Source organism: Lissotriton vulgaris, chromosome 8 (genome assembly GCF_964263255.1).
Source record: "Lissotriton vulgaris chromosome 8, aLisVul1.2, whole genome shotgun sequence".
NCBI classification, from domain to species: domain Eukaryota; kingdom Metazoa; phylum Chordata; class Amphibia; order Caudata; family Salamandridae; genus Lissotriton; species Lissotriton vulgaris.
The window spans coordinates 1,306,350,241-1,306,926,956 of record NC_141696.1 but is presented as its reverse complement, the minus strand read 5'-3'; the positions used below and the strand labels follow the sequence as shown (position 1 = coordinate 1,306,926,956).

General features: G+C 46.5%; 2 protein-coding genes across 4 annotated transcripts; one reads left to right on the top strand and one right to left on the bottom strand.

Annotated features, from left to right (window-relative positions):
* Window positions 1-138,047: 138,047 nt before the first annotated feature.
* LOC147698653 (sarcolipin-like) lies at window positions 138,048-177,910 on the top strand. The gene is made up of 2 exons (XM_086933478.1): window positions 138,048-138,184; window positions 177,567-177,910. The coding sequence occupies exon 2, from the start codon at window positions 177,667-177,669 to the stop codon at window positions 177,760-177,762; it is 96 nt and encodes a 31-aa protein (XP_086789604.1). The 5' UTR covers window positions 138,048-138,184; window positions 177,567-177,666; the 3' UTR covers window positions 177,763-177,910.
* Window positions 177,911-254,258: 76,348 nt separating this feature from the next.
* SLC35F2 (solute carrier family 35 member F2) lies at window positions 254,259-576,273 on the bottom strand. Of its 3 annotated transcripts, none has more exons than XM_086935238.1 (8): window positions 576,101-576,273; window positions 457,124-457,299; window positions 432,747-432,874; window positions 398,211-398,370; window positions 337,115-337,271; window positions 320,890-320,942; window positions 300,329-300,483; window positions 254,259-257,529 (listed from the first exon to the last, which is right to left on the bottom strand). In XM_086935238.1, the coding sequence occupies exons 1-8, from the start codon at window positions 576,199-576,201 to the stop codon at window positions 257,320-257,322; spliced, it is 1,140 nt and encodes a 379-aa protein (XP_086791364.1). In that variant the 5' UTR covers window positions 576,202-576,273; the 3' UTR covers window positions 254,259-257,319. The 3 variants fall into 3 exon arrangements, with proteins under 3 accessions (XP_086791364.1, XP_086791365.1, XP_086791366.1); XM_086935239.1 differs by lacking the exon at window positions 576,101-576,273 and adding an exon at window positions 543,555-543,939; XM_086935240.1 differs by lacking the exon at window positions 576,101-576,273 and adding an exon at window positions 475,948-476,061.
* Window positions 576,274-576,716: the final 443 nt, after the last annotated feature.

The window sequence follows — 576,716 nt, the reverse complement described above, 5'->3', positions numbered from 1 at the left end:
ATGTCCACTTCCTGCATAAAGTGTTCGGACACGCGCAGAAGAATACATAAATCCTCAATTACCAGCTGTCCGAGGTGCCGGTAATTGAAGGCAGATGGTGCTGGGAGCGTGTGCACTGATGTGTTTTTTTTCCCTTGAGCTCTGTGTGCGCGCTGGCAAACCCGCGCCTGCTCTTTGACTGAGGTAGGCTAAACAAGCATTGGCAAAGCAAATAGGACTCTCCTATACAAAATCTGTTGGTTTTGTCAGGGATATGTTTAGCCATGTTGTACAGCAGCCTGGCTGCTATGCAGCACAGCTGAAAGTAAAAAAACAAACAAAGTGCTTTGATAAGCACTCGTGCCCACTCACCCGAACTCAAACTTTTAATGTCAAAATAGAAGATCACTTTAATTTACTGCCCTCATAACAGACCCCTTATAGTAGCTCTCGTTGTCCTCTTACCAGATCCCTTGCATCTTCCCAGCTATTGCCAGATTCCTCACTCGCTCCCTGTCTCGTCACCATGACTCACTCTCTCCACCCTTTCATAAAAAAACACTCCACCTCGCTTTCCTCTCACTGGGAGCCTCACATTTACTCTCACAGTCCGGTTACCAGATTCCTACTGCCGTTGTACCAGATCACTCATTGTACTATCATTCAGTGTCCTATCATTAGAGACTTGCTTCACCCTAATGTTCATACCAGTTTTTCAAACTCATTCCCAGATCACTCACTCACTGCCCAAGCAGACACTGGTACATCCTCCTGTGACCAATGTCAACAGTTCCCTTTCACACAAAGCCTTCGCAGATCCCAGGCATTCACTTCCCCCTCACACCTTTTCCCACACCTCCTGCTTCTCATACAAGCCTAGCCACTGATTTCTTGCACTAACAGCCTTCTCCTTTTCACGCACACTTCACTCCTGCTTCATTTCCCTTTTATTTTTCTGCCCCAATGCATTTCGTTCACTCATTTAACAGAATTATATTGTTTTTCCCTACAAAGGGAAGGCCTCCTTTACTTTGTAAAGAAGATATGGTTTATCTTGTAAGCAGGTATCTAAAAAAAATGGGTGCTGCTCTCAGAAATACATTACTTTCAAAATCGCATGTACAAATTGCATGACCTTTATATACAGAGCTCAGTGTGAACGATGTGGCTTGTACACACCCAACCATACACACCCAACCATACACACCCAACCGCACACACCCACACACCCGCACACAACCGCACACAACCGCACAACCGCACACACACACCCACACAACCGCACACACACACACACAACCGCACACACACACACACAACCACACACACACACCCACACAACCGCACACACACACACACAACCGCACACACACACAACCGCACACACACACAACCGCACACACACACACAACCGCACACACACACAACCGCACACACACAACCGCACACACGCACGCACACACACAACCGCACACACAACCGCATGCCCACGCACACCACCACCACACACCCGCAGAGTAGTGAGTGCAGAGTAGTGAGTGCAGAGTAGTGAGTGCAGAGTAGTGAGGGCAGAGTAGTGAGGGCAGAGTAGTGAGGGCAGAGTAGTGAGGGCAGAGTAGGGAGTGCAGAGTAGTGAGGGCAGAGTAGTGAGGGCAGAGTAGTAAGTGCAGAGTAGTGAGGGCAGAGTGCAGAGTAGGGAGGGCAGAGTGCAGAGTGCGGAGTAGTGAGGGCAGAAGAGTGAGGGCAGAGTAGTGAGGGCAGAGTAGTGAGGGCAGAGTAGTGAGGGCAGAGTAGTGAGTGCAGAGTAGTGAGTGCAGAGTAGTGAGGGCAGAGTAGTGAGTGCAGAGTAGTGAGTGCAGAGTAGTGAGTGCAGAGTAGTGAGTGCAGAGTAGTGAGTGCAGAGTGCAGAGTAGTGAGTAGTGAGTAGTGAGTAGTGAGTAGAGTAGTGAGTAGTGGGTAGTGAGTAGAGTAGTGAGTAGTGAGTAGAGTAGTGAGGTGAGTAGTGAGTGCAGAGTAGTGAGTAGAGTAGTGAGTAGAGTAGTGAGTAGTGAGTAGAGTAGTGAGTAGAGTAGTGAGTAGAGTAGTGAGTAGTGAGTAGAGTAGTGAGTAGAGTAGTGAGTAGAGTAGTGAGTAGAGTAGTGAGTAGTGAGTGCAGAGTAGTGAGTAGAGTAGTGAGTAGAGTAGTGAGTAGTGAGTAGAGTAGTGAGTAGTGAGTAGTGAGTAGAGTAGTGAGTAGTGAGTAGAGTAGTGAGTAGAGTAGTGAGTAGAGTAGTGAGTAGTGAGTAGTGAGTAGAGTAGTGAGTAGAGTAGTGAGTAGTGAGTAGAGTAGTGAGTAGTGAGTAGTGAGTAGAGTAGTGAGTAGTGAGTAGTGAGTAGTGAGTAGAGTAGTGAGTAGAGTAGTGAGTAGTGAGTAGTGAGTAGTGAGTGCAGAGTAGTGAGTAGTGAGTGCAGAGTAGTGAGTAGTGAGTAGAGTAGTGAGTAGAGTAGTGAGTAGTGAGTAGAGTAGTGAGTAGAGTAGTGAGTAGAGTAGAGTAGTGAGTAGTGAGTAGAATAGTGAGTAGTGAGTAGTGAGTGCAGAGTAGTGAGTAGTGAGTAGAGTAGTGAGTAGAGTAGTGAGTAGTGAGTAGTGAGTAGTGAGTAGAGTAGTGAGTAGAGTAGTGAGTAGAGTAGTGAGTAGAGTAGTGAGTAGTGAGTAGAGTAGTGAGTAGAGTAGTGAGTAGTGAGTAGTGAGTAGTGAGTAATGAGTAGTGAGTGCAGAGTAGTGAGTAGTGAGTAGAGTAGTGAGTAGAGTAGTGAGTAGAGTAGTGAGTAGTGAGTAGAGTAGTGAGTAGTGAGTAGAGTAGTGAGTAGTGAGTAGAGTAGTGAGTAGTGAGTAGAGTAGTGAGTAGAGTAGTGAGTAGTGAGTAGTGAGTGCAGAGTAGTGAGTAGTGAGTAGAGTAGTGAGTAGAGTAGTGAGTAGTGAGTAGAGTAGTGAGTAGTGAGTAGTGAGTAGTGAGTAGTGAGTAGAGTAGTGAGTAGTGAATAGTGAGTAGTGAGTAGTGAGTAGAGTAGTGAGTAGTGAATAGTGAGTAGTGAGTAGTGAGTAGAGTAGTGAGTAGTGAATAGTGAGTAGTGAGTAGTGAGTAGAGTAGTGAGTAGTGAGTAGTGAGTAGTGAGTAGAGTAGTGAGTAGTGAGTAGTGAGTAGTGAATAGTGAGTAGTGAGTAGTGAGTAGTGAGTGCAGAGTAGTGAGTAGTGAGTAGAGTAGTGAGTAGTGAGTAGTGAGTAGTGAGTAGTGAGTAGTGAGTGCAGAGTAGTGAGTAGTGAGTAGAGTAGTGAGTAGAGTAGTGAGTAGAGTAGTGAGTAGAGTAGTGAGTAGTGAGTAGAGTAGTGAGTAGTGAGTAGAGTAGTGAGTAGTGAGTAGAGTAGTGAGTAGAGTAGTGAGTAGTGAGTAGAGTAGTGAGTAGAGTAGAGTAGTGAGTAGAGTAGAGTAGTGAGTAGAGTAGTGAGTAGTGATTAGTGAGTAGAGTAGAGTAGTGAGTAGAGTAGTGAGTAGTGAGTAGTGAGTGCAGAGTAGTGAGTAGTGACTAGAGTAGTGAGTAGAGTAGTGAGTAGTGAGTGCAGAGTAGTGAGTAGTGAGTAGAGTAGTGAGTAGAGTAGTGAGTAGTGAGTAGTGAGTAGTGAGTAGTGAGTAGTGAGTAGTGAGTAGAGTAGTGAGTAGTGAGTAGTGAGTAGTGAGTAGAGTAGTGAGTAGTGAGTAGAGTAGTGAGTAGTGAGTAGAGTAGTGAGTAGTGAGTAGAGTAGTGAGTAGTGAGTAGAGTAGTGAGTAGAGTAGTGAGTAGTGAGTAGAGTAGTGAGTAGAGTAGAGTAGTGAGTAGAGTAGTGAGTAGTGAGTAGAGTAGAGTAGTGAGTAGAGTAGTGAGTAGTGAGTAGTGAGTGCAGAGTAGTGAGTAGTGACTAGAGTAGTGAGTAGAGTAGTGAGTAGTGAGTGCAGAGTAGTGAGTAGTGAGTAGAGTAGTGAGTAGAGTAGTGAGTAGTGAGTAGTGAGTAGTGAGTAGAGTAGTGAGTAGTGAGTAGTGAGTAGTGAGTAGTGAGTAGAGTAGTGAGTAGAGTAGTGAGTAGTGAGTAGTGAGTAGAGTAGTGAGTAGTGAGTAGTGAGTAGTGAGTAGAGTAGTGAGTAGAGTAGTGAGTAGTGAGTAGTGAGTAGAGTAGTGAGTAGAGTAGTGAGTAGTGAGTAGTGAGTAGAGTAGAGAGTGCAGAGTAGTGAGTAGTGAGTGCAGAGTAGTGAGTAGAGTAGAGTAGTGAGTAGAGTAGAGTAGTGAGTAGTGAGTAGAGTAGTGAGTAGTGAGTAGAGTAGTGAGTAGTGAGTAGAGTAGTGAGTAGTGAGTAGAGTAGTGAGTGCAGAGTAGTGAGTGCAGAGTAGTGAGTGCAGAGTAGTGAGTGCAGAGTAGTGAGTGCAGAGTAGTGAGTAGAGGAGTGAGTAGAGGAGTGAGTAGAGTAGTGAGTAGAGTAGTGAGTAGTGAGTGCAGAGTAGTGAGTAGAGTAGAGTAGTGAGTAGGACATCACAGGCAGCAGCTGTGCAAGCTTCTTACACTCACAAGGAGACCACAGGCAGCTGAGTTGCAAGCTTCTCCCACTCACAAGAAGGACATCACTAACAGTAGCGGTGCAAGCTTCTCACACTCACAAGAAGGACATCACAAACAGCAGCGGTGCAAGCTTCTCACACCCACAAGGAGACCACAGGCAGCTGAGGTGCAAGCTTCTCCCACTCACAAGAAGGACATCACAAGCAGCAGCAGTGCAAGCTTCTCACACTCACAAGAACGACATCACAGGCAGCAGCAGTGCAAGCTACTTACACTCACAAGGAGACGACAGGCAGCAGAGGTGCAAGCTTCTCACACTCGCAAGAACGACATCACAAGCAGCAGTGGTGCAAGCTTCCCTTACACACTCACAGCAGGTACTGTGCCAAGGCAGCAGCAGCAACAGAGCAAGAGTCCCTTACAAAGAACAGGCACAGCACAGAGATGCACAATGCAATCTTCTCATACAGGCAGCAGCGGTGCAAGCTTCTCACACTCACGCGAAGGACATCACAGGCAGCAGCTGTGCAAGCTTCTCACACTCACAAGGAGACCACAGGCAGCTGAGGTGCAAGCTTCTCCCACTCACAAGAAGGACATCACAAGCAGCAGCGGTGCAAGCTTCTCACACTCACAAGAACGACATCACAGGCAGCAGCAGTGCAAGCTTCTTACACTCACAAGGAGACCACAGGCAGCTGAGGTGCAAGCTTCTCCCACTCACAAGAAGGACATCACAAGCAGCAGCGGTGCAAGCTTCTCACACTCACAAGAACGACATCACAGGCAGCAGCAGTGCAAGCTTCTTACACTCACAAGGAGACCACAGGCAGCTGAGGTGCAAGCTTCTCCCACTCACAAGAAGGACATCACAAGCAGCAGCGGTGCAAGCTTCCCTCACACACTCACAGCAGGTACTGTGCCAAGGCAGCAGCAGCAACAGAGCAAGAGTCCCTTATAAAGAACAGGCACAGCACAGAGATGCACAATGCAATCTTCTCATACTCACAGGCAGCAGCTGTGCAAGCTTCTCACACTCACAAGAACGACATCACAGGCAGCAGCAGTGCAAGCTTCTTACACTCACAAGAAGGACATCACAGGCAGCAGAGGTGCAAGCTTCTTACACTCACAAGAAGGACATCACAGGCAGCAGAGGTGCAAGCTTCTTACACTCACAAGGAGACCACAGGCAGCAGAGGTGCAAGCTTCTCACACTCACAAGAAGGACAACACAGGCAGTAACGGTGCAATATTCTCACACTCACAAGGAGATCACTGGCAGTACACACCACATGAACACACTCCATAACACATAGCAACAATACATTGGCATTTACAATGCCATTAGCTCAAACTCAAATAAATCCGAGCCCGATTGCATTTCTAATGCTTGTTAATATATATCGTTTCCCCTAGGGCAGGCCCTGAACATCCCAGAGGGCAGGTTGTAGTGTATTTAAAAAGTAGGACATGTACTTTAAAGTTTTACATGCCCGGGTAGTGAAAAGCCCCATAAGTAATTTTCACTTCTGCAAGTCCTACCTCTCCCATAGGATAAGATTAGCGTTACCTTATTACATGTAACAAACTGTAACTTCCAATCGGGAACGGGTAAACAAGTTGAGTTTGGTGTCTAAAGAATTGTAATTAAAAGTTCTCTTTAATGGTAGAGTCAGATTTTGTTATCACAATTCTGAAAATGCCACTTTTAGAAAGTTGCCCAAAAGGCACGTGGCTTACTTGCCCATCGGTCGTACTGCGTAATGTAGGAGTTTATCATCACAGTAAACTAATACACAAGTAGTTTTCCAAATGTGATCAGAAATTGTGAACCAGTATTATTATCCAAAACTTGGGTCCATAGTTAATCCATAAGTTCTCAATCACAACGAAGACAGCGTAATTCCACCATAGTTCTTTATTTTATTTTCAGATGCCTTCTGCGTGCCCATCCAGGCTTCAACAGCGACACGTAGCGGTAAACAATTCATGCAGAGTGGCCTCATGTGATTTCACCCAAAGCATTTCGGGCCGGACGGCCCTTCGAAAGGGGTAACTGAAATAATAAGAAAACGTCTAAACCAACTGCTCAATACAAGGTGTCTGTAACATATGCATATAAATAATACTAATGCCCCCTGTGCTTCGCCATTAAACAATCCCGCTTCACACCCTTGTAAAACCATGCTTGTGTGAACATACTCCCCAACCTAAAATAAATACTCCAGAAACCAAAACATTGATGAAACTATAATGCCAAACTGGTGAAACAAACTAATATAAAAATCCCCTTCCATGTAATACACAAAAAACCCTTTGTGAATACGATACTAGAAAATCCCCGACCTTCATCCTTTAACTTCCCTTTTCCCAACCCAATACCTACTATTTACCAACCCTTTCCATTTAACACAGTGAGAGCCAGTACAAACTACATTGGAAGCCAAGACCGGTAGCCTAATCTCCTCCTCCACACTCTTTCCAACTGCCGTAAATGTGTGTTGCCTTGTTTTTATACGCAACTGCTAAACTCTCCCACGTGAAAACCATCTATTATTCCACATCGAGGTGTAACCCTCACCCCATGACCCGTCCCAATTAGAACTGAGAACCTTAAAGGAATACATTCTGCAGTCTCTCGGTATACATGTGCAACCCCAACACAAAGAAAAAACAAAAAACTAAAAGAAAAACTACTCTATCCTAGCCGTGCATTAGTGCCCATCCCTGTTACAATCTCACCCCCACATATCAAAATGTAACCAATATGTTGCTACAACGTAAATACTTCAAAAACAAACCCATTTGTTTCCACAAAATAAATAAAATCACAATAATTCAAACTCCATATTAATTAAAAAAAATCACAAAAATGAACAGGATTTAAACGTCTCTCATAACAAGTGATCGTGTTCCTTTCAGTAATGATCATACGGGACCACATGAACTCCATTCTGAATGTTCACTCGCTGTCTTCGGAGTGATATTTTATTCACTGCCTTTTCGTCCTCCGTATTGAGTTTCATCACTATAATCCACAGGGTGCAATCTTGGTCTGGATTTTAGAATGCAAAAGAATAATAACAGAATGCACTCCTTTCCATAAACTTGTTTTTAGAAAATGTGCATTTTTTGTCTTAACCATTTGGTGACTGCCGCTTGTTACATGACTAAGTGTAGCTGGCAGTTGGTCATTGCGTATTGATCCCAGATAGTGAGACAAAGGGAAAATGGGTGTTTGCAGGATGGGCCATTCTGAGTTAACGAGGGGGAGCGACTATCACCTGCCACACTTGCATGTAAAGGCACTGACTGAGTACTCTTGCAAAGGGACTGTCACTTGTCTATTGTGACCCTAGGCAAGCTGGCACCAGGACAGGGAGGAAGGAGATGCCCAATATCCCAGACGGTGGAAACCTCCAGAAGCTTCCTCCACTTCAAAATGAGTACAGGTATAAATATTGGACCTCAAACCCCAACTCTTCAGTACACTTCTTGACCCGTGGGCTCTGCCATGAAGAAAGACAGCTGTGCTGCTGAAAGTGCTGCCACTCTGCTGGTCTGAAGGGCAGCCCTGCTGTGCTGACTGCTACCCTCTGGCCTGAATGAGAAAGGCCTGGGCCCGATGACTTGCAGTCTTGCTTTTTTGTGCATGTTGGTTTGTTGAAGCGGCCAATTTTTTTCTTTTGTTTCTGCCCGTGTTTTCGTTATGCCACTTTTCTTCCTGAACCCGTTTACCCAACAGGACTTCAGCATAGATTGCGGTAATGCTAATACACTTACAAATCAGCATTCAACATTTGCCCTTTTGTTTCCGGTGCCTATTTTGTTTGCAATCAGCATTATTGGGGGTTTTGCCATTGTTTTATTTTGTTTACAATCTGCATTTTTTTATGTAGGCATGGGGAGTGCCAACGCCAAGACTCAGATCCGGTTCCCCAATTCCAAAGTCTGCAGCTCTGGGTGTTATGGGACATTATCTCAGACCGAGATCAATTTCGAACCAATAACAGGATTTATGGACACCAAGGCTTTTCTGTTACTTTCCAGAAGGGGCTGCCTTAGGCATGTGCAAGCTGTGCACCTGCACAGGGCCACCAAACCCCAGTGGCCACCACGCCAATATATATCCTTAATATAAGAATCCTCTGAGGATGGATACATATTTGCATGGCGGCCCCTGGCAGGGATTTGGCGGCTTCCGGCTCTGTTCCACTTCCAAACACCCTGACCCCCCCCCCCTCTCTTCACTGGCCTCCTCGCTCCGCCCTCCCCCCCTCCCCCCACCTCTCTTCCGGGGCCCCCTACTTATTCACCCTGCCCAGGGCCACCATGAGCCTAGAGCCGCCCCTGTTTCCAGTCTCCTCTAAATCATTATAAAACTACCCTTCCGATTTAAACTTCTTAGCTTTACTTACTGAAGTTAGTTAAAGTCTAAAGGAAGGCGCAATTGGATTTTTTTAAGCCGGTTCAGGATCCGGAAGGTAAGAGTAATATTGGGGAATCTCCCGCATGATTTGAGAGTAATGGCGTGTGCATTTTTTGGTCAACAGCTTTTTGCCGGTATTGCAGCACCCCTGGCGATTGAGGTGATTTTACGTTTCTTTGATCTTGAGTACAAGCCAAAGGCAGTACATAAAATGTGAACATTGTTATGGCTACAAAAGTGCGAATGTAGCAAAGAACACAACCAGAGGAAAAATAGTGGATACCAAGAACGCAATAAGGTGTTAAGCGCATTATTGTTTTTCCATCACTAATTGTGGCATCCGAATGATTTGGGGCTTTTTGAGCTAAACATTCAGTTTTACAGGGTCTACATTTTTTGGGCTGCATTTTTTGCTGAATTCATTCTGTCAGTGCAGTTATGCTTTAATATTTGCACTGACCACATGCAACAAGCATTGGCAACGCCAATAGGTCTTGCCTATGCACGATCTGATAGCTTTGTCGACGTTTATCTAAAAAAGTTTACCAAAGACAACAGATAACGAGTAGGTGAGACTTGTTGGCTTTGCTAATGCTTGTTTTATATGTGTGGCCATCGGAGATACCTTGACAGTATTGGTAAAGGCAATGAATAAACATTTATTTCAGGCTGGCGTCGCCTTACTCAAGCAGTGCTTACAGTATTGCAAAACTACTACGTAAGTGCATTACTTTGAAAAGAACAACAGTGGCGGGTAATATACTTATTTTGGTATAAGTATGTAAGGACTCACAGGTCAATCTTTTTTTTTCATAAGTCGCTATAAACATTTATTAAAACTAACATTAAAGTATCTGAAAAACTGTGTACAGTTGCAGAGTTTCTAAATGTGTTTTCCTTAGACCAGTAGAGGGCGCTCTGGGAATCTTGAAGATGGTCTGCAAGATAGGCCTATAGGCCAGGACAGAGAAATGCTGGTGCATTAAGACGCATAAGTAAGGAAGAAATGACAGCCGTAGATGTCAGACTTTTGTTTTGCACTTTTGCAACGGATGAATGGATAATATGCAAAGATGATGAAGTCGTTTGAAAATACGGTTTAAAGCGTCTTTTAACCAGGGAGATGTGCTGTAAGGCGTCTTTAAATCAGACAGTGTCTCAAGAGGTTATTTATAACCATATTCATTTCGCAATTTTTGGGTTGTCAACTTGGGCTGTGCTGGGGGAGGGATTAAGACATTTGAGAGGAGGAATGTTGCAGCCAGCCTTGTGCTAGCTGTCAATTCTTCATGGCTTTGGCATGTTGTGTTAACGCCTGGTGCCCTTTGACAGCATGTATGCTGCTAACTGTCTTGTAGACTGACTGATTAGAGACCCAAGAACAGGGACTATTCCGAGATCACGGTAGTGTATCTCCCTCTAACCTATCCTTTCTCAATTAATCTCTTCACCGCTAATATTCTCTGTCCACGGTAAACCATCCAAAGGCCATTAAAAAACATGTTTTAAGGAAAGAAAGCCATCCTGGAATTTTGGAAAATAGAAAATGTGAAGTATCCTTTCCGTTGAAAGACCCCCCCCCCCCCCCCCCCCCCACAAACGTCCAAATTTGAACAAATATTGGCAAAGCCAATAGATCTGGTCTTACTTTTTCTAACTCATGCAACTCATGCATTCACTAATGCGTTTTTATGAGTTGCATGCACAACTACTGTTCTGCACTTTAAAGCCAGACCTGCTGGTTTTGACTCCTCTGGGGAAATAACTAGTGGCTTTGCATTGTCTATAGAATGCATACAGAAAATAAATAATTTAGGCCCAGATTTATAACCATTTAGGGCCTGATTCACAAAGGTAAACTTACACTTTTGTGTAAATGTATGATTTTTTGCAACTCAGTTTTCACATGAGGCATGTACGTTTTTAAAAAAAGGGGGGGGAGGAATTGTTTTGAATGAACTTTTTGTTTTCACAGTGTAGAGTTTAGGTGGTTTCAGTTGAGGGTTCAGGGTTGATGATGCAGTCGTTATGATTTAGCTTATGCACTAAATGTAATGTTTTGTTTGCTCATGCAGTTCTTTCTGATTGACTTTCAGTACCCCTGAGGAAGAACTTTTAATGTTCGAAATGCATTGGGTTTTTATGACAATGCCGGCTTAATGGAATGTTTATAAGCACGTGTCTTTGTTCAAGCTCGTATGGCAGCAATAGACATTTGAAAATGCAAAATAAAACAAACCATTCTAAGTTATTATCGCTGTCTCCTGAGTGATTACAAGAAAGATGGATGAATAATTGATTTAAAATATCGTGGATCACTACAAATTACTATGGATTACTTGATAAAAAATTGAACCATGTTCACTTTGAGAGGACAATATCCTCACTATAGCAGTGCAACAGCAGGGGGCGCAAAGGCCACCCGTTTCCTCAAAATCTTTTAGAAAGTAGGCATTTTCTAATTTAACCATTCTGCGTGCCTCTTCTGATTTGTGTATTGACTGTCTGGTTTGGGACTGACAGGGGCTGTGGTTGTGCATTCACTGTAGACAGCCACATGGGGGTTTGAGGTGTGTCCTGCCTTTCCTGAGTTACTCAGAGCTGAACTGAATAGACCTTGGCTGCATTTAAAGTGGTGGGAGGAGTTTCACTTACACCTGAATAGGCAGTGTCTCCTCTGCACAATGCTATCTCCACCTCCTGTAGCGATGCTGCACGAGAGAGGACAGAACTGATTTGGACTGGGCTCAGAGACCCTTGCCACAAAGAGAACAAAGACAAAATGGGGCATAAGTAGTGGACCTTAAACCCCAGAGAATTAGATCTCTTCTGGACTCAAGAGGAGCCTTTGCCAGGGAGAAGAGCTGGAGAGCTGTGAGGAGGAGTACCGCCCTGTTGCTGTGTGCTGTGTAGTATTGGCCTGCAGTTGCTACTTCTGTCAAGGAAAGAACAAAGACTGGTACTTTGCTGAGAGACCTGCTTGAAGAATAATCTCCAAGGGCTTGTGTGTGCTGGCCTCCTGTTCTGAAGTCTCAGCGAAACAAAGACTTCACCACCAGCTCCCCTGAACTCCACTGCTGGGAGTTCTGACCTGCCAGGAGGTGCCTATTCCAGTTTTATGCCTCTGGAGGTTGTTCCTGTTGTTGGGAGCAGGAGGAAACCTAATAGAAACAAGAAAAACAATCTCCAACGCTGTCACGATGCCGCCATGACCTGCAACCTGCACCGAGGCCAGGGGCACCACTTGTGATGTGCACAACGCACCGCCCCACCTGCACCGCAGCTCTGACGCCCTTCGACGCCTGCAGTTATCGGCCTACGCAATGCCAGCGCTTGCACCAATGCAGTCACCGCCAGCACCTGCATCCTGTTATTGCGGCGCCGATAACTGATGAGGGTGACCCCACAAGACTTCAACTTTGCATCGCCTCACCGGACCTGACGCCTCACTGCCAACGCAACCGACTTCCCCTGTCCTGGACTCGACACGTCGCCTCCTCGCGGACACGACCCCTTACCTCCTCCATGGCAGCCAAAGAGCCAGCTTTGACCTCTGCATCGTTGCCTCATCTCCTCGACACCATGCATTGTCCAAAGACTTCATTGCAAGGTACTGTTGTTTGGGGGTCCGTGTGACTCCGTGCCTGACGCCGCACACCTCAGGGTCAGCACCATACTTTGGATTATTGGCTGTCACAATGTCGTAATAGCCCCAGGTGGAGCTATTTATTTACTAAAAGTTCTATTTTTGAGGTAACTGTTCTAAAGTCGTATTTTACTACCTGTATGTTGGATTTTGTCATTTTGGTCTTGTTTGGCGTAGATAAAGAAACCTTATTTTTCTAAACTGGTGTGGTGTCCATTTGTGGTGTTTCACTGTATTAGTGTGTGTTTTGAGTACAAATACTTTACACATTGCCTTTGGTATAAGCCTGTCTGCTCGAGCCAAGCTACCAAGCGATTGAGCAAGGGTTATCTAAAGTTTGTATTCCCCCTTACCCTGACTAGAAGCAAGAGTCCCTACTTGGACAAAGGTACTTGCTTCTGCCAACTAGAGACACCAATTTCTAACATCTTAGATCAGCCCACAGGTGAAGGGCTCTCTCATCTTGCTCAGTTGGCTTTTTCTGTGTTCTTTTGTCTCATGTGGAAGCTCTACCTTGAGTGCATGAGGGACTATTTACTCTCCTTCCTCGCCCTCTCTACTTGCTATTGCTGCTCTTCTGCCTCTCCCCAAAACCCATGCTCTCTTTCCCAGGGGTCTCTCACTTTTTAAATAAAAGAAAAAAATGTGCAAAGTCCAGGCAGCTGCACATTCCCAGGCAGTGACGTGCTTGGACCTACTTTCTTTTTTTAACTTCCTACTGAAAAATAGCCATCAACCTCCTTAGAACAGTAAATTAATAATAAAGTGTAAGGAAAAAAGGCACTAATCTAAGATTTCGTGTTCTTATTAATGCAAACGTGCACAGTGGCTATTTTTGAGTGTTTTTTTAAAAAAAAGTAATCAATCATAACATTTGTATAGCGCGCTACTCACCCGGAGGGTCTCAAGGCGCTTGGGGTGGGGGGGGGGGTCCGCTACTGCTGGAACAGCCAGGTCTTGAGTTGCTTCCTGAAGGAGAGGTGGTCTGAGGTCAGGCGGAGGTGGATGGGGAGGGAGTTCCAAGTCTTGGCTGCCAGGTAGGAGAAGGATCTTTCTCCCGTGGTGGTTCTTCGGATGCGTGGAACGGAGGCGAGGGCGAGGCTGGTCGATCGTAGTTGGCGAGTGGGAGTGTAGAAGGTCAGGCGGTTGTTGAGGTATCTGGGTCCCAGGTTGTGGAGGGCTTTGTGAGCGTGGGTGAGGAGTCGGAACGTGATTCTCTTGCTGACGGGGAGCCAGTGCAGGTCTCTCAGGTGTCCGGAGATGTGGCTGTGTTGGGGAATGTCCAGGATGAGTCGTGCTGAGGCTTTCTGGATGCGTTGGAGTCTTTTCTGCAGTTTGGCTGTGGTTCCGGTGTAGAGGGTGTTCCCGTAGTCCAGTCGGCTGGTGACGATTGCCTGGGTGACCGTCTTCCTGGTTTTGGTGGGGATCCATCGGAAGATCTTTGGGAGCATGCGTAGGATGTTGAAGCATGACGAGGAGACAGCGTTGACTTGTCTGGTCATCGAGAGGGAGGAATCCAGGATGAAGCCCAGGTTGCGCGCGAGGTCCGTTGGTTTGGGTGCGCTGCCCAGGGCAGGGGGCCACCAGGAGTCGTCCCAGGCAGAGGGAGATGATCCCAGGATGAGGACTTCCGTCTTGTCTGAATTCAGTTTCAGGCGGCTGTTCTTCATCCACTCGGCTACGTCTTTCATCCCTTCGTGTAGGTTGGTTCTGGCGGTGGCGGGGTCGTTGGTGAGGGAGAGGATCAGCTGGGTGTCGTCGGCGTAGGAGATGATGTTGAGGTTGTGTTGGCATGCGATGACCGCGAGGGGGCTCATGTAGATGTTGAAGAGGGTGGGGCTGAGAGATGATCCTTGTGGTACGCCGCAGATGACTTCGGTGGCCTCGGATCTGAACGGGGGAGGCGGACTCTCTGGGTTCTTCCGGCGAGGAACGAGATGATCCACTCCAGTGCCTTCTCTTGGATTCCGACGTTGTTGAGGCGCTGCACTAGGGTGTGGTGGCAGACAGTGTCGAATGTTGCGGAGAGGTCCAGGAGGATGAGGGCCGCTGTTTCCCCGTTGTTGAGTAGGGCTCGGATGTCGTCTTGGCTGCGATGAGGGCGGTCTCGGTGCTGTGGTTGACTCGGAAACCGGATTGCGAGTGGTCGAGGGATCCATTCGTCTCGAGGAAGGCGGCCAGCTGTCTGTTGACGGTCTTCTCGATGACTTTGGCAGGAAAAGGGAGGAGCGAGATGGGGCGGTAGTTTTTGAGGTCGGTGGGGTCCGCTGATGGTTTCTTCAGTATGGCGCTGAGTTCGGCATGCTTCCAGCTCTCCGGGAAGGTGGCGGTGTTGAAGGAGCAGTTGATGATGTCCCGGAGGTGTGGTGCGATGATGGAGTCGGCCTTGTTGAAGACGTGGTGGGGGCAAGGGTCGGATGGTGATCCAGAGTGGATGGTGTTCATCGTGCGGATGGTGTCTTCAGTGCTGACCGGGGTCCAGGCGCGGAGGGTGGTGGTGGGGGGCGTCGGTTCAGTGGTAGGGTGCGTGGGCTGTGTGCTGAAGCTGTTGTGTCTGGTGGTTTGGCTGGAGAGGCGTTGTTGCGAGCACTGATTTAACGTGCCGCCGACCTTGTGTGGATGTTGAAGGAAGACTGCGAGACTTGAGCCACTTCAGAGATTATTCTCTATCTGGGCGGACACTGTGAAGATATAAAGAGTCCTCGGGAATAGAGCCGAGACGGTGGTTCCTACCCCACCCACTTGGGTGGTTGTGGGGGTGCCGGCGATACCAGCCCGAGGTGTAGCCAGGGCCTTCAAGAATAGAGTACCCATGTACTGATGAAGCCTATATCATCTGGCTGAAACGCGACCGCGTCGACACCTTGCTTTGAACGGAGTCCCTGTAAAAATTTAGGGAAGATTGGATTTTTTCCTAGGTGCACCAACACAAATGGAGGCTGGGTTGATAAGTTAACCCCCTGGTGCTTTTTTTTTTGGGACTACCATTTTGTTGTGTACTCCACCCCAAATTAAGAGGAGGTGCATATATAAATTGGTGTATATATATTTTATTTTGTCTCAAGGGTACAGAGAAGTGTTCTTGGTATTGTATAGTGTTTTGTGTATTTGTATATAATGTACATGTGATGTGTTGTATATAGACTGTGCTATTTGTTTACATTGTGCCTCTCTGGCTGTTCGCTCATATATGTGTATATGAATTAATATATACTTACGCTGCGTATCATTCGCAAATCACAAGACAATTAACTGTTTCTTGTTTGATAATTAAAAGTGGATTGATCCCTTCAGTACCATTTATTTCTACTTTTTCATCTTTGGATGTCTCATGCTCAGGTACGGGAGGGTGAGGTGGGCAGAACCCCTAACCATTTTTTCTAGTCGAAGCTGTTGTGTATGTCTGCGATCTTGCTGTTAAAGAACGAGGCGAGTGCGTTGCAGAGGTCTTGCGAAGGAGTGATGTCGTTGTTTCCGGCGCTGGGGTTGGAGAGCTCTTTGACGATGCTGAAGAGCTCCTTGCTGTTGTGGGCGTTGTTGTCTAGTCGTTCCTTGAATGCTGTCTTCTTGGTGGTGTGGATCAGCTGGTGGTGTTTGCGGGTGGCGTGCTTGAGGGTGGTCATCTTGTCTGTAGTCGGGTCGTTGCGCCAGGCTTTCTCGAGGGTACGGCAGTTCCTCTTGGAGCTCTTGAGTTCGTCGGTGAACCAGGGGACTTTCTTGCTGCCGGGTCTGCTGGGGGCGGTCTTCAGTGGAGCCAGGTCATCTGCGCAGATGGTGATCCACTGTGTGAGGTTGTCGGCTGCTTGGCTGGGGTCCGTTGATCTGGCGGGGGTGATCTGGGACAGGGATGTGGTGAGCTGATCGGAGGTGATCTTGTTCCAGCTCCTGCGGGGACCCTGTTGTGGGTGGTGGTGGGTCGTGGTCTTTCGGAAGCTGAAGTGGACGCAGCTGTGGTTTGTCCAGTGAAGTCCAGTGGCGTGGCTGAAGGAGATGTACTTGCTGGATGAGAAGACAGGGTCAAGCGTGTGTCCGACGTAGTGGGTGGGGGTGGTCACCAGTTGCTTGAGTCCGAGGTTGGCGAGGTTGTCCAGCAGGGTGGTGGTGTTGCTGTCATTGTTGTTCTCCAGGTGGAAGTTGAGGTCGCCTAGGAGGATGTAGTCGGAGGAGGGGAGGGCGTGCGGGATGATGAAGTCTGCGATGTCTTCGCTGAAGTGTGTGCGAGGTCCAGGGGGTCTGTAGATGAGGGTGCCTCTGAGGGTGGTCTTGGGGTCGGTGTGAATCTGAAAGTGCAGGTGTTCGGCGGCTGTGAGGGTGTCGTCTGTGTTGGTCGTGATGCGGATGGGATTTCTGTGGACGATGGCGATGCCTCCTCCGGTCTGGTTGACGCGGTCCCTCCGGGTGATCTGGTAACCGTCCGGGATGGCGATGGCGATGTCGGGCGCTGAGGAGGCGTTCATCCAGGTTTCCGTGAAGAAGGCGACATCTGGAGATATGGTGTCAAGCAGGTTCCAGAGTTCTATGGCGTGTCTGTGGACGGAGCGGGTGTTGAGCAGGATGCACTTCAGGTGGTTGCTGCTGGGGGTCAGCTTGGTGGGTGCCACGCGGGTTCGGAGGCAGGTGAACTTGCAGGTTCGGCAGGTGACGGGTCCGTGGGTGCGTCTCGGGGTGGCTTGGTAGCAGCTGTAGCTCCGGCCGGTGTTGAGTGCGTAGAGGGTGGCGGCGTCGTACGTTCGGCGGGTGGGCTGGAGTCTGCGGGGGTCAGGGGTCCTTGCGCTGGGCGCGGTCCAGGCATGGACGGGCGCAGACGGGCTTGCCTTTGGCACGCCTTCGGCGCACAATCGGCGCGCCTGCTGCGCGTGAACGCTGCGCGCACGCGAGGTCTCCATTTAAGGCGAAGTGGGAGGGAGGGAACAGAAGAAAAGGGGGCGGGCCGTGATGTACGGCGGCGGGAAGCGGGGAGCGGGGGTCACAACAGGGGCTAGAATACGATCACAAAACTACACGGAGCAGGAGCAATACAGGGGCAATACAGGCAACAAGTGGAGAGAATAACACAGGCACAGCACTTAGCGGAAAAACTGCAACGATCAGCAGCGAGCGAGGGAGGGGGCACACTGACACAGCTGGAGGGCCGTGCGGCGCGGGGGTGTCCTGAGGACAGGTCACACTCACCTGCGCCGTGCGGTCTCCATTTAAGGGCAAGTGGGAGGGAGGGGCAGCTGGGAAAGGAGCGGGGAGGGCACAGAAGAAAAGGGGGCGGGGCCACGATGTACAGCGGCGGGAAGCGGGGAGCGGGGGTCACAACAGGGGCTAGAATACAATCACAAAACTACACGGAGCAGGAGCAAAACAGGGGAAATACAGGCAACAAGTGGAGAGAATAACACAGGCACAGCACTTAGCGGAAAAACGGCAACGATCAGCAGCGAGCGAGGGAGGGGGCACACAGACACAGCTGGAGGGCCGTGCGGTGCGGGGGTGTCCTGAGGACAGGTCACCAAACAAATATGATTGAAAAACAGCCCCCATGCGTGTATGTGCGCACATGTGTGTAAACACACTGGCAAACACCTCTCAATGCTTTTTGCCATAAACTGTGGCAAAAATAAACACGCATTGGCAATGTTGGCAATGCCAATAGCTCTTGTAGTGTCCTCAATATAAAGATGACAGACACAGGGGCTATCGTTATGGAGCCTTTATTAGTACATCTGCTCACTGCCCCATCCTTCTCCTAACTGCCCCTTTCCTGCGCTTGCTCCTCCTCTTCCTCCAACCCCTTGACTCCACCCCAAACACTAGACTGCGTTCTACATTATAACATCTCCCCCTTTCTTAACAACAAGAATTAAAGTTCTGACTTGCTCATAGTTCTTCAATCAACCGTACAGGTCGGCGAATGGTCCGGTTGGGTCGCAGGAACACATCTTCACTGCCAGACTCACGTTGAATCGGGTTTTCTGGCATCTGTGCGACAGGGTCAGTTTCGGACCTTTCTTGGCTCGGTTTTTCAGTCACTTTGCTGAGAGCATCCTTCACTGCCGGAGTGCACCGTTAAAAGTGTGAGATGTATTGTGTGATTCTTTTGTTCTCGGATTCAGCAGTTATCATGGTCCCTTTCTGCTGTGTGACTACTAAATGTTCAGCTCTGAACTTGCAGTCTGTTTTCTTTGGTTGTTCCTGCTTGACCAGCACCCAGTCCCCTTCTTGAATGGAAGGGGATCTAGCTCTCTGCCGAGCATCTGCATAAGACTTCATTTTGCTTTTGTTTTCACGATCAGCAACGACCAACTCTTCATGAGTGCTTTGTGAGGGCACTGGGAGTAGGGCACCTTCCCAGGTAGGTATCCGTGTCCTGATGGGTCGTCCCAACATGAGGGTGGCAGGACATTTCCCGGTGGTGGCATGTGGAGTTGTGCGGTACGCTTGCAGGACTTCATTTAGTGCCACCTGAAGGGCTTTCTTCTCGAGGGTAGCCTGTTGGAATGTCTTCTTTATTGTCGCCATGAACCTCTCCACCATCCCATTAGCTTGGGGCCACAGGGGAGTGATTTTACGATGCCTGAAATTGAGATGTTAAGCAAATTTGCTGAATTCATGACCATTGAATGGTGGGCCATTGTCCGTCTTAATTTCCTTCGGAACACCCCATGCCGCGAAGACTTCATCCAAGACGGCGATTGTGCTGGTGGCATTGGTGGACGACACAAACCGGGCTATGGGAAATCGTGAGTACTCGTCCATAAGAACCAAGACGTATTTTCCAGTTTGGAGGGGTCCATAGAAGTCTAAAGCAAATTCTTGCCATACACTGCTGGGTAGTGTCGACATCTGGAGAGGAGCTGGGGGATTTCCTTGGCTCACGAGCTGGCACTGGGGACAATCCTTTAAAGTGAGCTCAACCATCTTGTCCAATAAAGGGAACCCTACCCTTTCTCTGAGTGCTCGTTTGGTGGCCACTACTCCTTGGTGTCCCTCATGTGCAAGATTAATCACACCCTGACGGAGTTGCATGGGAATGACTATGCGGTGAGCCCTCAGTATGAGCTCATCTTCAGTGGCCGATAATTCCTCACTCACGTGTTTGAAAGCCTGCATCTCTTGTCGGAAGGTCACGTCTTCACATTCATCTTCATGAGAGTGACGCCAACTGTTGGTCTGTAATCGGTGCTTCACTTTCTGTAGGATGGTATCTTGGGCTGTGGCCTCACATATCGCCTCCAGAGGAACCGCCGGTGGTATGGCTTGATCCACTACAAAGTGAATTTACTCTTCAGCCAGGGATGGTTTTGATGCATGCACTATCTGAGGGTGTCTTGACCTGTAATCAGCCGGATTGGCAGACTTTCCCGGCTTGTGGACTATGGTGTAGGTGTATTCTTGCAGACGTAATCCCCAGCGCTCAATTCGAGGTGGCATTTTGGCACGGGGGTTTCCAAATATGGTAACTAGTGCCTGGTGATCAGTCACAAGTGTAAAATGCTTGCCATGTATAAAAATATGAAAGTGTTCACAAGCCCACTGTGGTAAATATTTAATTTACGATCATAATTTCTATGCAGGTAAGTACTTAATCAATAATAACTCAATCAGAAAGAAGGAGGCAGAGTCCGTGGTGTTAGAGTTCTTAGGGGTTTTATTCCTTAAAAAGGAATGGTCATAGCTTAGCTATCATGTTCCCGCAACCACACAGGGTTCAGGAAGGGATAGAAGAGTGCGCACCACATTTTATTGACAGTACATAGCTTATATACTTAATTCATTGTCATAGAAAAGCATGTGGTAGGCGTAACAGCTGAGAGAAGACAAGATAACAGTATCCACGTGTTAGCAATACGTAATCAGAAGGCGTGAACTAGGCGTGAACTAGAGGTGTGTGCTAGAAACGTCACCAGATAGGTGTCACAGAAGGGGTGGCACTAACAGAAATGTTGCAATGTCAGCAGAAATCGGAAACTTGGATGCGCGCGCAGCTGCATGACGTGTGATTGACGTGTAACTGGAGGGTGCAGGAAACTTGACATTTACACTGACGGAAAGAGACAGAAGTCTGGCATGTCAGATCAACTTGTACTTCTATCATATCTGATATCTGATGTTTGGGAACCATACTATCTGGAGGGAAAGGTCTCTGGGGCAGAAGTTATTCTATACTGACTGTGAGTGCGTGTATAAGCGCCTGAGTGTCTGCATGAGAAGCGTGGGGGCATGGGCCTTCCATGGGAGCATGGTAACAGAGGCTATGAATTACTTGCACGGAGACAGGTTGGCCCTTTGCTCTACAGATGAGGGAGATGTTTACTGAAGCTAGCAGGCAGGAATGTATTTTCGAGGAGCGGAACAGATAACTCGAAGGTTATAGTCAGTCTTGGCAGGCAGCAGGCTGGGCTGAGCACGGTGGGCCGCCCTAGAAGTAAGTCAGAGTTCACGGGTACAGAGGCAGCCGGGGCTGAGGATTTTAGAGTCAGAAGCCAGAAAAATGGCTCGATGGCAGAAATTCAGGGCCTACTTTGCCAGAGCTGAAAAACGTGTAAGGTACACTACAAAAAGACGTTGGCATAGCATACTTAGGAACGGACTATTCAACCCATTCAGGGTGGGTCTAAAAGAGGACATGTTGACGTTGGACGCAAATGTATTTGCGTCTTCGTAACTGGCACAGGAGGGAAGATACATGCACTTTAAGTTGGTACATGGAGTCGGTGGGGTACACGCTAGGGAACACAATCTTGACCATAAAATTTATATTTCCTCATTCCCTCCTTGTTCCCTACGGACCCTTCATGATATATCGATCCTCATGAATCGATCAGTTTGTTCTTGTAACATCATTTGCTCTTCTTTCTTTCTTTCACGTTTTGAGAGTAAACTGGAATGTTCAATGCATGATGTGGCACACAGTCCACAAATCGCTGGCCCACACTGTAGGCACAGGCAGCAACTGAATACTAGGACTAGGCCAATGCCTAGGAAGGATAGGATCTTCCATCCCCAAGCGGTTAATGTTGTCCAGAACCAACCGGACCAAGTCCAGGTGCCTGGATTCTGATGTATCAGATTTGCAATTTTATGAAGACGTGTAATAGCTTGATATACAGATGGTGCGTTTTGGGGGATGAAAATACAGCAACTTGACCCGATGACCTTACAGGCTCCACCTCTATCTGCCAAGATGACGTCAATAACAAGACGATTCTGAAGAACAACAACCCGCATAGCGGACTGCTCTTCTGTTAGGTTACCTAAGGCGGAGGCAGTTTCATTCACTACTGCTTCAAGGGTTCTAGTTAATCTGCGTATCAGTTTACTATTTTGGACGGGACCTAAAAAGAAAAAGAATCCTTTATTAAAATCGGTGTATTGTTCCCATGCTGTTTCTGTATAGTCGACAAGTGAGATATCTCTTCTGAGTCTATTCTTTGCTAGATTTGTATTTCTGTGATAGTCAGGAGGAGCTAGAAAAACAGGTGGCAGAAGGAATGCAATGTAACAGGTACCATCCCAATCTGGAGGTAAGCGTATGTATGCGGTATGACCACAAACAAAATAGGAATGACGGGTAGCTCTAAAAGAAGACTTGCCTTGATCACTGAATTCGACCACAATAGTACATTTACTATGGCCTAAGTGTACTGAACCTTTCTTGCTGACACACAATTCACCAGTGACTGGTAGTACTGACATAGCGGGCAGAACTGGAGCAGGTTCGGATTCAACTGTAAGGATCATAAGGTTAATTGTGTAATTACCTAATCCATAAACTTCGTTTTCTAGATCAGTTCCTATTCTAATGGGGAGTCCCTTCTTATCAGGATAACAGGCGTTAAGCAGAACTAAGTTCAAGTTTCCCCAAACCCAGCTCCCTTTGAAAACAGCAATATCAGGATCTACGGAATTTATTATTCTAAACCAGGCACCACAGGAGCCATTGTGAGTGAACGGGTACGGAAAGAGGGGCAGAGCTCCCTTGTATTTCTGGTAGGGAGGGAGTCGGCCACATATCCAGCAGTTTGTAGCATTGTTAGTCTGATGGGAATGATGTAACATACTAATGAATGTGTTGTTGCGCAGCGCAAGTCTGTAAGAAAGTTCATGTGGAGGTAGCTTACTAAAAGAATGTTCAGCAGAAACATTATAAGCAGATTGTTCACGCTTGAAAATAGGGTAATAGATGGTGAGCAAGATGCTCGCAATGATTATCAGAACACTTAGAAAAAACATAATTAATAATGTCACCATACAGTGACTACGTAGTGATTTGCAATATGTACGTTTCTTTAGTTGTCTTTCTCTCTCTCTATCTCGATCTAGGGGATACATGTCAGGAACTATTTAACCGATTCACCTAGGGGAGGACTTAAACAATTAAACTGTCTGACTTGCTAGATCGGAGCTTCCTACGGTACTCCTCTTGGGGAGTTTTCTCTCGTTCGGAAGTTTTAAAGTCACTAGTTTTGATACAGTCTTTGGTGGGGGTGGACGAGCCTGGATCTGGTTTCAGTTCATTGTATTTCTTGATATGGCTCGTGTGGACCCACCCCTTTCTGCCTTCCAGCTTCACTGCGGTCCTCGTTGTAAGAAGGACGGTCTTTGGCTCCTTCCAGCGGGGCTCCAGCGGACTCTTTCTGTCGAAGTTCCGTACTAATACTGTGTCACCAGGACGGACATCATGCGGCTTTACATCGGTGTTGTCGGGGAAAGCTGCGGCAACCTGTGAACGACATGATTGGAGTGCAGACATCAAGGAGGCAAGATAATCTGTCAACATGTTACTATCAACATCAGTGATCTTTTTCGGAATGGGCGTCCCCCACATATTCGGTGGTCTACCAAAAACCACTTCGTACGGGGATAGTCCTGATCTTGAATGGGCAACCATCCTCATGTAGAACAGTGCCACGGGCAGGGCGACTATCCAGTCGACCCCTTTCTCTTTACATATTTTTGCAAGGCGTGTCTTTAATGTCTGGTTATGCCTCTCAACAAGGCCTGCGGCTTCGGGATGTCGGACACAATGGAATCTCCACTGGTATCCTAGCAATAGGGAAACCTGCTTCATTAATTCAGATGAGAATGGCTGACCGTTATCTGAGTACACGATACGAGGCAAGCCGTACCGTGGGAAAAATTCACGAACCAGCTGCCTGGCAGTGGTCGGAGCAGTATAATCTGGGACGGGGTATGCTTCGGTCCAACGGGACAGTGCACAAACAATTACGAGGACATATTTGAATCCTCGACAACGGTCCATCTGGATATAATCCATCTGGAGGACTTCAAAAGGGTGATCGGGAGGATGAAATCCACCTTGCTCTACAGGGACGCTTTTTCCTGGATTGAACTGACAACAGATCATGCACGTACGCACTTTCTGTTTCGCTGCTGCTCGTAAGTGTTTATTGTTCCAGAGATTTTGTAAACTGTCTAACATCGCCTTTTCTCCTAGGTGGGCTGGACTATGTGCTGTATTAACCATGACTTGAACCATCGAGTCAGGGAGAAACCATGTAGATTTTCCCTTCGTCATCCAACCTTGTTCTGTTTGAATCCCTCCTAGTTCAGTCCATTTCTTTATTTCATCTGGAGTAGCATGTGCCTGAATATCGATTACATCTAGTGTGGGATCCCTGACTGTCATACAATTTGTCGGTCCTATTGTCTTTGTCATGTCAGTTGTCTGAGTGTGAGTCAGTGCTGTATGTTTTGCTGTCTGGTCTGCCAGGTCGTTACCCTGGGAAACAGAATCTGTAACTTTAGTATGTGCTTTACACTTCATGACGGATATGCCTGAAGGCAGATGTATTGCTTCTAACAATGCTTGAATGAGGGGACCATGTTGAATCTTGGCACCATGAGAGGTCAGAAAACCTCGTTCTTGCCATAACATACCGAAGTCGTGTACAACTCCGAACGCATAACGGGAATCAGTGTATATGTTGACATTTCTGTTCTTGGCTAGAATACAGGCTCGGGTCAGGGCAATAAGCTCTGCTGCTTGAGCGGACAGTGTGTCAATACGATGTGTTTCTTTTACTTCGGTTTCAGTGGTCACTGCATAGGCGGCCACTAATTCTCCTGTACTTGTTCGCATACATGAACCATCCACATAAAGTGTCAGGTCTGGATTTGTCAGTGGAACATCTGTTAAGTCTCGTCGAGGCTTTGTAACTGCATTAATGATTCCTATACAATCATGCGGGGCTGGATCTGTCATAATTGTAGGTAACAATGTTGCGGGGTTCAGAATGCTGCAACGTCGGATTTCTATGTGAGGCTGGAAAAGCGTCAATTCATAACCTGTCAGTCGTGCTATAGTCAAGTGTTGAGTCTGGGTTCTGTTTAAAAGAACTTCTACAGAATGTGGAACTTGTACTGTTAACTGATGCCCTAGGACAATTGAATCACTCTGTCTGATTGCTAATGCTGTTGCTGCTACAGACTTTAGGCACGCAGGGAGTGCCTGGGCTACTGAATCCAATGTACTTGAAAAATAAGCGCAAGGCTTATATGAACCTGCTTGATCTTGGGTGAGGACAGACAATGCTGTACCATCACGTTCTGTAACAAAAAGTGTAAACGGCTTACTGTAACATGGTGTTGCTAAAACTGGTGCTTGGCATAATGCTTTCTTTAGTTCCTCAAAGGCTTGTGTATGTTCCTGAGTCCAAGGGAGGACAATCGAAGTCGCTGCCTCCTGTGTTGTTAACTGGATGAGTGGTTTAGCTAGAAATGCATATTGAGGAATCCATTGTCTGCAGTACGAGGTGAGGCCTATGAAGGCCCGCACTTCCTTTTGTGTCTGGGGTCGTGGCATATTTACAATTAACTGAATGCGATCGGGAGTGAGCTGTCTCCCCACTTTGGACAGCAAGTGACCCAAGTACACAACTTGCTGACCACAGAATTGTAGTTTCGAAGGAGACACCTTGTGTCCCTTGTCGGCCAAGTAATGTAAAACTGTCAGTGATGCTTGTTCACATTCGGGCTCACTCCGTGCGGTGATCAGCAGATCATCGACGTATTGCAGTAAAGCGGTGTTAACTGGCATTTGAATACAATCTAGTTGTCTTTTCAGTGCTTGACTATAGATGCTGGGGCTTTCTGTGAATCCTTGAGGTGCGCGGGAAAATTTGAAACTTCGTCCATTTAAACTGAATCCGAAGAGATATTGGCTCTCTGGATCAATAGGTACACTAAAGAAGGCGTTCTTAAGGTCAATTACAGTAAAGCACGTTGCCTCTGAATCAATAGCAGTCAATAGAGAAGAGATATCGGGGACCACAGGGTATTGTGGTACAATACATTTATTTAGCTCTCGAAGATCAATCACCAGTCGATATACTGGCGGTGCATTGGGATCAGTACGTTTAAGAATTGGAATGATAGGTGAATTACAGATATTGGAGTCGGTCTCTACGACCACTCCTTGGGCAATGAGCTCTTCAATGATTTTCAGTAAAGCCACTACAGCATCGGGTGGTAACTTGTATTGTCTGATTCGTGGTAGAACTACTCCTGTCTTGAGTGTAACACGGTATGGTGTAATATGCATACAACCTACATCAGTTGGGCCTGTTGCCCACAGGTGATCTGGTACATTTTTCAATCTGACATCGAATTCTCGCACAACATAATGACCCTTGAAATCCCGCAGAAAAAGTCTAACTCCCTCCGGGGAACAGCATATTATAGCTCCTAGAGCCTTCAATGTTTTAATTCCTAACAGATTTTCTGGACATGATTTCGTAAGTAACAAGTCTGTAATACGTGATAATGGACCCACAGCCAGGGGGACTGGTTCTGATACTTCATTTATAATGGGCTGTCCTGAAAAACCAAGGGAAACATTCTGTGAGCCTGAGAGGGGTGCCCCTGGGACTTCATCATGGCTGATTGTGGTACGGCTTGCCCCTGTGTCAATTAAAAACTTTCTATCCTTTCCCAATACTTGACTGTGTACATAAGGACCTTCTTGATCTACAGGAATTTCAATAAGAGGCAAGCCCAATTCCCTCTCTAGGCTGTTTCATGTGTATCGCTGATAATCGGGGTAAGCAGATTGGGCATACTGGTACATTTGTTGGGAAACTTGCTGAGTCGCGGCAAGAGGCTGTGGCTGAGATACCGCTACTGTCTGTGCTGTATGGGATGAAGCATGCATAGGCTGTGTGTTCTGTGAGGTCTGTACATTCTGTGGAGTCTGTTGCTGAACCTGATCTTGTCTTGATGGATGCGGTCTCTCTTTAGTTTTACCTGTTGCTATATTGTGTTTCAGAACCGGGCATTCATGTACATAGTGACCTGGTTGCTTGCAATAATTGCACGTCCCTTTAACAGGACCTGCGGAATGATTTGTCTGATTCGTACCTTTCCTATTTCCGTCGGTATGTACCGACTGGGCTACTAACATTTTCATTTTTGTGTCTTTCATACGTTTCTGTTCCTGATCTTGTTCTTCTCTAATTCTATTCTGATGGTATTGTAACATTTGTAACATCTGTGATGGCGTATTTGCTTGCCATGTACTCTCGACCTTGTATACACGGTTTTTAACTGCTAACAGGGAATTCTCGACTAGCTTTGATACAAAAAGATGCGGGTACGATTCGCTACTTGGTTTAAGACCACTATTAATAATAAAACATTTCTCGAATCTTGAATAAAAATCACTAGTATCTTCATCGGGTTTCTGTTTACATGCTGAGATGGCATCCCAGTCTTCTTTTCTAGTTGTTAGTAATCTTGGCAGAACCTGTACTATTAAACCTGGTAATGCTTTAGTTTTGTCCCCGAGGCCTACCCCTGGGACACGCTTGCTTTCCTCGTCTTCTATTTCTGCCCATGCAATCTTTTTGTCTCCCACCTCCCATTCCTTTTCCTTGAGTTTCTCGTATATGCCCGTAGGCAGCAGTACCTTTAACATTTTCATGATATCTTCATATGTGTAATCCCCCATCAGTAACATGTCTTTAAGCTCTCGGTGGAAACCTGCAGGGTCTTTATCATGGCTCGGTACTAGTTTCTTCATTTCTAACAGTTCTAACTTAGTCAGTGGCGTGTGTACATACACGCGTTTCAAAAGATGATCCGCACCCATAACTGGGTGTACTTCTCGTAAGGGGTTCTGACTTTCAATGCCACTCAGGCATTCCATACGATACATTTTTCTTTCCGGGGGTGGAGCGGGAGCGTATTCAGAGCTTGCAAAAGTGTCATATCTGTGTCGCTGTTCTAGAATTATCTGTATTAACTTGGTACTTAGACCTCTCCATCTATCCATGAGTAGTGCTTCTAGAGTTTCGTGTAAGGGACCTGGATCGGAATGTTTATTTCGGTATTTCGTGAGGAGGTGCTGCATCATGTATACACCTGCTAATTTCTGCTCGTCTGGGGAGAGGTTCAGGAATGTCTGTGCTACGGTATCATCATTATACATATCCGGATTTTCAGCCCATAATATGGCTGACCGGGCTAGTTCCTGTTCATCCATTGAATTCAGTATGTGGTACCCTACTCGGTCTCGGAGTCTTTTGTCAGTCTCCTGGAACTGGTGTTCAGAGGAATTCGGGTTGGTTAAGGCAGAGAGAAAAACTTTCTTGCTTTCTGGACGGGTACCTTTCCTAAGGTAAGTTCCCTTACCTACATACGCTATAGTATCTGTAGTATTTTCTGTTTCTTCGAGTTCTTCCTCCTCGGAGGAGGCCCTTTCATTCTCTTTTTCGTGCATTTCTATCACTGCTTTTCTTATTTTCTTGTACATACTGGCTATGCAAGCCCCCTTATCATGTTTTCCTTCAGATATATTTTGACCCCACTTGTTTAGTGCATCTAACTCGCTCTGATCTGTCTCAGGCCTATCTCTTTCTCTTATTAGGCAATTTATGAAAAAACGTAGTATCTGTGCTTGAACGTCAACTTTCTGACGCTCCATGGCATCCTTAACACTGTCAGGGTCTTTACCAGTCTGGATGAACTGATATATTCTATCTAGGCGCTCCTTCATCCCTGAAAATAACAGCAGGAAATCAGCAGCAGATCTTAACCGTAGTGAGGCCATCATCATTCTGTCGTTTTTGCCGGGTACTGGATCATATCTGCAAACTGAAAGTTTTTCTTTGAGTATGTCAAGACGGGGTGACTTGAACGTGAGAGGACTCTGCATATCCCTAAGGTTTACTCTGTGTGTCAATGGTGGGGTGTGAAAACCCCCTGTCACACCTCCTGAAGCGGAAGCTTGGGCATTATCTCTCTGAGGAGTCTGTATCTGAACTTGAATTTGTCCTTTGGTAACGTCAGGTAGACGTGGTTTCAGTAGATCTATTTTAACTGCGGGAAGTGGTGGAGCTGGAGGAATCTGTTGTGGAACTGGCGGAATATGATCTTGGGGCGGGTTACCACCCCCATCCCTGTCGTTAGGCAGGGTGCGGACAGGCAGATTGGTGTAAGCGGGTGCTACATCTTCTAGGTAGGAATTCAGGAATATGTCTTTAGTGGTCCTGTGATTTACTTTAGTTGGCACTAATGGTGGCGGCAGATTTTTCGGTATTTCTGAAATAGCCTCAGGCGAACCCTCGGCCGCGAGATACATACCGTTTACGAGGTTATTTCGTGCACGGTCTACTTGCTCTGTTGTTACTCGGATCCCTTCAGTAACTAATTCGTTTTCTTGAGCTTTATCTGATTCTCTAAGTCTGTCTTCTCTACGTAGTGCTTTTTCAGCACGCTTATGTGATTCCTTACGCCAAAACTCTATGGCGTCTTTCTGAGATTGTCTGGCTTTCTTTTTCCATAGTGCTTCTTCTACCTTCATGATGCACTCAGCATCCCATGTTCCAGTAACTGGCCATCTGTGTCTCTCGTCTAGATGCTTTGTGTAATCGGCCCATAAATCTAGATACAATATGGCATCTAAGCCATGTTTGTGGTACATGAAATTACCTGGAGTGTCCCTAGGGGGAATAGGGATTTCTTCCTCCAGTATCCCTTTCCTAGTTCCTATCTGCTTTAGCTTGTTGAAAAACGGCATCTTGTTTCTTCTTAGTACTGAAAACTCGATCTTACCTACTTAATACTGAATTCAGCTATTTATACAAGAACGCACAAAAATGCACAAAAAAACAGTCACACTCACACCACGACATTAATCACATGAAAAACATTTAAAACATATATCACTACCCCTTTATACGGAAGTACTGCTAAACAGCACTGATACACTGTCTAAAAACAATGTAGAAACTTGAAATTACAGATGTACTGCTAAACAGCACAGATACACTGTCTAAAAACAGTGCAGACCGGACTTGTGTACCCAAACCCGTCTTGATACGACCCAGCAATGGTACTCACCGGGAAGCACGGAAAATCGGAAGGCCTCGGAAGACTCGACTGGACTGGACTCGGCTTAACTTCGGAAAACTTCGGAAAACTTCGGAAAACTTCGGGAAACTGGTGGGCCTCTTGACACCTCGGACCTTGCTTCCTTCGGCTGGGCTCTGGTCGGGATCCTCCGCACTCCTCACCGCCTCGTCTGGGTACTGATCGCAGTCTTCGTCACCTCCGTGGGCCAGAGGGAGATGCAGGAAATCCTGCCGGTACGCGTAGTTTCCGTCAAGCTGATGGCAGGGTACAGAGCTTGCAATGCACCAACCGGCGCGTGAGGTGGGGGAGGGGTCCCTATTCGGGCGCCAAAATGTGGTAAATATTTAATTTACGATCATAATTTCTATGCAGGTAAGTACTTAATCAATAATAACTCAATCAGAAAGAAGGAGGCAGAGTCCGTGGTGTTAGAGTTCTTGGGGGTTTTATTCCTTAAAAAGGAATGGTCATAGCTTAGCTATCATGTTCCCGCAACCACACAGGGTTCAGGAAGGGATAGAAGAGTGCGCACCACATTTTATTGACAGTACATAGCTTATATACTTAATTCATTGTCATAGAAAAGCATGTGGTAGGCGTAACAGCTGAGAGAAGACAAGATAACAGTATCCACGTGTTAGCAATACGTAATCAGAAGGCGTGAACTAGGCGTGAACTAGAGGTGTGTGCTAGAAACGTCACCAGATAGGTGTCACAGAAGGGGTGGCACTAACAGAAATGTTGCAATGTCAGCAGAAATCGGAAACTTGGATGCGCGCGCAGCTGCATGACGTGTGATTGACGTGTAACTGGAGGGTGCAGGAAACTTGACATTTACACTGACGGAAAGAGACAGAAGTCTGGCATGTCAGATCAACTTGTACTTCTATCATATCTGATATCTGATGTTTGGGAACCATACTATCTGGAGGGAAAGGTCTCTGGGGCAGAAGTTATTCTATACTGACTGTGAGTGCGTGTATAAGCGCCTGAGTGTCTGCATGAGAAGCGTGGGGGCATGGGCCTTCCATGGGAGCATGGTAACAGAGGCTATGAATTACTTGCACGGAGACAGGTTGGCCCTTTGCTCTACAGATGAGGGAGATGTTTACTGAAGCTAGCAGGCAGGAATGTATTTTCGAGGAGCGGAACAGATAACTCGAAGGTTATAGTCAGTCTTGGCAGGCAGCAGGCTGGGCTGAGCACGGTGGGCCGCGCTAGAAGTAAGCATGAGCGGATTTTGCGGATTGGCAATCCGCGAATTTGCGGATTTGCAAACTCGCAATCCGCAAAATCCGCGAATTCCCGCGAATTTGCGGATTTTTTTTTTTTTTTGTGTTCGCCCGTGTTTCTGCCAGTTCGCGAGGGTTTTTACAATTTCGCAATTTGCGAACTTACCTGTCGGGTCGCAAGTTTTGCGAACTTGTTGTTTCTACGTGTCCAACCTGTTTGGGACACTCTTCTTCATCACTGCCACTCTCTGTCACCACTGCCACTCTCTGACTACTCATGCCACCCTCTGGCCCACCCATGCCACCCTCTGTTTCATCACCACACCCTCTGGTTGTCCAGTGTACATTATTTTTGGCAAAGCAAAGCACACCTTCCCTGCCTCAAGTGACCTGAATTAATTTGGGGCTGATTAATGTGTCACAGAATATTTTTTTAGCTGGCACCTGCTTCCTTAGTGCGCCCTGATTAGTGATCTTTTGCACTTGCTAAGTGCTTTCATTGTTGCAAAATTAGTTACAACACCTGCCCTGCCCCAACTGACAATAATGAATTAGGGGCTGATTAATGGATTTTAACTTCCAGCCTGGCTCCTGCTTGTCTCCCTTAGCTGTAATTCAGGACCTTTGTGGCATATGTGTAACTATTCTGAGGTTCAGAGCAGGGTCACATAATAGTTGCAACTGGCAACTGAACTCTGGAGGGGCCCCTCAGGAAGCACTACAGGAAATGGCTACTAATGATGAGCCTGAACTTTTGAACCTGGTAAGTAGTTACTTTCAGTTTTGCTAAAATCGTATTTCTGCAATTTCGCACTTATTCGCGGGGCGCGAACTCACGCGAACAGTGCGAGCAGTGCGAGCAAAATCCGCTGCTCGCGGATTTGCGGATTTTTCAGGAAATTCGCAAATCTCGCGGATTGCGGATTTCCCGAAAATCCGCAAAATCCGCGAGCGGAACGGATTTTCCGCCCATGCCTAGCTAGAAGTAAGTCAGAGTTCACGGGTACAGAGGCAGCCGGGGCTGAGGATTTTAGAGTCAGAAGCCAGAAAAATGGCTCGATGGCAGAAATTCAGGGCCTACTTTGCCAGAGCTGAAAAACGTGTAAGGTACACTACAAAAAGACGTTGGCATAGCATACTTAGGAACGGACTATTCAACCCATTCAGGGTGGGTCTAAAAGAGGACATGTTGACGTTGGACGCAAATGTATTTGCGTCTTCGTAACTGGCACAGGAGGGAAGATACATGCACTTTAAGTTGGTACATGGAGTCGGTGGGGTACACGCTAGGGAACACAATCTTGACCATAAAATTTATATTTCCTCACCACACTACAGTAAGGCTTTCTTTTTCTGGCTGCGAATAGGCCTTTTCAGTATCTGGTAAGCTGCGGCTGGCATATGCCACAATGTGCCTTGGGTCCTCATCATGGTCAAATTGAGCTAGGATCGCACCCAAACCAACTGGGCTGGCATCAACGGTGATCTCCGTCTTTCTTTTGGGGCTGAAATAAACTAGGTTGTCGGCGGACTCGACAGCTCTTTTGATCTCTTGGAACGCTTGTTCACATTGTGGAGTTCATATGAATGGTTGCCCTTGTTTGGTCAGAGCGCGTAATGGATGACTGATGGTAGCATAGTCTTTAATGTATCTGGCACAGTAGCTCACCATTCCCAGGAAGGATCTAATGTCACTCACATCTTGGGGGCTTTTGGTGTCCTTTAAAGCAATCACTTTCTCTGGATCAGGTTTCATCCCAGCTCCTGAGAATACATGTCCAAAGAATTTTAGGGTGGACATGTGGAATTCGCACTTTTCTTTGTTGAGTGTGAGGTTGGCCTCAAGGAGTGCGTGACACACTCGGTCCAGTGCCTTGTCATGTTCCTGAACAGTCTTGCCATATACAAAAATGTCGTCACTGTAATTCAGCGAATTTAGTATATGATGTATGGTCTGGCGGATGGCTTCTTGGAAAATCTCCGCGGCAGGCGAGACCCCGAAACTGAGTCGCTTGTAGCGGAATAATCCGAGATGAGTGGCGAACGTGGTTATATAGCGTGATTTCTCATGCAGTTCTAACTGGTGGTATCCCTTGTTCAGGTCTAACTTGGAGAATACCTGTGCGCCATTGAGGGCGGAAATCATGTCACTCGAATGGGGTCCTGGATGACGTTCTCGCTCAATAGCGGTGTTTGGGATTGTGTCAGGTGCACTTTTCCGGGAGTGCCCTTCTTCGGCACGATCACCACTGGTGAGACCCACGGAGTTGGGCCTTCAGTCCGTTCGATGATGTCCGTTCGCAGCAGTTCTTGAATTTCATCTTCCACCGTTTGTTGAAGATGGAAGGGGACCCGCCTGTGATGTTGTGCTACGGGTCATATCTGCTCGTTGATTTGTAGACAAATTTGACACTTGGTCATTTTTACGAGTCCAGAAAATAGTTTAGGGAATTTGTGAATGATATCAGGATCATCGTTCCCTCGATATAGGAGTACCACAAGCCGGAGACGTTCGGCTGTGGGTAGACAGAGGAGACAGTCAGCTTCCGGCCCATCGATGACATGAATGTGGGCTGGCACCGATGTGGTTTTGTGTGTGAGAGTGGTTGCACCAAGAATATTGTACTTCATAACTAAATACTTATAATGTTCCAAACGCGAGACCTATTGGCTATGCCAATGCTTTTTTAGTTTTAGGGTGGGTATGGGTTTCAGGATACATGGGACTAGTAATTTTCACCCCTATACTATACAACCCTTTCCCTACTATTGCACTTACTGGAGTAGGAATAGTAATTTTTACCCCTACACTATCCAACACTTACCCTACTGTTGCACTCACTGGAGTGGGAATAGTAATTTTTACCCCTACACTATCCAACACTTACCCCACTGTTACCCTTAAAAGTATTTTGTGTTGTAATGGTATGCGTTGTAATGGTAAATAAAAAAAATGCATTGTAATGCATGTGTTGTAAAATCATGCGATGTAAAAGCTGCGTTGTAAAGGCATGGGTTGTAATTGTTTGTGTTTGAATGTTATATATTCCTTTTTTATTTATTACCTTCCCAGGATAGCTCACAAGTTCATCTCTGATGCAGCAAAATAATTAGTCTGGACAAAATTGTGTATACCAGACAAAAATGAATCTGACAATGTGCATTACGTGTAGCTTCTGGCATCAAAAATATTTTGTGCTTACAGGTTCTATGTTTGAAATAAAGGCCCTCAACTGCCATGATTAACAGGAAGAGGAGTTTGATAGAGTTACCTGGATGAAAGACAGCTGCCTCAGGCTCAACTCAGACAAGACCGAAATAGTCATCCTAGGACCCACCCCTTCAGCCTAGGATGGTTCCCGGTGGTCAGCAGCTCTGGGATCTTTCCCCACCTTGATGGACCACGCAAGCAGCTTAGTCATCATACTGGACTCATCACTCACTGCCGGAGCACATCCCGCAACACCTCCGACAACTCCACTGGCTCCCATCAACAAGAGTCACTTTGAAGCTTCTCACTCACGCCTTCAAAGTTCTACACAACAAAGAACCAGCATACCTGACCCACCGCCTCACATTCCACGTACTCGCCAGAAAACTCTGATCCTCCCAACTCGCCTCCGTCCTCAGAATCCACAAGACCAAAACTGAAGGAAAGTCATTCTCCTACCTCGCTGCCAACACCTCGAACACCCTGCCCCTCCACCTCAGGCAATCTAAATTCAGGAAGGACCTCAAGACATGGCTCTTCGAATGATCCTCCACGCAGTCTGACCAGCAGCTCCCCTCCACCAGTGCCTTGAGACCCTCACAGGTGAGTAGCTGCGCTTTACAAGTCCCTGATTAATTGATTGATTGACCCCAGAATATGCAGAAGAGAAAGCTTTTGAATTATTAACCAGTGTGGAGTCAACCATCATGGTGGATTTAAGAAGAATATCTGTATTATTAAACAATTCTGAAGACTTCACTGTGCCATATGCTTTCTGTCAGGCACATGCTGGGCGTCACCATCGTTGATAGGGATAAGGGTATCGTTGCTGTACATAGTTTATGGAAATTCCCCAAACCTAATGTTTCCCAGTGCTAAGGTCTATCACACAGACCTATGCATAAAATGCAATACTATACCGGTCAAATGCCACTTTTTTAAGTTTAGAAGCTTTATTAGCATTTTTATGTTACAATTATTAACAAGTTACCAATGAATAAAATATAAAGTATACAAATCAATGTGTTAAAAACCACATGAATAAAGAAAACAATACATTGAGCAACATGTCAATATTCATTATGATCCAGCTTTCATGGTTTTATATAAAGGGAACATAAGAATCCGTAAAACATTCTAAAGAATTACTGTTTAAATGGCAAACAACTAACATATTAATTTTTAAAAAGCATATATGTTCCCATCACATGAAGAGTTAACTCCTACTGCTTTCCATCTAGCTTGAGCCGGCGTGACCGTACCATATCTGGGGATCCAACTGGCCTGACTATAGACAGGACCGGGGTAGGTTAATTATGCTGCCCTTACATCTCAAATCCAGTCAGAATTGGCTCGCTGGCGTCGACTTCAATTATCCTGGCTTGCTAGGATTGAGCTGTAAAAATGACAGTCCTGAAGATTCTCTTTGTCTTTCAAACACTGCCTCTGAAGCCCTCTAAAAACTCTTTGAGGTCCCTCCAGCTAGGGATCAACACTTTCATCTGGCGGGAAAAAGCTGCGACTGCACAGGCAGCTCCTTCACAGTAAGTCGCTAGAGGGCAGATTGTGTTTCTCTATGATCACAAGGTACTACCAGGCACAACAGCTCAGTTTTCTTGTGGAGTGGGGCAGACTAAGCATGGGCGAATTTTGCGAATCTCGCGTTCGCGAATTTTGCGGATTTGCGAACTCGCAATCCGCAAAATCCGCGAATTCTCGCGAATTTGCGGATTTTTTTTTTTTGTGTTCGCGTGGGTTTCTGCCAGTTCGCGAGGGTTTTGTACAATTTCGCAAACGCGAACTTACCTGTCGGGTCGCAAGTTTTGCGAACTTGTTGTTTCTACGTGTCCAGCCTGTTTGGGACACTCTTCTTCATCACTGCCACTCTCTGTCACCACTGCCCCTCTCTGACTACTCATGCCACCCTCTGGCCCACCCATGCCACCCTCTGTTTCATCACAGCACCCTCTGGTTGTCCAGTCAGTGTACATTATTGTGGCAAAGCAAAGCACACCTTCCCTGCCTCAAGTGACCTGAATTAATTTGCGGCTGATTAATGTGTCACAGAATATTTTTTTAGCTGGCACCTGCTTCCTTAGTGCTTCCTGATTAGTGATCTTTTGCACTTGCTAAGTGCTTTCATTGTTGCAAAATTAGTTACAACACCTGCCCTGCCCCAACTGACAATAATGAATTAGGGGCTGATTAATGGAATTTGAACTTCCAGCCTGGCTCCTGCTTGTCTCCCTTAGCTGTAATTCAGGACCTTTGTGGCATATGTGTAACTATTCTGAGCAGGGTCACATAATAGTTGCAACTGGCAACTGAACTCTGGAGGGGCCCCTCAGGAAGCACTACAGGAAATGGCTACTAATGATGAGCCTGAACTTTTGAACCTGGTAAGTAGTTTCAGTTTTGCTAAGATCGTATTTCTGCAATTTAGCGCTTATTCGCGGGGCGCGAAGTTGTACTGGGAAGCCGCGAACTCACGCGAACAGTGCGAGCAAGCCATAAAATCCGCTGCTCGCAGATTTGCAGATTTTGCGGGAGATTCGCGAATCTCGCGGATTGCGAATTTACCGAAAATCCGCGAGCGAAACGGATTTTCCGCCCAACCACCGAAAAGCACTGTTGCTTAATGGACCTGGAGGTCACTGGTACCCATGTATGGAAATAACCTTGGCGGCTCCACCGTCATAGGGCCTCATTACCGGTGATTAGTCCCTCTTAAGGGTATGGGATGGAGTGGCGCTGCATGCAAAATTGACCTCCTTTCCCTCAGCGGGGGCTCCCAAAGTCGCCAATCTAGACTTTTTGCCAGGCTAGTGTGGAGAGGGTTTCCTTAGATGGCAAAAAGGGGGATGTAAGTGCATAGGATGCCTGTTTGATACTCATCAGATTATCCTATTTGACCACATGAAGACTGAGTATTGGCTGGAGGAACGGACCGCCAGCAATACCTACAAGTTTGACATCTGGTGTTGTACCCCTCTATAAAACGACATGCTGCATGGCCCCTGGCATCTTTCGAGCTGTAGCTATTTATTATGCACAATGATATGCACCTCATTAAAAGAAATCTATGCCCTGCTTGGGCAAGCGCCCTTACGTGATAAAACCATGGGCAGAAGAGGCGGGAGGCAGAGCTAGGCCGGGCACTCACCCTAAAAGACTGGGAAGAAATCTATTATAGAGTGAAGCATACTCCACAAAACATAGCCAGCCCAGAAATGGCTTATAAATTAGCCTCCTACTGGTATCTCACTCCAGCCCGTGTCCAGAAGTGGAGAAGAGGATGAGGACTGCTCACGAGGTTGTAGAGGGACAGGTACATTACTGCATCTACTATGGCGCTGTCCAAATTGGTCACTCTTCAGTAATGGCGGAGGGGCATCGCCCCACTGGTCAGAATCCGTGAGAGAAAAATAAAATTATATTAAAACAATAATATCATTTTATTTTCCTTTGTAAGGGCCGGGCCATAACAGGCAGAAGCAGGCACTAAGACGTGTGTATGTAATTTTGGCCGGCCATCTCAGGCCAACCAAGAAACATGCGCTTTTCTCTTTCTTCAACCCAGTTGTGTTCACAGCTGTGTTGGAGAAAAGCTGCAAGCTCCCTGGCAGTGTCTGAGCGGCAATCCTGGTGCTGCACTCATAGCATGAGAACAGCGTCTGGATTGGCTGGGCCGCCAGTGCCCTCCCAGAGACTGCTGGGAGTGAAACACCAAAGCAGTCATCGCAACCGGACAGCGAGAGGTAAGGCTTTTTTAGATTTTATATTTAGCATCAATCCTCCCTCCACCTCCACCTATCCTCGCCCTCCCCTCCTGCCCCTCAATGTCATTATGCGGCAGCCGCCACTGTTGGTCAGGTACTAGGAGATGGTGCTTGATGATATTTACAGGGCCTTTAAGACACAGCTCCCAAGGTTTCCAGTATACACTCTTATCCTCTGGCATGCCCCCTCAAGTCGATGAGAGGGCGGCAGATGGCCCAAGCTCTGGGCGCTGGCCACTAGGCAATCCTTTTCCCCATGGGGATCCGATATACCTCCCAAGTATACCTCTTGGCTCTATATGTTATGGTACACTTTGGGAATGGTGAGGCTGTTCCTTGCAACAGTGTCTAACCAAGATACCTACCAAGAACTGTGAGCCCCTTTTATCAATATTCTTTCTACAGAATTTAATGAGTTGACCTGTATTTAATATCTTAGGCTGCTACATTCGATTCCACCTCTGCCTTCACCCACTGAATCACCTACCACCACATGGGAGTAGGGCCCATGGTTCAAGAATATTTCGCTCGTAGTAGTGGCGGCTCCTCCTTAAGGGGGAGGAGCGTCGTCCCACTGCTTTTTAGCAGTGAAATAAAATGAAATACAATTATAATGATTTGCGTTATTATAATTTTATTTTGTCCTACTTCCGGCAGCTTTGCATGAGGGGGTGGAGTAGGGAAGTAGTGGTAGCACCCTCCTAAGTGCACAATGACTGCTTGACAGGCCCTCTCAACCATCCAAACAGTCATGTGCACTTCCCATTTTCTCCATGCAGGCTGCATTACAGCCTGTGTGGAGAACAGGCCTTGGCTTCAAGTCAGTGTCCGAGCGCCGAAACATGGTGCTCAGATCAATCATAATGTTGCCAGGGCAGCTTTGCGATTGGCTGAATGGGAGCCTGGGTGTGCTTCCTGTTCAGGCCAGAGAGGGAGGACTATTGAGGTGAGACGCCGCGAGGAAGAGGCAAGAAGGTAAGTTTCTTATTCAAATTTTATTTTTAATACACACTTCCACTGCATTCTTAGCGCCTCCCACCACCTACCCCCCACCTCCCATCTGTGCTGGCCACCGCTAGCTAGTAGCCCCGGACGGATTACTAGCCAGCAGGCAATTTATTGTGTACTATTTTATGTAGTAGTGATGGGGGAAGAGGGGTGTTCTTCACAGTTAAATTCAGTAATGCTGTCCGCTTGCTTTTTACAGTACTCTTCCGAACCGTTGGTTGTAGGCGGAAGCTGTGTATGTTTACTGCTTTTCTAGAATACTCTCCCCAATAAACAGAGTTAATCCAGAAAATGTATATACAAATAATATATATGTAAAATTCAAAATCTGAAATTTACAAAAGTCATCGGGGTTAGGGAACCTAATTAGGAATCTGTTGTAAGCCACAATGACAGGCTGATTTGTTTTGGAAGCATGTTAATGGTAGCCACAGAAAATCTCTTTTAGAAACGAAACATATGTTCTGTCTAATCTGAAGTTATAACAAACCCCATTCTATAATATTCGGATAGAAAGAATAGACGCATATTTCCAAATACGGTACGAAAAACAATAGCTTTTATCAAGGCAAATAATTTGCCCTTTAAATGTAAAAAAGAGCATTTCCTCGACCCTCTTCCCAGAATAGCATTACAAAAAGATAAAGCAACATTAGCATCGATAGCATATTATTCTGAGCCTCGATCTCCATTCTAAAACCTCGGGGTAATTAACAATCTATTATAAACAAAAAATAATGTTGCGTTCTAATCTAGGACCCTGATCGATACTGTGACCTTATGCCCCTATACAGCTATAAATCCATTTATTCCCTATATTGGCATAACCGATCAAATGCAATATTCAGAAACTCATCTCTGGCCTCACACGAACAGAGCCACATTTCAGAATCGCTTCCTCTGCCACTTCCTTTGCAGCTAATTAGTGCAATGACATAGCAGAAGTTACTATCTAAGATTCCTAGATTAACACTCCGAGTTCTTCAACAAGATAAAACTCAGCAACCTGGGAAATCCCCGCTTGCTATGTTTTGATTAGTAATAGAACTCTAATGAGCACTGATAGACGATCACTTCCTAGTGACATCTTTATTGACGTCTTATGTCCAAAAACTTACGTCAAACAAGGCACCTTTCAGGTATAAATATTACCAACGTTGCCTTAAGCAACTGCTGCTGTCTTCGCTGAATCTGAAGTTGCTGCTGTTATGCTGATGATACCATAGCTGCTATCGCTACTGCTATCGCTGCTAACTAGCGAACGATGGTGTGGTGAACTTAGGAGCTGAACAGCCGTCCCCTGCAAGAGCCCAGCAGATGCAAGCTGCCCGCGGACGCTGCCCCTCCTCCTCTTCCTCGACGTGCTGAGAGAGACGCTGTCTTTTCTCCTGCAGAGAAATCCAGCACCGGCGTTTCCAAGCCACTCTTGCGAGTGACTGGGATATCGAGTTCCCTGAAGGAGATACCAGACCTCCATCATTCTATTCCAGAGGTATGGTGTTGACTAAACCCTTAGGGAGAATTCTTGAAGCAAACCTTGGCAAAACCAACTTAACTTAAAGCTACTTACTTACTCCCCTCCCAAGTATTAGGCTTAGGTCAGGTACACTGGGGTAGGCGTAGTTAGAAGCACCAGTTGAGTATTTTAGCCTAATGTATATATGAATGTATATATGTTTTATTCATTTTAAACCATTGTATGGCTAAGAAACCATATCAATGCTTTTACAGTATTATTTCGCAATACTCATCCTACTGTACGTACTTTTTATAATAACAAGTCTTGCAATTGTGGCAATTCATTTCTCTTGTACGAGAAGAAAGACTGTTCAATAAATGTTACCTTTTATTGAAAACGCCTGTCTCTCTATTCTCTACATATTGTGAAAGTAATCTGCACAACAACTGACTGAGTAAAATAACTGTCTATTGTTTCACACGACCCTAGAGATTGACTCTTATCTGAGGAGCAAAGTTGTCATGTTGCACGGTTGTTGGAAAACTGAATCCCTTCTTGGCTGTGCCAGGGAAGCTGATCACTTCCTATTCAGTCAAGAAAGTTTCCAGTGACCTCTGAGCTAGTTGGTAACAACCCCAATTAAGTTTAGCATAGTCAGTGGAGACCTGGAAGATCCGCACTTCTACGTCGATACTACTGTTTATGTTATTCCAATGCGCAGGGCCTACTGGGAAAATAAGAACTACACTACATGGCGCCCAAACGTTTGGTAAGGCGATAAACTAACGCAAGACGTTAGAGTAACTCAGTCGTGCATTTTTCACACAGACCCCTTTCTCCCGTAAATACTCCAATAGACGTCTGGAGTGGGTGAAAGGTTAAAATCCGCCCGACCTTAGTAGGAAGAGATTCCTATGTAAAGCTCTGGTTTATTCAACGTTGAAGGATACAGTGTTCCAAAATATTGTGCACCTAATCTTTGTCTCCTTGGAGACCTGCTCTGCAAAAAAACCTGCATTTATAAAATGTCAGTAGAAAACAACGGAACTGATGTCGCAGCAGATGCGACTCAGCAGGGTCCCGACGGGACTACTGTACCGGGTGCAATAATCATCCCGGCACATTTAAGAAAATCTATAACGTCAAAACTTATAGAAAATGGACTGACCACTCAGTGGCACAGTCGTCTTCGTGATAGAGGCTCACGAATATCGGCAGACAGAGGTATTCTATTCATGGATAAAATTTCCAGCGGCAAACGCTGCAACACATGAGTTCCACTATTACAAAATAGGGGATCCACCGGAAGAGTACGCTCCTTTCGAGGAGATTGAAATCCCATTAAAATACCAAGAACATTTACTTTGGTTTAAAGGCGCCCAAAACATAATGATCATATTACCAGGCTCGGTCCACTAGGTAGACCAGGAGCAACGTGGCCGGTTCTAGCCAGCTGCACACCACATCCGGACATTGCAAAAATGTCTAAAGAAGAGCTGTTAGCACAGCTAAAAACATTAATTAAAATACATAGGCAATTAGTCCAATATGTAATGCGGACTGCAACAGTCCAACCAGCTGTTAATGTACCACAGCTGACCCCTCATCAGGGGAACACTAATAAAATTACACCACAGAACATACAATCATTTCTTGGTAAAACACCTGTAAAACGGGAACAAATTCCTTTCTGGTTAGCGCAGAAAATCACTCAAATAGAGGCAGTATTTCCGAATACTAACCCTATTGAGAAACACAGAATCTTGACCATCTGCCTTCCTATGGGGGTCGCACCACACATGGAGGACTGTGACACTTGGGGTACAGTCTTTGCTTCCATTTACACAAAAACACATGGTGTACCGTCTATGGCGGTAATACCAGATGTGCTAAAACAGATTCAAAATGAATACGGTCCAGAACCTGCTTTAACTCTTGGTATGAAATTACTGAAAGACTTCAAGCAGGTCTCGGCTATATTACTAGCCAATATAAAAGGAGAAGCAGCATCTGTGGCGATCCGCCAGAAGTTGAAGGAAACAGATATAACAGATCAGCCAATTGAGCTTGCAAGAATTATAGAAAAATGCTATGAAGAATTAGGTAGAGACAGCTTGGGTGGGAAACCAGTAAAGCCCCAACTGCTCGAAAATCCTGAAAAATTATTTATTAAAAATAATTCAAACACTCCTAAAAAGAGCTGGGATGTAAATAAACAATCCACTCCCAAGGAAAAAGTTTTCCAGTCCAGAGGAAGGTCTCCTCGATGGAGGGAAAGAACTCCGACTCGAGAACACCAGTCTCCCCAGAGGGAGACCTCTGAGAAAAGATATAACCTTAGAAATAGGGATAATCTGAAAAAACCTGATAGATATCAAAGTATTGATACACGTCCCACTCGATCTTTTTCGCAGAAATCGGAAAGAAGAGGACGGTCAGACCCAGGAGAGCCCACCAAGTCCAAAGACAAGGAACCTGCTCAGAGTAAAAAATCTCAATTTCCAAAAAAGAAGGTAGCCAGTATTAGAGTAATCGAACATGCCGAGAATACTGAGGACACAGTTGAAAAACGGGGAGTGGGCACAGACAATGCTAGACAGTGCAGCAGAAATCACTATAGCCCGCAAGATCCTGATGAGTCATCTGGAGACAGTGGACACGAATGAATACATTCAGGTTGAAACTGCCGACACCAGACTTAGCGAGCCCCATAAGATATACAAAATAACATTGCGTATAGAGGGTGATAAGACTAGGAAAATAAGGGGTCTATTTTGGGATAAACTCTCAAAAGGCTATGATATTCTGTTAGCTGAAAAAGATTGGCCCCCAGAGTTTGTCAGGGAGTGCCCTCATGGCGAAGAAATGATTATGCCTGCCTTCTCGAATCACATTCCGATTCACAAAAAATATACTTATGCAAGGAAATGGGCAGTAGCCCAGGCACCGGCATTATATAAAAATCATGTAGGATGGGATGAGGACTCTCCTCCTCACAAAATCCAATTAAAAAGTCAACCTACTGCACAAAGGCAGTATCCCATTAAGCAAGAAGCTAAAAAACAAGTCAGGGAGATTTTAGATCAACTTGAATACCAAGGGGTGATTGAAACATGCACCTCTCAAATGAACAATCCTTTGTTTCCTGTCTCCAAACCAGACAATTCATATCGTCTAGTTTTGGACTACAGACACCTTAATGCATGTTGCAAAACATTTGCAGTACAAAATTCGCATAGTGCTGCACTAATGAATAATATAGTTAGGAAAAAATATAAAACGGCATTAGACATATCTAATGGTTTCTTTTGTCACAACATTGCACCAGAAAGCAGATACTTGACCGCTTTCTCAGTAATGGGGTCTCAGAAAAATTTCTGTAGGCTCCCACAGGGATTCAAGAACAGCCCAGGACTATTCTCAGCTAGAGTAACAGAGTTACTACAAATATATGATGATGAGGCATTATCTTACGTAGATGATATCTATCTCACAGATGACGACTTGGATACTCACTTGAAAAGAGTGAACACCATTATACTTGGATTCGCGGCAGAGGGTTACAAATTCAGCTTTAAAAAGTCTCGAATTGCCCATCTGACAGTATTATTTTTAGGATACGAATTATCAAGTGAAGGGAAAAGCCTAGCGGACAACTTCTTAGAGAAGTGCGCTGTACTCCAAGCACCTAAAACGCTGAAGAATTTACAATCGATTCTAGGCTTCCTGAATTTCGGTAGAACTTACATTCTAAATTACGCGGAGAGGGTTAAACCTCTCTACGAACTAATTAAACCTGATTTTAAACCAATCAACTGGACTCAAAAACACACAGAAAATTTGAGATCACTGCAAACAGACATGTTAGCAAAAACAAAATTAGATACATGTGACACCACACGCAATCTCGTAATCCGAGTCATCCCAGTAAGATGCGGATTCACGTACCTGACCTCTAATGAGGGAGAAAAGGTACCAATTTCAATTAAATCTCACTTGTACACACAAGCAGAAAAAACATTCAGTCCCACAGAAAGAACTGTGAAATCAGTGGAAACTGCATTAGCGAATGAACGAGAACTAGCACACGGAAAAGGATTAATATCCTCACAGCTGAATCCGCCTTCGAGGCGCTATTCAGCCCAGTAAACCTGCCTACAGTGTCACTGGATCCGAAATGGATACAGTATGTAGATTCTCTTGGAGCGGAAGATGTGAAATACTATTTCGCTCCGCAATTCGAAAAGCTGAATGAATTGACTTATGAAGAAGAATATCCTCTGCCAATCGAACTTCTTTCTCTCCCACAGTATGCCTGTATAATCTATACAGATAGATGTGTACAGTATTTCAACGTAGAGAACAAATCCTACGATGCAGCCTACGCGATTATTAAAGGTCGTTGGCTGTGCGGTAAATTCAGACCGAAAATAACAAAAACTGAAACAGTTAAATACTGTTCGGCTCAGAGAGCTGAAATCAGATGTTTAAAGATGGCGCTCAAAAATGCAGAACGTGAATTCCCGACACTTATCGTGTGTGATTCTCATTTTTGCGTCAACTCTTACAATAATAAATTGCAGAGCTGGATTGAAAACGATTACAAAGATGACACAGGTGCCACAATAAAGCATAAATTGCTCTGGAACCAGGTAGCTCTTTTACAGAAAGAACTACAAAAGACTCACGTGATACACGCACAGAGTCTTCAACGTGATGGCGTTCACGTTGCAGGGAATTCATTGGCTAAGACAGCCACAGCGGAAGCAACTAAACCGGCTTCCGTAGCCACAAAAAAGCGTGCAGAAAAATACATTGACGGAGAAACCATGCTGGCAGTAAAAACGACCGTAAAAGGCAACTGTGCAGCACTACCCGTGAACTATCCACTCAATTATGCATACATAATCGATGCAAACTCCGTTCCTTTTGCTCGAATCCCTGGAGTGGGGGATAGGGTAATTCCAAACAGGAACCGGAGGGGCTTCCTCTTTCAGGAGGCACATATGGGGTTGAGTCTGAGACACCAAACAATCAGGGAATCTCTGAATGAATTGCAATTAGAGTACTGGTGGCCGGAAATGAGTGAAGGTATTCATGAGTTTGCAAAAAACTGTGAAGACTGCAATAGAGATTGCAGTGGAGAACCGGCCAGGGTAGTGTCAGAAGCCCTAATAGAAAGCATTAGGCAATCTATCCGCGCTATCAAAAAAGAGAAACGCGTCCCATTGTACATCATGAAGGCTAAATCCACTTAAAAAATGAGGCCCCAGCGCTCGGCTGACGCCACAACGGTTATAAAAGATCTGCAAGTCTTTATCAGCACATACGCAATTGCCATGTTCCATTCTGACCAGGGTCCTGCTTTCAGCTCTCGAGCTTATAAGGAGGCCATGGCCAGCAGGGAGTTGGGTTGCGGTATTCTTGTCCGTCACACACCGAAGGGAATAGTGTGGTATAAAGAAAAAACCGGGACATAAAGCAATCTATAACAGCGAAGGTATTAGGTTCAGGCGCTGGGTGGGTCAAACATTTAATAAGTGTCCAGATCAGTCTTAATAATTTGCCAAGAAATTCTCTAAAAGGTTTCAGCCCATACGAACTATTGTTCGGAATTAGAATGCGAATTCAGGACCTCGATAGTCAGGTATCAGTGGTACAAGATGAGAAAACAGACTTAGACATCAAAGATCGTTTGGCTGTTTTACAGGACTTGAATGAAACAAGAAAATCCTTAAGCAACATAAAGTTAAAGCAACAGCCAGATACCACTGACGAGGCACCACAAGCAACAGCCCCAGCAAGGCCTGTCTGGATTCCAAAGATTGGGGATCTAGTCAGAGAAAAAATAGCGGTGAAGAAGGAATTTGGGCCTTCTTATAGAAAAGCAGTACCCGTCTTGGCAGTCACCGGAACAAGATCAGTAGTACTACCGCCCATTGCTGGTAAAAAGGAGAACAGAGTTGTATCGATCGACCTGGTAAAACCACAAGCATGTGGCCTATAATCAACAGTAGGCCCAGTGGACTCCCGAGAAACAACAGAATACCCAAATTTGCAACAATCCAAGAGGTTCAAACTGAAGGACTTATCACATTCGATCAGCCTGCAGTGCACAGAGAAGGACTATGCAATAATGCCATGGAACTCGTGCCTCTTGAAACACAGATTGAAACAGTTCGTCAAGAAACACCAGTCTACAATGATGTGGCCTCAGAAAGTGCTACCGAAAGACCAATTGAGAAAACAATTCCAACAATTGACAGAACTGCCTCTGGCTATTTCATCAACTTCGACAACTTCTCTGAAGATCAAAGCAACCCCGAAGGGATGCCAGAAACAAAAAAGACTTTTAAAGAAAAAGCAACAGAACTCTTTCATCAACTAAAGGAAAGCTACCTTATTTCACCATGGTTAGAGTTCTGGTTCGGTCTAGGTGTATTTTTCCTCCTGCTTTGGCTCATCATGGTACTTTGTTTGGGAAAATTCATTGAGGGAAAATATAGTACAATGGACACAGCAAGTCAGAACATCAACCTAGTCCTGAAACCACACAGATCATCCCACGTAAAGAAAAGAGAACTGTCAACAGTAAATGTCACAGCCATTCCAATACCCGGTGGGGTAGTATGGGAGAAAACTGACTATGAGATCTATGTTCCGGTCGAGATCCTGAAGTATCCTCATCAACTGAAGGTTTCCTTAAGTGACTTTGTAAAACCTAGTACATTCTCTGATGATTGGGACTTTGATAGTATTAATAACATGATGTCTGATTTAGTAATGTCAGCTAGATTTACAGAACATGATTATTTACAAGGTTCGTCTAGTTATGAACAGATGTTCTGTTTTACGCATTATGGCGATCATTATTTGCATAAAACTGCACAACCTAGAAATGTTTTTAAGTATAACCAATGGGAACATTGTGCTACTCCACCAAAAAGTAGTTCTAAAACATTCTTTGAGAAATTCAAGTACTTTTCAGGGTTTAACACCAGTGATGCAGAAACGTTTTATTATAAACTGTTAGATAAAACAGGGTTGAAAACAATGCTGACAAACACTAAATTGATATATTCAGAAGCATTTTATGAAAAAATGATGACATTTGGTTTTGATTATTGGAAAAATAACATTGAAACAAAAGCCCTTCTGGGGTACAAAAGAGTGGCAGGTACAAGGCCTAGAAGCATTATTCAGAGCCTGCATGATCCCAGAACAAATGATGTTTTTAAATGACACAATTCACCAAACATCCTGTCTTGGCCTAGCTAAGATTAAAGACCTTAAGAAACCGTCTATTCCAAAGCCAATACCTGAGAATTCAACAACAGATATTGAGATAGACGTAACTAAAATTTTACATCTAAACAGAACACATCCTGATTGGAAAAAGTGGTTAATCTGGCCTACTGACACAAACAACTGTCAAGATAGATTCCTGAATAAAACACAGGGGTTAAAAATGACCAGACAAGACCCTAGATACTCCCAGAGACAACATCCAGGGATAGTAACAACATACAGTGTAGGGAAACTCTGCCTTGAATGGCTAGGATCATCCACACTGGCTGAAATTAAGCAACACTTGTCTTTATATAAAGAGGGTGCTGATTTGCGCGATTTTCTTATGGGACCACGCAAACAGCGTCAAAAGCGTTTCATAGCGACCAGTATCTATGCTGCATACAACGAGGCTTGGAAAGTCACACAAATTGAAACAGCTGAAAAAATACGAGAAATTGATCGTATTAATTTGGAAAAATCACTTTCTGTAGTGGGCAATGGGTTAATGACTCTGTCCTCCAGAATATATTCGTTGGACAATATTGTATCCTCTGCCTTTGATATAATAGACATAGACTTGCTAATGTTACAGCATGGCCAGTCGCAATTACGTTCTATTGTACAATTAGGCTGGACGCTGCAAAATCTACGTTCAGGCTATGTGCCTTGGCGTTTAATCAACTCAACGTCATTGTTTTCCATTTTTAACCTTACTGATAAACAAATCAGCTTGGCACAGAAAGGAGCAGACTATACAATCCTGAGCATCGAAAAACTTGAGTGATTACCATTGACAATGTCAGAAAGTCCTGTCATTGAATGGATAATACACGGGATTATCACAATTCCGATAACAACTTTCCAATTTAAAAAGTGCCTTGAATACATACCTACTGGCCAGTATGAACGATTAGGTAAAGGTTATGTTAAGTTAGCATGGAAATTACCATACACACATTCATGCTACAGTGACAGCGACAAAAATGTCTTTCTTAGTGGTGAAAACTGTAAAAGTTCACTAAGCGGTATACTTTTGTGACAGGGTATTAATTTACATGGAGCATGTGAAGGTAATACTAACAACCTTTCATGCCACCAGCTTGTCACACCTGCAACGCAGATAGAGCCTTTCTTTATGCAACTCGCGAATGGGAGTTACAATCTAAGAACGGATCACAGATGTTGTGGCCTTTTGCCAGGGAAAGCATATCTCGTAAGCGCAACTTCCATGGTCAAATGCTGTATGCAAGCATTGTTCCCGAGCAGCCCTGGAGACATAGAGACTCCCATCTGGCCTCGTCTGCATTTCTCTTCTATACGAATTGATACTTTAAGCAAAATGAAGTCTGTGCTTTTGCAGACAACAGTGCCCATCACGTCATCAAAAGAGACGTATGATCTCCTAGTTGCAAGGACAGCTACGGAGGTTCATGACCTTTTATCAACAAATTGCCCCGTGCATTTCGTAGAAATGTTGAGCCAACTCCTTAACATGTCTAGTGCCACAGGCATCCCAGGCATATTTAAGACGATTTTTACGGGATTGCTAACACCATTTCAAGCAATTCTGGGAATCGTTCCAAATTTGGTCCACTCTGTTTTTGGCGGCATACCCCTATTTTTGGGACTTGTAGCAGGGATTTTATTTTTGACCCTCCTGCTCCGATATGGCAAGCCACAGCTCAGACATGACTCCTATGGGAATGGAAGAAACAATCCCAGCAATCCGCTACCGGGACAGGATAACTAGAGTCCTTGGATTGGCCAGGCTGAGAGATCTAAACATGACCTGGTTCCTTTCATTCAGACCTATATGGCAAAACTGCATCTTACCTGTACTACGATGTATGCTATGTGGAGATGAATGCGTGTTAGACACCTGTCTTGCACTTCCATCAGCAGTACCAATGGATGTCGATACTTTGCTCAGTCCGATAACGGCTCACGCATTGTGTTGTCCCCAGCGGCTACCAATCCTGATGACGGCATTCGTTGAGACTCCTGTACTACGACTAGGTGGTAACAGTGGAGCGAGTGACAAAAGCAACATCATCCAGGTACGACCTCCTGTGAGCATTGCTGATCCTGCCTTTGATGACAGCAATCATTCTCACACCTGCAAAGTTACAGCACTATCGAACTTGGTCGAACTGTCACCTGATTTTGTAGACCAATTTTTTGAGAGTCTGTCTGATATGATGTTCTCACCCGAACAGAAACAATAACTTTAGAGAAGCATTCCGACACACAGCGTTCCCATGAACTCTGAATTCGGCCTTCAGTTTCGAACAACAAAAACTGCTAAAAGCGTTGGAACTCTATTTTCCCAGTTCAAGCTAAAATTCTTTTGAATTGAACACTTTTTAATATTCACCTTTTTCTGGCACGAAAATTCTTTGCTTAAAGTAGAACTATTCATAGAGAACAGAAACTTCCACTTCTACTTCTATTTTTAGATACATCTAGAGACATAATAATTATACACCAGCCTCTAGCACATTTTACTGCAATGCATTTTTTGTGATGAAATTATCTCGCCCTTCTTTTCTGTATTAAGAGATATTTCATGTGTAATTCTTTTTGCAAAATCGTTCATTGATTGCATATGCTATAATTTTGAATGATTTCTATGCTTCAAAAACGTACAGTAGATACATTTTCACGTATTACAAATACGCCTGTTTCAAATGCATATATGTATTTTGGGGTGGGCACACACATGCATCTTATTGCTCTAGTTTTAGTAATTTGATGGACATGAATTCGTGGAGTGGGTGTTGCGTTCTAATCTAGGACCCTGATCGATACTGTGACCTTATGCCCCTATATGGCTATAAATCCATTTATTCCCTTGCTTTTTACAGGACTCTTCTGAACCGTTGGTTGTAGGCGGAAGCTGTGTATGTTTACTGCCTTTCTAGAATACTCTCCCCAATAAACAGAGTTAATCCAGAAAATGTATATACAAATAATATATATGTAAAATTCAAAATCTGAAATTTACAAAAGTCATCGGGGTTAGGGAACCTAATTATGAATCTGTTGTAAGCCACAATGACAGGCTGATTTGTTTTGGAAGCATGTTAATGGTAGCCACAGAAAATCTCTTTTAGGAACGAAACATATGTTCTGTCTAATCTGAAGTTATAACAAACCCCATTCTATAATACTCTGATAGAAAGAATAGACGCATATTTCCAAATACGGTACGAAAAACAATAGCTTTTATCAAGGCAAATAATTTGCCCTTTAAATGTAAAAAAGAGCATTTCCTCGACGCTCTTCCCAGAATAGCATTTCAAAAAGATAAAGCAACATTAGCATCAATAGCATATTATTCTGAGCCTCGATCTCCATTCTAAAACCTCGGGGTAATTAACAATCTATTATAAACAAAAAATAATGTTGCGTTCTAATCTAGGACCCTGATCGATACTGTGACCTTATGCCCCTATACAGCTATAAATCCATTTATTCCCTATATTGGCATAACCGATCAAATGCAATATTCAGAAACTCGTCTCTGGCCTCACACGAACAGAGCCACATTTCAGAATCGCTTCCTCTGCCACTTCCTTTGCAGCTAATTAGTGCAATGACATAGCAGAAGTTACTATCTAAGATTCCTAGATTAACACTCCGAGTTCTTCAACAAGATAAAGCTCAGCAACCTGGGAAATCCCCGCTTGCTATGTTTTGATTAGTAATAGAACTCTAATGAGCACTGATAGACGATCACTTCCTAGTGACATCTTTATTGACGTCTTATGTCCAAAAACTTACGTCACACAAGGCACCTTTCAGGTATAAATATTACCAACGTTGCCTTAAGCAAACGCTGCTGTCTTCGCTGAAGCTGAAGTTGCTGCTGTTATGCTGATGATACCATAGATGCTATCGCTACTGCTATCGCTGCTAACTAGCGAACGATGGTGTGGTGAACTTAGGAGCTGAACAGCCGTCCCCTGCAAGAGCCCAGCAGATGTCCTTGTAGTTCTGAAAAGGAGGTCAGTCAGCTGACACTTGGAATCACTTCAGGTAGCCTAGGATGAAGGGAGCAGACCCAGTCTTCCTTCTCAGACAGAAGGGCAGTCACTGGCAGTAGAGCAGCCCTTCTTCTGTAGTATTCACAGGTCCAGGAATGTACTGAAGAGTGAGTTGCAGGTCCCAATATTAATACCTTGTGCCAGCTTTGAAGTGGGAGAAACTTATAGCATTCCCCTCCACAACCCCCCACAGATGGTTCTAGAATTTCCTTCCTCCCTGCCTTGATCCCAGGATGTCCGGGGTGACAAAAGACTAGTGTAAAGTCCTTTGTGAGTGCGCTGAGGCAGCTTCTGTGAAGTAGTGTGGTAGGTGACAGCTTCACCCCTCCCATCCTGACATGATTGCCAATCTTGACAACACATAGTCCTAATGCTATCTGGGAGGAATGCACAAAGCCAAACTGCCACCTAGTCATGTTACCCAGGAACAAGTACTGGATTCAAGGTTGTTGGAGCCTTCTGCCCACGGACGCTGCCCCTCCTCCTCTTCCTCGACGCGCTGAGAGAGACGCTGTCTTTTCTCCTGCAGAGAAATCCAGCACCGGCGTTTCCAAGCCACTCTTGCGAGTGACTGGGATATCGAGTTCCCTGAAGGAGATACCAGACCTCCATCATTCTATTCCAGAGGTATGGTGTTGACTAAACCCTTAGGGAGAATTCTTGAAGCAAACCTTGGCAAAACCAACTTAACTTAAAGCTACTTACTTACTCCCCTCCCAAGTATTAGGCTTAGGTCAGGTACACTGGGGTAGGCGTAGTTAGAAGCACCAGTTGAGTATTTTAGCCTAATGTACATATGAATGTATATATGTTTTATTCATTTTAAACCATTGTATGGCTAAGAAACCATATCAATGCTTTTACAGTATTATTTCGCAATACTCATCTTACTGTACGTACTTTTTATAATAACAAGTCTTGCAATTGTGGCAATTCATTTCTCTTGTACGAGAAGAAAGACTGTTCAATAAATGTTACCTTTTATTGAAAACGCCCGTCTCTCTATTCTCTACATATTGTGAAAGTAATCTGCACAAAAACTGACTGAGTAAAATAACTGTCTATTGTTTCACACGACCCTAGAGATTGACTCTTATCTGAGGAGCAAAGTTGTCATGTTGCACGGTTGTTGGAAAACTGAATCCCTTCTTGGCTGTGCCAGGGAAGCTGATCACTTCCTATTCAGTCAAGAAAGTTTCCAGTGACCTCTGAGCTAGTTGGTAACAACCCCAATTAAGTTTAGCATAGTCAGTGGAGACCTGGAATATCCGCACTTCTACGTCGATACTACTGTTTATGTTATTCCAATGCGCAGGGCCTATTGGGAAAATAGGAACTACACTACAATAATGTTTGTGTTGTATTGGCAGCTTAAGGTGTATTCGTTATTTTTAACCAGACATTATTCCCTAATGTATAGAACCAAGGAACATTCAGTACATTCCCTCACAATAACTCAACCTCACATTTTAAAATAGCCTTGTTTTACATCCTTCTTATGCAACAAGGAAGCATGTGGATTCATGAATAAATTATTCAGATACGCCAAGTCATGTGACACCTCCTCTACATTGTCATTGAATATGTCTGATGTTACAGTGACGTAATTAAGTCTAAATGAGTTTGGTTAAATCAAAAGTATTCTCATATAAAACCAGCTAGATACTTAAGACTTTAGATTTTGTATCACATTATCTAAGGTATGTTTAATTGTATGCCTTATTGATTGGGAGAACCTAGTACCCAAACAGTCGATCTTAGTGTCATTCAATAATAATCCTTAAGAAACAAATGGATAGAAAGCAGAAAAGACCAAACCTCCTTCAAGAAACAAGGTGTGCGTTAATCTACATTAGACACATGAAGAATAGTATCAGCAGCATAAATTGCCTTTTTTATCTCCATATTTTAATTGACTACCATCACTATTTTCTATAATTGTGGCATTGAAGGTCTCTAGTGATAGTGAACGTGTGAGAAACTGGGTTGTTGATTGAGTGTGTATGAAACCCTACTCAAGCAAAAGTCCCAATCCTTGTTAGGGTGAACCACAAAAAGTAATTAAATTAACCCACGCTCAACACTCTTGGAGCTTGGCACAAAAACTTAGGGTTCATTTAGAGGCAATGTGTAAAGTATTTATGCAGCACACAACCAATAATAAAGTGAAAACACAACACATGAAAAATTCCACACCAATTTAGAAAAATAGAGTAAAATGTAATAAATTAGTTGACACCAAAACAACACAAATTCAATCAGTAGAACCGCAGATATGGAATTTGAAAGATTTAAGGTAAGTATAGTGCCTAGAAGCACAGCGCCACCCACGGGTATCTGGTCCTGCAAGACGGGGTGAAAGTCACAAGTTCAGGCTGACCACGATAAAGCATGAACTGGATACAGGGACCAGGTTAGTCCAGCTGAAAGAGTCACCTTCTCAAAGTCCAGTGTGAAGAGTCCAGTTTGCAGTGGAGGAGGCCACAAGGATCAGGGAGAGAATTGCAGATGGTTATCACTGTAACATAAATAGTAGGCCTGGTGTCACTGTAGTGCGTAGATCCGGTCAGCGTCACTGATGGTTGTTGCTGAAGCTTAGCATTGTTTGTAACCGAGGGCTGTAAATGCTGTAGCTCTAAGTGCGGATCTTGCTTTGTCAGTCATCGCTGGTGGTCACTGTAGCACAAAGAGTCTGGTTCACCTGAGCTTCACATTAGCGGTCAGCAAGATCTCTGCGCGCACTTGCCATTTCGCGGTCGCAAGGAGCCCAAAACTTCAGGATTCTCCTTTGTGTTCAGAGGAGTGCATTCTGATACCAACCAAGGGCACAGGACCTGGGGAGGCACCTCTTGGGGATCATGGACTCAGTCTTGCAGAGGCCAGCAGGGCTCAGACAGGTACGGTTGAAGTTGGTCAGCTGGGCAGTTGAAGGGACGCCTCTGGGGCTTGTTATGTCCTTGTAGTTCTGAAAAGGAGGTCAGTCAGCTGACACTTGGAATCACTTCAGGTAGCCTAGGATGAAGGGAGCAGACCCAGTCTTCCTTCTCAGACAGAAGGGCAGTCACTGGCAGTAGAGCAGCCCTTCTTCTGTAGTATTCACAGGTCCAGGAATGTACTGAAGAGTGAGTTGCAGGTCCCAATATTAATACCTTGTGCCAGCTTTGAAGTGGGAGAAACTTACAGCATTCCCCTCCACAACCCCCCACAGATGGTTCTAGAATTTCCTTCCTCCCTGCCTTGATCCCAGGATGTCCGGGGTGACAAAAGACTAGTGTAAAGTCCTTTGTGAGTGCGCTGAGGCAGCTTCTGTGAAGTAGTGTGGTAGGTGACAGCTTCACCCCTCCCATCCTGACATGATTGCCAATCTTGACAACACATAGTCCTAATGCTATCTGGGAGGAATGCACAAAGCCAAACTGCCACCTAGTCATGTTACCCAGGAACAAGTACTGGATTCAAGGTTGTTGGAGCCTTCTACCCCTGAGGCGCTAGTCAGGAGGCCACCCAACTAGCCCTTGAAGTCACTCTGGGGTCCTGGGTTCAACAGATGCAAGTCCAGTCCTTCTCATCCAGGCAAAAGGGCAGCAGGCAACAGGTCAGCCCAGCAGGGCAGAAGTCCTTCAGAGCAGCAGTCCAACAGAGTGGCAGTCCTTTCAGCAGCATAGCAGCCACTCATCCTGGCAGAGTCCAGAGGTCCAGAAGCGTACTTAAGAGTTGGGTGTGTGAGATCCAATATTTATGCCTGGTGCCCACGTAGAAGTGAAGGAAACCTCTGGAAGTTTCCATCCCCCTGAAGTGTCAGGCACCCCCTTCCTCCTTGTCCTGGTCCCAGCTTGTCTGGGGTGACAATAGACTATTGACAATCCCTTTGTAAGAGTGCTCCGGCAGTGCCTTTGTTGTGTACAAGTGTGGGAGGTGACAGCTCCTCCCTCTCGTTAACTCAGAGTGGCCTATCCTGCTAACACCTATCTTCCTTTTGACTCGCAGTCTGGGAGCAATACACATAGACCAACTGGCAACTACACCTAGTCATGTGACCCAGGAATAGGCAGCAGGCACCAAATGGTTAGGCAAGAAAATGCAAACTCTCTAAAAGTCGCATTTAGAGAATTGTGCTTAAAAATCCAACTTTAGCATTATAGGAGATTTTAAATGACAATTCATTAGAGACCAAACATGATATTTCTAGCTGCTCCCAAGCCAGCATTACCAATTATTAAATGTAATAAGGTAACCCGATCTTATCCTATGGGAGAGGTAGGCCTTAGAAGGATGAAAAACAAATTTAAAAGTTTTTGACCACCAGGACATGTAAAACTTAAGAGTGCATGCAAACATTTTAATTACAATGTATCCTGCCCTATGGGCGGATGGGCGGTTTAGAGCCTACCCTAGGGATAACCTGTATTAAAAAGGAAGGTTAGGCCTGGCAAAGGATTTATTTTCGCAAGGTTGAAATATCAGATCAAAACTGCACACAGGCAGCAATGACAGGCCTGAGACATGTTTGAAGAGACTACTTAAGTGAGAGGCACAATGAGTGCTGTAGGTCCAATAATGGCATTTAATTCCCAGGCCATGGATACATGTAGTAACACTTTACTAGGGACTTACACCTAAATTAAATGTGATATTTGTGTGTAAGCCAATGTTACCATGTTTATTGGACTGAGCACAAACATTTAGCACTGGTTAAAAGTGGTAAAGTCTGCTGAGTCCTAAGGCCAACAAAACAAATTCAGCAAAACTGAAGGAGGGAAGGCGAAAACTTTGAGGAAAACCACACCAAGGATGTCAGGTCTAACAATAAGTAACAATGGAGATGAGGGCACTGTGCCTAGTACCTCTGCAAAGTATAAAATAGGGAGAAAAAGTTCCATTAACAAACAGAAGCTTTGAGGAGTATATACAGTATAGAGATCATGTGGAAATGTCTGGGACCAAAAGAATGCCATTTCATGGACTTTAACATAAAACTTCAACCTAAATGATCAAACGATTTCTATCATTCAATGCAATTACAGCTGCGTATCCAATATTAGGAGCAATGAATACAATTTTAAAACATATTCTTGAGTTTTTCTGAAAAATATTTACCATTTATAGACACCAGCAGCTGAGGGTCAATTAACTGTTGTAAATAATATTCTAAATGCATGGTCAATCTCCTTGTAAAAATCTTACAATCAACAATTATATGCCAAATACACCTAAAGTTCTAACATGGCTTAGAATTGCAGCCATCTTTTGGTAGGAGACATAGCACTGCTTCAAACAAAAGTACCATTATCTTTGTTTTCTGTACCAAAAAAAATATAAATCATTACAAAATTACAAATTAATAACTTGAAAATGAAAATAAAACTCAAAACTGTAAAACCATCTGAGCCTAAGCTTTTCCTACCTGTTCATGTCTCTGTTCCCTTCACACTCCTGACTAATCCTGTATGCTTGTCAAGTGGGCCTTTACTTATTCCTTCAGCTGATAGCTACAGAAACCGTCCCTTTTTTATGTGCCTTTAGAATATTCATTGTGCTAAATCCAACTCCTTCCAGTTTGTGGATGCTAGTTGGGGGTGTCCAAGACTACCTTTCAAGGTGCACATTTCTGAGTGAACGTATCTACCTTGAAACTAGGGCAAACATACTAGGAAGACTGCCTCAGCTCCCTAAAGAGCACTTAAAAAACTACTAAACAGTTTACATGTTTGCTACACCAGAGAGGGAATAGTAAATTAATTAAGTTTAGTGTCCAGCATATACGCCAATTAAATACTGCTGGAGTAGGAATAGTAAATGGATTAAGTTTAGTGTCCAGCACCTACCCCAATTAAATACAGATTGGAGAAGGAATAGTAATTAAGTTTAGTTTACTGCCCAGCACCTACCCCAATTAATTAGTGACTGGAGTGGGAATAGTAAATTAAATAGGTTTAGGGTCCAGCACCTACCATAATTAAACACAGACTGGAGTGGGAATAGTAAAGTAATTAAGTTTAGTGTGCAGCACCAACCCCAATTAAATACCGACTGGATTGGGAATAGTAATTAAATTAAGTTTAGTGTCCAGCACCTACCTCTATTAAATAGTGACTGAACTGGGAATAGTAAATTAATTTAGTTTAGTGTCCAGCACCTACCTCTATTAAATAGTGACTGGAGTGGGAATAGTACATTATTTAAGTTTAGTGTCCAGCACCTACCCCAATTAAATACAGACTGGAGTGGGAATAGTAAATTAAATACGTTTAGTGTCCAGCACCTACCCTAATTAAATTCTCACTGGAGTGGGAATAGTAAATTAATTAAGTTTAGTGTCCAGAACCAACCCCAATTAAATACAGACTGGAGTAGGAATAGTAATTAAATTAAGTTTAAAATCCTGCACCTACCCTCATTAAATACTGACTCGAGTGGAAATAGTAAATTACTTAAGTTTAGTGTCCAGCACCTACCCCAATTAAATACTGACTCGAGTGGAAAAGGTAAATTAATTAAAAGTTTAGTGTCCAGCACCTACCCCAATTAAATACTGACTGGAGTGGGAATAGTAATTACATTAAGTTTATTGTCCAGCAAAAACCCTCATTAAATACTGACTGGAGTGGGAATAGTACATTAATTAAGTATAGTGTCCAGCACCTAGCCCAATTAAATAGGGAGTGGAGTGGGAATAGTAAATGAAATAGGTTTAGTGTCCAGCACCTTTCCCAATTAAATACTGAATGGAGTAGGAATAGTAATTAAATTAAGTTTAGTGTCCCGTACCTACCTTTATTAAATACTGACTGGAGTGGAAATAGTAAATTAATTAAGTTTAGTGTCCAGCACCTACCCCAATTAAATATTGACTGGAGTGGGAATAGTAAATTAATTAAGTTTAATGTGCAGCATCTATCCCAATTAAACAGTGACTGGAGTGGGAATAGTAAAATAAATAGGTTTAGTGTCCAGCACTTACCCTAATTAAATACTGACTGGAGTGGGAATAGGAAAAAAATTCAGTTTAGTGTCCAGTACCAAGCCCCGATTAAATACAGACTGGAGTAGGAATAGTAATTACATTAAGTTTAGTGTCCAGCAGGTACCCCAATTAAATACTGACTGGAGTGGGAATAGTAAATTAATTAAGTTTAGTGGCCAGCACCTCCCCAATTAAATACTGACTGGAGTGGGAATAGTAAATTAATTAAGTTTAGTATCCAGTACCTACCCCAATTAAATATGACTGGAGTGGGAATAGTAATGTAATTAACTTTAGAGTCCCGCACCTACCCTACTTAAATACTGACTGGAGTAGGAATAGTAGTTAAATTAAGTTTAGTGTCCAGCACCTACCCTCATTAAATACTGACTGGAGTGGTAATAGTACATTAATTAAGTATAGTGTCCAGCACCATGCCCCAATTAAATACTGACTGGAGTGGGAATAGTAATTACATTAAGTTTAGTGTCCAGCACCTAGCCCAATTAAATAGGGAGTGGAGTGGGAATAGTAAATGAAATAGGTTTAGTGTCCAGCACCTATCATAATTTTATACTGACTGGGGTAGGAATAGTAAATAATTAAGTTTAGTGTCCAGCACCTTTCCCAATTATATACTGAATGGAGTAGGAATAGTAATTAAATTAAGTTTAGTGTCCAGTACCTACCTTTATTAAATACTGACTGGAGTGGAAATAGTAAATTAATTAAGTTTAGTGTCCAGCACCTACCCCAATTAAATAGTGACTGGAGTGGGAATAGTAAATTAATTAAGTTTAATGTGCAGCACCTATCCCAATTAAACAGTGACTGGAGTGGGAATAGTAAAATAAATAGGTTTAGTGTCCAGCACCTACCCTAATTAAATACTGGCTGGAGGGGGAATAGGAACATAATTAAGTTTAGTGTCCAGTGCCTACCCCAGTTAAATGCACACTGGAGTGGGAATAGTAATTAAATTGAGTTTAGGGTCCAGCAGGTACCCCAATTAAATACTGACTGGAGTGGGAATAATAAATTAATTAAGTTTAGTGGCCAGCACCTACCCCAATTAAATACTGACTGGAGTGGGAATAGTAAATTAATTAAGTTTAGTATCCAGTACCTACCCCAATTAAATATGACTGAAGTGGGAATAGTAAATTAATTAACTTTAGAGTCCCGCACCTACCCTACTTAAATACTGACTGGAGTAGGAATAGTAGTTAAATTAAGTTTAGTGTCCAGCACCTACCCTTATTAAATACTGACTGGAGTAAGAATAGTAAATTAAATAAGTTTAGTGTCCAGCACCTACCATAATTAAATACTGACTGGAGTGGGAATAGTAAATTACTTAAGTTTAGTGTCCAGCACCTAACCCAATTAAATACTGACTTGAGTGGAAATAGAAAATTAATTAAAAGTTTGTTGTCCAGCACCTACCCCAATTAAATACTGACTGGAGTAGGAATAGTAATTAAATTAGGTTTAGTGTTCAGTACCTACCTTTATTAAATACTGACTGGAGTGGGAATAGTAAATTAATTAAGTTTAGTGTCCAGCACCTATCCCAATTAAATAGTGAAGGGAGTGGGAATAGTAACTTAAATAGGTTTAGTGTCCAGCACCTACCCTAGTTAAATACTAACTGGAGTGGGAATAGGAAATTAATTACGTTTAGTGTCCAGTGCCTACCCCAATTAAATACTGACTGAAGTGGGAATAGTAAATAAATTAAGTTTAGTATCCAGCACCTACCCCAATTAAATACTGACTGGAGTGGGAATAGTTAAATAATTAAGTTTAGTGTCCAGCACCTACCCCAATTGATTACTGACTGGAGTGGGAATAGTACATTAATTAAGTTTAGTGCCTAGCACCTACCTCTATTAAATAGTGACTGGAGTGGGAACAGAAAATTAATTAAGTTTAGTGTCCAGTACCTACCCCTATTAAATGCTGACTGGAATGAGAACAGTAAATTAATTAATTTTAGTGTCCAGCATGTACCTCAATTAAATACTCAGTGGGAATAGTAAAATAAGTAATTTTACTAATAATTAAGTATTGGATATTTATGTTGAGTGGAGTAGTAAGCATAATTTAGGTGAGTAGTTTTTAAAATATAGCAAAATATTATTATTATAGTTAAAATAGTATAAATACATTAGCTATATTAAATAAAAAACAACAACAGTATATATCTTTTTAATAAACAAATTTACATTTAATAACAAACAATTTATTAAAATATATTTAATTACATAAATTAAAAGTAATAGCAATGAAAGCATAGGCCAGAAATTACAATTCTTATTTTTATCAGTAATTTTTATTATTTCAGAAATAAAATGTCAGGTAAATGCAAAGTGTAGTTTTTTATTACCAATTGAAAAAAAATCACAATACATAAATATATAGGAGAGTACATTTATTACAGAAGAAATACAGTTTATCAGGATGTATATTTTAATGTAAAAAATATACAAATATTTTTACAAATAAAAATGATTGTATTTCACATTTGTTTATATGTTGGAAATGATGTATTTCAAGCACATTTTAGATATTAATATATATTTTTAACAATTGATAAATATTGTTTGATACTTTTAACATTTTTCCAATTGTTACATATATTGGTAGGTATTTATTAACATTATATTGAAGATATTTATACAATATATTTGAGGGGGAAAACATAGTTTACTTTTTAAATACAAACATAAAATATTTTAATTATTAATATTAATATTTATTATATTTATTAAGAGTTGTACATTTTATTTACAAATTTAGATATTTTTTAAGAAAAAAACAAATTATTGTAATGTATAGCTGAACTTGCTGTTGAAGATACTAATACATTTGATTAGTTTGTCTTGAAAGGTTTGGGTTTATTTGGATGACAGATTGTTGCATTCTGAGTTCTTGGAAGCTTTGTTCATTTTGTATGGCTAGTAATAGCTGATGTAGGTGCCTGGTCCTGTAGAAGAAAGGAAGGCATTATGCCAACCTTCAACTGCGTTATTGGTTACAGCTTCTTGGTTAAGTGTAGTTAGGGACACATTCCACCAAGGAATTTGAAAATTGGGTTGTCTCCTTTGGCCTGAGCTATGTAGTCTCCCCACCCAGGTATCCTCAAAATAGTCTAGGAGGAGAGATCATTTCTGTTCATTTTGATGGCAAAAAGGACTTTCAATTAAAAGGTTATAATGCTCAGCCACATCTGTTACTGGCACATAGGCCAGGGCAATTAGATTTGTAATTTGGTATGCAAAGGTAATATTTGTTGCATATTGTACATTAAGGGGCCGATTCCGATTCTGTAAAATCCTGTCCGAATCACCGTTCGGTTTGTTTTTCCCGTACGAATCGTATGCCGAACCGTCCCCGTACGTACGATGTAGTACGATGCGCACCCAATGCAGTTCTCCATGGGAATCGTACCAAGGACCGTACGACTCAATCATCCGTACGGATCGCACTCGGAACACGCAGTACGCAATGTCCGTACGGATCAAAGCAGCTTTGTACGACCCAGCAAGTACGATTCGTAATGACAACACTCCGTACGAATCTTTTTTTACGGGAGCTGAAATGTCCTGAAAAGCAGATTTCGCCTCGTAATGCATACGGAACGGACACCCCGGGTACGGTGTGTACACCCCATGATTGCAGGGGTATGGTGCGTCGGTGTACGGTGCGTACACCCCTGGATTTCAGTTGCGTAGGGGTACGGTTCATAACTCCAAGGTCATAGGTGTACGGTGCGTACACCCCATGCTTACACCCCTTGAATTTAGGGGTATGGTGCGTATGTAATTGTGTGGCTCTCCGTACGAATTGACTATATGCGACGTTTCCGTACGAATCGCATACTCGGTCCCCGGTCCGGATTGTACTTGGCGGGTGAACGGCATGTTTACGATTCGTACGGTCCTATGTGAGGGTCTATGTCATACGGATCGAGCCTTGTTTTTCGTACGGTTTGCACGGATTCGGACGGATTTTCTACCTACGGATCGTACTACAGGATTCGGACGGATTAGTACGATTCGTACGGCTACGAATACGACTCGTCGTACGGATACGTTTCCCGAATCGAAATCGACCCCGAAGTGAATATTTTTGTAGATGTCTCCATAAACATTCATTAACCCAAATTGAAGTAACATCCTTGTATTGATATGTGGGAATACAATTTAAGGATAGAATTTATCATAGCTTGCTCAAAGTCTATTATTCTTCTTTGAGCAAAAAAATCATTTGTTTCTTGCTTTATTTGACCTAATATTTCAGTATATGTTGCATTCTGTATATTTGGTAACAAGGCATAAATAAAGGGGATGCAACTGTTATGATATCGGCCATGGATACTGTAAAGTTGGTAGAATGGTTTGGGACATATTGTAAAGGTCCCATCCATAATCGATGTTTGGCATTGTTGAAGTTTAGTTATATTGTTTGCTGTAGCAAACATAATAATTATTTTTTGTTTGTTTTTATTGTCGCAAAAAATAAAAGGTTTGTCACTGTATGTTATAGCTAGCTCTGGAGGATTTATCACATCTTCATAACATTTAGGAGTAGGTATTGTGGTTGTTATTGCTTTTTTAGTTCTTGCTATGGTTCTTCTAATTGAAGCAAGGTATGGTAATTGACCGGTTGCTTCTTTAGGTACTTTAGGCACACTTCCTTTAAGTATAACACTTGTAGGTGTTTGTCAGCTAGTACTTCATTATTTTATATTATCAAGGGTTGCTCTAACTTCAATTTCAGAAACATTGGGCAGATGGTTATGTTCTCTAGTATATAAAACAGTTGGTTCCCTGGTAGTAGCACGACCATAACATTTATTAGAATAATATTTTGAACAATTACAATTCCCTTTAAGGCCAGTTTGCTTCTCTTGGGTGTAGACATACCCCATGTAACACAATAAGAATTTCCCTTTCTGAGATGTTATAAATTGGGCATCTTCAGTCATTGTGATGTGGAAAAAGTCTATAAAAATATATATAAATATATATGAAAAAGCATAATCTACATGTTTATATGGTAAAAAAGAGAATTTGTGTTCATATACTTACAAAGTGTTATTTAGTTGTCTTTCAATGGAGATGTCCTTTTTTAATAAATGTTGTTTGGTCATTTGTTTATGTGAAAGGAAAATAAAGCATATTTTATTTGATGTTTTACAATTGTACATGGGGGGGTATTGGAGTTTAGGATAGATTAGGGGTTTAGTTGCATTTTTGTGAGATTTTACAAAGGCTTTTTAAAGTATACTTACTTTGTTAATTAGATGTTTTTGCAAGGTAAATTCTTTTTTCTCGTTCTTTGGAAACATAAACAGATAAAATATATGTTAGTAATTTTTTTAGCAATGTAAAACTCTGTTACATTTTAATTTAACTGTTTATTTAGAAATGGTAATTTATTTACTTTTTGAAAAGTGTAGTAGGCCTGATTTTAATGCAGTCTTTGCTTGTGGTCAAAATCCAGCAGAGTTTCGCCTTCCTTAATTGTTTTGCTTTAAGGTGTAAAAAAAGAATTATTTTTCTTTGCTTATATAGAGTATTTTTAATTGTTTGTTTAATTTCATTGGTTTATTTCGATCATCTGTATTTCTATTGGTTAATTTTTATTGTGTTTCTTGGTTTGGTAATTATTTTCCTTATATGGAAAACGCTAATTAAGAGTAATTTTTTGGGGGTGTTAGGAAGGAGACTTTCAACTAATAATATTTTAATCAAATATATATGAGTTGTATTAAAATGTTTTTATATGTTGCAAGTATAGATTTAAAATTTTGATTATAAGCGTGATTATTATGTTATAATTTATTTATGCTGTAATAATCTTGAAAGTTATGTTTTTGGTTTAATTTAATTTGATATGTATGTTTATGCATTTACCTGTATTTATGGTATTTAAAGTAATTTTTTTAATGTATTATTGAGTTGTCGATATATTCTAAAAAACGATAATATTGATGTCTGTATTTTTGTAGTCAATATTTTAGACATGTTGTATATTTATTTAGAAACGTCAATATTGTGCATAACGATATTTATGTGTGTGATATTTGTGTTGTCAATATTGTTACATGACGATATTGTGGTATCGATATTTGTGTATTTTTTTCAATTAAGTATACAACATCAATATTTTGTGAACTATATTTTTGTGTCGAAAAATTTGTAGTTTGATAATATGTCTTTCGATATTATGTCAGTGATTCGAAGAAAATATGGCATTTTACAAAGAAGTGGTCTGACAGGTCAGTATGTGGGCCGGCTTTTATTTGTTTGTGGCTTTTGGATTTCTAGAAAGTATCACAAGCATGGACAAATGCATACAGTCTAAAGTTAATTTCCAAGTTCAAAACTTCCCTGATTTGTAAACATGGCCCTCTATTTTGGCTAAATGATGGGTGCCACATTTCTTTTAGCAAGCATTATTTTATCCTGGGGTATCGCAACCATGCCCTCCTAAGAGCTGTAACCACGCCCCCAGAGGACACCAAACAATTTGCTATTTTTTCCTTTAGGGCGGAAGACAAAAGAAGATCTGGTGATAGAGCAAGGTGAGAAACAAAATTTTGTATACCTCTCGTGAAGTCACTTTCTCATAACGGTAACATGAACTAATTGTGTGGTTTGGATAAAACTAACCAACATAAAATAGGATGCCCACACAAATACACGTGGGATACTTAAATTACTCGTGTTGCAACCATAATCGACTAATTGAGTGACAATGTGATGTCTGAAATTAATACAAGAACTATAAAATAATCAAAGGCGGCATAAATGTGCTTACTGTCTGTCTATTTGTGGCAGAAGCAGGAAGACAGGTGAGAAAATGACGCATATATGTGGCTTCATTTGCTAGGTAATCACTAACAGGGATACCTTAGTAAGGGGGGAGGTAAACAGAAGGGCTATAATTCACCAATTAACTTTAAAATTATGTTTGTTTCTATAATAATTCTCGTTAAGGCCTGTAAGGCCTAGTAAAAGATGGAAGATTTTGTTACTCCGAGAAAAATGTGAACCACGCATGCGCTCATATAGTGGAGCCGCAGTTGCGTACAAGCTGACTGTGCTGAATGGGATGGGTCAAGGTCGAGATGCCCTGAAACCCGGAATGACTGCCAACAAAATGGACTCCATCATTGTGAACCATGGGAAAGAATCCCAAACTAACGATTTAAAGGACATGTAGGAACCGGTTGACCAAAAGACAATAGTCAAATTCATTTAGCTGACGCGACGGAAGTAAAGTAATAAGATGATGAGGTTATGCGCATCCACTCCTTGGACTAGCCAATAGAAATCATCAGACACCTCAATGTTTCAAAAATGAGATAGTTTAACCTAGAGAAAAGGGTATAAAAGAATAGGTTCGGAGTTTAGAAAAAAGTTCTCTTTTCGATTTCCATCGGTGTATCCTGACATGCTGCCGGAATGCTGAATTTCCTTGGAGTGTAAGATTTCTGACTTTTTGACTTTAAACTTTGTTGGAGTGAAAACGGAGTCTTTAGATGAGGGAAAATAGCTAGAGTGGATGAAGAAAATGGACTTTGAGAACTATTTGTTTTTTAAATTTTATGTCTTTTAAATAGCAAACTCTGTATTGATTTTTAATTAGAATTAAATAAGAATAACTGTAAGAATTAAATTCCTTTTGTTCCTTTTACTAACTACAATAAAGATAAATTTGAAGTAAATAAATATTGATTATGCTAGGAGAATTTTCTTTAAATAAAAATTAGACGAATGAAGAATTAAGCTGGTCTTGTTCATCCTTAGCCTAATTTTTACTAGAAAGTCTATCGCCAATAATGGTGGTGTGTTTAAATAAATTCTTCGTTGAAAATAAACCATGGTGAATGATTTTAACTGCAGATGTATATATTATAAATAGTTAGTACAATTTAGACACTCCGCTAATGCAGCAAGTCTCCTTTGATTCATACCGATCAATGAAATAGAGGTTAGTATGTATGAGTGATTTGCAGTTGTATGGGCCCCATTGGTGTATAAGTGTAGAGATTGACTATTTCAGGAAAAGGTCGATGGTAGGTTTGGAAATTATTTACGGAGATGCGCTGCAACACTGGCAAGTTTCCCAGGTCCACTTGTTATGTGCTGTGCTGTCCTGGTTTTTTCTTTCAACTCTGGGACTTGTAGTCTTATTTTTGGAAATTTAACAAAAGGGCTACAAGTCCCATAATTTAAAGGAAAATACGTGGATTGGGAGCAGCACAGCACGGGTGAACCTGGGAAGCTAGGCAGCTATGCATATAAGTGCCACTTTGTTTTTCCTTGAGGGGCTGCAATCGTGCCTTCCATGGGGGCGCAATAACACCTCCCAGGGGAAAAATATATTTATATATATACTTTTATGCCTCTGTGAGTTGGCCCATGTCATACTGAGGCCGACTCCCAAAACTGCAAGAATTCATGGCTGCCATTTCGTTTTCCCCTGGGTGACACAATCGTGCCAGCCATGGGGGCACATACACACCTCCCAAGGGAAAACAAACATTTTTTACAAAATAAAATGCCCTCAATGGGGATCAGACAATACACCAGGGGGCAGATCCCCAAATGAAAGAATTGTGTGTGTACCACCTTTTTGTCCTAAGAGGCACAATCGTGGCTGCCATCGGGACATGATCGCAACACCCTGGGGGAAATAAACTGCGTGGGTGGATTGGCCCATGTCCCAGAAGCACAGACCCCCAAAATGGCAGCAATCCCTGGAGTCTAATTGGTCCTGCTCCTGGATTGCTGTCCAGCCACAATCCACAAAAAGGAAATGTTCTGAGGAAAGCATTGCTGGAAAGGAAAGACTCTCCCCTTTCCAATCAATCAGAGTACTTGTAAAGCGCGCTACTTACCTGTGAGGGTCCCAAGGCGCTGAGGGGAAGGGGGGTGCTGCTACCGCTCGAAGAGCCAGGTCTTGAGGAGTCTTCTGAAGGCGAGTAGGTCTTGGGTCTGCCGTATGTGGGTAGGGAGGGTGTTTCAGGTCTTGGCGGCGAGGTAGGAAAAGGATCTGCCGCCGGAGTTCAATTGTTGGATGCGGGGGACAGCGGCGAGGGTGAGGCTGGCGGAGCAGAGCTGGTGGGTGGGGGTGTGGAAGCTGAGTATGCTGTTCAGGTAGGCTGGTCCGGCGTTGTGAACTGCTTTGTGTGAGTGGGTGAGTAGCTTTAAGGTGATCCTCTTGTCAATGGGGAGCCAGTGTAGGTCTCTCAGGTGAGGGGTGATGTGGCTGCGGCGGGGGACATTGACGATCAGTCGGGCGGAGGCGTTTTGGATGCTTTGTAGTCGTCGTTGGTGTTTGGCTGGGATTCCTGCGTAGAGTGGGTTGCCGTAGTCCAGTCTGCTGCTGACGAGGGCCTGTGTCACCGTTCTTCTTGTTTCAGTCGAGATCCACTTGTAGATCCTGCGGAGCATGCGGAGGGTGTTGTAGCAGGAGGAGGAGACGGCATTGACCTGCGGAGTCGAGAATGAATCCTAGATTGCGAGCATGGTCGGCGTGATGGCGGGCCACTTGTGCGAGGGGGCCAGGTAGACGTTGAACAGCGTTGGGCTGAGGGATGAGCCCTGGGGAACGCCACAGATGATGTTGGTGGCTTCGGGTCGGAAGTGTGGGAGGCGGACCCTCTGGGTTCTGCCGGAGAGGAAGGAGGTGGTCCAGTCAAGAGCCTTCTCTTGGATTCCAGCTTCTAGGAGGTGTGTCTTTAGAGTGCGATGGCAGACCGTGTCGAAGGCGGCTGACAGGTCCAGGAGGATGAGGGCTGATGTTTCGCCGTTGTCTAGTTGGCACCTGATGTCGTCTGTGGCGGTGATGAGGGCTGTCTCGGTGCTGTGGTTTCGTCTGCATCCGGACTGGGACGGGTCCAAGATGTTGTTGTCTTCGAGGTGGCGGGCTAGTTGCATGTTAACAATTTTCTCAATGACCTTTGCCGGGAACGGGAGCAGGGAGATGGGCCGGAAGTTCTTGAGGTCCTTGGGGTCCGCTTTGTGCTTCTTGAGGAGGGCGCTTATTTCGGCGTGCTTCCAGCTTTACGGGAATGTCGCTGTTTCGAAGGAGATATTGATGACCTTCCGCAGTTGGGGTGCGATGGCTGCGTCTGCTTTGTTGAATACGTGTTGTGGGCACTGGTCAGACGGAGATCCTGAGTGAATGGAGTTCATGACCTTGTGTGTCTCGTCGTTGTTGACGTTGGACCAGGAGGTCAGGCGGTTGGCGCTGGTGGTGTTCACAGGGGAGGGGGAGTCTGGCGTAGTCGGGGTGGTCGTGGTGTTGAAGCTGTCATGGATGTCAGCGATCTTGCGGTGGAAGAAGATGACTAGTGAGTCGCACAGTTCTTGTGAGGGCGGGATGTCGTTGGCGTTGGCGCTGGGGTTGGAGAGTTCCTTTACAATGCTGAAGAGCTCTTTGCTGTTGTGTGCGTTGTTATCCAAGCGATCTTTGAAGGAGGATCTCTTGGCTAATCTGATGAGGTGGTGGTGTCTGCGGGTGGCGTCCTTGTGGGCTGCGTGGTTGTCCAGTGTGCGTTCGTGGAGCCATGTGTTCTCAAGCGATGCTTGATTCCCCCAAAACTGGGGAGACCACTTTAGGATCAAAATCCCCATAGGGCGCAGTGGAGAACACTCACCTCTTACTCCTCGCTCTCCGGTGGAGAAAAGTGATGCCAGAGTCCCGCAAGTAGTGGGGGAGGGAGTGGTTAAAGCAGAAGTGATTCCTCTTCACCACCAGCCTTTTCAAATTAAAAAAAGCAATCTTTTGATGCTAGCTCCGGAGTATCACTTAAATGCCTCCCCAGTGTTGGCCAAAGGTGGACAGAATCACTGGGGATGTAGTGCGGGCATCAGCCAAAGGCCAACGTCCTCATTGAAGGGGTTAAGGAAATATTGGAAATGTATTTGTGAAAACATTCATGCCTTTCACATCCACCAAGGATTCAACTTTAGTATGTTCTTTCTTGACTCGAAAGTGGCTAGGAAGTAATTTACAGGCTCTATTGTCCCTCATAGTACCTTGTATAAGATGAAATCTGTAACCACTCACTGTTGTATTCTTATTTAATATGAATGAAATTAGTATGTGCAAAATGATTTAATACTGTTAAATTCATGGAGTAATATATATGCTCCATTTTCTAATTGTTATCTGATACATCACTAGACTTTTTCCTTAGTCAACTTTTTCCTTTTCGAAACAAAATTCGATACAAAATCTCTAGCTGCTGCTTTAAATGACTTGCTAATTATTTGGAAAGAAAGTAGTCTTGGTTGTATTAGATGCAAAAAAAAAAACACATCACAAGATTTTTGGACGTTAGAGGAAAAAATCAACATCTTTCCATAGCGAATGTAGAATCTCCATTTGCCAGAACCCTTATATGAAATCAAATGAAAGTCAGTTATGATTGGTGCATAGTCTGATATCAAAATAACACAGATTTATGATTTTTTTAAAGACTGAGCCAACTATTTACTAAAAAGTATATGATGAATCTTTCTTTTTGACATATGAACAGGAGAATAAAATGAATACTCTCCAGTCTCTGTTGTGATGTCATCCAAAAATCAACCAGGACTTCTTGCTTTTGCAGAGAGTACTGTGTCTGTCAGGTTAGTGCAGAACATTACTTCCACCACCCTTATGGACTACTGTCTGCCTGTTGGACCCGGCCCTTTTGGCAGGTTCACCCCGAGACTTTTTGCTTTTTCCTAGCCTGTTTCTGTGACCTGGTGCTGGTGATTTTAGGCCTCTGCGCCTTTTTTCACTGTGGTACAGTGTAAAGTGCGTGAGCTCTCTGTGTATGTGGTGAGAGTGACCTGCCCTCCCATAGGAATGAATGGGGAATATGTATGCCCATGATAGTTCCTGATTTGTGGGGAGTGCAGGGTCGAGTTTCGTATGTGCGAACTCGTGAGATTAAATGCTGCGCAATGATATATGCGGCATGATTGTGTCTAGTGTAGAAGTGCCACTTTTAGAAGTTGGCATATTTGTGTAATTTGTGTCTGGCGTGTGATTGGCTGAAGCTGGCTGGAGCCTGGCTCCAGGAGTGTGCCTGGGCCTGCTTGTGGATTGACTGTCTGGTTTGAGGGTGACAGGGGCTGGGGAGCCCCCAGGAGGTTGTCTGAGTCAGCCCTTGGTTGAATGACTGCATCTGCAACTAGAGTGGTGGGAGGAGATAGCACCTGGGAGTGAATAGGGCTGTGCCTGCCTGCCACAATGCTGGCTCCACCTCCTGCTGGGCGGCTGTCACCTCTGCCCCTCACACTGAAAGGAAGGAAGAAGCCAGGAAGCCCAAGTGCTCCAGCAACACCCAGAACTGGTTTAGACCGGGCTCAGGGCCCACTTGCACAAAGACTTCAAAGACTTTTAGGGGTATAAGGGAAGGACCCCTGACAACAGAAAAAGAGATTCTACAATCAAGAGGAACCTCTGCTGGAAGAAGGACCGCTGAAGAACTGAAGGAAGATTGCCTTGCTGTGTGTTCTAAGGGCTGACCTGTTCTGCTGTTCAACTGAAGCTAAAGAGAAGAAGGGACTTTGCTGTGTGCTGTGTCCCTGCCTGCTTGACCTGAAAAGACTTTGCTATGTGCTGTGTCTTCAATCTGAATCTCCAAGGGCCTGAGGGGAGCTGGCCTCCTGTTTTGCAACCCAGGGACAGAAAGGTTGCCAAGGACTACAAAACTCTGCTGTGTCCCCTGAAGCTGCTGTGGGCTGAAGAGATTGTGGGCTGCTGTGTGCTAAAGGAAGGAGGTTCGGCCTATTGACCCGTGTGGCGCGCTGGCTGCTCTCTAATCTGAGTGAGAGTGCCGCGCTTGTAATTGCCGCCAGCCCGGGAGCTTCAAGAGGGCCGAGATCATGCTCAGCCCCCGACTCTGTGCCCACAAACATCATCCTGCCGTGAGCGCTCCCAGCCGTACCTCGAGCTGTGTGTCCGAGGCCGGGAGCGCAGAAGCGTGTAACTGATGAGATTCACCTGCCCGCAATTCTTCGCCGTGGCCTGGGGGCCTGAAACTGACTGCGAGCTGCTTTCCCCGCTCTGAAACTACAGAGCAAAGAAACGAAGGGGCCGCGACCTGATTGGCCGTTCCCCGGCGAGAGCCGCGCTCCGATTGGCCGAGTCGCCCCGCAGAAGCTGATACGTCATAGGAGCCTTGTCCAGGAGCCGCGCTGCAAGTGGTGGACTCCTGGAAGCCGCTGACGTCATCAGCGGGGGCTCGTCGTGGGAGCCGCGCATTGATTGGTGCCTCGCCCGAGTCTCTCGCTGAGAGACGCCGCTGCCGAGGAAATCGTCCTGTCGGTGCGTTTACATCGCTGTCTGCCACCTGCCCCGAGTGTGGTGAGTCTTGCACAGAGGAGCCTTGACTGTTGTGGGGGCACTTCTAGAGCACGGCGGAGGCGGTAGGAAGTGCTAAGAGCGCGGGAGCATCTAAGGGCATATTTCAACCACCGAGAGCCTCGCATAGCGCGGGGGATCCGGGGACTGCCGCCCAGTTATTTGTTTCAGAGCCAGATGGCTCCTGAGGGGCCTAATTGATACCAGAGCCTGTGTGGTTCCAACATGTGGCACAATTTGCTTGAAGGGCTACTGAGAGCCCATGCCGCAGTTTTGTTTTTTCCCAGCTGCCCAGCAATTAGTGGGCAGCTGCACCGTTTAGGCGCTTGGGATTGTCCTCAGCTGCCCAGCAATTAGTGAGCTCTGCAAAGCTTAGGTTTGCGCCGGTGGCGCACCCCTGACTGGCGCTGCATTGGCAGCGCGCCCTGACATTCTGGACACAGGGCTTTTTGAGTCCCCTTGTTGGATGGCCAGTTGGCCAGGGGGCTAGTATGTGATTTCTGCACAATGTGGTTGTACTATGTTTTTGATAGTAATTGCCTAAGGTGATGTTTGCGCAATGTGATTATGAGGTTATTTTACCTGTGTAGGTTTATGTTAGTGAGAGTTTATTTCACTATGTGAGTTACGCCCCTAAATGTGTGAGTTATGCTTAGGGGGAGAGTATAATGTGTAGACTAGTGAGAGATTGCCTACTGTAGTTTTTACTGGTTAGGCCCAAATGTAAGTTATGGGTAATGTGCTATGCCATTATGCCTGTGACACCTCTGAATGTGTTTTATGCATTATGTGTCTTACCTACACCTCTGAATGTTTTTATGCATCATGTGTTTTCCTTCTCTTACACCTCTGAATGTTTCAGGCATCATGTGTTTCTCCGGTACCTCTGAATGTGTTTTAATGCGTCATGTGCCTTGTTTCTTACACCGCTGAATGTATGTTCATACATCATGTGTCTTTCCCACACCTCTGAATGTTCTATGCATCATGTGTGAAACTTCTGATTGTTCTATGATCTACAAAGTGCTATTTCTAACAATATTTCTAGTTCTAAGTGCTGATTCTGACAGTGGCTCACGTGGCCCTGTCCAGTGTAAATAATGCCTTGTGAATATTGCCCGTGCCAGGTGGCACCATGTATATTGTGTGATTACTATCTGATGTATTTTGCAATACAAAAGTTATTTTTATATAACCTTGTGTGGAGTTCCATTTTGTGGTGTGCCTAGGATTTTGTTGCTGTTGTGTGCGTGCGCAAATGCTTTACACATTGCCTCCGGGATAAGCCTGTCTGCTCGTGCCAAGCTACCAAGGGGGTGAGCAGGGGTTATCTTGGTGTGTGACTCCCTTGCCCTGACTAGAATGGTGGTTTCCGCCTAGCTTTGGCGTAAGCCTTAGCCAACCAGAAATAGTCAGTTCTAACACTGCCAAATTTAGAAATGACTACTAGCCCAGTCATCATCTCAGAACCTTAGAAGGAACTGCAGGGCGGTTCCCTTCAAGTTGCAAAATTGGTGGATGGCCGCCATTAGTTTTGAGGGTTGTTCACCAAACTTAAAAAACAAATTTGTCTGGAATGGTGTAGGAAACTGCAGTCGTTCTCAATGGAGGGCTGTGAAGAAGTACTGCTGCCATGAAGGTGAAAAGGGTCCGGAGGAATTCAAGCCTGGATTCTGGAATGAAAGAACCTGAAAGAAGAGGAAACAGATTCTGGATCACTTCAGAGTGACCCGTGGATCAGTAGACGAATGTCGCCCAATGTTGGGTGCTTCAGGTGCGAAGGACGGATGCTTGACTCTGCAGCCACGATGACCAGGAGATGTCGAGGATGAGCAGGAGCCATATGCGAGCTGTCCCACAAAGGATGTAGAGTGCTGAGGGGTCGGTGTCCGGCTGGAGCACCAACAAGCCTTAACAAAAGCAACCCATCCAGGAAGGTCAAGCAGGTTACGGTGTGAACCAGCAAGGTCCGGGGGACTCACCAAGCAATGGGGAGTCAGGGCACATCTGGAGCAACAAGGAAAGCCCAAGAGAAATGAAGATGACCCTCAGGAGGACCCACAGGCCGAATGACCATGAGTCGTGAGCAAGATTGCAAAGTACCAGCCCAAGGAGCAGTTGGTGTGAGGAGGCCAAAGTTCTTTGGTGCAAATACTCCTCAGGGTCAGGACTACACAGAGTCCAATGCACAAGCTCAGGAATTGCCAACAAGCATATGCAACTGCAAATGGACGCGGAGCACAGGGGTTCGGATTATGCCGTCCCCACGAGGGATACTGGTCTCAAAATTTGCTGAGAGAGCAGATCAACCTCAGGGACCTTTAGAAACCTACCTCTTGTGTTGCTGAAGTCTTCGGAGTCTGCAGAAGCTCAGGAACAGCAGATTGGTCAGTTGAGGTGAGGTGCCTGCTATGGCAGGGGAGTGACTCCTTCACTCCAAGGGAGATTCTTCAGTTGCACTTAGTGCACTACAGGTCCTGCACAGAGCCTGTATGGAGCAAGGGCACAGACTAAGCTTAGGAGGGAAAGGGGGACGAAGTTGAGCCCAATCGAGGTCCAGCGAAGTCCAGAGAATATATGACGTTATCCTGCAATCAATTAACCCACATAGCATCACCCCGCATTTTTTACAGGGCGGGTGCAATTACTCCACAATACCATCACCCGCAAACTTTTACCCCGCATATGACTTTACCACGCATGCCATTACAATGTAAAGGCATGCGTTGTGAAGGCATAAACTTAGTAAAAGTACTTAACCTAAATATATATATGTATATATGTATATTACCTACTGGCGGTCCGTAGTTATAGTTAGGACCTAGTTTCCATTGGAAAAGTTTTTTTTGTTTTCCCAATAACTTTGGCGCCGGATGACAAATCTTCTCGAAATTTTCAAAACTTGTGGGGCGCTCCAGTCAGCTCCTATCCGAAAGTTTCGGGGTGATTCAGTAAGCGGGGGCCTAGATAAAAGGGGGATCCCAAAACGTATTTTCTCCATGTTATTTTCCATAGGAATCTTAAGACACGGCTACAGCCCCAACTGTTGAACGGAATAACCCCAAATTTGGCAAAAAAGTAGATCTTGTTTCAGAGAGAATTCTTGTTGTTAAATGGTGTAAATCCGTTCAGAAGTTCCTGAAATGTTTTTAAAAAAGAGGTCGAAAAATGAATTTCCCATAGGAAACTTTAGACACAGCTACAGCTCGAACTGCTGAACGGAATTACACCAAATTTGGCAAAAAGGTAGTGCTTGGTTCAGAAAGCGCTCTATTATAAATGGTGTTAATCCGTTCAGTAGTTGCTGAGAAAATCAAAAAATAAAAGTTTCGATATATAGAGGCGTGGTGGATCCGCGGACCCTCCCGACTACAAGCTTTATTCTAATTGGCTGTCAACACTCCAAACCAGGAAGTGTTGGCAGCCATCTTGTGCCTCGGTAACCGAGGCCCAAGAAAACAGGGAAACAAAGACAAAAAATAAGAAAAGGGGGCAGGGCACAAACACCCCGACCCCCTATGCCTGCTCAGGGAGTCCCACAAGGACCCACAGGGCCCAAAAAATAATTTTTTTCAAAATAAATCGGCCGAATTCTCGCTGGGTGGGAATCCGGCCAAGAAATGTTTTAAAAAATGAAGCGCGGGCTCCCGAGCATCATTGTATTGAAGCCCCTAGGTGGGCCAGGTCCCGTGGGCAGAGAATTTTGGGGGGGGGGCCCCAATCCCCCCACACTGCCCCGGGGACCGCCACCCCCCGGGGCTAATTTATAAATGTGTGGGGGGTCTCCAAGGCCCGCCCAAGCCCCAGCGACCGCCACCCCGGGCTTTCATTAATTATTTGCGGGGGCAGATGGCCCCCCGCAGCCCCGGGGACCGCCAACCCCCGGGACTTGTTTTAAAAAAAAATATACCTGTGGGGGGGGCTCGAGCCCCCCCACACACCCGGGGATCATCACTTCCCCGGGGCTTTTGTAATTGAAGGGAGGGGGGCCATGCGCCCCCTCCTGGGGCCCTTGGTGGCCCTGGGGACCGCCACCCCCCAGGGCAGGCTCCTGTAGTGTCCCAGAGTGCCCACCCCGGGACACTTCTGTTTGCAATGACAGGGGGGGAGCCGTGCGGCTTCCGCCCTCTCATTGCAAACTGCTTTGCTTCAATGAAGCGAGAGCAGGGGAACTTGCTCTCGCTTCAATGAAGCAAAGCAGATTGCTGTTCCACAAGGGGAGCTGCGTGTCAGCAGCTCCCCATGTGGAAAAGCAATGCCTTCTCCCGCAGGAGGCAGGGAGACAGCAGGAACCACGGGGGTATTGGGGCTCCCCCCAAGGTCCCCAAAGGAGAGGGTCGGCCCAGGGGATGGGGTCCCCGGGGCCAGAAGTGGCCCATGAGAGGGGCCACGTGGCCCCCTCCTGGGTAAAATGTTAAATGGGGTCCCCGGGGCTAACAGAATCCTCAGGAGGGGGGCCATGCAGCCCTCCTCCTTTGAAAATATACTTTAAAATATATATATATAGTGGCCATGACCCGGGGGATGGGTCCCCGGGCTGGAAATGGCTTAGGTAAGGGGGCCGCGCGGCACACTTACGTTTAAAAAAAAATGAAATAAACCAATTAGGGGTCAGGCCCTGGGGGATGGGGTCCCCAGGGCCCAAAAAAAGGGAAAGGAAGGTGGGCCACACAGCCCCCATCCCCACATTTTTTTTTTAAAGTTGGCATCGCGCTGGAGGTCGCGCCCCCTCCCAGCAACACTATGCAAACATGCCCTGTGGCGTGTTTTAAGTTGGGAAGTTAATTCCCCTACAATCCTGAGGGTCCCTGGGGGTGAACTAGCCCACCAGGTACCTCCAGTTAGCGCCACAGGGCTGTGTTGCAGAGAGGTGGTCTGAGGCCACGCCCCTTTTTACACCTCTCTGCAACGCAGCTCTGTGGGACCCTCAGGATTCAAGGGTACTTAATCCCCCAACTTAAAACACGCCACGGGGCGCGGTTGCGCAGTGGTGAAGGGAGGGGGCGGGGCCTGATGTGACATGTGTGCAAACAGGCCCTGTGGCGCGTTTTAAGTTTGGGAATGAATTCCCCTTCAATCCTGAAGACCCCTGGGGGTTATCTAACCCACCAGGTACCTCCAGTAAGTGTCAGAGAGGTGGTCCATGCCATGCCCCTTTTAACACCTCTCTGCAACGCAGCTCTGTGGCACTTACTGCAGGTAGCTGGTGGGCTAGTTGGCCCCTAGGGACCCTCAGGATTCAAGGGGACTTAATCCCCCAACTTAAAACATGCCAGGGGGTGCGTTTGCAGAGTGGTGGAGAAAGGGGGTATGGCCTTTGTCTACCTCTCACCAATCCCACTCTGTGGGGCTTACTCTAGGTAAAAGGTAGGCTAGTTGGCCTCAAAACGACCCCCAGCAGTGAAGGGGACTTCAATCCTCATCCAAGAGCGTGCCAGGGAGCGCGTTTGTAGAGTGTTGGGCAAAGAGGGCGTGGCCTGGTACGAGTACTTACCAATGCTGCTGTGTGGGACTGACTGGAGATAATAGTTTGGGAAGTTGGCCCCCAAGGATGTCCTTGGGGGCCAACTACCGCTCGTTACCTTCAGTAAACCCCACACAGTGGGATTGCTAAGACATCTTCGGAGGCAATGGCCCCCTTTCTCTAACACTATGCAAACGAGCCTCGTGGCAGACTACGGGATGGGGGATGAAGTCCAATTTAGTCCTAGGGGAGTTTAGGGGCCAATAATCCCTCCTGGTACCTCCTGCAAGTCCTACGCAGCGGAATTCCTGAGCGATGGTTGGATGCCCAGCACCCTTTCTCCACCACTCTGCAAACGTGACTACCAGTTAAAGTAGCATATTTCTGCACCTCTGACTTAGAGGTAGTTTTAATCCCCCTGCCCTATTATGTACTAGAGCCTTACAGAGAAGATCATGCTAATCACAGGGTACCCCAACGCATAGTGTTCCCTAGTGTATGTAGGTGGTTTCACTGTATTCTAACTGTCTTTTAGCATAGCACTGGCTCTAGGCCTGGTTATTTAGAGTCAGTTACCACCAGTACCCATCTGAAAAAGTTGTGGGCACAGGATGATTTTGCAACAAGGCCTCTTTCTGCTCCTCTGTTGGTTCTTTCTGCAAATCTCTTCTTCCTGCACTTTTCTTCGTCTTTCTAGACTTCTGTTGCCCCTACTGGATTTTTCTTGCTTCTTTTTGCTCTTTTCTTCCTCTTTCTTCACATGTCCTACCTTTGTAGGCATAGCTAGAAATTAGCATTTAAAAAACCTTTGAAATTCACTGAAAAAAACATAGGTTGCAGGCACGTTATAGTTAGAAATTAGTATTTAAAAAACCTTAGAAATTCACTGAAAAAAAACATAGGTTTCAGGGACATTATAGTTAGTTGGAGATTTCACTCGTATAAAATCATAGAAATTCGGTTGTTGTAGTTAGTAGACCTAATTATAACTTGCGCCCCCGCAATGCACTGCTGATGATGTCACATATTACATACTTATAGTTCAGTTTACTAACTATAACGACCGAATTTCTATGGTTTTATACGAGTGAAATTTCCGACTATCTAGAACATCCCTGAAACCTATGTTTTTTTTCATTGAATATATATATTATATATGCATATTTATATATTTAATGTTTTTTTAAATATATCATTTTTTTATTATATTTATATATATATATATATATATATCCACATATTTATATATATATATTTTTAATTACCCTTTGCACCCTAAATACCAAACCCACACTGATACCTTAAAATACCCCTGCACCCCAAAATCCTAACCTACCTTACCCCTAAAAATATACCTGTACCTCAAAACCCGAACAAACCCTGAACCCTAAAAATACCCCTGCACCCTAAAATACCCCTGCACCCCAAAACCTAAACCCACCCTGACCCCTAAAAATACCCTAGCACTCCAAAACCCAAACCCACCCTAAACCCTAAAAATACCCCTGTACCCAAAACCTAAACCCACCCTTAACCTTACCTCCTGCAGCCCAAACCCCAAACCCACCCTAAACCCTAAAAATGCCCCTGTACCCCAAAACTGTAATACCCCCTAAACCCTAAAAATACCTCAGCACCCCAAAATCCAAACCCACCATGAACCCTAAAAATATCTCCTGCACCCCTAACCCAAACATACCCTAAAAATGCCCCTGAACCCCAAAACCTAAATACCCTCTAAACCCAAAACATACCACAGCACCCCAAAACATGAACCCTAAAAATACACCCTGCACCCCAAAACCTAAACTCAACCTGAACCCCAAAAATATCTCCTGCACCCCAAAACCCAAACTCGCCCTAACCCCTAAAAATGCCCCTGTACCCCAAAACCTAAATACCCCCTAAACCCCAAAAATACCTCAGCACCCCAAAACCCAAATTCACCCTGAATCCTAAAAAATACCCCCTGCACCCCAAAACCTAAACTCACCCTGAACCCTAAAAATATCTCCTGCACCCCAAAACCCAAACCCACCCTAAAAATGCCCCTATACCCAAAACCTAAATACCCCCTAAACCCCAAAAATACCCCAGCACTCCGAAACCCAAACCCACCCTAAACCCTAATAATAACCCCTGCACCTCAAAAGCTAAACTTAACCTGAACCCTAAAAATATCTCCAGCACCCCAAATCCCACACCCGTCCTAAACCCTAAAAATGCCCCAAAACCTAAACACCCCCTAAACCCTAAAAATACCCAAGTACCCCAAAGCCCACCCTATACCCTAAAATTACCCTGTGCACCCCATAACCCAAACCCACCCTGAACCCTTAAAATACCCCTGAACCCCAAAACATATACCCCTACACCCCAAAACCATATACTTAATATATAAAAAACATATGATTTTACCATGCATGCATTTACAACAAGTTTTGTTGTAAAAGCATGCATGGTAAAAGCATATAAAATTTTATGCCATGCGTTATAATGGTATTGCGGGGTGATGGTAAGCGAGGTAAAAGTTTTGTTGTAAAGGTTGATTACCAGTCCAGAGTGTCCAGACGGTCGAAAGTCAGTGGTTTCTTCTTGTGGAATCCGCGTACAATCCAAAGTCTTACAGCCAGGTAAGCCCTTGCGTACCCACGGAAGAGGGTTTGGACAGATTCAGGGGACCCTCCTAGGGGAGGGGCAGGACAGAGGGAGGTTACCCCCATGTCCTTTGTATAGTTTCGCAGCAGAGCAGGAGCCAATGGCTCCTAGAACTGGTTTGAGCTGGACCCACCCAACCCCAATACACTAACTTCTGTCTGAGAGGCGGTCACACCTCCCTGTGACAGGATGCCTATTGTGCTGCCTTCCTCTGCTCGAGCATGGCTCAGCAGCAGGAGGGCAGAAATGTGTCTCTGGTCGGCAGCATCCATTTTGTGCTGTCCGGGTCGATAAGGCTGGCACCGGATAGACTAGTGATCGCACAAAGCTCGTTTCAGAAGGGTGGAATCATACCCCCCCCACCCCCCACACCGGTGTGGAGGTATGATTCCAAGGTGTTTATTAACAAACATGACATGTTTATATGCAGCTGTTATATACAACTGTTTTCGAGATAGCATTAACCACAAGGTTATAATGCACCTCTAACTATATGTCCGGCTGAGTCACAGACAACCCCGGAGAATGGTCTATGAAGGCTGCAGAGAGGCTCTGCTAATGCAGCGGCACCTCTCACATAAAACCCAGCACCCTGCCTTCAGGATTGATAAGGCCTGCTATAGGCATGACTTACAAGTTTTAAGAGTAGTGACCAATAGAAGTCTCGGACACCTTTTTGGTAACAGTTGCGCTTTACAAATAGCTATAACATAACATAACATTACCTATTTTTAAAGTAAGTGGTGCAAGCACCAGCTTACACAGGTTGCAGTAGCAGACCTGTAGTTCCATTTTGCATGGCCTCTCATGGGTGGCATAATTTATGCTTCAGCCCATGGGAGGCCTCTGGGGTACCTATGCCCTGGCTACATGGGTACCATATACTAGGGACTTATAAGGGTACCTCAGTATCCAATCTGGAGGGATCCAAAGTACATGTATCAATTTTAGGGAGAAAGCAGATAGACTGGGGTCCTGACTAGCAGGATCCCAGTCAGACTAGTCAAAAACCAGCAAAACACCAGGCAAGAAGTGGGAGTAACCATGCAGTCAGATCCTACCTTCCTACACTCCCAAAGCAGGAGTTTGTTCCTGAAAAAACAGTTAATGACCCCACACCTTTGGGAATTTTCTCCCAGGGTGTTTGGTCATTGTATGTGTTTTCGCTCACAGAAAAAATTAGAATGGGCAGATTAACTTTTTGGGGGGGAAATATCTTTATTACATTTTTTATATTTTCTAATACAATAGTATACAGGCATCCATATGCACCTCCTTACAGTTACAATAGCAGTTGTTCGACAGCATTATACATATAAATCAAGACATTACTTTCTCACTGTTTTCCGCGCCGTTTCCTGTTGTGGCATGATGCTACATGTATATTAATAGGTTACCTTGGGCTCCTGCAGCCCGTACATTCTATCAACTCTAACGGAAGGACGGACAACCGGTATATATTGCGTCATTTTGTAGTCTTACATGGTAATACGTGAACGCGATAGTACATGCATATCAAGGCTGTACAGAACTGGGCTCATCCCTTTAATAGAGGCGGGTATCACATCATAATCAAAGAAAACAGTAGATATGCAAATGTTAGGCCTGTATGCTTAGAGATTGATTCTCATAAATGGAAAAACTACATTTTAACAATTACCCTTACTAAATCTAAACAAAAAAAAAAAGGGACGGAGAGGGGCGTCAGATGACCGAACGTGCATGTAGCAAGTGTTTAATGTGTCAATTGAGCATTATCGCAGCTAGGTATATCACGCTGGTATAAGGTGTGGGCCACCGCTCCCGTCACCTCTGATGTAACATGTCTTTTCTTTGTGTGAAGATGACGTTCAACAGGTGTTCTATCTGTTGAATGTCTCTGAAGAATATGAGGGCCTTACCTAGTTCAACAGCAACAGTCAGAGTGGCATACAAAGATAGCACATCCTCTACCCCGAGTGGCTACCTATGTGTCTGGTCCTGCTTGCTGCGCAGGGAGTGGCCGCTGCAATGCGGAGTCCGGAGGTGTGAGTGTTTTGAGCATATCATCCCAGGCCTGGGCGATGGGGTACTTGCGCAGCCCCGCCGTTTCTTCCCTATGGAGGGTAGTGTTTTCCGCTCGTACCCAGACTTCAAAGGATTTTACCCAGTACGATGCCTCCGGTGGATCCTTGTGTTTCCTCCTCTTAGTTATAAGGCACTTTGCTGTTATGAAGCCTAGGTACCAGAACCTGGAGCTTACCCTGTTCGTCTTGGTTCTCTTATACATCCCCAGGATGCAGACCTCCCACGTGGTAGGCACCTCAGTGTTAGTGCAGCTAGCAAGTGTTTCCGATATTGTATGCCAGTAATGTGTAAGCAGGAGGCAAACCATAGCATGTGTAATAGGTCAGCACCTAGAAGGCGACACCTCGGGCACTCGGAGGTGTTGATATTAAAATATTTGTTCATTTTATCCGGTGAGAGATACGCCCTGTGCAATATATAAGTTTGTATAAGTTTGAATCGCGCATTTCGTGGTTTATGTGTGGCGCCAGCCAAAACTTGGTCCCATTCTTTATCTGTCTTCGGTCCAAGGGTGGGTAGATTAAAGCCCTCTCCTTGAAGGAGGCTACTCCCTGTCAGCCAAACTTGAAATCAGGCCCTAATTCTCTTAAAAGACTTTTGCTTCATAGTAGGCATGAAAGTAAATTCACAATTCTTTTCCAGAAAGGGAGCCAAAATCTGGTTATATTCACTACCAAAAATATTCAGGGTATTCATCAATTTAGAATCCATAACTTCGCAGAATTTAGTATCAGAGTGAGTTGGGCCATAAACATTATTTTTATTATTTTATAACATTGCTATAGAAATAATTTAAATTTTCAGATTTACTTTGATAAACCTCCCATCACTATTATGCTCTTCTGAAATCAACAAAATATCTTATACCATAAGATAATAGTGAAATATTTCCTTTAATGGTGGGAAGTAAAAAAGCTCCCATCCCAAATTTCCCCATAGCTTACCAGCTTTATTTTGTGAAAAATGGGATTCTTGTATTAGGGCAATACTAACATTCAATTTAGAAATACGAGATGTAACTCTTTGCATTTTGACAGGATTTTCTAACTCCTTAACATTCCATTAAATTATCCTGAACATTTAAATGAAATATAATAATATAAAGTTAATAACCCACAAAACATATTTTCAACACAGTCTGGAGAAAAGAATAAAATAATCAAATATATCCTGTAACTTCTGTAAAAAAATAATTCCAATCCACATCAGGAACAGACAACAAAGGGAAGTGAACAACAAAGAGATCAATAGCTAACAGACTGACAGACAGTACAATAACCACATACCTAAGGAGAATGAAACAATGCTGTGGATGCTGAAGGCGTAGAGAAAGACAAGACGCCGCCTATCTGGGTACCTTCAGCGACATGTCATGACATTAATTCACTAGGAAACATTATGCAATTAGCAGATCTCTCAACTATAAGTGAAGGAATTTCATGTGTTTGTTGATGTTTCCATGTATTCTCTTGAAATAAAGCCTCTGAGCACGAGTCATCATAAGTCGAAGACATTGATGCAGAAGTCCATATCTAGTATAATTAGCTTTCAAATGAAGTCTCATATCAGGGAACTTTTTGCTTCTTGCTACTGTAATTTTAACCACACTTTGTGAAAAGAAAGGTGAATGACCAGATCAAGATATCCTTTTTCTTGTGGTTAACTGCTATTATCACTTTCATGAGTTCTGTATAGTCTAAGAATAAAATAATAACAATGCTGGGTTTAACGGATGGCAAGAAAAACATTGCCTCTGATCAAAACAATATGCTCTTTGAAAATGTATTTCAGAACAAAAGTTGTTTGGGCGTGCGTTTTGAATTACTGCATTCAAAAAACCACTTTGACAACTAGAGTGGTTTGGTGTCTTTATTACACCTTTCCTTTTTCTTTTGTTTGGAAAGCATTTGACATTTGAGTCATGTCATAGAGAAGAACAAGGATTTTTAGAAATATTCAACACAACATCAATAATAACAGCACAATTGACGCTCGACGAGTACAAACCCAATAAAGTGACAAAACATGACAAAAAACACACCAGTCCATAATTTAACAAAGAAACAATGGCGGCACAGACTGTTTACACTTTCACACTGCTGCAACCTGCCATGTACAGCTAGACAATGCAGCAATTACACCAGGCTAATTGCCTTGTTTGTACACCGTGTTATTCAGTGAAGTGATGGTGATTACAGCTAGCTGGGGTGGGTATTCTTTGAAAATTTATGGCAGCAGATTTTGGTAGATTTGAAACTTTTAGCAGCCATTTTTTAAGAAGCCAACTTAGTCACTCATGAATTCTCAGGCAACCATACTTTTGTAAATTATTCCTGCGGGTATGATACTACAAATGTTCAGCTTGCTTTTTAAGTGCTGCCAGCACAACAACAACAAATTTCAAATTTCCCCATCACATTTTCTAACTTACTATCTGCACCACCTCAGATATCTTCTTATCCCTGACAAACAACTTGACATCATTTTTTTCATTTGTGTCTTCCACAAATCGCACCAAAGCTATAAATTCCTGTTTTGATAGTATGTTCTTGTCACCAGTAGGACACTTTACTGATAAGCCACCATCCAGAGTGTGAGAGCTGGGGGTTCTGCAATGTGGAGCGTGGAAGAGAATCCGGAATAACATACTAGTACATGTGTGTGAATCGCCTTTTCAGAATGGGCGACGACTTCGGACACACATGAACCCACCCGGCAACCTCTCGCTGACTCTGATGTTTCACCATGACATACTACATTGGAGGAATTTACAAAGTGTGCTGGCAAGTGACTGTTTATGAATTCATCTTTTCACCTTGTGTGAATTTTAAGAAACTGGGCCAACAGTGTCTTGCTTGTAAGGGGGTGCAAGACTCTAAATCACTTCTTCTCAACAGCTGTAGTGCGTCAACATCATCGTAAGGCAACACGAGGTGTGGCACATCAGTTCAGTGCATCAGAACGCAGGGCATTAATTTGTCGCATCACTGTGATGGACTGCTAATTTGGACATCCAACATGCATGAGGTGGTATGTTAGGACGTAAAGGGCCGCCATCTTAGATTTCCGCAGAAACTGCTGCCATAAACTGCACCGCGCTGTGTTGAGACTCGCGCAAAACGGAAACAAAACCTGTACCAAGGGTGCACTTCCGTATTGAGAAAGAGCATCAAAATATTGAAGAACACTCATATTCATGGAAGTGCATCGGACACTAAACATATCAACCGAGAATTGCGAGCTTCGAGCATGCATTAAAGGAACTTTTTGTTTGTTACTTATATGCTCAGTACTTCTGTGACACCAGTATATTTGAACATCAATTGGTGATTATCATTGTTATACAATACTTTTGTCAACCCAGTATATTTGAACATCATTGGTGATTATCATTGTTATTCCAGGAATACCTTATTGAATATTAGTGGTTATCTTATGACATTCTACGGTGTGCCCTACTTATTAGTCTATTGCAATGTCATGGCATATGGGAACATTTGGACTCTGTTTTCACCAGAATCATTCTTACCAGCTTCTGGAGAGGCTACATTAAAATGGGAGGACTGGTGAGAATACATTGTAAATTTCATTTCTACTTTTGAGGATGACAAAGGTGTTACGCCAGTGAAAAAAAAAGAAAATACTACTTTATTGTTTGGGCTCAGGTTGTCTAAAGGTTTATTATCGCATTAGTAAGAAACAATGGCTGAAGGGGCAAGGAGATGTATATTCTAATGCAATAGAGAATTTGAACAATTACTTCAAACTAGTGTTGCAATTGATCGTTATACATTTTTCCATTGGAAACAAGGTAAGAGGAACCCATAAAGGATTTTGTATCAGTATTAAATAGCTTGGCCCTCACATGCTGTTTTGTTTTGCACCACAAACTTATCAGGGACCAAATTGTGATGCAGGCAGCGAATCTGAGCATTCAAGATAGCTTGTGGGCAAAAGGAAAATCGTCGCTTCACAACGCTATTGACATTGTCAAGAGAGCGGGACTGAAAGGAAGATGTGCATAGGCTGTGCTCTCTGAGGGAAAAAACAAAAATGACGATTCTGTGGTTGCCAGAATAAGCAACTCCAAAGCAACATTTTGTGCGTCCTTTGGAAAGAGAAACTCAGATAAGGTGGACTGTGAGAGGAACACTAAGCACGCTGTTGCTGTTAGAAAGTGCTTTTGGTGTGGGAGTGGCAAGCATCTTGCAAATGATAGGGGGGGTATTGCAGAACTGTAGGGCACTTTCACAAGGTGTGCCAGAAAAAAAAGAAAGCGTGATGAAGATGGTTGAGATGGATAATGAATGTTTGTCAAGTTCCTCAGAAGATACAGAGTTAAATATGTGTCTGCTGGATATTGATGTGGATATGAATGGTAAGAAGAAACCGGTATGTGAATTGTTAATCGGTGGGGTAGACATTTCAATTGTGACGGATTCAGGTTCGCCATACACAATTGTGATTAAGGATGTTTGGGGTGAAACATTTGTACCTGAACTTGGGGGAGATTTGGAACAACCAGGCATCTCATGCAAGACAATCAGGGGAGAACCTATTGACATTGTAAGGTACAGGAAATTAATATTTAAATTCAAGGACAGAGAAACTTTAGGCAAATTGTGCATTTCTTTAACAGGACCATTGGTATTTGTTTGGATAGACTAAGGCAACTTTTATAAATTTAAGCTGTAATAGTAGGTTTTACTAACCCGGGCAGTGGAGGAATTTGGCCAGTACATTAAAAAATTCAAGGGGTTTCAGCATAAAATACAATTGAAACAAGGTCCAGAGCGCTGCATACATAAAGTCAGGAACATCCCTTTTTCTTGAAGGATAGCATGGATAAAGAACTTGAGAAACTGCAGTTTGCAGGGATCATAGAGCAGGCTGAGTCATCGGAGTGGGTATCACCCTTGGTGGTAGCTAAAAAAAGGTAATCATAAATTGAGATTGAGCATAGATCTCCAAGATCTTAGCAAGAACTTCTTAGTTGACCAATTCCCCCTGACAAGAATTAACCAAATGTTGGCCCTCACCAAAGATCTAAAATGGTTCACCACAATCAATTTAATATCTGCTTACCACCAGGTTCGTGATACCCTGATAGCCGGAGCCTAATGACTTTTATGACCCGTTTGACTATTAGAGATTTAAAAGTGTACCTTTTAGATTTAGATTGGCTTTTGCAACAGCCATGTTCCAACGGCTTATGCATGTGTTATTTAAGGATGTGAGTAATGTGCTGTTTGTTCAAGATTACATAACAGTAATGGGAAGAACTAGGGAGAAGCATGATCAGAAACTAGCGCAAGCATTAGGCATTTTAGAACAAAGGATTACCGGGGAAGTACTGTAAATGTGGATTTGCAAAAAGACAGGTCACACATTTGGGTCATTAGGTCACGGATGAAGGCATAAAACCTAAAAAAGAATTGTTGGAGTCAATCAGAGAGGCACCTACATCTAGGAACAAGGAGGATGTGCGTGCATTTTTGGGTATTGTTTAATTTTATTCCAAATTTGTTGAAGATTTCTCTCTAAAACGTATAAAATTAGGCAATAACTTAAATTAAAGAACGTATTCGAATACAGTCCAGGTGCAGTCTATGCCAAAATACCTTTCTCTTGTTAAAAGCTGATCTTTGCAATGCTCCTCCACTACAGAGTTTTGACCCTGCTTTGCCTTGTGTAATTACTACAGATGTTAGTGGAAGGGGAATTATGGCAATTTTCTCACAAAAAAATACCTCAGGAAAGGAAGATACCATTGTATTTGCTTCTCAGTCTTTAACTCCGACAGAGGAGAAATATTCTGTTATCAAACAGGAGGCACATGCCTGTGTGGGGGAGCTTGAACATTTCTGGCAGTACATTTGGGGAAAGAAAGTCACCCTACGCAGAGACCACAAACCTCTCACGAAAGTGTTGACTACCAAATTTCTATACAATGCCTCACTGCAACTAGCTTGCATGTCTGTTCTACTGCTTGATTTTAACTATGAAGTACAGTTTGTCCCGCGTGTGATAAATGTAGTTGTGGATTTTTTGAGTCACATGCCATTACCGGTGAAATACAAGAATGGGGATGAATTAGAGGAGTTTTGTTTTGCGAATATTACTGGAGAAATGGGTGAGTGCACAGGGACAAGACAGAGTTCTTGTGAAAGTAATCAAAATGATTATGGAGGGTTGCCAGTTAAGAAACTAGTAGAGAAAGAACTGCTGACTTACTGGGAGTTGAGGCAAACTCTATCCTTTGAGGGGATTTGGTCTTGAGTAATGGTAAAATTATTCCTCCTGTAACACGTCCTGTAATACTGAGAACAAAAGTTCTAGTTCTAGAGATTCACCATGAAGGGCATGTAGGCGTTGGAAAAACTAAGAGCAGAGTGAAAAACTGATATTAGTGGCCAGAGTAGGATATGGAAATTTAGAGGAGAGTAAACAAGTGTATACAATGCCTATCACTCCTCCCCCTGCTCTGAGAGCACAGCAGATCTGCCCAGCCACAGCTGGAAAAATAAAATGATAATAACATAGAGTTATTATCATTTTATTTTTCCTTTTTTCCACTGCAAAAAGCGGTGGGACAATGCTCCTCCACTTCAGCGGAGGAGCTGCCACTGAACACAGGACATTACTGTTCTTTACCCAGTTACATAATTAATTAATCCTGCCCCCTGCGTTTTATGGCATTTGGCAGCAATAGTGGTACAGGAAGTGAGCTATAATGCTATGGCCGTTCCTAGCAGCATCAGGGCACCTCTGCTACAGTTTTTATTGTCTAGCTTGATAGCACAGCTGTTGCCAGACAATTATGTGAACATCACTAGAGAGGGGTTTTGGTTCCGCCTCGATGCTGGGAGCCAGGAGTACATGGGTTTTTGTTGCCAAAAAATGTTTTTGGGCTTTTGCCAACAAAAGGACCAAAATGGGCCATATGCGGGGGCGTGGCTTCGCGAGCAGCAATGGCGGTCGCAGCTTGTTAGAGCTCCCGCCGGCCCGCACTTGATCCGGCTATTTATCCTGGCCCCCGAGCCCACTACTCACAACCCTTGTGGGGCGGATATTGCTGGCGGTGCCAGGGATCCTCCGGTGCAGTCGGCGGAGGTCCCGAGTGATCAGACGCGTCGGAACAGAGGAACGAGGAGTGCGGCCTTGCACGCCGGAGTGACGCCGGGACCTAGATTTTGGAGCTCCCCGGCCGGAAGGCCTCTGTGTGGGTCGGCTGGCCCATCGGTTGCCATCGACCTTCGCTACCCTGAGGGCCGAGAGACAGCTGACGATTCTCCTCCTGGGGCCCTGCTGGAGGGGTGTGCTTCCACGGCGCTGTGACCCTGCCTAATCGGCTGCTGCGGCCCTGTGATCTGGGTGCAGCCGCGGCCTCGAGTTTCGCGACCCCCGCCGCGGGAGCTTTCACCCATATCTGCTGGGGAACTGCTGTGCTCGGAGGGGACCTCCCCTGCTGCCCACAAACAACGGAGGTCCCGAAGGTGGCTGGACAGTGGCGGGCAGCTCGGAACACCATTGGCTGGCTACGTGACTAGTGGCGAACTGTGAGTACCCCCCCCGGGTCCCTGGGCACTGCAGAAGTGGAGGCCGGCGTTGTAGCGCCCACGAGTTGCGGCGGAGTGACGCTGCCCGGCCCGCAGGGTGTAGGGGGCGCTGACTATTGGCGAGTGGGGAGCTGATTTCGGGGCCTGCCTTGACCGGGCCCGGGCGCAGGGCTCCACCAGGGACATGACCATCCAGCCCTCACAGTGGAAAGGAAGCTGCTGCGTGGTCCTCTCCTGATAGACTTAGCGGAGGTGCTCGGAGCCCCTGCGCTGCCATCTCTGCCTACATAGTTGGCGGCTCACAAGGAACCCGCAGCCATGACCAGGGGAGGTGGCGGCCTCACCAAGCAGGCGACAATTGACAAGTTCACCGGGCCCAGTGGGGGCCCCGGACCATCGGGAGGTGGACAACAGAGAGGGGGGCCGGACAACGCAGCACTTATGGCGGCCATCACCCAGTCAAGGGACATGCTAGATGCAAAAATAGGTGCGGTGGGCGCAGATGTCACCCTGTTGCGCCAAGACTTGCAGAATGCCGTGGCACGGATCACGGAGGCCGAATCCAGGGTGTCGGTGGTAGAGGACGACGTGGGCACCCTGAAGAAGAAAATGGCGGCAATGGAAACTGCGCAACAGAGCCTGGCGCTCCGAGTTGAGGATGCTGAAGGGCGCGCACGCCGCAACAACCTCCGTTTCATTGGCTTTCCGGAACGATGCGAGAAGGGTAACATGGAACAATTTCTCACACAGTGGCTGGGAACCTGGCTGCCCCCGGGGGCTTTATCCAACTGCTTCGTCATTGAACGCGCACACCGCGCCTTGACACAGATGCCACCGGAGGGCGAACGGCCGAGGGCAGTAATTGCTAGACTTCTGAACTACCATGACCGAGATGTCATTTTGAGGGAAGCAAGAACCAGAGAGGCTATTCTTTACGAAAATCGAAAGATAATGATCTTCCCTGACTATACGAAGCTAGTGCAGCAGCAGCGCCACTCATTTATGGCCGCGAAAGCGAAGCTGCGAGGTCTTAAACTCCAGTACTCCCTACTGTACCCGGCGCGTCTGAGGGTCATTTTCCAATCGCAGATACTATTTTTCGACACTCCAGAGGACCTCTTCAAATGGACCGACGAAACAGTGAGAATCAGGCCGAACTCTCAACCGGGACTGAACCCGGGCTCTTCGAGGGGGTCATCGCAGGAACGGGGAGGTCAGACGACCATGAACAGGAGGAACCGGCGCTCTAAATCACGAAAGAGGTCGGCCTCCATCAACGGCACCCAGGACAGTGGTAGAACCGAGGACTCGGATCACTCTGGAACAGATCATGGCCGGCTATAAGGACTCGGCGCCCCTCTATACACTTGGTATTACAGGTCCTGGCTAACGGCGAAAAGGCTCTTGAGGTTCGATAGACTGGAAGCATCATGGCTGCCTCAAGATTGATTTGCGACTGATCACTGATCATAGGTGGGGTTGTGGAGTGGGGTTCGGGGACTACATATTAGGGGCTACCGTTCTCCTACTGATGTGGGAGGTAATGGGGGAGGAGGGATGAGTTTACTGTTTTTTGGGGAGTTGGGATCCATTGGCATGGCTGGTCCTGGGCCCTCTGTTTTGGACTCGGGGTTACCCATGCCGCGACAGGTACTTCATGGTTTGTTGAGATATAGGGGGGAAAGGGGGGTGCGGGTGGCCAGGAACGAGGCCGCTGAGCTGGAACCGCGACATGTTCAGGAATGTTGAGACAAAGAGTTGATGGTTGGTTTTGGGGTTAGGGGTGGGGGGGAGGGCGAGAGCTGCTCACCATGTTGTCTTGGGGTACTGGGGCGGGTGGGAGGGACTGCACGTGTGTTTTGCAATGGTGTTCATTACAGTGCGCGATGAGTGGCGTTGGCGCAGACGGCCTGCTTGGTGGATCCCACTTGACTATGGCTGAAACGACTTATAGACTCCCTGAGGCGTCTCTACGGGTGATCACGTGGAATGTCAGGGGGATGCTGGACAAGATTAAACGTGGGGCGGTATTGCGTTGGGGGAAAAGAGAGGTTGCGGATGTGTTCTTTCTCCAAGAAACCCACATGATGGGCTCGAAGGTGCTAGGTCTACAGAGGTTTGGCTATCATCAGGTGTTTCATGCCAGGTTTTCCCGGGGATCCAGAGGGGTGGCCATTTTGATACATGGCAGGGTGGCCTATATCCATGAGAAGCAGTGGGTGGACCCACAGGGTCGCTATATCTTTGTCAAGGGCATGGTAGGCACTGAGTCTGTGGTCTTTGGGAGTGTCTATGCCCCCCCCCCCTGCAGTGGGCCCTGGCTGAGAAGCAGTTCACGGTGTGGGAGGACATCCCCGAATCCCTAGCGTTAGTTGGGGGTGATTGGAACGATGTGATGGACGTATGTGTAGATCGCCGGAGGCGCCAAGAAGTAGGTGAGACCACCCCTCCCCCCCCGCACACCAGACTGCATGCTATGACTGAGGGACTGGGCTGGACGGATACCTGGAGGCATATGCACCCTACAGCACGCGAGTATACGTATGTGTCTGCTGTGTATGGCTCCTTCTCAAGATTGGACTATGTGTTTGTGCCCAGTGACTGCTTGTGTAGGGTGAAGCGCGCCGACATCTTGCCGAGGGGCCTGTCCGATCACTCCCCTGTGTCGATTAGGGTGGAACTCCGTAGACAACGTCAGCCGTTCAGATGGAGGATGTCCTCGTGGCATCTCCAGCAGCCTGCCTATGTGAAACACTTGCGTGAAGCGATAGACCTCTATTGGCGAGAAAACCTAGTAGGCGACATCGACGCTGGGGTGGTGTGGGAGGCCATGAAGCCCACTATACGAGGGGTAGACATCGCGTGGTGTACCGCGGCCCGTCGGAAGCGTCGGGAAATGATCACGGAAGCGGCCACACAGGTGGAAACGTTGGAACCGCAGAACCGAGAGGGGGGCGATGAAGCCGGGCTGCGGCTGCTTCTCCAGGCTCAACAATCCTATGCATCTATCCTAATGGATGAGGCAAAACAGGCATGGCTAGCCACACGCAGTAGAATATACCAATGGGGGGATAAGTCATGTACAATGCTCCATAGACTCTGCCAGCATAACCTCCAACCGATCACACTGCCGGGCCTCACGTCCGACGACGGCGTGGTCCTTACTGACCCAGTCGAGCTAGCGGCGAGTTTTGCCACATACTTCGCAACTCAGTACGCCCCGTGCGACCGTCTATCGGCTGACGATGTGGCAAAATTTATCGATGACATGCCACCTAAGGCGGTGTCGGATGAGACCAAGAGGGCCCTTGATGCACCTCTTACAGCAGAGGAACTGGGCGATGCCCTGGGACAACTTAATGCTGGGAAGGTCCCTGGCCCGAGTGGCTACCCGAGTGAGTTTTATAAAAAAGTTTCATATACAACTGGGGTCCCATTATCACTGTGCACTCGAGACGGCGCATGAGCAGGGCACGCTGCCCCTGGACTGGCGCCATGCCGAAATCGTAGTATTTCAGAAACCAGGTAGACCCCCCGATAGACACAACTCGTATCGCCCCATTTCTTTACTCAATATTGAGGCTAAGGTCCTGGCCAAGGCCCTGGCAAATCGATTATCCCCGCATATAACAGACCTAGTGCATCCAGACCAGGCCGGATTCATGCCTCATAGAGCGACGCGGCATAACATCCGACGCGCACAGGCAGCAATTGACGCCATGGGAGCCACAGGAGAACAAGCGGCTCTGTTGCTAGCTGATATTAACAAAGCCTTTGATTCCGTCAGTTGGATATACCTTTTTGCACTTTTGCCCCGTCTCAATCTAGGCCCAGTGTTCTTGTCCTATATCAGGCTACTATACACAGACATTACGGCCTTGGTGCGTGTCGCAGGGGCGGTGTCGGAGACATTTCGCATTGGACGAGGGACCCGACAGGGGTGCCCGCTCTCCCCCTACCTGTTTGCTCTGGTCATGAAGCCCCTGGCTGCCTGGGTGCGTATAGATGCACAAATGCGGGGCTTTGTGTGGAACGGCAACCTATCGGATAGAATTGCGCTTTACGTGGATGATGTCCTTTTCTTTCTTACCGATTTGCAGCGCTCGGGGCCGCGCGTGCTGGAAATTATGCGAATCTTTGGGGAGGTCTCGGGCCTTTATCTGAACCTGCGTAAATCTACGCTGTGGGTGCTGGGTGAGGGCACCGTAATGGATCCCTGGACATCGGGACTGCAGGTGGCTACGGACGGTCTGAAATATCTGGGGGTGTTCCTATCAGAATCGGCGAACATTGCCTGGGAACGCAACATAGTGCCCGTTTGGGACCGAGTTCAGACTGATGTCAAAACTTGGTCTCGGATGCCCCTGTCTATATTTGGCAGATCTGCGATTTCTAAGATGGTTGCGCTCCCGCGTCTCCTCTACCAATTGCAGAATCATCCCTATCCAATTGCACCCCAGTGGTTTCGACAGATCAACTCGGTCTTGGGCCGCTTTCTATGGGCTGGGGGGGCGGCCAGGGTAGCGCTGCGTACATGCTTCTTGTCCACTTACTGTGGAGGTCTGGCCACTTTGGATCTGCTGTCCTATTACCAAGCCGCTCATCTACTAATCCTGAACGAATTGTGGTACGGCGACGGTGGGGATCCGGCCTATGCCCTAGATCGCAAACTGATGGGCGACAATACGCTTCACACAATCCTCTACTCAGCCCGTTTGCGCCGGAAGTTGCCGAGGGTCACAAGACTCATCTTTGCTGTATGGCGACAGGCCTTACGCCGCATGGGTTGGTGGGGTCGACTGACCGCTGAGACACCGCTGTGGCATAACGGCCTGCTACCCGAATTGTCAGGATTCGACGGCTGGGACGCGATCGGAATCTCACAGCTGGGACATGTGATGTCCGGGACAACGCTCAAGTCCTTTCAGGCGCTTAGCACCGAATTTAATATGCCCCAGTCCCAATTTTTTCGGTACTTACAATTCACACACGCACTAACACCCAGTATTGCCAACATTGACTCGCTTCCTGAATTTAGTCCAATTGAGGCGAAAGTCTTTATGGGGGACCTGGGGGATAAGAAAGTCTCTCGTATTTATCAGACGATGGTCACTCATTGCTCCTCCACCCTTCTTCCATTAAAGACGGCTTGGGAAGCCGATATTGGCCCCCTGGATGAAGATGATTGGAGAGAGGCCCTAGAATCCCCTAGGGGGGCAGCCATTGCCATACGGTTTAGACTAATCCAATTCAAAATTCTCCATAGACCCTACTACACCCGTGAGCGTCTGTGGAAAGCAGGCTTGATTGGGTCCCCGGAATGTTTACGCTGTGGTGTTGCGGTGGGCACTTTGCTCCACACGGTATGGTCGTGCCCTAGGCTGGTTGGCTTCTGGAGGGGTGTGTGGGGCTGCCTGTCTGAGGTGCTGGGTTGGACTCTTCCTCGCACTCATCGCCTGGGCCTACTCCACATCCTAGAGGGGGTTGGTGGAAACATATACAAACGCCATTTGTTGCTCCTGGGGCTGGTAGTTGCCAAAAGGGACCTGGCTCGAGCTTGGAAGGACGTGAGGGCCCCCCCCCCCCTGAGTGCATGGAGAGCCGGAATGGACTTTTGTATGGGTCTAGAGCAACCGATCTTTGAAGCACGAGGGTGCCCCCGCAAGCATTTTAAGGTGTGGAAAAGGTGGGCTGATTATAGGGGGTTGACACTGGACCCTCCGGCGGAACTGGAGGAGGATCTTTAGTCCCCTGATGTCTGCAAGTCCTTGCATTACGCCACGAGTATCATGTCACGACTAAACACTGAAGCTAATTGTACACGCGTGCACAAGGTTATGGTGGGGCACAGGGAAGGGTGTGGGAGGGTTGGATAGTTGGGGTTGGTAGGGGCGGGTATAGCTGTGTTCTCTTGTCAATGTTTTCTCTCGACTACTTGATTGGACGTTTGGTCCTGTGCTGTAACTGTACTGAAATGCTTGGTGGTGTTCTCCTGATTGTGGGGCGCCACGCGTATTACTTGCCCGATCCTATAAATAAAATTTGTTGTGAAAAAAAAAATGGGCCATATGCATATACTTGCCACAATAAAATGATACCCTGCAAACATGTAAAACACAAACACATGCACAGTGTACCCATAGGCATCCCCCTCACACCACAAATCCTTGCGAGAAATCCTAAACAATTGCAGCCCCAGACCCAGTCGCAGTTCCCTGTATATCATGGTCATGTTGCCTGATCTCAGCATCCAGTTGAAGCTCAGCAGTGCAAATAAGCTTCAGTGACAAGAGTCTATAATTTGTCCATCTATGACAAATCCTCTGATGTTTCTGGGGGCATCCTCTAGCCTGGAATACTGCTATTTCCAGCCCCATACAGAAGTCAATCCCTCTCTTCCATGCCCTCAGGGATGGAGGCACACTTGCTTTCCAATGTCGTGCAATACCTCTTTTCGCTAGTGAGAGCCCAAGAAATAGTAAAAGAAGCTTATAGCGATTCCCCCCTATTCCCTCGGTGCAGTGAAGAAGGAGTATTTTCGGGACAAAAGGAACGTCCCATGCAAGAACCTCACCCAGGCAAGACACCACCCTCCTCCAAAAGCTTGTCCATGCAGTACATCTCCACACGGAATGTATGAACATGCATTCCTGAGCCTCGCAGTGAAGATACGTGGAAGATCCTATGAGACCCATGCACCACAAGCGACTTCTCGCATAATACGCCCTATGCTAATATTTTAAATTGGATCAATCGGAGGCAAGAAGACATTTCCACTCCACAGGGGCCTCAAAGGTTTCAATCCAATCGTCATCCTCCTCCTTACCTATGTCGGCTTGCCCAGTCACCAGAGGGGCGGGCAGCATAGTAGAGCTGTTAGTGACCAGGCATTGATAGATTTTGGAGATTTTATGAATATCTAAACCACCCATTAATAACTTGGCCTCAAGCAAGCTGCATTCTGGAAGATCTGGGTGGTCGCGCAGATATGGGTACATAGCGTGGCGCAACTGCAGATATTTATAAAACTGGCTACGATACATCTGATATTCAATTTGAAGCTCCTGAATCGGTTTAATTCTGATGCCATGCATAACGTCACCCAGTGTAGAGATGCCAATATGATCCCGCCCTTCAGCTGGGCTACCTGTCCGAGGAGGGTACCCTGCCCCAGCGCCATCTCCCAAGTCAGTCTTCTCCACAAACCAATCCAACGAAGAGATTGTCTCCACATGTGTACCACTACTGTAGTTGCTGGAAAGAGTGAACATATATCTTTCTTACTATAAAGCAGGTCGAGCACACAGGAGTTACCCATCGCCCACTTCTCTGTAGCGTAAGCCAGGTCATTCTGCGGGTCATACAAACAGTCATAGATGATCAGCAAGTGGGAATCAGCATAGTATGACTGAATATATGCAGCTGCAATGGCACCGCAGAAGGTAGACTGGAAACAGGTTTGATGGGCTATGCGGAGGCACCTCAAACCCATAAGAATTGACCCAAGAGTGCATTAATCTGTCTGAACCATGGGACAGGGACGGGATTGGAGTAATTCTTGAATTGGTATTTTTGATGGTGTAGTGAGGTCATCTTAAAAGTAGCTGATCTACCAAGTAGAGATGAAGGACTTCACCTCCTCCTTAATATGTAGGAGCAGTGGGGCCATATTGTGGGTCCAAGAAATGGTGGGAGGGTGAGATATTTAAAACCACAAACCCCCAGTGTCAGTCTCGACATCCACATTGTAAGCACAATGACTCACCCATTGGGAACAGCACTGACATGCCAATGTTCATATAAAACCCAGAGGTCTTGCCAAAGACCCACATGATTTGTAAAATACGAGGTCCTGAGGTGCAGTCTCGGAGTCGAAAAACCAGCAGCATCAGTCCAAATATTTTGGGCTGACTATACAAAAAGAGGCAATTCCTTACAAGCATGTTTCAAGTTCATGTGGTTTTGGAAATATATCGCAATTCCCACCTCTTTATTCAACTTCTGAAGTGCACGCGGCAGGATGCAGTGTACCCAAGTTAATTTGCAATTGGTCTGGTAGAACCCCCATGACATGTGCCTCAAGCCAAAGAAGTGCACATATGTAGCTCAAAGTGAGCATGAAACCTATATTAAAAAATTAAATGTGTGCCTATTACCACCTTGCCCTCCCCATATGTGTTACACCTTGCTGAGTGACCCCTGAGCCTGCTGCTAATTTCACAAACGTGCTATGTTTATGTTCTTAGCAGTTGGGCCACTGAACATTTTACTATTTGCTGTAAAACTGGTGGTGTTCTGTGTTTTGTCCGAGGATGCTCTCCAAACACAGCCTTCATGTAGAGTGATGTTTCTCGGACTAAGGTAGCCTGAAGCAGAAGAAATGGAGGTATCTGCACTGTGGTGCCATCAGCCCAACTAAAAATGTCATCATCGAATCTAAAGATTCTGTCTCACCCTAAGGGGTCCCTCACCTTAAACAATAGAGACTAGAGCCCCACACTTGAACCCCACCACATAACAAACAGCAGTACTTCAGGAAGGCTAAACAGCAGCCCCTTCCTAATAAAGTCTTCATTTAATTTTTAAAGGGATCTGTCACCATCCCCATATTGCTACCACCAAGCCACAGGAAAGCAGGCAAAGCACTTCCACTGTCTGTGAAGCTGTCCTTATCCCACATTCTGTGCCAAGTAAAAATAGAGGCATCCATATGGATCCCACTATGTTTTTGTAATTAATACTGTGAGTCACACCTTACGGGTGAACATCATAGAAATCCGTCCTAACATTGGCACTTTCCCCATTCAATGTTTGATTTATTTACCCATGCAAGTTCTCACAATTTCTTGAGGTTTTTTTTTTGTGATAATTTTTATTGTTTTGAAAAGTATGAAACAAATCAGAAATAGCAGAGAGAACAATAAGTCAATTACATTCATAGGAGTGTAGCATCCCACGGTTTGATACCCCATAAGATATACACAAGCAAAGTAAGGAAGCAAATTATACCAATTCTTCCACAGTACCTAGCCACTTTCCCCACACCCAACGGTACTTTTTGGGACATCCTCTTGCCACATAAAGGGTTTTTTCTTGGGTCGCACACCAGTACACTCCTTTTCCCCACTTCCCAAGGTCGGGTGGGCCCGGGCATTTCCATGCCGCCGCTATGTCGCGCTTGGCTACAATCATGGCTGTGTTAAAAATATTTTTTCATTTCTGGACCCATCCATCCCATTCGTGATCCCCAGTAGTGAATGGCGTGGGTCATGAGGAAACCCCTTTCCTAGGACCTTCATGAGCTCCTCCTCAATGGCCCCCCAAAATCGCTGCAGGCGGGGGGCATGACCAGACCACATTGAAAAAATCGGCCGGGGCATGGCCGCACCTCGCACTGGACGCATCAGGGCAAAAGCCCACTCAGTGGAGGCGCAAGGGAGTGAGGTAAGCAGCGTGCAGGTAGTAAAGTTGGATCAGCCTAAGTTTGGCAGATGCAGTGATCGTCGTAGGTGCCATGAGGGCGTCGCGACAATCCACCTCAACAAGGGGGCTCACCCATACCACCCATTGGTCCCTCAACTTGTCCAGTGAGGTGGGAGTGCTGACTAAAGTGAAATATATGCAGGAGATGCCCCCTTTGCCTGGGTCACCCAACATAGTCTGTGCCTCGGGAGGGCTGTATTGCGGTAGCCTAGTGTCGTCTGTGACGTGTGTGTGGAGGGCGTGCCACAGCTGTAAGTATTTATAGAATTGGAATGGGTGTAGGGAGTAGAGGGCCTGAAGTTCCTGAAATGAGAGCATGTGGCCGTTAGCCCAGACATCCCTCAGTTGTTAGATGCCAATAAGGTCCCATGATTTAAACCCCTGCAGCTCACTAACCTCTTGGAGCCCAGCCCCCTGCCAGAGGGGTGTACATTGGGTCAGTTTACGCATCCAGCAAGTATGGCATAGGGAGGCCCACCAGGCCAGTATCAGGGAACGCATCACATCAGGTAAGTGAGATGGAATGGGCCCCCGTACATCATTGATTGGATTTTGGGTAGACCTAGCTCACTCAGCTCGAGACGATAGGCAGGGTTGAACCAGCCCACATTGAACCAGCCGTGGACCACCAGGAGACGCGCAGCCAAGAAATAAAGATCCCCATACTCCCGTCAAAGGAGGGGATCCGGCCGGTAGACAGGGCCAGGTTCGCCCTCCCCCCATTCTAAAGAAATTTGGTGGCAAGACTGTCCAGTTACCTGAACCAGGTCCTGGGAAAGCAGAAGGGGGCATTCTAGAGGAGATAAAGAAATCTGGGGAGGATCATCATTTTGAACGGGGCAACCCTCCCCAGGGGATTCAGAGGCAGCATCGTCCATTTTTGAAGATCCTCTTTAGCCTTCTTTACTAATGGGGTGACATTGAGAAACCAGCCCAATTCGGGAGGAAGGGTGACCCATATCCCTAAGTATTTAAATCATTGACGCCAAAGTGGTATGGTGGATTGCCAATCGGAGCAGTCCCTAGATAGGTGCAGTGGGACCAGCACCGATTTCCCTGGGTTTAGCCGAAGACCGGATGCTTGCTCAAAGGACTGCAAGATCTGGAGACAGTGTGGTCCTGAAAAGGCGGGTTCAGCCAGAAAGAGCAAGACATCGTGTAGCGGGAATTCCGTTCTCCTACAGAACTGTGCATAGAGACCTGGAACCTCGGTGAATTAGGATGGCCCAAAAACTCACCTCAGTATCCAAAATCCGCTTACCGAGCTAGCTACAGTGTCTCATTGGTTATAACAAACTCCCAATGTTTAGACAAACCACAATATGAACTTGAAATACCTCAGGTATCGTGGAACACATGAACACTCTTTCGCTATATAATCATTTCAAACCAGAACGTGGAGTAAATGAGGACACGTGCATATTTGAAATATTTATTTACTAATGCAGGGTTCTCAAACGCAGAATCTTATATACCACTAGCAAACATATTATAAGAAACAAAGTTATCAGCATAGTTACTAGTCCATAGAAAGCAAACGGTGACAGCATACTAAGATGCTGTAATGAATAGGAATTTACAATACCTAATTCTCACCCTTCCTATTTAGCATAGTATTTTATATCTATGAAGGTCTCATTTGGGTTTTAGCAGGGCGGGCCCATACCTCAAAATCTCAGTGGCAGAGGATCACATCATCTTCCATCAGCTCTCTGCATGCGAAGCTCCATCAAGTGTATTTGTGTGTGTTCAGCACAACAATATAAAACCCGCCTAGAGCCAGATTGTGGCAGTAGCATGTGTGTTATGTCTATAGAGGTGCTAAGATCAGACCTTACAACAACACTGTGTCAAGTTATCCTTGGAGCCTTCAGCACTCACTGTGCAGACAGAGTACCGAGAAAAACTGATATCAGAGCAATAACATATTATTTCTCAAGTAAATCACGAAGCTCTTCTGGGTTGAAAGCTAAAACAACAATTATGTGTTGTGTGCAAAAAAGAAGCAGAAAGGAAAAAAGGCGTTTAAACATTTAATAAGCTCATGCTAACTTAACACAGTATGTAGAAAAGAATTAGCTATATGATATGACAATCGTCTGCATATAAAGCGATCTTGTCCGTTTCTGTATTGGGCCATTCCCACCCACGAATAAGATCTTCAGCCCGCACCAGGGAAGCCAGGGGCTCCATCGCCAGGGCGAATAGCAAGGGTGTAAGAGAACATCCCTGTCTGGTGCCCCTGGTTATAGGGAAGGCCTCCAACAATACACCAATGACCTACACACACGCTCGCGGATGGGCATAAAGGACACGGACCAGAGCCCTAAAATGGGGTCCGAATCCCATCTCGGCCAACACAACCCGTAGATATGCCCAGTCCACTGAGTCGCAGGCCATTTCAAAATCTATGAGAAGGAGTGCTAGATATGGAGTGAGTAAGTGCCGATGGGCTAGAGACAGCTGTAGCCTCCGAAGGCAGTGTCAGTTCCCACGCGGGGGCATGAAGCCACATTGGTCTGGATGGACCAGCAGGGGCAGATATGGCTTCAGTCGTTGAGCCAGGATGGTGGCGTACAACTTGATTTCCGTGTTGAGGAGGGAGATGGGATGATAGTCGGCACAGTGATGGGAGGGAGGCTGGAATTTCGGGAGGACCACAATGGTGTCGATGTCCGTATGGGTGGGAAGGAACCTTTCTCCAAAGCTTCCTGAAATAGGTCAGCCAGACGGGGCACAAGAGTTTTGCGATGCATCACATAATATTCCTGGGGAAGGCCATCTGGTCCCGGGTTTTTACCAGATGAGGTCAGGGAGATTGCTTTGTCGATTTCCTCCCGAGAGATGGGGCATTCCAGATCTTTCTGGGGGCCGACTCCAGCCGAGGGAGACGTACATTTCCCCGCTCAAGGAGAACAGGGAGCAATAGGTTGGGGACTTGTGCTGCATATAATCGCCGATAGTAGAGGGTAAGGATGTGGGCCATTGCCAGTGGGGCGCGGTGCACCGTTCCCTCCTAGTCTACCACCTCCGGGATAATGCGGTTCGCCCTTGAATATGTGGCTAGCCTGTATAGGATCATACCGTTTTTGTCTCCCCAGCCATAAACTCTCGCCACCGACCTCCAGAGGAGCTTAGGAGCATCCAGGGATAGTTGTCTGATCTCAGCCCTAAGGTGAGCGAGCTGTCGGGCCTGGACGGCACCATCAGATAGGGAAAGGGATTGCTCAAGGCGAAGCGCCCGCGCCTCTTGTGAGGTGATTTCCCACAGCTGCGCCTGTCTCTGGTTCTTAAGCTGACCCTTCGCAACACCCCATATGGTAGCCGTCCTTGCCTCCCACAAGGTACCCAGAAAAGCTACCGATCCTTTATTAGTAAGAAAGTACTGATTGAGCTCCACCCCCACCAACTTTTTGAATTCTTTATCTTGGAGGAACCATGCCTTCATTCTCCAAGTTTGGCGGGCCGAGGGGGAGGGGCGTGGGGGGGGCTATACTAAGGAGCATCGGGGAGTGATCAGAAATCCCCCTAGGAAGGATGCGGACATCTAAAATCTCAAAACAGTCAGTTGAGGGGACAAAGATCACATCTATGCGCGCCTGTGTGTGATGGGCCGCGGAGGTGTGTGTGAATTGGGTGGTGCAGGGATGGCATGAGCGCCATGCATCATAGAGGCCCAGAGACTCGGACCAGTTCTGTAGCAGTCTCGCCTGCGCCATTCTAGAAGAAGAGGGAGGGCCTGTTGTATCGAGGGCATGGGAGGAGACTACATTAAAGTCACCCCCAATAACGGTGGTACCCAGAGGCAGAGCATTTAATAGAGCTGCAGTATGCTTAAGCGTGGGTGGGAGCATCAAGGGGGGGAGTAGATGGGCATGAGGTTGAGGGGGGAGCCAGCCAGCGAGCCACAAAGGGTCACAGATGAGCCTTGAGGGTTGTGGATGACCTGGGAGAGAACAAATGGCAGCCACCCCACGGGAGCCCCTGGAGAATCCGGAGTGCCATACTCTATCATACCAGTAGCGGGCCAGGAATGAACAACAGTTGCCCAATAGGTGTGTTTCTTGAAGTAAGAGGACGTCTATGTGAAGGCATTGCACGTAGCGCAGGACCGCCGTACGTTTAAGCCGGTCCTGGAGACCATTGACATTCCACGATAAAACATGGAGGGGCGCCCTAGGCGCAGTAGTAACGGTCATGGTGGGTGGAACATGGGTCTGGGTCGTGTAATCCTACAGGGATGTGAGAATGCGTGATGGAGCCCGCAATTGTACAGGTAGCCGCATGTAGTGAGGACATATCTAGCCCCTAGAGAGTAAGCGCGAATCGATCCGTGGTAGCTGAAACAACAAAACAATAAGAATAATAACATAGGGAAAAAACAATCCCAAACCTCCCGCTCCCCCACCTTCCACTTCAAAAACTGAAGCATCTGTCGACCCCCCATTATAACAATGCAAAACTACAAGGCTCGGGTTGGTTGCGTGGAGGACCCCTCCATATTTACGGATAAGCAATGGATTGGCACTAAAACAAGATAAGTGAGCTTAAAAGTCTACCAGTGTCTGAGAACCCCACCGGGGAGAATTCTGCCCCAGTGGCCTATAGGCAGCAACCCTGGCCCTGCTGGCCCTCAAAGAGTAGGAGTGCTGGAAAAGGTCCAAAACTATTCTAGGTGAGCCCGTCCGGGCCGGCGATGAGGATGTTCGGGTAGATCTTTAATAGATCGGTGCCTGGTGCGGGCGGAGAGCCCGATTGGTTGGAAGAGTCTCGGAGTCCATAGGCTGCCACGCTCGAGGACCTGGGTGCTGCTGCCTGACACTGTCGTCCCCTGCGAGATTGCGTGTGGCGTTGGCGCTGATGTCCCGGCGACCGCGGCCCCTTGCGTTGGGAGTCCGTGGGGCCCGGAGACGAATTGCGCCTCTGGCGGAGGGGACGCTCCTCCGTCAACCATGTCCATGCCACCTGGGGTGAGTCGAAAAATTGCGTTTTGTTCTGGAAGATGACACGGAGGCGTGCAGGGTACTGAAGTTGATACTGTAGACCCAGGGCACGCAGCTTCTTTTTAACGTCCGTATAAGGGCACTGGAGTTATTGCACCTCCCTAGTATAGTCCGGGAATACCATAACAGTATGGTTTTGAAACTTGAGAGGACCAGTGGCACATGCCACCCACAGGATGGCACCCCGATCTTTGAAGTTAAGAACTTTCAGTATGATAGGGCGAGGCGGAGCTCCAGGAAGTGGCTTAAGTGCAAGGGATCTGTGAGCTCTCTCAACCACAAACCATGTCGAGAGGGTATCTTTAGGCATCCACGATGTAAACCAGGTCTCGACGAAGGTGGCCACCTAGCTCGTCTCAACCCCTTCAGGAAACCCCACCAGGTGGAGGTCGTTTCGACATGCGCGATTCTTGGCATCTTCAGCACGCCGGTGGAGTTCCCTGGTGTGAGTGCGGAGGTGTGCTCCCTGCTCCTTCAGCTGTTAGATGTCGTTCTCCACTGTGGATATGCGAGATTCGGCTTCCATAAGCCGCGCAGTGGGGTTGCAGAGGTCCTGCCGGAGGAGGGATACATCCACTTTGATCTCCCCAATCTTCCCCTCGACAGACGTCTGCGAGGCACTAATAGCCTGAAGAATGCTGTCGAGATCCCTGTCTTGGGGGGAGATGGACCCCCCACCCTCCCGGGGGGATCCTGATCAGAGGTGGTGAACCGTTCCATCTTCGTCTGCGTGGGAGCCGGCTTGGATTTAGGGGCCCTGTCTCTCCCCATAGCTAATGATAACTCCTATTGTTGCCGGGATTCCAAGGACCAGGTGTGGAGGGAATCAGTGATCACAAAAACTCTGCACGAAGGCCAAGAACCCCCACCGGTGCAAGAGGTCTTCAGGTGGGTACACAGGGTCTGCGTGGAGAGCAGGCAGCCAGGGAGCCCAGCCCAGCGGTGATTCAAGGCACCAACAGTGCAATCCGCAAGCCTGGTGGCGGTGGGAGACCAACAGGTCAGCTGTCTCCGGCGGAGCCCTGGGAATGGGTGGGGGCGGGCCCCGGCGGGCCCCACCCCAGGGCCCCACCCCAGGTCCACTGGGTGATTTGACATGGGTTATGTTCCCCACACCGCTCGTGTGTCACCAGGACGGCAGGGAATTCACAGCCGGAGGAACGCGCTGCCAATGGACAGGCCGTGTGGTCTGGGATACGCGGCCAGGGGCCGCCTACAGTGACGCCCCCCGATATGGTGGCCGGAATCACCCGCCCACGGATAGCGGGCACTGGGGCACAAGAATGTGCCAATTTCACTGACACTAATGAAACAAGCCATGCAGTCCTCCACTCAGCAATGAAGGGGGACGGAGGCCCCTGTAGTAAGAAGAGACTGTCCACAGTTTCTTGTTTGTAGAAGAGGTTTATTCTCTAAGTAGTTCACCCACGAATAACGTGTGCTCTCAGCCCGGAGTCCACTCAGCAACTGCAGTCACTGAGTGAACCACAAGCCCAAAACACACACACATATTTAAAAGAACACAATAATATTGATATGTTGGGATTCTTTGTGGGTTCTGTGAAAGTTTTGGAAAGGTCCATATGTACAAAAATATATGTGGCAATAAAGGGTAAAAACATTGTGGGGTGGAAGGATCTTGCCAGAATGGGGCTGTATTTGGTTCCAGGGGATAAAAATCCAATTAGAGTTAGAGATGTTCCTATTTGCAATGTTGAAGAAAAGATGTTGGATCATGGGGATCTGGTTAAAGAATTTAAAGAGGTCTTTAACAATAAGGTGGGTCTAGTGAAAGGAGTGGAACATAAAATCTGACTTCTTCCAAATGCTTCACCCATAGTTCACAAAGTTCGTAATGTTCCTCTAAGTGTAAGATATGAATTGAAAAAAATGTTAGATGATTTGTGTGAACAAAAGATTATTCAACCTACAGAATCATCTCAATGGGTCGCCCCGATTGTCGTCGCACGAAAAAAGAATAACGAGATTAGGATGTGTGCAGACCTCAGGGGCTTAAACAAGAACATCAAGGTGGATTGTCATCCCCTGCCTAAGAATCAGGAATTATTGGCGAATCTGGGGGTGCAAAATGGTTCTCTTTGATAGACCTAAAATCGGCATACCATCAGGTTCCGTTGAGCAAAGAATCTCAGGAATTGACCACTTTTGTCACTCCGTTTGGGGCGTTCAAGTTTTTAAGGCTCCCCTTCGGTTTGGCATCAGCGGCCAGTGTGTTCCAGAGGCTGATGGATACTATTTTTAAAGATTTGAAGGGGGTCCAAGCTTATCTGGATGATATTCTAATTTTGCTGACAGTCTGGATGAGCACAATGTGTTATTGAGAAAGGTTCTGTCTTTGTTGAGGGAGCGTGGGATGACCATCAGGGAAGATAAGTGTAAATTTGGGGTTCAGGAACTTGAGTATCTTAGACACACTGTTTCCCAGGTTGGTATTAAACCAAAGTTTTCTGTAATCAAAGCATTGAAAGATGCGAAAGCTCCCGTGGACAAGGATTCTCTGCGCTCTTTTTTAGGGCTGGCGGAATATTACGCCAGGTTTGTGAGTAACTATGCACAGGTGGTGGAACCTCTCAGGGTGTTGTTGAAAAAGGGCCAAAGATTTGTATGGTCTAGGGATTTGGAAGGAGTTTTTGAAAAGGTAAAAGAGTTGATTATAGCTGCTCACCCTTTACATGCATTTCGTGATGATTGTGTCTCTACGTTTGCGGTGGATGCAAGTATGAGTGGTTTAGGTGCAGTGTTAAGTCAGGAGGTGCATGGGGTTGAGAAGACAGTTGCTTTTGCTTCAAGGTCTCTGAAGGAATATGAGAAGCGTTATAGCACCATAGAGCGGGAGGCCTTAGCTTGTGTGTGGGCAGCACAGAAATTTAAAATGTATGTTTGGGGCAGAAGGTTCATTATGTTGTCAGATCACAAGCCCCTCTATTTCATTTTTAGTAAAGTGTCTGGGAGTAATAATTTGTCTCCTAGGTTGACTAGACTAGTGTCAAAGCTTCAGGAGTACAATTTTGTTTTAAGACATATTTCTGGAGGAAGAAATTTCAGGGCGGATTGTCTGTCTAGGATGTCTTTGGAGAAGGATGAAATTGATGATTTGTTGGATGATGATGTGGAATGTGTAACCTGGGTGGACGTCTCTGATGAACTTAAGCTTTCAGTCTTGGAGGATGCTTGGTTAAGTGCAAGTAAAAAGGATGTGACGTTGGCCAAGGCTTTGGAATTCGCGTCTGGAAGTTGGCCGGATGGGAGAAATTTGTTGGGTGATCTTAGGACTATGTCTCAAGTGGCGGAAGAGTTGTCGGTAAATGGTAACGTTCTGCTACGCGGGGACAAGGTTGTTCCTCCTGCTGAGTTAAGGAAAGAGATTATCAGGTTGGCTCATGTGGGTCACCTGGGTGTATCTAAGACATGTTTGAGGATAAAGTCGTATTACTGGTGGCCTGGGTTGGATGCACAAGTGAGATCTGTTGTGGATAATTGTGAAGAGTGTTTGCTGTCGGACAAGCACTGGAAGTTACCTAGTGTACCGTTACATCCCACTGTGTTCCCAGATGCTGCTTGGGAAAAAGTTGGTTTGGATTTCTCCGGGCCTTTTAGTATTTTTCCGGATAGTATGAAGTTCTTGATTTTGGAGGTAGACTACTTTTCGAAATGGATATATTTCAAGTTTGTGGACGCTCCTAATTCGGATAACACAATTTTGTTTTTGAGGAAACTTTTCAGGTTGGAAGGGTCCCCAAAATATTTGGTGACGGACAATGGGACTCATTTTGTTTCAGAGAAAATGTGTTTGTTCTTAAAGTCTCAAGATGTTAAACATCTTAGAGTGGCGCTCTATTCCCCGGCTTCTAATGGTTTGGTGGAGCGGGGTAATAAAGTAATGAAGGACGGTATCCAAACGGCTCGAACCAAATACAGCCCCATTCTGGCAAGATCCTTCCACCCCACAATGTTTTTACCCTTTATTGCCACATATATTTTCGTACATATGGACCTTTCCAAAACTTCCACAGAACCCACAAAGAATCCCAACATATCAACATCCTTTTCGCCAAAGGCTTTAGGGTTCACATCAGATTCAGAAAGCTTCACATCTTTCCCCCACTTCTCAAAGAATGTAGAATCTCGAAGAATCGTGATGGGTGATCCCGAATCTGCCATCACTTGTAGTTCAACTCCATCAATAACTGCTGAACATAAAGGACCTTCGATTTCCTCTTCTTCCAAGTCCAAAGATAAAAGTAGATTGTCCATAGATTCAGAACAATCGCTCCAATCCACATTGTTAATCTTAACACTTTTTTTTTTTTAAATCTACATACTTTTTGAAAATGACCCACTCTTTTACAAACAGAGCAATGTTTTCCCAAAGCTGGACAGCCTTTAAAATTACCGATATGGAACTTTGATCCACATCTAAAACAAAAATGTTGACCTTTGTTCTGAAAGCTTTTCAATTTGTCTCTGTTAACCACAGCATACAAACCATCTTCCTCACCCTCCTCTGACACTAAATTGATCTTGGAATTTACATCAGAGGACATTGCTTTAGTGGACAACACAGATCTTTCTATGCTTAAAGCAAGGTCAATCACCTCAGATAAAGAAGTGTTTTTACAGCTAAGAATTCTTTCTTTAATTTTAGAAGAAGCACAGTTAAACACTAACTGGTCCCTAATGTAATTATCTAAGAGAGGACCAAAGTCGCAAGAAATAGCCAAAACCCTTAAAGCAGCCACATATTCCTCTATTTTCTCATCATCTTTTTGTTTCCTTTTGTAAAAATTATGTCTTTCAAGCATAATATTTGGAGACTCATCAAATTTTTTTTTAATTCTAGCTAAAGCTTCAAGATACACATTCCACTGTCTGTCACCAGATTGACCTATAGGAGGAGGAATAGGTGTAAGACTATTAAAAATACGTTGAGCTGCTAGACCTAAACTGCCAAATAATAACGCAAATTTGCGAGGTGGGGAATAATCCACGGCATCAATGGCTACTAAATGATTCTGAAATAAACCTAACCATTCTGACCATAAAAGGTTTGGTTTACCAGGTTTATCCAGAAATGGTGGAGGCTGTGTAATCTCCTTAATAGAAGACATGGTAGACTCTTTCTACACAGTTAAAAAAAAATAACAAGTCTCAACTGAAAACTTGAAACAGTCAAAGATGCAAAGAGTCAAATAAATGTCTTGAAGAAAGGGAATAACCAAAAGTTACCTTCAGTGTTTGAAAAACAAACAGCACACCAAGGAAAATAAATAATTAAAAACTGCCCCCAAAAAAAAAAATCTCTGTTGAGAAAACGACTTCAGTGAAGAAATTGTAGGCTCCGGTAATGAAAACGACTTCAGTGAAGTAGATACAGGCTCCGATAATGATTCCCAGGCGAAGCAGCTCTGTAAACCAGGAAATGCCGTCTTTCTCGACGAAGCGGCACTGAGACTCACTGATGATGTAGCATCTCAGCGTCAAACGTCATACGCTTCGTCTAACGTCACACGCTTTGTCCCAGCATTCACCAGACGCTTCCAGAATTCTTAGCCACCACGTCACAGGAGCTGGAATCCACAGCCTGTACGGACTTGAAGCCGAGAAGTACACCAACAGAGCGTGCTGGTAAGAGAACGTTGAACAATGTTTTGTATAAAAACAAAGTCAAAGCCCATCAAAGAATTTCTTGACCTGAAATTTCCTTGAATATTAAAAAGGAGAGCAACACACAAAGGAGAGTAGAGCAATCAATCCATCAAAAACGCTCAAGTTTAGACTCTCAAGTAAAAAGTTATTTTTAAAGTCATTTAAAAGACAAGTTACACAAGCAGCGACACCTGTGAATTAATCCTACCGTAATCCGACATATAAGAAATCGTCGCTACAGGCGTAGGAAAGGTGATTTATGCCAACTTGTTAACGAACTTTTTACTCTTCAAAGAGGAAAAAAATAAATCCAGCGTGGGTTGGTGGGTGAACGATGATCCCAATCGTCGCCAATCTGTAGTACGAAGAGACTGTCCACAGTTTCTTGTTTGTAGAAGAGGTTTACTCTCTAAGTAGTTCACCCACGAATAACGTGTGCTCTCAGCCGGGAGTCCACTCAGCAACTGCAGTCACTGAGTGAACCACGAGCCCAGAACACACACACATATTTAAAAGAACACAATAATAAACACGAGCTCATCACGAGCCCAGAGCAAGTAATAATCACGAGCTCAACACGAGCTCATCAGCAACTAAATACATATCCATCTACTACAGCCCCGCAACGCGCCAGGGCACAGCCAAGGTGTAGGCCAGGTGGTCTAGGACATGTGCCAAAGGGTCCTCTACAATGGTGCCCTCCACTGCCACCTGGTACGGTGGCCAAAATCACTCGCTCACGAATGGCGGGCACTGTGGCTCAGGGATGTACAGGCCCAGCCCCACAAACACAGCAATCTGTGCAGCAGACCTTACAGTCCTCCACACAACAGTACAGGCAGAGGAAGGCATCTGCAGCGTGATGGAGCACACAGCCACCGAATCAGCCTAGGAGCGGGGAGGGGGGGTGAGGGGCGTCCCCCTGTGCCAGGCCCGGGAAGGGGGGGCACGCGTTTATCCCACAACCGTGCCGCTGCCTGAAAAGACAGCCGGTCTCCGCCCCACTCACCGGAGGATGCAGCAGTCTTCAGTCACAGCTGGAGGCCCAGCTCAGCAGGTCGACCCCACAGGCGCTCCTCACCAGTTTGGATGATGCCCCAGGTACGCCAGCTGACTTGCTGGCTGAACAGCGGAGAGTGAAGGATTTCCGGCCTCGAGACCGCCACCGCCAGCTTTGCGGGAGGTGGGATTCCCTGATTGCCTCCGGGCTGATCCTGCCCCCTGATCACAGGAACCCGATCAGGGCCAGGACACAGGACACTGCTCTGCCGCCGCGAACCACACAGCCCCGGCCTCAGCACCACTGGTAGGAGGTCGCCTTGACGGGAGTGTTGGGCCTCCACGGGCCGCGAGCTCTGGACAGCCTCAGAGGCATCCCAAAGCTCTTGATATTTCCCCACATATGTGCCCAGCAAATACTTAATGCTTCCAACCCCTGAGCTGATCAAATAACATTGATGGACCAGCAGGTTAGTAGTAGACTAGCAGTGGAGAGACTATTCCCCTGGTTCTAGTGCATCACAAGTGCTTAATATAGCGCTATCTCACATGCAAATATTGTAGCTTCTTTCTACAGTATTGCACTCTTAAATTGCATGCAAACTCAAAATATTTAATGTGTATGTGGCCCCCCTTGCTGAGATTGTGAGGAAGTACGGATTCACTCCAGTGTCGTACGCCGACGACACTCAACTCCTCTACCCTTTCCATACCCCCAACTCTAATGTTAGGGAAAACTTTGCGGAAGGTATGAGGGCCATCTCCAACTGGATGGCCTCCAATTACCTCCAGTGTAATGTTGGGAAGACAGAAGTGATGCTCTTTGGGAAAGCTAGCATGCTCTGGTCTCCTGACTGGTGGCCCCAGGATTTGGGACCTGTATCCTCCCCAAAACCAACCATCAAAAATCTGGGTGTGAAACTGGACCAAAACTTAACCCTAGAAGATCACGCAAATGTGATTGCAGGAGCCTGTTTTCACACCATTGGACTACTCAGGCGAGTTTTTCCTCTTTTACCGGACACCTACAGAAAGACCCTGGTACAGGCCCTTGTAATAAGTCGCCTTGACTATTGCAATGGGCTTCTGATACAAGCCAATGAGGATGCCATCAATCGACTGCAGGTGGTCCAGAACACGGCGGCCAGACTGATTCTGAATGCCCCCCCAAGAACATCTTCTGGACCCCTGTTGAGAGAACTACATTGGCTCCCAATACGCCAACGGGTTAAATTTAAAATCTGCTGTACTGTCCACAAATGTCTATTTGGAAACGGCCCCAACTACCTAGCCCAACTACTACAGCCTTACAAACCGGAACGAGATCTACGGTCTAGTAACCAACTCCTGCTTAAACCACCTTTTATTAAAAAGACCAGACAAGACGGCCGAGCCCTCTCCTCAGTGGGGCCGACTTTGTGGAATAACCTGCCGCTCAGCCTCAGACAGGCCTCCAATCACCTTACATTTAGGAAAATGTTAAAAACTAATCTGTTTATGGAGATATAACTAATGGCTGTCCCCTCTTGCATTTTCAGGTTATCTGTAAAGTAGTTTTTGCCACCTGTTGTTTACAGTCAAAGCGCGGAGATAACCCAACCGGGCTCGATTCTTGCGCTATAGAAGCAAATAAATAAATAAATAAAAACATTCCTCTATATTTCCAAAATCCTGCATGAAAACCAACCCTTTCTTAATTCTGATTGTCCCCTCTCATTTTTCTTTTGAATGGCCCTCCCCTGCTCTTCCATGTTCTGTTCGCCTTCTCTGTCTGAGCAGAACCTGCTCCATGTCACATACATGTTTGCCTGAAGCTCTATTATTGTATTTCTGCAAAATGCCCACAACTAATTTCAAAGATCATAACCTCTCCTTCTTTGAAAACATTACCTCTGCAACCTAACAATACCTAATCTCCACTATCACAACTATGAATTCGACCTGGCATCTGCATGAACTCACATACCCCGGCTCATTATCACACTAACGTCTATTAATATAATCTGCCACAAAGAAACTGTGGTAATTACATGGAATGATTTGTTTGAGCACACAAGACTAAACCAAAAAACCAACAATAGCCAATAACACTGGATTAACCACTAGCCTTTGGATACCGGAGCAGCGTTCTGCCCAACACAAAGCACATCTGCTTTGTCAGGGGTAGTAAGCTCTATATAAAGGCAATTACAATACAATGAAATAAAGACAGCAAGGTGCACGCGGACCGGAAGAACCCCATATTGCTCCTTCTGATCAAGAAGCCCTTAGCCAACTCTGTGATTCTCTCTAATGTTTGCCCCATCTCTCCTCTGCTTTTCCTCTCAAAAGTCACTACAAGCGCAGTTAATAATCAACACTCTCACTTTTTTGGAACAGGACCAACTTCCATCAAACACTGGGTGCAGTCGATTTCTGGTTGATGCTTTATATAATCACCCAGAGAGACAGGTGAGCTGCTCACAGACATGGAAGCCAGCCATGCTAATTATTATTTCAAAAACCCATCCAAGGGTGACTAGTAGAAGTCCACTTGTATGCACAGGAGAAACACCGCCATGGTAGGCGCTCTTTAGTTCCATATCCAGTTCAGCGAACATATTTGAGCCCACAAATAGGAGAAAGCTAAGAGGTTAAGACAGAACCACAAGAGTGGCAATGACCTGCCCATAACAAACTTTACAAACCTTTAGTGGGAAAAATTAGCAGATTACACAATAGATAAACCACATCAAGCACGAACGATGGCTGGTGCCTTGCAGTCTGTGAGCCGAAGGCTTGAGAAATAGTGGTATAAAGCATTCTATTATATTCTCACAGGGTCAGACTGGCACAGAAAATAGTCCCAGGCACCCAAACAAAATGGGCCCCGATAGTAAACAAGGTAGCTAAAAATAAAAGCGCCGATATTTATGAGTCAGGACTGCTTTGAGCTTCTAAAGATATGCTGTATGAGCATTTTGTACGGTATGGGAGATTGCATACATTTTTGTTTTCTGAAGACAATAGTTGTGGTAGTATCAAGGAAATCAATAGTGAAAACTGGCCCACCTTGCCATAAAACAGGCCCACAAACTACTAAAAATGGGACAAACACTGATCGGTCAGACCAGCCCATTGGGCACTGTCTGTTTGCCCTATAGTTGGTATCAGTCAGTCAGTCAAATCCACTTTATTCAGTTAATAAAAACCACTGAAGGACACAACATACAACAGTTATCACAACACTTTGAAAAATTCATCAATAATCATTGGGCGGGATAGAACATTTCAGCAACAAGATATGTAATCAAACAGATAAAACAGATTACCAATAATTCCTATATAGCAGCATTCAAACTGGAATACGTCACATTTCATATTCAACAGCATTTTCTCTTATGAAAAAATATACATAGAAGCAAGGTCATGTGGTCATATGTGCGTCCATGTCATTGAAAGCCATTTCCTAAGCCTCACAGCCGCACTAAAAAACTTGCAATATAAAAAGACTCACAAGGATCCATCAGTATCTGTAAATATAGTAAAGCAGGTCTAACCTGCATAAAAGACATGATCTAACATAGGAAAATCCCTACACATATCGAACAAGGATGTATCTTTCCTCAATGTAGCCAGTTGGTCAGCTAAATGAATTGCAACTGGCATGAAAGCCCGAGCGGTGTCGTATGTTGTGCCACGTCCACCCCAGCTCTGAAGTATGTGGATGACCACGCCACACAAGGGACTCTCTAACTCATGTCTTTATTATTCAGCATGCAACCATTAACTCAACGCTCTACGTCATAAACTTAATTTACCACACCCAAATACCTCCCAACCGATTGCTTAATTTTGTAAGGAGTCCGCCGAGGGCCACAAGGTTTCTACTGCACATGATCACACTACACTACATCTCCCCTTTTGTTAAATAGAAAGTACAGACAACATATATACATTAGAGTTTTGCAATGAGTTGTCGAGGTGCTCACACCAATCTTCCAGATTAAGTCGTACGAGATGAAGGAGTTGCACTGTCAAGTGCATCGTAGAAGTAGACTTAGATGCTTGACTTGAGCACTCAGGTGGACTTGTCATCCTCGTACGGTCTGAATCCGACAAGCATCGATGCAGATGCTTCAAATATGGCGAATCTCTCATAATGGACTTTCCGGGAAGTTGAGCGGACACCATATGTCCTTAAATTATCACAACTCTTAATGGTTCAGCATCAAATGGAGCGTCAGTCTTGCGTTTCCCTTTGTGTGTGAATAGGACCCAGTCTCCTTCTTCGAAAACCGTGTCCCGAGCGTAACTGCACTTATCTGCGTAGGCCTTCATCTTGCTTTTGCGAGAAGGGGTGGTGACACAAATCTCATCGGTGTCCATTACTCCGCTTGTGGTCCATTGTGGTAGCTTTGTCCCAATGGCTCTCCCAAACAGCAAAGTGGCAGGGCTTTCACCTGTTGTAGAATGGGGAGTTGACCGATAGGCATTAAGGGCTGGACATAAAGCTGACTTGAGATTGATTCCTTTGGGCGCAGTGCGCTGAACCACTTTCTTCAGGGTGCCAATAAACATTTCAACAATGCCACTTTCCTCTGACCAGAGAGGTGTGCTTTTTGATGCTTGACATTCCAGCGACTAAGAAAGTCCTTAAACTCTCTGCTATTGTAGGGCAGACCGTTGTCAAATTTGAGGAAGGAGGGAACACCCCACACTGCGAAAATATCACCCAGACTCTCAATGACTTTGTCATGGGTGGTTGATAATAAATCTTCCACTAAAGGAAAATGTGAGTACTCATCTATGGCTACCATGAGATGATGGCCATTGTGTCAGGATACAAAGAAACCAACAGCAATTTTCTCCCACGCTTGTTTATGAAGGTCAGACATATTTAGGGGATGTTGTGTTGTCTTGGGGGATAAGCAGTTACACATGTGAAATGCTTTCAGTTCCTTCTTGACTTATTCAACAAGGCGAGGAAACAACACTCGGTCTCTCTGGGCTCTCTTGGTGACTACAATGCCATGATAACGTTTGTATGCCAGTTTAATGACTTGTTGCCTCAAGCTCTCAGGTATGACAATTCTCGAAGCTCTTAGTAAAATACCTTCTTGAGTGACAGAAAGTTCTTCCTGCACATTTTTAATTTTTTATATTTTTTTATACGTCATCTATGAGAGGTTGAGTATGCTTTCTCCAGGACTGCAATGATATCCTTGAGTGTGATCAGGGGCTGTGTTAGTAGCAACACTTATCTGCTCAATGGACAGAGCTGCAGGAGTGCTAGGCTTTACTTTGAAGTTGATATATGCCTCAGCTGCTTTAAATGATCCACTGTGATGCTGTTATGGCACTAGTGAGAAGTAATCTGCAGGGTTTTGACCATTCCCCGGCTTATGCACAATAATGTAATCATACTCTTGCAATCTCAACCCTCACTTCTCAATGTGAGGGGGCATCTTGGCTTTTGAATTTCTAAAACTGGTGAACAACGCCTGGTGGTCAGTGACAAGGGTGACATTCTTTCTGTACAAAAGCATTTGAAAATCCACACTGCAGCTTTTTCTGGCTGAGAAAAGGCATGTTCAGTTTGAGATAGACCTCTGCTACCATAGGCCACAATGTGTCACGAGCACTTGGCCATTGTGTTGATCAAGGATCACGCCCAACCCCACCGGGTTTGCATCTACTATGATCTTAGTATGTAACTTTGGATCAAAATAAGCCATTTCAGATGCATTTTCAATCGCATGTTTGGTTTCTTGAAACTTCTGTCACATTCAGAGGATTAGTGGAAGGGAATATTCTTCTTTCTCAATTCTCTTAATGGGGAACTCACAATAGCAAAGTTGCAAATGTATCTCGAGCAATAGCTGGCCATGCCTAAGGACGATCTCAGCACAGTTACATCTTGTGGGGGACAGGTGGATGACAATGCTTGTACTTTTTCAGGCAGGAGTCATTCCCTCTTGAGAGAAAATATGCCCAATGTATCTGAGTTTGGTTTGTGAAATTCACACTTTTGTGCATTTAAAGTTAAGACCTGAATCAGCGAACAGATGGCATACTTCTGAAAGAGCTTCACTATAGTTAAATGTATGTGTGACAGATTGAATTACATAGCGAATGACATCCTGAAAGATTTATGTAGCCGACAACAGGGGCGGCTGGTGACATTTGAAAGTAGTGAGGCGTAAAATGATTCGCATATTGCACCGTTGCGAGCGGAACCACCATAAGGGTGGTTTTGAAAGAAAAACAAATGGTGCATTTTTAAGCAACTTTGAGAAAGCAGGAAGGTTAATAAAGCAATTGTGAAAGTGCAGTTATTACATTAATGTAAATGTAAATGTGTTGTATTTGTATAGCGCGAACAGTAACCCGTAAGCATCCCGGCGCTTATACTCCTACCACAAAGGAACCCCTCCTGGCTTTTCCTTGTGAGGTGTCCACTCCTGGGCATCCCATGGTGAAACCAGGCATCCCTTGTGCATCGGGGGCCGTTGTGGAGACTAAGCAAGCTATTGCCCAGAGTTGCAGCGTGGGGCCCATGCTTAGATTCGGCACTGAGGCGAGAATATCCGGTCAGAGGAATTTAAGCCCGATCCCGCCGAGGCGGGAATCAAACCCTGGTCCCTGGCCAGCGTTCTGCATCAAGGTCTGCCGCTCTAACCATTGAGCCACACTTCTCCTTAATAAAGAGATGTCATATAACATAGGTAGCTGCTTATTCAGTATAACCACAGAGCTTCATAAAAGGCATATTAACCTTCTGTGCTACCTTTCCATGAGTCAAAAGTTCCACTAGACAAAACTCTGATCTCTCTCTAGGAAGAACATTAACCATCAGCATTATCATCATTTTTTTTATTGTCTCTCGTTAGGAGGACGCTTGCTAAAGCGCTTTGCATCCCTCAGCCCCACACTGTTCAACGCCACATGGCATCTCTTGCTAACATCACCCAGATCCAAAGAAGAAACCTCATCTCCTATGCCAATGAAACTTAGCTCATACTTTCCCTCTCTGACAAAACATCCAGCATCCGTACCACCCTCACTGTCTGCATGTCTGAAGTCACCAGCTAGATGAAGGCCAACTGTCTGAAACTCAACACAGACAAAACTTAAGCGATACTCACCAGCAAGGGCACCACAATATGGAACTCGACGTGGTGGTCAGCAGATCTTGGAACCACAACTTGCCCAACCAACCAAGAACCTAGTAAAAGTGCTGGACAACCAAATTGGAATAACCTGCCAAGTCAACTCAGTCACATCCTTCTGTTTCTACACCCTTAAGATCCTCAGAAAAATCTTTAAGTGATCCTGATCAACACATGCAGAACTTCACCCAGGCCCACATCTTCAACAGGTTGGACTACGGCAATACACTCTTTGTCAGCACCACCGGCAACTGACTAGAAGACTCCAGACCATATAAAACGTGGCAGCCAGACGCACACTCATCCTCCTCCCTCCTCCTCCCACACACAAATAACCCCTCACAACTCAGAGACCTCCATCGGCTCGCTGTTCATAAACACGCACTCAAACTCCTCACACTCACAAGGCCTTGGACAGCCTAGGGGCACCTCCTACCTTAGGAGCTACATCAAATTCCACACATATACCAGAAATGTCTGCTCGGCCAGACTCCTACTTGCACGTGGAAAGCCAGAGGTGGAGGAGGTCGCACTTTCTCCTAAGTCTCTCCAAAAGTCTGTAAAAAACATCAACCTAAAAGGGTGCGTAAAGGAATGTGTGAGAGTAATGGAGCTGACCTAATGCCCATTGCTTATATCAGTACAAAACGAAAGCAGAGTGGTTTAAAAAGACCACTTTTGTGGATACAGAGCTGCAGTATGCATTTTGTTTTCCAATGCACCCAACAAGCAGGTTTTTCAGTACCTCCAGGAAAAGTGTGCTTTCCCACCCAGGGAAAACATGGTTGTTCAAAGAGCGAGGAGGGAACAAAAGTAGGGCTTCAATGACAAACACTGTAATGTGGCGCTAATGTGTTTAGGTGTGAATAAATCAATCCAGCCACCTTGCTTTAGTTAGTTATTTTTCATATTTTGAATGTTTTATTTGTCTCTACCCTGAGGCTGCACTTAGAAATTGAAAAATGTCAGAAAAAGAGCACGTTTCCAACAAGTGTTTTTCTTTTTTGGATCCATTTAACAAGGGAACAAATAAACAAAAGGAGGAAAGAGAAGGTAATACCTGTTTAAATATTCAGTGGGTGAAACAAAATATGATGCCCGCACAACACCCATCATTCAGCTCTGCCAAAAGCTTAACCGCCTAATCAGTGGAGGCACCTTCAGCAGACAGCTAGATCTCCGCCAGGTGGACTGAGATCTTTACTTATGGCAGGCGGTCTTCCACCACAGTGATGGAGATGAAGGCCTCAACTAACTGAGAGTGCTAGCAGACTGCCCACCAGACACGTGCTCATGTGATTAAACTAGGCCAGCCCCCTTATGACCAGTAACTAGGAGTTATCTTCTTCAATAAACCTACATCATATAACCAACGTGGCCTGCCTACCAAGAAGTTATCTTTATTTTCAACACCCTGTTTCCTTACAAGACTCATAGCTGCCATAAGATGCCTCTAGCCATCCGCTGGGTAGGATACTAGTGATTTGGTGTCCAAACTCTTCATGTTTAGGATTCCTCCTTGCAGATCTCACAACCACAACCAATGAGACTGAAAAAGACTTTGTCACGTTAACAAGATGATTAAAAATGTGAAATCTTCTCCCTGAAGTTAGAATAAACTGCGAGGCTTTTCACCTCATGTGTTCCTCATATTCCTCTTTGGTCAGACACCTAAGACCAGTGAGCCCTCTTCACTCTGGACACCCTCGACTCTTGTTCCTCTGTAAGGCTCTTTCATGTAGTGGGTCAGGTTAGACAGTGGATGCCTGGGCACTCTGATCTCATACCCTTCTGACTTTTCGTTACAAGGCTCTTCCAAACGACCTAGCTGCATCATGATAAACCTATGGACTCTCCCCCAAAGAGGCACACCCTGAGGGGTTTGCAGCACTTTCACAAAAAACTGTATAAACAAAATAAATAAAGGAGGGCAGTCCGTACCAATATAAATGCTTACAAATCAGGGTTTTTATCCTGGCCCTGACCTAAGGCAGCTCTCCTGTCACCCCTCACCTAAAGAAAAAAAAACATTTCAGTGGTTGTATTTTTCCCTAACAAAAAAAACTGTGCACATCTCAAATTTAGAGCTGAGGGATTGTGCTTTTTTAAATCCTACTTTGGAAGTCGAATGCACACCAGATGGGCCCGGGAGGTAATAATGGCTTATGTTCCCTCTAATTAAAGTATGATTGCTCCCAAAGCATTATTTAGAACGCTTATTCTTGGATGTGGATGATGAACGTGAGAATATTTCCACCTCTAATACATACAGCCATTAATAGCAAAAGGAAAGGGGGTGCTTATCCTGCCACGTTTCCAATCAACTAGGCCCTGTATGTGTTGTATTTTCATTCACTGATCGTTTGAACTCAACTCTGGAAAGTCCTCTTCCCATGTTTTATGACCCACATACCCTGAAAAGCTGTAGGCTATCAGCATTTGCAAGAACACGTCTATTTTGCAGGCGATAGTGGGAGGTGAAGGGTACAACAACGAACACTGGGTTGAGCGGCCAACTAACTAGAACTATTCTGACGCAGTTGTTAAAATAATTATACTTTTGATCTTTCACATTGCGTGCACCCATATATCTCCGGAGATTGAACGGGATGCAGTTTTGCTGTCCAACTAAGTTGTATTCATATAATTACACCAAGAGCCCAAGAACCTCCGGTATGAGATCGGATGGTGCGCATTTCTTCGGAGGCCTGCCCTTCGCTTCCTAGTCCTGTCCTTGCCTCTGGGTACGTACCACGCTGCCTCGCCCACAGCTTTCTTTCAATGTCAGAACCAAAGCGGCCTGCAGAGACATGGCAAGGCAGTAGACAGATATATTATATTCGCTCCCCAACATACACCCTGTTAGTGACACAGGGTATATTTTGGGGAGAGAATATAATATATCTGTCTACTGTCTTGCCATGTTTCTGCAGGCCGCTTTGGTTCTGACATTGAAAGAAAGTTGTTTCTTTGAAGCTTCGCGCGGCGCGCCGCAAAGCCTTTAGAAGTCGTCTCCTTAGGAATGATGCAGTGTGTCCATTCTCTTATCTTGCTCTATTGAGATCGGACTGACACAAGTACAAGTTAAAAGTTTTAATTTGTACTTGTGTCAGTCCAATCTCAATAGCTTAAATCATCGTGCTCATCTCAATAACTTAAATCAAATCTCAATAACTTAAAACAAAAACGCAGCCAAAGATACCTACATCATGAGCTGAGGAGAGACACAATCCGATCACCAGTCACAAACACGTGAGGGGGGAGTCGTTGATGTCGAGTCGGCCTGCTGTGCTGCGAGCCTCAGCCTGGACGTCACCACCCGAAAATGGCCAATCACTGCATGGCTTCACATGAAGTCACACAGTGATTGGCTATACATAAGTGCGGCTGCGGCAGTGCCACACCCCCGGCGCGGCACCCAATAAATGGATTGCCTCATTTTGCCAGCCAATTTTGGCGCTGCATGCACCGCCAGGATTGGCTAGGGGCGCACAATTTCTCTACACCCATAATGAGACCGGGGGCTGCGTCCCTGGTGCTGCTGTATGAAGCAGCACCCTCTTGGGTCCATGACTCCCTCATAATGGGAAGATTATTCCGCGCACATTCGGGCTGGTCCTAGCCCAAAAATGCACATGCGCACTGTCTCTACTGCTGCAGGCAGCTGAGTCTGGGCTGTCACTCAGCTGCTGCAGCCGGCTTCAGCAACTCATTTTCTGTCGGGCGGGATACGAGGTTGTAATAATTTATTCAGGGACAGCGAGATTGCGCTTGAGTGCCGGTGCGTCCATGTGGCTTAGTGGGGCTACGCCCGACGCCCCAATGGACGCACCGCACCTGGCTGACAACACACCAAAGCGGAGTCTTTTGTATCTGAACAATCCTACATGAGTTGAAAAAGTAGTAATGTACTTACAGTTCTCTTCTAGCTGAAGTTGATGGTATCCTTTGTTCAAATCAACAAGGGAGAAGACTTTGGCGCCATACAGCTGTGTAATCATGTTTGCTGTGTGTGGACCTAGATGTCTTACTCTCTCAATTGCTTTGCTGGCCTGGCACACATCAACACAAATGCGTACTGCATAAGCATGGGCGGAAAATCCGTTTCGCTCGCGGATTTTGCGGATTTTCGGGAAATTCGCAATCCGCGAGATTCGCGAATCTCCCGCAAAATCCGCAAATCCGCGAGCAGCGGATTTTGCTCGCACTGCTCGCACTGTTCGCGTGAGTTCGCGGCTTCCCAGTACAACTTCGCGCCCCGCGAATAAGTGCTAAATTGCAGAAATACGATCTTAGCAAAACTGAAACTACTTACCAGGTTCAAAAGTTCAGGCTCATCATTAGTAGCCATTTCCTGTAGTGCTTCCTGAGGGGCCCCTCCAGAGTTCAGTTGCCAGTTGCAACTATTATGTGACCCTGCTCTGAACCTCAGAATAGTTACACATATGCCACAAAGGTCCTGAATTACAGCTAAGGGAGACAAGCAGGAGCCAGGCTGGAAGTTAAAATCCATTAATCAGCCCCTAATTCATTATTGTCAGTTGGGGCAGGGCAGGTGTTGTAACTAATTTTGCAACAATGAAAGCACTTAGCAAGTGCAAAAGATCACTAATCAGGGTGCACTAAGGAAGCAGGTGCCAGCTAAAAAAATATTCTGTGACACATTAATCAGCCCCAAATTAATTCAGGTCACTTGAGGCAGGGAAGGTGTGCTTTGCTTTGCCGAAAATAATGTACACTGGACAACCAGAGGGTGTGGTGATGAAACAGAGGGTGGCATGGGTGGGCCAGAGGGTGGCATGAGTAGTCAGAGAGTGGCAGTGGTGACAGAGAGTGGCAGTGATGAAGAAGAGTGTCCCAAACAGGCTGGACACGTAGAAACAACAAGTTCGCAAAACTTGCGACCCGACAGGTAAGTTCGCAAATTGCGAAATTGTAAAAACCCTCGCGAACTGGCAGAAACACGGGCGAACACAAAAAAAAAAAAATCCGCAAATTCGCGGGAATTCGCGGATTTTGCGGATTGCGAGTTCGCAAATCCGCAAAATTCGCGAACGCGAGATTCGCAAAATTCGCCCATGCTTAGTACTGCACCTCCACTGCCATTTCTTGGCACTTCCACTATGGGTAAAACCCATGGCATCAGACCAGTAGGGCCCTCAATGATGTCATGCTTTAATAATGTTTTAGTTCTTTTTCAATAGCCTCCTGTAAATGAAAAGTAATCTGATGTTGTCACTGAACAAAAGGACCAATGTCCTCATCAATGTGATATTGCACCTTCATTGTCTTAAGTTTCCTTAGTCCATGAAACAACACTGGAAATTGATTTACTATTTCAGAATGTGCACTGAGGTTGTAGTTAATGGATATCAGTCCCATGTCAGCAGCATTGCTGAAACTGAGTAGACATGCACTCGACAACATACCTTAGAGGACATGATTAGGGGCTTGTAATGGCATTTTCTTATGCCTTAAGGTCGCTACGAATTACACTTGACTTTGCAATGGCGTAGAAACAGCCCATGTGTACACCTTTGTTTTCGATGGCATTAGACATGATATCAGAGACAGTTAGTTATATTTTTCTGTTGTCGTGATATTGATCGATGCACCACTGTCTATAATAAAAGTTATAGGGCAGCCATTTCCCTTTAGTGTGATCTTGGAGTACTGGCAAAATGTGTTTTGTTGCTTCACATGACGATCTCTCTTTGGCTTGTAATCTTCTTTGCAAGCAGCCAATCCTACATATGCACATTGTTCTGCGGTTGACATCACCATTGCACATCCATCTTCATCACTGTCGCTCGATGGTGATGTTGAAGAGCATTTGGAAGAGAACTTTGATGATGATCAACTTTGTTTAGTCTCCGCTTGCCTCAATTGATGTTCCAGTTTGGTCTTATGGGTATAGTTAGAATGCTTCTGGAACTTTCTGGCGTCCATTTTCTCTTCTTGTCGTGACACACTTAGTTTCTCTTTCGCTTTGCAGACTGTTATGAAACAGTTTTCTTTCCCACAGCCCTTGCATACAGAAACACAATTTAGTTTTCTGGGCCTCCACTTTATGTTTCTGCTTACTTTTCATGATCAATGCTAAGTCATTCTTGACTTTTCCAGCTTCCCAAATAGCAGCCTGTCGATCTGTATGTTCCTCAGCTCTCGCAGCCATGAGTAACTTTTCTAGGCTGAGTGCCTCTCTCAGCATGCATCGTCTGCATGATTCGGAAAGGCAACAATTAATGACTCTGAGACGCATAGCTTCTTCATCATTGAATTCACTGAACTTGCAATGCTTGACGAACATATCACGTCTTTCGACAGACTCGTCTATCGTTTCACCAGCTTGCGGTCTGGCCTGGTTGGAAATGTACCTTTCATAGTCGACATTCAGCATTGGATTGAACTTAGCTTCCAATGTTTCTTTGATTTGATGGTATGATACTTTATCAGCTGTGGTATTTTCGTTATCACTTCTTTCACACCCTCACCTGCAAGGTTCTTTAAGTATTTGGTGATCTTTTGTCATCTACTTCTTCTAGAGCATCTATGAAGTCATCGATCCATGCATTCCATCTGGTGCCAGTATTAGGCGGTATCAAATGGAAGTGGTAGTTTCAGACAGACAACAGCATCATAACTTGTGTTGGCACTCACTGACGTTGAAAATATATTACTGTCCCGATGACAGTCGCTGCTCACTTGGACCTGCACCTTCAGTAATCAGCTGTTTGCTTAAATCTGGATTGTTGCACCCAGGCTGAAGTTGTATGGAGTCATCTTCTTAACAGAAAATTACGAGTTTGTCTCTTGCACATGGTCATCACCGCTCTCAACTTTGTGCATTGTACCTAGTTGTCATTGCCTTTAGCATTTCTGCTTTGTATTGATGATGGCTTTGTGTTATGTTGTGGCACAGTATCTCTTCTTTCGGCCTCACAAGTAGACGTCTGGACAGCTTTCTGGCTATGCTCCTCTGTACTGCCTTTCCCTTCTTTGAGGGCCTTGTAAAAGTTAGAACGGCACTTTGACTTCACTTACACCAACCAGAGCCTGGTTCTTGGGGCACTCGTGCCACACACAAACAGCTTGCTGGACCTTGGCAAGCTCTCAGGGAGAGCAGTCTTGTTTCTATAGGGCATGTATCCCCTACTCGTCGCCAGTTGTTACGTCCACCCCAGCTTTGGAGTGCACACATGACCACACCACACATGGAGCTCTGTTGCACACATCATTATTCTTGTGATGCAACCATTAACGGAACAGACTGCATCATAAACCTTATTAACGACACCCAAATAACTCCCAACTGATTATGTAACTTTGTAAGGAGTCCGCCGAGGACCACAAAGGTCCTACTGCATAAAATCACATGACACTCAGGATCAACCGCTCAAAAAACATCCCAAGGATCAGCAACAAAGCTCATCAGACATCATCCAGCGGGGTAAACTTAAAAGAGCAGTTTACAATAATCAGCCACTCTCAGTGGATTTGACAAGGGAAGAAAAGAGGGAGAATATCTTTCCACTCAGCTTACTGGAGTGCCGGCTGCGTCCAATGGGTAAATTCAATGAGGCCCAAGAGCTTACTAGGTTGCCATAGGCATTTATGGGAGTGTATGACGTCAGTAAGCAGGTGTACTGAATGAGTTCAGAGACTAGACCGCAACCCTGTAAGCGCCATCAAGGGCGCATATAGGTTTGAGACATACAAGAATTAAACCCAAAGAGACCTGCAATAATGAGGTGAAATATGTTACAAAAAGAGCACAGATTAATTGGAAGTCAAGTGAATGTATCAAATCATCTAGGATCTCATAAGGGGAGAACGGGAGGGTCAAAGGAAGTAAAGGAGAAAAGGGAAGGGAGAGAGGAAAAGGGATATAACTTTTGACAAGAGATGGGCGGAGCTAGCCAGCGTCGATGGTGGACGCATAAGCGAGAGGCTCCGCACCATCACCCTGGCAATATCCGCTAATTGATCCTTCTGCCGACAAGACCGAGCACCACAACTGCGGGGGCCCCCTCCGTTCCCCCCGCTCTGACTCCGCTGTGAATTCCAGCACGGGGCGCCAGTGAAAACTCTTGGAAGCGAGCTCCCCTGGCGGGCACCGGACTGGGCCGCAATCACCGGTCTTTCCTGCCTCGCAACCCGCCCTGCGTCACCCTACCTGCGGGCGCGGGCTCCCGGAGCACACCGGAGGTCCGGTGAGGGTGAGCCTGATCACTCATCTGGAGACTGCTGCGAGGATCGGAGGGCAGGCGGAGAGGCCCGCAGCCCAAAGGGAGCCCGTCGGCGCCTGTGCACCCCACTGGAAGCCCCGGAGAGTGGACGTGGGCACGGAAGCTGCAGGAACCTTGTGGTCGGTGATGGCGGAGGCTTCCCCCCAGTGAGCCTCACACGTTGGGGGCACCGACAGGTACACGGACGGACGGAGTGCAGCGGGGAGAAACTAAGAGGGGATCTATAGACTGGCGCAATCCCAAGGGCGGAGGAGCTAACTCCGGTATGACAGCGGCCTAACTGACAGGGGGCAATCAGGCCAGACTGGCTTGTGGACACGTACAACACTGCGCAGAAAAGACGCGGAGGCTGCGGAGAGACGGCTCTATCCACGTGGACCCGTGGAGGAATTGCTTTGGGGACAGCATCTGAGAGGCATTAGCAGCTCTCCCCCAGTCACCTCCCCCCCTCCACCCCCCCTTTTTTTCATGGGGTGCCTGCAGCACGGGAACCAGGCCGCAGCTCTACGCGACCGTGCACCAGAGGGACCAGAGTCATAAGTCAAGGGATACGTGCCCTGAGTGGGGGCCCTCGCAACACGCCGGGTATCGACCGAGGCTCAGGGGGAAGCGGATCACATAGCAGCCACCCACGGTGAAGGCGGCCTCTGACGATCCCGGGGCAAAGGCACTCCCCATCCAGGCGGAGCAGACATGGGGAAAGGTGATAGAACCCAAACCAAACTATCCTTTGACCAACGCCGTCAGAAGGAGCCGGAGCCACAAACTGAGTCCACTCCACCACGTGGCGGAGAGCCTGGGGGCTCGCTCTGTGCGGAGATCAAGGACATGCTGACAACTATGGAAAAGGGGTTACAAGAAGGCATGTCGGCGATTGGCACCAAAATTGATGCGCTCTCATATCGCATGGACCGCATGTCCGAGAGAATAGATAAGCATACGGAAAGACTGGACATGATGGAGAGGCTCTTAACTGAAGCTGAGGAAGCGCAGACGACATGGGACAGTGACCGCAAACAGTTCAGCAGACTGTTGCAGGTCATCCAGGACAAGTCAGAAGATTTGGAGGCGCGCTCTCGAAGATCGAACATTCGCATTACCGGAGTGGCTGAAACAACCCCAACGTGTAAGATGGAGCTGTTTGTCGAAAAACTTCTGGTTACTCTCCTGGGGGAGGGTGTCTTCTCACCAATGTTTATAGTGGAACGCGCACACCGGGACCGCGCCCACCCCCGGGGGCCAACCCCAGGCCGATCATCGCTAAATTGCTTGATTATAGAGACAGAGACGCGGCACTCAGAGTGGCCCGGGAGAAAGGGAAGCTGCAGTATGAGGGAATGGACATATCGCTGTACCCGGACTTTACGGCGAAAGTTCAGGAAGAGAGAAGGCACTTTGCCCCATATAAGCAACAGCTCCGGGAACTTGGACTGGATTACGCTATGTTATACCCAGCGAAGCTCCGAATCAACAGGCAGTGGCGCTCGCACTTCTTCACAGACCCTAAGGAACTGCAAAAATCGTTGAAGGTGTGGGCCAAGGAACGCCGCAGTAGCCCTCGGAGACAGAATGGGGAGCCGGACGGCAACAACGACCTAGGAGAGCAAGACTAAATGGGAAGTGCGGAGATGTGGAGGCCGGCGGTGACCTCCTACCTCGTAAACTGAACTGCAGCCCTTCTGGAGTGTGGGCGGACGCCCCACGGAGCCCCTGTGTACATTGGAGGAGATGTTGAGAGCAGCCATACCGGGTGAGATCCTTGCATGCTGGAGTGGCGATACTAGCAGGGCGCAATGTCTTTGACTCTTGTGCGATCTGGGGACAACAGGATGTCTGATGACTTCTAGACAGTAATCGATTGCTGCGGGGCCTTTCTGCGGGGTGGGGCAAGTGGGGTCGACGCTATCTAGTTGTTTGGGGAATGGCTTGGCCGATGTCGGCACATACTAAAGGGTGATGGTGTAGGGGCAGACCTGTGATACTCGCCTGAAGGGCCAAACTGGAGGAACAGGACAAGGGGATTTGTTTGGCGACCTCTGCCCTAGCGCTGTCATCAATTCTGGCCCACATTGGGCCCATTTTGGGGATTGATTTCGGGTGTTGGTTGGGGAGTAGGGGGGGGTGGGCGGTAGGGGTGTCGGTCTGACCAGGTTAGGGTTGGTAGACTGTGGGAGGAGGGGGGTCTGGGAGTCTTGTTGTGGTTCGGGCATGGTGGGCGGTCTCCAGGTGAATTGGAGAAAGCTGTGTTGATGATGATTGTGTTGCTCTGGCTGAATGCTCAAAGAGGTTTGTGTGCTAGTGCGCGGATCCCCAACCTGTGGGTCTGGTCACACAAGATTCCGCCCTCGGACACTCTGGACACGTCTTACACCATACACAAAACGACTGTTGGCTCACGTACCCGCGCCTCAACTATTGGGATTCCATATGTGGTAGGGGTTTGGAGTAAGATACTGAGAGCTCACGAGATAGATCACTTGATTGGATATGGCTGAGGCGCAACCAAGGGACAAGGTGGGGGATACCGAGTCCTTCAAAGCAATGACCTGGAATGTTATGGGGCTCAATGACTACCGCAAGTTACGCAAAGTCTTACACTATTTGCAGAGGCACCAGATAGATCTGGCATTACTACAGGAAATGCACCTGCCTAATACCAGCAAGATGCTTTCCTATAGGGGGCTACTGGGGAATATCACACACGTGGGCTTCACGACTCACGCGAGGGGGGTCCTCACCTGGGTTAATCCTAAGTCCAAATTGCACCTCTCGCTCCTGAGCGCTGACCCGGAGGGGAGGTTAGTGCTGTCCAGGTGTGTGGGTAAAGGACATTATTTTGTGGTCATGAATGTGTACGGCCCCAATTACGACTCTCCCGACTTTTATGCGGCTGCAGCCCAGCACTGTGTGGGGCGGGGCCCCTCTAGAATGCTCTGGGGGGGGGATTTCAACTTGATATTTAACACTGAGCTAGACAGATCCGCAGGCCCCCCAGATGTCCAGCGGCTGCTGCTATACAAATGCAGGCCGAAATGGTACACTTAGAACTAGTGGACGTTTGGAGGGAGAGGCACCAGGACAGAGGGGGCTACACTCATTACTCTGCTTACCACAACATACACACCAGGATAGATTACTGGCTGGCCACACATTCCCTGCTCGAGCTGGTGCGAAAGTGTGAGATACTCCCGCGCACGCTGTCAGACCACTCCCCGTTACTTCTGATACTTGACACCCCCAGGCGCAGAATCCCTCCGTTCACATGGCGTTTCCCCCCTTACTCACTAATGGACGAGGGGTTCAGGGGCGAGCTAGGCGAGGAGATAGAGTCGTTCTTTGAAAAAAACATAGGGTCAGTCGACAGTTTCCGAACTGTGTGGGAAGCATTTAAAGTCTGCATCAGGGGAGTGGCGATGGCTAAACACTCCAGTGTGCTGAAAGCCATTAGACAGAGGTTGGCACACCTGGAAAGACAGATTGCGGACTTGGAGAAGCAACAGATAGCGGGCATAGTTGCGGTGGAGTATGGGGAACTGCGGGAGCTACTTAAAGAGTTCAATGAGGAGGCGGACAGGGAAATCCGGCACATGGGCAAATACGCAACGGCCCGGGCATATGGCGAGGGGGAGCGCCCTGGCTCGCTACTGGCCAAAATAATGAAAGGCGCCAGGAGAAGACAAGTGGTACCGGAGCTGGAGTCGGAGGTAGGGGGGTTGCTCACTGAGGAGGGGGAGATACTAGCCGAATTCAAAAACTTTTATGCAGATTTATACGCCACTAAGCTATCCGGAGTTGAAGAACAGATCGATAGCTACCTGAGTTACATCAAGATGCCGTTCCTCGAGAACGGGCAAAGAGACTTCCTGATGTCCCCCATTCAACAGGAAGAGATCTCGGATGCGCTAGATAGTATGAAGACCGACAGTGCCCCTGGAGTGGACGGCCTGACAGTAGGCTTTTACAAAGCATTTAAAGATAGGCTTCTACCGCACCTGTCCATGCTCTTTGATGATATCTGCGAGGAAGGTACCATGCCGCCCTCAATGAGAGAGGCAATGCTCATTACGGTACTTAAACCAGGTAAATCCCCTACACAAGCAAGTTCATACCGACCTCTATCCCTATTGAACGTGGACGCCAAACTGTACGCGAAGGTGCTAGCCGCTCGATTGGCGTTGGTTGCCCCAGACCTGGTGGCCCCAGAACAAGCGGGATTTATCCCCACGCACAACCTCACCTATAATATACGTACGGTGATGGGGACTATCCAACACACGCGACAGGACTCCAAGGCGATAGCGGTGTTCCTGGATATGGAGAAAGCGTTCGATTCAGTAGAGTGGCCATTCCTGAGTAGAGTCCTTAGAAAACTGGGCCTGGGAGAATTGTTCCTCCAAATGCTGGGCGCGCTCTACCACAGGCCCACGGCACGCGTTCGACTGGGCGATAGGGTCTCGGAGTCGTTCGACATCAGCAGGGGCACCAGGCAGGGATGTCCTCTCTCCCCACTCCTCTATGCTCTGGTGGCGGAGCCTTTGGCCTGTGCGATCAGAGAATACCACTCGTACGAGGCCATCAGCTATCCAACATACAAGATAGGAATATCTACCTATGCTGATGACACCCTCCTCTACGTCAGGGACCCAGCTAATAACCTGTCCACAGTTCTGAGGGAAGTGGTGCACTTTGGTGCACTCTCGGGACTCAAGGTGAATTTCCTTACCCGTTCAGTGACGGGACTCCCGTCACTGAACCCTTCGACATGGAGTACCCGCTCCAGTGGACTACCGATCCGATTCGATACTTGGGTATCAGGCTACACACTGACCCTGATGTTATCACCAGAGAGAATTACGGAGTGGCCTATAGCAAATTGGCAGATGACGTAGAGATCTGGTCCAAATTACCTCTATCTCTAATGGGACGAATAGCAATAATGAAAATGGTGGTACTCCCGAGGTTTCTATTCCTCTTCAACAACATCCCAATTGTGTCATCCAGTGCATTTTTTGCTACACTGACCAAACTACTCATTCGGCTGGCCTGGGGCGGCAAACAACCCAGAGTGAAATGGGATGTCCTAATGCTACCATACGAGCAGGGGGGCCTTGGCGCTCCAGATATGGAAAGGTATTACAGGGTTGCACAGGCTGCCCATCTCCACACGTGGATCCACGGCAGTCCAGATATTCCGCACGTGATCATGGAAAAACTGTTTGCGGACCCTGTGCTCCTCCCGGCAACGATCTGCGGCCCTGTGGATCGTAGAGTGGGGACGCTGGACTCCATTATGACAACTAACCACGCTTGGCACTCCCTACTGCGAAGACAGAACAAAGAGTTGCTGTACTCCCCGCACATGCCTATACAATGGGTGCTGTGGCTGCCCACTCTAGCGGAACCAGGTGTTTGCGGGGCTCTCCGTAAGATGGGTGTACACACGATGGGGGATCTGTTTGAACAAGGAAAGGTGAAGACATGGGAGCAGGTCACGCGGGGGGGGTCACAACCCACACAGCTGCAGCGATTCCAATTCCATAGGGTACGCAGTGCATTTCTGGAGCTGTTGAGCCCAGACCTGGAGGAGCCGCCCGAAGTCCCAGAGCTGACATGTGTCATCAACACAGCTGCCCCTCAAAAATTCTTAACGAAGCTTTACAAAATAGGCCATGAACACACAGCGTTGCGATACACTAAGGCGCGCTTAGCCTGGCAAAGTGACTTACATAGTAAGCAACAATCGGTGTACAAAGTTCCCCAAGGAGAGCTAAAAACTTTAGCTAGTATTCTCTCTCATTCGATTCGACTAGGGGTGATGTGAGGGTCTATAGAGCATGGTGTAGACCCTTATTCCAGAATGTAAGGATACCTCACACAGGCTACCGGTAGGACCACAACTGTAGTCCCAACCGATGACCGTCCAGCGTCATCATCGGTATCCTGCTCCTTCGGCAGGCTGGCGGTGCAATGCCCGTCGGGCAGCGATGGGTGCTGCACTTTGGCGGAGATCTTCTATTCTGGGCCAACGGGTGTGTGTGTGTGAGGGGCCTAAGGGAGTGCAATCGTGAGCAGGGTGGAGTGGTTTTAAAAAAAGTCAGTAGAGTCCTGTAGGTAAATATTTTAATGTTCAGGCTCACTGCTTTGATTAAAAGGTACAGGGGTACTAAGGGGTGGTTGACAATGGGACCAACCCTTATTCAACCCTTAAAGTGAAAAGACGGTCGACATGTTTCACGCCCTAAGGGCGATTCATCAGGACCTATGTGCTCATAGAAATTGCTTGGATTCTCTGAGATAAGAGAACACCAGTATACGACCTGTGAAAGTGTCGTACAAAACGGTTCCGCGAAGAGGACTTCCTGGGAACCTTTTTGTTTCCTTAAGGGAGCCTCACGCGCTGTCCAGGTGGGGCCAGCAGCGAGTGAGGGGATCCTCAAGAGTCGCTGCAGGCAGGCTTCTCTGCACCTACCCCTCCCACTGGAAACAAGGTGACTGGACAGGCCGGCTGTCCAGTCACCTTGTTTCCAGTGGGAGGGGTAGGTGCAGAGAAGCCTGCCTGCAGCGACTCTTGAGGATCCCCTCACTCGCTGCTGGCCCCACCTGGACAGCGCGTGAGGCTCCCTTAAGGAAACAAAAAGGTTCCCAGGAAGTCCTCTTCGCGGAACCGTTTTGTACGACACTTTCACAGGTCGTATACTGGTGTTCTCTTATCTCAGAGAATCCAAGCAATTTCTATGAGCACATAGGTCCTGATGAATCGCCCTTAGGGCGTGAAACATGTCGACCGTCTTTTCACTTTAAGGGTTGAATAAGGGTTGGTCCCATTGTCAACCACCCCTTAGTACCCCTGTACCTTTTAATCAAAGCAGTGAGCCTGACCATTAAAATATTTACCTACAGGACTCTACTGACTTTTTTTAAAACCACTCCACCCTGCTCACGATTGCACTCCCTTAGGCCCCTCACACACACACACCCGTTGGCCCAGAATAGAAGATCTCCGCCAAAGTGCAGCACCCATCGCTGCCCGACGGGCATTGCACCGCCAGCCTGCCGAAGGAGCAGGATACCGATGATGACGCTGGACGGTCATCGGTTGGGACTACAGTTGTGGTCCTACCGGTAGCCTGTGTGAGGTATCCTTACATTCTGGAATAAGGGTCTACACCATGCTCTATAGACCCTCACATCACCCCTAGTCGAATCGAATGAGAGAGAATACTAGCTAAAGTTTTTAGCTCTCCTTGGGGAACTTTGTACACCGATTGTTGCTTACAGCGTTCTAGGACAAGTACTACTGGACCCCATTAAAAATTGTCCTCCCCTATTCCCCCTTGTTGATATCAAAGTGACTTACATATCCAAATAGACGATAATATGTGGACGTACTGCTGCGCGAACTCTAGGAAAATATCACTGAACGGACGGCATCGACTAGTCCACTTCAAATACCTGCAGTGGGTGTACTACACCCCTGAGAGACTGCACAGATATGGGCTGCGCGAAACCCCGGAGTGTGAGAGGTGTCGTGCTCCGGTAGCGGACTTTCTGCACATGGCCTGGGCTTGCCCGGGGGTACAGAAGTTCTGGCGCGCGGTGTTTGCAAAACTGGGCGCCATAGTGGAGTTGGAGTTGGCCATGGACCCTGCTCTTGCCCTGCTTGGATACTCGAAAGGGGTGCCCGTGGCAGCGAGAAAGTTAGTAGGCATGAGCATGCTGCTTGCGAAAAGAGTAGTGGCAATGTGCTGGATGAGGGGACCCTTCCCTACCATGAAGCGATGGTCCAGTGACATGTTGTTTTGTAACACACAATCAGAACTATATGGTGAATTGCTCCCTCCCAGGAGTCGGCCTAAGAACTTCTGGGGACTGTACCAGACCTACATGAATTCGAAAGACACTGTAGAGGAGTCCCCTGTCCGAGATAGGGAGGGGCAGCCAGACCCACTTACTGCAGGCCCACAGGCAGAACAGGAGTAGCAGGGAGATGCGGAGTCACTCGATAGAGTAGGTAACTAGGGGAATAGCCAACAAGGTGGCACGGAGACTGATGACTTGGTCAGGGGGAAAGAGAATGGGTCAGGTGGTGGTGAGCCCCTGGGCAAGCCCCGAGGGCGATCGGGGAGCCCGCACAACAGAGCTAAATACTACATTCACCATAACTGCACAGCCAGGTAACCGGAGCCACAAGGGGGGAGGTGGGGTGTTGGGACAGGGTGTTCGGGGGGGAGGTGGGGGCGAAAATGTTAAAAGGTTATGCTATATGATGTCACAGTTTGGGTGGAGTGCTGTTGTCCGACCGTGACACCTAATTGAGGGTATATGACTAGCATGCTGTTCACAACCTTGTGATGTGCTTTCCAGATCTGTTTCACCGTAATGCCGGCCTGAGAAGGGTTGTAGGCGGACAGTTTTATATGTTTTGCATCCTGCCAATAAATAAAATAAAAAAATAAAAAACTTTTGACAAGAGATTATGAATCACATTCTAACTTACTCAACAAATTGCTCCTTTATCTAACTGATCGGTATAGACAGATTTAGAAATGGATTGCAACAACTATCCTGTAAAGGGTCTGCTGTCTATGAAAGCATACATTTGTACTATGGAGGGGAATATGCAAATGAAAATCATGCTATTCCACTCATCCATTGAACTAAGATCATTGTTTACAGAGTTGCAGCTACAGATACAGTGACATTCCTTTTTTTGGGAGATGTGGAAACATATTACCTCCCCTAACAGGTAATTGTATCTGGTCTTTAACTTGCAATACCAGGTAACTCTTGCTGTGGTGATGTGAAAAAAAGTGGGACACCAATGGAGCAATTTCAGATTTACATCTGATTCTCCTCTTAAATTGGATAATCTGCATTTCATCTTTTTGCATTGCTTGTCCAATATATGCAAGCCCACACGCAAACCTAATTGAATAAATAAGATTGTATGAATTTCAATTGGTGAACTGTTATACAGTGTGTATAATTTACTTGTGTCTAAATACCTTTTTTTGTGGGATTTCAACAAAGAGAACCGATTTGGTATTTGAAGAGACAAACCACAGGAGGTAGACCCAGAGAGGTGGTAATAGTTAGGTCAGATATATTTTCCCTGTGGTCCCAGGTCACTGCGTGAACCCGATGGTTTTTCAGATTTTTATGTCTATTGTATTAAAATATGGGTGGTTTGTTGAGCAAATCATTAAATATGAGTATTTTCCAGTCATGCTTTATGATTTGACTCACTCAGTTACTTGCAGGGCAGAATTTAGATACAAAAGGGATGCATTTGTTTACCCTCATCTCTTTTGGTGTCAGTTATGTATCACAGGGGCAATACCATGCTCTTTTGAGTGAGCAGGAAACCACACGTTTCGGGTATCCTCCATCAATTTTTTGGGGAGAATGGCCGATTCTTTATGATAGTCATTGCGCAATACATAATTTCTGCATATGCGTAGAAATTGCCCGTATGATAGTCCATCATGGAGGCCTCTAGGATGATTATTAGTTTAAAGCAAAAGAGTATTTATTTCCATAGGTTTACGGTACAATGAGGTCCCTAATATACCACCCACAGTTTGAATTGTCAGTTCCAAGAAAGGTAGATTGTTTTTATTTGGTCACAAATGTGAATGTCAAATGTTGGTGACTATTATTCAGCCATATCAAAAGGTCCTTAGCCAACACCGTGATTGTTACTGACGTTTGTTCCATCTCACTCTCTCCTTTCACTCAAAAGTCACTCTTGAGCGCAGTCAACGATAAACTCACACTTTTTTGGTAGCGGACCAACTTCCATCAAGCCCTGGGTACGATCAGTTCATGGTCGGGGCTTGATATAATCTCCTAAAGACAGGTGAGCTGCTCACAGATATGGAAGCCAGCCACGCAAATCATTTGAGGAGTCCATCCCAGGGTGACTAGTAGTGGCCCACTTGTAGGCTCCGCTCAGTCGACTATTCATGTTGTATTGTTTTGCAAGTATTACAGCGTAATCAGGTAAAAGAGGATCCTTCCTATTTTAAGACAGTTTGATCTCAGACAATGTCGCCCTGCTTTTATTAAATTACAACTGTTGACAGATAGATCACAGACTGTGCAAATTACGAAATGTTTTAAATTGATGGTCAAAACTAGGAAAAAATTGATGGTTTTTAAATATTCTGTATTTATTGAAATTTTATATTGTTAAATTTTAAGCTGTGATTTTTGTGCTTTTATGGTTAATTGATTTTATACCGAATAAAGTGTATTTAGATTCTGATTCTGATTCCACTTGTAGGCATGTACGGGAGAAACACAGCCATGGCAGGTGCTCCTTGGTTCCAAACCCAGTTCAGCCAACATATTTGAGCCACAAATAGGGCAAAGCTAAGATAAGAATAGATAAGATAGCACCACAACAATGGCAACCATCTGCCCATAACAAACCTTGCAAAACCTTTAGTGGGAAACATTGGCAGCTTAGACAATAGATAAACCACATCAGGCGGAAGGGTGGCTGGCGCCTTGCAGTCTGAGAGCAGGTGGCTTGAGAAATAGTGTTATAAAGCGGTCTATTATATGCTGCGCTCCAAGGGCTTGGGCCACATTTATTGTCCCGTGGCCGCCAAACCACGTACATTAACACAGCCCCGTGTCCAGGCTGTCCCGTGAGCACGAAGGACGACGGGACCCCACGAACGCTACAGCACAGAGCTGCAGAGGTGAATGAAAATGGCGGCAAATTAACAGACGCAGCACGTTAGAGACTACGAAAACAGATCCAGGTGACAATTACTTTTAAAACAAGATGGATGCAGACTGACACATGTGCCGATTGAAAACAAGGAAACCGTTTTTTTAAGCTACAGTGATAGGTGGATTAATGGAAGAAAGAGCTGGCGAGACCCGTCTTGCATTCGAGGGTGTAAGAGCCCCCCGTCGCTGTTTGTTATCAAGCAGGGCTTGGACAGCCCAACCCTACACGTATCTACCCAAAGAATGCACTGCCACTTACGTATTCCCCGACTTAACTTTACACGAATGAATAATCTATTGAGACATTCCTGAGCTACAACAACCAAAAAGTTCCATAAATATGGTGGATGCTAAATATTATACAAAAGAGTACACAATAAAACCAACACCGATGCTGACACAAATGCGCACACACAGATAAAGTTGCACACAAATACAAACACAGATGTAACAACCCCGCGCGCGGACACGCACATATGCGCACACAAACAGATGCTGGCACACTCCCACTCGGAGGCGCGCGCGCGCACAGATTTGAAACCTTGCTGTGGTTTATTGGAGCCTTTTAAAAAGGCCCATCTGTGACCTCATCATTTTCATTGCCAGTTCACTTGTGTCTCCTCCCTCTGCCTCATTTAATGCCAGCCCAGGAGGACAGGAATTCACAGTGTGCTTTGGAAGTCCGACAGAGCAGAGGCTGCAGCGAGGCACGCGTCGTGGCTTAACTTCCACAGCCCCAAGGAAGCCGCACGCGCCACAGAGGACTGCGCATCATTTGCAGGTAGCGCGCGGCTCTTGTTTCTTTTGATGCTCAGAGTCATTAAGTGTTCTAGATGGCCAGAATTTAGCAGAATATTGGAAAAAGCAGACTTCATGTCAGATACTTATACTGAGATGAACTTTTCCCCGTAGAATGACCATTTTCTTTATTTTATGGCGGCTTTTGGCACATTTCCGCTTCCTCGAAGCGTTTTTCTTATACCCTGTTTTGGCATTCTTCTCTAAATAAAATCACAAAGGAATTTTGAAGTGGGGTAGGGAGTTTGATACTTACCACAACTTCTCAAAATCTGATCGACGCATTAAAGAAAGCTCATCCAAGCAGCACTGATTTCTTCTCAGCAGTAAACGACAGGGCAGCCGACCGTGACTGGAACCGATGGATTTCACTGGGCGTGCTTCAGGGCTTATGAAGTAAAAGAGAACCAAAGGCAGGCTGGAGAGGATGCTATCGGCACTGGCCGGTGAACAGCTCACGCGCGCGGTTCTCTGCCAGGAACAAGGAGCGCGCGCGCACCAGGACGCTTGGAAATGTGTTCAATCCACAAAGCGACTAGAGGAGCGTACCAAATACGCATACCTGTAGTGGGAGGTGCGCACCTGCATGACGCAAGGCGACGGGGAGCCAGGTCTTAGAAATATCCCAAACTGCCTGTCACACGTAGAAAACTTCAATGAAGGGTAAAAGACCTGAACATGCAATGGCTTTAGGAACCTCCATTTTAAGAAAGTGCGTTACACGCACTGGAAAGCAGGGTTGTAGATTCCAAATAGCGAGTAGCTTTAATCAGACAATGCTTAAATCCTGATTTATCTATCCACATATCTGCTTATCCATTTATCTATCTATCTATCTAGCCATTAATCTGCCCATTAATGAACTCGCCTTTCTCCATCCATTTTTTTAAATCTATCAATTAAGCCACCCAATATATTCATTGACCTTCCCTGGCAAATATCTACCCTCTGACTTACCCGACTGAGGGGTTTAACACTGGAGGCAGTCGAGGGAAAGCCGGATGCAGAACAACATGGAGATTTGATCTCGGTTCTCTATGAACACTTGATGCTGAGACCCTGCCCCCCCCCCCCCCCCCTCCCCCCAAATATAGTGGGCGAAGAGGTGCACACTGGCAAGGAATAAGAACTATGTGGGGTCAATGGGTCTTGAGAGCGTGAACCATGAGCAAGAAGCCACCTTCTGTTGGTGAGAGCAGAGGCACAGAGTACTTTATTCTATAAAACTAGCAAATCAGCATTCAACCCAGGAGTCACGTAGATCCAGAAAAAACTTTTCAGAGCTATGAAGTTGTGATGATAAAGACAAACGACAACGAGCGCCTGTGGCATAGCCTCCAATGGAAGCACGGTCACTTCTAGACTCTTGAAAAACCTATCTTTGTGGGTGGTCTGGGGGGTAGGGACTGGAAGATGCGTGGTTTGTTATGTATGTATGCACATACTGGGCATTTGTATGGTGCAAACCTAGCCAAAAGCAGAGTATCGCCGTACAGGGTCAACGGCAAGGGAGCTGTTAGTGAATACTGGGAGCTGCAGTGAACAGTTACTCCATCACCAATGATTTCTCTAAACAGTTAATGCTTCAATTCCCTGATCCTTCGGTATCAATAATTGAACTCACTGTCAATTACTAAAACAAATAGGTGTCTAGAATGAAAGGAGAGAATATAAGAGCAGTGATTATTTACTTGATTTTGATCTGAAAGCTAAACCAACCTACCGTCCGCAAAAGGACAAAACATCACTTAGGGATTAAAATTTCCCTCCTGCCTCTGCCATGCTTGATCTGATTCTCCGAACAATAACCACAAAATCAAAAAATGGTTATTTCTTCCACAATAGCAGCAGCCAACTGCAGCCACAGGTGAGCTAACTGGACTGATGTAGCAGACAATGTCTGTAGCTAGGAGGTCATGGCCACCAGAGGATGCTGGGGATGTGAGCACCAGCTAAAAGAGGCTTGAAGCAAAAGGTTGGAGTTCCTCAGTAGCACTTTACGTACCCCTGTCCCACTTTTGTGGGCTTAGATCTGCAGCTGTTCTGATGAGTGATTACAATGTTATCGCTAGAGCTCTGTAGACTTAGGTCCTCATTTATGGGGATTTGGCTCAGGGTAACAAGTCACCTTGCTGCGCTGCCCTACGCAAAAGTTAAAGGACCAAAATGTACCGTTTTTATGCAATGCAGGGGATTCCTAGACCTCCCCCCCCCACCCACCCCTCCCAGCGCTGGCCCCGTTTCAGCCTACCGCCAATGCAGGCACCCTTGCACGATGGTGCCTGAGTGCCTGTGTTGATTGTAGGATTGTTTTTGTGCAAAAAGGGGCACCTTCCAGCACAAAAAATTCAAAGGAGGCCTTTTCTTCTTTCTCTCCTTGTTGCACATCCCCTGGGGAGGCGTAAGGTTTTGGAGCATCCCCAGGTTTACGTGGTTTAATAAAGTAGGGGAGGCGTCAAAATCTATGGGTGTTGCATAGGAACTACCACCGCAAAGCCCATGAAATACCTACTGAGCACAGAGTAAGGCAACGCAGCAATTTGCACTGCTATCTATGCTATATCTATGAGGCCATTCAAAGCCACGCATAGGGGCATCACGTGGCCTCACAGATATGATTTCAAGGTTTGCGCTGCTGGAGCGTCACAAAAAGTGATACTCCGGTGGCACAAGGGGCTCATAAATATGCCCCTTAGTTATTGAAAGGCACTTTCACTACAGGGACTGTGCTAGTGACTACATTCTCAGAAGTAAGATGAGTTAGGCCACAAGGTGAGGATTGGGGAGTTCCCTCAGTGAAAATAGATATGTGGTCCTAGTCGAGTAAAGTAAAATAATGTGGACCCAAAATAAAAGATGTTGAATGCCCCTTAAATTCCCATAGACTATTGAGTAACTGCTTATCCAGAGGCCAACCACTACCCAAAAGACCAACAATTACATTGAAGTGCTTCAATAATCTTGGTAGCCCTCCTGTGTGTTCATTGTACTATAAAAAAAAAGTGATCTACACCCGCGCACAGTCAATACTGGTCAGGTCAATACAAGGCATCACAACCCATGACTCATGCTGCCTAATCTTCTTCCTGGGCTTACCAACTAGTTTGTATCCCTGCTTGGTTCCTGGCGGTCATCCAGTATGCGCAACCTGGGATCCCTCTACTGAGTGGTGATTGTCAGGCTCTATTCTCTTGTTTTTTATTTCTCCTCTGGCTTTTCATCACCAGAGTTGTTGCCCTCTCCTTGCATTGAATCCAACTGGAATCCAGGCTGTCCCACCGCAGCCTGCTCTTTAGACCTTCTGAACTCCTTCTGATATTACACCTGCTCCGGTGACATAGGAATGCCGCAGAGCTTACTGTGGTGTGGTATAGAATCCCTCTTAAATCTCTGGTAGAAGGCACTGACAGGCGTGGAATACCATTGGATTATCCCAGAATTAAGTCTGACAGAGATCTAATTCCTGACACTATCAATGCAGCTGCTAAACAACTCAGTACGCACACTGTGTATCTCAACATTCGTGTCAACATGTATACCATAGGAATATTTAGAAACATGGGATCAAATATTTTGTTTCCCAACTAAGACAGCTATAAACAAGCTTGAGATGAGACCACCTGATCTAAACCAATTTCCAAATTGCTTCAGAGACTCCTAAGGAATATAAACGGCACAGAACCAACCAAATACATTAGTTAGACATTACAACACCAACACACACAGAACTCAGCACCGAAGTATATAGTAGACAAAGAATGACTCTCTAAAACATGGTCAACCAACCAAGCACCCTCATGGACCAAAATAAATGGCAATGACCCGCGACAAACACAAAGTATGCTACAATGATCTCTTGCAGATCATATTCCAACACTACATCCAACAGAGCGATCTTCACTAACACAATGACATGAAACCACTGTGACATCAATGAATGGGAAATTCCCAAATCCTGCAAAATGGGAGTGGTCTTCAAAAGGTATAGTAGGCAGTATATATTTTAGGAAGGGCTGATTTAAATTATGGTTACATGAGATATGACATAACATACAATAAACCTGGAAACTACTTCTGGTGGGGGTGTGCATTGGAGATTTAGGTGCGTAGTAGGCCTGGTAGTCATACCTGGACCTACTGTGTTTTGAATAGAGTTATAATTCCTATTGTCTTTTGGGGTGATGTGCCTCCATCGAGTGGAGGCTACCTGAGGCGTCTCATCCGCATCATGTTTTGGCAATCTGTTTTTGTATCCTTTTTCACTGCTATGCGTATTGGCGTTTTTGTGTATTTCTATGGAAAATGCTAATAAAGACAAGTAAAAAAAGAACATGGAAACTGCTTAGAAGAAATGCTTATTCATATCTCCCTATGTGCAAACTAGCTGGCATGTACCACTACCCAGAGACGGGTTGCTGAAGGGTGCGTGTCCAGCATGAAGGTTGTTTCAGGGCTGGAATCACTCCAGATCCAGCAACAGCTGTGCTGGTGCTACTGTAATAGGCGACGAAAAGGAGAGCAGATGTAGAAGGCACTTTAATGCATGCCTGCATGTGCGTATCACAGGGTGGATGGTTGTCACTCATCAGAGGTTTCCAGCTCCTCGAGGCTGAGATACGGTTTGCTGGTTGTGCTGCCAACTTTAGGAACCAGGACACTTAGTCATTTTCCCAGCTTCCTCACTGCCCAAAATCTGTGATTCTGGGCATTTCTTGGTACCACTGCCACCTAGTTCTCACGTCAACGCCAAACTTTTAGCTACAGATTGAACAGCAACATTACAATCTAGCAGTATAAAATAAAAATCCAAGAGAACACCTGGACAATTTTAAATTCAGTGTGAACGCAGATTGAGATGATCGAGTTTGGGATATTTTGCCAAAAGCATTCCCTGCGAGTGCTCTCAACACAACAGAATCCCAACAGAGCAGACACAGCAACACTGGCAACAAGAGCTGGTGTGAGATGTGGAACAACCACAAAGCTGTTGGACGGACCCACCGACGAGGTCTGGGAGGTCTTTTGGATGACATGGAGTTACAGATGTACAGAGATCCCTAGATGTCCCGACCTGGCCGTGGACAGAGGGCGGTGGGAATTCCTGAGAGGTCCCAACCTGGCTGTGGACAGAGAGTGGCGGGGACTGTCATGCCATAGTTTTGTCTTGTGATCCTAGCCTCTGTAGAAACATCTGTGTGACTTGTAGCGGGTAGGTGTCAAAGGCCTACGTAGGCATGCTAGGTTGGGAGCACTGTGGCATTTAAAGGCACTAAAAGTGTAAACTACACCGAGAGAGAGTCCAGATTAAAAGAGAGGAGCATTAGTCAAAGCTGTAAATCAGAAGAATTCAAATAAGATGGATGATAACCAAAATATTATTAAAAGGACAGATCTTAAGAAGGCTCAAAAGTTGAGAGCGGCAGAAAAGATGCTAATGTGGTTTAAGAGGACGAGGTAGACAGAGGAAGAAGATGGGAAAGAAGAGTTGGGAATGATGATAGGAGAGGATCAGATGCAGAACAAAAATGATTTCTGTTTTAGAGGGGTCTGGATGAAGGGCATCCAAAGCTACATAGCACAGTCTCAATCAGCATCAAGTGCCTGTGAATATCTCTTAGTGCTGTGGCTCTATGAAAGAAGGTGTGCATTTACTGAAGACTCTAACCCCCAGATGCATCAAGAACCCATTTTGCTATTCCTTAATAGCGAAAAATAACGATTCGCTATTAAGGAATAGCAAAATGCAATGCATGAAGAAATCACTAAAAAAATAGCGATTTCTTAAAATTTCTTAATTGCGACTCACAAATTGCGAGTCACAATTAAGGAATACCTCCCCATTCATTCCTATGGGCCTGAATGGGAAGACATTCTCAATTTGTGAATCGCAATTAGCGAATCGCAAATTGAGAATGCGATTTCAAGGGTGCAGGGGTGTCCAAAGGACACCCTGTTGCACCCCTGAAATTGATCTGTGCACATATGTTGCGCACACACATGCCCTTAGGTGGGTGCCTCAGCATCAAGTTAGGGCATGTGTGTGCGCAACATGAAACTTTGAAAAATGCACTTTAGTGCATTTTTCAAAGATTTTTGCAAATTACCATGAAGTTCAACTTCATGGTAATTTGCGAGCCCTATTAGCGAAATAGCTATTTTTTAAACTTTAATGCATTGCATTTAAGGAATCTCGATTAGGGATTCCTTAAATGCAAGTAATCGCAATTTTGCGATTTCTTAATTTGCGATTTTTGCATTTGGGATGATGCATCCCAAATGCAAAAATACCGGTCGCAAAGGGCAGATTCTGAGAATGTGCGCCTTTGCGAGCGGATTTTACCTTGATGCATCTATGCTTATATGTATTACAATTGTGAGGTGAGGTGTCCGGTGGTAGCCAGGGGTGACATCTGTGGTTCATACGTTCACATATCACTACCATCCCTGGGCCTAAGGCACCCTTAAACCCCAGTACGACTGTCTGAGTATTCCTTTGGTACTGCTGACTCTTCAACTGTGGCTTGGGTCACCATTTAATACTTCATCAGGAGGTGGTTGTAGGGAGTAGTAGTAGCACTCAGAGACAGCATGATATGCATACAGAATAAAATCAATGTCCAAGCAGAGCTGTTTATAACGCACTATGTCTATTTTTATAATAGGCAAAAGTATGGCATCTGCAATAAGACAACCCAAAAAAAACCAAAACATCTGGGGAGTGACCCTAGACATTATTATTGAGCTTACGCTGCCAGGTGCAAGACTAGGGCATTACAGTTCATGGGACAGTTATTCTTTTATGAGGGCATACTTTGAATGTCATTTGGCAGTGGCATAGCTAGGGAGGGGTGGGGGTGGTCCATCTTGGGCGTCACTCTTTTTGGGGGCAGTGTAGGTGAGCAACTTGTGTCTGTCGACTACCACCATCCCCCCAGAACAAGTCATCCGTCAGACGCCACCCTTCCTCCCCTACCCCTGCCCAGACCAAGTCCTCTGTCGGCCGCCACCCCCTGCTCTTACCCACACCAGGCGGCAAACTTAGTGGCGGTAGGTCTAGCTATGCCACTGTCCTTAGGTCTCTTCATTTTTATTTACTGTAGGTTTCACTTCTTATGGGCTAGGTAGGGAAGACTGGGAGTCATTCAGACTGATGCAAGGTAGTTGACATGTTATCATAAGTCGGCCTTTTGTCCAAGTTTGTTGCAGGCCATGCTTTTTGGGACAGTCACTCAATCTCCCTCAGACCAATAATGTGGGGGCCATATCCAAACCCAACTAGCCATCAACCAAAACTGCCCCAGAATCCAAAAATCACTCGATGGAGGTTGGTGGTTTACAAGATGAAACTGGACAAAGTTAGAAGTCAGTGCTCTGTATACAATGGCTTCTGGAATCCACTGTTAATAAACAGGATTCTGGACATGGTTGAAGGAAATGAAATGAGTAGTAAATTCTGCAGGTCCCATCCAAAGCTGAGGGTACCTTAAAAAAGTTCTGCAACAACGGTTGGTACCCAAGGGTGTTCTCAAACTTTGGTGGTCAATATTTCGGAAATAATGAACCATTGTTGAGATTTTTGTGTACTCTTGTGAACTGGGACAACCTTCTAGATAGGGCTGCACCCACTAAGAGATGGATTACTCGGATTTAAAACAGTTAAACAACAAAATTGTAACTATGGAAACCCGGGAACCATAGGATGTTGTAAGATGGTTGCAATGGTTCTGGGTTCAGCACAACCAGGGTCACGCAAGAAGAAACACCTCAGAGGGTTGTTTTTATATGGTGCAGTTCTAATCTTTTGAGCAAGTTCCAAAGTGCTTTATATAAAGGAGAGAGAAGTTCAGAATTAGAGATCATGCAAAATAATTGGAACAAGAGACAATATCCAAGCAGGTGGAAAGCACTCAGCAGAGGTTAAAAAAAGCCTGCAATAAAACAGTCGTCTTACAGCAAGTGTTACACAGGTAGGCACAAATGGAGCTCTCATTTAACAGGTAGTCAGCATGTGACTCTTGGAGGCGGATAGCTTAGCTGCAGTAGAGTTTCAAATTGTTTGTTCATTGTTGGAGAGAAGGCACGTTTCCTTGTGGAATTTTTCTTGTACTTGGGAAGGTTGCAACATAAGGAGAATTTACCCCATTGGTTTTTCCGTCCTTCCTTCCCAAAAGGGTCACTTTATTTGCTGAGTATTTCGTGGTATCCATGTGAAGTTGTAGGCGATGAAGGGGGTCTTGCATGAGCTTTGTGCCTGAAGGGGCACAACGTTTAGCGATTTTAGGATTGGGATGATACAGTAGAATTTCTCTGTATTGGAAATGAGACATGCAACGAAATCCAGTACTGCACACATAGGATCAAGTCGGGTCTGGGAAGGCCTGTGTATGATGTGTTTAGTATTTGAGTCTGCATATGACTCAGCCTAATATCCTCAAGTCTGATGTAGAAAGGACGCGTCTGATATAATGCTGAGATTGTAATTTGTGCTTCTTGCTACTGCCTTTAGATGAATTCTGAGGTCTAGTTTTGGTCAAATTCACTGACCAAAACTCTCCCGGTTGACTTTAACTTCAATTGGATCTCTGCTTCCTCCCAAACACTATTCTGTGCTTGAGCCAGGAAGTTTTGGTCCGCCTGATTGGTGGTTCTTTTGTATTTAAACCCACCTCCCGTTGGAGGTGGGTTTCTCAACGCCAATTTTCTCAATCCCCTTCCAAAAGTTAAAAGTGCTATATACTTTGTGTGTAAATAGTGGATTTTGGGCCATATGTACAAACACATTTTCCCATTGACACAGAATGGGTAAAACACTATCATACATATGGCCCTAACTGACCTCTTGGACCGTATTTCCTAATTTTTTAGCGCCTTTGAAACTCTTCCTGGGCATCAATGGTGCATTTAAGCCAGTATTTTTTAGTCATTGTATTACTTCAGAGTAGTTAACCATATTAAAGTAAACTTACTGAACTTCATAAATCGAATGATATTTTCAATCAACCGTCTGGCTTTTCGTCATTAATTCTATCTCTCCTGAAGTGAACACTCTTTTCCAGCCTCCAATGACATATAAGACGAAAGGCCTTATCACAAGTTTGGCAGTCCATAGGACCCCTGAACCCGCAGTGGTGGTCCGGCCAGCACCACTCTACAGGCCCCCCGCAGTATAATGAGTGTGGTGATCACACCAACACGGACCCGCTGTGACCCCACTAATATGCTGACTCTGCCTCTGAGGCACCGCCAAGCATATTAGGAGTTGACTGTCCACCAACCTTTTCATGGTGTTGAGCCCTCCATGAAAAGGGTGACAGAAAGGCAACAAAGGGGGAGCCCTATCAGGGCCCCCTGCTGCCCCAGGGCCTCTGGGTGCATGTGGGGGAGGGGAAATGCAGCGCCCCCCTCGTTTTGCATACCCATTTTCTGCACTGTGTGGCATGTATGCAAAAGACATGCAAATGCATGGTCTGTGGCCTTGCAATGTGTCTACTATTAAAGAAAACCTATTCAGTGATGGTCACTGATGCACATGCAGGAATGTGTAATGACCGTGCAAATAATGGAGCATGTGCATGCATGCATCATGGCACCACTTGGAACTCCCTCCCAACTGCACTTCGTCACTGTCCCAGCTATGATTGTTTTCGCAGGCTGTTAAAAACCCTTCTGTTTCATTCAGCATTTGAGTAAAACCTCCGCCCAAGCTTTCCGTCTTTGTCAGGAGCGCCATGAAACCGCTTGGTGAACGTGCGCGGTAAAAATGCTTTTAACATAACATAACATAACATGGCATAAATGAGCCATGTTAGAATGATAAATTAAAGTGTTAAAATGGGCATAAAGCATGCACAAAAAAAACAAAATAAACAGAAACATAGGTCAGGCAGCAGTTTGCACATTCTTGACCCTTGTTTAAAAAAAACCCACAAGGGACGGAAAGGGGAGCGAGATGAGGAGCAGGCAAAGCAACTTCAGGTTGCAGGCAGGAGCAAGGTGTGAGCACACAGGAGAAAGAAGGGGAACTCTCATAAAGCAAAAATACAACTAATTCACAGGGAGCAGGATGGGTGCATCGGGGAGCAGGGCGGAATAGTAAAATAGAGCACACAGGGGAAAAAAGAGGAGCACTCATAAAAAAAAGTAAATAAATGAACCATTGGGAGTGAGTGGAATGGGAAGCAGAACACTGAGCGGTGCAGTGAGCCAGTGGCGTAGCAAGGTCAGGTGGTACCCAGTGCAGAAAATTTCCTGTCACCCCCCACATAATTTCTTGTCACCTCTCCCACCCCGTGCGGAAAATTTCTTGTCACCTCCCACATGAAATTATTAAAGAAAGTAGGAAAAATAAGATGCTTACATTTGCAAGTTTCATTTTTTTATTTTACAAACACATATTTTGCCATTTTATCACCCCTCTCAGTGATGACTCCCAGGGTGGCCCGCGCCCACAGAACCCCCCTTCCTACGCCGCTGCAGTTAACATTTTGTGGGGAAATGAAGCAGGAGTGTGCTGGTGGAAATAAGAGGAAAAATGAGAAAAGCAAGGAAACATGCAAGGAAAAAAAGTCCACTCATAAATGCAGTGAAAGCGCACAATTCATCCAATCAGAACACCGTGAGATCGAAAAGGTTTTGGGAGGGAGAAACACAAGAATAAATGGGAACACTGTCAAATTAAGTGCAGGTAACTGAGATAGACAACAAAGACATCCAACCACGAGAAAGGGGCTGACCCAAAGCCCACTCTAAGTACAGGCTATGTATTAGACCCAATATGTGTACTTATAAACAACTAAAAAGTTCTGTAGCCGGGACCTGGAGAGGCAGGATGACACCTCTGCCCCCACAATAAGGCTTTCCTCCCAAAATCTACTGCAATAGTGATGCCAAGCAATAATTTTCTAAAATACAAGAGAAGAAGCTAAAACAAACTGGTGAAAAGTAAAATATGTTGAGGAGTCTAAATCTGTACATCAAGCAGAGAAGAAGTGAGTTGCAGCTGTTTTATGGACTTTTCAATCACCTTCAAAACACGGCCTATTAATACACGTGACACCTGATAAGTGTGGCTGTTGATCGCTGTTCATGGAAGAATGGGCCTTGAAATCAAATCCGAGCACCAATATTAATTTCAAAGGGATAACAATGCCTGGACGGCGTGCAGAGCCCAGGGGGCTGCCAGAAATAGCTCGAAATGTACTACATGAGACAAAAAACTATAGAGGCACTTGATACATAAAGCTGTCAGGTCACAGGTGGCTATTTGCGTCGGATACATGTGCTATCAGGAGGCAAATGAAAGATGACATGCATGAACTCACAAGAACACGACTACACCAGTAAACTGTTAGCCAAGATCATAATTGGGCTGCTAAACGTCCGTTTGCACCTAAAACAGGGGTACAAATTGGGAGTAACTCCACCTTACGGGACACATTCCCTGTCTTCAATGTGCGACAGGTAATATCTACTGCAAATCATAGGAACAAACTGCATGCGATTTCAGTTTGCGGACTCCTGTAAACCAAGCACAAACTGTGCAAACACCCTCCAGCCAGCCAGGTTGGTGCAACTTTTCGGGTACAAACCATGCACCCATTAATTAAATCCCCCAAAAGCAGCAGTAATTAGTGGGTGTGCAATTGCACTCCCTTTTAAACAGGCCATATAAACACAGTTAACATTAATAACGGAGTTTGTCTCTGGTGTCACCAACTTACTCGTCTTGCTGTTTTGCAAATGTCGGATCATAAAGGTATGTTTATAGTAAGAACATATATATGTGACCATTACCACGTTTATGTACAGTTGCTTGCTTAGATGTGCAGCAACATTATTGCCTTGAAGCAACACACTGTTTATATACTGATTGAAGGGCGTGTATGGTAGCACAATAGAGTGGGCTAAAAAGTGTAGGGTATGACAGAAACTGGTATTTAGTATCTTCTTTGTTTTGTTTGTTCAGTAATACCTGGTGCCAGACGGACTCATTTTCTGGGTTGCAGCGCTTAATTTGTAGGAAGCCACTGAAGCCTGTACCACACATTGCCCCTGCTATGCTGTCAATATTAGTAACAACACAACTACCAACCATCACACTTCTACAAGTGTGACGATTCGATCTATTTCAGGCCCCCAAAGCTGTAAGAATGGCTTGGGTGGCAGGTAATAGTCATTTTTAATGTATATTGAATTAATAACTAGCTGTTGTTGTGGTCATCTGTAAATTAGCTAGGCAGTGCCACCTTGTGGCAAATTGTCATAAGAGCCGGTGTTAACAATTAAGTGCCGGTGCTGAGCACCGGAAACCACTGGCTCAAATTAAGCACTGACTTTGTACCTGCTTTTAACACAGTTGAGGCACTTCCGTATTACAAAAAAGGGCAACAGCCGCTTCTTCACCCCTTTCTGTAATATTCCTTGCGCTGTGCACGTTGTGCGCCTAAGGGGATATTTGTTAATTTACTTGCGGGTCTGACTCATGCAAATTAGAAATGTATTTGTCTGTGTGTGCACGCCATAGTACCCAATCAGGGATATGGACAAACAGGCTTCTGGAGATGGTGCTAATAGTGCACCACCTAGGAAGATGTACACAGTTTTGTTTGCAGAGTTTTATATAGCGCAAACGACCCGAAATGGTTATCAGAGCGCTTTACATAGCACCAGTTATGTTACATGAGGACACACATTCATTTTTGTTAGGCACGGGGAGATTAAGTGATTTGCCCAGAATCACAGGATGTTTGTCGTCGTTACCAAGACTCGAACTCAGATCCCCAGGTCCGAGGTCGAGCGCCCTAGCTGTTAGGCCAAGGTTAAGAGACCTCTTTAATTATTAACTGCCGAGGAGGTCCTGCCATGAGTGTGGCTCCTCCCACTACGACTGTGGGGCGTCCGCCACAAGTGCAGAGGCCCTTTGTGAATCAGCCCAAGTGTTTTTTTCGAATTGGACACATAGTTTGGGTGCTGGCCAGGCAGCAACTTAAACTAGGTGATACCAACAATCTTCCAGGTTCTCTTTATCACTTTTCAGCCTTGATCAAATACATATTTAAGTCTCATTTTATAGCCTTTCAAATGTTACTTGTCTACGTTGATGATCGTTGACGGGCAGTATTAGCCCCAGACCTCCTCCGACTGCTTCAGAGCATCAGCTGAAGCTGCAGGACAGGTACTTTCCTAGGATGAGACGAGGTAGCTGCCTATGGGTGCATCCTATTGGTGGTGACTAATGAAAACACAAGGTCCGAAAACAATGTTTCAAAGTGCGGGGAGCACCACAACAGCTGAAATTCTACTTTTCCTGACCGGCCTTGCACCATTTCTGTTCCAGGCCTCTCCCTAATTCATATTTCCTCCACCTCTTGTTTCCAAATCTCTATGTGCAAGAGCTAGTTACCTATCAGGCACCGCCTGTAGAAAAAGGTAGGGCTAGGACCTTTCTCAAGATTTGCCCGGCGCTAACCGCCCTTGTACCATTCAAATTTACCAAGCAATGAGGCAGGCGCCGGAGACCAGAAGGCAGGAAACAGAAGTTTATTCCGACGGAGCAGAACACATCAGATCAGACAACAAGGTATCGTCTCGAGGTGCTCTAACAGCCTCTCGGAGGCCTGGCCTCTTATACACTGGTTTATGGCATGTGACCTTTCTCTATTACAATCAGAACATTGACATAAAGGAAAAGACATCCCCGTAATCCTCGTGTCCATCCCACCCCCATGTACCCCCACAATAGAGGTCCTCAACCTGCTGATAAGAGGAGGGAGTCATCACGCAGCTGAGTGTTCCGTCGAGTCTTAGGATGTGTGTGCCTGATCAAATCACAGGGTGTGGGGAGGCCTGGATCAATAGAGGGTCCTTTGAAGGAGAGCGACCTCGTGCAATAAGGGGCAGTAAATGATATCTCCCGGCTTAGGCAGTGGCCTCGGACCTGTGTGGACAGTCGGACACGGGGTGAGGGGCCATCAATGGAGTGGTATTCATGCCGCATGAACAATCCAGCGCAGAGGGGAGGTTTACCAACAGAGGGGCATTCATGGGAGGAGAGGAGGTGTCGGTCAGGCGCTGGCGTGACTCCCAAGGACAGGGTCATGCAGAAGGGTCATGCTCATAAGGAGGAGGGAGGGGGAGCCAGGGTGCGCGGAGGATGCTTGCTGGGTCACAGGGGCGCGCTGGCGATCGATCGTGGGCAGGGGGACCATGATATCTAAAATGGCTGCCGTGCACGTAGTACATAGGTGACCTAGAATGGCTGCCGTGCACGTAGTGCATAGGTGACAAGTTGGCGCAGATGATGTTCAGATCGTAAACTAAAATTCCACAGTCCTCCCTTTTAACATGTCTCGCCAACTTGTCAGTTCGGATTTATCCCCATAAGGCCACGTATTTCTACTTCATAGAGGGGGCTCATGTGCTCATTTCGGAAGTCCAAAGTCTTTGGGCACATACAGTTAGAAACAAGGCCGAACAATGGTGGCAGACATTGGATACCTAAGCAACACCCACATAATATTACAATAGGTATCAGTACGAAGGAAAACAACTTCCAACCCCAATTTTTCAAAGTGTCCCAAAACCAGCTCCCAAGCGACCATCCTTCCTGCTCTTGGTGAACCTCTGAGGACAGTCTGTGGAGGTGTTCAATGGCTTTGTAGACTGAAGGCGAGTTGTCAGGCACGTAGGTGCAGCAGCTGGATCCGATGATGCGGCATGCTCCTCCTCGGTCGGCTAGGACCACGTCTAAGACAAGACGATTTTGGAGGGTCACGAGGCGGACCGCCTGAAGCTCCGCAGTATTGTTGGCGAGGATGCCAGCCGTGATATTGATCGTTGTTTCTACTGCCTGGGTCAGGTGTCGGATAGCACGGCTGTTAGCCATTGGGCCCCACAGAGGAACAAGTCCCTTTGCTGCATCCAGGAACTGTGCTCCAGTGGAGTCGGCTTGCCCAAGGTCGTCTGCACGCCTCTGCCGGTGGTGGTTGGCAGGGGCTACATATGTGGGTGGAAGAACGAAGGCAATATAACAGGTGCCCTTCCATCTTTTCGGGAGCCAGGTGTAAGCCTTGGTGCCACACACAAAGTACATATTCGGAGAAGCAACAAAAGAAGGGGGTTCAGCTGAGTCCAATGTTCTGGTGACTCGGCAGGCGCTGAAACCCACCAGCTGCGTTCCTTGGCCTTCTAGGCACACAAGGCCAGTGACATTGATCACGGACAGAGCCACAGTCAGGGTGGCGGTAGTTTGTTTCTGCAGATGAGAGAAGGTGGTTCTGGCTGGATTGTGGAGCACCTGTACTTCGACTCGTTCTTTGGCTGGAATGTCTTTGATGAAGGTGGTGCCTGCGAGTGCTGGACACAGGGCAGCTGGAGTCTTTCCTGTTTTGTGCAGCCAGAACCCAGAGTAGAAGAGTGACACTGTCCGGCTGGAGGTGGCGTTGTCCCTGTGGCTCTCTTGCATGAGGATCAACCAGGCGAGGCAAGAGCCGTGAACTGAGAAGGGTGAAGGGATGAAGGGGATGGAGTGTCCAGTGGCATGTGGGAGCAACCCACAGATCCAACAGTTCGTAGCATTTGCAGCAAGGTTATGTTGGTGCAACAGTTGCACAAAGGAATTGTTCCAGAATTCCCTGCGCCTTTCTCGGAGCTGAGGCGACAGAGAGATTAGGTGATGCTCTTTCAGGGGTGTTGGCTGTGCAGTAGGTAGCAATGTCTCATGAGCCGGTGTGCTCTCTTCCAGAATCCAGAGGGAGGTCATGAGAAGGAGGCAGAAGAGGAAGACAATGAAGAGTGCAATCGTCTTCGATTTGTGCAGGTTGTCAGTCTTTGGATTCCTATACTGGGTATTTCCCGTTGCTTCCATCATCTTCTTATCTGGCGCTTCCATCATCTTCTTATTTGGCGCTTCCATCACCTTCAAGGGGCTCGGTAGTGGGCAGAACCACAGACTTTGTTTAGCTTCTCTCCCGGCAACCCTTGATTGTGTGTAGGTCACCGTTCTGAGATTTTAACTTAGTCCGTGGCCTACTTAGCCGAGACTCCCTCCTTTCGACGCAGGAAATACCCTTCTCTGGAGGGCACAGTAGGATCAGAGAATTTTGCAAGTTCGAGTGCCCCAGTATCTGGATAACAGTCCAATATCGGTCGGTCTTTGGTCAGGAGCTCTTCTTGGGTGCTGACGTTTTCTGTCGTGGCCAGGTTTGCAGGGACCTTCCGACAATGATGCGCGTGCAGCCAGTGCTTCTTCCCCTCCACTCGGAGTGCTGTTCGGGTGGTGATCAGCACTTGCCAGGGGCCCGTCCACCGAGGTTCCAGACTCTTGGTTCGCTGGAAATTTCGTATCAATACAAAATTTCCCGGTTGGATGTCGTGACCGAGGCCCCTGGAAGCATCGGGGATGGCCTGCTGCACCTGTTGATGAATGACAGACAACGTTTTAGTCAACTTGCACAAATAATCAGATAGTAGGACGTCTGGGACGTCATGAATGGAGGTCGGTTTGGGAGCAGTCCAGAGGTTCATAGGCCGCCCAAACACGACCTCATAGGGGGTCAAATGGTGCTTGGTGGGAGTGGAGCGCATTGATAACAAGGCCAGTGGGAGGGCATCCGGCCAGTTAAGTCCAGTGGTGGCCACTATTTTTGCCAGTTTCAGCTTGAGTGTGGCATTGTGGCGTTCCACTAGACCAGCGGATTGGGGGTGGAAGACCGCATGGAATCGTTGCTTCACCCCCAACCCTTTCAGGATTAGCTGGATAACCTCAGCTATGAAGTGGGGGCCATTGTCACTCCATAAAATTCGGCAAAGGCCATAGCGAGGGAAGAATTCCTTCAGTAGTACTTTGGCAGTAGTCATGGCAGTGTTGTCACGGGTTGGATAGGCTTCTACCCATTTGCTGAAGGCACATACGATGACTAGTACATACTTCAGGCTTTGGCATCTCTCTAGTTGGATGTAATCCATCTGAAGGACCTCAAAGGGGTGATTGGGGGTCCCAAACCCTCCCCGGGGCACTACAGTTCCTTTCCCGGGGTTGTGTTGCAGACAGATGAGGCACTGTTGAACTAGGCGTCTGGCTGAGTCAGGGATTTTGTCATTGTGCCAGACTTTGGAAATGAGTTCGATCATGGGTGCAGATCCTATGTGTGCGGGGGAGTGAGCCATTGTCAGTATGGGGATCAGGTATGAGTCGGGCAGCAACCATTTGCTTGCATCCTTCGTTCGCCAACAGCCTTCCTCATCCTTCAAACCCACCCCTGCCCACTTAGTCAGCTCGTGAGGGGTGCTGGCCGATTGTATGTCTCTAATCATTATCCTTGTGTCACTCCATGTTTCTGCTTGTGACCTGGTCATGTACATGCGCGTCACCGTCCTATTCTCAGCTGTGGTTCGTGCAGTGACGTCGGCCAATGCATTCCCTTGCCCAACTAAGTCTGTCACCCTTTTGTGTGCTTGACATTTGATCACCGCTAGTCGTTTGGGGAGGAGAACTGCTTCAATCAGAGCGGAAACTAGATCTCCGTGGAGGATCGGGGTGCCGTGGGATGTCAGGAATCCCCTCTCCCTCCACAGGAGCCCAAAATGGTGGACCACTCCGAAGGCATACTGGCTGTCCGTATATACGTTCGTGGTGGTCCCTGCGGCTATGATGCATGCTCGGGTGAGGGCTATCAGCTCTGCTGCCTGGGCAGATCGTTGTGTGATGCAGGCTGTCTCAACTACTGTTCGGGCTGTCGTTACTGCATAGGCAGCTGAAGTGGTGCCATCTGGGAGTTTGATGCAAGAGCCGTCTACCCATAGCTCTCCATCGGGGTCGGGAAAAGCAGTGTCTCGGAGGTCAACCCTACTCCTAGTTTGTTCGTCCGTGAGGGTCACACAGTCGTGTATGGGAGGCACGTCGGGGTCATTTTCAGGCAGAGGCAGTAATGTGGCAGGATTCAAAGTCGTGCATCTCTTCAGTGTGATGTGGGGTGCAAGTAGAGTCAACTCGTACCCTGTCAGTCGTGCGCTAGTCAGGTGCTGGGTCTTTGTCTGATTCAAGAGGGTGTCGACTGCATGGGGTACTAGCACTGTGAGGGAGTTGGAAAGTACAATTCCCTCGCTCTGACGGATAGAGACAGCAGCGGCGGCTACTGCTCGAAGGCAGGCAGGCAAGGCTCTGGCTACAGGATCAAGAGTGGCGGAGAAGTAGGCACAAGGGCGCTGCTTAGGACCAATTGATTGAGTTAGGACAGACAATGCGCATCCCTCCCTTTCGTGGGTGAAGAGGGAGAAGGGCTTGGAGTAATCCGGCGTTCCTAGGACAGGCGCTGAGCAGAGTGCATCCCGTAATTCTTTAAAGGAGGCTTGACACTCAGCGGTCCAAGGAAGCGGGGAGGGGACATCTTTGGTCAGTAGGGCAAGTAATGGTTTCACAATGAGGCTGTAATTAGGCAACCACTGTCTGCAAAAAGAGGTTAGGCCAACCAAAGAGCGGACCTGCTTCTGTGTTTTCGGGATGGGGGCATCTAGGATGGTTTGGATTCGGTCGGGTGTGAGTTTCCTCCCTTCTTTGGACAGAAGATGGCCTAGGTAAGTCACTTGTGGCTGGCAGAACTGTAACTTCTTTTTGGAGACTTTATGGCCATTCTCTGCAAGAAAGTGTAGGAGTTGGACGGTGGCTGTCGTTGCAAGCGGGGTGGTGTCGGCCGCCAAAAGGATATCATCAACATATTGGATCAACACCACTCCCTCCGGTAGCTGGAAGGCATCCAGCTGTCTTTTGAGGGCCTGGCTGTAAATGCTGGGACTTTCAGTGTACCCCTGGGGAGCTCTACAAAATCGGTACGAACGGGATTTTAAGGTGAAGCCGAACAGATAACGGCTATCTGGATGAATGGGGATAGAGAAAAACGCGTTCTTAAGGTCGATAACAGTGAAGGTGGTGGCAGTGGACGGGATGAGGGTCAGAATGGTGGTGATATCAGAGACCACAGGATATTGGGGTACAACCACTTTGTTAATCTCTCGCAGGTCGATGATGAAGCGGTACGCTTTCTCATCTCCTTCACCTTGCTTCTTAACAATAGGTAGGATTGGGCTGTTGCAGACGTTGCTAACCACCTCTTCAACCACTCCTGCATCTACCAGAGACTGAATGATCGCTACCAGTGCCTTCTCACCCTCTGGTGATATCCGATACTGCGGGAGTTTCGGGAGCATAGCGTCCTGTCGTACAGTTATGTGAATAGGATCAATCATCATTCGCCCCACATCAGAGTCATTTTTGGCCCACAGGTACGGGGGTAGGGTGTCAAGCAGGGACAGGTCAGCGTCAGTTACGGAGCACATGTGTCGTGGGGGAGGGGATCTGGGCATGTCTGGGTTGTCGTACAGGATGACTCGTATTCCATCTGGGGAACACCTAATGGTAGCTCGAAAATGTTTCAGTAAGTCAATACCCATAATGGCGTCAGGGGAGTTGGAGGAGAGTAGAAATGTCGCGTCAGTAGTGTTGTTTTCTAGGTCAAAGGTAATAGGTACGGACAGGGGGTTAGTGGAGGGCGTCCCATCGAAACCTATCGACGTTATGTGTGAGCCAGACAAGGGTGCCCTTGGAATCAGTCGTTTTGATAACACACTACGTGTCGCCCCAGTGTCTACCAAGAATGGAGACTCTGTACCCAAGACCTTAGCGGTGACATAAGGACCTTGCTGGTCAACACAGAGCTCGACTGGATCCCTCCCTTGCCCCTGGCAGTCCTATGCAAAGTCGGGGGCATGTTCACCTTCAGATAGCTGATATTGGTTCTGTCGGGGACGGTCAAATGTGTTCGGTCTTCCTGATCTGTCATTATTGGTGTCGTTGGGGCTCCCTCGTCCCTGTACTCTATTCCTCGGACCACCCGCCACATCCCTGGAATCCCTATTCCTATTCATTTCTAGCAGAACTGGACACTGGAATTTCCAATGGCCGAGCCCTTTGCAGAAGGCGCATTGGTCATTGCTAACGTCTCTACGTCCAGTGTGGGGTGCTGGGGTGTGATCTTTAGGAGGTAGATCTCTGGGGGTGGTTGATTGGTAGTTCCCCCTTTGGTGTTCCCGTCCAAGCGCTATACCTTGTATCTGGGCTATCATTACCCTTTCCTTTAAATCTTTCTTCTTTTTCTCGGACGCCCTATCATTCTCATTCTTTTGGTGCTCGTAATACTGAGCCATCTGAAGGATAGCTGCGGGTTTGGAGGCCCCCCAACTACTCTCGCTCGTCTGCAGTTTTTGGGAGACTTCTTGTGTTAGTCCCTTTACATAATTTTGCACAAACAGGTGCTGTCCGGTTGCGGTGGTCATGTCTTGGCCACTGTAGTCGGAGAACACTGTCTCAAATCGGGAGAAGTATTCTGACACATCTTCCTGGGGTTTCTGTCGACAGGCTGTGACTATCGACCAGTCTACTTTTCTTTCCGGGACCAGGGTTTTCAACTTCTGGACCAGTTTGTCTGGGAGTTCCAGTATGTCCTTCACTGGTTTACTCCCCGGCTCTCGCTGTCTATCTAGTTTACCGAGTTGGTCCCAGGTATGTCCAAACAGATCCGTGTGGTCGACTTTCCGGATTTGCTTCCACACATCAGCTGGCAGGCATAACCCAAAGAACAAGTCAATATCTGCTAAAGTCATTATTGTCGAACCCAAAGCTGTGCCTAATTCAGTATAAAATGCCGTCGGGTTCTTTCTCAAGTCGGGCAAGGTTTGCTTGAAGGTTAGGATGTCCTGTCGGTCCCATGGTTGGTAAACCCAATTGTACACAACCCTTCCCTTTGCATGTTCATTATTAATATCATCGCTCGTCCCCTGGCCCCGTGGCGGGATCCAGTAAGGAGCCGCTTCTCTGATAGGCATCATAGTATTGACTACTTCTGCCGAGGTTGTTTCAGGGACCGTAACCTTGGCTTCTGGCTTCTGTTCCGCGAGGTGGCGGAAGACCTCAAGCATTTGCATGAAGAGCTCCGTCGCCTCACGTTCAGTCCCATCTCCGACATCAATCTTCCTATACAGTGTTGTTAGTTTAGCGGGACCCTTACTCTGATACCTATCTTCATACGCGTTCAGGGTGTGGAAGCTGAATCGCAAAATGAAATGCCGTCTGTGGCTGTCGGCATGTGAATTATACACGCTCATTGTGTATTCTTCGCTCTCCCTTCGTTCTACCAATGTCTTTGCTATTTCGTTGATCCCATCCCGCTCATCTTTGCTTAACCTACTTAACCTGGCTGATGATTGTTTGCTAGCCTCGGGGTCGTCTGACGAAGTTGTTAATGTGGCTGGTGCGGAGGCCGTGAGGGCCGGTGCACTAGCACTAGGGTCACTTTCACTCACACTCGGGGCTTGCAGGTTTTGTTGGCTGGGAGCATATGGAGGGGGCATGTAGATAATTGGGGGACCTAACAGTAACTCATCGTTTGCCCGTTGTTTGGAGGGTAGTTCAGGGTAGAGCGCAGAGGGGGTCCTAACAGGACATTGGCCTGTCGACCCTAGTTCTTGGTTTTGTGTAGCTTCTTTTCTTTCTTTTATTTCCTCTTCTAGTTGCTTTGCGGCTAGGTGGGCTGCCTTTCGTAATTCTTTCCCTATTTTTGCTTCTTCTCTTTTCTTTCGTTGTTCCGTTTCTTTGCGCCACATGCCGATACTGTCGAGCATGGTGGGCGTGGTCTTATTCTTCTGGAGCGCTATTTCTAATGTTTTTATTTTATTTTCACTAAAGGAACCTATCAGTGGCCACTGACTTTCAGGGTTCTTTTTCGTATATTTATGCCATAGTCTAGTGTAAGCTATAGCGACTAGTCCATACTTAGTGAACATGTCCTTATTAGGGGTGCCCTCCAGTGGAGCTGGATGGTTCATCTCTAATAAGCGGTCCGGGCTAAACAGGCTACCAACCAGTGGGGAGAAGATAGGCATGACGGTTTACACCGGGGACAAAAGTCTGCACTACCTATCTTATCACAGCGGGCAAAGACTAGGCAGAATATTTCTATTCTCCGTTGTTTGGCGGCGGTGAATACCTCAAACGAACCAATACCGAATAATCGGCCAATCAAACAATTCAGTGGGGAGAATAAGTGGGCACGAAAAGTTATCGCTACCCACTCTTTCTCTACCTGCAAAGAGAGACCTTGTTCTTCCCTGTTTGCGGATAAAGAATCTCCAGACAATAATCCACGAACGACAGTTCGGGAAACAGTGGGGGAGGAAGATAGGCACGGCAGATTACAATGGGGACAAAAGTCTGCGTTACCTATCCTTCACTGTTTGCAAAGAGAGAGCCTGTTTGTTTTTCCCCGTTTGCAGACAGCGAATCTCCAGAGGTTTCAACAAAGCGTAATACTAGTATTATCCAAACAAAAACAATTTTCCTCAATTCGTCGTGTTTACACGACCTTACCCGGACCGCATGGACGGTTTCCTGTCCTCTGGATCCAGCGCCCGATCGTCCTCTCTCCTTCGTGATGTTCGCGGCACTCCTGATGGTTCCCAGTCAGGACCGTAGATCACTCGAGAGAGGTCTGTTCAGAACTAGTGAAGGTCGGATGATCGGCTGTCAGACGAGGGTCTATCGGACATGAGCTCTTCCCGATCGTTGCAGTCGTTCACTCTGTCATCGGGACCTCTCCCACTGGATCCACGTGTCGCTGATGGGCCCCACGCTTTGGGACGCCAAATTGTAGAAAAAGGTAGGGCTAGGACCTTTCTCAAGATTTGCCCGGCGCTAACCGACCTTGTACCATTCAAATTTACCAAGCAATGAGGCAGGCGCCGGAGACCAGAAGGCAGGAAACAGAAGTTTATTCCGACGGAGCAGAACACATCAGATCAGACAACAAGGTATCGTCTCGAGGTGCTCTAACAGCCTCTCGGAGGCCTGGCCTCTTATACACTGGTTTATGGCATGTGACCTTTCTCTATTACAATCAGAACATTGACATAAAGGAAAAGACATCCCCGTAATCCTCGTGTCCATCCCACCCCCATGTACCCCCACAATAGAGGTCCTCAACCTGCTGATAAGAGGAGGGAGTCATCACGCAGCTGAGTGTTCCGTCGAGTCTTAGGATGTGTGTGCCTGATCAAATCACAGGGTGTGGGGAGGCCTGGATCAATAGAGGGTCCTTTGAAGGAGAGCGACCTCGTGCAATAAGGGGCAGTAAATGATATCTCCCGGCTTAGGCAGTGGCCTCGGACCTGTGTGGACAGTCGGACACGGGGTGAGGGGCCATCAATGGAGTGGTATTCATGCCGCATGAACAATCCAGCGCAGAGGGGAGGTTTACCAACAGAGGGGCATTCATGGGAGGAGAGGAGGTGTCGGTCAGGCGCTGGCGTGACTCCCAAGGACAGGGTCATGCAGAAGGGTCATGCTCATAAGGAGGAGGGAGGGGGAGCCAGGGTGCGCGGAGGATGCTTGCTGGGTCACAGGGGCGCGCTGGCGATCGATCGTGGGCAGGGGGACCATGATATCTAAAATGGCTGCCGTGCACGTAGTACATAGGTGACCTAGAATGGCTGCCGTGCACGTAGTGCATAGGTGACAAGTTGGCGCAGATGATGTTCAGATCGTAAACTAAAATTCCACACGCCTGCCTTATCTTTCCTGGCCTACTGAAAAATCTCCTGATCATTCAATACGTTGCTCACTCACTTCACCTGGCCCGGATCCAGGATTCTGGAACTGGGGGTGCCATGTGAGATCATGGGCCGACCAAGATATTAAATGTGGTGGGGCAGAAATTAAGAAAGGATTTTGGAAGAGTTTGGTCCTCTGTGAAGCATAATTGTAGTAGATGTAGCTGATGAAGGAAACAGTGAAATATTTTCCATATTTTATGGTGAGGCGGTGCTTATTTTCTCAAAGCTGAGAAAGAGTTTATGCTCTGTCCCCCAGTGGAAACTTTAGCTACCCCTGGCACCAAAACCTGGCCTTATTCACAAAGGTAAATTCAGTGATAAACATAAGTTTATGACCAAATGATTGTTTTGACTTATGCCAGTATTTCACAAAGGTATTCCTCACAGGTGAATATACATATATCAATACAGATTTCCCCACCAAGACTGTGGTGAAATCCACAATAGTAACTCACACTCAAGTTGTGAGATGTGGGAGTTCAAAGGTGTGATATACCTTAAAACGTTTTAATAACACCCAGAATCTTATATATTTATGGGTATTTCCAAATTTCTCTTGTTTACCTTGTCACCCTTGAAATCGCTGAAGATTTATGTCCGGTGAAGGCGGGAGTAACTCCACTTCCAGGAAGAGATAGTGAACGTATCACCCTCAGACTTACTGTTGATGTAAAGGAATAACTTTATTGATGGAGAAAATGTTTACCCTGCAGAGAATATAAAATGTAAAAAGTGTATTTGCACAGGAGTTTCTATTCCTCTGTGTGGAGTCATCCACTATGGAGAACGTGAATGAAGTGGAATAGGAGCCTCCTCAAAAAGTGTATAATGTCACTCCCTCGGACCTTAAACATATCCTATTTGAATGCCTCTCTACATATCAATTTTGGTTGAAAGTCTGGAAACAGATAAATGCTATTTTTCACACACAAGTACCTTTTACCTTCACAAATATATTTCTTGGCAGTATCTCAGAGGATTGGTCTTCTCATTCAGATAAACTCCATATACTGGATTTACTTTGACATTATAGGACCAACAAGAGGAGAAGGAGGTAGAATTTATTCTATGTAAAGTTGCTAGGGTAATCAAGAGTCTATTGCAAATAAAAAATAACGTTTGGATAGCATTAGCTGCTCCAGAGGAGTTCCTTAATTTAAGCCAAATCTTGTTCCATAAATGAATTGAAAAAGAGGTGTCTAAGTCGCATTCCCATTGCAATTCCACATTTGTTTTTTGACGATTTTCTAGATGAGCGGATATTTTATGATAAATTTGGGGTGCTGAGCCAAAGGTTATCAAGGATGCAGCCCGTTGGAGGCTAGGGGTAATATAGGTGATATTATGTAAAAGATGTTCATAGGCTGAATGAAGCACAGATATTAATAACATATATTTAGTGCAATACAAGATAGGAAAGGAGAAACGTTGTTGAGCTTGTGTAAAGGGAAGGCATGAATTATTATCAAAAAGTTGACGAACCCATCTTAGACCTTTTCCATGCTAGGACGTCCAAAAATAGTTTTATTGTTTATTTTAACATATTTATTATGACAAATTGATCAACAAAGAAATAGTTTTTCGACATTTTGATAGGAGATCAAAATAGGATGGAGAAGCTTGCATGCATTTTTTAGAATAGGGAGGGACGTAGTTGGAGGTTTCTAAGTCGAAAAGAAGAAGGGTAAAGAAAAGTGATTTCAACAACAACCCGGGGGGAAGGGAAGGGGGGGGAGTGTAATGGATTTGTCCCCAGTTAGAGAAAAAGAGGCCTGTTTGAGAAAAAATGCTGCATGGTAAGGGGGAAAATCAGGAAAGTTTGCACTTGCCTTATGTTTGAGACATTTACATTTTTGAAGAGGCATGCATGGTTTTTTATTGCTCCTCAGAAAGGTAGACATACTAGAGTAATTTAAAAACAAATACAGACAAGGGATATTTACAGGAATATTAGAAAAAGAAAAAAGTATTATAGCAACTAGCATCATCTTAAGCGTATCTAAGCATCCCCAACAAGATACGAACAAAGGATTCTATCTAGATGCATGAGAAGTTAGGGTTGTGAGAACAGATTTCATATTGATAGATACCGTCTCTTTTATAGAAGCACTGAACCAAAGACCAAGTTATTTGATTTTATCTTGATTCCAATGGAAATGAGGAGAAATGAAATCAGCATGAAAACATAATTTATTTTAAGGGAATATTTCACATTTATCTTCATTTAATTAATATCCTGAAAGAGAAGCAACATTTTTAAATTCCATTAAGAATGCTAGTAAATAAATTTGTGGGTGTGAGATGAAAAGAAGAATATTGTCTGCATATACCAAACATTGTAACTGTTTGTCTCCATATTGGAAACCATAAATGTCTGAATTCATACACATTTTTTACAGAAAGCGCTCTAGGGCAAGTACAAATAATAGAGAGAGGGTAGCCTTGCAGAACACCTCGATGAAGTGAAAATGATGAGGAAATAAGACCATGGACAATGATGGATGCCTTGGCAGAAGAATATAGTAGAGCAACTAAATTAATACATTTAGGACTGAAACCAAACCAAGAAAGAGTGGGGGAAAAAGGCCAACTAACTCAGTCAAATGCCTTTTCGGGCATCTAAAGAAATAGCTGCTAAAGAATGTCTATAAGATATGGATTTATAAAAAATATTACAAAATAATCTAGTGTTCCCTTCCTATTAATTTAGGCAGTGAAGGGACTAGACGAAGGGTAGGGATTTTAGCAAAGATTGTATAATCCAGATTAACAAGGAAAATAGGTCTGTAATCTTTACAGAGCTTTGGGTCGTTGTTTTCTTTGGGGATAAAACATATTAAAGGACATTAAAAGGCATCCCAAGCAGAATTAGAGGATATAAAGTGAGTAAAAAATGGTGCAATTTACGAGTGAAAAGTTTGGAGAAATGCAGATAGAATTCTATAAAGAAACCATTAGGTCATGGGGCCTTTTCTTTTTTTTTATGGAATCTATTAGGTAAAATCTATATCAGGATTGTGAGATGGTTTGATAGGAGATAAATATCAAAGAACATCTTCTTGACTAAAATGGGATTCAGGAGTGTATAGATTCTGGAAAAAATTAGTAAATTCAAACAATATGTCTTCATTTTTATAAACAGTGCGGTTAGTAGCAGACAAGATAGATTCCACTTCAATATGAGCTTTTTTTAGTTTGAGATAATTAGCAAGCCGTTTCCCAGCTTTATTTTGACCTGCGTAGTACTTGGCGCTGGAGTAAAGGAGCTATGAAGTAGCATTTTCTGCTGAAATCTCATTAAAGGCAAATTTGGTTTGAATGAATTTATCCAACCATGCTTTAGATTTAGAAGTGTAACATGTGTGTTTGTTTAATACGAGTCATGGTTTGAAGCAACTTCTTAGAGGAAGACTTCTTCTTGTGTGTTACAAACTAAATAATGAAATCACTAGAGGCAGATTTGAAGGCATCCCAGATAGTCTGAGGGGAAATATCCAGTGTGCAATTAACAATAAAATTGATTTTCGCAAAACTCTTAAAGTGTTGCATAAAATTAGGATTCAGGCGGAAAGAATTATGAAATCTCAATTGCTTATTCCTGTGAGTATCTAGGATTAGATCTATTGTAACAGGGGCATGATAAGAAATCAATATGGAACTAAATTCTGACTGTATAATATGTTGTGTTGAGTTTTAACGGGGATCACCCAAATAAAACTACCCGACCTGGGTTATCACAGCATTACGTTAGAGAAATGGGTCAGGGTAGTTTGAGTATTAAAGAATTATAACATAAAATCCACCACAATAGAAATGCTTATTAGATTAATCAAAAGCATACATTTAATGAGTAACACATTCATCAGAAGTTTTAGGTTGAAAACATAAATGAGAAATCATGTGTTTACTCCTGTGTTTACTCCAAATTTGTCATTAGTTTATACACATATTAAATGCTTTCAGTCACCAGGCAGCCGTCAGCGAGATTCTGCAGCCAGTGACTTAACAAGGGAGAATTGTAACCCCAGTACGCGGTGACTCATGCACCCGGTCGAAGTACATACCGCATCGTGGGAAAAAGTACCCACGAACCCAGGATTTTGAAGAGCGGCTTGCTGCCACCCAAGGAGGGTACAATCACAGAGCTTCCTTCAAGTGCTCCTCAACACCTTCTGTCCTGATGAAGACCCCATCACGAGGATATACCAGCCCTTGAATACCTAGGGGTCAAAACGTAGACTTATACATATCATCAAACACGTTGGATTTGAATCAATGAACTATACATGTCCTATGTGCTATGATAACAAGGAGCATTTGTGGATCTTTCTAAAGACCATAAAGGTTTTATTGTAAATACTCGCTATTGTGCTTTTCACAACACCTTTACCCCTTCCCTCACCCATCCAATCACCCTCATTCCTCCTACCAAACTTTCCCTCTTTTTCACTGTGAGCACTGTAAAATATCACACATGAAAAAAGCCAAATGTTTTGAGTATAAAAGCATTTAATATGTGTATAAACTAATGACAAATTTGGAGTAAACACATGATTTCTCATTTATGTTTTCAACCTAAAACTTCTGACGATTGTGTTACTCATTAAATGTATGCTTTTGATGAATCTAATAAGCATTTCTATTGTGGTGGATTTTATGTTATAATTCTTTAATACTCAAACTACCCTGACCCTTTTCTCTAACGTAATGCTGTATAATATGTTGTGCAAGAGGTTTTGAAACAAACAGTCAATTCTAGATTGAGAAAAATGGGCAGGTGAGAAGAAAGTGTATACTTTTAGGGTAGAATTACAAAGTCTCCAAGCATCGATTAGAGATCTTTGTTTTACAGTAGAGGTAAATTGTGAATGCATGGGTGACAGGCTAAACTTGTATTTGAAGAGGCGATCAATAAAGGGATCAATATCCATGTTACAGTCACCACCAAAAATTAAATATTTGTCATTTAAAGACATTAATTTAGATACAATATCAGGCGAGGAAGATCAAAATTGTAACAGGGATTCTATTGATAGTTATGGTTGTAGTAGCCCATCTACCAATGGAGTCTGTGTCTTGGGAAATAACTTGGCTATCTAAGGATTTATTGCAGAGTATGGCCACTCTATTACATTTTCTTGTACCCGGGGAGGAAAAAATATTTCCAACCCATTGTTTTTTAAGTTTAATAATTTCTTTCTCAGATATATGAGTTTCTTGCAACAAGACAATGTCACCTTTTAGTTTAGAGATGTGCGTTAATACCCTTTGACATTTTATAGGAGAACCCAAACCTTTGATATTCCATGAAACAATTCTTAAAGCCATTTAAGGTGTGTACGAGTTCTTTAACATTTTACATATAAAGATAACAGTCAAAAATCAATAACAATGTATATATGATTAAATATTTGAAAAAGAAAGCAATGAGGCAATAGTATGAAAGGATATTATAAGATCTGTTGTCTGCAGTCATAAGAAAAGAGAGAATGAAGGATAGACATAAAAGGAGAATTGGGAATATATAAAAAACAAATAGTTGAGGATGGTGGAGCCACATAAGGAGAATGACACAACCGAACACTGAAACAGCCGACAAAGGAGGGGATACCAGACCACACAAAATCATAACCGTGTATTTTAGAAAACTCATGGAACATGCCTAAAAGGGGGAATATAAGCATATTAGCAACAAATTAGAACACATACAATGTGAACACATTGAGCATAATATATAACTTACAGTTAAATGGATGATGACAAGGAAGGTTTCAGAAAGATTTAATAAAAAATATTTTAACTCATTAAAATCATGTAACATTAGAGTTGAAAGTGTCCAGCGCCTCTCCTCTGCAGCTAGTAATGAATTTTTGCAGAAGGGAAGGATCTTCATAAGTGGTAGCTTTGTTATTGTAGGTTACTTTGAATAAATAAGGGTCCCAATATCAAGACATTTCTTACATCTGTCTGCTATAGATTGGACAAAATCTTGCACAAAGACAAGATTGGATTTGGACCATGAGATACAACCTTTGGCCTTTGCTGCTTTGATAACTTTGAGTAGATCGAAGTACTCTAAAAAATAAATGATTATTCCTGTAGGTGTCTGAGTAGACTATGCAGAGTGAGAAGAATGTCCAAGTCTTTATGCCTTTTGTATATTCAAAGGAGGGGAGGTAGGTAGATTTAAGACTTTGGGAAGAAATTATTGGAAGATGTGGGATCTGAGTTCTCCACTTTCAACCAGACCATAGATATGCAGGTTATTTCTTCTGCTGTGCTTCTCTATGTCTTCAGCATGCTTTTTTAAGGACGATACTTCAGATTGCAAAAATTTAAAGTCTGGGCAGTATCTTCAAGCACCTCAACCCTCTGTTCCATCTGATTAACTCTATCCTCCACATATGCCCATTTATCATCCAGAATTTGAAGTTGTTTATTAGCTTCCTCCATGTAAGGCTTCAGTGCCCACTTTTTCTTTCTCAAGGAGGAGCTCCATTGAATTTGCAGAATTACATTTTATGGGCAAGGAAGGAATCTTTTTAATTCTTTTATTAGTTGAGATATTAGAAGTTGCAAGAAGTTTAGAGGATATTTTGGTAATAGAGGAGGATGAAGAGCCAACCAAACTAGAGGAAGATATTGAAGAATTCTGACAAGCATCCCCAATATCCTCCATATCTTTCAGAACAGAGAAGGAATTAGAGTTAGTAGCTCTGATAATGTTCTTGGTGACGGGTGATTTAATGGTGGCAAGTTGAAGGTTCCTGGTCCTACCCATATGGGATTCGTAGAATCAATTAACCAAAGGGACACAATACTAATTCAAAAGTGACAGGCAGATATAGTCAAACAAGCAGCTTGCTGAAAAAATCCAGAGTTTCTCCCAAGATGTAAACAAAAATTAACAATATTATTAAGAAGATAGTAGAGGCGATAAATACATTTTTAGAGTGGCTGGTATTATGAGGCAGCAGAAATCGAGCTTAACATATTGAAAAATAGAAACAAAATGAGGTCCTGACAAACCCTGATTGTGAAGTGATCTCTTTTAAAAACGCTATTAATCATGCCTACTCTTTTAATGGACTCCTTATCTATCGACAGCCGGGCCTTGGAGACAACTTTATACATACTCTTGGGCAGCTACAGGAGTACAAAGTCAATTCCCAGGACTACACCATTCTAGGTGATCTTAATTTTCACCTAGAGAATCTACATGACAAAGACTCCAACGTCCTTATTGATTTGATGACCAGTGCAACTCTAGAACAGATCATGGGAGGCCCCACTCATAGAGCAGGTCACCTGCTGGATGCCGTCTTTACAGATTGCCCTTTTCTGGAATTCAAAAGAATACTTCAACTACACTGGTAAGATCATTCAGCAGTTTTATTGACTTTATCGGTATCTACCACCATTGGCAACAAGACCTTTCTAGTCAGAAGGCACAAACGGTACCAATGGCACAGTTTAGACACAGTTGAATTTAGCACCCTACTGGATAAAAGTAGACGACCTTCCATATCCTGTGATCCAGAGGTGGCATCAATTGAATATCATTCCTGGATTGCCTCGACAGTCCATACTAACACCCCTGAAAGCAGGGAAAACATGCAGAGCCTCCCCTACCGAGCCCTGGTTTTCAGAGGACGGTGGAGACAGTCCTATGACACCACTGAGAAAGAAACCTACAGGGAGTTGATTGCATAGTACAAAGAATTGATTCACAAAACAAAAAACAACTATTTTTCAGAGAAAATTCAACCTGCTAATAACAATACCAAGGAACTTTTCGCTACGGTTCTGAAACTTAGACGTATTCAGGAGACTAGAAATACCATAGTGGATCAAACCTTTTGCAATACCCTTTCTTCTTTTTTCTGCGAAAAGGTATGCAGTATTTATGATATATTCACCCTTAGAACCTCAAAGGTTATGAGTAGTTCTACTGTCCTTAGTAATGGAGCTCAGGTCAGTTCAATAGTTTCTAATGGTCCTTCAACTACTGACCCAGCCCGATTTTTTAACTTCCCGCCTATCTCTCACGACCAGGTTGACAGTCTCCTTTGTTCCACTAAAACAGGGTCACCGATTGATCCCTGCCCCCCAAAATAGCTCATGCAGCTGTGGATCTTATTGCACATCAATCAACCTTATTCTCAAAACAAGAATATTCCCAAAAAATGGGAAAAAGACTTCCATTTTGCCTTTGTAAAAAAAAAAAGACCTAGACGGATCGAACCCAGGTAGCTATTGCCTAATCTCCCGGTTGCCCTTGCCGGCGAAAACTCTTGAAAAGTTCATGAATCAAGAACTGACAACTATTATTAATACCAACTACATCCTTGGCCCCAAGCAGTACGGATTCAGGAGTGAGTGCAGCACTGAGCTTGCCTTGATCGCCGCAACAAAAGAAATCAGACGCTCAGTCGACAACGGAGAAATGCCGCCGTGATCCTACTAGATCTTTCTGCAGCTTTCAATATGGTACACCATGGCCTCTTGGTAAGTTGTCTCCAAAAAATCGGCATAGGTGGCGCAGCCCTCTCTCTTGTTAAATCTTTTCTGAAGATCGCAAGCAAATCGTGGTACTGGACAGTTATGCATTGCATGTGGGGCTCGTCTCTGAGCCCCACCCTATTCAATCTATACGTCACTCCGTTGGCCAGGCTTATCAAATCATTAGGCCTCGCAATGGTATCATATGCAGATGATAGACAGATTATAGTTTCCATTACTAATAATATTCAAGAGAATGCTCACAATTTCCAAATCTGCATGCAACAGGTATGAAAGTGGATGTCGGAGAACTGCCTCAAATTAAACTCAAATTAAACCGAGGTTCTGCTCTTTGGCATTAACCCTTCTCTCTGGTCTCCTATCTGGTGGCCTTAGGAACTTGGCCCGCTCCCAACTCTGGTCATAAAGACAAAAAACTAGGAATTATTTTCGATACAGCTCTGTCTTTTACACACCAGGTAAAAGCTATCAAGTCATCTAAGTTTCTCACATTGAAAAGTTTGAGAAAGATGTTCCCTTTTATACCGCTCAACCTCCAAAAGACAGTTGTTTCTGCGAATATTTTATCTAGGCTAGACTATTATAATGCCCTCTTCGTGGGTATTCAGAAGAGTCTTCTTAACAAACGACAGGTCCTTCAGAACTCTGAGGCTCGTCTGCTCTTTGCGATTCCTAGACAATCAAGCTCTCAAATTTCTCCATTGGCTTCCGGTGGAGAAGCGGATTGATTTTAAGGCTCTCTGTATTGCCTTTAAGGCCCTTCATAATCACGGACCGGACTACCTAAAAAATCAGTTTCGCTGGTATGTACCTCTAGAACGAAACCTTTGATCCTCATCTCATAAGCTTGTAGAAGTTCCCAGATTCTGACTCTCAAACTGAAGAGGCAAAAGCTTTGTTAATGCCACTGGCGGATTATGGAATTGTCTTCTAACTAAGCTAAATAATTCCCCTGATGTTCTCTCTTTTAGGAAAGGCATTAAGACCTGGTTATTCACCCATTAGATTTTCTGTCACATTTCAAGCTCTGGGCATAACTTGGTGGTCACCTTAGGTTCCTTTCCTGCTTAGCACCTAGACGCCCTTGGGTATTAGTTGCACTTTATAAATAAATAAATAAATGGACGCCAGCTGTGACTCATTCCATCACAAACTACGCCATTGCCCACCCGTAAGTGGGGGAGGGGGGAGTTTAGCTGATTGACAGCTCCCATTACTTCTAAGCACACTTCAATCTTTTTTTTTACGTTTTTATGGTTTCTAAGTAATGCTTTATTATTTGCTTCATACTCTCCATTATTTATATCTTAACCGTGTTATTACCGAAGTATTACACACGTTCTAGAGGGCCTCTAAGGAGTAGTCTTTATGCTTTAGCTAAGCCACCAAAGGATAGACTTTGAGATAAGACACAAGTTACCCCAGTGATGTCCCTGGCCAGGTTGTTTGGTAACTCAGTCACAACACCAAGGAAGACTGTGACCTCTTCTCCCCCTCAGCATACCAGACAGATTTCTTTCAGAGCTGGCGTCAATGAAATTATAATTTGTATGAAATGTACACATTCCAGACAACTTCGAAAATAAAAATATAGTGTTCATGTCAAGACTAATCCCAGAAAGCTTGCAAAGAAAGAGGAATGTTCGGTCAGTTCCCTGGTGAAGATGAAACAACTAGTCTAACGACTGAAACTGTTAATCAAAAGAAGCAGACTATTTGAAACAAATAGAGATTGGTTTGACATTTTTATCTGGATTCCATGTTCCTGATCTTACCTGAAAATACATTTCCACCTGTTAAAGCTCTGTACAGAGAGGAGATCTCCCTCATGGCCCCAAGGACCAAATGCAATAACTGGGAACATTTTTTAGAGAATAGGAAAAGGTGAGACTGGTCAAAGGGGTGAGGGTGCTATCACAAGTGGGAAACCCGAGCTGAGAATGGACATCTGGATGAGACCTAGAACTTTCCTTACTCTCCCCTTCCGAAATCAGCAGTCTTGCCTCTCCTAGGTAAGTCATTCATGAGTAACGAAAGCAAAAGACACTGCATTATGATGTAGCCATTGAGGAACAACAAGAGGCAGATCATTAGATCCTAGGCCTAATTTACAAGTGAATAATGATTGGACATCATCAACAAAACAGCGTATGTGCCATCAGTCCACCTCCTCTTCCACACCTTATTTAGAATAATGGGGAAGGCTGCGTTCCTGAGGCAGAGGTGCCGCCTGTTTTGGTTCTGGAGACAGCAACTATGAGCCATTGCATCAATGGAAATGGCATTAGAGTAGAAGGTTAGGCTCCTGAACATCATTCCTGCTGAGGGCCATTTGTCTGCTTCAGCCAATAAAACTACGGCAGTTCCTACTAGAAACACATATGTAAATATCTCCAACAAGCTGGGAGAGAACAGCTTGTGGCAGAGAGTACTAGGATTAGTTGAAAAGGACTACTAGTGGGGAGGCCTAGCTTCAGGAATCACACACATCTGGGCCTAGCTTCAGGAATCACACACATTTAGAGTGTGTACAAGGAATCACACACATCTGGGCATAGCTGCATGAATCACACACGTCTGGGCCTTGTAAAAGGAATCATACGCATCTGGGCCTACTTCAGGAATCACACACACCTGGGCCTAGCTTCAGGAATCACACACATTTAGGGTTTGTACAAGGAATCACACACATCTGGGCCTAGCTTCAGGAATCACACACATCTGGGCCTAGCTTCAGGAATCACACACATCTACCATGCTGGCATGGCATGGCCTCCCTACCACCAGAAAATGGCTCCCGGCATGCGTACGGGAGTCATTTTTGGGAAACAATGTCCACAGTGCCCTAGACATCCATAGATTTTGCATTCTGAGCCACCACAATACATAAAGGTCATAGGCAATTTGGCAATAAAGTCCTGACTGTGCGCTCCGACACCTTCCCTGACAACATATAAGGTGAGAATGAGGTGAACGCAAACTGAACTTTCTAAAATTTGTCACTTATGTTCTTAAGGAAGTGGTGGGAAGGGACATAATTGTATGCCTAGGGTCTTACAACTTAGTAATGCAAAGCAGCAGGAGCCCAAAGAGCATTGGGACATGGTTCTTATGAGAAAAGTTCACAACGGACCACTGTTATTTTTACACAAGCGCTTCAACTACACTGACAAAGGGAATTCAGCTTGAGAAAACCTGATCTGCCCCCGAACACTTCCTATAGAACTTTGGCCGCAATACCACAAAATCACACCAGTCTTGTGAAGAGAGGTCTGCACGGAGTGGATCAACATCGGGAATAAAGCGGCTACATATTAAATGTTGCATAATCTGCTTGCAACAGAACATATCCTGAATACCTGTTCTGTACCGGTACAATAATACTAGCTATCAAAATGGCTGTTCCCAGAGAGCTTGCAAAGATAAGGAACAGTTCAGTCAGTTCCCTATTAAAGATGAAGCACCCCATGGATGGCCAACAGGAAGGTGCCAGGGCCGCCTCCTCTGATCTAACTATTGAGGGTGTTAATGAAAAGAAACAGCTTCTGAGTGGATTGCAAATTGCTGGTAAGGTAGTGGCAGCTTTTGAAAGAAGAAGGGGGCATCACTGGGATGTAAGTACTTTGTCGAGAATCGAAAAGATTGGACTGGCATGTAATGGTCCAAATCAAGGTAGTCAAAGGGGGCGGTGGACCGTCAAGCTTTTACATGGTTTTAGGTTGCTGCCTGGCCACAGGAGATCACACAACTGGGAGAGGATGAGGAATAACAGCCAGAGCTGCCGACTTCGGAACTGGAGAACCAGGTTTGAATCTCGGCATCGGCTCAACATTCTGTGATTCTGGGCAAATCACTTTATCTCCTCGTGCTTCAAATACAAATAAGCATTGGCATAGCCAATAGGTCTCGCTTTTGGGACCTTATACGTTTTTAGTTATGCAGCACAATATCCTTGGTGCAACAACGTTAACTGTTGAAGGCTAAACAGTTATAAGGTCTCAAAGGCAAGACCTATTGGCTATGCCAATGCTCGAATACTGCGGGATTTGAAAATGCAATCCAGCTCATGTGACCCCTATTAAAGGCAGGGCAACCGTAACAAGTACCATTTTGGGACTATCGCAGCAAAGACATTGAGACAAGAAGCCGTACCTTTACCAGAGAAAAAGAGAGTGCTCTTGGGCATCGGGCTTGAGCAGGAGGTCATCGTGGAAAGAGAGGCAGCGGATTGAAATCACCAATGCGAGCCCTGAACACTGACCAGAGGTGAAAGGCGGGCAAGTGTTACCCTAGGGCCCGCCCACAGAGAATGAAGACCAGCATCACTGTTGCAGCCCGGGACCTTCGTGAAACAGTGAGTGGCACCCGCCTGCGAATTAAGACTGGCATTATCGCTGCAACCAGGGCACTCATGCGGAGGAGGAAGTCCACACCTACCAGGGGTCCGCATACAATTAAGACTGGCATCATTGCTGCAGCCCGGGTCATCCATCGGATGCAGGAGAGAATGAGCGCCCCAAAGAGACCCGCCTACAAGTCCAAAAGGAAGTGGCAATTTAAAGTTACAGGCAGCATGGGAGACAAGTGCTGTGCGAGTACGTCAGGCAGAGTGCGAGGAGCGGGTTAAGAAGTCCAGAGGAGGTCCTCTCACTGCCAGAAGCCAAAACCAGGGCAACGTGTGAAGGCTAAAGGTGGCTCAGACAAAGAGATGAAGGTATGGGGGCAAAGGCCAATCGGACAGAGGGTGACGCTGTGGGCAAGGCTGGGAAGCAGAAGCCGGGGACTGCTTGGCGGGCTTGAGGCTTGAAGAAGGAAACAAGTGGGACGGGTGGGGGGTTTGCGCGTGAGGCCTGAAGAAGGAAACAAGTGGGAGGGGTGGGGGGAGTGTAGGTGAGGCTTGAAGAAGGAGGAGAGAAGACTCCCAGCAGATACACTAGTACGGAGTACATGGCGGCTGTGCGCGTGACAGCGCGCCTAACCGCAAGCTTTAGGCCACAAGCAAAAGCTTGTGATCGGATTTCTAAAGCCCACTCACTAAATGTCTCGCCAGACCAACGCATGCGCTGGCTTAGGCGAGACCTAAAAATGAATGTGTCCTTGTATAATGTAACCAGTGTTTATGTAAGTAGCTCTGTGTTTATGTAAGTAGCTCTGATACCTTAGTGCCTAGTTTGCACTATAATAAAAGTGTAAAAACAAAAATAAAACTGAGACAATCCAGACAGTTCACCTAAAAGGCTTTGTTCATGATGAGATGCGTCTTGAAGGTAATGTGGGTCGTTTGGCGAGCAAATGCAGATTACTTAGCATACGTGAGATCATACACTGACATATCACGGCAGCTCTATGCTTAATGAAACTGTGATAAGATATATTATACTTATATTTTTGATCTTGCCTTTTAAGAATATAGGTTTTTGCATAGGAGTTTCTGTGTACTCTGGTGATGCTCCTTGTAATGATGTCATGAAATTTAAGGCCACAGGATGTTGAGTTCTAGTTTCTTAATTGGAGGGAGTGTCTAATGGTCATGTGATGTCATTTCCTGTGGGGTCATCTGCAAGTCAAGGAGGCATGATATCACTTCCGCTATCCCTGTCATTTTGAGCAACTGAAATCTTTGCAGTGTATTCTGCCTCAATGGTGCTCATCATGTGTTGGCTCCTCCCACTAATCACTGCATACTCGGTGGGCCAGTTTAGTGCCCAAGAATATAAGAGTGTAGGCCATTGAGTAATTCTATGTATTACTCATACATGTGACTAGAGCTACTTTTCTTTTTCCAGTTGTACTGAACAGAAGTGGTTCCAGAGAGCTTAACTATGTACTTGTTAAAGTCCTTTAATGCCTTTTTTGCTTCCCGGCGATCACTGATCTCGTTGACAGCCTAAATGAAGTAAAGGTATTACAACCATTAACCTGCTTTCAACATGACATTATCTGTGCATTACCAGTACTTACCTATAAGTCCAATGTAGACGCTGTAAATTATTTTTTCCATGTTTTGGCTTTTATATTGACTTTCATACTCACTTGACTACGCCACTGTAAAAGGTACATTGATATGTAAAACATGCAAGTCATTAAGAAATATTGTAACACCCCCACGTATTTGTCCGACGTATACATTGTTGTAAAAGCATAAATTGTCCAGGTTCTTGCACCCACCACACTAGACAGTCCTCCTACCTTTATCGAAACCTTTCAAAGCCCCCTCCCCACCCATATTGACATTCTAACCCATCAGGTTCAACCAGAGTGATTGATCTGTACCACAGATACTGCAACAAGGTTTCAGGTATAAATTATAGGTAAAATTTCCCCTACCACATGGGCACAGGCTTAATCAACATCCTAGACCTGAGCAACACATATTGTAACAAGAGTTCCCCTGGTTTGTCTACCCCAATCTATTTTGACAAAGAAGCAATGTACATACACTATTCAAACTCCCCCACCTCTCCAGCAAAGACTACCCCCACAGTGACATCAGACTGTCAACCTTTGTCACTGAAACTATGATCAAAACTACTCCAATGCACCTCACACAAATCCTAATCCGATACATCCCTAGCCACAATGTCTACTTTACCAATCCACACAACCCCAACCTACCATGCATAATGTTTATGTTCAATTTCTTCAAAATATTAAGTTTACCTCCACTGGATGCCAGTCCTCTTTTATCATTGATCCTGAACAGCTTTCCCTTATTCAAGATTTTTAAAAAGTCACCTGGTGCAGTTTGAGTATCCATCACTGATGTCCTCCGCCTAGTGCATATAGCTACCTTAGTCTGTAAATCAAATCACATCCCCAGCCATTGACATCACCTCAATGCAGCATTATTGAATGCATCATATACTAAATGAGCCTACTGCCATTGTCTATGCCTAACTAACCATGCATCATTGTCTCACCCATTTCCCTGAATCTAGACACATAAACTGATACCTGTTAGAAATGACTTTTTGGTTACACAATGACAATTAGACAGACAGACAGACACATGCAGAAAGATCTAACAGGCAGGCAGGAAGACTGTTGAGGACAAAATGTGATACATTTTGTTATTCTATCTTATGTTTTGTCTTTTTATTTTATAACTCAGTGCAAAAATAAACATTAAGCTATAATACTGATTGTGGAATAAATGGTAATTAACATGTGCTTGTACATTTTAGGATCAGCTGAATTGTTCCAGGACTTTGAAATCACATCTTGTCCGAACATCCCTTGAGGATTTCCTTCTCTTGCATAGCGCCCTCACAATCACCTGTGAGCATGGAGCGATCTACCCGGGAGCTGTTCCTAAACTTCTTTGTGGTGCTGATCACTGTACTCCTCATGTGGATCCTTGTAAAGTCCTACCAGCAATAATGGACTTGGCAATGCTTGTGGGAGTATCCACCAGGGGCCTCAGCCGTCCACTAGTTCACTTCCTACAGGATGAGTAGATTTCTAAAGGTTTCTCATTGTGTTCTGCCACGACCAGCACTGCTTACAGCAACATCAAGATCTTGAAGACGTGAGATGAATGGATCCCAAGTAGAAGCCATTGGCCACCCGTATCTGAACTCAAGTCAAAGAGTTTGATCTGTATTCACCATTGTGAAGTCAAATGTGGGCAGAGAGCAACATTATCAAACCAACGTCGATTGCAATTGTGACTTTGTCCTATAGTTGTAGCCACTTCAATCCACAGCTCTTGGGTGTGACTGAAATTAGTACAATGGCTTCCTTATGCAATATTTTCTGATGAAACAAAAGGATTTCATGTTAATCTCAACCTCATGTCAGCATCATGATTATCTACTGTTACTGAAGAAAAGTATATTACTCCTCCATTGCTCTTCCAACTTGAATAAAACCAAAGTTTACTTCATTTTTAGGCTTGTTTTGGTGTTCTTCTCAATGATGAGGTGATCAAGGATAAATGGGTAGTCATACATATTTTAATATCGAAAGTTAGTAACAATGAATCCTCATGTTCTTTGCCATTAATCTGCAATTTATCTTAGAGCTCTCTGCTATAAGAACATGAGGTTTGAAATTGCAGTCAAAATAATATGGACGTTATATCATTAGGGGAAAGACGCTGTAGTATTAGCCCAATCATTTCAAAGACATTAGGGTTGATCAATACAAGTTCAATTATTTACCTACATAAACCAACAAACATATCAAATGAAGATATCAATTACGTATCTTCTATTGCAATAAGGAGTCCTGCAATTAATTACATATTTGTATGACCACAAACACCCAAGAAGGCAATCATTGCAATGGAATGCAAGCATCAGAAATGCAATGGTCTCACATTTTTTTGAGTTAGAGCTATTGGCATCTCTCAATAGATACGGGACAAAAATTGGCACTTTACAGGTGCTGAACACAGCATTGCTCCGTGAAACGGTCTGAAAGCCTAAAACAATGTTGTTAGCCTACAAAATAAAAAGGCAGATCAGGATGACCAGGAGGAACCACAGAAATATTTGGATGGCCAAAGCAAGCAAACAATGAGTGAAATCGTCTGATCGTAACCCAAGCACGCAAAGGCGGGAGAATCAGACCCAATGCACCAATAAAAACCCTGTATTTCTAAATAGCACAACAACGAACAAATGGCAATTCTTGGGCATGCCAAAAGCCGATAGAGGAGATAAGATAAGGTCTTCCAGACAGCGCATGCGCACCGCCTAGGCTCAAGCTAAAAATAAATGGCCTCAAATGAACCAACAGACCTAGACTATTACTACACATTGATGCAAAAAACTGTAAAATCTACCTTAGACGTCTAGCATGTTAAACACACACATACACAATAAAGCACACACAATGTGAATCACTACAAAGGACACAAAAAAGTAGACTTTATTTAAAGTACATCAAATACAGCACGCAGATTCATAGGAGAAACGCATGTTTGCCTCACATAATGACCCCAGAGATAATGTTAATATGCTCTATGATAATGAGATCTAACGGATAGTCATTGTATACAAAATTAGCATCTCAAAAGCAACCAAACCAGTTTCAAGACTGAATGGCACATCACTGATGCATTCAAAACACACGACACACACACCTATCACCTTCCCTTCACCACCAGCGAAGAGAAAACACTCAAATATGGAGTTTCAGGAGATCAGTGGCATCCCCCTTCTGAAAGGCAAGTTGGAGTGCACATACATTGCCAGTAAAAAGCACCCACACACATTCCCCTTCATCACCGAGGAGGTGTGCTGCATGAGGTTCAAAAGTATGAATGGTTCTAGTTGCTGGTGAATCTAATGGACGGAAACTTCTTATTCCTGGAGGAGCTGTGGGGAAAATACTTGTCGGTAATGCCGTTGAGAGATATATGGCAAGTATCTATGAATCTTTTACACAGCACTGGCAAGCCTGCTTGCTTATGGAGAAACCATTTCTTTTCCCGCCACAGAGTGTATTGGACTCCCCAGAGAATATGGAGGATGAGAAGAGGGTGTTGTGTAATATACCAAGTGTGGGCTTGAGAAAGCAAATTATATCTACATGTTTGTGGAATGTCTGGGGATCCATAGCTTTTGGGAGGATGTATGCAATGCTCTGGGTGATATTTTTACCATAAAAATTCAGGTAAGCATTCCCCTTGTTATATTTGGGACCATGATGGGCCTGGTTGAGTTGAATAAAGACAGAATGAATATGCTTTTTTATGCGATTCTACAAGCATTGAGGAAGATCTGCAGAAGGTGGTTAAGTTGTCTCCCACCAACGTACATTGACTGGCTGAGGTCGATCACCTACACTTGAAAAATGGGCGCAATAGATTTGGAGGGTAGAAGATATAAGTTTTGGTTGCCTCTGGTGAAGAGGCTGGAGTAAAAGAGTAGTGGAAGTTAGAGCATACCCTTACATCCATTTTATGCTCTGGCACTTCGATATCAGGTTGATTAGCCACAATGGACCCAAGAATCAGCAATATATCCCTCCTCGGTGGAGTTTTCCCTCTGAGACAAGATCATAAACAGGAAAAGATCTTAGAGGAGTAAATGAGGAAAAAAAACATATGAATGTGATAGTTCTCAAATTCGTGGCCTAAAAGATCGAGAAGTATATTACTATCCGCAATTTAAGGATAACATATGAAAATTGCCTTATAGTCCCAAAATTCAGCAAATGCAGATCAGGTGGTCGGAGTTTTTCAGTAGTGGCCCCCGTTACTTGGAGCTAACTGTTGGACAAGATTCATCACGGAACTGGTTTTAGGCTATTTTGTAAATTTCTAAAGACATGGCTTTTTTACTCAATCTTACGGAAGCAACTCCTGACCTATTTCTCTCCCAAGAAACCGTAGGTGAACCTGCGCCTTATAAGTAGTACTAACATATTATAACATCTACTTTAATCGCAAAGGATACACCAAATTCAATATCTAGCGCGTGATATTCAAAATATTTCCTAAGTTGATGCAGCCATAGACATGTCAGGTCCCTGCAAGACTGCAATGACATAGAAACCAGAACTGTGTCAGGTAAAGTGAGTCACTACATCAGCAACATGACACAGAGACCCCACATAATGCTTCAACTACTCATGACTACCCTCTAGGCCCCTAGATAGGTGATAGTACCATAGCACAACTTGGCAACCCTGTAGCAGAGGAGTTACAAAACGGCACGGCTCAAGTTACAATGTACCACTGACATGGATGTCATTTAGGGGTCACCAGGGGTCACTGCAGCAGCCCCTGGCATGTCTTATGACACCTGGCACTGACTTTGCGACCCATAGCGTCAGCAGTAGAAAAATCAGTGCCAGGAACAGAAGCAGCTTGTCCTTATGGACGTTGGTGGGGGCTTCACTGTCCTTATTTTCTGTCAATTTTTTATTACACTAATAGTGACTAATATTACACTTCTTGGTCGTGCGGCGCTTTTTAAGATGGTGGCGCTACTGCAATTCCTATATGCGTTGCAAAACACCCCATACCCGGTCCCATCAAAATACCTCAGTGCGATAGAGGCGGAGATGACTACTCTGCTTTGGGACGGGAGGGCGCCCCGCATCGCTCTGAAGAAACTAAGCAGGAGTTGGTATGATGGTGGAATTGCTTTGCCTGACATCAGAGCATATTATTGGGCCTCCCAGCTTGTCCCGATCAACCAGTGGTTGCATGTCCCCCACGAAGAGCCAGAGTTCAGGCTTGACAGACATCTTCTTGAGCCTGCAGGGATCATGGATGCCCTATATAACAAAAAACGAAAGCACTCGAAAGCACTCGATCACCGGATCAACACTACACACAATACGCATCTGGTTTGTAGCTCAGCGCGCATTGGGATGGGAGGGGGTGATCACCCTAGCAATGCCGTTATGGGACACGCAGAAGCTTGGAAGGCTGGGTAACTCAAAGGGGTTCAGAAAAAGGGACAGCATAGGTATATCGACGGTAGGGGACTTGTGGCAAAAAGGAGAAGTGGTTCCATTCGCACACCTGCAGACCACCTATGGCCTATCTGAAACCGAACGATTTCGTTTAATTGCAGATTAGACATGCCTTGCAATCATTCTTACCGCCAGGCGTGACCCCAGTGGAGTCCTCGCCATTAGAGGATAGGCTCTTGACAGATCATCTGCAAAAAAAAGGCGATCTCACTGACGTATAAAAAAATTATTAATAATAGACCTGACCCCACGGAGACTGTCAAGGCTGCATGGGAAAAAGAGGTGGGAGACATTGATGAGGCAGACTGGAGGGAGGCGCTGGCTTCCCCTAAAGAGGCGGCAATTCCGTCAAGGCTACGGCTTGTACAACTTAAAATTCTCCACCGCACATACTATTCGAGGGTGCTCCTGCATAAAATTGGGAGGACAGACACGCCGCAATGTTTGAGAGGGTGCGGGGAGCTTGGGACCTTTTTCCATACCATCTGGACCTGCCCCACAATAGAAAAATACTGGATGGCAGTGATGAGGACGCTCTCCCAGGTCACGGGAATACCTCTATTGCCAGAGCCGAGGTACCGCTTGCTCAATATATGGGAATCAACTGACTTAAATATGACGGCTCAGGGATGGGTGACCCTTGGGGTTACAGTTGCAAAGCGGAACATCGCGCAGCGATGGGGGTGTGGGGCTGGCCCTACCCTGGCCCAGTGGTGTACGGACATGGACCTGGCGATGGTGGCGGAAAAGTCTGTCTTTATTTATCGGGGCTGTCTGAAAAAGTGGGAAAGGGTGTGGGGAAGCTGGAACTCCTATCAGGGATATATATGTGAGCCGCCGCCCCCCGAGGATTATGAATCGGATGATTGCAACTAAACAAATAGGTCGCAGTACTCTGTTTACCACACGAGAGGGTGGGAGAAAAATGGGACTGAGTGGTGCCCGGGTGTGGGGCTATGAAACTGATGGACATGTCTATATACACAATAAGGTGATCTGTATGCACCTCATGCCAATAATACTGTATGAAAATTGCTTTGTTTATTCAATAAAAATGTTTTTTAAAAAATAAAAAAAATAGTGACTAATATTGAATTATTTGCTTTTAATTTAATTGAAAAATTGAGTTGAAATAACTGGAATATGACTTACCCTGGCAGCCGAGGTAACTAAAAAAAATGCTTTTAGATGTATGTATGCTGTGTGCTCGCTTGCTGTTTTGAGTGTGTTAATGTAAGAGAGATAATGTGTATGTTTGAACATGACTGTATGTGTAGGCTGTGTGTGTGTGTGTGTGTGTGTGTGTGGGTGTGTGTGTGTGTGTGTATATCTAAATACTTGTGTATGTGTAAGCATGTGTATGTGTGAGTGAAAGTGAAGGTCAAAGGGCATGTGAAGTCACTTCTCCCAACGCTGGTATTTTGTTAAATTGACATCCATGACCACTGAGTGGCAGTGGCGTTGCTGGGGGCGGGGGAGGGGGGTGGTGGAGGTGAGCAAGTCATCTTTCCACGACAATCTCCCCGAGAACAAGTCAACAGATGACTTGTTCCTGGTGGCGAGGAAGCTGACGGTGACAACGACCGCCACCCTCCCCAGGAACAAGACGTCTGTTGACCGTCAAACCCCCTGAACCACCCCAACCCGCTCTTACCAGCAATAGGTTTCACCATGCCACTGCTGAATGGCCATTGAGAGCTCAAACAAAAACGTATGTGCGCACCTCGGGCAGAAGTGGGAGCCAAAGTAGAACCAAAGAAGGGAGGGCACATGCTGGAGGGCATGTCAAGCTCCACAACACGGATGCCAAAAGACCACGACCAATCATGAACAACCAGAAACAACTCCTGCGTGGGCCGAAGTCACAACTGCTGATGCAAGGTGCAAGGGGAAGTCAGGCAACCACTGAAGCTTATGAATCTTTGAATGTCTCCTGGTTACTGGACCAAACAGGCACCTGTGCCTGCACTTCCAACCACAGATGCTGGGCAACAAAGATATTTCGTTAGGTATAGCCATGGACAATGCAAACCACTGGGGGGGAGGTACGGGTAGGTGCAGTGGTCAAATGGCTGCTCTGAATAATCGGAACCAGATGATGGCTGGAAGGGCACTTGTAGTTATATGACATGCACACAAAGCTGAAGCATCCCTACCTGCCTGTACAGTAGATTCAAGAACACAACAGAGCTAGTCGTTAGTATATGTGCAAAGAGAGACAGGGTATTTTCACAGACAGGATCCCCAGGATTTGTGCCCTAGTTGGTGATAGAGGAGTAGCAAAAAATAGTTATATGTCTATTTTAAACCGCAGTCAAATGGAACCAAGCAAGTGATGATCGAAGCCAAAGTTCCTGAGAAAGGTTTGAAAAATATAAGGCCAAATTTTAAATTCCATAGCACAATATAAAAAGAATTTGGCCAAAGTCTAAACTATTTACAGGAGTTTCTCAAGTAACACAGATGAAAAAAAAAAAATGAAGGACTCCCTACGGAGGTTGACCTTCCCATGGGTACTTTGGGACTCCTCAGTCGTAAGAACATTAAACAGTGTTTCCAACTTGCATTTTGCTGAACATTTTTGTAGTAAATTGGCAAGCATTTCCATGGGTTTCGCACCGATAAATATTCCACTTTTTTCAGGGTGTGCCAGACAAATCTGATCTTGCATAGGGGCTATCACCGAATAAGCTTCAAGGGGGTTTGTTAAAATAAACTGCAAAATGAAGCTGTTTTAAGTTCAATTTCCGCAACAACTAGTTAAAATGCAAATTTTACATGTGATGGAAATAATCTGTGTATTAAATTTAACATGTCATCCTACCATCTTTTTATGGTTTAAATTTTTCTATTAATTTTAAGACGGAATAAGAACAGGACCCTCAGCTCCTACGTTAGAGTGCGAAGGAGACCAAAAGGTCGCAATGTATAACATTACCACAGGCAAGCGTGGAGCGGGACGACAGAATCAACAAAAGAAGAACAAGTAAAGAGTTACCCAAACTGACCCCCCACCCTTACCCCCACCCACCCCCCCCCATCCCATGTCCACCGAAAAACATAAAATTGGAAGGGGAGAGGAAAAAGGGGAAGGCTACACCTCGACTAGCGACGTCTTTTATGACTTTTTGTGGAGCTGTCACTTGGAATCTGCGTGTCAGGGAGACGCAGTAGTTGAAGATATCTGGGGCATGTCAACTCTCAGAATTCGGACACCAGGAGGGTTAAGAAAGGCCGCCACAGCTCAGGGAACTCCGACCCTCTACCAGCCAGTGTGAGTGTGAGTTTCTCCATACCCAGCACCATCCAAAGCCGTTAAAGCCAGCCAGAGATCGGGGGAATTTGGACAGTGCGCCAATGGATCAAGATGTTCTGCAGAGCCGCTCCTATGGCAATCGCTATTAGTCGACCCCTTCTGGATTTAAGTGGGTACATTAATGGGTTGGGTAAGCCCAAGAGGGTGTAGGAGGGAAAACGAGGGAGCTGGGTTTCTAAGTGAAGATCTATTTAATCCAGCACTTGGGACCAGTATGGCTGTATGTGGGTGCAGCTCCACGCTCCCTCCAGTACAGATCGCTGCGTCAAGGGTCTAAACGATGCATGCGCTCCGGCGTATAATACCAGTAAGTAACTATCTTGGTCAAGATCTCCGTGAGGCCCATATGGTACGCCGAGTCCCGTGCCCTATGGTAAATGCCCTCCCATTCCTTATGACTTAGGGTTCTCCCCAGGTCCCTCTCCCATCTGGCGCGGCCTGCATTATAGGTATGAATGGTGGGGCCTAGAATCATCTTATAGAGATCAGATATGATCCTCTTATCAGAGGTGCGAGTGATCAGCCATTTTTCGTAAGGAGATAATAGTTGTTGTGCTTGTGGCCTAGTGTGAGCATGTAGTGCCCAGTGTCGGACCTGAAGGTATGACAGGCGTTCCGCTTCGGGGAGGTCGTAGTGTTCCCTGAGCTGCCGAAACGGGATAATACCATCTAAATCAAAAAGATGCCCCAGGGATCTGCAAGGGGAGGAACGCCAGGCTTAAAAGGCTCGGGCTTCAGTACCGGGTTGAAACTCTGGGCTATCGAATAGTCGTGTAAGAGGTGATGGGAACGTGGTCAATTGTGTGTGAGTGTTGGTGCGATCCCAGGATTCCATGATGGTGCTTGTGATGTATGATGCATAAAGATTGGCTGGTCGTGAGGCTTGTTTAGAAACGGGATCTCTTGTAGTGGTCTGCCAGCCACTGCCTGGTCCTGAAACAGCCAGTGCTTTTCGGATTCCAGTCGCTGCCACTCTATCAGATATCTGAGCTGAGCGGCATGAAAATATGACTGGAGGTCGGGCACTCCCACTCCTCCCTTGTCAGGAGGTAGAATTGCGACCTGATGGCGGAAGTGCGGTTTGCGGCCGTGCCATATAAAACGTGAGAGGTCTGCCTGTGTTTGTTGGATCCAGCCTAACGGCGGTCGGAGGGGAAGGGTCTGAAATATGTATAAGATTTGAGGGAGTATAGTCATTTTAGTAGCTGCTATCCTACCCAGCCAGGATATTGTGCAGTGCTGCCACCTGCTCAATTCCTTTCTGACGCGTGTTCGAAGGTTGGAATAGTTAATGTTGGAGGTGGCTTGAATGGTGGGAGCAAGCTGGATGCCTAAGTATGGAATTGCCTCATTTGATCACGGCATCGGGTGTTCCTCTTGGCGGAGGGCAAGAACATGTGGAGAGAGGGAGAGGCTAAGGGCCAAAGATTTATCCATGTTAATTTTAAAGCCTGACGGTAAAATTGTGTAGTTCCATAAAGAGGGCTCGCACACACGTGATTGGGTCAGAGAGGGACAGTAAAACATTGTCAGCATAAAGGCTAATGGTGTGGGTATCTCCTCCAAACTGAATTCCAGTAATTAGAGGATGGCGGCGAATTTTGAGTGCTAGAGGTTCCATATAAAGCACGAAGAGGAGGGGAGACAGGGGGCAACCCTGTCTAATGCCCCTCCCGACAGAGAACAGGGAAGACGTGTGGCCATTTACGTGGACTGTCGCCATTGACGACCTGTAGCAGTTTAGGATGTGGGTGCAGAGCTTTTCACCAAAGCCAGCTGCAATCACTACCATCTCCAAATAGGGCCAGTGCTCCCTATCAAAGGCCTTTTCTGCATCAATGGCTAGAAGCATATATTCGCCTTGGGTGCGGGACGCTTTCTCTATTAGGTGTAGTATGCGCTTAGTGTTGTCACTAGTCTGCCTCTGGGAAATAAATCCGGCCTGGTCAGGTTCGACCAATTGTGTCATGTAGGGCGCCAATCGGGTCACTAGAATGCTGGTGTAAAGTTTAATATCGATGTTAAGCAGTGAGATGGGCCTATATGCGCCACAGGTCGTCTTGTCTTTCCGGGTTTCGGGAATACGACCACTGCCGCCTCCAGCATCTCTCCCGATATTGCGCCAGTGTGCTCAAAAGAGCTAAACAGTTGCGTCAGAGTGGGGGCCAAATGGTTGCAGAAGGTCTTGTAAAAGACGGCAGTATAGCAGTCTGGGCCTGGCGATTTACCCACTTTGAGGCAGGAAATTGCTGAGATGACCTCCTCCACTTGTATGGCCCTGTCAAGATATTCAGCCTGCGATAAGGAAAGGGAGGGCATGCCAGACCCAGCAATGTAGTCTGCACTACATTGAAGATCAAGCGAGTCTCCGGCATAGAGGTCCGTGTAGAAATCCTGAAAGATCTCAGCTATAGTCGCGTCATCTGTCAGTGGCTCGCCTTCTGGCGTACGTATGGTCTGGACCCCTTGTCGCTGTCTAACCTTGCGGAGTTTGTTGGCGAGAAGGCGACCGCACCTGTCCCCCCCAGTGTGGTAAGAGTGTTGCAGCCAAAGGGCTGTGTATTCCGCTTTATCTTGATCTAGGGGTGCGAGTGGTTTCCTCTCTATGCATAGCTGTCGCAATGCTCTGGAAGCCCCCGTCCTCAGATGTAGCTGCTCAAGTTCTGAGACCTTCCGGGTAAGTTCCGCCCTTTTACCTTCCCTATCTCGATTGTGAGCTGAAGAGATCGCTATGAATTCCCCCCAGAGGACAGCTTTTAAGGCTGCCCACTGTGTAGCTAGGGGCGTGTCCGGATTAGCATTGGAGGAGTTAAAATCTGTGTTGGCTTTCTGGATTTGAGTCTGTACCGGAGAAAGCTGCAGCAGCCTGTCACGCAAGCGACAATGTCGGAGGGGGCGCGGTGAGCAAGGGAGGTGAAAGCTGGCCAGGACAGGGGAGTGGTCAGAGAGAGAGGCTGTCAGAATATCAATGTTGGTCATATGGGTCTGAAGGGAGGAGGAGCCTAGAAGAAAGTCCAGGCGCGCATAGGTTTTGTGTGCCCCTGAGTAAAAGGTGTAGCTATGCATGCAGGGATGGAAGTGGCGCCAGAGGTCAGATAGTTCCAGCTCCTGAAGCAGTGCTTGCCCTGAGGGCGGGAAGACCCTGGCTTGCGTCGTCCTCTGTCAGGAGCGATCTAGATCATTGTCAAAAACAACATTGAGGTCTCCGCCAATCAGCAAATGCCTATCTGTGGTTGCAGCCGCCTCCCTTAGTGCCTTGAGGAGGAACTTCCTCTGACCCTTGTTAGGTGCATAAATAGATCCCATGACAAAGGTTGTTTCTCCTAGCGAGAACTGGTACTTCAGTAGGCAGCCCCTGATCTCTGCTTGCTTCTGTAGAACCCTCCCCAAGAAGGATCTGAAAACTAGGATGGCCACCCCCGCTGATTTTGTGGTGTTGGAGGAAAACAACTGGATGGGGAATGCCTTAGCCCTCAATCTGTGATGATCTTTAGAGAGAGGAGGTGGGTCTCTTGGAGTAAGTATATGTCAGCCTTAGAAATGCTCAAGGTAATGTAGTATGACCCTGCTTTTGATTGGATTGTTCAGGCCACGCACATTAAGGGTAAGGACTTTGAGAGAATTGTGCGCCATCAGGAACCTGGGATCAAGGATAAATGCAATATATGGTGCTGGTCATGTTGTGCAGCCACTAATCCACTAAGGTGAAAATAAGCATCAGGTGGCCAGCGGTATAAAGTATGACAATTTGGTAAGGACACCCAGGGAAGGTGGACGAGGAAACCCAAACCCAACAAAAAAAAACAGTTCCAGTAGCACTAATGTTTTTGCCAAAAAATAAGAAGTTCAGAAATAGAGACAATACCCAATCTCTAGGGTATAGTCCGCCAACCCGGAGGAGCCGGGCGGTCATTGAGTTGGGGCACATGATGTGGCAAAGGGGAGAGGACCAGTTCCCCATGCCATCCGCCAGAAATCAGAGAACCGCGACAAGGGTACATAATGGCCAGTGTCTCACTCGGTGGTGGGTTTTGTTCCGGCCAGGGCATCAGCCACGGAGTCAAGGGCTTCCCGCCGCCCCCTCACAACCTCTGCCTTGTTCGGTTTTCAGACTCGCCGCCGCCTCCTTTGACTCTGCCAACTTGAGGGTGTGATCTCGGCCCAGGGCTGCCGCCACAGTGATCATCGTCCTCGACATCCGGCACCGTCAGGCCCAGCAACCGACAGGATTCTGTAAGAGAGCGCATCTGGTGGAGCTTGCCATCAAAGCGGAAGATGAGGCGGAATGGGTGCCCCCAGGAGTAGGTGATGTTGTGTTGTCTAAGATGGTCCGTCACCGGGCTGAATTGCCTTCGGCGCTGTAGGGTGACCAGGGCTAGGTCCTGGTATAGTGCAGGAGAATGACCTTGATAGGTGACAGGGTGGAGGGTTCTTGCCTTTGCTAGGATGGCTTCCTTGGTTTTGAAGTTTTGCAGGCATACTAAAATGTCTGCCTGGGGGCGTTGGGCACCCTCCGGGGGCCGACTCTGTGTGCTCTAAGACAATGTCCTCATTTTGAGCAGCTGCCAAGATATGGAGGAATAGGCCCTGTGTGAAAGCAAAGAGATCCTTGGTATCCTCAGTCATCTTCACCCCTCGGATCCGGATGATATGCCAACGCGATCTGTTCTCAAGGTCCTCCAAGTGTGTTTAGAGATCCAGTTACTGATCTTGGAGCCGCAGGACCTCCTGCTGGAGCATAGTCACCTCCGTCGTGGTGGAGTCATGTTTATCTCCAGCGTTGCGACCTGCTCCCCCACCTCGTCTACGTCTCTGCATATTTCCCGCATCTCGGCCGTCAGAGCCATCTTCACCGTTTGTATGTCAGCCCTGAGAGTGTTGAAGAGTGATTCTAGGAATGCCTTAGTGATAGGCTCCGCTCCGGCGCCGGGGGTGGGCTGCGTATTTGCCATAGAGTGGGGTGTAGTCGTAGCGTCAGAAATCGGCTGGGTCTTCCCAAAGATGTTTTGTAAAGTTTTCTGCTGCCTCGTCCGAGCCAAGGACATAGTCTTAAGGGCTCCAAGAGAAAGCCTGGGTTGGGGAAAGTGGTCGTGTGAGGTGTGGAGGAGAGGAGAAAGGCTCCCAGCACCGTCCTCTACTGTGATATGGATCTGGCCTTGTAGTCTCCGTGACCCAAGGAGCCACCACGTGTTCAGTAGGAGAAAGCCCCCAGTAGGCCAGAGAGACGTTAATTCACGGTCACTAGAAGCACCACCATCAGCAATAGCGCCGCCCGGCCGGCAGGCTGGGCCAGCACGACATGCGTCATCTCTGGAGGTGGGCAGCGAAGTAAGCGAGAGTGATCAGGGCTGTGAGTGCGCACTCTACCAGGGCAGTCAGACAAGCTCACCCTACCGCGGGCCACCGTCTTTTTCAAACCTCAAAAGTCCCACTTGGTTCACCCTCACATGTGTCCCCGCAGGGCAGTAGAGGCCTGTGAGCTGTGGACTAGTCAATCTCGTCAGGTAGAAAAGTTCGCCCTACAAGGACAGCCAAGTAGGTGGGGGCCAGAGCATCGGGGACCCACCGCTCGAATTCAGTTGCACCACCTCCAGCTGCGTATCCTCTCCAGGGAGCTCTCCCGAACGCACCCGGTAGGGCCCTACCTCCTCTGCCGGCCCCTGGGTTGTCTCCCTCATCGAGCCTCTAAGTGCGCGTCAACCTCACCGCCCTGCGCTCTGTCACTGCAGTCAGGCTACCACACGCAGTCCTGCGACATTGGGGCCGAGCCGACTCGGGAGAGCCCGCCAGCGCCGCCTCTCCAGTGATCAGGGTGGATAAGAATGGGTGGGTGCAATCTAGGTCCCTCTGGCCCGGTCAACTGCTTCAAGCAGTTGTCTTTGTAGCCTGCGCGCGTGTGGTAGGTGAGGCAGAGCTCGTGGCCGCCAAAGTCTATTAGCGCGAGGCGCTGTACATTAGTGATGGCCTCCCGCGGAAGCTGTTCAGGGGTAGGGCCCCATCTGACCCCCACCACTAAATACCTGAGATCCCTGCTGGCTCCGGGCCCGGGTTCAGACTTTGGCACCACACGTGGCAGTCCGGTGTCTCTCAAGACCGGCGTGGCGGTGAGGTAGGTAGGCCGCAGCTCATGGGCAGCCCGGGTGATTCTCCCCGGGCCGGGAGCTCTAGCGGCGGTTCCGTTCAAGCACTCTGAGGGGGTGGCAGGCCCACACCCCCTCGAATCCCTGTAAAAGATGGCGCCAGTCTGGGTGCAGCTGTGCCGCTGAAGCTAGAACTCCGCAGGAGAAGAGGCAGCAGGGTGGAGAGGCCTCACCACCGCTCTCGGCGGACGCCGCCGGCCTGGTCAAGCTCCTCAGGTCCTGCCCGGGCCTTTTCACTTCCGACCACCGGCTCCACGGGTCTCGCGGGCCCCCGACCAGGAACGCTGTCCCCACTGTGCAGCAGATGATGAGGCAGGCAGAGGCCGTGATGTTGTTAGCCGGCCTCGGCAGGTGCCGTCACGGGCCGCCCCTGTTGCTCGGCCTCTGCTACGCTGATGATGCAGCCGCCGGGCCCACCTCTCTCCGGCCCATGCACAGGACCCGCTGCCAATCGTAAGTCCCCTGACGGTAGAAAGGGACAGCAGGGACTTTCGCCACCGATTGGGGCGCTTCCCAGCTGTCGTAGGAGCGATTAGATGCTATAGACGGCGGACGGCGAGCAGGAGCTCAGAAGAACACGTCCTGCCTCGCCACCATCTTGGCCATGCCCCATCCTACCATCTTTTAAGAGTTATATTACATTTTGCCTACCACCTCCTATTTTTTTCTTAGTAGACTTTCATTAATATACTGTGAAACATAATCTATTTGGACTGGGCAGGGCGGTAAAATGAAACGGATTCACAGTTCTCATACTTTTGGTCAGAAGAAAGAGCTATCATTTGAGTTAGACAGGCTCATGTAGCTGAGATATCTGTAACGTGACAGCAATTTTACAAGCTTTGGCCACAGACGGCAGTACTAACTTTACCAATATAGAGAATGCCTTCATATGAATATCAAAATAATAATCACAGCAGTAAGTGTTTTGTAGCAATAGGAAAATAGTATCAGCAATATGTGTCCTCCATCTCAGCATGTAATGCTTAAGTATTTTTGTTGTATCCAAGGAATCACAGGAGAAGAAGGTAAACTTAAGGATTAAGTTTAATTGAGAGTTTCAAGTACAGCATAAGATCCAACAGAGTGCACATCCAAGAAGCTCCAGTCTTCAACTGAAGATCAGGAGCAGAACATTCTATTATAACCTAGCAACCAGATGCTAGGATGCAAAACATAGGAAAACATTAGCAATGAAGAAACATAGGATATAACAATTTTATGTAAAGGTGTTTCTTTCTTACGTTTCACCTTCCTCTTTCTTTCTTTTATTCAGTCTTCATTTAATTTGCATCTTTCAATTTCCACTTTTCTTATCATCCTCTGCTTTATTTCTTCTTTCTTTCCCCCTCACTTTGCTTCTCCCTTAATTTAGTTTGCTTCCTTTTCATCCCCTTTAGTTTTCATTTTAATTACATTTGGCTCTTTCTTTTGTTTGTATACATCTTATCCTGCATCTCTTATATTTTTATTTATTTTTCTAACCCTCTTTTCTTTGTATTCAGTTTTTATGTCATGCCCCCATTTAGTTGTCCTTTAATATTTTCTTTTCTTTCATTGCCTTTCTCTCTTCTTTTTTCTTTCATATTTTCATGATTTGCTTTTCGGTCCTGTGTTTACACCCTTGGGAAGATGTCAGAGTCGTGGGTTTTCCACCAGGGGTGGTTGAGGAAGATATCTCCACTTTGCTGCACACGTTTTCTGGATATCCTGTCACCACCAAATTACACTGTCCTGCAGTGGTTAAAAGTGATATCATTTACCTTCCAAAGTGCCTTGTCCATCTACTTCTCAGGATGGGGGAAATCGAATGGAGACACCTACCGACCCAGTCAGGAGAATCCCACAAGTGAGAAAATCTCCTGGCATGCAGATCTTCTGAACTACGGACTGGAAACTCAAAACAGGTGGAAGCGCCTGTTGCAGACAGGAAAGAAATGAGTGACTATAGAAGTCTATTTTTCACAGTGGAGTGAAGCTAAGCTAAAAGTTGTTCATAACAATAAGCCTCATCAGGTGGAATTGTACCAGAGCTTCGCCTTAATGGGGCATTTCATGGTGGGCGCGTGGGCGCTTGGGCACCTAACTTGCCACTTGCCAGTGACCTCAAGGTCCTGCTTGTTCAAGCCTGATCCAGTTGCCACCTTTAGACCAAGTGACACCTCCCCTGCCTGTGATTTCACGCCCAGATTGTTCGCACTCACCGCTCTTTCTTTTAACAGAAGCCCTGCCCATCTCAGTACCTACTTAACGGATGCCACATCGCGACTAGGCATCTAGCTTGCCACTGGCCTCCAGTTCCTGCTTGTTCCAGTCTGATCCATTTGCTGCCTTTTGACTGAGTGACACCACCACTTCCCAGGTTTTCCTGCCTGGAATTTTCCCACTATTCGTTTTTCCCACCAACAGAAGGCCACCCACCCCTAGACCTAATTAATGCAGGCCGCAGAGGGACTAGGCTGCTTCTGCCCGGCTGGGGTGCCAAAGGCAAGCCCGTCTAAGCCCATCTGTGCCTGCACCGCGCACAGTGCCGGGAACCCTGGCCTCAGAACCATCCAACAAAACACCACAGCCACCACCAATGCCAACGAATGCCATAACGATTACACCGCCATTCTCTACAACTTCAACCACACACACACCATTAAACACGCTGCTGCTGCACATCCCCAGCACCATGGTAGGACCTTTCTCCAGTACCCATTGCAATTTCACCTGCGACACTTCAGATGCCGACACTACCACCTCCAAACAACATACGCACACCACCAGCCCACACCAACTAACTGCCATGCTACTCAATGTCTGATCCCTCTGGAAATGCTCCACCTAATCCTGGAACCTACTCAACAATAACACACTCAACCTTCTCTTGCTGACAGAAACATGGCTCAACACAGCCTCCAACCCGGGCATCACCAAAGCCCTCTCACCCGCCTACAAAATCATACACCAGAACCAAACCCACAAATCAGGCAGAGGACTTGGGATCATCTACAAAAACACAATTTACTGTAACACATCTCCGGACTCGAACACCAACCTCATGGAACACCTCCACTTCAAATTACTACAATACCACCCTTAAGGTAACCCTCGCCTACTGTCCCTCAGGCCCAGAGTAGAATTCTAAAACCACGATGCAGTCTTCATTGCTTCCCTCTTCAACAAATCAACCAACTACATCCCACATAGCCATCCTCAACAGCCTCAGCAAATTCGGACTCACCCAGCTTGTCCAAGGACCAACCCACACAGCAGGCCACACCCTAGATCCTATTTTCTCCTCCAACAACAGGATCATCACCACCCACATGACCCTGCTCACATGGTCCGACCACTACATCAGGCATTTCAAGATACCGGCCCACCAAGCCACCACACTAGAAAAACCCAAAGCACCATCATTACACTGGGGCAAAATATTCTAGGAAAACTGGAACAAAACCCCCATAGAAAAACCCACCCACCCACACCAGAATCCTCGATGCGAACACCAAACTCTTCAATAAATGGTTCACAGACTACGCCACCTGCTCTGCTCTCACCAGAAACAAGACCTAAAAAACAAAAAACGACCCAGCTGGTACACAAATGACATCAAGGACTCCAAGCAACACTGCGAACAGCTTGAGAGAAAATGGAAACTCAACAAATACATCACCGCAAGATCAGCATACAAAGCCACCCTAAACCTTTGCCACCAACAATTACGAGATGCAAAGACAATGGCCCTAACTCCCAGACTCTAAGCCAGCTCCAACAACGGCAAAGAACTCTTCACCATCGTCAAGCAGTTCTACATTCCTGCAGCTGCTAACAACAATACCATCCCATCTCAAGCACTCTGCAAAGACCTCTCAAACTTATTTGAACAGATGACTGCCAAGATCTACAACATAGTCCACCCACAGCATACCGATACAAACTACCCTGAGAAGCCTGACACCTCGACCATCGCCAAACAGCAGCTACCCAACTGGAAGCCCCTCTTGAATGAAGAAACCACCACCCTGATGAATACCATCCACTCAAGAGTATCCATCAGACCCATGTCCCTACTTCATATACAATCTCCCCCATGCTCACTAATATCATCAGTACCTCTATAACCACCGCCACCTTCCCGTCTTGCTGGAAAATTGCAAAAGTCAACGTCCTATTGAAAAAACCAACAGCACACCCTACCAAACTCAGCAGCTATAGATCCATCTTGTTCCTGCCTTTCCCAGCGAAAGTAATGGAGAAAGCCATCAATACCAAACTCGCAGATAGCCTAGAACTCCATCAACTCCTAGACAGCTCTCAATAAGGCTTTTGCACCAACCATAGCATAGAGACAGCTCTCATTGCGGCCACCAATGACATCAGAAGCATCATCGACCAAGGAGAAATGGCCACACTCATCCTCCTCGATCTGGCCAAAGCTTTCAATATGGTCTCTCACAAGTCACTCATCAAACAACTTCAGAATTTGTGTATCTGCGGACTGGCCCTTAAGTGGGTATCCTTCTTCCTCACAGACAGAACTCAACGAGTTAGACTTTCCCTCTACACCTCAGAAGTAAAAAAACTCATCTGCGGAGTCACTAAAGGATCATCGCTCATTGTCTACATGACACACCGCACGGACATTGTTAGCGCCCACTGCATCAACATAGCATCCCATGTCGATGACACACAGCTTATCCCATCCTTTACTGACTCAACCAGCATCACCAAAGCACACTTGGCCAACTGCATGAGCAACATCGCTGATTGAATGAAAAACAACTGCCTCCAGCTCAACACAGGTAAAACCGAAGATCTAATCTTCTGCAACAGCCACTCTCCTGAGATGCCTCTACTCACCACTGCGGACCGTGTCAAGAACCTCAGGATCATCCTGGACAACAACCTCTCCATGAGCAGACAGATCAATGCTGTCTCTTCATCATGCTTCCACATACTACAAATTCTAGGCAGGATTTTCAAGTGGATCCCACTGAACACTAGAAGAATGGTCAAGAAGGGTCTTACCACAAGTAGACTTGATAAGGGAAAAATCCTCTACATCAAAATCCCAGCCCATGTTCAATGTCAACTCCAAACCACCCAGAACGCCACCAGACTCATCCTGAACATCCTGCGAAATAACCACATTTCTCCACACCTCAAAAATCTCCACTGGCTCTCAGTCCAGGAAAGATGTATGTTCAAGCTTCTCGCCTATGCCTATATAGCTCATAACAACACTAGCCCAACTTACCTCAACCACCACCTCAATTTCTACCGACCTACCAGACATCTTCGATCTGCATCCCAGGCAAGAGCACACCTGCTGCGCATCAAGAAGACCAGAAGTGGAGGACGCTCCTACTCATACCTCGCAGTCAAGATCTGGAATGAACACTTGAAACACCTCAGAACTGCCTCCTTCCTCATGAAATTCTGAAGAAACCTCAAGACATGGCTCTTCCAAACAAAGAAGGAATGATCTCTTCCTCAGGCCTGCCCTACTCAGCGCCTGGATACCCTTATGGCTGATTAGCCGCATTCCTCAAATTCACATAACAGTTAGTTGTTAATTCAGTATGATAATATTCATATTCTGGGTCCATCATCCCTACAGCAATTGAGTCATCGTGGCCATAGATGGAATCAGTTTTCACATTTTCCTCATTAACATAACTCTGGTGTAAATGTGCTTTACTGCAGAGGTGGTCGTAAAGGAAGGAGGTAAAGATATATCAGCAACCGTGGAAATTACATGAGGGTTCTTTTTAGGTGCTACTGCTACCAAGGATGGAGACTTCAGACCCAACTTAGACCACTAGGTTACTTAAAGTATTATCTGTTTTCTTTAAGCATTCGTGGCTCAATTATTGTCTGGTATTGGGTTTTGCAAGCTTGGAAATAGAAGATGAATCTTCTTCGACTCTATCCACAGTGGTTGTATCATGTACTCCGGCTAGATCTCTCGGATGCAATTCGGGCCTCACTGCAGAGTCCTTGGATCTACTTAAGGTTAGAGTTTTGACTACTTGTATGGTGAACGTTCAATTTAGTTGAGAGTTTTAATTTCCCACGGCTGTCACTCACTTATTTAGAGGGGGAAAAACACTTGCAGCAACCACTGTGTACAATATTAGCCACTGAGCAATTAATTAGGTGCTGTAGTTGTCACCACCCCACAGTGAAAAACTGGCTTTAGATTACAACTTTTTTTAAACAACATACATGTGCAGGAGGTTGTATGGTTCCACTTACTTTAGCTGGGTGAGGTAATATCAGCTTAGTTTGGGGTGAATACAGGATTTAACTTGAGCCACCTGAGCTGCTAGGTTTCTACTCCTCCTCACCTTACCATCATTTTGGAGTGGCCTTATAATGCTAGCCAGTGGCAACCAGGGAGGCTGCTGGTAATGGCGCTAATGCATGCAAACAAGATTGAGAGAAGGCAGGGGGGGTCACCCGATGAGCAAGCCACACCAGCACCTGGGTTGGCTTCCCCCGTGCACCGCAACCCACAACGCTACACTGCTGCACCTACTGTGCAGCAACCTTGCCTCCTTGTGACTCCCTTCTCTGCTGGAGTCTACTGAAGCCTGCCCTGTCTGGTAGTCCCACTGCTGGACTGTGGGTACGGTGCCCAGAAGAGTGAAAGGCAGGGCAGACCGTGCTGTGGAAGCTAGGCTCTGGAGCCAAGCTCTCGTCAAGGAGTCTCCCCATTCTGACCACTGAGCGTGTCTCCCCGAGACTGAGGCAGCGTTGAAATTGTGCTTGTGCTCCCCAGCTCCACTTTGGCAGGCACCAGCCTCAGGCAAGGACAGCAGCGGGTGGGTCAGGCCTCCAGCAATTCAGCAAGTTAGCGATCCGAGAAGTGGAGTGGTGTGGGCCGTGAAGCAGGCCTAAGCAACCGGCTGAGCAGGTGCTTTCAGGTGCTCAGCACCTGCTCTTCTTTCACAGGGCTGGGGCTACAATTTCTGAACCTGCAGGTGGTGGTCTCAATATTAATTGTTCAATTCAAAATAAAAAGAATAGCCTACATTGCATGGTGACTGGCTGGTAAATGTTCATAGGCAGGCCGGCATACGCCTGTCCAGGCAGGCATAATTGTGTATCATCACGTTAGTGATGATGTCATCACGCTGATCACAAATCCAAGAAGTCATCAACAAATTATGGTTTGCATTCTATTCCCCTAGTCTGCTGCACCCTGCCACTGCCTGAGCCTAAACCTCCCATTGAATAATTGTAGGGGGCTGGCTCATGACAGAGTTGAGGCAAGGAAGCTGCAAGAGTGCATTTGGAAATTGGGAGTAAAGGCTCGAGGAAGAATAAATGAAAGTAAGTGTGGACTTTCCACTTGTTGTGTAGCCAGTGTAGCATATCCGGCAGCCCTGCATTGCTGCTATCCTCAATGTGCTCGATGAGGCTGTGGCCCAACACAACTTTTGTGCGCCATGGCGTCACCAGTAGAATCTGTGCGCTGCACCCCACCATGGTAATTGCTGAGCGTGAGTGAGTCCAGTAGGCACCACAGCCATACTTACCGGCATTGGCAGCATTACTACTGGGGATAATGCTTGTGCTGTAGCAGGCAGGATCACAGCAAGCTGAGCAGTGGATGCCGAATCCCTGGACCTACTAATTGCAGGCAGCACTAGCAGTGACATGACCTGCTGTGCTCAAGCAGCCGCCTGTTAAGCAATAAACCCAGTCATACCACACAGGTTAATATATGCAAAAAAGCATTTTCATTTTGTGAACGTTTTGCTTTTGCACTCAGTGTAGGTAAGAAACTAAAACATCTTCAGCTTCTTTAGGAATGACAACAGGAAAACACAGCGTTCAAAATAGCACGGACATGTACAGGCTGACGACAGGGGTCACAGGCAGCAGTAGTGTTAGAGATGATAGTTAGCGAGAGTAAAGAGGAGAAGAAACAAGAGAGAAGAAAGATAAAATGGAGCAAAGTAGAAGAAAAGAAGGAGAGCAAATCAGATACAGAGAGAAAGCAGCCATGGTGTGAAGAAGAGAGCATTAAGAAGAGAGAAGATAAGGAGAATTTGGTCAGGGTAACGACGAGAGCGATGTACTGCTGCCACTATTGTAAATGTATATTAGATCAAGCATAACTGTGTAACTGTGCCATCAATGTATGATTATTGCCATGACTGCCAATGTGTATGTTTGGTTAACTGAAAAAATAAAAAATGTTTCAAAAAAAAAAAGAAGAAAGAAGATAGAATGAAAGGATCTAGAGGACAGGACAGAGGAAAAAAAGCAGGGCCCGATTATTGGCGAACCCGTTGTAGCGATGCAGACAGGCGGTCAAACCACCGTAATATGACTTTGGCGGTCAGACTGCCCCTGGACCGCGGGGGATCTGTGATCCCTAGGCAGTGGTGCGGCGGTCTGAGCCCGCAATATGCTGCTGGTGCCACTGCGGTACCGTCAAGCCTATTACAAGTTTCCTCACCTCCACAACTTTCATGGTGGCCCGCCTTGAAAAATGTGGCAGTGAGGAAACTACGGGGGCCTACAGGGTCCCCTGTTGCCTAAGGGACAGGGGATGCATGCAGAAAGGCATATGTTGTGTCCCCTGTAAGCATGCACCTCTAGTTTCTGCATGGCATGGACTTCACAGCCCATTCTGTGAAGGAATGGGCTATGGCGGTCCAAAGGCAATGCCTTGCTAAATATGACATATGAGCCTTAGCATGGCCCAGACATAGGACTGCCAAAGCACCACCTGCCAGACCAGGACAAAACTCCTAATCTGGCAGGCGGTCGAGTTTGCCGGTGTGGGAACGGGGCACTAGCGTGGCGGCCCGCTCCCATACCTCCAAACTCGAAATTAGGCCCTAAGTCCTATTCTTAACAGTGGCTCAGCTTTCATATGACTCAAACTGTGGTTTACACAAGGGAGAGCTAGTTAAGGAAGGAAAATCAAATAATTTGAAGTTACCTTCAAGACCAGCATTACTAACAGGGTCAGTACAGCTTCTAAGGCGCTTGACATTTATTTCAAATTCTGGAGGAAAATATCCAGCTCACCAATTTCAATACTGACAAAATGCACATGCAGGATGGTCTTATCATTAATTTTTTATTAGTAGTAGGAGTAATAATAATAATCATTCTCCAAGGTGCATGGCATGATGGAATTGACAGGTCTATGCAGGCAGCATATGAGCGGATTACAAGCACAAACTGACTACCCCTTCATAGAGCGACAAGTATCGGGAGCATGGACAATAGCACTAAGACACGTTCTTCGTAGACCGCCAAATTTTAAGATGCTACCCCTGTGGTGGCTACAACTGTTAATACAGATACAAGGGGAGATAGTTATGCATAGTTATGCAACCATGGCTGGAGGGGGTTGTCAATTTTGGGGAAATCTATACCAGGACAGTGTAGTTATTGATTTTTCCAAAGCGAGGAGGAGGTTTAATCTTGGCCCAGGACAATTTCTACAGTATGCCAAAATATCACACACAGTAAGGGGGGTATAAATAGATTTCCCGGTGGAACTGACAGACCCACAAACCATCATACTGATGGTAGATGAGGGAACAAGCAGAGGCCTGATCTCAAGTGTATACGATGACAGAAGTATAACTCCCCTAGAAGTGAGAGGAGCATGGGAGACTGCACTGCGGGAACTACTGTCAGTCGATATTGGAGGAGAGCATGTGCGCAGGCACAGGAGGTGGCTAGCAATGCTTGATTCAAACTCACACAGTGTTATTACTTGCACCAGGCATATCTAACCCCGCAGCGTCCCCACTGAATATTTCCTACTAGGCCTTGATCATGCCTGCGTTGCAATAGTAGACCAGCAACATTCATACATGACCTGGGAATGCACAGCCTTGTGTGCTTTTGGGATGAGAGGTTGTAGAAAAACTAAACAGGATGAAGAAGATTGTAAAATTGCAATAAGCTGCTAATCAAGGAGGGTTAGGGGTCCCTGACCTGAAATCCTACTGCTACGCGAGTCAGTTACAGTGGCTGGCGTACTGCTTGGCGGGGCGGAACCTGCAAGACATAATTATGACACAATTAGATTGGCAAAGGGGTGAGAAACATACACCGATGTTGCCCAATAGCAAGATTCCACCAACGGCGCCACACCTACTGAAAATTGCGTTGTTGTACTGGAGAAATTCCCTTAGGTACACCAAGACAGTGACTCCATACGCCCCAACTATACCTCTTCAGGGTATCCCCACACAGCTAGGCAGGGTTACTAATAGGAGAATACGGGCATGGGAAGATGTAGGAGTGACCACAGTCGGTGATTTCTTCAAAGAGGGTACCCTGATGCCTCACGATGTATTCATTTGAGAACACGGAGCGCCTGACACACTGTGTCTTTTACACACAAGTATTTCTCACTACATACGTACTAAATGGCCCCCGGGGGGGTGGAACCAGCTACGCAGGCATTAGTCACAATGCAGCATGTGATGGGAAACGGAAGACACCTAACGAAATGGCTGTACAAAGGTATCCGTACAATAGCAGCAGTATCTCTCCAACCCCTTCGTGCCAAATGGGATGTGGATATAGGTAGAACACTCAGCGACAGGGAATGGGGTGTGATGTTAGAATACTCTAGAAAGGTGTCGAGAAACCCGAAATTCAAATTTATACAAATCATGCTCCAGCATCGCCATCAAGCCTACCTAACACCATTTAAGCTGAGTGCTATGTTTCAAAACGCATCAGATGTGTGCCCGCGATGTCACTTACCGGCAGCGGATCTGCTACACATGTTGTGGAGTTGCCCACGGTTGCAACACTACTGGGTTACAGTATGTGAAATTTTAACAAATATAGCTCCAGTGAGACATAATGACAGGCTGGAATACTGTTTATTGGGGCTGGGCCCCAAAGGGAAGAAAGGTAGCCCAGTCACTAAATTTAATAATTTGGTACTCATACTGGCCAAACGTAACATTACAATGAAATGGAAAACTGCTAGACCACCGTCACTGAATGCGATGGGGCAGGGCGGAAGGTGCAGAATTAAACAGAGAGGAACAACGTGGTCTGCGCAAGACACCTATTTCTATGGAATGGAATACGCTGCTGGAGGAGCTTGGCGCAGTAGACATACTAGAATATTGCTTATAGGGCATGTTACGATGAGGCATACTGAATACAGAACTTGGGCTGTAATAGAGTCTTGTAGTGCAAAGTGGGCTGCTGCCGGGGGCCATAATATTGAACTTTGTGTATAAAATGCTATGCTGAGCGTGATAAAATATATGGTTTGAGAATTCCCTTGATTGCTGAGTCTACAGGGGTGGGAGAGGGGGGGAAGAGTTCGCGAGTTTATGCTCATCTCAACGTTTTATGCTATGTAGCATGTTGATGCAGTATTATTCAGTTATGGCTCCACAGCCTGAGATATGTCCTTACAGCACTGTATACAGAGAGGGCAAGACCCATGGCGATCAAAAAATGGAATGAGGAACAATGATGGGTATCTATAAGCTTGTGCACATACTACTATATGAACCATACTGTAAATTACGGCTTGCTGGAAGATGGATGCGATTGTTTGATGTGTAATACGTAACATTATACTATGACTATACTGACTGATATACCCTACGATGTAATGTGCTGATACCTACTAATAAAAAATAGGTTAAAAAAGATAAATAAACAGGATGAGCAGGGGCGGCTCTAGGCTCATTGGAGCGTAGGTAGGGGGCCCCAGAAGAGGGGGTCCGGGCGGGGTGGAGCGCAGAGGCCAGTGAAGAGGGGGGGGCGGGGTCAGGGTGTTTGGAAGTGGAACAGAGCCGGAGGCTGCCAAATCCCGGCCAGGGGCCACCACGCAAATATGTATCCATCCTCAGAGGATTATTATATTAAGGATATATAATGGCGTGGTGGCCCCTGGGGTTTGGTGGCCCTGTGCAGGTGCACAGCTTGCACATGCCTAAGGCCGCCCCTGGGATGAGGAGAGCACAGCTGACACTGAAGTCCAGGCACTGCTTGTTGGGGGTCATACCAGTGCTTAAGACAGGTATGAAAATCTGCAAAAGGTTTGCGGTCTTGGGGCTGCTGTTAGCTAGGAGATGAATAGCCATTGGACAGTGCAAACCCCCCCACTCTGTTCCCAACGACAAGATGGCAGGTTGATCTCCAAGAGTGGGCGGTAGTCGAGGAAAGATGACTGCACAGAGTAAGGCAGGACAAACATACAGTGTGAGACCTTGAACTATGGGCTGACAAAGGACCAACTAATAGAACATGCATACAGACAGGGGACACAGAGTGCAGTTGAGGTAAAAAAAGGGGAATCCAAACCTAATGTTAAGGAGCTGGAAGCACTGCCCCAGACCAGCGGGGTAGTGGCAGCCGGAAAGGGCTGAGTAAATAGAGTCAGCTATAGTATGGTGAGGTACATGTAAGGCAACTGGCATGGGAGGAAAAGAAAAGGCTGTGTGAATGGGCCACACGACTGAACAAACAAGTTACTTACCTGTAAGAAACAGTAGTTAGTATTAGATTCCTTATATTAGAATATCCCCAGGCGTCAGTCTGGATCCAGAAATTTTTGCGTAGCAGTACCCTTGCGCGTCGGTAGGCGTCATCTGCGGTTCCGCGTCCGTCGTCGGCATCGTTGGCGCCGGGATGACGTCGCCGGAGTACTTAGACGCCGCCCTCGCACGCTGACGTCAGTTCTTATACACAGCTTTTTCGCGCCAGAAACGCAGAGCCATGTAAAAACCCAACACTGGTGCCATTGAAACTAGGGCCCTGAAAGGGGATGACCTTAACCCTAGATATCGGTTCGCAGAACGGGGAGGATGGTTGGGGCGGTAAGGATTCTAATACTAACTACTGTTTCTTACAGATATATCGCTACCAAAGGTAAGTAACTTGTTCATCTGAAAGAAACAGGTTAGTATTAGATTCCTTACCTTAGAATAGATACCCGAGCAATACCAACCCCAGTGGTGGGTCTGCGACTCAATAATCACACCAGAAAGTCCTGGAGGATGGAACAGCCAAAAAAGCCATCCCTCCGGACTTGGCTGTCCAGGCAGTAGTGTCTTGCGAACGTGTGCAGCGAGGCCTACGTAGCAGCCTGACAGATGTCCTGCAAAGGGACTCCCCGGCCCAGGCCAGTGGTAGCCACCATGGCCCGAGTGGAATGGGCCCTCAGACCAACAGGAGGCTCCTTCTTCGCCAAGGAGTAACAAGCCTTGATGCACAAGACGACCCACCGAGAGATGGTCCGCTTGTGCACCGCCCGTCCCTTCTTAGCGCCCATGTAACCAACAAAGAGTTGGTCATGTACCCGGAACTGGCATGTACGATCTAGATAGAATGAAAGCGCACGTTTTGGGTCCGGACGGTGGTGCCGCTCTTCCTCTTTTGAGGGATAAGGTGGCGGAAAGAAGGTGGGAAAGGTGATAGACTGCCCGATGTGGAAGGCCGTGACAACCTTGGGCAGGAAAGAGGGTCTAGTCCACAACACAATCTTGTCCGGATGGACAGAAAGGAAAGGAGGTTTGGATGAAAGAGTCTGGAGCTCACTCACTCTCCTGGCAGAGGTGATGGCAACCAGGAAAGCAGTCTTCAGAGTAAGAAGGCGGAGAGGACAGTTGTGAAGTGGCTCAAAGGGAGCGCACATCAGATAGGTAAGAACAAGGTTCAAGTCCCACTGAGGCATCACAAACGGAACAGGGGGAAAACATGTGTGTGATGCCTTTCAGAAACCGAGTTACAATGGGGGGCTTCAACAAAGACGGTTGATCAGGCAGCCTTAGAAAGGCTGAAAGAGCAGAAAGGTAGCCCTTGATAGTGCCCAGAGCAGAGCCCTGCTGGGCAAGAGAAAGAAGGAAGAGAAGAACCTCAGAAAGAGGGTCAGCCTTTGCTGTGCACCATGCCACAAATCTGTTCAACCTGCAGGCGTATACCGACTTTGTGGAGGGACGCCTGGCTGCCAGAATTATATTACAGACTTCAGGAGGGAAGTCAAATGGCCTCAACTGTCGCCTCTCAATCTCCAAGCATGGAGGTGGAGGCTGGACAGGTTCGGGTGGAGGACCGTCCCCTGCTGCTGCAACAGAAGGTCCTCCTGAAGAGGCAGACGAACCGGGGGATCGACTGACATACTGAGTAGCTCGGGATACCAGTACCTTCGTGCCCAGTCCGGAGCCACAAGGATGACTTGGGCGCGGTCGCCTTTGATCTTCTTCAGCACTCTGGGCAGAAGTGGTATAGGTGGAGAGGCGTACAAAAGACCGCAACTCCACTCGTGACAAAAAGCGTCTTCGAGCGAGTGCCGCCTTGGAAATTCCAATGCGCAGAACTGATGACATTGCGCGTTCTCTTCCGTGGCGAATAGATCCAATCAAGGCGCTCCCCACTGCAGAAAGAGACCTTGCGCCACGTCCGAGTTCAGACGCCGTTCGCGATCCATCATGCACCGTCAGCTGAGTTTGCCGCCCTAGCGTTCAGAGAACCTGCCAGGTGTTGAACCACCAGGGTCACGCCCTGATGGTCCAGCCACTGACGGAGGCGCAGAGTCTCCTGGCAGAGGGTCCACAACCCCATCCCGCCCTGTTTGTTGCAGTACCACATGGCGGTGGTGTTGTCCGTGAACACCTGCACTACACTCCCCCGGACAGAGGGGAGGAATGCCTTCAGTGCTAGACGAATCGCCTGCAGCTCCAAAAGGTTGATATGGAGCCGGGACTCCGCCGGAGACCAGAGGCCTCTGATCTCCGCCTCTCCCATGTGGCCAACCCAGCCCTGGAGGGACGCGTCCGTCACAACTACGTGCTCCCGCTGGGGAAGGGAGAGGGATCTGCCGTTGACCCAATCGCGGTCCGTGAGCCACCACTGCAGCTGTCTCGCAGTGCCCTCAGAAATCAGGACATGGTCGGACAGGTTGCCCTGATGCTGGGCCCACTGAAACTTCAGGTCCCACTGCAGAGCCCGCATCCGCCATTGGGCGTGATGCACCAGAACGATGCAGGAGGCCATCAGCCCCAGAAGCCGCAACGTCAACCTGACCGAGACTCGGAATAAAGGCTGAAAGATCGGAATCAGAGCCTGAATATCCCAAACCCGCTGTTCGGGAGGATAAACCCGACACTGCGCAGAGTCGAGAACCGCTCCGATGAAGAGGAGCTTCTGGGAGGGGCACAGGTGTGACTTCGACACATTGATGGAGAACCCCAGATGGTGCAGGAGGTCTGCTGTCGTCTGGAGGTGGCTGACTACTGTCTGGGGCGAGCCCGCCGTCAACAACCAGTCGTCGAGGTAGGGGAAGACTGAAACCCCTAACCTGCACAGATGAGCTGCGACCACCGTGAGGTTCTGTGACAATTGTAAGTGGTGTTTTCAACTCGCACGAATATGGTCGAGTCTGGTATCTACGAACCGCAAATGACGAGTTTAGTAAGTGTGCGCAGTTTCGCTGTGCTAACTTAAACCGTTCGTTTGTTACGTGGGTTTTTCATCTGTACCCACGGGTTCCATCTTAGATACGGCATCCATTTTGTCTCTTGCCCTCAAGTAGCCAGCGAACGGACGCTGTCCGCTTCGAGACCCTGGGATTCCCAAGATATTTGCGGAAGACACATGTCCTTTGAAAGTGTCTTTATGACAAGGGGGATGATACTGTAAGGCAGATGGCCCCGCTCGAGGCTCATCTTGCCGTGCCGGTCTATTGTCTCAGCCGTGCATCTCATTAGGCACGTCCCTTTGATGCCTGTACCTCGTGTTCCCTGATACCTCCCCTTTTTACACCCTTTCCAATCTCCCCACTGTTTCCATCTTCCTCTACACCTGTCCTTGTTCCTTCTTCGATCTGTTTTACTGCCGATTGGAATGTACTAATGGTGGGAAGATGGGTTTTTACAGTTGGGAACCGCCAAATGTTTCCGCACTTATGTTCCGGACCTTATGAGTATCAAAGTGACCAAAACGACCCCTCTCGGGGATAATCGTGGGAACCGGGTTGTAAACCTTTGTGTACCATGCAAACCTACGGGAGAATCGTGTATAAAAGGAGCGATCCACAGAACCAATTTGAAGCAGTCTCCTCGAACCTACATTCGCTGTACTTCTTGTGACTTCTGTGTTCCCTGCAGTAAATAAACCTTGAATCTTTGACGCCGAAGGAAGTGTCCCGTGTCTCTGTTATTCGTACGCCGGAGCAGGTTACCCACGAAGGTTTCAGGTGTTGTCCCCTGGCACCGCTGGGTCTTAAATAACCCAGTCCTTCAGTTGGCGCCCAACGTGGGGCTGCATCAGTGGTACCGGTCCAAGCCCGACGATCGTGAGGAACTTCGTGTGAAATCTCCGAGGGAAGGTGCACTCCGCTTCATCGATCCTGTTGTCGAAACAAGTGGCCCGAAGACTTTTCCCGCGAAGATTCCCGCCTCCTGACGGCTGCGACGGACTGCTGCCCTGACTGTAGACCTGTTTTGGCGCCTGGCGTAGACCTTGGTATAGCGAGACGATTGACGGGCCTTCCTGGTGACGCCATCGATCTTTGAGTTAAGTATTTGTGGGTCGCTCCCAGAGTTCTTGGTTGTGGTTGCTTAGTTGTTGCATGGTTCCATTGCATTTGTGGTTCTTAGTACTTGGTTCTTTGTTGTGTTGTTTGACGCCTGCAGTCGCCAAAAACCGAGGGTTTTTGCTTTTGCTGGGACTTGGTAAATCCCGTAACCCTTGACGTTTGTGAAACTCGGCTAGTGTGCAAGATGCCTGGTCGCAGTACTTTGTTCAGTTGTTTCAGACGTTGTGGTACGGATTCCCGACTGGAGGACTCGTGTCCGATACCTCCGGTTGGAACTCCCACTTATGAGCTCTACAGTAAGCACGGGCTAGGCCCGATTACTTTTAATAAATACTGGATTCATTATACCAAAAAAGATGGTGCCCTTAGTTGGCCACCTCATGGTAGTTTTGAGACAACGATTTTAGATAATCTTGAGGCTAAATTGTTTGAGAAAAAGTCAAGGCCGGCCATGTTTGATGCTTTTCGGTTGTGGCGTAAAGAAGCCCGACAGAAAGAGATCAGACAGACTAAACGTAATCAGAGAGATGGTGTTGCTACCATTGTAAAGAAAGCAGAGCAGTTTCAGCGTGATAAGGAGGATAAGGAAAAGGAAGTGTTTGATAGGCTACAGCGTATGTCCATAGATAAATGCTATCCTGTTTTGCCAACGGAGTCGGATAAGAAGGATGAATCAGTTGAGGATCCCTTAATGTCTTATCTTATGAAGTCACCACCTCCGTATGTACAGGGTACCGCAGCTCCTGTGGTTCCCCCTGTACCTGTTCCTCAACCTGTTCCTCAACCTGCACCCGTTCTTCCGACTGTTCCTGCTCCTTTGCCTATTGCCATTCCTACTGCTCCTCCGCTTCCACATACTCCTGCTCCCGCTACTGCTCCTGTTTTACTTACTCCTGTTGCTTCCTCTGTTTCTACCCCTTCTCTTGTTAGTCCTTTGTGCTATACTTCTCCATCTACTCGAAGTCGTACCCCTCCGGTTGCGGCTAGCTTCTTTAATTCTCTTGGACCTGTTCTTGGGTCTGCTGGTTCGGACGGTCCTCAAAGACGTAGTCAGCTTCCCGGTAACAGGGAACGTGCTGCGTTATATAACATGGCGATGGGTTGGATGACGCACCCTCTTAGAAACCCTCCACGTGCTGTACTTAATACGTTCTGTCAATTCAATGTACCGACACAAAGATACGTGTTCGAAGAAATGTGCAAGACTCTGCGTGATCAGATATCGGCCGATGCACCTGATGATGTGTTGACCGCTTTGTCTGATCTACAGCTTCAGTTCTCGAATGGACTGATAGTAGATACTAACGTTCGACGTGCTGTTGAGCGGTTGTTATCTTTTCGTCCCACTCCTATACCTCAAGCCTTGTTCGTTGAGGATGTTGAGAGTCAGTTAGATCCGTCTGGTCAGTTTCCCATGCGTGAAGTTCCACCTGTATGGATGCCAGCTAATCCTCAGGCTCAACCTCCGGTAGTGGCGCATTTCCAGAGAGTATGGATACATCTCCCATGGAAACGATCGGAAGTTTTACAGGTGAAGCAATCTTTGCCTGACCCTCGCAAAAATCCTACAGGGTATTATAAAGAATTGTCGCAGCTCGTAGATGCTACGATAATGAATCTTGCCGATATCGACATGCTGTTCGGCAATGTCGTACCTCAACCGGTATGGGCTAAGATTCGGCACGAAGATCATGCAAACGAATTAGGTGGCGATTGGGCTGCTCTTACTGCGGCCGATACGCGACAAGTTGGCGGGGCTAAGCCTGAACAGCTCATTACTGCTCTCCCTCAAAGAATAATTACCTTAATGAAAACACTTATGCCAGCTATGAGGGTGAACTGGGACAAATTGTCAGCCTGTAAACAGAAGAAAGACGAGAGTGTCTCTGATTTCTTTACGAGATTTGAGGAGGCATTCATCGATCATAGTGGTCAGGATATGAGCACTGAGGGTGGTCAACGGTTGTTCGTGGACAAATTTGTTTCAAACTTATTGCCCGACCTGAGCAATAAATTAAAAAATTCTGAGAGTGCGTGGGCCGTTTCCACGTCTGCTCAAATATTGGCTACGGCACAGTATTATGAGAACAGAGAAAAAGAAGAGAACGACCGCGCTGATAAAAAGACGAAAGAACTGAAAACTAAAGTGTTGTTGCAGCAGGCCTATCCTCCGCGTTCGACTCAGAATGCTCCTCAGCAAAATAGATCGCAGTCGCAATCGAATAGGTCGCAACCTCGAAATGACTCCCCTTCCCAACGGTCTTCGTTAGGGTACAATCAGTGTGCCTATTGTAGACAGGAGGGTCATTTAAAATTCAACTGTCCTGTTCTAAGCGATCGTAATAGTAGTAATTCATCTAGAGGAGGTCGTGGTGGTTCCCAGCAGTCATCACGTGGTAGGGGTCGTGGTGCTCAAAACGATCGTTCAGATAATTCATCAACTTCCAATAACTGTTTTGATCAACGTGGATCATCGCAAGGACGATCTGCGCAGTACAATGTGGACGATTATTACGTCGATCAGGATGCTGACGACAGTAATTACTAGGACAGCCATAGACAAGGAGAGGGAGTGGTATCCGTTCCGGTTGATCAGAGAGGGCCTTACGTCGCAGTTGCTACATCGGGCGTCGTTGAGCCTTTTCTGTTGGACACTGGTGCAGCGAAAAGTTCCATAATGCATTCGAAACTCCCTGGCGCACCTTTGTCTGGCTTAACAAATGTTTCCGTTGGATTCTCTGGCGCCCCTGTTAGCAATCCAGTTTCACGCCCTTTGCCACTTACAATTGGGCCACGTGAGCTTGAAGCTCCTTTGATTTTGACCACTGGGTGTGGTGAAAATCTTTTGGGCCTGGATTTGCTAAAACGTTTGAATGCAACTTTGTACTGTTCTCCTGCGGGTGTAAAGCTTACGTTAGGTGAGAGGGTGGTCTCTCCTATGTACTTGTCTCTCGATAAGCTTCCACCGGAATTGAGTTCTCTTCCTGCATCTTTGTGGGCAACGGGTCCCAATGATGTGGGCCTACTTGATATCTCCCCTTATGTTGTTCAGCTGAAATCTAATGTACGGCTGCCACGTATTCCCCAGTATCGAATCTCTCTTGATGGTGAACGAGCACTGCTAGCGATCATTTATGATCTGATCGAGAAAGACGTAATTGAAGAAACACGGGGAAACGTGTGCAACAGCCCTGTACTGCCCATTCTGAAACGTACTGATCCTTCGAAACCGCCTGTTTATCGTTTTGTTATCGATTTACGGGAGGTGAATAAAATTGTGATTCCTCAGTTCCCTGTTGTGCCTGACATCACGGCGCTACTGACTCTGATTCCAGCTTCTGCATCCTGGTTTTCGGTGATCGATTTGAAGAATGCTTTCTTTAGCATTCCGATTGCCGAAGAAAGCAGAGACCTTTTCGGTTTCTCTCTTGGTGGTCGCAGCTTCCGGTTTAAACGCGCTCCTCAGGGCTACTGTGAGAGTCCATCAATTTACAGTCAAGCCTTGAAGGGTCAACTGGATGCGTTTTCGTTGCCGGCTGGTGCGGCCTTAATCCAATATGTCGATGACTTATTGGTGGCTGCAGATACTCAGGACATTTGCAAAATTGCTACGGTGTCGTTGCTGCAACATCTCTGTGACTTACATCACAAGGTGTCACCTTCTAAACTCCAATATTGTTGTCAAGAAGTAACCTATCTAGGTCACTTATTGTCAAAGGAGGGAAGACGGTTGACCCCAGAGAGAATTGCAGCAATTGCGCGAATGACTGTGCCAACAACCCAAAGAGATGTGCGTGCCTTTCTAGGTATCACGTCGTATTGCAGGCAATGGATTCCAAATTTTTCATTGCTAGCGAAACCATTGGTGGCTCTTACGTGCAAGGATGTTTCAACTCCTTTACCATGGACGGAAGAATGTCAGAAAAGTTTTTCTGAATTACGTGACTCATTGTGTTCGGCTCCTGTGTTAGGTACCCCTGACTACAGTAAGCCGTTTACACTATATGTTCACGAGAGGGAAGGTTGTGCTTTGAGTGTCTTAACGCAACCTTTTGGTGGTAAGCAACGTCCATGTGCATATTTTTCCTCGACCTTGGACCCAGTAGCTAGAGCATTGCCGAGTTGTTTGAGAGCAACAGCGGCAGCTGCGGTGTCCATCCGACAATCAGCAGGATTGGTCATGGATAATATGCTTACGGTGATGGTTCCGCATGCGGTCGATACTCTTTTGAATCGCACGAAAACTCAGCACTTGACGAGTGCAAGATTGTCTGGGTACGAGCTGACGCTGCTGGCAAGCCATATTCAGATAAAACGTTGCAATGTTCTGAATCCGGCGACCTTGTTACCAATTAGCTCAGAGTCAGATGAAATAACAGATCATGACTGTTATTTGAGAACTGAAGAGGAAACAAAAGGTCGAGTGGACCTTAAAAACACTCCTTTGGCAAATCCAGATGGAACTTTGTATGTGAATGGTTCATGCTTTAAGTTGTCGAATGGTGATGTGACTACTGCGTATGCTGTTGTGACTTTGAATACTGTAGTGGAAACTGCGAGATTGAATCAGAACTCTGCTCAGGCTGCAGAGCTGATCGCTCTAACTAGAGCGTGTGTGTTAGCGAAAGGGAAACGTGTGAATGTGTTTACCGACAGCCAATATGCATTTGGCGTCGCGCATAGCTTTGGACGGTTGTGGAGAGAGAGAGGTTTTATGACGTCGCATGGTACGAAGATTCAGCATGGACAACTTGTGAATGATCTTTTGGATGCACTTACGTTGCCTAAACAGGTAGCGATTGTTAAATGTAGTGCACATCGTAAGGTGACGGATGATGTTGGTCGTGGTAATGCATTTGCGGATGAGATTGCTAAGGAGACTGCCCGGAACCTTAGCACTAGAATGTATGTGACGAGTTCGGTTAGGTGGCCTACGGAGACTAGTATGTGTGAGGACACTATCGAGAGTGTGAAAGCGATTCAAGATGAGGCCACCGAGACTGAAAAGACAAAGTGGAAAGAAAGTACGGGAAAGTTGGATGCGAATGGTTGTTGGGTTGATTTGTCGGAACATAAGAGATGGATGTTGCCAGACGCGTATGTGCTAGCTGTTGTGACAATGGCACATGGGCTAGCACATATTAGTGTGAAAGGTATTTGTAAGTTGCTGTCCCATGTGTGGAAGAATGATGGTATCACGAAATGTGCTGAACGATTGGTTAAAAATTGTATGGTATGTATGTTGTACAATCCTGGTAAGGGAACCCCAACTCCTCCTGGACACTTTGCTCCCCCTTCATGTCCTTTTGAGGTGATCCAATTAGACTTCATCCATATGGAGAGATGCAACAACCTGAAATACGTTTTAGTTGTGGTTTGCGCGTTCTCCCGATGGATTGAAGCCTACCCTCTTAAAGACAATACTGCCCTGTCGACTGCGAAAATCCTACTGAAGGAATACTTTCCTCGGTATGGAATGCCTCGAATTGTATGGTCTGATAACGGAAGTGAGTTTGTGGGGAGTGTGATGAAGAGTGTGTGTAAGGGCCTTGGAATTAATCAGAAATTCCATAGTGCCAATCATCCCCAGTCAGCTGGTTTGGTTGAAGGGTATAATGGCACCCTTAAACTGAAACTAGCGAAGATTCAGGCTACGACTGGTCTTTCGTGGCCTGACGCTCTACCCTTAGCTTTATTGTCAACTAGGGCAACCGTACACTCCCGAGTAGGGCTTAGTCCCTATGAAATAGTGTTCGGTCGTCCTGCGAATGTGTGGGGGGTCCCTAGACCGGGTGTGTTCTCCAGTCTCGAATATCCAATGTTGATTGACTATCTTTATGATCTGACTGCTAAACTGAGGTTAATTCACCAACAGGTTTATGAAGCATTGCCGACGCAGACGGAGGGTCCAGGCCACCAGCTCCAGCCTGGAGACTGGGTGGTAACCAGAAATTTTGCCCGCAAGAAGAATTTGGAACCCCGGTTTACTGGACCCTACCAGGTCCTCCTTGCCACGAGAACTGCTGTCCGTTTAGAGGGTCGAAAAAATTGGGTGCATGCCACCCATACGAAGAAGGTTCCTATTCCTTTACCGGCAGACTCGTGGGTGAGGAAGGGCATTGCTTCAACTGAATCCGAAGGATTGCCGGCGTTTGTACCTTTTAGTGACGCACAACCTGTCGGAGAATCCTCAGTGCAGCAGAAAGACACTGTTGAACATTTGTCATCAAAAGACTCGAGACCAGAACATCCGACTGATCGACAGGACTCTGCTTCCTCATCGGATCCTTTGTTTGACGAACAGACACGTCCTGGGAAAACCCGATACTTTTTGCGATCCAGCACTAAAGACTAATAAAAAATCTTGTTCTGTCCCTTGCCACTTGCATTATCCCGTTTTCCACGATCAGTCTGAACACCCGTATCATTGTAATTATTTTTGTATATATTGAGTTTCGTTCCACATGTATTTTTGCTTCCACAGCTGAGAGACATTTGGCATATACATTGTGAATAAAGGCCGTAGGGCCGCGCGTGTACTTCCTTCTGGTTAGTAGGTCTTGACGCTAGGTTAAAGACCGTCGGTTCCTGGGAACTCCTAGGGATTGACTACTGCTAAACAGAATGAAGTGCGTCAAGAAACGTTGCGGACGGTCATAGGGGATGGCGTTTTCAAAGCTGATGGACTTGGAAGAAGCTCAGGCGCAAAGGTTCAAGCTACAACAACTTACTCGTACCAAATGTTTTATGGTTCAAATGTTTGTATTGCTATTGATTGTTTCTGCACTACTGGCGGGTGGGGTGTACTACATGATGTCGTACTTCTTACCTTCTGCCATACCTACTCCTATTTCTGACCCTAAACTTACCTCCACTGCATCCCCTCATTCTTTCCATATCCTACCTGAACACGAGCAGGCTAGACGTGCAGAATTCCGAAATAATTCCTTTATTCAGCTCCTTCATCAGCACCAGTTAGTGGTTAATACTACTAATTGTTGGGTGTGTGGATTAATGCCACATACCACGGATAAGGGAATTCCATATCTGGTCTTACCGTATAGTTCCCAGGGTTCGGCTCGAGCATTCCAAACAATGTTTCGAAGCGCACTAGATTCTTACCCCAGTCGAGAGCCACGTTCTCCCTACTTTGGCCTTGGCTCGTATCATAAGCCTTTGTCCATAGCGATAGAAGATTTAGATAGAGATATCTATGAGCCGTCGCTTATCCCAGAGGAAGAGGTACAAGCCTATAGGGTCCTGAGTAAGGTCGAGTATAGTGCGCTCACGAGTGAAAAACAGCTTAAAAGCTCGCCTCCGATATGGGTCGTACCCCACATTGGTAATTTTTGTCTAATGGGTCGTGGCCGAAGATCGAAAGCCCGACTTGGAGAGAGTGCTTGCACCGAGAATTATATTCTGCCGATGGTCTCGTCCCCTGTGTTTCTGGCTGCCAAGGGTACATACTTTGTTTGCCACGATCGTGCGTATGCATGGTTGCCCTCTGACTTTATGGGCTCATGTTTTATCGCAAATCTGTTGCCTCCGACGTTCACTGTAGACGCAGACTATCACAAAACTAGAGTTGTGAGAGGCGTAATTAGTGAAGAGGATACTGCCGGTCAAGAGGCAGGAGACTTTTTCAAGGGTTTTCTCCCGTTTTGGGGGCCTATGGTTAATAATAGGAACCTGAGACAGTTGACTCGAGTGGTAGAATCGACAGCTAACATTACTGCCAGTGCCCTTGGTAATATCACCACAGAACTTCAGGCGGATAGACTTATGACGTTACAAAACCGTATGGTTTTAGACGTGATCTTAGCAGACCGTGGTGGGGTATGTAAGGTGATCCATTCGAGCTGCTGTATTTTCATTCCCGATAATGCTCCGACTGTCTATCAAGCCATCTCAAAGTTGCATAAAATCTCTGAATCCATACACGTGGATGTAGGGGATTGGACGCTACTTGGGTGGTTTTGGGGCCTGATGTCGACTTGGGGTTGGAAGATTCTGATGATCATCGGAGTTGTTGTGGCGTTCCTGTTCACGTGTTGCCTTTGTGTGCAGTGTGGTCCTGCCTTATGTGGCCTCTGTGCTACAACGTGTATGAGACAGCCGCCTGTTACCAATGGGACTCGGTTGGACAGAGCTATGTTACAGCAACATCTAGATGGTCTGATGAATATCGAGTATGATTCCGACTAGTGCTTGCCTACATGAGGGCAAAAGGAGCGTCTGAGGTTCTGTGACAATTGTAAGTGGTGTTTTCAACTCGCACGAATATGGTCGAGTCTGGTATCTACGAACCGCAAATGACGAGTTTAGTAAGTGTGCGCAGTTTCGCTGTGCTAACTTAAACCGTTCGTTTGTTACGTGGGTTTTTCATCTGTACCCACGGGTTCCATCTTAGATACGGCATCCATTTTGTCTCTTGCCCTCAAGTAGCCAGCGAACGGACGCTGTCCGCTTCGAGACCCTGGGATTCCCAAGATATTTGCGGAAGACACATGTCCTTTGAAAGTGTCTTTATGACAAGGGGGATGATACTGTAAGGCAGATGGCCCCGCTCGAGGCTCATCTTGCCGTGCCGGTCTATTGTCTCAGCCGTGCATCTCATTAGGCACGTCCCTTTGATGCCTGTACCTCGTGTTCCCTGATACCTCCCCTTTTTACACCCTTTCCAATCTCCCCACTGTTTCCATCTTCCTCTACACCTGTCCTTGTTCCTTCTTCGATCTGTTTTACTGCCGATTGGAATGTACTAATGGTGGGAAGATGGGTTTTTACAGTTGGGAACCGCCAAATGTTTCCGCACTTATGTTCCGGACCTTATGAGTATCAAAGTGACCAAAACGACCCCTCTCGGGGATAATCGTGGGAACCGGGTTGTAAACCTTTGTGTACCATGCAAACCTACGGGAGAATCGTGTATAAAAGGAGCGATCCACAGAACCAATTTGAAGCAGTCTCCTCGAACCTACATTCGCTGTACTTCTTGTGACTTCTGTGTTCCCTGCAGTAAATAAACCTTGAATCTTTGACGCCGAAGGAAGTGTCCCGTGTCTCTGTTATTCGTACGCCGGAGCAGGTTACCCACGAAGGTTTCAGGTGTTGTCCCCTGGCACCGCTGGGTCTTAAATAACCCAGTCCTTCAACCGCCATCACCTTCGTGAACACCCGTGGGGCGCTGGTAAGGCCGAAGGGGAGCACGGTAAACTGAAAGTGCTCGTGGCCTACCGTGAACCGCAGGTAGCGCCGGTGGGCCGGCAGGACGGGAATGTGGAAATAAGCATCCTGCAAGTCCAACGCTACCATCCAGTCTCCTGGGTCCAGGGCAGCTAAGGCCTGAGCTAGTGTCAGCATTTTGAACTTCTCCTTCATGAGGAAGCCGTTGACGTTCCATAGATCCAACATAGGGCATAGGTCCCCTTTTCCCTTCTTGGGAACCAGAAAGTAGTGGGAGTAGCAACCACACCCTACTTCTGGCCCAGGAACGCGCTCGATGGCCCCCTTGGCCAAGAGGGCCTTAACTCCCTCTTGCAGAAGTCGCAAGTGACCCCCGACACGCGGTGGTATAGCGGTGGCATGGCTGGAGGGGTCGCCTCGAAGGAGAGGGAGTAGCGCCTTCGAACGATTTGCAGCACCCACCTGTCCGAAGTGACAGTGCGCAATGAAAGTGGTGATGGCGAACCCTGTCCCCCACTGGCGTCACGTGGGCCTGAAAGCATGGACTAGGAGGCTTTAGAGGCAGATGCTGCGGGGGAATGTGTGGACTCACCTCGCCGTTGTCCCCGACCGCCGCCACAGCAGTTTCCACGGCCGTCACTGCGTTAAAAATTAGTCTGCAGTGCGTGGCTGGCAGCACGTGTGGAGACACCCCTTCCTTGGCCACGAAAGGAGCGAAAGGCACCCGTTTGCTGGCACGGGCTGAGGTCCAAGGACTTGGCCATAGCCCTGGAGTCCTTTAAGCGCTCAAGCGCATGGTCTGCCTAGTCGCCAAAAAGGCGACGGACATCAAACGGCATGTTCATGAGTGTATTCTGGACATCGGCCGAAAAGTTTGCGGACCTCAACCAGGCATGGTGACGAATCACCACAGTCGTTGCCATCGCTCTGCCCAGTGAGTCTGTGGTAAATAAAATAATTACCCTGTCGGAATTTCTATACATTAACAAGGATCATGCATATAATGAGAGGCAGAGTCCATGGTGTCCGATTCAAAAGGGCTTAAATTCAGTAACTCGAGTTAAGGGAGAATCGGGTTCCATCACCACTAGGGATCAGGAAGGATCGTCATCTGAACTTTATTCACAGAGTTCATTATTTATAGTTAAAACATACATTAACTTGCATAGAGAAGGCGGAGCGCTCCAGGCGGAGCAAGTGAAGGAGAGAGATAAGAGCACATGGGCGTGAGAAGGGCGTACACCTGGGTGTTCCCTTGATGAGTCATAGGTGTGTCATAGGTGGGTGGATACATGGAGGAGGTCTGTATGGTCAGCAGGAGCCTTTACCCTACTTGTGCGCGCAATTTGGTCATGACGTGGAATTGACGTGTAACTGGGGGAAGCTGGGGGGAGCTGACTTTCGTGCTAGTAGAGAAACCTTGTATGTCAAGACGACCTGCGCTTCTGGTATTATCTGATATCTTGAGTTTGGAGGATGTATTGTCTGAAGTAAAGGTTGCTCGAGCAAAGGCTGCTCATCACTAAATGCTAGTGTGTGCATATATTTCTCCGTGCATTGCGTGGGGCCATGGGCCTTCTATGGATGCGAGTTCTGTAAATCACTTGAATGGAGACAGAAAGGCTAGGCCCTATCTTCTGCAGGCGGAATATGTTTACCTTTTTCATTAAGCAGGAATGTGTTTCAGTGGAGCAGGGCAGATAACTGTAAGCAAAATACTGTCTTGGCAGGCCGGGCTGGGCACCTCTCGGCTGAGCAGGAAGTATGTGAGAGGTCAGGGATACATAACTAAACTGCAGTTTTCAGAGTATCAGGAGGCATGGAGCCTGAATTCGGGTCCTGGCTCGGCTGAGCCACAAAGACGAGTTCATCTCGACTTTTAAACGTGCACCATGTAAATGCATTGGCAACATAGGCCTCAGTGCAGATTTAACGTTTCTTTCATGGAGGGCCTGGTAACTGACATGTTAACATTGGACGGAAATGCAGAGGCATTATTATTACAGACATGTGAAAGGAATTGCATGGTGACATGTACATACATGGGGTACGTGTAGGGGACACATTGGCCATATAAAATTTCTATTTCCTCATTCCCTCCTTGTCCCCTACTGTGCCCTTCAGGACACGTCTATATTCATGATACCGCATATCTGATCATACAGCATCATTTGCTCGTCTTTTTTCTTTTGTATACGTGGATGGGGGATAAAGGCAGTGGCACACAAGCCACAAATCGCTGGGCCACATTGCAGACAGAGACAGCAACTGAATATAATAAGCAGTATTATTCCTAGGAACGCTAATACTGTCCAGCCCCATCCTAATATTACACTCCAGAGCCAACCGGACCAAGTCCATGGGTCTTGATGCATCTCATGAACTATCTTGTGGAGCCTTGTTATTGCTGCATACACGGATGGCGCGTTATTAGGAATAAACACGCAACAACTGGAGCCGATCACTCTACAAGCCCCGCCCCTATCTGCCAGGATGACGTCAAGAAGAACAAGACGATTCTGGAGAACAACAAGTCTCATAGTTGACTGCTCCTCCGACAAGTTCCCTAAAGCAGAAGTAGTCTCATTCACTACTGCTTCCAAAGTTCTTGTTAACCTGCGTATGAGTTTACTGTTTTGGACGGGACCTATGAACCAGAAGTATCCTTTAATGAAATCTGCATATTGCTCCCAAGCTGTCTCAGTCTGATCAACAACTGGGGAATCGGTCTCCCTCTTGTGTCTAATATGTACTAGTCGTGAATCTCGATGATAATGGGATGGGGCTAGAAAAACCGGTGGTAGTAGGAACGCTATATAACACGTTCCACCCCAGTCTAAGAGCAGACGTACATAGGCTGTCTGACCGCAAATGAAATAGGAATGGCGGGAAGCTTTGAAAGTAGACTTTCCTTTATCATTGAACTCAACTACAGTATTACAATCACTGTGTCCTAGATGCACGGACGGACCCTTTCTTTCTAACGCATAATTCACCTTTTACTGGTAAGACTGATAGGAACGGTGGACCTGTATTTTTCTCGGCCTGGACATTCAGAATCATAAGGTTAAGGGAAGCATTTCCTTGTTCGTACACTTCCTTTTCTAGATCAGTTCCTTTCCTCTGGGGAAAACCATCTTTGTCTGGGAAACATGCCTTATTCAGAGTTACTATACATCTACTGCGTAAGGTCTTGCAGTATTTCTCTTTCTTATCTCTCTGTATACTATTCTGGTCTACGATCTTATACATGTCAGGAACCTGTCTAACCGATTCACCACAGGGTGGACTTAATCAATTAAACGCTGTCTGACTTACTAGACCGTAATTTGGACCTATACTCCTGTTGCGGAGTCTTTTCTAGCAAAGGGGGCTTTGAGTCATCAGTTTCGGGGCAGTCTTTAGTTTCGATCACAGTTCCGGCATCTCCATGGAATTTCTTGATGTGTTGGGCATGGATCCAGCCTTTTCTTCCCTCGACCTTGACGGCAGTCCTCGTGGTAAGCAGTACTAATTTCGGTGTTCGCCAGCGGGGCTCGAGAGGGCTTGAACGATCAAAATTCCGGACTAGCACTACATCTCCTGGAACGATGGTGTGTTCTTTTACTTGGGTGTTGTCGGGGAAGGCGGCTGCAACCTGTGAACGACAAGAGAGGAGTGCAGACATCAAGGAAGCCAGGTAATCTGTCAGCATATTACTGTCAACATCGGTAATTTTCTTTGGCATAGGCGTACCCCACATATTCGGTGGTCTACCAAAGACCACCTCGTAAGGGGACAGTCCTGTTCTGGAATGAGCTACCATACGCATGTAAAAGAGGGCAACCATCAAGGCTACCATCCAATCCACGCCTTTTTCTGCACAGACTTTCGCTAATTTGGTCTTAAGTGTCTGATTATGTCGCTCTACAAGTCCGGCTGCCTCTGGGTGTCGTACACAATGGAACTTCCACCAGTACCCTAACAGAAGAGATACTTGTTTCATTAATTCAGAGGAGAATGGCTGACCGTTATCTGAATACACAACACGGGGCAATCCGTAACGTGGAAAGAACTCTCATACCAATTGCCTGGCGGTGGTCACAGCAGTATAATCTGGGACTGGGTACGCTTCTGTCCATCTAGATAGTGCACATAAAACTACTAGGACATATTTGTATCCTCTACATCTGTCCATCTGGATATAATCCATCTGGAGGACTTCAAAAGGGTGGTCAGGAGGATGAAATCCACCTTGTTCCACTGGAATGCCTTTGCCTGGATTGAACTGGCAACATATCATGCAGGTGCGTACTTTCTGTTTTGCTGCGGCACGCAGGTGCTTGTTGAACCAAATATTCTGTAAACTGTCTAGCATTGCCTTTTCTCCTAAGTGTGCTGGACTATGTGCTGTGTTTATGACGACTTGTACCATAGAGTCAGGGAGAAACCATGTAGCTTTGCCTTTTGTCATCCAACCCTGGTCAGTCTGGACCCCTCCTTGTTCAGTCCATTTCTTTATTTCGTCTAGAGTGGCATGTGTCTGTATGTCGAGTACATCTTGTGAGGGATCCCTGACTGTCATGCTGTTTGTCAGTGATGGTACTTCTGTCTTTGTCGTGTCTGTTGGAGTCTGGGCTGTAAGTTTAGCTGTTCGATCTGCCAGGTCGTTACCCTGGGAAATGGTGTCTGTAACTTTCGTGTGTGCTTTGCATTTCATAATGGCTATGGCGGTAGGCAAATGTATTGCTTCTAACAGAGCCTGAATAAGGGGACCATGCTGAATTTTGGCCCCATGAGAGGTCAGGAAACCTCTCTCCTGCCATAACACTCCGAAGTCATGAACGACCCCGAAAGCATACTGTGAATCTGTATATACGTTTACTTTCATGTTCTTGGCTCGTATGCAGGCTTGTGTCAGAGCGATGAGCTCTGCTGCTTGTGCGGACAGTGTATCTATTCGTTGTGTCTCTATGAATTCAGTATCAGTGGTCACGGCATATGCGGCCACTAACTCTCCTGTGCTTGTTCTCATGCATGAACCATCTACATAAAGTGTCAGGTCAGGGTCTGGCATTGCAATGTCTGTCAAGTCTTGTCTTGGTTTCGTCACTGTATTAATTACTTCCATACAGTCATGTGGTGCAGTGTCCTCTGTGCTTGAGGGCAAAAGTGTAGCAGGGTTCAAAATGTTGCATCGTCTGATCTCTATGTGTGGCTGAAATAATGTCAGTTCATATCCTGTCAGTCTTGCTACAGTCAGATGTTGTGTCTGTGTTCTGTTCAAGAGAACTTCCACTGAATGTGGAACCTGTACTGTCAGGGGGTGTCCTAATACTATGGAATCACTCTGTCTTATTGCTAGGGCTGTTGCTGCAACTGATTTCAGGCACGCAGGCAGAGCCTGGGCCACTGGATCCAATGTACTAGAAAAATAAGCACAAGGCTTGTGTTTTCCTGCTTGATCTTGTGTAAGGACAGATAAGGTCTTTTGCTGCTCGCTAATGCCACTAGTTGTGCCATTTAATCTGTGTCATTTAATCTATGTGTGCAATTGTATTCTGTCACTGTACCTTACATATTTTTGACTACCCACTATTGGTTTTCCTTCGATTTAGATACTCTTTATGGTATGCACAGTTATTTTATTTTATCTGATTCAAGTAATTCTCTCAGTGCTATATTTCACTTCATATTTTATACCTCATATTTTCTTCGTTGCTGCTCACTAATGTCACTTGTTGATCCATTTAAGTTGTGTGTGCACTGGTATTCTGTCACAGACTCCTGTACCCTACATATTTTTGACTACTCACTATTGTCACCTTCGATCGATATTATTACGGCGTGCTCAATGTTTTTATTCCAGTATTTGTCAGTGTTATACTGATACTTGTTCTGCACTTGTTTACAACTTACATCGAATTCACCCCTACTCCTAAATGTACTGTCGACTTTCTCACATAGACCTGTCACTGATGTAACCTGCACTTATACTGTCCCTTCCCGTATACACTGATTACTACCGCATATTAACTGCTCGCATTACTTTGCTCCCTTATATCATTAGTGCACACCCTATACTAGTGCAACTCACACCCATCTCAAGTGTTAATCTTGTATGCACCGAGTACTACCTCAATTACCTTGGCAACTCACTAGTGTCAGTTAATCTTGTACGCACCAACTACTACCTCAAATACCTTGGCAGCTCACTAGTGTCACTCCCAATTATCTCACTACTTTGTCTGCGGCTGTACCCTGCGCAGAGCATTACTGTGAACGCACTAGTATCACTTTAGGCCCACGCAACTGTTTAGGACAGTGCACCCCCCCACCTACACCCTCCCTCCTACACCTACCTAGACTGTCCTCCCATCATGGAACCCGTCGGCAAACACACATATAAAATCAACTACCCACCCTCACTCACTAAAAAAGCCGCTAAACGCTTTAAACATAACTTCTTGAGGTCCCACCCTGAAACCCCGTGTGCAGACACCTACTTCTCACCAGTCAATGGCTCACTGAACATTGATATTATCTTCCACACCACACGCAGAGCCCAATGGAGAAACACGTTCCGCACCTTACTCTCCGTCTCCACCTCCAGGAATTTCGCGCATGGCCTAAAACTTTCCATCACTCCATCACAACTCTTCCCGGGCAGAACAACCATCACTATATACAATAACGGGATTATCCTAATTCAATCCACAGACAAGAACCTGGATCTACTAGACAACCTGTTCCCCACGTTCAAACAGCACCTCACCAGTCATCGGACCCCCACTCATAGCACCCGCAGGCCTATCACCCCTGAATTCACAGCCCCCAACCACAACCCTTCTAACCTAGCTCAACCACAAAACGACACGCACCTTCCCTCCACCCCCGGCACCCTAGGCATTCACTCACCTAATGTAGCTACCGCGCACTCCACATTAACAGACATAGATCCCCCACCCACACATTCCAGCGGTACCCCCTCCCCCCCCTACAACCACACCTTGCCACCCTCCCATATCACACCCATTCCCGTCACCCCTGATACCACAGCCTCAAACCACATTCATGCTAAACCAGCCCAACCCCAAAACAACATGCACCTCTCCTTTACTCCCGACACCCCAGTCACTCACCCACCTACCGTAACTACCGTACTCCCGTCGAGCACAGACATAGAATACTTACCCCCTTACACCAACCACCTCACCCCTTCCCCCCACACTCCAGCCCTCATCCCCTTTCCCACCCTTGATACCACAGCTCCCACCCAAAAAGACATGCACCACCCCTCTACTCCCGGCACCTTAGTCACTCCCGGCACCTCAGTCACTCTCCCACCTACCGTAGCTACCCCACATCCCTCTAGCACAGACATAGATCTCTCTCCCTCTTACAACAACCACCCCACCCTCTCCACCTACACACCAGCCCTCATCCCCGTTCCTCTCACCCCTGATACCACAGCTCCCACCCGCATCCCGCATATCCTAGATCAAAATCAGACCGACACACACAAAGGCAAACCCCACCCTTTATCCCCACCCATTCTCAGCCCCCACTTCCTCCCACTAACTAATCACACAGAACGCGCCACCTCCATCAACTCAACTCGACCCTCTCAAAACAGAACCATCTACAATCCCACTACCCCCCCAGTCTTACCCCCCATTACCCAACCTCCACCCCCTTCACCACTAATAAACGCCCATCCTCCACCCTGCATTCTACGCCCACCACCAATACTCTCATCCACACCACCAACCTCTCCCCTATGTCATCCACGCCTGACCCTCCCATCCCCACCTCCAACACATGTCCCACAGTGGACCGCATTACGGCCTCCCTCCTCCAACTTAAAGAAGACATGCACATCATCAAACAACAACTACTCTGTCTATCACACTCCAATCACCCCCCACCCAACACCCTCCACCAGATCAAACAAGACATTCACATCATCAAACAACTACTCAGCACACACCCCAGACACCACTCACGCGCCTCCACCATCACCGCCCCTCCCAACTGGTCCTCCACCCGGGCAGCGAACTCTCGCACCCGACTCCCACCGCACTGGACCTCTATCCCGGTTCACAATCGGGAAAACCGCCCCCATCGCTCCTGCAACCCTCTCTCGGACCTAGACACAGTCACCCTCCTCCGCTCCTATGACTCAGCTCCCCTTAGCAACACACCCGACACTCTTACCGCCATACCTACGATTCACTCCAATCCCCTTAGACCCCCCACACTGAACAACAGAGTCGCTATCCATAGTAACCTGAGTAAAGTCCCCCTCGCCCTAGAACACCCTTCCACCCTCGACACACCCCGTCTCAAATGCACTCTCCTAAACTGCAGATCAGCCGCTAGACACTCCGCCGCTATCGCCGAGCTTATCCTAAAATTGGATCTTGACTTAATCATCATGACTGAAACATGGCTAACAGAATCTTCTACACCTATAATGGACATTCTGGTTCCCCCCAACTACCTCATCACTAGACTGGACAGGTCTGGCGATAAAAAAGGTGGCGGAATCGCATGTATATACAGGAGCAACCTCTCTGTCTTGAAAGTATCTTCCCCTTCCCTACCCTCCCCATCGTCCTGTGAATACATCAGCCTAGATATTATCAGTGAGGGCAAACCGATCTGCACTCTTCACGGCGTTTACCACCCACCCGGTGACAACCTCACCTTCTCCCAACAAATCATGGACATGATCTCAACCAACTCAGGGCGGCAACTCACACAAATATACCTTGGGGACTTCAACCTCCACTGGAACGATCATAATGATGCGGTGGTAAAAGGTCTGAAGAATTTCCTCAACGCCCTTGACCTTACACAAATTTGCAACAGTCCAACACACGAGAAAGGCTCTATCCTCGACCTTATCATCTCCAAAGAAGCCGCTATCCAACTCGAATCTATCCAACCCTGTGACTGGTCGGACCATCATATTATCACGTTCTTCATCAATGAAAAAGTTAAATTTAACCCTATTCAATCCACCAGGCCCAAAGTCTGGAAAAGAGACATGAAAAAACTAAACTCAAACCCTCTGCCCCCCAACAGCTACAACTTACTACTTCCTCCGGCTGGCGTCAAGGACGTCCAAACCTTGACTGATCACTATCTTAACAATATGACCGCAATAATTAATGAAGTCGCACCCTTGCAGCTAAAAAAAGCCAACACAAAAATCTCCAACCCCTGGTATGACGGGAGTCTCAATGACGATAGACGCGCCATGAGATTGGCAGAGCGTTCCTGGAGATCAGCTCCCTCTGCACTGAACCTAAAAAACCTGAAGAAAAAGAGAAATGCCTATTTCAGGAAAATAAAACTATCAAAATCAGACTTCTTCAGCAGTCAGCTCGACCAAGCCAAAAATCGTCCGAGAAAGCTGTTTGAGCTTATCCGAACACAAACCAAAGAACAACCCCAACCTCCCAACACTATGTGCAAAGCTCCCTCCTGCGAAGACTTCGCCTCTTTCTTTAACCAAAAAACTGACAACATAAAAAATGACCTCCTCATGGACGCAAGCCGCTATCCCAAACCCCACAGCATAACACCCACTATACCAAAAAACAATGCAACCTGGTCAACTTTTGTCACCTACACGGAAGAAGAAATTGGCAAACTGCTCAGCACTCTGAAACCATCCAATCACCTCACGGACCCCCTTCCTGCTAATGCTGTAAAAGTCCTTACCCCGTCGCTCCTTCCACTCTGGACCAAAATTATTAACAGCTCACTTCAACAAGGTATCATTCCCGACTCCCTCAAAGTTGGACAAGTAACACCTTTGCTAAAGAAACCTACAGCCGACCCCTCTGACCTAAACAACTACCGTCCCATTACCAACATTCCGACTCTTGCCAAACTGCTGGAAAAATGCGCACAAATACAATTGACTAAACATATTACTCAATTTGATCTCCTCAACTCTCATCAATCAGGCTTCCGAGCCAATCACAGTACGGAAACTGCCATGATTCACATAATCGACGACGCCCTCCAAATCCTAGATCATAACGATACCTGCCTCCTCATCCTCCTTGATCTCTCCTCCGCATTTGACACCGTCAAACATGAGAACTTACTCGAACTATTAAACACAAGAATGGGTCTATCTGGAACTGTGCTCAAATGGTTCACTTCCTTTCTGCATAACAGGTCGCAGAAATTCAAAAGCAACAACTTGATGTCCGCACCAAGACCTGTATCGCTAGGCGTTCCACAAGGATCCTCCCTATCCCCAACTCTGTTCAACCTAGTTATGGAACCTCTCACCACCTTGCTGCAAGAATCCAATGTACACTTCCACATGTATGCTGATGACACCCAACTCTATCTCAAACTACAATCACCCAAAGACATCACGCTCTTGAACTCAACGATCAGAAGCACCCAATCTTGGTTGGCCGCTAATCATCTCAAACTCAATGCCCTTAAAACAGAGTTCCTCCTGATCTCACCTCCCGCTAAGATCTCTACCGCACAAACCTGGCTTAAAGACCTAACAGCACTCAATGTTCAACCCACCATCGTGGACTCAGCGAAATCCTTGGGCATAACACTTGACACCAAGCTCAGCATGCAGGAACACATCAACAAAGCAACTAAGGGAGCAAACTACCAAATCAACACCCTTAGGAAACTTAAACCTTTCCTTCCAGCCAAAGACTTCCAAACTGCGGTACAATCACTAGTCATACCTCGAATAGAATACGGCAGCACCGCCCTCTGCGGTCTCCCCCTAGCTACTACGGCACCCATAAGAGCCTCTCTAAACGCCGCAGCGAGACTTATCACTGGATCAAAAAAACACTCACACATTTCCCCTGACTTCAAATCACTGAACTGGCTACCGTTTGAAGCCAGAATACACCTGAAAATCGCTTGTTTGACCCACAAGGCTGTCCACCTGAGCTCACCTAGATACCTCGCTCAGAAGCTGACGATTTCTGGAGGCTCCAGAAACACTAGAGGCACAAACAATCTTTTGCTAAAGCCTAAAAGATTCCGCAAGGAAAAAACCTATAAACGCTCTTTCTCAGGAATGGCTCCCAGGATTTGGAACTCGCTCCCCCCTGAAACAAGGCTCATCACCTCTACCATACTTTTCAAGAGAGAAGTAAAAGCCATCCTCATGGCTAAATACACTTGAACCACAAAGACTCGATACTCATCTGTACTACTTGTTCGATCCCTTGTACTTTTACTTTGACGTTGAAATTGACTTACTTGATTGTTTTATGATATCACTTCAATGTACGGTTAACATGTGTGATGTATCTGCGTATACATGCTCCCCTCCTCTGTAAAGCGCTCTGATATCTGCGAAGATCTTGTTCGCGCTATATAAAACTTTCAAAATAAATAAATAAATAAATAATGCTGTTCCATCTCGGTCAGTGACAAAAAGCGTAAAAGGCTTGCTGTAACAGGGAGTCGCTAAAACTGGTGCTTGACATAGGGCTTTTTTCAATTCATCAAATGCAAGGGTATGTTCTTGTGTCCAAGGGAGGACAGTCGAAGACGCTGCCTCCTGTGTTGTTAGCTGTATGAGTGGTTTGGCTAGATATGCATACTGGGGAATCCATTGTCTGCAGTAAGAAGTGAGGCCAATAAAGGCCCGTACTTCCTTTTGTGTCTTGGGCTGTGAAAGGTTGGCAATTAACTGAATACGGTCTTGTGTCAGCTGTCTACCCCTCTTGGACAGCAGGTGTCCAAGGTACACCACTTGCTGTGCACAGAATTGCAACTTCGAAGGGGACACTTTGTGCCCCTTGTCCGCCAAAAAATATAAGACTGTCAGTGATGCATGTTCGCAGTCTAGTTCTGTTCGTGCTGTGATCAGTATATCGTCTACATATTGGAGCAGTGCGGTGTTGGCAGGCATGTGAATACTGTCTAGTTGTCTTTTCAATGCTTGGCTATAAATACTAGGACTTTCTGTGAAACCTTGAGGAGCTCTCGTAAATTTAAAGCTGCGTCCATTTAAACAGAATCCGAAAAGGTATTGGCTCTCTGGATGTATTGGGACACTGAAGAAGGCGTTCCTTAGGTCAATTACAGTGAAGAACGTTGCCTCGGAATCAATTGCAGTCAGTAATGAAGAAATGTCGGGGACCACTGGGTATTGCGGTATTATACATTTGTTCAATTCTCGAAGGTCAATCACTAGTCTGTAGACTGGTGGTGCATTAGGGTCTGTTCGCTTAAGAATAGGGATGACAGGCGAATTACATACATTTGAGTCTGTTTCTACTACCACTCCTTGTGCAATGAGTTCGTCAACAATTTTTAGTAATGCTACTACGGCTTCAGGTGGTAACTTGTATTGTCGGATGCATGGCAGTACTACTCCTGGTTTGAGAGTGACACGGTGTGGCGTAATGTGCATGTAACCTACGTCAGTCGGACCTTGTGCCCATAAATGCTGTGGTACATTCTGGAGTCTGGGATCAAAATCTCTCAACACATAATGTCCTTTAAAATCACGTAAGAACAATCGTACTCCTTCAGGAGAACAACATATAACAGCTCCTAGTTCTTTCAATGTCTTTATACCAAGCAAATTTTCTGGACATGACTTAGTAAGTAACAAGTCTGTGGTACGGGACAATGGACCGACTCCTAGGGAAACTGGCTTTGACACTTCGTTAACAATAGGCTTTCCTGAAAATCCCAGGGAAATATTCTGTGAGCCAGAGAGGGGTGCCCCTGGAGCCTCGTCATGACTGATGGTAGTTCTGCTCGCCCCCGTGTCAATCAAAAATTTTCTGTCTTTTCCCAATACACGACTATGTACATAGGGACCCTCTTGATCTACAGGAACCTCAATAAGGGGCAAGCCAACCTCCCTCTCTAGGCTATTTCATGAGAACTGTTGGAATTCTGGATAGTCTGACTGTGCGTACTGGTACATTTGTTGCGTGACTTGTGTGGCAGCTGCTGGTGGGGGTGGAAAATTCGCTACTGTCTGTTGCGCGTTCTGTGGGGTGCTATTCTGTCTAGGAGGATGCGGTCTTTCTTTTGTCTTGCCTGTAGCTATATTGTGTTTCAGGACGGCACATTCATTTACATAGTGACCTGGTTGCTTGCAATAATTACAGTTCCCTTTAACAGGTGCCGTGCCCTTTTTATTCCCATTAGCTGGTACCGATTGTGCAACTAGCACTTTCATTTTCGTATCTTTCATGCGTCTCTTTTCAGATTCCTGTTCCTCTCTAATTCTGTTCTGGTGATATTGTAACATTTGCAACATTTGGGAAGGGCTATTTGCTTGCCAGGTACTCTCAACCTTCAGTACTCTATTCTTGATCGGGGGTAAGGAATTTTCCACTAGTTTGCTTACAAAAAGATGTGGATATGATTCACTACTTGGCTTAAGGCCACTATTAATAGAAAAACATTTCTCGAATCTGGAATAAAAATCACTAGTGTCCTCGTCTGGTTTCTGTTTACAGGCTGAAATAGCATCCCAATCTTCCTTTTTAGTAATCAATAATCTCGGCAGGACCTGTATCAAGAGTTCAGGTAGTGCTTTAGCTTTTTCCCCAAGACAAACACCAGGGAGCCGTCCTTTTTCCTCTGTTTCCAATTCTGCCCAACTTATCTTTTTCTCTCCCACCTCCCAATCTTTCTCTTTAAGCTTTTCGTAAATACCAGCAGGTAACAGTACTTTCAATAATTTAATGATGTCAGCGTACGTGTAATCCCCTATGCGGAGAATGTCCTTTAATTCACGGTGGAACCCCCCCGGGTCTTTATCATGGCAGGGCAACATCCTTTTCATTTCCAGTATTTCTATTTTCGTCAAGGGTGTATAAACGTATACTCGCTGAAACTCACCCGCTGTATTTTTAACGGGATGAACCTCTCGTAGGGGGTTCTGTCTGTCTATGTGTAAACCCTTTCTGTCGTGGTGTGGGGAAGGAATCATGTGCGTGGTCAGAAAAGTCAAGTACTTATGTCGTTGGTCCAGAATGACATTAATTAAATCGGTACCTAGGCCTATCCGTCTATCTAGTAATATATCATCCAGTAATGTATACAAGGGACCGGGATCAGAATGTTGACTCTCGTACAACGTGATCAGATGTTGAACCATGTAAATACCAGCCAAACGCTGTTCGTTCTGTGGGAGGCTCAAAAAGGTCTGAGCCACTACGTCACCGTTATATATGTTGGCATTAGACACCCATTGAACGGCTGACCGGGCTAATTCCTGTTCATGTACGGTGTGGGGTCTATCGCACTCTACTCGTCTTTTCAGCGCGTTCTCAGTAGCTTGGAATAGATTTTCAAGGGAATATCTTTCTTTTATAGGAGGTCCCTGTTTGCGGTAGTCGAGGCACTTGGGCCTGTCAAACTGTCGTGCTTTGCCTACATAATTCATTTTATCCACTTCCTCTGTTTCATGCTCAGCATCTTCTGATGCTGAATCCTCTTTCTCGTCAGATTCCTGTGTAAGTTTAGAATCTCTTTTCGTATTTTCCTGTACATGCATTCTGTCTTTCCCACTGTATCATGTTTACCGGCAGCTATGTTGTCACTCTAATCAGTCATACCTCTAGTTACTCCTTTGTCTGGCTGGTCTTGTTCCCTGATCAGACAGTTAATCAAAAAACACAAAATTATGTTTTTAACCTCCACCTTTCTTTGTTCCATGGCCTCTTCTATACTCTCGGGTCCCTCCCCTGTTCTAATGAAATGGTATATTTTGTCTAAATTTTCCTTCATGCCTGGTAATGTGATCAGATACTCTGCAGCGCGTCTTAGTCGTAGTGAGAACACGAGCATTGCACCCACACCTGGTACGGGATCGTATATACAATGTGAAATCGTTACATTATGCTTATAGGGTGATGCTGTCATTTGTGGCGTTCGTTGTAGTCCTAACCCTTGCAGTGCTCGGGATGCTGGTGGTGTTTGTGGTGATGCTGGTGGCCCCCCTCCCACTGCCCCTTGTCCTACGTCGTCTTTCACGGCCTGTGGAAGCCGCTGTTGTGTATGCAGATCCTGTGCTGGGGGCGGAGGGAGAAAAGGATTGTTGACAGAAGGGACAGGAGGAGGGAAATCTGCGTTAACATAATCCGGAGTGGGCTCTTCTAGATAGGAGGAAATAAAAGCCTCAGCTTCTGTCTGTTTATGCCTACGTACTTTAGTCGGTATCAGTGGTGGCGGCAAATTATCAGGTACTTCTGAGGGGGTCACTTTAGCTAGTCCTTCAGCGAGGACGGGATACATGCCTGTAATGAGGGCATTTCTTTCTCGATCTACTTGTTCCGCCTTGACCCGTTCCCCCTCTTCCTTTAGCTCTTTTTCTCTGGCTTTTTCTGCTGCTTCTGTACTTCTCTCTGCTTTGTGGAATTCTTTCTCTGCTCTCCTATGCGCTTCTTTACGCCATAACTCAATGGCATCTTTCTGGGACGGTCTAACTTTCTTTTTCCATAGAGCCTCCTCTACTCTCATAATGCATTCAGCATCCCATGTTCCTGAGACAGGCCATCTATACTTTTCTTCTAGATCCTTCGTGTAATCTACCCATAAGTCTAAGAACAGTATGGCATCTAGCCCATGCTTTTGATACATAAAATGACCAGGAGTGTCTCTAGGCGGGACGGGAACTGACTCTTCGAGTATCCCTTTCCTGGTCCCTATCTGACGTAGTTTCGAAAACAGTGGCATGTTGGAACTAACTTAACGAAAACACAATATATACAAGAATAAACTGAAAACAACCATTCACACAACAACACTAAAACATTAAAAACAGATACATCCTAGCTAGTACATAGGAAAAAACATGATCCTGAAAAACTGTTTACTTTATGTACTGCAAAACAGTACAACCATACCGGTCTCATAAAGAGACACGTCTTTACCGTGCCCACTGAAGGGGACACGTCTTTACCGTGTCTGTGTACCCAGACACGTCTTTACCGGGCTCAAATAAATGAACCCGTCTCTATGCGTTCCCAATAACGGTACTCACCGGGAAGCAGAACTTGAAGGCCTCGGAAACTCGATACCGCGTGACTGCTACTGCTGATGCTGCTCCTGCTGCGCATGCGCCTCGGAACAGGTGGGCCTCGGGATACCTCGGACCTTGCTCTCTCGGCTTGGGCTCTGGTTGGGATGGTCCGCAATCCTCACCGCCTCGTGTGGATGCCTGGTCGCAGTCTCCGTCTCCTCCGTGGGCCTGAGGGAGTAGGCAGGAAGTCCCGCTGTCGTGTACACTTGAAGTCCGTCACGGCTGTAGAAGGGGGCAGGGGGCTGGACCTACATCTCCGGCGCGTGGGGAAGGGGACTAGTCCCTGTTCGGGCGCCGGATTATGTGGTAAATAAAATAATTACCCTGTCGGAATTTCTATACATTAACAAGGATCATGCATATAATGAGAGGCAGAGTCCGTGGTGTCCGATTCAAAAGGGCTTTAATTCAGTAACTCGAGTTAAGGGAGAATCGGGTTCCATCACCACTAGGGATCAGGAAGGATCGTCATCTGAACTTTATTCACAGAGTTCATTATTTATAGTTAAAACATACATTAACTTGCATAGAGAAGGCGGAGCGCTCCAGGCGGAGCAATTGAAGGAGAGAGATAAGAGCACATGGGCGTGAGAAGGGCGTACACGTGGGTGTTCCCTTGATGAGTCATAGGTGTGTCATAGGTGGGTGGATACATGGAGGAGGTCTGTATGGTCAGCAGGAGCCTTTACCCTACTTGTGCGCGCAATTTGGTCATGACGTGGAATTGACGTGTAACTGGGGGAAGCTGGGGGGAGCTGACTTTCGTGCTAGTAGAGAAACCTTGTATGTCAGGACGACCTGCACTTCTGGTATTATCTGATATCTTGAGTTTGGAGGATGTATTGTCTGAAGTAAAGGTCGCTCGAGCAAAGGCTGCTCATCACTAAATGCTAGTGTGTGCATATATTTCTCCGTGCATTGCGTGGGGCCATGGGCCTTCTATGGATGCGAGTTCTGTAAATCACTTGAATGGAGACAGAAAGGCTAGGCCCTATCTTCTGCAGGCGGAATATGTTTACCTTTTTCATTAAGCAGGAATGTGTTTCAGTGGAGCAGGGCAGATAACTGTAAGCAAAATACTGTCTTGGCAGGCCGGGCTGGGCACCTCTCGGCTGAGCAGGAAGTATGTGAGAGGTCAGGGAAACATAACTAAACTGCAGTTTTCAGAGTATCAGGAGGCATGGAGCCTGAATTCGGGTCCTGGCTCGGCTGAGCCACAAAGACGAGTTCATCTCGACTTTTAAACGTGCACCAAGTAAATGCATTGGCAACATAGGCCTCAGTGCAGAATTAGCGTTTCTTTCATGGAGGGCCTGGTAACTGACATGTTAACATTGGACGGAAATGCAGAGGCATTATTATTACAGACATGTGAAAGGAATTGCATGGTGACATGTACATACATGGGGTACGTGTAGGGGACACATTGGCCATATAAAATTTCTATTTCCTCAAGTCGGTGGTATCCAGCCCACATCGGATGGAAAAACGTGCTGCATCTCGACCCTTCGCAAGGGTTTGGGTGAGTTTAGCCCTGACCTCCACCGGGCATTCTGGCAGCACGTCCGCGACGTTTCCCACAGAGAGTGGGTGTAGCGGCCCAAGAGGCATGCGGTGTTGGAAGACCGCAGTCCCAAACTTATGGAGGAGAATACCTTCTTGCCGTATTGCTCGTACCTCTTGGATTCCCGATCGGGCGGAGCCGTCGGGAATGCGGTCTGGGAGTTGGAGGCCTGGATGACCAGGCTCTCGGGGGTGGGATGGGTGGACAGGAAACAAGGGTCGCCCGGGGCCGGGCGGTGGTGTCTGTCTGGCCACGTTCCTATCTACAGGCGGACCTGTAGCGGGCCTGGACCAAGTGCCCAAAAGAACGTCTGTCAAGGCCTCATTAAACGGCAGCAGAGGCTCAGCTGAGCTTGACTGCGGTTTAAGGACCTCAGTGAGGAGATTAGTCCTCACGGCCGCGACGGGGAGCTCAAGGGCCAAGGCTCTGGCCGCCCGCGTCAGCACCACACTGTAGGTCGCCCCCTCCTCCGTAGCCACGGTAGGAGGTGAGACAAAACCAGTGTCCGGCGAAGTGTCCAGACGACTGGCATCCCCAAGTTCACCTGTCCAGTCCTGCTGGGACTGACAATCACGTGTCAGAGGGTCCTCAGACCCCTCCCAATACACCTCATCACCCATCTCCTGATAATCAGGGTTGTCAAAGGATGAGGCCGGTTCGTTGAAGTAGAAATCTCCAAGCGGCGTCGAATACGGCGCCGAGCGGTGCCGCTCCGACGCCGGAACCGGATCGAGGGAGGCATCGGGGACGGCGTCGCCGGAAGGCAGCGCCGGAGGTGACACCCTAGGGATCGGCGACGGTGAGGTCGTCAGGTCAACCGGCAATGACCCGGATCCAGAAGCGGATCCAGCGGGGCCCGGAGGCGCCGGGCCTGAAGGCGTCGGCGGCTTCTGGGCCGAAGCACCCGCTGGCGCCGGGGCCAAAGCACCCGACCCGCTGGGGCCCCCAGACGGGTCCGCTGGGCCTGAAGGCGCCACGGAGCTCGTCGGAGGAGAGAGCGACCTCATGGCCATGAGGAAACGCTCAATCTCCTCCGGCGTCGCGTCCTGCCCAGGGTCCGAAGGGTAGGAAGCAGGCCGCGACACCCACGACTCCGACGGAGCCGCGTGGGCGGTGTCACCCAAACCCCCCGGCCGCGTAGCGCGAGCGTCGGGGGGAGTTGGAAGAGCGATGATGTCTCTTCGACTTCTTGTGCTTACCTGACGACTTCGAGCCCGAAGACCGATGGTGACTCCCGGAGCTATGATGGCTTCGACCCCGCGACCGGTCCCTCGACCTCCGACCGGACCGGGACCTCTCACGGCGCGGGGCCGACTGCCGGAGCTCGAGCCACTTGCGGGACTGCTCCCGCCTAGCTTTCGACGTCAGGGCTCGGCAGTCGGGGCAGGCCTTGTCGTCATGGTCGAAGCCGAGACAGTGAAGGCAACGGTGGTGAGGGTCGGTAACCGACATCAGTCGGTCGCAGTCCTCACAGGGTTTAAATTCAGGCATCCCTACCGGCACCGTTCGGAGTCGAGAAGACTTCGAAAATAGATCAAAAAGGATCGAAAAAGTTAGTCAAAAACTGACTATGGGTACCACTTTTTCCGGATCAGCGCTGCTGGCGCGGAAAAAAGAAGAACTGACGTCAGCGAGCGAGGGTGGCGTCTAAGTACTCCGGCGACGTCATCCCGGCACCAAGGACCCCCGACAACGGACGCGGAGCCGCAGACGACGCCTACCGACGCGCAAGGGTACTGCTACGCAAAAATGTCCGGATACAGACTGAAGCCTGGGGATATTCTAAGGTAAGGAATCTAATACTAACCTGTTTCTTTCAGATACATCATTTGTCTCTCTTCCTCATTGTTAACCCCAATCTCAAAAGGGTTTTTTCAACCCTCCTGAAGCCTTAATCCTCTAAAATCTTTAGTAAAATGAGCTTTAGGTTCGATTCAACTGGTTTCTTAAGCACCCTCTGTTAAATATTCCCTACCAAATGGGTTGATAGAGGGAAGAATGGGATGCATCGCATAGACACCCACAAAGATCTAAGACCCCCAGACCCACATGTCAGGTTAGAGAGAGATTAAAACATATGTAATCAGTGATAGGCCTGTACATAAAAACAAATATGTGGGGAAAAGCAGTGGGTTCAGCAGAAATAGACAGGTCACATCACACTTTAGTTTCAGAAAAAATCTTGTGGTTTTTTTGGTTATCGGAAATTGGAGTAATGTACAGGTTGACAATCATTACAATTTCACTTACTGACAAGATGCAATTGTAGCAGGTCATATGGGAATATTGATCACAACCAATGAGGAAGAAAAAACTTTAGTGGCGCATATCGTACACATATCCTCCTTCCTCTCTATAAGCCCTGGGGTTTATCACACCCCTACCTGAGAACACGTACACAGGATGACACACCAGATGTCTCACCTTGCCTTAGAACACACTGACACACACGTGCACACTTCTGCAGACACCACATGTTCACACCTAAAGGTCAGATAGCTTGACCCAGTTAGCATTTTAGCAAGATATGACTTTGGATAGTCAGGTTCGGAAGGTGCATCTGCTGCAATTCACCAACTGAAAGGTTCTGCAGTATGTTGACATGTGTGCCTCATATGTACAGCAATCATGCTTGTGCACTTCAACCTAGGTTTAAGAAACAAAGTACCAAAGCACCAGAACTGCCAAGCCAGGTCCTCTCTGGACCAGCATCAATCATCCTGGGACCGGTTTCAGGGCATCAACCCTTATCAGCCAGGTTATTATCCAGTGGTGCAGTGAGCAAGGGACCCACCTCTCGGCATACCGTTACCTCTTATGGTGACAAAAGCAAAAGTAAAAAATTATGGACGGAATGCTGAACAATGCCAACTTTCACTCCAAGTCACAAGGATCTGCTTTTAATCCATTGTTCTTTTGCTCCCTATGCCACCCCAGTTGGGACCCAGCCATATGCAAATCAGTCTTGACCCTGCTCCTCATGGGAACAGTCCATCTGAAGCTGCCAAGGCAGCTCTTCCCTAGACCGGAAACACGCATCCTGGAACTGGTTTCAGGGCAATCTGGTGTCAGCTGACATAAGCTTGACAGGGGTAACCGTGTACTTTTGAATCCTAGAAACAGGACATAGATTGTTCCTGTCCCTGGTTATGGCTTTCTGGGCTCGCCCTTAAAGGTCTCCCTGAGTTATGTTACCGGGTCATTTTGCTACATTCCATGCGCATGACTACTACATGTGTATGGCAATAGGTGGATGGTACCGTGAGCAAGTGGAGCATGTGTATTGTTTGAGTATGTGTCAGTGGAGCCAGAATTCAGGTAGTGATAATCAAAAATATATTCTACTGACAGATACTTATTCCTCCTGGAAACAGAAAAGTCTTCAGGTTAAGAGCGGCACTGATTAGAAACAATACAAAAGCTATGCATATCAATCAATCAAGGCACTTATAGAGCGCTCTACTCACCCGTAAGGGTCTCAAGGTGCTATGGGGGGGGGGCTGCTACTGCTCGAACAGCCAGGTCTTGAGTAGCCTCCTGAAGGTCAGAAGGTCTTCGGTCTGCCATAGGAGGATGGGGAGGGCGTTCCAGGACTAGGCGCTGAGGTAGGAGAACGATCTGCCACCGGCGGTCGTTCTTTGGATGCGGGGAACGGAGGCGAGGGCGAGGTGGGTGTAGCGGAGCTGGCAGTTTGGGGTGCAGAAGGTGAGTCGTCTGTTGAGTTATGTTAGTCCAGTGTTGTGGAGTGCCTTGTGTCCGTGGGTGAGGAGCTTGAAGGTGATCCTCTTGTTGACGGAAAGCCAGTGCAGGTTTCTCAGGTGGGAAGAGATGTGGCTGTGGCGAGGGATGTCAAGGATCAGGCGTGCGGAGGCGTTCTGTATGCGTTGCAGTCGTTTAAGCAGTTTGGCTGGAGCTCCCGCGTAGAGGGCATTTCCATAGCCCAGCCTGCTGCTGACGAGGGCCTGGGTGACCGTTCTTCTTGTGTCGGTGGGGATCCACCTGTAGATCCTTTGGAGCATGCGGAGGGTGTTTAAACAGGAGTATGAGATGGCGTTGACTTGCTTGGTCATGGAGAGTGTTGAGTCGAGGATGAATCCCATGTTGTGTGTGTGGTCTGTGGGTGTTGGTGCTGCCCCCAGGGCAGTAGGCCACCAGGAGTAGTCTCAGTCTGAGGTAGTGGAGCTGAGGATGAGGACCTCCGTCTTGTCCGGGTTCAGTCTCAGACAGCTGTTCTTCAACCATTCGGCGATGGCTTTCATTCCTTCGTGGAGTTTGGTTTTGGCGGTGCGAGGGTCTTTGGTGAGGGAGAGGATCAGCTGTGTGTCATCGGCATAGGAGATGAGATGATGTTGAGGTCGTGCAGACTGGCGACGCGGGCGAGCTGAGCCATGTAGAAGTTGAACAGGGTCTGGCTGAGGGATGAGCCTTGGGGTACACCACAGATGATCTTGGAGGCTTCGGATCGGAAGAGGGGGAGGCAGATGCTCTGTGTTCTGTCAGATTGGAAGGAGGTGGTCCAGTCCAGTTGTCGAAGCTGTCGTGGATGTCTGCGATCTTGCGGGGGAAAAAGGAGGCAAGGGAGTTGCACAGGTCTTGCGATGGTGGGATGGTGTTGGTGTTTGAGCTGGGATTGGAGAGTTCCTTCACAATGTTGAAGAGCTCTTTACTGTTGTGTGCGTTGTTCTCGAGGCGGTCCTTGAAGGAGGTCTTTTTGGCGGATCTGTTGAGGTGATGATGTTGGCGCATGGCGTTCTTGTGGGCTGCTTGGTTCTCCGGTGTCTATTCGTGGCGCCATTTCTTCTCCAATTTTCTGCAGTTTTGTTTGGAGGTCTGGAGGTCCGCGGTGAACCAGCTGGCGTTCCTGTTGGCGCGTCAGTTGGAGCGGTTCTTGACCGGGCGAGGTTGTTGGCACAGTCGTCGATCCAGCGTTTGAGGTTGCTGGCAGCGGCGCCCGGGTCGGTGGGGTGGGTGGGTGGGCCTCCGGGTGAGGGTGGTGGTGGTGGTTAGCTGGTCTTTGGTGATTTTGCTCCAGCAGCGGCGGAGGATCTGTTGGGTGCGGTGGTGCCTGGTGGGTTTCCAGAAGGTGAAATGGATGCAGCGATGGTCGGTCCAGTAGAGTTCGGAGGTGTGGCTGAAGGAGACGTGGGAGATTGCAGAGAAGATGGTATCCAGCGTGTGGCTGGTGAAGTGGGTGGGCGTTGTCAGAAGCTGTCTGAGTCAGAGGTTGGCGAGGTTGGCGTTGTCGTTGCTTTCGAGGTGGAAGTTCAGGTCTCCTAGGAGGATGTAGTCCGTGGAGGCGAGGGCGTGCGTGCTGACGAAGTCACGATGGAGTCGCTGAACTGTTGTCGGGGTCCGGGTGGTCTGTAGGTCAGAGTTCCTCTGAGGTTTGTGTTGGGATCGGTGTGGATCTGGAGGTGCAGGTGTTTGGCGGTGTTGAGGGTGTCATCGGAGTTGGTAGAGACCTTGAGGGTGGACTTGTGGAAGATGGCGATTCCTCCTCCAACTCCATTGGTGCGGTCTCTGCGGGTGATCTTGTAGCCATCCGGGAGGGCTATGGCGATGTTGGGTGCCGAGGAGTCATTCATCCAGGTCTCTGTCAGGAAGGCGACGTCTGGGGAGGATATGTTGAGCAGGTCCCAGAGTTCGATGGCGTGTTTGCGTGCGGAGCGACTGTTCAGGAGTATGCAATGAAGGTGGTTGGGTCCTGTCCGGTGGGCGGATTGGCGGCTCTGGTGCTGGTGAAGCTGCAGTTCCGGCAGGAGAAGAGTCCTTGGGTGTGCTTTGGGGTGGTCTGGAAGCAGGTGTGTTATCGTCCGGTGTTGAGTGCGTGGAGGGTGCTGGCATCGTAGGGGAGTCGGGCGTCGTGGCGTTCACGGGGGCCAGGGGTTCGCGCTGGGCGCGGTCAGGGCGCGCGCCCGCCGCGCAGCGGCCGTCATAAGAAGGGGAGGTGGGAGGGTGGAGCAGCTGGGAGGGGGGACCGGACAAATGGGTGAGGGGAGGCGGGGCTGCAGCGGCTCGAAAACGGGAGGGGGAAACGGCAAAGGATAACAGAAGGCAAAAAGGCACAGAGTAATGGGGAGGAAAGGAAAAACGATCACAGAACAACACAATAACAAAATACAGTACCAATGACAGAAGCAATTACACAAGAACAGTGCAAATACAAAAAAGCAAACCTACGGCCTACCACTGGCCACCAGGGATGAGGCACAGGAGGTAGCCTGCGGGTGGAGGCAGGCCTCGAACTCGGTCAGCAGCAGCGGCAGCTGGGCACAGAGCATGGGCGCAGACAGGTGGAGCTGAGCGGCGTGGGGAGTGACCTGCCTGGAGACAGGGTCAAGGGTCGCTCTCTTCACAGCGCAGCGGCCGCCATAAGAAGGGGAGGTGGGAGGGAGAAGCAGCTGGGAGGGGTGAGCAGACGAATGGGCGAGCGGGCCGCATGGGCGGGAAAACGGGAGGGGGGAACGGCGAAGGGAAATAGAGGGCAAAAAGGCACAGAGTAATGGGGAGTAAAGGAAAAATTATCACAAAACAACCCAATAATAAAATACAGTACCAATGACAAAAAAATTACACAAGAACAGTGCAAATACAAAAAAGCAAACCTACGGCCTACCACTGGCTACCAGGGATGAGGTGCAGGTGGTAGCCTGCGGGTGGAGGCGGGCCTCGAACTCGGTCAGTAGCAGCGGCAGCTGCACACAGAGCACGGGCGCAGACAGGTGGAGCTGCGCAGCGTGGGGAGCGACTTGCCTGGAGAGAGGGTCAAGGGTCTCTCTCTTCACCGTGCAGCGGCTGCCATGAGAAGGGGAGGAGGGAGGAGCAGCTGGGAGGGGGGAGTGGACGAATGGGAGAGCGGGGGGCGGGCGCAGGGGACGCAGTGGCGGGAAAACGGGAGGGGGGGAACGGCGAAGGGAAAGGTAAGGCAAAAAGGCACAGAGTAATGGGGAGTAAAGGAAAAACGATCACAGAACAACACAATAACAAAATACAGTACCAATGACAGAAGCAATTACACAAGAACAGTGCAAATACAAAAAAGCAAAACTACGGTCTACCACTGGCCACCAGGGATGATGCGCAGGTGGTACCCTGTGGGTAAAAGTGGGCCTCGAACTCGGTCAGCAGCAGCGGCAGCTGGGCACAGACGCAGACAGGTGGAGCTGAGCGGCGTGGGGAGCGACCTGCCTGAAGACAGGGTCAAGGCTCTTGTAATTTCCTGGACAGGGAAATGTATCCTTTCAGTAGTAATTTGTTTTAAATTGCCGTTCACTTCGTAATGCCAACTATTGGGCACTCATGACCTTAATAAGGCCATCAGGGTAGTCGCAAGACTTTTCACTCTGCACGCAAACCTTAGTCGCCACTTTATTCTGGTGGCCACACGTCGTCTTTTCTTTCGTGTTTAAACATTGTTTGAACGAGATCACATAGGCATATAGGCTCCGTGAAGGTGGGTGAGCAGAGTGGTGACTGCGGCAGAGCGTGCTTCAGTGACCTTTCAGTAGTGAAAAGCCCTGGTACTTACAAAAGTATATTCTCATCACACCAACCAGATAAGTTATAACGGGGGCGTTTTGCGACAATTTTACCTGCAGCAAATTCCTGCTGTTGACATAACATTCCTCTTTATGGGGCAGGACGAAAACCCTGAACATACCAATTGGTAGGCAGGTTAGAGGGTGGGAGAGAAGGGAGAGAAGGGAGAAACGGAGGGGGGAAAGGGGGAGTGAGGGAGGGAGAGAGGAGGGAATGATTGAAGGAAGGAAGGAAGGAACTTTTTGCAGCACCTTTTGTGTGGAAGTGGGCTCATACCGCTATGAATAATAACAGATGCAACGCACATGTGAATGATCAGAACATATGTCCGAGATCTCCAGGTGGAAGAGCAGCCCTGCTCTCATTCAGCGGAATCTAACAGCACCTCGCTGTGCAGCCAGTATATCAAAGGTGTACACATCATCAGCGTCGGATTGGTAACGGGGGCATTCGGGCAATGCCCGAGGGGCCGGGGTCAGAGTTCCACCTGAGGGCTGCTTTTGAGCAGCCTGGGGGCCGATTTGAGCGGTGTCTCCGTTGTTCGACTATACCGCCAGCGGCCCAGTGGGTGTCTAAGTGGCCTTTCTGTAGGGAGATGGGCGCTCATTACCTCCCGTATAGCAGCAACAGGTAGAGGTGTCACCCCTTTTCTCTCACTGGGCCTCCCATTAATGTAGGCATACTGAGCAGAACAGGGGGCCTGTGCAGAAGTGGCCTCACGTTTTTCAGGGGTGTTTCACTAATATAAACTGATGCGTGCATACCCCCCCCCCCCTCCCCTTTTTTATGTAAAATTACGCTGAAACAGTGATTTGAGGGAAGGTATTATGCAAATGTGGGCCGATTTTTAATCCCAATCCAACCCTGCACATCATGCCGGGAATGAACGACCGAAGATTGTTCTAAAACAAGTCTTCCCCTAGGCCTGCATGGACTCGACCAAACTGGACCCCAGGTCTAAGGTTTCAATATCACTCCTCATGCCTGCAGCTGATCTACTTCAATCCCTGCATCAAAGGCGCCCGAGTAGGTCAGATTCACTTTTATTTTTGACGATAAAATCTTCTTGGCAATCTTTCCAAGGTTCTCTGCTTCTGTAGCGAGTGTGAGGTGAAGCTCCAAGTGTAAACATTAGGCCGCTGAGTGCTTAAAACACCCCAGATGCCAGAACTAGAAAGTTCTAAGCATGTCTAATGGCGAACAGATCCAGTCACAATTGCTCCCCGTCACTTTTGGCAGCAGGCATCCGAGGCTAGCAGGAGATTGCAAACATAAACTTGGCTGGCATTTCATATGTGTAGAAGACTCTGTGTCCTGACCACTCAACATGTCCAAGAGTTCACATTAGAAAGATGATGTACATGTCCTAGTGTCCATCAACACAGCTGCGTCATATCCTTTGTGAAAACAGATCTGAGACAGTTTACTGTACCAGCGTCCCTACAGGACACCCACGACCCATGCTTTGGCATCATTTGCACTTTGAGATGGATGGATTACAAATAACAGAGAGGAAACTATTTCTGATCTGCAGGGCACGTAACGCCGCGGAAGCACAAGCGTGGTCATCTGGGCATATCTCAGCAGAGTCACATAAGTCGAGAGTGGCATGCATGCAGTCACATTCCTGCATAACGCAGTCTGGCGGGGCTGCGCTAGGGGCACCCAGAAGATGCAGACAGGGTCATGTGTGTGACACAGGCGTAATGAAAAGTGATGGGCCTCCCTGCACTGTACTTAGGGGGGCCCCCTCCGGGCTCAATCAGGAGCTCTCTGGCCAGAGTGCAGTGCCGAGAGGGCCCCTTGGAGCTAGGGGCCCCCGGCACCGCGTGGGCTGCGGGGGCGTGTTACGCCCCTGGTGTGTGAGTGAAAGATGTGCTTTGCGAAAATTATATACACCGATGCATGAGGTTGTAATTCGAGCATGCGTACAATACCCGGAGAAAAGGCAAAATAAAAGGCAGAAAGGATATGTTTTATCCACTCTGAGCTTGTAAGGGTCGGCACTTCATGTAGGCACACTATGAAAATGACAAATACCACAAAATGACTCGAGGAAACGCAGACAGGGAGATCTGTCTCACTGCACAATATGTGTAGATTTACGAGGCAGCTCCCATCAGCAATGGAAGGCAGAAGCAGCCCCTTTGTGGCCTGGGGCAGCATGAAAAGGCCCAGAGAGTGCCAAGGATATCACAGAGGTTTAATGACGTCAGAAGCAGGGCCCAGCAAATCCAGGACCTGCTCCACCAGCGGGTTCTGTGAACAGGAAGGAACGTGTCTTCAATGCACCTACAGTCCTCCAGCATTGGTAGTGTTCATAGATTCACATGCTTTAAAACATTTTCCACCACCAAGCTGGGTATCCTCAGTGAAATAATGATGGGGCAGTGCATGAACAATACCACAAGTGTAGCCCATCCACATCAGTTGTTTTCGAGGCTCACTTCAGTCCTTGACTTGACTTGTTTTCTGTATACTGCCTCTATGCAGCCGTCACCGTTTATGTAAATCCTTTCAGAGATTAACAGATCGGCCTAAATTAATAGGTCATAGGGTAGGTAGCAGACCACTAACACCACCATGAATTATTTTCAAATCCATACAAAGGATAAAAGGAGTAAATATGGCCCTGTCCCCGCCCTGGTATGAGGAGGGAGGGGCGCAGACACTCTGAGTTCCAATCATATGCTTAAAACACTCTTTTTAATGTTGGACTAGCCTGGGGAAATATCTCTTACTTCTTCTAGTCTCTTGCAGATTTCGAGGCTCCCAGGTGATCCACTTTTCTTTGGTGTCCGGGGCCCCTGGGTCAGCAAAGCAGGCGGAGAGGCAGCACACAGTCTTTCAGCTGTGGAAGGCGGGCTGGTGCAACTTCATCCAGTCTGTGGTGATGCAAGCCTACGTGGTGGAGTTGAATTGGAGCAACCATGTGGTATCGTTGAATGGGAACAGCCTACTTGGTGCTGCTGAATGAGTCCTCTTTGGATCTTGCAATTGTCACTCAGACGGTGCTGGTTCATAGGTACCAACAAAATAAATTTAAAAAAAGAATCCCGGTAACCCAGGGACCAGGACAGAATAACTAACCACCCTCCAGCAGAAGAATACCTTCTCTGTCAATCTTCAAAAATGAAGCTAAAACCTTCCTAATGAGCAAATTCCTCCAGTAAATCTCCTTTGTCGCACATACCACCTTTTATCATGACTTTTGTTTCTGTGCATAATCTCCTGTACTGCTTGGCCCTCTCTGTGTACCAATTCTCACTCCTTCAAATGTTCTGCCGGTTCTCTCTGCCTTTTGCTATCATTTGCCCCCTCATATAAAATTGCTGGTTTTCTCTTTTTATTGCTGACATGTTGCTCTCCGATTTTGGTACTGCACTGATTATTGTATATAACTGTCTTTTGTCCTATTGTATTCCATTCCCTAACCCCCATTCCTTTTATTTGCCTATGCCTAAACTGTACGTAACGTGTTCACCCCTGTAAAGCGCTCTGATACCCTAACGGGTCACGTTCGCGCTCTATAAAACCTCAAATAAATAAATAAATAAACTATTGAAGGAACAGCTTGGCAAAATTTAAAGTTTTCAGACAAATCATCAGATGATTGGCGTGGTCTATGATTTAAACACAATTTACTTGATACATTGTTTCTATTTCATTTTTAACACACATTGAAAAAGTAAGGTGCTCCAAATAGTGATACGGTGCAGTTTAAGTGAAAAAGGGATTGTAAAGTGTGCATGTGCTATACAAAATGCAGACATATACACTTGACTGATCAGGATAATGATATTTTTGCAATACTCATTCTGGGAGTGTTGGTATCCTAAATCTAATAAACAGCCCTCTGTTACAGGTGTCAACGTTTTGACCGCCTACAGAGAATATTTGCACTGGGGTCATCAGGACAGAAAATATTTGTTGGCGATCCAAAAAATAACGTCAGTAACTTATTAATTGGATGTGGTAAGATGTCAATCCGTAAGATCATAAAATCTGGATCAATATAAATTGGGTGTGAAACATTGTCACTGATCAGTGTGTTTTAGGTCTTGCATACCTCAGTGACCTTGTTCTCGTGACTGGAGAAATGCTTGACATACCCGCTGTACATTAATCCGAATGGATAGAGCATGATAGAATCAGTGTGTTGTAGGTCTCTAAAGTCACAGCAAACTGATCCGAGCAAATTGGGGACGGTTTGTCAACTCATCATGACTGAAAATCAATGGTGAGATGATGTGGCCCCAGGACGTCACATTTAACTATTAGCCTGGGCAATACTGAATTATATCCAAGACACCACGGTCATAGGAATAATGGGCTTAGAGCATGCTGCTCCAGCTCTTTATTAACTTTGTGAGCTGATCACTTGTCTCAGACTCCCTGGCCCTCTCCTCTCCTCTACTAAGCTTTCTAGAGAGCCAACTACAAGTTCAGGGTATTACTCAGACTTGAGCCACCCAAGGGAATGACACCTGAAGGTGGTGACAGTGGGGATACACTGAGGGTGTGTCTGAGAGAAACCCATGCTAAGGGGCTAAGAGACCCGTACATCTAATTCTACAGCACTCCCTCCCTGGTTCCTATCATATTACCATTCCCTGAGTTTAACAATGTGTTCCCTACTGCCTTACTTCTTTAACTGGATCTTACAAAACTTACTAAGGCTCCCTAATCCATGGTTCTGGAAGCCCTACACCACTTACCCAAACAAAGAATCCCGCAATTGATCTAAGTATAGGGCGTCAAAGTCTGCTCCCACCAACCATGTTTCTGCTGTTGTACTGTGCAGGTAATGCATTGTGTAAGGTATGATATGATATGATGATATGATCTGAAATATGATATTTGTTGAGTGCACAGCTACTCAACAAGAGTGCGCCAGCGCTTGAGAGCCTCGGAGCTAAAACTGTTGCAGAGCTTGAAAGGGGAGAGCAGAAACCTTAGGTTGTTGCTGGAACAGCCAGGTTTTCAGCATCTTCCTAAAGGTGAGAACCTCAGACAACTGTTTAAGAGTCGCCGGTAAGTTGTTCCAAACATAGGCCCCCTGAACTTGGAAAGAACAACCTCCAGTTTGGGTGCGGGAAAACTTAGGGACAACTGCCTGATTCCAGAAGGATGACCTCAGAATTCTGCAGGGGACATAATGTGTAACTCTCCTTCTAAGATAGTGTGCACCTGTACGTTGTAAAGCCTTGAAGGCTAAAACCAGGACTGTAAAACGTATTCCTTATCGGACGGGAAGCCATTGCAGCCCCTTCAGGTAGGGTGAGATCCAGGCTCTCAGTCCAAGCATTACGGCTGCTCTGGCAGCCGCGTTCTGGACCACCTGAAGTCTGTTCAGAAGGTACTCCGGAAGGTCAAGGTATAAGACATAAGCATAGTCCAGCCTAGAGATAATAAGGGCTTGGACCACAGTCTTCCTATAGGGAAGAGGCAGTAGGGGGAGAAATTTCTTAAGCATCTGCAGGAGGCCAAAACAGGATCCTGCGACTGACTGGATTTGGGCCTTCATGGACAGGGTGTCATCCAACTTAACACCCAGGTTCTTTATCGTGTTAACCAAGGTGAGGGGAGGGGACGTCTGATGGCCACCATTGTTTCCACTCATCCAGGGATGGAGATCTAAAGAAGTTTATCTTCGATTTCTCTGGGTTGCATTTAAGTTGATTCTCTGAGCCATGCGAAAACCCCAGTCAGGCATTTGTTGATCTTCTCTCTTTCAAAGTCCTCACCCTTTTCACATGAAAATAGAAGCTGTGTGTCGTTCGCATAGGATATTATTGTCGCGCCAAAAGCTTCAGCAAAAGGAGCAAGAGGGCACATGTAAATATTAAAAAGTGTCAGGCTCAGAGTGGAATCCTGGGGGACACCCGCCTTCTGAGGAGGGATGGGTGCGGCGAAAGGAGGGGACCAGGCCTCTTGGAATCTATCCTCCAAAAAGGAGTAGAACCACTTAAGTACCTGGCCATCCAGGCCGCACTCCTGTAATCTATGCTGTAGTCGGTCGTGCGGCACGGTATCAAAAGCCGCTAAGAGATCCAGAAAGATCAACACCGCTTTCCATCCTTTATCCAGCTTCTCATTAATTAACTCAGAAATTTCAAGCAGCACTGCCTCTGTGCTGGAATTAGATCTAAAGCCAGACTGGCTCTGGTGGAAAAGATTGGGACTTTCCACATAGCCCTTGATCACCGAGTTCACATATTTCTCTAGTACTTTGGAGAAGAACGGGAGGAGCGAGATCGGTCTATAGTTGGATGCCACTGAGGGAAATCTATTGTTCTGTTGAAAACTGTATTAAACAACACATACCCATCTCACACCAACTGCAGCCAATTGACAGACCCCATTCAGGGGGAACAGGACACATATAGGCTACTTGGCCTAACCGTGGTGGTTGAGGTTGTTTACCATTGGTGTCCTGGGGCCTGTCAATAATGGCTCTGCAAAGAGCAAGCAGTCAAAGACCTTTTAGGGAGGTGTTGTGAAGGCCAAGAGGTCAAAACTCAACGGGCACAATAACGTATTGCCAAGGCCATTGTGTGCATTTTATGTAAAAGAAAACACTATAATCTAACATAAGAACCATATACTAATCCAGTTGATGGGACCATCGTACAGGGCTATATTCTAAGATGCTTAAGGGTCAGGCACGCCACCTCCCCGCCCACTTCTTGTATCTTGTCTCCCTTTTAGGGTGAGGATCCTATGTCTACAATCCCCTACACAGTATGGCTGAGTTCTCAATCAGGCACAGTTGCAGATAGCATCAAATCCGCTCATTGGTCAAATGTTCAACTCAGTTCAACAACTATAACCCCTCTGACAAAGGTTTCCAACATGTGCGCCAGACTTGTGCAAACCAGATTCTGGGTCTAGGTGCAGGCTAAGCTGTGCATTAACCTGCTGGTTACTGGTGTAGTTAGAGTAGTGTGGCAGATGTGGTTCAGGCTTCCACATTCGCAGTGGAGGCTCATCTCTTGTTTATTTTATTTATTTAAGGTTTTTGTAGAGCGCGTAGTAACTCGTGAGCATCCTAGCGCTAGACCTAGTAAGTCAAGAGGAAGCAGAAGTCAAGGTTGTTCAAAAAGATCAGGGAAAAAGAAGGGTTTTCAGAGATTTCCTGAAGTGGAGGAGGTTAGGTTCTGTTCTCAATTTCCGGGGTAGAGAATTCCAGTGCTTCGCCGTGTTCACAGAAAAGCGACGTCCACCAGCACGGGCTTTTTTCACTCTGTGTACTACGATGAGGTTCTCGTGGTCTGACCGGAGTGATCTGGTAGGTTTGTAGGGAGTGATACAGCTTTTAAGGATGGGAGGGCCTTTATTATGGAGGAGTTTGTGTGCCAGGCAGAGAGCCTTAAACACCACGCTTTCTCTGACTGGCAGCCAGTGAAGTTTCTTCAAGGCCGGCTTTGCTGATGTTCTGGCCGGGGTGTCAGTGAGCAGCCGGGCAGCGGCATTCTGGATTTTCTGTAGGGTGTTGAAAGTAGCTTCGGGGGCTCTTAGGTAAATAGCATTACTGTAGTCCAACCTGGACATGATAAGGCCTTGGATCAACAGCTTCCGGGAGTTGGGGGGCAGCAAGGGGAGTACTTTCCTACATGACCTAAGGAGTCCAAAACAGATACCCGCCGTTTTTTTTGCCTGGATTCTTAAGGTCAGGTCTTTCTCCAGCCATATTCCCAGGCTCTTGACCTCCGTCTTGGGGACCGGGGTTCACCCAGACAGGCGGGCCAGATGTTGGGAGGCAGGGAGGGCCCTTTTTGTCCAAGGAGCAGAATTTCAGTCTTAGACCCATTAAGTTTGAGTGCTGAGTTGTTCATCCATCCATGTATTTTGGAGAGACAGCTGTGGAGGTTGGAGGGTTCTTGATTGGGGTGGGAGAGAGTTACCACCAGCTGGGTATCATCAGCGTAGCTGATGATCGTCACTCCATACGGGGTGACCACCTCCTCCAGTGGGGACATGTACACGTTAAATAACGTGGGGCTCAGTGACGAGCCCTGGGGCACTCCACACCGGAGGGGACACTGGTGACAATTTTGCCTCTGAACAGTGTTTACAGGGTGAGATTGGGGAGGTAGGTCTGTGCAGGAATCCTCATCTTTGGCAGCAGTGGCCTTCCCAGCTGATTGCAAACAGGGATTCAGCTTAGGTTTTTGTGGCCTCCAGGCCTGTCATCTGCTTTGGTAAGCATCTGGCAAGTGCAGCCTCCATGCCGAGCAGGTCTTTCCCACTTCAGCTGTAATGAGGCTTCTCTCTCTCCAGCCCTGTCAGCACCAGTCTTTGAGCCCTCAGTGGACTGTTGGGTGACACACCAATAGTGGAGTTAAAAATCTTTGACTGGTTCACCCTGGAACCACAGAGAGACCCTGGTGGGCCTCTCTTGGGTCTCTCTCTGGATGAGTCAGCTTTATATAGGGGCCCCAAATGCGGGAACACACAGGGCTTCGCCTCCTGGACAGTCTCTTCTCCTGCAGGGCCAGGCTCTTTCCTTCCCTAGCACAGTAAGGATGCAGGCTTCCAGCTATTTCAGGCAAAAAGAGCAGACTTCAGGTGATGTCCCCACACCCCTGGGAGAAGGGCTGCCAGGCAGGCACCAGCTATGTTTGCAAAGCAGCTCTTTGAATACTCTGTGGAGGAATCCCTTCTTTGTTAAAAAAGAACTTGAGACTGGAACAAAGAGGGGTGGTTTGTATTTCACTTTTGTATATATTTTCAAGACAGGGGAGGTAATGTGGCTCCACTGTGCTTCAGAACTTGTTTTTTCTTTCAAAATGTCATTTTTAGGTTGCTGCTAGGACATCTCTTTTGTGCAAAGTCATGCTTCTTACAACAAGTACCGATGGGGCTGGCCCCAAATAGGATATCAGCACAGTGAAGCGGTCATCAGCCTTCCTAAAGCAGTAATTGGAGAGAAACAAACTGTCAGGACTTCCCTAGCAAATTTCTCACCAGGAACAACAAACTGCGCCCCGCCCCTGACGCCTATCATCTAACAAATGGCAGTGCTCAGGAAGAACTAATCAGCACCCTTTTGCTATCAAGAGCCACTTTGAATTTCTAATGGAAGCCGTGTCTCCAACCTTCCTCACTTCAGTGTCTAGGTCTCCACTGTCCAGCTACAGGAATGTAGGCAATACACTTTCACGGTCCGAGAAAGCTGCACTCTTCCTCTCATCTTGTGCCAGGTTAGACCAAGGGCATCCAAAATGTATCCCACTGTCCACAAAACGTAGACTCACACAATACCACGTGTTAGACACAGAACGCAGATCCACACCCTCAACATGAACACAGGATGTCAGCACATGGTTCTGGGTTTCACATAACAGATGAACTTTTATATGAGGAGACAGTCTCACGCCTCTAATATAGTGGGAAAAGAACTGGTAACACTAAAGATTCACAAAGCATGGTAAGCTGCCATCACTGCTTTGTGTAATGCATTAGTCCAATGCCTACTATAAAAGCATGCTTTTTGTGCCTCTCCTGGTCACAGAACAGATTCAGGACTTTGCATTTGCATGGCTAGACCTAGGTCCTCTGCATATAAGCCAGATTAGGGTGATGTCAGGGCCAAAATAAAAGTCTGGATAAAGGTTTCACATGCAGTTGAACACAAAGGACAGGGGTACAGAACTGTATGGCATGCAGTGGACTTGGAAGTCTCAACACAAGCCAACAACCATGAGAACAATCCCATTTCCTTCAGCCGAAAAACCACAAGGAGCAGACAACTGAGTCAAGAAAAAAAGTCTTTGGTCTAGCACAATGAGTCAAGAAAAAAAGTCTTTGGTCTAGCACAATATTATAGAACATATTGTAGACTTCCACCTGCTCATCGGCTTGGGGAAGCCAAGCGGATAAGAGTGTGTAAAACTGTATAAATAAATAAATAAATAATGAGAAAGTAAGCTACAGCATTGAAGCTCATCGATTAGGTGTACAGATCATTGACCTGCTGCCAGTAAAGGCAGCAAGAACTAGGAAAGACTTTAGAGAGCTGTTTGACCACTTGCACAAACAGAGAACACCATGATAGCAAGTAGCGAGAGATACCACATTCACTCGTACTGTCTCATAAAAAGCTTAAAATTAGATGTGTTGTGTATAATGCGAGCTGTCTTCAAAATTCACCAGATCTGAACAATATTCTAGCTCAAGAGGTGAAAGGGGTTTTAGAAACAAAGACTCACTACAACACAAAACCATGTACTTCAGGACATGCCTCCTCTCCTAAAGGAAAATCATTAATAATTCCACTATGCACCTAAACCACCATTCTCCTCAGAAGCTTCCATCCACTGAGAATCAAACTTACCCTCCAAGCCTATAGGATCTTTAACACAAATTCAGCTCGTCTCTAGTCTTACACATTCATCTGCAGTTTTGGACCTCAACTAATCCAATTATTTTCCTTTGATGCCACGCTATATGATGATTATTTGTGGTGTATTTGTCATCAGTTCCATGTTAAGCGCACTAATACTACTTACTGGTGCAAGTAGGCTAAAACTGTTAAATAAAATGGTTCAAAAGGCTCAGGGTAAAGGATGTCTGGGTTGAGAGCATGAGACAAGTCATAGGATTTGTGTGATGATACAATACAACTCGAAGACTTTGAAGTTGCACCAGAGAACCACTAGAATAGTAAAAGAGAAGCTTGTAATCAAAAGAATGAACAGACCCACTACAGATGCCACCAACACTTAAAATGTGTCTGTCCAGTCACAGTTAACTCTCAGAGAACAATAGGGTCCTACTGCCACTATCAGTCAGGTTGAGATTCTGCAGCCCCTAACCAAAAGCTATTTAACAATCTTGCCGAGTTCTTTTTCTCAAACACCCAATAAAAAGCAATTAAAAAAGAAAAGAAGCCAATTTAAAGTTTACAACCAACTAATATGGAACAAATCAAACAGCACACTTTTTTTCTATATCCAGGCAAGCTAAACTGTGCCTCACTCATGCCTCTTCATCCACCACACTGCTAAGTGGGGAGTCCATTAACATGATAACTGCACCGTGGCGGTCACCACACATGACATGGGAATACTTTCCACATAAAATCAAAAAACCGAGACAACATCCTTCCAAATACACACCCTACATGGCATAGCCTGCTGAACATGTAAGCAAGTACTTCAGTGTCCCACATAGTGGTAGTGTTACATAAATGTTGCAATACACAAAAATAGAACTGTCATTGAATGTTCCTTCTCTACCCTAAGAACACACCACAGATGACAGGAACATACCATATATAACGTGGAACTTAATTTAAGCAACACAAACCCTCAGCCTATAATTAAACTACTAAATACAATCATAACATCATACCACAAACATGCCAGAGAAATGAATGCATATGCTGCCATCCCCCTTACAGGTGTGCTTTTGGATCCCTTTTTTTGAGACCGTTTCCTTGATCGCAATTCTATGGACCACCATGTTGGAGGGAAAAGCTATAACATGAAGCATCCTTGTGCACCGCTCAAACAAGAGTTGGTTCAAACATCCTTCCAACTCTTAGATGCTCATAAGTGTCTTCTCGATTTTATGAACTCCACATATACCTCTTCACTAGGAACATTCATCGAGCAGTTGCAAACTGGTTTGAATATGTCAATGAATGTTTCCGGAGCATGCTTAGCCTGACCTACAGTCCACATACATATCTGGGGGTCAAACAATATAAGGTAAATGAGTTTTCGAAATATCCAAAGGTGGAATTAGTCAACATCATCTGAAATGAAACTGGGGTTCCCGTTCTGGAGAAAATCTTGGTCTCCCTGCATTCTCGCACTTGTCCGAGTCCAGCATCACTGCACATGGCGTGCATGTGAATGTAGTCATTATTTAAAAGGCTGGCCTGTAAATGTCCCATACAGCTTGACAGCTCGTAAAAAAGAGCATGAGTTGTGTGGCAACATTCTTTGAACCAGGCCAATGAAGGTCTCCATCAACTGAGAATGAAGTAACACTGCTTTAAAATAACCACCTTCCCGCCAAATCCAGGGAGAAGCCTAGAACCTTTCCACACAAGCAGCAGAAATGAAGACAGAACAATGAATGAAACACTGCAATGGCACTGTAACTTTTTATTGTGCAGAGTACTAAATTACAAAGTTGACTGATCATTCAAGATTTGAACAAATGTCCTCTTAAAAGGTAATGTGCACAGGAAACTCTGCACGGTTTTCATTTAATGAACAAAAGCACCTTCTTTGTAAAAGATATTACATATTTCCTCACAAAAGGTACACAGGCAGTTCTTGCTCTCGGAGATTTCTGCCATGCTATACAGCAGTTCTGAAAATTAAACCTTTTTGTGTTGAAGCTTAACTCACAAATGCAAAATACATATTTTTCTTTAAATTAGTAAAATCAAATATATCAATCGCGCCAATAAAGTTATGCTGAACAACATGATAAAATCTTCCCATTTACAGAAACAAAAAAGCTTGTATGCTTTTCTTCATATTTGAAATCTGTAAACATGTCATCCCTTCATTTGTGTTCCGAAATGTACCTGTAGCAGACTCATCATACTAGAAATAATATTTGTGCGCCATGTCATGTTAAATAATAAAAACCAGTCGTGTTTCGCTTTATTTCTAAAATAAAATTCCAGTTAAAAATGTCACATATATCCCTTTTCTGCTCTAATATTTAAATAACTGATGATATCTAGTGCAAAGATACTGGGAGAATGGCGGCCTTGCCTTCAATAGCCACTACAATTGACAGTACATGAGAATGATAATCAACAGCAACAACACACACAGAGGAATACAACAAGGACAGTGCCCTCGAGGACTACCAAGAGATTGTGCCAGACCAGTATAAGGCAAGAGTTTCTCTAGTTAAAACTGGTAAGTGATAAAGAAAAGGTATAGTTAAGACCTTGGAGATGCCTGGGTCGCTGCTCCTTTGCTGCGACAGACCCGCTCCTCCATTGTTATGGAAACTCGTGGCGTATTTAATATTGCCAAGCCGGAAGAGTGCAGTGGAGGATGTCGTCAGAGTCATGACCTGTGGCTACCAGTTACCTTCACTGACCGTCCGGTTCGGTTGAGTGGAAGCCAGGAGTGGACTCGGACAGGTTGCCTGAACTAACCGGGCACTGGTGGCATACCAAAAATAATTGCTGCAGCCTGAGCCTGCTGCAGAGTCAGTCACCGATGCCAGTCATGCAGCGCTGTGGCTGCCTGGCTGAAGCTCTGATCATCAAGACCAGAATTTAGTAAGTAAAGTATTTACTACCTCTTCTCACCCCCACCCGGGAGTCTGTCAGTGTACTAGTTTAGTGTCCTTCCATTTCTGGTGCTTTGCAGCAGTTTTAAGATCTTCTTACTTTCTCGTTGCTGAAACTGGTGCAATTTCTGATATCTTTATGTTTCCCTCATCTTTATTGCTCGATTTTGCACGTGAGAAAGTGTCACTCATAGTCGTTAAAATGTCACTCATAATTACACGGAAATTATGAAAATGTTGTACATAGCAATCTGAAACCTTGGCAGCTATGTACAACGGGGGAGGACACACGGACCCAATCTCCCTTCGGGGCTGGAGCAACAGTTCTTTTGAATGCACAGCTGATTAACCCCTTGGGCGCGGCCTCGATTCAGCGCTGCGTTTTTTGAAGTGGGCGGGTTTATGATGGCCCCAGCCGTCATCAGCACACGCCCACCGTAGTGCATGACGGCTGTGGGCCGTCTCAGCATCGAAGGAGTTAAGAAAGCATATGGGGGTCAGGTCCGACTGTGCTCAAGTTGCACCGTTGCATAGTTAGTTGCAGCTTTGGGTGGACAGACCCTCAGAGGTTACAGACAATTTTAGGCTTGTTTGAAAATTAAACTCAGATTGCAGTGATTGCAGTAAAGTTGAGTGTTCGGAGTAAACGATCGTGCTCTACCAATTGTGCGGAACAGCACGAGGAGCCACCATTTTAGTGTTTCTTTGCCTTTTTAAATGACACTTTGCTCACTCGGAGCATGAGACTCAGTTTGAATCTCTACCAACGAGACCCAGCCAGCTTCAATCTGCGCTAATAAGAAGAGAGTTGTCAAATATGTGAATTCTCACCTATAAGTAAACCACCAAGAGTTTCTGTGAACACACAGCGGAAAGATGGAGTGGTGGCAATGTGCAACAAGTGGGTGGGAGGTGCAAGGAGCCAACATACACTGGAAAAGAGAAGCAGGAGGGAGCAACGAAAGCAGACACACAGGGCAAAGAGGGAGAGGTGGGAGGAAGCAACAAGGAGTGGACATACTGGGGGAGGGAAAGGGGACATGGCAGGAAGAAGCAACACGGTGCCGACAGAGCGGAGTGGCAGGGAAATGAAAAATTATCCCTCAGGCACTGTGATGCACGCACTCCATAGGAGGCGGAAGGATACACAAAAACAGCTAATAGCATAAAGTGAAAGACACATCTCCCCTGAGATGAATGGCAATGTCTCCATCCAGAGGCTGAAAGTAGCTGCTCTATCTAAGCCAATTGCTTACCGTAAGCAATACAAGTGTGGTGTTAAATCCAGAGATAAAAAAAAAACGAGAAATGTATGGGAACCATTTATACAATGTGAGCGAAGTTCTCGATGTCTGTTATCAATAAAAAAAAATTAAAAAAAGATGTCTGTTATCTTCTAACAGCATGAACACATTCATAGCTTCTCTGAACCAAATCAGAGCATTCCCTATTTTGCATGTCTACAAAGGTCACAGGCAGTCAGTATTCAGGGTATTTTCCTGCGGTTACATGTCATGTTCTCCAGGTTAGAAAACAGCAGAAAAGGTTTTACATCAGCACACAGGTACTAGGCAGCTGTGTGTAAGCGAGTGAATTGTGGACTAAAAGCATGTGTGCATGACAAGTCAACACAGTACTTTCAAGGCAGGAGTGCCCATGAGAACCAGCTGTGGATCACCTCACCTTCTGTACTTGCAGCAAGTTTAAAAAAATGTTTCATGGATACAAGGCTCTGCCTTAGAAAAGATCTCATTACTTAAAAAACGCTATTTAAAAAAATATGTTTTACTGGCTAATATAGTCCAAAACACTGCCCTAAAAAACAAATGCAGCATTCAAGTCTGAATGGAGTCTTCTTCTGTGGCTACCAGGAAGAGACTGGTTCTTCCCCTACTCCTTGTTCAATGCTGTGTCTTCAACAGAAATGAACTCAATAGCACAGGGAACTGCCTCCTCTTCCTCTTCCACCTTCAGTCCAGTGTTATCGATTCCAGGGTCCTCCTCTTGCGCTAGAGGCTCAGCACTATATGTTGGTGTGGAACAATACAGAAGAAATCCAACCATGATGATAACGAAAGCTAAGATATACAGTCCAGAGAACTGAAAGCAAGAAAAAGACACAAACACATGAGTGTTATGCACAGAATGAGAACTGCAAAATCAAATACAAAAATCACAAGCACACTTCAAAGCCATCCAGTTTTCATATTAGTGGCCATGGCACAAACAGTGGTTTGAAAGGTTAACCCATAGCATCAATTATCAACATGATGATGGGTAAACACTGACACAGCACATCACCCTTTCTCTGAAATTGATTGCAATAATGACAATATCACAAACTGAACCAGTTATCCATGACTTAAAACAATTATTGATTGGTGGTCCGATACAAAAATCAATCAATATGTTTAAGGCTGCAATCCCTTTTTGTAACCAAAAAAGGAAGTTCAACGATTAACCTTCAGCACCATAAACTGTACAGTAGGACACTTCATCGAGTGTCGCTGCTTTTAGCTAAAGCATGCATTCAAAATACTAATACATTGTCTTTTTTAAGTGTATCTTTTTGTTGTTTGTTGGCTGGGTTATAACGCCGCTGTCGGTGGATGGGGTACACTTGGTGGATTGCTGAGCATGACTGTGTTTTGAATGTAGTTGTGGAGAAGCAAAACATTCATTGCTGTAGGAGGTTAAGAATGACGCAATCGTGTGCTGGGGAGGACTGGGAGAGGTAATGGCATGGAGTGATGTCTGTGTGCTGGAGCTGGAGTCACAGTGCTAGGAAGTTGTGTTGTTGTTCTAAAGGGTGGTTTCAAAGTACTGGGGGGGATACCTTGGGGCGTGTTGGGATGGTGTTGCAGCACTACGAGTGTTGCTCCTGTGTAAACAAGATAATTCACAGTCCCCCTATAGGTAGGTGCTAGTATCTGTAGAGCGCAAACCTAGCCCGAGAGCTGAATGGGGGGATTGGTACCCAGGAAGACGCAATTTCTGAGGGAAGGTCAACGGTAGATCATCAGGTCACGAGCAGTGCTCCTTGCCCTTATAAATCTGTTTCATATGTGTTTTTTCTGAATTGTAGGAGAGCTGGTGTTGATCTGATGTCACTAGGGATGCTGTTCCAGATTCTGGGAGCATCAGGAGAGAAGGCTTGTTTTTTTGTCAATGCAGAGTCTTTATGATGTAGGATGCACGTGAAGTGTAGTGCCTCACAATACTTCTGTAAACTCTTACAACACTACAATTCTTCTTTGTTTACACAGTATAGTCTTTATAAAAGACAACTAGGGAAAACATTTAACTGAATATAGCTCAGGCAATACCTACACTATTCCTAATCTAGATACCCTCTCTATCATAGTGTGTTTACATTTTTACACAAAATAATAAATGGCGAATTAAACTAAAATAGATAAACCTATTTACACCGATAGCCTATTTCTGAATAGAAACCATCCAATTACTGGTACACTAGAATGACCCTAGACCTACATCAGCATCGTATAATTTTGGTCAAATCACATAACAAGATCTGCACTGCAGGTTCTCCTTAACAACCACTTAGCAACAGCAGTGTAACAACACATCCAAACATGCATGCCATTGTAACCCTACAATGGACACTCGTCAACTAATTTGTCTATAGGGTTAATATTTGGTCTTGACATCTTGATGACCCTTCAAGAAATCTATCTGCTGTAGCCTCACAGTTTTAACTTCACAGATTATGCTTTGGAAGCATTCTTGGGTCTCATCTAGTATTTGTAGCTGTGGTCTACTCGCACACCTCCTAAACAGTGTTCGCTCCACATCTACAATCATTGTGGGTCACTCCTTGATTGTTAATTCAACTGTGAGGCACACATGTTCTCTTCCTGATTCTCCATGGAGTCTGGGAGCCAATCTTTAGCACACAAACTTCCACAAGGACTATTTTCAACAGAAACGTTCTACGCACTTAGTAGGAAGTGGTACACTCATTGAGTCCATTCAAGAAGAGTGTAATAGACCTCACAGGAAAATAAACTGGGCTGCACACTTTCAAAACAAGGAACATCATTAAAGTTCAAGATCTCCAGCATAGAGGAGTCAGCAAGAATGTTCCCAGCATTAAGATGTACCTATTGTGTCCTTGTTCTATCCTAAGCTTGGCCTCACTTTAGTGCAATGGTGTTTGGAAGCACATGGAGGCTGAGAGCTTGCTTTGTGGCTGTGGAGTCCTGGTGGTCAGGAGAGAATGAAGGACCAGTAAACTGTATATCCTACAACAGACTTAAATATGAGCAAAGCCCCATCCCTAGCTAGCATAGTCGGAAGAGTCATTCAAACTTCATTCAGTTTGCAGTGCACTGTAGTTACAACAAACAAACAGTGGTAAAGATGATTTCCAGTCCATAAAGACTTTGATACTTTGCGGTTACATCAGGCGACCAGTATGCTGCAACCACCCAAGGAAGCAGCAATCTCCCTAGCGTTCTCAACCACCCCCTCTTTCTCAGAGCATTTGTTGCAGCCTAGCATCACCCATTCCCCTCCAATACAAGATACCAGCTAATAAATTCTAAAGGGCAGAGAGAAGGAAAACACAACTTTTACCTTTACATGGTTAGTGACTACCTCGTTCCCTTTCTATTCTCCCCGAATAGTTTCAAAAAGTGATGTCTGATCTTGTGCAGGCAAAAGACTATTAAAACTCATTATCCTTCTGGTCACTATTCGGAAGCACTTTTCCTCGTCAAGAAACACCAAAGAGTGTGGTCAACTGAAATCTGTTAAGGAGGCATATGTCTGTTTGCGCATCCGTAGGGCACAGTCTTGTCTCAATAACCCTATCATTGTGGTGAAAGTGAAATCATAATAAGTCGATCACCTTTTTCTTCAACTAAGGGCAAAAAAGATGGTGGCAGTTGGAGTATAGACTGAGCAGCAGGTACAACACTGGCCCAATGAAGATGGCAATTGGAAAGGAAGCAAACAGACTTGACTCCTGCCTCTGCGTCTGGAGCCTACAACTAAACGGAGCTCATTCAGGAAAGGAAGATAAAATTCCCTTCCACTTTAATAGGAGATGGGCAGCCTACAGCGTGCAAGGGCACCCTGCTCCCACTCCCCGGCAAGCATAAGTCTCCTGCGCCAATCCAACAGGCTAATGATAAGAAGCTGTCAATCTCTGGCGGCTCTAGAAACACTAGAGGCACAGACAATCTTCTGCTAAAACCTCGAAGATTCCGGAAGGTAAAAACCTATAAACGCTCTTTCTCAGGAATGGCACCCAGGATCTGGAACTCACTCCCTCCTGAAACCAGGCTCATCTCCTCCTGCACACTCTAAGAAAGAAGTAAAAGCTATTTTTATGGCCAAATACACTTGACCTATTAGCGTGGATTTGGAAAGACCCTACTCTGACCTGTATTACTTTGTTCGAACTTTATGACTATGTATCTCACCTGTATTATTGACGCTACTGACTATCTATGCACACATTTAACTGTTATATTTGTATTGATGTGCTGTACTACTTATGTGTAACCCCACTCTTTTGCTGGCATTCCCAGCCATGTAAAGCGCTCTGATATTGTATTATTGACGCTACTGACTATCTATGCACACATTTTACTGTTATATTTGTATTGATGTGCTGTATTACTTATGTGTAACCCCACTCTTTTGCTGGCATTCCCAGCCATGTAAAGCGCTCTGATATTGTATTATTGACGCTACTGACTATCTATGCACACATTTAACTGTTATATTTGTATTATTGATGTGCTGTTCTACTTATGTGTAACCCCACTCTCTTGCTGGCATTCCCAGCCGTGTAAAGCGCTCTGATATCTGCAAAGATCTTGTTCGCGCTATATAAAACTTTCAAAATAAATAAATAAATAAATATGTTTTTCAGCTGATGCTGCTGACAGTGTGTGGATCAAGTGTGGAGGGGAAACATCCTTTACAACGCAACTTTTACCACGCAGTGCTTTTACATCGCAACTTTTACAACGCAAACCATTACAACGCATTGCGCTGGGGGGCGCTCTAGGATAGGGAATAGATTTAATTTACTATCCAACACCTTCCCTACTATCCACGGGGACTGGAGTTGGAATAGTAAATTAAACTATTCACTATCCAGCACCCCTCAACACTATGCGTTGTAAAGGCATACGTTGTAAAAGCATGCGTCATACATCCAGTGTGGAGACCTAGATGTCTGTTCATCAGAGTCCTCCGAGGATGGAGCGCTCATGGAGGCATTTTGCTGGCACACGTGATTCAGTTTATTTCTACAGAAATTACGGATAGTAATGGATCTGCTCTACCTGCTGGCTATTTCCCCTCTCTTTGTAGGATAGAGCTTTTATCATAGTTTTTAAGCAGAGAACCAGCAGTAAAGAAGTGCAGCATAAGCCGGGCACTCATCTCAGAGGACTTCAACTGAAGAGGTCAGTGCGGTCCCTCAGATGTGGAGAGGTGCGGTGCAGCGGCCAGGGCAGCTGACTTCAGAGCACAGGGTTCACAGTTTGATCTTGGCTCCGGCGGCAGCTCAGCTCAGCACCATGTGACTCTGGGCAATAGCTCACTTAGTTTCCACAACGGCCCCCAGCACCTTGACACCCGTAAGGGTGAGTAGTTTGCGCTTTACAAATACGGATTTTACAGATCAAGGACTCTGCCACAGAACACTCACAACTGAAATCAGGTAGGGCAGTATCCTTTACCTGTGCCATTAATACGGCTTCAGACAACTTAAGAACTGTTAGTACTGAAACCCATATTGAAAACCTTCCCCCTGGAAACAGTTACAATGACCATTCCTCAAAGGACCTAAACTGCAGGGCCAACAGGAGAACATTAAAGATGTACAGGGGTGTGAACAGCTGTATATAAGTAAAGGTTGCCAAAATCTTGAGGCCGGAAGAAGTCCCTCAAGGGCTTATTTCACAGATTAGATCATCTGGAGCATGTATGTTCTTGTCTGATCTACCCACAGAATATTTCTTGGTTTGGAGGGTGAGTCCGGTTCTGGGTCAGAGTCTGCGTTTGAGGACAAATGTAGACAACACAGATTTAACAATCCCCATAGCAACACCTACACAACAAAAGAACAAGACAGTGAGGAGACTGTCAAGTAGGACCACTCAACTTTACCTTGCTGAGTGCACGTAAAGAGAAGACCCATATCCTAGTCAGATAACTTACATATCTGACTAGGAATGGAGGGCCTATGCATAGCTATATTTATCACTTGACACGGACAAACAGTGAAAAGACCCGAAGAGCTGCCTAAGATGTAACATGAAAGCTTCAGGGCTCAATCCAGAGAATCGCAAAAACATTTTCTGCATTGGCTGAAAGGCTTAAATAAGTTCAAAAGAGTGCAATAGAAACAAAGTCCTTCCATGCCCAAGTTTAAGAGCAAGTAGAGAGGCAAGGAAAATGTCTGGTTGATATTTGACAACAATGGAATAATCTTAGATCTCTAGAGATCAAGTCATACCGTGATGGATCCGATGATAGAAAAGACTTTGCCAGACTTGACTCAATTAGACTGGGATTACCTGATCAAGAACACTAATTGATTTCCTTTGGCGAAAAAGCAGCAGGTACAAGACATGACAATCATTCAAGAGCAATTTTGATTTATGTAGGCAACATTTTTTTCCAACTACAATTGTACGATGAAGCATGCTCCAAGTCACAGATGTCCTCTGAAGATCACACCTTTTTTCATCCAGCCTGATTTTTGCTTTCTGATGGAAAGAAGAGAGATCCTATGCCAGCTGAATAAACACGTTCAGGATGTCTGTGGTCAAATATACCTTCAGAAGTCAGTAAAACTAAAAAAAAGATGATCAGACAGTTTTTCACATCAAGGATGAAAGCGAAAGAGATTTAGTCTCTCTGCACCCAAAGTGATCAGATATGTCCTACGGGCCTGGTTACCACAGGCACCTGTAAAAGTGATCAGAGAAGCCATTTTCAAACATGTGCTGGACACTGATAAAAACGAGTTCCCCAGCTCCATGATGATAACAAACATCTTGTATTAATAACCCACACTGATTCCAGTGATGGATGTATTAATACATGTATCCAGACGGGACGATAGAGGTGTCCCCTGAAAACCTAACAACAACTCGTGTGCTCACTGACTGGTCTTAGCCAGCCTGGCCCCACAGACGCGTTTTTGACCCCCAAAGGTGAGGGCCTTTGTTCTCAGGAGGTTTGGAACAAAGCCTGCTCGAGCAGCCAGTTAGTCTATTCTCGACAATTGAACCAAAGTCGTCTCACCCTGCAAGCTGCTGATTCTCCAAAGCCTGGGAGGACTGCCAGCACTTTTCCAAAGACTCAGGAATTCCAGTGCGTAGCGGAGCTGTTCCCCTGCATCCTGTAGTTACCAAAGACTGAGCTGTATGGACTCTGGACTGCATAAACTTGACACTGGCCAGCATCACTGCACCTGTTGCTCCGAACCTGAGTTAAAGTGGGCCAATGGTGTCAGCGTTGTTCCTTAGCCCTCCAGAGAAGAAGCCCACCTTGGGTTCGCCAGGAGGTGCCCCCTCGATGCCGCCTGCAGCCTCTTTGTGTGGCCCCCTCCCCCTTGACCGTGAGTGCTCCAGACGACAAAACCCCCACGCCTAAGGATATCTTTGCACCTGTCACCCCTGGCCCGTGAAGAAGAGGGCCAAGGGTGTCCCCACATTAACAAACAATGTGAGGCCTGAGCCCCCTTGTTGGTCCAGCCCGATTGGCCTTGCAATCTAAACCTGAAGCCTCTTTTCACGAAGACTGATCCCCATATACTAACATTGGGCACCCGATAATGTTTTGCACCTCTGCACCCGACTGCCCTAGTGCTGCCCGGGGTGACTTCTTGGAGCGGTCTTGGGCCTTGCCCCATACTCACCTTAAGCCCAGCAGATTGGTCTCATAAGTCACTCTATTCTACCCGTATGCCATATTTGTTTTTCCTCCCATAGGATAACATTGCAGCCTCTGAAAATTGTACTATGTGTGGACTTTTGAAAACTTAAAGTAATTATATCTTGAAAAGTAATTACCCGATTATATTTATTCTGGAGTGTATATAAAGATACATGTTATTTTTTATAAATTGGTGTCGATTTCCTTATTGAGTCATATGCTTCACTTATTGACTGTGTGTATATTTTGCGGATGTGAAACACTCCACCCTGATAAGCCTAAGGCTGCTCGACCACACTTCCAACTAGAAGAGAACCTTAGGATTGCTAGAGCAAGCCCTTTTCCACTAGTAAGGGACTCTTTGCACAGTATACCTCTTTTTGGTATACTATATAAAGAGCCAGCCGCCTACAATTTTGATGTCAGTCCCACAAATTATCTATCATGAATTGTTTTTAAAGATGTTGTTTATGTTGTAAAATTCTTATGATTGGATCGGACACTACATGAATAGAGCTGTTTTCTTGTTTACGGACCCAACAGGAGAGCTTGCTGGATGTCATTCATCATACCAAATGGTTTCTTTCAGTTAAAAACCTTTAAAGCTACACAAAAATGTATAACATCCAATGTTATACAATTTCAAGTTCATGGTATTAAGATACATCACAACACAAAGGGGTCCACCAAGAAAAAAGGAACATATCAGGAAGTCTGAGACAAAAACACAGTCCGGTGACAAAAACCCTAGTATCCGTCCGCTGTACTATGGTGTACCACGCTCGTGCCCGATCATATATTTGTTTTGGTCATTCAGGGTTAGGAATGTCAGGATTTAAAAGCCACATGTCAACATAAAATAAGTAGCATCAGAAGAATACATTCACAAAATAAGATAATATATTCATAGCAAAAATGTATACAATATGTTATGTTATGTTAGGATTATTTATTCAGCGCACAGCTGCTCCAGCGAAGGAGCGTCCTGGCGCCTGACAAGGTATCCTACACAACACAACAACCAGACAATAGACTAAAAGAAAACAGACTCAGGGAAATAACAAAGTCTTGATGGCCCTGCGAAATAAGAAAAGATTACCTGACGCCCGTATCTCTAAAGGTAGAGAGTTCCACAAAGCCGCGGCCCGAACTCGGAAGGAGCGGCCTCCCACTCGGCTAAGCTTAAACCGAGGGACTACTGCCAAGTCCTGACCCAAAGATCTCAAGGAGCGAGCAGGGACATAGGGCGTCAAAAGATTCGAGAGAATCGGGGCAGCAAAGCCCTTGAGAATTTTGTAGGAGAGGCAAAGCACTTTAAATTGGATCCTCTGCTTGACTGGGAGCCAGTGGAGGGAACGTAGAGTATTAGCAACGGAACAGAACCTGGGCAAGCCAACCACAGCTCTGGCTGCTGCGTTCTGGATACGTTGCAAACGTGTAAATTCCGCTTGGTTCACCCCTACTAAAAGAGAGCTGGCGTAGTCAAGCCGGGAGATCACCGTTGCCTGCAACACCAGCTGCCTAGTAGAGGCGTCAAAAAATTTCAGTGCTGGTCTTAGTCCTCGCAGAATACCAAAACAACTGGCGGCCACTCTCTTGGTATGGGAAACAAAACTAAGGGCAGGGTCAAACCAAACACCGAGATTTTTTTGTCTCCGTTACCGGAGTCGGAGTAGGCCCCAATTCCAGAGGCCACCATTTGTCACCACAGAGCTCCTGTTTCTTGCCGATGATCATAATCTCAGTTTTTTTTGCGTTCAGCTGGAGATAGTTGGAATTCATCCAGCTGGCGAGCGCTTTCAGCCCATTCTGGAGCCTAGGGGCGTCCAAATCAGAGTCAATAGGTAAAAAAACATCAATCCCTTGACCAGAACATGTGCTAAAAAATATTAAAAGTCTTTACCTATCTTGTTTCTGATTAGCCACACCATTTGCATGAGTCTGCTCGGGCTAAAGATCATAAGGAGTTAGATGTCTGTTAAAAGAAGTCTAAACTCGGATTGGAAAGTGCGGAATCCCACAATAAGGTACTGTTGTCTAATCCATTTATGTTTCGTTTTTGGCAAACAGATAGAAAAATAAGACGTGTTCAATGCTTTTTACTGCAAAATTGGTACACAGATGGAATAAGACCCTGTTAACGGAGCCATGTTTCCACTCTACAATAAGCGTATTGATTTTAAGTACTCCAACTTGCAGCTTTATGATCAAAGACCTAGCCAGCGGTGGATGACTTGAATCTACATATGCTTCATACATGGGGAAAGCTTTTGGAGAATGAAACGATTTGCAAAATTGCCCAGGGAAGTGCATCTATGTGTGATATGTTGGACACATTCCCAGAATGCGGCTTTAATAACCCATTTTGAACTGTGAGTGATTGTATGGAGGTGGTTCAATAGTTCATGTAAGCCAAGGTTCTGATACCAATGTTGGATATGTTGGAACCAGAGTATAACATACTTTGCACAGCTGTCATGTACTCGCAAGTCAATGTCAGCGAAATGCACAAGTCTCATGTGAGAAGTAGACATACAAATTCAGTTGTTGGACATTACTACAGGTGTGACACTACCTATTTATATACACCAAGAACCACCTCCAGAAGGGGGTTTTACAAGAGGTCGGCAGACAGGACTTGGTCTTTTTATGGTCTGCATTCCCCACCCATCTACCCTACCTTGCATGCAAGGTAAAAATAGAAATCTAATTCCTGTGGATGTTTCCTTCAGCATTGCAAGGCAGAGTCACAGGACGATTCTAAAGCTTCAAACAACTAGAAGGACCTCCAGACGGTGGATCTTGGACCCCAAAGGGAATCCCTGTTGTCACTGGGAGTCAACAGGGCTGGGCCTGGGATAATGGAACAGGACTCATGAACCCCTCATGGGACAGTTGAAATTCTGAGTAACCGGGGTCTCACCCTGACTTGCCAGGAGCATGAAGCAAAAGGAAAGAGTAGGGTGGCAACCAACTCTAAGTGAATGAGCTGGAAAGAATCTAAGCACATTGGTGTTAATCCGACAAACAAGACAGCTCTAACTTTCTCAGGATGGCTGTCAAATGGACTTACCGCTGACATCTGTATCTCCCATAAACTAACCTAACCTGAGTAATAAACTTGTGACATATTTCATCTACAAATGAGTTGTTTGGGTATTTTATTGTGCTGTATGCATGGTATTATTAGGAGTTCTCAATTGTCCTCACATCTTGAAACGGCTAGGGATGGCAATGCAATGGTAAAACAACATAATTCATACAAATGGACTTCTGTGACCAAGAATATGGAATTATTTTATGTGCTCACTTCATCCAAATAACACCCGCTGATGAAGGGATATTTAAATTAAAACTTGGCATGTCCTGAAACATTTTTAAAACAAATCTTCCCGCACCCAATGAAACATTCTTACTTGCTGTCGTGACTGCCTACATGGTGTACTCTGGCAAATATACAGTCCCTTTCAGCTGCCATGGAGACACGCGTAACAGCTCGGTGTGCCTTACAATTAAGGCATTCAGCTATCGGAAACAAAAGTAGGAATGCATGATGCTCCTACCATCACTCTCTCTGTGTGCTTGAAATATCAAAGTTAGAACGAGAGGACTAAGTCTGTTACAGAACAGCATGTAAAAAAGTTGTCTGTGCCGTGGATTGCAGAGTTTACTTTAGGCTTACGTCAATTGATTAATATGGGGGGCTGATGCCGTTTTTATGGTCTGGATTTACAACTCAGCTGTCGCCAGACAATTGTGTGAGCATCACTAGAGAGGGGCCTTGGCTTCGTCCATATGTTGAGAGCCAGGAGTTTGTGTTGTGAATGGGCAGAAGTTGTGTGCTTCCACAAAAAAGGGTTTCTCCTCCACATAGCTTATTTATACAGCAGCCCAAGATTGAACTTTCAGGGGCACACAGATGACACCGGAAGGCTTTAAAATGCCTTAGATAACTAGATAATTTAGGGTGCTGTGCTCTGGCAGCATGGCAGGTGAAAGGACAGTCGTTAACCTACATGGACTTTAAGGTCTAGCTTGGCAGTGCCACTGTCACCTGACCTTCTAAGCTACACCAATATTATTCTGCGTTGTTTTGCTTCCACGCAGAAACCCATCTATTTCCATGCTATTTACGAGTAAAGCTTCACATTACATATGCTGTTCCTTTCAAGTCAGAACTATTGGCATTGCCAATGCTTGGTTTGTGCTTTTCACTGAACCTTGAACCGGTGTCTGCAGAGGAGCTATACTACTCTCCTGAGCTTCAATGCTTCTGTTGCACACAGCCAGTCACCGGAGGAATGGCGTGTACTGTGCGTGGCTGTGACTATAGAAGGACTCATTTGCTTCTCTTTGCTCGCCCCTTCCTAATGCGGATACAGATTACAGTCACAAAGGAAAAGAACGACAAAATGTCTTCATCCTCGCAACAACCAGCAAACGGCCAGAACATTTTGATAAAAACAGTTGCTGTTTCAGGCAGTCACCAGTAAGCGGCAGTAGAATGCAGAACAATAAATTCCCTTTGTCGCCGTAACTAGGTGTTTTTCGAGTACTTGCCACGCTTCCGATTATAAGGGAAACAAAACTGTAAAATATAAAATAAAAAGGCACGGCCCCGGTAAATAGTTACTTTGCGTTTAATCACAAAGACACCTCTACAGATTTAACACGTTTGCTAAAATAAAAACCAAAAATGTTTGGAAATGTTTAACTTTTTTCAATCGAGTATGGTGGTTCTAATAACAAGGCATTGCTTTTACTTTTAATGTACTATTCAGGGCACAAGTCCTAAAAAAAGAAGTGGGGGGACTCTCCAAGGTAGGCGTGGTCACAGGAAGTGACATCACGACAGGAAGTGACATAGCGACAGGAAGTGACATCGCGACAGGAAGTGACATCGCGACAGGAAGTGACATCGCGACAGGAAGTGACATCACATGTAAGGCAGATCTATCATTTGCATATAATGCAAGATTTAACAATTGAAGCTGCATGGTACTTAAGCCTGTGACTAAAGGTCCCTGTATGGAGGAATTAGCAGCCCAAATGTGGATGAAGTTTGGCGAAGGTGACATCAACACATTTTCAAAACACTACAGGAAAGTTTGACTGCAAGATTTTGTATACATTACAGGTTCCCAGAGAGGCTGCTTCCCACACTCGACAATGACTATTACACACACTAGGGCTCCATATTCACGTTATTCTATCGATGAGTGTTATATGTTATCTCCCCACCTATTGTAAACTAGCGACTCTGTATTACATAGTTTTGTCCCAGCTGCCTCTCTCTAGCTGTGGCTAGATTTATTTATTTTATTTATAAAGTTTTATATAGCGCGAACTTGATCCTGAAGGATATCAGAACGCTTTACAATTTGCAGCAAAGGTAACAAATCAGAACATTAGTCTAACATTGGGAATCTTGGTTGAAGACAATGGAGCTGTCGGGGCATTAACTTGGGTCAATGCCTAAATTTTAGATATATTAACTGGCCATTGTATTTATTTTAGCAGATTTATTTATTTCTATTTATTTTAGGAAATGTATTTAGTTTTGGTATATTTTAGTTTGACTTGTTTGCCTTCATTTACTTCAGTGCAACAAAATATAAACATTGCTTTACTTTGTATTAATACTGTTTATTTTTGTGATAGTTCCTAAAAAAAGGGCCGATTATGACTCATGCATTGTAATGGTTGTTTCCCCCTTTACAGAGACTACTTACTATAAAATCGGGGTAGGCCTAGATCATGATGTCATTTTGTGGGGACCCCTTGAAGAAAGCGGGCAGAACCTTTGCAAAACTTTGTGCCCCCCTATCCAGTAGTGCAATTATCCAAACACTGACAGGATTGAGCCTAAATTAAAAATATACTGACATACGTAATGCCAAGTCAGACGTCATCATGGAGTCATGTTTAAATGAACAATCCAGCGCCATCCTACACCTCCCCATTCCACAAAATTATACAATTCAGACCGACAACACAAACTAGAAGGGGGCGTTGCTGTCATCATTAAACATTCCATGTGGAAACAGCGACACATGGAAGAACACACAAGGGTACACCATCATACTACTTACATTTTGTAGCCTGGTGTCAATTGTTCAATGCAGGGCTTAATTTGTGCCAGTGCTTAGCGCCGGCACTTAATTGGCAGGGCCCGGTCTAGTGGTACTCTGATTCTACACGCATGAGGCGCACAGTGCATGTAAAATGTTTTAATTTAACTTACGTTATACAAGACAGGGGACCCTAGTTATTTATGATCATTTGAAAGAATTGAGATATACTAAATAGTATATAGCCTCTGTCCAGCCGGACAGGAATTTATTAATTCGGATTCTTATAATAGTTCATTATTTCACATTAATACAAAAAGTGGGCACGACCTGTGACCCACAGAAAACAAGACAAAACAAGTGACAAGAATTCATGTAGAAAACGCATCAGGTGGTCTGCACTATTATTCAGTAATACAGACTAGATTCATTTCTAGCAACCCATTGTTGGCAACATTATTGTGAATTCATGGCAACATATGGTGCTTTAAAGTCGACGACGTTTCGATGCAATTCAAAGATACATGCATCATCTTCAGGACAAAACTATTTAAGTCATGTTTGTCTTAGAGTTAATTTACACATAGTACATAACCTCTTTAGCGATTCACATAAATAAATGGGGAGAAAAAAGAAAAGGAACATACAAACATAAACAGAAGAATTTCCGTTAGAAAGCTAGGCATGGTTTAGTCTATCGTCAAGAACTAATGTCCAGAAGTTAAGAAGTGGCTAGGTTATTTTTAACAAAACAACATTGGTGACAGTTGTTTCTATGGTGGCATGCATGCACATTGAGAATTGAGATTTTAAGCCTCTTAGACATAGTTGCGAGTGGGGTTGGCTAATTCAAAATTCATTTATACTGGACGCCTCCGTCATATTCACTAGTGAGAATTTGTATCATAGTTTTTGACGTTCGAATTTGTGGGATTCCGTGATTGCCCCTGCATGCATGTTTTCGAGTTAATTGAACTACTAGGTATTCTTCCATATAACCCTGACAACTTCCGAGTTTCTCAAGTGACTAGCGCAGTGAAACCGGGAACGGTGCAGTAAACATAAATAAAACCGTGACATCTTTACGTGAACGGCGCGGTGAGCATAAAAACGGCGCAGTGAAGAAGATGGAAGAAAAGTATGAGAAGCGGGCTACCTTGGTCGGCTAAGGCAGCCCTGGTTGGGCTGCACTGGGTTGATTACAAGTGAGCGTGAATGGGCTCGGGAGTTTTACATGGCATCTAAAAAAAGGGAAGAAGTAACATTACTTGAGCCATTACGGTAAAGAGTGATCCGAGTGCGTGAAAGGGTTGAACAAAATACTCACTTAGGGTCGGTCAGCACAAGGAGTTAACTGCAACTAAGGAGTAAAGGGAGGGGTAATTAAAAACAATACTCCAAACTTCTGGACATTAGTTCTTGACGATAGACTAAACCATGCCTAGCTTTCTAACGGAAATTCTTCTGTTTATGTTTGTATGTTCCTTTTCTTTTTTCTCCCCATTTATTTATGTGAATCGCTAAAGAGGTTATGTACTATGTGTAAATTAACTCTAAGACAAACATGACTTAAATAGTTTTGTCCTGAAGATGATGCATGTATCTTTGAATTGCATCGAAACGTCGTCGACTTTAAAGCACCATATGTTGCCATGAATTCACAATAATGTTGCCAACAATGGGTTGCTAGAAATGAATCTAGTCTGTATTACTGAATAATAGTGCAGACCACCTGATGCGTTTTCTACATGAATTCTTGTCACTTGTTTTGTCTTGTTTTCTGTGGGTCACAGGTCGTGCCCACTTTTTGTATTAATGTGAAATAATGAACTATTATAAGAATCCGAATTAATAAATTCCTGTCCGGCTGGACAGAGGCTATATACTATTTAGTATATCTCAATTCTTTCAAATGATCCTAAATAACTAGGGTCCCCTGTCTTGTATAACATAATACTACCCAAGGACCCTAGTGTTATTCCTTCGGGTTTCCCTTGTCTCCAAAAACTTAATTTAACTTACAGCACACTTGCTAGTACTAATACTTAATTAACTACTCAAGTCTTGTGAAGCCGCATCACATTGTGTTTAGTTTTTCACATCTCAGTTTACCCTTAATTGTTCACGATCACTTGAATAATGAAATATTCTGAGTGGGAGAGCTCTTTGGCAGCACTCTGCCAGGTTTCTCTCTCGTCACTCTCATGCTGCTGTGTTAAAGAGCCTCGGTTCTACCGCACAAAGAATTAGGGTGACCAACTGGCATTGGTGCAAATTCAGGACGGTGAGTGTAAAAATTCAGGACAAAGGGTCAAAATTCAGGACACAAATTCAGGACAGGAGGTCAAAATTTAGGACAAAACTTCAGAACAATAGGTACGTTTTACAGACACATCAGAGGTCGCGCAATAGTATATAAGTAAGGCCAGCCATTTCCAAAAGTATTCAACCATTTGCAAACCTATCCATCATGTATCCTTCCATGTATCATTTCACTCATCCATCCCTTCATCCATCCCCTCATCCATCCTTTCACTCATCTCCATTATCCATCCATCTATCCACCCTTTCACCCTATCCATCTGTACACTTATCCATCGACTCTTCATCCCATCCAGCCATTCACTCATCCATTCAGCCATTTACCCTTTCACCAATCCAGCCATCCTTTCACTTACTAATCCTTCCACCCATCCACTCTTTTAGTCATCCATCCATCCTCCCTTTCTCTCTCCATCGACCCTTTCACTTAGCCTTCCTTCCATCCATCCATCCACCCACCCATCCATCCATCTACTCATCCACTCATGAATCCATCCATTGCCCCTATCACTCATCCATCTATCATTTCACTCCTTCACACATCTATTCATCCTTTTGTCCATCTACCCTCCCTTTCACTCACTCATCCATCCTTACACCCACCCTTTCACTCATATGTCCATTCATTCACCCTTGCACTTATCAATCCATCAATCCATCCATCATTTCACTCATCCACCTACCCCCATCATCCACCCACCATCCACCCACCCACCCACTCATCCATCCTTTCACCCACCCACCATCCAATCCACTGATCCATCCTTTCACCCATCCACCATCCACCCACCCACTCATCCATCCATCCTTTCACCCACCCACTCATCAACCATCCATACATCCTTTCACCCACCCACTCATCATCCATCCATCCATCCTTTCACCCACTTATCCATCCATCCATCCATCCCTTCACCCACTCTCCATCCATCCATCCTTTCACCCACCCATCCATCCCTTCACCCACTCTCCATCCATCCATCCTTTCACCCACCCATCATCCATCCATCCATCCATCCGTCCTTCCCTTCATCATCCATCCATCCATCCCCTCATCATCCATCCATCCATCCCCTCATCATCCATCCATCCTTCCCCTCATCATCCGTCCATCCTTTTCCCTCATCATCCATCCATCCTTTTCCCTCATCATCCATCCATCCTTCCCCTCATCATCCATCCATCCTTTTCCCTCATCATCTATCCATCCATCCATCCTTCCCCTCATCATCCATCCATCCCCTCATCATCCATCCATCCTTTTCCCTCATCACCCATCCATCCTTTCCCCTCATCATCCATCCATCCTTCCCCTCATCATCCATCCATCCTTCCCCTCATCATCCACCCATCCTTTTCCCTCATCATCTATCCATCCATCCATCCATCTGTCCTTCCCCTCATCATCCATCCATCCTTTTCCCTCATCACCCATCCATCCTTTCCCCTCATCATCCATCCATCCTTCCCCTCATCATCCATCCATCCTTCCCCTCATCATCCATCCATCCATCCTTTCACCCACCCCCTCATCATCCATCCATTCCCTCATCATCCATCCATCCCCTCATCCATCCATCCCCTCATCATCCATCCATCCACCCTTCCCCTCATCATCCATCCTTTCACCCACCCCCTCATCATCCATCCATCCTTCCTTCCCCTCATCATCCATCCATCCATCCATCCATCCTTCCCCTCATCATCCATCCTTTCCCGTCATCCATCCTTCCTTTCATCCATCCTTCCCCTCACCCATCCATCCATCCCATCCATTTATCCTGCCCTTCATCCATCCATCCTTCCCCTCCATCCATCCATCTCCTCATCCATCATCCTTCCCCTCACCCATCCATCCATCCATCCTGCCCCTCATCCATCCATCCTTCATCCTTCCCCTCATCCATCCATCCTTCCTTTCATCCATCCTTCCCCTCACCCATCCATCCATCCCATCCATTTATCCTGCCCTTCATCCATCCATCCATCCATCCCCTCCATCCATCCATCCTTCCCCTCATCCATTTATCCTTCCCCTCATCCATCCATCCTTTCCCTCCGTCCCTCATCCTTCCCCTCATCCATCTTTCCCCTCATCAATCATCCAGCTACCCTTCCACCCATACATCCAGCTATTTACATTTTCTCTCCATCCTTCCCCTCACTCATCAATCCATCTATCCTCTCTCATTATCCATTTATTCAATCTTTCATTCATCCATTCACCCTTTCACTAATTCATCCAGCCATTCACACATCCCTTCACTTACTTACACGCCCACCTTTCCATATTAATTTTGAGCTGAGCCCTTTTGAGAAGAGGCCCATCAAGAACTTCACCCTCGCTGCAGGGGCCATTCCAGGACTGGGATAGAAGCCACCCAGGGCGGAGACAGGATCCACCACGGAGGGGACAGGAGCCATCACAGGTGGGGGTGGACTGGAGCCACAACATGGGGGGACAGGTGCCATCACTGAGGGGAGGGCAGGAGCCATCACAGGAGAGGGAACACAGAGGTGGCCATGCAGTATTCTGGTATCATCTTGGGCTCCTCTCCTGCACAAGACAACGAGAAGACAGGCTCTCTGTTCAAAATGCCATCCCCCACTGTGATGTACTGTACTTACAGGAGATACTCCGAGAGAACTGATTGAACTGATTGTCCTCCATATTTTGTTATTCATTGTGGGTGTGATTGAGCCACAGTAATTAAGCTATGTGAAGAGAACCACGTGGTGCCTGGGTGTAATCCGGGGTGTAATCTGGCCGAGTCTCGGATGTTTGGGGCCCTGGGTAGAAATGGAATTTGTGAGCCCCCCTCTAAATAGTAGATACAAGACGCATTCAGGGCTGTTTGCATGTGAATAGATGTCGCTGCTCCGAAGCTGCCGCCCCTCCCTCTCAGTCACCTTCGAGCACCTTTTAACAGCTCATCAAGGGCTGGGGGTGTGAGGGTAGCCATCCCGCTGTGCCTCTACAGTGATGCTGGGGGTCTGAGCTTTCATACAGCATCGGAGTCAAGAAGGGAGGTGGGGGCAAGCTGTGCCCGTTTAAAATTACGGACAAATGCGGAAATGCTTTATTTACTTTGTGCGCGCCGCGCTCCCGTTTTTTAATGGTGGACGCGGTTTTAATTTAGCAGGGTGGACGGCGTCCACCCTGAAAAACCCTCGGAAATAAGTGGGGGGATGCCGTCCACCCGCGTGGTACCCCGACTCGTGCCCTGGTACTATTATTCTTCGCAGTTACTCTGGTTTTATTTCGGATATAAAGGCTAGACATAAAAATAAAAAAAATAGAGAACACAAAGAAAAAACAAAAAAAACACACTAATCATTTTCCATATAATACACAGTAATCAATGATAAAGTCCTCAGCGCAAAAAGCATATGCATACCTCCCAACATGAAAACCAATCTCACCATGTGAGGAAGGGGCGGGGCCTCGAGCCCAAAAGCACCTGTAAAGTACTTTTTAACCCCAGCCCACTCCCCACCCCTACCCAAAAAAACACAACTGCTGGGGCTGGTTCCAATGTCCTGGGGTGTTTTCACACCCCTTAATGTACGTCTGCCATTCAAAGCCTCAGAAAACGAACTAGTAAACCACTATTTACAGTATTTTTCATCTCATTTTCCTTGCCACCATGTGATATTAGCTTCTCCCCAGGAGACCCTGTGATGGGAGCCGATATCGTGTGTCACGCGGTGGCACCGTGTGTGTTGGCAGGTAGACATATGCGTGTACACTATGCAGATATAAATGTATAAAGTGAAGATAAAGTCGTGACATGAGGTACACCGAGTGGTGCAGTATTCTAAGCCACAAATAAAATGCTTTGCCATTAGATTACTCCAAGTGGTTCAAACCTTTGTGAAGGCTGGCCATGGAGCAGGAGCTGCAGTGTGATGCCGATGTTCTAACATACCAAACCAAAGCAAACACAAAGAGATGATGGACGGGGTGAGTGTCTGAAAAGTTTCAGCTCTCCGTCCATCATCTCCTTGTGTTTGTTTTGTTCAGCCTACGTTGGCAGGGTATGCCCAGACATGGGTCCCTAGCTCACTTTGCCACCGATTCAAGCTAGCCTGGCTGAAGAGGGGTGTTACCCCGAAACTGGTCCCAGGATGCTAGTTTCCGGTCCAGGGAAGAAATGGCTTGGCAGTTCGGGCTGGACTGTTCCCATGAGGCACAGGGCCAAGACTGATTTGCATATAGTTGTGTCTGAACTGGAGTGGCGAAGTGAGCTAAATAACGATGATGGATTCAACCCAGATCTGTGACTGGGGGTGAGTGTCGGAAAGGTTTCAGCTCTCCATCATCACCTTGTGTTTGCTTTGTTCGCCCTAAGTTGACACGGTATGCCCAGACGTGGGTCCCTTGCTCAATTATCCACGGGATTCAAACTAGCCTGGCTGAAGAGGGCTGTTACCCTGAAACTGGTCCCAGGATGCTAGATTTTGGTCCAGGGAAGACATGGCTTGGCAGTTCAGGCTGGGCTGTTCCCATGAAGCACAGGGCCAAGACTGATTTACATAAAGCTGTGGCTGAACTGGGATTGTGAAGTGAGCTAAAGAACGATGATGGACTCAACCCAGATCTGTGACCGGGGGTGAGTGTCTAAAAAGTTTCAGCTCTCCGTCCATCCTCTCCTTGTGTTTGCGATGTTATAACATACAACAGCTCTGAGTGAAAAACGGTCTTTGAGTGAAAAGACCAGACTGGTTTGGGCCACTATAAATGTTTATTGGCAGAAAAGAAGCGTCTCACAGGATAACCAGGCAAGCAGCACCTGCTAGCCACAAAACCTTCTTCAAGAACACATCCAGCTAGAACATCCAGTTCCGAAGCTGAATTCAAACACTCAACAAATCACCTCCCTTCCAACCCACAAAAGCAAATCAACTATAAAACTTTCAAAATAAATAACCAAATAAATAAATAAATAAATAAAGTACAACGACTGAACCCACATCAACAAACCCAACGAGGTTCAACATTAGGATAACCAAGGACCTGGCCACAGCCAAATTCAACCTCCACAAGGGAACGAAGGCCTTCGCAGACCAGCCGCCTGAAACTGAACTCTGACAAAATGGAGGTACTCATCTTTGGCTCCACCCCCTCCGCATGGGACGACTCTTGGTGGTCAACCACCCTGGGAGCTGCACCCACACCTACCAACCACGCACGCAACCTAGCGTTTATCCTGGACTCATCGCTCTCAATGACCCAGCAAGTCAACGCCGTCTCCTCCTCCTGCTTCAACACCTTCCGCAAGATCTACAGATGATTCCTACCGAAACCAGAAAGACAGTCACCCAAGCCCTCGTCAGCAGCCGGCTGGACTACGGCAACGCCCTTTACGCAGGAACCACGGCCAAACTCCAGTAAAGACTTCAACGCATACAAAACGCTTCCGCACGCCTCATCCTCGGAATATACCGCCGCAACCACATCACCGCCCACCTGAGAGACCTGCACTGGCTTCCAGTCAACAAGAGGATCACCTTCAAGCATCCACGAACAACCACCAGTGGCAGATCATTCTCCCACCTCGCCGCCAAGACATGGAGCACCCTCCCCACCCACCTGCGACAGACCCAGGACCTGCTGACCTTCAGGAGACTGCTCAAGACCTGGCTGCTCGATCAGTAGCTGCTTCCTCTTCCCCGTCCCCTCCCCTTCAGCGCCTTGAGACCCTTAAGAGTGAGTAGCGCGCTCTACAAATGCTTTGATTGATTGATTGATTGTCAGATAGGTAAGCAAGTGTATATATGTCTGTGACGACCTACTTGCATCTTCAGTCTCTTTCGTCTGCTCACCCTACTCTTCTTCATTACTTACCTTTACGCAACCTTTCACCGACATCTCACAACACCATTCGGCACCTATGACAACTTGTTTTTACTGCATTCCTTTCCATTTTTCAGCTCTAAACCCTCATCCGAACATTCACCACTTGCTTAGGGTTAGAAACCCTTGTCTGCCCTCTCCTAGTCATTCCCGACTGTCTCACTCACACCATGTCGGTGCATTCAGGTCCAAAACCCTTAATACTCATACTGTGCCCTAACCCTGTCCCTGAACGATTACCAGTGGCTGGTATTAATTCACGCATTCCATCCATCAATCACCTTGTTCTTGTTGTATTAGCACCGTAAGTGCGACAGGTTTGCCTAGATGCGACCCCTGCTCGCCTTGCCACGGGTCTCAAGATACCTCACTGAAGAGACCCGTGGAGGTCGAAATTAGTCTTGGGTTTCTTGTGTTCACATCAGCAGGGAAGCTGGTCTGGCAGCTCAGGCTGGACTGTTCCTTTTGGAGCAGGACCAAGGCAGATTTGCATATGACTTGGTAGATGGGCAAGGTGGGTGAAAAATGATGGACTGGAATGTGGCCCAAGTAATGACGAGTAGCTGAGATTAATTCAAGCATTCCATTCATCACTTAGTTTTTGTTGCATGAAACCCCTCTCAGGTCCCTCACACCTTCAACCAAACTATTACAAATTAAACCAGACTGAAAGTGAATAACCACAGTGTTGGACCCGGCCCTTTAGGCAGGTTCACCCCTAGACTTTTTGCTTTTTCCTAGCCTGTTTATGGAACCTGGTGTTGGTGATTTTAGGCCTCTGCACACTTTTTCACTGTGGTACAGTGTACAGTGCTTGAGCTCTCTGTATGTGTGGTGAGTGACCTGCCCTCCCATAGGAATGAATGGGGAATATGTATGCCCATGGTAGTTCCTGATGTGTGGGGAGTGCAGGGTCGAGTTTTATATGTACGAACTCGTGAGAATGAATGCTGCAAAGTGATATATGCGGCATGACTGTGTCTAGTCTAGAAGTACTACTTTTGGAAGTTGGCATATTTGTGTAAGTTGTTGCTGGCGTGTGATTGGCTGGTGAGCCTGGCCCAGAGTGCCTGGGCCTGCTTGTGGATTAACTGTCTGGTTTGAGGATGACAGTGGCTGGAGAGCCCAGGAGGTTGTCTGAAGTCAGCCCATGGATGAAAGGCAGCATCTGCTGCCAGGGAAGTGGGAGGAGATGGCACCTGATAGTGAAGGGCTGTGCCTGCCTAACTACAAAGCTGGCTCCACCTCCCGCTGGGCGACTGTCACCTCTGTCCCTGATACTGAGGGGACTTCCCTATAACCAGTTCTAGCTGGTTCTCACACTGCCTGCTTCAAAGGACTTCAAAGACTTTTCACTTTATAAGAAGGGGCTGTGTCCCCTTCCAAAATGTTCTTGTTTCTAACTTGAATCTGCCAGGGGCATGCTGCTGCTGGGGCTCAGGGGAATCCCTGGGCCCTGCCCAGCTCCTGGACATTTGATGGACTGCTGGGGGACTCTTCCTGGCTGTCCCCCTGCCTGCTGGATTTTCTGAAGGGACTCTTGCTGGACTGTGTGCCCTGCTGGCGCCCTGGGAGTGCTAGATTTCGTTGCTAGTGCTGGGAGCGCTTTGTTTTTCCCTTCTGGCGCTGTGGAGCGCTGTATTTCCCCCCTAGCGCTTGGGATCGCTTTGTGCACCGAGCCGGTGCCCACCCGGCGATTGCTGAATTTTTTTTGTGACGCTCGAGGCGATTGCGGTGCTGCCCTTCGCAGCTTCACCGGAGCCTGGAGGCTTGTCCAGGGGCCGCGCTGCTATTGGCCGGCCCCGGGAGAGTTGTGGCCAGTTATTGGCTGCCCCGCCGGAAGGAGATGTCCCGGCCGGCCACCTGATTGTGGGCGGGGCCGGGAGAAGGCCGTTCCCGCTTCCCCCGGCTGGGGGGAAGCCCTTTTTCTGCTTTTACAGTCTCCCGTACCGAGAGGGAGACCGGAGACACTGCGGGCCCGAGAGACGGTGAAGCCGTGGCGGAGGGGGCACGGGGCACATTGCCGGTGCCCGCCCCCGCCGCAAGTGAGGCCTGTTGTGGGGCTCCTCTGGCCTGAGGGAGCCCCGGAGAAGGAAGCAGGAGTGGTGCTACGGGGCTCCCATGTCCGGGAGGGAGCCCCTGAGAAGTCCTGCGCCGCCGCCTGCAGAGAGGAGCCCCCGCCGATGACGGCCGGTGAGTGCAAGCGGCTCGGGGGGGGGGCTCCGCGAGGCTGTTGTGGTGCCGATGCGAGGCACCAGCTGTGGGCCTGAAGATTGGGCGGCCCCGTATGGCAGTGGGCCGCCCCAACGTGATTTAAAGCTGAGAGGCTCCGGGGCAGGGTTTGACCAGAGCCACGAGGCTCCAACACAGGGGGCATTATGTTAGAGCCCACGAAGGACTCCGGGGCCATTTTGGTTGCTGTTCAGAGTCCCCCGTGGGGGGGACTCCAACGTTTGGGACATTGTTCTGTTCTAAGGGCCATGAGAGGCTCTTGGGGGCCATGTTAGTTAAGCGGGGGCGTCGGGGCACATTGCCGGTGCCCGCCCCCTCCTGCCTGCGAGACGCATGTGTCCAGAGCCCCGAGAGGCTCCCTGAGGGCATGTTTTGTGCCAGAGCCTGAGGACTCCAACGCTGGGTGCACAGTAGTTTCAGAGCCTGTGTGGCTCAATGTGGGGCAGTTTGTGCTCAAGGGGCACTCCTTTATTTCAGAGCCCCTGCCACAGTTTGTGATTTCCCAGCTGCCCAGCACTTTGTGGGCAGCTGCCACGTTTAGGCTTTTGTACTTTGTGACTGGCGCTGCATGGCAGCGCGCTCTGACATTGGACTCAGGGCATCCTTGCCCCACAAGGCCAGTTGGCCTAGGGACTGCCACAAGTGGTGGCTTATGTAAGTTAGGCGCAATGTGATTCCTATGTTTTTAATAGTAATTGCCTACTGTGTGTTTTTGCGCTATTGACTTATGTTCTGGCACCTCTGAATGTGTAGGTTTATGCATCATGTGTCTTTCTTTCCATGCGCTGCACCTCTGAATGTTTTAGGCATCATGTGTCTTCTTGCGCTGCACCCCTGAATGTATTTTATTGCATCATGTGCTTCATTCTTAACACCTCTGAATGTTTTAGGCATCATGTGTTTCTCTTTATTACTCCTCTGAATGTGGTTCATGCATCATGGGTAATGTGTTCTGGTATACCCCTAAATGTATTTTATTCTTAGGTGGTTGTCCTTTTTAGTACAGGTGGTCCTAGTAAGGTCCTGGTTCCTGTTACCAGTGGATACTGGTTGTGATCTTTTTGATTACCATTTTATGTTTAGTATTTCTTATTCTAAAAGTACTATATCTGATTCTGACAGTGGTCCATGTGGCCCTGTCTTGTAAATAATCCCTTATGAATGTTGCCCGTGCCAGTTGGCACAATGTACATGTGTGATTTTTATCTGATATGTGTTTTTACAATACAAAAGTTATTTTTATAATAACCTTGTGTGGAGTCTCTTTTGTGGTGTGCCTAGTATGTTGTTGCTGTTGTGCGCTGACGCAAATGCTTTACACATTGCCTCCGAGTTTAGCCTTACTGCTTGTGCCAAGCTACCAAGGGGGTGAGCAGGGGTTATCTTGGCGTGTGACTTCCTTGCCCTGACTAGAATGGTGGTTTCTGCCTGGCTTTGGCGTCAGCCTTAGCCTACCAGAAATAGCCAGTTCTAAAACACATAGATACTTTTCCAGGTAAAATGATGTACAAATGTCCCAATTTCTCGTGGATTTACTTTCCCATTTGCCACCTGCTCAGAACAGATGCAAAGTGGGAGAAGTGCATAAGTCCGGGGCTGGCGAGGCTGGAAGTGGTGCATTTCATGCTCCCTAATGCTGTAGGAGGGGGACCGGTAGGAGCCAGGGTTGGGCGGCCACACAGCTTGATCCATCTGCGATTTTACCTGCCAGATTTTCCAGGTGGTAGATCAGGCCCAGTCGTCAGAACTCAGGAAATCTGTGGGAGGGAATACCGGGCCATTTGTAATTGGGTGGAGGACAGTCCACCGGGGGATACTGCTCCACCAGACTTAAAACAGGGTCCATGGAGTCCATTCCTCTCAACTTGTCCTTTGTAACCTGTCAGAGCTTTATCACATCCCAGGTCAGTTTCATTATATCAATACTCTAAAACAACAAGATGAATTACAAAACTCCATTATGTGAATGGTGCTATGCGCTGTTCACGCAAAGCGTTGTACCAGACCACTGCTCTAGAGTGATACTTGAAAGGAAAGAATGGAATGGTGCACCCACAGAGAGACAAATTAGTAAATCTTCAAGTCCATTTTTTTTAGAAAACATCTTCCTTTATTTAAATCAAGCTGTATGCGGACAGTGCGTTCCCGATACGGATCATGGCATTGGATGGAGGATATGGATACCCCTACTTCTATTGGAACTTAATATAAGAACCTGCCAGACTGGATACAGAAGGTCACATTAGAATGATGATCAAAAGCGTTACATAGGATCTTTGAATATTACATTTCAAAAATTGGATTTAAATGAAGGAAGAAGTTTTTTTTTAAATGGACTAGAAGATTTACTAATGTGTCTCTCTGTGGGTGCACCATTCCGTTCTTTCCTTTGAAGTATTACTCTCCCCTGCAGCAATATCACACAGCTGATATTTGAATTGAAGTGCACCAAGCTATACTAACTGGAACTGTGTGTTAGGTGTGGTTGAGAGATCTGCAGTTCATGTGTGTTCAACTTTCGTTTCACAGCGCTACAGTGGTATGATTTTTTTTGTTGTGAACAAACCTTTATTACGATTTTGTAGATCATGCATCATAAGTGCTGTATCGCATTATACATAGTCGAATGGTAACAATATAACATTTATGCACTTGTGTATCTGTACCCCAAAGGTAACAAACAACACCCTCCCTCCTCCTCCCACCCCCCGTCCCCATGAGTTCTAGAGTGATATGATAATGCCCTTATCAGTTTTACACTTGCCAAACTCAGCCAATTTCCCTTTTCAAAGGATAACTGATTGGCACTACCAGATGCCAACTCGTTGAGAAATTCTTCACTATTAAATACATCACTCAGGTAAATGTAAATTTGCGAGGCCTGGGGCAATCACTACATAGCTATACATTAGTCAAACCCAAAGGATGCATGTGCGAAAGCATGGATGGGAGTTCAGCAGGAAGAGGCGGTGGCAGAGGAGGGACTCATGAAAAATGTCAGAAGTTATGACGAATTAGGAGAGGTTTTAAAAGAATGGAGCGCTTATCCAAAGCATGACTGATCCCCAGCACAAGGCCTCTTTGAGTGACAGGATAGGAGATTGTGGCTGGGGAAATGGAGGATGCTGCAAGTAAATCCCCTTGTAGCAAAGGTGAAAGTCTATAGTCGTAGTTTGAACTAGAATTAGGAAAACATTACTTTTGTCATGAGGGAGAAAGAAGGGAGAAGGGCGGTGATCACTTAAGGTAGAGCTGCAAATTGGGTGCAGTCGTGACTGTGGGAACCGTTCGCCTTATGTCAACAAAATACAGGCACTAAAAGGAAATCTATGTATAAGGACATACTCTGAATGTGTATATGTAAGCATGCTGGACAATGGAGCATATGCTTTTTTTCCTTTTTTTTCTCTTTTTGTGTAAGAAAATTAAACAAATATTTTAAAAAACACAACTTGGAACCTTATTAATTAGAAAAATTTCTTGCCAAAATGAGGTTGTGTGCTAGTGGTGAGGAATCTGCAGAAAATCAGAGTATGCACAGCAAAGAGCATTACCACAGGAAAATGACTTATTCTTCAGATGGATACTTAGTGTGGGGGGGTAAGAAGAACACGAGAAGTGTAAGGACTGCCCCTGATGGAAGGGTGACACAACTTGCAGGAAAAAGGATGCACATGTTCGAAGAACCAGTCTCTGAAGGAAAAGGTTGTATATGGATTGTGAACCTGCAAAACCTGAAACTCCCCAAGTCAATGCGTAGAAGTGATTTCAGTGACTAACACAGTTCTTACAGTAGGAAGCCGCGGAGCGCAGCTATGGAGCGGCTCAAAAGGTGCACACATCAAGGACCCACACTGAGGTCCCACAGCAGCATGTTAGAGGGATGTAACAAGTATAGGCCCTTTACAGAAACTAATCACAACTAGTTATTTGAATAATCAGGACTGATCAAGCAAAGGAAGAAAGGCCGAAAGGGCCGATAAGTAATCTTTAACCATGTCCATGGCAAAACCTTGTCAGGCCAAAGATAAAGCAAACAACAGAACATCAGGCAACTTTGTCTCAAAGTGTCAATATGCGTCGCTGCACACCAGGAGACAAATCAATTGCAACAACCTGAGTATAGTCTTGACGACAGAGGTGGCCAGTGTGACATCCATCACTTTCACTGGAAGGCCAAAACCTCTGAGCTGGTTCCGTTTAATCTCCATGCATGAAAGTGTAATTTGGTGCCACAAAAATAATGTATGGTCTGTTATTCTTGACTTTTTTCAGAAACTTGGAAACAAAGTGAATGGTGGAATGTGTCCCCCAGATACCCTTGAGGTGGAAACTCTAGAGCAAAGATTTCTTGAATAACCTCTGGATGTCGATGCCACTAATGATCGGCAAGATGAAACATGCGGAGTTCATCTGCCTTAATGTAGAGGGATCTTGCTGTCACTTGCTGTCGATGAAATCCTTCTGAGCTCCAGCCAGTGCCACAATCTCTACACTTACAGCGCATGAGCACACACTGCCCTTCTTGCGGTAGCACCCGTAGCGGTTGTTTTGTCTGCAAGCACCAGGATCGACTTGTACGTGACTGATGGCAGAAATGCCTGGAGGTCAAACTGAATGGCATGCAGCTCCTGAGGGGTATTGAAGAGTCCGGATCTCGAGTTTGTCCAGGTGACCTCCCCAGCCAAGGAATAATGCAATGGATACCACCAAAGCAGCCAGAGGAGGAACACAGAATGATATACCACGCATCAAGTTGGTGTCCATCATCCATCCCTGGAGGTCACAATATGTCTCCCTGGAAATGTGGATCTGGTTTGAAAGAGACCCCGCCTGCTAGCCCAATTGCAGTCATAAACTACAATGATTGACTGCATGTGCCGCCAAGAAAAGGGCACTGTTATGTTGCAGGCGGCAAAAAGGTCAGATCAGCTAAAAACTGTCAAGGCTGGAAGAACAGCTTTTGGCCAAAACATTAAATCATAACCACGATACAGTGGATTCATTGCGGGGTGGAAAGTCCTTCAAAGCCACCATGTGCAAGAAGGCCCAAAAGGGTAGTCTCTGTGTGGGTTGAAGGTGGGATTTGGACTTGAGGATAGCAAATACCAGATTGAAGAGCAGTGATGTTTTGCTTCGCAGGTGGTCCAACACAAGCTGAGGGGAGCCTACCTGGTGAAGACCACAGGGGATGATATAACGTTAAAGGGTAAGACAGTCGTTTGAAAATGAGTGGCTCAATATTGGTATGGTTTAGCCAGCGCAGGATATGTTGGCTCTATCATGAGCTCCCGAGAACCCTCCCTGCTTTTACTGCTACCCGATAGCTACAGAGCCGGTCGGATTAGGTCACATGAAGGTCTGCTGGCCTCACCAATGCACGCTGAGATCTTGAATGGACCAGAGCAGAGCACTCTTGGCTTTGAGTGTCCATGGCCGTCCGGCCTGCTCTGCTCAATCCCCAAGCGGTGCTGAAGAAAATGCTGGTGCAGTGTTAGTTGGTGCCAGCAGTTCCAAGGCTCCCTCTTTGCCAACACCCATACATGGCGCTGTGCCAGGGTCCACCGCTGACTTTCGACACCAACAGCTTGCACCAGTTGCTACATCAGCAACTTCCTACATGCCGCCTACATCAGCTGAGAAGGGCGGGGCATGACCGGAGACTGGGCTGCATTTATCAGCGTAACGCTGAGAATGAGGACAGCCAACCCTGCTTCTATGGTTTGATCCCCAGCCCGCCCTAATTTCTCATCCAGCCGGCCCACATTGGTGGTGTAGGTACCTGTCTGATGGCATTACAACTCCACAGAGACTTGCCAATGAAGAAGCTACAGCTACATATGTGTTGTTTCTAGATTGATGGCAGTGCCACAAAGATTCTTGTGCAGCTCCCCTCTATGACCATGTTTCGTCTGAACGGTCAGTTGCGGTCTGTTTCTTCCTTGTTTTTCATGGGGGTGACTAGCTGATTGGTTATGCCTACTCTAATGACTTGCAACCAGACCCCTCCCACTGGGTCCTCCTGTTGGATCACTCATCAGTTGCTCTTAAGCTGGCTCCAAAGATCTCCCACACATCCCCTGTGTCCCGGAACTTGTTGGGCCCTAATTACCCCTATGCCTTTTAAGCTCATTCTATAACCATCTCGTGGTGTGCAGGCTTGGGGACTTTCCACCGCAACCAATAGGGTCAGGTTGGTATGCTTGACCTCGGGCCTAGGTGCTGTGGGATTTATAGGGCACATCGCGACTCGTAGGCTATCCCACAGAAGTCAGAGGAATCATCTGGAATTTCAATTCTTAAAAAGCCAGGTCTTGAGAGTTAAATGAGGTTGTGTGCTAGTGGTGAGGAATCTGCAGAAAATCAGAGTATGCACAGCAAAGAGCATTACCACAGGAAAATGACTTATTCTTCAGATGGATACTTAGTGTGGGGGGGTAAGAAGAACACGAGAAGTGTAAGGACTGCCCCTGATGGAGGGGTGACACAACTTGCAGGAAAAAGGATGCACATGTTCGAAGAACCAGTCTCTGAAGGAAAAGGTTGTATATGGATTGTGAACCTGCAAAACCTGAAACTCCCCAAGTCAATGCGTAGAAGTGATTTCAGTGACTAACACAGTTCTTACAGTAGGAAGCCACAGAGCGCAGCTATGGAGCGGCTCCAAAGGTGCACACATCAAGGACCCACACTGAGGTCCCACAGCAGCATGTTAGAGGGATGTAACAAGTATAGGCCCTTTACAGAAACTAATCACAACTAGTTATTTGAATAATCAGGACTGATCACGGAAAGGAAGAAAGGCGGAAAGGGCCGATAAGTAATCTTTAACCATGTCCATGGCAAAACCTTGTCAGGCCAAAGATAAAGCAAACAACAGAACATCAGGCAACTTTGTCTCAAAGTGTCAATATGCGTCGCTGCACACCAGGAGACAAATCAATTGCAACAACCAGAGTATAGTCTTGACGACAGAGGTGGCCAGTGTGACATCCACCACTTTCACTGGAAAGCCAAAACCTCTGAGCTGGTTCTTTTTAATCTCCATGCATGAAAGTGTAAACTGGGGCCACAAAAATAATGTATGGTCTGTTATTCTTGACTTTTCTCATAAACATGGGAACAAAGTAAATGGTGGAATGTGTCCCCCAGATATCCTTGAGGTGGAAACTCTAGAGCAAAGATTTCTTGACTAACCTCTGGATGTAGATGCCACTAATGATCGGCAAGATGAAACATGCTGAGTTCATCTGCCTTAATGTAGAGGGATCTTGCTGTCGCTGAAATCCTTCTGAGCTCCAGCCAGTGCCACAATCTCCACACTTACAGCACATGAGCCCACACTGCCCTTCTTGCGGCAGCACCCGTAGCGGTTGTCTTGTCTGCAAGCACCAGGATCGACTTGTACGTGACTGATGGCAGAAATGCCTGGAGGTCAAACTGAATGGCATGCAGCTCCAGAAGATTGATGTGGCAGCACTGCTCTGAGGGGTATTGAGTTTGTCCAGGTGACCTCCCCAGCCAAGGAATAATGCAATGGATACCACCAAAGCCGCCAGAGGAGGAACACAGAATGATATACCACGCATCAAGTTGGTGTCCATCATCCATCCCTGGAGTTCACAATATGTCTCCCTGGAAATGTGGATCTGGTTTGAAAGAGACCCCGCCTGCTAGCCCAATTGCAGTCATAAACTGCAATGATTGACTGCATGCGCCGCCAAGGAAAGGGCACTGTTATGTTGCAGGCGGCAAAAAGGTCAGATCAGCTAAAAACTGTCAAGGCTGGAAGAACAGCTTTTGGCCGAAACATTAAATCATAACCACGATACAGTGGATTCATTGCGGGGTGGAAAGTCCTTCAAAGCCACCATGTGCAAGAAGGCCCAAAAGGGTAGTCTCTGTGTGGGTTGAAGGTGGGATTTGGACTTGAGGATAGCAAACCAGATTGAAGAGCAGTGTTATTTTGCTTCGCAGGTGGTCCAACACAAGCTGAGGGGAGCCTACCTGGTGAAGACCACAGGGGATGATATAACGTTAAAGGGTAAGACAGTCGTTTGAAAATGAGTGGCTCAACATTGGTATGGTTTAGCAAGCGCAGGAAATGTTGGCTCTATCATGAGCTCCCGAGAACCCTCCCTGCTTTCACTGCTACCCGATAGCTACAGAGCCGGTCGGATTAGGTCGCATGAAGGTCTGCTGGCAGAGCAGAGCACTCTTGGCTTTGAGTGTCCATGGCCGTCCGGCCTGCTCTGCTCAATCCCCAAGCGGTGCTGAAGAAAATGCTGGTGCAGCGTTAGTTGGTGCCAGCAGTTCCAAGGCTCCCTCTTTGCCAACACCCATACATGGCGCTGTGCCAGGGTCCACCGCTGACTTTCTACACCAACAGCTTGCACCAGTTGCTATATCAGCAACTTCCTACATGCCGCCTACATCAGCTGAGCAGGGCGGGGCATGACCGGAGACTGGGCTGCATTTATCAGCGTAACGCTGTGAATGAGGACAGCCAACCCTGCTTCTATGGTTTGATCCCCAGCCCGCCCTAATTTCTCATCCAGCCGGCCCACATTGGTGGTGTAGATAGCGGTCTGATGGCATTACAACTCCACAGAGACTTGCCAATGAAGAAGCTACAGCTACATATGTGTCGTTTCTAGATTGATGGCAGTGCCACAAAGATTCTTGTGCAGCTCTCCACTATGACCATGTTTCGTCTGAACGGTCAGTTGCGGTCTGTTTCTTCCTTGTTTTTCATGGGGTGACTAGCTGATCGGTTATGCCTACTCTAATGGCTTCTGACCAGACCCCTTCCACTGGGTCCTCCTGTTGGATCACTCATCAGTTGCTCTTAAGCTGGCTCCAAAGATCTCCCCACACAACCCCTGTGTCCTGGAACTTGTTGGGCCCTAATTAACCCTAGGCCTTTTAAGCTCACTCTATAACCATCTCGTGGTGTGCAGGCTTGGGGACTTTCCACCGCAACCAATAGGGTCAGGTTGGTATACTTGACCTCAGGCCTAGGTGCTGTGGGATTTATAGAGTGCATGGCGACTCGTAGGCTATCCCACAGAAGTCAGAGGAATCATCTGGAATTTCAATTCTTAAAAAGCCAGGTCTTGAGAGTTTTTCGAAAGCACAGCTCGTTGCCCATAGATCAAATAGCCAAGGGAAGGGAGATCCAAAGCTTGGCCACAATCTGCGAAAAGATCGTCCTCCACTGCCAGCTCTTCCAATAGTGGGCATGGTGGCCAGATGTAGATTGGAGGTTCTAAGTGGTCTATTAGTGTTATAGGAGATAACAAATTGTCGTAAGATGGAAGGGCCTTGCATGTGTAGGGGTCTAGTAGCAGTGGATATGGATTTGAATTAAAGTCTTTGGGCAATAGGTAACTATCAGACCCCGTCTGGCTGCCTCATACCTGGGGATCTTAAGTAGCACGCATGCAGCAGCATTTTGCAAGACATGCAGTTCCTGAGTAACTGACCCGGGACTCTCTAGAGTGTACTGCCGTAGTCCAGACGAGAAAGAATCCGAGCCTGAACCACCGGTCTCATTGCACTTTGAGGAAGCAATCTTCCTCCTACTCTAGATGCCACATTGGCTCTGACGAAAACGCTACTTTCCACTTCGGGTCCAGCCTTTCATCATGTGACTCCACTTTATTTTCACCCATTTGGATCAATAACTTTGACATCCCTCTGTAAGCATGACCCCCCGGTAACTGTGTGAACACCCTGTGCAGTGTCATAACAAAGGTCCTGCAGCCCCTGCAGTGCGAGGGGGCCAGAGTTCCAGGGGGGCCTCCCAACACAGTAGCCTGGCCTGAGTGCCCCTGAATGAGTCCAGAGGGGGGCCCCTCCATGTGCTTTGTGGGGGACCCCCTCAAGTTTCGCTTCGCCACTGGATTTGTGGATTGACAATGGTGGATTCAAAGGAACATAAAAAGAGAGAAGGAAATGAAATGATTAGCTACCTCAAAATGTCAAAACTATAACCCTCTCTCCTAGAATCCCCTGTACAGGAAAAACAGGACTACTCAAGAAGCTATTCTGAAGAAACTCAACGAGCTGCATGACATAGCCCAAAGTACCAAAACCAATACCGATCTCTTACAAATCTAGGAATTTGGCATTCACAAGATCTTAAAGACCAATGTAGAGACCAGAATCGGAATGGCGGCAGATTGTGTATCTGCTCAACATAAGATCCTGGCTAGATCTGACATGATGAGGACTTCCCTCAAACGAGAAGTTAACAATTTGGAGATCGCAACAGGTGTAGAAATCTTCGGATTTTTGATTTTCTGATTGATGTTGAATCTGAAGCCCTTTCTATGGTTGACTTGCTAGAAAAGTGGTTTCTGTCCGTCCTGGGTAATTTGTTTGGTAGAGATTCTGAGATCAAACATGCTCACTGGATACCCACCAATCAACCCAAAGCTGCTGCGTCACCTCCAGTTCTGATACTCAAAACTCTTCAACATCAGCATACTGAGCTGATTCTGGCACACATGAGGAAAGTCAAATAAGTCCAATGGAAGGGCGCCAGGAACTCTAACTCTCAGGACTTTGCAAGGAGAGGCATTTTGGGTACAGAAAAAGGCATTTTGGCCACAGAAAACCCTGGTAAACAGTGATGCAGTATTAATTTGTGGACCAGTCTAAGTTCAGGATAGTCTTCAAGGGTCCTTCGCATATCTTCTTGGAACCAGCGGAATTGGTAGATTTTGTTGAGACTACTGTTGAAGCCCAGAAGGAGGAAAGGAATGACAAGCCTAGTTGATTTGGTTGATGGAGGCGTGTATTTTGTGGCATATATCTACCTTGAGCTCAAACAGCCCTCTCTGCCTTGTCGACATAAATACCTTCAAGACGTCTGGAGCTCACTGATATATTTTTCTCTCTCCTTGTGTAGTACTGATATGCTCCAAAAGAGAACTGGATCCTTTTTATGGCCATGATGGTACATTTAGGAGAGTTATGGTCTCTGGCTTCTGATATTTTTGTGATCCCGACATGGTATTCTTGTTTTTCATGCATATTGACAAAATAGTACTATTATTACATTTCTTCGTTTTCAATACTCTCAGGGGGTGGGTCTAATCCATATGTCTGTCCTGTACTGCCTGTTTTTTTGTGTGGTTGGTTTCATGACAGCTGGGGTAGACATAGCAATGTCAATGTATATGATGGTCTGATACTTTTCTCAGGTTGTTTGCTGCAGGAGTTTCTGGTTCCCTGTTGCAACATGCAATTACTTTTGAACACTGGGGGTGCTGGCAGTTGGTTATTCGCAGTTTTTACTACTTTCTGTGCCCTATCCCGACTCAGTGGGTCTTTGCATACCATAACTTATGCGGTGCTCTGCTATTGTGTTATGCTTACATCTTGGCCGTTCAACAAAATTGTTAATTTGCTTTCTTCGGTAGGAGTTGGCGGGAGGGCTCCCATTGCCTTGTCCATGATTTTTCACCTCTTGGAGACACTCCTGCCTCTATTCATGGAGTCTCCATGTTTTTTTGGCTTAATCTTCTCTTTCTCCTCCCTATCCTTTTGAGTTTTGTATTTTTCGGAGCCATGTATGTTCCTCCTATTAGGTATTTCAACCTTGGGTTGTTAGATAGAACACAATTACCCCTACACCAAACAACTAATTATGGCCCTATATGTCTCACTTATGTTTACTCTGAAAGTCTTCGCTCTAAATTCGAAAGGGCTTAACCACCCAGTAAAGTGCAAGAAGGCCTCTGATTATTGCCACTCTCTGAAAGGAAACAATGTTTTTACAGGAAACGAAGATCAGACATAGAGAGACACTCTCTATGCGCAATGGCTGGGTACATGACCTTTCATATTCTCCTGCATGGCCTAAGAAGAATGGGGTTGTCACAGTATTATCTAGGAATTCTGTCAATCGTCACTTCAAAACAAGGCCCATCACTATTTCCGATCGCAAAACTATCTCCATTTCTGTTAGAATTCAGCCTCCCAAACTAAAAAGCGTTAGTAGAGAATGAACTAATAAATGCTAGAGAATAAAGTGGATGTCCAGGAACTAAGCCAAGTGTTAACATTGTTCCTAGAAGCCAACACTTCCTCAGTCTCCTCTCCAGTCACCCTTTAGGACACCTTGATTTTTTTTTCAAGGCCAGGTAATAAGCCGGATATCTAAGAAAACCAAAGAAATAAAGAAATTAGATCTTCTCTAGACAAATTGGCGGCAGATATCCCAAGAAAGTCTATTCAGCGGTTTGAAAGACCCTTCTGCCCTGACGAACCTGCAAGCAGACGTAGGACGCCACCCGAGTGATCGTTCCAAAAAAATACTTGGTTACGCTGTACAATTGATTGCTACCCGAGATTCGGCCAACTGATGTGGCCCTATCAATCTACACTTAAGACTTCATTTTAGTTGATACTGTGCTCCACATCTATTGCCGTTCACTGCCATCCCAATACGGCCCTTTTCAGAAATTCCAGGGAATTTTTTCAGCATTGAAATATTCTGTCCTGATGATGGTCTACATGACGACTGCCCTCTAGACCGAAACGTCGACACTTCCATCATCTCCGGAAACGTTGCATTGGCAAAAAACTCATGACCATTCTTTATTAATTAATTTTGGTTGTCTGTCATATCCACAAGGAGTTGATGTTTTCGGTTGTGAACTGTAGAGAAATCATTGCTTATCTCTGTTCATGACTATTGCTTGAATTCACTTTTTTTGTATTTGTCTCCTCAACTTTATGTTCCTTTAGTAAATATAATTTTTCTGAATATATTTTCCTTCTCTGTGTGTTCTCTTTTTACCTTCCACTGATTTATTTCAATTGTGTACTAAGACTGATATCCTGTGGATACATCTGAGTGTGTTACACATGTACAACTCACAACTTAGACTGACTATTTTCTTAAATAAGTCCCTTGTAGCATACTTTGACCTTAACTGACTCAACTAAAGCAGCTGAAATAGGAATATAATAAAATTGTAAGTAAACGTGCACAATGTGGGTTCAGCTCAGAAAGGGAAGAAATTATTCTACTTAATATAAACTGGAAAAACACTAGATGATTATTTAAAATTCAAGAAGAACTCCAAACTGATTTCTAATAGTAAAGACCCCCCTAGGCGCCCACAAAACAAAAACAAGTGATATTCTTAAAATCTTCCAGAAATTCTACACTGTTGTTTACTACTCCTCAGTTTCCACTCCTAAAAACGCTTGTCTAAAATGTCTTTAATTTTTACCATTGAAGGTCCTTTTTACTGAAGACTGAATGAACCGATAGATTTAGGCGAGATCTGGCAGGCGATTAAACACATCTCACCGGGGAAAGCCCCAGGGCCAGATGGCCTCCCATGAAGTTTTTACAAAAACCTTGGACCAGTTATTGGGGTTCCCCATGGAGAATGTGCTAAATACCTTTGCGTCAACGCGTATAGTACCCAGTACTGCTGCGGAGGTCACAATTGTAGTGATCCCAAAATAGAGGAAGATTCCTCCGATCCACAAATTTTAGGCCGATTTCTTAATAAACATGGAAACCAAAATGTATGCTAAGATCTTAGCATCCTTCCTCGCTCCTTTAATACCAGCAGCTGCCTGCGACAGTGTATTATAACTGAGCACGTGCTGGCGTAATTGTAGGCTGTCGACGTTTCAACCCCAATGCGTTGAAGGATCACTGGAGACCTTACAGGGGGTCTTCTTCAGGACCGGGAGAGATGGGTGGGGTGGTGGGGCCAGATGCCTAGTGTGCAAATGGATAGCACTGTTAAAAATGGGCGACTAGAAACATGAATTAAAACAACACAAGGTGATTGGCGAAAAAGTACTGTGATAGTATGCGGCACAGTGAGATTCTCATTGTGGTGCAGGCGCCGTGCGCTCTGCAGGTGCAAAAGATAACGTGCCTCAGTTATAATACGTTGACGCAGGCAGCTGGAGCATGGGAACCTAAAAAACTGCCTGACATTTATTTGGTCCTCCTGTGGCTCCTTATGGAAGCAAACAATGTATATTTGATTTTCGACCAATAAGGCCTTTTGACTTGACACTTTGATCCTAAATACTTTTCTACTCTTGCATGACATCGCACCAACCTCCTCCCTTCCTTTTCCCTCACCCATTGGGACACCAATTTGTTTTTTTCCCAACAAGCAATGTATTGTGTTTTGTGCAAGGTCCATTGTGATTAAACAACAGTGTACCTGCATGATTGCCTGATTTGTTTTGTGTTGATATTCTGCATAATTTTCATCTCACTGCTATCGCACTGTTAGTGGTTGCTTTCAAATGAACTTGTACTGGGACCCCTTCTCAATGTACAGAAAACACGATTGAGCCGCCCAGGTCTCAATCAATTAATTAAAATTTGCAAAGCACAGCTAATTTATTTATTTAGTGTGTTTTGTATAGCGCGCAGCTACCCCAACGGGGTGTCCCGGCGCTTCTGTGAATACGTATGCTGGATCTAACTCAGATGGAACTAGCAGAAGAGGAAAGTTTTTAAAGCTCTGCGGAAAGGGAGTTCGTCCTGTATCATCCGGATGGAGATAGGGAGCTTGTTCCAATGGGAGGAGGCGCAAACTTGGAAGGTTTTACCACCGGAGCGTACTTTTTTGAATCTGGGGGTGGCGAGGAGGTTTTATTAGCTGGAACGGAGGAGTCTGGCATTACTGTAGGGACGGAGGCAAGAGGAGAGGTATGCAGAGCCCTTTCCCTTTACAGCACGGTGGGCCAGAGTTAGAGCTTTAAATTCTGCCCTTTTTTGAATTGGTAACCAATGTAGTTTCCGCCGATGTGGCGAGAAGTGCTCACGGAGGGAAATGCCACAGACCAGCCGTACTGCAGCATTCTGCACTGTCTGGAGACGATGGTAGAGGCCTGTGGACAGTCCTATGTACAGGCCATTGGTGTAATCCAAATGGGAAGTGATCAGTGCCTGGACATTTGTTTTCCTGGTGTTGCTGGGTAGGAAATTGATGAATTTTGTCACCATACTGATTTTGGAAAAACAGGCAGCGGACACCGTCTGAACTTGTTTATGGAATGAGAGGCTGGAATCCCATCTAACCCCTAGGTTTTTTTCTGATTCCTTTGGTAAAGGGGGCATACTCCGGTTGAGCGGCCACCAGAGGTTGGAGTCCAGTGGCGAGGGCTGGTGAAAAAAGAGGACCTCGGTTTTTCCGGCGTTAAGCCGGAGGAAGTTGTTGTCCATCCATCGGGCGATGTTGCGTAGGCAGTCTTCTAATGGATCAAAGGTGGTTTGAGAGGGGTTGTCGTAGGAGAACAGGAGCTGGATGTCATCAGCGTATGAAGTAGCCTTTGTTCCTGATTGGGCAATAATCTCGGCCAGGGGGGAGAAATAAACATTGAACAGAAGGGGGCTTAATGAGGAGCCTTGGGGGACTCCCCACCTAAGCGGGCGACTGTCAGAGGTGTAGGGGGGGGTGAATACTGCCTGTGTCCGAGTAGACAGGAAAGAAGCAAGCCATTCCAAGGCCTTGCCTTGAATGCCTTTAACCTGGAGACGGTCGAGGAGGACGGGGTGGGAGACGGTGTCAAATGTTGCCGACCAGCATATGCTGCCGACCCTCGCTGCTAATAACCAGCGAGGGTATCCAAATGCAAGGTGCTTTGCTGAGATTAGTCGAAAAGCCCAATCTTGAGTCCCTTTCTCAATTCCAGAAGCAAGGCGCTGTTTGGAGATAGAGTTGTTCAAGGACTTGGCGGTGAATACAGAGAAGGCTCTTCCTCCACTGAGGCTTCGGCGGATTCTGGAGACTGTGCAGGGGCGAGGGAGCCAGAGCACAGGTATGTGGAAGGTTTGTAAAGGTTCAGGGGGGTAGTTGATGTATGCTGGTCCTTGGTTATGGAGGGCTCTGTGGGCATCTGTCAGCATTCTGAATTAAGCAAACACAAGAAGATGATAGACGGGGCGCTGAAACTTTCAAACACTAGCCCCCAGTCACAGATCTGAGTTGAATCCATCCTCGTTCTTTAGCTCACTTTGCCACCCCAGTTCATACCCAGCCATATGCAAATCAGTGTTGACCCTGTTCCTTATGGGGACAGTCCAGTCCAAACTGCCAAGCAGTTTGGGCAGTGGACCGGAAACAAGCATCCTGGGACCAGTTTCAGGGTAACACCCCTCATCAGCCAGGCTAGCTTGAATCCAGTGGCAAAGTGAGCAAGGGACCCACGTCTGGGCATACCCTGCCAACTTAGGGCGAACAAAGCAAACACAAGAAGATGATGGACAGAGCGCTTAAACTTTTCAAACACTCACACCCGGTCACAGATCTGGGTTGAATCCATCATCGTTCTTTAGCTCACTTTGCCACCCCAGTTCAGGAGGAGAAGCAAACTGGCGGGCCTCCAGCAACTTTCGGGCCCGCTCCTGCAAAGTCTTCGGATGCATGGCCCGGCAGTCGGAGCACAACTTCGGGTCGTGGTCGCGCCGCAGGCACCACAAGCACACGAGGTGCAGGTCCATCACGGACATCATCTTGTGACAGGACCCGCAAGGCTTGAAACCGTCCGACGTTGGGACATCTCTCGCGCACCAGGAATCAATAGACTCTAAAAGAAGTCGACAAAATATCACGAAAAGGCTAGTCAAAAAAATGGCTAAGGAGTAGCTCTCTCCAGAACTGCGCTAGGCTGATTTAGAAAATGAAAGAACTGACATCATCCCAGCGACCACGACGGAGTCGACCGGCGTCACCTACCAATGCGCAGGGGTACTGCTAAAGAAAAAATCTCCAGATCCAGTCTGACGCCTGGGGAAAATTCAAAGGTAAGGAATCTACAAGTAAATGTCTCTTACAGATGGAGGTGTCAAGGCACTTTCATTCTTGAATTACAGGTTAAGGCCAGCATCAGTATAAGATACAGGGAGTACATTTTCTACCTCCTCATCGTTTTCCACATCATGTGGGACCACTTTAGGTACCTGGATAGCATCCAAATCAGAGTCAAAAATAGTTTTCATCCTAGCAAAATATTGGTTTTGAGGAAGTGTTGTCACCGAGGAGTCATCTTTAGCACAAGGCCAAGCTTTAATAATTGTGTAGTCACATGAGGCAGACTCCTGACACTGGATCTGAATCTGGGGTTAGTGCAAAAAGGAATTTGTATCACCGCCACTAGAGTTGGTAGTGGAACAGTTGGAGCAACATCCGGTGAGGGCTTCAGCAGAGGTATGAACCAGAGCAATGGTAGAACAAGAAGACTCTATGCAAGGACAGTCGGCACCAGGAGAGGGCTTTTCAACAGAAGTGCGACTGGATGCCCTGCAAGGCCAGAAAGTGTGCCACATGGTACAGAAGCAAAGTTAAGTATCTGAAAAATGACTTTTCTAAAGATTGACACTTGCTGCAGAGTGGAAGATGGTCCCGGCAACTTGGGGCGATGTGGTTCTAAATTCAGAATGGGCTCTATGTTACCTCTCTTGTTAATGGGAGTGAATGAGAGTGTAGGGAAATGGAGGAGTCTCGTTTATGCTTCTTGGGTGAGGGCTTTACTTTTCCTTCAACTGTGACTTATCTGATGGTGGTGAACTGTTGTGGGAGCAATGTTGATAGGTGTGTTCAGCTATTTAAAGTTTGGCCTTCCATTCCTTCATTCCAGGTGCATCAGGGAGCATTTGTCACAGGACTCTGAGTATTTGCACCCAGACACCACAGACAAATGCCCTGAGGGTCCATGACTAGCATCTGCAGCTGAAAAGCATGACACGATTTGAAGCCTGTAGTCATCTGTGGTGACATTCCTGCTACACAATTTCACATGATCTATGTTTGAAGGATCAATCTCACCTGATCTATGTTTGAAGGATAAGGAACCTCTTACAACTTTCACCATGCACTCTTTAAGCTTTATTCCATCATTCAATATATGGAGACACATATAATCTAATCTACTTTCTCAACGCCAATCTTACACTGGTTCCATTTCAGTAACATGCCCTTACTTGTCAAAGTACCCAATATTTTATTCAGCACAGGATTATGATCCGCTGTTTTCTTCAAATACACTAATATGTCATCTTGGAAGTAAGTTAGTGTTAAAAACAATTAAGACCTGCTATTATTCCCAATTATATCCTGTGCACACCAGCAATAAGGTGATTTTATTTTAGCATCTCCATCACAACTTGCAACACATATTCAACTTCCTCATCATTATTATCAAAATCTGTATTTTCCTTACATCCTCTATCCAAAATGTTCATACTTCACTTGCCACTCGCCTTACACACACCTCACGGCTAATATCCCTTTTGGTTGCACTTCTGCTCAAATTGTTTCATCAGAAAAAAAATCTAATGACTGAAGTAGGAAGGTCACCACTCTGAGATCCTAGACAACTGACCGAGTCAAAGTGATGTACATTCTAGTCTATAATGTTTATTGTGTATATGTATCAGTGGCTATTATCTAGGACAGACTATGACTATCACATGTTAGTAAGATAACTCAGTGTGAGATCTGTGTAATTCTTGATGGTTATAGATTGGAATCCTGAAAGGCCCCAACAAAGACTACCATTCCTTTTAGGTCAATAGTTTTGGTGACTAAAACATTGGGTCATGGTAACTCCTGTTAAACTCCAAAGAAATAGTTATAGGTTACATGCGCCCCTCAGGACAAATCAAATGCGAGGAATGCACTGCGCCCAATGTCAAGCCACAATAGTACTTGGGGGACTCTCTGTAGGGGTCATCATGCCGACTTCTGAGAACTGCTGTAACTTCCAGCAAACGTTCTGACTGAAAAGAATAGATCATCAAGACTGTTGACAAAAAAGGGGGTTACTTACCCACTGCTGTGGTACTCTCTAATGTTGGAAAGGCAGCAGTATAGTCTGGTCTCTGGGACAAAAAGGTTCTCATAACACTGCAATTGTTCATCTTATGATTAGGATCAATTCACAAGGCAGTCTGTGGAGGTCCACCAGAGAAACGCTGCAGGAACTGCAAGTGGCATGTGTAATTAGGGAGTCTGGACTGAAGAGAAAACCAACTAGTAGGGTATATGTTCCAACAGCACTTTGGGAAAAATGCTTCAATATATTGTAACAAAACTATAACAGTGTGTGCCAAGATCCCAGGATTGACGACATGACGCACATCTCCTTCCAAGAAACAGGGGGAACGACACGGAGGAGCAGCAGAGAAGTGAGCATTTCATGAATCAAAAAAGTTTGAGGTTGCATATGACATTTATTCCTTTTATGTGCATTTTGTATATGAACAAATATATCAGAAATAAACAACTGATTCACAGCCTGAGAAAGTTGACGTGGAACAAGATCTGTATGCAAGCTTGGTCACCTGAAAATGCTCCTATTTGCCATAAAGCCCACCACATACAGCACGCCACGTATGAAGCAAAGAGAAGCCTTGCAAAAACAGACGGAAGGGAGAAGTGAGAACATCAGTCAAACGTTTGTACATTAATATAGTATGTTCTATGCTTACCGCGTAACCAAAAAGGAAGAGTCCAAAAAAGAGACTGTAAAGATCTGCTGTCAGAATTCCCAAGTTGACAGATGTCGCGCTAGTGACCTTAATCACGACAGGCATAAGGCTGTATAATCCAAACATGCACAGAGCAAACCCTGTAAATAATAATGCTGTAAAATAAAACAAGAAGCAAAATAGTTAACACAACTGAAAAGCCAACACAAAAAATGGACGTACATTGGCCCTGGTGAACGCATTGAGGACTATAATCTTACTGCAGCACATCAAGACATTAACAGTCTTTGTTTCACTTTATCACAATATATACCGTATTTTCCGGCGTATAAGACGATTTTTTAACCCTTTAAAATGTTCTCGAAAGTCGGGTCGGCTTATACGCTGGGAACCAAATTTTTTGGAGTGGAAACAACGCTCCACCGACTTGAAATTGGAGCAGAAATCATTAACCCTCAGCAAACATCAGAGCCTGCGCTTCAACGGCTGCATCCTAATCGACTAAGTCTGCCCACTCCAACTTACCCGGGAATCAATCCACACAGCGGGCACATGTGCTGATCTGGCGTCTCTCTCTCATTCCGATGTGGCCATAAATCTTGCGTTCATCGGAAGGAGAGGAGCGTCAGTACGTGATCTCTTCTGTTCATGGCCATAAAAAGGGGACTGTAGAATTTTCACGCCGGAAAATACAGTACATAAAGTAATGTTTTGCTGTAGTTATTTCAGAAGGGTGATTACGCTACATTCCTGAGGAATCACTAACACACTGCATTTCTTTTTAGGTCGGATGTTGAATCCTTACATACCTTCTTTTGATACACACGAATAATAGATCTGAAATACACTATACTGTTCTGCATGGCTGTTTAATAATGAAAGGAGATGCTTGGAGAGGGCCTGTAGTGTGAGCACATAGTAAAGATGATACTAACAACACGTTTTAGAACATGAGAGGAACTACAAACCTCCAAATCCAAGCAGAGTTTGTATGCAGTGTGCACAGGAGATACCGGTACCAGTACCAATACATCGCTTTCCGTGATTGACTGCCTTTCCTGTTTACAACAACCAGCCAATCTGGTGAGCAGATACATGTGGTGGTGAAGACAGTACAGCACAGCACCAGTATATGTACCGGTTCATACAGTACAGCACCAGTACATACAGTACAGTATGCAAATGGCTAACAGTCAAGAACCTATCATCAAGAAGAAAGAAATATGAAGCCAGTTACAAACTTAACAGAAAAGATGGTTCGGGACTGGAAAGCAGTATGCCAAGAGGTAAGTGTGCATTAAAAAGAGGCACCCCACATTGGCCAGAACTCAAAAAACATGTAGCAGACATGGTGAATGAGCATAGCCAAAGCGGTTATGAAGTGACACGAAATAAAATACGTTTGTTTGCACTTCAGTGGGCCAAATCTAATCCAGATCACAGCAACAGATTTAAGGCCACTGTATCCTGGTGTACTAGATTCTTGGAAAGGCATAATCTGGTATTGAGGCAAAAGACGAAAATTGCACAAAAATTACCTGCAGATCTTGATGCCAAAGTACATAGTTTCCATGGCTACGTAATACAGCAGCGCAATAAACATGGCTATGCGTTAAGTAGTATCGGAAATATGGATGAAACGCCAATGAATTTTGATATGGTTGCAAATCAAACTGTCCATCCAAAAGGTGAATAAACTATTTTAATAAAAACAACAGGACATGAGAAGTCCAGTTTTACAGTGGTACTAGCATGCACAGCTGATGGCGCCAAACTGAGATCAATGATTATTTTTAAAAGAAAAACAATGCCGAAACTCAAGTTTCCTGTAGGTTGTTTTGTACATGTGAATGAAAAAGGCTGGATGGATGAAGAAGGGGTAAAGCTATGGCTTGATAGTGTATGGAGCAGGCGACCAGGTGGACTTATTCAAAAACGTAGTCTACTGGTGTGGGATATGTTCAGGGCTCATTTAACTCCCAGCACCAAGCAAAGGCTGGCAAAAATAAAAACAGATGCAGCAGTTATTGCTGCAGGATTGACATCGTTGGTACAGCCACTGGATGTGTGCCTAAACAAGGCATTTAAAGATCGCATTCGAGAACAGTGGAATGAGTGGATGGTTAGTGGCGAAAAGTCAATCACAAAAGGAGGAAACAGGCGTGCTCCACAGTTGGATGTTTTGTGCAAGTTTGTCATAAAAGCTTGGAAGATATTGATGCAGAAACAGTCATCAAGTCTTTCAAGAAGTGTGGCATATCAAATTCATTAGATGGTATGGGGGACGACAACTACTCGTGGCAAGATGAAGAGGAAGCCGAGACCACACAATCTGATACGGAATTAGATCCATACGATGACTGCTTTACAAATGTACCACAAGATCCCATTGATTTACTTATGATATCAGATGACGAAGAGGAGGATTTTGAAGGCTTTTAAAGGGAAACTGTCACACCAGCAAATCCTGTAAAAATAGCTTGGAGTTATGAAAAGTTTAATCCACTTGCACTGTTTTATGTTTACCGTACATGTTTGATGACAAAAAGCCTTATGTTTATAAGTGACTGTTTTTTTATTTGGTTCTAAAAATAAAATTGCGACTAAAGCAATATTGTTTATACAAACAATTGGTTTGAGTTCAGTCTTTGAGTGTGTACAATAAACTACGATAACTCCAGAGACCTCCTTCACCCGCTTTCCTACTCTCTACATGCTAGCAAGATCACGGGTAGGAATTTCCTCATGAAGGTACATAAATAAGTGCCATAATCATAAACATCCATTGTCCCGTATGAGAGCAACCCCACTACCGACAGTACAGCCAACGTCACAACTTATACACCACCTCCACTTTGACTGTTCCATTCTACAGAATATATGGTAACGGGTAAACTATAGACACCAAGATGGGGCACCAACAGGACTATGCCCATATTCAAAATATATAGGAACAGGACAGTTCTTTACTCTTCATGTCATGGAGGACGACTAGAATCACTAAGAAACCCAAAATAAATTCTCAAAATGGCTATGCAGATTGGTTGAAGATGTGGTGATTGCGTTGAAAGAGGGGTAGTCTTATACGGCGAGTATAGCACAAACCCTATATTTTAACAAGAAAAGTAGGGGGGTCGTCTTATACGCCCAGTCGTCTTATACGTCGGAAAATACGGTAATATAATTCAGTTTGCACTGATGCCACAAGTGGGCTGAAAGTGCCAGAATTCAGTTTATTTGCATCACTAGCAGATCGGACAGTGCAATTATTGTGTTGCTTTTAGATTAAGGAACCTGATATATTCTCAGGGTGTACCGACAGGTTAAGACCCTTAAATTAGAATGTTTACATTTTTTTATCCCAGTTTATGGACAAATGCAGTGCAGAGTAACAGATCATCATGAGAAATGTTATATTGCCCAAACATCTCGACAAGCTTATCAGCTTACACAAAGCATTTTTACAAACAAGCCCAAAATACACTGGAACACGATAGACATTTCAAAATCTTTCTTAAACTTGGGGAAAGTAGTCATCTTTGCTACATAATACACCATGGTATCCATTCCTACACAAATGACTAATTGTGGACCTAATCCTCAACACCTTCACAGCAAGGTAGAATGTATCTGACATTTCCTCCATGAAGGAGCCTTTCTTGTCTACTAGCAAACACTCCACATTCTCCTCAGAGTAAGGAGCTGGTGGTGGCTGGGCATGAACAAATGAGTAGTGTTCACAGATAAACAAATTGATATCTTGCTGGTAGCATATAATTTATCCTTTTTGGTTTCTAATCGGGTCTAGCATTCTCAGACCGGAGCACAGCAGCTAAGTATCTCCTAGGCTTGTCACTCTGAGAGTGCAGTCTAGTGGTGTGGGACTGATGGTCAAGACAGCTCAGTCTTTCCCTAATGTAATGTGGGCTAGCTTAACTTCTGAGCATCTTCACCTTTCCTGAAAGCATCCTGACAGTGTTTTCCTCACCTCTTTAATCATTCTATACATTCTCCCACAGTATCTTCTATGTCTCTGAAAACAATTACTTCTCTGAATGTGGACTTAAATGCTGCATCCTGCAAAGCTTCCCCATGCAATTTCCAAGATGGGATAATATTATGTGGCCTACCCTTAGTAATCAACAATAGTAGAGGGTTGTGGTGGTACAAAGTTTTAAACAGGTTTCAGGATGTGCACTGTGACTTACCAGGCTTGCCTGTGCAAAGAGCCTTTGTGAATCAGGTAAAAAAGACTAAAAGAGAGAACTCTTCAACTATCACATCATCCCCAAGTCCACCACAACAAAGGCATTCTTTGCATCTGTTGCCATAGGTAACCACAGGAACATCTAGTCCCACAACTTTAAAACAATTGAAACCCATCCCCAAAGCACTTGGGGATACTTTACAAATGTCAGCCTATTGTTTGCCACATGGAGGCATTTCTCACTTTTTCCACACCTATTCAATCTATTTTCAGTCTTCTGAAAATTCAGGCAGGTAAAAGGTAACCTTCTAAAAGTTAATTTTTCCTTTATTACAAACCAAATGTCACTATCTCATTCCTGACATACATTATTAGCATTTTTTGATATTCACTCTAGCTTCCTACATAGGACCGCTAGGTCTGCCACATTGAACATAACTCCCAGGGCCTTGTCTCTGTAGGGACACAGTAATATTAATGTTCTACATGTCCCACTTTTAAATACCATGCAACCTACCTTATAGGCTACAAGGCTCAAATAGGGATGGCCTACTAGAATGTAAAAGGCTGTAGTGCATGTTCTGCAGTGGTAGGCCTGAAGTCATTTTTGCACTGTCGCTGTAATGGACGGCACAATAGGCGCTAAATCCAACTAGAGAAATTTGACTCCCAGGCTCTTGGCACATTTTATACCACATACTAGAATCTTATAGCCAAGTTAAATATAGCAATTAGGAGTATGCCCATTTGACCATGTCTAAAGTGGGAACACAGGGACTTTACCATTGGTTAGCATGGGTAAAGTTCACAGAAATCTAATGCTAGCAAGCAGCTAAGGTCCAGCCCAAGATAAAAAATCCAGGGTGGCTACGCAAAAAAGGCAGATTTCCTACATAATGTAGACAAAAAATTTGGTAAATTGCTAGCATAAATGCCAAGACATGTCTGGGTTACTTGCACTCTGGTGCACCAGGGTTTCGGTTTGGACTCTCCTTACTAGGATGGAGCCAAGACTGATAAGCATATTTGTAGCGAAAAACTGTGAACTGAGATGTGACCTAATGGAATTACTAGTGTGTGAGATTCAATGCAACATCTTTTGGCCTTTCTTAGTGAGACATTACTTTACAAATGTCAGGTTCACTTTGTCGCAGAAAAATAGGTAGTGTGGAATGAAGCTGAACAACTAACAAACCTGGGGGCAGATTTCCAAGCACCGCACGCCACATTTGCGCCGCCGTTGCGTCACTCATGCTGCGGGGTATTTACAACGTGATGCATCTGGGAGCTGCGTCACGTTGTAAAGCCCTGAGCCACATGTTGGCGTGCCGGTGCCGGGGGGGGGGGGGGGGGGGGGCATTTCTGCGCTGGAATGCCTCCTAAAAGTGGCTGAGTGAAATCTACAAGATTTCACTCAGTCGCTTTTAAGGCCATGCTGCGTCAAAACCCTGCGCCTGCTTGAAGCAGGCGTAAGGATTGACGCAGCATGTTAGGCATAGGGGTACCCCGAGCCTTGCTGGAGCTGCGTCGAGCTTGCGACGCAACTCCAGCAATGCCTCACCTTTACGGCAGCAGATGCGTCAATTATCTGTCTATTCTTGCCCCATGGTGCGCCGCATTATAAATGTGGCGCATCCATGGTGGCGCAAGAGGTGTCTGCCGTGACGCACAATAACTGGCGCATCCCTGCTGATATGCAGGGATGTGCCAGTTATTGTAAATCTGCCCCCTAGTGTTTTTGTACAGAATCCACCTGGGACCTGTTCAAACCCACAAGCTAGGCAGCGAATCGAATTGTTCCAGTTCTCGTATTAGCACATAGGCTGCACAGTAGGAACAAAGTGAGAAAAATAAAATACTAGTAAGTCAGCCGAAATGGAACAAATGAATTAGCCTATATGAAATCTATGGCTTGCAAATTACATGGATCATTAGGAGAATGTGCTGCTAAAGGTCAGACCCATCCTATTACGGAATGTGGAAATTCCATCTTAGAATAGATTATTTTGAAGATGATCGTGACTTAAGACTTCAGTATGAGTGGATGTTTTTTTGCAAATTCTTCTCTAGACCTGATCCTGATTCTCAGGAATAGTTTAAGGAAACTTTCTCTATGCAAACAAAACAGCAATCACAATCACATATTGGTTGAAGAATAAAACATGTTGATAGCAATTTAATGATTGTATTTTTATTTTGGCAACGTGCAGGTATATGCAGTTCAACAGCATCAGATCTTCCAGAGCAAAGTGCCAAATAATCAGAAAACAAAAATGTTTCCCTTAAATATCCCAGAACGTGTTTAGTTCATAAAAATGGCCTAATATCCTCAGCGTTATGTGGTCATAATGACTTATTATGTGCAGGAAGGGGCACCTCCTGCACATAAACAATCATTAATGGCATTTTGCTCTTTCTTTGTGTGCTGCAGAATGCTGCAGCACATATAAAACAAGCATTGGCATAGCCAATAGGTCTCGCTTTTGGGGCCTTATAAGTATTTAGTTATGCAGCACAATATCCTTGGTGCAACAACATTAACTGTTGCATGATTAAACACTTATAAGGTCCCATGGGCGAGACCTATTGGCTATGCTGGTTCTTTTACAAAAACAAAAATGGCATGATATTTACTGCTATTCCCTAAATATGTTCCATTGTTTTTGGTTTGGAGAGAGATATGTCTGTAGTGTGAGGGCCTGATGTAATGTGTATATGAGAGCTGTATGTAAGCGTGAGGGACACAATAAGGATACATTAGTGAGTTGTGTGGCGGTTGAGAGATACATCTAAGTAGTAGTATTAAAGGTGTATGTTGCATTAGGTAAATATTTTTTAAAGTATTGTAATCGCTATGTGCTGTGTGAGTGTCCAATGCAATGTATACTAGGAAGTGTGTTTGTTTTGTAACAAACATATTGTATGTGGAGTGTAATATGTGCGAAATGTGTGAGGTGCACTTGAAGAGCTAGGTACATTCTGATGGCGTGAGGTGAGCTTTATTGTGAAATCTGTATGTAGCATAGACATCAGTGAGATGCAGTGTGAAAGTTGTGTGCAGTTTGGAAAGACCAGAACTGCAGTACAAAGCATGAAGGATACAGTTGTAGTCTATTAGGACATCTTTGAGCAGCTTAAGGGGCATATCGTAGGTGCAGTGTGAGAGGTGTGTGCAGATTGATGGAGTATTGGTGCTGAGTGATGCTGTGGTGGTGCTGACTGATGCTGTAGTTGTGCTGTTTGATGCTGTGGTGTGCTGAGTGATGCTCTAGTGGTGTTGAGTGATGCTGTGGTGGTATGAATGAAGCTGTGTTGGTGCTGAATGACATCTGTGTGCAGCTTAAGGGGCATATCATAGGGTCAGTGGGAGAGATGTGTGCTGATTAATGCAGTATTGGTGCCGACGGATGCTCTGCTGGTGATCAATGCGGCTGTAGTGGTGCTGACTGATGCTGTGGTGGTGCTGTTTGATGCTGTGGTGTGCTGAGTGATGCTCTAGTGGTATTCAATGATGCAGTGGTGGTATGAATGATGCTGTGTTGGTGCTGATTGACATCTGTGTGCAGCTTAAGGGGCATATCATTGGTGCAGTGGGAAAGGTGTGTGCAGATTAATGCATTATTGGTGCTGACTGATGCTGACTGCTGCTGAATCAAGCGGTGGTGGTGCTGACTCTTGCTGGGGTGGTGCTCATTAGTGCTGTGGAGCGAGAGAGAGAAAATGTTTACATAGAATAAATGGTGTAGCGAGAGAGGAAAGAGAATAAAATTGAGAGGGTGGAGATAGAGAAAGCGAGAGACAGAGTCAGACAGAGACAGACAGAGTCAGACAGACATACAGAGTCAGACTGAGCCAGATAGACAGACAGAGTCAGACAGACAGAGCCAGATAGACAGACAGAGTCAGACAGACAGAGACAGACATAGTCAGACAGAGTCAGACAGACAGAGACAGATAGAGTCAGATTGACAGAGACAGGCAGATTCAGACAGAGACAGACAGAGAGAGAGATCAACAGAGTTAGACAGAGACAGACAGAGTTAGACAGAGACAGACAGTGTCAGACAGACAGAGTCATAGAGACAGATAGGCAGAGTCCGACAGAGTCAGACTAACAGAGTCAGATAGAGTCAGTCAGACAGACAGACAAAGTCATACAGAGTCAGACAGACAGAGACAGACAGACAGACAGACAGAGTCAGACAGACAGTGTCAGACAGAGTCAGACAGACAGTGTCAGACAGACAGAGAGAGTCAGACAGGCAGACAGAGTCAGACAGAGTCAAGCAGACAGAGTCAGACAGACAGACAGAGTCAGACAGATAGACAGAGTCATACAGACAGACAGAGAACAACAGAGTCAGACAGACAGACAGAGTCAGACAGAGTCAGACAGACAGAGACAGACATAGTCAGACAGAGTCAGACAGAGACAGACAGAGTCAGATAGACAGAAGCATACAGAGTCAGATAGACAGACAGAGACAGACAGAGTCAGACATCGACAGACAGAGTCAGACAGAGACAGACAGAGTCAGACAGAGTCAGACAGAGTCAGACAGAGTCAGACAGGCAGACAGAGTCAGACAGTCAGATAGAGTCAGACAGACATCAGATAGGCAGAGTCAGACAGAGTCAGATAGAGTCAGACAGAGTCAGTCAGACAGAGGGGCAGGCAGAGTCAGTCAGACAGAGTGACAAAGTCAGTCAGACCAAGTAACAGACAGAGTCAGTCAGACAGAGTGACAGACAGAGTCAGTCTGACAGAGTGACAGACAGAGTCAGTCAGACAGTCACGGACAAAGTCAATCAGACAGATTGACAGACAGAGTCAGTCAGACAGAGTGACAGACAGAGTCAGTCAGACAGACAGTGTCAGACAGACAGACAGTGTCAGACAGACAGACCGAGTCAAACAGACAGGCAGAGTCTGACAGAGACAGTCAGACAGACAGAAAGACAGACAGAGTCAGACAGAGTAAATCAGACAGTCACACAGAGTCAGTCAGACAGAGTGACAGACAGAGTCAGTCAGACAGAGTAAGTCAGACAGAGTAACATACAGTCAGTCAGACAGAGTCAGTCAGACAGAGTGACAGACAGAGTCAGACAGACAGACAGAGTCAGACAGACAGATAGAGTCAGACAGACATCAGATAGGCAGAGTCAGACAGAGTCAGATAGAGTCAGACAGAGTCAGTCAGACAGAGGGGCAGGCAGAGTCAGTCAGACAGAGTGACAAAGTCAGTCAGACCAAGTAACAGACAGAGTCAGTCAGACAGAGTGACAGACAGAGTCAGTCTGACAGAGTGACAGACAGAGTCAGTCTGACAGAGTGACAGACAGAGTCAGTCAGACAATCACAGACAGAGTCAGTCAGACAGTCACAGACAAAGTCAATCAGACAGATTGACAGACAGAGTCAGTCAGACAGAGTGACAGACAGAGTCAGTCAGACAGACAGTGTCAGACAGACAGACAGTGTCAGACAGACAGACCGAGTCAAACAGACAGGCAGAGTCTGACAGAGACAGTCAGACAGACAGAAAGACAGAGACAGACAGAGTCAGACAGAGTAAATCAGACAGTCACACAGAGTCAGTCAGACAGAGTGACAGACAGAGTCAGTCAGACAGAGTAAGTCAGACAGAGTAACATACAGTCAGTCAGACAGAGTCAGTCAGACAGAGTGACAGACAGAGTCAGACAGACAGAGTGACCGACAGAGTCAGTCAGACAGAGTGACAGACAGAGTCAGTCAGACAGTGACAGACAGAGTCAGTCAGACAGTGACAGACAGAGTCAGTCAGACAGTGACAGAGTCAGACAGAGTCAGTCAGACAGAGTGACATACAGAATCAGTCAGTCAGAGTGACAGACATAGTCAGTCAGACAGAGTGAGATAGTCAGTCAGTCAGACAGAGTGACAGAGTCAGTCAGTCAGACAGAGTGACAGACAGAGTCAGTCTGACAGAGTGACAGACAGAGTCAGTCAGACAGTCACGGACAAAGTCAATCAGACAGATTGACAGACAGAGTCAGTCAGACAGAGTGACAGACAGAGTCAGTCAGACAGACAGTGTCAGACAGACAGACAGTGTCAGACAGACAGACCGAGTCAAACAGACAGGCAGAGTCTGACAGAGACAGTCAGACAGACAGAAAGACAGACAGAGTCAGACAGAGTAAATCAGACAGTCACACAGAGTCAGTCAGACAGAGTGACAGACAGAGTCAGTCAGACAGAGTAAGTCAGACAGAGTAACATACAGTCAGTCAGACAGAGTCAGTCAGACAGAGTGACAGACAGAGTCAGACAGACAGACAGAGTCAGACAGTCAGACAGACAGATAGAGTCAGACAGACATCAGATAGGCAGAGTCAGACAGAGTCAGATAGAGTCAGACAGAGTCAGTCAGACAGAGGGGCAGGCAGAGTCAGTCAGACAGAGTGACAAAGTCAGTCAGACCAAGTAACAGACAGAGTCAGTCAGACAGAGTGACAGACAGAGTCAGTCTGACAGAGTGACAGACAGAGTCAGTCTGACAGAGTGACAGACAGAGTCAGTCAGACAATCACAGACAGAGTCAGTCAGACAGTCACAGACAAAGTCAATCAGACAGATTGACAGACAGAGTCAGTCAGACAGAGTGACAGACAGAGTCAGTCAGACAGACAGTGTCAGACAGACAGACAGTGTCAGACAGACAGACCGAGTCAAACAGACAGGCAGAGTCTGACAGAGACAGTCAGACAGACAGAAAGACAGAGACAGACAGAGTCAGACAGAGTAAATCAGACAGTCACACAGAGTCAGTCAGACAGAGTGACAGACAGAGTCAGTCAGACAGAGTAAGTCAGACAGAGTAACATACAGTCAGTCAGACAGAGTCAGTCAGACAGAGTGACAGACAGAGTCAGACAGACAGAGTGACCGACAGAGTCAGTCAGACAGAGTGACAGACAGAGTCAGTCAGACAGTGACAGACAGAGTCAGTCAGACAGTGACAGACAGAGTCAGTCAGACAGTGACAGAGTCAGACAGAGTCAGTCAGACAGAGTGACATACAGAATCAGTCAGTCAGAGTGACAGACATAGTCAGTCAGACAGAGTGAGATAGTCAGTCAGTCAGACAGAGTGACAGAGTCAGTCAGTCAGACAGAGTGACAGACAGAGTCAGTCAGACAGAGTCAGTCAGACAGAGTGACAGACAGAGTCAGTCAGTCAGAGTGACAGACATAGTCAGTCAGACAGAGTGAGATAGTCAGTCAGTCAGACAGAGTGACAGAGTCAGTCAGTCAGACAGAGTGACAGAGTCAGTCAGTCAGACAGAGTGACAGAGTCAGTCAGTCAGACAGAGTGACAGACAGAGTCAGTCAGACAGAGTGACAGACAGAGTCAGTCAGTCAGACAAAGTGACAGAGTCAGTCAGTTAGACAGAATGACAGACAGAGTAGGTCAGACAGAGTGACAGAGTCAGTCAGACAGAGTTACAGAGTCAGTCAGTCAAACCGAGTGACAGACAGAGTCAGTCAGACATTCTGACAGAGTCAGTCAGACATTCTGACTGATTGGGTCATCCAGAGTGACAGACAAAGTCAGCCAGACAGAGTAACAGACAGAGTCAGTCAGACAAAGTGACAGAGAGAAAGAGGATAGAGGAAAAATAATTAAAAAAGGGTGGATAGAGAGAAATAGTGTTAAAGGGTATACACAAAAGAAAGTGTGTAGTGAGAAAGGAAAGAGGCAAATTCAGAGAGGGCGTAAAATTTGAAAGCAAATGTGTGCATATTTTAAAGGGTAGAGCGGGATACAGAGAGAGAAAGAAGGGGAAAGAGAGTAAAGTAAGGCTTTTGAAAGCAAATCATATAAAGGGGTGAGATTGAAAGAAAGCCTCAAAAATAGTAAAAGAGGAGAGCTATTTAAGTACAGCGAGATTTAGAGAGGGAAGAAAGAGAGAGAAGTAGAGATACAATAAGGTAGTGGAGTGTGTGTTGTTTAAAATCAGAGACAAAATACCGCCCAAAATGACTCCTTCAAAAATTGCTTTAAGTTGTGTGCGATTAATAAAGATTTACCCAAATTTTAAATATAAACTGTTAAATCGGCTGTGATCCCTATTGTGAGAAAAATAGTGTAAAATGCAGAAATCAGCCCACCTTATTGTGGATGGAAATTGAGCACGCTAACAATACTGTTTAAGAGAAAATGAAGCTGATGAGGAGGGACAGGAAGAAGGGAGGGGGTAGTGAGAGAAGAGAGAGAGAGGGGGTGGAGGAGCATGTTTTAAGCACTGTAAAGCTTAATGAGCCATTACAAAAGCCAGATGGCTCCTGTGCACGTTCACGCGCACGTAACCGCACGCTGGAGGCCCGGAAAATCTTTGGTAGCACTTTGAAAAGCCAATTACTAAATGTCTCACAGAGCAGAGCATGCGCTGGCTCAGGCGAGACCTTAAAAAACGATGAGGATTAAAAGTATTTCTCCTCTGCACCATTCAATCAATCAATCAGACATTTGTAAAGCGCGCTACTCACCCATGAGGGTCTCAAGGCGCTGGAGGGAGAGGGAAAGACGCAGCTACTGATCGAACAGCCAGGTTTTGAGGAGTCTCCTGAAGGTCAGCAGGTCCTGGGTCTGCCGCAGGTGGATGGAGAGGGTGTTCCATGTCTTGGCAGTGAGGTGGGAAAATGATCTGCCGCCAGTGGTCATTCGGCGGATGAGTGGGACGGTGGCGAGGGCGAGGTCAGTGGAGCGAAGCTGGCGGTTCGGGGCGTAGAAGGAGAGTCGTTCGTTGAGGTAGGCAGGTCCATCATTGTGGAGAGCTTTGTGAGCGTGGGTGAGGAGTTTGAAGGTGATCCTCTTGTTGACCGGGAGTCAGTGCAGGTCTCTCAGGTGGGCGGTATGTGGCTGTGGCGAGGGAGTCCAAGGATGAGGCGTGCGCAGGCGTTCTGTATTCGTTGGAGTCGTTTTTGGAGTTTGGCCGTGGTTTCTGCGTAGAGGGCGTTGCCGTAGTCCAGTCTGCCGCGTACGAGGGCTTGGATGACCGTCTTTCTGGTTTCGGTGGGGATCCATCCATCTGTAGATTTTGTGGAGCATGCAGAGGGTGTTGAAGCAGGAGGAGGAAACATCATTGACTTGCTGAGTCATAGAGAGCGTTGACTCCAGGATAAACCCCAGGTTACGTGCGTGGTTGGTGGGTGACGGGGCAAAACATTTTAAGCATATATAGGTTGCATCTATATTGCATTTTTACCACTTTGAGGATCCATGGCACGACTGAGATATATTCAGTGTCTAATGGTGATTTTATATTGTTATCTTACTAAATGAAGGATGCTGATCTCGTTATCAACCTGCGCATTTATATATTTAGGCAGGGGCCTGGCTGGCAGGATGTGATATCTGTCTCTTCCGCCATTTACCTTGAGAGTCCCCATAATCCATTAAGCTAGCTGGTTTCTGGCACTTAAAAGGACCTTAAAGTACAGTTGTGGTGGTTGCCCACAGAATCTCCTTTCCTTACAGGAAAAACAGTTTTATAGAACTGAGGTAGCTCTTACAGCACAGGAACCATCTCATCTGAAGGTGCAGTGAGCACAGCCATCGCTAAAAGCACTTTAAAACAACAAACCTGCCAACTTTGAAATTATTTTAACAGTTTGAGGAGGGATTGGGCCCTTGAATCGGCAGTGTCTGGAGTACGGGCAGGTCTTTGAGCCTTTTACCACCTGGTCAAATATGAAGGGGTAGAGGGCCAAGGAAAGGCAGCAGGGCCACTGATGATGGAACAATTTTCAGAGTGGGGGTGCTGTCACCAGTGTTGCATCACTGAAAAAAAGTGTAGCCCCTTCAGTAGGAGAGTTGGAGGAGTGTAGTACGTAGCTGGTGCTGCATTTTGGAGCATAAGGTCACAAATAAAATTCACTAAAGAATGATAAAGTGGCACACTCGTGTACAGACAGCACATTTCCCATTGAAATGGCAACTAATTTGTGTTACTAGGAAAACGTGAAGTTTTCCTGGTAAGACAATATAGCGCACAAACAATGTGTGGAAATTGGGTTACAACAAATATTTATTATTTGCACATCACAGAGTGTATACATTTGTATTAATCCTCGTTAGATCTGCCCTTTTTTGCAGGGTTCTCCCTAAACTTTCTTGTTTTGTTGGTTTTAGGACTCTTGGCAGTTTACTCCTGCTAATCAGTGCTAAGTTGAATGTGCTCTCTCCTCTAAACATAGTATGATTGGTTTACACCTGTTTGGCATATTTGATTTACATGTATGTCCCTTGTAAAGTGGTATACCATATACCCAGGGCCTGTAAACTGAATGCTAATAGTGGCCTGTAGCACTGCTCGTGCTACCCAGAGAAGTAGCCTTTCAAGCCTGTCTCAAGCCTGCCATTGCAGATCCTGCATGCACAGTTCACTGGCTCTTTAACTTGGCAACTAAAACTACTTGCCAAGGCCTTAACTACCCTTTTACTACATATAGGTCACCCCTAATGTAGGCTGCAGGTAGCCTTATAGGCAGAGTGCTGTGTAAGTAAAAGGTAAGAGGTCTCTTTATTGTGTGGCATGTCCTGGTAGTGACAAACCACCTATCTTTGTTTCTCTCTACTGTGAGGCCTACTCCTCTCATAGGGTAGCAATGGGAATTCTCTTATATGTGTTAATGTGGTAATTTCCGATCTGAAAGAAGTGGCGTTACCATGTTTGGTATGTTAAGAATGGTAGTGATAAATCCTGCTTACTGGTGTAGGTGGAACTTACATTACTATTTTAGAAATTGCACTTTTAGAAAGTGGACCTTTCTCTGTGCTTATGACTCTTTGTACTTTGCAGCCTGACTCCAATCCACGTCTAGGGTTGGGTGACAGCTACACTTGGTGCATACTTTCCAGACCGCCATCACAGAGGAAGGTTTGGGTGGGTGTGATTGAGTTATATTTGCATTCATCTGCATACTGATGGTCTTCCTTTGCTGGGAGAGAGGGAGAGGGGAGTTCACACTTTACATTTGTATAGGCTGTGTCCTGCCCTCACACAACGGGCTTATTTACCACCTACTGATGTCTTCAGCCAGGGCTGAATGAGGCTGTTGTGTACTTCAACGTGTTCTTTTGAACTCACCCCTTGAATAAAGACAAATTTGAATATAAGTACTGGGGCTCTTACCCCCTGTTTTTAGAGCACTTTTAGAACTGGACCTGAACCTCTGTCAGAAAGGATGTCTGCGCTAATCAAAGGACTCTTCTGGACTGCTTTTCTGTTTGTTGCCCTGCTGCTAGATGCTAACTGACTTTTTGCCAGAGGACAGCTGTTTTGCTTATGTGCTGGCCTGCTGCTTGTTATCGCCCTCTGTGCCCCGCACCTAGTGTTCTGCAGGGGCTTGCTGGAGGACCCCTTCTCCCTTAGAGTCCCTGTGCCAATGGGACTGCTGTAGGGTTCTGAGGCTGACAGATCTTATCTCTTAAATACAGCTCATTTAGATCGCTACATACTTTCCCTTAACTTGTGCAACCAGCGCGTACGTGAGCACTTTATTACCTCATAGTTTGTGAGAAGCGCATTTCATTTTGTTTCCTTGGCACTTGGTGAGCACAACAGCATTTCCCCAGGGACCGGCGTGTCCCCTTCTCAACTCGTGATGGCTGAGAGTAATGGCTCCCGGTGAGAATAACATATATTGAGTAACTCTATTGCTGCCAGAAAGCAACGTGCAGTTTTCTAATGCTGTCCCAAGCAGAGGCGCCCCACGACTTCCAACATTAGGAAGGAATGTGACGTCCCGTGGCTCCATCTCATATCGCCGGCTGTCTGGAACCCCCTTCAGTCAGATATAGAGAACGCTTGGAGCCGGTGGAGCCAGCAGTGATTCCAAGCCATCGCCCGAGGGGCATAATTAGGAAAATACGATCCCACTAATATTACCGCGGGATCCCCAGTCCTGGCACTACGAGCAGTATCAATGCCTTCCCTACACCAGGTACCTGGAAAGCACACATGGCACGTCGGACCCTGAACCCCTGGCAGCTGCCTTGATGTCCTAATGTATGTCGCTCCAATTCTTGCACTGTCAGGATAACGAGTATTATCACAGGATTTACATAATATGCACAGTTATGTATGATTCATGTCGTTTTGGTCTGTATTATGTACAATATACTATATTATTATATAATCTTGTGTGGAGTCTCTTTTGTAGTGTATTTATTGCATTACTGGTGCGAGTGTGTTTCGCAAACGCTTTACATATTGCCTCTGATAAGACTTACTGCTCTGCGCCAAGCTACCAGAGGGTGGGTACAGGTTATCTTTGGTGTGTAACTTACTTGCCCTGACTGGAGTGGTAGGTTTTGCTTGGCCTAGGTGCATGCCCTACCCAACCAGAAACCCAATTTCTAACAATCCAATTGAAATCCTTGTTTACATTACACTTCAGAATAACAAAACAAATGTATTTAATTTCTGCTTTCTTAACTGCTGAGATATTTTCACAATTAAATTACACAATTAATTTAAAGGTATTTGCATGTTTAAAACGCTAGACATCCAACAGCTTTTCCTACCCCACTCCCTGTAACTCAGCAAGATTATCAGATAGTTCACTTTACAATATCCTCAGAATTTACAGTGAGAGAAAGAAAAGTAAACACCAGTCTCCATGTTAAAAGAAAAGGCAGTAGTTTGTCAGAACATATAGCTTGATATTTATCATGTGTATTTGTAAAGCGCACGTTCACCCGGGGGCATCTTAGCGCTGAATAACAGATGTTAATTGTAACCCAACTCAATGGTACTCATTTTATCTACCTCAGATGGATAAAGGCTGAGTGGACCAGCTGGGAATTGAACCTGTGACCATGAAGTCAAACACAGGCCCTTACAGTGGACCCATTAGTCCACTAAGCCATCAGCCTAGGTTTGACCTCTGTCTTTGAAAGCACATCAAATATAACCAGCTGAAAAATAAACTTCTTGATGTTTCCTTATTTATTGCTCCTTATTCTTCTGAACTTCAGTATGGTTATTTTGGGGGTGCTGAAGCACTAACCCGCAACCCTACATCCAGTGCTGCTCTAGCAGACCCTCCTCACTCTCCACTAAAACAAATTCCAAAGGCTTGTGAGGCCGCCACCGACATCCTGGAGAGGTTTTAAACCCCACTGATTGACGCTGGCAGCGCAGAGCGTCCACAATGGAAACCTGCTCCCAACAGGGGCTCCCAACTCACTCTGGGCACATCATGTGATTTCAGCTAGTCACCAAGAGATTCTGAAGAGAGGCAATATTGTGTGGCACAAGCTGGCAGGTCTGTCATAAGCCTATGCATCACAGTACCATAACAAGCATTGCATAGCCAACAGGTCTCGCCTGTGTGACAAAATGGCTTTGCCAGTGGCTTTTAGCCACACTGCTCAGCTTCTTTGCTACTGTGCAGTATGACTAAATAAAACAGAAAAAAAACATTTACGCTGGCGTCCGCATCATTTTGTAGGTGTGCACACACCACGTCAATGCACATGTACAAAATGATGAAGCTGCTATTGTTTTTGTATTTAGTTACCAATCCAAGTAGGATTGGAAGCTAAAAGCAAAGTTTTTAAATGTTTTATAAAGGAGGCGATGAAGAGGAACTATGGGGGGGCGAAGGAACAGAGAAGGTCAGAAGCAACACAGGGGTAGGAGGGAGCATGGAAGAAACACAGAGGAGGACAGGGACACAGAAGCAACACAGGGGATGCTGTTGGATGTGGAAGCAACATTCGCAGGGCGACACCGAAGCAACACAGGGCAGGGCAAGTGGCGGATACAGCACAGAAAAGAACATGGGCGAATGCAAAAGAGAGTGGGGCAAGGAAGAGCATACAGGGATGCACTGGGGGCGGGGGGAGCATAGGATGGAGGCAACTTGAAAATATGTTCACTCTCTATGAGTGTTTACAGAAAAAGAAAAAAGCAGTCCCCTAATATGGACTACAGACGCCACGCAAACAAACACATGGTAAAGAGGCAATGCTCCATGGGAGGGACAAGCACAAGGCTGAGAAGCTGGGACACAAATATGAAGCAGGCAAATGAGAGTGACAAATAAAGTCAAGTGCTGGTAAGCAATGACCAAGCTCCAAGCCCCTCTGTCGTCAAGTTAAGCCACAAAATGCCTTGCAACAGACAGACCATGCACGGTCTAGTAGACATGATCTAAAAAGAAGAATGGGAATTAAAAAGAAAACAAAACAAAAATCTCAGAAGCGTCAGAGTCAAGATGACCTACCTGAAGGCAGGTAACAACAGTTAGAGGATGTAGGCTTTGCAGACTGGATGAAGGAGAACTGCTTGAAGCTCAAACCCGACAACACGGAGGTGCTGATTTTTGGAAGCTAGAACACCCCTTAGGACTCCTCATGGTATCCCTCAGAGCTCCACCACACCACGACCCCAACTGAGCGTGCCAGAAACATGAGAGTCATCCTCAACAGTAGACTCTCCGTGGTATCAAAAATCAATGCCGTTACATCCTGCTGCTTCATCATCCAGCACATGCTATGCAAAATCTTCAAGTGGCTCCCCCTAGACTCAAGGAGCACTGTCACCCAGGCTCTTGTCACATGCAGACTGGATGACAGCAACACACTCTATGTAGGAATAGCAACCCACCTCCTTCAAAGACTCCAGACCATCCAGAATACAGCCAGACTCTTCTTTGACCATTCTTGTCACACCCACATCACCTCCCCCACCTCAGGCAGCTACACTAGCTCCCGGTCCAGAAATGATGGCAATTCAAGCTCCTCACACAAGTATTCAAGGCATTGCACAGTACCGGACCCTCGTACTTCGACAATCACCTCCACTTCCACCAACCATCCATGCATCTTCGCTCTGCCTCTCTCTCACTCGCCCACGCACCCCGTATATGCAGAAGTAGAGCCGGAGGCGGATTCTTCTTCCATCTTGCAGCGAAGTCCATGAACGACCTCTCGGTCCACATCAGGACCTTCACATTGCTGCTGGAATTCAGAAAGAAGCTGAAGACCTGGTTCTTCGACTATTACACTAGTCCCTCCATCGTCCTCAGACAGACTCAGATAACACCCTCCTGGTGCCACAGGTGAAAAGCTGCGCTCTACAAATCTACTAACATAGGCTTCATCCATCCCTATTAACAGCCTATGCCAGAGGAGACGCATGCTAGGTTTTCCAAACACAGATGCTCTTGAAGAAGAAAAGAGGTCTTTATTTCAGCCCAGTTCACACCATGCAACCACTGGCAGGACAAACCACTCCCCTCCAACTTTACAGAATACCCCAGGCTTTATTCACAGCCAATTAGCAACAGTCTCTATGAGGAGCATAATGAAAACATGTATCATTAAAAAACTAGGGACCGTAGGCAAATGTCTTATCTTAAAGGAATTTTCGAAATAAAACGGTTTTGATTGGGATGCTTGAAGGAGGGAGGTCAGGCCTAGTCCTCAGTGCATATGCAATGGGAAGAGAAAGGAGAGGAGGATGTAATTATCGCTGTGTTTTACTTCAAGCGGGGAGGTAGTTAGAAAAGCTTATTTTCCTTGTAGTACTGGGTCCCATGGCACCCTTCCTATGTAGCTGGTGGGATCCCTTGCAGAGGCACCTCACAAAAACATATATACCATCTGGACATGGCTCCAAACATAGCTACTAGTATTAGTACACACTATCCAACCTGGTATCGACCAGATTCTATGCTGTTTTCTCTGATTACAAATGACAATATAAATAAAGTATAAGTTACAGAGCATCACTCAGAAACCTACCTATCGAAAGGTTTCCAAATAAATCACCAAGAAAATCTGTCTTTGTGCATCTTGATGGGACCTTAAATCCATTGATAAATAGATATACCTTATTGCTAAAAGCAATAGAGCTAACTAATACAGAAGTAGCTACTAGTCTCAAAACTACTTTAAGCTGCTGAACTATTAAATACCTCAAGATGCACGCATGACGATAACAGGCACAATGAAATACAAAAATTCAATCAAACTCAATTGAAATGAATTGTATATATTTATTTTAAATGTAGAACAGAAGAAAAAGTCTACAGGACTTTAATTATTAATGTATAGTATTAATTAAAAGTAGCTTCATTAAATGTTAATAAAAATATAATCTTGCATTAATTTATAAATGTAAAATGGTTATTGAAATATGTTATAATCAAATATAATGTGAACATTAGATCGAATTTATTTAAATTTGTAACTATTTAAAAAAATAGTTTACCATTATTTCTTATGGGGTTTTATTTTAAGTTCCTACCCCATTCTTTTATTCTTTTATATTTGACTTCAGATACCTACCAATTTTCCAATCCCAATGAATAGCAGCAACATCATGATATTCCACTATCATACTAGGAAAAAGAAACAGAAAAAGATGGTAAAGAAGCAAATATCATCACGTTCCTGCCCTAAACAATATTTTGATGCCAACATGTTTCCCAACAGAACAGTTTGGAGGGTGAGATTCAAGCCTCAGTGGTATCAGTGACATCACCACATTTATAACTGGTACGCCATCAAAGGGCTTGACATCACACTACTGGTTTCCCAGTAACATCACAGGAAGTGACATCACACAACCTTTGGCATCACAGGAAAGTTGTCAGTTTAATTTTGAGCCACTGACATCACTGGAAGGGGCATGAGGAATAATACAATTTGTATACTACTGGTTTTGAAAGCATATGGTTTTGGTTTGGTTCTGGTTTTGAATCCTACCCCTTTTTGATCACTAAATGTTGCCAAGCATTTTTATGAGCGCCTTTGGTTGCATGTTGACTTTAAGTGACAAACACTTTTTAATGGCCTTGATTTTTTCCTTTCTAGGACCAATCTTGGTAAATGTTAGGCTTTTGAGGAACTCTTGAAAAAGAGGACTTAATTGTCGGTTGTATCGCGCCTCCAGAACTGCCAGTAAAGGAAGACCACATGGGGTCAACAGAGATAAGAGCCCAGATGGTTGTGCTATTGAGGATGCACTACAAGCGCAGACTATGTGTGTAATGTGGCAGGCATTGAAAAATCATTAAAAAGTTACCAGACCTGAACAGATAGTGACGTAAAAAATCTACTCGACCTAACTGTTTTGTACTTGACCTGTTAACTGTTCTCAAATTGTGTGATGCCTGGCAAATATATCATTTTATAGACTTGCCTTTTTCTTCTTTATGACATATGAGAGTACCTTCAAATATGCGAGTTCAGTATCTCTGCTGTGCAAAAAAAAATCTTCTCTTTGATGTAATAGACTAAACCTTTGCGGCATGTATAATACAAATCTAGCCCACATATAGGGTACACATGGCCCCTCTTAGTTCACCAATAGCATTGTCATCGGGGAGAAGGAGCAACATGTCTCAGTTCTCATTTAAAAAACTCGCTTTTAATAAATATATCACTAAAGAATGATGTGGTAGTTCACTGTCATTTACAGACAACACATTTTTTATCGAAATGGCCACACACTTTCCCACTGACATGAAGTTTTGCTGATTAAACTATTTAGCGTGAGAACAATAATGTGAGGAAATTGGGTATAAGCAAAAATATTTCTCATGTGCACATCACCAAGTGAAGCATTCAGATTAGTTTTCATCCTATTAAAATATTTGTTAAAATCACACAGACTTACTAAAAATGTGCGTTCCTAACTACTGAAATGTATTTCGAAATATGTGTACAGTTCATTTACAAGCTTTTTCAATGTTGTGTGTTAGGAAGAAAAACAGACATCCAACAGCCTTTCATTTTACACTAGGTGTACAGCACAATTGTCACAGTTCACTTTACAAAATCCTCTAACTTGCAAGAAAACACAAGCTGACATTTGACCTTCATCTGTGAACATACAGCACATCTGACAAGATAAAAACAAGATTTAAAGTAATCTTTATTGCGAACAGAACAAATGTTCTTTGTCAGTTCTCCAGAACTGGCTTATAAGCCCCAAAAATAGCTCCCCTGATAAAATCTGACTCATCATAGTGAGTGGGAGAGTAGATTTCTCCAGGCCTGTGTGGAAATGTTTCCCTGACACAACCCGACCTGTTCTCTTTTTGTTCATAAGAAATGACAGCAACAGGGCAGTGTTAACCCAATTTAGCCCACTGGAATACTTCATAATAAAGAGGAGGAATAGAGCGATAGAATATATTTACTATATATTTTTAGGTAAATAAACTTTTTATTTTTACTTGCCACTATATTTTATCAGAGAGACAACACAGTCAAGGAGGAGATCTCCCAATGGTAATTTATAGGGAGAGAAAAATACGTTTATCAAACTTTATAATAGATTATTAAAATATGGTTATGTTAATATTAATTTAAATTAATTGTATATATTTATTTTAAATGTCGAACAGAAGAAAAAAGTCTACAGGACTTTAATTTTTAATGCATAGTGGGCCAGATGTACGACCAGCAATTCTGCGACTCGCAATTGTGGCTTTCAATTTGCGAGTCGCAAAACTGGATGTACAACAGTGTGTTTGCGATTCCCAATGGGGTCACAAATTGCGAGGCTCATGAATATTAATGAGCCTCTCGCAATTGGCAAGCCTATTGGGAATAGCAGGCCCTCCCAGGTATGGTGGCCTGCTGGGCTCAGCAGACCATCATGTCTGCGACTGCTTTTAAATAAAGCTGTTTTTTTTAGTTTTTTTTAGTGCAGGCAGTTTTCCTTAAAGAAAAACGGGATGCGTAATAAAAAAAGAAACATCTTCGTTAAATTTTTAAGGGCAGGCAGTGGTTCCTAGGACCACTGCCTGCCCTTAAAAAATATTTTCAGAGGCTGTCACAAAGGGGAAGGGGTCCCATTGGGACCCTTCCCATTTGCGACTCCATTCCCTATCTTCTAGAAGAGGGTTGTAATTTGTGAGTGTTTTGCAACTGCAATTGTGGTCGCAATTCATATGTGAATCGCAAAATTGTGTTAATACATGGCCATTCCAATTTTAGCATGCGCAAACGGATCGCTAACCCGTGTGCGCATGCTAAAATTGGTCGTACATCTGGCCCAGTATTAATTAAAAGTAGCTTTGTTATATATATATATATATATATATATATATATATATATATATATATATATATATATAATTTTTTTTATTTCTTTTTATTGAAAAACAAAGCAAGGCATGTACAAAACATAAGAATGTAAGGACTCTACGAGAGCTGAGCGTCATATCATCAAACATTACAATAAACAATGTATTGACGAGGGAAGGGGGGGGAGAATAGAGCACAGAAATCCTACGAAAATTATCAGTAACAATAAGGGGTCAGGGGGAAAGCGGGACATCAAGGACCGCAGCCACAGGTGGTACGCATATGTCCCCTCTATATCGATTGCAAGGACCCCATACCTTATGCCATTTCCGGGGGCGACCCCGAGCTAAGTGCACCGGTTTCTCCCGGAACATGCACCAATCCATGTTTTCTACCCACAGCTCAAGAGTGGGAGGCCTCTGGGACCCCCACAACTGTGCAATGTTCCGTTTGGCAATCATGGCCCCTATAGTCATCCATTGAATCTGTGCCACATTATGATCAGTGGGCTCCCAAACATTCAACAAACAGCGTCTGGCCTCCGGTAAGAGAGCCACACCCGTAACCTCCTGCATCACGTCATGAACCCTACTCCAATAGTCAAACACTTCCCGACATTCCCAGATAATATGGAGGAACGTCCCCAACTGACCGCAACCCCGCTGACACAGACCTTCCCCAGAAAAACCCATCCTGACCAGACGGGGACCCGTGACATAGACCCTATGTAGTATTTTGAGCTGGACTAGTCTCAGTCGTGTTGGAATCGCGACCTCCTTTGGTGAGGAGATCGCAGACTGCCAGGCTTCATCGTCAAGCTCAAGGCCGTCATGGGTCCACTGATCATGCATTTGCGATAGAAGGTCCGCCCAGTTTCTTGCACACCAGGGAAATGGTACTATCAGGCATATGGCCATCCAAGATGCGATCTTTTAACGGGGTAGACTCCGGTATCACCTCCCCCTCCGGAAAAACAGACATTAGCGCATGCCGGACCTGAGCATAACGGAAGTATTCCGTCCCTCCCAATTCAAGCTCGGTCTGCAAGGCCGCAAACTATTTCACCTGTCCCTTCACCCATAGGTCTCCCACCTTGGAGATGCCAATGAGATCCCACTTGTCGAACCCTTTAGTGTTCCACAGTTTACCAAACTTATCAGAGCCGAAAAGCGGGGTAGCCAAAGTCAGACAGTCCTTCCACTCTAACAAACTGGTAGCGTCGCGCCAGATCCGCACAGCCGTCTTGGTAGGCCCCGTCAAAGTCTTCACCACAGATTTAGTGTACAACGCTCTATAATAATTGCCCCCAGGAAGTAGCCACCTATCCATGGCAAAACCAGGGCCGTACATACCGTGATTAATGGCTCCCAACTGCGAAGCCCAATAATATCTCTTAATATCAGGGAGAGCCATGCCCCCATCATACCAAGGGAGCGTTAATTTAGCCAGTGCAATCCGCGGTCTTCCATCCCACAACAGTTTCCTTTGTAGTCCCTCCACCACACGAAAGTAACTAGATGGGACGATATCAAGCGTGTTCTGAAGGGCATACAGAAAACGAGGGAGCGACATCATTTTGAAAAGGGCCGCCTGCCCAAGCGTCGACAACGGGAGTTTCCGCCAGCCCGCAACATCTCGCTTTAGCCGAGTCAAAGGAGGGAGAAGGTTCCTTTCGTATCGAACGACGGGGTCCATCAAAACATTAATTCCTAGATACTTGAACCCCTCTTGTGCTATTTGGATAGGAGAGTTACGCGGTAGGATCGGTATCTCGCCACTAAGAACGTACAGATAGGATTTCGCCAAGTTAATGACCAAGCCAGAGTTTCTACGAAGGAGGTCAGAACATCACAGAGTACTATCAAAGATTTCCTGGGGGAGGTCAAATACAGCAAGATGTCGTCTGCATATAATGAAATACGATCTTCAAACTGCGGAGACCAATTAATACCCTTCATCGAGAGCTCCCAACGGATCCAAGCCGCGAGAGGCTCGAGGGCCAACGCGAATAAAAGAGGAGACAACGGGCAACCCTGGCGAGTACCTTGCCTGAGACAAAATGGCTCCGAGACACGACCATTAACCACTATCTGGACAAGAGGGTCTGCATAAAGAAGACGCACCCAGCTAATGAAATCCGAACCAAAACCAAATTTAGCTAGCACCGCCCACAAATACGCCCATTCAATAGTATCAAACGCCATTGTGGCATCTAATGGCCCTCGCAAGAACCCCGTGCAGGCGTCTAAGGTTCAACGCCGTATTCCTGTGCGGGATAAAGCCAGTTTGATCTGGGTGAACCAGATCGCTAATAACCTTGATTAGTCTATTAGCCAACAACTTAGCAAGAATCTTTGGTTCAGAATTTAACAATGAGATCGGCCGATACGAAGCACACCTATTCCTCGGTTTCCCTTCCTTATGAATTACCACAATCGATGCCAATCTCTGATCACGGGGGAGGAGACGACGATCACGGGATTCCAGGAACATGTCTCTCAAATACGGAGCAATCCTATCCGGGCAAAGCTTGTAAAGCTCAATCGGGAGACCGTTGGGACCCATCGCTTTCCAGAGTTCAGGGAGCGCATTGCTAACGCTACCTCATCTGCAGTGATTTTACCGTCCATAAGGTCCGGGTCAGCCTCAGACAGGCACGGGAGCGCAATATCTCGCAACAACAAGCATGAGTCCTCCTCCGGTCTATCCGACACGGAAGAGTACACAGAGCGAAAGTGATCAGCGAAGCATGCCACTATCTCCTGCGGGTCGGTGACCAGAACCCCACTCTCGGTCTCAATTTCTGGTACAACACGACCAGCTCTGTCTTTCCTGTCCAACCATGCAATTATTTGCCAGCCTTGTCCCCAACGTCATAGAGACACCCCTGTTGTTCCCGACTAAGGGCCTTCGCACCATCCGTTACCAACGTTCTATATTCCAGCTGCTTCAATTGCAGGACATGCAATCTAGAGCCGGTAATCTCTTGCTCCAATTCCAATTCCAAATCAGCTATCTCCGTCTCTATCCTCACCGCGTCCTCTTCCTTCTGTTTTTTAACACCAGCAATTAAAGAGAGAGCTTGACCCCTAAGTACTGTCTTGAAAGCCTCCCGCAGCGATATTGAGTAAGACACAGAACCCTCATTTTCACGGAAATAATGTTCCAATGCCTTTACAAGCGCATTGCGAGTCTTTGGGTTACGAAGATACCAAGGGTTAATAGGAGCTATCCCTCCCTCAGAGCCCGGTGCCAGTTCGAACCAAAACCAAAGCGGAGAGTGATCGGAAATACCCCGAGCCATATGTCTGACCACCGCAACATAGGATGCCTGTGCAGCCGGCACTAACACATAATCTATCCTGGAGAGACTACCATGGGCGCCCGAAAAAAAAGTATACTGTTGCTGAGTAGTGTGGAGAACCTCCAGCAGTCCACCATTTCCATCGTGTCAATGAAGTCAGGCAGCCAGCCATGAGCCCCCCCCCCCCCGAGATCTCTAGGTGGATGCCTATCCAACACACTAGATACCACTGCATTAAAATCGCCACCCAGTATCAGAAACCCCCCAGTTTCGAGTAGAACCCGTCCCAGGTCAGCAAAGGTAGTAGACTGCAGGCCAGGAGGAACAAAAACAGACACCAGGGAAAGCGTGCGACCCTCCCACCGTCCCGATACAGCCACTTAGAGCCCTCTATCATCGAGGAACGTTGACTCCACCTCGAATGGAAGAGGATTCTTAATGAGGATTCCAACCCCCCATGGACCCAGATGAGAACCCAGCATGAGCCACCAAACGATATCCCTTTCTATTCATGGCATGCCATGTATTACCAACCAAGTGGGTTTCTTGAAGTAAAACCACGTCCGGAGAGTGCCGTTTCAGGAGTTGCAACACCACCTCACGTTTAATCTTGTCCCCCAACCCATTAACATTCCAGCTCATCAACCTCAACCCCCTACCATATCATAAAACAGAAAGAAAACCCACCCCCCATCCGAGTCCAGCACATCAATACAAATGTCTTGCAATATAAGGCCTTTCTGAAAAACGAAATCTCCTCTTCACCCCCAGAAAACGGAGTCTTTGTTTTTGGACCGCTTGAGTGAAGTCCGAATAAAAGCTGATAGTTGAGTTCTCAAACTTCAAGGGCCCACCCGCTCGAGAGGCCTGGAGGATAGCGTCTCTATCTCGAAAGTTAAAAATCTGCGCTATAATAGGCCTCGGCGGGGCGTCCACTTTCGGTCTACCACCAAGGACCCTGTGGGCTCGCTCCAAAGTAAAGAACTTGCTCAGTCCGTTGGGCTTTAGATTGTTGATAATAAGGTCTTCCATAAAAAGGTTGGCCGCTTGATCCTCTCTTTTTTCCGGAACTCTAATTATACGGACATTATTCATTCGGGCCCTCCCTTCAAAGTCCTCAAGGTGACGGACAACAATGTCATTCGAGGCCCTCAGATTTCGGACGTCGGTCTGAACTCGACGACGTCATCCGTTAAACTCGATGTCTTTATATCTAACGATTTGACCTTCCCATTTGTCTTTGTAAGGTCCGTGCGAACCAGGTTCACATCAATAGCCACAGTGTCCAACTTATGTGCCAAGGTCTCCATTTGCTTCCCAATGGATGGCCTAATGCCGTCAATGGCGGACATAACTTCCTGCAACGTCAGTTCGGTTGCCGGAGCCGAAGAATCCTTCGCCTCCTCCAGCGACCTACCCGGTACACTGGGCGACCCTTAAACTTGGGCTTATCGATCCATGACATTTGATTGAGTATATCTACCCCTTCTGGTGGTTTTCAACTTCTGCTTGTCCCCCTCCGATTTGCACGCCATTTCAGGACAATCTCAAGTCGGTGCCCAATTCAGGAGAAGGGGGAACAAGTCTCCGGTCTAGCAAGCAATAGATAGGATCTATCTTCCAGGATATTCGCCCAATGTCTATTTCGGCTCCAATGTAGAAAAGCGAAAGCACAAAACGGCCCTACGCACTCTAATTAGCCCAAACAAAGGACGGCGTGCCCCCAGGCTAAAGTCCGACACCTCGTATATTGTCTGAAACGCTCAGGCACCAACAGGGATACGAGCCGCCGCCACAATGAGGCATCTCCCGACTCAAAACCAGTCCAAGTGCCAAAACCGAAAGTGAAAGTGAGACTGGACCGGTCGCCTCCGCGAACCTGTGCCGATGTTTTGTTAAATTACACCTCGGGCACCATGCCAACTCAAGCGCCGGGCATCCAGGAGGGGTAGGCCGCAGACTTCTCCACACCACAACTCCGGCCCCCAGGGTCCGATCGGGACGCAGTTTTCAGCTTTCACTTCTTCCGTGGTTCATCTACTCAGACACTCAACCGCAAACAGGATCAGTGACACGATATATGCGGGAGGGTACGAGGGTCTCGGGAGCCTTTAGCTCACGCAGCCATCTTGGATGCGCGCGAAGCTCCTCCCCCCTTCGTTATATTTTAATTAAGAAATAATCTTGCATTAATTTATAAATTTAAAAAGGTTATCGAAATATGTTATAATCAAATATAATTTTAACATTAAATCACATTTATTTATATTTGTAACTATTTAAAAAAATCTTGTTTACCATTATTACTTATGGGGTTTTATTTTAAGTTCCTACCCAGTTATTTTTTATGGGACGTATTGTAGTGCGAGAGGTGGGCCATGAGTGGTGCTGGACTTATTAATGTTTCTTTTCTGAAGTAATGTCTTACACTGGTAAATGCGGATTCACCCTCTGTTTCCGGGGCTGGAGATGTGTATCTCTGCACTTTTGAGGAAATTTACACTCAGATTTTGTGAACAGCCAGAAGTTGCAAAGTTATGCAATACTGTAAGAGTTAATTACAATTACAAATTACTCACAAGTACAAGTTACCTTTGTGAATAGTCCCCATTGTGTTCACCTACTTCTATGAGGTGCTATGCAAACAACTGCATAGGTTTCATGAATGGCTCAACTATTGATCGAATATGGATGTAGCATTTGTTAGACTGTGACCTTGAAATACTTGTATCACTTTCACTTTCACGACCATAGTAGTTCAGCATTGTACTCTGCACATTTTCCAACAGTGTAACTTTCTTTTCAAACCTTGTGAGAGAAGCAAATTGTTGTCAAAATAATGAAAAGACCTGCATTGTATACACAAATAATAACTTCTCTTCAAGTCTGTTCTGTGCTTCCTTGAGAGGAAGATCCTGACACATGTACATTAGATAGGTTTGCACTGACAGTAACAAGTTTTTGTTCCATGACAATAATGCACTGGCTTGCGTTGACGGAAACAGTATATATACACCAGGTCGATTTTACTTGTTTTTCAGCACTTAGCTCCAACTGAACATTTTCTGAGGGCCCTGGTCAGGTGAAATCACAATTGTGTTTGATCTTATGCTTTGCGGCCTTCTAGTTTGCATTAAACGCTATTCGGAATTTATGCTTTCCAAAGTGTTGTGTCCGGCACCGTGTTAAAGTTCTTTTCATCTCATTGTCCTCCTATGGTTTTATTTTGACAATGCCTATCTATCAACTTACCGCCTGCCATTACGTTGCTTTAGGACAGATAAACTGCCCCAACAAGCATCCGCCAGGTTATACTGCCTCCCTTGGTCCCCAGTGTTGTCTCCAGTGGCAATGTGACTCGCTCCCAGTACAAGACATTGGCAGGGCGGTCCCAGGCCATGAGGAGGATTCCTGCTTCACTCTGAGCACATCAGAGGGATGTTAATCATGCTGTTACTGAGATTTGGCTTTTGGTAGCTAAATATGATCAATGAGCTAGTTAAATTGCTTGCACTTGAAGCTTGCATTGCATGAAACCTGATGTGTACACAGTAAGATCTGATCCCATCCTTTGTCATAAAAAATAAAGGTCTGCCACAAATTAGTGTAAAGTAATTCTAGGAATTGATGTGTTAGTTGTTCTAGGTTTGGGTCACCACCATACATTCCCAAATATGCTTCTCAGCAAGTTAATCTGCAGACACTTTACCCTGGGGAGCCTTCTTTTTCTATCAACTTGTGAATAAGCCTGAACCTGCGGTCATGGTAATCTCAAGCTGTAGCCAAACCTATTCTTGTCTAAGGCCGCAGCTGCGCTGCAGTGAAGTAGTCACTGGACTTAGGAAGTGCAATCCCAGAGAGGGCAGGCGCATACCTTGGGTACGTCCTAATCCTAATAAGGACCTGCCTCTAACTGCGTATCCCCGTTTCAAGCAATGTGGGGTAGTCGGTGTGTGCTTGCTCATTAGCATGTAAGTTAGCTGTCCTCGCTTGGCTGATGTTTCTATGAGCCTGGAATCTGACAGTTGCATTTATTTTGACATCCACTACAGTTGTTCTACCAACTAATACATTTCAAAACGAGGCATGCACAATCCTCCCTCTTCTTTAGATAGTTTACATTTATTTAGCATCACCCAATGTCTGTAAGCGTTTCAGATTAGTTCAGCTTATAAAAAGGTCATCGTCTTTGAAAGGATTTGCGAACTCAGGCCAGAAGCAGTGGTATAGAAGGTGGTTGAGCTCAATCATTTTTGCCATTCCTATGTGCCCCATCACTGAAGCGGTAGCTATGTTCCAGGAGTCTAAGCTGCCATTTGGCACTGTAAGTATTTTTACCAGATTCCCACCTCTCATATCTTATATATAAACGTATGAGGTTCCCATGTTATGCCCTCCTCTGTTGGTGAACTATTTTGAACCAGTTTAAGGGGGAATGTGTATGTTTTGGTCCAGTTATCCAAAATCATGACAGCTCCTTTCTAGCCATGCCAGCTCCGCCATCTTGCAAAACCAGATATAAATCATCTGAGTATATTTAGATTACATAGCCTTTGTCCCACAGCATTAAGTGCTCACTGAGCCCATTTTTAGGTTGAGCCTGGACAGTGCATGTGCTGCGAGGAATGCTGTATTCAGGTATGGACTTGAAGCTCCTCCCACTCTCTGCTCATATTTTTCATTGGCTTGTATCATTGTCCACTGTAAACTGTGGCTTTTCATTGGTTAATAGGATTACTAGTCCCTCCTTAGTACCGCCTTGTCTCATTTTGTTAACGTCCCATGAAAATACCCCCCGTTACGTGAGTTGTTATCCTGTAGGCTTTAATTACAGCCTCTGAGCACTATTTCCTCAAATAGCTTTGTCCTGCCTGCTCTTGCAGGAAGGACACGCTCTTTCCTAAGGCTTTAAAAAAAAATATTTATTGCAAAGGCACCAAACACATTTGAAATGACATAGTAATTAACAATGCCTTTTATTTATCTGATTTAAAAACCACCCATAAATAAAAGGCATTGTCATTTACAATGCCAATAGCTCAAACTCTTGTAAATGCAAGACATATTGCATTGCAAATGCTGGTTCTCACTGCTGCCACTAATGGTTTCATCACTAACGCAGTGATACTAGGCATGCCTGACAGGTGTCCCATGCACCTTGAAATATCTCCAATAATAACTGCCCTGTTCTCACTTCAGCTGCATAATTTAAGTATAGTAATTTCTTCCATTTTGTAATCAGATTACAGACCCCACGCGTTGTAGCAATTTCAATAGCAACTGCCAATTAAGCATATCGAAAGTCTTCTTAATTTTAACTGAGCGCATCATAGCATTTGTTAGCTTTGGGGGTGGTTCGTCCATTGCTCTCATCAGTCTCCAAATGTTTAACACCGAGTTCCTACCAGGTGTAAACCGGTTTTGATCTGGATGAACTACTGTAGGTAACCACGGCTGTAGTCTCCTGGCTTAAAGTTTGCTAAGGACCTGATAGCCAGTGTTTACTATAGTCAGCTCTGTATGTAGGATCCCATCTGGGCTTCATCAAGGAGACTATTAAAGCTTGGCATATTGATCATGGGAGTCAACTGGCCTCCAGGGCTACAGCAATAATAAGCATGAGTTGGGGAATCAAAATGTAGGCATATGTCTGGTAGAATTCGATGGGCAACTCATCAGAACCTAAAACCTTTCCTGTTGGTATGCAACATAAGGCCTTCTTTATATCAGTGTCCGATATCAGATGGTCAAATGCAATCTATTTTTCTTGAGGTAAGCTTCTCAGCTCTACAGCACTTGTATATTCAGCTACATTTATCTGAATTGCACTCTCTATTCTCTCATAAAGCATGGAGTAGCAAGTTAGAAATTCCTTGTTGATGTCTTCTGTGGTCTATATTATGTCCCCTGATATCATTTTTCAATTCTGTTACTGAAACACAACTCAATCCCAGTCTAGTCAACCAAACTTAAAGCTATCCTGCTTTGTTGCCTTCTGTTTATACATTCTAGGTAATTCCTATGGTCACAACCACAAAGTCTCTCCACTGGGACATCATATTTCTCCTTGGCTTCCAACAGAAGTTCTTTTTCAATTAGGAACTATAAGCACATTTACATCAATGTTTTAAGTAAGGTATTCAGTTTTATCAATTCTCCCACTAGCTTCTACCTTATCCCCACTGCTGTCCTAATGAAATATCCACATATGACTGTTTTGAATGCTCCCAACTGTATTAATCTATTTGAAGCAAATTTGTTGTTCTCACTGAAGTAACAGAAAGGTTGGTCTTCTAAGATAGTAAGTACCCTGTAGTTTCCATAATGGCAGTGCGTGTTATCTCACAAGAAATATTTATCATCAGTGGATATTGGTCAAAAATTGACTTTCTTAAATACTTGAGTGATTTTTAGTTGTAAGTCATTTGAGCATAGTGTACCACTGCCTGACTGTATGTACGTCATGTGTGCATAGGGAGAATAAAAAGATCATTAGAGTTGGCTGTAACGGTCTCCAGGCATCTTTTAACTTCCACTGTGTCCTCCAAACACCAAAGGCCCTAGAAACTCTTACCGCCCGAGTGTCTGGAAGTGGTGGATGCGATCTGTCTTGTCCTATATTTGCCAAACATCTGGGATATGTTCCCCACTCCCCTACATTCCATTTTTTTTTAATCTGTTTTTATTTTTGTTCACATGATTAAACAAATATATTACAAGCATCAATTGTACAGTGATAATTACAATACCAGGTATGCAATACGTATTCACTAAATAATCATCAGGCCTACATGTCTACTTCCTTTTCATTTACAGCAATAAGACGTTAACAGTAAATGTGGGTTGAGCATACCGCGTCGGTCATGGCCAGTGATATGTGGTAGCCGTGGCAGTCGCCATGCTTACGGTCATCTTCATGCATTACTAGTAGAGCATTAGTCCAAGTCCAACTTTTTAGCAGTGGAAGGAGGGGAAAAAATGAGCATACAAAGTAATAATAACAGGCAGAACTAGCCTAACAAGTATGTGCCTAGACCCCGTGCATAATAAGTGTAAGTGCAGCTTACAACTTCAGGGCGGCTGACGTCGGATGCTATATCAATGGTAAGAGGTGAACACACCGCTCTGAACCCAATAACGCTCCATTAAGTATATTTAAGATTGGTGCACCTCCTCTGACCTCAGTTCTGTGGTAATTACAGTATCTGGGAAGTCTGTTTCTGGTTGCAACTCATTTTGTAAATCGTGTAGTATGGCGTGCCAGTTTGCTGCCATTGGGATTTTGCGAAGGCCTATCATGTCTTCTTTATGTTTCTTTATGTAGAGTAACAGTTTCAGCCTGGCTGATAAGGATTATGAACCTGAAACCGGTCCCAAGATGCTTGTTTCCGGTCCAGGGAAGACATGGTTTGGCAGTTCGGGCTGGACTGTTCCCATGAGGCACAGGGTCAGACTGATTTGCAAATGGCCATGTCTGAACAGGGGTGGCTGAGTGAGCTAAAGAATGGTGATGGATTAAACCCAGATCAGTTGATTGGGGGTGAGTGTCTGATTTGCTCAGACGCAATTCCATCATCCCCTTTTGTATCGCTTTGGCCGAGACCGGCAGCGAGCGATTAAGTGGTGTGCCATGCTGGACCCATATCAAAGCACTTCTGGCAAACCAAGAATACCATGTTTCTATGAATTGACCTCTCGAATTGTGCTGCAATTTAGTAGTTCCTGCTTCGTACCGTGAGCTTCCTGCTGAAACACTATGTTGGTCCATCTACGTTTCAGATATTAATGAATAACGGTTTTATATCGCTTTGTACTAGTGCCCATGCCAATATCATTCCAATTTAGAAACGTATATGATGACAGCACAGACATGTGAACAATGAAACTGAATTATTTAGCCAACAGGCAGATTAGCCTCAACCCGCACCATTGACAATATGTCCGCCACACCTTTACAGTGACTACCTTTCCAGTCTCTACGCTTGTGTTAATGCCATTTCCAGACCCCTCATTGACTGTACCCCAACTACTGCAGATGTGCACAATTTTGCAACCTATTAAACCAACATTGGTTTAATTCAACATTTCCTCCCATTTCGGAAGAATGTGCACCGGAGAGGGGCAAACAAAAAAAGCCAAACATGTTTAGCCAGCTGCCCTGGAGAGGTGATTTCAGCTGCTGCCAGCTCACATTTACAATTCAACTTGTCATTTCACATACTGAGTGGACAGGTTAGTTAGTCATTGTTAGTCAGGGACTGCAGAATCACTCTTCTGTTTTTCAAGGATCGTCTGCTGTTCAAGGCGAGTGTTGGCGGTAAACTTTACTCTGATTCAAACTGTTCCCTGTTGAGCTCATCCTCAGTGCTGTGAAATTCCAATTCTCTTCTACTGAGCAGGGAGTCCCATCATAAGTGGGTATTTGCTGTTTCTAAAGACGCTATCTTTTCTATTTGTGCTCGTCTTCTCGTTAGAAAGGCTCTGGTGTGTTTTCTCACTGTTCATGGGTTTATTTGTGTGAATGGGTCATTCAGGTCACATGTTTTCAGTCTTTGTCTTCATCTTATTGATCAATCCACTGTTATACTTCAGCCGGATTTGTGAAAAAAGGGATTACCAGTGGTTAATTTTAATTTTCCTGGAAATAATACAATATATTTGAAGTTTCTCCCCCTTAAGCTTATTTTGACGGGTGCTAAGGAGGTCTGCTTCTGCTGAAGTATAACTTGGGAAGATGTGCAATTCTTTATTATCTATTTTGAAGTGGCCCGCCTTGCAGGTGTTTTGAAAAATGAGGTATCTGTCCATGTAGTGTAATAGGTAATCAATTACTGCCTAAGGGGTGAAACCAGGGGTGATCTTGCTGGGACTCTGTGCGTGTTATCTTCTTTTGGAGACAGTTTTCCAGAAAGTTCAACATGCTGCGTCCTTCAGTTCCCCCTGATATTATTTCGCCTGGAGCACCCCTCTGCATCTTCCACTCTCCCCTCAAGGAGAGCAAACCTGGTCTATGAGTCTCTGCACACCAGAATCAAGCGGTCATGCTTCATTTTAGTTGTTTTATGGTTCCCTCAGTATGTTTGACTCTTTCAGCCAGTTTTCGCTGATCAATGTGTAGCAACCCAATAACCATGATGATGCCAGTGCCTATTTACAATTAGAAGATTTGCCCGGAGGACGCTATGGCGTCTAGAATTCTATTTAGTGGATCAGCAAGGCTATTCAGTCTGTGATACTATTTTACAGCTGTACATGACCACACTGCAACTCCTCCTCATAATTGTTTGCTGGCAAGCAAGAATGCATTTCCTATTAGTGACAGAGCAATAAATGTGAGGTAGACAAACACACACAGCACATTGTGGTATGGTCTACTACATGCAATTGTGCCCATTACACAAAACTGTTCATGATCAAATGTGTGATAACTGGTCTGGGGCAGATCCGAAATTAAATTCCATAGTACATGTATTGAGCTCATATTTATGAATTAGGATGTTCTAATGAAGTAAACATAATTTTGTTTTCTTTCAACTGCTATGTAAAAACCCAATCCAACTCTGAACTCCCAGGTGCAATGTACTATACACTGCTTCACAAAACAGGCATGGAAAATCCAGTAAGTTTTGCGTTGGGCGCCAACTCTTAGGCTTTTTCAATGTTTTTGTTCGCGGTATTTGTAACACGTTTTGTTGCAAAACTACTGGCTCTCATCAATGTATAGAAAATATTTATAAAAGCAAAATCATTCTTTGGTCCAAAAAAGCACACATTGGGACAGTAATCCTTGGAGCTTAAGGGAACTACTTTGCGAGTTGACTTGCTCCTTGTGAAGTTAACAGAAGTGAGTTGACCCACTCTCCCTCGCTGCATGAACTCTAGTGGGAGGAGAAAAACCTGAATGGCAATAACACACTAATGGGTCAAGAGAGCGGTCTGAAAAACCCTAGAAGTGTATTATACATGTCATTTTAGTAAAAGCGAAAGGTCTTGGCTAACGTCAGACCTCAAAACTACATTACTGTGGCACAGCTCAATGGAATAGGTGATAAAGAATACGCCTTTTTGTGTTTTTTGTTAAGAAAAAGTACCTGGATTTACAAAAGAAAAAGCACCACGGTACAAAGAAACACAAAATGCTGATATTTAGATAGATGCAAAAATACTTACAGTTGCATACCACTGACAAAGGTCCCAAACAACCCCACCATTCCTAGGAACTCTTCTCTGCTCAAGTTCTTTACAATGTACTCTTCGCATACATTAGAAACGGCATACAGACAGGCACCAAGCAAGACGAGGCCATCACCAATCAGCATGTCACTTGCTGCAACAGATAAAATCCACACGAAGGAGTCAATACAAAATACACGTTTTTAACATAATTAAAACCTTCATGCCGAATCTCATATATTTTTTTTAACATAATTTTTATTGCTTTATACACAGAGAAGGTGAAAGTATGACAAAAAACATCAGTAAAGCCATCCCCTCACCACTACTATCCCACATCTATTACACATATGGTGGAGAAAGCTGTTGCCTGAAGAGGTACGCAAAACGGTGTCAAATGTCCCGGTGACTGTTACGTAATTCCTGAGAGGCAGCAACCTATATCGTCTGTAATCACCCCCCCTCCTCCCCCAAACTCAAACCCAGTTCCCTCCCCCCCCATCTTCCCACCCCCTCAACCTCCCCCATCCTTGTAAACAAGAAAACCAACCACCCAAAGCCCATGTCCCACAGCCCTCCCCCCCCATCCCCCCACCCTCCCCAGGCGTGTCGGAGTACTACTAGTGTGAGCTGGAACCATCCTCGGTACACCTAGCCAGAATCAGACCATCAGAAGTAGGCAGAAATCGTTATCAGTCATCACGTGAGAGGTGTAGCAATCCAGGGTGTAGACTCTAAGTAAATGGTAGCCTATACTATGCTACCGGGGGCACCGGGCTATGAGCGGGGGATTCTTCGTTGTTGGCCTCCGCAAGTGTGAGTTCCAGGACCAACCTTTCCCAGGCCCTAGCCTTCTCCAAAGCTGGCTCGTTACCTGATCTGAGTGCCATTTGCAACCGGACCTCCCCTTCACATCGAGCCCATTTACTGAGCTCCGCCTTCCATTTCTCTATAGTGGGTCCCCTGTTTGCCTTCCACTGGGAAGTTATGGAACGTTTCGCTAGGATCAACCCCAGGTCAAGAAATTTGCTAGTGATCTTGTTCTTCGAGGTGTGCGGAAACCAATGTAGGATGCAGTGTGCCATGGAGGGCTGTAAATCTCGTTCAGTAACCTCCCGTAAGAGCTCCACCACCCCCTGCTAAAAGGAGCCAAGTGCCGGACAGGACCAAAACATGTGTTGGAAATCAGCCAGCTCCGCCGGACAGCGCGGACAGGCCGCTGAGTGAGTCGGGAAATATGTATGCAATTTATCAGGGGTCAGATATGCCCTGTGGAGTATGTGAAAATGCACCAGCTGAAACCTCGCATTGCACGTCCCTTTCCAGGCCCTTTCCACTATACCAGACCAGGCTGCATCAGGGATCTCTGTCACCAAGTCCGCCTCCCACTTCGCCTTCAGAGCTAGTAGAGGGGACAAGGCCTCCACGGTCATACGCTTATAAAGGCACGTGATAGCCTTGACGGTCCCCGCGGTTACTACAACATACTGACAGCCCATAGCCATGGGCGGCTCAGTCATACCCAGCCCTCAATGCTTACGTATCGCCGCCGATAACGCCGCATGTACTAGGAAGTCCCCTCTAGGTAACTCAAAGCGGTCTCTCAGAAGCAGGCCGAATCTCATATTTGATGTGAAAAAGGAATATATCTCAACAAACTCCTATAACTTGATTATGGGACAGAAGGATAAAGGTGGAGCTGATCATAGATTTATGATTTACAATAAAGTGTTCATGAAGGTTTGCAATGGAAATGCGACAATACCTGTGAAATGCTTGTGTGCAAATGACTCTCAAAAAAGTTTGCCAAAGGGCATCTTTAAGATTCTCACGGTATCTCCAGATTTCATGTAGTGCAAATGTATGCATTCTCTATAATACTGGTGAAACTACTAATTTGCTATAAAACATACATTTGTGAATCTAGTCCTACAAAGAAAATTAAATAACATAAATAAATATTAAATAAACATTTTGGAAACAAGTCTGTTTCTTCAAGCAAGCAATGTAGTGCGTTACAGAATGAAGTGTTACATTTTGTGGGCATAGTGGATCTTTACTTTCCCATCAGGGGCCATATTATGTATGCAGCGGATTTTTCTTATTAGTGTTGGGCGCACCTTTAAAAAGGTGCACCCAGCGGTAACCAGGGTAATGTGCCTCAGCAGAGAACTCGCGCTGCCCTGGGGGCAGCGTATTCAGGTGAAACATGGAGCAGCTTCTTTGAAGCCGCTCCTTGCTTCACAGTGCGGGCGGTAACCAGTGAGTGACTGCACACACCTGCAAGGGGATGTCCCCTTTGCAGAGGGCTGCCTTCTAGGTAGGGCACTGTTATTACGCCTCCAAACAGCTTTTTAGCCTCTGCACCCACATGTAATACAGCGTGGGCGCAGACGAAAAGGGATTCTCTAATTTGCATGGGGTAACACCAACATCCAAATGAGGGAACGCCGTCTAACGATAGCGCTGGCACTTTATGTGCCCCAGCGCTATCGGTATGACAGAGATGCACAAGCGTATGCAGCCCCTTCTATAATACCAGTACCCCCACGACGCGAAAAGCACGCGCAAACGCCCGTTGGGCCCCAAAGGCACTTTGGTAATATGGCCCCAGATGGCTGAAACCAAGCATGAGAGCGTACCTGCAAACTTCTCCTAAGTAATGTGCCTCCAATCTGCAGTGGCATGGCTAAGTACTGTAGGCTGCATTTCGTATGATTACTGTTGGCAAAGTCATTGCATATCTTTTGCAATTTCCATTTATTACTTAAACCTAGGGCTCATTTCTGCATGCAAACGCACTTTGTAATGCTGTACTCTAAAATCTGTTTCTGACGCTCCTACCTATGTTTCCTTGCAGGTGGCCCTTCACCCCACTTTACAACTCAAAAGCTCAGACCAGCCCCTCAATGAAGCCCAATGACCTAGTCGAGGTCACAAGAGCATCTCCCTCGCTCTTCCTTCTTCCCTTGACCTCTACTTAATCCCTCCTCTCATGGCATGAAGTCTGGGAGTCAATGTAAAGGGTGGAGAGGTTAAGGAAGTCTTCCTGTTAGGGACCAGGAGGCCTGAGGCCAAAACCCTTACACCAAATTGCTCATATAATAACTACAATAACATCAGGGGTGTGTGGCCACATCAGCCTCCAAGATGGGTGGAATTTTGTGAGACTTCAGCGGTAGTGGCCTATATCCAAGCTGAATCGCCGCCATCATCGTCCTTAGCCCGCTGATGACGCCAGACTATTGCCCTTAAATGTGTGCGCCTCAGACTGTGATTTTTTGGCATGGCGACTGCTTTCCATACGCCTGCTTCGGCCTGAGCGGCTCGCTAGGCCCCTACACTGCCTAAGAGGCTCCAAGGCGACAAGGGGCAAGGGTGAGCCTGAGGCCGAGACCACTACGTCTCGTCAGCAGCGCGGGCCACTTGATTCATCAAGCCACTGCACTGTGGTGCGCATCTCTAACGCTCGCCTTGCCGCTTACCTGTCGCTGGTCCAGGTCAGTTGCCTGGGACTAGGAGCCTGCATCAACGCCTCCACTTCCAGCGGAGTGACCCGCATGGCCCAGCACCACCTTGGAGGCCCCACGGGGACAAGAGCTGCTGCGAGTCTGAGGCCGGGTTCCATCCAGGCACACCGGTGCTGCGAAGCTGCCAGCTCACACAACAGCTTCCTGTAGGCCACCCTGGGTAACTCCAGCATTTCCGGCAGCCGCCACCCATTCACAACGGATGCCTGCCGGGAGCTGAGCCAGAGGCCTATCCTCAGGTTACATGGAGGCCCCTGGGCCAGATCTCCTGGACCCTCCTTCATTCTCGGTAGGCTGTGTGCTGCTGCGGGCTTTGGAACTGGTGGGGCATACTGTTCTGGCTGGTGTGCACTGGTCCCCTCTCAATCGCACCCAGGCTGCTGGGGTATCAGTTGTTCTTAGCTGTTACTACGCGTCAGGCTCCCCCTCATCGGCTTAACTATTGGAGTTTTGCAACCCTACCTCTTCTGTCATATTCACAACCTAGTCCATCTTGAGGCCCCCCCCATTACACCGGAGCCCTGCTACTTACCCACCTCTAAACGCTGACATCACATAACGCCCACCATGTTATTACTCCTTCCTGTGACGGTGGTCTGCTTAGGTGATGATACTTTGTGGCCTACTTGCTTATACAGCAGCACATGCCAGCTCCGTCTCTCTACACGCTGCCCAACCTCCTGCCTCAATAAACCACATGGATCTCAAGCAGAACAAGCTTCTTTCTGAACAGGTAAAGCCCGTGCAGTGACATGATTTCCGCTCACATACAGATGAACTGGGGAATCATGGCCCTACTACAGACGGTTCTGGCGGTGCATCTGCCCTCATGGAGAAACTCAAAGCTGAGTTCTGTGCCATGGACATCCGATTGGATACCCTGGCCTGCTGCATGGATAAGTTGGGGGAGCACCTCGATAGTCAGGGTGTGCGAAAGGAGCAGAGGAACGTGGGATTGTGCAGCCATTGCATCGAAGCGCATTGACACAATGGAGCCTATCCTTCAACAGGTCGCCATCAAGAACGAGTATTTAGAGGCCAGGTCCCGTAAAACTGATATTCGTATCTCAGACATTGCAGAGACCACAAACATGGGGAGGCTGGATGTTTTTGTAGAGGACCTCATTGTTGAAATTTTTGATTGTACTAGTTTCTCATCAACTTTTAAAGTTGAGCGCGCCCACTGGTCTCGGAGCCTGCACCCGCCTGAGGATACCCCACCACACTTTCTAATAGTGCGTCTCCTTAACTACAAGAACAGGGACACTGCCCTTTGATTGGGTCGGGAGAGTGGCCCTTTCCATTACCAGGGCGCAACTAACTCACTCAATCCAGACTTCACAGTTCCTGTACAGGAAGCACACTTGAAATTCAAAGATGCCAAGAACTCTTTCTGCAAACTCGGCCTCAAATATGCCATGCTCTACCCTGCACGCATACGAGTCGAACATAATGGTAAATACTGTATTTTTGATGCCCCTAGCGAAAGTAACTGCCTTCTGTAAACATTTACCCTCCAAGCCTTCTACACCTCAACAGGAGTCACCGGAATATGCAAGGACCTCCATCTCTCCGCAGACAACTCTGTTGGATTGAACTGGCTCGACACTTTGGACCCATCTTGTACCTCTTAGTCTACCCTATGTGGTGCTTATGCTATGCATTCGAGGTTATACACAGTTCACTGTTCTTTTAGAGTGTTTCTGGACATGTAACAAATTCATTTGATGCATTTGATTCCTTTTATACCTTTCAGAGTTCTCTTTACCAGCAGGCCACGCCATGCAGAGTCGTCGCCTATCCTCCATGGTGAACATAACCCATACCCTGTTGGGACTTTTCTGTTTTACATTCATATTTCTTGGTATTCACTAGATATGCTTCAATCAAGTGCGAGAGGGACATTTGGAGTTTTCTCTTTGTTGGTTTCCACTGTTGTCCATGCTTGTTTTTATAGCGCATCATTTACATATTGCACCATCATTAAACACTTTGTCGCATATCATACACATCGATTTTCCATGACATCACATTCTGGGCTTAAGACGGCAGTAGTTCTCACCTCATCAAGTGGAAAATTTGGGGGATTAAAAATCCCTGTAAGCGTAAATGGGTTTTATCCTATCTGAATAGGCACAGGATCAAAATAGTCTTTCTTCATGAGACGCATAACTCGCCCACCAATGACCATTAATATGCACAGGCCTAGGGAATGCCTCGTTTATTTCTTTATAGTTCATATTCCTGTGGCATTTGCAATTCTCATACACAGAAGTATCCCTTTCTCCCTTCACAACTATTATTCTGACCCGAATGGCCGTTCGATTTTTTTTTCAAGGTATCCTAGCTGCCAAGCGTGTTTTATTGGTTAATGTATATGCCCCAAACACTTGAACCGGTGTGCCACGGCACAGCGGACTCATCTGAATAGTTACTGGGGCATACTTCAGCCCAGAGTTGACAAACAATAGACTTATAAAAGGACGTATCAATGCCCTTCAGCTGCACATTGCGTGCACCTCTACTTTTTTAATCACGCAACTTACAGGCATACAACGCATTTTGAGGACAACCTGTGCACAGATTAGAAATGGAGGATTACCCATCTGGAGAATTGACTCATGAATTGTGACGAGTTCATGCCCATATCCTATGCTCTCTCTGCCTAGGACTTTAATGCTTGAGAAGTCTAGACCAGATGAACTGCTGAAACGGTTTCGCCCTGTGGCTAATCCAAGATGTTTGAAAAACAGATTTCAAACAGCACATATAAGGACTTACTTCTTGGCTACTCTCTTTCGTTATAAAGATGACACGACATTGGTGGATTCTCTATGAACATTTGAGGATAGTCCCCCCTTACGTAGCTAAGCCTTGAAGAAGTTACGAATGTAACAAAACATGTCGGCTGTCATGTCTTTTTTTCACTGTGATATTCTGTTCTTCCAGCAACAAGAACTGGACCTTGAAAAATGTATCTGAAAAAATATTTTCTTGTATGAATATGTCTACAGTATGTATTGACTATATGTCACACTGGTTATTACATTCGAGAGAACCCCAGTATAAATCAAATTATTGTCATATCCTGTGATTAGAGTGATCAATAGAATACATAGATCTTGTGTTTCAATTGTAAAAATCAATGTTGAATTATATTATTGAGTGCCGGGGTACATCTGTCTGTCTACAATTTAGCACTGTAATCTTTCCGGAGAACCTTGCATCATCGCCCAAGGTAGTGGGGTGTTTTTGTCACCCAGATTGGCACCTATACTAATTCTTTTTCATACTTGGGATTTGCCATCACGCTGCCCACCTTCACACTTCTTTGCTCTTCTGATGTGTGACTGTCTGTGCCACCACTACCCTCTGCCTATTTTACAATGCCCCAAACATGGACGACACAGAGTTTTTCCTTGAGCTATATGCACACATGGGACGTCTGGATATCGATTACATGATATTGGGCGATGACATCAATATCACACACTGCCCTCATCTCGATTCTACCAGAAACATGTCCAGTAGCAAATCCAGAGCAAGAGCACATCCTTGACACTTATCCTTACAGGATGCCTTCTGGACAAGGCTAATACCTCGCTGTGGACCACTGAGGTCACAGTATTGCCGCTGACCCTATCTGATCATAGTCCCATTCTTCTTGATCTCCAAATCCCTTACGGCTGTTTTCCGGAACCCACCTGGAGGTTCCACAGCGAGGCCCTTCACGGCCACATATTTCTGAGAGATACTTTCCTCTATAATTGAATACTTCGCATTGAATATGGGAGTGGTTTCTACACAGGCTACCCTATGGTAGGCTTTCAAAGTATACAAACGCAGGGTGTGAATCTCTTAAACATGTTGGTATCCTCCGTGACATCCGCTTTCAACTCTGATTAGAAACGGAACTGCAGGATATAGACCGAGACGCCGCTTGTGGCCTGGACCCTTGACTGCATCAACGCTCGGTCTTAATGACCGAGTTTCGAGACTTGGCCGACAGGGAGATTTCATATATGAGGAAGCACTCCAGGGCACGGCGTTATGGCGAGGAAGAGCACCCAGGCTGGACCCTCGGTGCCTACTTTTTCCCAACTGATTAAACGGGTAAGTCACTAAACTACGTGCGGACTCTAGCTCTCTGATATTATGCGGTGAGAATGTCATGGCTGAGTTCTATATTGCCTTCGGTGCACCCGATGAAACGCAAAAGATCGCAAAAGATCCCTCTACCTGGAGGGAGCCGCGATGCTTTAGCTCACTGATGGTCAGAGGCAATTTCTTAGTGAACCGATCACGCTAGCAGAGATAATTCAGGCGATTGATGACCTGGATGGATACAAATCCCCTAGCCTTGACGGCCTCACAGGGGCTTTTTATAAGGCATTTGAACAACAACTTGCTCCACATCTTTCAGTGCTTTGCGCTGAATCTCTAGCATCTGCTACGCTGCCACCTTCGTTTCGTGAAGCAGTTTTTACTCTCTAGTTAAAACCTGGCTAGGATCCCCAACTCTGCTTCTCCTATCGGGCCCTCTCTCTCTTCAACCTAGATAATAAAATCCTAGTTCTCACCGCTAGATTGTTTCTCTTAACGGAACAGATCATATCCCCGGTCCAATCTGGCTTTGCTTTCCACAGATCTATTTCCCTCAAATTATGCAATATCTTCACTGTTCTTAATAGGATATCCCCGTCATACCTGTGGTCGCTCTTTTGCTAGACGCCAAGAAGGCGTTCGACTCACTGGAGTGGGTATTCATCAGGGCAGTACTGAGTAAATTGGGAATCACAGCCACATTTATCTCTCTGATCATGCTTTTATATTCTAATCCGGTGGTCCACCAGCGGGTTAATGGCTTGCTAACGGATACATTTCCAATTGGAAGGGGGTACTAGGCAGGGATGCCCAGTCTTCTCTCTATCATTGAGGTGGATCCTCTGGTCAGTTATATGCAGGAGAGCCACTCGCATCGCAGTATTCAACCTGCACAGGGTCCCCTCCTTCTTTCCCAGAACAATAATGACTTTTATTGTTTATCCGGCATCCTTCGGAAAACCTTCCTCCTCTTATGCAGGAAATTATGCATTTCAGTACACTTCCAGGGCTCTGTATCAAATGGACCAAGTTGGAGATCTTCCCTCTCACTGACGCAGCTTAACCTGCTCCCACAGACTATCCCTTGGCGTGGGCTGCAGACGGGACCAAGTATCTGGGCATTCGACTGCATAGGGATAAATATCAGATTCTACAGCTCAATTATGGCCCTGCACTTGCATATCTTACCACCCAAATGGAAGGCTGGATTAAATGGTCACTCTCCTGGGCAGGATGAGTGACAATTATTAAAATGGTAGTACTCCCACGCGGTCTGTACTTTTTCTTAAATATTCCCATCTGCCTTACTAAAATATTTTTTAATACCCTACGGATCCTCCTTATTCGCCTTATTTGGGTGGGGAACTGCCTTCGCATTCGCTGAGACACTCTTATTCTCCCTTATGACCACGGAGGATTTGGGTCCAAGACCTCCATCTTTATCACCCCTCTGCCCAATGCGAATACACATACCTGAAGAAAGTGGGGGCGGACCCCTCAGATATGAATAACTATCATCCTGTGTCCCTACTCCCGTATTTAGCTAAAATCTTGGAAGCCCATGTTCCTCACAATCTCTGCGCTTCCATAGAGAAGTCAGAGTTTTTGGACCATTGTCAGGCGGGGTTCTGACCAGCACACTCTACCGAAGCAGTGGTCATGTTAGTATTGGACGAATTGCCAAGTGAAGTGGATAAGGGAACACACAAGCTTTGGTGCTACTCGACCTGTTGGCGACCTTTGACACAGTGGACCACACCTTGTTGGCTGATCGTGTCTGGGCCGCGGGATTACGGGGCGCAGCTTTGAACTGGATGCTGTCGTTCCTGAAGGATATATCCCGATCAGTGCGACTCTCTCCTTATTCCTCGAAAGAGGTTCAGGTAAGCTGTGGCGTGCCTCAAGGATCTTCTCTTTCCCCCCACTTATTTAACATCTATATTCAAACTTTGGGCAGATCCCTTAAGACGATGGAAGTAAACGTCTTCAACTATGCTGACGATATGCAGCTGTTGTTTGCGATCAAGGACAGCGATGCAGCTAGACAGCACTTTCAAAGCATCATGCTATTCATCAGGGGATGGATTAGTTACTTACCTGTAATCCTAGTTCTCTTCCAGGGGTCTTCTCATCAAAGTCATAAGCATTAGAATATTCCCGCCCATGCGCGGGACCCCGGAAACACTATATTATATGTGCCCCACATATATATACTTATATATATATAAATACATATATATATAAAAACATGCAATAGCAGCCAAATAACATCAGAGCTGAAATATGCTGTGAAGAATTTCCACCATACATGAATAATAAGCATTAGAAACATGAGAAACAACACCAAAGATTGTTTAGAAACTGTTTTAATGCTCAGAAAGCAGCAGAAATTCTCATAACTCACTGGAAGCATAGGAAGCTCCCAGGCTGCATTGCAAACACACAGTCTAAAAAGACTGAAAAGCTAACCTGTAGCTGAATAGCAATAAACTGACACCGTGCCTTTAAGGCACCCATGACCCCCTGTATCCCATCATGCCCCAGGGGTGACAGTTAGGTCAGTTGTTCTTTTCGGAGACTGAAAACAAACCCAGTAACAAGTAGGTTAACTATATCTCCTTATTAAAGAGTATCCTTTGCCCGGGGAGGCGGGAGGGTTGCTTATGACTTTGATGAGGATACCCCTGGAAGAGAACTAGGATTACAGGTAAGTAACTAATCCTTCTCTTCCAGGGGATCCTCATCAATAGTCATAAGCATTACAATAGAATAGCGAGCCTCTCCTCTTCCCTGCGGGCAAAGGAATGATAAGACAGTAATCTCATCAACAAGTCTGAGTAGGCTATAGGCTACCCAAACAGATTCCTCAAGGAGGCTTGCCCTACTTGAGTATCGGCCCTGGAATCAGATTCGAGACAGTAATGCCTCGTAAAGGTATGAACTGATTTCCAGGTTGCAGCTTTGCATATTTCTGACATTGGAATGTCATGCAAGAAAGCTACCGTAGCGGCTTTTCCTCTAGTGGAATGCGCTTTGGGTGACCCCAACAAAGGCTTGCCTGCAAGCTGGTAGGCCAATTTAATGCAAGAGACAATCCATCTAGAGATGGACCTCTTGGCCGCTGGAAAACCTGTCCGCATTGAACCATAGTTCACAAACAGCTGATCCGTTTTCCTAATCCCTTTCGTCATTTCCAAATAGAACTTGAGCACTCTCTTAAGATCTAAGGAGTGAAGTGACCGCTCGGCTGGGGTCGTAGGATTTGGAAACAAGCATTTGCAATGCAATGGTCTCGGCATCATTAATGGTAGAGCTATTGGCATTGCTCATGACATTTTTTTTTTCTTTAAATCACAAATAAATGGCATTGTCATTAACATTGCCAATACACAGCACTCTGCACTCAACAGCACACAATGCTCTGCACACTCACTGCTCTGCACACTCACTCTGCACTCACTACTCTGCACACTCACTCTGCACTCACTCCTCTGCACTCACTCCTCTGCACACTCACTCTGCACTCACTCCTCTGCACTCACTCCTCTGCACACTCACTTTGCACTCACTCCTCTGCACACTCACTCCTCTGCACACTCACTCCTCTGCACACTCACTCCTCTGCACACTCACTCCTCTGCACACTCACTCCTCTGCACTCACTCCTCTGCACTCACTCCTCTGCACTCACTCCTCTGCACTCACTCCTCTGCACTCACTCCTCTGCACTCACTCCTCTGCACTCACTCCTCTGCACTCACTCCTCTGCACTCACTCCTCTGCACTCACTCCTCTGCACTCACTCCTCTGCACTCACTCCTCTGCACTCACTCCTCTGCACTCACTCCTCTGCACTCACTCCTCTGCACTCACTCCTCTGCACTCACTCCTCTGCACTCACTCCTCTGCACTCACTCCTCTGCACTCACTCCTCTGCACTCACTCCTCTGCACTCACTACTCTGCACTCACTACTCTGCACTCACTACTCTGCACTCACTACTCTGCACTCACTACTCTGCACTCACTACTCTGCACTCACTACTCTGCACTCACTACTCACTATTATGCACTCACTACTCTGCACTCTGCACTCACTACTCTGCACTCTGCACTCACTACTCTGCACTCACTACTCTGCACTCACTACTCTGCACTCACTACTCTGCACTCACTACTCTGCACTCACTACTCTGCACTCACTACTCTGCACTCACTACTCTGCACTCACTACTCTGCACTCACTACTCTGCACTCACTACTCTGCACTCACTACTCTGCACTCACTACTCTGCACTCACTACTTTGCACTCACTACTCTGCACTCAGCACTCACTACTCACTACTCTGCACTCTGCACTCACTACTCTGCACTCACTACTCTGCACTCAGCACTCACTACTCTGCATTCAATAGGTCTCGCAGCATTAAAGTTTGAGTTATTGGCATTGTGTATGACAATGCGTTGCATAAATTATTTTAGTAAACTTTGAATTGGTGAGCAGTTTGAGTGTGTGCAAGAGTATGCTGTTGCTCACAGCTGTTATTATTCACACAGCTCTAATGATGCACCTCACCACAGGGCTGATGCAGTTATTATTCACAAAGCCCAGGCGGGCCATCACAGCAACATTGGATATCTCTGGAATTGTATTTTACAGACTGACATCATAGCACAGTTATTCGAAGAGGAAACGAGCAGCGCACAGCTGGCGAACGCATCCCCTCAGCCGGAGCAAGCCATCAAAACACAGATGTCTCGACTTGAGAGAGAGGAAGTCGGGGTTCAAGGGAGCGCTTGGTCCCGTGGACTCTGGTCTGACCTGGGCTGGGCACCAGCAGCACGTGTGCACTGTGCAACAGGAGAGGCACAGTAGTACAACCGGCAGTGCTTAATTTGTAAATGAAAGAGTGCCGGTGCCCGAAGCTCCTGCTGAGAAGTCCAACAGACGCCATTAACTAAAAATACGAACTACAAGCTGCCTGTGGAATCAACTGGAATTTACTCCATGGCAGTTTGATAGCCAGCGCTCTCTAACGAAGGGCGTCTAGAAGAAGGGGAAGGTGGCGCGCGCTGCTTATTTTGGTTAGAGTCCAAAACCACTGTTCTGAGAGTAACAACGCCCAACGTAATCTTTGCCAAACCGGTCACTGTATTTGCAGGTGTAGCCAAACTGCTTTTGCTAGATTCATACTGGGCAATAAAGGTGGGCCCTATACCCATGGCCCCTTGCCTAAGCCTGGACTTTCTATCGGAGAAAAGTTCCATCAGGGTGCTTTCAGCACGGATGTATTCTAAAGGCATTGCCGACAATAAACAATAAAACCGCAGACAGGAAAAAAACTGAACTCCCGAGGACCTCTTGATACTGAAGGGCCTCCGTGCAACATGCCGACTCTTTCTCACATCTGCGAAAGCACTAACCATCACCATCAATGAAGCCACAAACAGAAGCAGAAAGCTGTTCAAGAAAATCAAGCACTACATCTGCCACCTGCTAAACTGACCCATTCCTCACTCCACAGAACGTTGCAACGTTATCAAGCTCTTCTTCGGTTAAAAAGATTCAGAATATCAGACAATACCAAGCTGATTCATCTCACACCCACCTTTCCTGTATATTGCTGCTATGTTCAGCCTTCAAAGCCATATCTTTCACCAATCTGGCTGACAATTATTTTTAATGATTTTCGAAAACCTGTATTTAAATCGTTGGCAATGATTACAAACAATATGTTGATCAGTGTCATCTGCGACAAAGCACTTACATCATACATATTTTACAGTTTATACCATGACACTCGAACAGGGTAGGTAAATGAAGAAGGAAAAAATGTGGGTTCACAAAGGGAGGTTCACCATTTCCCCCCCATATTGGCGCGCCCTACGATCTCCATCCCAGTGCATATCCAATATACAAACAGTGTCTTTCCTGTTGGCCTGGTGTTGGGGCAGCAAGGGTCAGGGGTAATTTGCAAGGCGAGCTATGTAAACGGGTCACATTATTAGGGTGGGGCCCTGCATTTTGTTAGTCAGGCCCCCCTGAGGGGGTCTCTGATAGTCGGAGATAGGTGTTAAAAGGTTTCCAGATATCATAGGGACACGATCTCAGTGACAGCAGCTCCCAAATGTTAGTCAGTTGCTAATGGCAGTATGCAGTGTCTTTAAGCCAGTCTCGGATTTGTGGAGCCTGGATGCATTCCCAATTCATTGAGTCTCTGCGTTTTGCGAACAGCAGCATTAGTGCGATCAGTTTACGAACACCACGATCCACTTCTGCTACATAGCCCAGCAGCGGGACAGGTTTAGTGTTGTGTCTATTATTATCTCGCTAGTGTTAAATATTTCTCCCCAGTAGTCCGTGATGACCGGGCATTGCCAAACCAGGTGTAGGAAATCCACCAATGGAGAATGGCAACGTGCGCAGTGAGAGTCTGCAGCTAGCCCCATACAATACGTTTGAACGGGTGTTCTGTAAATGTGATGCAGAAAATAACAAGGTTTACTCAGGGAGGGGGAGCTGTGCACGAAAACATGCTACTTGACCCGTGAGGCTTCCTGGAGGGTTGTCTCTTCCTGTCCCACTTTGCCCCGTGTTTATTTCCTCTGCGGGGCTGTGGAGGAAGCACAAAGCACGCCCCCTTCTGCGTGACCCTCCTATGATGGGCTGGCTGAGAATGAAAGTCTTACCATTGTTCGCTACGGCGCGCGCACTCCTGAAAACGAAAGCTATGGTGGGGGCGGGACTTCCGCCTTGTGCGCGAAGCCCGCACCCACGAGTGCCTGGCCCGAGGAGCAGTGGTTGAGGCTGCAGATCTCCGGAGTGGCGGTAAGTGCCCTTACTTGTAGGGGGGGTAGAGGGGAGGGGGGGTGCGCTTGTGTGTGTATATGTATGTGTGCGATGGGGGGCCTTGGTGCACGTGTGTGTGTGCTTGTGCGCGCGCGCGTGTATGTGTGTCCGGGGGTGTGTGTCTATGTATGTGCGTGCGTGGGCGCTGGGGGAATTGTCAGAAGAGGTGCGGCGTAGAGTGTGAGGCGAGGTGGGGGAGGGGTGGGTGCAGTATCGTGGGCAAAGGAGAGATCGGACGAGGCACTGGGAGGCATGCGAAGGGGGGGCGAGAGTGCCGGGATAGTGGGCAATTGAGGAACATCAGCGATGTGAAGAGTGGGGTGGCATAGCGAGCGCTGAGCAGGGCTGCTGCGGAAGGGACATGAAAATGGTTGATCACCGGAGTAGCAACGGCATAAGGGGCCCGTTGCTGGAGAGTTTTTAAGAGGTGCGCATCTGTCGGCGGGGGGGGGGGGAGGCGGGGGGCGGGCGGCTCCCGTATTGGTGGGGATGTGTGTGTCTGTGTGCATGCGTGTGTGTATGCGTGTATGCGCAGGCGTGTTTGAAGCTTCTCAGGAGACAGTGGCTGAGCGCGTGGCCCGCGGCAATCGGCTCAACAGGAAATGCGCGCGGCCGGGACTGTCTCCTGGGAAGCATAGTCGCTGACAAAAGATCTCGGCGGAGACGCGCTTCCGCGCGTTGACGCCGAGACCTAAAAATGAAGGGAGGGAAATGGACTGATTTATATGAAAATCAGAAATGACTTTAGGCAAGAAAGATGGATGAGCCCTTAGGACTACTCTATTGTGATGGAAAACAGTATATGGTTCTTTCGCACAGAGCGCTTGTATCTCGCTCACTCTGCGCGCAGAGGTAATCGCCACCAAAAAGGCCTCCTTCCAAGAGAGATGTTGCAAGGAGGCCTTGTGGATGGGCTCGAAAGGAGGTGACATTAACCTGGATAGAACCAGGTTCAATTCCCATGGAGGAGAAGGGTTTTGCACAGGGGGATACACTTTTTTCAACCCCTGGAGGAAGTGCTTCACCACTGGAACCTGAAAGAAAGAAATCTGATCAGGTGATTTTCTGTAGGCTACTATGGCTGACAATTGCACCCTAATAGAAGTGTACTTCAAACCAGCAGTTGCCAGGGAAAGGAGGTATGGCAAGATGACGTCCTCCTGCCCTTTAGTCGGATCTAAGTGATGATCCCTACACCATAAGTAAAACCTTTTCCACTTGAACGCATAGGACGCTTTCGTGGAAGGCCTCTTAGCCTCCTTTAAAATGTTCATGCATTCGGGAGGCAAGTTCAAATGTCCATATTGCAGGACCTCAGGAGCCATGCCGTTAGGTTCAGTGATGGGAGGTTGGGATGCATTATCCTTCGTTCATCTAGCTCAACAGGTCCGGCCTGCAAGGGAGTCGTCTGTGTGGACACACAGACAGATGTAGAAGGTCCGGGTACCACCACTGCCGCGGCCAATCCGGAGCTATCAGGATAATTTCCATGTTCGACCTGAGGACCTTGGAGACTACTCTCGGAATCAGAGCCAGGGGAGGAAACGCGTAAGCGAATGTCCCTGACCAAGCCATCAGTAGAGCATTCCCCTGCGTTCCTGGCCGGTGGAATCTGGACGCGAAGGCGTGGCATTTGGAGTTTTCGTCGTCTGCAAACAAGTCTATGGTTGGACGACCCCAGCAACGAAAAAGCTCTTCTACCACTTCGTTGTTTAGCACCCAGTCTGGCTGATCTTCGAAGTGCCTGCTGAGTGCGTCTGCTTTTACGTTCAACTCGCCTGGAAGGTGCACTGCCACTACTGTGAGGCCTCGAGAGAGAAGCCAATGCCAGATTGACTGAGCCTCTCGAGAGAGTGGGCGAGATCTTGTGCCTCCTTGTTTGTTCAGATAGAACATGGTGGTTTATTGTCTGTCTGAACTAGGACTGAGTTGGACTCTATCGCTGGAAAGAAAGCTTTGAGAGCCAGGAATACCGTTCTGAGTTCCAGCATATTGATGTGGTATGTCTGCTCCTGCGCAGACCACTGGCCTTGAATTTGAAGCGGACCCATGTGCGCTCCCCAGCCTTGCAGAGAGGCATCCATCACTATAGACTGGGATGGAAGAGGTTGGTGAAACAGTACCCCCACTAGTACATTCTTTCTCTGAGGCCACCATTTGATGGCATCTTTCGTCGCTTGGGAAAGAGTGATACCATCTTCCCAACGTCCTGTCGCTTGGTCCCACTGGTCCTCTAGAGCCTGCTGTAGAGGACGCATTCTCAGCCTGGCGTTTGGGATGAGAAAAATGCAGGACGCCATGGAACCCAGCAGGGATGCTACTTGTCGGTCTGTTGGAAACCGAGACTCTAGCAGAACCCCACATTTCTGACTCATGGAAAAAAGTCTCTCCTCCGAAGGAAACGCTTTTCCCACTCTCGTGTCCAGAACGGAGCCTAGGTAGTGGATGGACTGTGTAGGCTGCTGGACTGACTTCTCCAAGTTCACATGGAGGCCGAGCCTGTGCAACTAGTGCAGGCACAGTTGTAGATCGTGCGTTACCTGTACTGGAGATGGGCCTTTGAGGAGCCAGTCGTCCAGGTATGGGTAGATGAAAAGTCCCTTTTTGTGAAGAAAAGCCGCCACCACTGCAATGCATTTGGTGAAGACTCGTGGTGCGGACTTGAGACCGAAGGGTAACACCTTGTACTGGTAGTGTTTGTTCCCTACGACAAACCTCAAGTACTTGCGATGTTGTTGAGCTATTGGGATGTGAAAGTACGCATCTTGCAGATCCACCGAACAAATCCAATCTCCGGCTTGAAGATGTGGGCATATTTGGTGAAGCGCTAACATGCGGAACTTCTCTCTGACGATGACTTTGTTTAAAAGTCGCAGATCGAGTATTGGTCTGAACTTGTCCTCCTGATCTTTTTTGGGGACAAGAAAGTATCTGGAGTAAACTCCCTTTCCTCTTTGAGCGGAAGGAACTTCTTCTATCGCTCTTTTTTGCAGTAGGACTTTCACCTCCCTTCGGAGCAAGCTTAGCTGATGAGGGCAAGAGCTCTTTGGAGGAATGCTCTTCGGAGGCGCTCGGAAACGTAGCCTGTATCCATTGCGCAGTATATTCAGCACCCACTGATCTTTTGTGATGCTGACCCACTCTACCAGGTGTTGTGAAGCACTTCCTCCCACTGGAGTGGGTAACGGCGCCAGAGGAAGCCACTGTTCAGGCCTTTCCTCCTCTTGTGGTGTTAAAGGATTGTTGGTGACCTCCTCTACCTCTGCCGGGTTTGCCTCGGAACTGGGATTTCCCCTGGTTCTTATTTTGGGACCACTGAGGGGTTTGAACCCTCTGTTGAGCCCCTCTCCCCCTGTTGGTCTTGAAGCAGCGTTTGAATTCTTTTTTCTTCTCCAAACCCACCGCTTTCACTGTATCTAGTTCCGTCTTCATTCGGGTCATGTCTCCGTCAGCATGCTCCCCGAAGAGAGCGGAACCCGAAAAGGGGAGATTAAGGATGAGATGCTGAGCATCCGGCTTCAGACCTGTAAGGCGCAACCAGGCCGACCTCCTGGCGCAAACCCTATGTGAATAGGAATGCACCGCAAGTACAGCACCATCCGCAGCCGTACTTATCATCTGATTCGCCACCAGACATCCTTCTGTCACAGTCTCTTCAAAATCCTGCTGGTCTTCTTTTGGCAGTTTGGATTTGAACCTTTCCATGGAGTCCCATAAGGCTCTATCGTATCGACCCAGGAGCGCAGCCGCACTAGAAACCTTAAGAGTGGATGCAGCTGAGTTGCAAACCTTGCGACCCCAGGAGTCTTGAGATTTGCTGTCCTTGTCTGGTGGGACTGAAGAGGAACCGGCAACTGCGTGCGTCTTCCTCGCCGCTGCCACAATCACAGAGTCTGCTGGAGGGTCAAATCTTACAAACACCGGGTCAGAAGAGGCCGGTTTGTATTTCTTCTGAATGCGGGCTGGCACCGCTCTGATTGTCGCTGGAGTTAGGAAAACCTCTTTGACAGGATCCATAATCCCCGGAACTAAAGGCAGCAGTGGACGGGAGATAGCCTTTTTGTGTAGAGTCTCAAAAATGACTGTCGTTGTAACCTGAGGGACAGACATTTCAATGTTCAGTTTCAGTGCTCCTCTTCGCAGGACATCCAGATACGTGCCAATGTCATCCACTGGGGAGGATCTGGACGTAGGACTGTCCGTCAACGTAGGGGAGTAGTCCCTCTTGGAAGACCTGGTAGAAGAGGTAGATGAAGTAGACGGAGTTCGTCGACGCCTACGGTGAGCACTGTGTCTCCTCTCCCGTGATCTTTTTGAAAGCTCCTCCCGTCTAGGAGAGCGAGATCTTATCCGATCTTCTGAACGAGGTCTTCTTCTGGGAGATCGGGATCTTCTGGGAGATCTGGTTGGTGTTCTCACAGGTGATTTGCGCCTAGGAGGCCTACGCTTGTCCATCTCCTGTACCAGATTTTGAAGAGGAGACCTGTGTTGTGGGCTGGCATATTCTTGCATCCGTTTGGTAGCCCCAGAATCTCTCCAATGGTCCAAAGACTTGTACCATCTAGGCGATAGTCTGACTTGCTCGGCTGAAGGATCTGGCCGACGCTCAGGAGATCTGCGCACAGGACTTCTGGACTTAGAAGATGCAGTTGAGGAGCCAGAGGACCGTGAAGTGGAATGACGGGATGCTGACTCCGTTACCATGATCACATCTGAATGCCTCGACGTCGAGCGTTCTTCCCTCGCCGCCGAACGCCTTCGGGGAGTCGGCGGGTCAAACAATCTCGACTTTGAGTGTCCATGTGAAGATCTATGGTCTCTCGACGTCGAACGGCGATGACCGGCCGTCGACGGAGCCTCTCTCTCGACATCGAACGACGATGTCCAGTCGTCGACGGAGGCTTCTTTCTCAACGTCGAACGACGATGTCCAGTCGTCAACTGAGCTCTCTGCCTCGACGTCGAACGGCGATGACTAGCCGTCGACGGAGTCCTCGGTCTCGACGTCGAACGGCGATGACCAGCCCTCGACGGAGCCTTCTGTCTCGACGTCGAGTGCCTGTGCGACGACAGCGGAGGGGTATTGGACACCCTCGACGTCGAGCGCCGACGAGACACTGACGGAGACTGCGTCCTCGACGCCGATCGACGAGTTACTGTCGACGGCGGAGGGGTCTTGGTCCTCGACGCCGAACGCCGCTTCTTGGACGACGGCGGAGGGGTCACACTTCTCGACGCCGGTCGCCGCCTGGATGACGACGGTGGAGGGGCCCTTGTTCTCGACGCCGACCATCGCCCGGTTGACGGCGGCGGAGTCACATCTCTCGACGCCGATCGTCGCCCGGTTGATGATGGCGGAGGGGATCTCGACTTCGGAATTGGATTCTTCGACGTTGTCGACGTACCTGTTCTTCTTTTCGACGGTGAGCCCGCCGTCGACGGCCTTTTTGATGCCAAACGATCCACCGGTGGTTCTTTCCTCAGCGCCAAGCCTGACGCTGAGGCTGAAGGGATGGAAGACTTGTGATTGGAAGATGTTTTAGTCTTCTTGGAGCCCTTCTTCCCCAGAGACCTTCCTCTGGATGACCTATGAGCCAGGCCATAGATGCGAATTCTCTCCCTGTCTTTGAGAGTTCTTCCTGACAGGTGCTCGCAGTGAGGACAGGTGCCTGGATCATGTTCTTCAGGCAGACACAGGATACAAACATCGTGGTTGTCTGCTTTTGCTTTCTTGTTACCACAAGAAGGACACTTATCAAAAAGTGAAGGCATTTTCCACTGAAAAAGCCCTGTAAACTGGCTTAAAAAGGCAGTTCCTTAATTGACAAGATGAAAAATGTCAAAGTAAGTGAAAAAGTTGTTCAAAGAGAATAATTTTCTGTCAGAAAACAGAAAATTAGTGGAGCTGTGTAACCAGGATCCTTCCTGAAGGAGCCGGAAAGAACAACTGACCTAACTGTCACCCCTGGGGCATGATGGGATACAGGGGGTCATGGGTGCCTTAAAGGCATGGTGTCAGTTTATTGCTATTCAGCTACAGGTTAGCTTTTCAGTCTTTTCAGACTGTGTGTTTGCAATGCAGCCTGGGAGCTTCCTATGCTTCCAGTGAGTTATGAGAATTTCTGCTGCTTTCTGAGCATTAAAACAGTTTCTAAACAATCTTTGGTGTTGTTTCTCATGTTTCTAATGCTTATTCATGTATGGTGGAAATTCTTCACAGCATATTTCAGCTCTGATGTTATTTGGCTGCTATTGCATGTTTTTATATATATATGAGTATATATATGTGGGGCACATATAATATAGTGTTTCCGGGGTCCCGCGCATGGGTGGGAATATTCTAATGCTTATGACTATTGATGAGGATCCCCTGGAATAGAAGGATGAATGACAACTAACAGAAACTTAACTCTGATAAAACGGAGATAGCCCACACAAAGAATAGAACGGTCTGTTGGAATCCGGGGTGGTGGCCAAGCGATATGGGTTTGCCTCCCACTCCGAAAGGGCAGTAAAAAGTTTGGGGGTGATTATTGACGAGGATTTTTCATGCAAACAGCAGGTCAGTACAGTGACCTTGGTCTGTTTTTTGCAATGTCGCCGGATACAAAAAAAAATCGAAAATTCCTCACGAGGGAGGCCCTGGTCCAAGTTGTCCTGGCTTTGGTTATGTCCAGAGTCGATTACACAAACTATCTATTACTCCCGAAATCCCTCTTGCGTAAGCTTTAGTTAATCCAAAACCAGGCACGAAGGTTGATAGTTCAGCTACCGAGAGGGGGCTCTATCACACGGGTGACAAGGGACCTCCACTGGCTGACGGTGGCACAAAGATGCAGATTTAAGGCATGCTGCACAGGGTTTAAGGCACTGCATTTGAGCTGCCTGTGCTTCTTGAAAGCTCGAATTGTAAAATATCATCCAACTAGAGAACTGAGATCGAGCCACTTACACTACCTGGTCATCCCCACCTATAAGAAACTCAGGATAGGAGGCCGCAGGTTCTCTATAGCGGTTCCACATGCCTGGAACGCACTCCCCTTGGAAACTAGGCAGTCATCTGTCTACACCAAATTTTGGCAACTTCTGAAGACGTGGTTGATTACACAGGCTTATCAATAGTAGGGAATTACGACATCCCATTACCTAGCATCAAGAGACCGGTGATAGTGCGCTCTATAAATAGCCAATAAAATAACATTATACTTCAACGATTGCATAACACCATATGATCTCTCCTACCAGCTTACATCCTTGGACCCAGACGATTTTCCCCCTTTAACGCTTGTGGTTAAACTTTTTGCATTTCTCCCAGCCTTTTTCTCTGTGTAGTGTTAGTGGTTTTAGGCCCCAGTGTAAAGTGTGTGTGTTCTGTGTTACATTCAGTGGGAGTGAGAGGGGCCTGCCCTCCCATAGGAATGCATGGGGGATTCCCTGCGCAGTATGTGTCAGTGTTAATTCCTGTTATGAGAGTAGCAGTATAGTCAAGTCTGGTATGTATGAAATTGTGAGAATAAATGCTGCGCAATGGTGAGCGCAGATTTATTATGACTATGTGAGAAAGCACACAGAAATGCCAACTTCTAAAAGTGGCCTATGTGTCTGCCTGCCTGATGTTAATTGCATGTCTGGTTTTAGAGGGACAGGGCAGGCTGAGCCAGACATGGGTTGAATAGAGAGATCTGCAGTTGGAGTATGGGGAGGGGTGACCCTTTGATCTGAGCAGGGCTGTGCCTGACAAGGTGAATGATGGCTCCACCTCCCACTGTGCGTCTCACTGTGCCTCTTCCTCAAAGTCAGGATGCAGCCTTGTAAACAAAGTGCTCCAGGACCATACCAAACTAGTTCTGGCTGGGTTCCGTGATTTGTGACTGTTGAGAACGAAGACTTTTGGTGGGGATAAGTAAAGGGGCTGTGAACCCCTAAGTCTTTTTTTCTTTTTCTCCCTGATGCTGTGCTGTTCCTAACTTGGGGGGCTGGTTGCTGCTGGGGCCCAGGAGGAACCGCCAGGAGGACTTGCCTCCCTGGGCCCAGCCTTTACCCCCTGGATCTCTCATGGCTCCTAGCCCTGGAGAGTGCTTTATTTCTTTAAACTTCCCTTAGGAGAATGCATGGACTTTGCAGCGCTGAGCTGCACTTCATTGAAGGGGGAATCGCTGGTGTAGGGATTCCCCCGTGCTTCGTGGCCGAGCGGGAGCCCCCCGCTGATTTGTGAGTGCTTTGGCTAGCGGGTGCTTACCCCGCATTTGCACTCTTTAGCGGGAGCCCGCACCGTGTTATTGCGCCTTCAAATTTATTTTTACGGCGGGTGCGCACCCCCCCTAATTTATCGTCAGAAGAAATCCCCGCCACGGCCCAAGCCGCAAACAGGAAGTCAGGCAACCTTGCCTGGGACATGGGCAGGGCCTGCGGCCGGGCCGGAAAGGGGCCAGAGGGAGGTATACACCCGTTACAACGCATCTTTTACTCCGCACTACCATTACAACGCGACTTTTACAACGCATACCATTACAACGCATTGCGCTGGGGGGCGCTCTAGGATAGGGAATAAGTATAATTTACTATCCAACACCTTCCCTAGGGTCCACGGGGACTGGAGTTAGAACAGTAAATTATACTTACCACTATCCAGCACCTCAAAGCGTTATGCGTTGTAATGGTATGCGTTGTAATGGTCGCGTTGTAACGGTAGGTAGTTGTAACAGTATGCGTTGTAACATGGTACATCCCCAGAGGGATAATGCAGAGCAGGACTCCTGTGAGCACATGGGAGCCTCGGCGACAGGAGAGGAAGCAGAAGGCACCCAGAGCCTTGCAGGCTCCACGTCCAAGTCCCGTGTCCCAGGAGGGGGCCCGGGTGAAGAGAGGAGGCGGTTGAGGCTGCCACTGGCCGCGCTGGGCTCCCGTGAGAGAGGAAAGCTCCCGCATGCAGGGAAAGTTGCGGTAAGAGAAGTCCCGAGTCCCAGGAGGGGGCCCGGGTGAAGAAGAGAGCCTGCCCTGCAGCCCGGTGAGCGAAGAGGGCTGGGGTTGGGGGGGTGGGGGGGAGTGTGAGGAGATGGAGGCACAAGTGCCGTGTCTACCTCCTGAGCGGCACCGTCTGACAGAGGGTCGCTCCCTCATGGAGCATGTGTTGCGTAAAGAGCCAGTGAGGCTCCAAAGTTGGGGGCAAATCGGGGCATGTTGCAGATATCCGTCCCCTGTGGCCACAGTGTTGTTGGTGCCGCACGAGCCACAAAGAGTGCCAGTTCCTTGTAGGGCCCATTGGTAGGCCTCATTTATTGAAGGGGGCATATTTATTTTGAGAGGGCCCAGACGGTCCCATTCCCCTACCAGTTTGGCCAGTTCCTACAGCTGCCCCGTTTGCTAGAGGGCAGCTGCAACATTTTAGGGGCAGTTTTGTGTAAAGAAGTCCAGCGGATCTGAGGAGGCACAGATGTGCCGGGCCCCTTTTTCTATTCACAGCTGCGTCGCACCAGTGCGGGCATCTGCAACGTTGCGCACCTTTGTTCAGAGGGCACATTGAGTGTCCAGGCCCACGTTCATCTTCACAATTGCCCAGCAAGTAGTGGGCAGCTGCAACGTTTAGACCAACTTTCCACTGGGGGCATTTTTGCTAAGAGATACGAGTGAGATGCACTCCTCTGCCCCAGTACTTCCACAGCTGCACGGCAATTAGCGTCTGCTGCACCGTTTAGTCTGATATTCTTTGTGGGGGTATTCCTGACAGAGGTAGGAATGAGATGCACTCCTCTGCCCCCAGCACAATTGCGTACGTGGATACTATGCTGCATTGGCAGCAGCCGTGACTTTGGGACATAGGGCATTTGAGCCCCCTGTGAGAAGGCCAGCTGGCCAGGGGGACTGATATGTTTGTAGGGCGCCAGGCCCTAATGTGATTTATGTGGTGCTAGGAAATGTGATGCATGTATTATGATTTACGCACCCCGATTTATGCCTCTAATGTGGTTTTATTATCATGAGATTGTGCATACTGTGTTTATGTTTCAGTTATTCTATAGTGTGATATATGCCTCTAAATATGGTGTAGGTAGGAAGTTATTTGCATACTGTGGTTTATGCTAGTAAGATTATTCCCTACTGTGAGGTAAACCCCTAATGTGAGTTATGCTTAGGAGGTTATGGTCTAATGGGTTTAGACTTATGAGAATATTGCATAATGTGTTTATGCTGGTGAGGTTGGTGAAGAATGTATTTCACGCCTAAATGTGATACTGAGCATAATATGGTTTCTGTTACAGGATGATGCTGAGTACAGTGTTTGCCAGTAATTACTGGTTGTGTTCTATGTCTATTATATGTTCTACATTTACTATCTTTACTAGGTTGTTCTGACAGTGGCCTAAGAGGCCTTGTCATGTGTATATAATCTCCTGTAAATATTGCTCAGTGCCAGGTGGCACAGTGTATATTGTGTGATTACTATTCTAATGTTTTGTTTGATAATACAAAGGCTATTTTTGAAATAACCTTGTGTGGACCTCCTTTTGTGGTGTGCCTAGTATCTTGTTGCTGTGTGTGTTTTGCGTAAACGCTTTACACATTGCCTCCGGGATAAGCCTGACTGCTCGTGCCAAGCCACCAAGGGGGTGAGCAGGGGTTATCTTTGGAGTGTAACTCCCTTGCCCCGACTAGAGTGGTGGTTTCTGCCTGGCTTTGGCGCAAGCCTTAGCCAACCAGAAATTCAATTTCTAACAGATACTGACAAAGACAGGCTGATCTCCAGGTTATACCGTCTTTGTATTACTATGGAACCTGAGACCACTCTACAAGTGTGAGAGACCTGGGCAGAGGATCTCGGACATTCCCTTGCAAATAAAGTATGATCTTACTTCTGCGCACAAACCCACCGTACATCTGCTAATAACAGACACAAACTATTGCATTTTAAATTTCTCCATCACGTCTATCTCTCTCCCTCTGATATTGTCAGATTCGATCCTGCATGATCGGACCATTGCCTTAAATGCCAGGCCCCAGGAGCAGACTTTTCATCTGTGACGTGGACTTGCCCTACTATATAAGTGTATTGGTTGCCTGTTTTCATCCACGTTTCTACCATGTCTGGTGCAATGATTACACCGGATCCTCTTAAATCTCTCCTGGGGCACACTAGGAACATACCAAGGTCCGCGCGCCGACTAGCCATGAGGGAGTTCCTGTTGGCTGAGCAAGAGATTTAGGTCCACTGGGGCAGTATAAAACACCCACCCCCACTCTTTATCTTAAAAGCATGACTGTGATAGCTTCAGTGAAGACTTTGCACTCTTGGAACCCCTCACATCTCACCCCTAAGACTTTTGGCAACCCCTATGAGAATATTTATGCACCCCTTAACATAATCCCATAAATTGGATACAGAGCTGCTCTCCCTCCTCTAACCCTCTCTTCTCTTCCATTATAAGCCTAGTGAACGTTGCTTCTAGGAGTGAAAGATCGCCATATAGCCCATGAATCTGGCTGCACCTCTGCCGAAAAAAGACTATAGCTAAGTTTTTCCCCCCTGATCCCTGCTTTAAGTGAGTCCTAGACCATCTTATTAGCAGTAGAAATACAATGTCCAAGGGAATGGGATTAAACTTTTTACTTTTAGTAACACGTGCTACCATCCTTGTGGGGACCTAGTCCATAACACTATTTGTGAATGAATACAGTCGAAGGCACATGGCTAAATGTTTATTTTATCAACAATATACACAAACAACATTATAATATATTCATATATGAATTACTGCATATATACTAGGAATATACAATATATACAGATTATTTTAATGCGCCAGAAAAAAATCATATCATGCTTAAAGAAAGACCCTTAAAGCTGTATTTAACCTATTCATCAGTGCTTAAAATCTTAGGAGATAAGGGAACTAAAACATAAAGAAATTAACATAGGAACTAAGGAATATGGTCAAGTGGAACCCAGAGTTTGATTAGCTGCTTACATTTTTCCCAAAATAGGCGTTCAAGTCTCCACAAAGACAGTAGGTGAAGATCATTGTGTTTAAGTCTCCATAGAAATAGTGTGTACATTCAAAGCTTACATCCCACTATAAAGAGTGTGAAGCTAATGATGTTCAAGTCCACACAGAGGTTGCGTGGAATTATAGGAATGCTCAAGTCCCTACAGAGATGATATGTTATTACAGCGATGTTTAAGTCCCCACAGAGATGGGGTGTTATCATAGAGAAGTTAAAGTCCCCACAAAGATGGTGTGTTATTATAGTTATGTTCAAGTCCCCACAAAGATAGTGTGTTATTACAGTGTAGTTTAAGTCCCCACAAAGATAGTGTGTTATTATAGCGACGTTTAAGTCCCACACATAGATAGTGCATGAAGGCGATTGTGTTTAAATTCTCATTAAAATAGGGCCCGGTTCACAAAGGTAAACGTAGACAAAAAAATTAACTTTTCTACTTTTCAGTTTCACAAATGTAATCTTAGACCAAAAGTCTAACTTAACTACTTTTCAGTATTCACAAAGCCCCGTACAGAGAATGCAAAGCTGATGATGCTCAAGCCAAAACAGAGCTTGCACGTAAATACAAGAATGCTCAAGTACCCACAGAGATGGTGTGTGATTATAGTATTACCATGGTCACCAAAGAGAATGAGTGTTATTATAGACATGCCCAGGTCCCCACAGAGATAGTGAGTGATTATAGACACGCCAGGTCCCCACAGATATAGTATGTGATTTTAGAGATCCCCAAAGTGTGTGATTATAGAGATGTTGAGGTCCCTACAGAGATGGTGTGTGACTTTAATATTGCCACGGATGTCAAAGAGAATGTGAGAGATCATAGACATCCCCAGGTCCCCTCAAAAACCTACACCCGCCTACACCCCAAAAATTCACTTGCCACTTAAAAACCCACACCCACCATAAAAAAATCCCTTGTGACCCAAATATCTATACAAACCATAATCCTTAAATGATTCATTACCACCTAAAACACTCATACCAGCACTAACCCCTAAATGTTCCCTTGCCACCAAAAACCCATGCCCATCCTAAATCCTAAAAAATCAATTTCCACCCAAATACCCACACCCACCCCAAACCTTGAAAACCCTTGCAACCCAAAAACCCATTCACACTGTAAAATATACAATAACCCTTGGAGGCGCTAGGGGGCGCACAGCGGAATGGCTGGGTGAGACCGCAGCTCCGCCGGACGGCTGAAATCGCGGTGCCCTGAGACCGTCCAAATGCCCGCAAACACCGCCTAAAACGGACCACTGGACGTAGGAAGACGGCGTGCATGTAATGTGCTAAGGACTGAAGCCAGGAACGTGCAATTGCAGCCGAAAAGCGGTGTTCTCCGCTCCGGGGCTCGGGAGCGGACAAGATGGCGCCCGTCGCTCTCCCCTGATCGCCCAACCTGATGGCGACGTTCTGAACACCACGGCTGATCTGGAGGCGGCGGTCGGAGCAGCCAGGTATGTCCGCACAGCGATACATGTACGGCTGCCCTAATGTGCTGAGAGACTCATGTGGCGGCAGGACGGAGAGGCTGCGACCCACTTCGGACTGCCGAGAATAACATGGCGGCGCTCGAGGGAAAAGTTGCGGCGGCGGATTGCTGAGCGTGAGAGGCGTGCCTACCACAATCACTCGCCATCAGTGATTCGCGCACCCCCCCGGGTTGGTGTTATCTGCGGATGCTACGGAGGGAGTCGTCTTAAGCCACACACGACCCTAGGTCCTGTAAAGATCGGATGTCACAACAGGGGGCAGCGATAGTCGGGCGCGTGGGGGAGACTGCGGGTGCCGATTCCAGAACTCTGGCCTCACCTCACACGCACTGCGCGAACATGGGATTTATGTTTGGTGTCACCCTGGTGTAGAGAGCACCCACAACGAGTGTACGAGTGGTACAAGGCTTCAAAACGGCGACAGGCAACAGGATAACGCGCTCTGCACCGCGGTTCAGGGCTCTGAACACGCCGCCTCCAGCTGCCATGGGGAAGCCAGAGAAACAACAGCAAAAGATATCCTTTGAGACAAAGAAAACGCCGAAAGCTGCAGATACAGGGTCTCCTGCAATGTTCGAAACACCAAGCGAACCGGCTGCAGGCAGCAACATGGAGAAGATCCTCTTGGCCATCCAGTCAAATCTACAGGACATCAATGGAAAACTAGACAATCTGACATATAGAATGGATGGAATGGCGGCCAAGCTGGAGAAACACGGAGAGAGGCTGGACACCGCGGAAACAAGAATATCGGGGGTTGAGGACGAGTCCCATGCTACCACTGCCAAATGCACGGCCATGGAGAAGGTGTTGGAGGTGATAAAGGCAAGGGAGGAGGATTTGGAAGCGCGCTCGAGGCGCAATAACGTACGCATTGCGGGGCTGCCGGAATCCACCAACACCGGAAAAATGGAGCAATATATTGAAAAACTGTGCAAAGACGTGTTTGGAGACGACTCTTTCTCACACATTTTTGTTATTGAGCGTGCACATAGGTCCCTTGCACCCCGACCGCCACCGGGAGCTTCGCCAAGGCCGATTGTGGCCAGAGTGTTGAATTATCGGGACAGGGATACCATCTTGAGATTGGCGAGGGAGAAGGGACCTATTACTCATCAGGGTAATAAACTGGAATTCTTTCCGGACCACACAGTAGCAGTGCAGCAGGCGCGGAGAGAGTATACGGCGGTGAAATCCAGGCTTCGAGACCTTCAGATCCCTTATTCTATGCTTAACCCAGCCAGGCTTCAGGTGCAATGGGAGGGAAAACCGTTGATAATGGCAAACCCGAAGGCGGCGCAAGAATTTGTGAAACAGGTCGTCGCACAGAAAAATGCTGAGGCACGTAATGAGCAGCAGGCCGACTCGGACTGAGCTGGAGGGAACGACGTTTGCATAATATTGCCTGTGAGTATGTAACGGCTGGCCTCCACATGGTTTATTCAGGGCCCTGCCGGCGGCACGGGCCAAGCCCGGCTACTGTCGTAACTAATGGCATACTCTGGGTTTGGCACTGCCTGTGGATTAAAAGTATATTGACTTGTTTAGCATTACTTACGAATTGCCTAATGCGAGGGGTGAAACAGGGCTGAAACAGATCTCACGGGTGGAGCCTTACTGGCGGGCAGACTTCACTACACGTGGAAATGTGTGTTTGGCGCCAAAAAACGATCACCAGCCCTGGCGCTTGGTACTGTTTGCTCTTTCTGGGGGAGTGTCTACCTGGAAATAATTGCTACTCAAGCTCCATCGCCAGAGATGGTCTGCCCTGTAACGGACATACTTGTTGTCTTACTAAGCTGCTTAGCGGGCTTTGTAATGTACGTTTCTGTGGGGTGGTGGAGGGATGGGAGGGCAGGCAGAAGCGGGTATGCCAAAGATCGGGGTACACTACACGCCCGTTGAACACGCTTTGGAACTTAGCTACATGTGGGTTATACTGTTCTCTGTTTTGAAATGACAGCTGGAGGACGGGGTACATACACTATCAGCCTGTTGTTAAGGGAATCGAGGTGGTTAATAATTGAAACGGCAGGTTACAGTCCCGTATGTACCACAGTCATGTGCCCGATACGGAGTTATTACCTCACATTTGTTAGCGTGGGGGCTGGCAGTAAGAGACAACGAAGCATCGCCTAGTGGTCGTTTGCAGTATTTCAGCCATAGAGGCTACGATGGTCAGGGGTATTGAGTAAAGTCACGACTATTTTTGCTAACATCAAGAATGCCGTCCGCACCCATTAGATTGGGTGGTGAGTTGTGCCCCCGGCGGACCTCCGATAGGGAGTTCCCCACAAAAGTTCTAAAGGGATGGTTATGATGTTCAGCCCCGACTTGGTTTCGAGGGCATTAGGGAGGGAAGACTGGCTTCGGCATGTTTGGGTTGCTGGAGTGGGAGGGCAGGGAGGGAAATGTTGTTTGTTGCAGTTCTGAGGCCTTTACAGTCAAGTCTGGTCTGTCATATGTATATGACCGATCTGGTACACATTACTCTACACTTCACTACCCTTGGCCACTTCTCGATTAACCCCGGGGGTTACTATGATGCGCAGCGATTGCATACACCGCCGCCTCACCGATGACTCGGAGGCAAGCACACCCGCCTAACACGCACATCAACCTACTAACATGGAATGTGAGAGGACTGACGCAGCCCAAGAAAATTAGGCGCGTATTTGCATATCTGAACAGACACCACATTGACATCGCGTTTTTACAAGAAACACACAGTGCTCCTAACACGCATCAATCCATAGGCCTTAAATGGGCCGAATCTGTCTATGTCGCAACGTACTCATCCTACTCCAGAGGAGTAATGATATTGTTGAGGAAAGGTCTAAATTTCAAAGTCTCACGGACACTGCACGATCCGGGAGGCAGATACGTTCTCATATCGGGTACGCTGCAGGGTAAGGCTCTGACTTTGCTTAATGTGTATGGCCCTAATGTGGACTCGCCTGGCTTCTTTCACGAACTGTGGGGTCTTCTACAACAATTCACACATACTAAGATTTTATGCGGGGGGGATTGGAACGTGACCCTTACTGATGGGATAGACCGCTCTGCTCAATCCACTGAACCACACAAACAGGCCAGAACACAAATCCACAACATACTAGCGGATGTGGGATTGACGGATATCTGGAGGCATAAATTTCCAACGGACACAGGGGCCACACACATTTCTGCATGCCATAACAGTTGGTCGCGGTTGGACTATTGGTTGGGCACGGATGATATTGTCCGTTGGTCTAGTGACATGCAGGTCCTTCCTAGAACGCTATCGGACCATAACCCGGTTTTGCTAAAGATGACTATCCCGGGACACGTCCCACCTCCTCTTCACTGGAGATTTAACTCACAGGCTTTAACTGACATACTATACGCTGACACTATCCATAAAGCGATCAAAGATTATTTCCTGCTAAACGAACCGACGGTAGATGACCCATGCCTATTATGGGAAGCCTTTAAGGCGACGGTTAGGGGGGTCTGCATGAGCACCACTATTGGAATACTTCGGGACATTAGACAACAAATTAAGAAATGTGACACGCAAATGAGGGATTTAGAAAAGGAATATGAAACCACTCCGGACGCTGCGATTCTGGGACGATTGCGCACATTACACACAGAACAGACTCTAGTAGATGACGAGAAAATATATAGATAAACGACACACGGCTAGAAATTTTGGTGAGGGAGGTAGACCGGGTGGGCTCCTGGCAGCAAAAATCTGTGAGGGGAAAAAACACACCGCAATTCTAGGTATCAAGGCTGAGAACGATGTCATATTAACACAACCATCAGATATTTTACGAAGTTTTGTGACTTCCTTTAGCACACTGTATGCTTCACAGCCAATAGCATCCACAGATGACATCAACGAGTACCTCATGGATGTGGCCATTGCATGGCTGTCTGACCACCAGAGGGAATACCTGGCGGCACCCATCACAGTGGAGGAGGTCACAGAAGTGATAAAAGCGCTTCCGAATGGCAAGGCACCAGGCCCCGACGGCTACACGGCCGAATTTTATAAACATTACGGAGATATTCTTGCTCCCAGGCTGACGGAAATGTACAGGGCTGCGTTCGACAAGGGCGAACTTCCCCCAACCCTCCGTGAAGCAGTTATTATAGCCCTATTGAAACCCTCTAAAGACCCAACCCAATGTGAATCCTATAGGCCACTGTCATTAATTAATGTTGACTCCAAGATTCTAGCAAAGCTCCTAGCCATGAGACTAAAGCCATTGATGACCAACCTGGTTTTACCTGACCAGGCGGGTGTTGTCCCGACCCGATCCACGTCCCGCAATACCAGAACGCTGTTCGCCCTGGCTCATTATCTCCAACCCCAGAAGAAGGCGATTGCAGTCTTATTAGACGCAGCAAAGGCGTTCGATTCAATCGAATGGAGATACCTAATCACAGTACTACATCGTATGGGCTTCCCGAAAAGGTTTGTCCCATGGGTGTCCCTCTTATATACTAACCCCAGTTTAAGGTCCGAATTAACGGGCACTTGTCCAGCGAGTTTGCGGTGGAGCGCGGTACCAGGCAAGGCTGCCCGCTCTCCCCCCTGCTATTCGCCCTGGCACTGGAACCGCTGGCCTGTATTATCAGACAGAACTATAAACCATCTGCCCTGCAGTTTCCCGCCAGACCGCTACACATATCATTGTACGCGGATGACATGGTGCTTTACGTGCAGGATCCACATGTCCACCTCAATCAGCTACTGAGAGAGTACATCAAATTCGGCCGCCACTCGGGTCTATCGATAAATTGGTCTAAATCCTCCATCATTCCCCTCACAGACACTACGACTCCCTTCGATGTTGACTACCCCCTGGAGTGGCAGACCGAACCGGTGCGCTATCTGGGGGTGCAATTCCATAGAGACCCGGATGTGGTGCTGCGCGCGAATTATGGCGTTACTATATCCACACTGGAAGACAAAGTAAAACGCTGGATACAGCTACCACTATCTCTGGCAGACCGTATCGCAATAGTTAAAATGAATGTGTTGCCCAAACTGTTATATCTATTCTCCAATATCCCCATTACTCCACCCGGTGAGATATTCCGTAGACTTAAGTCGCTGACACTGCAACTCATTTGGGCAGGGAAGCAGGGATGGATCGACCTTCAGACTCTGACACTCCCATACGCCAAGGGGGGTTTTGGAGTGCCAGATTTCAAACTTTACTACCTGTGCGCGCAGGCGTAATATGCAGCTTATTGGTTCCATATGGTGCCATACCCGACTCACACAGCGGTTGAGGAGGGCGATGCGGCCCCGGTCCCTCTCAATGCGGTCCTGTCATACAAACGCCCACCATTACACACTCGCGACATTAACACGGTAGACACCACCATCAAGGCATGGCATGAACTTGGGAGGTTGGCGCACAAACTACCACTCTATGCTCGTAACATGCCACTACATGATCACTCAGCACTATCTGTCACATGTGAGAAGGTGGGAATGTCGTTATTACAAAGGGTGGGCATTGCACAGATGGGCGATTTATTTACAGAGGGTAGATTCGTAGATGTGGAGGATCTGCAGTACATACATAACAAGACACAAATGTTCTCTTTCACGTATTACAGACTAAAGAGAGCCTTGATGGAATTGTACCCTACTTTTCCGGAGGAACCGGCGTCATTTTAGATGCATTACAACTTATCATTACTTCACAAGATCTGTCCCACCTAACTTCGAGGCTATACTACGCTGCACAGGCTGACATCCCACAGACCACGGACAAGGCCAGGAATAGGTGGGACTTGGTATTAGATTGCCCATTGACAGAGAGGGAATGGGAACAGGCTTGTGCGCTTACACAGATCTTGACCCCTAACGGAAATCTCAAAATCATACACTACAAGTATCTACACCAGGCCTACTATACCCCGGCGCGTATGGGTAGGTTCGGAATGAGGGATGACACCAGATGCAAAAGATGTGGTGCCGACGGTGCTGATTTTATTCACTTAGCCTGGGACTGTTCTACAATACAGGAATACTGGTCAGATGTGACTACTAGGCTTACAACAATGGTGGGGACTGAGGTGGAATGCACGATTCGTTGCTGCTTACTGGGCATTGTGCCGCAGCTTAAATCCTCCAAGCGTAAATTTTGTGCGATCGCCCTGCTGTTGGCCAAGCGGCAAGTATCCCAGTGCTGGCACTCTACACAGGTGCCCACTACTAAAAAATGGTTCCAAGATATGTCCAGCTGTAGGGACAAACTAATGACATACGAAGAAAGTCTGCCCTCACGATCTAGGCCCAAAGATTTTTCGTCATACTTTACTGAATATTTGGTCACGTTGGAGACTGACACGGAGTGATGAGAAACACTGTTGTTGATGTATGCGAAAGGTACTGATGTAGACAGAGGTTGGAGAGGGAGGTGCTCAGGGTACATGGATCGAAGTGGTTACACTATACTTCTTGCTTTGGACGATTGAAATGTGAGGGTCTCATTGTTGGGGTTTATTGTTAGTGTTTAATGTGTATGTTTTAATACACCAACAAAATTACCAAAAAAAATAAGGCCTCATTTATGTGCTTTACGCCGCCGGACGGATGTTGTCGGCTGAATGGCTGTGTATAACTCAAGTTGAAAACGCACTTTAAATCGATCGCAGCCGGCCCCAGGGTTGTAGGCTCCTGGCTCTGTAAATATCTGTTGATGTGAATAAAGGTCTTCCAAAAAAAAATATATACAATAACCCTTGCCACCAAAAATCTCACACCCACCCTAAACACTAAAAATTCCCTTGCCACCCATAAAACCTATACAACCATAAACCCTAAAAAATCTCTTAACACTCAAAACCCTACAACCACCCTAAACCCTAAAAATGCACTTGCCTCCCAAAAACCCATGCACACCCTGAAAAATCCTTGCCACCTACAAACCCATACAAATACTACACCTAAACGATCCATTACCACCCACAAAAACCATACCTTGCCGAAACCCTAAAAAATCCCTCGTCAATCATAAACCCATAACCACCCTAAAAAAAATCCTTGTCAATCAGAAACCCATAACCACCCTAGAAATAAAAATTCCCTTGACACACTAAACCTTAACAAATCAATTGTCACCCAAAAACTCATACCCACCCTAAGCCCTAAACCTTCCTTTACCACCCAAAAAAAAAACAGATCAAATGCGCTAAAGCTAGGTTCTTAGAGGACACTTTATGGTCAGCCTCAAATAAAGCCCAGGCCTTGTTTAAAATTGTTAAAGATCTGTCACGTCCGGCCTGTGTTACAACAGCTATTCCAGCCTCTCAATTACTATGCGACTCGTTGGCTAAGGCCTTCGAGGATAAGATCGCGACTATTTTGAGTAAATTGAGCCCTCCAGCACCCTGGTTACATCCCCATCTTTATTAGAGATGGAGGCCGGGAAAGCCCGGTTGTATAGTTTTCCTCTGTCTTCTTTCGTGGAATTCTGTGCTCTAGCGGATGGAGTATCTTAAGACTCTCCCCTTGATGCGCTTCCGCACAAATCTTGGAAGCTGTTCAGGGATGAGCTCTTTCCTCCCCTCCACGCAATTTGTTGCCAGTCCCTTGGCTCTACCCAGGTCCCGGATAGCTGGAAGCTTGCGGTAGTTTCTCCGCTGCTGAAGAAGGAATCGCTGGACCCCTTGTGTCCAGCAAATTACAGACCTATATCATTGCTCCCTTTTCCGATCAAAATCTTGGAAAAACTGGTTACAAAACATCTGTCCAGTTTTTTGGAGACTAATGATTGTCTGGATGCGGCGCAGTTTGGTTTTAGACCAGCCCGTGGAACTGAATCAGCTTTGGTGACTGTCTTGAATGACCTCCGTTCGCGTGCCGACCAAGGTCGAGCAGCATTTTTAGTGCTGCTCGACATGTCGGCAGCGTTCGACACGGTCAGCCATGCCATCTTGATCAGGAGATTGGAGGAGGCCGGAGTGTCGGGCTTGGCCCTGGACTTGCTGGTCTCATAACTTGCCAACAGACATCAGGTGGTTGCCCTGCCTCCCTTCAAGTCTACCATAACAAGGGTTGGGCAGGGCGTACCTCAGGGTTCGGCCGTCAGTCCCATTCTTTTTAACCTCTACCTCCTCCCCCTGGTCAAGCTAATTAAATCTTTTGGCATTGCAGTCACCAATTACGCCGATGACACACAACTTATCTTCTCTTTTGAGGGTAAGAATGCACACACAGGAGACCTTTCATCATTGTATGGTCACTACGGCGGAATGGCTGGGCAACAACTCTTTACAGTTCAACAGCTCTAAAACCGAGGTGCTGCACTGCTCGGCAGACCGTATCCCTCGACCTTTACCACAAGATTTTTGGCCCTCTTCCTTTCAGGGCACGGTAGCGGCGGCAGACTCCGTTCGAAACCTGGGAGTGACGATGGAACCCAATTTACAACTGGATGGTTTCGTAAACAAAACAGTGTCCACCTGTATGGTGCTGCTGCGCACCCTGCGGAAGATCCTTCCCCTGCTCCCGGCCCATGCCAGACCAGAAGTAGTGCGTAGCATCATCTTAAGCAGACTTGATTACTGCAACGCACTGCTTCTGAGGGCACCCGTCACCTTGTTGAGCAAACTGCAGCGGGTGCAGAATTTTGCCGCTAAGTTGGCACTCTCCCGCCGGCGCCTCGACTCTTCTTCAGCAGCACTCAAGGATCTTCATTGGCTGCCTATTTCCCAATGTGTTGAATTTAAAGCTCTGTGTTTGGTTTTTCGGGCTCTTCAAGGTCTGGGACCGATTTCTTTGCAGGAGTTGTTCTCCTGGTACACCCCTACTAGATCTCTTCGCTCCGCCTCAGCCTACCTAGTGGTAGTTCCCAAGATCCGGAGGATACGGATGTGTGGCCCTTCTTTTGGCTACATGGCATCCAGGCTATGGAAGGCATTGCCATTGTCTCTTAGAAGCTTGGGAGATCTTTCCTCTCTTAAAAAGGGACTAAAAACTCACCTCTTCCCAAGGATACTGTAGTTGGCTGTTAAAGTAATGTTTGTGTTCAGGCCTTGAAAGATCACAGCGCCAGGATACCCGTTGGGTGACAGTTGCGCTTTACAAATGAGCCATACAATACAATACAATACAAAACTCGCGCTAAACCCTAAAAACTCCTTGTGACCCTACCCCCAAAAATCACTTACCACCCAAAAACCCATACCTACCCTTAAAAAATCCCTCATCTCCCAAAAACCCACATCCACCCTCAACCCATAAAAAATCACTAGTCATTCAAAAAACTATATCCAACCTAAAACCGAAAAAGTACCTTACCACCCAAAAACACACTTCCACTCTAATCCCTAAAAATTCCCTTATCTAAAAACCCATACCCACCCAAAACCATAAATGTCCCTTTCCCCAAAAATCTACCCACCCTAAAAATTCCCTTGCCACCCTAAACTCTAAAATATTCCTTGCCACCTAAAGACCCATACCCACCCTAAGCCCTAAACATTCCCTTACCACCCAAAAAAACGATACCCACGCTACAAATCTATTCCTTGCGCCCCTAATCCCAAAAATTCCCTTAGCACCCAAAAACCCTAGTACTAAAAAATCCCTCACCGCGCAAACACCCAAACCCACCCTAACCCATAAAAATTCACTGGCCACCAAAAACAACATACTTAACCTAAACCTGAAAAGTACCTTACCACCCAAAAACACACATCCACTCTAATCCCTAAAAATTCCCTTACCACCCAAAAATCCACACCCACTCTAAACATTAAAAAAAAATTGCCACAACATCCTAAATGCTGAAATGCCCCTTGCCACCCAAAAACCTAACCCCCCACTAAACCCTAAAAATTGCCTTGCACCTAAAAACCCATACCCACCCTAACCCTAAAATTTCCCTTGCTACCCAAAAATCCATACCTACCCTAAACCCTAAAAAATCCCTTACCACCCAAATACCCACACCCACCCTAAAAACGTAATATTAATTTGCCAACCAAAACTACCATGACCACCCTAAACCCTAAAAGCCCTTATCACCTAAAAAGCTATACTCCCCCTCAACCCTAAAAATTCTCTTGCCGAACAAAAACCCACACCAACCCTAAACCCTAAAAATCCCCTTGTGACTCAAAAACCCATACACACCATAACCCCTAAAAAATCCCTTGCCACCAAAAATACGGTACCCATCCTAAATGCAAAAAATTCCATTGAAACCCATAAAACCCATCTCCCTAAACCCTAAAAATCCCTTAACACTCAAAAACCTACACCCATCTAAACCCCAAAAATTCACTTGCCACCCAAAAACGCACACCCACCATAAACAAATCACATTTGACCCAAATACCCGTACAAACACAGATCTTTAAAATGATTCTTTACCACCGACAAAACCCATACCAGACCTAATCCCTAAATGTTCCTTTGCCACCAAAAACCCATGCCCACCCTAAATCCTAAAAAATCCCTTTCCACCCAAATACCCACAACCACCCTAAACGTTAAAAATTCCCTTGCGACCAAAAAATTCATACACACTGTAAAATGTACAATATCCCTTGCCACCAAAAATCTCACACGCACCCTCAACACAAAAAATTCCCTTGCCCATAAACCCATACCCACCCTAAACCCTAGAAAATCTACCACTTATAAACTTGCACCCAACGTAAACCGTAGGGGGCCCATTACGATGGCACCATATCTGGAAACGGGACCACCCGCCATTTTCGGGGCGGTCCTGCAAATGGCATTAGCATGCGCCTGCCAGACTGGCGTGCTCATCCTACATTTTAAACATTGCAGCAGGCGGTGCTGTAAGCAGCACCCGCCGCAATGTGTAAAATGCATGTTGTGCATTCAAATTCAGGGGGTACCTACCCCCATGTGCACCCCCCACCCCCACAAACACCATTGGGGGCCTGCAGCAGGCCCCCAAAGACAAAACCGCATGCCTTTCCATGGTGGAGTCTCCACCATTGAAAGGCATTTCACCGCCACCATATTCCTGGGCTTTTCCGCCCACTAGGAAATTGGGCGCAATGCCTACCGGCGGAAACCAGTGGACGGTCTTCCAATCCGCCTGGGCCCCCCTGCTATCATAATGTGGCGGGGGGAAAAGTTATGCGGGTGGTAGATTTTGGCGGGCGGATCGCCACCGCCATACAGGGGGTGACGATTAGCCCTCTATCATAATGACCCCCTAGAAATTCACTTGCCTCCTGAAAACCCATACCCACCCCTGAAAAATCCTTTGCCACTTCAAAAGCCACAACCATCCTAAATGCTGAAAAATCCCTTACCACTCAAAAACCTACATGCACCCTAAACCCTAAAAATTCACTTGCCTCCCAAAAACTCATACCCATCCTAAAAAATGCTGTGCCACCCAAAAACCCATACAAACACTACACCTAAATGATTCATTACCACCCAAAAACCCATACCCATTCAAAACCCTAACATATCCCTTGCCCCCAAAAATCCATACCCACCCTAAACCTTAAAATTTCCCTTGCCACCCAATAAAATATACCCACCCTAAACCCTAAAAAGTCTCTTACCGCTTAAAAACCTACTCCCACCCTAAACCCTAAAAATTCACTTGCCTCCCAAAAACCCATACCCACCCTGAAAAATCCCTTGCCACCCAAAAACCCATACGAACACTACACCTAAACGATTCATTACCACTAAAAAAACCAAACCCAGCATAATCCCTAAAAAATACCTTACCACCCAAAAAATCCATGCCCACCCGAAATCATAACATTTCCCTTGCCCCCAAAATTCACACCCACCCTAAACATTAAAAATTCCCTTGCCACCAAAAAACCATACCCACCCTAAACCCTAAAAAATCGCTTGCCAATCAGACACCCATACCCACCCTAAAAATAAAAATTCCTTTGCCACACTAAACCTTAACAAACCCCTTGCCACCAAAAAACCCATACCCACCCTCAGCCCTAAACATTCACTTGCCAGCCAAAAAAACAATACTCACACTAAAGCCGAAAAAGTACCTTACCAGCGAAAAACACACATCCACTCTAATCCATGAAAATTCACTTATCATCCAAAAAACCATTCACCCAAAACCATAAATTTTCCTTGCCCCCAAAAAATCCACTCACTCTAAACCTTAAAAATTCTTATGCCACTTAAAAACTCACATCCATCCCAAATGGTGAAAAATGCCTTACCACTCAAAAACCTACATGCACCCTAAACCCTATAAAATTCACTTGCCTCCCAAAAACCCATACCCATCCTGAAAAATCCCTTGCCACCCAAAAAACCATACAAACACTACACCTAAATGATTCATTACCACCCAAAAACCCATACTCACCCAAAACCCTAACATATCCCTTGCCCTAAAAAATTTAAATTTACATTGCCACCCAAAAAAACATACCCACCCTGAACCCTAAAAAATCCTTTGCCAATCAAAAACCCATACCCACCCTAAAAATAAAAATTCCCTTGCCACCCTAAACCCTAACAAATCCCTTGCCACCCAAAGACCAATACCCACCCTAAGCCCTAGAAAATACCCTTACAACTCAAAAAAGATACCCACACTAAACCCTAAAAGTACCTTACCACCCAAAAACACACATCCACTCTAATCCCTAAAATTTCCCCCTATCATCCAAAAACCCATAACCACCCAAAACCATGAATTTACCTCGCCCGCCAAAACTTCACACCCACTCTAAACATTAAAAATTATTTTCCACTTAAAAACCCACTCCCATCCAAAATGCTGAAAATTACCTTGCCACCCAAAAACCTATACCCACACTAAACCCTAAAAATGTACTTGCACCTAAAAAAAATACCCACCTTAAAACCTAAAATTTCCAGTGCCACCCAAAAATCCATACCAACCCTAAAGCCTAAAAAATCCCTTACCACCCAAATACCCACACCCACCCTTAACCCTATATATTCCCTTGCCAACCAAAGAACCCATACCCACCCTAAACTTTAAGAAGCCCTTATCACCTACAAACTTATACTCACCCTAAACCCTGAAAATTCTCTTGCCACCCAAAAACCCATACCCACCCTAAACTCCCAATATTCCATTGCCACCCAAAAACACATACCTACCCCAAACCTTAAAAATCCTAGTGACTCAAAAACCCATACACACCATAAACCCTACAAAATCCCTTGCCACCAAAAATACCACACCCATCCTAAACGCTAAAAATTCCATTGAAACCCATAAAATCCATACCCACCGTAAACATGTTTGTGCGTCACCGTCTGAAAGGTTTTTTTTTTTTACTTTTACTGGGTGCTCCCTTGTGTCTGGACAAAGCTATACGTCTCTGAAGAGCTCTTATGAGAGTGAAACACATGTCAGGGGTTGTGCTGCAGTGTGATCAAAAGTGCTATTTATGCCACTTTCGGCCACATGTACGACCATTTTCATTTGCAACTCGCAATTTGTCAATTTTAATGACTCTCAATTAGTGAGTCGTAAAAGGAAATGTAGTTATGGGTCTCAGATGCGTTTTGCAATTCCCAAAGGAGTCGCAACTGACCTACCTCCTCAATAAGGCTATATAATACTCCACTATACAATACTCCACTCCATGCCACCCTACTCTATGCCACTCTATGCCCCCCTTCTCTAAAACACTTTGCTCCACTCTACTCTAGGCCAATCCACTGTGCACTCCTCCACTCTACGCTACTCTATGATACTCTTCACCAACCTACTCTACTATACTGTATACCACTCTATGCCACTGTTCTCAACTGTTTGCCACTCTACTCAGCTGTTCACCACTCTACTAGACTCCACTCTACAACACTTTACTCCACTCTATGACACTCTACTCCAGTCTAAGACATTTTGCTCCAATCTACGACACTTTGCTCCAATCTACAACACTTTGCTCCAATCTACTACAGTATACTGACACTCCACCCTACGACACTCCACCCTCTCCCACTCCACTCTGTGACACTCCACTCTATGACATTCCACACCACCCTACTCTATGACACTCTATGCCCCTCCACTCAATGAACCTGCACTCTACGCCACTCTACACCACTCTATGTCACACTGCACCACTCTACTCTATTCCACTCTACAACACTTTACTCCACTATACGCTAAGCAACTTCACTCTCTCCAAACGCCACTCTCCTCCACTCTACGACATTACATTCTACAACCCTCCCCATCACTCCACTCTACAACACTCCACTCTGTCCCACTACACTGCATCCTACTCCACTCTACGACACTCCACAACACTCTACTGCACTCTACGCCACCCACTCTATGACACTTTACTCCACTCTACAGTATGCCCCTTCACTCTATACCCTCCACTCTTAGCCACCCTGCGCCACTCCACTCTACGCCACTCTACTGTTCACCCCTCTACTGAACTCTATGCCATTCTCCTCCACTCTGATACTCCACGACACTCCACTCTATGCCACTCTATTCCACGCTACTCTACATCACTCCACGTTATGACACTCTAATCATGACACTCCACGCCCCATCACTCTAGTACCGCTACTCTACAACTCTCCACTCTATGACACTCAACTCTAATCCCCTCCACAACACCGTAGGACACTCTTCTACACTCTAAGCAACTCGCTCTATGTATTCCATGCCACTTTACTCTATGTCACTTCACTCCACTCTATGACACACTTCTAAAATCTACTCCACTACTCTACACCCCTCCACCCAACTCTAAGCCATACTATTATAGGACACTCAGTGCCACTCCTCTCTACAACCATCTGATCTACTCTACTACACCCTACTCCACTCTAATCAACCACACTTCACTCTACTCCATAACCCTCCAGTCCAGTCCACACCACTCATCTCCATGACACGCCACTCTACTCCAAGACACTCCATAACACTCCCCTCCACTCTACTCTATGTCACTCCAGAACTTTCCACTTCACCATATGCCCCTTAATTTTACTACAGTCCACCCTACTTCACAACACTCCATGACACTCCACAACACTCCTCTCTACTTTCTGCCCCTCCACAAACTTCCACTCACCTCTCCTCCACTCTACTCTACACCTCTCTACTCTACTCTACACAATGCAACTCCACTCTACTTCACTCTACTCTATAGCTCTCCATGACACTCCACAACTCGCCACTCTACCCCACGGCTCTCCACTCTACTACACCACACTACATTCTATGACACTCCACAGCCCTCCACTCTACTCTACTCTACACTGCTCCACCCCACTCTACACCACTCTACTCTACCACACTCTACTCAACTGTATGGAACTCCACTCCACGCCACTCTCCTCTATGCCACTTACTTTTAGCAGTCATGCTCGTGTACAAAATGGCTGAAACACATTGGCAAAGTCAATAGCTCTTGCATAGGCAAGGCCTATTGGCTTGCCAATGCTGGTTATGATCGTTCTTCAACCACCCTTGAGAATGGTAACAAACTGTTTTAATTTGCAAAGCTTCAGGAAAAGTTTAAGCAGTTCAAATATTTTAAATGTACTTATATATTTTAGTGATATTTAAATATATATTCATAGACGTTTACTATTATTATAAGCACATGTCTTTTCTGTTGAGAATAAATGTCCCCATGTTATGGGCATAATATTGGTTTAGTTATGTAGCCCTTACGGCAAAACAATGCTAGTCTCAATCATCTAATATAACATATTCCATGGTGCATTTTAATATTTAAACAAAGGCAAAGCAATATAAAGGCAATGCATTTCTGGCACAAGCATTAAACTAACAATTTCCATTGATGCCTCTAGGTTACCTGTCAAAAATGATCAAACTAGTTTATATTTTAACGCATTGTATTGCACCATCATTCTTTAAATGCATATATGGATCAAATGGCAATGGCAAAGTATCCAGGGATTCAAAAGTGGCCCAAATTTCTTTTAACATTGTTATCTAACCACTAATAATTTTTTGACCCAAAAAGACTAAATTCAATAGCTTCTTGTCAAAGTGTCATTAAAGTTTTTTTTATTAATACACAGAGAAAAAGATCATTTAAATTGAAAATATTTGGAAAAACATAGGAATATGCAGCTTTTACTTTGAAATATCTGTCCTTTCTGCTGATAGTGTGTGTATCTGGTGAGCAAAGTGTGTTTAAATGCCAAGTGTGTTTGAGACTGCAGTACTGCCTTTTGCCTTCAGGGGCAGAGCGAGCAAAAATATAAACACACTTATTGAAACACAGGTCCCCACAAGGCAATTTAAAAAAAAAAGTTGTAAAAATTGGCACAGATGTTCCTGACGCCATTTTTTATCATTTAAAGGACACTGCCTTGTGGGTACCTGGGTTCAGGTCCCCACAGTGCAATCAAGTCCCCACAGCGTGAGTGTGTTATCACACCCCAGGTCCCCACAAGCGGACAGACAGACATACGCACGCATGCACGCACACACACACACCCCACCCGTAATGGCATAAGTTATAAAAGCATAAGCATTGTAAAAAATGGGGGGTAAAAAATATGTGGTTAAGGCATACAATGTATTTCCCTACGTTGTTCCGTCGTACAACCGTATGCGAGTGATGCCCCCCGATATTCCATCCAACTGACATACGTAAATTGAGGTCCCTGCACATAATAAAAGCGGCTGGCCAGGATGAAAGCTCCAGGTTTAGGTAATCAATGACAGCAGCCTCGTATAGTTTGGAGCCATATATAAGATTCTGTCTCGCCGGCTCCTCCTGTATCTGCCCAAACTCATACACAAGGATCAGTGTGGATTTATCCCGGGTCGCAATACCTCCCTGAATATACGGCACCTACACTATGTAATGGAAGCCACCGCTAGGCTCTCCTGTGAAACTGGCTGTATCTCTCTTGACCTCCAGCAGGCGTTTGATATGCTAACTTGGGAATATATGTTTACACTTCTGGACAGATTTGGTGTTCCTCCAGGGTATATGAAATGGATCAAACTGTTATACACAGCACCTACTGCCCGGGTCCGTACTGGATCCCTCATATCTCGCCCCTACCCGGTGGCAAGAGGAACGAGACAGGGCAGTCCTCTATCACCAATATTATTTGTACTAGCATTGCTGTAAACAATGTGATTTTACTAGGAACACATATAGTGTCAGCATACGCCGACGACCTTATACTGTAGATCTAGAGCCTATACCTACTATATTTCAACAATTCAAATGTCTCGGGTCTGGTAATTAACGCTATAAAATCACATGCATTCTTTATGCAATATAGAGAGGACCCGGAACCCATACATTTTGGCCCTCTTGACTGGTCTGTTGCACCACAACCCTTCAAATATTTGGGTATTCCAATATATAGAACACCTCAGGATCTCCTAGAAGGGAATCGTATGAAAGCAATTAGATCACTACGTGCCCAGATATTCTTCTGGACAGCGCTACCTCTCTCGGTCATGGGGAGAATAGCCATTTCCAAGATGGTGTTACTCCCCAAGACTATTGTATTACTTTACTAACATACCGATTCTGATACCAGCCAGTGTCTTTCGTACGCTAGATACTCTCCTCAGGGAACTGATATGGGGTAAAGGCCACCGGAGAGTGAGCCTCGTAAAATTACAACTGAGACCGGAGGCGGGAGGACTGTGAGTACCCGACTTCAGAGCGTATTGGATGGCTAGCCAACTACAGTGGTTGTCATACTGGCTGGCGGGACGTAACTTAAATGAGATCGGATATACCACACAAAAACTAGCGATGGGAAGTCTGCATATGCGGCTTCTGCCCGACTCTAAAATACCGCCTAAAACTCCCTTGTTGCTCAAAATAGACATTCTATATTGGAAACGTACATTGAAATACACCAAACGAACTATCACATACTCGCCTAACGTTCCATTACTTGGCATACCCACAACAATGGGGCCAAGTACAAAACGAAGGATTGCACAAAGGACACAACAGGGGGTGACGACGGAGGGAGCCTTGTTCATAGATGGCACCCTAGCCGACCACGACAACTTCATCCATACTCATGGAGTCCCCCACACACTATTAATGATACACGCCACCATTGTGCATTATGTAAAGAAACACTGGTCCCTCAATGGGCACGAACCCCCCACACATGTCCTGGTGCATGCAATTTACCTGATGGGTGAGGGACGACAACTAACCCGTTGGATATATAGAGGCATTCGAATGCATGCTGGGGCCTCCTTGGTGCCCCTACGGGACAAATGGGCGAGAGACCTTTGTAAAGAATTGCAGGATAAAGAATGGGAGTATGCACTAGAGTTCCCCAAAAAGGTGTCCCAAAATGCTAAATTCAAATATATCCAATACATGATTCTTCATAGAGCATACCTTACCCCAACACCGCCTCAACTGTATATACCCAGACGCACAATTCAGTTGCCCTAGATGTAAATTGGTGGACGCTATATTCTACACATGTTATGGAATTGTCCACGGTTGAGGGGAATCTGGTCAACGGTGGGGGAAGTAATTCAGGAGAAGATAGGTACTTCTGCCTGGGACACGGCAGATAGCTGTATACTAGGCCTACACCATCGCCCGAAAAAACTGAAAATACAATATAAATTTGCAGACATGGCTATCCTTATAGCGAAACAAGCTTTTACAACGAGGTGGAAATCCCCCCCCCCCCCCCTCATTACACACACGGCACTCAGAGATGGTCAGATGGGGAGGGGCAGAAAGCGCCATCGTTGGAAGAGAGGAATAACGCAGAGTGCGTAAAACTCCCATTTCCATTGAGTGGGAACAGATTTTGGAAACACTGGAGGTTAAAGATCTGGCAGTCCCTGTAGGGCAATAGGAAGGGCAGTTCTATCTTCCATGAGTCGCTAAGTACATGCAATGTGGTGCAGCCCCCTCTATAACATTCCCCATTACGGAATCTAGCATTAAAGCACTTGTTACGACATGAAGACCCAAAAGAATACGCACAACGGAATCCTATGCTGATAAGGGGCGTTGTGAAAGGTTAGTGTGTTCCAGGCTAGATTATCTTTTTGCAGAGTCGTCAAACCGCTACAGAGATGCTAAATTGATGAAAATGGTCATAATTGAACGTACATAAAATGTTCGACTATAGCAAATGTACTGGGAAAAGTATGTGTTACACAATGTAAACTTATAAGACCAACAAAGAAATATGCTGACGACTCGGGTATCCTACCACAATATCAAACTGGATTGCAACGATTACATGAATTACATTTACATCCCCTAAGACCCTTGTGCGCCACGGGGTACCACAGGGATCAACAATAAGCCCAATCTTATTTAATATCTATCTGTGTCCTCTGATCTCTATTATCAAGCCCTTTGGCACTGATCTAGTCAACTATGCGGATGACACACAACTGGTGTTCTCTTTAGAAGGAAACCAGGCAGTTTCCCTAGAATAATTCCAGGAGTGCACAATACCTCTAAATGGCTCTGAAAAAACTTCTTACAATTCAATGGAGACAAAACGGAGATAGTATATTGCTCCACAACTAAAATTGCGTGGCCCTTCACCTCCGATTTCAGACTCACCCCTACGGATAAACCACTGACTCCAGCTAGAACAGTGCGCAACCTGGGGGTTTTGATGGATGATCACCTTCAATTGGAGTCACAAGTAAATAAAACAGTAGTTATTGGTTTCTCCTTGATAAGAGCACTACGTCAGAATCTTCCGCTACTGCCTGCTACTACCAAATCTCAAGTAGTGAGGAGTATAATATTGACCAGGCTGGACTTGTAACTCATCGTATCTGGGAGCACCAAACTCAGTGCTATTGAAGCTACAGAGGATCCAGCCTATAGCAGCCAAATTGGCTTTAAATAGGCAGCACAGTTCCTCAACGACTCTAGCTTTAAAGGACCTTCACTGGCTACCAATTAATCAGAGAATTCATTTCAAATCCCCCTGTATTGTGTTCAGGCAGTACATGGATTGGGTGCGATATCCATGCAGGAAAAATTCACTTGGCATACTCCTGTGAGAAACTTCCGCTCTTCAAGCGCTAATCTGGTAACCACCACAAGATTCAAGAAGACTAGGACGGGTGGCAGAGCATTCGGTGTAGCAACTTCACGACTCTGGATCGATCTTCCCTTGAATATCAGACAAATCAAAACTCTGCTTCCATTTAGGAAAAGCGTAAAGACATGGCTCTTCCCAAGGGAATAGTAATACGAGCTACTCAATATCTGCGAACAGGCTATTTTTATGCACACTGACAACAGGGTAAGTCTCAGTGCCAGGATTCCCGTAGGGTGACAGTTTTGCACCACATAAGTTAAAGTTTCATTACAATAAAACCAATAAAATTATGTTAAAAACATTTTTGTAGAAAGTAGAGCAGGGAATACACTATGTGTCTAGATGTTGCTTTATCTAATGTATGTCTTCTAATGACCCCCCATTAGTCACCGCCCATATTCTGCTCTGTTGGGAAGGGAACATTCCCTCCTTAAGTCTTAGTGCATGCAGCCCTGTCCTAAGATATCCAAGGGGCGAGCCTCTGGTGTTTTTGACTCTTTCCTTTTGGAAGGGTGAACACAACAAGAATGCTGGTACACTGAGGACGAAACATAACATGGAATGCCACCCACAGCAGGGTTCTTATCTGAAGGTGCACCTCATGTATACCGTCCTTAATCTCGTGCCACATGGCAGTAGTGCCAACAATAAGGAAAAATGGGCCGACAGTCCTTTTTAACTGTAACCTGTGAAGAGATAGTTGACTACTTGCCGCCCCCTTCTAAATTGGCCGGCTATTTCCCTGAAACCAAGTCATTCACTGCTTCCAGTTGTGTGTGGATGGCCCACAAGTGCATATACGGTGTGCTTGTAAAAGAGACAGGGCAGTCCTCTATCACCAATATTATTTGTACTAGCATTGCTGTAAACAATGTGATTTTACTAGGAACACATATAGTGTCAGCATACGCCGACGACCTTATACTGTAGATCTAGAGCCTATACCTACTATATTTCAACAATTCAAATGTCTCGGGTCTGGTAATTAACGCTATAAAATCACATGCATTCTTTATGCAATATAGAGAGGACCCGGAACCCATACATTTTGGCCCTCTTGACTGGTCTGTTGCACCACAACCCTTCAAATATTTGGGTATTCCAATATATAGAACACCTCAGGATCTCCTAGAAGGGAATCGTATGAAAGCAATTAGATCACTACGTGCCCAGATATTCTTCTGGACAGCGCTACCTCTCTCGGTCATGGGGAGAATAGCCATTTCCAAGATGGTGTTACTCCCCAAGACTATTGTATTACTTTACTAACATACCGATTCTGATACCAGCCAGTGTCTTTCGTACGCTAGATACTCTCCTCAGGGAACTGATATGGGGTAAAGGCCACCGGAGAGTGAGCCTCGTAAAATTACAACTGAGACCGGAGGCGGGAGGACTGTGAGTACCCGACTTCAGAGCGTATTGGATGGCTAGCCAACTACAGTGGTTGTCATACTGGCTGGCGGGACGTAACTTAAATGAGATCGGATATACCACACAAAAACTAGCGATGGGAAGTCTGCATATGCGGCTTCTGCCCGACTCTAAAATACCGCCTAAAACTCCCTTGTTGCTCAAAATAGACATTCTATATTGGAAACGTACATTGAAATACACCAAACGAACTATCACATACTCGCCTAACGTTCCATTACTTGGCATACCCACAACAATGGGGCCAAGTACAAAACGAAGGATTGCACAAAGGACACAACAGGGGGTGACGACGGAGGGAGCCTTGTTCATAGATGGCACCCTAGCCGACCACGACAACTTCATCCATACTCATGGAGTCCCCCACACACTATTAATGATACACGCCACCATTGTGCATTATGTAAAGAAACACTGGTCCCTCAATGGGCACGAACCCCCCACACATGTCCTGGTGCATGCAATTTACCTGATGGGTGAGGGACGACAACTAACCCGTTGGATATATAGAGGCATTCGAATGCATGCTGGGGCCTCCTTGGTGCCCCTACGGGACAAATGGGCGAGAGACCTTTGTAAAGAATTGCAGGATAAAGAATGGGAGTATGCACTAGAGTTCCCCAAAAAGGTGTCCCAAAATGCTAAATTCAAATATATCCAATACATGATTCTTCATAGAGCATACCTTACCCCAACACCGCCTCAACTGTATATACCCAGACGCACAATTCAGTTGCCCTAGATGTAAATTGGTGGACGCTATATTCTACACATGTTATGGAATTGTCCACGGTTGAGGGGAATCTGGTCAACGGTGGGGGAAGTAATTCAGGAGAAGATAGGTACTTCTGCCTGGGACACGGCAGATAGCTGTATACTAGGCCTACACCATCGCCCGAAAAAACTGAAAATACAATATAAATTTGCAGACATGGCTATCCTTATAGCGAAACAAGCTTTTACAACGAGGTGGAAATCCCCCCCCCCCCTCATTACACACACGGCACTCAGAGATGGTCAGATGGGGAGGGGCAGAAAGCGCCATCGTTGGAAGAGAGGAATAACGCAGAGTGCGTAAAACTCCCATTTCCATTGAGTGGGAACAGATTTTGGAAACACTGGAGGTTAAAGATCTGGCAGTCCCTGTAGGGCAATAGGAAGGGCAGTTCTATCTTCCATGAGTCGCTAAGTACATGCAATGTGGTGCAGCCCCCTCTATAACATTCCCCATTACGGAATCTAGCATTAAAGCACTTGTTACGACATGAAGACCCAAAAGAATACGCACAACGGAATCCTATGCTGATAAGGGGCGTTGTGAAAGGTTAGTGTGTTCCAGGCTAGATTATCTTTTTGCAGAGTCGTCAAACCGCTACAGAGATGCTAAATTGATGAAAATGGTCATAATTGAACGTACATAAAATGTTCGACTATAGCAAATGTACTGGGAAAAGTATGTGTTACACAATGTAAACTTATAAGACCAACAAAGAAATATGCTGACGACTCGGGTATCCTACCACAATATCAAACTGGATTGCAACGATTACATGAATTACATTTACATCCCCTAAGACCCTTGTGCGCCACGGGGTACCACAGGGATCAACAATAAGCCCAATCTTATTTAATATCTATCTGTGTCCTCTGATCTCTATTATCAAGCCCTTTGGCACTGATCTAGTCAACTATGCGGATGACACACAACTGGTGTTCTCTTTAGAAGGAAACCAGGCAGTTTCCCTAGAATAATTCCAGGAGTGCACAATACCTCTAAATGGCTCTGAAAAAACTTCTTACAATTCAATGGAGACAAAACGGAGATAGTATATTGCTCCACAACTAAAATTGCGTGGCCCTTCACCTCCGATTTCAGACTCACCCCTACGGATAAACCACTGACTCCAGCTAGAACAGTGCGCAACCTGGGGGTTTTGATGGATGATCACCTTCAATTGGAGTCACAAGTAAATAAAACAGTAGTTATTGGTTTCTCCTTGATAAGAGCACTACGTCAGAATCTTCCGCTACTGCCTGCTACTACCAAATCTCAAGTAGTGAGGAGTATAATATTGACCAGGCTGGACTTGTAACTCATCGTATCTGGGAGCACCAAACTCAGTGCTATTGAAGCTACAGAGGATCCAGCCTATAGCAGCCAAATTGGCTTTAAATAGGCAGCACAGTTCCTCAACGACTCTAGCTTTAAAGGACCTTCACTGGCTACCAATTAATCAGAGAATTCATTTCAAATCCCCCTGTATTGTGTTCAGGCAGTACATGGATTGGGTGCGATATCCATGCAGGAAAAATTCACTTGGCATACTCCTGTGAGAAACTTCCGCTCTTCAAGCGCTAATCTGGTAACCACCACAAGATTCAAGAAGACTAGGACGGGTGGCAGAGCATTCGGTGTAGCAACTTCACGACTCTGGATCGATCTTCCCTTGAATATCAGACAAATCAAAACTCTGCTTCCATTTAGGAAAAGCGTAAAGACATGGCTCTTCCCAAGGGAATAGTAATACGAGCTACTCAATATCTGCGAACAGGCTATTTTTATGCACACTGACAACAGGGTAAGTCTCAGTGCCAGGATTCCCGTAGGGTGACAGTTTTGCACCACATAAGTTAAAGTTTCATTACAATAAAACCAATAAAATTATGTTAAAAACATTTTTGTAGAAAGTAGAGCAGGGAATACACTATGTGTCTAGATGTTGCTTTATCTAATGTATGTCTTCTAATGACCCCCCATTAGTCACCGCCCATATTCTGCTCTGTTGGGAAGGGAACATTCCCTCCTTAAGTCTTAGTGCATGCAGCCCTGTCCTAAGATATCCAAGGGGCGAGCCTCTGGTGTTTTTGACTCTTTCCTTTTGGAAGGGTGAACACAACAAGAATGCTGGTACACTGAGGACGAAACATAACATGGAATGCCACCCACAGCAGGGTTCTTATCTGAAGGTGCACCTCATGTATACCGTCCTTAATCTCGTGCCACATGGCAGTAGTGCCAACAATAAGGAAAAATGGGCCGACAGTCCTTTTTAACTGTAACCTGTGAAGAGATAGTTGACTACTTGCCGCCCCCTTCTAAATTGGCCGGCTATTTCCCTGAAACCAAGTCATTCACTGCTTCCAGTTGTGTGTGGATGGCCCACAAGTGCATATACGGTGTGCTTGTAAAAGAGACAGGGCAGTCCTCTATCACCAATATTATTTGTACTAGCATTGCTGTAAACAATGTGATTTTACTAGGAACACATATAGTGTCAGCATACGCCGACGACCTTATACTGTAGATCTAGAGCCTATACCTACTATATTTCAACAATTCAAATGTCTCGGGTCTGGTAATTAACGCTATAAAATCACATGCATTCTTTATGCAATATAGAGAGGACCCGGAACCCATACATTTTGGCCCTCTTGACTGGTCTGTTGCACCACAACCCTTCAAATATTTGGGTATTCCAATATATAGAACACCTCAGGATCTCCTAGAAGGGAATCGTATGAAAGCAATTAGATCACTACGTGCCCAGATATTCTTCTGGACAGCGCTACCTCTCTCGGTCATGGGGAGAATAGCCATTTCCAAGATGGTGTTACTCCCCAAGACTATTGTATTACTTTACTAACATACCGATTCTGATACCAGCCAGTGTCTTTCGTACGCTAGATACTCTCCTCAGGGAACTGATATGGGGTAAAGGCCACCGGAGAGTGAGCCTCGTAAAATTACAACTGAGACCGGAGGCGGGAGGACTGTGAGTACCCGACTTCAGAGCGTATTGGATGGCTAGCCAACTACAGTGGTTGTCATACTGGCTGGCGGGACGTAACTTAAATGAGATCGGATATACCACACAAAAACTAGCGATGGGAAGTCTGCATATGCGGCTTCTGCCCGACTCTAAAATACCGCCTAAAACTCCCTTGTTGCTCAAAATAGACATTCTATATTGGAAACGTACATTGAAATACACCAAACGAACTATCACATACTCGCCTAACGTTCCATTACTTGGCATACCCACAACAATGGGGCCAAGTACAAAACGAAGGATTGCACAAAGGACACAACAGGGGGTGACGACGGAGGGAGCCTTGTTCATAGATGGCACCCTAGCCGACCACGACAACTTCATCCATACTCATGGAGTCCCCCACACACTATTAATGATACACGCCACCATTGTGCATTATGTAAAGAAACACTGGTCCCTCAATGGGCACGAACCCCCCACACATGTCCTGGTGCATGCAATTTACCTGATGGGTGAGGGACGACAACTAACCCGTTGGATATATAGAGGCATTCGAATGCATGCTGGGGCCTCCTTGGTGCCCCTACGGGACAAATGGGCGAGAGACCTTTGTAAAGAATTGCAGGATAAAGAATGGGAGTATGCACTAGAGTTCCCCAAAAAGGTGTCCCAAAATGCTAAATTCAAATATATCCAATACATGATTCTTCATAGAGCATACCTTACCCCAACACCGCCTCAACTGTATATACCCAGACGCACAATTCAGTTGCCCTAGATGTAAATTGGTGGACGCTATATTCTACACATGTTATGGAATTGTCCACGGTTGAGGGGAATCTGGTCAACGGTGGGGGAAGTAATTCAGGAGAAGATAGGTACTTCTGCCTGGGACACGGCAGATAGCTGTATACTAGGCCTACACCATCGCCCGAAAAAACTGAAAATACAATATAAATTTGCAGACATGGCTATCCTTATAGCGAAACAAGCTTTTACAACGAGGTGGAAATCCCCCCCCCCCCCCCCTCATTACACACACGGCACTCAGAGATGGTCAGATGGGGAGGGGCAGAAAGCGCCATCGTTGGAAGAGAGGAATAACGCAGAGTGCGTAAAACTCCCATTTCCATTGAGTGGGAACAGATTTTGGAAACACTGGAGGTTAAAGATCTGGCAGTCCCTGTAGGGCAATAGGAAGGGCAGTTCTATCTTCCATGAGTCGCTAAGTACATGCAATGTGGTGCAGCCCCCTCTATAACATTCCCCATTACGGAATCTAGCATTAAAGCACTTGTTACGACATGAAGACCCAAAAGAATACGCACAACGGAATCCTATGCTGATAAGGGGCGTTGTGAAAGGTTAGTGTGTTCCAGGCTAGATTATCTTTTTGCAGAGTCGTCAAACCGCTACAGAGATGCTAAATTGATGAAAATGGTCATAATTGAACGTACATAAAATGTTCGACTATAGCAAATGTACTGGGAAAAGTATGTGTTACACAATGTAAACTTATAAGACCAACAAAGAAATATGCTGACGACTCGGGTATCCTACCACAATATCAAACTGGATTGCAACGATTACATGAATTACATTTACATCCCCTAAGACCCTTGTGCGCCACGGGGTACCACAGGGATCAACAATAAGCCCAATCTTATTTAATATCTATCTGTGTCCTCTGATCTCTATTATCAAGCCCTTTGGCACTGATCTAGTCAACTATGCGGATGACACACAACTGGTGTTCTCTTTAGAAGGAAACCAGGCAGTTTCCCTAGAATAATTCCAGGAGTGCACAATACCTCTAAATGGCTCTGAAAAAACTTCTTACAATTCAATGGAGACAAAACGGAGATAGTATATTGCTCCACAACTAAAATTGCGTGGCCCTTCACCTCCGATTTCAGACTCACCCCTACGGATAAACCACTGACTCCAGCTAGAACAGTGCGCAACCTGGGGGTTTTGATGGATGATCACCTTCAATTGGAGTCACAAGTAAATAAAACAGTAGTTATTGGTTTCTCCTTGATAAGAGCACTACGTCAGAATCTTCCGCTACTGCCTGCTACTACCAAATCTCAAGTAGTGAGGAGTATAATATTGACCAGGCTGGACTTGTAACTCATCGTATCTGGGAGCACCAAACTCAGTGCTATTGAAGCTACAGAGGATCCAGCCTATAGCAGCCAAATTGGCTTTAAATAGGCAGCACAGTTCCTCAACGACTCTAGCTTTAAAGGACCTTCACTGGCTACCAATTAATCAGAGAATTCATTTCAAATCCCCCTGTATTGTGTTCAGGCAGTACATGGATTGGGTGCGATATCCATGCAGGAAAAATTCACTTGGCATACTCCTGTGAGAAACTTCCGCTCTTCAAGCGCTAATCTGGTAACCACCACAAGATTCAAGAAGACTAGGACGGGTGGCAGAGCATTCGGTGTAGCAACTTCACGACTCTGGATCGATCTTCCCTTGAATATCAGACAAATCAAAACTCTGCTTCCATTTAGGAAAAGCGTAAAGACATGGCTCTTCCCAAGGGAATAGTAATACGAGCTACTCAATATCTGCGAACAGGCTATTTTTATGCACACTGACAACAGGGTAAGTCTCAGTGCCAGGATTCCCGTAGGGTGACAGTTTTGCACCACATAAGTTAAAGTTTCATTACAATAAAACCAATAAAATTATGTTAAAAACATTTTTGTAGAAAGTAGAGCAGGGAATACACTATGTGTCTAGATGTTGCTTTATCTAATGTATGTCTTCTAATGACCCCCCATTAGTCACCGCCCATATTCTGCTCTGTTGGGAAGGGAACATTCCCTCCTTAAGTCTTAGTGCATGCAGCCCTGTCCTAAGATATCCAAGGGGCGAGCCTCTGGTGTTTTTGACTCTTTCCTTTTGGAAGGGTGAACACAACAAGAATGCTGGTACACTGAGGACGAAACATAACATGGAATGCCACCCACAGCAGGGTTCTTATCTGAAGGTGCACCTCATGTATACCGTCCTTAATCTCGTGCCACATGGCAGTAGTGCCAACAATAAGGAAAAATGGGCCGACAGTCCTTTTTAACTGTAACCTGTGAAGAGATAGTTGACTACTTGCCGCCCCCTTCTAAATTGGCCGGCTATTTCCCTGAAACCAAGTCATTCACTGCTTCCAGTTGTGTGTGGATGGCCCACAAGTGCATATACGGTGTGCTTGTAAAAGAGAAAGTAAAGAGTGTATGAGTCATGGTTGACTGCGGACACAATGGAATTGCAATATTGATTGTGTACAAAATAAAGAATAAAAGGTATTGCTGACCGCCTTCAAAACATTTGTGTTGTAAAATTCCTAGCGCCACATACTTTCACGTCATCTGTGAATGTCCGAATATATCTCAATATTGGCGGGAGATTGCCAGTGCTTCGTCTGTGGTGGTGGAATGGAGATTGCTGTCACTCCTAAAAGGATGTTACTGGGTATCAGATGAATGTAGGGCTTGGGCCCCTGCAACGGCAGAACTCTTGTAGAAATGGGACTATTAATAGTCAAGAAAGACATTGGTCGTCATTGGCGGTCGGAGGCAGCACCCTCGATGAGTTAATGGATAAGAGGAATGAACTTCTGAGCCTTGACAGAGTAGTCAATTTACAGAGCTCGAGGATGTCCAAAAAAGAATGTCTAAATCTAGGGTAAATGAAGGGACTATTCCCAGAATCTTTAAGTCTAACAGTATTAGCTTCAGAGTACCCAGGAGGAGTGAAGCGTAAATGATTCTATACCCTAATATGGTTATGACTATGTTATCTGATGCATTAAGTGAAAACTGTATGTTCACTGTTAAGATTAATAAACAGAATAAAAAAATTAAAAACTACAAAAATAAAAAAAACAGACTGGAGCATAAAGTGAGTCTCACAACCCCTCATGAATTTCCAAAATTACCCAATTCCCCCAATTTATTAGCCAGACTACAAACTACTGTGCAGGAAATTCTATTACCAAGAATGGCTACCTTAATGGAAGTTTTCCTCTGTGTCGTGCAACAGAAAAGCAGATACCCCAGGTCTCCCAGCAATTTCCTATTCCCCAAATAGATGCGAATCTCATGTATACAGACAATGTTGGACTTCACTGCCCTAAGACCCAGTGCCATTCTACCATTTTTGAGTCTATTGTTCAGACCAAATGCATTTATCATGCAAATATGTAAACTAGTCTGAGACGTTCAATGATCTGGTTCCAGATATCTAACACACCCATTATTTAGTTGTCATTCTTAAATTGTCACATGTCTCCTTTAAAACCTCATTCTGACGCTCACAAAAGTGCAGCTTGCCCTGCCGTTACAACTTTTCCTGCTGTAAAAAACGTTCATGCCCCAATCCCCCACCAGACCCTCCCAATCTCTCTCCCCAACCCAACACTCCTTCCCAACCCCCCCATGACCCACCAACCAACCCCAGATACACCCCTATCAACCAAATGGGGCAATTGGGCCTGCCATGGTCTGTAGATTGAGTTGTACTACCCCCTCCAAGAGTGCACCTAACAAATAAAATAAAAACAGGATTAATCCTAGGATTATAAAGTGTGCGCCTACAAGAAGCAATCCCGATGGTTAGCATTTAAATAACACAGTCAAAAAATAAGACATTACATTATCAATAAGCAACCACAAGCTGTCCAACAAGCCACAAATATACTCCCCCAACTCCCTACAAGGTTACTCAGGGGCAGATCAAATCTCCCTCCCCACCATCAATATCACACCTAAGGTTCTTAAGAAACTCTTCTGCTTTAACCCTGAAGGTGAGAAAATGAGCTTTGTCTTGCAAATTTACTTTCAGCTTGACTGGGTTCATCAGAAACACTTGTGCTCCTTGAGACTGAAAAGGCTGTATCTCCTGCTTCAGGTGCCATCGCCTTTCAACTGTAGTGTGGCAAAAGTCTGGCCTCACAAAAAACGCATAGCCTTCGGCCATCCGCATTGGGTCATGGTGCACTTTTTCAAAGATGGCTCAAAAGTCTGGCCTCACAAAAAACGCGTAGCTTTCGGCCATCCGCTTTGAGTCATGGTGTGCTTTTTCAAAGATGGCTTGCCGGAGGGGGAAATTGCCAAAGAATACTAGGATAGCCCTTGGTTTACCACCACACATGGCGCTGATGTTGTTTAAAAGAGAACATGTGCACTCTTTGGATCTCCAGATCCCAGTTCCAGTCCGTCAACTCCAGAAAAGCGTTCAATAGGCCAGAAATAAACTTTGAGTGTCATCTTACTCTGCTCCTTCTGCAACCCCCAGGACCTTGAAGTCATTACGCCTGAGTCTATTTTCAAATTTATCGAGCTTCCACTGAGTGTCGGTCAATCTCGTTTCATACTCTATTCCCGCTTTCTGGGTTGAGAGCACATTAGCCTCTAAAGTGGTCACCCTATTCTCTACCTCGGTCATTTTGTCAGAGAACTCAGAGCACGCTTTTACAACCTTTTATATAGCGCCTTGCAGTTTCCAGTTGGTGACCTGCGGCGGTCTGCTCTGGTTACCTGATTCCCAGGTATACAGTCTCAAGAGTTGCAGGGCCAGTTTGAGCCAGAATCCCCCACCCACTGTCTGGGCAAATGACCAACTTCCTTCCAGACTTGGCATTACCGAATAGTCCCACTTTAATCCAGCCTTAGCTCCAAGCTCCAAGTTTGGTGAATTTGCTTTCTTGGTGGTTTATCAGGGCTCCATGTTTCCCCCAAGTCATCCAGGAGGACCTCCCCTCTTCCACTTGGATCACTGGAGAAGTTTGCAGAGCTGCCTCTTGAGCCTCTTCTGAGCCCCTAATTCAAGTCCTCCCCAGTCCAGTCAGACTGATCAGACAATAAAAAAGTGTTCTACCGTATCAGTCTGTGCCCCAGTATTGACCTCAAAGCATTTACTCGTACTTTGTGCCCTTTTCTTACGCTCACTGGCCTCCTCAAAGATGGTATGACCCGACGCCTGACTAAGAGCGTGTTCCTAGGGGGCCCTCTTGCGCTCCTGCCATTAAACTTTGAACACACTGTGCTTTGCATCCAGAGTCAAGTCCCTGATTAACGTTGCGTTTACTGTCTGCATCTGCATAGTCATGAGACTACTTCGGCGCCTCTTGAATTGATAGTTTCAGCATCTGCTTGAGATGGCATGGGGGGTGCAGGCTTGTACCATGGTACTCACTTTTGCCGTTGCTGAAGTCTCTGCGCTGAATAGTTCTTTATGTGCACTGGTTGCACCTTGATTAATGACACCTGATACCTGGTGCATTGGCTCTGAAGGTGGTTCAGGTGATTGAGAGGACTGGGAGGGCTCTCTGCCAGTTGACGCTGATCTAAGCACCCGGTTTGGCTTTCTAAACAAATCCACTGCTGTCCTGGCGAAGTCAGATCCATCGGGACGACCTTCTCTGCTGCTACATCTCCATTAGCTCCTGTCTGGCGAAGAGCTAGCCTTGCCCTTCTGTGCCTCTGCTAGAGTTTGCAACCCAGGACTTTGAGGCCCCCGCACAGTTTTAGGGCCCACCCTTACTTCAGCGCGCAATGAGCACCTCCAAGGCTGTTTCCTGACTACGCTGGTTCAATATCACCACAGAATGCCTCTAACAAGCCTTAACATCGTAGTGGCCATCAGCCAGTAGCACTCTCCACTGCTGGCTGCTGTGCAACTGACTAGCATTACGTTCAGAGGGAGGGGCTGCGATCACCCAGCACCAGCGCATTTGTCCCAGAGAAGCAAGCCAGGAGGGAGGTCTGTAAGGATGTACTTACACAGTCACCATCTTGCCCTGTCCTGGGTGGATATCTAATGTGATATAACGTGGACATTTTATAATTCCTCAAGGGACGGATCTTCTATTGCTCCTGCATGGAGCTAATTCGAACAATGTGATACATAAGTCCAGCAATTCAGTCTATAATTTTAGTGACTGGTAGACAGTTTTTGAAACTATTGCTCATTTAGCGCCATACTTCACGAGTAATATGCTGCGCAAGCAACAGCAACATGTCGACAGCACATGTATAGACATTATGCACAACAACAACTATACCAAGCATATGTCACCAACACCTGTCGAGCCATACACAACAAATTGTGTAGCTATTGACTGACCAGGAAGCTCAGTGGTGGTTTCGTCAAGAGTTAGTAGAGTGTTATAGAAATAGTACAGTACAATGCATGTAATCCTTCCTTCTATTTGCAAATTTCACATTGTAGCCGCCCCATCACACTACATACTTTATCCAAGCACAAAGCAGTGTGGGATATGGAATTTATTTTTTATTCTGCTACTAGTCAAGTGTAATCTATGTAACTCTAAAGTAAAACTGCAATCAATTAAAAGCAGAAGATCTGTAATCTTCCATTGTCTTATGTTGAAACAGAGATCTACCGCTTGTAGGTGAACACAGATCCATCACGAAATGTAAGCTATAAGAACTGGTAACTCTTACTGGTATCTCTTACTTATTTAGCTTGTACTAAACGTATTGTTGGCTTACTCCTGAATTTCTAGCAGTATCTCTTACTTATTCAGCTTAAACTAGACGCATTGCTGACTTACTCCTGAATTTCTAGCAGTAAGTCACATTAACTCATGGAAGACCGGTTTGTATACCACGCCCTTAGTTTTTAAGGAGTAAACGGAAATAAGTTTGAAACGGAAAATTAGGTTTTTAATTAAACTTTAGAAAAATCCCAATTACACCACATAAATCATTTGCTTTTGTCTCAATGTGTTTAACATTTTCAGTGCAATTACAATCTGTTAACTATACATTCATAATTCAAGTCACATACATCACTTACCTTTTCCTTCTTCCCTTCCAGATAATACATCTGCACCAACCATCGTTCCAACACCACCTAGACAGACCACAACAGCCGCAAAATGGATCGGCCTGTATCTTGATTGTAAAATAAACCATGAAAGGGCCATCAATACTGGGATTCCAACACAGTCCAGGAGCTAGATGTGCAGAGTTAAACAGGAGAACGACTTGTCATGAGAAAACTATCAGCAAAAAAGTAATTCGTTAGACACAGCTTCTTCAAAATACAAACAACATAATCGAAAATGTTTCCCCTGGAGCACACTGTAGCATACCGTCATGTATTTCCATATTTGCCATTTTTATTTTAGATTTTTTATATTTGACAGAAACAAAAGCCAACCAGGCTGCCATCTACAGGAGCCACACAATACAGTAACAGAATGTATCTTGTGTTGTTGAAAGGGTAACTTTATATTACCTAAGGAAATTAATGCAGAACAGATGAGTGATATTTATGTGACAATGTCAAAATCTTTAAAGTATTGCAGCAAATTCCTTGAGTATAGGTCCGAGGAAAAGGCCCTGATTTTCCAAGAATAAGGCAGCTTGCGAAAAGGCAAGAGCGCAGTCCACCATGCATTTTCATTACTGTACTTTGTTAGTAAGAGCAGGGTTCGTTGTATGCCTACTTCATGAACTTCTCTTTTTTTTTTTTTTTTTAAATATATTTTTATTGCAGGAATCAGTAAATTTTTACAAAGCGGACCAGCATTATAAGTTCAATCAAAATTAGTAGGATACATCCCATCGTCCCTCAGCAGGATTGTCCATTACACAGCCATTTAGCCCACAACCCAAGGGTCGGGCGGCGATTACCAGTGGGGACTCAACAGGAGGTCGAAGCCGGTCCGGATGATCCACTATCCGTCATCTGCTTTTCTAAACCATCCTACAAAAAAGGCCAAAAGAAAACCCCCCCCAAAACACTATGAACCAAACAGAACCCCCCCAACCCCGCCATCAGTGCACGGTAACAGCCGTAATAGGATCTATGAGAGGACCCCCGGGGAAAGCAACAGACATGTAAAGTGCAATCATCTATCGGGACTCGGGGCGAGCTGCATCCTCACTTTCAGAATCGCTGGGAGCGCAATAATCCCTGAGGGCCTGCACTAATGTCTCCCATTCTAGCGCTGCCTCCTGCGCCTTCTCGTTGTGTTGTCTCCTAGCTAACTGGTATCGCAGCGTACTTTCCCCCGCCACCCATTTCAAGAGTTCGCTGTGCCATCGGACCCCTGTTGGACCAACCCGTGCCTTCCAGTTCCTGGTCACCTCCCGTTTAGCAAGGAGAAGCCCCAGATCGATGAATTTACTAGAGATTTTATTTTTGGGGGTATGCGGAAACCAGTGCAGGAGCCCCACTGCCGCATCAACCGATAAGGACCTCCGCGTTACCTCCTTCAGGGTATCCTCCACTTCCAGCCAATAGGAGGACAGCCCCGGGCAAGACCACAACATGTGGAGGAGGTCTGCATCAGGCGCATGGCACCTGGGGCAGTCCGCAGAGTCCGTGGCAAAATATTGTTGGATCTTCGCCGGGGTCAAGTATGCCCTGTGGAGTACATAGTAGTGGACCAATTGAAAGCGGGCGTGGCGCGTGCCCTTCCAGGCCCACCTCATGAGTTGGGACCAGGTCGTCTCCGGGATCTCCTTCCCTATGTCCTCTGCCCAACGGGTTCTTAAGGTAGTGAGGGGGGCCAACCCCTCATTGATCAGTCTGCTGTATAGGCAAGTAACCGCCTTGACCATTCCCGCGGACATCATGACATACTGGCACACCGGAGATGTAGGAGGTTCCTCCAATCCGTGTTTCCAGTGCGCCTGAATCGCTCGGACCAGGGCCGTGTGCAAAAGAAAATCGCCACGAGGAACCTCGAAGCGGTCAATGAGCTCCTGAGAGGGCAATAGCGCCCCGTCCTCGTAAAGGTCACCCACCAACTGTAGACCCGCGTCCTCCCAGTCCGCTAGTCGTGACCAATCACCGCCATGAGGCAGGGCCGTCAGCATACCCAGAGGCATTTCGGGTGCATATGGTATCCGCAACTGGCCCCGGGCGTGAGCTCGGTTCCAGCATAATCGAATGGTCCTCTCTTCGAGCGTCAGGTCCTGCAAGGCCAAACGTTGTCGCAGCGCTATGAAGGAGAGAACATGCCTAGCCATCCCCGTGCCCCTCCTGTCCTCTGGGCCTCGGAAATCTCTGGCGACCTCCTGGGTGAAAGTCTGCAGCTGCGCTGCCAAGTAATACTTTTCAAAGTCCGGCACCGCAAGCCCACCCTCAGCTTTCGGTCTCGTCAGGGCCTTGAGGGCCACTCTTCGGCGGCCCGAACCCCCGAGGAATCCCACCACCAACGATCGTAACAGTCGAAATGTGGCTGGCGGGACCCAAATCGGCAGCGCCCGGAAATAGTACAACAGCCGGGGGAGCGCCACCATTTTAAGCAGAGCGATCCGCCCCGCTACCGATAGCGGCAGGGTAGCCCAGAGGTCCATGCTACCACGCAACGCGCGAATGCTGCGAGCTATGTTCCCATCCAGGAGGTCAGACGGTTCATGGTAGACGTACACCCCCAGGTACTTAAAGCAGTCAGGTTCCCACCTAATCTCCCTGCTGATATCAGGGCTGGGTGTACCCTTGCGAACCGGGAAAAGACAGGTCTTAGCCCAATTCACCCAAAGGCCCGAGACCTCTCCAAATGCCATGAGCGCCGATGCAGCCCCATTCAAGGCAGCAACCGGGTCCTCAAGAAAGAGCAACAGGTCATCGGCGTACAACGAGATATAATGTTGGCCCGAAGGTGTCCACAAACCATTATAGTGGGTCCCCAACCGGAGTAGCAGCGCCAGTGGCTCCACCGCTAGCGCGAAGAGAAGCGGGGATAATGAACAACCCTGCCTCGTGCCTCTCTCCACCGGGTATTGCGAGGAGATCAGCGGGCCTGCCCGTACCCTGGCCGACGCCGAGGCATACAGTACCATGGTCCATCTAACGAAACCCTCACCGAGGCCGAACCGCAGCAATACAGTGCGCAGGTAGTCCCATTCCAGGCTGTCAAAAGCCTTCTCCAAATCTACCGAAAGGACTACCGGGCATGGGGCGTCCACGAGCGGTTCTCCCAGCAAGCGGAACAGCCTACGGATGTTCATGGTCGTGTTTCGCTTGGGAATGAATCCGGCCTGGTCCTCGTGCACCAGAGAACTCATGTGACCTAGCAATCTCGATGCTAAGATGCTGCTCAGTATCTTATAATCGACCGTCAACATTGATAAAGGACGGTAGGACGCCGGATCGGACGAGTCCCTTCCCGGTTTGAGGAGGGGAACCACTAAGGCCTCGCACATCGAGCCGGGGAGCCAACCAAGCCGCTTCGCCTCTCTGTAAACTATCAGCAACCTCGGTGCCAGGAGATCAGCGTAGGAGGCATAAAATTCAACCGGAAGGCCGTCTAGTCCCGGGGTCTTATTCCTCGCCATCTTTTTAATGGCGCTGCGAATTTCCCCCAGTTCAATGTCGGAGCCCAGGGCTTTCGCTACGTCAGGCTCTACCATTGGGAGCTCTAGGGGTCGCAGGTAGTCATCGATCAGGTCGGGGTCCCTGGCAGAGCGACTGCGGTACAAGCGTTCATAGTAGCGCAGGTAACAACTCAAGATCTCAGGCTGAGTGTGCACTTCGGCCCCTTCAGCCGTACGCATGGACGTCGTTAGAGAGGTCTGGCGCGTGGGATTAGCTAGCCACGCCAGCAATGCGCCCGATCTGTCCCCCTCCGCGAGCGACCTAACAGTATAGGCCTTTTAGTCGAAGCAGCGCAACCGCTTGACCTCCGTCGCTACCGCCTCCCTCGCCGCTGCCGTGCGCTCCTGAAGTTCAGGACGCCCGGGGCGGCGGAATTCCAACTCACGGAGTTTCAGATCGGCCACAGCCAAATCATCAAGGACGATTCGCCTCATGCCCACCTTTTTAGAAATGCAGAAGCCCCTGACCACCACCTTAAAAGCGTCCCATTCCAGCGCCCTCGATCCCGCAGTGCCCCCATTGGACGCGAAGTATTCCGAGATCTTATCTTCTAGGTCCGCTTTGAAGACTATGTCCTCCAAGATTTCGGGACGCATTTTCCAGATGGGTACAGCAGGCACCCCAGGAAACCAGCGAAGGTCCAGCAGGAGAGGGTTATGATCTGAGATGGTCCTGGTCAGATATTCAGACCGGACCGCTGCTGAAACCAATTCTGCCGAGCCCAGAAACCCGTCCAGTCGGACGTGCAACTCGTGCAGGCCTGAGAAGTAGGAATAGTCCCTAGTGTCGGGGTGCTGTGCCCTCCAGATATCCGTAAGACCCCAGTGCGTCTGCCAGTCCCTCCTACCTTTAGCCACACGGCGAACCGGAGAGTCAGGGAGGGGGGGGGGTGCGAGCGGTCAGCCTCCACATCCACTATTGAATTAAAATCCCCGCCGAGCAGGAGGGGCCCGGAGAAGAAGTGGGCCAACGAGCCCGATAACCTGGAAAGGAAGGCAAGCTGGTCCACATTAGGTGCATAAACACAGCAAATGTTTAGGTCCCTCCCCCCCAGTGTGCCCGAAATGGCCACGTAGCGACCCTCCGGATCCACCACTGACTTCGTAACCTGAAAAGGAACCCCAGCTCTGATCCAAATCAGCGCCCCCCTGGCATACGCGGAGTACGAAGTGCAAAAGACCTGCCCTCTCCACCTACGCTGTAGCGCCGCCCCTTCCGCCTTGTTAAGATGGGTCTCATGCAGCAGCGCCATTTGTACCCCTCTACGCACTAAATAAGCGTGGACTTTGTGACGTCTAGACATAGTGTGAAGCCCCCGTACATTCCAAGTGATGCATTTCACATTAGCAACATCAGCCATTGTCCCATATCGTTCGTGCAAAGTCTCTCCACCCGGGTCCCAACAAAGAAAGAGCAACAATCAACCCAGCACTGATGGCGGCCATTTTCCCCAACCAAAAAACCACAACCCCCGTTCGATCCAAACCCTTGCCCACCCTCCCCAGAACAGGACCCAAATAGTACCATCTAGTTCCCATCCAAACCATACCCCCAACAAACCCACAGTCCCCAACTAATCCTGCAGTCGCCACCGCAGGAAGGCCTTAAGGGCTAGGTGCGGGCTGGGCGCCGGCAATGGGCCCTCGATTCTCGGGCTACCGAGACTAAAGTGAGCCCAAAACAATAAAAAAAAAAACCCCATGTCACGAGCAGGGCACCCCACCTCCACTTCACCGGAGTTCATTAGCAATCGCCTACCCCCGCCACCCTGCTGCGGACCCCCACCCAAATGGACTCAGCTCACCCCGTCATCCCTGTCCATCCAAAAGGTCCTCAACCGAGTTCGGAGTGATCACCGGCGTGTGGACACTGTCGGTCACCGATTCCTCCGAGTCTGTTGGTGCCCCCTCGTCTCCAAGGTCCGCCTCCTCCTCAATGGGACCATCTCGTGAGCCAGACAGCGTAGACAACATCTCCAACACTCCCTTCCGCTCCGCCGACGTCTCCACAGTCGAAGGCCTGCCTGACTGCCCACGGCGACTCCGAATTCTTTTGGACCTCCGCCGCTGTCCAGGCTCCACTGCCAGTTGAGATGAGGAGCCAAAGCCATCCTTTCCGGCTCTATAGAGTTCGAGCCAGCTACAGACGTCCTCCGGGGAATCAAAGAACTGAGTCTTGTCATCAACGATTATGCGGAGCCTTGCAGGAAACAGGAGCGAGTATTGGATGCCCTCGCTCCAGAGCTCGCGCTTGACCGCCAGGAAAGAGAACCGCCTGCGCTGGGTCTCATATGTGTAGTCCGGGAAGATATTCACCTGGCTATTCTCCACCTTGTAGGGGCCATTATGTCTGGCGGCATTAAGGATGAGGTCTCTGTCCCGAAAGTGCAGTAAACGTGCCACCAACGGTCGCGGGGCACGGCCCTGCTGCGGCGGCCTCGCTGGGACTCTGTGCGCTCGCTCCAGGGTGTAGAAGGAGGACAGGCCCTCCGGGGCCACCGTGTCCCGTAGCCAGGCTTCCAAGTAGGCCACCATGTCGCCATCTTCAATCTTCTCCGGCAGGCCCACCACTCGAATGTTATTCCGCCTATTACGTCCCTCCGCATCTTCCGCCCGCCGCTCCAGGGCATCAATCCGGGATAGGGCATCCTTCATCGTCGCAGCCAGGGTTCTCTGTGCTGGCTCCAAGATCTTTACCGAGCCCTCCACTTCCTTGACCCTATCCGAAAGCTTGCCGTGGTCCGCTCTAAGGAGGCCCAGACTCGTCGCAACCTGGGCAATGTCCTGCTGGAGGGCCGAGCGCGTGGTCGCGATCGCCTCCAGGACCCGGTCAAATTGTTGCTGCAATGGCGTGCCACCAGAGCTCTCCGGGTCCCCACGTCCATCTTTGTCCGGGGCCTCCGAGTCTGAGGCGGCTGGGGTGGTCCCCTTGGCTCCCTTCGGTTTTCCCATGGCGCAGGAGTCCCACGGTGGAGAGTCAGTCAGAGGTGCCTCCGAGTGCGGGTGTCGACTATGTCTCTCTCGGCTGGTGGTCTTCGGGCCGAGGGCCGACGATCTCCGTCTCCAGGGCCTGTTGGTCCTCCACAACCTCGGGCCGCGCCACCACCGCGTCGTCGGAGTGACGTAAATAATTAATTTACTCTCTTAATTTCTATGCAGGTAAGTACTTAATCAATAATAACTCAATCGGAAATGAAAGAAAACAGAGTCCGTGGTGTTAGAGTTTCTAAGGGTTTTATTCCTCAAAAAGGAATCAGGATATCATGTTCTGACCACCACAGGGGTGTCAGAAGGGATAGATGAGCGCGCTCTCGTTTATTATCCATACATAGCTTATATACTTGATTTATATCATAGGAGTCAATGTAAGAGGCGTAACAGCTGAGAGAAGACAAGATAACAGTATACACGTGGTACTAGTACATCATCAAGAGGCGTGAACTAGGCGTGAACTAGAGGTGTGTGCTAGAAACGTCACTGATAGGTGACGCAAGTGGGTGGCACCAAGGGGTGGTGCTAACAGAATGTTGCAATGTCAGCAGAAAGTCGGAAGCTTGGATGCGCGCGCAGCTGCATGACGTGTGATTGACGGGGTGCAGGGGACTTGACATTTACACTGACGGAAAGAGACAGAAGTCTGGCATGTCAGATCAACTTGTACTTCTATCATATCTGATATCTGATGTTTTAGGAACTATACTATCTGGGCGAAAAGGTCTCTAGGGCAGAAGCTATTCTATGCTGACTGTGGATGCGTGTATAAGCGCCTAAGTGTCTACATGTAGAGCGTGGGGGCTCGGGGCCTTCCTTGGAAGCATGGCAACGGAGGCTATGAATTACTTGCATTAAGACAGGTCGGCCCTTTGGCTCTGCAGCTGGAGAGGATGTTTACAGGATCTAGTAGGCAGGAATGTATTCTCGGGGAGCGGAACAGATAACTCGAAGGTTATAGTCAGTCTTGGCAGAAAACAGGCTTGAGCTGAGCGCGAGGGGCCGCGCTGAAAGTAGGACAGAGTTCACGAGTACAGAGGTAGCCTGGGCAGAGTCAGGAGCCACAAAAGAGGTTCAGATGGCAGGAATTCAGGGCCTACTCTTGCTAGAGCAGGAAAAATACGAAAAGTGTACTACAAAAAGACGGTGGCATAGCATACTTAGGAACGGACTATATAATCCATTCATGGTGCTTCTGAAAGAGGACAAGTTGACGGTGGACGCAAACGTATTGGCGTCTTCATAGCTGGCATAGGAGGGAAGTTACATGCACTTTAAGCTGGTACATGGAGTCGGTGGGGTACGCGCTAGGGAACACATCATGACCAAAATTTAATTTTCCTCATTCCCTCCTTGTTCCCTACGGACCCTTCATGAAATATCGATCCTCATGAATCGATCAGTCTGTTCTTGTAACATCATTTGTTCTTCTTTCTTTCTATTACGTTTTGAGTGAAAACTGGAATGTTCAATGCAAGAAGTGGCACACAGTCCACAGATCGCTGGCCCACACTGTAGGCACAGGCAGCAACTGAATACTAGGACTAGGCCAATGCCTAGGAAGGATAGGATCTTCCATCCCCAAGCTGTTAACGTTGTCCAGAACCAACCGGACCAAGTCCAGGTGCCTGGAGTCTGATGTATCTGATTTGCAATCTTATGGAGACGGGTGATAGCTTGATATACAGATGGTGCATTTTGTGGAATGAAAACACAGCAGCTTGACCCGATGACCTTACAGGCTCCACCTCTATCTGCCAAGATGACGTCAATTACAAGACGATTTTGAAGGACAACAACCCGCATAGCGGACTGCTCTTCTGTTAAGTTACCTAAGGCGGAGGTAGTTTCATTTACTACGGCTTCAAGTGTTCTAGTTAATCTGCGTATTAATTTACTATTCTGGACAGGTCCTAAGAAGAAAAAGAATCCTTTATTAAAATCAGTGTACTGTTCCCATGCCGTTTCTGTGTAGTCGACAAGGGGGATGTCTCTTCTGGGTCTATTCTTTACTATATTGCTATTTCTATGGTAATCAGGAGGAGCTAGAAAAACAGGTGGTAGGAGGAATGCAATGTAACATGTACCATCCCAATCTGGAGGTAGACGTATGTATGCGGTATGACCACAAACAAAGTAAGAATGACTGGTAGCTTTGAAGGATGATTTTCCATCATCACTGAATTCGACCACAGTAGTGCATTTACTATGACCTAAGTGTACTGAACCTTTCTTCTTGATACATAATTCACCAGTGACTGGCAGTACTGACATAATAGGTAGAACTGGTGTGGCTTCGGATTCGACAGTAAGAATCATAAGGCTAATTGTATAATTACCTAATCCATATACTTCATTTTCTAGATCAGTTCCTATTCTAGTGGGGAGTCCCTCCTTATCCGGGTAACAGACGTCTAGTAGGACCAAGTTCAGGTTTCCCCAAACCCAACCCCCATCGAAAACAGCAATGTCGGGATCTAGAGAATTAATTATCTTAAACCATGCTCCGCAGGAGCCATTGTGAGAGAACGGGTACGGAAAGAGAGGCAGGGCTCCCTTGTAATTCTGGTAGGGAGGGAGTCGGCCACATATCCAGCAATTCGTAGCATTGTTAGTTTGATGAGAATGATGTAACATACTAATGAATGTATTGTTGCGCAGCGCAAGTCTGTAGGAAAGCTCATGAGGAGGTAACTCACTAAAAGTGTGTTCAGCAGAGACATTGTAAGCAGATTGTTCACGCTTGAAAATAGGATAATAGATAGGTAACAAGATGCTAGTAACAATGATTAAAATACTGAGAATAAACATAATTATTAGTGTCACTATGCAGTGACTACGAAGTGATTTGCAATATGTTCTTTTCTTTTCTTCTCTCTCTCTAACTCGATCTAGGGGATACATGTCAGAAACTATTTAACCGATTCACCTAGGGGAGGACTTAAACAATTAAACTGTCTGACTTGCTAGATCGTAACTTCATACGGTATTGTTCTTGAGGAGTCTTTTCTCTTTTGACTTCGGTAAAGTCTTTGTTATCACAGTCTTTGGTGGGGGTGGGTGTGTCTTGTTCCGGTTTCAGTCCTGGGAATGTTTTGATATGGCTTAGGTGGACCCACCCCTTTCTGCCTTCCAATTTGACTGCGGTCTTTGTTGTAAGAAGAACGGTCTTCGGAGACTTCCAGCGGGGCTCCAATGGACTTTTCCTGTCGAAGTTACGGACGAGGACAACGTCCCCGGGGCGGACGTCATGCGGCTTCACATCAGTGTTGTCAGGGAAGGCTGCGGCAACCTGTGAACGACATGATTGGAGTGCAGACATCAAGGAGGCAAGGTAATCTGTCAACATATTAGAATCAACATCGGTTATCTTTTTAGGAATGGGCGTCCCCCACATATTCGGTGGTCTTCCAAAAACCACCTCGTACGGAGATAGCCCTGATCTTGAATGGGCGACCATTCTCATATAGAATAGTGCCACTGGCAGGGCGACTATCCAGTCGACCCCTTTTTCCTGACATATTTTGGCAAGGCGGATCTTTAATGTCTGATTATGCCTTTCTACAAGGCCTGCTGCTTCTGGATGTCGGACACAATGGAACTTCCACTGATATCCCAGTAACAAGGAAACTTGCCTCATTAATTCGGAGGAGAATGGTTGACCGTTATCTGAGTACACGACACGAGGCATGCCGTATCGTGGGAAGAATTCACGAACCAACTGTTTGGCAGTGGTCGGAGCAGTATAATCTGGGACTGGGTATGCTTCGGTCCAGCGGGACAGAGCGCAGACAACTACAAGAACATATTTAAATCCTCGACAACGGTCCATCTGGATATAATCCATCTGGAGGACTTCAAAAGGGTGATCGGGAGGATGGAATCCACCTTGCTCTACAGGGACGCTTTTACCTGGATTGAACTGACAACAGATCATGCAAGTACGCACTTTCTGTTTTGCGGCTGCTCGTAAGTGTTTATTGTTCCAGAGATTTTGCAAACTGTCTAGCATTGCTTTCTCTCCCAGGTGGGCAGGACTATGTGCTGTATTTATCATGACTTGAACCATAGAGTCAGGGAGAAACCATGTAGATTTTCCCTTCGTCATCCAACCTTGATCTGTCTGGATCCCTCCTAGTTCAATCCATTTCTTTATTTCTTCTGGAGTAGCATGTGTCTGAATGTCAATAACATCTAGTGTGTGATCCCTGACTGTCATACAGTTTGTCTGATCTGTTATCTTTGTCGTGTCAGTTGTCTGAGTGTGAGTCAGTGCTGTATGTTTTGCTGTCTGATCTGCCAGGTCATTACCCTGGGAAACAGAATCTGTGGCTTTAGTATGTGCTTTACACTTCATGACGGATATGGCTGAAGGCAGATGTATTGCTTCTAGCAGTGCTTGAATGAGAGGACCATGCTGTATCTTTGTACCATGAGAGGTCAGAAAACCTCGTTCTTGCCAGAGCATGCCGAAGTCGTGTACGACTCCGAACGCATAACGGGAATCTGTGTATATGTTAACATTTCTGTTCTTCGCTAGAATACAGGCTTGGGTCAGAGCGATGAGCTCTGCTGCTTGGGCAGACAGTGTATCAATACGATGTGTTTCTTTAACTTCAGTTTCAGTGGTCACGGCATACGCGGCCACTAACTCTCCTGTACTTGTTCTCATGCATGAACCATCCACATAAAGTGTCAGGTCTGGATTTGTCAACGGAACATCTGTTAAATCTCGTCTGGGCTTTGTTACTGCATTAATGATCTCTATACAATCATGTGGAGCTGTATCTGTCATAACTGTAGGTAACAATGTCGCTGGGTTCAAGATACTGCAGCGTCTGATTTCTATGTGTGGTTGGAATAATGTCAATTCGTAACCTGTAAGTCGTGCTATAGTCAAATGTTGAGTCTGTGTTCTGTTTAACAGAACCTCTACAGAATGTGGAACTTGTACCGTTAACTGATGACCTAAAACAATTGAGTCACTTTGTCTGATTGCTAACGCTGTTGCTGCTACTGACTTTAAACATGCAGGGAGCGCCTGGGCTACTGAATCCAAAGTACTTGAAAAATAAGCGCAAGGCTTATGTGAACCTGCTTGATCTTGAGTGAGGACAGACAACGCTGTACCGTCACGTTCTGTAACAAAAAGTGTAAACGGTTTGCTGTAACATGGTGTCGCTAAAACTGGTGCTTGGCATAAAGCTTTCTTTAATTCCTCAAAGGCTTGTGTATGTTCCTGAGTCCAAGGGAGGGCAATGGGAGTTGCAGCCTCCTGGGTTGTTAACTGAATGAGTGGTTTAGCTAGAAATGCATATTGAGGAATCCATTGTCTGCAGTACGAGGTGAGGCCTATGAAGGCCCGCACTTCCTTTTGCGTCTGGGGTCGTGGCATGTTTACAATTAACTGAATGCGATCGGGAGTGAGCTGTCTCCCCACTTTGGACAGCAAGTGACCCAAGTACACAACTTGCTGAACACAGAATTGTAGCTTCGAAGGAGACACCTTGTGTCCCTTGTCGGCCAGGAAATGCAAAACTGTCAGTGATGCTTGTTCACATTCGGGTTCACTTCGTGCGGTGATCAGTAGATCATCGACGTATTGCAGTAAAGCGGTATTAACTGGCATTTGAATACAATCTAGTTGTCTTTTCAGTGCTTGACTATAGATGCTGGGGCTTTCTGTAAATCCTTGAGGTGCGCGGGAAAATTTGAAACTTCGTCCATTTAAACTGAATCCGAAGAGATATTGGCTCTCCGGGTCAATAGGTACACTGAAGAAAGCGTTCTTGAGATCGATTACAGTAAAGAACGTTGCTTCTGAATCAATGACAGTTAATAGGGAAGAGATATCGGGGACCACAGGATACTGTGGTACAATGCATTTGTTCAGTTCTCGAAGATCAATCACCAGCCGGTATACTGGCGGTGCATTGCGGTCTGTACGTTTAAGAATTGGAATGATAGGTGAATTACAGATATTGGAGTCGGTCTCTACGACCACTCCTTGGGCAATAAGCTCTTCAATTATTTTCAGTAAAGCCACTACAGCATCGGGTGGTAACTTGTATTGTCTGATTCTGGGTAAAACAACTCCTGTCTTGAGTGTTACACGGTATGGAGTGATATGCATACAACCTACATCTGCTGGGCCTTTTGCCCATAAGTGATCTGGTACATTTTTCAGTCTAACATCAAAGTCACGTAGAACATAATGACCCTTGAAATCCCGTAAAAAGAGTCTGACTCCCTCTGGGGAGCAGCATATTATAGCTCCTAGAGCCTTCAGTGTTTTAATTCCTAACAGATTTTCGGGACATGATTTCGTAAGTAACAAATCTGTAACTCGAGATAATGGACCCACAGCTAGTGGTACTGGTTCTGATACTTCATTTACAATAGGCTGTCCTGAAAAACCAAGGGAAACATTCTGTGAGCCTGAGAGGGGTGCCCCTGGAACTTCATTATGACTTATAGTAGTGCGACTTGCCCCTGTGTCAATTAAAAACTTTCTGTCTTTTCCTAATACTTGACTATGTACATAAGGACCTTCTTGATCTACAGGAATTTCGATAAGAGGCAAATCACCTTCCCTCTCTAGGCTGTTTCATGTATATCGCTGATAATCTGGATATGCCGACTGGGCATACTGGTACATCTGTTGTGAGACTTGCCGGGTTGCGGCAGCGGGCTGTGTCTGAGCATGCTGTGGCTGCGATACTGCTACTGTCTGTACTGTATGGGACTGATCATGCATAGGCTGTGTATTCTGCATTGGCTGTTCGTTCTGTGAGGTCTGTTGATGACCCTGTTCATGTCTAGGCGGACGCGGTCTTTCTTTAGTTTTACCTGTCTCGATGTTATGTTTCAGGACTGGACATTCATGTACGTAGTGACCTGGCTGTTTGCAATAATTACATGTCCCTTTAACGGGAGCGGCAGAATGATTTGTCTGGGCCCCACCTTTTCTATGACCCTCGGCTGGAATCGTCTGAGCTACTAACATTTTCATTTTCGTGTCTTTCATACGTTTCTGTTCCTGATCTTGTTCTTCCCTTATTCTGTTCTGGTGATATTGTAACATTTGTAACATCTGTGATGGCGTATTTGCCTGCCAAGTACTTTCAACCTTGTACACTCTGTTTTTAACTAATGGTAGGGCGTTCTCGACTAATTTTGTTACAAAAAGGTGTGGATATGACTCGCTGCTAACCTTTAGGCCACTATTTATAATGAAACATTTCTCGAATCTTGAATAAAAGTCACTAGTATCTTCATCTTGTTTCTGTTTACAGGACGAGATTGCGTCCCAATCTTCCTTTCTTGTTGTTAATAATCTTGGCAGAACCTGTACTATTAAACCTGGTAATGCTTTAGTCAGATCCCCAAGGCCTAACCCTGGGACTCGTTTCTTTTCTTCGTCTTCTATCTCCGCCCATGCTATCTTTGACTCTCCCACCTCCCAATCCTTTTCCTTTAATTTCTCGTAAATGCCCGTAGGCAACAGTACCTTTAACATTTTCATAATATCATCATACGTATAATCTCCCATCAGTAACATGTCTTTAAGCTCTCTATGAAAACCTGCAGGGTCTTTATCATGGCACGGAACTAATTTCTTCATTTCTAACAGTTCTAACTTAGTCAGTGGTGTGTGAACATACACACGTTTCAGGTTATTATCGGTACCCATAACTGGATGTACTTCTCGTAAGGGATTCTGACTTTCAATGCCACCACCGCATTGCATGTGATACGTTTTCCTTTCTGGAGGCGGGGCGGGAATATATTCGGAGCTTAGGAAGTTGTAATACTTACGTCGTTGCTCTAGAATTATTTGTATTAATTTGGTACTAAAACCTCTCCATCTATCCATGAGTAGTGCTTCTAATGTTTCGTGTAAGGGACCTGGATCAGAATGGTGATTTCTGAACTTGATGAGGAGGTGCTGAATCATGTATACACCTGCTATTTTCTGCTCTTCCGGGGAAAGGTTCAAGAATGTCTGTACTAACGTGTCATCATTATATATGTCTGGGTTTTCAGCCCATAACACGGCTGACCGGGCTAGTTCCTGTTCATCCATAGAATTGAGTACATGGTACCCCATTCGGTCTCGGAGCCTTTTATCAGTTTCCTGGAACTGATGTTCAGAAGAATTCGGATTTGTTAAAGCGGAGAAAAGAACTCTCTTGCTCTCCGGACGGATACCTTTCCTAAGGTAGGTTCCCCTACCTACATATGCTATGGTATCTGTAGACCTTCCTGGTGTTTCATCTTCATCTTCCTCCTCGGAGGAAGTTTTATCATTTCCTTCCTGATGTGCAGTTAATACTGCCTTTCTAATTTTCTGGGACATACTGGCTATGCAAGCCCCTTTATCGTGCCTTCCGTCTGCTATATTTTGACCCCACTTATTTAATGCGTCTAACTCACTTTGATCTGTCCCGGGCCTGTCTCGTTCCCTTATTACACAATTTATGAAAAATCGTAATATCTGTGCTTGAATGTCAACTTTCTGTTTATACATGGCAGCTTTAACGCTTTCGGGGTCTTTCCCTGTCAGTACGAACTTATATAGTCTGTCGAGAATTTCCTGCATTCCTACATAGCATAGCAAGTTATCGGTGGCAGATCTTAAGCGGAGTGATGCTAATACCATTAAATCGTCTTTTCCGGGTACCGGATCATATCTACAAACTGACATCCTATCTTTGAATGCGTCGAGCCGGGATGAGTAGGGGGACTGGAAAGGATTCTGCGTGTCCCTTAAATGCAATCTGTGTGTCGGTGGCGGGGTCTGTAGACCCGCTGTCGCACCTCCTGAGGCGGATGCTTGGGCATTATCTCTTCGCGGAGTCTGGATTTGGACTTGAATTTGTCGTTTAGTAGTATCAGGTAGGACCTGTTTCGGTAGGTCTGTTTTGAGTGGGGGAAGTGGCGGAGCTGGCGGAACAGTGGAGGTCTGTCGCGGTGCCGGCAGAACATGATCTGGGGGCGTAATGCCACCCCCATCCCTGTCAGTAGGCAGGGCACGAACAGGCAGATTGGTATAAGCTGGTACTACATCCTCTAGATATGAATTCAGGAATATGTCTTTAGTAGTTTTATGCATTACTTTAGTTGGAACTAATGGTGTCGGTAGGTTTTTCGGTATTTCTGATTCAGTTTCAGATGTGCCATCTGCTGCAAGATACATACCGTTTACAATATTATTTCGGGCACGGTCTATTTGTTCTGTTTTTACTCGGATCCCTTCAGTAACTAATTCGTTTTCTTGCTCTTTATCTGATTCTTTAAGTCTATCCTCTCTACGGAGTGCTTTGTCAGCACGCTTACGTGATTCCTTACGCCAAAACTCTATGGCGTCCTTCTGAGATTGTCTAGCTTTCTTTTTCCATAATGCTTCTTCTACCCTCATGATGCACTCGGCATCCCACGTTCCGGTAACAGGCCATCTGTGTCTTTCGTCTAGGTGCTTGGTGTAATCGGCCCATAAATCTAGATATAATATGGCATCTATGCCATGTTTCTGATACATAAAATTGCCTGGAGTGTCCCTAGGGGGGATAGGAATTTCTTCCTCCAGTAACCCTTTCCTAGTTCCTATCTGTTTTAACTTGTTAAAGAACGGCATCTTGCTTACTTATTACTGAACGCTAGATCTTTATTCCCTACTACGAGTTTACAGCTAGTTGATACAAGAAACACAATAATACACGTTTAAACAGTCACATTCATACCACAACATTAATCACATAAAAAAAAAAAAAAAAACATTGAAGACATAGATAACTACCCCTTTTATACTAGATGTACTGCTCAACAGTACGGATACACTGGTGTAACAGTGCAGAAATTCGGAATACTTGATATACTGCTAAACAGTACAGATACACTGCCTAAAAACAGTGCAGACCGGACTTGCGTACCCAAACCCGTCTAGATACGACCCAGCAATGGTACTCACCGGGAAGCACGGAAACAGAAGGCCTCGGAAAACTCGACTGGACTCGACTCGGAACTTCGGAAGACTTCGGAAAACTTCGGAAAACTTCGGAAAACTGGTGGGCCTCTTCACACCTCGGACCTTGCTTCTTTCGGCTGGGCTCTGGTCGGGATCCTCCGCACTCCTCACCGCCTCGTCTGGGCACTGATCGCAGTCTTCGTCACCTCCGTGGGTCAGAGGGGGATGCAGGAAATCCTGCCAGTACACGTGTAGTCCGTCTAACTGATGGCAGGGGACACAGTATGCAACGCACCAACCGGCGTGTGAGGTGGGGGAGGGGTCCCTGTTCGGGCGCCAAAATGACGTAAATAATTAATTTACTCTCTTAATTTCTATGCAGGTAAGTACTTAATCAATAATAACTCAATCGGAAATGAAAGAAAACAGAGTCCGTGGTGTTAGAGTTTCTAAGGGTTTTATTCCTCAAAAAGGAATCAGGATATCATGTTCTGACCACCACAGGGGTGTCAGAAGGGATAGATGAGCGCGCTCTCGTTTATTATCCATACATAGCTTATATACTTGATTTATATCATAGGAGTCAATGTAAGAGGCGTAACAGCTGAGAGAAGACAAGATAACAGTATACACGTGGTACTAGTACATCATCAAGAGGCGTGAACTAGGCGTGAACTAGAGGTGTGTGCTAGAAACGTCACTGATAGGTGACGCAAGTGGGTGGCACCAAGGGGTGGTGCTAACAGAATGTTGCAATGTCAGCAGAAAGTCGGAAGCTTGGATGCGCGCGCAGCTGCATGACGTGTGATTGACGGGGTGCAGGGGACTTGACATTTACACTGACGGAAAGAGACAGAAGTCTGGCATGTCAGATCAACTTGTACTTCTATCATATCTGATATCTGATGTTTTAGGAACTATACTATCTGGGCGAAAAGGTCTCTAGGGCAGAAGCTATTCTATGCTGACTGTGGATGCGTGTATAAGCGCCTAAGTGTCTACATGTAGAGCGTGGGGGCTCGGGGCCTTCCTTGGAAGCATGGCAACGGAGGCTATGAATTACTTGCATTAAGACAGGTCGGCCCTTTGGCTCTGCAGCTGGAGAGGATGTTTACAGGATCTAGTAGGCAGGAATGTATTCTCGGGGAGCGGAACAGATAACTCGAAGGTTATAGTCAGTCTTGGCAGAAAACAGGCTTGAGCTGAGCGCGAGGGGCCGCGCTGAAAGTAGGACAGAGTTCACGAGTACAGAGGTAGCCTGGGCAGAGTCAGGAGCCACAAAAGAGGTTCAGATGGCAGGAATTCAGGGCCTACTCTTGCTAGAGCAGGAAAAATACGAAAAGTGTACTACAAAAAGACGGTGGCATAGCATACTTAGGAACGGACTATATAATCCATTCATGGTGCTTCTGAAAGAGGACAAGTTGACGGTGGACGCAAACGTATTGGCGTCTTCATAGCTGGCATAGGAGGGAAGTTACATGCACTTTAAGCTGGTACATGGAGTCGGTGGGGTACGCGCTAGGGAACACATCATGACCAAAATTTAATTTTCCTCAGGAGGGCACTGAGGAGGAGGCGGGGACAATCGGCGCCAGGTCGGGTAGGCCCGTTTGGCCGATGAGGATCTAGAACGAGGGCCACCAACACCACCGGAGACTTTGTGGCGCCAAGGCGCTGTGCTACCCATGGAGGTCAGTCGCTCGGCGGGATGCAGCCGGGTGCGGCTCAGGGGGTCGGCACCACAGACAGGGCCGCCAGGCGTCCGTGAATCGAGGTCCACGATAGTGTGGGCATCCGACCATCCAGGAGCGATCACCGCGTTCAAAGTCCGATCAGAGCGACACCCAGACCATCACATCGCAGGGAGATAGAAGGTGGAGGGTGCGCTGTAGCCAACGACGCTCCTCCAGATTAAGGGTCCCAGCCAAGGAGACAAAGAGGTCCGGGCGCCATGTTGGGCCGCACTCCGCGGGTCCCCAAACTTCGATTTTCCGTCGGATCAACCCGTGTACGAGTTTCACCGGGTACCTCGGCAGGTCCCAATCGGTCCGATCAACGGTTTGCGGGGGCTAGGGTGCCCCGCGGACTCCGATCTGCAGGATAATCACGGGATCAGTCCCGGAGCCGAGCTCTCAGGCGACCATCGCCATTGGCGTCCAAGCCACGCCCCCTTCGTGAACTTCTCATCATTGTTCTGTACAGTAGTATATGTTATTTTGAGAGAAAAGTTTACAGATGAAGGATTCAAATAAGATGGTGGGATTGCTGTACCTCTAAAATCCACTTTTTGTGTGCAAACTGGGGGCATATGCAGGTAATTATTGAAACAGAAAAAAGTTAGGACCAATTGTACTAAGCACTGGTCGCAAAATACTGGTCACAATCTGAGACCAGTATTTATGCGTCCAATGCAGTATTTTGCAGACCGACCTATGTACTAATAGGTTACTTCACAAAATACAGAATCTTAGTGGTTCGCTATCTGACCTAACCCATAAATATGAATGAGGCATGTTGCAAATTGTGACCCATTATGATTCAAAGCAATCACAGGGATGGTGGTGTGCTGGGGTCACCAAAGCACCATGTCAGTGACTGATTTTGAATAATCATTTGTATGTGTATTTTGTTTTTCTGAACGGAAAACGGGATGCGTTTAAACAAAAAAAAAAAGTTTAACAAACATTTTTTAAACGAAGGCAATGGTCCAAGACTCCACGCGCTAAAGAAAAATCAAGTTCATTGTGGAACAACTGGATGCAACAATCATTGCATCCACCATGGGTGTAATCATCAGTGTCTCAGAATCACATACAATCTTGTGAATGTGTTGCTCATGTGCCAGCGTTTTAAAACTCAAACAAATTGGACTGAACAACACCCGTTCTATGGAAAAGTAGCAGAAGAACAGTGACAGAGGCTAACTGCTTTCTATTTGAACCTCAACAGATGTTCGAAAATTTCCCAGTTATATATATATATATATATATCCTAGTGGCAGTCGCCACAATGGAGTTATAGTAAGATCAGCTGTTCCATAGGGACAACGTTTATTGCGTTGCTAATACCTTTGGCCCCGTTTAACGAATCTCCACAAAACTTTCCATATAGGTGTTACTATTTGACTAGTTTGGGCATGGAAAGTTTCGGGGTAATCCGTCAAACAGGGGCTGAGAAAAAAAGGGGGTCCCAAAACACAAAATCCCCATGCATTTCTTATAGACTTCGTTAGACAAGGCTACAGCAAAAACTGATGAACATAATTTAATCAAATTTGTCAGTAAGCTACATCTTGGTCAACAGATCTTGCTTTTTGGTATTTGGTTTAAATCCGTTCAGTAGTTTTTCATAAATTAAGGTTGCAAAATAATCGTATATTTGAACAGTTGGGTCTCTTGCGGGAGCGTCAATTTAAAAATAAAGCCTTCTGATTGGCCCAGGGAGCTTTCTTTCTCTTGGGCCATACCACTCCTAGGGGAGACAGACTTTTGCGGGAGTGCGTGCATTCCAGCAACATGAGAAAAATTTTGCTGGCAGTTCTTACAGGACAAGTTGTAAAAAAATAAAATAATATCATGTAGAATGCTACCGCTAGGCCCCCTGGGCCAAAAAGGGGAGGTAAAAAAAATTCAGTAAAAAATGCGGCGGGCCACATTTACTGAGTTTATGCCCCTGGTGAGCCCACACCCAGTGCTGTATTCATAAAGGGGAATTGGGCTGAATGGCCCCCACCCCAGAGCCTCCAGAGGTGGGGAGCCCACCTCCGAGGGGCCAAATTTGTTTATGTGGGGAGAGGGGCTACGTGGTCCCCTAATTGAGCCTCCAGAGGCTCTCAGGAGCCCATCCACAGGGACGAAATTTGTTTATATGGGCCTAGAAAGGCCTCAGAAAGCCCATCCCTTGGCGATTAAATTGAACACCATGGGTAGTGGGATGCTGCACCCCCTTCCCGAGCCTCATAAGTCCCCGGGAAGCCCATCCCTGGAGCAAATTACCTTAAGGGAGGGGGACTCCCTTCCTGAGTAATTAATGGCCCTGGGACCCCATGGGGCCTACTTGCAAGCTATGTCCCGGGGAGCACAGCTCCAGGACACAGCAGTTTTTCCTGCTTGAACTGCGCGGGCAGGGAAGCATGCGTTTGCTCTCGCTTGGCAGGAGCATTTTCAAAACTCTAAACTGTCTAAATATCAAACAATACAAACTATTTGGATGGCAGTTGCACAAATAGCAAAGACACCACTATTTACCCTACTTGTCAAAAAATACAATATCTCAGATTAGGCTGGTGGAAAAGCCTACAACAAAGAAACGTTTACTATCTTTCTAACCAGAGGCTACGTGGTAAAAGTATTCGTTCAACAACCGTACAATGAGGAAAGAAACATTTGCATATTCACGTTAATCACCGTTCTATTGTCTTCATTTATATTGAGGGTCCTAATTTTATCCTATTTACGGTCGAACTAATCTTTCTGGGGTTCCAGTGGCTCATTTTAGGATTTTAAAAAGTATTATATATTCTTTTGCTTTTGACTTTTTAATGAGAAATGTTTTTGTACAGGTTTAATTAACTGTACAATCAAATTAAACTAAACTTATTTACACATTTAATGGCTAACCAGTCACAATTTTGTATCTTTGTGCCTAACGCAGAGTTCAGCAGGCACTTACAATCAGATAATTCTGCAAACAAGAAGTAAACACAATTAACACCGTTATCCATATGCAAGTTAGTGCTAAAACTGGCTTAAAATTATTTGCCAATAATAAGAAGGATTCCCCTTGCTGAATAATTAAAACAAGGAATACACTGAAACTCAGTCACCACAATCAAACTGATTTGATATCCAGGGAATTTTAAAAAACACTTCAATCATTTAATTATAAATGTTGAAAAATGACATCCAATAAAATATTTCATAACACAATCAATGTAACAGATTAACAAAGATAAAATAAAACACAAATATAAAAAACAACATTAGAGGAAGGGGGAGAAGTAAAAAATAAAAACACTTCAATCAGCTTGTCAGTGAGAAGATACACTCCCACTTAGTGTGTCACTGGTATGGCTGGATTTATTATGTTAGTACAACATTTAGAATTCATGCTGGTGCAGGTGGAAGTCTAGGAGGAACGATTCTTTAAGTTTGTCCATAAATGCTTTAATAACCGGTATTTTGAACAGAGATATATGTTGTCTATTCTGCAAGTATGCTGCACTGGTAGCAAGGTGTAAGCATATTGAAATGTATGCTAGACCCGAGGTTTGAAGATGCAGCAAATTAAGAAAGAATCGTTTGTATCTGTGCTTGTATTGGGTTAACAGTTTCATTCGGACAGTATAGAACAAATCGTTCCCGTTTGGCAGCATAGCATGGTCTAGTTGTGGGCTTATGAGCTTGCTTATGAATATCCACGCATTGTTGTGGTAAGTTAAAATACCCAAATTCTATTACTTCAATAGCCTTATTGCAAGGTAAATCTCCTTGGTATTGTGAGATCTTATTTCGCCATGGTACTATGTGAGAAGCTCCGGGTTGCGGGGACTCTTCGTGTGGACTAGGGAGAGATCGAGTAGTGTGGTAAACCATGGTTGACGAGCCCATGTTGCAGCTATGAGCACTAGGTTGAGGGAGGTCAGACTGAGCTTTCTGACCACTAAAGGAAGTAGTGGGAGAGGTGGGAAAGCGTAGGCAAATATCCCCAACCAATTCATCCATAGAGCATTACCTTTGGATAGGGGTGGGGGACTTGAATGCAAAGTTTGAGCATTTTGCGTTTTGTTGGGTTGCAACAAGGTCTATTTGTGGAAACCTCTATTTCTAAAAGTGAGGTATAGGAACTTTGGGAAGTTCCCATTTGTGGACTTGGTGCTGTGTCCTGCTGAGAAGGTCAGCACTTGATTGCTTATCCCTGGTACATGTTCTGCCAGGAGATTAATGTTTTGATGTATTGCTAAGTTGCATATGTTTTGGGCTATGCATGTTAATTGAAGAGAGTGAGACCCCCCGCCCCCTACTTTTTTTAGATGGTACATCGTCTATTCGGACTAGTACAACTTTGTGTGGTAGGTGAGGTAGGAACACTTTTAATGCAAGGTGAACCGCTTGAAGATATAGGTAATTGATATGGAGACCCCTGTGTTTGGAGTTCTATACACCGTGAATTGTAAGATTTTGAAGGTGAACTTCCTAACCCAGCGGGGAAGTATCCGCTGTGAGAATGACTTGGGGAACTGGGTATAGAAACGGCCACCCTTTGGACAGGTTTTGTGGATTCTACCACTGCAGAGAGTTATGTGTATGATCACTCTACCACTAGATCGTATGACCCACTGACTGTGTCCATTTACATGAGAGGCATTCTTGCAGCGGTCTCATATGTAACCGGGCATGTGGGACTATTGAGTTGCAAAATGCCATCATGTCCAAAAGTCGCATGAATAGCCGGACTGTGACTCGGAAGTCCTTGTTGGCATTTGTTTTTGCAGTCCGGGTATTATTTACGCGACCGCGGCCTTTGAGGAACCTGTGGTGTCTGTGGAGGCAGACCTAGCACCCTGTTTGAAATTGGGTTGACAAAAGGATCCACAGTAGGTGGGAGTTTGAAGGCCCCCCACTGATTTTTACACATCAGTGTCCTTTTTTATTTTTTCAAGAGCTGTGTCTACCTGAAGGCCAAAAAGGTGCTCTTTGTTAAAGGGGAGATTAAGAATTGCCTGCTGCACTTCAGGTTTAAATCCAGAGACACAGATCCAAGCATGTCTATGTAAAACAAGGCTGGTGTTTATGGCTCTAGCTGCAGTGTCCACGGAGGCTAGTGCGCTTTTTATGGAGTTATTGGTGATTAACTTCCCCTCATTGACTATTTCACAATCCCCTGGGAGGTGTTGGAGGAGCCCCTCCATTTCATCCCAATGAGCCATGTCGTTACGAGCCAGAAGAGCTTGGCTGATGGCGAGAACACCAATATTTAGCAGACTGTGCTGCTATCCTTTTTCCAGAGTGTACTGCAGCACCAAATGATGGAGGGAATGCTGAATGAATCAAACATTCACCACCAGTCAAGGGATCTGGGTTACATTCATTGTTCTTTTGCTCATTATGCCACCCCAGTTTGGACCCAGCCCTATGCACATAAGTTGTGACCCTGCTCCTCATGGGAACAGTCCAGTCCGAACTGCCAAGGTGGGTCCTCCTTGGACCATAAACAAACATCCTGGAGCTTGTTTCGGGGAAACACCCCTCATCAGCCCGGCTAGCTTGAATCCAGTGGCAGAGCGAGCAAGTGCCCCATGTCTTGGCCCACCCATCCCACTTAGGGTGAAAAGAGCTGCAGCAACAAATACTGAATTAATCACACATCCTGTTTCCGGAGGCATCAATAGATTTTTACTCTTTTTCTGGTGTGTTCTTTCAGCCACACGGAGTCCCTTACCAGGTTGCCGCTGCCCGGGGCGTTGCCTCGCCACCGCCGGTCTCCTCGCCACCGCCGGTCTCCTCTGCCAGACTGCCGGCGCTGCTGCCTGCCTGCCTGCCCAGAACGCTGCCTCACCATCGCCGGTCTCCTCCCCCCGCCGCAGCCTCTGTCCATCTGTGCTGCCGCTGAGTGTGGGAGTCAGAGACTACAGCTCCCAGAAGCCTCCGCGACCGGACCGGAGGTCGCGTCGAGGCTGAGCGCCCCAGGAGGCGCTCAAAAAGGGGCATCACTTGCTGGGGAGCGGGTGTTCTTTCAGCCACACGGAGTCCCTTACCAGGTTGCCACTGCTGCTGCCCGGGGCGTTGCCTCGCCACCGCTGGTCTCCTCGCCACCGCCGGTCTCCTCTGCCGGACTGCCGGCGCTGCTGCCTGCCTGCCCAGAACGCTGCCTCACCATCGCCGGTCTCCTCCCCCCGCCGCAGCCTCTGTCCATCTGTACTGCCGCTGAGTGGGGGAGTCAGAGACTACAGCTCCCAGAAGCCTCCGCGACCGGACCGGAAGTCGCGTCGAGGCTGAGCGCGCCAGGAGGCGCTCAAAAAAGGGCATCACTTCGCGCGTCGCGGGATGCGCGCGGGCGGGCACCGGGCTAAGCCCGGGCAAAGGGCGGGCCCTCTGAGGCCCTCAGAGGTCAACAGTGGTCGGGCGGGCCACCCATCTAACTTCCATCCAAAGTTGAGCCTGTTGTTCCAAACATGGGGAAACGTAATACCATTACTTCTACCAGCACACATATACAGGCCACCGCAGATCCTGCATCTTCCCAACTCTCTTTTGAGAGTCTACTGGAAAATGCTTTTAACGAGATTGCAGAGACAGAGAGGAGGTTGTCATTGGGCTCCTTCAACACCAGCCAACCTACTATTATAGTCTATACCAAACACACCATGCCTCTACTTCCAGAAGTTATTGTGGTGAAACCTATCCCTGCGATCAGCTCATCTGAATCACCACAAGAGGGAAGCACCCCCGATATAGCTAGTGATATCCATCTTGACCCCGCGTTGCAACCCGCGCCACCCCCCACAACTATGAGCACCGAGACCGCCGGTGCAAAACGTAAAAGGGGTCCAGCAAAGACAACAATAAACAAGAGGAAGCAGCCCCTAAGGAGTAACGACCAGCCAACTCCACAGAGTATGTGGACTAGGGGGAAGAAACAACCAACAGGGGTTCAAACAGTATGTTCTGACTCAGGGGAACATTCTGGTATCGCTATACCAAACGAGGATATAAATTCCATCTGTACACAGACTGACTTCCCTAACGAAAGCACTCTCCAATCTAAACTCAATGGAAACCTTATAGAGACCATTGTCGATACAATTTTTAAGCAATTGGAAGGTCAAATGATCAAACAATTTAATATTATTTTTAAGAGACTTGATAGACTGGAAACCCTCGTGAAAAACGAAGAAGCAAAGAGGAAAGGTATGGCCTGCCTAGATCAAATTAGAGTCGAACGACTGTTAAAAGACTTAGAGACTATCACTAGCGCCCTATCTAGCGGAGGTCCCACCATAAACTGTAATCCAGCTATAGCTAAAGGGGCTAAAGGGGCACCCAGCACTAGTACCCCCTCTATACCTACTTTACCGCTGAGGGAAGTAAATAAAAGGCAAAACCATTCTGCTCCAACTCCCCCATCCATCCCTTTGCCACCCTCCGGTCTACCTTGCACCACAAACTCCATCGATAATACCCAGAAGAGTAATCCTCCCAGAGGCACAGCCAAGCAGAAGGTATCTCCCAACCTTGGCCAGGACAAGGGACAACCGGAGGACAACAGGCCGATAAAACATCAAGGTCCTGCTTTACATCTTCCTCCTGAGGCTTGCCCTTACGTCTTGGTTCTGGCTGGCATACCACGGCTTAGGGAGGGTCAAGGAGAATCCTGGGTCCAGTTACATAACAAATGCATTGACTGGTTAACTAAACATAAGGGGGTCGGCTATGACATATCCAACGAAATTCTTTCTGCACGCCGGGTGACCTGGGTTGGACCTCTGTTCAAAAACATCAACGGAGACTGTATTACAATCAACTTCAGGAACCCGGGCACAGTAAAATTCTTATTAAACAAGAATTACAACCAGCACGGCCCAGCTACTGTGGTGACCCCCTTACCTCTGAGTTACTTTTACAGACCCCCACATAGAATGTTGCAACCACCCCTCTTGTTTCCGTTATATAATAGATTCTCGGCACTATCTGACCAGGGCACCTTGGACTGACTGCCAGCCACCCAGGAAGATTCAGCTGCAGCGGTGTCCGATGCTGAACTTTCGCAGAGAGTAGAGTCTGTGGGGTTTTTGATACCATCTGACCTTCCCCTGCCACCCAATGCACAATGTGATCCATTAGCCAACCCAACACCCATTGCCCAGGTCCCTGTCCAGGATGTTCGTCCATTGCCCGACGAGAACTTGTCTATTATAAGCTGGAACATTGCTGGGCTGAAGGCATAAATGGAAATTAAAGCCTGGAAAGATAGGGTAAACCGCTATGATGTCTTAATGTTTCAGGAAACTTGGTGTACAACCCATTTGCTACTTGAAGGGTATAGTTGTCACAATAGGATTGTACCGGCCCCTCCCTTAGGCCGCCCTAGTGGGGGATTATCGATCTGGGTAAAGATAACCGCAGAGGTAAAAACAGAAGCATTACAAAATAAAGACCCAAGTTTTATGGCACTGATATACACAAGAAGGGTAAAACTATGTCTAATTAATTTCTACAACAATGATTTTATATCCCACCCTAATAGTAATTTTTTAAGCTTGTTCAATTTTATTGATGAAATAGTGGAGGGACGGAAATATGGGAAGTTTGATGGTATTTGCATAGGAGGGGATTTCAATGCACACATTCATTTAAGAAATCCCCCTTGTAAGAGAGGTGTAGAACTATCTGATCTCCTCGCAACCAGAGAACTCGTAAACACTATGGAGTTTGCCGGTACTTGTACAAGTACTGCCCCGGTCCCCACTTACATCGGTCATGGGAGCGCAACAACGATCGACTATATATTTGTCTCTCCCTCCCTTGCTGATGTTTTATTAAAGGCAGAGGTAGTGTGTAACGTATATAGTGATCACTACCCAATTGTGATTTACCTGAAATCATTAGGGGGAAAAATATCAAATAGTGTAATCGGGGCAACAAACCTGGAAGCCTCGACGGACAGATTAAGGGTTGTCTAGAGGGGGGTAGACAACAAGGGTGTATTGGCCAGAGTGATTAAGAAACATCCAGTATTGATCTCGGACTGTCTTGCTTTTGATAGCTGCGGGGGCAATATGATTAAATCATTCTGAGAACTCTGCTACGGAATAAAATGCGAGATCTCTAAACCAGCATCTAGGAAAACTGAGGAAGCCCAAGATGGTTTGATGCCTCTTGCTCAAAAGCAAACCGGGACTTAAGGGCTGCTCATGGCCAAACCGCGGGATACTTCCCAGGTAAGGTTCTTGAGAGCAAGGTACAAACTCACCTTACGTACCAGATCCAATGAATTAGTTAAAGATCACTGGGAATCCCTTGCCCGTATGGCTGCCCTAAAGGACACCCCAGGGTTTTGGAGGGAGGTTAAGAACCTAAGATCTATTGGTTCAAACATAACACCAATCAATTGTAACATCACAGGGCCTGTGTGGGTTGACCACTTCTCGAAGATCTATGCCGTATCTGGCAACCCCGCAGAAACTGTTCCCCCTCCAACACCTTTGAATATTACATTGCTTGAGGTAGAGGATGCCATTGCAGAAAGTGCCGGTAATAAAGCCCCTGGCCCTGACGGCCTTTCTATTGACCAATTAAAAAGTGAAATTGACTTTTGGGCCCCGTTGCTGTGTAATGTTTTTAACAATCTAACTTTTGAATCTATCCCTGAAACATGGTCCAGCAGTACTATTGTACCCATTTTTTAAAAAGGCGACAGGCTAGATCCTGGGTGCTACCGCCCAATATCATTAATTGATAACACTCTGAAAGTCTTAGGTAGGGTAATTTTTAAAAGAATTAGAACCTGGGCGGAGGAAAGTACCATTTTACACCCAAGCCAGCTAGGTTTCCGAAGCAATGTGGGTACAGTAGAACAATGCCTGAACCTGAATTTAATAATGGCTAAATATACCATCGCTAAAAAATCCCCCTTATATTTTGGTTTCATGGATTTGAGTTCTGCCTTTGATTTTGTAAATCGCTCCCGTTTATGGTCCGTCCTACTTAATTATGGTTTAGATGATTATTTAGTTTACTTTTTATCTTACCTCCATAGCGACCTAAGAGCCCGTGTGCGCATTAACCACACGGGCGAAGTTTCTAGTGATATTTTAATCAGCAGGGGGTCAGACAGGGTTGTGTTCTGGCCCCTCTGCTTTTTATCCTATACATTAATGAGCTGAGTAGTTCCCTGAGTACCCTAACAAAAGATGTACCGTATGTAAATGGCACTCCCATACCTACCCTTCTTTACGCGGACGATGCGGTCCTAATGGGCCGCACCCCAAAGGCACTGCGTATCTTAATTTCAGGTTTTGTTACTTTTATGGCTGATTTAGGTTTAACCACAAATTTTAATAAATCACTTATTATGACCTGTGGTCCAAAAAAGTATAAAATTATTGAGATCATGTCAGGGGGAAATGTTTTAAAAAGCACCTGCACTTTCCCATACTTGGGGCTGTTGTTCTCTAACACTGGTTCTTGGCAACCACATGTCTCCTATGCGAGGAATAAATTAGGTAAAGTGATCAACTCAATAATTTCCCTGCGCCAACCTAATCATGCTGATGTGATCACGCCTTTACTAAAGATCTATCAAACCCAATGCATCCCAACAGGTACCTATGGCGCAGAGGTATGGGGACATACAAATTGTCTCCATATCCAGACAGAAGAAAATAGATTCTGTCGGAAGGTGCTGGGTGGAGTCATCTGTGCCTCAAACTACATATGCCACAGTGAATTAAATATCCCTTATATAGAGGACTTTGTCAGATCAAGACCTGCCCTTTTTTGGCTAAAGATATGGCAGAACCCTGCAGCCTCATTGACACGTGACATAATTTCAGATTGTTTAAAATGTGACAGGGCACATTGTATACCATGGTTGAAAGCCGTGAATGAATGTCTAATAAGTGTAGGGCAAGGACACCTGTTTACAACTCCCAATCTCATAGACCGCTCACATAAGATTCTGATTCAAAGGGCTCTGTATAACCTTTATAGAGAAGAGCGGGAAAGGAACGATTTCCCAAAGTGTACAGTTGCAAAGTATATGGGCCATTTGGAGCCCCCTGCTTGTTACCCTGCCCGCCCCAGAAATACCTACGTTTAAATCTTGGTAGACGGAACAGGAGTTTACTATTCCGTTTTCGGGACGGGAGCATCGTAAATCTGCTAAACTTTCCTTTGGGTTATAACAAACATTTGGAAACCTTAAGCTGTCCGTGTAACCCGATTAAGAAACAAAGTCTCATGCACTTTATGTTCTTTTGTGGTTTTTATAAACTGTTTACTGTCCATTATTTAATGCCATACTGTCGGAAACATGACCTGTTGGATTTTAAGATAGCGTTGAGGAATTTATTAATGTTAGGATCAGATGAAATAATATTTAGAGTGAGTTGTTTCCTTAAAGCCGCCGTTCGCTCGCGAGCTACTTTGCACATTGACTGATAAAATTTGTACATTGCACTTTGTATCGCTTAACAATTTGCACATCTGTAATTTGCACATACATCTGTCCTGATTTTACCTTTGTCTTTGTCCCACATTTTATAGTTGTCGCTATTTTTAAATGATCTAATTTTTAAATTACATATATTGTCCTCTTTTAATATGTACCTGCATTGTTGTAGAATTAGTTAGACTAAATTTTAGTTGTTTATTTTTGTATTCATTGCCATTGTATTTGTTATGCACTTTTATGGATGTTTTATTCCGAATAAAGATCTTTGACTGACTGACTGACTCTTTTTCTGGTGGAGGTGCGTCCCCAGTTGTTTGGGAGTTTGCCCTTTTCCTTGCATTAGCCACTACCCGGGAATCTGAGGTTAATTGTCCTCTAATGAATATAGGATCAGATGGTGCAGCCTTATATTTTTTTGTCAATTTTGGTGTTATTATTCATGCCTTTACAGGGTCTTTAAAAACGTTATATGCATGACGTATCATTCCCTTAAGGAGTGATAAATATTGTGACCACCTATGAACAGTAAACAGTGTTTCGAAAAGGACAAAGAAATATATGCTTGCTCTGACTCACAAAGTCAGGACCAGACCAGGGTTACCAACTTGCTCTGTTATCAGAGTACCCTTTTTCCTGCCCTCTGGTTTCATGTAACAAATCAGTCAGTTACGGAATTAGTAATTCTGGTTCAGTTCAATTGATCAAACTTCTGCACCTGAAAACAGTATTTTGTAAAAGGTAAGGCCAAAACTGGAACAGTTGTGTCGTAGTGCCATGGTGCCCGCTAGTAAAGCTAGCCATATATGGTCCTTGGTGAGCCGATTAAAAAAGAACTAGTAGGCTAGGTCCCCTATGCAAGCTGACAACTCAGTGTCACTGAGAGACTTCATTCCATTCTCATGACAGAAAGGATGAAAAATTAAACGTCTTGAGGGGGGCAATGTAGTCCTGACGGGGAGAGGGGGGAGTGGGTTGGGGGTGGTGATTACAATTTGTCTGCATTGATGAGTTCAAAATTGGGGGTCCAGTGGGGCATGTCAATGTTTGTTGGGGGGTCTGTCGTGGTAGGTGGGTTTAATCATTTTTAGTGAATCTGTGGCTGATTTTATTTGTAATGGTCAATGAACTTTCGTTGCTAACTGTTGTGCAATGTTATGGAGCTGCTTATCCAAATAAAAAGATTTTTAAAAAAAAACATCTTTTTGAAAAAAAACCTATTTTTCCTTGTCTGATACATTAATAGCAATGTGTTCTAGAGTAATCCTTTCTAGGCCACATCACTGTGTGGCTGGGCATCACCATTCAAGTTGAACACCTTTAAAGAGAACAGTGCATCCAGTGTAATGCCTGCAAAATCGGATTTAGAAATATGCGATTCTTAAAACACAGTCCCAATGCATTGCCTTTGTACATCTATTATTGCAGCCAATTTTTCAAAGCTGGGAGTATTGATCATCCTTTTGTTAAACTCTTTACAATTTGTCAACAAATACTATTGCACTGAATTCATACAGCCACTACACATACTACAGCATCAACAGGTATAACCACAGAGGAGCCCTATGGTTGAGTCTCAGCACCTCTCACATTTGCTGCATGTAAAAAAGATTCATTCAATCAATCTTTTAACATTTCGACTTTCTGCATCCCATAAAACAATACTCAAATGGTCCTTCTCTACACCAGAGATGTGGCGCTAGTGGTATTAACAGAAATGTGGTGTGAAGCTTATAGAAGCATTTGAAATGTTTTAAAATAATCCTCATGAGATACAGATGCAATTCCCTGACTGGGGTCTCTTGTATGTAAGCTCAGAACGTGTGTGGTTTATTTGTACGAGGCAAGCGTTGACATCCGCTTGAAACCAGGTGTGTGCGGGACAAGATAGTGATCTCCTTCAGCAGGCTGTATTAGTCCATTGCGGACATGCTAGCCTGCACATGGTGCTTCTCAGGTCCCCCTCTTTGTAACTAGTTCTAGCTGGTGAATAGGGAGAAGGCTGCACAGCAAATTACCTTTGTCAGATTAGGCTTCCCCCAGCTCTAATGAAACACTGCCAGCTTCTTGTATTGCTACTTGTAAGCAAGGTAATGGGAACATATGGAGAGGTCTGACTGGCCTGGAATCAACAAAACAACCTTGACCAGTCCATACTAGTCTGACTTCGGATTCTTAGCTTCAGAGCCCAAACATAGTTGGATGGCTGCAGGAAGAAACACTTCTCCAGAACCCGGCAATATTGTATTCTAGGATTTGTGTAGCTCTTCATATCCCTGATAAGGCTCCAAAGCACTTCTGGATCATCAGCTAAAAGGCAACCCTATTTGTTATGCAGGTTGGGTTTTGTGAAGCCTGTGTGAGAAACATCAGAGTGAAGAAAGAGACACAAGTGCTATGGGTGCCCTGCAGGAGCGCACGTTCGTGAGAGACCAGTGCTCTCAGTGTATCACTATTGTTATATTTACTTACTTCTAAATAGAAGTTCTAATCTTCTTTGATGCTCTAACACTGACTGAATACTGGCGCTATTGATTGATGTTTACTATCACACCTTGTCTGTGTTTGTAGCCCAGATACCCATTGAAGTAAGTCTTGATTGCATGTCCTCACTACCAAACATCCAAGATCCCCAAAGGCAGTAGTAACCTGGTGATCCGATTGGAGTAAAATAGTATTATGGTTCTGGGACATGAATGGTAAACAGCAGTAAACTGCCTGATAACCACTGACTGCCTCAGGACCCAAAGGAGTTTCAGGTTTCTTCAACTTCTAGGGGTCTCACATAGGAGTAGGTAGATTGGCCATCTCTTTACCAGCGTTCCCATGAAAGGGTTGTGCTTTTTTTCTGACAATGGTTATCAATTCCAAATTAAAATGCACAACATTATTACTGAGATTCAGACTGCCAACAAGAACATAATTTTTTAGACTTTCAACCCCTTTTTCCTTTTTGGGATTAGGGGCCACGGGGCACCAATGAGATCTGTGGGTATTTGTGAAAATGGCATATGATAAACCCAGACATCTTCGAATATCTTTTCTGAAAGGTTGATGGGCAGGTGTAAACTTTCTACATGTTCAAAGTAGTTGGAATCTCATGATGCTTACCATCCTCCAAGTCCCCTTCACTCGGTTCTCTGATGAAATATCACAGACAAAATTATCACCCTAAAAATATCGAGGACAAAAATATGGACTCTTTATTTATACTTTGTTGCCGATATTTTTGACTTCTCATACAAATGGTCACAATATAGTAAAAAAATATATGGTAAGAATATTTAATTTTAATGATTATACAATACACTATATATTAACTTTAGTACCTATGTACACCAAAAATGAATGTCTCCTTGTGTAATGTAACTGTTTCTCAGGTAAAGTGCTCCAAAACCTTCAGGTCGAGTTCCCGCTTCATAAAACTAGACAAAAAAAACTATCACATTACACAGACATATTAATGTTTAGCTCTAGGTTAACAACCCTTTGTGCTGTCTCCTTGTCCACCTATATTAGGTTTATTGTTCCGCCCCTCATGTTGTTATTGTATACATTTTGTAATCTTTTAATAAAAAGTATTTGTTAAGTCCATTTTATGTATTTTTACTTATGTTTAAATGATACATTTATTTATGTTAATATCTTGTAAATATTTTAACTTCTATATTTTTATGTGTGTACACTTTACAAAATTAACATCTATAACTCTGTCAAGATCATGGAACAGCCAACCACAATATTATGAGGATTAGGAACACAAGTATTAAGTCATTAAATTGTGACCTTTAAAAGTAAATCGGATAGTGTATTAATAACCAAGCAGTTTTGGCATAGAGGCCAAACTTTCAGGCCAAATAATTTGAATCCCATCTCAGAAACAAAATCCTGCTCCACAAGACTAAAAAGATGTTACCACTAACCCTCTAGGGACTCTCATCAACATCAAATTGATCATCACAAATGCTGCTAACATCCATGATCTTAACAAAATAACTCAGTACACATCCTTGCTAACAATGAGAATTGGTTTACTGATTCATCATTGTGCTTCAGCAACCCCTACCTGCCAACTATAACAATATACGCAAAATGTAAGAACAGGTGGGGTTGTGTTGTGTCAGCAAGCTTCAGTATCTTCATATCTTGCATAGCCTACTTGCAAACTCTTTGAATACCTTTTCATTAAATGAATCATCAACACTTGCCACATCTTTCATTGGTGCACTTGCTGAGCACCTCCACTTAACCCCTTCCACGCTCATGACGAGCTGGGCTCGTCATGGCGTAGCCTCCTCGCACGCTGATGACGAGCCCAGCTCGTCATGAAACAATGTAAAATAGCAATATCCAGCACAGGAGGGGAATTGCCTTAGCAGCCATGGAGTTAAAGGACACTCATCTTTCCTAACAGACTTAACCTAGTTCAACACATGCTATCGCTTTCAAACAGAATTCTCCACATGGGTACCCAAGTGAAAGATCTAACAAACACATACGGTCATGGGACAGAAGAGGATACAGAAAATGGATCTATTTGCAGAAACATTTTACACGGAAACCAGTCATTTACGGCTAGTACAATTAAACGTCTTGGAGAGTTACATACAAGTTTAAGTGTTGGGGGTGGCAGAGCAGACATTAACAATATAACAGATATTAGTAAATTCCACATCGAAATTTTAGTAAGGGATATTTGTGTATGAGAAACGTCGGCCATTGTAAGACTGACAATTCAAAGAAACTGACTCAATCTAATGTGATCAATCGATGGCTTCACTTGCCAGTGATCTCCTCTCTGGCCCTTTCACAAGCCATTGTTATGTTAAATATTTCACATGATGGGTAGTAAACTGGATGGCTTCTTACCTGGACACTTGTTATTGAGGTGAACTGGTAAGCTTTTACAAGAGCGTAGTTTGCTTCTACATCCACTATCCCCAGAAGAAGGTACTTCCACCACTTATTCTTCACAATGTACAAAAGGCTACTTTCACCTGTGTTAAATAAACATAAAGAACACGTACTCAGCCATCAGAAATTCAGACGGTAAAGTGCGATTACATTTTATTTTTGTCATCAAAAGTTGAAATATCTATTCATGCAAGTATGAGAACTGCATTTTCAGAGGGATCACTGCATGCTTAGATATCTAATCGGATTTAGTTATCATTATGACAACACTGGCTGTGTGTACTTGTGGACGGCATTTGTGGAGATGCACAGAATACCTCAGAGGTAGTCTACATTTATTTAGCCACATAAACAAACATATACCAAGGCGGACATTTTGAAAGAGCTTACACGCCAATTGCACCCTCTGGATTTATTCAACTGAAATTTGAGAATGAATTGGGAATCTGTGAAGTTCTTTCCCAATTGACCGCAGAGGAAATGCTTGTGCAAAGGCGACAGAGATCCAGACCAGCTCTGAGATACTCTTCAACATGCCTGGAACACATCTGAATTAAACTGGCACTTAGGTTGCAGATATAATGTTTTGCGCACAGAAGGCAATTTTCTAAAGCCACTGTTATCCACAAATTGACCAATCCACAAATTAATTCTGTTACCATTAACATGAATATATACTTTTTTGAATGGTTCTCGTTCAAGAACAGAATAGATGTACACATTATAATTTAAAAAGCAGGCTTTCAGATCATGAAAGTGGTGCATATCTTCAGAGGCTGATTCATAGTCACCAAGTATATCATCCTACCATCCTTCCCTGTGGCACCGAGGAGACAATGTCTGTAGCAACGCATTGAATGATCACCGCCACACTTGGCATAATTATTTGTGTTGAGAACTTACAGTCTGCAGGTCCATAACATAAGCACTGCATAAACAAAACAGCACTGGGAGCTGGCCAAACAGGACATGGATGACAAAGCACCATCACTTTGCAGACTCTATTGAAGGAAGCCATTAGTTTAGCATATGGTTTCAAGCCATCAGTCAGATCGTGACTAACTCACATCGGGGTTAATCCATACCACTCCTCATATATGCAACGCACACAAAAAAGCCTGCATCTTTATCTAAGCAAGGTGCAGTGCAAGCACCAGCCCTTGATCGGCCAATGGCATCCCATAATCACACCATGTTTGTTTGCATGTACGTCTGCGCTTGTGACTGGGTGCAAGTGAATTTTGGGGGGTATATGTGATGAGTTTGAGCTTTGAGAATGGGGATTAGTTGGGGTCCTGGCGCTCTCAGGGCACTGGGGGCACACCGTGACCCAGCGGTGTGCCACATTCTGTGCAACCTTTGCCTACCATGGTATATTAGTGGCCAATTCTTAACATACTGCAGGCATTCCTGGTGACATTTTAGCTATGCTTGGCACAACAGTAGTCATGCTTGACAAACTACTGGCGATTCATGGCATATTAAGGGCCCATTTTTGTCATTCTGCTGCGATTCTTGCCAATGTTCTGGCTAGGTGACTGGAAAATGGTGCCCCATCTGTGACTAACTCTGATGCTCTCAGCCTCAATCTCACTATCTTTGGCATCACAATGGTCTTTACTTGACATATTGTGGCCATTTTGACAACATTCCAGCTACTCCCGCCATTGTGAAGAGCATCCTCGACATACTAATGGCTACCCATTACATAATGATGGTACTGGCACTATGGTGCCAATGCTTGATTTATGGTTGCCATTCTTGACATCGTTTGGCCTATCCATGGCATACTGGGGCAGAAAATTCCTTCCACATGATTAACATCCCTGAAATTTAATGATGATGCTAAATGGGCACAGACGGCACATTCTGTTCTGTTGTGACAGTAGTACATGCAAAGGGCTGGTAAAATGCCAAACTGATATTTAGAGACAACTGTGTGTTTAATAAAATGAAAATCTGGTATCTAAAGACACAAATACCTTTTTTTTTTTTTAACTGACAAGCTTCTGATTGGGAAAATTGAGCTTATTGATCAAAAAAGAAAAGAAATTATTTCTTGGTGAAATATCTGTATTTTCGCACACCAGCAAGCTGATGTTTCAGAGAAAATAACTGTATTTCTAATACACATTTAAAGCGGAGGCTTTCAGGCATTAAAAAAAACCAATATTTGTATGTTATGTTTTTAAACAAAAGGCATCTTTTATATACACAAGTATCCTTATATTAGTATTAGTAATGCTTCTTGGCGGCAGACATAGGAACATTTATTTATTTACTTATTTTTGGGTTTTTGTAAATTTCATCATTCATCCCTTGGAGGATATCACAGCGCTGATACACCAAGCTGGCATTTGTAAAGGCATTACATGGCAGAGAAACCCCATATCTGTGTTGTAAACAGCCAGGTTTTTAATTTCTTCCTCAATTTGAAATGTTTTTTCTGTAAGAAGCAGATTTAAAGGTAGCTTGTTTCACTGAATAACCACTAGATGAGAAAAGGAGGGGTCTCCAGCTCCAACTCTTTTTATCCTTGTTGAATTGGCCAATGCAAAATGGCGAGAACTCAGATGTCGAGTGAGTGTGTCGATTTCCAATCTGGTTTGTAGGGTTACTGGGCCTATCTTATACAGCGCTTTGTGCACATGGCAAAGTAATTTGAAATTCGCTCTTTGTTCCAGTAATGGTTGCCTACGCACTCCTAGGCCCAACCCAAACTATTCCTCCTCACCTTGATGCTCCACCATATTCACCATGATTGACTTCACTGACTGGTCTTCTCCTGCCCCCTTTTGATATGGGAGCCAATTCAGGAACAAGAGAACAGGTCCAACCTAATCTCCAATCTATTTAAGCACGTCTTTACATCAGCATAAGTATCCCTTCTTAGTAAGGACATTACTGTTTGTATTACTGGGAGAAACTTCTTTACACTGCAACCAGAACTACAACCATTTTTTGGCAAACTTCGGTTAAAGACATTATTTGTTGACAAAACAAAGTGAATCCCTCATGGGGATGAGACCACCATCCACATTCTACCTCACACCCCCCTCATCAAGTGCCCATCCAGAATCAGTTGCATTTAAAGAAAATAGTATTGAGGGATTGAACACACATGAAGGAAGAGAGATCATTCACACATTAGAACTTCACACTAGCAGAATGCAGCTATTACAAGATTTAAAACAGAACACATCCCTAATCATAAAGCCAGCTGATAAAAGGGGAGGGATAGTGATGAAGGACATACAAGACTATGATACAGTTGAACAAGGCAACACTACACCAAATTGCTTGGTAACCCATTAGAGAAAATACAGAAGAGACTCCTGTCTCGTCCCTCTACATAGAACAAAAGGATCCAATAGTGTCCCAATACCTGTAAACCTAGCAAGGGGCGCCCAGTAAAGGAGCCTTCGCCATATCATATAATTATGTCCAAAACCCATAGTTTCCAGTGTTGCAAACATATATTTCCATTCCAATGTGTCAAATGCCTTAGTTGCTTCCAGTGACTGCACTGCAGTAGACTCCTGTAGGTGTATGGTATAATCTAAGCAAACAAATAGACACCACAAACTAAGCTGTGCATTTCTACTTTGTTTGAAGCCCGACTAATTGGAGTGTATGAGGAGGATATGATCTTTCTGAGTTTACTTACCAATATATTTGCCAGTATTTTGCTCTCAATGTTTAAGAACGAGATAGTTCTATAGGTCTCACATTTAACTGTGGTCTGTCTTGGCTACAACAACAATCGCGGCCATGCGAAGGTCTCTTTGAAACATGCCGTTTGTTTTGGCCTCTAGGAACATATTGTGGAGAGGCGATATAACCATACTTGTCGTACGCTTTATACTATTTGATTGTAAACCCATCTGGTTCCAGGGCCCTTCCAGATTGGAGATCCTGGATTGCCCCTCCATTTTCATCTCCCTCTATTTCTGCCTCCAGGCTATCTCATTCCTTGCGGAACAAAGTAGGTGGACTGTGTCCCCGAGAAAGCCTCGGAGTCCCTCATCCTGCGCTGGGATTGTGATACAATTTTTGTGGTATTTGGCAAAACCTGCTGCTATAGTGGCGTCTGCTGATACACAAAATATGTCTTGCATAATACCTTGGTATAGTTTACAAAGCAAACGAGAAGGTATATCAGCTATCCTGTTTTATGTAATGTAGATGGAGTCCAGAAAAGATCATAAATAAAGTAGAAAGTCTAGGTAAATGAGGCACGGATCACAACTGATCAACAAGATGTTAAGAATATGGCTGAACTGACCAAACGACACAAAATACAACACTACGCATAGAGTGGGCCATGTGGCATTTTTCTGAAAAATCATTGGACAGTTAATGTGGGTCAAAAACTCTAAAAATGCTCGATACAGATACAGAATACAAAGTATTCTGCACATTTGCAAGAGGACTGTTACCATGGGTGAGGCCTAGGTTTCTTTCTGTTTGCACAAGATGAAGGACTAATCCTGAAGAGAGATACTTGACTGCAAAGGGTAGTGTAGAAGGGGACACTGTAATGTTTATATGCATTTACACCCCACCTCAAATGTTTCACCTGTACCTTTCGTATTTAAAGTAGTGGTCCATTTATGATCAAAGGAACAATATGGGAGGGTGACACTGTTAACATAGATAGAATCAATGCCAATGTTTATAATGATTCATTCGCACACAAGAACAAAATCACATCACTATTAACAACTTCATCCGTCATGAACTCTCCATCAACCCAGACTCGGAAATATGTGGTCGGGCAGGCTCAGCGCCTGAGGTAACCGAATAACAGGTGTCACAGGTGGGGTGGCACAGAGCCAGCAGACAAACGCATGATCAGGAAACTCAGGTCAATTTCACGATAACCGCAGTGTCACCACAATGGTCCAGGGAGATGGGCCCCAATAAAGCATACATGGCCAGCGGGGTGCGCCCATTCCCAAAACACCATAAAGTCAGATACCACATCAAGTTAGGAACACACAGCCAATAAGGACACAGCACACACAGTGATCATGCACCCCTCATCTTGAACACGTTACCCACTGGCCCCCACTATGTTCATGCAAGGTCGAGGCCCACCTGCGTTTATCAGGGGCCTTATTTAGACCTCCACAGACCAGGAAAACATTCTTTTACTGAAAAAGGATCGAAGGAAGTACTTAATGATACCCAAAGAAATTTATAAAAGCCCTGTTCAGATTGATTGTACTTCGAGACAGTCCCCAGGCTTGCTTCTGTAACTGTGCTCCAGGTCCAAGTGTTTAAATAAACCATCTATTCCTGTTTTACCAAACGCATCTTGACTTATGTTTTTTCAACGTAAATTCATATTCAAGCAACAACATTAACTATGTTGTAGCCCCAGAATGGAACAGGTCTCGCCCACCTCTGCCTAGAACGACAAGTGCTACTTCAGCTGTGGACCTTGAATAATGGTGTAAACACTGTAATCAGAGAGATACCTGGAGGGACTCGCATCACCAAGATGGGAAATGTTCTTATTACACACTAGTATACGACCTGCACACAAGATTCAGTAGGTTTCTCTCTTTCATAAACACGAATGGCCTGAAAATTAACATTATCTCTTTCAGCAGGATGGTGTCTGATCACTGGCCTCTACCGATTTTGATGATTTGGACCACGAATGCTTCCTACACACACGCTTGGAGACCACAGAACTTCAAGATACGGCTTTAAGAAGCACAACATAGGACACAATCACTAATTATTCTGCATAGAACGCAGGTTCAGTAGGTGACAATAAGACAGAATTGGAGACATTTAAGGTTTTGGTTAAAAAAAAAAAACGTATACAGACCCGACCTATATTGCATAGAGGGCTGACAGTTGAGAAGCATAAGATGAGAATTCAAAAGAAGACAGCGATCCAGGATCACACCTGTCATGCACAGTTAGAGCCATGCAAAGATAGGCATCACTGAAGGACAGATTATGCTGCCAGAACTACTGCAAATATAAGGCTTGGACCCATTCAAGTGGTGATAAGGTTGGTACTTTGATGAAACAGGATAATGAAAGACACCCGCTGACAGCACTGAAGGAGTGGGCTAACAATTAAATATGCACAGAATATTGACTACATCAGAATACAACAAGAATATTTTTGATGGATATGATTCACAACCTCACTTGAGCTCCCATGTGCTGAGACACACAGACAGAGTTGCTTGGGCACAACGCCTATTAACCAGCATTATTCCTCACTAACCCAAAAAGTTTGAAAGATCCATACAAGATTTGTATGCATTTGTATTTTTTGTGCATCAACAATGTGCAGAATTCTTTTTACATTCAATTTCAACTGATATAGTAGTGATGCTTTTAAAACAAATGTTCTATGATGTGTAGAATTGAGTTTTCATTACCTATATTATCTAGGCCACCCTTTAGACAGATTCACCATTGTGTCCAAGATGGAAGTCACCCGTCACTCATGCTTTTCCCCTTTGCCCAATTCTCTCCTCACATACGCCACGGCACACAAGCTGAGACGTACTAGTTTATTTCCACTGTTAGTGTTATTCTGCTTTCGATGAACTTTCACCTACAACTTGTAACATTTCCCTCTCGATGAACTTTCAGCTACAACTTGTAACATTTCTCAAGGTCATTCCGTTGGTTCATTGTGACCTATTCTATTCATTCATATGACCCGTTATTTGTTATGCATCTAGTTTAGTTCTAGCGTCTCAGGATGACATTCGCATAGAGGGTGCTGAATAATTATTCATGTAGTGGGATAGTGCTTAGGTGTTAAGGTAGTATGATATTTATTTCTTCATGTGCTCTGACTTGCAGATGAAATGTTACATTTGCTCACACCACAGTGCGTCTGCAGATTTTGCAATTTCAAACGTGAACATAATGTATAAAAACTCTCCATTTTGGGGTTGACCCAGAAGGCTTTCCTATTCTACTAGGGATGCGGTCTGTTACTCTCCCGATTTTGCTGCCCACTTGGGACTTAGAATAATTGTTGATTTTTGCATTCTCTGTATAATTATCATTGAGGTCCTTCATGGCCTCGACACTGTAGAGCTTTACTTTTGAATTCTGTATTAATTTAACTTTTATTTGAGCTAGAACTCAGTTATTGAGCGGGCTCATTTTACTTAAAATTGTATTTTTTGATTTTGACACTTTGGGAGGTGCCTTAACGTGGGGTCACATTTCCTCATGAAATTGAGGATTTAAACCATCTCCGATACAGTAAAATGTGGGAACTCTGGTACATGTTGTTGTGTTTAGAGGCTCGAGGTACCCCTTGCTCCCACAGCTCCACTGATGTCTGCGGACATCAAGGGGGTCATTAGGTCTCTAGAAACAAGTATAACACCTGTATGGTTGGCTTGCGGACAGCTTTATACGTGGCTAATGAAGACTTTCTTGACTTTTAGAGGTGTACAACAACTGATATACAGGTGGTAACCTCTTCCGATCACCCGAGAGGACTAATTGTATTAAATAAAAACAAAACAACAGACAGGGAGGCATTGGGCAGGGTGTCTTACCGCCCACTGTCTATGCTGAATATCAATTATGAAATACTGAGTAAAATCCTGGAAATAAGACTACTCGTAATTTGCATTCATCAGAACAAAATTGCTTTGTTTATCACAGGATGACCTTACCCAACCTAAAGAAGTGATATCATATTATGGATGGCCTCCAGGATGGCACAGTAGCATTGCTGAACATAGAGAAGGTGTTTGAGTGGCATTAATGTATTCTCATCATAGACGATCAAAGTTGCATGAATTCCACTACTGTGCTCACAATCCACTGCAAGAGCTAGAATAGGTTGGGATGTATAAAACAGCTGGAGGGTGCAGAGGAGCACAGAAGAAGGTTGTGCCCTCTCAACCTTTGTTATTTGTATTGGTGCTGGAGCCAGTGTCTAGGCAAATAAGACAGATAACACTGCACCAAGACACCAAACACAGTATATCAATCTATGCTGCCAACATACTGTTGTATAGGGGCAATCCTTTGAAAGAACTAGACCCAGACTATGTCAACCTTTAATAAATTCAGTCGTCTGTCAGGTTCACACATGAACTGGAGGAAGTTTGTCTTATTTCCTCTGAAGGCAGGGTTACATCAGGCACATTATATACCATGAGGTTCTAGGTTATAAAAGACCTATGTTATGTTTAAATGTCTGGGCATCAGAGTATACTGTACAACTAAGGGCACCAATGCAGGGAATCCTAGTTGGTCAGTGGCAGTGAAACACAAGTCAGTTTTTTTTTAAGGATGCTCTTTTTTAAAAGTTTTTAAAGATGAGCTACTTTTTTTTTTGTTTTTTTGTTTTCCTTAAGCAAGAACACACACAACTCTTACAGAAACAATAAAAGATTATCACGTACAGATTGACATTTTCCTTCCATCATATGCTCATCACAAGTTACAATACAGCAATGAGAAAATTTCAAGTGCATACAGTTTTCCCAGCATACGTGTGGGTAACAGTTACGTACAGCAGCCCATCTCAATCGGAGGAAGGAATGTAGTGTACCGCAAGAGAGGGGTAGACAGAAAGAAAGAGCGAGAAAGGGGTAAAAAGACAGGACGCCGTCCCAGAGTAAATACATGGCTTGAGTGCCCTCAGGAGTAGATCTAGACACATCTGTCTAAATAGTTTCCCAGTCTAATCCCTCAACCAGTTAATACTCTTTTAAGAGGCAATGCTCATGTAGGAGGGGGCAGTGCTGTGAAAATGTAAAATCTGATTCTTTCGCTTTTTTAATTCAGCTGTGCCTCATCCATGCTCACCTCTGACCTGTTATCAGCCTGGCTCTATCCTTGACACCACACCTGCATAAACATTAGGTAACACATCTAAATTGAGACATTGTAGGCTGCGTAAACATGCACAAGTCAGCACAAAAGCACAGCTGTTGTCTGCACTGGGTTCTTTAAACAATGATAATGCCTTAGATAAAGTTTTTTCAGATAGCCTATCTTGTTGTGCAGCTTCAGGATGCGACAGTTTCACAAGACACCAATGTTGTTGATTCTTACCGATTGTATCATTTGTGTGTTCTTCCCAGAGCTCCATTTACCTCTGGGCGTTCCTTGTCTGTGATCTTTGCTGTAAAAACCCATGTAACAATCGTTCAGTATGCTCTCTCCTTGAGTATCTCTATGGTACTTGTCGGATGGAGACCCATTCATGAACGCTTAATAAATGACCAATGGTTTGACTTCGTTACAGTGTTGATTCCTCCTTACTTGATAAGAACCCGTGGCAAGAGTGGTGACCCTGTACCAGCAGATTAAAATGAATCTGCTCCACAGTGCTTCCTCTTCGCGTCGTGACGCAGGTGAGGCACCCGGTCCCCGCAGCCCCAAGCTGCCTCATGTAATCCTGCAAGGGACCAGAAATGCTCCTGGGACGCGACCCACTCGGCATCAAGTTCCAATATAATTCTATCTGGTTTTGGCAGTACGCTGCGTCCCTCAGCCAGTCCTAGTGCGGGGGAGTAGCCAGCAGCCCCAGCACATCGCCACCCGTCTCTTGCCTAACAATAGCAGAAGAGCGGTCAGCCTCCTCAGCTCCGGGGGGACTTCTTTAACATTGCCCAAGAGCGCTTTTAGAGGAGTGCGCTCCAGCTTCAGGCCAGTCATCTCATCGATAGTATCAAAGCACTTAGCGGTCCAGCTGCTCGGGGGTAATTTGTATAAATCAACAGGATCTCCAGCGCTCGCTGTGGGAGAGCAGGTGGTGGCAGCTCCTGTTCCTCACTGGGAACATCGGATCAGCGTGAGGCTGCAGTGACCATTACTGTAGTTTTAACCTCATTTTGGCAGCGTCTCTGCAGGATTTGGATGCAGACGCTGTGTCAGTTTTAACCCTGTTTATTTTGTCTCTGCTACGACATTTTAATTCCTAATTGCACTGCGCACTCACCCCTTCCTGTTTGGCCTCCCCAGCCCCGGTCCATCACGGCTGCTCGTGCCGATTGTGTGGAGGGCGGGCGGGCGCCATCTTGGGTGTAGCCTGAAGGCTGCCAGACCGCACTTAGCGGTCCAGCGGTCCAGCTGCTCGGGGGTAATTTGTATAAATCAACAGGATCTCCAGCGCTCGCTGTGGGAGAGCAGGTGGTGGCAGCTCCTGTTCCTCACTGGGAACATCGGATCAGCGTGAGGCTGCAGTGACCATTACTGTAGTTTTAACCTCATTTTGGCAGCGTCTCTGCAGGATTTGGATGCAGACGCTGTGTCAGTTTTAACCCTGTTTATTTTGTCTCTGCTACGACATTTTAATTCCTAATTGCACTGCGCACTCACCCCTTCCTGTTTGGCCTCCCCAGCCCCGGTCCATCACGGCTGCTCGTGCCGATTGTGTGGAGGGCGGGCGGGCGCCATCTTGGGTGTAGCCTGAAGGCTGCCAGACCGCACTTAGCGGTCCAGCTGCTCGGGGGTAATTTGTATAAATTGCGATGTGTCCTCGTGCGCGCAGCGGACGAGCGCAGCGGGCGCGACGAATGCGCGCCGAAGTCGCGCTCAAGTCAAGCCCGTCTGCGCCCGTCCGCGGCCAGACGGGGCTAGGGGCCGGGCATTATGCCCCTCTCATCTCTTATTCATCCGAGGGCCTCAAAACCCTTCAAGGAAACTGGCCACTAGTGTCTTCCACTATTAGTACCATCTCTTCCCTTGGCCTCACTCCCCCATTGGCGCCGCTCCCCTTTTCCCCCTCTCCCTCCCCTTCCTCTCTGTCTGTCATCTTACTTAACACCAGGTCGGCGGTGAAACACCACCAAGACCTGTTTGTCCTACTGGATTCCCATAAGCCTGACATACTGTGTCTAACCGAGACCTGGTTCTGTGAGTCCTCCCTCCCATCCCTCTTAGCTGCCCTCCCCCCATCGTATGCGGCCCTTCGTGCCGATCGCTCGGCAGATAAGAAAGGGGGTGGTGTGGCGGTTATCGCCAGGTCGGAGTATAACTTTCAGCTCCTCCCTTCTACTCTCATCGACTCCACTGAGCACCTAGTGGTTCGTTCTTCTACCTTCTCTCCCCCGCTTATCTGCTTGCTAACATATCGGCCGCCCCAGCCTACTCCTTTGTTTATACCAGCTTTTCAGGATCTGCTGGCTACACTGGCGGTCAATCATGCCTCAGTCTTAGTACTAGGGGATTTTAACTACTGGCCCAATGACCCATTGGAATGTCCAGCTTCTAAGCAATTTACTGAATCACTGCAATCAATGAATTTTACCTCCCACATCAATGTCCCAACTCATGTACGTGGCCACGTGCTCGACCAAGTCTGGTCCCTTAATTATGCCATCTCTTCGGAGCTAGTATCCCCATGCCCATGGTCGGACCATGCCATCATCTCTTTTTCCCTCCATATTAATCTTGTCACTAAGACTCCGCCACAAAAAAACATTTGGGCACGAAGTTGGAATCGTGCCGACCTTGTCGCCCTATCATCCTCTTTGCTAAATTCCTCCCCAGATCTGGCTGGCCTACCATCCTCCTCACAAGCTGTCGCGATTGACTCCTGGCTCACGGAGGGATGTAACATCATAGCCCCTTTACGCCGGATATCGACCAAAAGACCTAAGGAGGCAAACCGGTGGTTTAATGAACATTTAAAGGAAAAAAAGCTGTCCCTCCGGCGAGCTGAGAGACTGTGGAGAAGGAAGTATTGCCCTGTACAGAAAACGCGCTACCTTGCATTACTACAGGAATATAAAAAATCCATCTTAGAAGCAAAATCTGCTCACTTCTCTTCCAAAATTCTAGTGTCTGAAAATAAATCGAAAGAAATTTTCAATATCGTCAATGAGCTGGCCTTCTCAGATAGGACCAGCCCCAATCTCCCTCCTACCCAGGCCCTATGTGATTCTTTGAATCATTACTTTTTGGACAAAATCTTTAAGATCAAGACTAACATCCCCCCCCCCTCCTCTAGCTATGTTGATCCCCTTCCCCCCTCTGTTCAATCCTGCTTACTTTCGATTCCCCCTCTGACGGAAGAAGTTTTTTTGAGTTTACTTCCCAAGGTAAAATCGGGCTCCCCGGCCGACATTTGTCCGGCCCACATCCTTCAACGGATCTATTCAGTCTGCACTCAGCCCCCGCTCACCTTTCTTAACAGCTCTCTTGCACAAGGGGTCGTAATTCCCGCCCTTAAATCGGCCTCTATTGTACCTATTTTAAAAAAACCTGGTGTTGACCCATCCTCCCCAACTAACTATCGGCCCATCTCCTTGCTACCTTATTTAGGCAAGGTGCTTGAGCGATACACCACGTCGGTACTTAGTGCTCACGTGGAAGCAACTGGCGGCTTGGCATCTTGTCAAGCGGGATTTCGGCCCAGGCACTCGACGGAAGCCGTTGTGGTGTCGGTCTAGGACGAACTCAGGGAGGGCTTGGACCAGGGCAAACACCAGGCGCTGGTACTCCTCGATCTTTCCGCCGCGTTTGATACGGTGGACCATTCCATCTTGCTTTCACGTATCAGAGCGGCGGGAATCGGGGGTTCAGCCCTGGTCTGGCTCTCGTCCTTCCTGCAGGACCGCACCCAGGCAGTCCGGCTGGGGGATTTCACATCAACTCCCCGTAAGATCACTTGTGGTGTTCCTCAGGGCTCTTCTCTTTCCCCTCTTTTGTTTAATCTGTATATCTACCCTCTTATCTTTGCACTCCAGCAGCTGAAGGTTACTGTATATAACTATGCAGATGACCTCCAGCTCGTCTTTGATCTTTCTCCCTCTTCTCATTCTGTTTCTAATTTTCAAACTGTTATGATTTTCATCAGGGATTGGATGAGCCACAACCATTTGAAGTTGAACCCTGACAAGACCGAGCTGGTTCTCACGGGTGGCTCCTCCAGTCCCTGGACTTCCTTTTCCTTCTGGCCCTCTTCCTTTGGTCCCTCTCCCACTCCCTCCCCTACCGTCAAGACCCTTGGCATAAGAATGAATAGCCTCCTCACTCTTCACTCACAAGTTAGCTCTGTCGTCTCTTCCTGTTTTTTCACTCTTCGCACTATCCGCACTGTCTCTCGTTTCTTTTCCCCTCTGGCACTAAAACTAATCATGTCTGCTCTTGTGATCTCCCGGTTGGACTACGCCAATGCCCTCTATAACGGCATCCCGGCCTACAGTCTAAGAAAACTCCAGCTAGTGCAGAATCAGGCGGCTCGGCTAGTCTATGGCCTTTCCCGCTCTCATCACTCTACGCCACTTCTAAAGACTCTACACTGGCTGCCTGTCCGGCAGCGCTCTCTTTTTAAGATGGGCTGTATGGTCTTTCAGTCTCGCCAGGGAACCGCCCCTGCCTTTATCTCTGCCCTGTTGAAGGAATATGTTCCTATTAGGGAGCTCCGGTCCTCGTCCCAAGCTCTCCTACAGGTTCCCCGTTTCAAGAGGAAAAAATGGGGTGGGTCCAAATTCTCATTTCTGGCACCCACCTTTTGGAACTCCCTTCCTGCCCATCTACGTCTGGCTAATGATTATTCTTTCTTTCGTAAGGGCTTGAAGACGTTTTTGTTCAGCCAAGCTTTTCCACTGTGAATTCAATTCTGAATCAATTTCTGTTTCTGCAGTCCATGTTCCCAAAAGCGCCAAGAAACCGTCTGGTGAATGTCGCGCTATAGAAATATTTTAAATTCAAATTCAAATTCAAAGATTGATTTCCATTACCGCTCTATGCCTAGGCATGCCCAGGCCAAATGGAGAAAACTCGCACAGGGGTCTGTGCAGCAGACGCAATACACCTCTTCTATTAATCTTAGTGTAAACAGCCATTCTGGTGTCCGGTAAAGATAATGCAGGAATTTAAAATGTATCAAGTGCAGTCTATAGTTGGGTGACAATACCCTCACCTGAGCACAACAGAAACTACTCTGCTCTTCAGTTATATCAACTCCCACGAGACCCTCCCATTCCTTTTGCGCCACTGGTACTCGCACTGGGGCAGTGTATAATCTGGTTATCAACTTGCATGGGGATGGGTTCACTATGAAGCTCTCGAGTGTCTGTAGTGTAGGAGGTACTGCTCGAAATGTGGTAAACCAGGCGTGCAGCGCCGGTCCCAACTGATAATATGCAAAGCGTTCCAGTAAAGTGGCCTCCCCATCTCCTGCTGCAGAGTAACAAATGATCCCTCGGGATGCAGCTCCCATCTTGGTAGGTTGAAGGCACTGTAGCCATTCGCATGTCAACTCATCCTGGGAAAAGGGACACGCAGGATGTTTAAGCAATGGTACGGAGGTGTAGCTCATGCCAGGCCCAGAATGAGCAGCTAATGATGTCCACTGTGGACAGTGGCCTATGCTGCAGTATTGCGATTGCGCACTGTAATAATAAGCACCCATGCCCGGTGCACCCAATTCACCCTGTTCAAAAGGAAGAGTAATAATTTCCCAGGCAATTCTAGGTAGCTTCCCAGCCCAGGCCAACGACACCAAGCTCGAATGAAGCAGACGTAGTAACTGATGAGTGAGTGGGAGGGGCAAATTAATAAATAGGTAGAGCAACTTAGTCAGTATAACCATCTTAGTGATGGCCAACCACCATGCCACAGAGTGGTAGGGGCATACATTGAGGCGCGCATCCATCGAGCCACCCATCCCCCCAGCCACTCCATCAGGCAACCGTAATTCGACTGCCACAAAACATCAACCTTTCAGCTCAGTCATATGCCCAGATTCTTGATTGGCTCACTTGCCCATCTAACAGATTGGAATTCCACTGTGGCCTATGTAAGCGGGTAAACTGACTGATTTGGTCCAACTGAGGCAGTACTGAGAGTCCACTAAGCCTAGTGAACTCCCTGATCAACGGGCCCATATTTACAGCTGGATGCTTAATATAAAGATTGACATCATCCGCATGGAGGACAAAGGCAAGGCCTCGATGCGCATGGTGCTGCAGGAGGCATGCAGCTAGAGGCTCCATAGCCACTGCAAACAATATGGGCTGAAGTGGGCATCCCTGCCTCGTTCCGTGCGACATCAAAAAAGAACGGGAGATCAACTCATTGATTCGGAGGCGTGCAGTGAGTTTGAAGTAGAGAAGACCAATAATTGAGTGAATTTAGGACTTCGCCCTAGGCGATTCAGTAGTGCAAATAAATATGGCCATTCGAGGGAATCAAACGCCTTTGTGGCGTTGAGAAAGATGGCAGTTGCGCTCAGCGAAGGTTCTATCTCTTGGGGAATTGAATAAAAGGTACGCAAGTTGCACACAGTGGACCTGCCTGGTACAAATCCCGATTGATCTGGGTGAGCTATAAGGGAGCAGGGGAAAGAAACCCGAGGCAATCAGTTTAGGTAGGATTTTATTATCCACATTAATCATGTACAATGGCCTGTACGATTCACAACACAAAGGATCCGCAGTGCAGTTTGAAAAGTATTCAATATCGAGAATTTCATCTTCAAGGCGTGTCAGTTCCGCACCATTGATAGCAAGTCACCCACCTGCTTGGCAATACATTCTCCTCTCATCAGTGTTAAAAGGCGTCCCATGGGAAACTGGGGATCGGCGAGAAGTTCCGCACGATGGTCTTTAACTGCTATAGGAGACCGTCGGCGTCAGTGCGTGTCAATGGACACAGCTCCAGCAGCTTCGCCATTGAGCGCGGCACGAGACAGGGTTGCCCACTCTCGCCGCTCCTCTTTGCCCTTTATATGGAGCCGTTTGCGCAGAGGATCCGCGACAACCCGGACGCTATTGGGGTGAAGATGGGACAATACACGCATACTGTTAGCTTATACGCGGACGATGTCTTGCTGACCCTAGATGATCCCAGGCGGTCACTCCCTGCCTGCGTCCAGGAACTGGACGCTTTTGCCCGCGTCGCAGGCTTTAAAATGAACATGGCTAAGTCGGCTGCACTGGATGTGTCGCTCTCTGCCGACGCCAGGAGGGACCTTCAAAGTCTCTTCCCTTTGCAGTGGTCCTCCTCCACGGTGCCTTACCTGGGCATATTGCTTGCTCCCTCCCTGCCTGCCATGGTTGCAGCTAACTATTCCTCTCTGGGCAAAAAGATCAAAGCGGAACTCGGCCGATGGAACAAGGGCCTACTCTCGTGGCTGGGCCGTATCGCAGCGGTGAAGATGACGGTACTGCCCCAGATTCTGTATCTTTTTCGCGCTCTACCTCTTCAGCCCCCTGTGGGTTGGATACGGCAGACGCAGGCAGACATCTCCCGATTTGTGTGGCAGGGCCGTAAGCCTCGGATGAAGCGGGTCCTCTCCACGCTTGCCCCGGAGGCGGGAGGTCTCGGAGTCCCGGACCTCCGGAAGTACTTTCAGGCGGCGCAGCTCCGGTACCTGGTGGAGTGGAGCCGGTGGGAATCGGACAAACACTGGCTCTTTCAGGACCAGGCAGTTGCAGGCCGTACCCTCCAGGAGGTCCCGTTCCTGCGGCGCATTCATCGCCCGCCTAATCTCTACGCCTCCCTTATCACCCGAGTCCCGCTAAGAGTGTGGGACGCGGTGTGCGAGCTTCGGGAGCTCACCACTTTTCCGTCGCCGTTCACTCCCATTGCTGGCAACCCGGACTTCACTCCGGGTCTGGAGCCGGGGGCCTTTTCCCACTGGGTGAGTGCGGGATGCAGAGCGCTTTTCCAGATCTACGGACCGGAGGGCGTGCTCCCCTTCCAGCAGCTCCGACAGGAGTTTGGCCTGACGGAAGGGGACAGACTGCGTTATATGCAGGTCCGCCACTGGGCTCTTCAACCCCCAGTGCGTGATGTCGCCGCCCGCTCGATTACGCCCTATGAGCGATGGTTGGTAACCCGGGCCTCGGACGCCAAACTTATCACGGATTTGTATAAGTTTCTCCAACCCCCGCCGTTTCATTACCATAACCCGGGCAGGGAGCGCTGGCACAGGGAACTGGGCAGGACCCTGAGCCACAAGGAGTGGGACGGGATTGCATATCGGGCGAGGCACTCTGCGTACCACACTGGGCTGACGGAAACCTTCACTAAAGTATCCACCTATTGGTACTATACCCCGGAGCGGCTCTACGAGATGCGCAAAATAGGCGATAAGGGTTGCTGGCGCGGCTGCGGACAGGAGGGCACCCTCACGCACATTCTCTGGGAGTGCCCGGTGCTGTCGGCCTACTGGAAGGAAGTCTTAGATGAGGTGGATAGGCATTTTGAGATCGAGCTTCCGCGCTTCCCCGCGTATGTCTTGCTTGGCCTCCCCAATGACCTGATGTACCCGTTGAAATCCCGCAGAGGCAGGCAGATTGCAATTGCGCTAGGCTCCGCTGTTCAGAACATACTTGTACTCTGGCGCACCCCTACTGCCCCCTCTGTCACTGGTTGGTTGCATAGGCTCTGGCAGGTACTGGGCATGGAGAAGATGTCGCTGACGGTGGCTGGGAATGTTGACCAGTTTGAGGAGCTCTGGCATCCCTTTTTGGCACTGCTGTCCACGGAATTTCGCGAACTTACGTGCCCACGGTACTTGCGCCTCCTTAGGCTGACACCGCCGGCGCCAGCGGCGGAGTGAATGTGCGGATTGGGGACCGGGGGTTGGGGGCGGGAAGTGGAGTTATATACTTTTAATGCTGACTTTCGGACGGGGATGTTGGGGTGTTGTCTTCTTTCCTTTCTTTCTTTGCTTTTCTTTCTTCTTCTTTTCTGGGGTCAAGGGGCTGATGGAACGGTATGCTTCTCTTTTACTGTGTCGCGGAGTCCTATTCTGGCTTGGCCTTGCCTAGGGAACGGGGGCCTACGGAGGGGTCGTCCACAATGCCTTATTGCTTTATGTCTTTGCCTTGTCACCCTCTGGGGCATCCTGCCTCCCTCTTTCTCTTCTGACTCGTTGCAATGATTTGCTTTTTGTACTGTATGTTTACCTGACTTCCTGGTCCCCTCCCCGTGTCTGTTTTTTATATTTTAATAAAATACTTTAAACCTAAAAGGCGTCCCATAGCATTGCAAAGGATTCTGCAGTGCCCGAATTAAGCTCAAAGTATTCCACTAATGCCCCTCAAATAGCCTCCCTGAACACCTGATCTCGAAAGGGCCCCAGGCGTCAGCCGCTACATGAATATCCGACCACGGCACTCAGGTAACTGCATATCAAGGAGCACAGGGGAGTGGTTGGAGTAAGGTCTCGCCAGATGGGACGACCCAGGGACCCAGGAATCTGCAATCAATCCTTGGCCAGAAGGCCCTTGCAGAGGTTACACACATTCTTTCCTCCATATCGCCGTGTCTACTCCTCAATATGTATATTAGTCTGTGGTCCGTTATAATGGACATGAGTTGTTCCGCCACTCTATGGTGAAGGTGGCGGGTCTCGCCTGATGTGTCCCGCTGGGGAGCCAAGATCACATTAAAGTTCCAGCTCCCATAGGACCGTGCCTGGGCCCAGAGTGTCTACAAGCCTCCTTGTATCAGAGATAAACTCAGGATCGTCAATATTAGGGCCATAAATAGATACAGGTCATAATGGGTGCTCCTCCAGAGTGCCAGCTATGATTACATAACAACCCTGCAAATCGCACAGGGCTGTTGGAGTACGCCAGGGCAATCCCTTTTTGATAAGAATAGCGACTCTTCTGGCACAGTTTGAGAAACAAGCCATGTGTTGCTCTTCAATTCATCCTGCCCGCAAGCGCGCCCTAGACTGCGTCAAGTGTAAATCATGAAGGAAACCTATATATCTGCAGCATGTCGCTGCAGATATGCTAGCACCAGCCTCGCCTAGTGCCCAGCATTCAAGCCACATATGCTTCACGTAACAGCCTTCAGCAATGTCATAGCAAAGAGGCCCAAAAGGGAACCTCAAATGAGCAGACTTCAGTGCACACTCCCCATCCACGTACTGTTGCGACCACAGACAGCCAGTAGGAAGAGAAAGAATGAATTACCCAGATGAGGAGAGAGTACAAAACAAAGTCTTCAAACCTTTGCAACAAGACCCACCCTGCTCCCACTACAGTGAAACTGGCTAAGTATTGGCCTACCCCTCTAACAGAACCCAACCTAGGCTAACATTACAGAACAATAAGGGAGTCATCTCTAAGGGGGAGCAATAGTCACCCGGCACACCCCAGCCAAGGAAAGAAGGGCTGGGTGGCTGGAACAGAGAGGCAACGAGAGACCACAAGTTGCCATTCAGAGGAGCACCTTCATTGTACCAACAAAACATTAAGGAAGTACGCTGCCGAGGAGATGCACAATCACATGGCACTCAGCCCAAATGAGACCAGCAGCAGCCGCACCATATCCATTGTTAATGCAATCAGTCACTGTCACTTATGCGACTATGGGTATGGGTTAGATGTACCTCCAGCCAATGGCAATTTACTGACGTATTTGACAGCTACTTTGGGATCAATAAAAAAGGAGGACTTACCCGCATGGAAGATGCGCAGCTTTGCTGAATATAGCAATGAGCATTTAGCATCAATTTTTTTAAGAGTGGGTTTTACTGGCAGAAAGTTGTGCCATGCCGCCTGCAGGGCCATCATAAAGTCAGGGTAGAAGAATGTTATTCCCGTTTGTTGATCTCATGCCATCTGGAGCACAGTGTCCCTATAATTTAGGAGTCTGCGATGATGGGTCGAGCAGGGGTGGCAGGTGGCGCAGCGACCTGTGAGCACGCTCCACTATGCAGACAGAAGCTGGTGCAGACCCAAATAGAACCCCAAGGTTTTCCTCTACATAGTGTTCTACATGTGCCACTGCAGTAGACTCAGGAACTCCCCGAATTCTGATATTATTCAATCTCAAGTTAGCTTCCAAATCTACGTTTTTGTTGTGGATTACTTCAAGGACTTTTTCCATTTGAAGTAATTTCTCTTTAGTTGCGTTGCTTTCATCCTCCTTTCCCATTGTGCGTTGCTCAAGTTGTCCAATCCGCTTATCATGGCCAGAGACCTTTTGTTTCAAGCGGTCAAACCTATGAGTTAGAGAATCAATTTAACTGTCAATGGCTGTGAGGAACTGCTGGAGGTCCTTGAACATTGCCCATATGTCTGTCTCTTGGGGGGTGTCCACCATCAGCCCCCTGGACTTGAGAGGCATGTTCAGAGGGAGATTCCGACACCCGAGTTAATCCTCTGCGTTCAAAGGGCAATTTGGACTGCCTAGCGTTTTTGTTTTCCCCATATTGGTCGTCATGTAATATCAATGAGCAGCTGTGCAGGCCAAGACCAGTTCCTGAGCGCTGACCCGCTTTACCCTAGGCAGATCAGAAAGAGCACGGGCAGTCACACTAGCACTACCAGCACTACCAGTCCACTGGGCAACTTCCAGACCATAGTTCCACGGGTACCCAGTTAATCTACCACAGAGGTCCTCAGAAGTACCTCTATCGCCCTTACTGCGACAGGGCCCACATCTCACCCCAGTCCATTCTACCTAAGTAGCTGTGGCTCTTGAGTGCAAAGCTCCAAGGCTGGCTGGATCTCTACCATGTTGGAGTCTCAGCTACAATCTTCCTGAATGGAAGCACTGCTATCACGGTCAGTGCACTTCCTCGCAGGGCCAGGCTCCAGCAGGGCGACCTCCAACCTATGGGTACCCATTGCCTTGTAGAATACCTCACCAATCCCTCTGCATGCCACTAACAGATTGCAGCAGTCGAGCTGTCAGCCGGACATCAGCAGCGGTTCCTCCAGGCCCCCTTATCAGCGGGGAGACCATCCTCTAAATCCATGCCCCTACATCCACACACTAGGGCCTCCGGAGTCACCCTCGCATTTTGCGGTAACATTCGCAGGGACAGAGTCTCCCGCCCTGCCTACCGTGGGTCAGCCTCTTCTCAACACAGCCTCCAAGCACCGACCGCCGTCTTGCTAGCTCACACAAGCCTCACCTGGCAGCAGAAATGGCGCAGGCCATTCCGAGACCGCCGGGGACTTTCTCAACTTCTCCCAGCTGCACCGGAGCCATCTCGGATTCCCCTCAGTGCCCCACACCGCAGCCGTCAGTGCGGGATCGCACCTTCTGAAGTATCCGACATCCAGGCATTGTCCAGATAAACTCCCAGCCGCAAGCTGGTTACGTATTCTCCTCCACTGTGGTAGGTGCAGCGGAGAGCCCGTGGCCCGCACTCCTTCGCAGCAGGCAGAAATTGCGGATGCACCCTCCGCTGGCAGAGACCACAGGGGCTCACGGCGTCCCCTGTGCACCCACCATCTCTCCGTCACTGCTCCGGCGTATCTCGGTGCGCCGCCATGAAGGCTGTGCACCCGAGTCAAGTCAACAGGCCACCCCACCCTCCCAGTCCACAGCAGTATTCCGGGGTCGGGCATCGCATCGCTGAGAGACTCCTACCCCCATGTTGAGTGTCGGTGCAGAAATCGTTCCCCTGGTCCTCAGCCTCCCGTGGGCAGTGATAATCGTCGGATAAATGTTCCGGCCGGCAGAGCCTCACAGAGTGATGACCATTTTGCAGCCGGGCCATCTTGCACCCCCTCAAAAGATGGTCTACTTTAAAAACAGAATGTATATAGGTGGAGGGCAGGAAGAAAGTAATCATTACCAAACTGAACTTGCCGCTTGCGTAGGGATGATTAAGGGTTCTGGGCTTCTAGTATTATTATATAGCAGCACAATTACAAAGGGTGATGAGATCACTAGCTAAACTGCTGAAATCTTATCATCCAACAAGTTTTAGGACCCATTCAGTGTCAACGGCTATCTAGGGGATAATGCCCACAAATCAGGTGCTTCTAGGACTGATGGGCATGGAACATCACTATCCTGTGAGATAGCTTAGACTTAGATTGAGTGAGAGGTGTAGAAGGCTTCTGAAAAAGTTTGGTCAAGGCAGGTATAAACCAAGTGGAGGATTTCTTTAAAGCAGGGAAATTTTGCACATTTAATAACTTGATGCACTTGCATAACATACCACCAAATCAGTTTATGCTGCATGGTCATCTTATCAATGCTGTACCTAAAACATGGTGATGTGAATATGATGAACCACAAAGCATCAACTTTCCACAAGAGGTGCAGGACGCAAGGTTATGACCCAACTATGCACACTGTTGCTATACAGTTGAAGGAAGTGAGAAATCACAGGAGATCTGACAATGGTAAAGCCATCTCAGATGATTACTAGAACAAGGCTAAGGGATTTCCCGCACAGGGTTCAAAGAATGCATAATTCAAGTACATTCAGTTTATTTACCTGACCGGACATACCCAACGCCCAATCATCTCCAGACAATAGACACTAAATTCCCAGAACTAGATGTGGAGCAGAAGCAGCATACCTCTACCACACCGTATGGAAATGTACCAAAAAAAATTGAACAGGGGAAGAACCAGGATTAAACTCAGTAGGGGACTGGCAACACAGCCAATAAGACTGTGTTATAATAATCACAATCACACTTAACAAAGCTAGAATATTAGTAAATTCACAGACCCAGCACGCTGGTTGACGAGCAATGTGCTGGAAAGCTGCTAGTGCCTCAAAAACACTAGGCTCGAAGGCAAAGACCCAGAGATTGGTTGAGGCAGAAATCAGAACCTTCATAGCACAAAGGGGTACAAGCTGCCCTAAAGTGGTATGCTCTCCTACAAATGTTCCAGGCCAAAAATGCTACAGTGTTGTGTAGCGTTTTAGGACCCTAGTGTAATTTTCCCGATTCATACCCATATATAGGTATAAATCACCCCATCCTTATATAGGCATAGAAATCATAACCATATTTAGACTTAGTCTATGCAGTCCAAATACGGCATGGCTACTTCCACTAGTTCCGAAAATCCACAACGATTTCTTGGAAAAACCCGTCTTCAGCAGTCAGGGACTTCCCCCTGCTTGAATATTGATTTATCCAAGAACTCATGGAGTTTTCAAAGAACTGAGTCTTTGATGACGTTATTATGTCCAACCTTATGTCAATCTCGGCACCTTTAAGGTATAAATATGCCCACACTTGCCCAGGCAAACACACGGTGGTTTGGAGTAGTTCGACTATCTACTTGCCCGACTTATCTCGCCGCAGCAAGTGCCGAAGGAAGCCGACCCTCCAGCAGACGCACTGAGGGAGACGCTGTCTTTTCTCCTGCTGAGAAATCCAACTCCAGTGTTTCCAACCTACCCTTGCGGGTTGTTGGGAAATCGAGTCCTGAGAGAGAGATACCAGACCTCCTTCATTCTAAAACCGAGGTACGGAGCTGATTAGACCCTTAGAGAATTCTTGGAATAGATTCTTGGCAAAAGAATACTGAAACTAAGCTACACCTCACTTCTGCCCTTTTACTAGACCTAGGTTAGGTACACTGGGGTAGGCGTATTTTAGAAGCACCAGTTGAGTACTTTTTTGTCTTTATTTATTAATGTATGTATTCTATGTATTTTATGGCTTAGAAACCATATCATGCTTTTACAGTATTATTTTATAATACTCTTCGTACTGTACGCATTGTACTTTGCAACCAGTATTACGATTGTAGCAGTTCATTTCCTCCGCATGAGAAAGAAGACTGTTCTATAAATACTTTTTATTGAAAACGCCAGTCTCTCTATTTCTCTGCACCTCTGGTGAAACGAAGCATGCACGATTGACTGAGTGAAATATCTATCTATTGTTTCCGCGACTCTAGAGATACATTTCTTATTCTTGGGAAACAAAGTTGTCATGCTTATGCGGTTGTCAGAAACTAATCCCTTCTTGTGAATTCGAGAAAGTTTCTAGTGGCCTCTGAGCTAGCTGGCACTCACAATTAAGACTAATATATTCGGTAGAGACCTAGTAGACCTCAGTCCTACGTCTAAGCTACAGGATATATTATTCCAATGCACAGAGCCTATTGGGAATATAGGAACTACACTACAACAGAATCCTAAATGTCTTCCCATTTGCTGAAAGGGGACTGATCAATATATTCCCAAGGTATTGCCAAATAGCATAACTACTCAAAAGGGAAACTAATGATACACATTTAGCTGGATGAAATGGAGAACTGATGATGGATATTATCAAAACTAAAATATTCAAGTATATTATTCAATAAATACACCGGGCAAGTCTTCCCTACTATATCGCCATAAATTAAATGTATATGCAATATTAGGAATTGCTAATGATAATGCCTGACTAAATGAAGTCATCATGTTTTCAAGATCACAAGCAGTATAAATAGGAGCAGGCAGTTGACCGTATTAAAATCACCGATATTTGAAATTACAGACACAATTTTAGTGGTTGTATTGTCCCCTAACACAATCCCTAATCCCTTAACTTTTCCAAAAGTACTAAAGTCATCAATGCAATTGCAGGATTCCCACAGGTACCCTTTGCAAACAAAGATAGTTGGTAAAGTTCACATACCTGTCCTGAATGCCAAGATGGTAGTATAAATTAGAAAAAGTAAACAATAGTTGATAAAACTTTGTAGTACTGGAGTGTTGACTTTGAATTTGTCCGCTAAAAACTGGCTGGTGACAGCAGTGCCACAAATAAAAAGAGATAACATTTGGCCCAAGGCGACGGTTTTCAAAACATACCTGAAAAAGAAAATACAGAAGAGAGAAAATGAAGGTTCAAAAGTCTACTTTATTTAAACAATCTCAAAAACACATTCACACAATTTGTCAATAAAAACAAAGTTTGTAAAGAGTACAAGGGGAAAGAGATGCAATTGGTAAAGTCATGTCATATGAATAATGGTGAATTAAACTAGTGAAACAAAAAGAGCTGGAAAAGCCCCACTACTTCGATTGTGTCCCCAAACCCTACTAATTTGGCCGGGACTTGTGCATCCCTGAGCCCTGGAGCAGGCGGGTAGCTGGTGGTTTTACAGACACCGACACATCTTTGCCCTTTTCTGGAGTTTTTAGAGGTCAGTTCCCCCAACTTGTATGTCCCAGCAAATTCTCCATATTTTGTTTCCCAAGTGAAATGAGTAGAACAGCATTTGCATTAGAGTTTTTATTTCAGTGAGGCTCATAAAAGGGTACTATTGTTTCACGCAAAATAGTCAACTAATGTGAGGAAAAAGCATCCATCCCAATGAGATCCAATATTTCACTTACATTATATTTTGCCAACTCCTTAAAGAACCCAACTGCTAGATATGGCGAAATATCTACCATGTTTTTTTTTTAATTTGCTCAAAAGCTGATTAATGCATTTACGAGACAACACTAAAAAAGACCCCACGTCAGACTAAGCTTTAGCTTTATGCCACATTTGTGTTATTTCTGTCAGCAGCTTTTGCTGTACAGGAGAGCACAGTGAGTTTCAATGGACAATGCAACTTTTCACCACCCCCAAAATATTTTTTCAGTAGATGACAGACCTGCCTGAAATGTGCCACGATCAGTCGGATGTGCATTTATAGTTTGCTTTTCTGTAGCTTTGTGAAACAGGGCCATGGTTATTAACGGGTTATAAAAAGAGCTCTTTCAACGTGAAGTACAACTTAACCATAAACTATAGAGTCGCTGTTGCAGAGTGTATAATATTTACATTGCTGCAATTGTCTACATACAGTAAATACGTCACTGACAATATAAAGGTCCAAATCTGAGCCTCTTGTGCGTCAGTCCAATACTTAAAAGGCTAACAACAAAACCTGCACAAACCAAGAAGGCGAATATATAGCTATTCAACCAAATTCCAGCAAAAACCTTCGATGAACTGATGTTATGGTTTTGGTTCAAACCACTTGACAGATAATTCTACCATCCTCCCCCCGTAACTTTGTCATCCCTTCATAATGTCACAGATGACATCACAAATTACCTCTTGAATGACATCTTTGGTCGTACCATATAACGCAATACCAAGGAATGCGATACAGTTTCCATCATGAGTACATCTGCTGTTTTAACCCCTCCCCTGCTGATGACGGAACCGCTCCGTCATCAGCTACAGTTGGGCTGTGCTGATGACGGAGCGGTTCCGTCATGGCCCAGCCGCCGCGCCTGCGCGGCGCTGATTTCGCGCCTGCACGGGCGTTCTAATGAGCGGGGCGGGTCATGACGGAACCGCTCCGTCACCAGCATAGCTCAACCGCGGCTGGTGACGGAGCGGTTCTGTCACCAGCATGCGGCCGCCGCGCGGCCGCCCCGCCCCTTTAGCGCTGCGGCGTAATAGCCGCCGCAGCAAAGGGGTTAAGGCAGTCCATGGATAAGCACCTATGGGCCGTGTAGGAAACAGACAAAGTGGACCCCACACAACTAAGACACCCTAACCAGCTTGAGCTGCCAGGTATAAGAACCAGCTATGGTCGGTGGTTGATTCCGGTCCAGGGAAGACATGGCTTGGCAGTTCGGGCTGGACTATTCCCATGAGGCACAGGGTCAAGACTGATTTGCATATGGCCATGTCTGAACTGGGTGGTGTGGTGAGCAAAATAACGATGGATTAAACCCAGATCTGTGACTGGGGGTGAATTTTTTGCCATTGTGCATCATTCCATCCATCAATTGTTTTTGCATTTGTCACCCTGAGTGGGACGGGTATGCTCAGACGCGAGTCCTGTGCTCTCTATGCCACTGGAATCAAGCTATCCTGGCTGATGACGGCTGATAGCCAGAAACCGGTCCTAAGATGCTTGATTCCTGTCCAGCAAAGACATGGCTTGGCAGTTCGGACTGGACTGTTCCCATGAGGCACAGGATCAAGACTGATTTGCATATGGCCATGTCTGAACTGGGGTGGTGTATTGAGCAAAATAACAATGGATTAAACCCAGATTTGTGACTGGGGGGTGAATGTTTTGCCATTGTGCAACATTCCGTCCGTCAATTGTTGTTTTTGTATTTGTCAACCCGAGTGGGACGGGTATGCTCATACGTGAGTCCCGTGCTCTCCATGCCACTGGAATCAAGCGATCCTGGATGATGACGGTTGATAGGTGCTGCTCCAACACAAAAAAAGGCCCCACACCGTAATGTCAATCAATGGGTGTACCAGCCCAGCAAGGAGGTGTCAGCGACTATGGTAGCTAGCACCTGCAGAGAGCTGAAGAAGTTACCTACTAGAAGGTTGGCAGGGCTTATCCACCTGCCCACATTCGGATGAATGAACTTGAAGAGACAGATCAGGCTGAAAAGACATCTTTAGTGTTAGAACTACTGCTTTCTCAGGTACCACTGAAGGGCTCTCATATGCCAGCTAGTGTGAGGCACCAACAAAATGCAAAAGACCATCAGACCCAGCAGGTGGAAGATGTGCAAACCCAGCATCCAAATTTGATTCAGAAATCATCTCTTGTCTAGCCACAATCCTTTGAGAAGGATGAAAGGCCTTTTTGTTGCTCATGTCCAGCAATGCTACTATGGAGAACAGTCTTTGCGTGTGGATGAGATGAGAATGCTCGGCCTGGATTGTAAAGACCAAGTTGTGCTGACTGTTCATAGTGTGCTGGCGATGTTCCTTGACCAGTATCAGAGACCCTGCTTTCATCATACAGTCATCTAAATATGGAAATGCATGGACCCCTGACCTTCATAGTGAAGTCACCACAACAGCACTTGATATGGGATCCCACAGTAAACCTCAGGTAATGCCTGTGGGCAGGGAGAACTGGAAGATAAAAATAGGCATCTTTGAGATCCATGCATACCAGCCACAAATCTCTATTGAGGGCTGGTGGACCAAGGCTCAGGGACAGCATCTTGAACTTGTACTGTCGAATATAAAGATTTAGAAGATGGAGGTCAAGGATTGGTCTCAAGCTTCCCTCCTCCTTTGGAAATAAGAAATAAAGGGGGTCAAAGCCTGTGCAGTTTCCTTTTTAGGTACCACCTCTGTGGCTCCATTGTAGAGCAGGGCAAGAACTTCCACCTTGAGGCATGTACCAGAGAACATGTCTTGGTGTAAGGAGGGCTGTCCTGAGGGAAACACAGGTAGACTAAGGGGTGGGGAGGAAGACCGTGTGTGCTGGGGGCAGCAGAAGTAGTGGAAGCTGTATATCATTTGGAGCATCTGGATAAAGACCTAAGACTGGTGCTGCCAGGTAGCCTGTGCCTAGGAAGATCCAAGAATATTTTTGCACTGCTGATGGAACTGCCTCACTGGGGAGGGGAGGCCAATCAAGCAAGCCACAGCTCTGCTGTACTTAAAGCATTAAGCATTCTAGGAAGGAGTATGCCTTTTCACTGAATAGGCATTCCCCAGCAAATGTTATGTCCACAACTGTAGCTTTTACATCTCCAGAAAAGCTTGTAGAACGCATACGAGAATATATCTGCTGGGTGACAGCATGCCAGTGAATCAAGCACTATATTAGCAGAGTCAGAATTGCACTTCAAGATCTGTATCGAAGCATCAAAACCATCATAGACCAGAAAGGCGTTTTAATGTGGCCTGAAAGACTGAAAATGGTCAGCTTTGTCAATTCCCAAAGAGGCTGGACTTAGGAACCAAGAACACTTTACGCCCATGTGGACGCGTTATATAATCTATATGATAGTAACGCCCAGTGCGGGGTAAGGACGGTCTTGTCCTCCTAAGTAATTGAGGCAATGTGTCCCTTAGATAAGATCAGAAAGCATTTCAAAAACACAGGCTCTAAATTAAGAAGAAAAGACTGACACAAAAAGGGAGTTCAAGATCTTCTTCACTCAAGGCTGTGACGTGGCAATTTGCAGCCACTCCAGGGCAGATGAATATTACATTCTTTATTCAAGTCCTGTATAGGGCAAACACAAAACATTACATTTCCTCGCAGTAGAAGATGAAAGACTGAACCACAAGATATCCGCTATCTGTAAACCTTCTGTTCTAAAAAAAAACTACTTTTTTACGAGAAATATATATATCTAAATTGGTTTGAGATTATATTACACGCCGTGATTAGGCAGATATGTACAAAGTAATCCCAATCTTTTAAAAACGTTGTTAATCTTGAACTTTGATCGTTTTTTATAAACATTACCTGAATAAAGTCGTAGGCATTTCATACTCAAATGAATCAAACCAAACTTGATCAAATTCTAGCAGCATTTTTGCAGAATGTTACAGCGAATCAGTACGTAGCACTGACAATTCATCGCAAACTAGATGCTTTAGGGACAGTGGATCACTAGGTGTTTAGGAAAAAAAAAAAAGAATGTCTGCATTATTTGATCACATCCCTGAAAAATATGATGCAAGCTTCGCTATAACTTCAACGCTTTCCCCGAGCAGCCTTTCCTAATTATCAGGTAATAATTCCAAATTGAGCTTTCAACCTGCGATGAGATATGGTAATCAGCAGTTCGATCAAATTAAAAGGTATAAAGTAAAATACCAGGAATCTTGGCAGGATAGACTTTTAAGAATGCATCAATGTTTGCCTGCCTAAAGAGCTAAAAAAAAAAAAAAATCAAAGTAGCCCGTCACATACCTTTGTAGCTTTAGCTGCCTAGAGTTTTGGAAGTTCATTAGTAGGTTAATTGTTTTGAAATACACCCCTTAAATGTTTGTATTGGGACACCACTTCCAAAGACTGATTCTTAATACTGATTTGAAACCGCTACCTTAAATCGGTTACGTTTGACTCCTTGATTCTTGCAAGCAGCGCAACTAGGAGCCAATGTCACATACCACTAAGACTGGGAACAGTCACCAGTGTCCTGGCAGCCCTGGATAAAGCCAGGTGGTCATGTCAAAGCATCTCGTCAGGCTACCACCTTCATATGTATTATTCAACTGTAATTTAATATGGCTTGTTCTCCTGCAGAACGAGCCCTTTCCATAATCTAAACATTTCCCACATGGCAAGGCAGTATCATGTTCGAAGACTGATTAAGTTTCACTTTCTAGGACTTCCCTGCTTTGCATCATCCAGCATTTGCAACGAAAGAAAAGCTGCAGCTCTGTACTTATAAATACTAGTGATGTTCATATTATCACAACCATCAGCTCCCATCGTGTAGTCGGTTGTCTACGTTTAACTTGAAAGTGCAATTAGCAATGCAATAGCAGCAACATTGTCTGGAATGCCATTCCCAGTTAGGCTGTACCTGTGTGCTTTACATATCAGCTGTACGAGTAGCAACCCGCTGAACTGGTATAGGGGTTGGTTATGGAAGGGTGTATCAACACCAAGGATTCTTGCACATTACCACTGTGTTTTTTGGAACTGAGCGATATGTTTATGCTGATGTAACCCTGATTTTTATTCATGTCATCAATCAATCAATACATACTTGTATTGCACAACTTTTCACCGAAAAGGGTGCCCAGGTGTGGTGCTACAGGTATCAGTCTAAAAAGCCAACTCTTGAGTATCTTTCTGAAGTGGGTAAGCGAGGGTGCGGTGTGGAGGTGTAGGGGGAGGGCATTCCAGGCTTTACTGTCGAAGGGGGAAAAGGAGTGTCCTTTGGAGTGGCAGCTGTGAATATGTGTTATCTGTGAGAGGGTGAGGTGTGCAGAGCGGAGATTCCTGGTAGATCAGTGGAAATGCAGGCAGTGGTTAATGTAGGCACGTCCTTGGTCGTGGAGGGCTTTTTAGGTGTGGGTCAGAAGCTTGAAATGCCATCTCGTCCTGGAAGGGAACCAGTGGTGGTCCGTCAGGTGCTTGGTGATGTGGGTTCTCTTGGGCAGGTTGATGATCCGTCTGGCAGTTGCATTCTGGATCATATGGCGTCCCTACATGAGTTTGGTGGTGGTGGCTACATAGAGTGTGTTGCCGTAATCTAGTCGGCTGATGAGGAGGGCCTGCATCACCTATTTCTTGGTGCTGATGGGGAGCCACTTGAAGTCTTTGCAGAGCATGCAGTGCTTGTGGAAGCAGAATGAGGAAACGGCAGCGACCTGACTTTTCATCAAGAGTTCACAGTTCAGTGGACATCCCCCCACTCTGATGTGGTCACTTTGTTCGCTCGCTTCTTCCAAGATGTCTACCATGAGGCTGGACTATGTCGCTGCATCGCATCGCAGGGGGGCAAGGTTGAGGGTGTCTCCTCTCATGTCAGGATTGTTTTCGCTCGTACTGCTGGGATGCTGATGGACTGCCGGGGATATTGAACATTGGTCTTGTATCGGTAACGGGGTCTGGGAACGGGCGGCCAGAGTAATACATGCTGGTAGTTTTGGGTGTATCCGTATGGCCCTCCTCCGGTCTTATGTGTACTAAGTTACTTCTTTTCCTTTTCTTCTTCCCTTTTCTGTTTCTAAATTTCGGGTTTGATTTATGGGCGACAGGCACACTGCTAGGGGGGGGGTAGGCCGTAGCCTCCGCATGCGTGCAGGGTGGGGGTTGGGGGGTGGGGATTTTGTTTAGTTTCAGTTTCTATTGGCCTTATTTCTCTTCTCTCTTCTTGGTTTCTCTTTACTTTTCCTTTTTCTCTCTGGTCAGTCAGGTGTTTAGGTGTAGCGCTGCTTATTCTCTCCGCTGTTGATCCTGTTACTTTCGTGGATTTGGGTGTTCTAAGTCCGTGGGGCGGGCGATGGCCAGCATGTACTGTTTGAATGTGCTATTATCCTGATGAGTATTATTTTCTGCTGATTTTTCAATTATTCTTCCTTGTTTTGTTGCTAACTTGCTGGTTTCATTGCCTGCCATGTGCTTTCGGTGGATTGAATGCGTCTGATCCTTCTTATCTACAAAATTTAAAATTAACCTAACTCCTCCTGTACCCGGCGGTCCCTCTTTCCATATGTCATGTCCTGGACACTTGCCGCATTTTGTCTTTGGGACTGCTGGGCTGCTCTATCCTTACTTTTTGTGCTAACAACTGTCTCCGAGGCCGGCCTGTATGGTTGTGGGCCCGTACCTGTATGCTTATGTTGCACAATAAAGGTTTCAAAAAAAAAAAAATACAAAAAAAAAAAAAAAAAAAAAAAGAGTTCACAGTTCAAGATGATACAGAGGTTGCGAGTGTGGTCTTTCGGCATGGGAGTGGGTCTGAGCTCTGCCGGCCACCAGGAGTTATTGCAGAGGGCAGTGTGTCTATTGAAGTTCAGAATTTCAGTTGTGTCCATGTTGAGCTTCAGGCAGATGCCTTCATCCAGGCTGAGACATTCTTAATGAAATTGTGGAAAGTGTTTTTTGTCGAGGTGGGGTCTGCTAAGAGCGAGAGGACGAGCTGGGTATTGTAAGTGTAGGAGGTGATGTTGATGTATTGCAATCTGACAATATCTGCAAGTGGTGTCATGTAGATGTTGAAGAGGGTTGGACTGAGAGATGAGCCTTGCGGTATGCAGCAGATGGCGTGATTGGGTTGTGAGGAGAGGGGAGAGAGGCGGACTCCATGAGTGCGCCCCATGAGAAATTAAGCCATCCATCCAATGTGATTCCGATCTGGTGTAGTCGATCGATGAGTGTATGGTGGGAGACTGTGTCGAAGGCTGTGGAGAGGACCAGCAGGATCAGGGGACTGATTCTCCTCTGTTGAGTAGGGGTCGGCTGTTGTCTGATGTGGCAATCAGGTCTGTCTCGTGCTGTGGTTGGCTCGGAAACCTGATTGGGAACGGTCCAGTAGGTGGTGTCTCTCCAAGTGTTTGGTGAGTTTGAGGTTGATGACAATCTCTAGGACATTGGCCTGGAGTTCGCCAAGGTCTGCTGAAGGTTTCTTAAGGAGGGGTCCAACCTCCGCAAGTGTCCAGAGGTCAGGGAAGGTGGCCGTGGTTATAGAGGTGTTCCGGTGTTGAAGAGGTGGAGGGGGCATAGGTCGTGGGTGCTCCTGAGTAGGGGTGGGCGTAATTGGCGGAGTACTACTCCGCGGAATTCCACAAAGTTGATAAAAAACTCTGTGAATTCCAATTTTGAACCTTCGCTCTGTCGGACGCCAATTAATAAGACAGAAACCTCATATACTTTTGATTAAAAAAACAAGTATTTCTGTCTTTACATGCTAAAATGCATAAAGTCATTTCACAAAAGTGAAAATTAAAATTTAGCACACAATGATAGAGGTGATGATTTTGGGATCCTTCCTAACCTAGGGGGAGAACCAAGCACAGACCTTGAAAACAAAGGGCACATCTTTCTGAATGGTTCGGTGGTGGTCCCATCCTCTTAGGACCACCCCAAGCAAAGTTATGGGCAAAAATACAATCCCAACCAAAGGCCCTGCAAAGCATTATGGGACGAGATTAGCAGTGGGCAGTGAATACTATAGTATCCAATATCAAAATAATTCTACAAAGAGCTGAAGTTCAACTAGTTGTTACTATGTGTCCCTCATCAGTCACATGTAAAAGCATTGACCTGCAGCTTGATGTAATAATTTCAATGCTTTTGCATTTGACTTTGGTTGGAATTGTATTTTTGCCCATAACTGTACTTGGGGTGGTCCTAAGAGGGTGGAACCACCACTGAATCGTTCAGCATGATATGCTCTTTGTGTTCAAGGCATCTGCTTGGTCCTACCCCTAGGTTGGGGGGCCCCAAAATCAACACCTCTCTCATTGCCTGATATTTTTCATTTCCAGAGTTCACTTTGGTGAATTGGTTATATGCTTTTAAACATGTAAATTTGCTTTTATCAAAGCATTTGTGGTTGCAGTTTAGTAGCTGGCTCCATTACGTGGAGGAATGGATTTTTTGCCTGAATTCCATGGTTTTAATGGAATGCTAGTTAACAAACCTCCGCAAACTCCGGGAGCGGAGTTCATTGCCCAGGGTTACTCCTGAGTGGATGGAGTTCATAAGAGTGGTGGTGCTTGGGGTGCAGAGTTGTTCCCATGCGGTGAGCGAGTGGTTGGTGGTGGTCCATGGAGTGCTGAGGAGGTCAGAGGGTTGGGGATCGAAGTTTCTATAGATGGTTGCTGTCTTCTTGTGGAAGTGGCCAGCCTGGACGTAGCAGAGTTCCCGTGAGAAGGGGGATTGAATTTTCGATGGCTGACGGGCAGGAGAACTCTTTGACGATGGTGAAGAGTTCCTTGGTTTGGCTAGAACTGGTCTTGATCCAGTGGGGCAGGGCCTCTATTTGGAGCTTTGAGCTGGCGGTGGTATTCGTTATGAGCAGATTTTAAAGTGGCTTGGTTGGTGTGGTTCCTGCTAGTGCGCCATCTTCTTTCCAGTTGTTTGCGCCTGCGGTTCGACGTGCTGAGTTCCAGAGTGTACCAGCTAACTCGTTTGGTAGGTCTAAGCATTTTGGCTAGTTTGGTGAGAGCTACTCAGTTGGCGGCGTGGCTGATCCAGGCGTTGAACTTCTCTGCTGTCTGGTCCAAGTTGAGGGGGACATTGGGCTGTGCGATACTGGGGGCATCAGTCCCATGTTGCGGAGTGATATTCTTTACTTAGAATACTGTGGCAAAACTATGCTCCGAAATTATAGTGCGCAGTGGTATTTTGAGTTCCAGGTGCAGTATTACCCTATCAGAAGCCCCCTTGCACTTCGAATAAATGTCTTTGCTGTGTCGTACTCCCACATCAGTCGAGGTACAGCGCTAAGAGGCACAAACACACCAGCATAGCCAGTGCAATAATATGCATATGATTCCTTTACAAACACAGACTGTGTGGTTATTTTGCAAATTACTTTAATTTCATCATCTGATCTGCAGTATAAAAATGGTAGACATTTTTAAGCATGTGTTGTACTAAGCACTATCATATAACACACCCCAAAAAAATGTTCACAGTAATATTGCCATTTAAAATTTTACCAATAACATTAGAGCTAAATAAATTGTAAAATTTACGAGACTGGTTACATCGTTACAACTGTGTTTTTTTTATGGGAGAAAAGCACGTGCCTTCTACTGCCAATGTGCAGAGCTTTCTTGTTCGTACCACACACAGACGCTTAACACAAACGTGGTTGCCAAGAACAACATTTAATTCCAGTCATACACAGCATAACTGCTCCGCCACACACGCCTTATCCAACCCAGCTTTCATGATTGTGTAGCTTGGGCTTGCTGAAAGGGTCTGGAGCCTTTGAAAACACTACGTCTGGCTTGCCATAGTGCTAGGGACCCACATCAGATGTCTGCAACCCACACCTGCTCGCAGCGCCTGAGGCCTCGCCTGCCGCCGGGGTCCTGAGCCAGGCCTCGCCTGCCGCCGGGGTCCTGAGCCAGGCCTCGCCTGCCGCCGGGGTCCTGAGCCAGGCCTCGCCTGCCGCCGGGGTCCTGAGCCAGGCCTCGCCTGCCGCCGGGGTCCTGAGCCAGGCCTCGCCTGCCGCCGGGGTCCTGAGCCAGGCCTCGCCTGCCGCCGGGGTCCTGAGCCAGGCCTCGCCTGCCGCCGGGGTCTGAACCAGGCCTCGCCTGCCGCCGGGGTCTGAACCAGGCCTCGCCTGCCGCCGGGGTCTGAACCAGGCCTCGCCTGCCGCCGGGGTCTGAACCAGGCCTCGCCTGCCGCCGGGGTCTGAACCAGGCCTCGCCTGCCGCCGGGGTCTGAGGCCTCACCTGCCGCCAAGGTCGGGGGTTTCACCTGTTGCCAGGGTCTGAGCCAGGCCTCACCTGCTGCCAGGGTCTGAGCCAGGCCTCACCTGCTGCCAGGGTCTGAGCCAGGCCTCACCTGCTGCCAGGGTCTGAGCCAGGCCTCACCTGCTGCCAGGGTCTGAGCCAGGCCTCACCTGCTGCCAGGGTCTGAGCCAGGCCTCACCTGCTGCCAGGGTCTGAGCCAGGCCTCACCTGCTGCCAGGGTCTGGGACCTGTCATTTGTGGCAGTGTCTGCGGCCCTCACTCGCTGCCAGTGTCTGCGGCCCTCACTCGCTGCCAGTGTCTGCGGCCCTCACTCGCTGCCAGTGTCTGCGGCCCTCACTCGCTGCCAGTGTCTGCGGCCCTCACTCGCTGCCAGTGTGTGAGGCCCTCACTCGCTGCCAGTGTGTGAGGCCCTCACTCGCTGCCAGTGTGTGAGGCCCTCACTCGCTGCCAGTGTGTGAGGCCCTCACTCGCTGCCTGTGTGTGAGGCCCTCACTCGCTGCCTGTGTGTGAGGCCCTCACTCGCTACCAGTGTGTGAGGCCCTCACTCGCTGCCAGTGTGTGAGGCCCTCACTCGCTGCCAGTGTGTGAGGCCCTCACTCGCTGCCAGTGTGTGCGGCCCTCACTCGCTGCCAGTGTCTGCGGCCCTCACTCGCTGCCAGTGTCTGCGGCCCTCACTCGCTGCCAGTGTCTGCAGCCCTCACTCGCTGCCAGTGTCTGCGGCCCTCACTCGCTGCCAGTGTCTGCGGCCCTCACTCGCTGCCAGTGTGTGAGGCCCTCACTCGCTGCCAGTGTGTGAGGCCCTCACTCGCTGCCAGTGTGTGAGGTCCTCACTCGCTGCCAGTGTGTGAGGCGGATGTATGACGGTACAACGCGTACCGTCACAACGCATCCCTTTACCACGCATCCCTTATACAACGCAATTCGTTACCACGACTTGCGTTGGGGGTGCGGATTTCGAATAGTATAATTTACTATTCTAACACCAGTCCCCGTGGACCCTAGGGAAGGTGTTGGGATAGTAAATGTACTATTTTTTATCCTTTAGCGCCCTCCAGCGCAAGTCGTGGTAACGACTTGCATTGTAAGGGATGCGTGCTAAAAGGTACTGCGTTGTGAAAACTTCGTGGTAAACGATGTTTACCGTGTGAGGCCCTCACTCGCTGCCAGTGTGTGAGGCCCTCACTCGCTGCCAGTGTGTGAGGCCCTCACTCGCTGCCAGTGTGCGAGACCCTCACTCGCTGCCAGTGTCTGCGGCCCTCACTCACTGCCAGTGTCTGCGGCTTTCACTCGCTGCCAGTGTCTGCGGCATTCACTCGCTGCCAGTGTCTGCGGCCCTCACTCGCTGCCAGTGTCTGCGGCCCTCACTCGCTGCCAGTGTGTGAGGCCCTCACTCGCTGCCAGTGTGTGAGGCCCTCACTCGCTGCCAGTGTGTGAGGTCCTCACTCGCTGCCAGTGTGTGAGGCGGATGTATGACGGTACAACGCGTACCGTCACAACGCATCCCTTTACCACGCATCCCTTATACAACGCAATTCGTTACCACGACTTGCGTTGGGGGTGCGGATTTCGAATAGTATAATTTACTATTCTAACACCAGTCCCCGTGGACCCTAGGGAAGGTGTTGGGATAGTAAATGTACTATTTTTTATCCTTTAGCGCCCTCCAGCGCAAGTCGTGGTAACGACTTGCATTGTAAGGGATGCGTGCTAAAAGGTACTGCGTTGTGAAAACTTCGTGGTAAACGATGTTTACCGTGTGAGGCCCTCACTCGCTGCCAGTGTGTGAGGCCCTCACTCGCTGCCAGTGTGTGAGGCCCTCACTCGCTGCCAGTGTGCGAGACCCTCACTCGCTGCCAGTGTCTGCGGCCCTCACTCACTGCCAGTGTCTGCGGCTTTCACTCGCTGCCAGTGTCTGCGGCATTCACTCGCTGCCAGTGTCTGCGGCCCTCACTCGCTGCCAGTGTCTGCGGCCCTCACTTGCTGCCAGTGTCTGCGGCCCTCACTCGCTGCCAGTGTCTGCGGCCCTCACTCGCTGCCAGTGTCTGCGGCCCTCACTCGCTGCCAGTGTGTGAGGCCCTCACTCGCTGCCAGTGTGTGAGGCCCTCACTCGCTGCCAGTGTGTGAGGCCCTCACTCGCTGCCAGTGTGTGAGGCCCTCACTCGCTGCCAGTGTGTGAGGCCCTCACTCGCTGCCAGTGTGTGAGGCCCTCACTCGCTGCCAGTGTGTGAGGCCCTCACTCGCTGCCAGTGTGTGAGGCCCTCACTCGCTGCCAGTGTATGGGGCCCTCACTCGCTGCCAGTGTCTGCGGCCCTCACTCGCTGCCATTGTCTGCGGCCCTCACTCGCTGCCAGTGTGCGAGACCCTCACTCGCTGCCAGTGTCGGCGGCCCTCACTCGCTGCCAGTGTATGAGGCCCTCCCTCGCTGCCAGTGTGTGGCCAGTGTGTGAGGCCCTCACTCGCTGCCAGTGTGTGAGGCCCTCACTCGCTGCCAGTGTGTGAGGCCCTCACTCGCTGCCAGTGTGCGAGACCCTCACTCGCTGCCAGTGTGCGAGACCCTCACTCGCTGCCAGTGTATGAGACCCTCACTCGCTGCCAGTGTGCGAGGCCCTCACTCGCTGCCAGTGTGTGAGGCCCTCACTCGCTGCCAGTGTGCGAGACCCTCACTCGCTGCCAGTGTCTACGGCCCTCACTCGCTGCCAGTGTCTGCGGCCCTCACTCGCTGCCAGTGTCTGCGGCATTCACTCGCTGCCAGTGTCTGCGGCATTCACTCGCTGCCAGTGTCTGCGGCATTCCCTCGCTGCCAGTGTCTGCGGCCCTCACTCGCTGCCAGTGTCTGCGGCCCTCATTTGCTGCCAGTGTGTGAGGCCCTCACTCGCTGCCAGTGTGTGAGGCCCTCACTCGCTGCCAGTGTGTGAGGCCCTCACTCGCTGCCAGTGTGTGAGGCCCTCACTCGCTGCCAGTGTGTGAGGCCCTCACTCGCTGCCAGTGTGTGAGGCCCTCACTCGCTGCCAGTGTGCGAGACCTTCACTCGCTGCCAGTGTGCGAGACCCTCACTCGCTGCCAGTGTGCGAGACCCTCACTCGCTGCCAGTGTGCGCGGCCCTCACTCGCTGCCAGTGTGTGCGGCCCTCACTCGCTGCCAGTGTCTGCGGCCCTCACTCGCTGCCAGTGTCTGCGGCCCTCACTCGCTGCCAGTGTCTGCGGCCCTCACTCGCTGCCAGTGTCTGCGGCCCTCACTCGCTGCCAGTGTGTGAGGCCCTCACTCGCTGCCAGTGTGTGAGGTCCTCACTCGCTGCCAGTGTGTGAGGCGGATGTATGACGGTACAACGCGTACCGTCACAACGCATCCCTTTACCACGCATCCCTTATACAACGCAATTCGTTACCACGACTTGCGTTGGGGGTGCGGATTTCGAATAGTATAATTTACTATTCTAACACCAGTCCCCGTGGACCCTAGGGAAGGTGTTGGGATAGTAAATGTACTATTTTTTATCCTTTAGCGCCCTCCAGCGCAAGTTGTGGTAACGACTTGCATTGTAAGGGATGCGTGCTAAAGGTACTGCGTTGTGAAAACTTCGTGGTAAACGATGTTTACCGTGTGAGGCCCTCACTCGCTGCCAGTGTGTGAGGCCCTCACTCGCTGCCAGTGTGTGAGGCCCTCACTCGCTGCCAGTGTCTGCGGCCCTCACTCGCTGCTAGTGTCTGCGGCCCTCACTCGCTGCCAGTGTCTGCGGCCCTCACTCGCTGCCAGTGTGCGAGACCCTCACTCGCTGCCAGTGTCGGCGGCCCTCACTCGCTGCCAGTGTGTGAGGCCCTCCCTCGCTGCCAGTGTGTGGCCAGTGTGTGAGACCCTCACTCGCTGCCAGTGTGTGAGGCCCTCACTCGCTGCCAGTGTGCAAGACCCTCACTCGCTGCCAGTGTCTGCGGCCCTCACTCGCTGCCAGTGTCTGCGGCCCTCACTCGCTGCCAGTGTCTGCGGCCCTCACTCGCTGCCAGTGTCTGCGGCCCTCACTCGCTGCCAGTGTCTGCGGCCCTCACTCGCTGCCAGTGTCTGCGGCCCTCACTCGCTGCCAGTGTCTGCGGCCCTCACTCGCTGCCAGTGTGTGAGGCCCTCACTCGCTGCCAGTGTGTGAGGCCCTCACTCGCTGCCAGTGTGTGAGGCCCTCACTCGCTGCCAGTGTGTGAGGCCCTCACTCGCTGCCAGTGTGTGAGGCCCTCACTCGCTGCCTGTGTGTGAGGCCCTCACTCGCTGCCTGTGTGTGAGGCCCTCACTCGCTGCCAGTGTGTGAGGCCCTCACTCGCTGCCAGTGTGTGAGGCCCTCACTCGCTGCCAGTGTGTGAGGCCCTCACTCGCTGCCAGTGTGTGCGGCCCTCACTCGCTGCCAGTGTGTGCGTCCCTCACTCGCTGCCAGTGTGTGCGTCCCTCACTCGCTGCCAGTGTCTGCGGCCCTCACTCGCTGCCAGTGTCTGCGGCCCTCACTCGCTGCCAGTGTCTGCAGCCCTCACTCGCTGCCAGTGTCTGCGGCCCTCACTCGCTGCCAGTGTCTGCGGCCCTCACTCGCTGCCAGTGTGTGAGGCCCTCACTCGCTGCCAGTGTGTGAGGTCCTCACTCGCTGCCAGTGTGTGAGGCGGATGTATGACGGTACAACGCGTACCGTCACAACGCATCCCTTTACCACGCATCCCTTATACAACGCAAGTCGTTACCACGACTTGCGTTGGGGGTGCGGATTTCGAATAGTATAATTTACTATTCTAACACCAGTCCCCGTGGACCCTAGGGAAGGTGTTGGGATAGTAAATGTACTATTTTTTATCCTTTAGCGCCCTCCAGCGCAAGTCGTGGTAACGACTTGCATTGTAAGGGATGCGTGCTAAAAGGTACTGCGTTGTGAAAACTTCGTGGTAAACGATGTTTACCGTGTGAGGCCCTCACTCGCTGCCAGTGTGTGAGGCCCTCACTCGCTGCCAGTGTGTGAGGCCCTCACTCGCTGCCAGTGTGCGAGACCCTCACTCGCTGCCAGTGTCTGCGGCCCTCACTCGCTGCCAGTGTCTGCGGCATTCACTCGCTGCCAGTGTCTGCGGCCCTCACTCGCTGCCAGTGTCTGCGGCCCTCACTCGCTGCCAGTGTCTGCGGCCCTCACTCGCTGCCAGTGTGTGAGGCCCTCACTCGCTGCCAGTGTGTGAGGCCCTCACTCGCTGCCAGTGTGTGAGGCCCTCACTCGCTGCCAGTGTGTGAGGCCCTCACTCGCTGCCAGTGTGTGAGGCCCTCACTCGCTGCCAGTGTGTGAGGCCCTCACTCGCTGCCAGTGTATGGGGCCCTCACTCGCTGCCAGTGTCTGCGGCCCTCACTCGCTGCCATTGTCTGCGGCCCTCACTCGCTGCCAGTGTGCGAGACCCTCACTCGCTGCCAGTGTCGGCGGCCCTCACTCGCTGCCAGTGTATGAGGCCCTCCCTCGCTGCCAGTGTGTGGCCAGTGTGTGAGGCCCTCACTCGCTGCCAGTGTGTGAGGCCCTCACTCGCTGCCAGTGTGTGAGGCCCTCACTCGCTGCCAGTGTGTGAGGCCCTCACTCGCTGCCAGTGTGCGAGACCCTCACTCGCTGCCAGTGTGCGAGACCCTCACTCGCTGCCAGTGTATGAGACCCTCACTCGCTGCCAGTGTGCGAGGCCCTCACTCGCTGCCAGTGTGTGAGGCCCTCACTCGCTGCCAGTGTGCGAGGCCCTCACTCGCTGCCAGTGTCTACGGCCCTCACTCGCTGCCAGTGTCTGCGGCCCTCACTCGCTGCCAGTGTCTGCGGCATTCACTCGCTGCCAGTGTCTGCGGCATTCACTCGCTGCCAGTGTCTGCGGCATTCACTCGCTGCCAGTGTCTGCGGCCCTCACTCGCTGCCAGTGTCTGCGGCCCTCATTTGCTGCCAGTGTGTGAGGCCCTCACTCGCTGCCAGTGTGTGAGGCCCTCACTCGCTGCCAGTGTGTGAGGCCCTCACTCGCTGCCAGTGTGTGAGGCCCTCACTCGCTGCCAGTGTGTGAGGCCCTCACTCGCTGCCAGTGTGTGAGGCCCTCACTCGCTGCCAGTGTGTGAGGCCCTCACTCGCTGCCAGTGTGCGAGACCTTCACTCGCTGCCAGTGTGCGAGACCCTCACTCGCTGCCAGTGTGCGAGACCCTCACTCGCTGCCAGGGTGCGCGGCCCTCACTCGCTGCCAGTGTCTGCGGCCCTCACTCGCTGCCAGTGTCTGCGGCCCTCACTCGCTGCCAGTGTCTGCGGCCCTCACTCGCTGCCAGTGTCTGCGGCCCTCACTCGCTGCCAGTGTGTTAGGCCCTCACTCGCTGCCAGTGTGTGAGGTCCTCACTCGCTGCCAGTGTGTGAGGCGGATGTATGACGGTACAACGCGTACCGTCACAACGCATCCCTTTACCACGCATCCCTTATACAACGCAATTCGTTACCACGACTTGCGTTGGGGGTGCGGATTTCGAATAGTATAATTTACTATTCTAACACCAGTCCCCGTGGACCCTAGGGAAGGTGTTGGGATAGTAAATGTACTATTTTTTATCCTTTAGCGCCCTCCAGCGCAAGTTGTGGTAACGACTTGCATTGTAAGGGATGCGTGCTAAAGGTACTGCGTTGTGAAAACTTCGTGGTAAACGATGTTTACCGTGTGAGGCCCTCACTCGCTGCCAGTGTGTGAGGCCCTCACTCGCTGCCAGTGTGTGAGGCCCTCACTCGCTGCCAGTGTCTGCGGCCCTCACTCGCTGCCAGTGTCTGCGGCCCTCACTCGCTGCCAGTGTCTGCGGCCCTCACTCGCTGCCAGTGTGCGAGACCCTCACTCGCTGCCAGTGTCGGCGGCCCTCACTCGCTGCCAGTGTGTGAGGCCCTCCCTCGCTGCCAGTGTGTGGCCAGTATGTGAGACCCTCACTCGCTGCCAGTGTGTGAGGCCCTCACTCGCTGCCAGTGTGCAAGACCCTCACTCGCTGCCAGTGTGTGAGACCCTCACTCGCTGCCAGTGTGTGAGGCCCTCACTCGCTGCCAGTGTGTGAGGCCCTCACTCGCTGCCAGTGTGTGAGGCCCTCACTCGCTGCCAGTGTGTGAGGCCCTCACTCGCTGCCAGTGTGCGAGACCCTCACTCGCTGCCAGTGTGTGAGGCCCTCACTCGCTGCCAGTGTGCGAGACCCTCACTCGCTGCCAGTGTGTGAGGCCCTCACTCACTGCCAGTGTGCGAGACCCTCACTCGCTGCCAGTGTGTGAGGCCCTCACTCGCTGCCAGTGTGTGAGGCCCTCACTCGCTGCCAGTGTGTGAGGCCCTCACTCGCTGCCAGTGTGCGAGACCCTCACTCGCTGCCAGTGTGTGAGGCCCTCACTCGCTGCCAGTGTGAGAGGCCCTGGCCCTCACTCGCTGCCAGTGTGTGAGGCCCTCACTCGCTGCCAGTGTGTGAGGCCCTCACTCGCTGCCAGTGTGTGAGGCCCTCACTCGCTGCCAGTGTGCGAGACCCTCACTCGCTGCCAGTGTGTGAGGCCCTCACTCGCTGCCAGTGTGAGAGGCCCTGGCCCTCACTCGCTGCCAGTGTGTGAGGCCCTCACTCGCTGCCAGTGTGTGAGGCCCTCACTCGCTGCCAGTGTGTGAGGCCCTCACTCGCTGCCAGTGTGCGAGACCCTCACTCGCTGCCAGTGTGTGAGGCCCTCACTCGCTGCCAGTGTGAGAGGCCCTGGCCCTCACTCGCTGCCAGTGTGTGCGGCCCACAGCTTTAAGGACAGCCTGGTTCTTGCCTACTGCCGGTGTCTGGTGCCCTGTGTTGGGATTGTGAAGAAAATAGTTCCAGGACGAAGTCCCTACCAGGTGCAGAGGGTCTCCCGGATATTTCCCGGTAAATCAGAGAAGGCCTTCGAGGCTGCAGCAGGTGGGCACGGACAGGTGGATGTCATCGTTCCTGGGAGCGAGTTTGATCCGTTTGCAGACTCGTTGCAACGAAGTAGCAGGAACCAGCTGAGCCAGCAGCCAGGGAATGCAAATGAATGAAACAACCTCTCAGACGGAACAAAAACAACACACCCAATGAAAACCGCCGAGACAAAGACACCACACTGTACAAGAGATTGTATTCAAGGTTTCCTGGTTGATAACAAAACACCGCAGGCCCGAGGGCAGGCGGGGCTCTTTGTATGCGAAAGCATAGGAGCTTCCAACACGTTTTAGTTTCTAACGAGTAATAGTGAGGCGAGAACAAGGGTGGGGATAATGAGATTACAGAGAAGTAATTATTATATGTGTACCTCTTTATTCCTCGCGCCAGGTCAAACTAAAATCCGGCTCAAACAGCGCTGATGCTGTCGCATAAATAATACCAAGACACCCTGGTAATGCCATACGCAAAAACACTTGACGCACAAACACGCGCGCATTGTGAGAATCCTGCCGGATTCCGGATTCGGAGACGAAGATTAAGTCGGACCTTGAATCCGGGAGGGAACTCCAACTCTCAGTTTCACGCCCCGCCACGCAGAAGACGTCACAGCGCTGGTAAATTATGCGGCACATCGAAGAAAGAGGGATGGGATGCAGGCTGAGGGAAAATCCGCTCTCACTGGCGCGAGGGACCTGTTCTGCTGGGAGGGGCGTGAGCAGCAGCCCAACCTGCGCGACCGGCTTAGCCGGTTCACGGGTGGGGCTGCGCTGGGCAGCAGTGGCAGGCAGGTGAAGGCATCCTGGGGAGGCAGGCTGAGGGATGGGTATGCCCAGAAATGGGTCCCGTGCTAATACACCACTGGATTCAAGATAGCCTGGCTGATGAGGGGTGATGCCCTGAAACCGGCCCCTGGATACTTGTTTCCAGGCCAAGGAAGACCTGGCTTGGCAGGTCACGCAGGAATGTTCCCACAAGGAACAGGGTCAAGACTGATTTGCATATGGCTGGGTCACAGCTGTGGAGAGCAAAAGAATGATGGATTGAACCCGGATCCTTGTGAGTGGGGTGAATGTTTGCATTGTCCAGCATTCCATCCATCAATTGTTTCTTTTGCATATGAGAGACGGGGCAGTAGGCTTCTATTAGCTTAGCACAAACAAGAAACCCGTGCACGAGTGTGCCCCCTGCCTTCCTGTGAGGCGAGATGCATCCTTTAGATACACAGGGGCAGGAACTCTTCCCCCCCATAACTTATTCGGCAGGACAGCTGGAGGGTTTACGTGTGCACTGACAAGCCGAGGCAAAGGTATTATTTTATTTATTTATTCACGGTTTAGATAAAGCGCGAACAAGAACCAGGGGTGTTAGAGGGTTTTATAATTAGACAACAGGTGATACATAAGAATCATCAAAATGGGGGGTAAGAAATAGTAGCAGGGGGAATAACGGGCAATATATGCAAGCTTCTTTAGAGAGGTGGGGTGAGGGGGACAAAGCGATTAATAACAGGCTTCAGGGATACAAAAGAGTTGACGGGGTGGGGTATGGTGGTACGCGACAGTGGAGGTGATGGAGAAGAGGCTGTTTGAGCAGGGGTGAGATTATATATGCAGTCAGTACTTTCTATGAGGATGAGTGATTAAAATGACGTTTCTCATCGCTGAGTTGGCACAAGTTGCCAATCAAAATGTTCACATAACCGAACTGGGAACTAGCCTATACTCCAAAGTTTTTACTTCGTATTACATTTGCCACACATTTTTTAGGTCGTAAAGACTGTTGCCATGCAAGTCTTTACAATGCAAGACAAAACCACGCATTTGAACAGAAGGCGACTGTTAATCTCAATGTGACATGTTTTATATATTTCTTAGAGTAATTAAAAAAAAGTGGGGGGGGGGGGAAATATACTATTTTCAAATAGTTCCAATAACCTGGAAGGACAAATGCAATTAAAATGTATTAAAATAATGTATAATTTTTGAACAGTAGGTGGCAGTGTTAGACAGGATTTTTCAGAAACCGTAAGCATGGTAAAAGTATACTTAGTAGTAGAACGCATGGTGAAAGTGTTTCTAATGTGAGTGAATGTGATTCCGTGGTAGTGGTATGAGTTGTAAAATCTGCGATGTAAAAATTTGCCTTTTTTAACGAAGGCGTTACCAGAGGAACTTAATCAGTCTTTCGGGGACTAAATGTGGTGGTAGAAGAGCAGGGTTTTGAGCAAGGGGATTGATTGTTCTAAGGATGTTTTATGTTATGCTAAACAGATTTGTAGAGCACACAGTTATGTTAAAAAGTTTTCTAAAGTGCACAGATTGCTCCAGCTGGAGCATCCTGGCGCTAGGATTACTATCATGACAGAAACAGGAAAGATCAAGAGGTGGCCCAACTGGCAAAAAGGCCTCTAAAAGAGCGCTAAGAGGGTGAGAGACCAAGTAGAATCTAGTGCTAAGGCACTAGGAGAGATAACTGCAAAGACTGGCCCAACACTTCATCAGTAGGTTCAAGTATCTTTATTCAGGATGGTTCATACACCTCAGCTCCAATCAGCTTACCAACAGTTCTCCTTCAAAGAAATACATTTGTACCATTGAGCTTAGACCCACAGGGTTCTAGCACCAAGGAATGGCATCAACTAGGATGTTCTTTGCGAGAAACTTTACAATGTCTTAAAGACATAAGCACAGGATACCACAATGACTTTGTCCAAAGAGCCAAGTTTTAAGATTTTCCCTGAAAGTAGCCTCAGCTGGTTGTAGTCTTAAGTGCAAGGAGAGAGTATTGCATAACCTGGTGCCGCAAACACTAAAAGAGCAGCCCCCATTCGGGCTTTCCTAGCCCTTGGAATCACCGCGTTTGCAGTAGCCGTAGATCTCATGCAGCGCCCAGGTAAATATGATTTTACCAGGTTGTGCAAATAGCGAGGTCTTTTGTTCTGATAAAGCCGGAGACATGTGCTCCACTCAGGAGATTTAAAAGAAGGCGGGCAGCTGCTTTTTGCATTCTTTGCAGCTTCTGGATTCTGGTTTTTGACACTCCAATATACAAGCTGTTGCAATAATCCTATCTAGAGACTACAAGAGCCTGTGTAACCACTTTACTTGTGGACAAGGGAAGCAGATTGTAAATTTTGCGATAATTTTAAGTATGGCAAAACATATTCCAGCCCTGCAGGAAAATTGGTCTTCAAATGAAAAGCTGTGCATCAAACCGCATTCCGAGGGTTCTTTGCTTTAGGCTTGGGAAAGGAGCCTAGCCTTTCGGCCACTAGGCCAAAGTTGTTTCCCAACTACGAGAACCTCAGTTTTGCTAGGCAGCTTGAGCTCATCTATTGGGCTAGTTCTACCACACAGGATTTGAAACATATTGCAGACTCTCCCTCACCCTGGAAAAGAGTGACAAACAATTGTGTGTCATTGGCATAACATACCATCGACCATGTCAAATGCTGCACTTAGATCCAACATAATCAAGGCAGCAGTGTGGCCTTTATCTGCCGTGGATATGAAAGATTCTGAAGCCACTAGCAGCGCCGATTCTGTGCTGTATGGAACCCAGAAACCAGATTGAGACTCATGTAGCAAGTTGTTAGCTTCTATAAAACAAGTCAGTTGAGCACAGACATGTTTCACAGCAACTTTGGTGAAGGATGGGAGAAGAGAGATGGGTCTGAAGCCTCCCGGTATTGCAGTGTAAAGAGAGTTTTTATAAGGAGAGGCTTAACGATGGCATGCTTCCAGTATTTGGGCATCGTACTGGAAGCTAAGGAGAGGTTCGGAAGGTTACTCAATCTAGGCAGAATGGATTCCATAGGTAAATTTAGGACCTCAGGAGGGTCAGGGTCCTTGAGGTAACCTGATTTAACCCTGGTGACCAGCGCCTGCAGTTCTTCTGGGGAGGGGTAGACGAAGCTGGAGAGGCCATCAGCAGTGGCTCAGTCTTCTGCCCAGGCTTCCTGGCTACCTGATTCCCTCACAGATTATGGAAACGACTGATAAGTACCAGACACCTTGTCGTGAAAGAATTGGCCAATGGAATTACAGCTCTCAAGAGAAGTAGTAGCCAGTGCGGCGACCCAATCTAACAAAGACAAAGATTTGATGACAGAAAATAGTTCCCTTGAGTAGTTGTAAGCAAAATCAATTTCATCAGCGTAGAAGATTCTCCTGGAGGTGCAATTGCTTTTATGGTAAATTCTCAATGCGGCATGATCATCCTATTTATTGCTGGCACTCTTAACTTTGCGCTCACAGCAGAGTACAAAGTTCCCCAGAGATGGTGTGAATACGTGGAGATAAGGGTGGGTAGGTATGGTCAATACCGTGACTGGGAGGATTCCCTAGTCGGAACTTGGAGAGCCTCAAACACCCAGAGTATTAGGTGTGAAACACACCCTTACTGGAGGGTATCCAGTGTCATCATCGACTCACCGCCCCTCGACAGACCGGCGCTGCAATGTCTGCCGGAGTACCGAAAGGTACTCTTTTAGCGGGGTTCTTTAGTTCCTTGCCGATGGTGGGTGTAGGTGAGGAGATAGAGGAGTGTAGTCAGTGTAAACGTGAGTGAAAAATAAAAAGGGTAAAACAGTCCACACTGAATTTTATTACCGTGGCTGGTTCCCTGGTTAAAAGGGGTGAGAGGGGAACTAGAGACCGTAAAAAGTGTACAGAACTCTAACTCAACCCCCTGGTGTGGTCAACATGTTTCTCGCCAGATGGCGATTCGTCAGGACCTAAATACAGTACTACACAGAATAACAAAGATGAGCTAAATGTTCATACAGTATGTAGAAGGTAAATACAACCTCTCTCATTCGGAGGAAAAGAGAGCCTCGGGGTCCTGCTCTATTGAGGCGACCCTAGAGGGATTGGATCAGGCCTCGCAGCGTACTCCCGTGAGGCCAGCGCATTGAAGTTACTGGAACCTTCGTTATCGCTCTGGAGTGGCGGAACACCTACCCCTCACGCTCGCGGCACCTGCTCAGTATTAAACCATTCCGCAGAGGGCTTGGTTCCTCATGCTACAAAATCCTTTAATAGGCAACCCTATCAAGTTCAAGAAATACTTTATTCGGTTCAGTTACAAAAACCATAAAAGTACAGAACATACAATAATTGGTCCACAAGTCACCCGGTAGCATGAGAAAAAATAGAAGGAAGGGGTACCCATTAAAAAATGCAACACATAGTGCCAAGGTGTAAAAACAACAATATGTACATCAATACAAAAAAAATTAAATTAAGACTTGATTCAATTTACAATGGTCAATATTTACAGTAAATCATCTAGGACCAGTTGATCTTTTTACTGAGTCTCATCGCTATGGTTAAAAATGTAGCTACATTGTAAATTTCCCATATATCTGCTAATAGTTGAAGATGCAGTAAAGCTGGCTTAACTTGTCTAAACCCTTTCCCCTTTAACAAGGGTATGATAAACTTTTTCCTGATATCCTTAAAGTGATCACAGAAAAACAAAAAGTGAGCGGTGTCCATAATTGAGCAACCGTCACAATTGCACAGATCTAGGTCCAGTTGCTTAGTCCAGCCAGGGCGGCTTGAAATTAATAGATGGATTTTATTCAATCGGAACTTGGTGAGGAGATACCTGTGGTTTGAGTTGTTGACAACCTTTAGGTAGAGTTCCAGATCATGACCGGGGGAGACAATCAGTTGGTGGGACCTAACTGAAGGCTTTAACAGCTCCATGCCTTCTCTGTCCATCCCTGTGTTCAGCAAGAACGTATTTCTAACCCACTTCAAGTCACCTTTCACCAGTTTAGATGGGTCATTAAACAATTCGGGCCGACCCAGCTTTGCACATGTTTGTTGTATATATTTTAACCAGGGGATCTTGTCCCAGTGATCTAGCATTAGGCAATCCTTCAAAATTTCGTGATTCACTTCAAGCTCCTTGTTAAGCCAAACTGATATCCATTTTAAAAGAGGGGCCAATGCAATACGATCCTCCAAATAATCCACGCCGCATTCCTGATGGACTATGAAGCTGGCCGTGGATCTTGGAAGGGAAAGAATCGTTTTAAGGAAGTTGTCTTCCGTTACCTGTAGCTGTTTAACTGGCCTAAAGCCCCACAAATCTGCACCATACATGACAATGGCAATACATTTAGCAGCATATACCTTTAAAACCGCCTCAAGGGGTTTCACCCCTAATTTACGTGAAAAGCCCAGCACCGCCGAAATGGACCGAGCCAGGGCCTTTTTTTTCTCCAACAATTGGGGGTGCCAGGAGGAACTGTCGTCGAAGACGACCCCCAAGTATGGGAATCTAGAGACTTTTGCCAACTTATGTCCATTACAATGCATAGTCATTACATTTTTTTTGGCCTTCCCTTGTTTGCCCACCACCATAACGTGGGATTTACCATAATTTACACTTAAATCAAGATTTGTCATAAAAACATAAAAAGAGTTCAGCAGACTTTGAAGACCCACTGCAGTTCTGGCTAAGAGAGCTGCATCGTCCGCATATACCAATGCGGGCAATGCATACTTCCCAGCCCTTGGGATGTCCTTACACGCTGCACCCAAAACTCCACCCAAATCATTTATATATAGTGTAAAGAGCAGGGGAACCCTATCAAAGGCCCCAGTAATCCAATTGTCAAAGAGCTGGTTGGCTGAGTCACTATCCTTGCCAAGCTGAAGCCTATTGGTCTGTAATGCTTCCTTAAAAGACTCTGGGGTAACCTTGGGCCATTTCCTGTTCTTATAGTTCCAACTAGTCCTGTGTGTCATGGGTTGACTGGAGAGCTCTAATTGAAAGGATGCCAGATAATGATCTGACCACCGAATGGGAAGAGGAGTTCAGATGGACAGGGCCTGTGAGTTGGCAAAGACAGGGTCAAGCAGATGGCCTGAAATAGGCAACGGGTTGGTGACCCACTGAGACAGTTGAAGGATATCAAGGACTTTTCTGAGAAAGGCGCCTACCTGGCGTCCTCAAAATGGATGTTCGGGTCACCTATAACCACCAGGTTACTATATAGTAGAGCATAAGAGGGCAGACAGTCAGCTAATAAAAAAGCAAAATTGGTAGCAGGGCCAGTAAATGAGAAAGCCAGCCATCACACCGATACTAAAGAAGGCTAAGGTAAAAAAGGAGGCCTCACAATCCATCAACTCAGTATCTGTAAACGTGTAACTAATGTAGTGTTAAAAAATTATTGCAATGCCCCCATCCATTTGGAGGGGGGGTTTCCTTTCTAACAAGTGCATAGCCCTCAGGAATGGCGCTAAGGATATCCGAGCCGGAACTGTCTGATAGCACGTCCAGGCTGGAGTCCCTAAGGAAGTCGAAAATCTCGGTCCTATGTTTGGCCAAGGACCGGCAGTTTAAAACAAAACAGTCAGCCTTAGGCCCACTAGATATTACCAGCTCGCTCGAAGATATTACCAGCTCACTCGAAGAATGGGCCTCGGACTGCTCGTTTGGCATAAACCCACGATTTGGACATCCAGAGATTCCTCCAGAGATATCCTGGACATGGCAACACTCAACGAGGAGTAGTGTCTTTATGAGGGTCCCGACCGAGCAGGGGTCCTGGCCCCCTGGCGCCCGTCCAAGTGCAACTCTCAATGGGAGCTCAGAGGGAATCAGACAGGGTCGCCCTCCACTCAAACATAGATCTACAACAAAAGACCCTGTCGAACGGACGTCCACATATGTCAGTTACTGAGAAATAGAGATTGAGATGAGGCGCATATGAGGCATCACCACGAAAGCTAATAAGCTAGGTGAAGGCGAGAACTCACGTTTGGAGTACTCCAGCATCCCTTTCAACCCCTGGGCGGCCGGTATGAGCAACTAGGCTGACTCTGGTTAACACAGAACAAGTGACCAAGAGTGGAGTGGCAGCATATAGTGCAGCCCTGATGAAACTGCCAAAATTAAGGTGGCAGTGAAACATATCGGCATTTTAAATAGGTAATGGTATGCAGGAATAGCTACCAGCCTTTTTATATGTACAGCATACACCTCTTTCCCTATGAATAAAATTGGTTAAGGGATTTGGTTGCTGTGTTTTATGCACTGATTTATGTTGTGTGTTTGTCACTAGCAGATGATTCTGCTTTCCACTGTTTGTTACACGTTTTTGGTTGTTTGTTTTGGACACTTTCCTTCTACTTTCTTTGAGAATCAAGTGACTACCGATGATGAGACAGGGGCTTGTCTGGAAATTACATACCAGTTACCCCGTTGGTGGTGTTTCCGTGAGGTGTCACTTGTCTCTCACACATTTTTTCAAAGCAGATATTTGTCCAACATTGTTGGTGTGGATATACGTTATTTACCTTGAAGGGTCAGACAAGTTGCACTTGTTGTCTGTGTATCTGTCAAGGAAGTTGGGCCTTTTTTAACATAAATTTGGGCGCAGTGCAGTGAATTATCCCCTCATAAATTGTAAGGGATTGGAGTAGATATCAGTACATATAGACTGTTCTATTTCTCAGTAACTGACATATGTGGACGCCCGTCCAAGTGCAGACAGGTGTAGATGGGCTTGCCTTTGGCGCACAAGTGGCACGGCTGCTGCACGTCTGCGCACCAGCCATTTCCTAAATAGGTCGCCTTTCAAGTGGGTGTGGCTAAGTTGCCTGCAAACAGAGCCTAAAAGCAAAGAGGGACAACAAATCTGAAACCAGAGCCCAGCAGCCTCGTACCTCACAGGAAGGCTTCCCATCCTGTACGTGAAAACTGGTGAAATTAAAAGTAGGTAAAATAACAAAACCTAAAGTAAATGGGAGAAAAGGAAACCGTTAAAACATGAAAAGTGCATTAGAAGTGCATTTAAGCCAGGGTGGTTGAGCAACTAACCATCTGTTGGAGCCAGGCATCTCCATGCGCTTAGGCGCTTAGAAGGTAAATAATATGGTACCAATATGGATAACAAAGCAGCGTGAACCAGGTAGTAAATGTTGCTCCTACTAGTGAGCAATCCCACTGTCACCCAGAAGGAATTCCTGGCAACAGGGCCAGCCTTGGCCATGGGCGAGTTGGGCCCACGCCCGAGAGGCGCAGCAGAGAGCTGCCTGACAATGTCACGCAAACGCCAGCTTGTCTATCCCATCTGAATTGGGTCCCGTTAAAGACTTTGTAATCAGCCCTTAAGGTAGCTCAGCGTAATTGTTGGCACCCCATCAACACCCTGCCAGCCTCCCATCTTCCTTTCACCTTCTGCCATCACACCGCAATAACCACAGATAATCCAGCGAGCTATCGCCCTATCTCAAGGTTGCCATTTCCAAAAAAATTAGAGGAGAAACATTGATTCACAACTGACACTGTTCATTCAAGACCAATAAACGACAAAAAGAATCCACAGTACTATCAAATTTCAAGAGTTCTGGTTAAAACGGTGTAAATCAAAGTTCTGTGCAAGTCGGTAGCCTTGTCCGGCTCACTCAAATGTCAACAGAATCAAACAGTACCTTTTTCTTGGGGCGGCCGGCACGGATGTGCGAGCCGGTTCCGATGATCGTCGCGGTGCAGGAAAAGAAAGCGTTGCAGGTCACGGTGTCCCTTCCATCACGGTGCAGGCTACGGCTCGTTGACGGCATCGGTGAGCTCAGAACTTGCGTTGTTCGGGGCGGACATTGCTTGTTGCGGTGCTTCCAGCCTTATGGTGCGGCGTTCGAGCCGGAGTTTCCAGAGCTGGCGTCGGTCAGTCCGGACAGTGGTGGGAGTCGGGCGGTGCGTCGCGAAGTGTGCAAGGCGGTGCCCAACTCTGGTGCGGTCACAGGACTCTAAGTCAGCAGCAGTGACCGAGTCGGTCAGATCAGTTCGATTCAGTGTAGCGAGGCGTTGCAGTGTCCTTTCAGTCACGGTGCAGGCTACGGCTCGTTGACGGCGCCGAGACAGAGTCGGTGAGCGCAGAGCTTGCGTTGTTCGAGGTAGACATTGTTCAGTGCGGTGCCAACAGAACACCGGGCCGGTCGTGAGAGTCCGTCACAGCTCCCTGCCTCTGAAGCCACTAGAACAGTAGCAATTCACAAAGGCTGGTGAAGTCCACTGGTCCTGGGACTTCGGTCAGGGGGCAAGCTCTCTTCCAAGCCCTTGGAGATCTTTTTAGCACAAGTTGAAAAGCAAAGGTAAAATCCACAAAGTCCTTTCTCCTCTCTAGGTAGCCAGGCAACCACTGCAGGCCAACCCCCCAAGCAGCACTTCAGCTTGGGAATAGTCTCTCCTCAGTTTCTTCAGGTTCCTTCTCCTCAACAGAGGTTTCTTCTTGTCAGATCCAGGAGTGATCTAATTTCATGGGCTCAGGTTCCCAATAATTATACCCCAACATCCTTTGTTCTGTGAGGGGAGAGGGGCCTGTGCCCAGTTCAAGCCAGTTCTGAAGTTTACCAGACTTCTCCTTTCCTTTCACAGCACAGGGCAGGCACATCAGACGCCCCACAGGAGGAGGAGCCAGCATTGTGGAAGGCAAGTACAGGCCAGGAGCACTTTGTTTACAGTCTTCCTTCTCTTCTTTCAGTGTGCAGGGCAGAGACATCAGACACACAACAGGGGGTGGAGCCAGCCTTGTAGAGGGAAGGCCCAGCCCTATTCAGGTCCCAGGTGCAACTCCTCCCTCCCATCTTGGATGCAGATCTCTCTATTCACCACCGGGCAGCCTCAGCCTGTCTCCTGGAATTCCCCAGTCCTGTCACACACAAACCCAGACAAGGAATCCACAACCTAGCAGAGGCGGGCTCAAATGGTTAGGCAAGCAAATACCTACTTTATAAAAGTGGTATTTGCAAACACAGAATATTAAAATAAACTTTACTAAAAGATGTATTTTATTATTCTGAGTCCAGGCATACTAAACCTGAATTTCTACCATGTTCTCGGAGTCTGCTAGGATTATAAACATGGAACAATCCAGCAGCCCATTCTAGCCTATGGAGAACAGGTAGCCTTGCAATAGTGAAAAACGAAAATCGCTGTAATTCACTATTAGGACATGCCACACACACCAGGGCTTGTCCTACCTTATACTTACAATGCACCCTGCCCTTGGGCCTACCATAGGGGTATCTAATATGAAGACAAGGGAAGGTTTAGGGACTGGCAAGTGGGTGCACAGTACCAGACTGCATGCAGGCTCTGCAATGGCAGACCTCAGACACATTTTACAAGGCTGCTTCTGTGGGTGGCACAACCAGTGCTGCAAGCCCACTAGCAGCATTTGGATTTACACGCCCTGGGCACACTCAGTGCACTGTACTAGGGTCTGACAAGTAAACCAAATATCCAATCATGGAACCACTAATCAATACATCAATTTACAGTAGGGAGCACTCGCACTGTGGCACTGGACAGCAGTGGCACAGTGCCCAAAGCATCTAACACCAGAAAAACACATGAGGCAACAGAAAAAATGGAAGGGAGACCCACGCCAATGGTGCCAGGTCTAACAGTGTCATACTCCAACAATGTAGAACTCAATACCTCCTAGTTTTACAACTGTATGAGCGCAGTCAGCAACTGGATTGGTAAGCTTTGCCTTAACCCCTTGCATGCTGATGACGGCAGGGAGCCATCATGGCACACAGTGCTCGTGTGCTGATGACAGCTCCCGGCCGTCATGACCGCACCCGCGATCGGAATGTGCCGCACAGGCGCAGAATCGCGGCAGCATGCAAGGGGTTAAACTGAAGTTGGAGAAAACCGAGGTCATTCGTTTTGGCAATACACCCCATTTTTGGAATTCAGCATGCTGGCCTATTGAGTTTGGAATCCTCCCCATCCCGGTCCAAAAAGCGAAGAATGTGGGCATAGTCATTGACGAGAAATTGAAGAGTCTCCCTTTTATTCCTCTTGCCTCTAGAAAAACAGTTATTTCTTTACTAATCCATTCCAAACTGGATTACTGTAACTGTCTGTATGTTAAGCTGCAAAAACAGTACACAAGGAAAGTACAGAGCGTTCAGAATGCAGCAGTAAGGCTTATTCGTGATCTGCCCAAGTTTTATCCTGTTTCAGCCTCTATCAAGAAGCTCCACAGGTTCTCAGTGGCTAACCGTATAAAGTTCAAGGCATTTTGCCTTACTTACAAGGCCTTACATGACTCTGGTCCTAGATAACGTAAACAATCCTTCTCTTGGTACATACCCAATCGAGACCTACGATCAAAAAATACATTGACTGTCTTCTGCCCCAGATTGTAGAGACTCAAATGGAGGTGCAGCTTTTTCTCTTCAGAAACCTCGCTGCTAAGGATCAGTCTGCCCATAAATATCAACGCAGCTCCCACTATATTTAGTTTTAGAAAACTTGTAAAAACTTGGCTTTCAACATCTAGCCTTCTCTTGTTCCTGCTTGTTCCTGCAGTACCCAACTCAGCCCCAAGACACCCTCGGGTAATCGTGCGCTTTATACGTTTTATAACATAACCACCTGCCCCCACAACAAACACCAAATTTTATTTCCTCCCAGGTTGCTGTCCCGGTCAATCCAATTTAAGGCCAGTCTTGCCTGGAACTGAGCAGGTGTGATTCTAGCCATACTTGGGGCCTAGTGGAACAACTAAAAAAAACAGGTCTTCCGTTTCTTGCTGAATTCAAGAAATGAGGAGGTGGAGCTTCAATGTAGAGGTTGGTCTTTCAATATTTTTGGAGCGATGAAGGAGAAGGCTCAACCACTGGATCTGGTTTTCTGTATTTGTGGGATTTATGTGAGTAGAAGTGCGAACAAGTGGAGGTGTCTGGAAGGTTTGTGAAAACAGATAAGACTGTTGAGGTATGATGGGCCAGTGTTATGTAGTGCCTTGAAAGTGGGGGTGAGGAGTTTGAATTGTGTTCCTTTGTGAATGGGGAGCCAGTGGAGCTCCTTCAGGTGTGTGAGTGTGGCGTGGGTGGTTGAGAAGGATTCTGGCGGCTAAGTTATGAATGGTGCAGGTTTCAGGTGAGCATTTTGTTGATCCTGGCATACAGGGTGGTACCGTAGTCCAGCTTGCTTGTGACTAAAGCGTGTGTGACAGTTTTCAGGGAGTTGACTGGGAGCCATTTGAAAATCTTCACCACCATCATGAGGGTATGGAATTATGAGGTGCTGACAGCTCGGACTTGGGCGATCATGTTGAGTTTTCGGTTGATGACAATTCTGAGGCTACTGGCATGGGTGGTCGCAGTGCGTATCGTTACTAGCTTTGTTGGCCACCAGGTTAAGTCCCAAAGTGAAGTGCCCTTTCCAAAGATAACAACTTCGGTCTGCTCGGTGCTCAGTTATGTACCTTAGGGAATGCTCATTCTGGTGGATACCCTTTGTAGCTGTAGATTACTCCCCGGATGTCAAGGTGGATCTGGAAATCATTTCATAGCAATGCTCCAAAGTCCCGCTAGATGGCACAGTGTAGCTCCACGCTTGACTCCACACTGCCCCAGAAAAGATGGAGCAGAGTGGTATATAAGCACCACCCTGGTGCCGGGCATGTTTCTTGATTTTCCATTTCTGCACCTCTCTTGTGCAGAGGCGTAACAATTCTTTGGATCCAGTGTACCGAGCACTATCTTGGGACCTTTTCGGATATTAAAAAGGAGGTCACTCCACAAAACGGGGATGACATTCCACTGAACAGGGATGTGGGAGGTTAGTGAGGAATCTGTGCTTAGGGAGAGTATCTGCCAGAAATTCAACCTTGGTAGCCTAGAGGAACCATACCCTCGAAAGTTGCAATTAACAGGACTGTCTTCCAGGCTCTGCCGCTCCCAGTCATGAGGGATTACAATGCATTGTTGCAGGGGGGCAGTTTGGTTTACATTTGAGAGGGCGAGAAATAAAGAATCTCCCGAAAGGTTTGTATGCACTATCCGTGGGCAGGGAATAGGGGTGGGTTGGGAATGCCTCATTTGTTATGCTACAACCAAGCATCCCAAGTAAGATATATAATAGAGTGGTGTAGGAGGCAACCGATAAGCAATGGAGTTTCATTGATCAGAACTTGGGATCTAGGCCAATGGGTGACGTCCCTTAGAACCTACGAGGTAGACTCCTCTATGTCTCTCCAGTCACTACAGCCACATCTAGTTTATGGGATTCTATATAGTATGCAAAGAGAGTCTTATCACATTTGCATCATCTTATGCTGATAGTTGGTAACTTTAATTTCTCAATGGGTGATCTGGAGGCAGAGAGGGTGCTTCAAGCTTCTTGAACTTTAATTCTAAAGGTACACTAAAACCCTTCAAAGAGATTAAATAGGAATGCGGAATCTCCTAGACAGAGCACTATCTTTACCTCCAAATCCGGAATTGGGTAGAACATGAGCCGGGTAAAGAAGGGACCACTAGGGAAGTTGAAATGTTTAGAGAAATGTCTTCATACACTATACTCTGCCGAGCACATAGTCTCCTCAATTCCCCAGCAAACATGGTCAAGTTCTCTTTCAAGCTACAATGGTAAAGGAACCTGAACTGGCTCCCATGACACAGATAAATGGTACAAAGTGTTCCTACGAACCAACAATTTGCCATGGCGTAGGGAGACACTTTACAAGAGCCTGTACACTGGCTCCACAAGATCAGCCAGACAATCACTAATGCCTACTAGATTGGATGTGGTGGAGTGGGCTCTCACCTTTACATTCTGTTGTACTGTACACAACTGTGGGAATAGTGTGGCAAGGTGTTTCTACCCTCTTCCTAATTTACAACCAAGACGTCGATAAATTGCCATTCTTTGCTCTGCTGGGCAGACCCACAGAAAGATAATTTATCCCCTGCACTCTTATGAAGGTAAAGCATATCTCACTTTTGGGGCATAGGTATCCAGCTGAATATGGCGGACACGTGAGGGAAGAGCTACGGACCGGCCTGCCATTAATCCACCTAAAATAATGCAACTTCCAGCCCAGACAACCCGTGGTAGTTGAGCGGGCTTTGGAGAGGCTATGCCGGGGAGACCATTGTGACTTTGGGAGCCACCTTCGGCAGAGCTGCTGCATACGAGCTCGGAAGAGCTGATCGGCTCATGCGTCTGAGACTTGGCGCGTGGGGCGTAGCCTGGTGGGGTGTCACGGAGAGCCGCTCTGCATCTTCGACACTTGGAGGTGGGTTAGCTGCCTGGCTTGCATACCTGGTACAGATACCGCTGGGCCTTGGGCGCTGCCAGGGGGACCGCCATGGATGGGGAGAGGGGGTGGCGCACACTGCCAACCTCCGATGTGCCTCCGGCTTGGGAGCTGCCTGCGGACCTGCAGAACCTGGAGTGTGGAAGCCTTCAGGGCCCTGCCGTGAGAAGAGACCTACAGAGACTGCAGAGGGACTGCAGAGACTGATCAGCATACTCTCGGGGCTCAGATCAGGGCCTAGTGAACTTTTCGGCGGGACGGGGAGAAGCGGTCAGCCCCCTGCCTCCAATAGCCCCTATATCTTGCGACCTTGGGGGCAGTGGGGCTGCCAGAGTGGCCTTGCTGAACCTGGACTCTTGCTTGGGAGGCCCGGCGGCTGCGCTCTTGCGTGACGCCCTGGAGAGTGGGCTTGGGTAGACGGGCCCCAGTGGAGGGGAGCTGTGGGCGTGGGCGTGGGGCCTCCGCAGGCCTACGGCGGTGCCCTGAGGAGAACCCGGAGGTAAGAAGAGGAAGTGCTGCACACATGGGGGCTGCCGTTGCAAGACTGGTGTGGGCCCTGGGGCCTGACATATGGGTCATGGCAGGGCAGAGCTGACGACCAGACACGGATGCTGTGGGAGGCTCTTACCACGAGCCCTCTGTGCCTAGATGAGACCTGGCAACAGCCAAGGGGGAAACTGTGGAGTGGCCTGATTCCCATGCTCTGCCACCCTCGGGGGGGGGCAAATACTGAGGGAGTGGCCAAGGACACTGTGGAGACGTGAGGCGTTTGGGAATCTGGCGAGCTTTGTGGCAGGAGGAGTGTCTATGCTGAGGTGGCGGACCTCGGGCGGCCTGACTGTCGGTCGAGGCCCTCATGGTTGATCCTTGAGGGGCCCTCAGACCACTCACAAGACAAAAGGTGGCCACTCGGAGAGGGCATAATAGGCTGGGGCTTGGAGCCCGGACATAGCTGGAGACCACTGGTGGCAGGTGTTAGTGGAAGACCTTCCTTCCTCACTAATTATTTGGCACCTCCTGTTGGGAGCTACACACCGATACACAGACTGGAAGCTACTGCGGCCTATGCGATGGGTAAGACTAGGGGCAAACAAATGGGAGCTGCCCCAGAATCAGATGAGGATACGCAGGTGTAAGCACAGGGCAGCCTAGAGACACATTCAGTGATTGATCCCATTCAACAGCAACTTTCCAAGATCCTGGAGGCCATATCGAATACCAAAGCTACTCTGCACCGGGAAACAGCGTTTACAACACTGCCATTACATCGCGTTACACTTACACCGCGTTGTTAGAACGCGATAGCTGTACATCGCAAGTCATTAGATCGACTTGCTGTAGGGGGTGCACTAATCTAAGGAGTAGTATAATTTACTATTCCAATTCCTTCCCTACTGTTGCGCACGATTGAGTTGGAAAAGTAAATTGTACTATTTCTAAGTCCAGCGTGCCCCCTACATTAAGTCGATCTAATGACTTGCGATGTAAAGGTATTGCGTTCTAACAACGCAGTCATTGAAACAACCGCGATGTAATAGAATGAGATGTAATAGCATGCTTGTAACATGCTATATTCCTCTGCACCAGGACATTAGTACATTGTTGGTGGACCAGGGGCTCCTTCGTGCAGAGCACCAAAACCTGAATGACAAGGTGAAGGTGGTGGAGTCGGACCTCGTTGCGCTGGCCCCGGAGCAACAGGCATTGACTAAGCCGGTGGCGGAACTTGCAGATAAGGTCAGGATCTTGGAACGCAGGGCGGAGAATGGAGAGGGCCGTAGCCGGCGGAACAACGTGCCTATGCTTGGGCTATCGGAGGGGGTTGAGAACAAAGATATGATGGCCTACCTGGAACAATGGCTCTGCACAGTGGTGGCACCTGGGATCTTGTCGCGGTTTTACACTCTCTAGAGAGGACACAGAGTACCGGCCCGGCGACCGGCACTGGGGCGCCCTCCGTGACCCGTGGTTGCCAGACTGTTACATTACAGAGACATCCTACTGCAAAACCCTGTACAGATGGCCCCTTTACAGTGAACAGTAGCAGGGTCTTGATGTTCCCAGATTATACTCTTGAGGTCAAAGAAACAGACTCCCTCACAGATCGAGCGTGAGAGAGCAGCAGCATTGCAGGCAGTTGCCGAGATTGTTCACGAGGATGGCTCCCCATCAGAGGCAGGAACGCAATCTATCAAGGGGACCGGGGGTTCAGACTCCGCCTCCTCTATAAGGGTGAGCCTTGATCTGCCAGTACTGACCCCAAAGATTGTGGATGAAATAATATAGCCGAGCCCCCCGCTGGGAACAGCTGTGTGCATGGTCACCTCAGAGGAGCCAACGCTGCCCTGAACTTTGGAGACATTAATTGGGCTGGAGTAACTTTGAGGCCGGTGCACAAGGCACTATACCGCATCACATCACGTACCGCTGCTTCGCACACCCTGGTTTGTCAATTTGTGCGCCCACGATCCCCTGAAGGCTCTCGCTGCGGCTTGCTCGGGCCTTCAGTGAACTTATATGATATATTTACGGTTTGGACAGACTGTCGTTGCTGGTATGCCCTAGGATTTGGGAGTCGTTGACTGCTGGGATGCTTTACGTTTGATTTGCTCTGTTAAAAAAGCAGGTGGAGAAATGTTCTTTCATTTCTTCTGGGTCAGGGTCGGGACGAGAGCCATGGGGGGTGGGGAGGAGGGATGGGTATTACTTAAGATGCAGACTCATCACCAAGTATTGAAATTCCTCACCTGGAATATTAGGAGGATGTGGTCGATGTCTTAACGACAGAACATCCATAACTACTTGAAAAGACTGGGCTACAGATTGCCCTCTTACAAGAGACACACCTCAATCAGGGGGAAGTTGATCAATTACATAGACGTTGGAGAGGGTACATATTTGCTACTACATTCTCAGCGTATGCCCGAGGGGTGTTGATATGGGTTAGATCAGGGGTCCCTTTTGAAGCTACCCGTACCATAATAGATAAAGATGGCAGGTATGTCCTACTAGCGGGAAGACTGCTGGGCTGGGAGATCACGCTGGGCTGCCTTTACGTGCCCAACAATGACCAACTGACCTACATGATGGACCTCTCTGCCCACCTGGCTGAAATAAAGGTGGGGCGTGCGATACTGGGTGGAGATTTTAATTGTGTGCCCTACCTGGTACTGGACTGCTCGCATTCCCCCTTTTGGAGGCACAGGCTCATCAAACAGCAGTGGGACTGTGGGAGTAGATGGCCAATTGGGAGTTGCAGGATATCTAGAGGCTCCAGCACACAGAGCACAAGGAATACTCCTTTTACGGCCCCATACAACACCTCCACACAAGGCTGGAAGCTTTCTGGGGCTCCCTGGGTGTTAGTGGCTCCATCTCACACACAGAATATCTAGGTTGGACATTCACGGACCATAGGCCCCTAAAGAGTTCGAACAATCCTGTGAGCACAGACCCCCGATCCCCACATGGACGATTAACATAATGTCCATTGAGGATGTACTGTTTAGTAACTCCTTACAAACCTTAACATTTCTTTGTTGAAAACGAGCATGCAGCATCCTCTGTACTAGTGGAATGGGAGGCATTTAAGGTAATGGAACACACAATTGTTGTCCAGAGAGAGTTGCATCAGGAGCTTCTGGCCCTTGAGGGAGACCTACGCAAACTGGATACCATACAGGGAATGGGGGAACAGGCGCATATACGCCTGTTAGCTACACGTAAAGTGCACGACGAGGCTCTGGAGAGACTACGATCACAGATTATAGGATGTACATTAACAGACTGCAGGGAGAAGAGGGGAAGGCTGGTCGCTTACTGGGGTGGCTAATCAGGCCGGAGACTCATGGTGCCCCAATTGCCCACATTCAGACAGAAGCAGGTATAACCGAATTTGACACAGGTGAGATCAATAGATCATTCCAGAGATACTACGAAATGCTGTACTCCCCACGCCAAGGGGCCTCCCAAGCAGAAATTAGCACCTTCTTGGCTCCGCTGTGCCTCCACACTGTGAATGAACACACTACAGATGAACTTGGCAGCCCAGTAAATGTACAGTAGGTCCATGGGGCCATTGCGTCACTGGCACATGGTAAAACACCAGGTCCAGATGGCCTCCCGGCAGAGTTTTATGCGAAATACGTAGCCGAGCTGGCCCCTCACCTGGTATCTATGTAAGCTGAGGCTCTGAGGTTAGAACATTTGTTGAAAGCTACACAATATGCTACTGTGGTTCCCCTACCCAAGATGGCTGGCCCAGATGCCGGAGTGAAAGATTTCAGACCCGTCTATGCTCAATACAGATTTTAAGATACTGAGCAAAATTCTAGCGACCCACCTCCTCTACCATGTGCTGCACCAAATTTCCCCTGATCATAACAGGTTTATTTCCTCCCGTAATACCTCATACATCCTGCGGAGACTGTACTTCAGGCTCTATCACTCAGAAGCAAGATCCTTCCCGAGGGCATAACAGTCGACTTGGAAAAGGCATTCGACACAGGGAGCTGGGCCTACCTAACTGAGGTGATGAAAAGACTAGGGTTGGGAGCTGGGTGGGTAAAGTAGGTGAGGCTAATCTATACCCACCCCATGGCACGGGTTAAGATGGGTTAGACTATCTCCCCGCAATACAAGATAACATGCGGCACCCGCAAGGGATGCCCCCTGCCCTGTCACAGTTCACTCTGGCGATAGAACCATTAGCTGTGCTCTTTCGTTTGGGTGGGGGCGGGTTGGGAATAACAATAGGCGGCAGAACTCGTACTAACTTGTTATATGCCGATGATTTGTTGATCTACTTGGGACAATGCCGGACAGGGGCGGAGACAGCTTTTCGCTCCTCCATGTTTTCGGGAACCTAACGGGTCAACAGGCGGAAGAAATATCGGTTTCCTGTGGCTGGATCCTGGAATAGGCCTCGGGAGCTCCCTAGCGACTATAACTGGACCCGTGACACATTTTGATATTCGGGTATTGGAATCTTCTATTCACTGGAGGATTTGAAGGAGGGTAACCTGGATAAAGCAATCAGATTGCTCAGGCCCAATGTGGCCTTTTTGGGGTCCCTGCAGCTCCCCATCATGGCTAGAGTCTCCCTGACTAAAATGGATATGCTGCCCGCCTCCTATATATCTTTGATAACTTACCAGTCTTAATGCCTGCTGCCTGGTTCTGCCCACTGGATGCTATGGTGCTTGACCCTGTCTGGGGGATGGGAGACAGAGTGTCGCTGCAGACCCTTCAAAGCCCTACAAGGGAGGGGGCTGGGGGTGCCGAACTTCGAGCTCTATCAACTGGCAGCACAACTGCAGTGGGTGGCCCAATGGATGGAGGGGGTAAACCAAGAGGGGACTTTTCTCATGGAGTCAAACCAACGCCCATGCTTATTGCTGGCAAAGCTTCTGAATCACATTACTAGGGTCCCTCATAATACAACACTGCAGATCACAGCGTTACAGTGCTGGAAACGCTGCATGACTAGGGTCCCGGACGCCCAGGAGTTGCCACTGGTGAAGTTGCCATATGGAGAGCCACAGTCAATGTTTACAGCAGAACAGATGTCAGCCTAGACGGAGACTGGGATTGAGACGGTGGGGGACTGTTATCAGGACAAAACTATACTTCCCTTCATGGAATTGGTGGATAGGTGTGGCCTCCTACTGGGACAGTTCCTCACATACATGGCGCTAGTGTAGGCGTTCGGGTGGCTGTGGGGCACAGCCCCACAGGGAAGAACTGGAAACCCATACCATGCTTCATGCTCTGGTCACACTGGGAACGGCAGGCCACCAAATTAAATAGTTTAACGCAGAGCTACTTGAGGCCTCCTCGACCCCATTGCTGCAACTAAGGGGCAAATGGGAGTGGCTCCTAGATCGAGAATTCACAGATGTAGAGTGGAGCAGAGTGCTGGAGTCCCCCAAGAAAACTTCTCGTAATACTTGTTTAAAATAAATCCAATTAAACTGCATACATATGTCAAACATGACTGCTCAATGGCTATTCGTAGCCTTTGGGGAGGGAGCAGAGGGGCTGTCCGAGATGCGGCCAGTTGGACACAGACTTCCCGCACATGACTTGGAGCTGTGAAAGAATACGTATCTTTTAGCAGGTAGTGCTGTCCAAGATCAACGCCATGCTAGGACAGGTCCTCGATCTAACAGCAGAGGTTTGCCTGTTGGGATTATGCTCACGCCCTCCCAAGCGTAAGGTGGGTAATAGGTTCATGGACCTGGCCTTGGCGCTAGCCAGGAGGAGAATAGCGATGACCTGGAAGCTAACTCAGGGGCCATAGATCAATACTTGGACCCAAGAAGTGTTAGATAGGCTTTGGCCAAAAGTAGGGCACCGCACAGAAAAGATTTAAAAGGCCCACGCCAGCATCAGATCGCAGACCTCCGGAGGGATGCCTTATTTGTTTGGGAACACCTGAGCCATACTAACAGCACAGATGATAATAGCGACTCCCCCACAGATTGGGCTATTGGGACCAATAGCTGGGGGCTGGGGTGGGCCTTGCTGATGATGGAGAGTGGGTGGGGCCCCCCATGCTTCTTCTCCCCACATCCAACCTCCCAGGTGTTGCGCTATGAAACAGCTCAATTGTGCTAGTCGCGCTTATGAATCAAGGTAACACTGGTCCACACTACCCTACACTGTTTATCACCCACAAACGCCCTTTGAACCCCTCAAGGTACCCCCAACCTGCTTTAGTTGAGTAGTGTTAGGATCTTTACACTGTTAGTTTTCATATGTAATAATATTCCACATATGCTTTTAATATGGCAGTACAGCACCTCCTACCCAGTCGTAATGATATCGATGGAGAGCTGACACTCTAAATTCCATGGAGAGACATTATTGAGGACATGAACACTGTCATAGCTACTGACACCATTGACGTCCATGGGAAGGTTCTCCCACACATCACATAGGTTGTATATATACACATGTACTGATAGCAAACTGCATGTATTAGTATTGGTGGATAATATCTTCTCAAATTATACGCTTAGTGTCGACAAGATGTGATAATAAATGCAAGTTACATGTTTTGTAATGTAATGAAGGGTCATAAAATGCCCCACAAATATATATATATATTTTTAAAGTATATCTCACTTTCAACTAGCAGTGAAGCAAACTATTTTTTGACTATGGGTCAAAATACTATACCATGCTGAGAACTACGGCTATGCAAGATTTGGATATGATCAAGCAGAAAAATCCAGTCAATTCAACTGTGGAATGCAGATTTGTTGTACTTGAATAGCAATTATAGGAATCTTTCCTGCACACAATCTTTGAGAGCTCTAGGCAGTGCCAAGTAAGCCACTAAATCACGCTTTGGGCTGTTGTCTCAATCAGACGATTGATATGACACAATATAGATTAACAGAAGTGTGTGGCTGGGGATGGGGCACCTGGAAGGTTGGAAGTTATGTGGCCAGTTCTGATAAAGGGAAAGGTGGACCCAAGGAGGAGGTATGGATGTTTAAGTGGGTATGTCTGCCTTGGTGTTGTTCATTATATTTAGGCCTGACCAGTGAACTTTGCTCCGTTTGCGAAGTTTCCTGCACTTCCCGGAGCTCACAGAGTGCAGAAAACACCGCTTCGCGATGTGCAACAGATTTTTTCCCCACTCGCGATCGTGAACGTAGTATCAAGACAAGTCTCCAATTAGTTCCATACACTCTACTGGTAAAAAAGGATCAATAATACCTGTGTACCCAGTTATTTTCATCACGATGTCAATTTCAACTTAAGCATTTATTAGACCCTGGGCCTTTTCAGTCTGCCTGCTCAGAACATTTAAACTTAATGAACGTTAACAACTGTACAGATATAGATGAGATAAACTTGAATGTCAGTCCACGTGTGTATGAATACATATGGATGTATGGTTTGGTATAGATAGGGTACAAACCTAGCTCAGGAGCCACGGAGCACAGTGATTGTGAAGTTTCAGACTTCAAATAGTAGATTTATGCGACAAAACAGATTTCTCGGATTACAAATGACCTGCTAAATTGTGACTCATTTCGCAATTACAAGCAAAATATTATTCATCGAAACCTTCCCTAATTCACGCAGGTCAAACCTGCCACAATTCCACAAAGGGAAAAAAAGCAGGATATTTCCTGGGACACGCGTATTGTGGTGAAGCATAGAGAAAAATCTGAATGTCATTCCCTAAAAAGTCATAATAAGCAATAATTATTGTTGCTGATGAATTCCGAACACCTCAGTTATCAAATGCAATATTTATCACATCTGACACAGGCCACTTATAATCAAGTCGTAAATGTTTTGTATCTTGTTTGGCCTACGTAGGCAAAGATAACTTGGTCTTAGCCTTCTAGATGGTTGATAAGGAATGAACTACTTGACAGGATAACTAGTTGAATATGGGTGTAAAGTTTTTGGATGTGCTAAAGGATTTCTAAATGTGAACTTCCTTTTATCTGTAGCCAGCAAAGGAACCTTAGTGCTAATCTGATGTGGCATTTTAAGCTGGGCAGAGACTGTTGTTGGGATGTTTTTTTCTTATTATTATAAAAGTTTTTATGTAAGCTTGTATAGGTGCCATTGCAATTAAAGAAAGTCCAATCTATCATAAAAAGCACTAATGTGATTTTTTGGTGGACATGATGGAGCAGCAAGATTTATCAGGAGCATTTCTTGGAAATATGAAGGACAGCTCATTATCAAACAACACTCCCGAGTTCCAGACTTTCTCTATGGAAGGTGGAGAGCTGTCCAATTATTCTGATGAGACTAGAAGAGGGACTCGGTTTGGAGTCCCAATAAGAGGTTCACAATTTTTTCCCAAACAGCTTTTCTGCATCCAGTGCTGAATCAGTGAAATGCATTGAGTCACAAAAGAAGATCTCCAGATGCATCTTTAAGCTTCAGATGGGTCTGAATAGCAATGTTATACATTTGTGGGTCTGAAAAGACGTGGGCGGCTGGTGTCATTTAATTAATGAGTGATGTTGGTGTCAGTGAGATATCTCATGTTGGACTTTCTGACAAGCAGCACTTTTTGGCAACCCAACAGAAATCCCATCTTGTGCAATTCTGAAAGAAAGAACCAAGTCAGGTGAGTGACTTTTCAGTAATGCCTGCAGAGGTTGTCAGTCTTCCATGCAGCATATTATGATCAATGATATTAAACGCAGCTGAGTATTGCCTTTGCTGCTCAGGTTGAGTAATTCTTTCCTTTCAGAACTGCAGACTCTGCTCATGTTCAGGACAGGCACCAGAATATTTAAATCAAGAATTGCAGATGGGTGACCACTGCTTCAAGTGCTTCTGCAATACAGGGTAAATTGGAGAGAGGCCAGAACTTCGAAAAGTTCTTAAAGACACCTCAGGAGTATTTCAGTAGTGAAGTCAATATTGTGTGCCTAAGGCTTCGGTATAGGTCCCCATAGGCGAGGGAGGCATTAGTTAAGTTTGTGATCATTGGAGTACGAAGTCCTAGATTTTTGCATATGGTATTACACAGGTTTCACAAAGGGACTGAAGTTTTTGAAGGAAGCCAGGATTGCTTTAACGTCTTTACTGTCTGGTTCATAGACAGGGGTGAAAGCAGAGTCCAAGTTTAGCACTGGTGTATCAGTAAGTTTGGATTCTCAGTAAAAGGAGCATCACCATATTTGCTCCAGGAAGTCCATTTTTCTAGTGAATATAAGTTATGATTCTAACAGAGATCTTTTAAATGGATAAGATACTTGAAGAGCTAAGTGACACCGTCTCCTTATAGAAGAATAGTTCTTTGGTGAGGACCTTAACTTCATCAATGCAAGATTTAAAGTATTCCTTTTTTACAGACTGCTTTATAGTTCAGTGAGTCTGTGAGGGAAGCAAATATTCTGAGAAGTTTGGTTTGTTTCAGCATTTCGCTAGCACCCTGCCATAACATTTCATCTATCTCAAATTTCAATGAACCATTTATTACCTTTCAAATGACTTGGCTTGTTGGTGATAATGGTGCATTTTATGGGATAGTCAAACTTATGATTAGAAACACAAGGACAATTGCAGGATTTTACAGGTGTTTGCTTGTGTGAAAGTGTAAGGGTGGGTTCTATGTATTTGTTTTTATTTAGATTTCTTTATGTGCAGGAGTGATTGTGTTCACATGGTGGCTTGAGTACTCTTCAGACTTTACCATTCATGATGATAACTAGGACATTACTTGACTAGGAGATGCAGTAATTCATTTAGATGGAGATATTACATCTGGAAAATACCAATTTTAAACTGTGATCTCCCACGTTAGTTGGCTTGTCAGTCATTTGGGTGAAACTGAGTCATCCAGGTGTTTAACAATGCTGTGACTTTGGTAGATACACGTATCAACTGCCCAGATGATCATCTCTCTTATGATGAAAGCCTATTTTAAGATCGAAGGAATATGATGGGTAAAATTAAGGTGCACCTATTGAAGAACTTTTTTCAGGTGGGTAATAAATTAAAGCACAGATAATTGTAATGCCTGCTTTGGGTGTGTGTTTGGTCAACAGACATGCAAAAGAGGTACAAGATTAACTTTGGAAAATTCAAGCTAAGTAAGCAGTGGCTACTCTGCCATCCCACCAAAAAATATTGCAATTTTCAAAGTAGGACAGCAAAAATATTCAATGTTAAGGAATTGTCAGCCATGCCTTAGTAAAGATCAGCTGATAAAAGGTATGACGTGAAATCAGGTTGTGGAATGCCTGTTGGTTCAGTCTCCTTTAATGAGGGGCCTTAGTTGACTAAAGAGTTATTGACATGAAAAATAGGCAGGAGTGGGTGTAGCTGGTAGGATAAAGACAACATTTGGAGAGCTCTCGAAGATTAGAAAATCGATTTATAATGAAACTCATCTAGAACCAAGGTCCAGGCTCCAAGAGCACAGAACAAAACTAATCCTCATTGCAATCCTTATTTCCAAAATTGTTTTATAACTGATTTAACAGTTACTTAAGTGATTAACTGTCACCTTCAAGGATATCTAGGTACTAGGAAACAACTGACCAACTTGGACACAAAAGGATTTAATGAAGAAACAACCTTTTTTTTCAATAGCTTTTCAAAATGTGAGAAGAATCTTTAAATGGCGTAACTCCCCAGATGTTTATTCTAGGGTTTGGCTCCTAAGTAAACAGGAAACCAGAACTCAGAAAGGGATACTTATAGTTTGGAGGGAAGTGATTTTAATATTAAAGCTATGTGGCAGTAATAATCCTGCTCCACGTGGAGCCAAGGAAAAAGACGGGGGAGGGCCTGAATTTTCAACATACATCAGTTAGAGATGCTATTAATAAGATCATGATAGCTAAGAATATTCTATCCTTGGATCTAATTGACACTAAATTGGGAAATTAGGTTGTCTCCTCTTGTTTGAGTTACCATAATCCCCCGCTTTCGTTATTTGACCCGCATCTGGAGTATAGCGTAGGGACTCTAATTAACTCTCGCAACAAATGTTTAAGGAATAAATGGGAGTTTCTGGAGGAGGGGCCTTTTTTTGGTGAATTTGGTCAAGAGCAATTGGAAATGTTTCTTAGTTCAAACCTCTGTGGTGGAATCCCTGAGGCTATTTTAGATGCATTCAGTGCCTTGGCTGCAGGATAACCAATGCCTATCAAGAGCCCAGTACAGATTCCGTCCAGGAGTAGGCATAGTTGAGCATTGTCTTAACTAACAATTGATCACTGGCAAAAATGTCAAAGCTAGGAGGGGTACCATTCACCATGCGTTCATGGACCTCTCATCTGCCTTTGATTTGATCAATATGGGGGAAGTTGTTGGATGAGATTGCCAGGTTGGGAATCGATCAAGGCTTAATTGGACTTTTAAAAAGACTGCTTTGAATGACAAATGCCATGCCTGAATGGAAAATACTGCGTAGTTGGAATAAGGTCAACGCTACCGACCTGCCAGCCATTCTATTGCACTCAGACTACCTTTCACATGGGAAGTGTAATTTGGAGACTGAGAGTGCCACCCTATTGTCAAAACCCAAGGAAGCTATCGAGGTTGTGGCACCGGCGCGTATGATCAGAATGGCGGACAAGGGTAAGGGGACACCTTGGTTCAATACTGCACTCAGGGAACTAAAACAATCACTCCGTCAGTGCAAGAGAGCCTGGCGTAAATCATATGAACCCAGTGCTCATGCAGCCTATGTATTAAAGTTCACCGCATACAAAAAAGCCACCCTGTTGTGGAAGGCCGAATTTTATGAGGCTATGATTGAGGAGGCTGCTAACCCCCAGAAAGAGATGTTTAGGATCTTAAATGAGTTAAGGAAGGATAGGGTGCAAAAATCTACCGTTAGTCAAAAGGATTGCCATGATTTTCAATCCTTCTTCCTGGGAAAGATAAAGGATTTGATTACAGAAATCCATCACACTCGATCCTTCCCTGCTCAATTGGGCCTATCACCCCTCCCCCCATGTTGGCTAATTTACGGACTACCTTGCCTTTACTCACCAAGGAGCTTCTGACCATCTTAGCTGGGCAAGTGAAATCAGGTTCCCCAGCTGACCCCTCTGCCCCCATAATTTTTAAGATGGCATTGCCGGGTATTGAGGATAAGGTGCTCTCCCTCCTGAATCGCTCCTTGGAAACAGGGCTTGTTCCCTCCAATTGTAAGGAGGCCCGGGTGATTCCGCTCTTAAAGAAACCGGGCGCTGATGCTAAGAATCTAAAGAACGTTGGGCCAATTTCGCAGCTGCCTTTTTTAGGAAAAATACTAGAACAGCACGTCTTACAATCCCTTTCCCGCCATCTGGAAACTAACCATCTTCTCAAGTTTAATCAGGCTGGGTTCAGAGCTCATCACAGCACGGAATTTGTTATGCTCTTCCGTGCTAGATGATTGGAGACTCAGGGCAGAAAGAAAAGTGCTGTGTTCTCTGGTATTACTGGACCTATCCGTGGCATTTGACACGGTTAATCATGGCCAATTACTATCGCGGATCTAGGAATCCTGGGCACGGCTCTTGCCTGGTTGACCTCCTTCCTTAGAGACCGCTCCCAGCGAGACCAAATAGCGGATCTCGTGTCCCATCCAGCCACTCTGGCATGTGGAGTGCCTCAGGGTTCAGCATTATCACCTCTGCATTTCAATGCTTATTTGCAGCCCTTGATTGCAGCACTGAACCAGATGGAGTGCAAGGTTTACAACTATGCGGACGACACTCAAATTCTTATCCAGATTGACCATTCACCTACGGCTCACTTAAGAATGCAGGATATTCTCAAATTTACCATCAACTGGATGTCGTCAATTCGTTAAAAATAAACCCTGACAAAACGGAGGTTTTGGCGGTTACCACAGCCTCAAACCCCTGGAATGATCTGTTCTGGCCTCCAGAACTTGGGCCTTTTCCTGAACCAGTCGCAGCTGTGAAAAGTCTTGGCATCAAAATTGATGCCTTGCTATCTTTGACACAACAGGTGTCGGCTGTGGTAGGAACCAGTGTTGGTCTAATGCAAGAGCCGCGAAAACTGTCCCCACTGTTATCCTTTGCTTCCCTTAGACTGGCGGTCTCAGCGTTGATTCTGTCGCGTCTGGATTATGGCAACTCTTTGTACTATGGTCTACCAAAAAAACTATTGGCCAGGCTCCAGGTTGTCATGAATGAAGCGGCTAGATTAATTTTCAAAAAACCTAGACATACACATGCCACGCCCCTACTTCGGGATCTACATTGGCTCCCGATCACCCAGAGAATCAAATTTAAAAGCCTCTGTATTGAGCATAAAGCCATACATGGCTTAGCCCCAGTTACATCAAGGACCGATTGACCAACTACACTCCGAGCAGGATGCTTTGGTCAGCTGATGCATGTCGCTTGGTTTGCCCCCGGTTTAATCTCTCGTCCATGGGTGGAAGAGCTTTCTCCACCACAATTCCCCAGGCATGGAACAGCCTCCCAGGAAACCTACGCAAGGAAACGAATCTCCTTCCATTTAGAAAGAAGCTGAAGACTGTACTTTTCCAAGAGGCATGGGAGACTCTCTGAGCAGGGCACTTTCATCTCACCGAGCGCAGGGCTTCCGCTGACAGCGCTTTGAGACCTCTGGGTGATCATGTGCTCTATACATTTATGATAACATAACATAATATAACTTTGGTACACTACTAGAAGGGTTAGTTATGGTGAGACGGGCACTTACTCATAGCATTCGTCCCATTTAGGAGTAAGGCAAGGATGCATGATGGATCTGCTCTTGTTCCTCATTCAAGCTTACCCTTACGTGGATGATTAGCTAATTGTCTCTCTTCCTTTTTCTAAGGCAGCGGAGGAGGTAAAAAAATTCTGCAGTCTTCTGGAAGATTTTGGGTTTCTAATCAACCTCAAAAAGTCCTCTTTGCAACCCATCCAGCCACTGAAGTTCATTGGGCCCTCTTCAAGAAGGATCTGGCGATGGCATTCCTTACTCCAGAGAGACAGTTGTCCCTAATCCAACACCTCTCCTGAGTTTTATCCCAGACTCATGTCTCTGCACATCTCTGGCTGCGCAGTCAGGAGGAGATGGCCCCCACTCTGCAGATGAGTAAGCCTATTGCAAAAAGGGCATTATGCCGCATATTTTGGCTTTTCTTGCTGCATACTTTACTCAAACCTGCTGCATAATCAAGCCCTCCCCTGTCGCATAATTACAATAGCCCTGGTCTAAAGTCCTTTTTCTCCACTCTCTCTCAGTGGGTGAAGTGTGCCATCATGGCGAACACCCATTACAACGATGCGAGCGCATCGCAGGTGCATTACATCGCACATTTCACATCGCGGAAATGTTTACAACGTATGCTGTTACATCGCGCTTGCTTACATCGCGGAAATGTTTACAGCGCATTTATTATTACATCGCACATTTCACACATTCGGAATCACTGATGATACGCAAAGTAGCAGACATCTGAATGGCTTCAAAACATGTGGCAGCTTTTAAAGCTGCACCGCGGACAACAATAACTGCCAGCAATAGAAGTTGTTATAATGCACTAACAGCATAAATATATTATCTAAAACAGTAACAACCGTATCACTGAATCTCTGGTAGGCTATCAGAAGAAACGCCTGGCTGACAAACAGGCAGTGACTGAGACGCCTTTATGTTTAAGTTTAGTAGAACAAAGCGCTTTAACTTCAAACGAGCACACAATACCAAAGCCTTCCACAAAAGCCAGCACCCTTAATGATGTAGCTTTCTAGGTTTATGTTTAAAGGTAAGTTACGTAGCAATATTACTGTCCATTATACATTCGGCAAATAACTTTAAAACATGCCATATTAATTAAAAAGGTTATAACGCCCAGAACTGTAACAGTAGATCATCTCTTGCCTACTACATTAGACTTTAAAATAAAAAGTCAGCCAAGAGATGCTACATCAGGATGTTGCAAGCCCATCAATATTGAAAAGCATTCAAGTCAGACATAACACCATCATTTTCCTTCAAAGTGTGACAATACAAGGTGGTGGGTTTCTGAAAATGTGCCCACTACTCAAGCAAATGACCTAGATGATTGGGAATTATGACCAACTACAAACCTCCCTCTATACCCAAGTAACTTTCGAGAACTTGCAAGTCTGTGTAGCACAAGGCCCAAACTAGAGGCCTATTCTCAAAGGTATATTGAGCTGCAAACTAAAGGTCTGCATTTACCTCGGTTATGCCTTCCAGCAACGTACAAAGGGATTTCTGGCATGCTTAAGCCCGTTTAGAGGGACATAGATCTCCATACCCTGTAGAGTCCACTCAAGGGGTGGAATTAAGGGCGCTCCAGGGCATGGCTAGCTTTGCCAGTTTTTTAATGCGAACAAACAAGTATGTTTGTGGGCACCCACAGGCTGCTATCGCTAGTCTTTACAAAGAGAGTTGTATATGTTTTTCAGCCTAGTGATGGAGCCAGTAACCGTTTCCAGGGTGGGAAGGGACATCAATCCCCCCCCCTATATTTGGTGGCAGTGTACATGATGGGGGGGTTCTATGAAAACGAAGCAAATCACAGCCTTTTTATGTGGATTCATTGAGGAGATTACAAATGTATAAAAAATATAGATAGATCGAACAACTACTTTTGGACATAGATTTAATAAAAATCAGAGTTTAGTTTTAGTATTTTATTCTGTTTAGGCCAAATTTAGCAATAATCGGCACAATATTTTATCCGGTAGAAAAGAAAGATAGTTCTTGAACAGCAGTTTACAGAAGAGGCTTATTTTCCAAATATTCATGCATTTTCACAGCAGAGTGACTGACAATTTACGTTAAGAGGTCGCATAGCAGCAATAGAAAATGAGACAAAAGTCTTGGGGCCATATGTATCAATCAAAATTGCATCATTTTGGCGTCTGCGAATGCAATTTTGCCAAATGGTATGTACTAAGGCAAAATAAGAAATCGCAAAATAAGGTCGCCCCTAGGAGAAATGTAGTGTCAGCGTATGCGGTCTATTCACTTTACATGCACTATTTTGTAAAGAGCGCTTATTACCACAGTATTCACTTTAGAATCGCGGTAAATGGAAGCTTTTAATACCAATGGTAAACAAGCATTTTCAATGCAATAGGTCACCCATGAGGAATGTTTGAGCTATTGGTATTGTAAATGACAAATATTTTATTTATGTGTTGGTTTTGAAAATAGCGAAATTAATAGCTTTGTCATTTACAATGCCAATAGTTTTAACTTTCGCAAACGTGACACCTATAGCATTTGTAATGCAATAGGTGTATTTACATGACGTAGATGTATTAATATTACAAATAACAATGGCTTTTATTTTTTTAAATAATTAATACTTAATTAAAACTTATTGTAATTTATAATGGCAATAGCTTAAACTTTTGTAAATAACTTTTGGGAAGATTATGTTCAGTGCATTTTATTGTAATGAAAATCCAACAACAGAAGTGAAATATTAACATCTTTTTGTGACATTTGTAATAAAGCTTGAAACATTGAGAGAACATATTAGAACCAGTTGTTGTTGAATGGTTGCACAGAGTGATGCTGTGGCGTTCAGTGGTGCTGAGTGATGCTGTGGCGTTCAGTGGTACTGAGTGATGCTGTGGCGTAGAGTGGTGCTGTGGCGTAGAGTGGTGCCGAGTGGTGCTGTGGCGTAGAGTGGTGCCGAGTGGTGCTGTGGCGTAGAGTGGTGCCGAGTGGTGCTGTGGCGTAGAGTGGTGCCGAGTGGTGCTGTGGCGTAGAGTGGTGCCGAGTGATGCTGTGGTGCTGAGTGGTGTTGTGGCCTTGAGGGATGCTGTGGCCTTGAGGGATGCTGTGGCCTTGAGGGATGCTGTGGCCTTGAGGGATGCTGTGGCCTTGAGGGATGCTGTGGCCTTGAGGGATGCTGTGGCCTTGAGGGATGCTGTGGCCTTGAGGGATGCTGTGGCCTTGAGGCATGCTGTGGCCTTGAGGCATGCTGTGGCCTTGAGGCATGCTGTGGCCTTGAGGCATGCTGTGGCCTTGAGGCATGCTGTGGCCTTGAGGCATGCTGTGGCCTTGAGGCATGCTGTGGCCTTGAGGCATGCTGTGGCCTTGAGGCATGCTGTGGCCTTGAGGCATGCTGTGGCCTTGAGGGATGCTGTGGCCTTGAGGGATGCTGTGGCGTAGAGAGGTGCTGTGGCCTGAGTGGTGCTGTGGCCTGAGTGGTGCTGTGGCCTGAGTGGTGCTGTGGCCTGAGTGGTGCTGTGGCCTGAGTGGTGCTGTGGCCTGAGTGGTGCTGTGGCCTGAGTGGTGCTGTGGCCTGAGTGGTGCTGTGGCCTGAGTGGTGCTGTGGCCTGAGTGGTGCTGTGGCCTGAGTGGTGCTGTGGCCTGAGTGATGCTGTGGCCTGAGTGATGCTGTGGCCTGAGTGATGCTGTGGCCTGAGTGATGCTGTGGCCTGAGTGATGCTGTGGCCTGAGTGATGCTGTGGCCTGAGTGATGCTGTGGCCTGAGTGATGCTGTGGCCTGAGTGATGCTGTGGTCTGAGTGATGCTGTGGCCCGAGTGATGCTGTGGCCCGAGTGATGCTGTGGCCCGAGTGATGCTGTGGCCCGAGTGATGCTGTGGCCCGAGTGATGCTGTGGCCCGAGTGATGCTGTGGCCCGAGTGATGCTGTGGCCCGAGGGATGCTGTGGCCCGAGGGATGCTGTGGCCCGAGGGATGCTGTGGCCCGAGTGATGCTGTGGCCCGAGTGATGCTGTGGCCCGAGTGATGCTGTGGCCTGAGTGATGCTGTGGCCCGAGTGATGCTGTGGCCCGAGGGATGCTGTGGCCCGAGTGATGCTGTGGCCCGAGTGATGCTGTGGCCCGAGGGATGCTGTGGCCCGAGGGATGCTGTGGCCCGAGGGATGCTGTGGCCCGAGTGATGCTGTGGCCTGAGTGATGCTGTGGCCTGAGTGATGCTGTGGCCTGAGTGATGCTGTGGCCTGAGTGATGCTGTGGCCTGAGTGATGCTGTGGCCTGAGTGATGCTGTGGCCTGAGTGATGCTGTGGCCTGAGTGATGCTGTGGCCTGAGTGATGCTGTGGCCTGAGTGATGCTGTGGCCTGAGTGATGCTGTGGCCTGAGTGATGCTGTGGCCTGAGGGATGCTGTGGCCTGAGGGATGCTGTGGCCTTGAGGGATGCTGTGGCCTTGAGGGATGCTGTGGCCTTGAGGGATGCTGTGGCCTTGAGGGATGCTGTGGCCTTGAGGGATGCTGTGGCCTTGAGGGATGCTGTGGCCTTGAGGGATTCTGTGGCCTTGAGGGATGCTGAGGCCTTGAGGGATGCTGAGGCCTTGAGGGATGCTGTGGCCTTGAGGGATGCTGTGGCGTAGAGAGGTGTTGTGGCGTTGAGTGGCGTTGTGGCGTTGAGTGGTGTTGTGGCGTTGAGTGGTGTTGTGGCGTTGAGTGGTGTTGTGGCGTTGAGTGGTGTTGTGGCGTTGAGTGGTGTTGTGGCGTTGAGTGGTGTTGTGGCGTTGAGTGGTGTTGTGGCGTTGAGTGGTGTTGTGGCGTTGAGTGGTGCTGTGGCGTTGAGTGGTGCTGAGTGATGCTGTGGCGTTGAGTGGTGCTGTGGCGTTGAGTGGTGCTGTGGCGTTGAGTGGTGCTGTGGCCTTGAGGGATGCTGTGGCCTTGAGGGATGCTGTGGCCTTGAGGGATGCTGTGGCCTTGAGGGATGCTGTGGCCTTGAGGGATGCTGTGGCCTTGAGGGATGCTGTGGCCTTGAGGGATGCTGTGGCCTTGAGGGATGCTGCGGCCTTGAGGGATGCTGCGGCCTTGAGGGATGCTGCGGCGTAGAGTGATGCTGCGGCGTAGAGTGATGCTGCGGCGTAGAGTGATGCTGCGGCGTAGAGTGATGCTGCAGCGTAGAGTGATGCTGCGGCGTAGAGTGATGCTGCGGCGTAGAGTGATGCTGCGGCGTAGAGTGATGCTGCGGCGTAGAGTGATGCTGTGGCGTAGAGTGATGCTGTGGCGTAGAGTGATGCTGTGGCGTAGAGTGATGCTGTGGCGTAGAGGGATGCTGTGGCATAGAGGGATGCTGTGGCATAGAGTGATGCTGTGGCGTAGAGTGGTGCTGTGGCGTAGAGGGGTGCTGTGGCGTAGAGGGGTGCTGTGGCGTAGAGGGGTGCTGTGGCGTAGAGGGGTGCTGTGGCGTAGAGGGGTGCTGTGCGCTGAATGGTGCTGTGCGCTGAATGGTGCTGTGGCATAGAGTGGTGCTGTGGCATAGAGTGGTGCTGTGGCATAGAGTGGTGCTGTGGCATAGAGTGGTGATGTGGCATTCAGTGGTGCTGAGTGATTATGTGGCGCTGAGTGATGCTGTGGCCTTGAGTGATGCTGTGGCCTGAGTGATGCTGTGGCCTGAGTGATGCTGTGGCCTGAGTGATGCTGTGGCCTGAGTGATGCTGTGGCCTGAGTGATGCTGTGGCCTGAGTGATGCTGTGGCCTGAGTGATGCTGTGGCCTGAGTGATGCTGAGTGATGCTGTGGCATTCAGTGGTGCTGTGGTGCTGAATGAAGCTGTGGCGTTGAGTGGTGCTGTGGCATTCAGTGGTGCTGTGGCACAGAGTAATGCTGTGGCGTAGAGTGATGCTGTGGCGTAGAGTGATGCTGTGGCGTAGAGGGATGCTGTGCGATGAGTGGTGCTGTGGCATAGAGTGGTGCTGTGGCATAGAGTGGTGCTGTGGCATAGAGTGGTGCTGTGGCATAGAGTGGTGCTGTGGCATAGAGTGGTGCTGTGGCATAGAGTGGTGCTGTGGCATAGAGTGGTGCTGTGGCGATAAGGGGTGATGTGGCATTCAGTGGTGCTGAGTGATTCTGTGGCGCTGAGTGATGCTGTGGCCTTGAGTGATGCTGTGGCAATCAGTGGTGCTGAGTGATGCTGTGGCATTCAGTGGTGCTGTGGTGCTGAATGCAGCTGTGGCGTTGAGTGGTGCTGTGGCGTTGAGTGGTGCTGTGGCGTTGAGTGGTGCTGTGGCGTTCAGTGGTGCTGTGGCGTTCAGTGGTGCTGTGGCGTTCAGTGGTGCTGTGGTGCTGTGGCATTGAGTGGTGCTGTGGCGTTGAGTGGTGCTGTAGTGTTAATTGATGCTGTGGCGTTGAGTGATGCTGAGTGAATCTGTGGGGTTGAGTGATGCTGTGGCGTTGAGTGATGCTGTCTTGTTGAGTGGTGCTGAGTGATGCTGTTTACGGTGTGAAGTATTGCAAGTCCAACGAATGGTCACAGAGTTAATGGTTGGGAACACAAAGCTGGCATCAAGGATAACGGGCGTCCAGCAACTACAATTAAGGAAGTAAAAAACAACCAGTGAGCAATAGGGAGGGGGGTGGGCTGCCTACTAATGCGTGTGGCAACAGAGAGAGAGTGGAAAAGCTCTTGGCATTGCTGTGGGGGGGGGGGGTGTCTTGTCGGTATTCGAATTCATGATTTCCACATCAATGCGTTTGCTTTCGGCAGTCGTTCAACTCACTGAGCCATTAGGCCTAGTCAACCATTCAAATTCTTGTACACAAACTGAATATTGGGTCTTTCGTAGAATACAGGGGCAATGTCAAAACTGTAAAAATAAGACTGGCTTGCTCTTTTCCAACTCTATTGGTTGGATGTGGTGCATTATCAGACCGCGTGCACGTTGTTGGAATGGCACGGGGTGGAACCAACTGCACGTGCATTGTCAGTATGGCACAGGGTGAAAGTGACTGCATGTGCATTGTCGGAATGGCAAAGGTGAAACCAACTGCACATGTATTGTCAGTATGGCACAGAGCGCAACTGACTGTGTATGCATTGTCAATATGGCATTGTGTGCAACTAACTGCATGTGCATTGTACCAGCTGCACCTCGATTGTCAGGATGGCACAGGGTGGAAGAAACCAACTGCATGCGCATTGTTAGTATAGCACTGGGATGGAACAGATGGCACATGGATTGTCAGGATGGCACAGGGTGGAACCACCAGCATGTGCATTGTCAGTATGCATGTGAGAAGTTGGCCTGATAGGTAGTGTTTCCAATTCTGGGACCACTGGTTATCAGTCCAAGCAAACCCCAAAGATGTCAGGTTGTAAGTCAACCTTGTAGACAAGCTATCCTAGTGGTAGCATGGACTAAGCAGCCTTAAAGGCTTAACTTAAGAGGTCGTGTTAAGCGAGCTTGTTTTACCACATACAATCCTGTAATCAAATGAAAGGACACCACACAAGTATATATTATAAAAATATATGTATTTATTACTAAATTACTCCCCAGTACTCTTTATGAGGAAAGGGGCACAAGCGTTAAACCAAAAGCACTGTTAAACATATAAAGTTGGCACAATTATGGCTGAGGGCGGGGGGCCACTCAGACCATATATCAAAAAAGTGGTATAAGTAACACTTTACGAACAATGGTTAGGCCTAGGGCCTAGAGATTCGCTGGGAGCAGTCAGGACAAGCAATGAAGAAGTCGGGAGTAGCCCACAGGAGACGGATGCAGCACGGAAAGTGCAGCGCGCACCAATGCACTGTCAATGGTGCGTAAAAGTCAGTTAAAGTGAATAAAAAGATACTTCCGCTGAACCTAGGAACACAAAACTTTAGACACAGACCCTAGAGGTGTGTACCAGTGTAAAGACACCGGCGTTGCAAAGTTACCTCACCCACAGGCCGTGGGTGCACAGGGTCGAAGTGGCGTCGGGTTCTGTCACGCAGGTTCTGGGTGCTTGGAGCTGTTGCAGCTGCAGGCGCTGTGAAGCAGAAGTGTCCGGTGCGATCCAAGGGTGGATCGATGTAGAAAAGTACCTGAAAGCAGAGGGGACAGAGTCTGGGTCACTCAGCAGTGACCAGGGTGGAACCAGGACGGAACCAGGCAATGTCGGGCGCAATCAGGCGGTTGTCGATAGGCTTCTCTCCGCTGTCACGTGGGCTCTGGGGCATCTGCGACGTCCAGGAGCAGGTCACGATCTGTCCCACGTAGGCTCTCGCCGTCAGCACCGTCGGCTTGAAGATTGTAGCAAACAGCACTTGGCAAAAGCAATCCACGCGGAACCGGGAGATTGCTTATCACTCGGACCAGGAGGGTCAGAGTGGGTGCTCCTTTTCACAGGAGCTGGTGCAGATCTGGAGCAACCAGAAAAGCAAGTCGTATTTCGAAGTTCGTCGGCACAGGGGCCACAAGCCAGCTGGCAAGTGACCGGGCCAACGCGTCGAGCGCACACAAGCAGAAGGGCCCCACGCAGCACTCAGCGAGTGTGGAGGGGTGAGCTTTGGTGCAAGTGGAGCTCGGGGCTGGGGCTTCTCAAACCCCGGTGTACAGCTTCGAGGGTCACTCGTGGGCCGCACGGTCAGCGTCTCGTGGCCTTTTCAAGATGGCGTGCCCCACGCTTCCGGTCGCCTCCACGGGTCTCAGCTCTGCAGGGACTGTGGATCGGGCAGGTAGAAGGCAGGCAAGCTTGATCTCGTCGATCTCTGTCGCTCGAGTTCCGGCGGGAACTGCAACAAAGCAAGGGTCGAGGGCTGGATGGTGCCTGTTTGCACAGGGTGGTCACTCCTTGACCACAAGGGAGATTCTTCAGTCTTCTCACGTCGTGTAGAAAGTCGAAGGGTCCAGATTTCGTTTCTTATGTTTCTTCAGGATGATCTGAGGTCCGTTGGGACTGCTCCCCCTCTTATTCGAATCTAGGGGGTTGGACATCCTGCTAGGTCCCCTCCTATGGGTGGGACCCAGGAAGGGGGTGGTTACACCCCTCTCCTTTGATCCTGGCCGCGCTGGGACAGGGGCTGGGAGGCCCCAGAACCGGTTTGGCCGGATCCTGCAAGGGGCAGCCTTGTGCTCCCCAGGCAGTGTCTGGTTTCATTGAAACCTCCCTACTCCAATCCACTATCTCCTGTCTGGGGTGGTTTGACACCGCCCTGTGACAGGAAACTCTTTGTCCAGGCCTCCTCTGCCGGGTTTCGGTCAGCAGCAGGAGGTCAGACCCGTGTCTGTGGCAGGGGCATCCATTTTGTGGATCTGAGGCTCATTTTAAATCAACCGCGTTTCAGTAAAGTAACATGTCTTCTCCCTCTAGAAGGGTGGAATGCTATCCCCGTCGCCAGAACTGGCGAGGGGATAGTATTCCAATTCGTATGACACCTTACACGACATGTTTTGATAAAGCCAAACCAAAGTTGCTATATAACCGCGAGGATTATAATGCGCTTAAGAGTATATGGTATGGCATTATCCCGGATCAGCTTAGGGAGTTGTTCCCGACAGCTGCAGACAGGCTCAGCTCATGCCAGAGCACCATCTCACATAAAACCACGCACTCTGCCTCCAGGATTGATGAGGCCTTCCATAGGAGTGGCTTACAGGCTATATATGTGTCCAGATATAGGTTTAGATATAGGTATACTATATCTAAGCAAGGGGTGATTACACCCACTTGCCCCAGCTGAGTGATCAGCCAGTTGTGTCAATTTAAGAACCAGCCAGGGGTGGCAAAAGCTATGCTTCAGCCCCTGGTAGGCCTTGGTGGCACCTATGCCCTGGGCACCTATAGTGCATGGTACAGGGGCTGACAAGGAGTCCATTTCCAATTGTGGTATGTACCTATAGCACATGTATTACAAATTTAGAGAGAGAACAGCAGGCTGGGGGTCTGATTAGCAGGCCCACAGCCTCAGTAAGTCGAAAACCAGTGAAGCAAAAAGCAAAAATTGGGGTGACCATAGGATAGCAGACCCTACTCTCCTACATAACCCCCCCCCAAACGCAGGGACATTAAACTTAACCTTGACCAGATAAGTCTTCATGTTCTAAGTGGAAGTACCGGGAGAGACCATCTGCATTACCATGGTCAGTCCCTGGGCGGTGCTCCACTGTAAAGTCCATCCCCTGTAGGGAAATGGACCACCTGAGCAGTTTGGGATTTTCACCCTTCATCTGATTTAGCCACAAGAGGGGCTTATGGTCTGTCTGAATTAGGAAGTGAGTACCAAACAAGTATGGCCTCAGCTTCTTCAGGGCCCAAACCACAGCAAAGGCCTCCCTCTCAATAGCTGACCAACGTTTCTCCCTGGGGGTCAGCCTTCTGCTAATAAAAGCAATGGGCTGGTCTTGACCATCTTGATTAAGTTGTGAAAGCACAGCTCCCACCCCCAACTCAGAAGCATCTGTCTGTACAATGAACTGTTTGGAGTAGTCAGGACTCTTCAGGATAGGTGCAGAGCACATGGCCTTCTTCAGGTCATCAAATGCCTTTTGACAGCTAACTGTCCACTGAACCTTTTTGGGCATCTTCTTGGATGTCAAGTCATTCAATGGTGTCACAATGGACCCATAGTTCTTTACAAATTTTCTGTAATACCCAGTCAGGCCCAAGAAGGCTCTGACTTGTGTCTGGGTAGTTGGAGGAGTCCAGTCCTGTATGGTCTGGATCTTGCTCTCCAGTGGTTGAACTTGACCCCCACCTACTAGGTGGCCCAAGTACACAACCTTGCTCTGCCCTATCTGGCACTTAGTAGCCTTGATAGTCAGGCCTGCCTTTTGCAGGGCCTCCAGAACCTTCTTCAGGTGGATCAGGTGATCCTCCCAGGTGGAGCTAAAGACAGCAATATCATCTAGATATGCTGCACAAAAGTCATCCAGCCCAGCAAGGACTTGGTTCACCAACCTTTGGAAAGTGGCAGGTGCATTCTTCAAACCAAAGGGCATTACCACAAACTGATAATGCCCACTAGGGGTAGAGAATGCTGTTTTGGCTTTTGACTCTTCAGCTAGTCTGATTTGCCAGTAGCCAGCTGTCAAATCAAATGTGCTCAGAAACTTGGCAGAAGCCAATTTATCAATGAGCTCATCTGCTCTTGGAATGGGATGAGCATCTGTCCTAGTGACAGCATTGAGACCTCTGTAGTCCACACAAAACCTCATTTCTCTCTTCCCATCTTTGGTATGAGGTTTTGGCACAAGGACCACTGGGCTAGCCCATGGGCTCTCGGATGGCTCAATCACTCCAAGCTCCAACATCTTTTGCACCTCAGCCTTTATACAATCCCTGACATGGTCAGGTTGCCTGTAGATTTTATTCTTCACAGGCAGATTGTCACCAGTATCCACCTCATGGGTGCACCAGCTAGTCTGACTGGGTGTGAGTGAAAACAAGTGTCTGTGGGCCTGCAACACCTGTCTGCAGTCCACCTGTTGCTGCTCAGTGAGGCTGCCTGCCAAGGCTACTCCATCAACTGAACCATCATCAGGGTTCTGGGAAAGCAGGTCTGGGAGAGGGTCACTCTCTTCCTCCTGTTCCCCATCTGTGGCCATGAGGAGACTCATGTCCTCCCTGTCAACAAATGCTTTCAAACGATTGACATGGAGCACCCTGTGGGGGCTCCTAGGGGTGCCAAAGTCAACCAGGTAGGTGACTTCTCCCTTCTTTTCAATGATAGGGTAGGGTCCAGTCCATTGGTCCTGGAGAGCTGCTGGCCCCACTGGGTCCAACACCCACACCTTCTGCCCTGGCTGGTACTCAACCAGAACAGCCTTTTGGTCATGCCAGGCTTTCTGTAATTCCTGACTGGCCTCAAGGTTTTTGGATGCTCTCTCCATGTATTCAGCCATCCTGGAGCGGAGACCAAGTACATAATCCACAATGTCTAGTTTAGGCTTTTTGAGAGGTAACTCCCATCCTTCCTTCACCAAACTCAATGGACCTCTTACAGGGTGGCCAAACAAAAGTTCAAAAGGGCTGTAGCCAACCCCCTTCTGTGGGACCTCTCTGTAAGCAAAGAGCAAGCAGGGTAAAAGGATGTCCCATTTCCGCCTAAGCTTCTCTGGTAACCCTTTTATCATTCCCTTTAGGGTCTTGTTGAACCTTTCCACAAGCCCATTGCACTGTGGATGGTAGGGTGTGGTAAACTTATAGTTTACTCCACACTCTTTCCACATTGCTTTTAAGTATCCAGACATGAAGTTGGTACCTCTGTCTGAAAGAACCTCCTTTGGAAAGCCCACTCTTGAAAAAACTGCAATGAGGGCTTTTGCCACCACAGGAGCTGTGGTGGTCCTCAGGGGAATTGCTTCTGGGTACCTGGTGGCATGATCCACTACCACCAGTATAAATCTGTGCCCAGATGCTGTTTGAGGATCCATGGGACCCACAATGTCTATTCCAACTCTTTCAAAGGGTACCCCCACCACAGGTAGTGGTATCAGGGGGGCCTTTGTTGTGCCACCTGACTTACCACTGGCTTGGCAAGTGACACAGGAGCGACAAAACTCCTTGACATTTTCTGACATGTGAGGCCAGTGAAAGTGTGGAACAAGCCTGTCCCAAGTCTTGTTCTGGCCTAAGTGTCCTGCAAGGGGAATATCATGGGCCAAGGTAAGAAGGAAGCCCCTAAACTTCAAAGGTATAACCAACCTCCTGGTGGTGCCAGGCTTGGGGTCTCTAGCCTCTGAATAAAGGAGTCCTTCATCCCAATACACCTTATGGGTACCTTGAGCATTCCCTGCAGCCTCAGCAGCAGCTTGCTGTCTGAGGGGTTCAAGTGAAGGGCAATCTAATTGGGCCTGCCCCAGGTCTGCCCTTGAGGGTCCCCCTGTCCCCAGAAACTCAACCTGATCAGGTTCAAGCTCCTCAGAGACAGTCTCCTCTTGGACTGCAGAATCAGTTTCCTGTGAAACCTGATCCTCAACCTGGGGCAAGTGGGAAGGCACAGCCTTAACCCTCTTGCTCCTTCTCTTGGGTTGTGGTTGGTCTATTGTTTCAAGATCCACCACTGGTTCAGGAAGGCACTTCTTAGCCTGAGACCTTGTCACTGCAAGGACATGAGCTGAAATCCCTAGCATTTCTGCATGAGTCCTGTACTCCACTTCTGACCAAACTGAGCTTTCAAGATCATTGCCTAACAGACAGTCTACTGGGAGGTCTGCACTCACAACAACTTTCTTTAGGCCATCTACCCCTCCCCAGGAGAAGTTCACAACAGCCACACTATGGGAAGTAGTGGAGTTGCTTGCATTGGTCACTAGGTAACTTTCACCTAGTACAATTTGTCCAGGGTCCACAAAGCCAGGTGCCACCATGGTGACACTGGCACAAGTGTCCCTGTAGGCCTGAGCCAGTTTCTCATTAATTAAGGGAGTCTGCCTATATTTGCCCAGGTTACTGGGGCTTACTGCAGTGGGCAAAGATATGTCCACATCATATAGGAGAACTGCCTGTGTGGGGATTCTGACTAGGCCAGATTCCACCTCAGTACCCAGGGTCAACCCTACTAAACCCTTTGGCTGTGTACCACCACTGCTGACTGTACTAGGGGGTGCAGTTGCTTTAGGAGCTGCAGTGGTGGGGACTGGATTTTTCTTAGTGCATTCACTGCCCCAGTGTGAAACTGATTTGCAGGTATTACACCAAGGTTTCTTTGGGCCATCGTTCTTCTTTTTCTTGTTTCCATTTTGGGAACCCCCCTCCTTATTGCTAGTTTGGGGGCCTGAAGACTTCTGGTCCTTTTCTTTATCTTTCTGATTCCCACCCTTCTGGTCTGTTTTCTTCTGGTCACCTTGGTTCTGGTTTTTCTGCTTAATCCTTGTTCTGACCCATTTGTCTGCCTTCTTTCCCAATTCTTGGGGAGAGGTCAAATCAGAGTCAACAAGGTATTGATGCAACAGCTGGTTCTGACAGTTATTAAGGATCTGTTCTCTCATCATAAGATTGTACAATCCTGTATAGTCTGAAACTTTACTTCCCTGCAGCCAACCCTCCAGAGCCTTAGTGGCACAATCTACAAAATCAGTCCAGTCCTGAGTCTGTGCTTTTTGGGTGTCTCTGAACAACAACCTGTATTGCTCAGTGGTTAGGCCAAACCCTTCAATAAGAGCACTCTTCAGAACAGAGTAGTTTTTGGCATCCTCAGGTCTAACAGTGAGGAGCCTGTCCCTCCCTTTCTCAGAAAAGGAGTACCATAAAATTGCTGCCCACTGATCCTCAGGGACCTGCTGTACCATGCAGGCCCTCTCAAGAGCAGTCATCCATTTGTGGATATCATCCCCTTCCTTGTAGGGGGGCACAATTTTTGTCAGGTTTCTATTGTCATAGGCCCTGTCTTTTTCTTTAGGAACTTTGCTGCCACCAGTGGCATCTAAGCCACACAATTTTTTCTCTCTTGCTAAAGCAAGTTTAGCTTGAGCCAAGGCTACCTCTTCCCTTTCTATTTGGAGTTGGACAGCCCTCATCCTGGCCCTATGCTCTATTCTCTGGGAGGAAGTCATTCCTCTTTGAGATTCTCTTGAGGCACTAGAAAGGTGAGAGTCCCTTGACAGAGATCTCTCCCTTCTATTACCTGGGAGAATTTGGTTATGAGATCTGGAGTGGTGCTGGCCCCCTCCATTCCCATGTAGGTCCAAGTTGGCCTGGTTAAGCCTGGCAACCTGTACCTGGTTTCCCACCTGATCCTGATCTTCAGGCTCATCTACATCAGAGCCTTCCTCTGGGTCTTCCTCTTCCTCCTCTACTCCTTCTTGAAGATCCTCATTCTCAGGGGAGTTTATCCCTTCCTCTGTTTCTAAGGGAGTCTGAATCGCCTTGTCTAGGTCATCCTTTTCTAGGAGAGCTATTAGGGAAGGAATGGTAGGGCCTCTGCCCTTTTTTAGCCCCCTGGCTGTGCACAAGGCACTCAGGTCTTTGTGGCTAAGATTGTCATATCTGGATGTTGTCCCTATAGGATCAACTATTACAGGAGCAGAGCCTGAGGCTCTTTCTGTATCAGACATGACTGCTAGTGAGGTGTAAGTGGTGCACTTACCTACACTAAGTGGTTTCCTACTGTACCTTGCTAGTGAGTTGTAGTCAGGGTGTGCTAATCCCTTTAATCTACAACTACTAAGTTCAGTAGAACTTAATATGCTAAGCTTTTGATTTATATGTACCTAGAGGTACTTGATGTGATCTTTCAATTTGATAAAGATTGCAATGGTAAAACAAACAGCAAGCTCAAATCCGCACCGCTGCACACCAATGTGAGAAGTTGGCCTGATAGGTAGTGTTTCCAATTCTGGGACCACTGGTTATCAGTCCAAGCAAACCCCAAAGATGTCAGGTTGTAAGTCAACCTTGTAGACAAGCTATCCTAGTGGTAGCATGGACTAAGCAGCCTTAAAGGCTTAACTTAAGAGGTCGTGTTAAGCGAGCTTGTTTTACCACATACAATCCTGTAATCAAATGAAAGGACACCACACAAGTATATATTATAAAAATATATGTATTTATTACTAAATTACTCCCCAGTACTCTTTATGAGGAAAGGGGCACAAGCGTTAAACCAAAAGCACTGTTAAACATATAAAGTTGGCACAATTATGGCTGAGGGCGGGGGGCCACTCAGACCATATATCAAAAAAGTGGTATAAGTAACACTTTACGAACAATGGTTAGGCCTAGGGCCTAGAGATTCGCTGGGAGCAGTCAGGACAAGCAATGAAGAAGTCGGGAGTAGCCCACAGGAGACGGATGCAGCACGGAAAGTGCAGCGCGCACCAATGCACTGTCAATGGTGCGTAAAAGTCAGTTAAAGTGAATAAAAAGATACTTCCGCTGAACCTAGGAACACAAAACTTTAGACACAGACCCTAGAGGTGTGTACCAGTGTAAAGACACCGGCGTTGCAAAGTTACCTCACCCACAGGCCGTGGGTGCACAGGGTCGAAGTGGCGTCGGGTTCTGTCACGCAGGTTCTGGGTGCTTGGAGCTGTTGCAGCTGCAGGCGCTGTGAAGCAGAAGTGTCCGGTGCGATCCAAGGGTGGATCGATGTAGAAAAGTACCTGAAAGCAGAGGGGACAGAGTCTGGGTCACTCAGCAGTGACCAGGGTGGAACCAGGACGGAACCAGGCAATGTCGGGCGCAATCAGGCGGTTGTCGATAGGCTTCTCTCCGCTGTCACGTGGGCTCTGGGGCATCTGCGACGTCCAGGAGCAGGTCACGATCTGTCCCACGTAGGCTCTCGCCGTCAGCACCGTCGGCTTGAAGATTGTAGCAAACAGCACTTGGCAAAAGCAATCCACGCGGAACCGGGAGATTGCTTATCACTCGGACCAGGAGGGTCAGAGTGGGTGCTCCTTTTCACAGGAGCTGGTGCAGATCTGGAGCAACCAGAAAAGCAAGTCGTATTTCGAAGTTCGTCGGCACAGGGGCCACAAGCCAGCTGGCAAGTGACCGGGCCAACGCGTCGAGCGCACACAAGCAGAAGGGCCCCACGCAGCACTCAGCGAGTGTGGAGGGGTGAGCTTTGGTGCAAGTGGAGCTCGGGGCTGGGGCTTCTCAAACCCCGGTGTACAGCTTCGAGGGTCACTCGTGGGCCGCACGGTCAGCGTCTCGTGGCCTTTTCAAGATGGCGTGCCCCACGCTTCCGGTCGCCTCCACGGGTCTCAGCTCTGCAGGGACTGTGGATCGGGCAGGTAGAAGGCAGGCAAGCTTGATCTCGTCGATCTCTGTCGCTCGAGTTCCGGCGGGAACTGCAACAAAGCAAGGGTCGAGGGCTGGATGGTGCCTGTTTGCACAGGGTGGTCACTCCTTGACCACAAGGGAGATTCTTCAGTCTTCTCACGTCGTGTAGAAAGTCGAAGGGTCCAGATTTCGTTTCTTATGTTTCTTCAGGATGATCTGAGGTCCGTTGGGACTGCTCCCCCTCTTATTCGAATCTAGGGGGTTGGACATCCTGCTAGGTCCCCTCCTATGGGTGGGACCCAGGAAGGGGGTGGTTACACCCCTCTCCTTTGATCCTGGCCGCGCTGGGACAGGGGCTGGGAGGCCCCAGAACCGGTTTGGCCGGATCCTGCAAGGGGCAGCCTTGTGCTCCCCAGGCAGTGTCTGGTTTCATTGAAACCTCCCTACTCCAATCCACTATCTCCTGTCTGGGGTGGTTTGACACCGCCCTGTGACAGGAAACTCTTTGTCCAGGCCTCCTCTGCCGGGTTTCGGTCAGCAGCAGGAGGTCAGACCCGTGTCTGTGGCAGGGGCATCCATTTTGTGGATCTGAGGCTCATTTTAAATCAACCGCGTTTCAGTAAAGTAACATGTCTTCTCCCTCTAGAAGGGTGGAATGCTATCCCCGTCGCCAGAACTGGCGAGGGGATAGTATTCCAATTCGTATGACACCTTACACGACATGTTTTGATAAAGCCAAACCAAAGTTGCTATATAACCGCGAGGATTATAATGCGCTTAAGAGTATATGGTATGGCATTATCCCGGATCAGCTTAGGGAGTTGTTCCCGACAGCTGCAGACAGGCTCAGCTCATGCCAGAGCACCATCTCACATAAAACCACGCACTCTGCCTCCAGGATTGATGAGGCCTTCCATAGGAGTGGCTTACAGGCTATATATGTGTCCAGATATAGGTTTAGATATAGGTATACTATATCTAAGCAAGGGGTGATTACACCCACTTGCCCCAGCTGAGTGATCAGCCAGTTGTGTCAATTTAAGAACCAGCCAGGGGTGGCAAAAGCTATGCTTCAGCCCCTGGTAGGCCTTGGTGGCACCTATGCCCTGGGCACCTATAGTGCATGGTACAGGGGCTGACAAGGAGTCCATTTCCAATTGTGGTATGTACCTATAGCACATGTATTACAAATTTAGAGAGAGAACAGCAGGCTGGGGGTCTGATTAGCAGGCCCACAGCCTCAGTAAGTCGAAAACCAGTGAAGCAAAAAGCAAAAATTGGGGTGACCATAGGATAGCAGACCCTACTCTCCTACATAGCAACAGAGTGAAACTGACTGCACGTGCATTGTTAGTTTGGCACCGGGGGGGGGGCGGGGGGGGGGGTGCAACTGACTTCACGAACATTGTCAGGATGGAATCAACTGCACGTGCATTGTCAGAATGGCTTGGAGTGAAACTGGCTGCATGAGCATTGTCAGGAGGGAATCAACTGCATGTGCATTGTCAGGATGGCACAGAGTGTAACCAACTGCACATGGAGCATCAAGATGGGACGGGGAGGGGTGGGCTTGAATTGCCTGCACATATGTTGTCATGCTAGCAGCGTGGTGCAATTGCCTGCACGCATGTTCTCATGCTGGCAGCATGGTGCAATCGACTGCAAATATACTGACAGAAAATGTAGTGCAAACAAAATATTACAAGCACTCCTTTACGCTGTGTGTGACTATCAAAGTATTTTAGAAAAAAATATATACTTACATCGGCTTAAACCCCCAACATATGCTAAATACAGAGATGAACATAGTGACGTTCCAATTTTACCCCACTTTACTGTTTAGGGTAGTGTTAGAACTGGCTATTTCTGGTGGGCTAAGGCTGGCAGAAACCACCAATCTAGTCAGGGCAAGGAAGTCACACGCCAAGATAACCCCTGCTCACCCCCTTGGTAGCTTGGCACGAGCAGTCTAGGCTAAACTCGGAGGCAATGTGTAAAGCATTTGCGTCAGCGCACAATAGCAACAACATACTAGGTACACCACAAAAGAGACTCCACACAAGGTTATTATAAAAATAACTTTTGTATTGTAAAAACACATATCAGATAAACATCACACATGTACATTGTGCCCATTGGCACGGCAACATTCATAAGGGATTATTTACAAGACAGGGCCACATAGGCCACTGTCATAATCAGCACCTTTAGAAATAGCACTTAGAAATTAGAATAAGTATATAAAATCACTGTAGCACAAAGTAACAGTTATGAATCACATCCAGTAACTACTGGGAACAGGTAAGTACACACTACGCAACCCTAAACACCTTAGGAGCATGTCACGCAGGTAACCAGGACCTCACTCGGACCACCTGTACTAGAAAGAACAACCACCTAAGGATAAAATCCACTTAGGGGTATAAATCAGAACACATTGCCCATGATGCATGAATATACATTCAGAGGAGTGGTAAAGAAAGAAAACACATGATGTATAGACCTACACATTCAGCGGTGTTAAGGACAGAGCACATGATGCAATCAAAATACATTCAGGGGTGCAGCGCAAGAAGACACATGATGACTAAACATTCAGAGGTGCAGCGCATGAAAAGAAAGACACATAATGCATAAAACATCCAGAGGTGTCAAGAGTAATACCATAGCGCAAATATCACATGAGGCCTAAAAACCTTCAGAGGTGCAGGAATAGCACATGATGCAAGGGATAACATTCAGAGGTGCAATAACCATACCATTGCGCAAACTCACATAAGCCACTACCTGTGGCAGTCCCTAGGCCAACGGCCTTGTTGGGGCTCAGACGCCCTGAGTCTCAGTGTCAGGGGTGCGCTGCCATGCAGCGCCAGTCTCAGTACAAAAAGCCTAAACGTAGCAGGTGCCCACAAAGTGCTGGGCACCTGGAGAACAACAGAACTGCGCCAGGGCCCTCACTGGCCCTTATGCGCCAACTGCGCCACTGCTGGAGCCACACAGGCTCTGGGCAGAACACACATGCCCCAGACGTTGGAGCCACAGAGGCTCTTAAAACAATGGTGCCCCCATGAGCCTCGCCGGACTCTGGACACGAGCTTCTCCCATGCAGGAGGGGGCGAGCACCGGCAATATGCCCCGATGCCCCCGCTTAACTAACGTGGCCCCCAAAAGCCTCAACAGGCTCTGAACACGACTTAGGCAGTTGGAGTCCCTCACGGGGGACTCGAGTCCAGAAAACGCCCTTCTGAGCCTCAACAGGCTCACTAACCAACATGCGGGCACGAGCCTCTCACAGGGCTCCAAGCAATATGCCCCGCGATCGTCAGGGCGGCCCTCTGCCCAGCGGGACCGCCCAAAGCCTCCTCGCTTCGTTGGAGTCCCTCACGGGGGACTCTGTCACAAATACTGCCCCCGGGTTGTGGGAGCCTCTACCGGCTCTGCGCGACGTTGGGGCGGCCCACTGCCATCTGGGGCCGCCCTACCTGCACCAGCGTCTTAAGGCCGGTCAACGGCCCGCACCCCACTCACCGGTCTCCTGGGGCGGCGGCTGCACATGGGGGCTCTCTGCTCCTGCCGCCGGAGCCCCGCCTGCTCCTCCAGACGGCGGCTCCTCCCGCCGGCTTCAATGTGGCGGCTTTCACGGGCGGCAGGGGAATCTCCGGTCTCCCCCTGCACACGGGAGACCGGCAACGCCAATCAGAGCTTCCCCCAGGCAGGGGGAAGCGGGAACAGCTCTCTCCCGGCCACCATGCGTCCTTCCTCCTCCTCGGCTCCCCACCACGTCATGCCAGCAACTTCCAGGAGTCAGCCAACCACAGCGCGGCTCCTGGACCAGGCCCCCGTCCACGGACCAATCAGAGCACGGCTCTCCTCGGGTCTCGGCCAATCCGGTCGCGGCCCCTTCGTGGTTGCTTTTCAACGCGGCAGATCGAGGTGGGCACTCGAGCATAATTAAATCAATGCAGGCAGGAATCCTCAGCGCGTCCAGCGCTATAAACGAGCATGAAAGCGCTCCTAAGCGCTAGGAAGTCCAGAAAACGCGCCCTCAAGCGCTTGGGGGAAATGAAGCGCTCCCAAAGCGCTAGAAAGCAGGCAGAGCGCTCCCCAGCGCTATCATCAAAATAAAGCGCTCTTCCAGGGCTGCAAGCACCAAAGCGCTTCCAAGGCACTAGAACACAAAGTATCAAGGTCCTTCCAGCAATGCAGCTCCACCGTGCTGCACAAAGGTCCCAGAGAGTCCCAGGGGGCTAAGCAAAGTCCCCCCTCCAGCCCAGGCAGGGCAGAGGGGTCCCCCAGGAGTCCAGGCATCCAGGGGCTGGGCAGCGCCCACCCCTGGTAGATCCAAGTCAGCCACAAGAGCAAGAACAAGAACCACTGGGAAGGAGACACATCCCCTTCTTATACACAGAAATGCCTTTTAAGTACTTCGTGCAAGGGGCCCCGAGTACTGGAATGTTTCTGGCTTTCGTCTTCCTGACAGCTTCAGGGCCAGAGGTGACAGTGGGCCATCAGGATGGAGAGCCAGCAGGGTGGGCGACAGGCACGGCCCGGCACCACCAGACGCTCTTTCCTCCCATCCCTGACAGCAGAGGGGCCTTTCATCCACGGCTGACTCAGACCCCCTCCTCTGGGGCCTTGCAGACCCTGCAGACCCTGTCCTACTCAAACCGGACAGTCCATCCACCAGCAGATCCAGGCACTCCTGGGCAGACTCACCAGCCAATCACACGCCAGAACCAACTTACACAAATATACCAACTTCCAAAAGTAGTACTTCCAGACTAGGCACAGTCATGCTGCATACATCATTTTGCAGCATTCATTCTCACGAGTTTATACATACCAAACTCGACCCCTGCACTCCCCACACAACAGGAACTAGCATGGGCATACATATTCTCCAATCATTCCTATGGGAGGGCAGGTCACTCACCCTTCATACAGAGAGCTCCAGCACTTTACACTGTACCACAGTGAAAAAAGTGCGCAGAGGCCTAGAATCACCAACACCAGGTTCCAGAAACAGGCTAGGGGTGAACCTGCCCAAAGGGCCGGGTCCAACAGGTAGTATTTATTAATAATTAGAAAAAAATACAACCTTTTGTAGGTTTGGAGTGGAGCGTAAAATTACTCTGCTCCCAGGGGAAACAACACTTAAGGAGAATGTCTCCGTGTGGCTTGGCCTCTGCTGGCGCCTCCGGCATGTTTCCTGCTATCCCATGTGTGAGAAGTTGGCCTGATATATAGTGCTATTCTAGTGATCACTGTGTATCATACCAAACGACCCTTATTGATGATTGGTTGTAAGTCAACCTTATAGACCAGCTATCCTAGTAGCGTGGATAAAAGCAGTCTTTAGGCTAAACTCTAGAGGGCGTGTTAAGCCAGCTGTTTTACCATCACATATACCCCTTGAACACCAAGTGAAAGGACACCACACAAGTTGTTATAAAAATAAAGGATATTTATTTATAACAAGTCTACCCTGAACTCTTTATGAGTCAGGGAGCTAAGCACAATACAAAACTCTTATAAAAATACTTCAAGTTGCACAATTTACACAAATGCCCGAGGGGCACGTAAAACCATATACACAAAAAGTGGAATGCGAAATACTAACAAGATCCAGAGACTTAAGGATCGCTAGGACTACACTACTGAACCCTAAGGTTAGGAGCAGGAGGTCTAGGGAGATCGGGTGCAGAGTGTGCACTCTCACGCGGGATGTGGGACAAAGTCTATGGAGGCTAGTATTTCTAAAGTTACTGTTTTCGGACGAATCCAACTAGGTAGACTTAAAACGACAAAGGATCTGGACACTTTGATAGTGAACCTGCGTTGGAGCACCGAAATGCTCGGGTTACCTAGCCCACGGGCTGCGGCTGCATAGGGTTCAAAAGACGTCGGGAATCCTCGTTGTAGTCTATGGAGCCTGAAAGAAGAAGTTGCTGGCAGGCGACCAGTGAAGATGTTCGGTGTGATCCAAGCCTGGATCGGTGATAGAGACGACCTGAAAGCAGAGGGGACTCAGTTCTTAATCACTAGCCAGTGATTGTGTGGGCACCAGGATGGCACCGGATGAGGTCACCGCAATCAGGTGAGTGGGTGACGCTGGACTCTGCAGTCACACGGGCCAGGAGGCGTTGTCGGCGACCAGGCTGGAGGTGCGAGCTGTCCCACGAGGGTGTCTGCTGTCGGCGATGCTGGAACCAGGATTGGAGCAACAAGCCTTGGCAAAGGCAAGCCCACGCGGTGGAGTCAAGATGGCGTCTGGAGTGGACCAGGAGGGTCCGGGGTGCTCCTCTCTTGGAAGGGAGCAAGGGCCAGTCTGGAGCAACCAGACCAGCGGTGAAATCGTCGTGGTACGTCGACCGGACAACGCGGTAAGCAGCAAAGAGCAGAAGGGCCCCACGCAGATCTCGTGGATGCTGTGGGGCTGGACTTCGATGCTGGAGCTGCTCTTGGTTGGGGCTTCTCAAACCCCAGTGCACTCACTCGAGGATCCCTCGGCGGTCGTGCTGGTTAAGCGTCGTGCAGTTTCAGAAGATGGCCGATCCCTCAGGTCTCGTCATACCCACAAATCTCAGCTGGGCTGATGATGCAGGTAGAGGTCAGAGATGCCAGGGAATCCGGGTCTCGTCGAGCTGGTCAGTCTTCAGGGATGTGGAATTCCTATAGCCCGACGCCCAGGACATATTGTTTGGGGTCAAGGGCAACAAGTTTTAATGTGTATTTTGTCCTTGGGACAAGTAGGCCCAACCCCCTGCAGCACAAACACTTTGGCTGCCAGTTTGTAGTAGCACATTAAGGGCAAGGGAAGGTCACTGCCTGAAGTACAGTTATTATTTGTGTGCCTATGTTAATGCTGTTCAAACTTGTATTTATGGTTCATTAATTGAAATCCTTTATTATTAGGGGGAGCGCTCTAAGTAAATGTAAGTTCTGACTGCACTACTGACAGTGATTACAGTATAAAAATGTGTACTCACGGTTTCAAAGTTTAGTAATATGAGGCTATGCACAATGCACCCAGAATGCTCTCTGATTAGATGCAAATATTTGCAGAAGCTTAAGAGCAGGATTAATGACTCTTTGCTTTCAATATAAAATGTTCCTAAAAAAATGAAAGTAGGAAAAAAAAACATTTTGATGAACTACTGTGAAATTTCAGGTTTCTTTGCAGCATCATGTAGTAAAATGTGTTGATGCATGCTAGTATTTCGCAAAAACACTCATATTGGAAAATCAGTGTAACCAGTTTCAATAAGATCATGAGAAAAAAAAATAAACAAGCACTGGCAAAGCCAGTAGGTCTGAAATTAGTGGTCAGCCCTCTAGTTTTGCCAATACGTGACTTGTTTTGGCATGGTTTCTGTAAAGCCTTCTTGGTGTGAGAGCTGCCGGGCCTTCACCAATCTAACAAACATTGGCAAAAGCAAAAAAAATGGTCTGAAAAAAGCACACACTGCCACACCAGTTACTGCCACTGAACAAAACCACTCTGTGTGCCAACATACTCCCCATGAAAGAGCCAAACACTGCCACCCACAGCGAAGCCAGCTGATACAGAGAGAGGGGGAGAGAATTTTAATGAAGACAATAGGTTGTGGTCAACTCCAGAGCAAACTAGTGGCCCTATTACGAAAGAAAGTCTCAAAAGTGCACCCCTGGTATATGTCCTTGCATTAAGTGCAGCTATATGGCTTTCGTGAATTCACAAGAATCTACAGAAGTAGGGCAAGAAATGACTCCCGGAAAATATCTGTGAACTGCAGTTTATCAAGAGCAAATATGCATGTGTAGATTTGCTCATGCGAAAACCCGAGTGTTTGCAAGGTCACCCTCCCATCAACCACTCTTCTCCCAACTCTGGAAGAAGGTCTACGTCCGCCACTGTCAGGAGCAAATCTCCAACACTTCTAAGCATGGGAAAAGATTAGAGAAGAGTTGTTGAAAACCCCTAAAACATGCAAGTCAGTAGATCTGCACAGACCCAAATGGCATTCCAACCCTGGAACCACCGCTCACCACTACCCCCAGTCCCAGCATGCAGATCTGCAGAAACACGGCAACACAAAGTGATTGCTAGCATTCAACAAGCATTTACAATGCAATGGTCTCGGCATTCTTAAAGTTAGAGCTATTGGCATTGCTCATGACATTATTTTTATTTATGCTTTTGTTTTTAAAACATAAATAAATGGCATTGTCATTTACAATGCCTATAGCAGGTCATAAGCCTCCTTTTATTGGAGTCTCCAGGCTGTCAGCAGTCAGGAGCCTCACACCTGATGCAAATGGAGCGGAGGGCTCTGTGCGTGTGTTTGGGGAGCTCTTTGCGTGTGTGTGGGGGGCTCTTGTGTGTGGGGGGCTCTTGTGTGTGGGGGGCTCTTGTGTGTGGGGGGCTCTTGTGTGTGGGGGGCTCTTGTGTGTGTGGGGGGCTCTTGCGTGTGTGTGGGGGGCTCTTGCGTGTGTGTGGGGGGCTCTTGCGTGTGGGGGAATCTTGCGTGTGCGTGGGGGGCTCTTGTGTCTGTGGGGGGCTCTTGCGTGTGTGGGGGCTTTTGCGTGTGTGGGGGGCTCTTGCGTGTGTGTGGGGGGCTCTTGCGTGTGTGTGTGGGGGGGGGCTCTTGCGTGTGTGTGGGGGGGCTCTTGCGTGTGTGTGTGGGGGGGCTCTTGTGTGGTGTGTGGGGGGGCTCTTGTGTGGTCTGTGTAGGGGGCTCTTGTGTGGTGTGTGTGTGGGCCTCGTGTGTGTGTGGGGGGCTCTTGTGTGTGTGTGGGGCACTTGTGTGGGTGTGTGTGTGTGCAAATGCAATACGTCTCGCATTTGCGACAGAGTAAGCTATTGGCATTGTAAATGACAATGCCATATATTTATCTGTTTTCAAAACCAACACATAAATAAAAAGTTTGTCATTTACAATGCCAATAGCTCTAACTTTTCCGAAGGCGAAACCGTTGCATTGTAAATGCTTGTTTTCCCTTTGTTGATGAACTTGCCTGCTGGACTATTTGGAGCTGTCTGGTGGGAGACCAGACTTGAACTTTCCTGATTACAGCTCCATTCTCCTTGCCATCAACTTTTCCTTAGTGGTCTCCAACTTGATCCCTTTTCCCATGCTAAGTGAACTCTATGGAACCATCCTCCTGCTTTTGTTGTGGTAGCAAACTCAAACCTGAACCATCCTCTTGGTGGATTCTTTTATTCAGATATAGATTTAATTTGGCTAACTCTGTGGCTTTATACTCCGAGCTGTAAGACTCATGACTGAACTGCTTATAATGTGACTTATATGTACTGATTTTGGATCTTTATTACAATAACCTAATTATCTGAATGTGTCTGAGTCTTTTATTGTGTCTTAATATTTTTTCCATGGAAACTGTGCTAATAATTATCTGATGTCTAGTGCATGTCAGAGAGTGTTATAATCTGAGAATAATGTACTTAAACTTGATCACTAATTTGTGAGTTGGCTACTAATTATTGGTCCTCACTGAGTGGCCAACAGTTAAACACGAAATTCGTTTTATTTATTTAAATGTTACCTACCTCTAACCGGCCGTAATCTTTAGTTTACTGAACCCCCACCCTGCCCCTCCCCCTCCCCACATTAGCGCCCCGCAGCACTCCCACCACAGGCTCCTACTGTTGGGTTGATAGGGAGATGTAATGTGATAACGAGGACTATTTTTCCCTGTTATTTATACCTATTTTGGTATACACTGCTTTAGCTCCCCAAACGTTTTTTTGTAAGATCAAGACCAGTTGGCAGAAGTTTATATGGTCTTATAAGAAAACCCAATCCCATTTAAAAATAACCAACTATACTACAAAAAAACTACAGGGTGTTTTCTGTATTTTTTTTTTGGTCTGGTGGGCTAGTTTCTACTGTTGATTTTCCAGATGTTACCACAAATATTGCCTGCTAAAAGCACAAATGCATATAGCCTCCCATACTTTGCAAAACAGAAATGCAACGTGTCCGTAGCGTACAATTCCAAAACTGCCCCAGTTTTCAAATGGGAATCAGTTTTCCAGCTATCTGACTATCTATTTGGGACCACTTTTATTTGCAGCCCTTATCTGTTTTCTGTCCTAGTCACCCTCGCTAATAACAACACCTGAGAGGGAGACCTCGGCCTTCTGCTGCTCTGGTCGCTGTCTGATATGACGAATGGGCGCGCGCAGCAATGAATGTCAGCGCCTGGGGCGCAGCAGGTGACCCTGAGTCTGAGACCGGCCCTGGCCTCTGCTGGCTCTGCCCATTCACTATTTGTTGATGGTTTATGAGAGGGGCGATCTGCTAACATCGCCGCACCTTTCGCCACGGGGGGAGATGAAATAAAAATAGACTTGTCGACTCTCCTAGTTTAAGCTACCCATGATGTCACTCAGCGATTAAGCATGCTAAGCAAAAATATTTCTTGAGTAACATTTGTAGTAAAATGAGGCATTACATCATGCCATTGGGCCTATATGAAAGACTTTCATCCTGCTATAAACATGGACAAAGTACAATAAAATCTCTATTATCGCTGCGCAGGGAAGAAATGACTTGATCTCACTTGCGATTAATGTTGTCCTTCATCGCTTTCAAATATGTTTATAACACATTATTTTTTGTTTATATGTTATTGCCATGTTACTTGTGCATACAATGTTTCGTTACTTCATATTCTTTCATCTCTATTTTCCTCTTAGTCGCCATTATTTTTGTTTTTTATTTGAACTCCTGCTTCCTATGAAGCAAACGGTAAATAATGTCCTATTTGTTATATGTATGCATTCTGATTTGTGCTGAAAGTGGTGGACACATGCTGATAAATGTGTAACTATCCACGTTCTGTAAAGTGTTCTAATGCACTCTTTGCCTAGATAGAAATCTTTTTTAACCTAAACAAGTAACTAAGCTTGCCACGTGGGGCATGGGTCTAACGGTAATTTAACCCCAGTTTGATTAAATAAATAAGTAAATTATAACATAGTATAAGAGAATACCTTTGTAAACCAGTAGGGTCGATAAATATATTTTGTTCAGTATAAAATTGCTGCGTATTGAGCAAAAGGGCAATTGGATGGGAATGGTGAAATGTGCAGCAGACATTCATGCAACTCCTTTCATTTCTGAAATCACCTCGATCTTATTGAGGATCAGACTTCATTCTAGAAAAGAGAGAAAAGATGTTCCTGCATTAGCATCCCCCTGGACAGTCTCACACGCTGTCATTACGGGAACTGCACTTGTGTGTGCCACGGCCTGGCGAGATCTGTATTTTAATAATGGTCAGTTTCATAGTTTGTATCGCTAAGAAGTTGCCTGATTTCTCTTAGACAACCCTAGCCACCAGTATTGGGTGTGTGAGAACTGGTGTGAGGCAAGGTTTCAGCAACCAAAGCACTAAGCCAGCATCATAATAAGTTGATCATCCGCGCCTGGACTGAACAAGCTTTTATACCCAACGAGCTGCAAGCGAAACCTAACGTGGGGCGGGACTGAGAAAACGAAACCTATCGTGGGGCGGGACTTCCGTTTTGTGAAGCCCGCGCCCACGGAGTGCCTGGAGGAGCACCGAGGGAGAGCCCCGCGGTCGGAGGGCCTTTGACCGGTGAGCGGAGCGGAGGGGGGGGGGGAGAGAGAGAATGCCTGTATGTCTGCGTGTCCGGAGGGCCTTTGACCGGTGAGCGGAGCGGGGGGGGGGGGGGGGGGGGAGAGAATGCCTGTATGTCTGCGTGTGTGTGTGCGCGACGGCGGAGGGGTGGGGGGCGGGGTGCGACGGCGGAGGGGAGGGGTGCGACAACGGAGGGGTGGGGGGGATGCTCGGTGCACGTGTGTGTGTGTGTGTGTGTATGCATGCGACGCTGGGTTCGCTGTATGTGTGGGTGCGTGCGTGCATGAGCGCTCGTGTGTGTCTGTCGCTGTTTCTGCGCATGCGCGTGTGGTGTAGCTGCTTCCCAGGAGACAGCAGCTGAGCGCGTTCGCGAGCGCGTGGCCAGCGGAAATCGCCTCCAGAGAGGCAAAGCGCGCGACAGACCCTGTCTCCTGGGAAGCATCGTCCCTGACATAAGATCTCGGCGGAGACGCGCTTACGCGCGTCTTTTAGCCGAGACCTAAAAACCACCACTGCATGAGCCCTGGCACAATCAGAGAGGCTATACAAGAGCTCACATACAATGAGATTGCTGCCACAATCAGTCGCCAAACCACATGGAACCAAAGGGACAAGTGGATTTTGTTACAGGACAAGTAGATTTATGAAGCAACTTGCCCCATGGACAAGTAGATATTTTAATAAATTCCACACCCCTGAGTCTTGATCCGGAGGATGGACGTGCAGCAAACCGCGATGCTTAGGTGTTGCCTGCGGGTGCAGGGTGGCTACTCCTTAGCCACAAGGGAGAGTCTTCAAAGAAAGTCAAGAGTTCCTTTCGTGGAAAGTAGTTCAAGATTCAAGATTATCTAATTTGGGAAGGGGGCCCACTCCTACCTTTATCCTAAGAAAAGGGGCTGGCACGAGACTAGGTCCTGCCCATGGGTGGGACCAGGAGGGGGGTGGTTACACCCCTCTCCCTTGTCCGGACTTTCCCCAGCTCAGGGGCTGGGGTGCCCCTGGAACTGGTTTGAGCCGGCAAATGCACAGTGAGCACCGGGGTGCCACTTGCAGTCACCTTCCTCACAGCCCTGCCTACCTGGGATACACAAAACCCTGTCTGGGATGGTGCTAGCACCGCCCCGGACAGGAAACCCTTTGTCCAAGCTCTCCTCGCTGGAAGGACTCCCAGCAGCAGGAGGTCAGACTTGTGTCTGTGGTGGCAGCATCCATTTTGTGATGCTGAGGCTCGAGTTAACTTTAACCAGGGTTCACAGTTACATACATGTCGTGTCCCTCTAGAAGGGTGGAATGCTAACCCCGTCGCCAGAATTGGCGAGGGGTTAGTATTCCAAATCGTATGACACCTTACTCGACATGTTTTGATAAAGCGATACCAAAGTTGGCAAATAACTGCGAGGATTATAATGCACTTAAGAGTATATGGTACGCGTTATCATGGAACAGCTATTAGGACTTGGTTCCGCAAGCTGCAAACGGGCTCAGCTCATGCCAGAGCACCGTCTCACATAATTCCAAGCACTCTGCCTTCAGGATTGATAAGGCCTGCCATAGGAGTGACTGATAGGAATATATGTGTCCATTTTAGGGTTAGATATAGGGATACTATATCTAAAGCAAAGGGTGTTTACACCACCTTGCCCCAGCTGTCGTGCAGCCAGTTGTGTCAGATTTGGGTGGCCAGCCAGGGGTGGCATAATACATGCTGCAGCCCCTGGTAGGCCCTGGGTACACCTAGGCCCTGGATACCTAAGGTATGCTGTACAGGGACTGATAAGGTGGCCAAGTACCAATTGGTAAATGCACCTAAGGTACAGGTGTGTCAATTTAGAGAGAGAACAGCAAGGCTGTGGGTCTGATTAGCAGGCCCACAGCCAGGGAAAGTCGTAAACCAGTGAAGCAAAAAGAAAAAAGAAAAAATCGGGGGTGACCATAGGATTGCAGACCCCACTCTCCTACACCATGCAAATGCAAAGCCCTTAATCAAGCAGGGAGGGGGTTGATTGGGGGACGGGGGAGAAACCAGCTGCTGAGCGTGTTCAGAAAGACAGAACACACTCAGCGACGCTTTTCAAAAGAAAAAAACAAAAACTTAATATTGCTGAGACCCAGGGATGTCTGTTGAAATAGAATGGAGGGGGGAGGGGCACCCCGAGGGTCCATTTTTTTCTGGTTGTGGTGGGCACTGGCAATTTCCTCGGCCCAACTTTTGGTCATATTAACACCCATCGCTCAGTGGCGTCAGAAGGTGTGTGCGCTGGGAAGCCGACGCAGGGACGTGCTTCTGGCAGAATGCTGCACAAGAGAAACTAGGGTTTGCACCATTGAAGTGCTGTGTAGATATACACCGGAAGTCCACTCCCGCCCCGACATTAGGATTCTGGCTGAGTGGGCGGCTGTCGAAACGGTAACATAGAGAACACTGTCTGTGCAGCAGCAGGGGGTGGCCCCCAGCTGAATGCGTGGGATGTTTACATCGCTAAAGCAGACGAGAGACTCCCCGAGAGCTAGCTTGGTGACAGTATGGAGTGCTAGCAGAAGGGAACAGCACTAGCAATATGGCCGCAAACATGCAGCAATCGTAGTGCGTAGCGTGTGCCACTCTTGTGTACATGCCGGAGCAACAGGTCAGCAGTTTCAGTGGGTGAGGGGTAAAGCACTCACTTGGATATAGCCTTTCTCTTTAGGGAATGTGACTTCGTGCGAGTTAAACTGACAGCACTTAGCAGCAGAATAAGGGTGGCAGAATAAGCACGTTTAGAAAGTCTTAAGGGAATTCTTGTTTAAAGCATGGTCATTGAGGAAAATTTTATTTTTTCGTTTGAGTGGAGATATTCTAGAGTGGGGGCGAGCTTTATCGGTCCTCGTACTTAAAATAAAGCAGTGCGGACTCCTTGTTGATCGGCCAAGAGAGCATTCTGTACACGGTCCTTGCAAATTCATTTTATTTTGCATGTGTAATTCCCAACTAAGCTCTGGAGAAATTAGAGTCACACAGTCAACAATGCTGAATTCACAAAATAACCAAAACAAGTGGGTGATGGGAGGAGAATGGAGGCTGTAAGGAGCTGCATGCTCGGTCACTCAAAGAGCCTGTCCATTATCAGGCAACCTACAACAAGGCGCTGCCGGCGCCCAACACCAAAGTCACACACAGCCCACTGAACTGGACAAAGGCAACTCCATGCAGACCGGGGAGCCTGAACACCGCGCGCGACTCCCACAAGGCTCTGTGCAAGAATGTGCAGTCTACTATTAGAAAGCAAGCATGCTTTGTGCGCGGTGTCTGTGGCAGTTCAAAACATCAAGCTCTTGGCATTGCAGTGGGGAGGGGGGGGGAGAAATGCGAGACACGGCCTGGTGGCCGTAAAAAGTGTGAAGCAGGGGGCGGAGAAATGCGAGACACGGTCTGGCGGCCGTGAAAAGTGTGAAGCAGGGGGCAGGGGAGTGGATCCCTTTGAAGTGAGCTAAGCACTCTGAGGCAGGAGGCTCGGGCAAGCGGGTGCACGAGCGCCACATGCACTCGATGAAATCAGAGCTTGGTTTAGCCTCTATATCTCTCGCCAGCAATGCGCAAGCGCATTGGCAGGCGTGACCTAAAAACTGAGCGACTTCTCAAGGATGAAATGGTTAAACTGGTCCTGCTGGAGAACGAACTGGTTGCTGTGCAGGATTTAGCTAGTTACAAAAACTGACGTTAGGTGATGCATATTTTGTATGCAAATATACAAGTCATATACGCAGTTTAAAAGCATACATTGTCATTCATCAACTGAGATTAAAGATCGGGGCAGCAGACACTTGAGCAGTCGCCTCGCGCAGTGTGCAAAAATCAGGATAATAAAAGCATGCGCCTTCTGAGGAGTCGCAGGTCTACCTTTGTTCTTGTGTGGACTAATTGAATTGTGACAGAGAAGTCCAAAATGTTTCACATCTGCAATCATGTGAAATTCTCAATTGCCTGTGCATAGTTTTATTCGTAAACACTGTATTAATTAATTTGATTAATCGCTGTATTAACAGGTGCGACCAGCGGATGCTCACACACCAAGGCATCCGGAGCGGTGAGGGTTGCTAGGCTGTAAGGATAGGAAGGTTAGATTAATGCTGGGTTCCGTCAAATGGTCACTTGTGGGTTAGAGGGTGAGTACAAAGGGCACAGGAGAGGTCTTGGCAAAGAAAACCTGGACTGATTTACCTGTTGGGTCTGGAGGTGGGTTCGACCTTGTGGTCATAGGATCTAACCGAAGGTGGGTCTCACTAACCCCTCATCCTTCTGAGGTTGCCAAAAATGATTATAGGTGAGAGGTATTACAATATATCTTATTCAGTGCCAACATGCCTATGGGAGCACCTGCACTACACAAATACATTGTGTTATGTTATGCTCCAACAAGCTCTCTACACCGATAACTGGTTGAGTGGAAAGTAAGGCGGGCTAGATTTAACTCTTAATTTACCTGCACTGGCATATCATGTCAGGAGTGGTTTGGCAAAGTTATTGCACTAAAGCCAGGCAGCATTGATAACCCACTCACACCAAGCCGATTATTCAAGTTTATTCTGTGCCGCAGATACACAGCCTGGTATTAGGCCCCTGCGGTTGTCAGCGCTATGAATTGCACATGAATAGGAGCAGATGGGTTAGCCCAGCTAGCCCAGGTGTCACAAGATGGAACTATAGACACAGATGGGTTTTCTTGCTGCATGGTCCTCGCTGTTTGCAACATCATGGATTCACTACAAATTACTACTGAGAAGGAGCAATGTGGGTATCCGAGCTAGTACCCTAGCTAGAGGTCGTATGGTAGGATATGCCGGAGAAATACTGCTTTAAGGTTTAATTTAATTAAACTCTGGGACTCGGGTCACCATGCCTTCTTGGTGCAGTCTGAGAAGGAAAAGAGTGTAAAGAAACCAAAAGATTAATATGGTCAACTAACTAGGGACTGACTTGGTGATGAACAAATGGTAAGTACCCACTGGGACTGGATATGACACAATATTGGTTTAATAGAGTGCATCAATAAAACAGTTGAGGTGCAAACTTAGTGGTTGGTTAACAGATATGTGCTCTCAGGTGAGGGCAGGCAAGATTTGAGCTTTCAGTTACCCAAATCTTGAAAACAAAAAGCGTCCTTGGCTGCATCCCAGCAATATCTGTATCAGATTTTGGGTGATGGGCGAACCATGCCAGGGTTGGTGCATCAGTACGGCAACACTGCATCCAACTAGAGCCCGCGGTTAGAATGGGATTGAATGCTGTACATAATTTTTTCCTGTTGTCACCATCTAGAAGCTTTTCTATCCCTGGCCTGACTCCTAGTATACATTAGCAGAGGTTTAGCAATGGGCTACTTACTCAGGGGTGGGAACATCAGCAGGGTGACTAAGGAGCTAAATATCACAGTCAAATGAGACAGGCTTGCAGGCAAGAATGACATGAAGTCATACAAAAGGTGTGCGGTGGCCTCAATAGTGTGAGAAAGATGGGTTTGGAGCACATATGCAGATAAACACCAGAACACATTTTGCATTTTCAGTTCTGAAGGTGCGGGTAAATTGGTTTGTATGTTTTACTCCAGGTTATCACGATCCAAAAGCATTGGCATCTGTTTGGCACACTGGTATTCCTTTAGCAAAAGTAGGGTTATCTAGCTACACACGAAAAAGCGCTATTTAGCCAGGTGGGACGTGAGTTTGTCATTCCTAAAAGGGTGCTGTTACCTCAATAGCGGTGAAAAAGTTGGGTTTGGAGCACAAATGCTGACAACTACCAGAACACATTTGGCATTCATATTTAAGAAGGTGCAGGTACATTTGCTCATATATTTTACTCCATATCCTCGAATCCAAAAGCATTGGCAAACCTTGCTGGCACTCTAGTATACCATCAGCAAAAGTTGTCTATGGGCTACTACTCGGGTGGGGACACCAGCATGGCGACACAGCATTGGTCAGAAGACTGCACCCTGTCCTCGCCCAATGGCCCTCTCCAGAGGGTCCATATTTCGATTGGTGCCGCACATGGTCATCAGATTGAACCCCCAAATGTGGACTTGCCAAGCAAAGGGGGTAACCAAAGGCTTAGTCAACCTCAATGTGCAACTGTACATATTAGCAGATAATGCAAAATGGAGTATACCACCCAGAAGTCTGGACACGAAGAGAGCAGAAGTATTAATTTCTATGGTAATATATCTGGCCGGCGCTGTACTCCCATACAATGGAGGTCAGCGGGTAGAGATAAGGGTATTGTCTTGGCCACAAACAATAACTGTTAACAATTATAGTGATGACGTTGGAGGCTAACACCACTATGTTTCCCAGCGCATCCTTATACCAGGGACTGGGAGGTATTGGGTAAACACACAACTCGTCAACACCTAACAGCAAGGCCCTTACTGTCACAGAGGGCGCCATAGGGAATTCACCCTTAAAAGTGGTTAAAGTAGAGATCAGTTGTTCGCAAAACCGGGAAGGGCATTGAACATGCCTACGGAAGGGTAAACATGCACAAGCCCACCAAGCAGGAGGTCTTGGTGCAACCCGGATTCAAAATCAAATGAAACAAGAAGGGCTTGATGAATAAGGCAGGGTCACTTTAGTGCATACTTCAAGAGGTTCCCCAGATAGGGCCAGGGAACAACTGCAGGGGTAGATGGGAATTTTCCAGCTCAAAGGACTCGTAACCTGTAAGAAGTAGATGTGAATTGTCCAGGTCTGGAAAGGCCGTGGAAATTTCTTGCAAGAGGGTACGCAGTGCCATGCGCAAATTCACGGAACAGAGGTGTTTCGCTTTATCCGACACAGATTCTTGCATGCCAAGACCACAGGATGTTTTGAAGTGGATGGGGTCCATTTGTCTAGAGTGTGTTTGGACATGAATCTGTTGGACCTGGGTGATGCCCTAGTAGCAGCCAGGTGTAAGTACGAATGCCTGCCTTGGTCGGGGGGCCTGGGTGTGACGGGCCACACCCAGAGCTTTGGCAGAGTTACAGGGCGATCCAGAAGCTGAATGTTTCATAGGGGTACCCTCTTCAGGAGTACAACAAGGGTGCAAATGCCAAACAACCCCAGGAAGTCCTTACGGCAGGACCCTGTAGGAACGACGGTGCCCCGTTAGTCCTTCGGGCAGTTGTAAACCTGAGCAACTGGGGGATTGCCTGAATACGCTCCACCCCCTCAAGGGGTGTGAGTAAATACGTGGACTGTTGGTACACAGGATGCAAGGGGTGATCAGGCAAAATAGTGAGCACCGATTGGTTAGGCCACGGTGCAATTTGGCACTTTAGGTGAGCAGGGCAGCCTAGGGGTGTCACTGCTGCCTGCCCTCGGATCGCCCGTAAGTTGACCCACCATGTTGGCATATTTTGTATGCAAATAAACCTGCAGCAATGTTTCCTCCAACAAACAATGGATCTTGTGTGTTTTAATTTTAGACTGCTGTGCATGCGGGTGGGGTCTGTTGCCGATATTGGCACTTTAAAGCTGCCTGCGGCCCACGCAGGGGGGCCCCATAGGACGACGGCCACCTTAGTGCCACATGAGGGCACAAACTCGACAGTCTGGTATTTGGAACCGCTCAGGGTTCGGGGCTTGCTACCTACATCATTTCCGGCCCACCAGTGGTTGGGGAGGCAGGTATATAGACCACCCCCGCATATCTGGCGATACTTTTGGGCACCTAGACTTCACACCGTTTCCCTCCCTACCGCTTATCCGATGTGTTGGCTGGAAGGGTGGCTAGGGTAGGAAGGCTGTTAACTTGTTTTGTGTTGCAGGCGGAGTTACAGGGCGATCCAGAGGCTGAATGGTACATAGGGGTACCCTCTTCGGGAGCACAACAAGGGTGCAAATGCCAAACAACCCCAGGAGGTCCTTAGGGCATGACCCTGGAGAAACGACGGCGCCTTGTTAGTCCTTAGGGCGATTGTAAACCTGAGCAACCGGGGGCTTGCCTGGATACCCTCCAACCCCTCAAGGGATGCGAGTAAATGGGTTGACTGGTGGTCCACTGCATGCAAGGAGGGGATCCCCCAAAATGGTGAGCACCGATTAGTTAAGCCACAGTGCAATTTGGCACTTCATGTGGGCAGCGCATCGTAGGGGTGTCACTGCTACCTGCCCTCGGATCGCCCGTAAGTTGACCCACAATGTTGCCATATTTTGTATGCAAAAATACCTGCAGCAATGTTTTTTCCAACAAACAATGTGTCTTGTGTGTTTTATTATGAGATCGCTGTGCATGCGGGTGGGGTGTGTTGCCGATATTGACACTATGAGGCTGCCCACTCAGGGAGCCCCCATAGAACGGCGGCCCCCTTAGTGCGACATCAGGCCACAAACTCGACAGTCTGATGTTTGGACCAGCTCGGGCTCCTGCGCTTGCTAACTACATCATTTCCGGCGCACCAGTGGGCAGGGATGCAGGTATAAAGACCTCCCACACCCATCTGGCGATCCTTTTGCATGCAGAGACTTCACGCTGTTTCTTTCCCTACCCCTTACCGGGTGTGTTGGCTGAATGGGTGGCTAGGGTAGGAAGGCTGTTAACTTGTTGTTTTGTGTTGCAGGAGGAGTTACAGGGTGATCCAGAGGCTGAATGGTACATAGGGGTACCCTCTTCAGCAGCACAACAAGGGTACAAATGTTAAACAACCCCAGGAAGTTCTTTGGGCAGGACCCTGGAGAAATGACGGCGCCCCATTAGCCCATCGGGCGGTTGTAAAACTGAGCAACCGGGAGCTTACCTGGATACGCTCCGCCCCCTCAAGGGGAGTGATTAAATGGGTGGACTGGTGGTCCACTGGATGTAAGGGGTGACCCCCAAAAATGGTGAACACCTATTGGTTAGGCCAAGGTGCAATTTGGCACTTCATGTGGGCAGGACAGCCTAGGGGTGTCACTGATACCTGCCCTCGGATCGCCCGTAAGTTGGCCCACAATGTTGGCATATTTTGTAAGCAAAAAAACCTGCAGCAATGTTTTCTCCAACAATGTGTCTTGTGTGTTTTATTATGAGATCGCTGTGCATGCGGGTGGGGTGTGTTGCCGATATTGGCATGATGAAATGGAACAACCTGGACTAGGAGAATGAAGATTACCAGTAACTAACCTGACATTTTCTTAGTAAAGAGAAAACATCCTTATCATTAGGGTGACCAGGCGTCCCGGAATTTGCCCGGACTGTCACGGTTTTTCAACAGTTGTCCCGGCAAATTTCGGTAAAATTGGTTCATGTCACGTTTTTTAAAACGGTGAACTGAAAACAGAGGGAGGCACTTTTTTAGGGGTTCAAAAGCAGAACTAGTAAGCAGCTAGTATGAATAAGCAATTTAATTAACAGGTATGATACTGGTTTCAAAAATTACATTTTATTTATTTTCTTAGTGCCTCTTCTGTGTTTCTATGAGGATAAGCGCTGTCATTCTTTGCCACTTTATTAATGTAAAGTTGTAGTCCTTCCTCTGTGTTTGCGAAATGTCGCGGTTTTTGGGTCGCACGATCTGGTCACCCTACTTATCATACAATTGAAATGATAGGGCATAGACTCGAGTCCGGTAGCCCACGTGAAAATTTGATAAAATGGAGGCGTTTTCAATCATGAATGAGCCCTGGGAAGGCAAGGGGTATCTCTTGGGGGCTTGGACACCTGCTGCGCCCCAGATCCGGGCCTGCTGAGCCAGATGTGCGTTTGATGGTCAGTGGAAATACAAAGAAGAGGCTATTGAACTTTCAGAGTCACAGTAAACAAGCACGCGACACTTTGCCCCACGTGCCAAATACAGCAAGCTTTGTTTCCGGGCATCCTTTCCCTATTCGCGCAGCGCAATGAAATTAGTTTCCGATCAAATTAAATGATTTACCAGCCCTCCAATGTTCTCTGTTCAGCATCAGCAACCAGGCATACACTCTGGGACCCATCCTGCTTGCATCAGCCCGCACCACTTCCTCGTTACTCACCAGGAGAAGATTTCCCTTCTCATCTTCCGCAGCACAGCGCAGAATTTTCTCTTGGACGGATACTCCCTCGCTTTGGTCCTTTCCATCTCCATGTCCAGCGTTGTCGATAAACAGAAAATCCCTGGGCCGAGGTGGGAGCCTGGAGCTGTCCGTAGGGACTCGCACAGCCTGCCTCTCACAGCATCTCTCCCTGCCCGACGAAGGGCTCGCGGCAGCAGCACCCAGGTGCCAGGGCCGGAAGGTGGCAGAGCTGCTGGGGCTAGATACCCTGCCGAGGCAGCGCAAAAAGGCTCCGCGGGCAGAACGTCAGCCTTTACCTACAGAAGTTCACAGTCACATTGAAAACGATGTCCATCCCTCAATGCACACATCCCTAGTTCTTTATTCAGACATAACTAAACGAGCCAGGGAAGCTAACACATGGCCAGACCAAAGCAAGCGATCCGGCGGCTCGTAACCAACCACCTGCGAGGCTGAATGCATGCGACTCCAACAAAGCTGGCGAAAATGTTCGACTGCCTCGTCCTCGATTACATTCTTTTTCTTTCAAAATGTTAACATTCGAACACTGTGTAAAAAATCCACAGAACTTAGACACATTTCTAAAGGAGCACAGGGAAACTCAGCAAACCACTCCCGTCACTTCCTCGCCAGAACACGTTATGGTTTCCTTACATCCCCAACCATGGCAGCCCTGCGAGTGTGCACTGAGTGTAAGGCTGAGGTTTTAGGTGGGGCATGGATAGAAGAAGCCCGTGCTCTTGGTGCGAACATCGCCACCACCAGGGGTGGCTCTAGGCTCATGGTGGCCCTGGGCAGGGAGCGTTGGTAGGGGGCCCCGGAAGAGGGGGTCAGGGCAGGGTGGAGCGCGCAGGCCAGTGAAGGGGGGGGTTCAGGGTGTTTGGAAGTGGAACAGAGCCGGAGGCCGCCAAATCCCTGCCAGGGGCCGCCACGCAAATATGTATCCATCCTCAGAGGATTATTATATTAAGGAAATATATTGGTGTGGTGGCCCCTGGAGTTTGATGGCCCTGTGCAGGTGCACAGCTTGCACATGCCTAAGGCCGCCCCTGCGACCACCCCTTATGAAATTAACATTTTGTTACGGATCATTTATGTGTTGGTATATATGTAAGTGTATCATATTTCTGCAGTTGCAGAGTGATGCCCTATGATCGATTGAACTGCAATGTCTGCCCTATTTTATATGTAAAAACGAATAAAAAAAATGTTTTACAAAATTTATATGTATATTTCTGTAGTTGCATTACGACAGCCCAATCCACTCTAATCAGTGCATCCTATTTTTTCAGGTGCTGATTTCAGAGGGCACCCCTTGTTTCTGTGTTTTTTCTACACCCAGCTATTTGCTCTATAGAACTTTGAGAATGAGCAGCATGTAAAAAGGAATAGGTAGACAACATTCATTAAATGCATTATGTATCCTTTAAATGATGATAAGTATATTTGAGGCTTCATAAAAGCTCATCATCATGGTTTATGTACCCAATCTTTTGATTTTAAATATATAAAGGATAATTTCCTTTCAACACTTTTACCTCTGGGGTCCATGAGCCAGCATCTGCCCCAGCTACAGAAAGCTACTTAAAAAGGCGTTGTATGGAGAATGCTGTAAAAGGAGATTATTCCATGGTACTCCAATGTTGTTGGCGCCAATTCGCTTAATAACATTATTTATTATTCACATAACATAGTATATGAAACATTGACAAGATACCTCGTACCAGGATTCCAAGATATTCCTAGTTTTCATGGAACAAAGAATGTGCAAATCTTCGACTCAAATGAACCTCAGAGAGCTGCAACTTACTCATTGTTTGCGATCCACACTTCCCACTGACTAACAGGTCCCCAGAGGACCAAGCGCTCCCTCCAGTCTAGATTCTCCTGTTCACCATCAGGGAACCCATCATGGGATGTCCTCATACTGAGCCCTTGAGGCTCCCACTCATGTCCAAGTCCTACGGGCTCATACTCATGTTCCTAACTATGGCCCTCCATCTTAAGATGATTCTGAAATGCTATACGTAGCAACCGCAGGTCAGTTTTGCAACGCATAGGCCAAACTGTGTTTGCATATCCATATATGCAGCAGGGGCGGCCTTAGGCATGTGCAAGTTGTGCACCTGCACAGGGCCGCCAAACCCCATGGGCCATCATGCCAATATATATCCTTAATATAATAATCCTCTGAGGATGGATACATATTTGAGTGGCGGCTCCTGGCAGGGATTTGGCAGCCTCCGGCTCTGTCCCACTTCCAAACACCCCTCCCCTCCCCCTCTTCACTGGCCTCAGCACTCCGCCCCGCCCGGACCCCCTCTTCCAGGGCCCCCTACCTAGGCTCCCTGCCCAGGGCCGCCATGAGCCTAAAGCCGCCCCTGCATGCAGATCAAGTCAAGGTACGTGGCAGAGGGATGCATTCACCGGGTATGTGCAGGTCAGGGTGGGGGTGCCATTTCATAGCTGTATTTGCACATGGTATGTTTCAGGTCATAATGACGTACACTGACACCACTCTTTGTGCAAAGACTGAATATGTGCAGGTTTGAGTTTCTTTGACACAGGTGTGCATACATACGTCACGTGCAGGCCATGGTTGAGGATACACCAGCGGTGTAGAGGTTTTAATGAAATGCATAATTGTATTAACATGATGTTATAAACGCATAACATATTCAATATGTTATGCAAAGGAGTTGTGTTTATTTTTACACTGGATAATAAATGCAAGACTCAATGCAAAAATGGTTGTTGGTGTCTGTCGCCATCTTATTCTTTGCACTCAGTCATCCTGTCCTTTCACGCCAAGCACTCAGCACTCAGTAGAATCAATGTTTTGCAACACGTCATTCTCCTGTATACAAGGTGATGCTTCGTTCTCAAGTTTCGTTTCATGTGAGTCTCATCGACACTGTGTGCGGGTGCGTTGTGCACTGTGAGCTCTTCGTGAGGATTTGCCTTGTTATCGTGTGCACCGGAGTAAAGTGAGTCTCAGCGACACTGTGCGTGTGATCTTCGTGCAGCCTGAGACCCGTGTGTGGAGTGCCCAGTGATTGTGCACCCGAAGCGTAAGGAAGACTCAGTGACGCTGTGTGCATGTGCTTTGTGGCAGCCTGAGATCTTCATAACTGAAGTTGCCCGGACCGGCAGTCCCGGAGGAGCTGAGTTGCCGGCCCGAGCCGCCGTTGCCAATTCACAAAGCTGCATTGGAGGCCCAGCCGCTGGACGAGGAGAGGAGAGTGAGTTTGTGCCCCCCAGGTAACGTGCGTTGAATCCAGGGGCGGGAGCGCAGGCTCAGAGGGAGATGCTCTCGGCCTCTCTCGTGTTGGCAGAGCGAGCCTCTGCTTCGGCTCGTATCGCAGCCTGTATTGCCAAGGGAGAGGCGGTACAAGGGCCGGACTGCAAAGCTGCACATTTTGATTACATCGTACCGTGTTGGGGGCAATTGTGAGAGGCTGACTGCAAGTCAGGAGATGAAGAGAGACCGCCTAAGGCCCGGTGATTGGGGCCTGAGTGTAATACGCAGTATTCCATTTCTGCAGAACGGAGTAACTGACTGTCGTATTACACATTGCATAATTTCTGCATAACGAGCACCTGATTAGAGTATTACGCATTGCATTATTCCTGCATAACAAACTACCTGATTATTGTATGAGGCATTTTATCTGCATAACGAACTTCCTGATTGTCGTATAACGCATTGCATTGTTTCTGCATAACGAACTACCAGATTAGCGTATTGAGTATTACATTATTCCTGCATAACAAATTACCTGATTAGTGTATTACGCATTGCCTTATTTTTGCATAATTACATATCTGGTGGTTGTATTACGCATTGCATTATTTTACCTTGCAAAGTGTATGATTGCTACGTTACGCATTACAGTAGTTTTACATTGCAAAAGTACCTCATTCTAGCATCACAAACTGAATGACATGTTTTTAGGCATACAGGAGAATGTTTAGAAGTGCTCATTAATATCGCCAGAACTTACAAGGGCTGGCTGACCTAACAACAAGGAGAAATATTACACAACCTCTTTTGTTGGATTTATATTGTGTGGTCTTATCGTATATCTTTTTACATAAAGATTATACTCGTTTTTATAAAACTCGCGTGGAGTCTATTTGTGGTGTCATCATTGGATTATTGTGAGTGTGGTTGCAAATACTTTACACATTTGCCTTGAAGATAAGCCTGGCTGCTCGTGCCAAGCTACCGAGGGGGTGAACGGGGCTATCTAAGAAGATGACCTTCCTTTCCCTGACGTTGGAACGCGGGTCCCTACTTGGCCTAAGGCACCTACCTCAGCCAACCAGGGAACCCGGGTCTAACACCGGTTGCTGTGATTTTCAGCACTGGGTCTTTGTCCGCACTGTGCAATTATCGCGAACCCCATGCACAGCACAAGCAGGCACTGCTTCTTTTCTGCCGCTCGAGTATATTTTTTACTCGAGCTGCAGCTTTCTTGACACAAACTGAGAAATGCAACCACTCGCGTTGAGAAATCTTGCCGGGAGGTTGATTTTTCATGCTCGAGATCGCCAACTTGACGTTGACGATTCCGAACAAGGAAAAATCTCAGCAGGAGGTGGATTTTCCTTGCTCGCGCTCGCCAACTTGACGGTGAACAGTGCGAGTGAGGAACAAACCTCCGCCCGCTAAGTAGAGTGGAGTTTATCGGAACTACACAAGCTCTGCATAACGCAGAGTGCGGAAAACTCCCAAAACTCTGCAGAGTTTTTAGTTTGATGTACCACTAGAAGACAGTAAAGATCCTTCAGAGACAGTGGGATGTGATTCTACCTGCCCGTATTTACCATATTATAGCTGTCTAGTTCCATAATATGCACACTCATTTGCACACCCAAACTTATACCTGCATTCACGTGGGGTGCCCGCGTAGATGCACATCATACCTATCTGTTCCTGGACAGATCCCCGTAATGTACAGAAAGTCTATGCTTGTGGGGACCATATATATAATAGACTTAGGGCCAGATGTAGGTAGGCCAATACCGGTCGGTAATGGCCAAAAATCGGTATTTTCGGCCGTTACCGACCGGTATTGAGCAATTGGGATGTAGGAGTCCGAAAATCGTCCGAATCGGTAAATTTAAAGTTTCTGAATCCGTAAATTACCGAATCTGAAAATATACTGAATCGGTAAAATTACCGAATCGGTAAAATACCGAATCGGAAATATTACCGAATCGGTAAATTTACCGAATCGGTAAAGTTACCGATTCGGTAAAATACCGATTTGGTAAATAAGAAGTGGTAAAAATGAAGAATTAGATGTAGGTAAGCACTGAAATACCGAATTTGCCTCAAATTCGGTATTTAAGAGTCGGTATTTACCATGGATTAGAATCAGGTGGTAACCAGGTGCAACCCATAAAAATGGACCCAAAATGCAATTCTTCTTGCACAATGGCGGCATTTTATGTCTTTGCAAGACAGCTACGGCTACAGAAGGAAGGAGAGAGGGAATGGCAGAGAGAGGAGCAGGTGTACAGACAGAGGATCACCCTGTTAATGCTCACAGAGGCAGAGATACTCCAGAGGTACAGGTTGGACTCAGACTCCATCTTGGACCTCATCAGGGACCTCCAACCACTGTTGGAGCACACTACCCCAAGGGCACACGCTATTCCACCCCACGTGCAGGTGCTGTGCAGCCTACACCTGCTTGCGTCTGGTAGCTACCAGAGTGTGGTTGCTGCGGTAGGTGGTGTAACTCAGAGCAGCCTGTCAAGGTTTTTCCACAAATTCCTTGACGCCATGTTACAGAGGATGGACCATACATATCATTTCCTGCAACCCATGCTGAACTGGTCCAAACAAAATCTGACTTTTACCAGATGGCACGATTCCCCAATATAATTGGATACATTGATGGCATGCACATTCCCATTTGTCCCCCTGCTGCCACCGAATATATATACAGGAATAGGAAGTCAACTCACACCATCAATGTGCAGGTGATTTGCAATGCAAAGTGCCACATCACTGACCTTGTGGCAAAATTCCCTGGGAGTACCCACGACTCCTACATATTTCAAAACAGCGGCATCTATGCACGGCTGACTGCAGGGGAATTTGGTGAAGGATACCTGCTAGGTAAGACACAGTGTGCGACACCCATAACGCCTATAGCTGCAAGAAGTACATGTATGCATGTGAGTAATGTATTCCCATTTCCTTTTAGGTGACAGTGCATATGCCCTCCGCTCCTTCATACTCACCCCCTACCTCAACCCCTCAACACCCAGCCAAAGGAGATATAACTGGGCCCACAAGAGCACAAGAAATGTAGTGGAGCGTACGTTTGGTATCTGGAAAAGCAGGTTCAGGTGCTTGCACAAGAGTAGAGGTGCAAGGCAGTATACCCCCATCACCTGCTGTAAGATCATTGCTGCCTGTGCTATGTTGCAGAACCTTGCTGTGAAGAAGGGTACTGAGGTGGACTTGTCAGACTATGAGGATCATGACGACGACATTGCTGAGCCTGAAACACAACCTGCTGGAGTGACAACACCAAGTGATGGCAGATACAGACGTGATGAGATTACACGCAACTATTTCTGAGTAAGTAATGAGACACAGACAGGTTGTGTATGGGAACAACGTAATTTAATGTTGCCACAACGTTCAAGCACGGAAGTGCAACTAAATAAACATTACATACGTGGGGGCTGTATGTCCCGGGTTACTTCACCCATGACCGATAAAGTCACTTGCGCCCGCGCTTCCCTGAGCCACTCTGATGTTGGTCACTGTGTTCGGCACGACCTGCAGACTCAGCTGGGCGCCTGCTACTCCTCCGAGGCTCCAGAACAGCGCTTGCCATGCTGCTCCGGCTACTACTGTCGTTAGCCTCTGCAACGTCCAGGGCAGGATTCTGCGCAGTGTGTGAAAGAAGCATGGCCTCTAGGGCACTTGTGATTCTGCCCATGCCCCTGGTGACCTCAGCCGTGTTCTGCGTTAAGGCCTCCTGCATATTAATGCCCCTACGGCAAAGCAGGGATGTGGCAGTGGCCAGACGATTGATGGCCGTATTGTGGATACGGGCCTCCCTGCGCCTTGTGTGGGACTGACTGTCTAGTTTTGAGCAGAGCTGTGTCATGGTGTTACTCATCTGCTGCATCCCAGCAGCAATGTCCGCATTTGTTTTAGCTATCTCCTTATTGGACTCGACAATTGCACTCATGCCCTTCCCCATGTCTCCTATTTTGTCATTCAGGACTCGGAATTGGCGATGGCAGACTTGGATCGATTTGCCCTGCATCCTCTGTATGCACACTATGCTCCCCTCCAGACCACGGAACACCGTGCCATCTCCACGTCCACCTGCACTACTGGGTGCGCGTTGTGTTCTGCGCGCTGTGACTGGCTCATTACTGGACTGAGGTGCTGCAGAACTGACATTTACAGTGGTTTGAGCCTCATCCCCACCCTCTGCTGACTCCATTGCTGGTAATGTGGCCACGACACGCCTCCTGACTGGTGGGGTTGCAGGAGTGGACAGGAACAGTGATGGGGAGGTTTCTGGTGAGAAAACCAGGGGAGGGGATTGTGAGAGCTGTGGGGAGTGCAGCAACTCTGGGGTCTGTACTGTCTCATCTACTTGTGAGATGCCAGTCGTGTCACCTTCCTCCTGCGTGGCTTGTACTTCGCTTGGCCCTGCTTCATCTCTCTCCTCCCTCGCTGGTGCTGTCCCTTCTGTTTCTGTTTGTCGACTGGCTGATTTTGCACCTAGGTATAAATAAGCGTATATCAACTGTGTGCTACTGTGTCACAGTCACTACAATAAATGCTTTACACACTTCACTTTCATTTCTCTGCTTTACTTTCAGTGACTTGCTGATGTCTGCGCAGTTACACAGGTTCTTACATTTGCTGACTACATTTCCCATAATGCATAGCTCCTGTATAGTGCAAGCAATACTGGACTGGGGTTGGCTTGTCCACAAAGGTTAAAGGGAAGCAGGTTGGTGTGGGGTGTCATGCTGCGCATGCGTCTTACCTTTTTTTGTTGCTCTGGCAGAACTGTCCACATCTCCGAGTCCCACAACACTGTCTGCCTCTATGGTTGAGGCCACCAACTCCTCCAGGTCAGTCAGGGGGGGCACTGGGTTCCTGCCTCCACCGGTGACACCAGCCTGCTTGTGTATTTCAGCCATCTTCTTCTTGGTGAGGCTCCTGATGTCATAAAATCGTTTTTTTAAATCCTCAATGTTCTTGGGTGTGACTCCCACTGCATTGACTTTTTCTGCTATTGCCAGCCATATTTTACGTTTGGCAGACTCAGTAACAATGAGGGAGTGCCTGCCAAAAGGTTTGATGTGCACTCTCACCACGTCCTCTACCAGTACCTGCAGCTCCATGCTGCTGAACTTTATCTTCCTTTTTCTTTCAGCCTTCTGGCTCTCACTGCTGCTTGCCATTTTACTTTTGCTGAAGTTTCCACAAAACTCTCCCTGCTGCTCTGTGTCTCTGCTGTGCTCTGACTGCCTCTACAGAACCTTCTAATTAGTTGCAGCTGCCTGTGTAGCCACTTCCTGGTAGGGAGGGGGAGGGTGGTAGTACCTGATTGGCTGTTTTCTTAAGTTTCACTTTTGCTTGCTTTCCGAATCGGAATTTACCAATTCGGTATTGACCGATTCGGTATTTACTGATTCGGTATTTCCCATTCATTCCTATGGGCCTTTTGGCCCATAGGAATGAATGGGAAATACCGATTCGGTACATACCGATTCGGTAAATTCCGAATGTCCGATACCGAATTTTAACGATTCGGTAAATAATACAGATTTTTTTTGCTACATCTCATTTACCGATTCTGGAATACCCAATCGGTAAAATTCGGTATTTTAGAATCGGTAAATTGAAGTTACCTACATCTGGCCCATGGTCCCCACAAGCATAGACTGGCCAGCCTTAGTAACGAATTGGTGAACCTTAGTTTTGTCCAATCAGACAAAATGATATGTATTGAACCCTTGCGCTCGCACCGGGGAGTAGCTACCCATACGTATGCACATGCGCATTGAATTCGCGCTCCGGCTCTTACGTCCACCTTCTGATTACCGTAGGACAACCCGGAAAGGGTTTATGCCCAGGCGCTTGCCCTAATTACTTAATGAGAATTAACGTCCGACTCACTTCTGTTTCGCTATTGGCAGACACACTGAATGGGTAAGTGTACAGGAGATAGCACCCCGGGACAAATATAAGTCTTTTTAGTCTTTTTAGAATGGATTTAGACATTGTGGCTTAGAACCGTCTGTACCCGGCTTCTACTGCTACAGATGGTTACATATTCCTATTTACTTTTCCAGTACTTTCTAGCCCGGTAGGGTACGGGCGCCCAGTGTTTTCACCAGAGGAGATATCCCTCGATCAAGCGAGGTGAGCATTTTGGAATATCCAGAATTACGACGGCACTTAATGTTGATGGTGCCGAACTTAAATATAATAATTTTTATACCAGTCACTGAAACCTTGAGACATTTCTAACACATACGGGGCTATTAATTTTGCCACCTTACAACCAGTACATAGGTAATGCTACTGGGTGTTCCATCTAGACTCTGATTGCTAATTCTCACTGGGTATGGGCCCCTCTGAATATCTACTTGGGTGTTTGGTGTCTCGTGTGCCTGTTCTGCTCGTTTGTGTAAGCGATGTGCACACAGCGGTGGCACATTATATGGCATCAAGTTGCTACTGATGCTTTTACCTGTGGTTGACAATGTTCTTTTTTCCTAGGTATTATAGGTAGACAACCTCGCTGCCCGCCCGGATAAATTTAGAGGGTATTTTATTTGACTTCCATGCACTTTAATTTTATAGTATTCGTCCTGATGAAGCGCCAACGACCCTTATGGCGACATAATCGCGAAACATGTTGATCCATGACTTTCTTGACACCTAGGGTCAGTGTGCCTACAGGAACAAGATTTTATTTAGCAGTTAAGTCTGCTAAGGGTATACAAATGAGGCATTCGCTGCATATTTAACCCCCACTTATTTTTCACTTTGCACACACTTCCTTTACCCTCATTGAGCCCCCACCCCACACACCAGCATGCACCATCCGGCTGTCCAAAAAAGATCTCCGATAAAGAGGCCCTTCGGGGGTCCCGTAGGGAATTGCAGCGCCGGCCCTACGAGGAGCAAATGCCCGATGATGAAGCATGACACCCCCAGGGGTGTGTGAGGGCAACAGAGGACAGAATATGTTTTTTCACCTTTCTTTGGGTGGATCCTTTGCACCTAGGTTATCTTTTCTATTTCCTCCTTTTTCTTTTTCTTTTTTTGAATATATGGGCGACTTTTTTCACCCTAAGGCTTTGGGTGACTGTTTGCACCCGGCGTTTAGGAACAGTGTCCTTTGTTGGTTTGATAATGTGAGATGAACCATTACCAGAGCTACTGTCAGCGGAATGACTGGCCTGAAAGTATCTAAAGGCTGAAAGATGTAAGTTACCTCCCTTGACAAATACATTGACTATTGGACTATTGGTAAGGTTGAGTCTAAAATGATTGGCAGGATTATCCCTTTGGTATAGGTATAAGGGGAGGAACTAATGGCCTAATCTAAGGTTTGGCAGACAGAGTACAGTCTGGCAAGGTAGGGGAGAACATTACGTCTGTCACCCTAATGGACTACCGCCCAATTATTTCAGAGGCAACTGCAGTTCCAGCGGTCATCTCTGAACACTGAAAGGAACAGTTGTGATGGCTGTTCCTTTCAGTATACAAAATCCAAATGGTTGGTGGATGGCTGATGGCAATTTTGATGACCATTCACTTTACCCTTTACATTTTTTTGTTTTTCAGAAGTACATTTTCAAAAGAGGAGGTTTTTTTCTGAAAAACAAAAAAGAGGACCCCCACACCCTAGGTGCTTTCTCCCAGAATGTGGAGCCAATATTTGATTTCTTGTTGCTCATCACCAGGGTTTCCCTGCCTGTAATGGACAGGAAAAAAGACATGTGAGCATTCACTCTAAATAGGGCTAGTGCAGTAATGTCCTTCCTCCATTGGGCCATCAGTGGACATTTTTTGTTGAGGGAGGCAACGGGGGCTATGTCGACAGAAGACAATGTCTGCTTGTATCTAAATGAGGTGTGTGAACCAGGTTTGCGATGGGGTACCCTAACCAAGACACAGTAAACAGTAAACAGTAACATTTTATTTGATCCAGACCTCAACTGAGATCAACAAATACAGAATTAAAATAATTTTAGATACTCATAAAAATACTTAGCTAAAACACTTTTGCTTTCTAGACTCACTACAAGATGGTACAGTAGCAAAGTTCAACCACATACTCAAACAGCATTAAATAGAATTTGATAAGGTAAAATCTTCGGATTGTGTTCATAATTTAAAACAGCTTCAAAAAGCTTTTTAAGAACTTAAACAGATTATGGCAAACATATTCATTAACCGGATAGTTACACAATGTAATTAAATCTTGAGCAGACAATGGGTTATACTTTAATTGAATTGGAATTATATAACATTGGTGGGCCATAACTATGCTCACACTAGGACAGATTAATAAAACATGGGCAAATCTTGTTGGCCACCTTTGCACAGTTCACATAAACCTTTAGGGTTATTAGCACCTTCCCAACTAGCTAAAAAAGTAGCTAAAGGGAGTATACCCAAGCGTAAGAGTAAAATACAACTCCTTACGCCATGCTTTAATTGAAAACGCAAGTAAGGAGCAGAAGTTTTGAATCCTTTTTGTTCTGCAAACGTTTATAGTGCTTCAATTGACAACAGTGATCTTTATCAGATTCAAAACTGATTCTAGGGGCCAAATGTTTTAAAAACAATTTCAGGTGTGCTGGGTTCCACTCCTGTAAAAGTGCAACTGTGCATTGAGAGACCTCGAAGGCTTTTACCATATTCTTATTAAAAGTATACCCAGACGCTTCCTCTCTAAAAGTCTCCAATTTTAACAAATGTCTTAAGGTGTCTGGGGCTGCGTGTAGTAAATTGAACCATGACACTCTAAATGTGCAGGTCAGTGAAGGGTAATGATTTGGGGGCACACTTCATCCACAGGGTGAGGACTTCAAATTTGGCTCCATTTACACTGAGGACGGTCTCATTCATCTAATGGTCGATGTGATTGAGATTCTTACTGATGTTAAACATATTTTCTCCAGACATATGTAAATGTGGGTGTCATTAGCATGCATATAAAACTGCATCAGATGCTGATCAAGGGAGAGCATATACATTTTAAAAATCAAAGCTGCGATAGAGGACCGCACTGGTACTCTGCATGGTATGCGAGAGGATGATATCAATGATCCAATTCAAACTTGCTAACTTCGGTTGTAAAGAAAAGAACAAAACCATTACAATGCCAATTCGGATACCTCAGCATATTTCTAACCCGTTTTACACTGCCTGATTGACCATTGCGGACCCCGGCCACAGTTCAGCAAGTCCATCTCAGACGTCGTCAGCTATCACGCCCTGGCCTCCACAGACTATATCCTCCTCGGGGACATGGACCTCCACCTTGAGAACACCAACGACAGCAACTCTACCACCCTGCTCACCAACCTCACCAACCTCGCCAACCTCGAACTCAAACAGCTTATCACAACACCCACCCACTCCGCCAGACACACGCTCTACCCCCATCTTCTCCACAAGCAACCACGTCACCTTCAGCCACACCACCCATCTCCACTGGACCAACCACCGCTGCATCCACTTCTCCTTCGGGAAAGACACCACGCACAACCACCCACAACGAATCCCCCACCGCAGCTAGAACAAGGTCACTGAAGACCAGCTCATCACCACCCTCACCCAAGACCCACCAACCGACCTCATCAACACCAACACAGCCGCCCGCAACTTCAGGCAATGGATCGACGACTGTGCCAACACTCTTGCCCCGATCAGGAAACCCTCAAAAAGACGCACCGACAGAAGGGCCATCTGGTTCACCGCCGACCTCCAGGCATCCAAGCAGACTTGCCGAAGACTCGAGAAGAAGTGGTGCCACGAACAGACACCGAATAACCACACAGCTCTCAAGAACATGAGCCGCAAGCACCACCAACTCATTTGATCCACCAAAAGAACCTCCTTCAAGGAACGCATCAACAACAACACACACAACAGCAAAGAGCTCTTCAACATCGTGAAAGAACTCGCCAACCCCAGCTCCAACGACATCCCGCCGTCGCAAGACCTCTGCAACTCCCTAGCCACCACCTTCCACCGCAAGATCACAGACATCCACAACAGCTTCAACTACCAGACCTCCCTGATAGCCGCCTACACATCAAACCCACCGTCCCCCAGCCGCACTGGCCTCCTGCTCTCCTGGAACCACATCAACATTACCAACACCATCCATATCATGAACACCATTCGCTCTGGCTCGCCATCCGTTCATCTTCAACAAAGCAAGCCCCGTCATCGCACCCCATCCCAGGAAGATCCTCAACAGCTCCTTCGAGACCGCCACCTTCCCGGTGAGCTGGAAACACGCCAAGAACAAGGCCCTACTCAAGAAACCCAAGGCAGACCCAAAGGACCTCAAGAACTTCGGGCCCATCTCCCTGCTCCCGTTCCCGGCGAAAGTCATCAAGAAGATCGTCAACAAGCAACTGACCCACTTCCTCAAGGAGAACAACACCCTGGACTCATCCCAATAAGGATTCTGCAGCAACCACAGCACCGAAACCGCCCTCATTGCCGCCAACGACATCATAACCCTGCTGGACAAATGCGAAACCGTGGCCTCATCCTCCTGGACCTCTCGGCTGCCTTCGACACGTCTACCACCACACCCTATGCGCACGCCTCTATGATGTGGGGATCCGCAACAAAGCCCTGGACTGGACCACCTCCTTCCTCACCGGCAGAACCCAGAGAGTCTGCCTCCCACCATTCCGATCCGAAGCCACCAAGATCACTTACGGTGTACCCCAAGGATCATCCCTCAGCCCGACCCTTTTTAACGTCTACATGGCACCGCTCGCCAACATTGTCCAATCACACAACCTCAATATCGTCTCATACGCCGATGACACCCAGCTGATCTTCTCCCTCACCAAGGACCCCACCACCGCCAAAACCAACCTCCATGAAGGATTGAAGGCCGTCGCTGAATGGACGAGGAACAGCCGCCTGAAACTGAACTCAGACAAGACGGAGGTCCTCATCCTTGGCTCCACTCCAGCCGCCTGGGACGACTCTTGGTGACTGGCTGAGCTGGGAGCTGCATCAACACCTACTGAGCACGCACAGAACCTGGGGTTCATCGAAGACTCATCACTCTCAATGACCCAGCAAGTCAACGCCGTCTCCTCCTTCTGCTTCAACACCCTCCGCATGCTGCGCAAAATCTACAGATGGATCCCCACCGGAACCAGAAGGACGGTTACCCAGGCCCTTGTCAGCAGCAATATACACAGTTCAAAGAATTAATCATAAAACAACGATTAAATCCACAAAGTTTTAATTCACTGAGGGATCAAGTGTAATGAATATACACAGCAAATGGTCAAATGTATTTAAGGTCATACAGTGCCCCAGGGAGGAAGGGAGGAAGTGATCAAGGTGAGGATGAGGAAGTGATAGGAATGTGTGACAGTAAAATCAAACAGTTAGAACAAAATTGGCAATTAGTTACATAGCCAAAACAGCCAAAAATGTATTGGCAAACTTCATTGAAAAAGACATACTTCACAGGATACAATTAATCTAGAAAACGGTGGCGTGAAGTTGACACAGGAGAAACAGTTGTCGACGTTTCGACCCTCTTTTACCTTGACTCAGTGTCTCCTCCACCTAACGTGCCAGTTCTCTTACCCTTACACTCGGGTCCATTACTAACTATGTGATTTGATTTTACTGTTCTATATTAATGGGCAATAGTATTTATATGTCCATTTCAATGGAAACCCAATCTATATATGAGTAAAGTCATTATGATGCACTATACCCTTACTTGTAGGGTCATAATAGGATGCAATCATGATTGGATTAATCTCACTATGACCTATAATCAATGATTTACTAAACATTGTGACTTCATTGATATATATCTACCGATGTGATTACTTATGAGGCTGGAATTATACCCCTCTAGTAACTTTAGTTCCTTGTACCCACTTTTATTAGGTTACCTGCCCCCTACCCCCTGTTTGGTCCTGATGAAGACCCCGCAGCAAGGATATAACTATTCCCTGCATTGATAAGAGGGTCGAAACGTCGATAACTGTTTCTCCTGTGTCAACTTCACGCCACCGTTTTCTAGATTAATTGTATCCTGTGAAGTGTGTCTTTTTCAATGAAGTTTGCCAATACATTTTTGGCTGTTTTGGCTATGTAACTAATTGCCAATTTTGTTCTAACTGTTTGATTTTACTGTCACACATTCCTATCACTTCCTCATCCTCACCTTGATCACTTCCTCCCTTCCTCCCTGGGGCACTGTATGACCTTAAATACATTTGACCATTTGCTGTGTATATTCATTACACTTGATCCCTCAGTGAATTAAAACTTTGTGGATTTAATTGTTGTTTTATGATTAATTCTTTGAACTATGTATATTGTTCCTTGTCTACACTGGGACCCCTTCCTCCTAGTACTTACTGAACCCAGGTCCCAGTGACTATGTTTGGGTAAACCCACTTACACATACACTTGTCAGCAGCAGGCTGGACTACGGCAATGCCCTCTACGCAGGAACCACGGCCAAACTCCAGAAAAGACTCCAACGCATACAGAACACCTCCGCATGCCTCATCCTCGACATCCTCCGCCACAGTCAGATTACTGCCCACCTGAGAGACCTGCACTGGTTCCCTGTCAACAAGAGGATCACCTTCAAACTTCTCACCCACGCCCACATAGCACTCTACAACGCAGGACCAGCATACCTCAACAAACAACTCACCTTCTACACCCTGAATCGCCAGCAACGCTCCGCTGACATCGCCCTTGCCACCGTCCCACGCATCCATCGTACGACCACCGGCATCAGATCTTTCTCCCACCTCACCGCCAAGACTTGGAACATCCTCCCCATCCACCTGCGACAGACCCAGGACCTAATAACCTTCAGAAGACTTGTCAAGACCTGGCTGTTCGAGCTGTAGCAGCACCCCTCCCCCTTAGCGCCTAGAGGCCCTCACGGGTGAGTAGTGCGCTCTACAAAAGTTCTGATTGATTGATTGATTGATTGATCTTCTCTTTTCCATGGCAACACAAGGACATCATAGTGTAGCGGGACTGGAGTGCCTCTTTACCTTTAAGCCCCAGCACCGTGCAGTGATAATCTTTCTGGTGCTTGGGGCATGTTGGTGCATACCACAAATTACTTAACCTCCAATCACCCTGAGATATATGATTGGTGTGAGCACAGCATGTATGTAACAAGCTACATCAACCCAACAGCAGCAAAGGCAGCCGCCTGCCATCCTTCTAGCACAAAATAAATGAGGGAAGAGAGTTTCTGGCAGATGGAAGCTTGAAGGGTTTAACAGCAGCAGCCACCCAGTCATGAGTTGAGGAGGAGACACCAATGAAATGACTCTTATAAAGACAGAGTTTGTGTCCAGAGAAAGTGAGAGAGAGTATGTGTGTCTGTGTGAGTCCAATTTATGTTCATCTTATGTTCAGCATCAATTGACCCCATACACTAACCATGCCCTGCATATAAAAGGTGAACTCGGCATGTGCTGGACCCTCAATATCCCCAAAGTCCTGAACAGTTTAGCATTAAATGAGGAAGGTAGGGCAAATAAATGAACCGGAATGTAGATATGAAAACGATGTAAACACCAGTAAAACAACCAAACACAAAAACAACGGGATGTGCAAAGTATTTACATGTATAGGCAAGACTTTCATGTGGAAAAGTGGACATCTACTTCACAAAGCCAGTTTTACGTGATGAGGTTTAACTTGCTAATGCAGAAATTTCACTATGCCTTCCTATTTGTTTGTATTGGTATGTAGTAGCACTTGTAATAATAGTTGTGGGTGTTCACACAACAGTGTCAGGCGATGGGGAGAAAACTGTTATTACTCAGTTGGACACCCATACATTTATAACCTCCAATTCTCAAATATTTATATTATCTGTACAATATTTATGTACAATCAAACATACACCTACTTGTCATATTTGTAATTGGAGCACTAAGTGTGGGGAAATGCAGTCATTTACTTTTCCACAAGGGACGTGGGGGAAGAAGGGCTTGACAAACCATTTCCATTAAAGGAACAAGGAATAAACAATATATTTCGAAAATCTCTTTAATGGTTGTATGTGATTTAATAGAAAACAATTTAATGGAATACCATTACTGAGAAACCATTTCACCTAAACTGTCTAATAGAAATTTTCAGAATGAATGGCATTTACTATTTCATAGAAACCAATTGCAAGAATGTCTTTTGTTCGAAATTAGCTTTTGCATATGCTTATTTTTTAAAGTGTAAATGCAATGGTTGCAGGTCTTACTTTCAGAAACAGTTTTGTCAGAGGTATTTATTTCAGTGCTTTACTGCAAGGCACATCACTTTACATTTAAATATTTTTTAATATATAACAATCAATTTGGATGTTTTTGATTTGTTGACACCTCACCACCTTTAAACACAATCATCCCTGACCCCTCACAATCCCGAAAAATACAGTCAATCTCTGCCCCCTAAAACTCCTCACCACAACTAAACCATCCCATCCCTGAACCCAAATGGCCCTTTCTACCTCTAAACTCCACCCATTCTATGAATTTAAAAACCTCTCACTGCATCTAAACTACACCCATCCCTGAACCTCAAAAGCCCTTTCAACCCCTATACTCCACTAATTCCTGACCCATAAAAAACCCTTTCTATGAGTAAACCCCCACTATTCCCTGGCCTCTTACAATCCTTTACCACACCGAAACTCCACCCATCTCTAATCCATGAAAATCCTCACCACCCATCTATGGCTCTCCAAAACCCCTCACCACCCGATAATTTTAACCATCCCTGGATCCTAATAACCATTTCTACATCTAGACTCCATCAATCCCTGAATCTTCAAAACCCCACAAACCTAAATTCCACCCAATCCTTAACCATTAAAGTTCTTCACTACCCATAACCACCACCCATCACTGAACCTTAAAAACCCTAACCAGCCCTATATATCACCCATTCATGAACCTAAACCCCCTCAAAACCAATACACTGCACCCATCCCTGAACCCTAAAAACACATTACACTCCTTAACCCTACACATCAGTAAACACAAAATATCCCTCACAACACCTAAACTCCACCCATTCCTGGTACTTGAAAAACACCCACCACCCCTAAACTCCACCCATCCCTGCACCCTAAAAAAGCTTCCGACGCCTGAACCCCACCCATTCCTACCACCTAAAAACCCTGAACACCCCTTAACATTACCCCTTCTTGAACCCCAAAACGCCTCACTAGTCCTATACTCCACCCAAATGTAATGTCATTTTGGATTTTTCCTTAAAATTATCTTTTCTTTCAAATGTTTCCTTAAATGTTCGGTTTATTTGTATTTCCTTAAACATGTCTTTCATTAAAATTGTTTTCCATGATTTGGTTTCCTCCAATGTGCTTTCTCAGTTCTAGTTTTTCCATTAATTCACATACATCACTCTTTAATACCCTAATCCTCTGCTTGAAGATTCACCATAGTGCTGAAACTCTGCAAATGTGGTGTTGGGGACAACAGGTATAAATTAGAAGTGTATGCGAATACCACACATTTCCCATTTCCTTGTGAAAATGTTCATACCTAGAAGCACCACATAAGCTGGAGTGTGGTCATAAATTTGACCACAATGTAGGAGTATGCTGTGTGTTTTGTGATTTTAGACTGTCTATGTCACAGCTTTCCAAACTGTGTGGCGCGACACGTTACTGTGTCGCGCCCCATGCTTAGGTGTGTCGCGCAATCAACATGCTGTTTAGATCACCCCTGCGGGCCTTCCAGCAACAGGTAGAGTGGCGCTGCAGGAGCTCTAACATGAATAACAACAAAGGCTTATTAGCACGTTAAGTGGTCGTTTAAAGATGCATCTCCCTGCGGCGCTCCGTGCAGAAACACAGCCAATGGAGAATTGTAAGAGAAGTCATTGTTTACTTACAAAAGATGTGTGAAGGTGTGGGAGGGTGAAGGTAGTAAGCAACTGGTAACTGTTCTCAACAGTATGAAAAATGTAGTATTGAGATAGGAAGAAGTGCTCCTTTTCTGAGCGCCAAGAAGTCTGAAGCGGTGTGAAAAGTCCTAATTGTTTGGAAATGTAGGTTCGGTGGAGAGTGCGGCAGCATAATAATACCAGTAAACAGCAGCGCCGATGCTAGCGCCTTGGCTGTCAGGAGTGGAGCGGCGGGGTTGGGGTGGCAAGAGGAATGTTCCCGAGAGGTGAAGATAGCATAGAAAGTGGAGCGAGGCGGGGAGTTCCGCGTTTATTTTATTTATTTATTTTTTGTTTTATGCGTTTTTATATAGCGCGGACTTTACCCGAAGGTGTCAGAGGCTTCACAATAGGAACAGTGGCGTTACATTGGAGAAAATTACAAGTGGGCATGTTACAAAAGCAAACGTTACATTATGTAATGTAATGTAATGTAATGTAATGTAATGATGATACTTGTAAAGCGCACTGTTACCCCATCTCGGGGTGTCCTGGCGCTGACGACCGCTGGGGAACCCGTCCTGGCTTTCCCTGTGAGATGGTCCCTTCTGGGTATCTCCAAGGTGAAACCAGGCATCCCCGGCGTCTGTGGGGGGCCGTTGTGGAGATGAGGCAAGCTTAATGCCCAGAGTTGACGAGTGTGATCCCTGGTTAGAGTAGGCACCGAGGCGAGAATTATCGAGTCCGTTGACCCTGGTCCACGACCCTGCCGCGTCGGGAATTGAACCCTGGTCCCGGGCCGTTCTCTGCTTCCGGGTCTGCCGCCTTGTTGTATGCTGCTTGTGTGCGTCCCAGCACGCAAGCTTCTAGAATGTAGAATGTCCTATCTCTGTTCTGGGTCAGTTGGAGCTGGACTGTCCTTGTGGGCAGTTGGTGGTTGTCAAGCTGTTCTCTACCTGTGAATAAACCTATCTGATGAAGACTACGCTTGGTGTGGACCTCCAATCCTTACAACATACTGGCGACAGTGGGAGCAACCTTAAAAGAAAAACGAGTCTTCAGGTTTGAAGGAGAACAGCGTTCACGTGTGTTCCAACTAGAAGTAAGACTTTACATTTATTATTGAGTGAATGCGCACTGATAGCGCCAGCGGCGGGTTAAAGAAAGCTTTATGTGCTCTGATAGCACCTGCGGCAGTGTTAGACATTCATAACAAATTTTAATATAGAGCGAGCGCAAACAATTCTCCATGTCCGTGCTCAGCGGCGGCTTACAGTCAGTGCACTTGATGGCACCCGCGGCTGGTATTCAATTGTAAAACCACTCGGAAAGGGAATATTTAATTACACGGGAAGTGAACATTTAAAAATAAAAACGTTGTGGCATTTCAAGGCTACTCACTTGAAAGGCTCGAGCGCTTCGCAATTCCAACTGCGCAGTAGAACGTTGAAGTTCACCATTCTCTCTCTCTGCTGCACGAACGTCAGGATCAGGTCTCCAGATAATCGTCATTCTCACAGAGCATTCTGGGTGTGACGCTTCACATCTTCTTTGTTTTTCGGCCATCTTGGTTTGGGAGAGTTCGAGGAGCTTGCTGAGCAACATATATTTATACTATCAAAACGTGGTATTTTGACGTTTTCAACAATTTCGAATTACACAACGGTGTAGTCCCAAATAAGATGTATTAATCCACTTTAAAGAAAAAAGTGAATTTTTTTTTTTTGTTGTTAAAAAAAAAAAGGAAACTTATTTATTTATTTTGTTTCAAAACTCCAACAGCCATGGCAAATATTATGGTTCCACCACATTTTTTACCAGCGGCAGGAGAGCCTAAAATGGATTGGGATTTGTGGTATCCCATGTTTCTGGCCTATGTCAGTGTTTTAGAGGAGGAAGGGTGTTCGGCCAAAAGGAAATTAGATCTATTACGCTTGTCTTTAGGTGGCCAAGGGCTAAAGGAGTTATCGGATTTGCCTCACTTGGAAGACTCTAGCTCTGAAACAGATGTTTTTGAAATTGCTGTTAAGCAACTTACCATTAGATTTGGGAAAAAAGTGAACACAGTAATGGAACGTTTTAAATTTTACTCAAGAGCGCAAAAGGAAAACGAATCCATAGAGAACTATATATCTGCATTACGCGCTCTGGCTGGTTCCTGTGCTTTCAACACAATTAACTATGAACAGGTGCTTAGGGACCAGATCATGATGAAGACTAAGAGCAAGAAGATACAGGAAAGATTGTGGTTAGGAACGGAAACTTCACTTAAAGCTGTAGTTAACATAGCCAAAGGGATCGAACAGTCAGAAAAGTTTGTGTCTGAAATAAGAAGTCAGAGTCAGGGCATTTCAGTCAAGATCCAAGAATCTGTACCTGAAGTTTCTGTTGTCAGAGGTCAAGCATTTCAAAAGAAACCTGTTGTCCCCATTTTTAAAAAAGAAGGTTTCACGAGGGAAAACAGGTTTAATGAAGGTTTCACGAAAGAAAACAGGTTTAATAATAGACGCACTTTCATTATCTGTTATAGATGTGGAAGTTTTGACCATGTGGGGAATTTTAAAAGTTGTCCTGCTTTAAATAAGATTTGTGTAAAATGTAAAAAGACTGGTCATTTTGGGAAAATGTGTCGTTCACCCCAAAAAGTTAATTGTATTTCTGTAGACGAAGAGGAGTTTGATGCAGAATTTAGTGAGTTCAACTGTATTTCTTGTATATCCTCTGACGAATGCAAAAGCTTTCCTTCTGCTTTATTTTACATTGATGGTAGAGAGGTTTCCATGTTAGTAGATTCCTGTGCCTGGTACTCCATTATTGGGAAAGATGTTTTTGAAGAATTGTGGCCTAATAGAGAATTCACATGTCCCGATATCAAACCTGGCAGCTATACTGGCCACAAGATTGAATTAATTGGTTTTTTTTGGGCAAAGGTTGAATTTAAAGACAGGTTCACTCAAGCTAAAATATATATCGCTAACAAAGAAGTCGCTTTTAGGCTGGCCCCATCAGAAAGAGATGGGCATTAAATTAGATCCCAATGCCTCACCCCCTGTATATATTGACCCAAGTATTCCATGGCCAGTTTGCATGGTAGCCCCGAGTGACAATGAATTTGTAGATAGCATCAAGAAGGAATTCCCAAAAGTATTTAATGAAAAGTTAGGCGAGTATGCCCAATTCAAACATAAGATCATTCTTAAGGACAATGCGGTACCTGTAAGGCATAGGGTCAGGAATGTACCTTTGGCCTATCGTAGCAAAATGAAAGGGATTCTTGATGATTTAGTTAAATCCAATATCATTGAACTTATCGAGTCTTCTCCTTGGGTTTCCCCCATTGTTCTGTCCTTAAAGGCCAATGGGGAGCTCCGCTTATGTGTGGACCTTCGAAGCCTTAATAAAGAGATATGGTCTGACATGCATCCCTTACCCAAAATCAATGAGCTTATTTCCACCCTCTCTGGTGCAAGCGTATTCTCTACATTAGATCTTGCTAGTGCATATCACCAGGTTGTCTTGCATGAGGATTCTAGGAATCTTACAGCTTTTGTTACTCCTGAGGGTATGTTTCGCTATTTACGGATGCCGTTCGGCCTTGCTAGTGCCGCATCAGTGTTTCAGCGCTTAATGAAGGAAGTGTTGAATGGATGTGATGGGGCTATTGCATTCCAGGACGACATTTTGGTTTTTGGCAGTGATGTTCTAGAACATGATAAGAATCTCAAAGCTGTTTTGGGGGGGATACAAGCAAAAGGTTTGACCCTCAAGTTTGCTAAGTGCAAATTCAGACAGGAGAAGGTAGATTATTTGGGACATGAGATTTCCAAGGAAGGGATAAAACCTAAATTCGATCATATTTCCAGTATCTCAAAGGCCCCTCCTCCTACCAATAAGGATCAATTGTTTTCTTTTCTTGGTTTAACTGAATACTTTAGCAAATTTGTAAAGAACTATGCTTCCAAAGTGGCTTCACTTCGACTGTTACTAAAAAAAGTGCAAAATTTGTATGGGGAAATGAACAGCAACTGCAATTTGATGTGTTAAAAAAGGAAATTTGTTCTGCTCCTTTCTTGAAACCATTTGTTGTGGGTCAAGAATGTATTGTTTCAGTTGATGCATGTAATACTGGGCTGGGGGCAGTTCTGATGCAGAAAGGTATGGGTGAAGAAAGTATTATCTCTTATGCTTCAAGGACATTGAAAGGTGCTGAGTGTAACTATTCGACAATTGAAAAAGAGTTATTAGCGTGTACCTGGGCAGCCCAGCATTTCCGACAATTTTTGTGGGGCACTAAATTTGTGCTTAGAACCGACCACAAGCCATTAATGAGTATGTTGGCTGCAGGTGGTGGAAGGATTCTGACAGCCCGTTTGGCCAGATTGGCGGCCAAACTACAGGAGTATCGATGCACTGTGGAGTATATCCCCGGTAGACTCAACGTGCATGCTGACTGCATGTCCAGGTTAGCTTTACCTCATCACGAAGTTGAACACTCTGATGAGTGTGACGTAGCTTACACCATGAAAGACATTAATGTGGATGATTCAGAAGTCATCAGTGAAAATCTTTGGGTGGAAGCTATGTCAGAGGATAATACTTTGGGTTTGGTCAATACTTATCTTAAATGTGGTTGGCCTGAAGAAAGGAAGTTGTCGGGCGATTTAAGTTCATTCTTTAAGGTTAAGGATGAGCTCATGTGTTCTAATAACATTATCACCAGGGGTGACAAAATCATTCCTCCTGTGTCAGTCAGGGAAAAATTAATTAAGATTGCTCACGAGGGTCACATGGGCATGTCCACCACCAAGAGGAGGTTAAGGGAGTACTATTGGTGGCCTTCTTTAGATGCCTTTGTGGATAGATGGGTCAGGAATTGCGTATCTTGTTCCAATAGTGACAAAAGTGTTAAACCACTGTCCTCCTCTATCACTCCCATTGAGTATGCTGAAGGACCTTGGAGAAGGTTAGGGATTGATATCATTGGTCCTTTAAATTTGCCTGGCTGCAAGGAGGTCTACGGTTTAGTTTTAATTGACTATTTTTCGAAATGGCCAGAGGTCAAAATTGTTGAAAGAATCACCTCCAGGCAGGTCATTGATTTCCTTAACAATGTTTTTAGTCGGGAGGGCCTTCCTTCTGAGGTTATTTCAGATAATGGAACGCAGTTTACTAGCAGTGAGATTGAAACATTTTTTAAAGATCATGGCATATCTCACAAGAGGGTTTCCAATTATAATCCTCAAGCCAATGGCCAGACCGAGCGCTTTAATAGAGTGGTCAAAGAATCCATTCAGTTAGCGGTCAGGATTGATTTGAATTGGAAAAAAGCATTAAGTGCCACCTTGCTTACATATCGCACATCACCTAATTCGGTGACGGGGTGTTCCCCTTTCGAATTATTAAGAGGTCGCAAACCTGGATCTAAGTTGTTACCTTGGTGGTTGAAATCCAATGGCCCCATTGTGTCTGCTTTCAATGTCAAGGAAATGGGAGAACGGGTCAAGATTTATCAAGAGAAAATGGGTAAATGTTCTGTGAAAAGCGTTTCACGCCACAAGGTCAAAGTTGGCGACCTTGTGCGTGTGAAATTTGGAAGTTCGTCTGCCAGGAATTGGGCTAAGTGGTCGGATCCTGTTAGAGTGATTGAAGTATTTAGTAAGGCTGTACGTGTTGAAGGGGGGAAAATTTGGAATTTCAGATGTGTCTCTGTTGTTAGATCTGACAAGTTGTTTATGAATCCTAGGAAATGTTTTTCTCATTCTCTTGCTGAGGATAATGATCAATTGTTTTTGGATGATTTCAATACTATGCAAAACTCACAGGTGTCTCTGCCTATTAATTCTGATGTACCTGTTGTCACCACCCTTGGCCCGCAGGAGATTTTCAATGACTCTGATGGTTTGATTGATGTCGTTGAATTGGGACCTGTGGCTCAAGATGAGTCTGTGCAAAGAGCTGCAGACGTGGTACCCAGAAGGAGTGTACGTGTCTCGCGTCCACCTGCAAAAATGAAAGATTATGTTTGTTCTTAGTTTTTTTTTTTTTTGCTTGTTTGGGGGGGGAGGTGTGTTGTATGCTGCTTGTGTGCGTCCCAGCACGCAAGCTTCTAGAATGTAGAATGTCCTATCTCTGTTCTGGGTCAGTTGGAGCTGGACTGTCCTTGTGGGCAGTTGGTGGTTGTCAAGCTGTTCTCTACCTGTGAATAAACCTATCTGATGAAGACTACGCTTGGTGTGGACCTCCAATCCTTACAACACGCCTCTAACCAGTGAGCCACACCAATCCACTCTGCCGCCTCTAACCAGTGAGCCACACCACTCCACATTATATGAGGCAAAGGTGACAATTGAGTATCGGGGCGGGGTAGCAAACGAAAGTGTGGGACTGATGTTTGTCAGCACAGAGAGGGAACACCCAGCAGTGCTGGGAGGCTACAGGACAGAGGCGAGCTTTGGAAAAACTCTGGCGGTTTAGCAAGCTTTCATATTCTCTGGCGGGCAATGAGAGATGAGACGGAGTCAGTCACACGTTGGACTTCACCTATCACGCAACTGTCACAGCCCTATTTGCTTCTGGGAGCCACCGGCCTGCCGTGAAATCTGCAGATTTCCAGGCAGGCTAGTAGCACTCTGTCACCAGCGCAAACCCAGGAGAGAGCCAGGGTGTCCGGAGAGCACAGCCCACGTCCCGGAGCCATGAGGACATGAAGGGAGGTTCCGCTCGGAGGTAGCAAGGGAAGGAGGAGGAGAGAATTTGAAGCGCAAACATCAAAGGCTCTCTGCACAGCTGATGAGCAGATCTTTCCTTTTTCTTTCATATTTTATACAGATGTCAACAGGCACCAAAGGCACGCAGCTGCTGAAGGTAAAGTTCGGCGGCAGTTGTGCCAATTTAAATTAAAAAAATAAAATCATGATTCTGGGCAAATTAGTTGCCCTCATTGTGCATAAAATTGTAAATATGTGGGGAATGTAATGTGATTGTAAATATATAAAATGTAATATCACAAATGTGCAAATCTCCTGTTCATGCTTTGTTACCAACCATGTGGGTTTTCTTCAGATCCATACAAACATACGTACATTATCTGGGGGTGAATGTGTGTGGGTGTGTGTGTGAGGTTGTGTGTGGGTGTGTGTGTGGGGGGGGGTGGGATTGTGGGGGTGAGGTGGGTTGTGTGTGTGTGTGGGGGGGGGGCGTGGGGTTGTGCGTGTGAGAGGTTGTGTGTGTGGGTTGTGTGTGGGGTTGTGGGTGGTTTGGACTAGCTCGCTGTGCTCGCTCGCGTTACCGTGTCCCTGAACATTTTTTAACAAAAAGGTGTGTCACCAACATGAAAAGTTTGGAAAGCTGTGGTCTATGTAAATCTGGTCTACTGAGTATCATCTAGTCCTAAATAAATCACATTGCATCACTTGTTTCAAAATTTCGTCTTTCTCAATTCATCATTCCTCCAGCACCTTTTACATTTTTCACCATAAAGAGGCCTCCACGCACCTTAGATTTACTTGGGTTTTTAAAGATCAAGTTTGTGCTCTCTGGAAAAAGGCTCTTGTCTCTCCCATTCCAGACATGCCTATTAAGCTTTTAGAAAACTATTTTTCAAATCATAAAAAAATGGATTGGATCTTGCCCTTGTCAAGCATGTTCTTCGATACACAACCAAAAGAGGTAAACACTCATTCTACTACCTGGCCCCAACAAGCAAGGGTCTGCTCCTCGACGGAAAAAGCTAGTCTTCAGAAAAAAACTCAGGACTGACCTGTTCCACCAAAACCTCAACCTCCGCTGGGTATATGAGCTAATAAGTCCTCAGTTGAACAAGAGAACTTGTATGCACTTTAAAAACATGTAACATGCTAACATAAGTATAGTTGCCACCAGTGCTTTAAATGGGATAAAAAAGGGTGGGCAAACAAAGGTCTCTAAAAGAGACATGCGGCCCAAGTAGCGCATATAGGAATCCTTTTCAAACGATATGGCCTATGTAATTAAGGGTGTTCCTTGGGGTTCCTTGTCTCACAACAACGAACGTACACTTACAAGAAGCAAAACTTTTTGGCGTTGCCAATGCTTCTGTGCAATAGCAGATAAATGAGTAGCAACAATGATAATGCTGCAAATAATTAGAAATATATATTTTTTCATTTTGGAAATATAAGACTGAATTAAATATTACTATGGCATGTGGAGGGGGTAGTGCTCTTCAGAATGTCTCAATCGCTCATGTTCTCCTCTTTTCTGAAATTAAACATAATCTCCTTAGTCTTCTGATTGTACTTTCTTGCATCACTTTCTGTTTTTCTGACATCATTTACCCTGCACCACATTTTCTCTCTCTCTTGTCACAGTTTTTTAGGTCTCGCAGACGTAAAAAGCAGGCGTAAGCCTGCTGTCTGCGAGACATCTTTTGCTGGCGTGTCTGGAGGAATGTGAAGACAGCGATCGCCCACGCGCTTCGCTGTTTCAGATTCGTCCGTGTGAACGCGCTTTTGGATCTAGCTGCTGGGAGCTTGCTACGTGGTCTGGCTTTCGTTTAAAAGCTTTAGCGCTACGTGGTCTGGCTTTCGTTTAAAAGCTTTAGCGCTTTCATTTTTTGAGTGCGTGTCTTTATTTGGGGACAGCGTTAATTCCTGTTATTTAATTAGTAAGCTTTGGCCAGACATTTTGTACATTATTTGCGCGTACACAGACAGGCAAAGTCACGCTTGCGCACACACATCCCCCCTCCCCCCAGGCATACACACACAGGCAGGCAGGCACACACACACAAGCACACGCACGTATGCACGCACCCCCTTCCCCCACCACTCACGGGGCTCACGCGCACACACAGACACACATATCCCCCCCTCCACTCACCGTCTCTTTTGTCGCGTCGCCTCGCTGAGCTCCTTTTCTCCGGCGCAACGAGCAACACCGGCCTCTTCCGGCCGCGTCACAGGCCCCGCCCATGTCACGGGCAAGGATGCCTGACTTCCTGCTTTCGCCCCCGCCAGCAACTCTGCTTCATGAAAGCGTGCAGCAACCTAGACCGGTAACTTGTGATTGCGGGCAAATTACTTGTTCTCTTTAGTAACGCATCGCCTTCACGTGCTTTAGTGCTGAGACTGCTTCGGAATTTCAATGTTTTTCTAACTTCTAACACCCTTCGGAGAATTCGGCCTCTTTGATGAAAATTTACAAGCTTTTGTGATTTTTTTTCCTCGTTCGTTTCCTTTGTTCCTCTCTATATTTTTCATGCTTTCCTCTCTTTATCTTACGCACCATACGTGCTTTTCTTTAGAAACCATTCTGTGATTCCAAGGCTGCCTCGGTAGCTGTACGTCTGTTCAGAATTTCAATGTGATTTCCTTCATTGCTTATGCATGCATGCTCACACTTGGTCAGGCTGATGAAGGAAAACAAGTCATACGGAAAAAAAAGGAGGTAAGTCATGGGGGAGGGGGGTCCAGGTCTCTTGCTGCTTTGTAACACCACTCTCCGAATTCTCAGTGACGACCAATAATGATAAAACTTGAGGAAATGTATGAGATCACACATTCGACTGAGACTTGTTGACGAGACTGTTTTTTTTGTTTCACTGCTGCCAGCCCGGGAGGCAGAAAACACTCTTTCTCGTGTTAGGTGTGTGTCAGTGCTAATAAAGCACCCTTTGGTTTGGTGGCTTATAATGCTTTGTGATCTGTGGTGTGTCAGCATTTCAGCGAAGGTCTAATGAGCACAATCTATAAAAATGTACAGAATGTATTCTCTTAAAGGTGCACAGGGTGTTCAGCAGTAGGTATGGAAACAACATTCTAAAACCCTCAAAGGTCTTTCAAAGCCAGGTGCAAATAAAAATCAATCCTAGTCATAATAAAACATGTTAAATGAGCGCCAAAACGCTGGGCTTTTAGGTGTGCCGTCAAAGAAATCAAATGTCCACCTAATTAATCTCTGAACATTTTTGTGGGTGAGAATGTTTACTTCCAAGTGGAGATTTCTGCGCCTCTGCTCGCTCGTATCTGCTCCTGGGGGCTTATTAACGAAGCTCAGTGAACCTAAATTGAACTCTAAGCTTATTTTGAAGGGGATTAATTTTCTGCAGTTACATACTACAAACATAATTTGTGGATAACATGGAGGTCATATAAATAATACACTGGCCTTCTCCCCCCTCAAACCTGCCAGACGGGGTAGACACACACCCGCCAGCTGGTTCACCGTGGAGCTCAAGTCCTCCAAACACACCTGCAAATGACTGGAAAGAATGTGGTGCACCAATAAAATGCCCAACAATCAAGCCAACTTCAACAAGCATTTGCAATGCAATAGGTCTCGCATTTTAGAAACTTTGAACTATTGGTATTCTGAATGACACTGCCTTTTAGTATTGCAGGTTTTTTTAAACACATAAATAAAAGGCATTGCCATTTACAATGCCAATAGCTCAAAATCTCGCAATTGCGAGACCTGTTGCATTGCAAATGCTTGTTTATTTGGTGCGGTCAATATTTCACAGTTGTGTACACCACCTTCACACATTTTCACATAAAAAGGCAATTACAATTCGCACACATACAATGTCTGTGCACTCTTCAGAGAGGCCAAGGATTGTATGTGCATTTAGTGAGAACACCTTTACGACCCACTGAATAGCACTGTGAGAAACTTGAACTGACTTCAGCATCAAGTCCAGAGTTTCCAATCATGCCTCTTCATTAACAACCACGGACAACCTGAACTCACCCAGACACCTAGATCTCAATTCAGTCAGGCATCAGGGCAGAGTTACTGCATGAAAATTTGCTCCACCTGATTCTGCGTTTGTATGTTTTCCCACATTTTTTTTTCCAGCTGTAGGAGAACCAGATGCGATTTTTTCAACTGGTAATTCCATACTGAAAAAACTCATGAGGCTTTGACTGCAACAGTAGTCAAGCCTCATCCTCCTTGTTTTTTATTCTGACGGGTGGAAGCATACCATATTCTCCCCCTGCCAGAAAAACACCTGCCCTGGCTTTCCCTACTGCCCCATCCCCCTTCCTCATCCCCACCAGAACCAGGGCTTTGCCGTATACGTATGTAAAGTGGTAAATGTATGTCATAAACACAATGGATTTGGGAATTCTGTGTGGTTTAATGACCCAAACATAAATCCCACACAGTAATTCTACATTCCACAAGGATTTGCTCGTAATTGGACTACAAATATTCTTAGAGAATGCAAGATGTGTGAAATGTAACCAGGGGCTGCATCACTGGTATGGATAACCTTAAGAGATTTTACAGTAATTGTTGAGAAATCAATCATTGTTTTTACCTTAGTTTTTAATTACTGTTGGGTTTCATACCTGGCAGGACCCAACCCACTTAAAGCCCTATTTCGTCAAGACACTTTGCAGGCCTGATTACAGCTAACATTAAATTGCAATCCCTGTCTGTGCATGGATTGCAGTTATAAATGGTGCACTGTTTACTGCACCTGGTAATGATTGCATCCAATAAATTTCAAACACCTCAGTGTCCGGTTCTATCGAATGTACTAACACAATCCACTTGTAATAAGACACTAAGCTTTCAGTCTTTTCATCTTACAAAAAGGGTACAAGTCTGGGGTACACTGGGTAGACGGTGTCCACCCACTATTTTTACCGGGTGGACGCCATCCACCCTGCCAAGAAGTTGAGCCCCACAAAAATATGCTGAGCTTTCTGGCTGGGTGCTATCTTGAGCCTCCCACCTAGATATAAAAGCCATGGAGGGGAAACAAAGGCACACAGCTTATCATTTCACAGGTACTTAAGAGGGGCATACTTTTGACTTTGCTAATTTCCTGTATGCAAGAGATATGCATGAATAGTAAGAATGTCAGCTGTGTTGGTCTGCCCCTGTATTTACACAAATAATTTTAATACCACAATTTAGTTTTTATTTATTTTACAGCACTACTCATCCCAATAGTGTGTCAGAGCACTTTACATCACACGTACACACTATACGTTAAAAGAAAAGCAAGTGTGTAAGTCAATATACCTAGCGGGAGGGGCAAGGGGAGGAAGTTGATTCTTTTGTTTGGGAAAGGTTACAGTAGATTGAGGACTTTACTATCCACTGAGCTGGACAGTACAGGACAATAAGGTTACCCATCAGCTGCAGAAGTTGCTGGGAAACTTACGTTATCACGCTTTTCCTGTCGTGCTACATTGCAGACTAGAAGTTGAACTGTCACTTGTTATATGTGGGTGTCCCAGCTCAAAATGCGCAAAAAGAGGCTACGATGTGGCCACAATGTATGTTGACAAATGAAAATGCTTAATACAATTTGTTTTAAAAAAATGTGTGTAAGTCAATATACAGGATGTGTCACAGTGAGGTTTACAGGGTGTAGGAGTCACATGCCCTTCATAGCTTACTGTGCTATATTAGAAGGATTACAATTTATGAAATGCAAGTAACAAAAGGGTCTCTGTGTTAAAAGCAGTAACCGATTACCTCGCTCCATTAAACAAAACTCTGTCATCTGCATGTTACAAGATGTGCTTTGCAGGAGCCACATTCACCGTCAATGTTACTTTGATTAAAATCTGAGACTAGACTAAACACAGACCTCTCCAGCAAATGTGTAAACCTCCAGAGTTATTTTGCCAATTATTATTATTCTCTGAGATTTACTGGGCACACAAAGATCTCTGCAGCAACTCCTTAAGATATTTTAAAATGCAGACTTCAGCAGCCAATTAAGCAGAACAGATTTACCACCACACTTCTCCTTGTTGCCAATTTCTCTGTGTCAGAGTTAAAAAAAAATACATGTATATAAACCGAAGGCCAAATTTAGCATCAGAGTTGCATCACTTATTTGGCATAAACCTAACGCAAAATCTCATTTGTTAAATCTCGTAATGCACTCATGATAGATATGCTAAAAAGTGTGAGGCCTCAAGATCTGATGTCACTCCTTGACTGAGATATCCCTTCCTGTGAGTTGTGATGCCACTTCCTGTTATGCAAATTGCGATGTCACACGCCATGATGTCACTTGCATTATACTGTGCATTATACTGCCTAATATGGTTAGTCCCCCCACCTCAGTTGTTTAAGGACTTCTGCACTGCTGACAAATCGTTGCTAAAAGAGCATTCGTCGCCTTGTTAAAAACGGAAGCAATCCAACGCTTCACTGCCTAGATTTTAAAGAAGTAAAATAAAAGCTGACGGTGTTTTAACGACAATGAAATGCTTTCCTTTGAGATACGAAAGTTCTAGCTAGAAGTAGTTACGTCAGAGTGTGTCCAGCCTGAGCGGATGCGTACTACAGAGACATAAACCGTGCGTGCGTGCGCGTGCGTGCCTACCGTGTGCAGATCCGCGCCTTCATTTGCATCAGCGCGGCTGCCAGCTTCGAGGGCACCCGGTCCGGCTCGGACGAAGGCTCGCTTCGACCCGCACCGTCCATGGTTCTGGGGCGGAAGGATCGGTCAATTCACCGCCTCAGCACGTGTGGCGAGATTCAAGCAACCCTGAGACTGTCCAAAGTGCGACCAGAAGGGTTCCATCACTGGAGACTTGGTAACAAAAAGAAAACAACTGCTAAATCATTAAACAGCCGGCATCCTGCAAATCGTGGCAGATAATGTAAGCGAGATATGTGGCAGTCAAGGTTCACCTCAGGTGTCAGCAAAACTACGCTGCCTCAAGGGAATACCAGGAAAAGTGGCATGTGCTTTCCCGTGGGGCATGAATGGTGCGTAGGAAGTTAAGGGATGGCGTCAGCAGAGAATTTTGCCTTAACAGAATAACTCATGTTTTGCACAAAAAGGGAACGGAAGCACAGAAAGATATAGCAAAGAGTGTTCAGGATCACACAATTGGTCAGCAGCTGGAGACCAATATTAGAAATAGAGCTTTAAATGGGATAAGAAAAGTGTGGAGGAGGTGGGTCACCAAAAGGGGCCTGATCGATGTAGATAA

Bases quoted from the DNA above. Each gene is read 5' to 3' on its own strand.
- LOC147698653 (XM_086933478.1), top strand. From the start codon at position 177,667: ATGGAGCGATCTACCCGGGAGCTGTTCCTAAACTTCTTTGTGGTGCTG.
- SLC35F2 (XM_086935238.1), bottom strand. From the start codon at position 576,201: ATGGACGGTGCGGGTCGAAGCGAGCCTTCGTCCGAGCCGGACCGGGTG. The intron at 432,875-457,123 runs GTATGTGAACTT...TATTTAACACAG, and splicing joins CATCTTGGCATTCAGGACAG to GTGAAAGTAGCCTTTTGTAC. The intron at 257,530-300,328 runs GTAAGCATAGAA...TCTTGCTTTCAG, and splicing joins TCTTCCTTTTTGGTTACGCG to TTCTCTGGACTGTATATCTT.